Source organism: Orcinus orca, chromosome 16, assembly GCF_937001465.1.
Source record: "Orcinus orca chromosome 16, mOrcOrc1.1, whole genome shotgun sequence".
Classification (NCBI taxonomy): Eukaryota; Metazoa; Chordata; class Mammalia; order Artiodactyla; family Delphinidae; genus Orcinus; species Orcinus orca.
In genome coordinates this window covers 42,999,974-43,576,689 of record NC_064574.1, presented here as the reverse complement: position 1 = coordinate 43,576,689, position 576,716 = coordinate 42,999,974, and the positions used below count along the sequence as shown (strand labels likewise).

Genomic DNA, 576,716 nt, shown 5'->3' with positions numbered 1-576,716 from the left:
CATGGGCGCTCCGAGCCCCTTCCCACAAGCCCTTCCCACAAACCTCTTATCCTGAGTCATATCCTTTTGTAATAAACGGTGATCCAGTAAGTAAATGGGTTTCCCTGGGTTGTGCTCTAGCAAATTAATTGAACCTGAGGAGGTCGTGGGAGCCTCTGATCTAGAACAGGTGGGTCAGAAGCACAGGTGACAACCTGGATTTGAGATGGCTGTCCGAAGAGGGTGCAGTCTTGGGGGACTGAGCCCTTCCCCTGTGGGGTCTGACGCCGTGTCCAGGTAGACGGTGTCAGAACAGAGTTGAATTGTAGGACACCCAGCTGGGGTTGCAAAACGGCCTGGTGTGGGAAAAACCACATATATCTAGTGACCAGAAGTGCCAGTATATTCAGAGGATTGTGTGTATTGTAGAGGAAAACAAAAGAGTCTTCCCCTTACAACACCATTTTACAAATAAGGAAGCAAAAGAAGAAAAAACCCAAACGTCAGTTCCAGTCTACGCAGCTTGGCAGAGACAGACCTGCTGCGTCGTTTGGTGAGAACGTCATACTCCAGAGGTCACGGAATCACGGGAAGAGACGTAACAGAGACCAGGAAGGCCTCTTACCTGGCTCCAAAGACCCGCTGTCTTCATCTGAGGAGCCGACACCAGCCTGTGATGACAAGACGGCCACGAAACCGTCCTTAAATTCCTCAAAGTTAACCTGTGGATTTGAGAAGAGAGGTCAACGCTACTTTCTGCAGGTCACATACGTAACACCCTGGCCTTTTGGTTTTTCTCAGATGGAAGATCTTATGAGGACATTCATTTTTTCAAATATTTACTTAAGATTTAAAAGAATTGAAGATGTAATAAGGCAAGTAAAAGTGAACCATAACCCCATCACCAAAAAACACTATTAACAACTCCATAAATCAGACCACAAAATTAGAAAGCAGTGTAGAAAAGAGGTGTCTGATGACCACAAACATTAACACAAAAAGAAAAAGAAAAATCTGGGCTTCTCTGGTGGCGCAGTGGTTGAGAGTCCGCCTGCCGATGCAGGGGACGCGGGTTCGTGCCCCGGTCCGGGAAGATCCCACATGCCGCGGAGCGGCTGGGTCCGTGAGCCATGGCCGCTGAGCCTGCGCGTCCGGAGTGTGCTCCGCAACAGGAGAGGCCACAACGGTGAGAGGCCCACGTACCGAAAAAAAAAAAGAAAGAAAAATCCACGTTCTCACCACCCACCAAGAAAGAGAAAACGGCAGCACCTGGGCGAGCCCTCCACCATGGTTCCTTTCCTGATTAAATCCCCCGGCCCCTACTCTGACTCTAATAACATCCTTGCTTTTATACCTCATTTGCATGCACCCCTGAACAATACAGTTTACTTCTGCCTCTTTTGAAATTTGATCTAAATGGAATCATGTGTAGATACTATTTTGTGTCTTAGACTCAATATTACTTCTGTGATATTCATGTAACTTGCTGCGCATGACCCACCCATTTTCTCTGCTCTGCGGTGTAACTGAGCAACAATTTATTAATCTACCCTCCTGGGCTTCCCTGCTGGCGCAGTGGTTGAGAGTCTGCCTGCCGATGCAGGGGATGCGGGTTCGTGCCCCCGTCCGGGAAGATCCCACATGCTGCGGAGCGGCTGGGCCCGTGAGCCATGGCAGCTGAGCCTGCGCGTCCGGAGCCTGTGCTTCGCAATGGGAGAGGCCACAACAGTGAGAGGCCCGCGTACCGCAAAAACAAAAAACAAAACTACCCTCCTGCTGGTGGATATTCCCATTGTTTCCGGGGTTTAGTTATTTTTAAAAAACCAACAAAAAACCCCAGCTTTGAACAGTTACACTCTTTGGCGTATACGCCTAACAATGGGATTGCTGGGCCACAGAATATACATTTAAATCCTCTTGGTGAATTGAATCTTTTATTACCATAAAATGCTGACCCTCCTTAGTTCAGTAATGCTTTTACCACAAAGACTAGCTTTCTTATGGAGTATTTACGTGTTAACATCTTTTTACCAAACTTTGTTTTTTTAACCAAACTTTTAATAATGTCAATTTTTTATATCCTTATGTTTTAGACATATCTCTTATGAACAGTAAGTATATAGTTGGATTTTTTTCCCCAATCTGAAAATCTTTATCTTTTAACTGAAACATTTTACATTTAATGTCGTTACTGATATATTGGGTTGGCCAAAAAGTTCGCTTGGGTTTTTCCAGAATATTTAGATTTAAATCTACTATTTTATTTGTGCTTTCAATTTGACCTGCCTGCGTTTTCTCCTTTCTTTCCTCTCTTTCTTTTAGGACTTCATTTTTCCCCTTATTAATTCAGAAGTTATACAGTCTATTTCCATTCTCTTATTGTTTATCCTAAAAATGACAGTACACATCATTAGCTTGAAAGTTTACTATCAATCAATGCTTTTTGTTTCAGCAAAAACATAATTTATTAAAAGACTAGTGGAAATGATCCAGATGTCCAAAAAGAGAATGGGTAAATAAACTGTGATTCAGTCAGACAACAAAAGATGACAATAGGGGAAAAAAAAACAAACCACTGACGGAGACAATATATCTGCATTGTGTGAATATAGCTCACAGACATAATACAGAGTAAAAGAACCAGAGAGTATACACTGAGCATATGCTGTGTATTTTCCCTTGTATAAAGTTCAGAAATAGGCAAACAAATCTATGCTGTTGGCATCAGGACAGTGGTAACTGTTGGAGGCAGAGGGACCGCAAGGGCACCTGAGGAGGGATGCAGGATGCTGGCGGCCCAGGTGTGTTCAGGGTGGATGTTCATTGAGCTGCACTCTTCAGCTCTTTTCTCTACCTGTGCTTCTACTGAAGTCCCACAGAAAGAAATCAACACAAGAGCTTACTCTCACCAGTAGGTGCAGAAAAAGCAGGCCTGGGCTGTAGGTCCAAGCATGCTTCCCACACCTGGCACAGAACTTGAATGAGCACATTCTGTTGCTGCCGATGTGCACTAAACGCAGCTGTTGGCTTGGGGGCACCTCTGCCTCAGTCACACACTATCAGATCTGACACTGGATTACTTGTTTGTTTATTTTCTGTCTCCCCAACTAGCATGTGATATCACAGTGACACACTGTAAATACTCAACAAATACCTAATGGATGTGTTTGCCTCTATATCCTCTCAAAACTGAGCAGAATTCACCTTCTCACAGGTGCATTCTTTCACCTTTGTTCTTAAAGAGTATTCTTTTTTTTTTTTTGGCCACTCCTCGCAGCATGCGAAATCTTAGTTCCCTGACCAGGGATTGAACCCTCACCCCCTGCAGTGGAAGCTCAGAGTCATAACCACTGGACCGCCAGGGAAGTCCCCTTAAAGGGTATTCTTGCTGAGTATGGGATTCGGGTTGGCACCAGTCCTCTTTTAGTACATTGGAGACACCTTTCCATTGGCTTCTGGCTTCCACTGTCACATCTGAGAAGGCAATTGTCAATCTAACTATGGCTGACTTTCAGGATATGTCTTTTTTCCTCTGGCTGCTTTTAAAAAAATTATTAAATGTTTCATTTTGAGATAATTATAGATTCACATGCAGTTGTAGGGAAAAAATACAGAGAGATCATGTGTACCCATCTCTGGCTGCTTTTAAGATGTCTTTGTTTCCCTTCAGTTTCACAATAATATGGCCAGATGTGGATTTCTTTTTATTTATGCTACTCAGAATTCCATGGGTTTTTGGAATCTTAAATCTGTTTTGGAAACTTTTTAGCTATTATCTGTTCACGAAATCCCTCCTCATTCACTCCTTTCCTCCTGGGATTCCAACCAAAGGGATGTCCCCCGGTCTTCACCTTCTCTTTATAACATCATGCTGCATCCTGGATGAGTGCTCTTTTCAGCTGTGTCTAATCTGCTGTTAAACTCTTAAAAGTTGTATTTGGTTCTTTGTTCAGATTTGTTATGTCACTTTTTAGAGTTACCTCTTTCCTGTGGATATTTTCAAGCTTGTTTTTTTTTAAATTAAAATTTTTTATTTTTATTTTTGGCTGCATTGGGTCTTTGTTGCTGCACGCGGGCTTTCTCTAGTTGTGGTGAGCGGGGGCTAGTCTTCGTTGCGGTGCACGGGTTTCTCATGGCAGTGGCTTCTCTTGTTGCAGAGCATGGGCTCTAGGTCTGTGGGCTCAGTAGTTGCAGCACACGGACTCAGTAGTTGTGGCTTGTGGGCTCTAGGGAGCTTGGGCTTCAGTAGTTGTGGTGCACGGGCTTAGTTGCTCTGGGGCATGTGGGATCTACCCGGACCAGGGATCGAACCCATGACCCCTGCATTGGCAGGCGGATTCTTAACCACTGCACCATCAGGGAAGTCCCTCAAGCTTGTTTTTTTTTTTTTTTTTTTTTTTTTTTTTGCATTACGCGGGCCTCTCACCGTTGTGGCCTCTCCCGTTGCGAAGCACAGGCTCCGGACGCGCAGGCTCAGCGGCCATGGCTCACGGGCCCAGCCGCTCCGCGGCACGCGGGATCCTCCCAGACCGGGGCACGAACCCGCGTCCCCTGCATCGGCAGGCGGACTCTCAACCACTGCGCCACCAGGGAAGCCCAAGCTTGTTTTTTTTAAACCTCTCCTAACATGGTAACCATAATTGGCTTATACATTGTTTTGTTTTGTTTTGTTTTGTTTTGATTTTGCGGTACGCGGGCCTCTCACTGTTGTGGCCTCTCCCGTTGCGGAGCACAGGCTCCGGATGTGCAGGCTCAGCGGCCATGGCTCACGGGCCCAGCCGCTCCACGGCATGTGGGATCTTCCCGGACCGGGGCACGAACCCATGTCCCCAGCATCGGCAGGCGGACTCTCAGCCACTGCGCCACCAGAGAAGCCCGGCTTATACTTTTTGCCCAGTAATTCCAATACTTCACATCTTTGTGCTCTGCTTCTGTGGCCTGTTGTTTCTCTGGCTCTCACGCATCTTTATTTTGTGCCTAGTTATCCTTGACTGTATGCTGGTTATTGTATATGACTATTACTTAGGAAGAACTACAGACCCAGGATGAGGGAACTTTCTCAAGAGAGGACTTCTGTTTGCTTTTGCCACGTGCCTGAGGGCACCGCCTGTGCAGGACCACCTGATCTAAGTGCAAGGCCTGAGGTCACCTAGACCCCTGAGCGCACGCAAGCCCAGACAGCAAAGAGCACAACGGCTGATTCACTTACCCTATATCTTTACCCTACAGGTGCACCCTCAGGATCCTCCCTTAAACTGGGGGCTGGTTCATCAGTTTCTCCCTTGGGTGAGCCTGTGTTTAGACATGCATTTCCCTGGCCCTTTAAAACCCCCAAATGACATATCAATTTCACAGTTGCTATTTAAGACCAGAAAATATTCTCAGGGCAAATGGGGTTTTGTGTGCTGAGCTGAACTTCTCTCGATACGTGACCTAGCATAGATTTTTAGGTTGTAATTCCCCCTGACTTGTTTGTTCTTTACCATTCTCAAGATCTTTTGTTTTTTCTATTTTGTTCAGCCTTTTTAGTAGCACTAACTGGAAGGTAGGCCTGAGTTTGCTAACCTGCCACTAGGACAATGTCTGAAGTCTCTTCCCTCTTTTATAGGGATGAGGCATAAATTTCATCATTTGAATCTACAAGAATGTATTGAACTAATCTCATATTCAAAAGGCTGTTTCCAGTCTTTTGCCATGTGAATCAATACTAGAATGAATAACCTTGCATAGAGTTCATTTCACAAAGAGAGACGTTGTATTGCTTTCAGTTTTACATTCCTAGTTTCTAGATTTGCCTTGCACATAATAAGAGCTCAAAAGTACTTGTTGACTACATGGGAGCAGAATGAAATGGCCATTTTGCTTGATCCAATCTCAGATTTCTTTTGCATCTTTGATAATATTGATACTTATCAGCTGAATTTCTTCTGATCCATCAAACAGGAGGCAATCTGATTGCTGTTTTATCTGATACCATTTTGACTGTGCTTGTGTTTGCTTCTGTGCCCTCTCCCTTCACAGCTCATAAAAGAAGGAAGGGCCAGCCCATGGCATCAGGGGTTTGACCCAACAGGATACACCATCATCCCTGCTCGATCACGGACTCTCCTCACAAATGAAGAGGCGGGACCCTGTGATCAAGAATCACTCTCAACCTTAAAATTATTTTCAGTAACACTATGTTATCAATTATTTTTTGAGAGGAAAATTCTCTTTCTACCCAAATTTAAAATACTCAAGATAAGATCCTCACCACTGGTAAAGAAACATGAGAAATAACAAAACGCATATGGAAATTTCCCAAGTCACAGGACTCTTAGGCCACGTCAACTTTCTGGCTTGAAATTAGACCTGACAATGTTTCTTTAACGGGAAAAAGGAATTAAAAACAAGCATATTGGGACTTCCCTGGTGGTCCAGTGGTTAAGTCTGTGCTCCCAATGCAGGGGACCTGGGTTTGATCCCTAGTCAGGGAACTAGATCCCGCATACCGCAACTAAGACCCGATGCAGCCAAATTAATTAATTAATTAAAAAAAAACACTCATAGCATTAAAAATCACCTTCTTAATTCAGATATTATAATATTGTTTCTTCCTTGTTATAACTGGATTACTGTATCAATGACTAACATTTCTGTGGTGTCATATATGTCAGTTCCTGCAAGGAAACTGAATATGTGATATTTGAATTGAAAAGCCAATCCATTCTCCTGGACAAAGGATTTATCTTGTTTTTCTTCAAAACTTCCTGAAATCTCCACCATTTGGTTTCTGTCACAGAAAATGGTGACAATTACCTGGATACTTCTGGCTTGACACTGGTGTCCCTAAAACCTCTACAGAATGTTCCACCTAAATGCTGGCTGTGTGCGCTCCCCCGCCTGTGGATGAAGCAGGGGAACGGTAACAGCCCTTTTCCCTTTGCAGCTACTCCAACACTGACCTTCCTCCAAGTGTAACTCAGGGTTTCGAGGTCACGCTCCCCTTCTCACAGACAAAGCACAAAGTAGAGAAAGGCCGGGAATGATACATCCTACAATGAATCTGGGCCCCAAAGTGCTTCTTTTGGTTTTGAATTTTCCAAACTGTCAAAAATCATCAAAGGGGGCTTCCCTGGTGGTGCAGTGGTTGAGAGTCCGCCTGCCGATGCAGGGGACGCGGGTTCGTGCCCCGGTCCGGGAGGATCCCACGTGCCGCAGAGCGGCTGGGCCCGTGAGCCATGGCCACTGAGCCTGTGCGTCTGGAGCCTGTGCTCTGCAGTGGGAGAGGCCACAGCAGTGAGAGGCCTGCGTACCGCAAAAAAATCATCAAGGAAACCATCTATTCATGCTGTTTTTTGTTTTGTTTTGTTTTTGCCACACACGGCATGCAGAATCTTAGTTCCCTGACCAGGGATTGAACCTGTGTCCCCTGTGGTGGAAGCGCAGAGTCCTCACCACTAGACCGCCAGGAAAGTCCCTGTTTGTGCTGTTTTAACCAGAGTGTTGATTTTCACAAATGTGCCTTTTGCTTATCTAGCCTCCAAATACAATTCCAGGTGATATCAAGAGGGGCTAGGACATTTTCTATCAAAAACACACCTGATTCTTAAGTCCAGAAAGAAAAAGCAGGAACAGAGTAAAGAGACAGAAAAGGGTGCAGTGGGTTTGTGAGGCTGAGTCCTCCACGCAGGGGGTGCAGCACTGCTGACAGCTCTGGCCACACGGCCTCGGGGGAAGTAACAGGAGGTCAGATCCGCCTGGACCCTCCCCCAGGGCCAGCAGGGAGGGGTTTTTGCTTGTTCTTCTTCATTTGTTTTTGCCCAAAAGTCAACTCAGAATATTTGCAGCTAGATTTTTTTCTCATTCAAAATGAAAAGAGTTTAACTGAGTTCTGTGGGAAAAATGCCCTTCCTTCAAAGGTAAGATTATAGCCACTGGGTTTTTTTCTTTTTTGGGCTGCGCCATGTGGCCTGTGGGATCTTAGTTCCCTGACCAGGGATCGAACACAGGCCCCTGGCAGTGAAACCCCGGAGTCCTAATCCCTGGACTGCCAGGGAATTCCAGGCACTCTTTTTAAAACGAATGTGTTAACATCTGGACACATTTAAGAAGCAGGAACACTAAGAAGCTTCTTAATGTTTCAATCAGGAAAGCAAGTTGTGGTCCAGGCTCCAGATTACCATTCTAGATGACCTTGAATTTCCTAGAGAAAAGAACTCTCTGAGTGCCTACTTCCTATCTGGGATAGATACACTCATAGAGATACACTCTGAACACAGGGAGCCTTGGTTCCTGCAACAGCAGTGGGCAATGTTCTGTCCAGCTGCTGGATGAATTTCACGCTGGGTAATTTTACGAGACAATGTGCCTTCGAGGTACTTTGCAGCTGCCTCTGAATGACCCAGTGTGTGAGCTGCGCACAGATCACTGTGTTTTGTGAACCACATGCACCACCCATACCAACCTTCCACTCCCTAGACGAATCACCCAAGCATCTTTCTGGAAAAAACAGAACAAAAACAAATCTCTGGAAGTTACTATGCTTTAAAAAAGCAATCTTAAGGAACTTCTTTCTACAACATAGATGTTGCACAGAAGGAAAAACAGCACCCCATTTCCTCCTAACTTTCCTTTGATGAGTATCTCCAGTCAGTTGGTATTTCTCAGATGCCAGCAGCTATAACCACACACTCTCTGTGCTTTTCTTTGTGAGAATGAAGTCAATAAAGTTACCCACCCTGGCAAAGTGGTCGTTTCCGAGAAGTGTTTGCAGAAGGACAGGCAGCTGCTTTTCCAGATGAAGCTTCAGGCAGAGTTGGGTCAGCTCCTCCCGGTCCAAGAAGCCTGTCCCCGTGGTGTCACAGCTGCTGTAGACATCCCTGAGCTGCGAGACATAGTGGCTCTCTTCCTCTTCGTCCATCCCATCGCAGGCTGCATGCAGGGAGAAGACAACGGTGCCCTCTGACTGCCACTCCCACCTCCCTCCACGGTCCCAATGCACCAGGCAGTGTGGCCCAGGGCAGGGGAGGAGCTGGCGTGTGGGAAGGGGCACCAGGGTCGTCTCAGGACACGTGACGCTGGAGGAAATCAAGAGAGGCCAGAAACGTGTTCCCACTGGGCTCGTTCTCCCTCACTGGCTCAAAGAACCAGAATTACTTTGTTCTGTAAAAAAGTATCTATTACAGAATAATCAGAAAAAAAGAGATAAAGAGAAAGAAAATCATGCAAAATTTCACCACCTGAAAAAAAAATCATTTTACTACTTTGGCAAATATACATTCTACTTTTTCTCTAAACATATACACACAGGGCCGGCTGGACGCCTGGCACACTTGCCCGAACTTCTGCCCCAGGATTCCAGTCTTGGGCAGAACTCAGGCTGGAGGTCAGAGGGCACCGAGGGCCCTCCCAGGAGCAATGACAGGCCATCCCCCTCCTGAGAGAACTTGCTGGTCTGCCGCCTCCCCCCCGACCCCTGCATCCATGCAAGGGCTGATTCAGGGGCAAGGACCCTGCACACTCAGCCCACATCCCCTCGGTCATGCCAGCTTTGCCCAACACACAGGTCAGCTCCTGACCACTCAGAAACACTTCTTTTTCTCTCCTTTCCCTCATCCCCAGAAATCTGAGACACTGTCCCAAGACAGCAGGTGATTCGACTCTGGCCATCCAGGCACAGGCTAGTGGTGTGACTCAGGCCCAGCATTCTACAGGTCAGGCAAAAAGATCTTTCAGCCGCCATTTGCTATAACACTTCCTAACCCCCACCCAAGATAAGGTTCATGCTTTGCTTTCAAAGTCCTGGGAAAAACACTGGGAGAAAGGAGGCACTGCTTCTGGTCATGTGTGCCCTATGGAATTCGCCCTCCTCTCGCCCCAAGGATTGGCGGGGCGGGGGGGGGGGTCTTTCTGTAGCTGAGATACCACATGACAAACCTCAGTGCTGAGATGGGACAAGAAGGCTTGGAAAAAGTCCAAGGGCACCTTCATCTGGGAAATACAGTCCGGGCTCAGGTCTGTACCACGACCACCGCATTGAAGTCACACTGATGCACGCGGATTCCCCGGGACTCCAGAGTCCCAGAAAAGGGCTCAAGTGACAAGTCACTGGACACTCTAAACACCTTGGAACTATGGAAGGTCTCAGGGGTCATGTAGAAGTCTGAGTGGGGCTCAGAATCCTGCTGTTCACACACCCCCATTTGCTGGAAGCTGAAGGCATTGATTTGGAGGGGGATACATGTGGGAGGGGAGAGGGGAGTAACCCAAGATACGCACGCAAGCACACACACACGCAGAGAGAGAGAGAGAGAGAAACTAATATCCCCAGAGAGATGAAGGAAAAACATTAAAATCATGCAACAAGATAGACTACTGGACAATAGGGATGATTAGACACCAAGGGAGGTTTCCTGACATTGACGTATGATAATCACAATAAAAAATTCAATGGCAACACTGGAAGACAAGGACAAAATACATCTTCTATTAAGTGTACCCGAATAAAGAGACCAAAAATGAGACAGAGAAGAAAAGGAAATTAAAAATCAATAAAGTAACCAAAAAACATAAAGACAGACATAGACCAATGGAACACACTTGAGAGCCCAGAAATAAACCCTTGCATACGTGGTCAAATGATTTTCCAAATGGCCAAGACCACACAATGAGGAAAAGACAATCTCTTCAATAAACGGTGCTGGGAAAACTGGATATCCACATGCAAAAGAATGAAGTTCAACCCTTACTTTACACCATAATCAAAAATGAACTCACAATGGATTCAAGATCTACACATAAGATCTAAACTATAAAATTCTTAAAAAAAAAAACAGAGGAAAAGTTTCATGATGTTAGATTTGGCAATGATTTCTTAGATATGACACCAAAAGCACAGGCAACAAAAGTAAAAATAGACAAGTGGTACTATATCAAACTTAAGAATCTGCACATCAAAGAAAACAATCAACAGGGTAAAAAGGCAACCTACATACAGAATGGGAGAAAATAATTTGCAAATCATACATCTGCTAAGAGGTTAATGATCAGAACAAGTAAAGAACTCCTATAACTCAACAACAGAAACCAGTAACCCAATTAAAAAAATGGGCAAAGGACTTGAGTAGACAATTCTCCAAAGAAGATACACAAACGGCCACCACATGGCCAAGCACATGAAAAGTGCACAACATCTCTAATTAGGTCCACACAAAACAAAACCACAGTGAGATATTATCTCGCACCCACTAGGATGGCCACTATAAAAAAAAAAAAACAAGCAAACAAAAAACAGAAAATAACAAGTGTTGGTGACGATGTTGAGAAATTGGAGCCCTTGGGCACTCTTGGTAGGAATGTAAAATGGTGTAGCTGCTGTGGAAAACACTATGGAGGTTCCTCAAAAACCTAAAAATAGAATTACCATATGATCCAGCAAATTCCACTTCCAGGTATACACCCCAGAGAACTGAAAGCAGGATCTCAGAGTTATCTGCACTCCTATGTTCCCTGCAACATTATTCACAACAGCCAAGAGGTGGAAGCAACCCAAACGTCCATTGACAAAAGAATGGATAGAGAAAATATCAATAAGATGGAATATTATTCAGCCTTAAAAGGAAGGAAATCCTGTCACCTCCCACAACATGGATGAACCTTATGTTGAGTGGAATATGCCAGTCACAAAATGACAAATACTGTATGACTTCACTTCCGTAAGATAACTAGTCAAAATCAAGGAGACGAAGTAGAGTGGTGGGTGCCAGGGGCTTGGGTAGGGGGATAGGAAGGGTTGCTCAGCAGGTACAGAGTTTCAGTTTTGCAAGATGAAAAAGTCCTAGAGATCTGTTACACAGTAATGTGGATACCAGTTAACACTACCGAACTGTATATTTAAAAATGATTAACAGAGGGGCTTCCCTGGTGGCGCAGTGGTTGAGAGTCCGCCTGCTGATGCAGGGGACACGGGTTCGTGCCCCGGTCTGGGAAGATCCCACATGCCACGGAGCGGCTGGGCCCGTGAGCCATGGCCACTGAGCCTGCGCGTCTGGAGCCTGTGCTCGGCAACGGAAGAGGCCACAACAGTGAGAGGCCCGCGTACCGCAAAAAAAAAAAAAAAAAAAAAAAAAAAAATGATTAAGAGGGTAAATTTGTTTAAATTTTATTTTATTATTTATTTATTTATTTTATTTTATTTTTGGCTGTGTTGGGTCTTAGCTGCGGCATGCAGGATCTTCATTGAGGCATGCAGGGTATTAGTTCCCTGACCAGGGATCAAACCCACGTCCCCCGCATTGGAAGGCGGATTCTTTCCCACTGGATCACTAGGGAAGTCCCAAGAGGGTAAATTTTATATCATCATGTTTTTTACAATTAAAAATTTAAAAATAAGAAAAAAACTTTTTTTAAGGAAAAAAAGTTCAATATTTGGTGCTTTCTGAAATTGCCTGGTTCTGTTCTGTGGCACTTTTACCTGGATTTTCTTTCCTTAAAAAAAAAATTCAATCTCAACACCCAAAGTCCAGGCATCCTCTAAAAGCCCAGGAAAGGCAACCAGCTGATGGGAAGGGGGGGTTCTGGAAAAATACAAGACTTTTCCAAGCAGAGAGACCGCAAAGTCCCACCGTGAGGGCCAACAAATCAAAACATCCAGACTGAGTAAATCCTCAAGAAACTTCAGAGCAAACAAACAAGTCCTAAAAATGTCTAGAGAGAAAAGCCATTCTGCACTCAGCGCCAGGTGCGACTCCTGCAGCAAAAATGGGATTGGAGGCTGAAAGACATCCTGAGGAAAGCGCACTTTCCACCAGTCTGGAAGCTAGCGGACGGGTACTTCAGCCAAGGAGGAGGAAGACGCAGGTTGTAGATCTGGGTCCCCTGCAAGCAGTGGACACCGTTCTAGGAGGGTGGCCTGGGGCAGGGCCACAGTGCAATCCACACAAACTGGCCACTAGGGACCCTACGGTCCCGTATCGTGGGACCATGTGGAAAACAACATGGGTGGTTTCTTCTTCTTTTTTAAAAAATATTTATTTATTTACTTATATGGCTCCGCCAGGTCTTCACTGTGGCATGTGAGATCTTCGTTGCCACGTGAGGGATCTTTAGTTGCGGCACACAGGCTCTTTTAGTTGTAGCGGGATCTAGTTCCCTGACCAGGGATCAAACCTGGGCCCTCTGCATTGGGAGCGCAGAGTCTTAACCACTGGACCACCAGGGAAGTCGCCAACATGGGTGGTTTCTGACAGAATTGATGGACCATTTGGAAAAGAATAAGGATGTTAAAAAGTAATTACGGAAAAACCAAGAAAGCCTCCGTAAAGCCAAGCTGGGCACAAGAATGGAACTGTAACTGTGCCCCAGACGGCGTCCCTGTGGTGGGTGGACAGCGCGTCTTCCGTGGGGGGTGGGAGAGACAGGGAAGCCTCGAGGTGAGGGCGATCCGAGGTAGCAGCCTGCCAGCTCATGGCCCAGGGGATGTTTCTCAGGCCTCCATAAAGCAGCTCCAGACAGGAGTCCAACGGCATTTAGCACCTCCACAGCTGCTGTGCGCCCTCCTCACCTGGGGAACTGGCTCCACCTCCCGCCGGCCCCCCACAGTGAGACCCTGAAGCCAGCACAGAGCCCGAGTTGAGAGACTCGCCCTGGTCAGCGGTCGGGGTTGCTGACTTGAGCTCTGGCCCATCCAAACCCTCTCTACTGGGAGCACCGCGTCATCAACCAAAATGGGAGTGAAGGGCAGGGAGGGGACGGTGCCGCCTCCCAGATGGTCTGCTCAGCGGGATGATCTCGCTAAGCAAGGCACCACTGTGTCCTCACTTGGGCTCTTCCTCGAAAGAAGACACTAACCCTTGTGCAGCCCCCCCACCCCACCCCACCCTGCGTCTGCTCTTGCCTTGGGTTCTGAAGGCCTCCCTCCAGCAGGCCTCCCTCCTCGGCCCGTCCACCTGCTGCTGGTCCACTGGGTGGGCATGGGGCGGGCAGGGATGGGGGCTCAGCAGGCACCGCATCCCAGACACAGCAGGAGGTGACGGAGGATGCTCTCAGGACACGCAGCTGCACAACCCTCCACACTGGTTTGCAAAGTTGGCTCTTGGTGTCCGGTGGGTACTTAAGACAAGTTCTCAAACCGACACTGAAATGGACTGGATTGAGGTCAACCCCCTTCAGGTCCCAGGATCTGACCCCCCGAGCCTCCAGGCACCAGATCCCCCCTTAAACCCTGCTGTCTGCACGTTAGTGGCATCACTGCAGCGTGGGGAGCCCAGAGGCCACCTTCCTGCTGCCGAAGTCAAAGGAGACCGGCCAAGGGCTCCCTGAGAACATTTTAAAGCATAAGAATCTTCCTGAACCGTGCAAAGGCCACCCTAAAAGACCCCAGACATGGGCAACACTGCCTTCACAGCTGAGGTGATCCATCCCCTATCCCCATGCCTCTCTGCAAGGCTGCAGGGCCCTGGCCAGGCTCAGCTCTGGGCCAGTCAGAGCTTCTGTCAAATTGGGTCTAAAACACCACCTTTGCTGGGCTGCTGAGGGGAGGGGCAGGTTCCAGGCCCTGGTACTCATCATACCACGAAGGACAGCAGAATCACCATCCCGCACACCGGTCCCCAGGCTCCTAGCCTTCCTGCTGCTCAAATCCTATTTCCAGAAATGTGTCACTGGGAAACCCCGCTCCTCCTGACTGGGAAAAGCAATCAACCTAAACCACAGAACACAACAGTGAGAAGGACAAGGACCTTAACCATGCCCCTCCCAGCAGGGAAACTGTAGCTCTGTTCAGACGCCCTGAGGCCTGTGTGTGAGGGCAGAGAACGCCGTCCCCTAGACAACCCCTAGGTTCGTCTGTTTCTTGCACAGAACCCCGGGAAGGAGAAGAGAAACAGGGGACCTCTCAGGCGGGGCCCCGCCTCCTGCGCCACCCATCCTCGGCGCCCAGGCCTACTCACACGCGAAGTGCAGGCCGCACAGCCAAGTGGTCGTTATAAATAATAAACACCCAAGGGCCTCTTCAGTTTCTTCTTCACCCAAACTGAATTATTTAATCCTCTCTGGATTCCACAAATGCATAAATGTCCACACATCGAAACTATCAGAAAACCCAGCTGCGTTCAGTGCTGACTGCAGACGGGGGACAATGTTCCAGGTAAAGAGGAGCCCTTGGCTTATTACGGTTTGATTCTTGTGAAACTGGAATCAGTAGACTCTCAACAAGTCTAACGCTATAAAGCTTAATTAAATATATGAGCATAAACTTTGCTACCAGGTGAAGCAAAACACTGTTTTCATCCTGGGGAGAAAAACCTGCCCTCAAACATACTGGATACGGGCCAAGAAACAGCTGCTGACCAGCACCCTGCAGGACCACGCAGCCCTCTGGAGGGAAGGTGTAGGTTTGCATTTAACTGATGCACAGCGATGAGGGAATTTAATCTGTGGCCCTGGAAACCCGCTGGGTATCAAGGACAGGGAACCACAGAGAACTGTGGTCTCTCACAAGCAGCTGGGTGTGCCGATGTCTGTGGACCCAGAGCATCGCACCCAGAAACAACTCCAAACAAGGCCCTCCATAAGAACCTGTAAAAGCCTGCTGACCCAGAATGAACAGCACCAAGGTAGCATTCTAGATGGGACGTTCTGTATCTGGAAGGATGTTACGACCCAGATAAAACACTGAAGCCCAGCCTTGGGTTCCAGAAGAGCAGGTCTTGGCACCATGTCAAATAGCCTTGGGGTTTGTAATCAACCTCCATACTTCAGCAGTTCTGAGCCTGTAGGATTAATTTCTGCATTAACTGTTTTCATGTCTTCTTTCTTGTTTTTCAAAGCTTATACTATTTATTGGGCTTCCCTGGTGGCTCAGTAGTTGAGAGTCTGCCTGCTGATACAGGGGACACGGGTTCGTGCCTGGGTCCAGGAAGATCCCACATGCCGCGGAGCAGCTGGGCCCATGAGCCATGGCCGCTGAGCCTGCACGTCCGGAGCCTGTGCTCCACAACAGGAGAGGCCACAACAGTGAGACGCCCACGTACAGCAAAAAACAAAAAAACAAAAAAAACAAAAAAACTTATACTATTTATTTACTTTGCCAACATCGGCCCTAACTATCTCAGCAATAAGGCTTGAGAAGCTATCATTTTTATTAAAGGGATTTTCCAATCCCAACAATATAAAAATAAGCTGATGCGTCATTTAATTGGCAATTAATATAGTATTTGCTCTTCCTACAAAGTAGATATTTAGACTAAAAACTATAAGGATATCAAACTCTAAAATTGTCCTAGAAAACCTGCTTTCTAGGGTCTCCTCAAGAAAACATTGTGGGACCCACTCACCTAACATAAAAACTTTGTACCCTTTGGCCAATATCTTCTTGGTTCCTAAAGATTTTTATAACCACATGTACTTCTATTTGTGCTAGGACTATAGCTATAGACCCAATGGTTATAAAACATCTACATACTTGTAGTTATACATATTATACATACATAATTAGTTATACATATACAAGGTTATCCACATAAGGTTCTACATACAAAAAAATGAGCTTTCTCTATATGTATCGTTACATATATGTAAATGTAGAAAACCTACTCTCAGTATTAATATCAACTTCTAACTTAAATTCAAATAGAAAATTCTACCATAAAGAAACCAATAGTTTCTCTTCTTTACTAAAAATAGCCAGTAACAGTGTAGAAGAAATGACAGAACTGGAAAATTACAATTTTGAATCCCCGTTGTAATAGGTGATAGGGTAAGGATCATTAATGTATGATTAAAAACAGTGGGGAGGGAAAAAAAAAACAGTGGGGAGGGAATTCCCTGTGGTTAGGACTCCGTGCTTTCACTGCCGAGGGCCTGGGTTCAATTCCCTAGTCAGGGAACTAAGATTCCCACAAGCCACACGGTGAAGCCTAAAAAATAAATAGATAAAAATAAAAATAAAAACAAAAACACTGGGGAGAGGTGACGTCATGCAAAGTGGCAGGGGACGACACTCCACCAAAGCAAAACTGAGCCATAAAGAGTGACTGGAAGGAACTATATTGAAACTCTGGAACCAGATCAGACACTTAGAGCAAGGTGATGAAAACAGGGGGCTGATGTTTGTAAGAGAGCAGCGATCAGAACCCCAAAGAGCGCCATTCAATCACCCATTTCACAGATGAGGACCTGATATCCTATAAGTAAGCACAGAGGTGGATTTCCTCAGTCAGCTGAAGAATGTGGACGGAGCATACACGGGCACAGGCAGGGTGCAAAGGGAACGTTTCCCTGCCATTCCAAGTGTGTGGTGCTTCCCTTAAGCTCCAGGTGAGACCTTCTATCCATGTAAATGCCTGCTGATGCTTATAACTGTACACACTGTTACACAGCTCAGTGACCAAAGAGCATCCCCCATGGGTTCCGTGCTGGTCTCTTCTCCTGTCTTAGACTTTGATGGCTTTCAAGAGGTACCAAATGGGTAAAACCAAGAGGCTGGAGCTGCTCACACTCACTGTTCACAGCTCCATCCAATTCTGTCTCAATGGCATCACGTTGGTAGCTTAAAATCTTCTCTGGTGGGACTATTTACACACAGTCGTTGGAAGATGCTACAGTTCAGGGCTTTGGGGGGCAGTTGTGTAAAGCTTTATCAATATACTACACTACGGCTAGAATATAAAAGACTGATCATATCAAGTATTGGTAGAGACATGGAGCAACTGGAACTCTCAGATCTTGTTAGTGGGGGTATCAATGGCACAAGAGCTCTAAAAACCTGCTCAGTTTTATCCACCAAAGTTAAATACATATCCACTCTACAACATGGCAATCCAACTCCTAGGTACCTACTCAACAGAAACCATGGATTTGTGTACCAAAAGACACACTTTCGTAGGCAGCAATATTCATAGCACCCCAAACTAGAAGCAATCCAAATATCCATCAGTAGTAAAAATAAGTAATTGGTGGCATATTCTGGGAAACTGTAAAGCTATGGAGAGGAATGAACTACGTGACAACCTCAATTTTACAAACATGATGGAAGAAGCAGATATTGCATGATTCCACTTGCATTAAGTTCAGAAGCAGGAAGAATCAATCCATAGTGTTCGAAGTTAAGATAGTGGATGGCAGGGAGGGAATAATAAATAGGAGAACATATGAGGGGCTGTTCTGGGGTTCCTGAGATACTCTGCTTCTGACTAGGATAGCGGTTGCATGGATGTATTCACTGTGACAGTTCATCATTATCTGTGCACTTTTCTGTGTGTGTGTGTGTGTGTGTGTGTGTGTGTGTGTATACAACTATATATATACATAACTATATATATACACACACACACATATATACACATATATATACATATACATATATATATATATATTTACTTATTTATGCATGCATGCCGCGCCTCCTGGTATGTAGGATCTTACTTCCCTGACCAGGGATCTAACCTGCGTCCCCTGCAGCGGAGTCCTAACCACTGGACTGCCAGGGAAGCCCCTCTGTGCATTTTTCTTCCATACGTTACACTCCAACTTCGAACAGTGAAGAGGGAGAGTATTAGAAACGCTGATGGCACGTCCCTGGTGGTTCAGCAGGTAAGATTCCTCGCTCCCAATTGCAGGAGGCCCGGGTTCGATTTCTGGTCAGGGAACTAGATCTCACCTGCCACAACTAAGACCCGCCACAGCCAAATAAATAAATAAATATTTGAAAAAAACAAAACGCTGACCTTCCACACCCACCTCCTGGAACAGTGGCAGGTACGTGTTTTACGACGGACTCCTGTTGTTTTGTCACGGCTAGAAGACGGATGTTTTAGGAAAATAAAGCAAAACAAAGCAAACCTGCCAACTGTTTCCCCAAAGCCACTCCTGTTGCCCCTCCCTCAAGGTGATTTCTAAAACTGTATGAGTATTTTCTGTAAGACTCTTCATAAGACCTGGCAGCTCTGGCTCCTTCACTCCACTGGTGTGACGGAACCAAAAACATGCAAAGCCATGGAGTCCATGCTGGGTAAACAGTCGCACATCATGTGGCCTAAACTGCTTCTCACAGATGCTACAAAGTCAGACACTGTCCAAGACAGGAAAAATAGGACACACTTGACAAATTGTCTAAAAGTGAATCATACTTTAGCTGTACTCTTCATGGAGCAATAAAAAGAATAAATAAAAAGAAATGAAAAGTGACTCTGACATACCTTAATTAAAGTCAACAAAATGCTATGGGCTTGTCCTTAAGAATCTTGGGGATATTAAAATAGCCTACATGTAAGGAACAGTGTATGGGGGACCATATCTCTCTTAGTCTGTTATGGCTACTATAACAAAATACCATAGATGGTAGTTTATAAACAATAGAAACTTATGGCTCACAGTTCTGTGGGCTGGAAGTCCAAGATCAAGGCACCAGCCTGGTCACGTTCTGGTGGGGCCCACTTTCTGAGTCTTACACTGGCACCTTCTTGCTGTGTCCTCACCTGGTGGAAGGGATGAGGGAACTCTGTGGGGCCTCCATATAAGGGCACTAATCTCATTCGTGGGGCTCCACCCTATTGACCTACGTCAGCACCTCCCAAAGACCCCACCTCCTGACACCACCACGTTTGGGGGTTAAGATTCCACATATGAACCTAGGGAACACACACAGACCACAGGAGTATCTTCCAATCTCAATTCTAGAACTTCCTAAACATTCCAAAGCTAACTTCTTCAGCCATCACCATATGTGAATTACACCATGCACTTTTATTTAAGGGAAAAGAAAGCTTACAAGGTAAAGTGGCTAAGATATTATTATGAACCAAATGTTTGTGTCCCCTTAAATTCATATGTTGAAGGCCTAACCCCTCAGTGTGGCTGTATTTGGAGATGGGGCCTCTAAGGAAGTAATTAAGGTAAAATAAAGTCACAAGGGTGGGGCCCTGATCCAGTAAGATTCATGTCCTTATAAGGAGAGACACCAGAGAGCTCTCTCCCCACAGGTGAGCTAAGATGTGTGCAGACAACAAGAAGGCAGTCGTCTGCAAACAAGGGGAGAGTCCTCACCAGAACCAACCCTGCTGACACCTGCATCTCCGACTTGCAGGGTCCACAGCAATGAGAAATGAACCTGTATTGTTTCAGCCATCCAGTCCGTGGTACTTGTTATGGCAGCCCAAACAGAATCATACAGATTTAATAGCTTTTGAGAATATGTATTTCATCTTTCACATATGGAAGGAAATAAAGTAAAAGACTTCTTATTTTTTTTAATATTTATTTATTTATTTGGCTGTGCTGGGTCTTAGCGGTGGCACTCGGGATCTAGTTCCCTGACCAGGGATCGAACCCAGGTCCCCGGCATTGGGAGCACAGAGTCTTAACCACTGGACCACCAGGGAAGTCCAAATGACTGATTAAGAAAGATTCACGAACAAACATTTCCTAAGCCCCTTCTATATGCTAGGCTCCAGATGCTGCTCTCATGAACTAATGTTAGTAGCAAGGATTTTGCTGCCATGATTCCAAGGCAGAAATCGATGGAAATGAAGAGACCACTGGAAAGGCCTCTAACTTGACAGAGGACTTGGCTAGAGATACCGCCACCAGCAGAGGGAGGTTCAACCATGTCTGGGTAGGAACTGGTCATGCAGAGATGTCCAGTTTGTGCAGCACGTGAAATGGGCTGGTTGGGTATGAAAACACAGCCAACCAAGAGGAAAACTGGCTCGTGAACACACGGATGCTTTATTAGTCCAGGTGAATCATTAATTTTAGAAATCCATGAAGATACAAAGATAGAAACTATCAGATGAGCAGAAACTCATGGAGGCTGCAGGGTCTACGCCATGCAGGCTGGGTGGCAACCTGTCAGCAGAGGGAGGGGAGGCCCTGCTCGGCACTGCCTGTGATGGGACCTCCTGTGGGATTGGGAGACATCGAGTCTACACCGGGGCAGGAGGAACAACACAGACCCCTGCCTGCCCCACAGATTTTGCCTTAAATTTCTGAAAGTCTCCAAAATCAGACAAGGACCTGCACTGCTAGATTCCCCAGAGCTTTGCAATTCATTGCTACATTTGTCACAAACATTTTTTTAGAGATTCAAATTTATTAGTAAATGCTTTATTATCTGAATGAAAACTATTCACTAATCTGACTAGTTACAAAGTTAATAACAAAAAAATTAGTAACCTTCACTCCTATAGTCAAATAACAAGCAGTTAGTAGATATAATGAAGAAAAAGGCCTATTTACATTAAAATAAATACACAGGATGGGCTTCCCTGGTGGCACAGTGGTTAAGAATCCACCTGCCAATGCAGGGGACACTGGTTTGAGCTCTGGTCTGGGAAGATCCCATGCCACAGAGCAACTAAGCCCGTGCGCCACAACTACTGAGCCTGCACTCTAGAACCCACAAGCCACAACTACTGAGCCCGCGTGCCACAACTACTGAAGCCCACAGACCTAGAGCCCATGCTCCACAACAAGAGAAGCCACCGGAATGAGAAGCCTGCACACCGCAACGAAGGGTAAGCTCCGCTCCCTGTAACTAGAGAAAGCCCGCATGCAGCAACAAAGCCCCAACAAAAATAAATAAATAAATAAAATAAATACACAGGAATAAGCTTAAGGAATGTGCAAGATCTGTATGAAGAAATGTTTTAATGTTCCTGAAAGGCACAGAGAAAAGACTTTAACAAATGCAAAGAGATACCACGTTCTTGCAGAAAGAGGCACAAGTCTCCTTCATCTATACATTTAACGTGTCTGCAGTAAAAATATAATGGGGGGGGGCCTCCCTGGTGGCGCAGTGGTTGAGAGTCTGCCTGCCAATGCAGGGGACACGGGTTCGTGCACCGGTCCGGGAAGATCCCACATGCCGCAGAGCGGCTGGGCCCGTGAGCCATGGCTGCTGAGCCTGCGCATCCGGAGCCTGTGCTCCTCAACGGGAGAGGCCACAACAGTGAGAGGCCCGCATACTGCAAAACAACAACAACAACAACAACAACAACAACTATATATATAAAATGGGGTATTTTGGGGATATAGACAAATTGTTTCCAAGGTTTGAATAAATAAGCAGAAAAGTCAGGGTTTTCTGAAAAGGAAGAAGAATAAGAGAGGACCAACCCTATGAAGTGTTAAAACAATTACAAAGCTGCAATAATTTAAACAAGGTAGTATTTATTAGTGTAAGTCGAGAGAAAAAGAGCCACTGAACAGAAACAGAAAACGTCTAAAAAAAATAGATGAAGACGTACACAGGAATCTAGCATATGATCCAGGTGACACTGCATAGCAAAGTAGAAAATAATTCATCAAGGAAACGCTACCCAAAAAACTGATTAGCCATATGTCAAAAAAAAATTTTTTTTGGATACCTATCTCATTCTTTTCAGCAAAGTAAATTCCAGAAGAATCAGAAATTTAAACAAACAAAAAATCTATAAAAGAACTAGAATGAAATGCAGCTTTTGCATCATCCTTAAAAGAGTGGGAAGTGGGCTTCCCTGGTGGCGCAGTGGTTGGGAGTCCGCCTGCTGATGCAGGGGACACGGGTTTGTGCCCCGGTCCGGGAAGATCCCACATGCCGCGGAGCGGCTGGGCCCGTGAACCATGGCCGCTGGACCTGCCCGTCCGGAGCCTGTGCTCCGCAGCGGGAGAGGCCACAGCAGTGAGAGGCCCGCGTACTGAAAAAAAAAAAAAGAGTGGGAAGTTTGACTTAAAAGTCAAAATTTCTATGAACAAAAGAATAACATCAGAAGATAAATGGCAAAGAAAAAGACTTCTAATATAAATCACAACAAAAGGCTAATTTACTTAATAAAGAGCCCCTAAAATCAATAATGAAAAAGATTTACATCTTAAGTGATCTAGCAAAGGAACTAGATTGCATACAAGGAAACACAAACGGCTCTTAAACATGTGAAGAGATGCTTACCTGTACTTACTCATCAGAAGAGAAATACAAATGAAGCACAATGACATATGACTTCCTACTTATCAGATTGTGGATTGGTTTGCCGGGGCTCCATAACAAGGTACTATACACTGGGTGACTTAAAACAACAGAAATGTATTTTCTCACAGTTCTGGAGGCTAGAAATCCAAGACCAAGGTGCTGGCAGAGTTGGTTTCTTCTGGAGTATCTCTCCTTCCTGCTGTGTCCTCACATGGTCGTCCCTCTGCGTCTGCCTGGATCCTAATCTCTTTTTCTTGTAAGGACACCAGTCACACTGGACTATGGCCACCTGTTGGGCTGCCCCCCTGAAGGGCCTGCAAGCCTTGTAGTTGCCCTGCTGCGAGACCGAAGAAAGACCCCAGATACAGCGACAGAGACGTCCATGGTTTATTGAACAGAGAATCTTACAAGTCTGAAGTAGAAGGTCCTCAAGAATTTCGCTGCAGCTCCTGGGATGGCCCGGCTGGTAGGTATGGTCAGGAAGCAGCTGTGTGCCTCCGTCAAGGTGCTTCAGCTCACAGGGCCTGGGCTTCCTGAGACACCAAATGAGGCCAACCCTCATGGCCCAAGGCACCTTCCATGCTCTGACATCCTAGTTCTCTCCGGTCCAGCATGATGATGTCTTTGGGCTCCACTCACTACTGAGCTCCGCAGGTGTCTGGGGTGAGGCCGCAGAGACACCAGGCCTTTGGGTCCACGCCTCCCACACCCGGAACCCCCAGAACCAAGTTTTTCCCAGACACTGTCTCCTGTCTCCCTCTGGCCTTTGCATGGACTCTGGATCAACGTCTGCTGAGTCTCACTTTCTCTCTCCCTCTCCTGCTCTGGGCTGGGGAAAAGGTGACATGAATTTTTCTTTGACATCCATGCAAAGACTGGCAGAAACTCATTATGCATCATTAGCAGAACACTAATTACGTAACCAGAGGTACTGGAGCACAGTGCATGGTGGTTAAACAGACCCCGTCTTAAACATCAACAGGGAAACGCCCTGATACTTTGGAGCTCCAGAATCGACATTCTGGAATGACACTCAGACACTCAGAACGACAATTACATTTGTCATTCTTTCCAACAAACTTCACAATGTCCTGAACACACTGAAATGTTTTTAAAATGTGTCTACATGGAAAAACTTGATCAGGTCAGTCTCAGAACACGAAAGACAGTATTTACTAAGCTCTAGCCCAACTCGCTGTACACATGGCCATCCACAAATATGCAGCCAAAGATGAAAATGGATCAGAAATGGACTCAAAGCTGACAGGACAGTGAAAAAGAACATATAAATAAAACATCCAATATAACATAACGGAGGGCACTTGTCTCTCTTTTCCAGACACTTTGGATCACATCACATTTACTCAAAGGAAAAGGGACTGCCCAACAGACATAGAAAAGTGAATGTATTACAAAGCTATTTCCCTTAAGCCTTCTCTCATTTTCTCCCTCCTCCACTCAAGTAAAAGATCTATTAAAAGAACTGTAATACGTAATCCTCTGGGCTTGTGAGGCCAACTGCACCTTTACCCTATTAATCAAACACTGAAGTGGATTCCAGAGGTTTTGTTCCAAGCCAGGCTGACACAACGCAGACAGACACCACCTCCCAACGATCTTCTGTGGGAATCAGGGTGGGCTCCACGCCTGGCCAAGGCCTTCGGGTGGAGTCAACTCAGCCAGGTCTAGAAACGCCCCCTCGGGAGGCTGGAAAGATCCAGGTGCCAGGCTAAGCCCAGGAGAGAGCAACAGAGGGACGGAGCAGGTCCTGGGAAAAGGAAGGAGACACAAGCTCTCTGGTCAGTTCTCACAGCTTCGATGACAGGTTCTGGATGGGCCCCCCTGGTGTGCCATTAGCTCGGGGATCCAATAAATGAGCAACTTCACCTCTGACGAGAGCCCCCCTGAACCAGAGCAGCTGCACACTGACTTACCTCCCCACAGCTGCACGTGAGGACACAGGCCTCAGGGACCTGCAGTCTCTCCACCCCCCTGCTGCCAGAAGTTCTCTCTCATCCTTGCTTTATGCTAGAATCTTAACTGAAGCACTTTGGGAAAAGAAGAGTGTGATCTAAGGCAAAGGCTGGAGAAATGGCACTTTAAATGGAGCCGTGCGCTGATGGGTCCTGGGTGTCCCGACTCCTCTGAGCAACTGCATCCCTAACCGGTGGCCTGTGGGCAACATCAGGAAAGGCTTTTTCTCATTTCCTTTATGGTTAGAGACAACTTTGAGAAAAAGAATCATCATTCCACAGCGAAGATACGTTCCTCTGGTTCAAAGGCGGTGCAAACTGGCCTGAAGAAATTCCAGCTGGGTTAGTGGGGAAACACGGGTCACGAGGAAAGCCTGAACAATACCTCATTCCCTTAATGAAAAATACACACCATGCACCCCGGATTGTGTGTGCCTGGGTCGAGAAGGACTGTCCTTCCCACGCCTTTCCCCACGGGGAAGACAGTGGAGAAGGAAAGAGCATCCCAGTGACATACCTGCAATAGGTGAATGTGGGCTCGTAAAAGAAACCATGGTGCATCATAGACAGAACGACACTCCCTACACACCTGAATTTAAGGTTTGTAATTTATATGCAGTACCAAACTTGTGATCAACTCTGCAGCAGCATGGAAGGGAGACCAGTGGGGGAAGGGACAGCTGGGGGAGCAGCTGGCAGGATGGGGGTGTGGACGCCGATAATCCATTAGGTGGCATGGGCAGGAGGTCCTTCCTTGTTTTACAGCTTGTGGACGGAGGTCATGTGATATTAACATTTCAGGTCACATTACTGTTACACTGTTTGAAACTCTTTAAATACTAAAACAACCCTATTCCATTTTGCAGGTGAGAAACGACAGGTTTCACTATATTTGCAGGTGTATATTCCTTTGAGGCTCATAGGATTTGATCATGATTTGAGATCTTTTGCCAGTTTTGGAAAATCCTCAGCCATTATATCTTCAAATATTGCTTCTGCCCCATTCCCTCTCCTCTCCTTCCAGGACTCCAAGGACAGGGGTGCCAGACCCTTTCACGCCATCCTCTGTGTCCCTAACACTCCTCTCTCGTCCACATTTTTGCTCCTTTTGTCTACATGCTTCCTTCTGGATGTTTTCTGTAAGATCCTAACGTTTTCTTCATTGGTGCATATTCTAAACATATCCACTAAGTTAACGTTAGTTAGTTATTACAATTTTTAATTTCTCTAATTAATTCTTTTATAAACTATTATGCCCTTTGGAATAGTTCAGCACTCTGATAACATCCTAAGTCAAGATCACAGGTTGAGGGCTTCCCTGGTGGCACAGTGGTTGAGAATCTGCCTGCTAATGCAGGGGACATGGGTTCGAGCCCTGGTCTGGGAAGATCCCACATGCCGCGGAGCAACTAGGCCCGTGAGCCACAACTACTGAGCCCGCGCGTCTGGAGCCTGTGCTCTACAACAAAAGAGACCGCGATAGTGAGAGGCCCGCGCACCGCGATGAAGAGTGGCCCCCGCTTGCCACAACTAGAGAAAGCCCTCGCACAGAAACGAAGACCCAAGACAGCCAAAAAAATAAATATATAAACAAATGTGGGGTTTAAAAAAAAAGAAAAGAATTTTAAAAAAAAATCACAGGTTGAGATGAATAAAAATGAGGTTTGGTTTCTGAGAAGGCCAATCTGTTCCAGTTCACTCCTGCTCCTGGGAATGATCTTCCAGGTCCTAACCTAAATGCAAGCAGTTTGCCAGGTGCTCTACCTTGGTGAGGTCTGGACACCAGTTTCTGTCCACCTGACCCTGTGAGGCTGTCAAAAGTGCTGCTTAGCCTTCTCGCATCCTTCAGAGTGTATGACGGTCCCACAACAATGCAGCCCCAAAGGCCAGACTCCCCTTCCTGGGTTTTCACCCCCTCCAGGGCTTGACCTGTTCATGTTTTACTGCCTCCTAGTTCTCCAGGGTCTTCGAATGATGGTTAAAAACAGTCTGCCCAAATGTTTCCACTTGACTACAGCAGGAAATCTAAATGACCCAGCCCGACATGATTACATTCTAAGGTAGTTCCCAACCCTACTTATAGTCAAGGCTCACTGCTTTACCCACATACTCACTAGGTTTTTTTTGTTTTCCCATTCTTCTTGCATTTTTTTTCATTTTCTTCCCTTTATTTTAATTAATTAATTTATTTATTTTTGGCTGCGTTGGGTCTTCATTGCCGCGAGCAGGCTTTCTCTAGTTGCAGTGAGTGGGGGCTCCTCTTCATTGGGGTGCACGGGCTTCTCACTGAGGTGGCTTCTCTTGCTGCGGAGCACGGGCTCTAGGTGGGAGAGCTTCAGTAGTTGTGGCATGCGGGCTCAGTAGTTGTGGCTCACGGACTCTAGAGCGTAGGCTCAGTAGTTGTGGCGCATGGGCTGAGTTGCTCCGCGGCATGTGGGTTCTTCCCAGACCAGGGCTTGAACCCATGTCCCCTTCATTGGCAGGCGGATTCTTAACCACTGCGCCACCATGGAAGTCCCTCTTCTTGCATTTCTGACTTTCCATCTAGAACTATCTTTCTTTTGCCTAGAGTACAGCACTTAGAACTTCATTTTGGGTCTGTGGGTGGCAAACTGTTTTTGTCTGTTTAAACTTTCTTCCTTTCATCTTCATTCTTTTTTCCCTAATTAATTAATTTATGGCTGAGTTGGGTTTTTGTTGCTGCGTGTGGGCTTTCTCTAGTTGTAGTGAGCGGGGGCTACTCTATGTTGCAGTGTGTGGGCTTCTCATTGTGGTGGCTTCTCTTGTTGTGGAGCACAGGCTCTAGGTGCATGGGCTTCAGTAGTTCTGGCGCACAGGCTCAGTAGTTGTGGCACACAGGCTTAGTTGCTCCATGGCATGTGGAATCTTCCCAGACGAGGGCTCAAACCCATGTTCCCTGCATTGACAGGTGGATTCTTAACCACTGTGCCACCAGGGAAGTCCCTCACCTTCATTCTTTTTTTTTTTTTGTGGTACACGGGCCTCTCACTGTTGTGACCTCTTCCGTTGCGGAGCACAGGCTCCGGATGCGCAGGCTCAGTGGCCATGGCTCACGGGCCCAGCCGCTCCATGGCATGTGGGATCTTCCTGGACTGGGGCACAAACCCGTGTCCCCTGCATCGGCAGGTGGACTCTCAACCACTGCACCACCAGGGAAGCCCCCTCACCTTCATTCTTGAAGGATGTTTCCACTGGGCATAGATTTCCTTTATCATGTTGAAAATCATCCATCTTCTGTTCATTGTTACTGTTGAAAAGGCAGTTGTGGGCTATTTGGTGCCCCTAAAGTAATCTGTCTTTCTTCTCTGGCTGCTTTTAATAATCTCTATTTTAGTTTGTTTTCTCTCATTTCTATTAATACATTTACACTATGATGTACTTTTTAATTTATCCTGCCTGGGATTCACTAATTTCTTGACTCTGTGGGCTGATGTACCATTAGTTCTGGAAAATTCTCATATATTATTTCTTCAATTATTGCCTCTGCACTGTTGTCCCTTTCCTGCTAAGACTCAAATCACAATGTGTTAGAACTTTTCCAACAAGCCACTCTGTCACTTATTCCCATCACTTCTTTAGTTCTACATGCTGCATTCTGTATAATTTTTACTTACCCACCTTCCAGTTTACTAATTCTTTCTCCAGCTCCATCTAATCTACTGTGAAGCATGTCCATATCGATGGCTTAATTTTAGTCACCGTATCTTTAAGTTGTAGGATTTCAATTGTGTTCTTTTCTAATTTGCTGTGTAACTTTTTATTATTTTTTACTGAATAATTCCATGCTGAAATTTCCAAGCTTGGCTTTTATTTCTTTTGTTATGATTAGGATATTTGTTTTAAAGTCTCTGTCTGATCATTCTAATATCTCATGTCTTTGTGGCTCTGTTTCTGTTGTCTTTTATTCCTGCTGGTCCTGGTTCATAGTATCTTGTTTCTTTGTGTGTCTGGTTATAATTGACTATCTGTGAACATTGTACATGAAAAATTACTTGGGGTATTATTTTTTGATGCATGGGATAATTAAATCTTCCTCTGGAGAAAATGTTCAATTTGCTTCTGCCAATAGTTTTCTGTGGGCAATAACAATCTGAGACAAATCCTTTTTTAATAAATTTATTTATTTATTTACTTTTGGCTGTGTTGGGTCTTCTGAGACAAATCTTAAACTACATTCAAGATTTCAAATTCTTTGAACCACAGAAGTTGTATTATACTACAAGCCACTGCAGGTAAATGGAATACTTCTACTACTTTCCCCAGTCAAAAGGAGGGATGGTTTGGTTAGTTAAATAACCTAGAAACAGAAGTTTTACCTGAAATTCTCTTTACTGAATAACCTATCTTGGATATTATTCCGTATGTGTATGCACAAATACATTAAGATGTAAATGTAAATATCACTCAGTTATAGAAAGAGCTTCCTCATTCTTTGCTACACCTACATGTACCACATTTGCTTAACCAATTTCCTATCAATGAGCATACATTGATCATATATATATATATATATAAAAAATACATATATTTCTTTTTCATGTTCTTTTCTATTATGGTTTATTACAGGATATTGAATATAGTTCCCTGTGCTATACAGTAGGTCCTTGTTGTTCATCTATTTCATATATAGTAATTTGTATCTGCTAATCCCAAACTCCTAATTTATCCCTCCCCCCATCTTTCCCCTTTGGTAAACATAAGGTTGTTTTCTATGTCTGAGAGTCTTTCTGTTTTGTAAATAAGTTCATTTGTATCATGTTTTAGATTCCACATATAAGTAATATCATATAATATTTGTCTTTCTCTGACTTAACTTCACTTAGTATGATGATCTCTAGGTCCATCCATTTTGCTGCAAATGGCATTATTTCATTTTTTATGGCTGAACAGTATTCCATTGTATATATATATACCATGTCTTCTTTATTCATTCATCTGTCGATGGACATTTAGGTTGCTTCCATGTTTTGGCAGTTGTAAATAGTGCTGCTAGCGTTGCTATGAACATTGGGGTGTATGTATCTTTTCAAAATAGAGTTTTCTCCAGATATATGCCCAGGAGTGGGATTTCTGAATCATATGGCAACTCTAGTTTTAGTTTTTTAAGGAACCTCCATACTGTTTTCCATAGTGGCTGCACCAATTTACATCCTGACCAATAGTGTAGGAGGGTTCCCTTTTCTCCACACCCTCTCCAGCATTTGTTATATGTAGACTTTTTAATGATGGCCATTCTGACCAGTGTGAGGTGATACCTCATTGTAGTTTTGATTTGCATTTGTCTGATAATTAGCAATGTTGAGCATCCTTTCATGTGCCTATTGGTCATCTGTATGTCTTCTTTGGAGAAATGTCTATTTAGGTTTTCTGCCCATTTCTTTTTTTGCTTGTTTTTTTATTATTGAGTTGTATGAGCTATTTGTATATTTTGGAAATTAAGTCCTTGTCAGTCGCAGTATTTGCAAATATTTTCTCCCAGTCCATAGGTTGTCTTTTTGCTTTGTTTATGGTTTCCTTTGCTGTGCAAAAGCTTATAACTTTGATTAGGTCCCATTAGTTAATTTTTACTTTTACTTCTATTGCCTTGGGAGACTGACCTAAGAAAATATTGGTACAATTTATGTCAGAGAATATTTTACCCATGTTCTCTTCCAGGAGTTTTATGGTGTCATGTCTTATATTTAAGTCTAAGTCATTTTGAGATTATTTTTGTGTATGGTATGAAGGAGTGTTCTAACTTCATTAATTTACATGCAGCTGTCAAACTTTCCCAACACCACTTGCTGAAGAGACTGTCTTTTCTCCATTGTATATTATTGCCTCCTTTGTCAAAGGTTAATTGACTGTAGCTGTGTGAGTTTATTTCTCAGTTCTCTATTCTGTTCTATTGATCTATATGTCTGTTTTTGTGCCAATACCAAGTTGTTTTGATTACTGTAGCTTTGTAGTATTGTCTGAAGTCTGGAATGGTTATGCCTCCAGCTTTGTTGTTTTTCCTCAGAATTGCTTCGGCAATTCTAAGTCTTTTGTGATTCCATATAAATTTTAGGATTACTTGTTCTACTTCTGTGAAAAATGTCATGGGTAGTTTGATAGGGACTACATTAAATCTGTAGATTGCTTTGGGTAGTATGGTCACTTTAACATTATTAATTCTTCCAATCCAAGAGCAAAGCATAGATTATTTCTAATATTTTGCTGTTATAAACAATACTACAGTAAATAATCTTATATATAGGTCATTGAGCACATGCATTAGCACATCTGAAAGATGTATTACTACAAATGATGGAAATACTGGGACAAAGGATCTGCACACTTACGATTTTGATAGATATGGCCAAATGCTCTGCATCAAATTTAAATGGAACACACCAGTAGTTTGTATCCTCATACCCTCATCAACACAGTGTCACAAATATTTTTATTTATACTTTTGGGTTTTTTTTTTTTTTTTAGTATTTTTAAAATTACAAGACAGGGCAATATAATATATATTACTGCAACGTTTTTTTTTCAATTAACAATATATCATGAATAATTTTCCAGGTAGATAAACAGAACACTAACACACTTTTTCTAAGTAAAATTTATACTGAAGTATAAATATTCAGGACTTCCCTGGTGGTCCAGTGGTTAAGACTCCACGCTTCGACTGCAGGGGGCACAGGTTTGATCCCTGGTTGGGAAAGATCCCACCTGCCATGTAGTGTGGCCAAAAAAAAAAAAAAAAAAGAATAAATATCCAAAGATAAAAGTACACAAATCATAAAAGTATGGCTCAAGGAATACTTACAAAGAGAACACACTCATGTAACTACCATCCAGAATAAGAAGAAGATACTGACAGAAGGACCCATTAGTCATTATCCACAAAAGTAATAAAATGATTCTAACACCCAGTTCCAACCTGTGTGTGTGTGTGTGTGTGTGTGTGTGTGTGTGTGTGTGTTTTCCCACACCACCAAGCAATTCTCTGATACCAGCTGGGTGTCCTATAATTCTACTCAAATTTTTAAAAATTAATTAATTAATTTTATTTTTGGCTGCATTGGGTCTTCGTTGCTGCGTGCTGGCTTTCTCTAGTTGTGGCGAGCGGGGGCTACTCTGTTGTGGTGCATGGGCTTCTCATTGCGGTGGCTTCTCTTGTTGCGGAGCACAGGATCTAGGCGTGCAGGCTTCAGTAGTTGTGGCATGAAGGCTTCAGTAGTTGTGGCATGCAGGCTTAGTAGTTGTGGCTCCTGGGCTCTAGAGCGCAGGCTCAGTTGTTGTGGTGCACGGGCTTAGTTGCTCTGCGGCATGTGGGATCTTCCTGGACCAGGGCTCAAACCCATGTCCCCTGCAATGGCAGGTGGATTCTTAACCACTGCGCCACCAACGAAGTCCCTCTACTCAATTTTGACAGTATCCACCCAGAGACAGCATCAGACCCCACAGGTTAAGGGCTCAGTCCTACAAGACTGCCCCCCACCCCGACCTTCTTCAAGCACCAAATGCAAGTCCAGGTCATCATCTGTGCTTCAGACTGAGAGGTTATAGAATGGAGGTTTTAATGACACTTTCCTTGGGTTTATTTAATTTGCTAGAGCAACAAAGAGCAGGGAGATTCAGGAAAGGAGTGATAGACACTGCGTCCATTTCCCATTTTCACAGCTCCTAGGCTGAGGGAAGCTCCAGCCCACGCCATGTGAAGTAGCTAAAACTTTGATAGAAAAACACAGTTTTGATAGCTTACAGAGTTTGAGGCAACCACAGCAACTGAAAAATGAGCGAGGAATCCTGAAAAGGAGAACACCAAAGAGAGAAAGCTCTGAATTCTGCAAATGTTACCTAACTCTCCAGAAAACCCATGGACTATGCATGTGTGGAGCAGCCTCCAAGCCGCTCAGACACGAATAAAAGAACTGAAATGAAATTTGAGCTGCTTCAAGAGGCAGAGTTTTCAGTCTGAGTCCAATCTCACTGCCTACTAAAACAAACACAAATGAACACTCTTCAGAGAAATATAACAGAACCTTCATTCTCCACAACACAACTTCACAATGTCCAGGATACAAACCAAAAGTATTCACAAAAATGAAGAACCAGGAAAGAGTAAGCCATTCTCAAGAGAAACCACAACCAGAGATTAACCTCAAGATGAATGAGATGTTGGAATTAGCTGCTTTAAAATCCTCTGCCAGCAAAATTATACTCAAGGATGTGAAAGAAGAGATTCTCTTAATGAATGCACATATCGAAAACCTCACCAGAGAAACAGAAGCTATAAGACAGAGCTAAATGGAAATCTGAGAACTAAAAAACACAACACCTGAAATCTGAAAATTCCAATGAAGGGCTTAACAGCAGGATGGATATGACAGAGGAAAAAGTCAGCAAACTTAAAGATAGATGAATAGAAATCATCTAATCTTAAGAAAAGAGAAAAGGGAATTTTTAAAAGATTAGCCTCAGGGATTAAAGAGACAATTGTCAAAGGTCTAGCATACATCCTAGAAGGAGGAGAGAGAGAATTAGGCAGAAAAACAGACTGAAGGACAAATGGCATAGATTATCCTAAATTAGGTGAAAAACAAAAATTTACAGATTCAGGAAACTCAGTAAACTCCATTTAGGATGAATGTTAATAAAGTTATACCCAGGCACATCAGAGTCAAACTGATAAAAACCAGTATAAGGAGAAAATCCTTGAAAACAGCCAAAGAAAAACAACACATCACATATAAGGACACAACAATTCAAAATGACTGCTGACTCCTCATCAGAAACAATGGGCTCCAGAAGACAGTGCAACTTCATCTTTAACATGCTTAAAAACAAAACAAAAGGAAAACTCTGTCCAACGATAATTTCATACACAAAAAAATATCCATCAAGAGTGAAGATAAAATAATTTTTGATTTAAAAAAAGCAACTAAGAGAAATGCCAGCAGGCCTGTTCTAAAATAAATGGTAAAGGAAGCTCTTTAGCTGAAGAGAAATTATACCAGATGGAAACATATTTTTGGAAAGGAATAAACAGCATCCAGAAAAGTAAATATTGGAGTAAAATAAGAGAAAAAAGTCTTAAACTTGGAAAAAATACAAACAACTAAAGTAAAATAATCATAACGTTGTCTTGTCAAATTTATAACATATGCAGATGTAATATCTAAAATCTAAACTATCATGAAATGGGTGAGATGGATGTATACATTTGCAGGATGTCTATATTACATGTGAAAGTGGTAGAATATTAACTCCAAATAAATTATGAAAAGTTAAGTCCACAAAAAAACCTGCACACAAATGTTTACAGCAGCTTTATTCATAATTGCCAATACTTGTTAATAACCAAAATGTCCTTCAATAGGTAAACAGATAAACTGTGGTACATCCATACAATGGAATATCATTCGCCACTTTTAATTAATTAATTAATTAATTTTTGGCTGTGTTGAGTCTTTAACTGGGGAAGTCCCTATTCACCACTTTTAAAAAATGAACTATCAAACCACGAAAATGCATGGAGGAACCTTAGATGCACACTACTAAGTGAAAGAAGACAATCTAAAATGGCCGCATGCTGGGGCTTCCCTGGTGGCTCAGTGGTTAAGAATCCGCCTGCCAATGCAGGGCACACGGGTTCAAGCCTTGGTCCAGGAAGATCTCACATGCCATGGAGCAACTAAGCCCATGCGCCACAACTACTGAGCCTGCGCTCTAGAGCCTGCGAGCCACAACTACTAAGCCCACGTGCTACAACTACTGAAGCCCACACGCCTAGAGCCCGTGCTCTGCAACAAGAGAAGCCACTGCAATAAGAAGCCCGTGCACCACAACAAAGAGTAGCCCCCACTCGCTGCAACTAGAGAAAGCCTGCATGCAGCAACGAAGACCCAATGCAGCCAAAAATAAATAAATAAAATAAATTTATTTTAAAAATAAATAAATAAGTAATAAAATAAAAAGGCCACGTGCTATATAATTCCAGGTATATGACATTCTGGAGAAAGTAAAACTGTGGAGACAGTAAAAAGATCAGTGGTTGCCAGGGGTGATGATGGAGCATGGCTGAACAGACAGAGCACAGGGAATTTAGGGCAATGAAACTTCTCAGTATGACACTGTAAAGGTGGAAACGTTATTATGCGCTTAAAAAACCCACAGGATGTAAAACACAGAGAGTGAACCATAATGTAAACTATGGACTCTGGGTGATAATGATGTCAAGCAATGTAGGTTCGGTGAGGGATGTTGATGGTGGAGGAGGCTATGGGGTGGGAGAAGTATATGGGAACTCTCTGTACTGTCTATTCAATTTTGCCGTGAACCTAAGAATGCTCTAAAAAAATAATGTCTATTAAAATTTTTTTAAGAAAACAGAAAAACTGGTTGGATAAAATACTGATTATGCTACAACATTTATGACCCTTGAGAACATTATGCCTAATGAAAGAAGCCAGTCATAAAAGACCACATATAGTATGACTTCATGCATATGAAATGTTCAGAATAGGCAAATCTATAGAGATAGAAAATAAATTAGTGGTTGCCCTGGGCTAGTGGGGGCGGGGTGTCAGAAAGAAATGGGGAGTGACTGCTAATGTGGAATTCTTTAGAAATGATGAAACTGTTCTAAAATTTGTTGTGGTCATGGTTGCACAACCCTGTGAATATACTAAAAACCACTGAATTATACATATTAAATGGGTGAATTGATGGTATGTGAATTATATCTCATTAAAGCCTGTCATTTTTTTTAGCGTAAAGCTGCAATTTTTAAAAAGTAACTGGTTAGAACCCATACCACGCATACTTTAAACATTAGAATGCTGAAGAGGCCATATTAATAGACTTCTAGAGACAGGGTTTTATCAAAGATAGACTTTTCATAGTGATAATTCAGCAGGAAGGCACGTCATAAATATTCACATGCTTAACAATAGAGTCTCAAAATAAACAAAGCAAAAACTGAAAGAACCAAAGATAGAAATAGACAATTCCACAATTATAGTTGGAAATTTTAACACCAGTTTCTCAGCAGGTGATAGAACTAGATTTCCCACCCCCCCTGAAAAAAAAATCAGTAACCATACAGATGATCTACACAACACCATCGACTACCTTGCCTAAAAATAAATATGCTGGGACCTCCCTGGTGGTGCAGTGGTTAAGAATCTGCCTGCCAATGCAGGGGACACGGGTTCGAGCCCTGGTCTGGGAAGATCCCACATGCCGCGGAGCACCTAAGCCTGTGTGCCACAACTACTGAGCCTGCACTCTAGAGCCCATGAGCCACAACTACTGGGTCCATGTCCCACAACTACTGAAGCCCTCGCGCCTAGAGCCTGTGCTCTGCAACAAGAGAAGCCACCACAATGAGAGGCCCACACACCGCAACAAAGACCCAATGTAGCCAAAAATACATACATACATACATACATAAAATAAATATGCTGAGTACAGTGAGCAGTGGTTAAGCATTCATTTCATAATAATTTTTTGTCTCCTCAGAAAGTATAAGGATCTTTCAGCGGTCTGAAATCTTTCTTTAAGTCATCGTAAAGAAGCTGACCAAGGTAATTTGCACTGATGCCTTCTTCCTTCTTAACATCCTTTTCCAAACACGAAGATTCATTCAAAACCATTCCATTTCCCCCAAGGCACAGTCCCCTTATTCTTTCCTCTTAGACTTTTTTTTTTTTTTCTTTTGCGGTACGCAGGCCTCTCCCGTTGCGGAGCACAGGCTCCAGACGCACAGGCTCAGCGGCCATGGCTCACGGGTCTAGCCGCTCAGCAGCATGTGGGATCTTCCCGGACCGGGGCACGAACCCGTGTCCCCTGCATTGGCAGGCGGACTCTCAACCACTGCGCCACCAGGGAAGGCCTCCTCTTAGGCTTTTAAATTCTCTACTCCCCGGAACCCAGGTGGTTTTGATAAGAAGCCCTGCTTCCCTTCAGGAATGTGTTGAGGGCCAATCACAGTGGTCAGTCAGAGGTAGGGTGTATCCAGGCGGGTGGTTTTTGAGTGCTGCAAACACCACGCAGCAAAAAATGGACCTGGCCTGTATCCCCATTTCATCACACGGCAGCGGACCCCTGGAAGGCATTTGTTCATTTCCTAACAGCAAGCAGCAGAGTCAAGGCACAAGCTGGAGTCTCCTGCTTTTCCCAGGAGGTTGTTTCACCGCCAACGCCTTGTGATGTTCTCCAGAGTCTTAGGTTCCATAACACTGTTACTTTTCAGCGGCTACCCGCCAGGTTCTGCCTCAAGAGACCCGTACAACCGCCTTCAACATAAGTGACTATCATGTAACGACCTGCATATGGCCTGAAAAGACAGCCCCGTGTCCAGAGCATCTGCACACCAGAGAGCCTCCATCACACGGACGAGGCCACACTGGGGGCTCACGTGCCTCCATCCTAAGGATCAAGGGCCCCAGGGCACGTCCTCTCCCTCAAACCACTCGCAGGTAATACAAGTTGCTCTGCATCTGTGGGACCAGGCTAGGACAGCAGGGAGGACATTAAAGAGGAGGCACCCGTTGGGGCTATGTACACCATGGGAGGATGCCAGGGACAGCTTCTTTTTAAAAAGGAAGAAAGAAAAGCAAGTTGCAAAACTGTATTCTTTCATTCAAGAAATATTTACTGAGGGAATTCCCTGGCAGTCCAAGGGTTAGGACTCCGTGCTTTCACTGCTCAGGGCCCGGGTTCAACGCCTGATCAGGGAATCAGGGTCCCACAAGCTGCACGGCGAAGCCAGAAAAGAAAAAGAAAAAGAAGAAATATTTACTGAGCGTGGGCCATTCTAGGCACTTGGGACACTGCAACTAACGAAACAGACAAACGCTCTCAACCCGGCAAATAAGCAAATCCTATCTTAGATGGTGCTAAGTGGTACAAGAGAAACAAAGCAGGAGCGGGTGGGGAAGTTGGCTCACAGTTTTAAATGGGTAGACTGGGAAGGCCTCCCTGTAAGGTGGCCTTTCTGCACACCTGAAGGTTCCCTCCCTTGTTCTGCATACATATGCTTCACAACCAGCCAGGCTGGCCTCAAATGATTTCAGGAGGTCCCTGAACCCCTGAGTACTCCCCTGCCTTCTTCTGAAACCTGAAATTCCTTTAATGAGGGTATAAAAAAACCTGTTTAATTACATACTCTCAAAGAGGAATATCTGATGGTTTTGGAAAAGCTGGCAGGCAGTGCTCCCATGTCACCAGGTGACCATGGAAGCATATGGCTGATGGCTCGGCTTTGCTCTGTCTTGGGAGAAGGCAGGCACCAATTCCAAGAAGACAGGGGATCACTGAGTCAGGAGGAGCAAAGGGGGATATCAGACGGCACTCATCCAGGCTCAGCTACCTCTGCCTGGTTGGTGCAGGACAGAGCAGCTGTCTGCTGCGTGGTGCTTAGGTTGTGCGGCTGACACCAGGCAATTCCAGTACACTAACCATGATGTTTACACAAGACAATTTAGCAGTCGCTGAGCACCCTGGAGACTCACCGATCACCAGCACTAAGCTGAATCCTTACCTTCTGCACCATCCACACTAAGGGGAGAGGAGAGCTCTCTAGCAGACCTGCTCTGAAAGAAACGTTAAAGAAAATTCTTCAAATGGGAAGGAAATAATACCAGAGGGAAAACTGAAATTTCAGGAATAATGGAGGAGCAATAGAAGTGGCAAATAACTATGTAAATATGAGACTTTTTTGTATGTACATGTGATGGATGGATGTATGACAGCAAAAAGCAAAACTTCTAACACGGAAGCAGTTTCTGATGCACGAAGATGTAACACAAAGTGGTGGTGTGGTTTCTATGTTCCCCTTGAAGTGGCACAATCTTATTTTCAAGTAGACAGAGAAAAGCTAAATATGAGTACTGTAATCTCTAGAGCAACCACTATACAAAGATACATGGTTAAAAAATTCAAGAGTAAAACAAAAAACTTCAAGAGTGATTAAAATGGGACACTAAGAATATAGTCAATAATAATGTAGGGGAATATAGTCAATAATAACGTAATATCTTTTATGGTGGCAGATGGTAACTAGACTTATGGTGATCATTTTGAAATGTACAGAAATATCAAATCACTATGTTGTACACCAGGAACTAACATAGTGCTGTAGGTCGATTATACTTCAAAAACAAACAAACAAGCTCATAGAAAAAGATATCAGATTTGTGGTTATTGGAGGGGTATGGGGAGGGGGAATTGGATGAAGGTGGCCAAAAGGTACAAACTTCCAGTTATAAGATAAATAAATACTAGGGATGTAACGTACAACATGATAAACACAATTAACAAACACTGCTGTATGTTTTTTTTTAAATAATTTTTTATTTTACTTATTTTTGGCTGCGTTGGCTCGTTTGCTGCGCACGGGCTTTCTCTAGTTGTGGCAAGCGGGGGCTACTCTGATGCGGTGCAGGAGCTTCTCTTGCGGAGTACAGGTTCTAAGCGCACGGGCTTCAGTAGTTGCAGCATGTGGGCTTCAGTAGTTGCAGCATGTGGGCTTCAGTAGTCGTGGCTCGCAGGCTCTAGAGAGCAGGCTCAGTAGTTGTGGCTCACGGGCTTAGTTGCTCTGCAGCATGTGGGGTCTTCCCGAACCAGGGCTCAAACCTGTGTCCCCTGCATTGGCAGGCGGATTCTTAACCACTGCACCACCAGGGAAGCCCCACTGCTGTATGTTATATATGAAAATTGTTAAGAGAGTAAATCCTAACAGTTCTTATCACAAGGAAAAAATATTATTTTTTCATTTTCTTTTATTTTGTATCTATATGAAATGATAGGTGTTCACTAAACTTATTGTGGTAACTATTTCATGATGTATGTAAGTCAAATCATTCTGTACATCTTAAACTTACACAGTTTTGTATGTCAATTATATCTCAATAAAACTGGAAGAAAAAAATGAAATAATAAAAAAAGAAGGAATACTAAGAAACATTCAAGTAATCCAGGAAAGGAAAAGAGAGAAATAAAAATATAGAGGACAGTTATATGTCAACTGTACCTCAAAAAGCATACATACACACACACCGGGGACAAACAGAAAACAAATAATAAAATGATAGACCTATATCCAAACATATTAATGGTTACATTAAATGTAAATGGTCTAAACACAGCGACTAAAAGAGAGGGACTATGAGACCCAAATACATGCTCCCTACAAGAAATCTACTTCATTTTTTTAGTAGAAGGATGGGTAAAATAAGCCATACAAACAATTTCTTTATGTGAAGTGGCTATATTAACACCAGAAGTAGACTTTGGAGCAAGGAAATTACCAGAGATATAGAGGGGCATTAAATGACTTCAAAATGTCCACTCACCAAGAAGACATAATAATCCTAAATGTAGATACACCCAAAAATAGACCAACAAAATATATGAAGCAAAAATGGACAGAACAAACTTCTTTTTCAGTTCCACAGCTTTCCTGGGGCAAAATTCTCTGGAGCCAGCAACACATAAACACATAAACAGTATGTGACAACTGGAGGCTGGAGATGGAGAGATGGAGTTTAAAACTCCTGGGCTGGGGGAAGGGAGAAGAGATGACACACATTCATATGTTTTACTTCCAGGATCCCCACCAGGTCTTCATGGCAAAGACTGGAGAAAAAAAAAATCTCTCATGATTTGGACAGGGAGGAGAGGAAAACTTACAGTTTTGAAATGCACCCAGAAAAAAGTAACCATTTTGAAAAACCACCCATAGCAAATGCCTTGCCTCAAAAGAAAACTATTTTATCAGAGTCTTATCAGACCTGTGGGGAAGGGCAACTTGACAACTGGAGCGTCTTCTAGCCTTCCTGTCTTACAACAGGGAGGAAAAACAACAACAAAAAAAAAAAAGAAAAAAAAGGAAAAACTAAGAAACTTCTGAAGGGCACAGTCCAGGACCTCAGGCCCACAAAAACAGTCTGACTCACAGGATTACAGAATGCTTTCCTTGCCTAGCAACTCACCACCACATGCACAGGGCTCCAGTAGAAAAGCAGTTCATTACACCAAGAGAGCTGCAAGACACAGATTCCATTTCAGATAGAGTTTCTGGGGAAACCTATAGACAGTAGGGAGACAACAAAGGTCACTTGAAGAATCTGAAGCCTCTACCACTTCAGCAAACGTCAAACACAGTAGGAGTTAGGATTCCTAGCCAGAAAAACATAAAACCTCACACTATACATCTACTTATTTCAGTTCCTATTATCCGATATGTCAAGTCCAGTTTTCAACAAATAGTTACAAGGTGAGCTAAAGGCAAGAAAAAGCAGAATTTGAGGAGATAAAGCAGACATGAGAACCTGACTCAGATATGGCAAAGATTTTGCAATTATCAGACTGGGAGTTTAACTATGATTACTACGCTAGGAGCTGTAATGGAAAAAAAGTGGACAACCTACAAAAACAGATGGATAATATAAGCAGAGAGATGGAAATTCTAAGAAAGAATCAAAAGGAAATGCTAGAAATCAAAAAGACAGTAACAGAAATGAAGAATGCCTTTGATAGGCTCATCAGTAGACTGGACATGGCTGAGGAAAAATCACTGAGCTTTAATTTACGTCACTAGAAACTTCTCAAACTGAAAAACAAAGAGAAAAAATAATGGAGGGGGGAAAAAAGGAACAGAATATGCAAGAACTGTGAGACAATTACAAAAGGTGTAACATAATTAAAATATGAGAAGGGACTTCCCTGGTGGTCCAGTGGTTAAGACTCTACACTTCCACTGCAGGGGGCATGGGTTCAATCCCTGGTCGGGGAAGTAAGATCCCACATGCTGTGCAGCACAGCCAAGAAATAAAAAATAAGAATAAAAATAGGGGCTTCCCTGGAGGCGCAATGGTTAAGAATATGCCTGCCAAAGCAGGGGACACGCGTTCAAGCCCTGGTCTGGGAAGAACCCACATGCCGCGGAGCAACTAAGCCCGTGCGCCACAACTACTGAGCCTGCGCTCTAGAGCCCGTGAGCCACAACTACTGAGCCCGCATGCCACAACTACTGAAGCCCGCATGCCTAGAGCCCGTGCTCCGCAACAAGAGAAGCCACTGCAATGAGAAGCCTGCACACCACAATGAAAGAGTAGCCCCCGCTCACCGCAACTAGAGAAAGCCCACGTGCAGCAACGAAGACCCAATGCAGCCAAAAATAAATAAATAAATTTATAAAAAAATAAAAATAATTTTTTTTAAACAATGAGAAGGAGAAGAAACACAGAAATGAGCAGAAGAAACATTTGAAGTAATAATGGCTGAGAATTTTCCAAAATTAATGATAGATCCCAAAGTACACATCCAGGAAGTTTGGAGAACACCAACAAGGATAAATATCCAAAAAACTACACCTAGGCATATCATATTCAAACTGCAGAAAACCAAAGACAAATCCTCAAAGAAGCCAGAGGGAAAAAAAAATCCCACCTGTAGAGGAGTAAAGAATTACATCCGACTTCTCAGAAGCCATGAGCAAGAGAATGGAGTAATACATCTGAAGCATTGAACGAATAAATCACCAACCTATAGTTGTATATCCAGAGAAATTATCCTTCAAAAGTGAAGAAGAAATAAAGACTTTCTCAGACAAACAAAAACTGAAGGAATGCATTGCCAGGAGACCTGCCTTGCAAAAACCGTTAAAAGTTCTTCCGAGAAAAGGAAAATATATATAGGTCAGAAACTCAGATCAACATTTAAAAAGGGAAAGCATAAGAGAAAGAATAAATGAAGGTGAAATAAAGTGTTTCACTTTTCTTTTTCTTTTTTTTTTTTTGGCCACACTGCATGGCTTGCGGGATCTTAGCTCCCCAACCAGGGATTGAACCTGCACCCTCGGCAGTGAAAGCACGGAGTCCTAACCACCAGGCTGCCAGGGAATTCGCTCATTTTTCTTATTGACTTAATAGATAACTGTTCAAAATAAAAATAGCAACAATGTGCTGGGTAATCATAGCTTATGGATACGTGGAATGAATGACTGCAATGTTATGAGGAACGGGAAGGAGGACTCGGGAATACTCTGTTATGAGGTACCTGCACTATCTGTAAAGTGGTACAGAGTTATTTGAAAGGGTACATAGGGACTTTCCTGGTAGTCCAGTGGCTAAGACTATGTGCTCCCAATGCAGGGGGCCCGGATTCGATCTCTGGTCAGGGAACTAGATCCCACATGCTGCAACTAAGAATTCAAATGTCATAACTAAAGATCCCACAGGCTGCAACTAAAGATCCTGCATGCCGCAACCACGTGCCACAAAGAAGAGCCCGCATGCGGCAATGACGATCCTGCGTGCCCCAACTAAGACCCAACGCAGCCAAATAAATAAGTAAATAATTATTAAAAAAAAATTGGACATAGATTAGTTGCAAATGTACATTACAAACTCCAGGGCAACCATTAAAATTCTTTTTCAAAAGAAGAATTGATATGCTAAGAGAAGAGGGAAAATGAAATCATATAAAATGCTCAATTAAAGCCAGAGAAGACAGGAAAAAAGGGGAATATATTTTAAAAAGGAAACAAAGAATGGTGCAATGAATGGAAAACAGTTACAAATATAGTAGATATTAATCCAACTATATCAATAATCACTTTCAGTGTGAATGGTCTGAATACACCAATCAAAAGACAGAGCCTGGGGGCTTCCCTGGTGGCGCAGTGGTTAAGAATCTGCCTGCCAATGCAGGAGACACGGGCTGGAGCCTTGGTCTGGGAAGATCCCACATGCTGTGGAGCAAGTAAGCCTGTGTGCCACAACTACTGAGCCTGCGCTCTAGAGCCCGCGAGTCACAACTACTGAGGCTGCACGTCACAACTACTGAAGCCTGTGTTCCTGGAGCCCATGCTCCGCAACAAGAGAAGCCACCACAATGAGAACCCCGCACACTGCAACAAAGAGTAGCCCCTGTTCGCCACAACTAGAAAAAGCCTGCATGCAGCAATGAAGACCCAACGCAGCCAAAAATAAATAAATAAATTTTAAAAAGAAGACAGAGCCTGTTAAGAGTGGATAAAAAAACAAGACCCAACCATATGCAGTCTACAAGAAACCCATTTTAAATATAAAGACACACATAGATTGAAAGTAAAGGGATAGGGACTTCCCTGGTAGCGAAGTGGTTAAGAATCCACCTGCCAATGCAGGGGACATGGGTTCGATCCCTGGTCCAGAAAGATCCCACATGCTGTGGTGCAACTAAGCCCATGCACCACAACTACTGAGTCCGTGTGCCACAACTACTGAAACCCAAGCACCTAGAGCCCATGCTCCACAACAAGAGAAGCCACCACAATGAGAAGACCGTGCACCGTCACAGAGTGGCCCCCGCTCTCCGCAACTATAGAAAGCCCGTGAGCAGCAACAAAGACCCAGCACAGCCAAAATTAAATTTATTAAAAAAAAAAGTAAAGGGATAGAGAAAGATTTACCATGCTAACACTAATCAAAAGAAAGCTGGAGTAGCTATGTGGATCTCAGACAAAGCAGACTCAGAACAAGGAAAATTATCAGGGATAAAGAGGGACATTACAGGGGCTTCCCTGGTGGCGCAGTGGTTGTGAGTCCGCCTGCCGATGCAGGGAACGTGGGTTCGTGCCCCGGTCCGGGAAGATCCCACATGCCGCGGAGCGGCTGGGCCCATGAGCCATGGCCGCTGAGCCTGCGCATCCGGAGCCTGTGCTCCGCAACGGGAGAGGCCACAACAGTGAGAGGCCTGCGTACCGCAAAAAAAAAAACAAAAAACACCTAAAAACAAATATATATATATATATATTTGATAGAGTAAGAATAGTGTTTGCAGCAAACTCTGTTGGAACAATGGAATATCCATATGCAGGAAAAAGAAACAACGAAAACCTCACACCTTATACAAAAATTAACTCAAAGTTTATAATTAATCTATACATAAAACATAATAGTACAACACTTTCAGAAGAAAACTTGGGAGGAAATCTTTATCACTTGGAGTTAGATGAGTTCTTAAAAAGGACACAAAAAGTAAAATCCATTTAAGACATTGATAAATTGGATTTCAGCAAAATTAAAACTTTTTGATGTTAAAGGTACTGCTCAGATAATGAAAAGGCAAGCCACAGACTGGGAGAAAATCTCTGCAAATTACATATTCAACAAAGGACTAGCATAAATAATATAAAAAGAACTATTAAGGGGAATTCCCAGGCAGTCCAGTGGTTAGAACTTGGCGCTTTCACTGCCAAGTTCGATCCCTGGTGAGGAACTAAGATCCTGCAAGCCGCACGGCAAGGTCAGAAAAAAAAAAACAAAAAAAACCCTAGTAAAACTGAACATTTAGAATACAACCCTTAAGAAAAACTTGCAAGGCACTGGAATGGGCACACTTCCAAAGGAGATACATGGATGGCAGATAAGCACATGAAAAGATGCTCAAGGGACTTCCCTGGCAGTCCAATGGTTAAGACTCCTTGCTTCCACTACAGGGGGCATGGGTTCGATCCCTGGTCGGGGAACTAAGATCCCACATGCGGGGGATCTGCACCACAAGGTGCAGCGAAAAAAATTTTTCAAAAAACAGAAAAGAAAAGATGCTCAACATCTTTCCCCAATAGGGAAATTCAAATTAAACTACCATGAGATACCACCACACACACCTATTAGAATGGCTAAAATTAAAATGTTTAAGAAATTCCAATACCCAGAGCTGGCAAGGACAGCAAATGAAACTCACACATTGGTGCTGAAAATGCAAAATGTGTAGCCACTCTGGGAAAGCAGTTTCTTATGAAATTAAACAAAGATTTACCATGGGACCCAGCAACCCCATACCTCAGTATTTACCCTAGGAAAATGAAATGTTTACAAATGCAAATGTTTACAATAGTTGCATTCGTAACTGTCAAAAAGTGGAGACTATCCTAACGTCCTCCATCAGGTGAATGGATGGACCGGGTGTGGTAACCCTCACCTGAACGCTGCTCTTAGTGAAAGGACAAGCAGCCACACCGACGCTGAGAGAAACAGCCAGCTTAGAAAGGCCACGTGCTGTAAGATTTCATTTATGTGACATTTTGGAAAAGGCAAGACTATGGGGTCAGCAAACACGGGCAGGGTTAGGACTACCCAAGGGCAGCACGTGTTTTTGGTGATGCAACTGTTGTGTTCTCATAGTGGTGACAGTTACACAAATCTGCATGTGTTAAAACTCTTGGAACTATACACACGCATGCACATATAAGTCAATTTTTGTGTAAGCAATTATTTTTTTAAAGGGAGAGAGAGGTCATTTTCCAGAAACTTCTGCCTTCAGCCCTGTAACATAAGAGCCCTGGAGGCAAGGGAACACCAAGGTCTGGTACCATCTTGGAATGGGAAAAACAGATAAAACACATATTGTGGGGTTTTTGTTTGTTTGTTTTGGCCACACGGCATGCAGGATCTTAGTTCCCCGACCACCAGGGATCGAACCCACACCCCCTGCAGCAGAAGTGCGGAGTCTTAACCACTGGACAGCCAGGGAAGTCCCTAAAACACATATTGAATTTCAATAAATTATCCTGCTGCAGGCTTACAAACGCTAAGCACGTATAGCTAGCTTGACCAAACAAAATCACTTCCGTTTTCCTCTGAGGGTCTGTTATTAACTTCCCAGCGGGTTTCAACCTCACTCCCGTTTGAGCAGCAAAGGTGTGGAATGTGAAGCTGCAATTCCCTCTCATCCCTCACCCAGTCTCAAACCCTGGGAACAGGACCAGCCCCAGTAAATGGAGGTGGTCAGGTCACCTTCTCCCTGGAGGCCACTGTGGAGGAGAGATGTGGGTACAGATGCATTCCGAGAGACAAACGAGTAACCTACATTTCTCTGAAGTGAGAGGCGAGGGCGCGCTGGAGCCAGCAGGAAGGCGGGCAGAGCAGAGACTCCCAAATGGGATGGACAACTCACACCCAAGGCTGTGAGCCCCATGACCCTTATCATTAGAGAAATGTTATTAGTGGTCACAGAACCACCTAGAGCTTTATCAGCAAGCCAGCTGGAGCATTTGATTCTCTATCGCAGCTAGAAATTCCAGAAGAGAATTAACATAAACACTAACTTTTTTTTCTTTTCCAAAATATTTGAGATCCAAACTTTGAGGTGAGTGGATGTTACTGTGAAGGCTCCTTGTTCACGCATTAGTCAGAGAACAGACCAGAAGGTCAGCGCAAGGGGCACCTGCTGGCTTCAGGGTCCCACACCTGCGAGAACAATGCTGTCAAGATACCCAAGAACACAGGCTGAGTCCTGCATGATCTTGCTTTTCTTTATCAAAAATAAGCAAACCTTTAATAGGCACAATCTTGCTAATCACTAAAGAAACCAAATTAAAACAACACAAGCAAGAGGTTTCCACCACAGGGTGCATGTGAGCTGACTCCACCTGCCCGGCCCTGTGGGGTCAAGGGCTGACTCTCCCACACCCCTCGCAGGGAGGAGCTATTGAGGATGTTCTGGTCAGAGACCCCACTGCACACTCATCCCACCCGCCACATAAAGGAGCAGTGGCGGGGCTGGAGGAAAGAGGCGAGGGGTGTGCTTTCATGTCCAAAGAGAGAGAAAATAGGAAGCCTGAAATTTTTCATTGAATGCTATCTGAAAGTCCCTAACTGCTCAGAAAAAACAAGAAGCCTAACCAGAGGGAATAGCTCAGCATACCAGGTGAATGTTTTCAACAGCAGTGAAAATGGACAGACTTGCAAACTGCATGAACACACAAAGCTCATCTTTTACAAAACTACAGGGACTTCCCTGGAGGCCCAGTGGGTAACACTCCACGCTCCCAACGCAGGTGGCCTGGGTTAGATCCCTGGTCAGGGAACTAGATCCTGCATGCATACCGCAACTGAGTCCACATGCTGAAACTAAAGATCCCACATGCTGCAACTAAAGATCCCACAGGCCGCAACGAAGATCCTGTGTGCCGCGCAACTAAGACTGGGGCAGCCAAAATAGATTAAAAATAAAACACTACAGAAATTAGCAGAAAAAAACAGAAGTCTAGCACACATTTCAACTCCACACAATACATTCATCCACACTGGAGGAAATGAGGACAGAACCTGCCGGGTAATGATAACGTCTTGGTGAATATATTCTTTTCCTTTAAGTTACCCGTGTTTATCAATTTTTGAAATGTTTGTATATTTTGTTCGCCATTCTGAGTAGTTTCTTTTTGTGGGATAATTGTTGCAATTTATTTTTATTTCAGTCAAGTGACCTTAAAGGTTGAGAGAGAAAAATTAAAAGGGCTCTAGGAGTTTTTCTCAATGCCCCACTCCCAGCTGTGCAAGCCCTGGAGTCTACTTTCTGTGGACAGTCAGAACCACTGGATATATGTCTCGACCTTTGACACCTCCATAGGATGCTTGCTTTTGCTAAATAATCTTGTGACAATATAAAACTAGTATTTCTTAAGCACTCATCCTGTAATGGGCACATTCCTAAACACTGAGGAATTTAGCTTTGTGAGGGAGGCACTATTATCAACTTTCTATTAAAAGCAAGGAAAATGAGGTGCAGAGAGGTTAGGTAATTTGCCCAAAGTCACAGAGCTAGTAAGTGAACACACACTGAGGTCTAACCACACAGTTAGAGCTACCAACCTTAACATACTACCTCATGCCTACTAATAACATGCAAACCCACAAAGCAGTTTTGAATAGTAAAAAAAAAAAAAAAGAAAAGAAAAAGTTTTTCCATGAATAAGTGCAGGAATCTGAAACCCAGGATAGGAAAATGTCTCTTCTAGCTCTAAACCAAACTAGAAAGTCCTAATGTTATGCAAGAATTTTGTCTTAGGAAAGCTAACTATAAGGAGAGAACATTAACTTGGATAGTCTCCCAAATTAAAAAGCAGTACTTCAACCAAACATTCCATGCCCCAGTCCATTTCTATTCATCTGTTAGGAAACTTTCTCTGTGCCAGAACCTTTCTTGTGTTGTGTTGATAATAAAGAAAACAAGAGAATAAAGTAACACGTCCCGCGAAATCAATTCAGAAAACCCTGCACACAAATTACCCCCTGCTCACCGTTATCCTACCTTTCTTATCTTAAATTCCAGCCATGAAGTTAGGAGCCTAAAGGCACATCACACAAAACTGTTGATCTTGTTTGTTCTCTACACATATTTAAAAGTCCACAGAATCCAGCAGTGGCCTGAATACCCTGGGTTTCTCCTTCTAAAGAATGAGCCTGCTGTGAAGGTCACTGTCAACACCAACAACTCAGTGGTCCCCAAAGCAGATTCAGAATCACCAAGAAGTAATCACCCAAAATGCAAATGAAACGTGGTAGCGGAGAAGCTAGGCCACGGGGAAATCACAGTATTTTGCTACTGCAGTTGCTATGCCAAACAAAATAAAGGAAAATGTTACCATCCTGGGCTGATTCAAAGTTTCCCAAGTCAAATGGCGCTACAAAGACTCAGATAGAGCCATTCCCACATCTGACACACAGGGGTTCAAGAACTAGTGAGACAATGTGGTGCTACAGTAGTTCCAACCACACTCACAGTGGCCCTGGCGTGGAGATGAGCCCAGAAGCACCAGGTACGGCCAGTTTATAAAACGCACCTGCTCCTGATGGAGCCTGCCAGCATCCGGTGTACAACCAGCCCCACCCGACTCACCCATGAACTGAACACGGTACCGGAAAGAAACCTGGGAGGAATTGCTAGGAGTCAGTGAGCAGCAGGGTCGGCCATACCCTTGCAGGAGCTCGGAGCAGGGTCTACCTAGGGGGAACTTGCCACTTGACTGATTCTAATTTAAAGTCTTCCTAAAATGCTCTCATATTTCAAGTCACAGAATTTCAGAGTTTTACGGTAACTTAACTTGCCTTGTACATTATCTTGACAGACTTGGGGAAAATATCCTCATTTGACAAATGGGGAAAATGAGGCACAGACGTTTGGAGCCCAAAGACACTTCAAGAAATAGGCAGTCTAGGACTTCCCTGGTGGCGCAGTGGTGAAGAATCCACCTGTCAATTCAGGGGACACGGGTTCAATCCCTGGTCCAGAAATATCCCACATGCCATGGAGCAACTAAGCCCGTGCGCCACAACTACTGGGCCTGTGCTCTAGAGCCCACGTGCCACAACTACTGAAGCCCGCGCGCCTAGAGCCCGTGCTCTGCAACGAGAGAAGCCACAGCAATGAGAAGCCCGGGCACCACAACAAAGAGTAGCCCCTGCTCAACGCAGCTAGAGAAAGCCCACACACAGGAAGACCCAACACAGCCAAAAAAGAAAAAAAAAAAAAAAAAAAAAGCAGCCTCTGTTCCAGGTGAGACTGGAACACACACACCCCATCTCCATAAGCACTGACAGGTCCCTGTGCTCCTCCCATGGGGCCGTTCTGGAGCCAACTCTGGTTAAAAATCAGGTTTACACTCCCTGAGATAGGGAACCCAGAGGAAGAGCAGTTTGGGGTGGTGGAGGTGAAGACAGAAATCCAGCCTGGAATGTGTTGAGTTTGAAATATCTAGCAGGCACAGAGGTGGAAATGAGCAAATGTAGCCAGATATCTGGCCTGGAACAAAGACGCGAGCTGAGAGACTGAAAAAACTTTACACATGAAGCTACTCGAAGCACTGTCTTCTTTTTCCCACTTCTCAGACAAAGCCAGAGAGAATACCATATTTCATCAAATCCACGATGCCACTGATTCTAAGACAAATCACTAAGAAAGAAAAACTGATGTCAAAACCTGACACAATGAATTCTAAGAAAGCATTGATAATAAGATGCACCCCAAATTCAGAGATGTTATAAGATGAAAAAAAATGCATCTTAGAAAAGATGAAATATGGGACTTCCCTGGTGGTACAGTGGTTAAAACTTCGCCTTCCAACGAAGTGGTTGAAACTTCGCCTTCCAACGGGGTGTGGGTTCATTCCCTGGTCGGGGAGCTAAGATCTCACGTGCATCCCGGCCAGGAGACCAAAACATAAAAACAGAGGCAATACTGTAACAGATTCAATAAAGACTTAAAAAAAAAACAAAAGAAAAGATGAAATACCACAAACTTTTATTGGTGGAAGGTATTTAGATTGCAGTGAATCCAGGGTGGACACTTGTCTTTGTAACTTTTTATTCTGATATCATTTCAAATGTATAGAGAAGTTGCAAAAACAGTACAAAGAATTCTTGAATACTCTTTACCCAGCTAGCTTCACCAATTAATTGTTTTCACTTTGCCCCATTTATCATGTCCATGTGATCATTTTCTTTCCCACCCTCTCTCTCCTTCCCCCATTGAGTTTCAGACTTTGTGCCCTCTTATCCCTAAAGACTTCCATATGTATTTACAGACTCAAGGACATGGTCAGAGCATGAGGATCAAACTCGGGAAATGTGACATTGCTAACATACTATTGGCCAATCTACCTTTACACTCACATTTTGTCCACTGTCCCAATAATGTCCTTTATAGTCACTCCCCCCCTGCAAATCCAGTCTATGGTGAAACACTGTATACAGGACTTCCTTGGCAGCCCAGTGGTTAAGATTAAGACTCTGTGCTTCCAATTCAGGGGGTGTGGGTTCAATCCCTGATGGGGGAAAAAAGATCCCACATGCCGCACGGTGCAGCCAAAAAAAAAAAAAGAAAAAAAAGCACTGTATACGGTTGTCAGATCCCTTTAGCACTTTTTCAATTGGAATAGTTCTTCAGTCTTTCTTTGTGTTTCTTGACCCTGAAACCATGAAAGTTTTGAAGAGTACAGAGGCCACTTACTTTATAGAATGTGGCTCAAATGTAGTTTGTCTCAGGTCTCCGCACAGTGAGATTCAGGTTACGGCGGGAATACCCCAGGCAAGGTGGTGTCCTTCTCTGTACCTCTTTTTTTTTTTTTTTTTTTTTTTGCGGTACGCTGGCCTCTCCCTGTTGTGGCCTCTCCCGTTGCGGAGCACAGGCTCCGGACACACAGGCTCAGTGGCCATGGCTCATGGGCCCAGCCGCTCCGCGGCATGTGGGATCTTCCCGGACCGGGGCACGAACCTGTATGCCCTGCATCGGCAGGCGGACTCTCAACCACTGCGCCACCAGGGAAGCCCTCTCTGTACCTCTTATCAGGAGGTTAACTGGGACCTTAACGTTGATTGCTTAGTTAAGGGGCGTCCACAGCAGGGCAGTCAAAGTCTTATTTTATTTGTACAATTTGGAATAATGAAAATTCAAAAAGAATTTAAAATGTATCAAGAACTGCTTAATTTTAAAGCCACATTGCTGCATGAACTATGAGCTATTTTTTTAACTCCTTTGCTACAGAGCAGGGCCGGCTAAGTCTGAATTACACAGGACCCTGCAAACATCCTATTTGAAGAGGTTTTCTGAGGAGTGCTACCAGCAGCGAGAACAGGCCATTAATGGAGATTATGAGGTTTAGAAATTGGGCATTCATGTTTCTGGCCCAGTCAGGGGGCAAACTCGCCCTGTCACTTTCTTCATCTAGATCCTTGGAGAGCGGTGACTTCACTGGAGCCAGACCACAGAATCGGTCACCTGGGCCCAGGGAGCTAACCGGTGGGGCTGCAGTCAGCACAGAGGAATCAGCCCCCTGGGACAGAAGGCACCGCCCTCCCTGTTATCACGGGGTCACACATTCCCCAGTGTGAGGGGAAGAGTCTCGTCTGTCCAAAGCTCGGTCGTCCCTCCCCAGCTGCACAACTGATGATTCTGCCTACTTTCGCCTGGTTTTGTCCACTTCCATGAAGGCAGTCGGAAGCCAGGAGGCCATGTGGACGGACAGTGCCAGCACCTCCCTCCTCGAACCACCCGAGTGCAGGGCAGGTGGACATACTCTAGATCCGGTGAGCTCTCCCTGGGGTGTGACAGCCTGCTTGTCAAACTCTCCACTGAGCAGACTGCCTTGTTGGTTTTGAAAGAATTTACAACCATTTACAAAATTCCTGTGCCCTGAAACTAAACTCCAAGTCTGTGAATGTTTCATTACATTACTTGATGTTGGCTCTTATGTTCATGCCGTCTTGTAACCCTGAGAGCGACCCCACGGCCCCGTGTGAACCGCACTCCGACGGATCTGCCCTGGCAGGACCAGTCCACTGCCCTCCGCCGAGGGGCTGTCAGAGGCTCAGCCCGACCCCAGCATCAGACTCTTTTGTTGTTGTTAGTTGTCATTGTTACTTCCGAGGGCACACACAGCCACGAGGCCCACAGGAGGCAAAGCCCAACTTATTAAGCCACCCACACTCTTGCCCACAGGCAGAATTTGGGTGGACGGTTCCTCTCTTGCCCTGCACTTCACGTGTCTAGATAGATCATGCAAGTCACGGGTTTGTATCAACACTGAAAACTCCTCATTTTCTTTCTAATGTAAAGAAATGATGCTGTCACTGAGGCAGTGAGGTACAGTCTTCGAGATGGGAATGACAGCGCGCCCCAGCTCAGCCGACTGCTTGCTGTGAGCACCTCCCAAAGGAATTTACCCAAAGCACTGAGAACACAGCCTGGCACACAGTGCGCTCAGCCAAAATTTAAACACAGATCGAGAGACGGGGGCTCCACTTCCGACAGTAGCTTGGCCAGTGCACGAGCTCAGGTACTGGGGACATGCCACCTGTGTGGCGAGCCACACAAGCCCTCCGGTGACCAGGCACCCAAAGCCTGTCCCCCGCAGTCCCCACACACCCCGCTCCCAGGGAGTAGCGGCAGGGAAGTGGGGGGACCTGACGCAGATTGGGGAGGGGGTCCTCTCCCAGCCAGTGACCGGTTCAAATGGCCCGGAGGCCAACAGGCGTTTTACTCCTCATTCTTTTTATTTTATTTTATTTTATTTTTATTTATTTACGCTGCGCCGGGTTTTAGTTGTGGCATACGGGATCTTCATTGCGGCATGTGGACTCTTAGTTGCAGCATACATGCAGGATCTAGTTCCCCGACCAGGGATCGAACCCGGGCCCCCTGCATTGGAAGCGCAGAGTCTTACCCATTGGACCACCAGGGAAGTCCCCACTCCTCATTCTTAAAGCGAGCCATGAAAGCCAAACTCCCTCTCCCTCCTGATGTGAGGGAGACAGCCACCACCAACATGACACTGTGATGAAGAGGGGCAACCTGGCCCCAGAGGCTGCTTCAGCCACTGGAACAACCCATCCTGAAGCCTGTACTTTCCTCTTGGGACCTCTAGTTGTTTAAGCCAAGACTGAGTCAGGCTGTCTATCACAGGCAGCTAAAAACATAACTGATGTATACCTACAAATGTAAAATTCTTCACTGGAAACTTAAAAACCTAGAGATTGTGAAGACTGATTTCCCTTCAGATCTTTAACAATCACAGTAAATTATGACCATTTTGAGAAACTCCAACATACCAAAATCTTAACTTATTAAGCAAAGCAGATCCCCAAACAAGGTAACTGGGTTATAAGAGCATGTGTCACATCACAAGAATTTGCCAGTTTCCTCTCATGAAATACAAAATAACTGTCAACACACAAAAGCTGGTATGTGCCAGCACCTTCAGGGCTTTGGTTCATTTGAGACTATGCACCAGTCTTGAGAAAAGAAAAGGCATCATCCCTTGAAGTCTAAGGAAGGACAATCCAGGGTCGAGAGAGACAGAAAAGTGCACGCACCAGCAGCAGATGCAAACTCCAACTTCCATCAAGAGGTTAAAAACACAGAATGCTCCAAAGGACTCCTTTGTCCCACGGTTCACAAACCAAAAGATGGTGACAGTCAGGATCCTTTTGGTAGAGAGATTTCACCAGGGGCTCAAGGTTACCTCAAGGATGGGGGAAGGAAAGCCTTCTGCTGTCACCTCCCTCCAAGTAGCTCCAGGTAGGGTCTGACCCAAAGTTTTGGCCTCCTGCTTGTGATTAACCAAACTGCTGGCCTTGAGCCTGAATTCCTAATTCATACTTGAAGCCAAGGACTAAGCTAAGCCCAAATCTAAAGTCCAGTTACAGCCACTGCTACTCAACTTTTTAGGGAATGACCACGGAATTGGAGAGCAAAGCGGCCACAGCACTGGAAACACCCTTCCAGGCCGGAAGGCACTACTCCTTCCAGTCAGGAGACACACCACAGCCCTGACTCCCCCTCTGAAACATCCACTTCAAGGCCACGCCAGACACTGTTTCTTCTAGATCTGTCTTGAGTCAGGGAAGGAGAGAGATGTTTAGCAACCGCCTGTTTGTGGCAAGATCCAAAGCTAAGCGTCCAAGGTGAAAAGAATGTGGTCAGAGGGCTCTCTCACATGCCCCAAGTCCCAAACGCCATGTGTGTCATCTTCCAAAAAAACACGAAACGAACTATCCAGTAACCAGCACCTAAAGCTACTCATAATAAAGGGGCAGGATCTGAACACCCTGAATACTTACAGTTAGAACTTTGCAACTCTTTTGTTACTCTATTTCCCACCACCAGATGTTCACAAGGGCTAAGGACACAGAACCCAAGACGCACTAATGTTAAGGGATTCACAGCATGGCATCAGCAACGGCACAGCTCGCCCACCTCCGAGCAGCCCTGCAAACCGCAATGTCTGGGGTAAACATGAGCTAGAGAAAAACAGCTTTCCATCAAAGTTTATATAAACTCCTCAGTTGAAGGGAACTCCCTGGCGGTCCAGTGGTTAGGACTCTGCGCTTCCATTGCAGGGGGCACATGTTCGATCCCTGGTCAGGGAACTAAGATCCCGACAAGCCCCGCGGCATGGCCAAAATAAAAAATAAAAACATAAACTCCTCAATTGAAAAAATGTTAAAACCCTAACTTTTCCATAAAATGTTCTCTTTCTAATTTGATGATGTAACGTTATCTGAAGTTCAGGTTCTTTGGAGATGGCTTGTTATTTTACCATTTGTTATTTTACCATTCTGCAAAAACGATTATCCTCTATTTTTTATTGAACCTGAGCTGTATATTTGTTATTTGCCATATAGACCAGTTCAATCTGTAATAGCTTAAACCACTATGGATGATGTGTAAATCAAACAGAAAAGGGACAGCGCGGTGGTAGCCGCTTCCCTAACCGCCTTAGCTTTTTTTAATATACACTTACTCCTGCACTCGGTTCATAAAACTGAGAGGCTGCTGACTTAGCCTTCTGTTTAACCGACCAGTTTTAACTATCTTTTTTTTTTTTTAATTTTCTGGTTTTAAAAGTATCCTAAGTCCGATGTGGAAAACCTGGAAATCACAGCAGCTGCCTCTAAGGAGCAGATCACCGTCACTCAAGAGTCGCTCCGTCCTATCGACGGTGTTGGCGGTGGGAGCGCGAGCGTCACTCGACCCTCCCGGCGCTCCAGCTCCACAGTTCTTGCCCCGACCCCTCCCTGTTCCACAGCGTGGCCTAAGTCTCCAGTTGCAGAAGGGAACCCCGCGACCTTCTTCACTTCCATCCTGTGCAAATACACGGAGCTCCCTACGCGGAGCTCCCAGTAATCAGCACGATTTATGGGTTCTGCGACTAAGCGCACTGGCGGGAGGAAAGCCGCGCTTCTGCAAACAACTCACGACAGACAAAACTCGCAGCAGACTTTTCCGCCCCAGAGCGTGAGTCCCTATTTCTAACAATTTTTCCATGTGCAAACTCCTGATACACCAAAACAAGCAGGTAGGTCCTACAGCTTCGGCATAGTGGGGGGATGTTATTCAGAGCTCACCCCGTGCAGCAACTGGACGCCAGCAGCCGCCCAGAGGACGGGCCCGGCAGCCCCGCGACCCCAGCCGATCGCCCGCCGGCCACCTGAGCCAAGGTCCCGGAGAGCCAAACTAGACGCGGCCCGCCGGAGGGCCTGGCTCTACCGGACCCGCCCCACGCTCCAGGGTCTCAGGAGAAGCGGGGCCCCCAGGCCCGGAGGCGGAGCGAGGCGCGGGCCCCTGGCACTTGGTCCCTACCAACCCACCCTTGTGCGCCCCCTGATGCACTATCACGCCCCGCGGCCGGCTCACCTGGGCGTGGGGGCGTCTCCGGTTCCGCCTGCGCGCGTACAGGCCAAGGGGGCGGGCGGGCGCTCTTCTTCCACCAGCGTCCTGCAGCCGCTCTTTGTGTCTGGAGGGCCCCGCGCCGCGCTCCTCCCGGCCTTCAGGCGCCGAGGCTGCTGCAGGCGCGGGACGCGGAGCGCCGAGCCCGGGGCGGGGCCGAGGGGCGGGGCCAGAGGAGGCGGGGCCTGAACCAGGCGCGGGGCGGGGCCGAAGAGGAGAGGCGGTAGAGTGGGCGGGGCAAAGACGACGTGGGTACCCTCCGTTGCAGGGACAAAACCGGGGGCTAGGCAGGAGGGGCTGGGGCCAACAGAGGAGGGGCCATCTTAAGGGCGTCGGAGGGGCGTGGTCTGTGCTGAGTGGGTGGGGCCTGGTGGGCGGGTCCGGAGTGGTGGGGCCTCTTCGGAAGTGTGATGGGTAGGGATGCGAACGCTGGCTGGGGCTGCCCCGCCGCCCCCGGGGCATCTCGGAAAAGTTTAGAGCCTCTGGGAATGAACCTAGGGGCGTTAGTGATCTCTGTGAGCGATGCACCATTGTTCACAGGTCTCGGTCTAGCATCCTCTTTTGGAAACAAGCCGAGGAGGCCAGCCAGGCAACACCCCAAATCGCAGTTGAGGAAACCAGAAGACATAAAACTTTCGGTTATTGTTTTTCCATCATGTATTCCATCAATTAATGTTTATTGAGCACCTACTAGTGCCAGGCAGTGTCCTAGGGGCTGAGAATACAGCAGTGACGATGGGGGGAGGACGTTGGCAAAAACAATCCCTGCTCCTCGTGGAGTTTACACGCTAGAAGACAATTGAAAAACTTAAGGGAAATATACAAAAACGTTAGATAGTTGTAAATGCTAAGAAGCAAAGTAGGAGAGGAGCTTAAGGAGTGCAGGAGGTTGGCCAGCAAAGGTCAGCGGGAAGGTCAAAAGGCCAGAAGAAGTGAGGGAAGGAGACAACTCTGGGGGACCAGCCGATTACACCTTCCTGGGTCTTTATAGTCTGTTACTCTGGTTTTCTCTTTTAAAGCCCCAAACATCCAACTGCCAACTGGATATTCTACTTCCGTGCCCCATACACAGTTTAAACGCAACCAGTCAACAGGTCTCAAACTGAAATATTTATCTTTGCCTTAAACATGCTTCTTCTTATGGGTTCCCCATGTTGATGAAGGTCACAGTCATTCCATCACCTCCTCACATTTACTCAGCTGCCGGGTCCTATAGATTTCTGTGTCCTCTCTCTCAAATCCCAGCCACACCACCCCCTGTGTCAGGCCCTTGGGTCCCCTCCCAGGACCACCGCAGGAGGATTGCTAAAGCTTTTAAGACCACTGTCTGCACTTTGTGCGTGCCACCTCCGTGCAGTGGCCAGATGTACTTTCTAAAACTTACACCTGTGTTGTCTCTCTCCTGCCTAAAGCCCTGCAAGTTCTCCTGCTGAAATTATTCTTCTAGACCTGGCCCTGTCACCTTTCCAGCATAACCGCCCAGCTCACACAGCCTTCAGGCAGCGGGGCCTTCCTGGTTCTCTGTGAATGAGGCAGACCCTGGGCGTTGCAGACGCCCTGGTAACCTCTTGGCCAGTTTTCAGCATTCAACCCAGAAATTCCCCCACCTGTGTTTGCCCCTTTCCTCTGTCCTCCCAGGACACCCATGCTCACTTCCAGACTTGTATCATCTTCACTTTGATAATCTCTACATCAGTTTGCTCTTTTGGCAGTTTCTGAGCTCTTGCGGGCAAGAATCATCTTTTTTCTCTGCCTGCGCCGCTGCCTAGAATCCAGCAAGCGTTGTTTGCTTTGCTAAGTGATAGCGTGGGCTATGCTGACACCTTCCCTCTTTGACCTTGTTAGTGATGCTCCTCCGACTCTTTGCTCTTTCCTCCCCCTGCTGATGTGGAAGGGGAAGACTTAGTAGCATAATAATACATCAGTATGATGAAATAAGCTGTAATCTAGCATGGGGAAGGTGTATATACTTTGTAGGGACTCCACTTTAAAAGACGTGAAGATATAGGGCAAAATGGTTTGGGAAGGAGGTAGAAAGAAAGCTAGACTCTGGGGGAAAAGGGTAGGAAACTGTGGGCAAGGGACTGAGGGGAAGTAGCAAACTTCACACAGAGTGAATGGCAACCAGAGGGGGTTAGTGAAGATGTGCTCACACCATGTTCTGCTGCTCTGAGTGAGGCTGGAGCCCTTCTGCTGTGCCTGCGAACTTTCTCAGCCAGGGAGGGGCACAGCAGCAGGCCACACCACGCAGATGTGGTCAGGCTGCCAAGACCCCGATTGATTCCAGTTGATGGTATTAAATTCCCAGGGGTGCATGCTGCCAGAGGGAAGAATGTCTTTTCACTAATGTCCCTTACTCTCTGCTTGGATTTTCACTCACCAGATGGAGAATGAATTTGGGATCAGATGATGCAAATCATAGTGCCATTTTACTGGCTGTTTGACTGTGGACCACCCAGTCATTTAACCTCTAGTATCTTCAGTTTCCTCATCTGTAAAATGGAAATCTATCGATAAAAAATAACCACTGCACGGGGACTTCCCTGGTGGTCCAGTGGTTAAGACTCCGTGCTTCCACTGCAGGGGGCATAGGTTCGATCCCTGCTCGGGGAACTAAGATCCCACAAGCCGAGCAGTGCGGCCAAAAACAAACAAACAAACAAACCACTGCACAAGCGTGTACTAAGTTTAAAGGAGCTAATCAAAAATATAAATGCCAGTGGGTAGGTCCTACCCGCCAGAAATTCTGATTTCATTTGCTCAGGAAAGAAAATTTTAGTCACTCTTGACTAACTCTCTTCTACCCTACATTCAATACATCATCACATCCATGTGGCTCTCCTACTTTAAAACTTTTTTTAAAGTTTTGAATTAGCATTAAATTTATAGAAAACTTGCAGAAGTAGTATACAGAGTTTCCATATACTTCTCACCCAGGTTCCCCTACTGTTAACATCTTACATAATCATGGTATAGTTATCAGAACCAGGAATTTAACATCAGTACATTACTATTAACTGAAGACCTTATTCAAAAAATCAGAAATGGACTTCCCTCGTGGTGCAGTGGTTAAGAATCCGCCTGCCAATGCAGGGGACATGGGTTCGAGCCCTGGTCCAGGAAGATTCCACATGCCGCGGAGCAACTAAGCCTGTGTGCCACAACTATTGAGCCTGCGCTCTAGAGCCTGCGAGCCACAACTACTGAGCCTGTGTGCCACAACTACTGAAGCCCGCGCACCTAGAACCAGTGCTATGCAGCGAGAACCTACCTCAATGAGAGGCCTGTTTACTGCAATAAAGATTAGCCCCTGCTTGCTGCAACTAGAAGAAGCCCGCGTGCAGCAACGAAGACCCAGTGCAGCCAAATAAATAAATAAATACATTAAAAAAATCAGAAATGTCTCCAAGGTATCTTGCTTAGGTGGAAGATGAAGTTGCAGTGTTGCCCAACACTTTAGGGAGAAATTAGGTGCTCTGTTCTCACCATGACTTGCTAGTGGAACATTGACTGTAATTGTTTTATAAACTGAGTATTGTTTAAATTTAACCAGAGAGGAGGCTCAGGGGTAGAATCCAGTGCCTTCATTTAGAAGCATATTATCTTGCCCATGGCCTGCATTTAGAAGGAAAACTGATGGCAGTAGGTCAGTAAATTAAGTTGGGAAAATTCTGTTGGGTAGTTTGTAAATCTTGTCCTATGAGAAATACTTTTAGTCTGTCTCTAGAGCATACTTGATGTCTGGAGAGACTAACGATGCAAGGGCAAGAACATTCAAGACATGGGGTGTGGGTGTCACCCCCCACTTGAGATGTGAAAGAGAGAAGCCAGGCTCTAGAGTTCTGAAGACCACTCACAACATAAGATATGCCTGGGGACTTCCCTGGTGGTCCAGTAGTTAAGAATCCACCTTCCAACGCAGGGGCCGCGGGTTTGATCCCCGGTCGGAGAACTGGGATCCCACACGCCGCAGGGCAAATAAGCCCACGCGCTGCAAAGAAGAGCCCGCGTGCCGCAACTAACACCCGATGCAGCCAAAAATAAATAAATAAATATGTGTTTTAAATATTAAAAAAAAACAAAAGATATGCCTTACCAGGTTACACCCAAAGCCCCCACCTCCCAAATGTTTCTCCTCCCATCTCTCGATGTGCTATGACAAAATGATTTTCGTCTTCCCCCAAACATCCCGTAACCATGTATTCCTTTCCTCAAGGCCTTTGGTGACTCCACATTTACTAGATAGGGAATCCAGGTTCATGTCCCTTGTCCAGGATAATACAGACATCCCAGCCCACCTTTCCAACTTCCATCTCTTGCCTCATGAACCCCTGACTCCAGCAAAGCCATGTACTGACTGCCTACTGAGAGTGCCCTTGGCACTGCTGCCTTCATGTTTGTGACATGCAAGTCTCCCTTCTATCTGCTTGAGTCTATTCATTGGTCAAGGTTGTGCTCCAGCCTGGCCACTTCAGAGAAAACCCCCCAGCCATTGAGTAATAGTCCTATTCTGCTTTGTGCCAATTGTTCTGGTGTCCTATCTATGTCACTATCTGAAGTTCCACTGGTAGGGCTTTCTTATTTGAGTCCCACCATATATATATATATATATATATATATATATATATATATATATATATATATATATGGTTTTTATTTTAGTTTTGGCCACACTATGCGGCTTGCAGGATCTTAGTCCCAGACCAGGATCAAACCCGTGCCCCTTGCAGTGGAAGCACAGAGTCCTAACCACTGGACCACCAGGGAATTCCGAATCCCAGCTAGATTATAAACTCCTACAGTCAGACACGATGATTTTTATGTCTTTACATCTCCCACAACACATTACTAGAAAGCCTGGTAAGTGGTAGGGTTTATTACTTTATTGGATTCTCAGGTTGATTTTATGTTTCTGGCAATTGTCTCAATTAATGTTGAGTGGAAAAGCATAGTTTTTCTCTGTGATATAGATGTCCTAATTTTTCTTAGATAACCTATCATGAAATTGCTATCTATGAATTCCAGTGTCATGCAGGAAGTTGAGAATGGCCAGCAAACCCTCGAATGGCTATGCTTTGCCAAACAGCCACAAGACACTGCCTTTGTTTTTATAGCATTAACTCACATAGATTTTTCATAGTCAGTTCAACTTAAAACAACAACAATCAGATGACTTAACAGAGAACTTTATGCTTTAATCCTTTTAAAGGATTTATCCTTGTAAAGGAAAGATTTGCCGTATTCAGGTTCTTAGAACATTCCCTGGGCGTCATGGCTAAGCTCTGACCTCAGCACGTTTGGAAAATATATTCATTTATGGATATTGTTGCTTCATTACCCTTTGATGAGCCTTGATAACTCACATACGCCCAGATTAACTCAATCTGATTATATCTAACCCTTGCAGTAAATTACACTTTCTTTTTCTTTTAATAAGAACTTATTATTTTGGAATAATTTTAGATTTATAGGGTAATTGCAGAGACGGTACAGAGAGTTCCCATATACCTCTCACGCAGTTTCCCTTAATATTAAGATCTTACATAACCATGGTACAATGATGAGAATTAGGAAATTAACTACTAATGACATGACTGTTAGCTAAACTCCAGACTTCATTGGGATTTCAGCAGCGTTTCCACTAATGTACGTTTTCTCTTCCAAGCTCCCATTCAGGATCTCAGATGGCATTTAGTCATCATGTGTCCTTAGTTTCTTCAGTTTCTCACATTTTCCTTGTTTTTCATGACAGTTGTGAGAAGCTCTGGTCAGGCATTTCATAGAATGTCCCTCAATTTAGTTGTGTCTGCTGTTTTCTCATGATTATACTGGTGATATAGGCTTTTGGGAGAACACACAGAGGTGAAGTACCCTTCTCACAGCATCATATCAGGGGTACCTGACATCCTCCAAACATTATTGGTATTGTTAATCTTGATCATTTTGTTCAATCGGTGTCTGCCAGATCTTTCCACTGCAAACTTTCAATTTTTCCTTTCCATACTCCGTTCTTTGGAAGCAAGTTACTAAGTCAATCCTACACTCAAGAAGGGGAGGATCAAACTCTACCTCCTGGAGAGGGAAGTATTTACGTATCTTATTTAGAATTCTTTATAAGGAAGATCTGTTATTTATTTATTTATTTGATCATTTCTTTATATCAGTATGGGTTCATGTGTTATTTATTTTATACTCTTGGTTATAATCCAATGCTATGTTATTTATTTCATTGCTCAAAGTTTTCCAGCTTTGGCCATTGGGAGCTCTTTCAGATTAACTTCTGTGTCCCTTTGACAGGCCCCCATCCTTTTGCTTTTGGAGCACTTCCTTAGGTTTTGGCACCTTAAGATGTTCCAGACTCAGTTTATACTTTGCCTGCCCCAGTCCTAGTATCAGCCATGTCCCCGAGGAGCCCTGGTTCTTTGCACTGAAAAATGGTATTTAGAAACCAAAATCTGGATGAGGGTATGCTCACTGCTATTGGAGCTGTCACTGCTTCTAGGCACTCTCAGGACACAGCTTTAGGTAATATATGTATGTATAATGACCCATGCATACTAACATAATTACAAATTATCTATCTCTATCTATCTATCTATCATCTATCTATCTATCATCTATCAATCTCAATTTACCTATTAAACTGAATATGAGTTCATACTGATGTCTCCTACTTAAAGGAAATTAAGGGACTTCCCTGGTGATCCAGTGAGTAAGACTCTGCAATTCCAGTGCAGGCAGCCAGGGTTTGATCCCTGTTCAGGGAACTAGATTCCAAATGCCACAACTAAGAAGTCCCCATGCTGCAACTAAGAAGTCTAAATGCTGCAACTAAGAAGTCCACATGCCACAACTAAAGATCCCGCATGACACACTGAAGATCCCACATGCTGCAACTAAGACCCAGTGCAACCAAAATAAATAAATAACTTTTAAAAAGTAAATTAAATTTAAATTAAATAAAAGTAAATAAACTGAGGTGGTTCTAATGCCTTAGCAGCCTATGTAAACAAACTAAAACCTAAGCCTGAAATGCCTCAAGGTTAAGAAATAAACACCTAAGGACAACCAATCACGAAGAGCCAACCAGGCTTTCCCAAATAAGGCAACCACTTAGCACTATAGCCAATCAAATAATTTTCTTGCTTTGCTTCCACATCTTCTCTATAAAAGCATTTCCCCAGCTCTTGTCAGTGGAGCGCTCCTACCACTTCCAGTTTGGTGATGCCTGATTTGAATCAATTTTTGCTCAAATCAACTTAAATTTTTAAATATACCTCAGTTTATCATTTAACAACAGTAAGTCAAAATATAGATACACTTATCATCTTGAATCAAAATGCTGTTGACAGAAGAACATGTTTTAGAAATTACTCCAGTTTGAAGGTGTTAAAGTAACCAGATTAGGCCCAAGATGGAGTCACTCATGCTAAGCCCCACATCAGCAAACCAAAACTTAACTAAGGCTCAGCTCTCCCAGAAAAGGAAGGCCTGGGTCCACCAATCACACTTCCCTGCCCGGCACAAGTTACCTGAGCTGCTCCAAGACTGCCCTTCGCTCCACAGAAGGAAGGAACCCTACTTAGCAAATCAGCAAATGCCCAGGATAACTTCCTTGTTCCCACTCACTTTGGTCTATAAAAATCTCCCACCTTGTACAACCCTTGGGAGCCCCTTTCTATCTGCTGGATTGGACGCTGCCCGATTTATGAATCACTTTAAAGCCAATAAAATCATTAAATTTACTCAACTGAATTTTAAAGATCTCTAATTTCTAGAGAAAAAGGTAAAGGAAGAAATTGAGAAATGAGGGAATCTAAGATGTTCTTGCTATGGGATTTTTTTCTTTTATTCCTGGAATTTTCTCATTTAGAATAAAGTTTCCCTTTAAAGGCATGTATGATTGCCTACAGTCAAGGCTCTTGAGGGCCCAGAACCCCGGGTTAGTTCTGGCTCCTGAAGAGTTTAGATTGCACCCCAGTGGAGTACAGCCCCAAGCCCCAAGGGTCCACTGGACAGAACACCCAGAAGTGGTCCAGGGCCTCTGGCTCCTTTGTTTCCCTGCTGTGGACTCAGTGCCCAGGGCACCCCACTGCACGCACACACACACCTGGTATGTGTGTATGGGTGTGCACTGCTCAAATGTTCGCTGGCTGAATGATACAATAACCAAGTCTTGCAAGTCTAACAGCTATTACAGCTATTATTAATCTGTCCAGGCTGCCGTTAACAAAATATCACAGACTGGGTGACTTAAATAACAGGAATTTATTGTCTCACAATTATGGGACGCTGCAAGTACAAGATCAAGGTGTTGGCAAGGTTGGTGTCTCCTGAGGCCTCTCTCCTTGGCTTGTAGATGGCTGTCCTCTCCCTGTGTCCTCATGTGGCCTTTCCTCTGAGGGCATGCATGTCCCTGCCTCTTCTTATAAAGATACCAGTCCTATCGGATTAAGGGTGCACTCTTATGACCTCATTTAACCTGAATCACCTCTGTTTTATTTTTAATATTTATTTATTTGGCTGTGCTGGGTCTTAGTTGCAGCATGTGGGATCTTTGTTGCTGTGGGCAACAGGATCTTTAGTTGCAGCATGTGGGAGCCAGTTCCCTGACCAGGGACCGAACCCGGGCCCCTGCATCGGGAGCGCAGAGTCTTAGCCTCTGCAGCACCAGGGAAGTCCCCTGAATCACCTCTTTAAAGACCCTGTCTCCACATAGTCACATTAGGGGTTAGGGCTTCAACATATGAAATTTGGGGAAACACAATGCAGTGCAGACACCTCTCCTCACCTGCAGGTCCCTCACCCTCCTTCTCCTTACATACGTAATTCCTTCTCTTCTCTCTCCATGGACCCACCTTCTCTTTTTCTGTGGTTTTGCTTCATTCGCTCTTTTAAGCATTCACTCAAGAGAGTGGAATGTGCTGAGTTCACAATCCTGGGGCCCGTGGTTTCGCCTCAGACCTGTTTTGCTTGGCTTGACGATCAGGGCCCTCCTGCGGGTCACCCCCTCTGGGTTTGCTACAGTCCACACCACCTCTGTGCCCTCGCCCTGAGCCCCCTGGCTCCTGCTCAGGCTGGTCTGGCCCCCATGGTCATTCATGAGTGGAACCCCCAAACTAGACCCTCTCAGTCCCAAATTGTAAGAAGAATCTGACCTGCACAGTTGGGCTCACTTGGTGGCTGCCGACCCCCACCCCTCCCCAGCCAGAGAAGTTCAGAGAAGAGGCCAAGGACAGGAGTCCCTGTAAGAAGGAGCTTTGGTGGTTCAGAGGCAAAGACTGGCAAAGAAATAATTGGCATCCCTGGGCCACATCTTAAAGGAGATTCCCAGCCTTTCTCTCTCTGCGTCTGTCTCTCTCACCCAGGCATGTTTTAACCCGGTAAAGGAACCATTTCTCACGTTGTTCTTATTCGGCCATCACACACACACTGTTAACAATACAGCACGACACACACACGCACCCCACTAGTGATACCCCACACCACCTACACACCCCACTACACACAAGCCCACTACACAGATACCCCACTAGGCAAACGCATACTCACTACTCACACCCCCACCTGCAACCTCTCCTCACACAACCCCAAAACATATACACCCCACCACTCACATGATTCCACCAAGAACCTCCCACTACACGTACCTCACTACTCAACCGACTGATAAGCACTCCACTGCACATACGACTCACACACATATACTGCAGTACTCCGCACACACAGTGCTCACACACACTCCTACCCGTTACCAATGCTTACACACAGCCTACTACATACACACACAAAACCCCCTGCACACACACCCCGCTACTCACATATACACATGAACACAGCCCACTGCACCCATATGCCTCAAACACACACCCATGCACACTCACCCACACACTATATTCACTCCCCACCACTCACACACACCCCACTACACACAGACCTCACTATGCACACAATCTACACCCCTTCTACATATATGTACATACACTGCATATATGCAACCCACTTCACATATATGCACCTCTACACACAGACACATACACTTTCACTCCACTAGTCATACCCCCATATCCACACACACTCATCTGTCCCATTACACACATGCACACAGACCCATAAACTCATACACACAAGTTTTACCCCTCCTTTTCTAAAATGTTGCTGACAGTGCTCTCCCCACCCCTGAGCCTCATATCCAGGACTGTCCTTCCTACCTGTCCAAATTTCATTTGTAACCGTTCCCTACTGAGATCCCTTTCTTCAGCCAGGCTGATCACCTTCCTTCTTTGGAGACTGTGAACTCCTCCTGATTGTCTGGCACTCAGAAGGGGTCCAATAACTTTGTGTTGAACTGAATTCTCTCTGTAAATGTTCTCTCCTTTCTTTGCCCCAATCAAATATTTACATCCTTCAAGGGGACTTCCCTGGCGGTCCAGTGGATAAGACTCCATGCTTCCAATGCAGGGGGTGCGGGTTCGATCCTTGGTCAGGGAACTAAGATCCCACATGTTACACAGCACAGCCAAATATTTTACATCCTTCAATACCCAGCTCACATCCTCAATGAAGCCACCGCACAGTAGCTCCCTTATTTGATATTCTGTTAGGAAGTGCTCATCTGGGAATTCCCTGGTGGTTAGGATGCTCCGCTTTCACTGCTGAGGGCCCGGGTTCAATCCCTGGTCGGGGAACTAAGATCCCGCAAGCTGCTCGGCCAAAAATATAAAAAACAAAGGAAGTGTTCATCTATTTTGCACTATACTCCTTCTTCCTTATGTACCAGGATATTAAAATTGAAACTGTGATCTAAGTCAGTAGATATTAGACACCAAAGCGAGTGTAAGACTTCCTGAAGAGTTTTCAAGGTAATTAGTCAAGAACTTGTTTCCTGACTTTTGAGCTCCCTCACCCATTTCACAAACATAAGAGTTGAGAAAGTAGAGATGGAGGTGGAAGGGAATTTATGGGGTTTCTTTGGAGAGAGCTACTGCAGCCCGTCCCATCACCTTGGGGAGTGGCAGAGGAAATATCTCCTTGACCTCAAACTTAAAGAGCGGGATCCAACGATAAAACTCACGAGACAGGTTGACATGCACTTGCTGCAGAAAGCATGCAAGTTCAAGGGTCCTAGCAGGGTAGTCAGCACAGTGGAGGGATGTGGGTGGGAGTATAACTCCACTCTCATTAATGGTGGGGCAAGGACATGGGAAAGAGGCTGATCTGGACCCACGTAGAGCCCTTCTCATCCCAGGAGGGCTGCCTGGGAGAGGAAGGGGATCCCACTGGTGAGAGTCAGTGGTGAAAAGGCCTGCCAGATAACCAGGGCCAGGGGGGCAGCCCGCTGGCGAAGGGGCCCAGGAGCAGCAGTTGGAGGAGCCCAGCGGGGGCCTCCAGAGGCCCTGGCAGTGCCCACAAGGTAGTCACTTGAGAAAATCTGTTGGGCCTGCAGGCCTCAGAGCCAACTCAGGACGGTAGCAGGCTCCAGCTAAGCGACAACCACCCTTTCCGCACACCATCCTCCTCCACCACCCTGCAGCCCCCAGCCTGCTCTTGACCAAACATGACAGTGTGGATTAATCTGTTAGGCTGCACATTCTTCATGTCTGTGTTTCCATCTGGTCTTTTGCCCACTGGCAGGGAGAAAGCTTCACCCCTGAGTCGAGGCTAAAGGAACAATAGGTGACAGGGAAGTTTCATTATGATTACATCCCAGTGTCCTCCTTGCTCAGCATGCTGGTTACATGCATGTTTCCTACTAAGTTCTTTAGTTTTTATGTCTGACCACCTGGTGTTTCAAACGTGGCGCCTGCATCTTCTTTCACCTGCCACACTATCTGACGCTTGACTGGGGAGTTAACACTGGGCAAGCAGGGAATATGGCAGAGCTGGGGGAGGGGGGCTGGATGTGGCCCCCCTCTCCTGCTATGGTAGACGGGCTGTCTCTCCAGCTGCGGTGTGTACCCAGTGAACCGACTGTTCTTACTTTGGTTCCATGTTGTTTATCATTCTTTAAGGGAGGAGCCAACCCACTGAATTTCCACAAACTTTGCTCATTCCAAGGAGTTAAATGTAACAACAGCGCTGTTTTCAGAGGAGCACTGTGAATATCTTATTTCAATGACATCTGCTGGACACTCAGTGAAGCACCATATGTGTGATTTTCAAAGTGTATTTTGCCAACTATTATTTTATTTACTTTATTATGTTTTCAAGCACAGATTTCAAACTTGGGAGATGTACAAAAAGATTAAACACACATCTCTAATTATTAGGAACTCAGCAAGTATAATATGGGTGATATAAACCAACAAATAAACCGTCATAAAATTTAACTTTTAAATCATTTAAAATTGTACAATTTAGGGGCGTTAGTACATTCACAATGCTGTGAAACCATCACCACTATCTAGTTCTAGAAAATTTTCATCACCCCAGAAACTCTGTAACCATAATGCAGTCGCTCTTCATTCCCGTTTCAGTAAATTAAGTCATTTATCATCTGTCACTTTAAAAAAGCCTGGGTTGAGGATCTTTTCCATAGGTCAGGCTGATACCCAGAAAAAAAAAATCATAACATCTTCCAAGAAATCCATGGAAATAACTGTATTGTCAATGTCACATATGTGAAGACTGCTTAAAAAAGTATGCTTTGACCCATCAAGGTCATGTGACTTTTCTGTACTTTTTTTTTTGGCCACATTGTGAGGCTTGCAGGATCTTTGTTCCCTGACCAGGGATTGAACCCAGGCCCCAGCGGTGAAAGCACCAAGCCCTAACCACTGGACCGCCAGGGAATCCCCTATACTGTTAAACTTCATTGTAAAAGTATAAATTGAATGTACTGCACTCAAAAGGATTTTATTATAAAGAAATCTGAGTTTATGTCTTAGAAGTGATCATAGGAACAGAGTTGCCAAACAAAATAAATATCTATGTACAAGTAATGTTGAAAATTCAGAAACACAGAACATAAGGAGACCCACCATGATGATGAAAGTCAGAGAAGGAATGCTGTATACAAGAATACAGAGAATAAGGAAGTTGGGGAAAAGATCTTAAGAAATAAGCTGCATATATAATTTAAACAAAAAAGCTGTGGGCATGCTGTAAATCTCCACTTCAAATGAGCAGCCTTTCTCAAGCTGTGGGTAGTGACTATGAGGCACAGGCACTTGACCTACATTGAACACAGACTAGAAGAGAACAGCTTCCACAATAAAGGCAAAAGAAGGAAGTACCCAGCTAATACTGCTTCTACCCCAAACCCAATGGAAACTATCATAAAGGAATTTAAACACACACACCAGGAAAACAGGCACTGACAACAAAACTGTGGAAGCCAGAAAGCATATGGACGAGTGGCAAAGGAGTTAGTAGATTCAAGAAAGCTGAGTCTAGACCAGCTTTTCTAAACGCTGAGAAATCATGAGGTGCACAGTGACTCCTCCAAAGATTCAGGCACTGATACCACCAGATGCCTCAGTCATGAAGAAGGAGTTAAGGAGGATGGGGTAAAAGGTGTTCCAAATACAAACGGAGGGAATTCCCTGGCGGTCCAGCAGTTAGGACTCGGTGCTCTCACTGCCGGGGCCTCAGGTTCGATCCCTGGTTGGGGAACTAAGATCCCGAAAGCCGCATGGCGTGGCCAAAAGAAAAAAGAAAAAGAAAGAAAACATGCAAATACAAATAGATCCCTAGACCCCTGCCCCCTCCAACCTGAAGTCCTCATTCAGCAGAAGTCACAATGTTTCTATGGAAAGAGTAAAACAGAGGGTCTCTAGACCGGGAGAGAGCACACACAACTGAGCTCAGGTACAAGAGGAACAGGGATTAAGTGACCACATGCCTCTCCCCCCACCACACACCTCCTTCCCACTCAGCCCCCAGGTGCTGACATCAGACCTCTACCCTCAGTCAGGAGTCAGAGATTCTTCGCTAGGGAGCTAGACCAAGAGGAAAGACCTTCAGACACTGACCCCAGGGGTTCTTCATATAACTGCCTACCCAGATACCCTATAGAAAAGGAACCTCTGAGTTTACAAGACCCAGCCACTCTTGCAGAGCTTCCAATCAGCATTTCCATCCTTTCTCGTGTGGTTCACTGGGCATTTAAGGAAAGCCTCTAAGGTGAACAAATAGACCCAAATAAACAGATCAGAGCAACATGGAAGATACAGTGGATTCCGTGGATTCTTCAAAAACTTGAAAAAAATTTGAGAGGTAATATTCCACTCAAAACAAAAATGAATGTTAATCAGGGTCCGCATGCCACAGCTACTGAGCCCACGTGCTGCAACTACTGAAGCCCTCACGCCTACAGCCCGTGCTCCGCAACAAGAAGCTGCCGCAATGAGAAGCCTGCGCACTGCAACAAAGAGTATCCCCCTCTCGCCACAACTAGAGAAAGCCCGCATGCAACGAAGACCCAACACAGCCAAAAAAAAACCATTAAGAAGGAACATTTATGTAAATCAACTATACTCCAATAAAATTCTTTAGGGCATCCCTGGTGGCGCAGTGGTTGAGAGTCCGCCTGCCGACGCAGCGGACACGGTTCGTGTTCCGGTCTGGGAAGATCCCACATGCCGCGGAGCGGCTGGGCCCGTGAGCCATGGCCGCTGAGCCTGCGCGTCCGGAGCCTGTGCTCCGCAACGGGAGAGGCCACAACAGTGAGAGGCCCGTGTACCGAAAAAAAATTTTTTTTTAAAAAGGGAAGGAACACTTAGAAAATCGAAGAAACTTGGATATTGAAATACATGATGCCAGGCAGGAAAGAAAATTCAATAGGATTGAAAGGTAAAGTTGAAGAAACCTTCCAAAAAGCATTATAGAACAAAATAAGAGATGGAAAAATAGGAGAGAAAAGAAAAGAAAGTGGAAGGTCAGTAGAGGAGGTCCAACATCCAAATAGTAGGAGTTCCAGAAAAAGGAAGCCGGAAACACAGTGGTGAAGCAATTATCAATTAAGTAATTACATTTTTCCAGGACATAAGGTTTTGTTTGGAAAGGTTCAAGAGTGCCAAGAGTAGAGGATGAAAGCATAACAAGATACATCATTATGGACCACAGGGGAAAAACCAAAGTTCTAAGAGCTTCAAGAGAAAAAGAAAATTGTCACTTAAAATGGCTGCTAGACCACAGAGCAATGCCTTTGAAATTCTGAATGACATCCAACTACATGCTGTTAAACTATCAATGATGGGAGAAGAGAATAAAGGCATTTTCAGACACTTAAGATCTGAATATTTTTATCTCTCACATTTATAGGGAAACTACTCAGGATGCATGCCACCAAAGGGGGAACAAATCAAAAAAGGGAATACACAGGGCACAGGACATCCAACCTAAGAGGCAAAGGGAAACTCCAGGATGGTGATATGTACCAGAAGAGGGCAATTAGACTGGGGCAGAAGCAAGGGCTTCACAGCTGTACTGACCTCAAAGTGAACAACTGGCCCAGTGAAAGCCAATGGAACCATCACCTTTATCAACAACAGTGGATGGCTGAGATCAAAGATGTATGCTCCTAACATGAACGACTCACAGAAGCTTCATAACTTTTTAAATCAGTTTCTTAGCAAGATCATTGCCTCCTAAAACTGAAAAGCAGGAATAAAAACCTGCCTGAATCAAAGGAATTCTATATACTCATACCTACCTATATATGCAGATACACAGGAACTGCTGACAGCAGAGGCCTTTAGGGCAGGCGGGTTGCTGGAAAAGAGATGAGACGGACTTTTTGCTATTCACGTTTTCATTCTTTGACTTGTGTACCACAAATACTTGTACAAGTACCACAAGTACTTGTTCAAAAATGAAAAAAATATATTCCCCAATTTAAAAAATGATGGAATGAAAACAACCTGAGCATCATGCATAGCAAGGAAGTAGTTTTGTTTGTTAAATATATATTTAATATACACACGCTGATATTAACTAAATGTTCACTATAAATGTGTTTAATGGGTTGTGACAGAAAATGTTTCCTATTGTGGGTTGCAAAGAAATCTGAAAGTGCTAAACCGAGTACCTCTGTAACTAAGAAAACTGTCTTTCCTACAATATTCACACTTGCTGGGTCCTGGGCACCACCATATCTAAGATGTTCATGAACCAGTGGGTGGACATGTGTATGGAACCAGAAAACATCCATCATTGTGTCAGTGTTCCAGGGGCAGCATCCACTCGTGTCTACTCTAGGCCTTCCTCTGTAATGAGTGTTTGGGAGAGCCTCTGGACAATTGAGAATTTATGGCTTTCTAGGAGTATGGGAAACTATGAAAAACAAAATATTATTCTAAAACAAAAATATTATTAATAAAATAGGTCTATTCCAAGATTTCTTAATATCTTCTGTAACATTCCACTCAGAAGGCAGAAAACCACAAAGTTCTTCCCTAAGGAAAAGTGCAAATGGAATGTAATATTACATTACAAAAAACTCAATTATTTCATTCCCCACCACATCACTTTTGCTGACGAACTGCTCATATAACATCCTAGGAGGTCTGCTGCCGTGATCTGGGAGCAATGAGCCTTCTCAGTGAGCACAGTGAACGTGCCATGTCTAGACCCATCCTGTGGGTGAGCTGAAAGGACAAGCTCTCAGCACCACACTCAGCCCACTGGAGAAATCATGCACACAACTATTTTCCTGTCAACATCCTCCAACTTAACAATTTTCAAATAGCTACAATTATAATTGAGGTCACATGGACACCGTACCTGGAAGAGCTATACACAAACATTCCCTGTCCACAAACGTTCAGCTTCAGAGCGAACAGTCAAGGGCACAATCACATTTTTAAAAATTAAGAGTGAGAAGCGCAACAGACACATGCACAATGGCAGAGGATCCTGTTCTTCACAGAATACTTGAAGGAGCCCTAGCTAAATATACCCCAACTACCGAACATCTTACACTAGTAGTTTCCTATACAAAAGTTAAAAAAAAAACACCCTACCAAAAAACAACCCTAATCATTATTTCTTTTTTCCTTAATTAACCATTTTACTCTAAGTTTGGCTGGTGAAATCATGAGACTTTCTAGCCTAATGGTCTTGAGACATTTTTCTAGTTGCAAGATGCCTCCCTATGGAGTTTTAATTACTAAGCTCAAAGCAAACTCTGAAATGGATACAGAAATCTGTGAAACAATGACATAGTTCCCAAAATTTGAAAAACAGGAGACTTAAGGCAGACGGTGACACCAAAAAGAGCCAGTCAAGTATTAAAATGGCACTCTGGAAATGGTTCATAGCAAAACCTAATTTTCTACTAGTTTTCATTATATGGGTGAAACTATCCAGTCAGCAGACAACAGATGCGGGCAGCATGATTAGGCCACACCAAGGCAACTTCCAGGAAAGTGACTTCTGGGGCCATGTGGCTTGCACTCATCCACAGCAAGACAGACTGGTCCCTCAACCTCACTGCGTACCTGGGAAAAGATAGTAAAAGTACTTCCATAAGAGGTAAAGACTAACAGGAACCTATAAGCTCACCCTGGAAAGATGTGAAAATGTAACGGAAAAGGAGCACCATGTGCTGATTTTAACAGCTTTTTTACTGGAGGAATTTATTGGTCATGTACACACCATAGGAAAATTATCCCCCCCCACCCCAAAGGTAATGCAGAAAAATTAGATTCATAAGAGAAGTATACGTACAAAGTAGGCAAAAATATGGTGCATGTTTTTGAAACAGAAAATATGAAAATAATTTAACTGTGAAATGCCTTGACTTGCAAGTTGGTACTTATATTAACCAGATCCAACTGCTCTAATAAATCTCTAGTATATATGTTTTAGAATAACTATTTTAAAAAAAATACCTATTTTTAAGCCAAAACATAAAATCTGTATTTGTGCACCCATGTATAAGTTATCCTCCTTGGTATCTTCATAGATCCAAGATGCTAAGAGATTAACAAAGTAATTTTTTAAAAAAATCTCAAGCCACAGATTAACAAATATACTTCCTCAAGTTTTCTGGGTTACCCTACTAAAAATAACTTATAATAAGGTACTCTGGATTTTCAGATATAAATACCAGTCAATGGTTGGTTGGCCATTACATGACAAGTATAATTATCCTTAGAACTAGGTAATAGTATATAGAATGGCTTAACTTTTCTTAGTTCAAACCCTGTAATTTGACCCTAAAATTCGTAAGCATACCCTTTTCTGTGCTTTAAGCAGACACACTGACTTTGCAGTCTATACTTTGTAAGAGAGCAGGTAATTCTAGCACAGAAGAAACTATATAATGCGGCCTGGGGGATGACTTCAACGGCACCATTCCATTTTTATTTATCCAGACTGTTGCCTTCAGCCCTGCATTGAGGCCTCCTTGTATATCAGTTTCTAGTGTGTCACCAACCATCACACAGTCCCCAGGCTGTACTCCAAGGAGATCACAGGAGTAATAAAATATGGAAGGTGCCGGTTTCTCCTCTTTCTGCTCTCCACCTACAACAATAGCGTCAAAATAGGACTGACAGGCACAAGCCTTGATCTTCTCCCTCTGGGTCTGTTGTTCTCCATTTGTTAATAAAAGTAGGCGGACCTCCTTTCGAAGTTCAGTGAGCATGGCTTTGACATCTTCTGCTAGTGTCATATGCTGTAAACGTGTAGATTTCCACAGGAAATAACATTCTTCAGCTAATTTCCTATTGGCCACACCACCTTTTGTTTCCTGGATTGCTTCTTCCCAGTGTGAAGTCCTGAGGTCAGTAATGCAGCTTTTAGAAGGATGAAAACATTCCTTGCTGAGCTTAACTTGAACTTTGTTACAGATGATTTCAGCCTCTTCTTTGTAATGGTATTTTGATTGTAAGAGCTTTATCACCTAAATAAAGGAAAATAACTCCATCAACATACTTCATGTCTTTAATACTTATCCTGTGAGCCTATAAACCCAGAGCACAGACAGATTCTAACTCCACTCCTCTGTCTTAAGGAAGCTCTATTACCACACCATTTCTGTTGGGAATTGGTCTTATTTTTGAAGAACACAAGAGTGAAGATTTCCCAACCTTTCTAGACAACTCATTCATATTTTTTTACCAATTTTTTCTAAGAAGATTCTTTATATATATATATATAATAAAAATCCCTCATTTGTCAGTTTAAGTCTACCACCTTTCATTCTGGTCATGAAGACATGAAAATAAAACTGTGCTTATATTTAGTAAAACATAAAATTTCTAACAACTGATATTTAGACTCTTCCCAGAAATAACGCTAGTTCACCTAACCTTTCCTCATCTTATCCATTTTACGTTCTGAAGGCCTAAATTAGGTCCTAAAGGGGACCTAATTCTGTACTTTTAAAAACAGGTATATGTAGCTCTAATGGAATCAGGCATGTTCTGTGACCTCAGCAGTTTAATGATGGTGCTTCTTCCAAACTTAGGATTCCAGATAAAAAACTTCAAGTAGTTCTGAGTCTCCCTCTTTGTCACACTGGTTCTGAATTCCTTATCATAATCTTTCTTATGTTCCCACAGCTCTTTATCTTGACTTTTTATGAGATTAGGTTCTTATCCCTTTGGCCTATCTTCTTACCAAGATGCTAACGTGGCAAAGCATTATGCCCAGTACTCACATATATTATTTCTAATCTTTCCTGCAACTCTGCAAGGGAATTTCCTTTCTGAGATGAGGGAATGGAAGTTTAGACCTGATAAATAACTTGCCCCAGCTGAGATTTAAGCCCATACTTGCCTAACTCCACAGGCCACATGCTTGCGTTTATACTATGTATTCGGCACTGGAGACTGGACCCTTTGTCCTCATGAACTTAACTGGTGGGGAAAATAACCACCACAAATGCTGGGTTGAGTGCCTTGACAGTCACACAAAAACCTGGAAATAGGGTTTCCCTGGTGGCGCAGTAGTTGAGAGTCTGCCTGCCGATGCAGGGGACATGGGTTCGTGCCCCGGTCTGGGAAGATCCCACGTGCCGCGGAGCGGCTGGGCCCGTGAGCCATGGCCACTGAGCCTGCGCGTCCAGAGCCTGTGCTCCGCAATGGGAGAGGCCACAGCAGTGAGAGGCCCACGTACCGCAAAAAAAAAAAAAAAAAAAAAAAAAAAACAACCTGGAAATAAAATGTAAGGAGCAACCCCAGGGTTGTTGGGTAAGGAGGGCAGAGGAAGAAACATTTAAACCAAGGCGTTACCAAGCCCAAAGGTGGGGATAGGAGGAGGATAAAATCATTCTAGACAGAAGGAACAGCACAAAGACACAGTACTTGGAATTCTGTGAACTGGGAAAGGCAAGAAGCTGAGTTCAGCCACAGTGGAAGGCAAGTGAGGGCGAGTGCTAGAGATGAGGCTGGGTAGGCTGTAGCTACCGAAATTCCCTTGGCACACCTTATGCCCATACACGCCAAAGGCTTCATACTGCAAGTGCTTGGGCTTCTCTGCCTGGGAGCTTTATCTCGTCATAGGGGCACCCATGCACATAGGCTGGAGCCAGAGTATAGCCCAAGAAGCAGGTCTCAACCAATAAGAAGCAGATATTGGTGGGTTGCCCCTTGGAAGGGACAAGTAAAGTATGTCTACATGTGTCTCCCAGAGTCCCCAACCGTTCACACAGTTCCCTGCTCATGAACACAGCCTGTATTAGATTCCTTCCCTTCCCTGTCTGACTCCACCACCCCCTACAGTGCTTCCTAGGGTCAACTTCCAAGTGAACTGCTTGCAGTTGAAGCCGCCTGTCCCAGGGACATCTGGGACAGTCGATCATGCCAAGGCAATTTTGGATCTTTGAGGATGAGGGCAATGCACACAGCTGGGGCTAAAGATTTTCTGTTGTTGAAGTGAAGCAGTCAAAGTCAAGTTAAATTGTTACCCTAAACTCTATAGGGAATAAATGATCTGCTACTCACACCAGACACTCAATTCACCTACTGAAAAGGGGAAAGAGCTGAAGAGACACATTCTTCCTCAAGCTATTTGCGTTAATCACAAAACATAATAGTTAAGAAAAGTCTTACTAGTCAGAGAAAAATAAACCAGCCCTAAGAATTTTAGGTGAAGGGAAAACTTTGAAATTTCTTGCTTTATAAAGTTAAAATTCAATGAACAAATCAAGCCTTTTCAATCTCCATAGTTATGTCACCATCTTTTCTAGCAATGTCAACTAAATTACTCCTGAGCTATGATTGAAGGTCACTATACAGTTTTAGCAACGCTACTGCTACACAATAAAAGGACACAGGCCTCTAGGACTCCACAGTACTCGCGATTCAACAGGAACTGGCTCACAGTTCATAAACGAAAGCTCCCAATAAAGATCCAGTTTCCTATAAACTGCAATTGGCAGTTTGTTAAGCACATTCTTGGGATCTGAAAAAGCAGATTAGCTCACCTTAAAGGGGAGATTCTTGTAGAGGTATATTGCTCCCAAGTTTCAAAACTGCCTCCCATTACATTCCCTGAATTAACTTTGCCATTTCGTCACACAGAAACTAATTACATATTGATTTGGAACAACAAGTGGCATTTTAATAATATTAACAGCTTTGGGGAAGATGTTTATCAGTCATTCACATATTAGTATTAGTTCAAACAAATAATACCTAAGGTGAATTAGTCCACATTACTGGTGCAAACTCTCCTAACACCTGCACTGAGAGAATGGGAGTCTAAATTTAATTGGGGATGGAGGGAAAAGATCTCTAATTTAGAGGTGTGATGACATTCTGCATAAGGGTAAGTCAGGCCTGAAAAGGATTCTGAGTAGAATGAGCCCATTAGGCACGTACAGGCCTGAAGAAGGGAGAGCTAAGATAGTGAGAGAGGGGAGATCAATTTCTAGACACAATATAAACTCAAATTCCATCTACTTCAAAACTCTATTTAAGGCTCTATCGCAACACATACAAAAAGGAAACTCTGTCCTACTTCCTACTTTCTGGACCCAGACTTAAATACCATTAGTACTAGTGTTTAGCTGTGATTTAAAAAGACTTTTTGAGGGCCAGTGTGGGAACCATATAACACATATGATAAAGATATGAAGTGGCTGAATTCTAAATAAAACTATTTTTAAAAATACATGCTCACAAAACATGATGGCTGCATACAGACTAACAATTCAAGCAGCCCTCCTGTTATTTATTTTTTTTTGCGGTACGCGGGCCTCTCACTGCTGTGGTCTCTCCCATTGCGGAGCACAGGCTCCGGACGCGCAGGCTCAGCAGCCATGGCTCACGGGCCCAGCCGCTCCGTGGCATGTGGGATCTTCCTGGACCAGGGCACGAACCCGTGTCCCCTGCATCGGCAGGCGGACTCTCAACCACTGCGCCACCAGGGAAGCCCCCTCCTGTTATTTTTAGTTCAAGTCTTTGTTCAAACATCATCTACTCTATGTGGCCTAATCTGACCAACCTATTTTAAAAATGCAATTCTTTCTCCCCTCCACTTTTTCTGACACACTTATAAATAAAAGCACATTTATTATGTTCACTGTCATACCCATTAGAAAGCAAACTCAAAAATGCAGAAATCTTTTTTGCTTTGTTCTCTGAGAAACCCCAATTTTCTGGAGAAGCCTTCTTCTTGAGTAGTAACACTGAAAGAGGGTGGAAATAGCTTTCCCAGATGATTTAAAAATAAATTAAAGCTGATAGCCAATATTTTGTAATAACTATAAATGGAAAGTAACCTTTAAAAATTGTATATATATAAAAAAAGAGGCTGAAAAAAGAAAAAAAATTAAAGTGATATATAGTCAGTATGACTCCTTTTCCTCAAGCCCAAGGCAATGGCTGGACCTTTCCCCCTCCCTCCTTTCATAAATCATTCAGTGATTCAGAAAGCTGGCATGTTACTTTTGAATAGGCTAACATTTGTGGGTGTTGTATTCTTATGTGATAAAGCGATCCTAGATCCTCGTATAGTTAATTCTGCACATTTCATAGGATATTTATAAAGCAAATGGTAAGAGAACCAAGTCTGGAGAATTGGACTTTTATCCATCCATTCAACATTCACCCTGTGTCAACAACAGGGTGATGAATAAGACAGTTTGTTCCCTCTTAAGAAGCTCACTATTTAGCTGTGGGCATGTGAGTTGGAATGTGGAGGATGAACTGGACATGGTAAGCCTGGCATCAAGACCATAGTAACAGTCTTGGTGAGAGACAATCCAGCTTTAACTAAGACAAGGGCAGAGGGGATGTGCAGGAGAGGACACACTTGGTGACAGAGTGGACGGTGGTATAATTCTGGAACACTGGACTGTATGTACTTCCCATGCATTACATTAAACCTAGCTGATAGGGTTTTTGAGAACTAATTTCACTATTCAAATATCACTATTTAAAGATTTGAGGCTTAGAGCAGTTAACTAACTTGTTCGGGTGCTTTCATCTAGGTATTGGGAGAGCTGTGATTCAATCTCAACTGTCTAATTTTAAAGGCTAAACTCTTGGCCTATAGCAAGGATTGGAATAAAACAAGAACTTAATGACAACACACTGGACTTGGCCTGCCAAAAACACACAGGTAAATATGTACAGTTTGCAGCTAGAGATACTGGAGACAATATAGCAGGGGATGGTGCCCCTGAGGTCAAGATCAAAGGCATGAAGGGACAGTCAACAGTGTATAATACTTCGGTAAAGTCATTAAGACAGACTTAAAATGTCCAGGATTCTGGCAATTTGGGAGGTGCCTATAGATGGTGAGTTTATTTCATTCTAGTGGCAAAAACAAAAAAAACACACTACAGTGGTTTTGGGAATACACAGGAAGTAGAAACATGCAGATAATGGTATAGATTTCTCTTGAAAAACATGGCTGTCAAGAGAGGTAATATCTTGTGGAGAAATAAGGGTCCAAGGGAAGCGTTCTTTTTAAAGTACTGGGCATTTTAAAAGATTCTGCATGAATTATTCACATTTGCTTATTTTTTTTTAAGCTCAAAAATTGACATAGGTTTGTTGGCCTTTTTTTATTTTTTGAAATAATTGTATAAAATAATCGTTAACATTTTTCCAATGCATATTTTGGAGAATCATTCTGCTAAATTGTTATACACAGTATCTCAATTAATTCCCCAAAACAGTCTTTTAAAGTTGGCCCTAGTGTCGTATTGTAATACAGATGAGAAACTGAGGCACTGAGTTGAATTATTTGCCCGAGATCTCAGAGAAAATTGTGGAGCCAAGATTCAAACCCAAGAAATGTGCAAGCTGACTATTTATGATTAAACACTGATTATATTGCTTATGGAGTATCATAAGAGAGTGTAAAGACATCTTTATCAAACAAATAAAAACAGAGTATTAGACGGGCTTCCCTGGTGGCGCAGTGGTTGAGAGTCCGCCTGCCGATGCAGGGGACACGGGTTCATGCCCCGGTCCAGGAAGATCCCACATGCCGCGGAGCGGCTGGGCCCGCGAGCCATGGCCGCTGAGCCTGCGCGTCCGAAGCCTGTGCTCCACAACGAGAGAGGCCACGACAGTGAGAGGCCCGCGTACCGCAAAAAAAAAAAAAAAAAAAAATAGAGTATTGGACAGATCCGAAAACGCAGCAGGTGTGGAATGCACCGAGAAAAAGGACGAAGAGGCTTAAGATCCAGGGAGACACAACCTAACTAATGAAGCATGAAGAGGACGGGACACTCAGGGCTGAAAGGATTTAGCTTCTGAAAGTGGGTTTTTCAGATATGGTAATCCTTAGTTTTCTCTTTAAAGCTGAATGCAGACGAAAGAAAGCAGGGGTGGCTTCGGGTCTTGAACAGCACGGGAAAGGTCTGAAAGAGCATCAGTAGGTACAGAAAGGGGAGGATGCGGCGGAGCAAGGCCTCGTGAAGGTAAACCTACTGAGGATCACACCCACGGCAGGAACACCTGCGGAGAAAACTCCCTCGAGTCGATAAAGTCCAGGCTCAAAGGTCCAACGAAGAGCACGCGGTGGGAGACCAGCCTCCCGCGGTCAGTCCCGGAGAGCCGGGTGCCCGCTCGTCCCGGCGGGTCCAAACCTGTCCCGGCAGAAAGCCAGGCGCCTGGCGCGCGCCCGCCTTTCTGTGCGGAGGCGACTCTGCCCTTGTGGCAGTTTGGCGACATCCTTCCGGAAGCCCGAGCGCTGGGAGCGCCCTCAGGTCGCAGACTCCCCGCTCTCTGAGCGAGGCCGCCGCCGCGGGCCGGCACGAAGGGCCTCCGGGACCAGGGGCGCCGCCGCGGAGGGAGCCGACAGGGCAGTGGGCCGGCGGCCCAAGGGGGCGAGAGAGCGCGCGGGGCGGGGCGCCGGGCTCGCCGGAGGGAAGCAGTAGCCGGAACGTTACCTCCAACATGCCCTTCCGACTCGCCCCGGCCGTGTCGATGAGCGTGTTGTCCAAGTCGAAGAAGACAGCCCGCACCCGGCTCAGCCCCATGCCGCCGCCGCCTGCGCGACGCGCCAACTCGTAGCCGCCGCGCGCGCCTGCGCGAAACGGGCCGGCGGACGGGAAATACCGGGGCGCAGCCGCGAGGCCGCCCGACCCTTGCCCACCGGCGGGGAACTCCCGCGAGATGTCCCCATACCTGAGTGGCGCAGAGCAGCGACGTCCCGCGAGACTCCGGAATCGTGGTCCTAGGGAGGGCCGGGGACTCGCCGCCGTCATGATGCTAGCGGTTGTCTGAGTCGCTGACGTGTAGGGGGTGGTCGGAAGCGCGGCTTCCTTCTTGGTGCCTCTCTGTGCTTATCTCTTTTCTCATTTTGCACTCCTTGCGTGAGGAGGACGTCGTGACTGCCCGCGGGAGGTTTTCTGCGCCTTGTGGCGACCGGGAGGAGACAGAACAAGGGGCTTTTCCGATCGGACCGGGTGTCCTGGCCCACGCAGCTCAGGCGGCTTCCGAGCGTGGCCGGGTCGGGGGTGTGTGTGTGTGGTTACGAGTCTGCGGCCCCGCTGGATGGCAGGAGCCGGCTCAGAGCTGGGGGACGTGTTGGAAAGGTGTATCCTGGATTTTGGAGCCGTTGTTTGACGGCTCTGCCTGAAGACCGAGGGCTCCGTAGTGTCTGCCCGATGTTTTGTCCACCGATTTGATGGCTTTTCCTGAAGCCTTGCATTTTCCGGTCGCTGGGTGTCTTTTTTACTTGGATGATTTTCAGGTATAGCCAGAGGCTGAGGTACCTAGAGAGTCTGTTAAACCTGCAGAAGGTCAGTAACAGTTGTTTGCTTTCTGCTGTTAGCAGAATAAGGATCGTGGAACTAATCTCTAATCTTCTGTCCAAATTGTCTCTGTTGGGTAACCTTACCGAAATTTGGACATGTGGTCATCATCAGTGACCAGAAATTGTCTATCAGGTAGAACAGGGCCACCGGCCAAATCTGGCCTGCCACCAGATTTTGTCGGATCTGTGAGCAGGGTGGTCGTTAACATTTTTTAAAATAATTGAGAAAAGAATCAAAAGAAGTGTATTCATGACACGTGAAAATTATATGAAATTCAAATTTTAGTGTACATAAATAGTATTTATGTATTGTCTTTTGCTGCTTTTACCATACAATAGCAGAGTTGCATAGTTACAAGTGAGACCATATGGCCTGCAAAGCCTAAAATATTTACTATCTGGCACTTTGTAGAAAAAAATCTGCCCACCCCTGAGATACATGATTAACAGTTGGGCTGCTGGTGTTCAGTACCATCAGATCAGTTGTCTTTTTGTTAATAGGTTTTTATTCTGCGGTGGCAAACTACAGTTTCCATGTTTTGGAGCAGAATCGCAGGTGACCTCTCTTTGCTACTGTGGAAAATAAATGAATACCCATGCCTCAAAAACATGACTGTTGATGTGCAGGGCTAGTCTATCAATTTTGGTCATTTAGATTAGCAATCGGCCGAAATTATGAGTGCATTAATTAGAGTTACTTTTTTTAATTGCCTGAATTGTAAGAATAAATTTAGCATAAAACTGCATATGGGCACATGAAGTCTATAGGATTGCAGCCATTTTTTGTTTGTTTTGTTTTTTTGGTTTTTTTTTGACCACACTGTGAGGCATGTGGGATCTTACTTCCCCGACCAGGGATTGAACCTGTGCCCCCTGCATTGGGAGCGTGGAGCCTTAACCACTGGACCGCCAGGGAAGTCCGTATCCTTTTTCTGATGTGCATATAGTTTATTGAGTTAGGCACAAATCCAAAGTCAGAGAAGGTGCAGCAGTCTGCATGTATAATCAGTCCTCTTGACTTAATGGGTTGGGTGTTTGACAGGTTTCTTTTTGTGACAAGTACTCTAATGGCATTCCATGACCTGTCCAACTTGGCTGCTTGAAGGGAGGTGATGGCCAGGTACAGTACACTGACAACTTTAGTTCCTTCTGATTAAATGTCTCCAGGCTTTAGGTTGTTGCAGTTGATGTTTGTGAACCAGTGAATTTTCCTGTATGCTTTTAAGGTGGTGAAATGTACAGGCTCCTCATTATAAATGAGCCTCAGGTTATTAGTACGTTACTTAACTGGTCAGCTTGACAGATTTAACACTACTACCTAGATGTTTTTGTATTTCCAGGAAGCAAGGTCTAAATAAAAGATTGGTAATTGTGAGACTTGGTCAAGGAACACAAAGTGAAAACTAAACTGCAACACTTGTCTCTCCTGCGTCCTGCAGCATGGCACCATTGCTGTGCAACTGCTGCTACCCAACATTGATCCTGTCTTGTCCTACCCTAGGGAAAGTCTTTCCCAGACCCTTCCCACCCTCCTCTCCTGTACAAGTTCATTACAACTCCATGACTTCAAAAGAGAGGCTTGCCCTGTGGTTTAAACTTTAAAGGTTTTCTCAGAATGGGGCATTGCTCAGTTGAGGGGCAAGATGGAAACAACCAGAAGAGAATTTCACAGGCTCCCACTACATCTACCCAGCTATCATCAGCTATAACCACCTACGCTGCCTGATAACCTTAAATGAGCCACCTCTGCTGCCTTCTGTGGCTAGCCCTTTCAGCTGTTACTAGATTCCTGCCCCTACTTGAGGACATCTTTTCAGCAATTCTTTCCTCCTCTCTTTTACATCAAAATTTTCCCATCTGTTGGATACACCCCTCTCACTCCCAATACTTTATTGAAAGTACTCTTGCCAAGTCACCAGTGACCTTCAGCTTGCTAAATCCAATAGCATTTCTGGCCCCATCTTCCTTCTCTTAATCAGCAACATTTCACGTAGCTCATCCTTTTCCCCGCCTTGGCTTTCAAATTTTCTTTTCTGCTCCTGACTACTCTTCACAGTCTCCTTTGCTGGTTCCCCCTCATCTCACTGACTTTCTGTGGTTCAGTGGCTCCAGGGCTGCCTAACTACACTCACTGCCTTGGAGAATCTCATTCATTCACTTGCATGACTTTGAATACCATCTATATATTATATGCTGATGACTCATAAAATGCTATCTCCTCTGATCCCTTGAGAATTAGCTTGGCCAAAGAATAGAAAAATAAAGCCAATAAACATTTGAGAGGTGGTTAATCACACTTGTATTTTAAGAAATGCAAATCCAAACTACAGTATGATGTCATTGTTAACATATAGGATAAGCAAAAGTTAAATGTCTAGGGCCTCCCTGGTGGTGCAGTGGTTAAGAATCTGCCTGCCAATGCAGGGGACACGGGTTCCAGCCCTGGTCCAGGAAGATCCCACATGCTGTGGAACAACTAAGCCCGTGCGCCACAACTACTGAGCCTGCGCACCTAGAGCCTGTGCTCCACAACAAGAGAAAACACCACAGTGAGAAACCTGTGCAAGGAAGAGTAGCCCCCGCTCTCCACAACTAGAGAAAGCCTGCACACAGCAATGAAGACCCAACGCAGACAAAAATAAAATAAATAAATAAATTTATTTTAAAAAGTTAAATGTCTAAGTTATACCTCAATATTATTAAAACAAAACAAAAACTAAAAACAGCTTGCTGTACAACCTGGTCCATCTGATCCCATATATGTTACATAAAGTAAAAATTATTCTAGGAATTCCCTGGTGGCACAATGATTAAGAATCCGCCTGCCAATGCTGGGGACACGGGTTCGATCCCTGGTCTGGGAAGATCCCACATACTGCGGAGCAACTAAGCCCGTGTGCCACAACTACTGAGCCCGTGTGCCACAGTACTGAAGCCCACACGCCTAAAGCCCTGTGCCCTGCAACAAGAGAAGCCAATGCAATGAGAAGCCCGCACACCGCAATGAAGAGTAGCCCCAGCTCACCGCAACTAGAGAAAGCCTGCGCACAGCAACGAAGACCCAATGCAGCCAAAAATAAATAAATTTATTTAAAAAATTATTCTAACTCATTAACACATGATTTTTTTCCTCTGCAAAATGGAGATTCCAATGCTAACTTGCAGGCTGGTTGAGAGGGTAAAATATGGCAATGATTACCTGGGACAGGACAGTTGCTCTGTAAATGCTAACAATCATTTCCCACAAGACCCTGTCGATACCAGGAGTGCATCAGCCTGAATAAAGTGCTGAGAGAAGGAGTGCTGGGACGATGTTGCAAGTGTCCTGAATGAGGGCATAAGATCTGGGGAATATTCCTTGTGAAGAGGCCTAGTTGACCGAGAACCAGCTGAGGCTCTGAGCCCCAGATGGGACAGTGCAGGTCACGAGATGTCAGACATGAGCAAAGGACACCCACCATTGTATTGAGCAGAGAAGGCACTACAGGAAGGCAACAGGTTAGGAGTACCCACCAGAGGCTGGGCTGTCCTCCCTTTCCCTAGCAGAGAGTCCTCTCTTGGGTGGGCAAGGCATTGGAGGAAGTAGAGCTAGAGGCTAAAAAAGGGTGTGATCCTGAGAATGTCCCTGGAAATTCCCAAGCCTGGGGAATGGCCTCCTCTTGTTTTTTAAAAAAAAAAGTATTAGTCCTGTCAGAGAAGAAAAGAACTATGGGCAGCTTCCTAAGAATAGGCCCAGGGTGTAGGTATCAGAACACAGCCTATCCTGACATGATACTGACTCTGAGCAGAAAGTTTGTCCTCTTTGTGCCTCTGGAATAATGAGGTTTTACTATTAGTAATATTTAACACTTATTGAGCATTTAATGTACACCATAGATGGTTCCCAGTGTCGTACAAGATTTCCTCATTCAATCCTCACAACGATCCTATTAAGTGGTTATTTTTTTACCCATCTTTTTCAGATGAGGAAACTGAGAGTTTAAATACGTTTCTCAAAGTGATGGAGCCTAGGTCTGAAGTCTCACTGTAAAGGCCATGCTCTTAAACCAGTTGGCCCAGAGTTTCTGCCCAGCCCAATCTTTGAACTTTTGCAACTTGCCTCCCAGCCTGGGGGCTTGAGAGCAGTTCCCCCTTCCACCTGTTGGGAAGGTGTTTCCAGCTTGGCACCTGTCGACTTAAAAAATATTCACAACAGGTCTTCCCTGGTGGCGCAGTGATTGAGAGTCGGCCTGCCGATGCAAGGGACACGGGTTCATGCCCCGATCCGGGAAGATCCCACATGCCGCGGAGCAGCTGGGCCCGTGAGCCATGGCCGCTGAGCCTGCGTGTCCGGAGCCTGTACTCCGCAACGGGAGAGGCCACAACAGTGAGAGGCCCGCGTACCGCAAAAAAAAAAAAAAAAAATTCACAACATAAAAGTTGAGAGTTATGTTTTATTCGGCAGGAAATTTTAGGACTTCAAGCCCGGGAGGCAGCATCTCAAGTAACCCTGAGAGAACTGCTCTGAGGAGGTGAGGTGGGGGGGAGCCAGGTTATACAGAAATTTGCAACAAAGGGCAGATAGTCCAAACGTCAAAAGATTATTGTTGGGACTTCCCTGGTGGCGCAGGGATTAAGACTCTGTGCTCCCACATGCATGCTGCAACTAAGAGTTTGCATGCCACAAGGAGCCGGTGAGCCACAACTAAGGAGCCTGCCTGCCGCAACTAAGACCTGGCACAACCAAATAAATAAATAAAATAAAATAAAAAATAAAATTTCTAAAAATAAAAAAGATTATTGTTAATTAAAGAACACCAGATATCCCAAGTTAAGGAGTTTAGTGCTTTTCTATGTATGGGAAGATGCAACAATCTGGGCTCACTGAAATCATTCCTTTGATGTGCACCTCAGCTATCTGGGTATCCTGTGTTTTCACATCCTGAGTTTCCTCAGGGCTCACCATAGGGAGTGATGAGTCTGATGGCTGCTAGATGGCAGGTATTCTTTCCTTCCTGAGTTTCCTTAGGGCTCACTGGCTAACGTTGGAGGGCTGCGATCTCTGATGTCTGTGGCTGATATGGCAGGAAATATTCCATTTCTCAGATCCTCCTCTTGGTCAGGAATTCAACCAATATTTGGGAAACATTTCATGACCAAATTTTGTCCTGTGGCGCTGGGAGGCTCATCCTAGATCAGGCGAAAATTCCTGTTGATGTGCTACTCCAGGAGCTAATTTACGGATTAGGCCCTGTTGATAATTAAAGATTCTCTGGATCCTCTGTCTTACTAGTCTGTTATGATCCAGGAAATGTTTTCCCTTATGGCTTCTTCCCATATGTAGAATCACACTATTACAATTATTCTATAAGAGTCATAAATGTGATCTATTTTCTCAAGATGTTTAGCCATCATCACTTTTGTTGGAGGCCACATTGAGTACTGTAAAAGACAACAATTGTATAAAATAGACAGGATATAAGTAATGTAGGTAGTAACATTACAAAGTCATAGTGCAGCAGGAAGACAAATCATAAACAATTTGGAAACAAAGAACAAATTAAAACAATCATTAGTGTAATTAGTTGTAATTAGTTGTAATCCAGCTGCACCAAACCACCAAATCCACAGGAGAGCCAGCTGGAGAAACCAAACTCTGGAAGGATCAGGTGGAGAGAAAAAGATAAATGTTTCCTCTCTGTTTACAAAGGTATACTTTATCAACTTGTTGTAGGTCATAGCATAAGAGAAAAGGTTTTTCTGGAAAACAAAGCTTTAGCTAGTGTATTTTCAAAAAGTCATAAAGTTATAAATCATACTCATCAGTTCATTCAGTCTCATGTAATTAATTCCTGTTGATCTGGATGAAGTAATCAGGTTTTCCATTAGAGTTTTGTCATTTGTTACCCAGTTCATTGGTATTATCTAGATCTATCAGAAACTTGTATTTGTTTCAAAAGTTCTCTTTATGAGTCTTCTTGAAAATCTTCATTTTGTAAAAGCATCAATGCAAAATAATGATGGTCTATAAAAGTTAAAACTTGAAATAGCATGGAAAAGATTTGAGTACAGTGCAATTAGCAGGAAACCTGGATATTTCTGTGACATAACATTTTTGGATAATAACTAGAATTATGACTGATAACATTATATCAGGACATATCAGATGTTAGGGATTCCTTATAAATTTTGGAATATCTGTATTAATAACATTTATCCATAAACTATAACCTGAGGTTCATCTCCAATCACTTGACAATGTTTCTGAAGTAATTAAACATATCAAATAAACTTAGTTTAACATTCCTCTCTGAGATGTCTCAGAGATGTTCCTTTGAAGCATCCCAGAGTCAGCTGGAGGCTAAAAGAGCTTTAGTTCGATTTAATATTTGGGAAGTTTGTTTAAAAATATCAGAAAGGTTTTTAAAACACAACAGATCATAGGTCTCTATAAAACAATACTTATTCATTTAACCAAACTCACAAATAGATTACTTAAGGGCACAGAAACTCACACAATCTGTTATCAAAAAGGAGCACTCTAAGAAACTTTGTTCAAATTCCAGTCATGTACTACCTTACTTAACAAAATCCATTTACTTAATTAACTTCAATCTAAATTTAGTTAATCCTGACCATGTATAAAATTTTTCCTTAATAAAATGTAATTCCATTCATCATACCTTCTTTACTGAAAACACACATTCTACTTTCGTACTGTATACTGAAATGCTTCCTATTAGCTTTAATTATATGTTTAAATTAGAATCCTCAACTCTTCAAAACCTTAATTTTTAGTGAAAAATAAGAAGTAAGCAATTATGAACTTTCTTTTACATTAGCATTCTGTAGATTGGTGAACATAAATACCAGTGGTAATTTCTAAATACATTCATTTTCTTATAGAGGACATCTCAAGGTGGCACCAAACATTTTCATTAATAGTCCTAAATACCTTTAGTTTCTCTATTTAGTAATTGATGTGTCAGTATCTTATTTTTTTTGAAATTATATAGCTATTCAATAAACCTCCATCACTTAAATTAGCACAACACTAGAACTTTAAGTTACCAAATATCTGTAAAGATCATCTTAAGTAGACATTTCTAAAATATAGTTTTAAAGAGTTTACCCAAAATCTCTTGTCTCATTTACGTATAAAGTTCTCATCAAGTTATTTTCCTTGCAACAAGATATAAGGTCTTATTTAACATCTGTTAAACCTAGGTACAATAAAGTATTATACTTAATGACTCTAAAGACATGTCTATAATAAATAGATCAACAAACTTTAATACCAGGTATCAAATTAATATTGAATATTTCCCAGTTCACGTGAACCTGAAAGTCATTTTGGCTGGTTTCTTTATATTTAATTTGTAAGCGCTTTCTTTTAAATTAAATAGAGCTCTTTATAAATTCAACTTTGATAATACCTTCCAGAGGTAGAGATATCTCATATGTATAATGTGCACACAGACATATAAACAGACAAAACTAGAGATCTCATGGCTTCACTTAAAAAAAAAAACTTAATTATGAATCAGGTATTACAATATAAACTTACTAGTTTACAAAGAACAGTTGGAATACATTAAAGTTGCTTGCTCAGGTGACCAAGGCTTTGCTATTTGTAAAGTTCGGCTGAGGTAGCATTCCCAGCGGTTTGAATTTTAAAAGTACCACTTTGTCATTATTTTTTCTCTTGGTTTCAGGTCTTGCCTGACTGAGCTAATGAGGCTCAGTCCCAGGTCCTCGGGCCTGTAGTTACATTTCTGGTTTGTAGAGATTGGCAAGAGAAAGACAGTTGCTTTTAGTTCCCCAAAGAACAGGTCTGTCACCAAAAGGACACAAAAAGATTGATTTGTCCAACTATGTATTATATCAGTGAGAAAATTTCTAACTAACTGAAGTTTACTATGTCAACTACAGATTGGCACTTGCCACCTACTTCTACAAGGATTAAATCATGTGCTGCTGCAGCTGATGACTTTCAACACCCCCTGAAAGGAGTTCAGGGTGGAGAGCAGAAATGAGGTACTCTGTGCTCTGGGAAAAACTGGCAGAACAGGTCTTCAGATAGTTAGATACTTTAAGGAGCTGATTTTATGAGCCCAATTCTTATGTCTCCTCATATGTAGAAAAGCACTAAAATCTTTCATGGTGATGTCTGCTCCTCGTGACTAGCAGTAACCCTCAACAGACTAGCAGAAACCTTCGGCAAAAAATATGTGCTTGATTGCATGTACTCCCCCTTCACCAAAATCACATCTATACTGACCTTTCCCCGACCTGTTTGGAGCAGTTTCTCAGAGCTATCTGAGATACTGTCTCCCAGGCTATAGTCCTCATTTTGCCCCAAATAAAACTTAACTCACAACTCTCACGTTGTGCATTTTTTTAAGACCACAACGAGGGCTTCCCTGGTGGCGCAGTGGTTGAGAGTCCGCCTGCTGATGCAGGGGACGTGGGTTCGTGCCCCGGTCCAGGAGGATCCCACATGCCGCGGAGCGGCTAGGCCCATGAGCCATGGCCGCTGAGCCTGTGCGTCCGGAGCCTGTGCTCCGCAACGGGAGAGGCCACAACACTGAGAGGCCCACGTACCTCAAAAAAAAAAAAAAAAAAAAAAAAAAGACCACAACGAGTTCTATGTTCTAGAACTTCAGAGTATAATTTATCCTGCCTTCAAAGGCTTATATGAGGCATTCAGGAAAGACCTTCTTTCTGAGTTTACAAATTAAACCCAGAGCAAAATCACTATTTTTTTTTTTTTTTTATTAGCCCTTGAATGTTAGTTCCCAGTTTTTACTTATTTGTGTGGCTCAGGTAACCCTATTCGTTAGGGGAAACATTGACTGAAACCACCCACCCTGGCCAGGCCCAATAGTAACCACTTGCATGAGTTATCTTAAGCAGGAGGTCCTGGTAAGGAATGCAGAACTAACAAGATACCATCAACCGGAAGAATTCGGGAATTCGGGAAAGGTCAAAAGGAGAGGAGACGCCAGTCCATATGTCCTCCCAACCTCCCAGAATCCTTCTGGCTGGAATCCATCTTGGCTGAGCCATGCATGAGCCACCAGGAAGGACCCTGAGTCAGAATGATTGGCCAGAGACAACCTGGAAACCAATCCCATCACCATAAAACCCAAGACTGCGAGCCATGTGGCAGAGCAGTCGTTCTGGGTTCCCTTACCCTCCTGCTCTCCGTCTGGGCACCGCTTCCCAATAAAGTCTCTTGCTTTGTCAGCACATGTGTCTCCTCGGACAATTCATTTCCGAGTGTTAGACAAGAGCCCACTCTCGGGCCCTGGAAGGGGTCCCCCTTCCTGCAACAGTTGGAAGAGAAAGTCTCTCCATCACTGTCTGGCTGCTTCCTCCTTGTCCTCTCATCACCCGACATCTCTCTCCAGTTCCTTTTTCCTGCTCAGATCGGCCCAGGGAAGAGCAGCAGATTTGAAGCACGTCCAAACAAATAATGGGGGAAAAAAATCAATGAGGCAACAGAGTGGGGGAACGTAACAGCATTCTCCATGTAGGCTGAGAACCCCCTGCTCTAGCTATTTTTCCTCCACCAATTCTTGTAGACCCATGCTGTCCAATAGAACTTTACACGATGCTGGAAATAATTCTACGTCTGTGCTGTCCAATGCAAGAGCACTAACTCCATGTGGCTATCGAGTACACACAATATAGTTAGTGCAACCGAGGAGCTGAAATTTTAAAATTGTATTTAATTTTAGTTAATTTACATTTAAGTAGCTGCATGGGGCTGGTAGCTACCAGATTGATAGCACAGTCGCCTGGTAGGGGTGGGGTGACCACTATCACATCAAGCTGGTTTAGCCACCTCTTATGTTCCTTTGAGGCGTGTCTGGTGGCTCTTGTTAAATGGTCTTCAGACTTAGGGTTTGCATTTGTTTTATTTCATTTTTTATTTTGGCGGCCCCGAGCAGCTTAAGGGGTCTTAGTTCCCTGACCAGGGATCAAACCGAGGCCCTCGGCAGCAAAATTGTGGAGTCCCAACCACTAGACAGCCAAGGAATTTCCTGTTTTATTTCAGAGACAAGGAAAAAAACCCTTCCAGTTACCATTCTGATATTTAACAGATGAACTGTCTATTCTTCAATCTCAGGCAATTCTCAACTTGCATACTGGTCTCCTTCCCCCTTGCAATGAATAAATACTCTTGAACTTCCCTCTTCCAATTATGCCCTCTTTTGTTCCTTCTTTGCTGAGTTACCTTTAGCATGCCAATGCTGCGTTATATTTCATCCTTTAAAACATCTTCTGGACTTCCCTGGTGGCCCAGGGGTTAACACTCCGTGCTTCCAATGCAGGGGGTGCGGGTTCGATCCCTGGTGGGGAACTAAGATCCCACGTGATGCTTGGTGTGGCCAAAAAAAAAAAACCCAAAAAAAAAACCAAAAACAAAAAAACCCAATAACGACAACAAAAAAGCTCAAACAAACTTCTTCTCTTGACCTCACTTTTCCCTATTTCTCTGCTCCCTTTTATAGTAAAACTACTCCCAAAGAGTGGCCTAATTCTCTCCACTTCCTCAGCTTCTGTTTGTCCTTGAACCCACTCTAATTGGACTTTGACCCCCAGAATCCTACTAAAACCTCCAAGTTACCAAAGCCAGTGGTCAATTCTCAAGTCTCATCATGCTCACAGCAGCATTTGCCACAGTTGATCACACTATTCTTCTTGAAATATGTTTTTCCTTTGTTTCTAGTTCACCATCCATTCATTGAACAACTATTTATTGAATATTACTTGAGAAAATTGGGAAAGACTTTGAAATGGGGGGTGGGGGTTTCTAGAGTGTCCTTCCAGAGATTGCCTCTGAATTTTCTCTGCCTTTCACTGACTTTGAACTAGTTCATAATGCTGTAATTTATAGAAAACTGATAACAAAGCAAATTATTCTTGGCCATACACATGCTAATGAATTATGTTCTGTAGAATGCAATTAGTTATTGCCCAATAGGTAGATCAATTTTGCATTCATTTGGAAATTCGCTTTAACTATTCCTTACTGCCTATATATATATGATTCTTGGAATTCTCTTTTGAACCAATTGTAGCCTCTTACTCGTTTTCTTATTAACTAATGAGTTAAAATCTTAGACTCATTTTCGTTTTATATTTCTTTGTGAGTCATGATTTTATCTTCATTAAATTTGTCCTTGAACAGCTTGGACACCATTTTTTTGTTTTTGTTTTTTTAATTGAAATATAGTTATGTTAGTTTCAGGAGTACTACATAGTGACTACATTTGCATACATTATGAAATGATCACCATGATAAGTCTAATAGTCTTCTGTCACCATATAAAGTTAGTATGATATTATTGATCATATTCCTTATGCTGTATATTACATCCCTAGGGCTTATTTATTTTATAACTGGAGGTTTGTACCCCTTAATCCTCTTCACCTATTTCACCCCAACTCCCACCCCCTTAGATTCTTTTTTTCTCCCACCATAATTTTCTTTGGGCCTAGAAGAGTGCCTGGCACACACAGTAGGTGCTCAGTCAGTATTGTTGAAAAAACCTTGGAGCCACTAACTTAATAAAGGGCATCAATTAAAAACTTGCGGCTAACGTCATGCTTAACGGTGAACAAAACTGAATGCTTTCCCCCTAAGATCAGAAAAAAGACAAAAATATCTACTCACCACTTCTATTTAACATTGTACTAGAAGTTCTAGTCAGGGCAATTAGGCAAGAAAAACAAATAAAAGGCGTATCCAGATAAGAAAGAAAAAAGTAAAACTATCTCTTTTTGCAGAAGACATAATCTTATATAGAAAACAGCTTTAAAAAATTGTTTTAAAGATTTTTTTGATGTGGATCATTTTTAAAGTCTTTATTGAATTTGTTACAATGTTGCTTCTGCTTTATGTTTTATTTTTTTGGCCGCGAATCATGTGGGATCTTAGCTCCCCGACCAGGGATCAAACCCGCACACCCTGCATTCGAAGGCGAAGTCTTAACCACTGGACTGCCAGGGAAGTCCCAAATCACCTTTTTCTGAAAAAAATTAATTAATTTTTATTGGAGTATAGTTACTTTACAATGCTGTGTTAATTTCTACTGTACAGCAAAGTGAATCAGCTATACCTATACATATATCCCCTCTTTTTTGGATTTCCTTCCCATAGAAAACACCTTTTAAAAATTCATGAAAAAACTATTTGAGCTAATAAATGAGTTTGGCAAGGTTGCAGGATACAAGATCAATATACAAAATCAACTGTATTTTTATTTACTTGCAATGAGCAAACCAAAATAAAATTATGAGAATAATTCCATTTATAGTAACATCAAAAAGAACAAGATACTTAGGAATAAATTTAACCAAGGAATTGCAAGACCTTTACACTGAAATTACAAAATATTGTCTGAAGAAATTAAAGAAAAACTACATAAATGGGAAAAACTCATGGTCACGAATTGGAAAATTTAATATTCTTAAGATGGCAATTCTCCCAAAACTGATCTATAGGTTCAATTTAATTCCTATCAAAATTCCAACTGCCTTTTTTTGCAAAAATAGACAAGCTAATCCTAAATTTTATGTGAAATTGTAAGGCAACCCAAATAGCTAAAATAATCTTGAAAAAAGAAGAACAAAATTGGAGGATTCACACTTCCTGATTTAAAAATTCACTGTAAAGACACTAATCAAAACTGTGTTACTGGCATAAAAGTAGACATACAGGTCAATGGAATAAAATAGAGAGTTCAGAAATAAAACTCATACATCTATGGTCAATTGATTTTCAACAAAGGTGCCAAGATTATTCAATGGGGAAGGAATATTATTTTCAACAAATGTTCCCGGGGCAACTGAATACCCACATGCAAAAGAATGAATTTGGTCTCCTACCTCACACTAAAACTTGTGGAAGGAAATTGTGTTGGGGAGCCCATAGCTGGTGTATTAAATTCAGAATACACAGATCGGGACTCCCCTGGCAGTCCAGGGGTTAAGACTTGCCTTCCAGGGCAGGGGGTGAGGGTTCGATCCCTGGTCGGGGTGCTAAGATTCCACATGCTTCCCGGTGGAAAAAACCAAAACAAAACAGAAGCGATATTGTAACAAATTCAATAAAGACTTAAAAAAGAAAAAGAAAAGAGGGCTTCCCTGGTGGCACAGTGGTTGGGAGTCCGCCTGCCGATGCAGGGCACACGGGTTCGTGCCCCGGTCCGGGAGGATCCCGCATGTCACGGAGCGGCTGGGCCCATGAGCCATGGCCGCTGAGCCTGCGCGTCCCGAGCTTGTGCTCCGCGGCGGGAGAGGCCACGGCAGTTAGAGGCCCGCGTACCACAAAAAAAAAAAAAAAAAAAAAAGGAAAGAATACACAGATCATGACCTGCTGCATGAGGAGGCACAAGCCACCCATGGGGGTTGGCAAGTAGCTCCCTCAGCATCCAGGCTCCCACTTTGGGGAAATGAAACCCCAGGGTCATTTTCATTGAAGGCACAGTTTCAATACACTCACATAAAGGAAGTTACAAGATTTATTACTTACAAATCCCAGAAATGGGGGAGGGGGGGACACAATGAGCTGGGGGAAGGGCAGTCCTCCACTTCAGGTTACAAGTGAGCCGGAGATAGAGAGCAGGGTAAGCATCTGTTGGTTGGGGCAGACTTTTCTCGGGTTCAACTCTAAGTGGTCATTTTTAGTAATTTTCCTGGGAAAAACAAAGTGGGAAATTGGGGGGGGTATCCTAAACTCAGATTTTTATCTAAATGTCCAGACTCTGGGTGTGAGCAGGATTGTCATACTGTAAAACGCCTCAAAAAGTCTGTTTTCTCATCACAGAAAACTGGGTATAGGGCTTCCCTGGTGGCGCAGTGGTTGAGAATCCGTCTGCCAATGCAGGGGACACGGGTTCGAGCCCTGGTCCGGGAAGATCCCACATGCCGCGGAGCAACTATGCCCGTGCGCCACAGCTACTGAGCCTGCGCTCTAGAGCCTGCGAGTCACAACTACTGAAGCCCGCGCTCCTAGAGCCCGTGCTCTGCAACAAGAGAAGCCACCACAATGAGAAGCCTGCACACCGCAACGAAGAGTAGCCCCCTCTTGCCACAGCTAGAAAAAGCTGCGCACAGCAACGAAGACCCAACGCAACCAAAAATAAATAATAAATTTTTTAAAAATGGGTATAAATCTTCATGACCTTGGTTATGACCATGGTTTCTCAAGTACGACACCAAAGCACAAGCAGTAACAAAGAAAAGAGATAAATTTGACTCATCAAAATTGAAAACTTTTGTGCATCAAAAGGCACTCCTACATTTTAAAGACAACCCGCGTAATGGGAGAAAATATTTGCAAATCATATATCTGATAAGAGTCCAGAAACCAGAGAATATAGAAAGAACCCCCCCAAAAAGATAAACAATTCAATGAGAAACCAAATACAGCACTTGAACAGTCATTTCTCAAAAAAAGATATACAAACGGCCGGGCTTCGCTGGTGGCGCAGTGGTTGAGAGTCCGCCTGCCGATGCAGGGGACACGGGTTCGTGCCCCGGTCCTGGAAGATCCCACGTGCCGCGGAGCAGCTGGGCCCGTGAGCCATGGCCACTGAGCCTGCGCGTCTGGAGCCTGTGCTCCGCAACGGGAGAGGCCACAACAATGAGAGGCCCGCGTACCGCAAAAAAAAAAAAAAGGAATACAAACGGCCAATAAGCACATAAAAAGATGCTAAATACTGTTAGTTATAAGGGAAATGCATATAAAAACTACAGTGAAATATCACTTCATATACAAATACAAAAGTAAAGCCACCAACAGGGAAACTGAACCCAGGACCCCTAAAAGGCTGGGGCCAGCATTTCTGCCAATCATCCCCATAAGGAAAGATCTTGGGCTAGGTTGAGGCTTTGTTAAGACCCAGAACTTTGCCTTCATGCATCCACTTGGATCAGCTCATGCAGTTGGTAGACCCTGTCTCTTCGGGTACATTTTCTGTCATGAATGAGAGCTGAGCGACTCTTGGAAGCATTACACTCAGAGGCAGGGAAGGAGGGCTCGTTTTTGCTGTATAACAAACCACTCTTAAACTTAATGGTTCAAAACAACATTTTATTGCCCATAAGCCTGCAGTTTGGGAAGTTCTTGGCGGGGACAGCACATCTCTTCTCCACATTGCTCCCCTGGAGCAGCTCAAAGTTTGGGGGTTGGAATCTTTGAAGCCTCACTCATCAACATGGTGGTTGCTGCTGCTGCTAATATTGATGATTGGTGGTCAAGGCTGACTGTCAGCTGGGCTTGTGGCCAGAACATCTACAGTGGCCTTTCCATGTGGCTGGTGACAGGATTCCCAGGTCAAGGATCCCAAAAGGGCCAGCAAAAGCAATGCAGTCCTTTATGACCTTGGAAGTCACATAGCATCACTACCACCACCTGGATGCAAAGTGAAGGAGGAACAGAGACCCTCCTCTTGATGGAGGAGAGTCTATGCCCATTGAAAGAAGAGTATGGGGGAGGGTGGGACATGATGATGGGACCATCTTTAGAAAATACCGTCCTTCACTGAGGGCATGAGATTTAGATTCCTACCAACTACCCATATCGTGGTGTGTGTGTGTGTGTGTGTGTGTGTGTGTGTGTGTGTGTTATGTTTCTCCTTTAACCTACTCATATCCATGGGCTCCCTTCTGCCTGGAGCCTGACCTTGGAAAAAGCCCCTTATCTCTCCATATCCCAGGCTGTGTGACACCTTGGAAGGTGTCAGGCTTTATTTAGTACTTGTTAATGAAATCTGCAGAACTCTTAGGGTTATAAATCATGTGCCGATAGTTCTGGCTTTGTGCTTAATGGCAAAGCTAAGACGAAATGCCTTCCTCTTGGGTTCCCAGCACATCATTAATTTGCATTAGAAATATTACCACTCAGCAGTTTCCAAAGTTTTCTCTTTAATAACCCTTTCATCCCATTAGTACACTTTATGGATCTCTTCTCTCTCTCTCTCTTTTTTTTTTTTCCAGAATGAAGAAATCCAAATTATCTTCCTCTGATTACCCTGAAGTACTTACTTATTCCAAGATTCTGCTTTTGATGGTTCTCTCCTCCAATCAGGCAGCCTGCTGAGTCTCCTTCCTTTAGCCCACATGCCAAAGATGTCACAAAGATCAAATGAGCTTGGATCACACACATGGCAGGGTCCTAGCAATAACAAGCTTATCAGTTAGGAACTCATTGGGCTGCAAGTAACCAAACTCTCAGTAGCTTATCGAATAGTGATTCATCTGTTTCACATAAAAAGTCCACAGACGGCTCTTGCTTCTAGTAGTGATAGACTAGCTTATTGCCCACCAACACTCACCAAGAACAACCCAAAAAGCTGGAGAAAACATATGAAACATGTTTGAGTCATCAGAGAGCTACCGAGGCAATGAGGACTTGCAGAGCCAGATCCAGAGAGAAGGGAAGTGCAGAGAGGGGAGTCCCACTAAATTAGTACAACTGAGGCTGTGTGGACACTAGCCTATCAGAATGGAGCAGAGACCTGAGGACAGATGCGGTTCTGGGCATGAAACTTGGAACTGTTAGAGGTCTTGGTGATCCCAGGGGAGGAGTTGTGAGGCGGGAGTGGCAGTGAAAGGACATTTGAAGAGCTTAAGGACAGTGACTATTTACCAACCAATAAAGCATTGTTTCAAAAATTTAACTAGTACCAGTGAATCTAGGAAAAGTTAATTACCTACCATAAATCTCTGAGAGGCACAACCATTTGTTAAATCCAGGTATATCAGAATGTCATTTTTATACCAGGTAACAAGTCCAACAAATTTCTGAGTGGCTTTGATTAAATCAGGTGAAGATGAGAAAAGGTACTGGAACTTCTTATGGGAGAGTGTGGCCCAAGGCTTAGGAAAGCACCAAAGAGCATCCCCGCCTCTTCATTCATTTGGTCATGGGACAAATGTGCATTGCCTAGAGTCTGCTCCAAGCATTGGTGACCTATTACACTTGAGACTAGGAAAACTGAGGAGCTTCCCTAACCTGGGTGTCCTCCCCAGCAACCTGCCAGCCTCTGCCATTCCTTCCTCTGGCAGAAAAGCACCTGTGCTAGTTGTACCTGTGAAACGTCAAGTTTCTGGACCGTAACAGGTTCAAGAATGGCTGCTCTAGTCCCCAGTCCACCTGTCCCCTGGGGAAATGGGATCCAGGTCTGGCAATCTGGAACACGGGAGCAGGTGCCGTGAAGAAGCAGGGCACTTAGTTGGGTCGTGCTAGGAAAGGGGTTGGTTGGGAGCTTTTCTCCTGTTTAAATTTGAGGTGGCGCTGAGGACCAACTTAACTGCACAGGGAGCAATTACACATTTGTCTTTGAGAATAATTGTATTTCTAAAACTGATGCATGAAGTTTTGAAACTTTAAAAGAAGAAATAAATCTCCACCTAGAACAAGCTTCCCCCCTATTTTTCTTAAAAATAATCCTATTTCAAACTGTTTTTATCTTTCCCATTATATTTTGATTTGACCTTTAAGTAAAGACCTTTCTTAACCTAGCAGCCATTTTATTCAGCTTCCTGACTGGAGAAAATATTCCCTGCCTGTTGAGTACTAAGGTGTTAAGCCAATGTTTGCCTAAACTTTGCTTCAAGCATAATCTTACCTTTTATTTTATTATTATTGTTATTATTTTTTTGCGGTACGCGGGCCTCTCACTGCTGTGTCCTCTCCCATTGCGGAGCACAGGCTCCGGACGCGCAGGCTCAGGGGCCATGGTTCACGGGCCCAGCCGCTCTGCAGCATGTGGGATCTTCCCGGACCGGGGCACGAACCTGTGTCCCCTGCATCGGCAGGGGGGGACTGCCTGGGGACTCTCAACCACTGTGCCACCAGGGAAGCCCGTAATCTTACCTTTTAATAAGACACACGCAAAAGGCTGCAGTAGAAGTTTTTCATAGCTCGGAATCCTGTTCATACCAGGAAGGGGAGGAATTGAAGAACCATCTTGTTTGAATAGTAAGTCCCACTGCAATGAATCTGAAAGCGATAGGTGTCTGGAAGTCAAATATTATTCCATCCTCCTGCAGGGATAGGAGCTTGCAGGGGATTCTGACCATAGACAGCTTGGAATATTTGCCACTCTGAAGTGGGAGTAGCCTGGGACAAACCTGAGCTGTTGGGAGGGGAATTTTTTTGTTTGGGCTTTTTTCTATTTTGGGGGGTGGGCTGGGATGGGGGCCTGAGGGGAAAATCCCAACATTTCTACCATTCTGCCTTCCACCTCTCTTCCTTGAGTGGAGAAGGAATTGCAAATCTTATTGGTCAGAAGCTGAGATGCTCACTAAGCCAAGTTCTACTAGTGCGTGGGGACCACTGGGCTTGGAAGACATACAGCTCTGCCCGACCTTCTTTTTCGCCTCTTGCATCTTTGCATACCAGGCCTTCTTCCTACGTTCAGTTTTGCTTCCAGCTTCTCTGGAGAGGGCCTATCTGTTAAAGATGGAACCAGTCATTCTTTTTGTCTTGGTTTAGGTTTCCCAAGAAACAGACCCTGAAACAAGGATAGGAGTGGAAGTAATTTCTTTGGGATGGTGATTCCAGGGTTCAAGATAGGGAAGTGGGAAAGTGAGGCAGGGAGGAGAATAGGGTCACAAAGGGTGTGTTATCAAGGAAGTCATCCCTGTGGGCACTTGGACCTCAGTTTCACTTGGGACATCTAGCGTAGACTATACATCTAGGAGTTATCCCCTCCAAGGGTGGAGTGCTGATAAATGACACACCAACCCCCATCCATCACTTGTTAAGGTATCCTTTTATGGGGTGTCAATCCTCTGGTACTTCCAGACAGCCCTGAAAGTGTAGAGCCAGAAAGGCCATCAGGCAAAGAGATGCAGTTGTCATGGGCCAGGTGTCAGGAGCATCTGCTCTGCTTCCTCTCTCTATTGCGTGACTTCTCCATTTGTAGTTGAGTGGGATCCACCACTTGTCCACACGGTCAGTGGAATCCTGTGCCACAGACCCAGGTGACCGAGACGCAAGGAAGCAGGAATGCAGAAACCTCACTTCCCATCAGAGCCACGCTCTCCAGTCCAGCCTGTGCCTCAGAAGCCCTGCACTAGAGATGGGGGCACCTTTGGGTGCTTGTCCAGTGGTTAATTAAGCTGATATTTTGCAACTCACCTGGTTCTTTCACTTGTGGCTGCCCCTCCCTTGTCAGGAGTCTCAGGAGGGGAGAAGGCGTGGAGTGTAGGATTTGCAGGACCCAAATCCGAATTCCAGCCTGTGGTGTGTATGTTAGCCATCTTTTGCTTTCCTGTTTTTCAGATTGTCCATTTTGAAAATTATAGTATTCTGTTACGTGAAGGCAGGAGATTTTACAGAGAAGAGCAGGAAAGTTTTCCTTCTTTTAAACTTAAATTCAATAGCAGCTTCAAAAAAAAAAAAATCACAGCAGCCCCGTTCAAGCTCGTGAGCCATGACAAGCAGAGGTTAAGTTTGGATTTCATTCAAAAGTCTACATTCATTTATGCTTCCTCTGTGAGATAAAGTAACCAATTTCAAATTCGGCTGTAGGTCTCCAATTACGTATCTTTTTTAAACAAACCCACAATTCTAACAGATGAGAGCTGTGTGATATCTTTCTCCCCTTCTCAGAATTGAAGTGCACACTGAAAAGTCCATCACACGTTTAGCTACCAATGTTTAAGTAAATTCTTCCTCTATGGAATGAGAAATGTCAACCTTAGGCTAAATGTGCTGTGTTTAAATTTTAATTGTAGCCACAAATGTACAAAGACTCTATAAATATACCTGTGTGCCTAGGAAGCTCTCCCAAGAAAGGTCAAACAGGATGACAATAGCAAAGGAGAAGTAAAGGGGAAGAGAGATTCCCGTTAGGTAAAGGGAGCTGGTGCTATTGAAATTGACAATGCATGCATTACTGAAGGGTAAGAGAGTGCTATTTTTGCTTGAGAAATAATAGGGCATTATAATCATCTTCTGGAAGAAGCTGTAAAGCTAGGAGGACATGATAGCTGTTTGAAAAGCAATTAAGCCATCTCCAAGTCCTCTAGGACTGAAAATAAATGCTGGAAGAAATGCAAATAGCTTGCAGCCCCCATCATGTGTCAGCCCTTCACCAGCCCTGAGCCCTGCCAGAGCTGATGAAGGGCATTTGGTGAAATGTTACATGGGAAGCAGGGGCATGCAGAGCTAGAGCATGAAGCAAAAAGACTGTGTTTAAGATCATGGAGAAAGGGATTTGTCAATGGTCATTTGTAACAGGCTGATTGCAAAACAGATGTTCTCTGTGCTGTGTCATAAGGTGTTGGGTATGCGTGTCAGGATAAGTTCACACAGACCCATTTTTCAGGTGTCCAGCTCTACCTAATGGTTCCTTACAAAACAAATACAACCTAGAGTGGACTCGGAAAACAAGCACAACCAAAGGTAATTGCTTAGGCCTTCCTAGGATTTGTTATTCTTTCAAACTTCATTTATCGATGAGTATCACCCCTTACAGCAGACTTTCTTAACCTGGATGCTATTGCCACTTGGTTCTGGATAATTCTTGGTTGGGGGCTTTCTTGTACTTTATAGGATGTTTAGAAGCATCACTGGCTTCTGCCGACTAGAGGCCAGTAGTGCCCTGCTCCAGTTGTGACAATCAAAAATGTCTCCAGATACAAATGAACTTATTTACAAAACAGAAACAGACTCACATAGAAAACAAACATGGTTACCAAAGGGAGAAGGGGGTGGGGGAAGGATAAATTAGGAGTTTGGGATTAGCAGATACAAACTAATATATAGAAAATAGATAAAAAAAACAAGGTCTAGGGCTTCCCTGGTGGCGCAGTGGTTGAGAGTCCGCCTGCTGATGCAGGGGACACAGGTTCGTGCCCCGGTTCGGGGAGATCCCACATGCTGCGGAGCGGCTGGGCCTGTGAGCCATGGCCGCTGAGCCTGTGCGTCCGGAGCCTGGGCTCCGCAACGGGAGAGGCCACAGCAGTGAGAGGCCCGTGTACCGCAAAAAAACAAAACAAAAACAAAAACAAAAACAAAACAAGGTCTTACTGTATAGCACAGGGAACGCTATTCAATATCTTGTAATGACCTATAATGGAAAAGAATCTGAAAAAGAATATATATGTAACTGAATCACTTTGCTGTACACCTGAAACTAACACAGCATTGTAAATCAACTATACTTCAATAAAAAGAAAAATGTCTCCAGACATTGCCAAATGTCTCCAAGATTGGGGGATGGGGTCAAAGTACCCTCAGTAGAGAGCCACCCTAACAGATCAAGTAGGAATCCAGACTTTCTTTCCTTTAAACGTATTCCAGTGTGGTGCCGAGGACGGCCTGTGATCTTGAAGCTAGGTTGTCTGGCTATAGCTCCCTGTCCCTACATTTTACAAAAAAGTGATCTGGGATGCTGAGTCTTATGCCTTCAGCCCCTGGAGGGGGCTGTGGGTTGTATTAACTGTTTTCTAGAGAAGCTTCTACTCTGAGCTCAAGGTGCTATTGCTGCTTTCCTATATAAATGAATTAAATCAACTAAAACAATCTATAAACTCTGCAGGGCTCCATATGCAAGGAAAACATGAAAAATGAGTCTGAAAGTGAAAAGTCAGTGATGCCCTAATGTGTGAATTTTAAAATCAGTTGAATTTATTACAAGGTCAGCAGTAATGGTGTATTAATACCCCGATCTATGCCATGGGACAAGCAGATTTTTAGAGTGTGTGTGATGGAGGGGAGGGGTGGAGTGTGTAGTAGAGTCCGTCTCAGGAGGCGCCCCATACTGTTGATTCTGAATGCTGTGAAGGACGCTCACGCCCTGACTTGCAGGCTCAAGTTTAGAAACTTCTCTCTGTAGGCCAGATCCCAAGTTCACCAGTAGATGTCACCCTGGTCCCACCAAAGTTTCTCACTGACGCACACCAGAAAGTTTCAGGGTCCATGGAAGCAGGTTGAGGAGGAAATCAGAGACGAGATTAGCCTCCTCTTGGTCACAAAGGATAAAGTAGGGATAGGATGCTGTGAGGATGAAGTGAAATGGAGGACCTTGTGCAGAGCTGGGGCTACAGAAGATAAAGTTGGTGCACCCCCGAAACACCCCTGAACGCCACTGTAGTGTTGTTCATGCATCTCAGCACCTATGGCCTCCTCCAGTCTGCTTTGCCCTAAGGTAGAGAGAACCAGAACTGCCTGGAGATGATGTCCCACCACTGCAACCCTTAAACAATGACCAATGGGCCAGAAGAACGCTCAGCCACCTTGACTCGGTCTGGATGGCCCCCGAAATGTCACTTCCTGCACCTGAGCCCTGGGTGGGTGGAGGCTGGAGCAATGGCTTCAAGGCCTTGCCTGGTTTGCTCCTTGTTGAACTGCACCCCGCCAAACCGTCCCCCCTGTCTCCCCCTGCCGCCTTCCTGCTGCCCCTGTCTCCCTCACCTGCTTCCCCTTGGAAGTCATTCTTCCATAAATCACTGTACATGAAACCTCATCTCAGGGTCTGCTTCTGGGGAACCTCATCTAAGACACTGGTTTACAGTTGATGCGCAAAAAAAGTTGGTTCCTTTCCCCCGTGATCATCTATCTGTCTGCTTCAGGTAACAGTGGGATTTACCCAGAGTGGCCCCAGCGCGCCCCTGCCTTTTCCTGAAGGAGGACCAGCATCGCGAGTCTATCCAGCTGACCTGTTCTCTGTCTGCTGTCCCTCTGAGCCCGGCTGAGGCTGGTTCTGGGAACCAATGTGTCTCTTGTGGTCCTTGGGAGTCAAGATTCAAGGTTTTGTCTGCTGATCCATTTATGCTGGCACTGATACTAGTAACCTAAGGCTCAGGGAAAGATCCAGGAGCAGATTAAACGACCCTTCAGTCATTTTGGAGTCAGGAGGGGCAGAAGAGAGGAGAAACAGCAGGAGAGCATTGACAAGGGCTGAGTGACAGTGGGTCCAGGGACCCTGACTCAGGCTTTCTGTCTTGGGTTTGTAGAAATTGAAAAGCTGGCATGCAATTTTTTTTTTTCTTCCCAGCTTGACATAGGATGGCTCAAACAAAGTAACATTCCCATCTCGACTGACTCATTTGGCCAGAATAAATTCACACGCTGCAGCAAATAGGAAAAAGGGAGAGAGAGGGTAAAAAGAGATGGGGGCGGGGCGGGGGGAGGAGGGGGAGATGTTAACAACACAAGCTCATTTTTTACCTCCAAAATACACTGGCTTTAGCGTAGCATACTCTTGAGAAAAATGATTAAAACAATTGCTCACATGTGACAGAATAGTCATTTCCATTTAGAAAAATGTTTAAATCATGGGTTGGGGAGCCTTCCCTGTCTTTATTCATAATGGGTTAGAGTGTAGGTTATATAAAGCGTGTGGATCAATAGATCATTTTCCTGATTAAATTACCGCTACACCACTGTATTTGTAGGTGATACAGCTGAGAAGACGTAGTAGCATGGAAAGGCCTTTAAGTCACGAAAATTGTATTTCAAGGGTAGAACATGGAATAGTATTAGTTTGTGTGATTTTCCTTTCTTTTTCTTTTTCAGCATTTCAGATAGATAAGTCTGCTTGTTGAAGAAATGAGACTTTTTTCTTCCTAGTGCTGGCTCCTACGTCTTCTTTCCATTCAGAGCTGAAATACCCACTCCCTCCAGAGATTTGTTTAAATACTACATGAACTAGCTTCCTATTTCCCTGTATTGAACTGGATCCATGAGGGCACAGCCAATAAACACGAGAAGCAATAAATGCCCACACTTATCAAGGGTCAGGAGCGCGTGACACCCAAGGCACTGACACCTTCAATTTGCCTTTTTCTAAGCCTATGAAATAGTCTAGGCTTTTCGAAAACTTGACTGCACAAAACCAGCTGCTGAATGTAACCACACTGTGAACGACGAACTAAGTCAACTGTGACTCAAGTATTTTTCACACAAACTGTGTCTTCACAAAAGCCACTGGGGCAGGGAAGGGGGTGGGGACGCTAAAATATGGATGCTTGCGGTAGAAGTTGACTGGAGGCCTGACCATCCTGGCAATCCCCTCAGTGACTCCGTTTCACTTTGCCATTTCACACAGCAAGTTGGAAGAAACCCTTGTTAGGCCTGGTTAGGAAAGGGTCTTATGAATTCACTGCCAGGAATGGAAAAGATGGATCTCTAATCTTAATATCTGATGGGGATTCTGATTTACCTCTTGCAGGTTTGCAGAGAGCAAAAGCAGCTTGCCTGGGACTCTCCTGGCAGTCCAGTGGTAAAGAATCCGCCTTCCAACGCAGGGGACGCGGGTTCGATCGCTAGTTGGAGAACTAAGATCCCACATGCCGGGGTGGGGGGCAACTAAGCCCATGTACCACAACTACTGAGCTCGCGCGCCTCAACTAGAGAGCCCATGTACCACAAACTATAGAGCCCATGCGCCCTGGAGCCCGCGCCACAGCTAGAGAGAAACCTGAGCAGGCCACGCGCCCTAACGAAAAAGATCCCGCACGCCACAAAAAGATCCTGTGTGCTGCAACTAAGACCCAACGCAGCCAAAAAAAAAAAAAAAAAAAAAAAGAAATAAGGAAAATAAATAAATAAAATTAATATTTTTTAAAAAAGAGAGAGAGAGAGATTTACTTAAAAAAAAAAAAAAGCAGCTCACCCAGCCACCAGCCCCTTGAACAAGAGGTATGACTTTTAACAAAAAGGAACGCTATGACATGAGTAATATGCTGCCCAGGGGTGGGGAGAGATGAGCTCACGGTGCTTTCAGCAGGTAATCAAAGCCTTGCCTTAAATTGCCTTTTCTTGCCTTTTGCTGAATGTTTGTTCCAGGGAAATAGCCAAGAGAGGGAATTCTGAAGCCTGTACTCTGAAAAGAGGTGCCTTGCAGAACAATGGACTCGTTAATTGGGTCAACCTTAATAGTTTCTGCAGGACTGCAAGAGATTTACCCCAAAAGACCTCTAGCCACTAATTTATTAGTCATCCCAAGGATATGTCACAATTGCAGGCACTCGGAAGGAGCGGCTGAAATCAAGTGAAGTCGCTCTTAGCTGGGCATCAGATAGCAGGAGAGTCTGATGGCCTCCTGCCATTTGCAACATCCTTTGAGGACGCAGGAGGGTGAGAGAGGGAAGAATTTGAAGAAAGAGAGCACGGAGGCTTATAAGGGGACAATATCTCCCTGGTGCCCAGGTATTTTTAAATGTTTCTTTGACAGAGCACCAGAGACATTTCCCTGGTAATGAAGGCAGGGAAGAGGTACCATCTCAGACATTGAATATAACGTTTGTCAAGCTTGTGTGTGTGTGTGTGTGTGTGTGTGTGTGTGTGTGTGCGCGCGCGCGCGCGTGCCTGTGTGTCTGCATCTTTGTGCTAAGTATTTGCAGAATGTCTTGCAAACAACTTCTAAGAACCTAGGGAGAAAAACAGAAGTGTTCTGGAAAGAAAAGGTGCTCAAGATATACTTTTGGTTCACTTAAAGAAAAATCTGTAGCTCTCCCAAGGTTTCAAAAATGTTTTAAAAGCCTCTTAAATTAAAAAAGTTAATTTTACTAGCATTTATTACACGCCTACTGTGTACTGTGCACTGTGCTGTGTGATTTTACAAACACTATCTCATTTAATTTAATCCTCATAATTACCCTCCAAGTTAGTTATTATTATCCTCAAAGGCATTATTCCCACGTGTAGATGTGCAAATTGGGAAGGAAGAGGTTAAATGACACAAACATGGTGACACAAACAACAGAAGTCTGAGCCTTCCTCCCACAGGATATGGAAGAGTCACAAGGGGTCTGAAATCTACAATGATTCCCACTGCAGGAATTCCACTGGCTTTGACATAACATGAGGCATGAACCAAGTGCAGCCTGTTTGGATTACTTGTATTTATTATATTTGACATAGCAAAAGTGTATCCAATATAACATCATGTACTCTAGTAATCTATACAGAAAAACCTCCTCGTTAGGATACATTCTGCTCACGCATACCTTTTTCAAGAAGGAGTGGAAACCACAGTACCTCAGTCTCCACCTGGGTCTCTGCTGTGATCCGAGGAGGCGTTCTCTCTTCCCAGTGGCTGCCTGCACTGCCATGTGCTTTGGGTCTTGTACAAGGCTCTCAACAGAGCGAGGGTCAAAATGTCTGGCCAGAGACCTGAACTTCCAGCATCCAGAGAGCAGAGAGACAGCATCCGGCTCTGCAGATACAGCGAGTGCCATCAAGGTACGGACCCCAAGTCCTCACGCTCTGGTGGGGCACCCCCTTTCTGAGCTGGATTTCCCAAGAGGCATTGTAATTTACACCCCTGCTAGGATGGCGATACACAAATGAGACAACCCTACTTGGCCGAGCCTAAATACGATTAGTTTACGGCTGAAGCCCATCTGGCTCTAGGTTTCATGGGTGAGCAAATTATATATGTTGATCTTTAGAAGGTGTGGTGACCCTCACATGCTGGTGTTGATGAAGGGCTGTGGCCAGAACTGGGATCTCAAATCTAAATTATACACGTGTAGTGTACACCATATCCCTGAATGGCTGGTGGAATGACTTGGGACTATGAGAATTTCAGGTGATTTTTTTTTTTAAAAAAATGAAACTAGGAAAAAGTACACAATCTGGAAAATGTTACAAATATCTTTGATGTAGACGTTCCAGATGGTCCGATGGGGAACTGCAGTTTCTGATCAGTGAAGCATCTGGAGGGTTAGAGCACAACTCCAGGAGTGACGGCCATTCTCATGCAGCCCTCTTGGGTCAGATAATAGTGGCTGCCACGTAGGGGTCCTACCATGTGCAGACCCTGTGCACGCATTCTATTTAAAATTTGCAACAACTCAGCCACGAAGTTGTCATTAACCCCTTTTATTTTTTGGCCGTGCTGCACGGCATGCGGGATCTTAGTTCCCCAACCAGGGATAGAACTTGAGCCCCCTGCAGTGGAAGCGCGGAGTCTTAACTACTGGACCGCCAGGGAAGTCCCTAAGGCCTTTTATAGTCAAGAAAACAGAGGTCCCGAGAGGTTAGAACCATATTCAGGCATGCACAGATAGGAAACGGCGGCACTGACATGTACATCCCACATTCTTCCATGGTGCCCTGGGCTCTGTTCTCATCACCCAATTTTTCTGAGCCACCAATTCCACACATCCCATAAGCAAGATTTCAGGTTTTTGCCTGCCAGCGTCCACCATGCCCTGACTCTTTTCGCCTTCGATGGCTTTCTGTACTGGCCTTGTCCTGCGCTGGTACCCACTCTGAGTAGCCCTGCTCTAGGCAGTCTCCCACTTGCCCTAAGTGGGCTCATGGAATCGACTTGTCTACGCTAGTCATGTCCACTCCCCGTATTGTTTCCTTATTCTTCCATAAGCAGAAGTCTTACGGAATTAAATGTGTATGCTTTTCCCTTATTCATCTGTCCTACACCAGTTTTAACTCTTATGTCCAGCCAAAGAGCCTAGAAGAGTAGAAGGAAGTTTTTCCCTTCCTACATGTGTCCATGAATCCCTGAGGGTCTTGTTAAAATGCAGATTTTGATTCAGGAGGTCTGCAGTGGGCCCTGAGACTCTGCTTTCTAATCAGCTTCCAGGTGAGGCCATCCTGCTACTGGTCCAGGGATGGCATTTTGCTTTCCCAGAGCCTAAAGATGGTGTTTAAAGTTCCTGCAAGTGCTTTCATTCTTTTACTGCGGATAAGCCCCCAGGAGATTTAAATCAATCAATGACCTCCAACTCCTACATGAGACCAGTCCTGGGGGTGGGAGCAGATTTGGGCCAGGAGGGAGCCTATAGCTGGAAGCCGTGTGCCTGGGGCACTCCAGGCTGGATGCCTGAAGCCAGACAGATAGGGGCTTTGGACAGAGTGAGGGCACAATGGGGGCGCTGGGTGTCTCGAGGGGTGATGGGGTGTCTGGAATGGAGGGCCAGCAAGTAAGAGGCAGAAACAGAGGTTGGATAAATGCCTCTTAGCTTAAAATTGTGTTGAGAGCTCTAGATGTTGCATGAAATTTTTTACGGAATAAAGTGAGATAGAAAAAAAAATAGTAGGTGGGTTTGGGTTTAGGGGGCTTTTTCTCGGGAGTGGGGTACCATTTTATTTGACTGACCTCCCTAAGAGTTTGGCAAAAACATATTCACCTAAAGTCACAATGGGCACAGCTGGAAAATGACTCTGGGGTCCAAGCCTCCAACTTGTCCTAAATGCCCTTCTCTTCATGATTGTGGGATGCTCAGACCCCAGAAAACTGAGGAACAAACCCCATTCCCAAACCCCACCTCCCAGACTTTCTATTCCTCAAGGTGAAAGTGTTTTTAAAAAAATTGTTTAAACTCAGAAATTGTGAAAAAATTTTTGAGTGTAGGACAGGCATTTTAACATGTTACATTACACGTAAACAAACAAAAGCTCATGACTACATCAAAAGGATTACATTAGTAATACACAATCAAAGCCGATTTCCAGTTAAATGTAGAAAAACTTGTGGGTCCATCAGGACCACCAAACCTGTATCCCCTCACCAGATTTCTTAACACATCACCCTTGATGGGGGGATTTGCACAGGAAGAGGAAATTCGAAGTTGAAATAGAAGTGGAGAAAATAACCCATAGACTTTTTTTTTCTGTATATTTCGACTTGAAGATTGAATAATATCCAGTAACAGCACATAATAAGGGGAAACTATTCCACTGTAAATATTTCATAAAGCACCCCACCACCACTTACTAAAATTTAAATTTTTTAATTTATTAAAATTAAAATTTAACATTATTTAAAATTGGGGGAGAGGTAAGTTGATCATTTAGAAGGTCAAATGATTCAACTGAAATAATGTGAGACATTTTTTTAAAGAGAAATTTAGAGGCATAGTCCAAACATCTATGAGTCCAAACAGCTCTTTTTCTTCCCCAACAGCTTCACATCCCAAAGGCATCAAATATTAAAAGTAACAACAATCCTATAATACTCCTTGATGACATAGCCCCTTTGTGTACATTATAATACTCCAACTGGCCAGAGAGACAAATAAGTAGAAAACGTCATGTCCAAAGAAAAGACCTATGACCTAAGTTTATATGGGGCTCCAAAGAGCTTAGAAGAATTACTATTTAGAAATAACTATAAATGAGCTACCTTCTATATGATCCCTGTGTAAGAGAAGATTCTCTAGGCTGAAAAAAATTGTCTACCTTCAATTCATCCACTTAGCCAAAGGTCACCCTGTCCCAGTGGGTGGGAAGACCAGGCTCAGAGAACACCCCCTCCCCCCTGCCCTTTCCCCCTCCTTCCTCTCTCCTCCCGCCCTCCCCTCCCCTTTATCTGCTATCTCCAGCCCCAAGCGAAACCCTTGAAACAAAAGTCAGAAATTAGGGACGTGTATTTTTTGGTTATTTTCGCTTTTTTCTTTGTTTTTGGTGTTTCCTTTCTATCTGCAAATTTGTCTAACTTCTTACTCGCAGAAGAAGTCAATATCCTGGAAGAAAACAAAAGCAAAAAAAGATTGAGCTGAGCGTGCAGGGTCAGAAAACAGATGTAGATTCTTTATTTCAAATCATATGTCATCAAAGGGAAATTTGGATTTAAAATAAGCAAAGTCTGAACCCCAAAGACTATGACACAAGTATTACTTTAAGTCAAAAACTACTTAAAGTGAAGATTCTCAAATACACTTTTAATTTATGGTTATTTGACACTCTCAAGCTCAATGCTAAGACATGATGACAAGCGAGTCGCATTTGTGTAGGTTGGGCAACGTTTTGAAGTTATTTTGCACAGCCGTTAGCTCCAGGAGAATCGTTTCAAAACAACCACCTTGCAAAGTAGCTCAAAGGGGATCTTTTATTTCTGTTCTGGGTATACAAGACCCCAGGGCATTAGGAAGAGTACAATTTTTTTTCATGCATAAGTAGAGTCTATCTATCACAAAAGTAGGCATTCAAACATTTTCCAGAATGTTTTGATTTTGTCAAATACAGGTGCTGATTTTTTTCTCAGCCCAAGTCTTTAGTCAACAAGTGTACCCATCAGTTAAGAGTCAGCTAATATTATGTTGGTTTCTTTCTTTGTGACATGGAGCCCCTTCCAGGATAACTTGCATCTAAAACAAAGGGGGTTGGTAGAGAAATTTCACTAACCTTTCAACATTGATAGTAGGTATAAAAACTCCCCCAAATCTCGTTGTCTAGAGATGTCACCACTGAAAGTGTCGGGGGGCTTTGCACGATGCACCTTGTAAGTTGCATGATGCATTATTCACACCTGCCTACATCTACATTATTACCTTGAGATCTGAGTCCTTCCCTGGCACCTCCAGGACGCTTACCGTGGTGGGAACTTCCTTGGTGGCTTCTTGGTACACGTGTTGCTCCTGGACCAAGTTGCTGGGGAAATAACCCACAGTTCCCATCTCGTCCTCAGGTGGATCGCCATAAACCTGAGTGCCCAGAAGTGTCACAGTGAGGGGAAAGCTGATGTGAGTTGTCTTTTAGAAACCCTCAGGCATCCTCTTTGCTATCCATGAGAATTACATAACTGCCAGTGCTTTGCTTCTCAGTCTGGATTCTGGGGGGCTCAGACCCAGATTTGAAGTCAACCCACAGAAACTGTGTGTGTGTGCTTTTGTGGCCTAATCTTCCTGGTCTCCCTACTTTAGCATTTCTCTATGCAATCTTGTGAGCTGCCTGAAATCTTTTTTGGAACCCATAAATAAAGTCTGCACCTTTTTAAAAAAGGTAAACAGACACTGTTATTTTAAAGGACTTTTAAAGGACTCTCTCTATTTTTAAAAATTCAGATGAACAGGTCTCAAGTGAATCTAAGATTTAATTCTTTATTACTTGAGAATTTATCTCTGGTGCTGGAGCTGCAGCTGCAGTGGAGGACAGTAAATCAATCCCACTTCATCCCTCCCTAGGGCCCACCCCTGCACGTTTTAACTGAAGAAAGCAGATTCTTTGGAATTAAAGACGGTGCTAAAGTTTCCTTAAAAATATTGAAACGTAGCCTGACTGCCAGTACACATGCCTTTTACTTGGCAAATCCACTCAAATATTTTTGAATAAGTTTCAAACTCTTTGGGATGTTCAAGCCCCCATGTGTTTGACTAGATTTCTTGCCAAACCATCAAATAAACCTACATTTGGTTTTGTTATGAAATTTTCTTTGTTTCTTCAAAATGCAATAAAAGCAAATAGATATGAATTTTTGCACTGGTATCCACAGCATCTATATTGTTCTTAACAGCTAGTTTTAAATATTAAAAGGCATTGCAGATAGGTAACAGAGGAAAAATTAAGAGAAACATATGTCAAGATGTGTATATATATTAAATAATCTCGTCTTACACTGCCAGCCCAAAATTCTCCAGCTTCTTTTTCTTTTACCAGCTTTGAGTAAACATAGATCCACTGCCCTTTTTTAACGTTAATGAATCTACAGTCTGGGGCACTGTAATCTTCTTGAGCTCGGGCCAGAGAAATAGTATCTGGAAGAAAAAAACACTGAAATGTTTATCTAGAAGAAAAAAACATTGGCTCCTGGATTTTATCACAGCAAAAAGGCAGAGCATATAAGAAAACTAGGAAATCAGAGTGACTAATACCTCCTAATTTATAGCTCATGTTCAGTTCCAGAAGATAACTAAGGTATTAAAGCAGCACCCAGCAGAATCTTAGCCAAGTGAATTCTTCATGGTAAGACACAAAAGGCACACACCAGGAGAAACAATGCTAATCCCATGCACATTAGAGAAAATTCACTTACAAGTACAATTAGATTTTATGCTATTGTTGCATATTTCTTTTTTGATTATATAATAGAAAGGTAAGGAAAGGCATAAAAAAGTCCTTACAGACACACTCGTCATCTGCACACAGCTTCCTGGAAGCAAGTCTGTCCATAAATATTCCATGCACGGCACATATGGCCACAAGACCTGGGAGGAAAAGTAACAATAGTCTTGCCATCTTCCTTTTTTGCTGTTTTTGCTTTTGCCCTTTGAGTGGAAGTGGAGACTGACTTCAGTGCTTCCTGTCTTTTATGTGAAAGCCAGACATCTGGGTAAGTCCCCCGGCCAATGGGGAGGTGGCTACCGTTTCTCTGCTTTCATAACAGCTACTGGGCTCTAGGGGCTAGTTAGCATCTGATTTCCCAAAGAGACTCAAACTCTGTGTCTTTTTTACACACAAATTGTATCCAAAATGGTCCACCATTGTTAAAGTCACTTTCACTGTGGTTTATTGTATCAGGAAGACATTGTTGAAAGAACTATGAGAATTTTAAGTCATTTAAAAAATGTTTTTAGTTCAAACCTCATAGTCTTTCAATGTACGAGCAAAGATGTACTAACTGCAGGAAACTGTTGCAGATGTGAGATCTATACCCTTAATACAAATAATTTTGATTTAAACATTTAATAAACATCTGGATTTATATAATAGATAAGTTAAGGATGCTTACATTTACAAATCATTCATGATAGGATTCTTAGGAGTCATGTCTGTTGGGGCAAGCATGGACTGTAACACAACAAGACCCTACTAACGGGGGGTGGTGGGGGGAGAAGGGGTAGGTGGGCTGGGAGAAATGGAATAGGCTTTTTTTCTACCTCCTCTCTCGGAGATTTTTGAAATTCAGTCTCAAAACGCTCATGGCTCATAGAGGAGGGAGTAAAGCTGGAGGTTTGTTTCTCCTCGAACCCCCATGCCTGCCTGGCCTGCTTCCGGGCATCTTTCCCATGGGAAGAGGGGCACAGTTACAAGTCATCAAAGTTGAAGCGCTGGGACTTCCCTGGTGGTCCAGTGGTTAAGACTCCATGCTTCCAGTGCAGGGGGTGAGGGTTCAATCCCTGGTTGGGGAATTAAGATCCTGCATGCCACGTGATGCAGCCAAAAAAAAAAGGGACAAAGTTGAAGCGCTAATACCTGTCCCCATCTAGTCAACAAATATTTCCTGAGCATCTGCTATGTGCCAGGCACTGTTGTAGGCACTAGAGACAGCCATGAATTAAAAAAGGTCTGCACCCAAGGGAGTGGGAGAAGGAGACAATAGGTTTCTGCATGTTGTAGGGTGTTTGGGATTTTTTTTCTCTCATAAGGTGGCCCCCTGCCCCCTCATTATTTCTAGACTAGAGGCCCTGTCAGGCTGCCCTGTCGAACTTGGTTGCTGATAAAGTTTTAGAGCAGAACCCCCTTTTCTCTCCCCCGAAACACTGTCACCTGACAAAATGAGGGACGAGCATTCAACTTACAAAATAGGTACAAAACAATTTTCCAAGGGATAAACTGGTAAAGCAAAATATAGTACAATGAAAAAGTTTGATTGTTTTAGGGATGTGTGTGTATGTAACAAAGTTTTACTGTTTGGGTGTGTGTGGTGTAGGGGTGGGAGTGGCGTGTTCTTTTCAAGGGAGGATCTCTTATACGGCTGGCCCTGATGTGGAAGCTCGTGAAATCCAATATCTTCATTATAGACGAGGAAGCTGAGGCTCAGCACAGGCCAGAGCTGCCTTTCTTAACCACTCCAAGGGTCAGCCAGCAGGATTGTGGTCCAGTGCTGTTTCCATGCATCCACTGTCAACTTAGAATTGGGGTTTTAAGTTCTTTATTTCCTGTTTCACTTCAAGGAAGGGATGAATTAGAAATCATTTTTGAAAGCAGAATGCCAGTGCATTTTTTCTTCCTATAATCTAGGGGCCTAAGAGGATCTCTCGGAAAATGAAAGCATCGATCAAAATCCTCTTTATCCTGATCAGGCAGCTGTTTTACAGACTGCGACAGTCTCCAGCCAGCTGTCAACACAGGAGAGTCAAAAGACAATTGCCGTTTGAGAGGCACTTTCAGAAATGAAGACTGCGCAAACTCAGATGGCCACACCCTAGGCAGGTCCCCAAAGCGGAGTGAAACGTTGAATACAGCCACGTCTGAGCTGTCACAACAACGTAGCCAACTAAGCTGATGCTGACACAAAGCCATCATGGGCCATTTGAAGGTGGAGAACTAAGAAAAGAGATGCCAAGCCTTCTGAGTGCATCCTGGGCAGGCCTGGTACGTTCCAGCATTCTGCAGTAGGCAGAGACCGGGTGAAGACTAGAGGCCTCTTTGTAAAATTTTGCTCACAAATAGGAATTTAAACTTAGAATAACTCAGCAAGCTGTCGTGGCCGGTAGCACACTCGAGTCACCACAGCACATTAGGAGGGTCCAGAGAAGGGCTCTGTCCTGAGCTTACTTCCCTCCTGCTTCTGGATTTTCAGATAGATTCTTTGAGGCTTTAATCCCCCAAAGACATTTTTTTTTCCTTTAGTTCCTAAATTAGCTTCTCAGTCTGGGGTTCTTAAAGTGGAGGCTGTGGTTCCTTTAGGGTCTAAAAATGGGCTTTTACAGGGACTTCCCTGGTGGCGCAGTGGTTGAGAGTCCCCCTGCCGATGTAGGGGACACGGGTTCGTGCCCGGGTCCGGGAAGATCCCACATGCCGTGGAGCGGCTGGGCCCGTGAGCCATGGCCGCTGAGCCTACGCATCCGGAGCCTGTGCTCCGCAACGGGAGAGGCCGCAGCAGCGAGAGGCCCGCGTACCGTTAAAAAAAAAAAAAAAAAAAAAAAAAAGGCTTGGACAAGTGGACGGGGTGGAAGCAGCCTCCTCGCCTTGACGTACAAGACCCTGCATGATCTGGCCCCTCCACCCCTCTGAGGTCACCTTCTGTCACTCCCCCTCACTGGCTCTGTTCCTGGCACACCAGCCACTTGAAAATGCGAAGCTCATTTCTACTTTAGGCCCTCTAAGCTTATTGCCTGGGATACTTTTCCTCCAGATACTGGTCTTCTGCTCTCTGATAGTCAAGATGTCTCCACCGACAGACCAGTTTAACAGAGCCAGTCCCGCACTCCCGCAACCCAATCCATCCATCACTTGACCAGTGGTCACTGTTCTGATGCACATTTCACTACCTGGCATGCCTTGTTTACTTACTTGGTGATTTGTCCCCCTGACACCACAATGAAAACTCCACGAGGTGGGGACGTCCACTGCTCTATCTTTAGCACCCAGAAAAATACTCGGTACTCGTAAATAGGTATTCATTGAATGAATGCATGATCCCCGAAATTAAATGCTTAGGTGTATACATGCATGTGTACTCTTTTTTTCTGGGCAAAGTCCCTAGGTTTTATCAGGCCTAAAGAGATGTTCATTACACCCCTCAAATTAAGACTCACTGACTAAATGATTAGGGCAGAGATGCTGGGGTCCTGCCATCAAAGCATGGTCTCCAGACCAGCAACTTTAGCATCACTTCATAAAGTCTCTCAGACCCCAGCCCAGTCCTGCTAAATCGGAATCGACTTTTTAACAAGATACAAGTGATTCGTATGAACATTAAAGTTTGAGAAGTGCTGCTCGAGGGCAAATCAAATACAGCACAAATTTTCAGCCAGGATTTCACATTCGTCATCAGGTCTTTGCTGGATACAACATTTTCAAGGGACAAAATGCCTGTTAAGTACCCAAACAAAATACTTTAGGCCTTTAAGTTTAAAATGGAGATGTGAGACTCTCCGAATAGTTTCCATTTTGATGCTATCTTCTATAGACTACCTTTGAAAAATATAATTTGAACTAATAATCTAATCATATAAGCCACTTCATAAAGGTAGAAATCTGCTTTGTTAGTTCTTAACTTTGACTCACGTTGGACTCAATCGGGGAGCTTAAGAAATATTGACGACTGGATTTCACCCCTAGAGATTGGGATTTAATTTATCTGGGGTGTAGGTTAGGGATGGGTATTTGAAAATATCTCCCAGATGATTCTAATATGCAGCCAAAGTTGAAAGTTAAATTCAAGTTGAAAACTGCTATATTTAATGGATAACAACATCTGCTCCCTCTAGACCCTCTGTGCAACTCCCACAGATCAGTAAGTTAAGGATGGTTAGAAGATCCTAGTTTGATCGAATCTTTTTCAAAATATAGTTACTAAATACATGGAGATTAATGGGCCTCGAGAAGAATAAGTTACAAGTAAGGAGAGGGGAAAGGCTAGAATAAACTCAGTGCTATTGGGTTGCAATCAGAGGTACTGTTGCAAATTCATTATTTTTAGTATAAAAGGTTAGGACAGGCTGAGGAACTGACAGGAGACTAAAGAGACATGACAACTACACTCAACACATGATCCTGGATTGGATTCTCGGATCATGATTGGGACATCAATCAATAGGATGGGGACTTCCCTGGTGGCACAGTGGTTACGAATCCACCTGCCAATGCAGGGGACACGGGTTCGATCCCTGGTCTGGGAAGATCCCACATGCCATGGAGCAACTAAGCCCGTGTGCCACAACTACTGAAGCCTGCACACCCTAGCGCCTGCATGCCGCAACTACTGAGCCCACGTGCCGCAATTACTGAGCCCACGTGCTGCAACTACTGATGCCCACACGCCTAGAGCCCATGCTCTGCAACAAGAGAAGCCACCGCAATGAGAAGCCTGCACACCGCAACGAAGAGTAGCCCCCACTCGCCACAACTAGAGAAAGCCCGCGCAGCAACGAAGACCCAACACAGCCAAAAATAAAATATAATAAAATACAAAAAAATAAGTCGGATGAATGTTATTCCTTGATGTTGCTGGTCATCTAGAAGTTATGTGGAAGAGTGGTCTTGTACTTAGGAAATTCACACTGAAGTTTTTAAGGGGGTAACAAGCGATCAGGTCAACACACTGTCAAATGGTTCTGCTAGGGCTCAGGGTGGGCCTCCCCGAAATAAGGTATATTATTTTGAATTAGTTACTTAAGGAACCGCCAATGCAAAAGTGACACCCTGACCCTCCTTTCTGTCAACCAGAAAGCAGGAAATAAACCTCTCATGTGAAAGATGCACCCCCTGCATCTAGAGGTAGGACACCCGTTCACCAGACATAGGGAACTCAGGTCAAGAAGCTTGTATAAACAAACCTTGTTACTCCTTTACTAGCTCAGGGTCGAACTGTTCAGATTCTTCACTAATTGAGCACCCCAAACCTAAGTTTCTTTGCCGTGTCACTTCATCTCTAGTTTATTCTTTCTTTCTCTAGAAGGTATAAAAGCTGCCTGCTTTGGCCACTACTTAGGTCTCATTTCTATGAGACCTCTGTCTGCATGAATTAAAATTTTTTTTTCCCCGTTAATCTGTTTTGTATCAATTTCATTATTAGTCCAGCCACAAGAACTCAGGAGGGGTAGAGGGGGAAATTTCTCCTCGACAGTTCAAAAATATGTATGGGAGCTCTGCGTACTATTTCGGCTTTTATATAAATCAGAAAAATTTTCAAAATAAAAAGCTTTCAAAAGTAATCAAATGTCACTCCTCTGCTTGAAATCTTCTTCTAACAGAACGTATGTCCAACACAGACTTGTACGTGAATGTTCACAGCCACTTTATTCCTAATGGCCCCAAACTGGAAAGAACCCAAATGCCCATCCGCTGGCGGAACAAACTGATCCACGCAACAGAGATGAATCTCAAAAGCATCCTAGACAGGGCACAGTCGCAGTGACAGAAAGCAGATGGGTGGCTGCCTGGGGTTGGGATGGGGGGATAGACTGCAAAGGGGCACAAGGCAGCTCTTGTCTTTGAGGGGTGACAGAACGCTCTATATCTTGATTATGACTCTCACAACAACTTATACAACTGCCAAAACTCATCAACTATTGATAGAGTACTAAGAGTAGCGGGGGCTACGAGCTCTGTAGCTGTGGCTCGCGGGCTCTAGAGCGCAGGCTCAGTAGTTGTGGCACACAGGCTGAGTGGCTCCGCGGCATGTGGAATCTTCCCGGACCAGGGATCAAACTCGTGTCCCCTGCACTGGCAGGCGGGTTCTTAACCACTGCAAAACCAGGGAAGTCCTGTGAAACATCTTCTGAGACAAGCTAAGGACAGTCACTGAGAGCAAGCAGTTAGAAAATGTACTAGCAAATGGCATTGCTGTCAACATCCAAGAGCATGGTCTTTTTTCTAGTAACTCACTGTTAATACATTTTACGGACATACATGAACTTGACAACTAGGTTAAAAAGTTATTCATAAGAATCAGACTCTGCAGGTGGAAAGTTAAGGGATAAAAATTATTCTGCTTTTTCCTCCTCATGTATGCACAAGAGTGATGTGATAAAAATCTACATAACTCTGAAAGTGGTCTTCCTATAAATATGTATCCCATATATATTCAATACATAAAAAAACTAAGTGATAAGGAAAAGTCTTGTTCCAGGAAATATTAAAACAGGAACACAAAAAGTGATTAATAGTCACTTTACCATGCACTATACATAAAAAATCGTCCACTTCTATAGACACCTGTGGTTTTGCTAGCAGGGGACTTGAATCAATAGCCTTAGGTAGAAATCAAACACTACAGAAAATGAGCTTTGGAAATATCTGAGCATCAGTGTTCAAGAAGCACAAAGAGGCAGCAAGATTAGGATTGGCAACCTTTGCAAGTCAGCCTACTAGTCTTCAAAAAGATTACAGACTAAAAATCTTTCCTTTGGAGGTTGTTCAATAATGAGGTTAATAACTGAGCAGGTATTCCTTAGGAACGACCCTGCCTCAAGAGGGTAAGAGCATAAAATGTGAAGTCTAAAGACAATATTCCCTTTCCATCTGTTTTCCCAGAAAACAGTAAGTACAGTTACTCCTAAATGGCCTTTATTCAATTAAAAACTGGATGAAAAGATTTGTGAAATGTCTACTACCAGCAAATACTATGCTCATTTATTTGAATATGAAGATGAATTTAGATCCTGCCCAGGTCCCACCTTCTTCTCATATCCAGGATATCATTTTTATCATTAGTAAAAGAATCATTAAAAAAACTAAACAGGGAATTCCCTGGCGGTCTAGTGGTTAGGACTCGGCACTTCCACTGCAGGGGGTCTGGGTTCGATCCCTGGTCGGAGAACTAAGATCTCCGTGTGGTGCACCCAAAACAAAGAAAAATCCCACAAACAAAAACAAACGAAAAAATGAATTCCAGGATGGCAGTTCATACACATAAAACATTACAGAAAATATAATCAAGTGCTTGATCTAATTCTCCTTTACTTTTATTAAAGTGGTTCAATGTTTCTCTACCATTAGCTACTCCAAAATAACACTAGAAAAGCATCTACCATTAGCTACTCCAAAATAACACAAGAGGGGACTTCCCTGGTGGCGCAGCGGTTGAGAATCTGCCTGCTAATGCAGGGGACACGGGTTCAAGCCCTGGTCTGGGAGGATCCCACAAGCCGCGGAACAACTAAGCCCGTGAGCCACAACTACTGAGCCTGCACGTCTGGAGCCTATGCTCCGCAACAAGAGAGGCCGCGACAGTGAGAGGCCTGTGTACCGCGATGAAGAGTGGCCCCCGCTTGCCGCAACTAGAGAAAGCCCTCGCACAGAAATGAAGACCCAACACAGCCCAAAATAAATAAGTAAATTAATTAATTAATTAAAAAAAAATCAGAGAGAACATTTCCTGGCTGTGGTCAGAGGAAGTCCTGGCTACTGAATGAATTAAAAAAAAAAAAAAAACACACAAGAAAAGCATCCTATTACAGTTTTATATACCTTAAGATGTGTTCTAGACTAGCATAAGCATTTGATGATAGGACAGTGGGCCAATAAATGAAATATTATGTACAGAATACAAATAAAAGTTTATTGTACAAAATTAAGGCCTTCACAGTTCATAGTTCACTAAGGCTAAACAAAGACTAGGTAATGTTTTAAATCCTTTACAAAAATTTCACATACACTTTCCCCTACCCCCAACTATTAAAGTGGCCTGACCAAATGTTATCAAAACGAAAACTATACATAACACCAAGTCCTTTAAAGGCAGCTATCCCAAATCTTATTTCTTGGCATAGGTGATCTTCATGGCATGGGATGGTGTGATCTTAAATCCCTGTAAAGCATCCCTGGCAGCTCCAGCCTGTCCATCATTTTCAAATTCAACAAAAGCAATGTCATGCCTCCCAGGTACCAAACGTACTTCCTTGAAACCAGGGAACCTATAAAGAATTAAAACAATTTTTATATATGTAAACAATTTATTTACATGTAAATACAGAGATGATATCAAATACGCAAATGTCTCTGTTTAAATTTGGTAAGCAACTTCCTGATATGAGTCCAGGAAAAGTATTACATCCCAGCAAGAATCCTGAGTGGGATGAAAGAGCCTAAATTATAATTAATACCATGAAAAGAACTGCAGGAATCATGTAAGCTAATTCTGTTTTTGTCATTTCATCAAAGCTTTGTTTCCTGTTTTACTCATCAACTAGAATTAATAATTCAAACATTACAGGTAATCTAGCTTTTTATTTGCTAAATCTGCAGACTGGCTTCAATTCATGATTAATCCTGGAGCAACTCAATGAAGCTGTAAGGAATTACTGTGTGATATACAAACGGATTCAACCCAGGGAAGTGCTATCTGTCCTGTCAGGAGACTCTCAGAACATAGACTTGTTTATGAAAACACTTACTGATTAAACAGCATGGATAACATCATCTCATTAGTCTCTTCTGGTAAATTATTAAGGAATAAAATATAGTTTGGAGGGTAATCAGGGACCTATTAAAAAGAAAAGGCAAAGTTAGTTTGTAAATATAAAAAGTACAGTAAACCATTTGGCTCTTACATTAAAATCTAAACTTCAGAAAACTACATTCCACCGTTTAAGGCTTGTGAAATCTTACATCAAACACTAAAGCTGAGAAACAGTGACACCAGAGAAATAAGCAAAAACCTAACAGTAACCAAACAAGGTAGACATTCAAGTCACTTAATAAATATCTGGAAGATTATAAATCTTATTAACAGTTTTTAAGTATTTAACTAACGGTATTTAAAACAATATTTAAGTTTTAAGCATCTGGAGGTCAGCTGGAACGGGAGGATTCTGTCGTCTGGATTATATAACCGATCCTAACAAACCAGAGAAGGCATCGGTGTCACCCATCCTCAGCTGCTTAACCCTCAGATATTCAATACTCTGCGCTATCGCTTACTACTTACTACTCCCAGTGTGTGAGAAAATCTGGAAATAGAAAGATTTCTACTTAGAACCACTGCTTGGCAATTTTTAATGTTTTTTTCTTCTGAGAAAATGAGATATACATGGCATCTAGTTACATACAAGTAAGTGCATACAGACACTGTTAATGGGAACTATAGGGAAAGGTCTTTATATGTAAGAGCCTCTGTCTTCAGGCTAATTTCGTGGAAGAAAAAAGATGAAATGTAAAGAACAACTTAGGGCTTAGAGAATTAAGTGCTGGCATTTGTGAACTGGACTATAATTGTTGAAAGACTTCAAAAGAGTAGACAATGCAAGAAAATGCAAATAACTTAAAATCAGAGGAGGAAGACCTCAGTGGTGCAAGGAATTCCCTGGATATAAGGACCCTGTCAGACCCTAGCACCTAAGGGATTAATCGGGAAACCATTAGTACATAACTCAGGCTTTCTTTTTGAGGCCTTTATTGGGAAGCTTAGGTAAAGAGTTTCTAAAACTCTTTGGTAAAGAGTTTCCCGATAAGTCTATATCAGGAGACTTAAATATGTATGTGCTGAGGAAATAAGAGCAAAGGCAACTAACTGTAAAACAACTTTGCTCTATGAGAAAAGATGGGTTAGTGCTTCAGCTAATGGGAATGGATACCAAGCCACAAGCCTGGAAAGCTCTGGGCCATGTACTGTGCGGTAAACAACCATTTTGCTCCTTGACCTCATAGAGCTTAGAATCTATCGTTTTGATTCTGTCATTGACTCACCATGGGAAGCAAGGAATAAAGTCAGGTTTTGTTTTCTCCCTCTTAAAGAAAATTAAAACGTTTTGATGAATGAGTTTCCACATTATTGTGGCTTATACATGGAATCATTTTGTTTTTGGAGACATGCACGTTGTTGTAATTATTGTTATTGTCTTGTAATTTTATTTTAAAGTAAGTATCACATGGAAAAAAATATTACCTGAGGATTTGGTGCTGCATTTCCTTGGGTATTAGCTGAATTTGGTGTTCCCTAACCCAAAGAAATAGAGAAAGAGTTAACATTTCCAACCCCTCTAAAAAAGCAGCAGGTATTTACTTTTAAATTACTTCATAAAAATAAGATTAACAAACAGATTTTTAAATCTATTTACTTTCACTGAGATTTTACATCTTAAAACTGACTCCAACATTTATGTATTTAACTTGTCAAATGTTTTTGAAAGGTCTATATCATAAAGTTCAACCTCTAAGCTTTAAAGTTATGGAGAAATATAAATATAAGGACCAGTCTTTCCCTTTTTTTAAAAACAACTAGAAAAAAGTCAAGCATTATACTTAGTACAACTGATTTCTAATCACTTTCAATCCCAAAGTAACTACTTTTTGGATGATAATTTCATCTTTATCTGGTACTTTAAATTAGATTTTGAATTCCTGAACTGTTCAAAGAAAGCAGCTTTCAGTGGCATACTCATGATTAAAGATAACATCTACAGTATTATTTATACACAGAACTTGAAAAATAAGCCAATAGAAATTAACAAATTTTAGAGAATGATGGAACTAAATGTCATGCAAATTAAAAAAAAACTGTTCAATATAAATCTGCATATGTAAAGGTTTATATTTTAATCTGTTGCTTAAACACAAATATTGGAATTTTAGAATTCAACCATTCCAGCTTCTTAAAAATCTACCTTTAAACACACACATGTGTACATGCGTGCCTCAAAGATCACCCCTCAAATGGAAGACAGACATCTCTATCAAATTTTTAACACCAAAAAACAAAAATGAACTTTTGCCCATCTTACCTGACCAGGTTTTTTGTTCATGGTTGTTGCAGTCTGTTCCACAGTTTTGGCTTTTTTCTTTTCTTTTTTCTTTTCTTTGTCAGCAAAAGTGCCACGCATTTTAGATATTATATCAGAATCCGTTTTTGCATACTGGATTCGCTGTTTTAATTATTTGAAAACAAGTTACTTTTCATCATGCTGACGGCTATTTCTACACTTGTCATTAATATTTCAAATTTCATTATGCAAATACGAGCTAATTTTAAACACATACTTAAGGAAATCTATCAAATATACTGAGCACCAAATGAAAATAAACTGTGACCCATGATTCACAACTGGGACAAAGTTAGATTCAACTGTGTTTATTATAAGAAAAAACCATAGATTTTCATATGAGAAAAACAGGACTGAAATATCTGCACTACTGCCCCTCTCCATTTAAAAGAACAGAGAAAACTGCATTGGAAAGCTGTCTATCCCTTACAGGAACACATAGAGGGTCCATATATGCATAGAATTTGTTACTTCCAAAGTTAAAGTACCAAAGATTGAGAATGACTTTCCCTTGAATCTGGTCTATTATTTTTTAAATGAAATGACTAACAGTGGCATCCACTTAAATTTAAAAAGCTTTGAAAGGAAACAAAAACATGGCATCACAGCTAGTGCAACCAGGTCACTTGCATGAGTAATACGCCACAGCCAGCAGGCACAGCACACACGACTGAAGCGTTGAGAAACACTGGTCTAGGACAGCATTTCATGAACTTTAATGTGCATCCGATTACCTGGAGAGCTTGTAAGAGTGCAGATCCTGATGCAGGGGGTCTGGTGAGGCCTGAGATTCTGCACTTCTAACAAGCACAAAGGGGATGGTGGGGCCCACACTTTGAGCAGTATGGCCCTGGCCTAAAGCATTACTGCATAGTTGAATGTTCGGGGGAACCGAGCGGGGCGGCAGACCTCCCACGATACCTCAGTCCCTGAGGCTTCCTCTGGCTGCTGGACCATGGCAGCTCCAAGTGGACTCACCCTGAGAGCAACTCTGCTAGTCTTGCATGTCATCATCTAACCAAAAGAAATAGTTTGGGACCCACTCTGACTTGCTCCCAGGGATTCCCGCCCAACTCCCTTCTTCCTGACCTGAACAGATCTTGGGTGATCCTGTATTTGTCCCTATGACCTGTGAAAATTTCTGACCTCAGCCCTCGCTCTTAGCTGGCTGGTCTAGAGCAGCATTTCTCAACCAGAGGCGAATCTGCCCACGAGGAGACAGCTGGCACTGCTGACTGGAGACACTGTGTGTCGTCATGCTAAGAGGGCAGAGGCCAGAGATGCTGCTAAACACTCTTCCATGAACAATACAGCCCCAACAATAAAAAAGTATTCAGTTCAAAATGGCAAAAGTGCCAGTGCTGAAAACCCTGGTCTAGACTAAATACTGGTCAGGGATAAAAGTCCACCCACAGCTTAGAGAAGGTGCAAGATTTACATTTATACCAAAGGTTTCATGACAGAAGTCCTTAGGAAGATGGTTCTACTTTACTGAGGTATTTTTGGAATTAAATAACCAAATGCCCTTGAATCACAGAGAATAATTTTGTTCTGAGTTCCAAGTTATAGAAAATTTTGTTCATTTCTGATCTGGTGTGTTGGCAACTGAAACCACCTAAGTAAGTATAATCAAGACAGCTCAAGGAACATTCTTTTCTTCCTTCCAGGATGCGGGAGATTTGGCAGTATCTACTACTTTCCTGAAGGCAGAGAACAGACGTCCTAAAATACCTTCAATATGAGATCAATTTAACGGGCTTTCTCCATTGATTTTAAATAATTAGCTGGCAAGGTGAAGCCGGTGCCAAACGCAGCAAACGATTTCCAGCCTTCCTGCATCTCAGTCACAGGCACATGCAAACTTGTCATCCCAACTTAGCAAACAGCCTTAACACCCTCTACGAGAAGAAACTGTTCCTTCATACTAATTTAACTGTACATTTAAACTAAAACCCAGTCTTATGCTATTGCCAACTGAGATCTCACTTATGCTAGTTCTTTACACTACTGAGAAAGATAAACTGGTCTCAGGAAATGCCAATTTACTGAAAATTGGAGTATGCAGGTACTATCCCCCAGTTTTCTGCAACAGGACTTTCTACATATATGGTGCCCAGTCAGGTGGGAAATGATGGGAAAAGGAGAGCTGGACGGAGGACGGGAAGAAAATGTGCTCCAGTAACAGACAAACAGCGCTCAGTCCTGAATTAAACAGCGTGGTACCAAAGTCCTCAGACTACTGACCACAGCCAACACTGCCTGGTGTTGTACGTTAGGTCTTCTTGAGACACGGCACACTCATCGATCTGCACACCTTCTGTGGCTGCTTCTCTGGACCTAAAGGCAAAGTTAAGTAGCTGCAAAAGAGATTATCTGGCTCATAAAGTCTAAAATATTTACTATCTGGCCCTTTTACAGATAGGGTGCTGAATCCTAGTTTAGGGGGAAAAAAATCACAATATTGTGTGTCCAGGAGATTAGCTTTCAAGTCCTGATGACGCCACTGGTTACAGTAACAGAAGCTGTCTGTGCCTGATTCTTCATTTGTAAAAAAAAAAAAGATCAGATGAGAGGTCTGCACTACAGATTATGGCCAAATCCAGCCCATGGCCTGATTCTGTATGGCTTATTAGTTAAGTACTTTTTTCTTTCCTTTTCTTTTTTTTTTAACACAATTTTTAAAGGATTGTTTAAAAAAACCACACCCCCACCCACACACACAAGAATACGCAATAGAAACCGTATGTGGCCCACAAAGCCTAAAATATTTATTATCTGGTCCTTTACAGAGTTTTTGCTCGCTTCTGAATTAAACCAAAGAATATCCAGTTTGCTTATTATTATTGTTTTTTTTTTAACAGGTGAAAGTGAACATGAGCACAGAGCCAGTTAATGGCAGAACCAGAATGAGAACATGGGTCCTTGAAACTCTGGGCCTCGGCTCTTTCCCCAACATCCCTTCCCATCACATTCCAGTTCAGGAAGAAAAGCACTGAAATCCACACCCAAGGTACTATGTACCTATTCACACACCTAGAGCCCCTTGCTATATACACTGTCTCCACCCTGATCCAATCCTCTACCATCTCTGACTTAATACCAATGCCTCCTGAGTTCCCTACTTCCATTCTGCCCTTCCCACAATCCAATCTTCATCCAGCAGCTAAATGTGAAATCTCATGTCACTCCTGAGTTTAAAACTTTCCACGTGTGACTATTTAATTTCCATTCATTGTTATTCATTAATAAAACCTATGACTTTACATCTATGAACTGTCCTCAGATCAGTGCTTTGACTGCATAGCTTCTGACACGCAGTATTTCACTATGGTACTTTCTGAAACTTCAGACTGGATTCCCTCTTTGACCCACGATTTTTGTTTTGTGTTGGTTTACAAGTTTACAGAGGTTTCTTTTTAATCTTCTGAGTAATTATTAATTTCTAGTTCTTTTGAGATGAGAATATTGCCTATACTGCCTTTGTTTTTGAAATATTCTACATCTCAATGTATTTTGTTTTTGCCTATTTGAACTATCATAAATCAAGAAGTGAATTATAAGCTCTACTACTGTGTTTCTATAAAAATAAATACATAAATAAAATAAACCGAAACCCACTCTTCACTGAAGGCAAAAAGCAACAGCCATATTTTCAAGGGTATATTTATACATCTATCATACCATTAACAGCGATTAATGCCAAAATAAGAATGATTTACCATCGGTTTGCCATAAAATGGAAATCCTTGTAACTGTCTCAAGGCATTTGTGGATGAGCCCAGTTCCTTAAATATAACAAATGCTTGCCCCCTCATCTTCATGGTCTTTAGAGCCACAATATCTACGACGTGGCCAAACTGAGAAAACAGGGCATACAGGGATCTCTTCAATTCTGCACAAAATTAGAGGGGAAACCAGTTATTTGTGAATGAAACTACGACAAAATTCTTCATAAAATGACACGGCACTGAGTGCCCCCCCCATTTATTTATACAAAGTTACATATTTTAATAAAAACATCATACTATTCCCATTAGCGGTCTAATTTTAAGTTTTTGAAACCATTTAACTATGAGTGAAAACAGATTCAACACATTTTCAGCCCCTACCTATTTTTATCTTTAAAAAGCCTTAAACTCCTTACACAATAAGGGATAAAACATTATTTCAGGCACTGAGAAAGATGACTAGATGAGAATTTTTGAAGCTGTATAATTTTTAAGATGGTTGTAAGCAAACACACTTCAGTTTTTTTAAAAAAAGCACCTACCTTCTTTTTTAATTTTGTCATTCATATTGTTGATATAAATTGTGTGATTTGGTCTGATATCCATGTTGTGGGTTAAACTGTTCAAACAGTCTAAAGAGACAGTAAATATTCCGTTATTAAACAGGGAGGATTCATTCATATGATAGTATGGCATTAAGGACACAGCACAAGGGTACTAACTTTTCAATTCTTTCAACCCCCAATGTCAGAAAATATCAGTTTGGCAGTAGTCTTTAAAATCTCTCGAGGACTTCCTAGCCCTCTTTTTTTTTTTTTTTTTTTTTTTTTTTTTGGTACGCGGGCCTCTCACTGTTGTGGCCTCTCCCGTTGTGGAGCACAGGCTCCGGACGCGCAGGCTCAGCGGCCATGGCTCACGGGCCCAGCCGCTCCGCGGCATGTGGGATCCTCCCGGACCGGGGCACGAACCCGTGTCCCCTGCATCGGCAGGCGGACTCTCAACCACTGCGCCACCAGGGAAGCCCCCTAGCCCTCTTTTTTAAACAAAAGGAGAACAGTTCTCAGGCTGAAAACTTGGTGGGGCACTATTATCTAGTCAGATTTTAATAACATTCTTTTATTCCATACATTTATTTATTTTTATACTTATCTTTCACTTATGACAAGTGATACTGTTCTCCCATCTACCTAATAACTTTTTTTTAACAAAATTTAAAAACTGAGATTTGAAGAAAAATGAAAAAAGAAACTAGCAAATGTATATCCAGTAAAAATCATAAAGATAGAACATTAATGGACTTCCCTGGTGGCGCAGTGGTTAAGAATCCGCCTGCCAATGAAGGGGACACGGGTTTGAGCCCTGGTCCGGGAAGATCCCACATGTCGCGGAGCAATTAAACCCTTGTGCCACAACTACTGAGCCTGCGCTCTAGAGACCGCTAGCCACAACTACTGAGCCCACGTGCCACAGCTACTGAAGCCCGCGTGCCAAGAGCCAGGGCTCCGCAACAAGAGAAGCCACCACAATGAAAAGCCCACTCACCAAAACAAAGAGCAGTCCCCGCTCGCCACAACTAGAGAAAGCCTGCGTGCAGCAAATAAGATGCAACGCAGTCAAAAATAAATAAATAAGTACATTTATTTAAAAAAAAAAAGAACATTAATGAAGTTTGCCAAGAACTCTTTCATGGGTTCTCTTACAAAGCCCTTTCATACTATTACTTAATTTATCACCAACAGCCCTCACTCCAAAGTCACCTCTAATGGACTTGAGAGACTGGAGCGGTACCGCCTGATGGTTAAGAGCTCAGATTCTAGAGCCAGCCGGATGTGAATTCAAATCTGTCTATGCTTCTTACTAGATGCTTGACTGAGGGCAAGTTCTAACCTCCCAGGTCCAAATCTGTAACACGGGGATGGTAACAGAATCTACCCAGTAGAGCTAGAAAGCCTAAATGAAATAAAGTTCTAGCAGCTCTGGAATCAGAAGTAAGCACTTCGAGCAGCTGTTACTAATGTCTTTTACAGGTTAATGCAAGTCCTTGCCCAGTTACATAGCTGATAAGCAGGAGGCCTAAGAATTCAGCCCGTGTTTTCTGTCTCTTGCACTTTTCTTTCACACCCACCACACTATTTCATTTTTCCCCACTGTTTTAGTTGCAAACTGTGGCCTTGCTTTATTTCCTTGGTGCCCCGCATATTTCTTCGTTCCATGAACATTTACACCCATAGTATGTGCACAGCATAGGATGACTGACAAGGAAAGAGCCCACAGACAAGGACTGTACTTGTGCGGGTAACAGGGGAAAGGTAACGCTTCTCAGAGGCTTGCGACGCCCTAAACTGAAACCTGGGAGACTGGGGTCGCGAACGACGACGAGAAGAAAGTGACAAGTATCAAACTTAAGGCAGAAAGATCAGAGGGGAAGTTCTCGCTTTATCTCACGCGAGGTTTGATGGTGGCCTGGGCTGCTGGGGTACCGGGAGTCGCCTCCCGGATCCAAAAGGGAGCCTCTGGCAAGCACTTGAAGGCTCAGAGCGAGCTGTAAACGACTCGCACCAGCGAAAGAACATCAGTTATCCATAACTTCATATGCGCGAGGGTCCCCGCCTCTCCAGACCCAGGCACATTCGCCCACGGCCCCGGCCCGAAGCCCCAGGAAGCGGCCACACGATGCCCGGCTCCGACCCGTCCCGCCAGAGACAAGGTTCCTAAGTCCAGGGGCCTAGCCAGACCCAAGCGTCAGTTTCCATGCCTCCCTCGCTTCCTCGCCGACCCTCCGCGAATACGTTCCGGCCCTGGCGCCGCGCCCTGCCCACCCCCAGCTCCCGCAGGAGAGCGTATGACCGAACGGCAACCCGCAGCCGGGAAAGCGGAGGAAGTTAAGAATAAAGCGCTCCAAGCTGGGCTCGTGAGCCATGGCCGCTGAGCCTGCCCGTCCGGAGCCTGTGCTCCGCAACGGGAGAGGCCACAACAGTGAGGGGCCCGCGTACCGAAAACAAAACAAAACAAAACAAAACAAAAGAAGAGAATAAAGCGCTCCAACTCACCGGAGGCGTCCGCGGCGTCCCGTACGAATCACAAGCCGGAAGCCGGAAGCCGGAGGCCGAGACACCGGAAGTGACGATACAAGGCGCCTCAATCGAGGGCCGACAAGTGAAGAAGCCGAGCCCGGAGTGGATCGATGCCCCGCGGTCTCCAAAGCAGCAGTTAAGAATCGCTCCGCGCATGTGCACACATGGCGGGTGGAGAGAACAGGTGCGAAGGGTAGCCGAGAAAAGGGAAGGAGGCTTGTGGGAATCCTGTGGGGTTAAACTGGAATTCTGGGGCCGCGGAGTAAGAGCATAGGGAAAGGCGGTGGTCATTTCCCTCACCATTAGTTTGCGCTGTTCTGTCGCATGCAACAGGTGCCTTCCATCTTTCCAAATCTTATATAGATCTTCCTAAACTTATGATGGATTTACGTCCTGATAAACCCATCTGTAAGTTGAAAACTATAAGAAGCAAATGCATGTAATACACCTAACCTACCCAGCATCACATCTTAGCCGGGCCTATCGTAAAAGTGCTCAGAACACTCTCATTGGCCTATAGTTGGGCAAAATCATCTATACAAAGCCAATTTTACAGTAAAGTGTTGAACATCTCATGTCATTTGTTGAATACTGCACTGAAAGTGAAAAACACAGTGGTAGTCTGGGTACAGAATGTAGTTAACCCTCATGATCACGTGGCTGCCCTGTGTTGCAGGAAAATGGGGCCAGAGAGGATGGTCATGTCCCAGATCTTGGGCGAGTCCCTGGGATGGGCACCAAGTGACGGTCCTTGGCTTCGCTCAGGAAAGAATTCAAGAGCAGTGGCAGTAAAGTGAAAGCAGGTTTATTGAGAGGGATACACATTTCATAGGCAGAATGCAGTCCATCTCAGAAGGCAAGAGTGCCCCAGGGTGTGGGTGTGGTTAGTTTTTATGGACTGGGTAATTTCATAGGCTACCCAGTAGGAGGATTATTTCGACTATTTTGGGGAACGGGTGGGGGTTTCCAGGACTTGGGGTACAACCCACTTTGGGGCCTTTTTTACTTGGCCTCAGAACTATCATGTCGTTTAGCATATGCTAATGTATTACAATGAGCGTATAATGAGGCCCAAGGTCTACTCGAAGTCAAATCTTCCACCATCTTGGGTCTAGTAGGTTCTAACCAGGTTTGTTGTATCTTTGATGGCTGTGTCGTTCTTTTAATGGTTGTGCCCTGCTCCTTACTTCCTGTCTCAGCTGGGAGCTGTGGCTTGCTGCCCAGCATTAGGACACAGTGAATATCTACTGCATATCGCTAGCCCAGGAAAAGCTCAAAATTCAAAATTTGAAGTCTGGTTTTTATTGAATGCATATCACTTTAACACCTTCATAAAGTCAAAAAAATCATACATCGAACCATCATAAGTTGGGGCTCCTCTGAAAAGTTTTACAGGCGCAGCCCCTAATGCTGACTGTAGGGGCAGATGCCCTGGTTTCATCCTTCTCTGAGCTCAGGCTGCCGCCAGTTTACCATCACCTTCAGGGTGGCCAGTATCCACCCCTCAAGTCTTCTCTAATTCTTGGGACTCTGAGGGAACTCTTCTCCAACACTTTACTGAAGAGCTTGAATCCCAGAGGCAGCTAATTTGAGGCCCCAAAGTGGAGGGAATTGTTGTCTCTGTCCAGCTTCTCACCTGATAAGGCAACCACCTCCAGTAATAACCAAACACCAATAAAATCATCTGCCTAAACTCACTGAAAAAAAAAATCAATTCCCTACCACCCTTCCCACCTTCTTCTCTCCCCACAGAATGGGTTGACTGTTCTAACGTCATCAAGTTGTTGGTGTTTAATGGCAAGCAGAATGGGAATTCCAAAACGTACATACATTCATTCATCCACTTATGAAATGTGTGTAAAGCATCATTTAGAATGTGAAATGGTTGTTGAGAGCTAAGAAAAATCAAATTTTATATCTTCCCCTTAACTAATCTCTCTGCGCCTCACTGTGGTCATTTGTAAACTAGGGATTACAGTACCTCCTTCTGGAGTTATTGTGAGTATTAAGAGAGCAAAATGTGAAGTAATCAGCACATTGCCAGGCACCAAATAACGGGTTCATAAGTGTTATTTCCAAATACTAGCTATAACTTGGACATATGGATAAAGAGGCCAAATAGGTTTGTTTTTTAAGCTGGGGATTTTTATTTTAAAAGATCACCTAAAAGTGCAGCAACTTAAACATAATGTAAGCTTCTTGAGGGTAGGGATATTTCTTTGCTTTGTTCACTGAAGTACCTTCAGTAACTAGAAAAGTGGCTGATAATAAATATGTATTGAATAAGCGAATGAAGCTTCATGGATAATTAGGCAACACTGAACAAATGTGATGTGTTAGGAAGATGCACATAAGTGTAAGAAATAATATTAAGCAATCACAGAAAAGCAGTATTTTATTATGTAGATATAAAAATTTGAAGGAATGTAAATAGTCCTGCCTCAGTTAGGGAGTTAGAGAGAATATCCTTAATGCATTAAAAGAGAATATAAACTAAATAAAAACATTTCTGAATAGCAAAAGACAAGCTGCCCTGCACATTAGTTTGGTCATCTGAGCAATTAGTTAATTCTGTTTGATGATAATGAGGTTGGCAATTCTGTATTATATAAGTGGATCTGGCTAAGAGCTCTTTATAACTATTGAGAAAGGGTAAGATAAGACTTTGCAAAGACACCACCTGGGCAGAAAATACCACAGGAAATGCAGAGACCTAAAGACAGAGGGCTTGTAGTGTTCTGTTAATCACTGAACAATGGCTACTATACATTACACCGTGAGAAGGAAATCTTCTAATGCCAGCTCAGTGGCAATGATCTGTAGGCTCTTTCCCAGGTTCTAAAAGAGCCAGTGCATTTTCCTGTCCTTGGGCAGTTGCTCTGGGCTTTCCAATAGCCTGTTAATGGTCCTCAATGGTTTCCTGAGTGATTTGGAGAAAACAGTCATTGAAAGTAGCACTGGGAAAGAAAAGAAGGGAAGGAAGGAGCTTTTCTGGTTTTGTGAGTAGCATTGCACAACCTGGTTACGTAGCTATATTAAGAGCATTGTAACACCCAAACTTTGGTTAGATGCACTGTGAAACAACCATCATTCCTTTATAACCAAATTCACCTCTTGAGGGTCATATCAGAAGTCAGATGTCAAAAACTCACTTTTTAAAATTGAAGTATAGCTGATTTACAATGTTGTGTTAGTTTCAGGTGTATAGCAAACTGAATCAGATATATATATATATATATATATATATATATATTCTTTTTCAGATTCTTTTCCATTATAGGTTATTACAAGATATTGAATATAGTTCCCTGTGCTATACAGTAGGTCCTTGTTGTTTATCTTTTTACATATAGTACTGTGTATCTATTAATCCCGAACTCCTAATTTATCCCTCCCCCTGCCTTTGATAACCATAAGTTAGTTTTCTATGTCTGTGAGTCTATTTCTGAAAAACTCACATATTTTAAAAAATACTAGAAGAGGGCTTCCCTGGTGGCGCAGTGGTTGGGGGTCTGCCTGCTGATGCAGGGGATGCGGGTTCGTGCCCCGGTCCCGGAAGATCCCACATGCCTCGGAGCGTCTGGGCCTGTGAGCCATGGCCGCTGAGCCTGCGCGTCCGGAGCCTCCGCTCTGCAACGGGAGAGGCCACAACAGTGAAAGGCCCGCGTAATGAAAAAAAAACCAAAAAAACAAACTAGAAGAGCAAACTGGTTTGCTCTGAGTTCTGCTGAGTTCAGTATCTTAAATTTCAGTTAGGCAACATGATTTACTTTCCTGTGAAACAGGATTTTTATTGAACTGAACCCAGAGGCAGCACTATAACAGCTAGCCAAGCTTAATGTAGCTACTGATGAGGAAACTTGCTTATTTTAGGGGTAGCAGAAAAATTACTACCAACAGTTGGGAATAAAATGGTGTCAAGACATCTAGATTATCAGGCTAACTGAGGCATCTCTTAGTGACTCTGAATACAGAAATCGTTTTGTAGCTTATCTGCACATGTTTTATGTCTCTCATTAATGTTTTCAGTATCTTGCTGCAGTCGTTTTGAGGCAGAGCCATGTTTAAAGGAAAATACATCATAAAACTGGTGGATAAATTCTGGCTTATTTATGTTAGATAGAACCGCAAAATATATGACAACTTGTTTGTATCTTCTTTCTCTCCCCAGGTGGTGATTACATTAAGAAATTTATGTAGAGTGACATTATTTTCACAGCAAGCGTTAAACAAATTGAAGCGTTATTGTTGAGCCTCACATCAGGTTTACCTTTCCTGGATGGTTGGGATTACGTTGGCTGAGACTTCATAAAAAGCACCCCCAGCCCCACAATTCAGGGAGGAAATCATTTCATGCAGTTATTTCCTTTCATTTCACTTCAGTCCTTCTGTTTTATTCTTTTTGGAAATACTCCTATTTAGGGAAGAAAAAAACAGAAGTGATGACTATTACCTCTGATATGTACTACATTGTTAATGTTAATAATAGGAAGTCTTTCACATACATGAGAATAATACCGTCTCCCCAAAATAGGTGGCATCTGAGATAGGCTATAATAATATCTGCTTTCCATAAAGCTTGGGAGCAGTATTTTGCCTTTGAAGACTTGAGGACTAATTCAAAGAATTTTGGGGGAAAACCTGAACTTCTTACTATTCAGCATTATGTGTAAACTGTGCTCTGCACGGTACAATCTGACCTCTCCTTGAAGTCCACTAAAGTAACATCACACGACTGCCATTCCCTTCAAGACTGGAAAAATAAGATGCCAGTCCTATGAGGCCCACCCAACAAGCAAAATATTAGGCAGATAAAATTCTTAAGTACAGCAGGTTTTGCTTCCATGATTCAACGCTGTAAATTTTTTTGCATCTTGAGCCCATGACAATTTAAAAATCCAAATTTTAAAAAGGAGACCTTTTTAAAATTGGGACCTCAATTATGTAATTTCAAGCATGTTATGTCATTGATTTCATGGGCATACCCCAGATATCCTAATCAATCCAGTGTTCCTCAAATATTAACGTGTACATGGATCACCTAACCATTTTGTTAAAATCAATTTTTGATTTGGTAGAGCTGGGACAGGGCCTGAGAATCTGCATTTAGAGCAAGCGCCCACCAGATGCTGATGCTGCCATTCCCACATTTTGGGTTGCAAGACCCTAAGCGTTTCCTTTTTAAGAGTGTTTGGTTTGCTATCCAGTATCCCACAGTAGTTAGCTCTGGGGCCACTACCAGATACAGAATACTATGGTATGCAAACACAAATCGACTTTCTTTCAAAGGAGGTGGTATTTATCTGAAACATTCCTTTATTTTAACTGCCTTCACCTGGGCACTTGGAAATAAATCTTAAGTGAGAGTGAGAAAGTCTGGACTTTTTGTTCCCTCGTGACAAGAGATTGCCTGGTTGTTTGTGAGGTCCTGGGTCACCTTCTAGTTTTTAGTAGTCATTGCAACTGTGCACAGACATGCCGGTTCTTGTCTCCTTCCAGGCTCATGGAGGGCTTATGCTTCTTCACACCCGTTGCAAATTGGCATGGTTGTGTAACTTGCTTCGGCTGACGAAGCATGAGGACATGAGATATGCATCACTTTCAGGCAGAAGCATCAAAAACCAGTGCACAATTTACCAAGTGTCCTTTTTCCTGTCTTTGTGCTCTTGGAAACATATCCAAGATGGAATCTCTGTCAAGCTTAGATCCCCGAGTGACTACAGCATCAGAGAACAGATCCCCTACACACACATACATCAGTTCAAATTGGTCATGTAACATAAGCAAGAAATAATTAACTAAGATTTAGGGGATATTTGTTAATGTGGCATAACCTAACCCATCCTGACTTGTACACTAATTTAAACCACTTCTGAGAAGTAATTCTTAGAAAGTTCAAAAGAGTTTTATAAAACAGTTTCACAATTACAGACTGTTTTTAAGTGCATGAGAGGTTATGTATGTGAGGTGAATCATTCCTTTTGAAGGGAAAATCAAAGTAATCAATTTATAACTGTATGATCTATCTTCTGAGTGACCTTCATTGAGTAATTTAATCCCAGGTTTATTGAGCACCTATGTAAAAGGACTGTATAAGAAAATATCTTGAAACCTAGCTGAGAGAAGAATTAGTGGCTGGTAGCATTTTCAGATACCTTCAGAGAAGGGTTCTGAAGAAATAAAAGAGATGTCATGTTCACATTCTAATTTTAGGGTGTCAGAATCATCTTGCAACAAGGGACCAGGATATGTTTAAAACATTTCAGGCAAGATTTAACATTATGAGACAGTTTGGATTCTTATCACAAGGAATTTGAAAGAAAAAAAATGAAGCCTCCAGTTTAAATTGCAGATTATGTTCAGACAAGACAACCCTGAAAATTATTTCTATCTGGGGAATCCAGATAGAAAGGTGAATGTGTAAATTTCTTCAATATCCCCTGGCAGAAACATCATCACACGGGTTAATGAGTTTATTAAAATAGATGGTGAAAAAAAATAAGAAATAGTGTTTATCTCTTATTGATATTGGATAGTCTCCCTTTAATCACAGCCTTTTTTTTCAGCTTTAGTATGAAGCTACTTTCGAACATATAAAATTACCAAATTACTTCAGCTACTGAAATATATTAATATAGCTTATAATACATTTTATCATTTCAGTAGAAGGTTCTAAATAAGACTGGTCAGCTTAGAAGCCAGAAAGAAATTAGTTCTAAGTTATTTCCTCACGACTGAAATTGCAAATGTCAGATTCCATTACAAGTGGCTAAGACAAGAGCTCCTCTCTTGCTTCACTCAGTGCAGGGTAGCCCAGAAGTCTGTGCACTAAGACTTTGGGACCCTCTTACCTTTATTGAACCCCTATAACATTGCGCATCCTGTGTTAACTGCTGAAGACCCGGCAGTGAGCAGCACAGATGTGCCACCTGCTCTCACAGAGCCTCCGATCTCTCGGAGGTGTCAGCCCAATAAGTCAATGTTTGTGAGTTGTGAGTAGCTACTGTGGATAACAAACTACCCCCAGACTTAACGGTTTAAAACAACAACTGTTTGATTATCTCTCATGGACTCTGTGGGTCAGGAATTCAGAGTCAAGGTGTGGCTGGGTGATTCTTCTACTCTAGAGCCACTGAAACACTCTGTGGGACTCGGCTGGTGGGTGGGCTGGTCTAGAGGCTCCCAACAGCTGAACTCACGTGTCTGGGGGCAGGAGTGGCTAAAAGACTGAGCTCACAAGGGACCGTCAACTGGAGTGACGAGGCACGGTGTTTCCAGCCTGGTGGTCTCAGGGCAGTTGGATTTCCTACATGGGGGCCAGGTTCCCCCAGACCAAGCATCCCAAGAAAATTAGGTGGAAACTTCATGGCCTTTTTGGACCTAGACTGGAGAATCACACAACAAAACTTTTTAACGATTTCTTGTTGGTTACAAGTGAATCATAAGGCCAGCCTAGATTCAAGTGAAAGGAAACTGAATTCTATTTCTTGCTGTAGGAATGATAAATTCACACTGTAGAAAGCTTGTGGAAAGGAGGCTACTATTATGGCCATCTTCTTTTTTTTTATGGTGAAAAAAATTTATATTTAGAGTTAGCTGGACTCAGTTTAGATGAACCCAATTTTGTTGGCAACATCCAAAGCATCATAGAAGGGAGCCAGTCGAACATATGTCTTCTTCTCTCCATCAGGTCTGATCTGGTGTTGACCTTGGCCACATCAAGGTCATAGAGCATCTTCACAGCCTGTTTGATCTGGCGTTCTTTGGCTTTGACATCCACAATGAACACAAGTGAGTTGTTGTCTTTCATCTCCTTTATGGCTGACTCAGTGATCAGGGGGAACTTGATGATGCCATCATGGTTAAGCTTATTTCTCCTGGGGGCACTCTTCTGAGGATATTTGGGCTGCCTCCAGAGCTCCAGTGTCTTGGGCCATCGGAAGGTGGGGGATATGTGAATCTTCTATGTGACCATCTTTGAAAATGCAATCTACCAGAGGAAGAAAGAAAGAAAAAAGCAGAGGTGGAGGGAAAGATTTTATAGACCTAAAGGTAAGAAGGAACAGGCAGTTAGAAAGATAGTAAGTAGGAGGAAGGCAATGGAGAGTTCCCCAGGCAGAGCAAATACTTCTTGCAGAGGTCCTGAGATGAAAAGGAATTTGCCAAATTTGAAGAACTAAAAAAATTAAAAGTAAAACAATAAAAAATCCAGTGTATCTGGGGCTTCCCTGGTGGCGCAGTGGTTGAGAGTCTGCCTGCCGATGCAGGGGACACGGGTTCGTGCCCTGGTCCGGGAAGATCCCACATGCCGCGGAGCGGCTGGGGCCGTGAGCCATGGCTGCTGAGCCTGCGCGTCCGGAGCCTGTGCTCCACAACGGGAGAGGCCACAACAGTGAGAGGCCCACGTACCGCAAAAAAAAAAATAAAAAGATAAAATTAAAAAAATAAAAAAGCCAGTGTATCTGGAGCATGGAGGGAGAGGGTGAGGCTTCACATATCAAGAGATCAGGTAGCATCTTGCAAGCCATGTTAAGATATTTGGAGGCTATGTTAAGAGCAGGGGAAATCAGATGTTTGAGCAGAGGAGGAACGTGATCTGAGGTTCTGTGTGGATCTTTCTGAATGAATTGGAGGGGTCAAGTCTGGGCCAGTTAGGAAATTGTTGCAGTGTCCACGCTGATGATGAAGATGGTCTGAATTAATGTGGCAGCAGAGAGACAGATTGGAGTTCTATTTAGAAACGTAATTGACAGGTCTTGCTGGTGGAAAAAACGTGGAGAGGCTAGGGATTGTGAGATGTGTTAGTTTCCTAGGGTTGCTGTAAAAAGCTATCACAAATTGGGCAGCTTAAAAATAACAGAAATTTATTCTCTCACAGTTTTGCAGGCTAGATGTCCGAAATCAAGGTATTGGCAGGGACATGCACTCTCTGAAGCTCTAGGGGACAGTCTATTCCGTGCCTTTCTCTTGGCTTCTGCTGTTGCTGGCAAGCCTTGGTGCCCCTTAGCTTTGCAGACACATCACTCCAATCTCTGTATCAGTCATCTCATGGTGTCTCTCTCGTGTTTCTCTGTGTCTCTTCTCCTCTTTTTATAAGGACACCAGCCGTATTGGATTAAGGATCCACCATACTCCAGTATGTTGACCTGAAACAAACAGACTGCCAGATATTTCTCCAACAAAGATGGGTTTATTTGGGATCAGCAGAGAATTGCAGTTTGGGGGTCTGCAACCACGTGGAGCCATACGTAAGGGAAGGAAGGCGCTTTTATAGAGAAGGAAAGGAACTTGGCAGGGCCGTAGTAAACAGGGTCCATGGGTTTTCATTGGCTGAGTCCGCCCCAGGCAAGAGGAGAGTCTTTCTTCCTCCTGTTGGGCTCTGCTACCATCACAGGGCGTGAGAGCTCCCTTTTCTGGTCTCGGGACTCCATTTGATTGAGGTTTCTGTTCATTAAGTGTTTCACAAGTGTGATCTCATCTTAACTTACATCTTAATTACATGTACAAAGATTCTATTTCTAATAAGGTCACACTCACAGGACTTCTCAACATATCTTTTGGGGGGCACAATTCCACTATATGAGGAAAAGGAAGGAATAATCAAGGATGCCTCCCTGTTTTCCAGTGTGAATGCTTGGGGAATAGTGGTGCATGGTATTGAGGTGACAGCAGCCTGGAGGAAGCAGCTAGGCAATCAGGTGTTTTACTTGGAACAGGTTAAACTTCAGATGACTCTGAGACGTCCAGGTGGAGACGCCAAGCTCGGACAGACAAGTCTGGAGGTTTCGGAGGGAAATCTGGACGGCAAGCCCTATGTTGGAGGAACTGTAGCCTGTTGAGGGACAAGCAAGGGAGTGCAGGACAACTGGCTGGCGGGAACAGAGAGAAAAGCCTAGAGCCCAGGGGACCTCCATTCCATTTCTCAAGACAGGAGGGAACACCAAGGCCAATGGTGTGCTGGCAAACGTGTGACAACTAGCTCCCCAGGGGGGAGGAGAGGAGAGGAAAGCCCTGATTTGGAGAGTGTGCCAATTCCCAGGTTGCAAATATTCCCACCATGGCCACAGGCCTGCAAAATTCCTGAAAATTTCAAAATCGATCCTTGCAGGCTGGTCCAAGCTGGCTCCGGGACAGCCCTGAAATCAAGGCCCTGTTTCATGCCACTGGTTGTGCGAACTGATCAATTAACTTACCCTCCCTGGGCGTGGTGTCTTCATCTATAAAATGAATGGCTGCTCCTAACGGTCCCTGCCTTCTCTCACAGAACATGAATCCCAACAGCAACATTTTGGTTCTGTCCTGATAATAATGAGGCCCTCTGAGCAGAGTATGTGGTATTTTTACAGCTAAACAGTTGAACAGATAAAGTATAGGTAGTGACACTCCTGCTCAGTGACTGTCAGTTCCTGGAACTAGAAATGCACGTGGTGGGGAGGGGTAGGTATTGAGGAAGGGGACATAGACTCCACCTGTGATGAGAGACGTGGACAATTTTTTTTTTTTTTTTTTTTTTTTTTGCGGTATGTGGGCCTCTCACTGTTGTGGCCTCTCCCGTTGCGGAGCACAGGTTCTGGAAGCGCAGGCTCAGCAGCCATGGCTCACGGACCCAGACGCTCCGCGGCACGTGGGATCTTCCCGGACCGGGGCATGAACCCGTGTCCCCTGCATCGGCAGGCAGACTCTCAACCACTGCGCCACCAGGGAAGCCAGTGGACAATTTTTTGAAGCTCATGTGGGACCAGAGATATTCTTGTGTTCACTTTTGGAAAATACAAACTGCCACATGAGCTTTCTAGAGGAACGGTTTTCTCATATCTTTGGGTAGGATGTCAAGGCAACATAATCATGCCTCCCGCAAGGTACCTCAAGTCTTTTGGACCATGGATGTCTCTGATACAAAGGTCATAACAGAGGTCTGAAGGGAGGAGAGGTATTTCTTCTCCTCCTTATGGGAGGAGAGGTATTTCTTCTTTTTCCCATAGTCTTGAGATCAACCCAGAAGCAAGGGAAGGGGAATAAACAGGACTGACCTAATAGTGACATTCATGAATAGTGCAGGAAGCCAAACATGGGGCTGGGTGCGTATCCCTCTCCACTGGGATGCCTGTGGGGAGGGAAACACCATCAGGATCCATTGAATGGCCATAGTCTGCATGTTGGGAAAGTATGGATTATACATTTCTATCCATCTGCATCAGTGGGAAACGTCATGTTCAACAGAGATTGATTTGTAACAGCAGAGATTCATTTGCAGTGGCTTAAACTCACAAAGGTTTATTATATAAGAGACAACTGAAAATCAGCAGGTTAGGACAGTTCCACAGTCTTCATGGGTTAGTTTTCCCTCTATTTTTCTGCTCTGTTTTCTTGCTCTATTTTTCCATATCCATTCAAAAGATCACCTCATGGTCCAAGGTGGCTGCTGGAGTTCCAGCCATTGTAGCCACATTCCAGGCAGCAGAAAGGAAGATGGAGGAAGGCTTACCCCACTGTCTTTTAGGCAGGCTTCTCAGAAGTCTCAGACTATACTTCTGTTTATATCACTTTGGACAGAACTTAGTTATATGGGCTCACCTATTTACAAACAAGGCTGGGAAATGTACTCCTAAGCAGAAGATGTTGCCTGTGGTTTTGTTTTCTAAAGACAAAAAGTGAAAAATTAGTATTTGGAGGCAAGGCCATCTATGTTACATTTCCTACTTAAGAGGTAAAAAAAGATACCCACCAAGTTAAATGCATCATAGTGACCTTTCTAGTGATATGTAATTGTGATAACATTTATTCCTTTTAAGTACCTACAAGAAATGAGAGATTTACTTCATTATTTCAAAATGTGAGGTGGAAAAAAAATCGGTAGAATCCATTTCCCTACTCTAAACAGTTGACGACAACATACAAACCATGTTTTAAACCTCCCCCTAATTTCAGAGCGCCTTTTGCTCCAAATGACTGAAGTCGCAGCTAATGCAGGATACAAGAAGACAATCTGGAACTTAAAGGATGGCACTTTCATTGAAATGTTCCGTGAGCTGATGCCTGCGCCTCGTGTTTCTAACATAATCGTGCCTCTCCTCGAGGTGCTGACAATTTAGGCAATTGTCAACATTAAAATATTTGCTCAGTGTTACATAGACACAGATGTGCACGCCCATCTGCACAGAAAATGTCATGAAATGTTGCTCTAGTTTTCTCTGCCTGCAAATATCCTATACTCACAGGCCCACCCGAAGTCCCATTTCATTCCTGAAGCTTTCCTTGGCCCCAGTGCTCTGTCGTCTCTCCCCTCTCTGCACTCGGGGACCAATTCTACTGTTTGCATTTAACAATTAGTACCCAATACTTAACACACACTGAGAGAACATTTAACATTAGTCCCAAACACTTTAGTAGTTACTTGTGGCCTGTTAGTGTCATATGTAGAATTCTTAACTTTCCAAATTGAGTATGACTTCTTTGCCTCATACCTTCTCTGAATCATTCCACCTAAGGCATTAAACGTTTCCAGGTTGGCGGAGTCCTGTAGATTGCTCCGGCAGTAGGCATCAGAAACCAGAGGAGAGTATACTAACCAGCTCACTGAATGTTTCCATCAAGGGAAAAAAAACCTCACTCCATACCTGTGAGTCTCAAATGCAAATTGTAACCCACATTCTAGAATAGCTAAAATGGAAAGGGCAGACAATACTTATACATTGTTGGGGGAGTGTATATTAGTACAACCACTTTTGAAAACTGTTTGACCGGGCTTCCCTGGTGGCGCAGTGTTTGAGAGTCCGCCTGCCAATGCGGGAGACGCGGGTTTGTGCTCCGGTCTGGGAAGATCCCACATGCTGCGGAGTGGCTAGGCCCGTGAGCCATGGCCGCTGAGCCTGCACGTCCAGAGCCTGTGCTCCGCAACGGGAGAGGCCACAACAGTGAGAGGCCCACGTACCGCAAAAAAACAAAAAACTGTTTGACCGTATCCATTAAAACTGAATGTAGGAATATTTTATGACCCAGCACTCCACTCCAAGTTTAATGCTCAATAGATATGCATAAAGATATGCAAAATCAGCAACAACAAACATGCACTAGAAGGTTCAGAGCACTACTGATAGTATTCCCAAACTGGAAAGTACCCACGTGTCTTTCAATAGTATAATGGATAAAGACATTGAGTAAGTATATATTCACACAATGGAATATTATATGACAACAAAAATGGACCAACTCTTGCTACATGCAACAACATGGATAAATCTCACAAATATAATGTTGGGTGGAGAAAACCAAACATAAAAGGGGTCTTACTGTTTGGTTTCATTTATATACATTTCAAAAACTGCTAAGTGGATTAGAAATTAGAAATCAGGATGGAGGTCGCCTGAGGTGGAAGGGGTTGCCCTGGGAAAGAGGCACAATGAGGGCTCCTGGCGTGCCGGGGACATTGTATTTCTCACTCTGGATGCTGGTTCCGTGGGTAGATGGATTACCTTTGTGAAACACAAACTGAGCCATGCACTTATGATTTGTGCAATTTTATCTGAGGATGTTATACTTCAATAAAAAGCACGCTAGAAAACAAACACAGAAATGGCAAGCTGTGGTTGGCAAACAGTGGGTAATCACCCATTCCAACTTCCCTGTGTGCTACTGGGCAGTGTGAAATGAAGGGTTTATAAGAAAATCTCCAAACTTGCTTGTAGCTCTAATATCCTATGCTTCTATGATTCCATTGGAAAGACTAGAAGAAAATTCTTTGACTTTAGTTCACGGTAGGAAATTCGATTGCCAGGGAGGGGACCCTGCGACCAGCCAGCCCTCTGTGCCTGAGCTGACTATCCATGTGTCCCACGTCCTGGGGGGCAAGCAGTGTGTGGTGGGGCAGAGCATCCTTTCCTGAAGAGGTGAGAGGCGGGAGGCTGTGCTGCAGCCGTACTTCCTAGATTTCTCCTTCACCTTCTCGTCCATCATCCTCTTTCTGTCTTCCCTTGTCAACAGCTCTCCCGGCTAGCACCCTTTGCTTTCAGGGCTGACAGTTGGCTGGGACAAGTTCCCCCTTTTCTCTTCCCTCGTTGGCACCTGCCTCGGTTCACCTTATTATGGCTGCTGCTGTGAGCTCATGCAACCTTTGTGTGCCGTGTTCCCCACCCACCTAACAGCCGAACCTGCACTGTTAGCTTTTCCTGGAGGCACACGGCATCAAAATCTAAAACTTGAAACACTCTCCCTCTCTGCCTTACCTCTCAGTGGCATACTTGTCAATTTCAATGTGCTGCACTACACCGACTGCTCAGAAAAGAATAATCAAGGGAGAAAATAAACAATCGTGGTGCTACAGATGGGCGGAGGGATCAAAGGTAGACATGGATGGGTGACTGGCCCCTCTCATCCCATCACTTAGTTAGTAAGCACTCTCTGCTCACATATGGGTTACAGAAAATGCAAACCCTGCCGGGTGAGCTCTCCACAAGCTCCTGACCTAACAGGGATGCCGGATGCGGGCAAACGTATAGGTAATCAGCAGTGAGAAACCTCAAATCAATAATAATGCAGTGACGAAATGAAGTTGACACAGGGACACAAAAGGGGCATGGGGCCCTCCAAGACAGCATCACATAAACAAAGCTTCATGGAAGGCAGACAAGTTAAAATTGGAAACACTTTGATCGCAGCCCAAGTCTGAGGCTGGTTTGAGAGATTAATGGAGCATGAAGAAGGCTGACTCCATAATCATGAAACACAGGGATCCCAAGAGTTGGCTCTCTTAGCTTAACCAGGGGGCTTGTGCTGTAGGAGGGAGGGGGATAACTAATGTGATCGTGTGAAGCTAAGGAAAGTTTTGAGCAAGGATAAGTAAAATCTAGTCCATAGTGGAAGCGTTAAGACAAAAACCGTGAATGTTCTAACACTCATTATACTACAAGCATTGTTGTAGGAAATTGGCCTTTCTCTCATCCCACCCTCTTCCACCCAACGCACAGTCCAGACCCAAGTTCTGCCTGCTTTGGGTCCAGTGCATTTGCGGGGACTCAAGAGGTAGAAGAGTGGGGAAAGTAAAGAATATGGGTTCATTCCTTCCCTCCATTCCCACTCCTGATATACAGTCATAAAACAACCTAATCCAACCATTAAAGAATGAGACAGATGTGATGGGACCCGTTGCATCCATTTCTAATTTCTGTGATGTTTCTGGTCCACAAACCAACTGAGCATAATAGAGAAAAACAGCCCGAGTTCTATTGGAACTGCGTGAAGTAAAATGCTCCCAGTGCTCAAGAATGCATCTCACTGCCTACGTTAAGGCTCATTGTCTATAAAGCCACCGAAAGACGAAAACTATTCAAAGCTTAATAGTAAAGGTCATAAGAGCAAAACTTTTATGGGTTTCCCATGTGCCGGCCACAATGTGCTAAGCCCTTGATCGGTATGTCCAGCCATAGTACTGGGATGGAGTTACTGGAACTGTGCCTCTTTTAGAGAAATAAGGAAAGTGAAGGAGAGGCATGTCCATTTCTTTCATTCATTCATTCAACAAACGTTTCTCCTATTGCTTGCCTGGATATAGGGGCTCTGCTCCTCTGCAGGTGAGTGCAGGATCAAGAGCTGGTGCCTTAGTCTGCTTGGGCTGCTTAACAAAGTACCACAGACCGGGTGGCTTAAACAGCAGAATTTTATTTTCTCACGATTCTGGACGCTGGAAGTCCTTGAAGATGTGGTTTCTCCCAAGGCCTCTCTCCTTGGCTTGCAGATGGCCAGCTTCTCTCCATGTCCTCACGTGGCCTTTGCTCTGTGCTGTGTATCCCTGATGTCTCTGTGTCCTAATCTCCTCTTCTTATAAGGGCACCAGTCAAACTGGATTAGGGCCGACTCTCTTGGCATAATTTTAACTTCATCACCTCTTTAAAACCCTATCTCCAAATATAGTCACTTTCTGAACATATGAAAGAGGGAAGGGCATGGACACAAGTCATCCCATGACAGCTGGGAAGACGATTTGATTCCTTGACCAAGATAGTGGGACATTAACTTCATCCCTGTAAGCTGGGGCTGGAAGGTTCCTTTTCCCCAGCAACGTCAAGATTCACAAGAAGGTCTGAACTCGGAGTGGCCGAGTAGTGCGGCGGGTGAACTACACCGAAGCATCCCCCATGTTGTTTGTTATCCAGCCGTCCACCACCTGCAGAACAATGGTGGCCTGTGTGGGCCAAAGGAAGCAGCTGTGTCCAATTGCTCAGAGCGTTTGCTAAAAACATTGAAAAGGAAACATCTGCTTATACTATATTTTTCTTTCTTTCTTTTTTTTCCTTTGAATGGTTCAAAAGTGAATAATGTGGATTTCAGTAACCCTGCCACACAGAGCTGGATTCCTGCCTTCAGTAATTCTTTTGTGCTTGTCACATACATACTCGCTCTGAGGCACTTCAAACACTGTTGATTTATCCTTCCATGAATTTGAATAAAGGTAGCGCTAGGAGCCAAGTTGGTCCTGCCCTTTGAATGGGATTTCACGATCTATCTGCAAACTTATTAAGAGCACCTACTCCTTCCAGTTTTCCAGATTTATTCCGATTACAATTTCTCTTAGTCTCCTTAATCTGAACTAAAGAGCTTTGGGACCCAATAGTGTATTATATCCACCAAAACACTTACTTTATTTACTTCCATCCCTCGAGACATTGCGGAAGAACCACTTAGAAATGTCTGTAAATGTGGCTGGGAAATCACAATGCGTTACCTTCACAGTGCTCTGAAAATCTGCTCCCAACTTTACATTTCTAGCTCCCTTTAGAAGGCAGCCAGTCATAAGAAAATAATGATCAGTGTAGGTTTACATACGAGCATTTTTCTCTCTCCTTTTCAAACCCTTTGCAAATAGTCAACACTGGGAAATCCAGGTACTATGGTACATGGCATCATAGCTGCTTGTCCTGAAAGGCTGCAGAAAATGTGGTGCAGAATCTAACTTCCTCTTGCTTTAAGTCAAAAAGGCTGCCTTTGGTGGAGAACGAAGGGCAACCATCTGCTTACTCAGAGGCGCTCCTCTTTGCACAGGACAGGAAGCTGGGAGGACGTGTGTGCTGCACTGGTTCTAACATGGATCCTTCTGTGACTTAAGAGATCATTTTACATCCCATTGCCTCGCGTTCCTTCTCATTAAGATGGCAGGACTTCACCAGCGTTCCCTCTCACAGGAGTATGGTGTGGAACAATTAAGGGTTAATTAATTAATTGGAGAACAACCATGCAAGAGAGAGAATGAGGACTCCTACTGCATTTCCCTGGCTTTGAGTAAGCCCACTCCTAAATCAGTTTTAATCACAAGCTTAAGCCCTCAATTTTTCATTACTAGTTACATTTTGAGGTTTAAAATGAACATGAATCTCTTGAATATAATTTTTCCCAAATCAGATATTTTGTTTCCCCTGCAAGACTCGTTTCTAGTACCTACTTCACTGGGTTAATCAATAAGTTATCTTGCATTAAATTTAGTAGCTCTATCGTGAGTCAATGAAAATGACCGGGATTTTTTTTCCTTTGCTATTGAATTTTATTGTTGTTTTTCTTGCTTATTTAAGTTAAATGGAAGAAATCCCATTGTTCAATACGAGTTTGCTTATTTCCACCTTTTACTTTCAGAGATAATCTTGGCCAAAACCCAGGACAGAATAATGACAGACCTTGGATGGAAAGCCAATGACTTTCAAAAAAATATCGCTGGTCACCTGCTGATTATCCAAATGCTGGCTTTGTTGGGAGAACATGATGAGACTGTTTTCCTCCCTGTCTCCCTCCTGGTGCTCGTGCCGTTGATGGGAGATGGGCTGGAGTATATATGTGTAGACCAACAGGGCTGCATGAACGGACTTGCCTCCCTGCTGCTGAGAGGGCTGGCGCCAGTCCTAGGCTCAGCCTTAGAGAACTGAGGTTCAAATGCCTTTAGCGCTCCAGATCGGTGATGCCCAGGTGGTGGCTGAACTTTGAGTTCCTTACCACCTTCTTCTATTCCAAACAGAATGGGATCTCTGATTCGTGTTCTGGAGAATGCAAGGCTTGCTCCTCCATCTTACAGAGCAAAGTGCATTCCCACTCCCATGGCCATAGCAAATCAAATTGCTTTATGTTGGAGGTAGAAAGCCTCTAACTGAGCCTGGAGGTGTAGCTGCCACTGTTTTCTAGTTTCCCCAAAAATATGCTGTTCTGGTCCTCAAGGAAACATATGCAGAATCTACTCAGTGTGGAAAATCAGCTCAATTTTATTCCATTCATTCAACCAATGTTTATTGATGATTGACATGTGACACTAACTTCTAGGAACAAGAAGAAGGTGGAGGACACAGTCTGTCTCAACGAGATCAAAGGTAACCTAAGGTGGAAGAGCACAGCAAGGCAGGAAGGTCAGGCCCAAGTCCATTGGTTTGATCTTGTCATAGGAAATCTGGTCAAAGATGGAGTGGGCAGGTTGGAGAAAGAGAGATGAAAGTTTTTCTTTTGGGGATTAAGTATCCAAAGTCCAAATCTGGGAATACTTATTGTATTAAGTATGTCTAAATAGAATACTTCTATTCTTGGAATAGAAATTCCTATACTTTTGCTGGGTGCAGAAGAATTTTTGTTCATATAAATTCTTCCAGATAAAGAATTTGTTTGCTTTTATACACCTTATGTCAAATTTCTTCTTATTAATAATGGAGTGAGAAGAGAGGCCTCAGAGATAATCCAGTCCAAACTCTTCATTTTATTTTTTATTTATTTTTAAAATTAAATTTATTTATTTATGGCTGCATTGGGTCTTCGTTGCTGCACGGACTTTCTCTAGTTCCAGCTAGTGGGGGCTATGTTTTGCTGCAGTACGTGGGCTTCTCATTGCGGTGGCTTCTCTTGTTGCAGAGCACGGGCTCTAGGTGTGTGGGCTTCAGTAGTTGTGGCACGTGGGCTTCGGTAGTTGTGGCATGTGGGCTCTAGAGCGCAGGCTCAGTAGTTGTGGCGCACGGGCTTAGCTGCTCTGTGGCATGTGGGATCTTCCCAGACCACAGCTAGAACCCGTGTCCCCTGCATGGGCAGGCAGATTCTTAACCACTGTGCCACCAGGGAAGCCCCAACCCCTTCATTTTAAATGTTAAAAAATCTAATTCTGAAACTACATGATTTGCCCAAAATCACATTGATTAAAAAAAATGGTGGACTGGGTCTGGAACTCAGTCTTCCTACCCAATCTCGTGTTATTTCAGAATAAGAAATTACTATGTAATTGCTGTAATTTCCCCATGATATTTTTTTCTTCGTCGCTTGAATTTTGTGGAGAAATCTTAAATGTGTCTGGGTAAACTGAATTCATAGAATTAGCTATAATGTGACTTGATAGATTGCAAAATGGCCACAAATTCTTTCCCTCTTTCACTCCTTGAATATATTCTTTACCTTGTGACTGACTGGCTTTAACCAATGGGACATTAACAGGTGTGAGGCAAGCTCAGGCCTCAGGCGGGCTCATGCTTTCGGTTTTACCCTCTTTCTGCTGTTGGGTCCCAGCTTCCCCGTGAAGGAGTGGAAGCTAGGCTGCAAGCTGATGAGAGATGAGTGGACCAGTCAGACCAATATCCCCATCACCTCTGCCAGTAGCCCAGCAGCCCTCGGCCAAATCACCCACTGACCACAGATGCGTGAGTGAGGCCGCCTGGGCTCAGCTAAGCCCCAACCAGACAGAAGAGCACCCGGTCAATGCCTGAGCTGAATAAATGACTGTTGTTTTAAGCCCCATAATAGTTAGGGTGGTTTATTGCAAAGCAAAAATTAGCCACTACAGTGAATGTAAGAATGAATGATAAGCATAGAAGTGAGTTCAAGAGGGGAGAACATACTATTGCCAGTCAGAGTAAATGGTCAGAGGTTTCTTGTGAAACCTAGACTTTATATACAAGAGAGCAGAACCTTAATGCTGCATTTGCTATTTTATGGAGGAAAAGGCAGAAGTTATATTTCGTTTTCTCCGTAAGAGAATCTTCCTCATGGGATGGATACAATTTCTCATTACACTTATTTCCTAACTTAATATCAAGTCTTGGCCAATAACTGGCCACTAATTAACATGAAATTGCAAATAGAACTTTCTATTAAGAGCACAAACACGTATGCATGCACGTGCACACACACACGCAACACTGTCGGATGCAGAATTGTGCCTTCTCTTACAGGGTCATTTATCTGGAAAACTGCTTATTGTTGTCTTTTTGAGCCAGAGCTCTGTTTACTGTGGATTTCTGCCAAGATAACCCTTGGCATTCTTCAAAGCTTTCTCTTTTAACAAGAGCATCTCTATAATGAATATGCTTTCAAGGAGTTGAAATATAACCCTGACAGAATATAAAGATAACTCCTTGTAATAAATAAATACAACACTATTTCCTGTGCTCTTTGAGAATAAAACTTAAAAGAAAACAGTTTTTAAAGTCGCTTCAGAAAGAGATAGGCTCCCGACAATATTCTGTAACTTATTCCCATTGCACCATCTTAGAAATTATAGGAGAAATATATATTTAAAAATAAATATATAATCAGGATGGAAAACAAGAAGAGGTTTTTATTGGTAGATCAGAAGGAAAGTAAAATTGTACCATACAAAGTGAAAACCCATGTAGGAGAGGACTTCTGTACAATGTGGGGCGCTTCCAGCCTAGAGGTGGCAAAGATAGGGGTGGGAGGGGACCTGGGGTGTGGTGGCTTCTGGATCGCTGGTTGGGATACCACCAACAGACAAACTGAACAGTTGACTCTTCTTCCCCTTCCAACTCTGCGGGGCTAGAAAGTGCTCAACAGGACCATCTTAGTCTGAGCAGAAGAATCTGGCATTCAGATGGGACAGGAGGGACAACACTGAGGACGATGGTGACCAAACGTATTAGATATTGCTCCTGTCCAGAAGGTGGCGTGCCCTGCTGAACAACACATCCTGTGCCCACCTGCTACTCCCCAACCTGGAGAGAGGCTGCGGTCCACGCCACCTAGAAGCAGATCCCCCTTACCCAACATAATGAATGAATCATTGAATGGGTTGTCATGGCGAAGACAAAATAGTCACAGAGTCGGGGCAATAGGAAATCGGCAAGAATATGCAAACATTTGAGTGGATCAACAAGTGGAAAAGCAGCACCAAACTCAACAAATTAAGAAACAGAGTTGGGCTTCCCTGGTGGCGCAGTGGTTGAGAGTCCGCCTGCCGATGTAGGGGAGACGGGTTCGTGCCCCGGTCCGGGAAGATCCCACATGCTGCGGAGCGGCTGGGCCCGTGAGCCATGGCCGCTGAGCCTGCGGGTCCGGAGCCTGTGCTCCGCAACGGGAGAGGCCACAACAGTGAGAGGCCCGCGTAGCAAAAAAAAAAAAAAAAAAAAAAAAAAAAAAAGCTTTCTCTTTTAACAAGAGCATCTCTATAATGAATATGCTTTCAAGGAGTTGAAATATAACCCTGACAGAATATAAAGATAACTCCTTGTAATAAATAAATACAACACTATTTCCTGTGCTCTTTGAGAATAAAACTTAAAAGAAAACAGTTTTTAAAGTCGCTTCAGAAAGAGATAGGCTCCCGACAATATTCTGTAACTTATTCCCATTGCACCATCTTAGAAATTATAGGAGAAATATATATTTAAAAATAAATATATAATCAGGATGGAAAACAAGAAGAGGTTTTTATTGGTAGATCAGAAGGAAAGTAAAATTGTACCATACAAAGTGAAAACCCATGTAGGAGAGGACTTCTGTACAATGTGGGGCGCTTCCAGCCTAGAGGTGGCAAAGATAGGGGTGGGAGGGGACCTGGGGTGTGGTGGCTTCTGGATCGCTGGTTGGGATACCACCAACAGACAAACTGAACAGTTGACTCTTCTTCCCCTTCCAACTCTGCGGGGCTAGAAAGTGCTCAACAGGACCATCTTAGTCTGAGCAGAAGAATCTGGCATTCAGATGGGACAGGAGGGACAACACTGAGGACGATGGTGACCAAACGTATTAGATATTGCTCCTGTCCAGAAGGTGGCGTGCCCTGCTGAACAACACATCCTGTGCCCACCTGCTACTCCCCAACCTGGAGAGAGGCTGCGGTCCACGCCACCTAGAAGCAGATCCCCCTTACCCAACATAATGAATGAATCATTGAATGGGTTGTCATGGCGAAGACAAAATAGTCACAGAGTCGGGGCAATAGGAAATCGGCAAGAATATGCAAACATTTGAGTGGATCAACAAGTGGAAAAGCAGCACCAAACTCAACAAATTAAGAAACAGAGTTGGGCTTCCCTGGTGGCGCAGTGGTTGAGAGTCCGCCTGCCGATGCAGGGGACACGGGTTCGTGCCCCGGTCCGGGAGGATCCCACATGCCACGGAGCGGCTGGGCCCGTGAGCCATGGCCGCTGAGCCTGCGCGTCCGGAGCCTGTGCTCCGCAACGGGAGAGGCCACAACAGTGAGAGGTCCGCGTACCGCAAAAAGAAAAAAAAAAAAAAAAAAAAGAAACAGAGTTGATTATAATCCCTATTCTACGACAAATCTAAGAAGACACTGTAGCCATAAAAAATGCTCAGTTAAAGATCTAGGAAATATTTTTTAAATGTACTGTTGAAATTAACAGCTAAGTAATGGGCCGAACAGCAAAACAGACATTGGTGTAACATAAACCAGTGGCCGGGAAGACTAAGGGGAGGAATTCTACCAGAATGCAGGATTTAAAAAGCAAAAAAATTATGGGGTATAGAAGAAAAATTAAGGGGTTTGGAGGAACAAGTCAGAAGTGCCGACATCTAATGAGAATTTTAGGAGAGAACAGAGTGAATGGAGTGAGAGCTCTGAAAGCAATACTAGAAAAAGAAATCACAGAACTAAAGAAAACCATCACGCAAGTTGAAGAGGCCCAACTCCTGTGTTATCAACAAGAGATGTATCAGTAGTATAAGCATGTCAAAAGGTTGAAAATAAATACATATAAAAGCTATAGGAGGTACATGCTACCAAAATAGAACTGAAAAACAACACTTCTAGGCAAAGTTAGAACTGGAAAGCATTAAAGGGACAAGAGATATTTCTTTTTTCTTTTTTTCTTGTTTTTGGCCACACTGCACAGCATGTAGGATCTTAGTTCCCCAGTCAGGGATTGAACCCACACCCCCTGCATTGGAAGCACGGAGACTTAAGCACTGGATCGCCAGGGAAGTCCCGAAGAGATATTTCATAGAGATAAAGGGAACAACTAACCAACGTAACAGTCACAAACTCTCGGCCCTTTATTTCCCAGCTTTAGAATATTTAAACAAAAATAAATAGAAGGACAAAATCTTTCAAAAAATTCATCCCAACTGATAACAGTGATTACATCTGGGGAGTGGAGTGAGACTTGGGTAACAATAAAGAAGACTTTTCCTTACTCTGTATTACTTGAGATGTATCCATGTATTAGTTTTATATTTAATACATTTTAAAAATAAATAAGATTTTACATATATATTTTTAAGTTGTTCCATACTTAGTAGTACTTTGAATATTTAAGCCAGGAATAATTCCAATCTGGCCAAAACTGTCTTTTTCACCTACTAGAATCTTGTTTGTCTCTGCCACACAGACTTTATCACTAAATTTCTTGCCTTTCTGCACTGTTGTCGGGTTGTTAAATGAATTTCAATCATGTAAGTTCAATCAGAGTATCCTGGATGAAAGGGATTTTTCTGACATTCTAATAGAATATCATTAATAGTATTTAGAAATACTATTTTTAATGAATGCTCATTATATGGTACTCTATGCATTATCTCATTTAATCTTCTCAATAACCTTTGAGAATAAGTACCATTACAGATCCCATTTTACAGATGAGACGATTGAGGTTTTAGGCAGAGTAAATAACTTGTCCAAATTCTGAGAGCAACTAAGAACAGGAAGAACCAATATTTGAAAGTAGGTCTGCTTGATACAGGATTCTGAACTGTAACCACTGTGAGCAGGCCTGGGCTCATAGAACCTGCTCACCATGTCTCAGTGATCAATCGATGATTTCACATCTCACGGACAGTCCTCAGGTTGCAACACCCTATGATGTCATGAAGAGGGAGTTGAATCAGAGAGTTTGAAGGGTCATAATGAATAATTTAAACCCGAGAGGGCCTCAGCATTCATTTTACAGGTAAGGAAAATGAAGCCCAGAGAGGTTAAGGGAGAAGTCCAAGGTCACAGAGCTGGACCCTGAAACAGCTAAGATGGAAACTCAGCTCTTCTGGATCCCCCTGCAGCTCTGTAGAAAGTAACATCAGAGCACATGGCTCCTGCAGCTTCTCAGCAGTGCTCCTTCCACATTCCTCCCTGCAAGTCTTCGGGCCGCACTGTCCCTCTGGAGTGCCTTGAGGGGCACCCTTCCATGTCCTGTAGCCCCAGCACATAAATCACTGCTTGGAGTGTCTTTAAGTGTGCCACAGGGACTCACTACGGGTGGCTTTTTTCTAAGGTGCTAAAATCAGAGATGATTCCCAGAGCAGAATGCAGGACGTCAGACATTCAAAGAGATGCGGAGGGGAGAAAACCAGAGAACAATCATAGACAGAGAACAGAGAGATCCTGAAAATATCCAGGAGAAGAACTGGGGCTGTACATGGGACAGAATAGGTTCAGATATGAACACGCAGAAGGTCTGGATGAGAGCCATCCCAGAACCTTCTGCTGTGATTCCTGAGCAGTTTCTCCTTGTGCTGTTGTGGTTTCCTTCTGTGTGAGCAGTCACAGTTAGAAATACCTAATTTTGGTGTTTGCCCAACATAGAAACTACAGTCTGTGAGGTGACCTGTTAAGGAAAATGGCTCTTTCTTTTTTTAACTTTTTAAACGTTCTATTTAAACTACGTATTTCAAACTTACAGAAGAGTTTCAAAAATGAAACAGTGAACACCTGTTTACCCTTTGTCTAGATGTACCAAACGTATTGTGCCACACATCTCTATGTATTTTTTCCTGCTTTTTTTTCTTGCTGAACCACTTCAGAACTTCAGACATCATAACCCTTTACCTCTCATAGCCTAAGAACTTTAGCCCTCATATCCTAAGAACAAGGACATTCCCTTCTGTAATTACAATACCATTATCAAATCCTGGTTATTTTACAATATTGGTAAAATATGATGATCAAATATACAGCCTGTATTCAAATTGCAACAATTCTCTCAATAACGTTCTTTCATCTCCGATCAAACATTGCATACAGCTGACATTTCCCTTTAATATGGAACAGTTCTCAGCCTTTCTTTGTTCTTTATGACCTTGACATTTTGAAGAGGACAGGCTGGTTGTCCCTCAATTTAGTTTTGTCTGATGTTTTCTCATGATGAGAGTCATTCGGTATTTATGGCAGGCATACCACAAAAGTGAGGCTGTGTCCAAGGGAAATAGCTTTAATCACAATATTTTTATATGATAATTCATCCTGTCAGATATTCTGTTTCTTGAGTTCAAGGAGTACGATGTTAAATGACACCAGATTAGCCATAAAGCAAGCCCAGAAAGAGAGTACACACTCAAAAGGCAGGTCCCGCTATTGACCATATTTTCAACTGCATTCATTATACAATAGAAAGCAACTCACTCTCTACCCAGGTCATATCATACCGACCTCTTTATCTGTTTCTACCATAATGACATCCCTGAGCAGCATTAATTTCTCTAAAGAAGGAAGGGAAAATTCTACTTGGAAAATTACTCCCCATTTCAATCGGTCCATAAATGAAAACTTTGACACTTTCATCACCAAACATAATCATTTCCCTTTGGAATCATCATAGTCTTCAAAGGATTTGAAGAGCTGGAATAATTCAATCAACTTCCCATTTCTTACCACTTAAATTTAAAAAAAGATGGGGTGAAATGTCACCTTTAAAGATATCCATGTCATTATGTACTTATAGCGTATTTATGTTAAGGGCACGTTTCATCTAAGGAGCTCATAATACTGAGTTCTGAAGACTGAAAGTGCCTTCTCTGTTTACTGGTTTCTATTTCCCAAGCTCACCCTCTTCTCTCCATGACCTGCCACCCCCAGTTCCAAGCCTCCACCATCCTCCTCAAGACTGCCCTGTTTCCTAACTGCACCCAGCACTCTTGCTCCCCATAATCCAGTTTTCACCCAGCGGACAACATGATTCCCTTAACATGTACGTTACATCATGCTACTTTTCTGCCTGATACTGTTCAGTGACTTCCTCTTTTTTTTTTTTTTTTTTTTTTTTTGCGGTACGCGGGCCTCTCGCTGCTGCGGCCTCTCCCGTTGCGGAGCACAGGCTCCGGACGCGCAGGCTCAGCGGCCATGGCTCACGGGCCCAGCCACTCCGTGGCATGTGGGATCTTCCCGGACCGGAGCATGAACCCGTGTCCCCTGCCTCGGCAGGCGGACTCTCAACCACTGCACCACCAGGGAAGCCCAGTGACTTCCTCTTTATTGCACTTAACTTAAAATCCAGAGCCCTTACCACAGGCAACAGGACCCTGCCCACCTCTCCACTGCCTCTCCTGCTTGCTCCTTGATCAGCCTGGTGCAGCCACACTAACTCTTCTGTTCCTTGAGGAGCTTGTCTCCTCACCTCAGGGCCTTTGCACTTGCCGATCTTTCTGCTTGGAATCCTTTTTCTTTGGCTTGATCCTTGAGCATTCCTTCTTGTCATTTGGGGCTCAGCTCAAATGCCACCTCATCAGAGAGGCTTTCTAGGACTCTGTCACCTGAAGTATCCTCCACCCCAAACCAGACTACGTATGCTTTTTCTCCCAGAGTATGTATTCACTTCCCTAGCTTTACCCATCACTTCTGTACTGGTGAATCCCAAATTTCTCTCTCTAGTACCTTCAGATCATTGCCATGTGGAATTGTTTTGGCAATTTGAAGCTTTCTTAGGACTCCTCAGCAAGTCTGAACTGGTTTGTCCAGATGGCAAAAGGCCCAGGGTGCCTCGTTATTCAAGAGTCTATTAATTTCTGAAGGGTAAGGATGAAATCTCACTTTGTTTCTGTATCACAGTCTGGACATCCACTCAGTAAATGTTTGAAATCTTTTAAACTTAAAAGAAAATAAAGACTTTACTGTGTTAGTGCATATACACATGTCACATGGCTTTTTCTGTGTAATAAACCACTCCAAAGTTAGTGGCTTAAGACAATAACCATTTAGGAATACTTGGCTTATGACTCTGTGGGTTAGCCCTGGGGGTAGGGCTCTGCTGGTTGGTTCTTCTGGTCTTGGCTGGGCTTACCCGTGCATCTCAGTCAGCTGCTGAGTTGGCTGATCTAGAGGTACTTCAGGTGCTCATCTCTGCTTCCCATGATCTCTCATTCTCCAGGAGGCTAGCCTGGGCTTGTTATCATGGTGATGATGGAAAGGATCCCAAGAGAGCAAAAAAATGTGTGCAAGGCCCCTTGACACTGAGGCTTGGAACTAGCACACTGCAAGTTCTGCCACCTCGTAATGGCCAAACAAGTCCCAAGACCAGCCCAGACTCAAGGCCTTTATCTCTTGATGAAAGATGCTGCAAAGTCGCATTGCATGGGGGGTATGGGTGCAGCAAGAGAAATTATAGTGGCTATTTTTGCAAACAGTTTACTGCAATAACTAATGGTTGGCTCAGGGAATGCATCACTGAAGTGTGGCTGCTTAAAGTTAGAAGATAACCAGAAAATGTTAGTTAGGCAACTAAGTCTAACGTCTTTTTCTGTTTTTGCACAAAATCCCATAAAGCATGACCTCATCCTTGCAAGTGCACTTCAGTCTATTGCTTCCAGGGAAAGAAGTTAGAATTGCAACTGCTCCAGGACCAGGTGGCCCTAATGGGTCAGGTCATGACAAGCTCAACAAGTAGTGCCTCAGAGAGCAGTCTCCATGCATCTGCCCTAGAAAAGCTCAGTTAATCAATAACTTGTCTGAATGCGTGAAACAAAGGCTCAGCTTACTGCAGGATGGCAGAGGGGAGTTAAGGCTTCTAGGTGTATTTGGTCATTCCTTTCCCACCTGTCTTGTTGCTATGACAACTGAAGCCTGACTCTTAGGTTCATCAAATATACAGGGGTATATCTGAAGTGCAAGAGGACCGCTTTGATGGGGATTTTTTTCTAACTTCAAATAGGCAAGTGTTACTTCCTGAATTTTTTTATTGGATGTCCTGAATGGAAATGTACATGCTTATCAAATAATCAAGGCTTTCTCAGGTGGATGAGGAAGGTACTAATGCTTTTCTTTTACTTTTGGCCTCACCGCACGGCATGTGGGATCTTCAGGCATGCGGGATCTTAGTTCCCCGACCAGGGATGGAACCAGCGTCCCCTTCATTGGAAGCTCAGAGTCTTAACCACTGGACCGCCAGGGAAGTCCCGCTAATGCATTATTAGAATCCCTTGGAATGCTTTTCAAACACATTGGAACCCCACAAGCAAGAAATTTAAAATTTAATTGGTTTAGGGTGGCCCCCTTTCATGATTTCGTTTTTAAAGCTGCCCAGGTAGTGCTAATACGCATCTAGGGTCTTGAATGTCTGTGCTAATGTAATGAACCCAAAGTTATAAAAAATGGCCAGTGTAGTTAAAAAGGCACTTGTGGGAATCAATATATTTGTATCTTAATTCTGGCTCCACCACGTTCTAGCTTTTTGGCCTTGAGAAACCTCAGTGTTCTCATCTGCATAATGGGGGCAGTAATAATACCTATTGTACAGGGTTTGCCAGGGCAAGAAATAGCATTTTTAAAGTGTATATTAAAAGAGAGCTAAAAGAAATATCAAATTGTAAGGAATGGTCAAGACCCGATGAAAGTGCTTGGAAATGCACAATGGGATGATAAAACTATTAATAAAGTGTTTACTATATAAAAGTCAGGATACATATTTGTACACCCATGTTTTGGCAACATTATTCACAACAGGCAAAAGGTGGAAGCAACCCAAGTGTCCAGTGACAAATGAATGGATAAACAAAATGTGGTACATACATACAGTGGAATATCATTCAGCCTTAAAAAGGAAAGAAATTCTGACATGCTGCAACGTCTAAGAACCTTAAAGACACTACGCTAAGTGAAATAAGACAGTCACAAAAGGACAAATACTGTATGAGTCTGCTTATATGAAGGATCTAGAGTAGTCAAATTCATAGAGACAGAAAGTAGAATGGTGGTTGCCAGGGCTGGTGGAGGGGAAATGGGGTGTTGTTTAATGGGGACCGAGTTTCAACTGGGGAAGATGAAAAAGGTCTGGGGATGGAGAGTGCTGATAGGTGCACAACAATGTGAATGTGTTTAATGCCACTGAATTGTACGCTAAAAATGGCATAAAATAAATTTCATGCTATGTATTTTACCACAATTTTAAAAAGTTAAAATAATTGTTTTGTTTTGTGGGGAAAGGAAACAAGAGGTTCTGATTGGGATGGGACACATGGGAGGATCCAGGGTCACCAGTGAGGTTCTGTTTATTGAGCTGAGTGGTGTTCCTAAGGGTATTTCCTTTATAATAGTTCATTATTTGTTTTATTTGATTTTCTGTCTCTGTTTTACTTTATAGTAGAAAGGTTTTTTAAAAAAATAAAGAAATACTATATAAAACACTTAGAAGCGTGCTCAGCAGATAGATAGCTCTCCAGGCACGCGAGTTATTATTGCTATTACTCCGTGAATCATCTCTGTCCCGCCTCTCTCCACCCACCTCCACCACCACCACCCGGCATGGTGACCTGCTAAGGACCCAGAGAGGCTGCCAGACTGAACCTGAGGGCCCCTAGTCTGATGGAAGAGGCAAAACCACTAGCCCTCACCTAAGTACTGGGAGCAAAGGGGAATCATAGGTGTGGTCATGGGGCGGCATCAGTTGGGGTGCCTTCCCGGGGGGAAGGAGGGAACCCAAGCCTATTCTAGACAGAGAGAAGCTGAGTTCATCTCCAGGGTACATTTAGTCCTGTTTTATTTTATTTTTAAAAAAATATGTATTTATTTGGCTGTGCCAGGTCTTAGTTGCGGCACGTGAGATCTTCATTGCGGCATGCAGGATCTTTAGTTGCGTGCCGCAACTAAAAAGTGGGATCTAGTTCCTTGACCAGGGGTTGAACCTGGGCCCCCTGCAATGGGAGCGCGGAGACTTGGCCACTGGACCACCAGGGAAATCCCCATTTAGTTCTGTTTTAGAGCTCCATGCTCAGGGGTACTAGGTGCATTAAAATTGGTGACCAATGTAAGATTATGAGCTAATAATTATTTCAGGTTATAAGTGCTGGAGGCATTCAGAGCAAAAGGAAGTGGCCTTGAAAGATGAATGAGGTTTGGAAAGGCAGAGGGAAGATGGCAAGGGAATGGTTTTCCAGGAGCCAAGAAACAGAGGAACTGGCTGGCATCTTGTGACTTGGTGAAAAGACCAGCTGGCACCAGAGGGACACATGGGGGAAATCAGGTTAGACAGGTCACCTGGAGCCAGACTTGGGATGGTCTTGGATTCAGGTGGAGAAATTCACATCTGAAATGATGGGAAATAGGGGTCCATGGAAATTTCTTGAGCAGAGGTAGTGAAAGGATTTATTTCAGCTGCAACCCTCAAGGAAGACAGAAGGGGCTGGTGGGGGAGAAGTTTGTGAGACACAAGAGAGATTTATCTGAAAAGAAAATCAACAGGACTTGGTACCTAACTAGATACGGGGAATGAGAGAAAAAAATACCAGTTCTAGCCTGAATTAAGGAAGGTGGGCAGTGTCCTTCACGAGATCAGATTCTAGCATTTTTTTTTTTCTGGGCTCTAGACAATCTCAACTTTGGCTGCACAGTTGAATCATCTAGAGCTTGTATCAAGATACAGATTGATTCAATGTGCCCCGGGGCAAAATTTCTAACAGGCTCCCTGGTGAGGCTGACACTGCTGGTCCATAGATCAACCACACTTTGAGATGCAAAGTTTTAGAACAGTCGTTTCCAACTTGACCGTGCATGAGAGTCTTCCAGGGAGCTTTAAAACATCCAAACACCCAGATCAGACCCCTTCAGTCAGCATCTCTGGGTGGTAGGATGTAGGCATCAGGATTTCTAAAGCTCTGCAGGTGGTTCACACCCACAGGCTAGGTAAACTGGGCTTTAGATCCTCTCAACTGCAGAGTTTAAAAGAGCACACTTAAAGCCTTCAAAGGTTTCCTGGATATATTCTCCAGGGAAAATGACTTCCCCAAGATTCTTTTTGGAGTGGTTCAATAATTAGCCTTTTTAAACATGTGTGCGCCCAATAATCAATAATAACAAAAATCAAATTGTCCCTTAAGATGAGGGTACCTGAGCAAAATAACTGGCAGTGGATCGTTAATGCTACTGCTGCGAGCACATGTCTTTTAACTGCATGGGGGAGATGTCTTACAACACCTGCAAAGCTGCATGATTTACGAGCATGAATGCACGGTGCAGAGCCGCTGAATTGCCTCAGCTCATCAAAGAAGCTTCTCTGAGAGTTATTTTGAAGACTTCCTGCTGGGTCTTCAGTCCACATTTCTGTATACCCATCTCTGAATGGTCAGGGCTGCTGCTCCTAAGGCCACAGGTGCCTGGACTCAGCCCTCTGCTCCCTGTTAGTCTTACTGTGCTGCAAAAACACACAGGCAAGTCCTATACCATGTAGCAATTAAAGTCCTTTACAACAGACTGCAAATCATGGTTGTAAAAAAGAGCTCCACCCGCGGCTTTCTCCCAGTGCCTTGGGATTTATAGCAAGTGGTCTTCATTCTCCTGGGTATTAGAATTACACAATGCCCATGCTGGGCAGAGAAATTTAGGAGGCGGGGTCTGGACCCTCACCCAGTGCACTAGCGCATTGTAATCCGATTTCTGCTGGGCAGCCTGGCTGAGATACAGAGCTAGAGCAGTTCCTCCTGGGTGCATAGAGAGGCAGTGTGGTATCATGCAAAGAGCCTTAGTGCAGGCGCCAGGAGTCCTGGTTCTTGCTTGAGTCTTGTGTTTTTGTAGCTGGAGTTTCCTCATTTGTAAATCTGGAATTAGATGGCCTTCTTTGTGAGGTTATTATGATCAGGGACATGCAGGTAAATGTTTAACAACTAGCTAATCTGGGGTGGCAAAAACCTGATTTTATGGTTTGCTCATTTCCATGGTGTAAATACCCCCACCCTGGCCTATTTCAAACTACCAACCTATGGTAGCAAGCCATTATGCAGTGTTTCCATCATTCAGATACAACAGACATAACTACAAGGACATAGATACCAGTAAAATGTAGTAAAATAGTTAGGAAGTGATGGGTTTTGTATATTCATCACCCTTTGTAAAAATACAATCATTTCATTTTAAGTTTGTATATAACTTAATTTTTAATAATGGATGACTTAAAAACCAGCTCACAAAATTCTTAAAATTGTTTAAGTTGGCTCTCACCAGCCAGCAGAAGATGGTTCCAGCAATCTCTTGGACGTGATGATTTAATGAAATAATGTGTAAAAACATCTAGCATAGTCATTGGGTGTTTGTTTGCTAGTGCTGTCATAACAAAGTACCACAGAATGGGAGACTAAACAACAGAAATAGGGATTTCCCTGGTGGTGCAGTGGTTAAGAATCCACCTGCCAATGCAGGGGACATGGGTTCGATCCCTGGTCCAGGAAGATCCTACATGCTGTGGAGCAACTAAGCCCGTGTGCCACAACTACTGAGCCTGCACTCTAGAGCCCGCGAGCCACAACTACTGAGCCCACGTGCCACAACTACTGAAGTCCACGCACCTAGAGCCTGTGCTCCGCAACAAGAGAAGCCACCGCAATGGGAAGCCTGTGCACCGTAATGAAGAGTAGCCCCCGCTTGCTGCAACTAGAGAAAGCGTGCAGCAACGAAGACCCAACGCAGCCAAAAATAAATTAAATAAATAAATAAATAAATAAACAGAAATATATTTCCTCACAGTTCTGGCACCTGGAAGCCCAAGTTTAAGGTGTTGGAAGGGTTGGTTTATTCTGAGGCCTCTCTCCTCGGCTTACAGACAGCAACATCCTTGCTATGTCCTCACGTGGCCTTTTCTCCTGTTTGCACATCCCTGGTGTCTCTTCCTCTTCTTATAAGGACCCCAATCCTATTGGTTTAGGACCTCACCTTTATGACTTCATTTAACCGTAATTATCTCTTTAAAGGCCCTATCTCCCAATATATTCGTATTGGGAGATAGGGCTTCAAGATAGAAATTGGAGGGGGGTGGACACAATTCAGTCAATAACAGCATTTAATAAATATTAGTTGAATATAAATAGTAGAGCTTCGACGATGAGCTGAGAATGACCCATCTCCTTCTCTTACAGGAATTATGTCTCTTTTTAGATCCTATAGGTAAAGAAAAGACTTAGGTTAGGCCCAAATAAACCTTGCCTGGGGGGGTCTGCCCTCACTGTGCTGGGGCTCATATGCAGATGCTCCAGTAAAGTATAAAGGGCTGAACAAGTGGAAGATTGTTGTGTGGTTACTTATGTCCTTTTCTACCATGACTGGTTGTCGTGGTTGTTATTTTAGTACCAGCTAAAACTTCTAACTCGTGCATGCCCTTAGGGATGTTGTGTGTGCAACAGTCCATCAGAGATGTGTAAGTCCATCGTGGGTGTGTAATTACTTAGGTTTTTTGCTTTCTAATTCTTTATGCCTAGAGGCTATGGAGCATGGAGATTAAGAGTTCAATCTCTAAAACCAGAATGCCTGGATTTGAATCTCAGCTCCACAGTTATATCGTCTTTTTTATTTTTTTAACTTGGATAAAATTTTATTTATATACCAAAGGGATATAAAGGGATATTAAAGCCGCCTAATCCATATTTCCAGTGAAGGTGTCTAATTTAACATACACAGGTATTTTCATATCACATTACAGTTGCTGCAGAAGCTAAAGCCCACCATCCAAAGACCACTAGGAATACAGCCATCCTCCAAATGTTTAGGTTTATTTAGTTCCCTGCAGCAAAGGAGAGCACACCCCAGAGAAACCATGGACCTCTGAGTAAGAAGGAATTAGGATGGGACTGTAGTGGGATTGGTCTTGTTGTGAGTGTTTCTAGGAAGTTTGAAGGAGGTTGGGGGTGACACTTTTGGATGGGACCTGCCAATACTAGGGAGTCATTCAGTGATTGGGTATCAGGATCATTTTTATCTGGAGGACAAGAGTATTTTTTTTAATTAATTAATTTTTGGCTGTGTTGGGTCTTTGCTGCTGCGCGCAGGCTTTCTCTAGTTGTGGCACCACTCTTCATTGCGGTGCGCGGGCTTCTCATTGCGGTGGCTTCTCTTGTTGTGGAGCACGGGCCCTAGGAGTGTGGACTTCAGTAGTTGTGGCATGCAGGCTCAGTAGTTGCGGCTCACGGGTTCTAGAGCGCAGGCTCTGTAGTTGTGGCGCACGGGCTTAGATGCTCCACGGCATGTGGGATCTTCCCCGACCAGGGCTCGAACCGGTGTCCCCTGCATTGGCCGGCAGATTCTTAACCACTGTGTCACGAGGGAAGTCCCTGGAGGACAAGAGTATTAAAGCAAGGCTAAAGTTGCAAGTGGTAAAGAAGCTGTAGTCACTTGTGTTCATCCTAAGAGGGGAGTGTTCAGTCATCTTTGTGTTTCTAGAGTGTCCTTGTCTTTGTCCATTTAAAGTACTGTCACACAGTGAACTTGTCTGATGATCATGTATATTCTTTGAGCATTGTTTATTTCAACTGGTTTCATTATAGCCTAGTTGCTTTCAGGGCTGTTTCTCAAAGGTATCTCAAAATAGCATTCTTATCACTACTTAGCTATAATACTTATTAAACAGGCAGCTATTTAAGACATGAGTATATTGTGATAATGATCGCATGGTATATGTAGGTCAAATCATTATGCTGCCCACCTTAAACTTATGCAGTGCTGCATGTCAATTATATATCAATAAAACCAGAAGAGGGCTTCCCTTGTGGCACAGTGGTTAAGAATCGCCTGTCAATGCAGGGGACATGGGTTCAATCCCTGGTCCAGGAAGATCCCACAAATAAGCCCGTGTGCCACAACTACTGAGCCTGTGGTCTAGAGCCCACAAGCCACAACTACTGAGCCCTCATGCCACAACTACTGAAGCTGGCGCGCCTAGAGCCCATGTTCCGCAACAAAAGAAGCCACCACAATGAGAAGCCCGCACACTGCAACGAAAGAGTAACCCCTGCTTGACACAATTAGAGAAAGCCTGAACCCAGCAATGAAGACCCAATACAGCCAAAAATAAATAAATAAAATAAATAAATTTATATATTTAAAAAAATGGAAGAAAAAAGATATGAGTAAAGATGCATACATATTACCTTATCGCACCTATTTTGTGAGATATATACACATGTATATTATTGTGACGAGTGTGTTTCAATATAATTGTAAGTATTTAATAATTTTATGTGCATTTTATTTTATGCATTTAAAAACATTATTCTGAGAAAGAATCCATAGGCTTCACCCAACTGTCAAAGAAATCCACAGAATCCGGAAGTTTAAGAGCATCTGATAGCCCAACTCTGATTCTACAGGTCAGAAAACAGGCTTGAAGAAGACAAGTGGCTTTCCTGAGATTATACCAGACGTCAGCGGCAAAGCAAGGATCAAGATCCAATTCTTCTCCCTCCTAAAGGCAGTGAAGAAAAGAGAAAAGAGTGAAAAGGACATGGACTTTGGAGACAGACAGATCAGCATTTCTTGGGATAATAATACTGTCTTAGCTTGGGTCTCCTTCAAAATAAGACATGTGGCAAAACTTCCTCTTAGCATTTTACTGAGGGGTCCAACCCCAGGGTGACAAGAGTGAGGAGAAAAGGAAAGCAGATACAGGAGGCTGATTATTGAGTTCACTGCAAGAAAAAGCAGACAGCTATTTAATCACGAGGATGCCCAACAGCCACAAAGAATCAACGTCACAGGAAGAGTGAAGACACCGAGGGGACACCGAGCCCCACGTCGGCAGCCGGGAACACACTGTCTTCACAGCCCCGGGTTAGGGGAACATAGAGAAGTTTGGCAAGAACACATTCGTGGATTAACAGGAGATAAGTTGATGGTGGCAGCAAGATTCTCCATCGAGGGATACTTGGAACTGAGGAAATTTGGAAAGGTGCATAATTTGGACCTGATGTGAATCTCTCTCATACCACTGTTGTGGGCATTAGAAATAGAGCACTGAGCTAAGAAGCAAATTCCAAAATTGGAATATACAACGTAACTGGCAGCACACACCTCCTTTGTGTTCTTTCCACTGGACCATAGGAGCTTCCCTTAATGACTTTTTCTCAAGGAACTCAGAACGTGACAGTCTCTTCCTCAAAAGTGGTCCTCAGACTTGGCTGCACATTGGAATTAGCTGGAGAATTTTTTTTTTTTTTTTTGGTACGCGGGCCTCTCACTGTTGTGGCCTCTCCCATTGCGGAGCACAGGCTCCGGACACGCAGGCTCAGTGGCCATGGCTCACGGGCCCAGCCCTTCCGCGGCATGTGGGATCTTCCCGGACCAGGGCACGAACCCGTGTCCCCTGCATCGGCAGGTGAACTCTCAACCACTGTGCCACCAGGGAAGCCCTTAGCTGGAGAATTTTTAAAAAATAATGATGACTGGGTCCTACCCTGGTGATTCTGGCTCAGTTGGTGTGGGGTTCAGCCTGGACATCAGCTGATCTCAAAGGAAGGTTTGGGTCAGATTGCAAATGCTTAATTGTCAAACTGAAGACCTGAAGTTCTTCAGTTGGTCTTAATTTCATTCTTTAGTTCAACCTTCTACATTTCTTGGATTCATTTTGCTTGAAAATTCCACTCTGGTTGCACCTTCTCTGTGGCCTAGGCCACGAGTACCCTGACATTCTTCCCGTTCCCTTCTCATCTCCATATCTATGTCCGCAGGCACAAGGGATGGTTCAAGAGGACCTCTTAAAGCAGCTTCTGCTTCTACCCACTTCATAGCAGGCAATACAGGCAATACTGTTTTTTTCTCCATCACTACTGTCTGTCTGTAAATATGAATGTCACACCTGCTAATTGAGATATCCAGTTTTAGGCATTTCAGTTTGAATAAGTCTAAACTAGAGCTAAAGTATTAGGGGCCACTGCTAATTGAAGATCACTCAGGAATGAAAGTGACAGATCACTAAGGTTACTTATCAGTAAAATAGAGAGTTCAGGACACCTAAACTCACAAGATCTCAGACTTTGGGGAAGGGGTGGTGAGTCACTTGAACAATCCACGTTGGATAAGCTCTCTTTCATAACGTCCTTGCAGATACCAAATGCCAAAGCATTTGATTTATGTAAATAAATTTAAGCCCCAACTTTTCAAAAACACAGCTATTGGATAAAATGCGGGCCAGCGGAGGTCCTGTTGAAGTTCACCATGTCGTAGTGCTGCAGAATAGAACAAAGCTGCCTGTTGCAATGAGAGACACTCAAGACATTGCTAGTCTGCACACAAATGCAGGAGATTGTAATTCAGGAGGTGTGCAAAGAGTTGCCTTATTGCTATTCAAAAGGCACTTTCTCATTTGAAAAGTCAAGGAAATCGATATGCTGTAGTGACTGAGGCATTCAGAGGCTCAAGGCACAATAGAGAATGACCCCCTCCCCAAATCCACAGATCAAAGTCAAAGCTCTAGTCCTGCTTGGAAGAGCAGAGCCTTGGAAACTCCACAAGGCAAGAGCTTGGCCTTGTTCCCTAGAGAGAGAGAAGGTTTTGGTTATTTCAGAGAATGAGAGAAAGCATCAAAGGTTGAAAATAAACATTCCAACTTTAGAATAGTTATCTAAAGTCAGTGGAAGCTCTTGAGAATGGCCATCATTCGATTGTGTGTGCTAGTGACAATGCCTGCTACATCCAAGATCAGTAAGACGTACTTTCTCTTTACTCTCGACTTTGAAATAACATTCAAACCAGATGCAGAAATAGAAAAGGAGAGGTCGACTGGCATCACACAGTTCCCTCAAAATCCATTTCCTTAGTTTGCTATTTGGACATAAGGAAGCGTATGCAAAATTTATCATCCTTTATTTTTTTCATAAAACTTAAACAATGCATTTATGGAGTACCTACAATGTTCAGGTGACTATGTGATTGTGACTGAAACACATCTTTACTCTTTTAATATTCGAGTCAGTTCAACCTGTGAACTCAGCCTTGTGCTGAACCCCTGGGTGCCCAGTTGTCTCCGTGCCTGGGACCATCCTGGTTTTGGCACTGAGAGTCCTGCATCCTGAGAAACCTCTCACTCTCAGGCAAACTGGGACAATTGGTCACTCTACCGGGCACTGAGGAAATCACCAAAGGAAGAAAAGTTTCTAAACCTAAGGAGTTTACAACTTAATTCGATTTTTTAAAAAAGAAAGAAATCCACACATTACACTGACAGATACCAATTCAAGAAAGAGTATGATTAATACAAGCTTACTCTATGATTAACATGGAGTAATATTGGAAAAGTGTGCTAGGGAAGTGCTTATGAAAATGGCTTCAAAGGAAGGAGAGGTAGGTTAGCTTTAATGTTCTTAGAGTTTTCAAGTGTTGGCTCAAGTATTTACTGAGGGATAAGCATAGTGTTAACGTCATACAAGGCACATCTCTGCCTAGAGACGTGCTTTCTAGTCTCTGTACCACTAATCCTCCCATTATTGTGAGCAAATCACTTAAACTCTCTGAATCTGAGTTTTCATATCTATAAAATGGGTATTATAATATGCCCTTCCTTATCTATCTCCTAGGGATATTGGGAGAATCATATGAGATGAGTGGTATATATAGAAGCATCTTGAAAACTACAGAATGCAATACAAATTTAAGGGAGTAGGTAATGTTATTGTTATAATTGCTGATGGACAATAAATCCACAATGTGACTTCAGTGGTCTAGAACTATGTTGGCCAATACAGTAGCCACTAGTGGTTATTTGAATTTAAATTTAAGTTAATTAAAGTTAAATTCAAATTTAAAAATTAGTTCCTCTGTCACCCTAGTCACATTTCAAGTGCTCGATAACTGTGCCTGGCTAGAGGCTGCTGTATTGGTCAGTGCAGAGAATATTTCCATTACTGCAAAAAGTTCTACCGGACAGAGCTGGTCTAGAAATAAATGATTGAAATTTTATATCTTTTTGTTTCATAAATTTAATTTTATTACATGATTTGATAGTTTTTTAATTAAAGCTTAGTGAACATACTCAATATGGAATAACAAAGAACAAATTTAGTCTCTTTCATGAAACAACCAGAAACTGGAAAATAAAACAGTGGTTTTTTTCAAGACACTGGGCATTTGTAAATGAAGGACAGTGGTTCCTGAGAGACAACAACATAAATAAAGTGATGTCCTATGTTTGTCCAGCTTATTGCCTTGAGAGCATTTTCAGGTGAGGAAGGGAAATCCCACTGGAGCCCGATGGGCTCCTGGAGTAGAGCAGTGTTGAGAGTCCAGGGAGATCAAGAAGGCTTGAGTTCCTAAGACAGAGCACCAGGGAGGTGAGAACTGCATAAAATGAGAACATCATAGATCTGAAGGGGGTGTCCATCAAGAATTGAGCAGTTTAGTGATCAGGATATGCCTGTGAGGAACCTATCCAAAGGGGTAGAAATACATTTAAATTGGATCAGAGGTAACAGTGCCTATTGACAGATGTGTTTAGAGCAGTTTCCTTTTCCCCCAACCAGACTGGAAAACATCATGATGCACAGAACATTGGCTCGATAATGGGGAATAATTAGCTCTAGACTAAATGGAGTTCTATTAACCTCTAACAAATTTAAAAGTGCTAGAGAAATAATCAAGTGGCCTTGAAGTAACTTAAATGAATCCCAACACAAAGTGCAAGAGAAACTGTAGGAATACAAAACCAACCAGCACCCCGAAAGATAAAAGGGTAATCCCTCAAATTCAATAAAAAAAAATTACCAGGCATGGCAGTAAGCAGAAAGATTTGTCCCAAGATAAGGAGAAAATTCAATCAATCAAAATAAAGCCAGCCAATATTGAAGCAGATGTTAGAAGAAAAAGACATTAAACCAATCATTTTTACTGCATTGTACATTGCATCAAATATTGTACATTCAAAAAATTGAAACTAGAAAATGAAAACTACAAAACGTTGAGTGAAGACATGGAAGATATAGAGAAGATGAAAATTAAAATTCTAAAAGTGAAGACTACAAAATGTGAGGTGTAAAATTCACCAAATGCATTTAATTATCCATTAGACTTTGCAAAAAAATCATAGTGAAATTGAAAATACAATGATAGAAAATATTCAAAACTTAGAAACTACTCAAAAAGAGAAAATGTAGAGTAAAGATATGAAAAGAGCATATACACAAGCTATGAGACAACCTCAAACAAGATGTACATGTAGTTGCCAAAGAAGAGGAGCATAGATAGGAAAAAAATATATTTGTAAGAAATAATGAGGGAGAGTTTCTTAATTCAATGAGGTCTACTTGGAAAGAAAATGCACATAGACATTACTTGAAATTTTATACCTTGAATATGGTGATACTATGTCTTTGAGGTGGGGCATTTCTGTATAATAGCAGGAAGGTAGTAATGACCCCAAACTATCTGGCCATAACTCAAGTTGAGGTGGCCACTACTGCTGTTTACCATATAGTTGAGTTCTCTGTCTGTTCTGGGTACATGTTAGCATTGGACTTCCTGGAGCCCTGGGTGGTTGGTTGGCAGCCATGATCAATTCTGGGCAATAAGCTGTGAGGACAAGTGATGTATGTCACTGCCAGGTTGAGCATTTAATTACTGATGGAAAACCATCCAGGGCTCTCTCTCTCTCTCTGCTCTTCTATAGTTACTAGACACTTCCCAGATAATGCCTGTCGCTCATCCTGGGTCCTGGAGGGAGATCAAATGCGCAGAGGCAGAGTTCAGTTCCCAGCTGACCCTTGATGGACACACAGAAGGAGCAATAAATCAACCTTTGCTTGTGTAAGCCACCGGAATTCAGGGACCGTTTGTTATCTTGGCACAGTCTAGCCTACCCTGACTGAAACATTAATCTTGAAGTAAGAACAAAAAGAGACATGATGGGTTAGGTCTCTGATTCTAGTTATTCTCTAGCCCAGACCATTCACCAACACACACACACACACACACACACACAAACACACACACACACACACTCTCAGACCCAAATGCACATGTAGTAAAAACAGAAAACAAGAAAGACAGCATAGCCCAACCTACCCACAAACGCATGCAAGCTGCACTGTCTCACTTCCTTTTGCTAAAAGAAGATTCAAAACCACGTGTAACCCACTTACCATAGCCCAATTTTAGAAACAGAGTATAATGTTCCCATTTTCTTTTATGAGGCCTCATGTCACGAGGACTAGAGTTGATGTAACCAGGACCTGAGTTTTCCAGGGTGGGGTTCATACCCTGTTTACCAGGAGGTACCTCTCATCTTGGTCTCTGCAACTGTCAAACAGAGGAAGCAAGAACGATAGCCATCTCAAATGAGATGATTTCCCCTCCCCAAAGGAAGTGTGGAATGTGTTGAGTTAGTGGCAGAGAGTACTTAATTTTTGAAGAATGGAAGGGAATATACTGGTTCAAATTATTCATGTTCTGCTGCCGGATCCCAGGGCAGAGGGTCCACTTTAAGATGCCAGGCAGCAATTTAGCTTTTTGCATATTATACTAAAGAGGTGCCCTTGGGAAAACTTTGAGAGATGCAGAAATCTTATCTTTCTATGGAAATATGTTGAAGCAGTCCCACGGACAAGGATACAATATTCCACCTGATGCTTTTCTCCCTATTCGTCAGCATTGCTCAGCCCAGCATCTACCCGCCGCTCCCACCCCACCTCCTCCTTCCACCCAGTTCTGTACAGCACGGAGCCTGTTGGCAGGATTCTTTGCTGTCATAGCTATGATGCAGTGTCTGCAAGAGAAAGGAAGTTGCCGACTTTGAGCGCTCTATGCCAAGCGCTTCCCTCACATGAGCTTTTCACCCTTCACAAGAACACTGAGGAGTAGCTAATATGATCTCTATTCTTCAGACGAGAAAACCACGGCTTAGAGATGTTGCCTAACATGTCTGTAGCAGACTCACCACTCACAGACACCTGTTGACCCATCAGAGGCACCTGTCACCTTTTGCCTGGTTTTCTCTGGCTGCAGAAGCAAAGTCAGACCGCAGAGCAGAACAGAAAGGTTGGTGAGTTAACACCCTTAGGAGCAATCCCTGAGCCCCATGGATAGATGTCAGTGGATAAATACCCCAGCTTCCCCTCCTCCTGTATGGGATGGCGCTGAAGCCCACTCTGCACAGCCCCTCAGAGTCCCCTGGTGGGAAGGAGACGCAGTTGCCCACAAAATTAAATTTCTTATTATCATAGCTTGTGGAAGTATCCTTCCCTTCCCTTCCTCACTTCCCCATTCCCATACCTGTGCTTCCTAGAATCACCTCCCAAGTTGCCTACTTGCCCTCAAAACTTTTTCTCAGAGTCTGCTTTCAGAAAGAACCCAATATCAGACAATGTTCAAGTCCATATAGTTAACAAGTGCTAGAGCCAAGATTCAGATTCGTTTGACTCAATACTTTCTGCATCAAGGAGGAGAGAGAATTTCTCAAATGGTCTCTTGTCTCCACTCCAGACCATTGTGGTGGTCACTCCACAAGGGTCCTCACCAAGGACCCCTGTGCTCCCCAGGACCCTGACTTGACCCTTCCAGAGACAGCAGCTCCACAGGAAATCCACCTCAGAAAGACCTCTTGGCCCTTGAACATCTCAGAAAGTGGGTAACACGACAGACAGATACCCTTCCTGAGAATCCAAGAAGGGTTTGGAGGGAACGTTTCTGGAAACTCGAAACATGACTCATTTATAAACAGTTAGTGTAGTTAGGGAGGAGAAGCTCCATTCTGCCTTTACCTCTTTCATCATAGTTACATCATGGCCACAGTTTCATCATAGTTACATCAATGCCATCAACAGTGGCCTCTCCATTTGCCCACTCTGGTCATGGGCCATGGACCCAATTACCTATGCTTGGAAAGTCGCTGCAAGGATGAAGTTCCTTTATAGATAGATCACAGAAAACCACTTGAGGAAGGAAGCATTACCCAAACTATTGAAGAATGATTAGTTTTCACTGTAGCTTTTCCTTTTGATGCCTCACCCAATTTAATCTGACAAGTCAACTCCAGTCGAGAAAGTCACCACTGTGACTACCTTCAGAAACAAGGGGACACATCAGGAAATCAGAGTCAAGAGTCCAGCCACTGGAGAAGGGGGCATTGCCCGGCACAGCCTGGACCATAGTGGGCACTTAATAAATACACACACAGGAAACTGAGTCACAGTTTTCCTTTAAGTCTGATAAGATGTGTGAACTAAGGTCATGTGATCTAGTTTTTGGAAAAAAGGGATAAAAGGAAGAGGTGATGAGAAATAGCCAGAAGAATGTCAGTTCACAGATGTCTGCTGCCTTGATATCCTTGAGATTCTAGCTTTCTACAGCTACCCTTTTTCTTCATATTAAAAAGCAAGGCTTAAAAATGGCTTCATACTAAAAATGCCTTGTGACGTTTTAAAAATCATTTAAGTAGATCTTAAAATTTTTCATCACTAGAAAAAATTTGTAACAATGTATGGGGACAGATGTTAACTAGACTTATGCTGTGACCATTCTGCAATGCATACAAATACCGAGTCGTTACATTGTAAACCTGAAAATAATATAATGTTACATGTAAATTATATCTAAATTTTTAAGAATGGCTTGTGCAATTTTAAGAGGTTCACTTGGACCAGAGATGGGACAATCTGAGCACTAATAAAGATAATAACTACAAATATAATAACGTGACAAATATGTTTAAATACATGAGTTCATAATCATTTAAAAATTTAATTGGAAACCGTTGAAGGATGGAAGTGAACCAACAAACCGTTTTGAAAACTGGTAAATAAAGGGAATGAGTCAATAAAAAAGTATGAAAAAGTCCTGTGCCCTGTAGAAAATAAACAAACAGAAACCTCAATTAAATAGAGTCGGGCGACCAAAATGGGGAACGCTCACACCCTGCGATGGTAGCAGAGCCCAACAGGAAGAAGAAAGACTTCTTTCCTGGCAAGAACTCAGCCAACGAAAAATCATAGATTCTTGTTTACTACAGCCCTTCCAACTTCCTTGTCCTCTCTATAAAAGCGCTCTCCTTGCTTTGTTGTCTGGGGACTTTGCACATGGCTCATCGTGGTTGCAGACCCTGAGTTGCAATTCTCTGCTGATCCTGAATAAACCCATCTTTGCTGGAGGAATATCTGGCAGTCTATTTGTTTCAGGTCAACAGCCCCCCGCCATGTACTCACAGAGGTCCAGATCCTGGCCAGTCACCTCTGAGGGGTGTCGGGGAGGCGTTCTTTCTCCTGAAGTTATCCTCCCTGCCATATGCTTTTCCTTCCCCACTGTTGCCTTCGACACCCGGCTCCTCCTGTGGGAAGGCTCCCACAGCTGCAACCTTCCTTCCGTGTTCTCAGCCCATGCTGGACACAGCTGGCTTCCTTCTTTCCCCAAACACATCATTGTCACAAGCCAGTTCCATTTGGAACACTTTAATTGAATTCTTGGGGAAATGGTGGCAGAAGGAAGCACAAAAAACAAAACAAAACAAAACAAACAAACAAAAAAACAAATTAAAGTTGAATGGTAGAATCTCCATTTTTAACTACTTTGACCACATTGACTCCTTGGGAAATTTCTTCCATCTTTGGTGGGTTTTCATTATCTACAGATGGATGAATACATGCCATCCATATATCTTGGGTTTCCTTCCCTTTTTCTTCCCCCCTCCTTTCAAATATCTTTCAAAACCCTTCTCCCAGTTACCAGAAGCCCCTACCAGCTTCTTCAAACTTTCTTAAGCGTTTTATTTTCTAAGGCAAACATGTTCACGCTTCCTTGATTAAATCCCTCCTCATCCAGATTATGCCCTGGAGAGCTTGACGTATATATGATCAAATATGCCCATTAAAATTGCTTTTCTTAAACAAAAGAGAAATTTCCCACTAATTAGAATTCTAGCTTTTGTGGGTCTCTCTGACTCAAACTCCAGTCAGATTTCTTTTTTTTAATTTTCTCATTATAATGAAAAGTCTCTAAAAATTTTAAAGGCTTAATTTCAAGTACTTGTTGGTGCTATTAATCAAAGACGCAGTATGTATACATTTCAAACAAACTCTATTCATCAGCCTGCCAATTATTTTTTATTTTGTGTGGTCTGTTTTCCCCACAGGCACCAGCCATCACTTACCTTTCATCCAAAGTGTGTGTCTTTCAGCCTTGTTCATTGTAGTGTTAGTCTATGACCTTCAAAAACAGACTGTTGCTTTGTTTGGGAAAAAAATCTAATTACAGTCGTTAAATGAACTGGAATTAATTAAGTTGGGGATACTTGACATTTATAGTTAATTAGTCATATCTATCATAAAAAGAAAAATTGGGCTTTTTAGCTCTCTGTTTTATCAACCGTGCTGAAAATCTATAGCGTTTCCAGAAGTGTGGGCGCGGGTGGAGTGGGGTGGAGAACCAAGGCTCACAGCCTGTTTGACCCAGAAGAAAACACAGGACACTATTGAATTATGGCTTGAAATTTCTTAGCTGGAGAGAATCCTCTGGAAAAGAATCATGGGCTTCTGCATTGCCAGACAGAGACTTTGGAGGTAGCCTAGTTTGGGGGCCTCTGCACAGAAAACTTGCTATATCGAGGAAAGGGGCGCTGTCCTCAGTGCTTGTTGAGTCTCCTTCCCTCAACATTCCCATGCTTTCATTCCATCCCCTTGTGTCCAAGATGAACAACATTGGCCACCACCAACCCGGAGATGAGTTTCTAAGAGCTCATTTGAGGTTTGCTGGAGGTACCTGAGGTCATGACCCTTCAGCCTTCCTGTTCCACTCCCCAGGGGTAGAAGGGATAATCTACAAAGGAGGAAGTTTTTAGTGTCATCATGTGTGTATTCATTCACAGAAGTGGAAAGAAACATGAAAGGACGAGGGACTTCTGTTTTATTTCTGTGACCCTATAAATGAGCTGTGAGCTGCCTTCCAAGAAGGCTGGGGCACTTCCTAGTTCCATCAGCAATGTATGATGCTTCTCCCCAGAGTTATACTGATGTTATAACTCTTTTTTTTTTTTTTTTTTTTTTTACAATTTTTCAATCTGATGGATGTAATGCTTTGTTGTTAGGTTAAGTTGCATTTCCCTGATGACTAGTGAATTTAGCATCTTTTCATACGTGTGTTAACCATTTGGCAGTATCCAACAGAGTCTAAATTGTATGTTCTTTTTTTTTTTTTTTTTGGCGGTACGCGGGCCTCTCACTGCACAGGCTCCGGACGCGCAGGCTCAGCGGCCATGGCTCACGGGCCCAGCCGCTCCGCGGCATGTGGGATCTTCCCGGACCAGGGCACGAACCCATGTCCCCTGCATCGGCAGGCGGACTCTCAACCACTGCGCCACCAGGGGAACCCTTTTCAAAGTTTTTTTAAAAAAACTGTACCTCAAAGCAGAAACGAAACAGATCAAAGCTGGGCTCAGCTACATGAATTAGAGCAGAGGATTTCTATCTCTACACACTGACTCCCCCACCCCTGCCCCCGAACCCTGTGGAAGCTTCTAGGGTAATGGGAAAATGGGTGTCACCACTAAATCCCTTGACTCCTTTGAGCTGAGTCTAAATACCACTGATCAAGTTCCTTCTTCTTATTTTAGACAGGGAAGTGCAGTTCTTAACAGGTTAACTCTTGGAAGTAACTAAAGATTTATTATTGTTCAGAGTATATGAAATATTAGGATTTAAATATAATAATAGTGATAGTGGCCAGCACTTTATGAGTACTATAGGTGAGGCCCTGTGCTAAGTATCTCACCTCTGTTACCTTGTGGAACCCTCTTAACAAGTTTAGGAGACAGATACTAATTATTATCCCCATTTTCAGATGAGGAAACTGAGGCTTCAGTTCAGATCTATGGACCCTGACGCCAGAATCTTCACCTCCACTCTCTCTAGTAGGGTTTCTCAATTGTGGCACCACTGACATTTGGAACCAGATAATTCTTTGGTTCGGAGAGCTGTCCTGGGTGTTGCAGGATGTTGAACAGCAACCCTGGCTTCTCTCTACCTACTAGATGCCAGTAGCACCCTCTCAGTCATGGTGATCAAAAATGTCTCCAGATATCACCAAATGTTCCATGGAAGGCAAAATTGCCCCCAACTGGGAAACACTGGTCAACAGATAGACTAAGTACTCATAAAATTATTTTATGGAGTGCGATCTTCGCATGGCTGCCCAAATGGACCTGTAGTAGGGACCAGCTAAATGGCTGATTATGTGAGTATTAGCCACACAATACTCACTTTGGGGAATCATCGTTGAAGGAAGTTTGTCCTGTGCACTCAAAGTGGCAGGTGTGTGTACTGAATATTTCCCCTTATAGGTTATTGCTGTATTGTTCCATAGGTGTTGGCCCAAGTGTCTCACCTATAATAATTTCTTCTGGCAAAATTATATCCAATAGGGGGCAGTTGCAGATTTGGGGAGCCCAGAGAGGATTCAGTGTGGGGTCCAGGGATGCCACTTGTGGTCCAGTGGGTGATACTCTGCGCTCCCAATGCAGGGGGCCTGTGTTCGATCTCTGGTCGGGGAAATAGATCCCACATGCATGATGCATCTAAGAAGTCCGCATGCCACAACTAAAGATCCCGCATGTGGCAACAAAGATCCTTCGTGCCACAACTAAGACCCGGTGAAGCCAAAAAAAAAAAGTGGGGTTCCATTTTAGAAGAAAGGTATACAGACTTCAACAAACAATGTATTAGGTACAGAGCCATGGAAGTGCTCATGTAAGTGGGGGGCCCCTAAGTTTAAGCTTCATTTGCTTTACAGTGGAATTGCCTCTGTGCACACAAAGTCTTAGAATTCTGCCTGTTTTATTCACACGTAGGAAGACTCGACTCTGCTGAGTATAGCCATTTAGCATTCTTCCCCATTCAGGCAGCATAACCGTTTTCTTTTTTATGATGGCCTTGCTATATCAGGGTGATGGAAGCTTCCTTGTCGCACCACGATTTATGTGATCTTGTCCTAAAATATGCTATCCAAATTATGGAAGGAATTTGTCTTGCTTAGTAGCAATTTAATACAGCTGGTGGAAAGTAAAGTGGAGTAAATACTTGAAAAAGTGAGTTCCTTTTCACTGTTGAAAATCATGCTGCAGGTTTGAAGTAGCCAGCTTTCTGACTATTAAAAAGAATTATGTTTTGCTACTCTTCTCATAAGTGTCCTGGAGAAGTTTCTAATCAATAACTTTGCTTTATTAAGCACGGAAAGTGATTGGGTGGAAAAATCAACTCGATAAACCTCAGCAATTATTTAATTTGCCTTCCTTAAAATTTCTCATCCAGCGGCAAGAGTAAAAGATGTGGTAAAAACATTAGGGGAGAGTAGACCATGGTGACGAGGGAAGGCAGCCCGTCTCATAATGCCCTGCTTGTGTCATTAATACGGTTCATACTTCATCTGGTGATGGAAAGAGAGGTGGCAGGTTGCTGTGGAGGTCCCTCCTTACCCAGCAGGTCCCACCACACTTCCCAGTTAACAAAAACAAGGCACACCTTCCTTCCCTTCCTCTGCTTCACATCAGGCTCCATCTTCCTTCCATTTCTGCTCTGGGAAAAAGATGAAAGCATTGAGCTATAAGACCATAGCAATCAGGTGATCCATCTCCATCCTCCCCTTGTCCCTCTGTGTCCTCTGAGAGTGACCCAGATAGAAGGTAAATAAATGCTGGTTTCCTAAAGCTTGCAGGGCATCCTCGAAGACATCCCTTGGTGCCACTCCATAACCTTAAAGGGTGGATCCCTTTACCAACCAGGGCTGGGTGTGGTTGCCGATAACACTGTGTCCAGCTTCTCTAGAGAACTGCCATTGGTCAAAGGTGCGTTCGTTTGCTAGGGCTGACATAACAAAGTACTGCAGAGAAGGTGGCTTAAACAACAGAAATTTATCTCCTCATGGTTCTGAAGGTCAGAAGTCCAAGGTCAGGTGTCTCAGCATTGGTTTCATTCTCAGGTCTTTCTCCTTGGCTTGGAGGTGGCCGTCCTCTTCTGGTGTCTTCGGTGGTCTTCCGTGTGTGTGTGTGTGTGTGTGTGTGTGTGTGTGTGTGTGTGTGTCTGTGTTTCTGTGTTCAAATTTCCTCTTCTTACAAAGACACCAGTAACAGTGGATTAGGGCCAACCTTAATGACATCATTTTAACTTAATTATCTCTTTAAAGACCTTATCTCCGAGTACGGTCACTTTCTGAGGGACTAGGGGTCAGGACTTCAACACATGAATTTGGGAGAGACAAAATTAAGCCCATAACAAAAGGGCACCATGGTGACCCAATCCCCAGCTGCCCACAGCCAATGGCTGACACGGAGTTCAAAAGGTCGGCCCTCTTGCCTCAAGGTCAGACTGACTCAGTGGTGAATGTGTGCTCCTGAGCTCCCAGTGGGGTCAGGGTGAAGCTTGTCTGCACCTGAAACCACATCCTTGCTTAGCTTCTATTCCCTGTCCTGCCCAGCTCCTCTCACTTCCTTTCTCCTGAAAGGTCTTCCTCAACAAATCACTTTCACAAGAATATCCGACCCAGGCTCTGCTTCTAGGGAAACTTAGAAGCATGTAGTTTTAGGACTGATCAGAATCTTAGAATCCCGGAGACACAGTGTCTAGCCATGGTCCAGCTTGCTATTTACCTTTGGGCATCATTTTCCTCACCTCTAAAATGATGGTGGCCGTCAGATGCCCTCTAAAACTCTAGCCTGTTCCTATGGCCACATGTGTCTGACTAGCCAGGCCAGTACCCCCATATTTCTTTTGTAACTAAGGCATCCACTGCAAAGCTTACTTCCATAGAATTGGAGTCCTTAGCAGACACCAAGGGCCTTTTCTGGTATTTTCTTCTCCTATTTTAAGTGGTTAAGCAAGAGAAATGATATGAGCAGCTACGTAAAAGCTGCCACCAAGGTTGCCACCAGAGAGTCCCCCAGAACCTGCCCCATTTGACCAGACTTTAGGTAAGATCATCGTATATACTCAAATCTGTAACTGGCAAAAGAATCCCTTAAAAACTGTTAAATTGCCAAGTAAGAATAGCACAGGGTCATTTGTCAACCCATTAAAACCAGTTTCTTTTCCCATCTGACACTGGAACAAATCACTGAGGCTAATTAGGCCATTTGATGAAGTTTCAAATTTTATCAAAACTAAAAAGTTATCAATAACATATTATTTTACGTACCACTCAAGAAAAATACCCACCAATTCCAACTCAGACATGATGCATTTTTATGTTAGAATTTTTTATCCTGATGAAAGAGAATTTTTTGTATCCCTATTGAATTTTTTAGCCCTATTAAATGAATTAGATTCATTTAAGCATTTTTTATATCATGTATTACTCTCACACAGTAGAAAAGTGAAGTATACAGGAAAAATTGTTTATAGTACTCTTAAAAATTCTTCACATTTGGAGTTTAATTCTGAATCACTTTCAGCTCCATTTCTCCAGTGACTGTATCAATATTATCTTTTGTGCCAAAAGAATGGTTATGAGGCACTTCTTAAAATATGTGCACCACAATTGTCTACTGGGTTTTCTTCCAAGCCATTGACACCATATTATAAGGTTTAAATTTTTTTTTTATTTTTCATTATGGAGAATTTTGAACAAATACAAAAGCAGCAGAATAGAATAATGAACCACAGTTCTGTGTATCCATCACCCAACAGCCATCAACCACCACTCACTCACTTTTACAGCTTCATCTGCCTTCTCCTCTCCTGTATAATTTTGAAACAAATGTCTGACATATCATTTCATATGACACATCAATCTGACATGTCTGAAATATTATTCATCCATAAATCCTTTAGTATGTATCTTTAAAAGATAGATTACCATTAACATAACCACAATACCTTTTCAAACCTAAAGAAAATAATTATTTAACATCATTAAATATCCAGGCAAGATTCAAATTTCCAACTACCTCCTAAATGTCATGACCTTTCTTTAACCTTTCAGATCGTTTCAGATCATCATATATTCCAGCCTAGTACCCCTTCATCATGGTGATGTTTTCATTCAGTTCTAAGCCCGGGGCCAGGAGGTAGCCTCTCCCTTCACTGTGACCTTTGAGTTGGCAACCGCTGAGTTCCCAGACCCCTCGCCAGTGCCTATGCTTCTTGCCTGGGGGGCCAATGTGAGCCCTCAGGCAGGTACTGTTAAGCCACTGTGGACACTTTGCAGATGTTTCTGTTTTCCTCTTCCTGAGCACTTTAACTTCTAGCTGCTCCAAGTGTGGTTCTGGGACCAGCAGCATCACCATCCCCTGGAAACTTGATGGAATTGCAGACCTGGGGTCTTGCCTCAGAATGACTGAGTCAGAATCAGCATTTTTTTTTTTTTTAAAGATCCTCTGGCGATTGAGATGCACATTACAGTTTGAGAAGCGCAGCTCTAACGTTCTCTTTGTAGATAGGTTAGTTATAAAGTTCTCAATTCTGGTCGTATATTGGAACCACCTAAGGAGCTTTAAGCCATCCAGATGCCTGGGTTCCAACCTCATAGTTTCTAATTTAATTGTTCTAGGTGCAGGTGAGTTAGAATCACCTGGCTGCATGTTAGGATCACTTGATCTGAATTAAATCAGAATCTCTGAGAATGAGTTTTTGTTTAGCAAATCTCCTTCAGCTGCAGACACAGACATGTGGCCATAAACCTCCTGTGTATTGTAGTGAGGGATGAAAGGAGCTTTTGTGATGCGGCTGCTTTCCAGTTGTGTATTGCTGTGTTACAAAACCCCAAAGCTCAGTAGCTTAAAGCAACAACTCATGTTTAGCTCATGAATCCACAATTTTGGCAGGGCTCAGCAAGGACAGCTCATCTCTGGTCTACTAAACATCATCTGGGACCGCTCACCCAGGGACCATAGGATTCACTTCCAAGATGGTGCACTCACATGGCTAGCAAGGGGGTTCTCTCTGTTGGTTGGGAACTCAGCCAGGCTTTTGGACTAGAAGGCTTGGTTACTCTCCATGTGGTCCTCTCCACAGGCTGCTTGAGCTTCCTTGCAGCATGGTGGCAGTGTTCTTAGAGTGACCGCTCCATCAAAGAACCAGGCAGAAGCACTCTCGTCTTTTGTGACCTAGCCTCAGATGTCATATTGCATCACTTCTGCCACAATCACAAGATTCAAGGGGAGGAAATAAGTGGGAAGAGCATAAATTCACATGATTCAGAAAAGCTTGTGAAATGGAAGATACTGTTGCAGCCTTCTTCGAAAAATAAAACCTGCCACAAGCCACCTAGAACATGTTTGTATGATGATTAAAATCATCCATGGCAAAGCTGTTCTATCGGTGTGATCACTAAGATAATAACCTTTCAATATTCAGAAGAAATATTGTCTAGAGGCTTGCTTAAAATATAATTTATTAATAAAAGTTTTGAGATATAGAAACAATGGATCAGGAGACAGTTGTCACTGAGAAGATAGTTTGCTACTCACGGTTCCCAGGAGGAGGTAGCATGCCACGTCGTGGGGAGCTGCACAAGAAAACGAGGTTGGTCACATACAGAGAAAGAAGGCAGCTGTGGCCAAGAGCCTTTACGGCAGTTTCCACGGGAAGGAGTGGGCAAGGCAGGTAAGCAAGTGTAGGACTGGCTAATTTGAATAATTTCAGTGGGTTCTGGGACATGGAGGCTGTCCCTGGTTGTCTGGTACCTGGTCCTGGCGTGATGAGGGCAGATGGGTAGTGGCCCAGAGTGTGAGAGCCTGATGAAAGACGGGGTGGGTATGGGCTCTGGATTGGTTAGTTTGCATTTGAAAAGCATGTTCTGCTCTTGGGTGAGTTGTTTACTAGCTCTAGGAATTGGCTAACACTTCAAGGGTCAGCAAAACCCCAGATGTCAAAGCATCAGAATACAGAAAAAAAAAAAAAAAAAAGACAGGGTTAATACAATACTCCAGTAGTATCCATGTCCTTCCTGGTTGGATTTTTTTTTTTGGGGGGGCGGTGAATCTCATGGTAACAGCACTCATTGGGTTGCCATTTCAAAGCCTAAGAGCTCAACACTCTCCTTTGTCTTAGACAATCAGGGACATCAATTGGCAAAACTACATTCTGTAATATCTAGGCAGAAGACTTGGGTCTCAGCAATACAGAGGATTAAACGCTATCACAAGGCTCCAGAGGTACACCAAAAAATATACATATACCTATACAATTGTTAACACTGCTGTATGATATAGTATAGGAAAGTTAAGAGTAGATCCTAAGATTTCTCACCATAAGAATAATTTTTTCTTTTTATTTTACCTGTATGAGATGATGTATGTTAACTAAACCTATTGTGGTAATCATTTCACAATGTATATAAATCAAACCTCGTGCTGTATACCTTAAACTTATACAGTGATGTATGCCAATTATTCCTCAATAAAACTGGGGGGGGGAATTATGCATAATTCCTTTATAAAGGATTAAATAAGAAGATAAGGAAATTCTCTGCTTATAGAAAAACTATTAGATATCTCCTTTAAGGGACCCCTCTGAGCCTGGCCAAGGAGGTAAGGTTTGGCAGGATTACTAAAGCCTATCTATTCTGGAATTTTCCCTCCCAGTCCACTAAAGAAGATTCCGATTCCAACCACTCACTATCTTTCCCAGAATCGAAACTCAGTTGGGCTGTCAGCAGGAAGGCCTGCTCACGGCCTCTGCATGTGGCTTGGGCTCCCTCACAGCATGGCACCTGGGTTCAGAGAATGAATATTCCGAGAGCAAATATTCTAAGAAGCAGGAAGCAGAAGCAGCTGGTCCTCTTACAGATGAGGCCTGAAACAGGCCCCGCATCACTGTCACATTCTATCGCTGAAGCGGCCATGGGGCCGGCCCAGATTCCAGGGGAGGAGAAAAAGAATCCACCTCTCGAAAGCAAGTGACAAAGAATCTGCATTCATCTTTTTTTTTTTTTTTTTCCCGGTACGCAGGCCTCTCACTGCTGCGGTCTCTCCCGTTGGGGAGCACAGGCTCCGGATGCACAGGCTCCGGATGCGCAGGCTCAGCGGCCATGGCTCACAGGTCCAGCCGCTCCGCGGCATGTGGGATCCTCCCAGACTGGGGCACGAACCCGTGTCCCCCGCATCAGCAGGCGGGCTCCCAACCACCGCGCCACCAGGGAAGCCCCTGCATTCATCTTTAATCTCCCACACAAAGTGGAGCAAGTGGAAGAGAAAGCAGACTCTCTTTTAGGTCCTGAAACTTCCAGAAACAGAGGCAATGTGGGATTGGCCCATATCAGGCAACAGCATGATGTTAATGCTATCCTTTCCCTCTGCTTGGAAAAGGAACATTTTACTGTTTCTCCTTCATTCATAATTTTACCAGGATGTGCAGAAGTGTGTGTATTTTTTCATTAATCACATTTGGAATTCTGTGAGCACTTGTATCCGCAAACCAAGTCTTTTGTCAAATGAGCAAAATTTTCAATTATGTGAGTGATTAACTCCCTTCCATGTGTCCCATCTACTCCATCTGGAACGCCTATTAGTCTCGTTTAGGTCTCTTAGATCTGACCTCCAAATCTTTCGGGTTTTTTTCCTTATGATTTCTATTTCTGTATTATTCTTTCTTTTTTGAGAGCAATTTTTTCACTTTGTGCTTCACCTTCCCAGCCACTAATTCAGTTGTCAGCAGTGACCACTGTCTTCTATTGTCTATTCAGTGGGGCGGGGTTTGGGAGGGGGGGATAGGCACCACATCAAACATTTTCTTTAATCTCCAAATTAAGATATGAAAAAAAACATACTATTCAAATTCAGGGAGGCCCTTTGCCTGTAATGCATTAGTGTGCGTGTGTGTGTGTGTATTTAGCATGTGTACACAGGGATTTCCATTTACATGTGACATTTATGAAAGATTAGGCAAGTGAGCATCCCCTCCCCTTTTTTTGGTTTTCTTTTTTTTTTTTTCTGGCTTTATTGAGACATAATTGACATGGGACACTGTAAGTTTAAGGTGTACAAGGTGATGGTTTTTATATATTGCAAAATGTATATATTGCAAAATGATCACCATTAGCTACCATACCTCCTACCTGTCACATAATTACCGTTTCTTTTTTGTGGTGAGAATACTGAAGATCTACTCTCTTAGCGATGTCCAGGTATATAGTACAGAGTTATTAGCTATAATCACCACTAGGGCATCTTCCCCTTTTGCCAGTTTTAGGACATACCCTTCAAAACTAATTACAGCCTCTGAAAAATGCCTTTTACTATAGTTAACATGGATAATTAATGCCTTAATATAAAATATAAGCTCTTAAAAATGTATACATCTGGTTAGAACAAAACAAGTATCTTCTCACATGAGTGATACTATATGTACTCCTCAAAAAAGGGAAAATTGTAACATTTTAATAGAAATGCAAGGATACAAAGCAGGTATGATGACCAAAATTATTATATACATGTTCCTTGGAGATTAATCCTGTGTAGGTTTCCTCACACCTGAGTCTCTGCCTGTAATTATTTGCCTGAAAAAATGATCTGTTTACTTGTGGAGTTACTGAGAATGGAAAGAGAAGGTGTATGTGGGTGAGTGACTAAAATAGTAATAATTTCTTACTGAGGGCCTGTTCTCAAAATGTGAACCTGGCCAGAGGCCGCAGCAACACCTGGGAACTTTTTAGAAATGCAAAATCTTCAGCCTCCCCTCCCGCTCCCCAGACCTACCGAAATCAAAATCTCTGGAGGTGGGGTCCAGCAACTGGTGTCTTAACAAGTCTCCCAGGAGACTGCAAGGCACACACAACTTGGAGAACCATTGCTCTAATCTTTAGTGTAATCAAATAAAGGTAGGATTGCCGATTGCAGACCAGGAAGCTGAGCTACAATGGTTAGGCTTCTTATACCCACTTCCTTCTCTATCCTTAATGCCCCAAAGCTCCTCCATGCTCATCAGACCGCTCCCACTTCATCCTTCCACACCGCTGGATAACCACTTAACCCGTTCTTGACACTGTTTAAAATTCACTTTTTAAAAATCACCCAGATAGACATGTTTTCTACCTCTCTAGTCTCAATTTTGGTCATCTGTTTTCATAAACATGTATGCATTTATTGTAGATAACCAAATGTATTATTCATCACTAATAATTTTATTTCCTCTGTGGTATATCCTTTATTTCAGGGGTCCCCAACTCCCAGGCTGTGGACTGGTACTGGTCTGTGGCCTGTTAGGAACCGGGCCACACAGCAGGAGGTGAGCGGTGGGGAAGAGATTGAAGCTTCATCTGCCGCCCCTCATTGCTCTCCATTACCACCTGAACCACCCAGCCATCAGGGGAAAATTGTCTTCCACGAAACCGATCCCTGGTACCAAAAAGGTTGGGGACCGCTGTTTTATTTGAAACAGTAATTTCTTTGCTTACGTTTTTTTCTACCGTTTCATTATGAAGACCTTCAAACATTAAAAAAAAAAATTGGAAAAAGTTGTACAATGAGCTCCAGACACCCGCCATCTAGATTCTACAATTTTTGACCCTTTATTTGCTTTATCACTAACCTATCTGTCTAACGTTCCATCTTATCTTTTGATGCATTTATTAGTAGGTTGCAGATATCAGTACAGGTCACCCTTAAACACTTCAGTGTGAGTATTATTAGCTAGACATCAATGTTTGTTTATATTTTGAAGGTAAAATTTCTAGGCAGTGAAATGCTTATACCTCAACTGTTCAGTTTGATGACTTTGGCAATCAGTCACCTTGTAGGTATGGGTGCTCCCACCTCCCTGGTATCTGCCACGACCATCACTGTGGATTGGATGTTATTTCCAAAGTTTTTTTTTAAAGAATCTCCCTCAGGGGAAAAAAAAATGTTAGTCAAGAATAGTATGTGAATAGAAATAGGTATATTTATATTTTTCTATAAGAGAATAATAAGCAAAATGTAAAAAGTGTCCCTAGCTCCAGCTAGCCAAGCAAATGGATTCTTGTGAAAATCTCCTTCCCCGTCCCCACTCCCCTGCCTCCCTGCTTCTAGGTGCTAACTTCTCAGCCACGCCTGCCCACGCTGCCTTCTCCCTTCCCAGCTCTGCCTCTCCATGCCCTGCTCTCCTTTTATCTTTGGCCACGTTGCACAGATTGTAGGATCTCGGTTCCCCGACCAGGGATTGAACCTAGGCCATGGCAGTGAAAGCCCGGAATCCTAACCACTAGACCACCAGGGAACTCCCTACTTGAACTATTTCACCGTGGCCACTTTTCTCTTTTACAAGAGCATCAAGTCCATAGTCCTTCTATTTTCTCCTATCAGACTTCTCTTTGTTTCAATTGCCTTTTTATCCACTTTAGATCTCATGACCCATCATGGCAACAGTGCTCTTGGCTGTGCTGGAAATTCCCCAGCCCCTCCGTCTTTTTCCATCTGGAAATTCCAGTGCATTTATGATCAGGACCAGTCCTGAACAAAAGGCCCTCCAAGGTATGACCCCATCCCCTCTCCCCAGGTGCACCAACCAGTGATGTTTCTTTCAACTCCTTGAATAGCTGTGCTCATCCCTCCCCAGGGCAGGCTGTTCCTTCTGCTTGGGACTCCCCCCCCCCCATGTTCCTTGTAAACGCCTCTTCCTGCAGATCTCAGCTCGATTTCCAGTTTTACAGGCAAGCACGCTCAGACCTCCCTGAGCAGGTCAAATCCCTCTGTTCTAGGCCCTCTTAATGCCACATAGCTCCCTTCCAGCTGGAGTTTTAGCTGAATTTCCCATCCGTGAGCTCTGAGAGGGCAGAAGCCCACCTTGTCTCACTGCTGTGTCACCGTGTGCTCCGCCTTCGGGCTCCGGGCTACCTCTGGCTACACTTGGCTAACTCAACCAGACCACCCACCTGCTGCTGGTGGGACATGGCAGCTGACAGCCTTTGGTCAGAATGGCTCAGAAATTGGGTGTGCTGCACCTAAAGATTCAGGACAGCAGCTTCCAACTGACTGATGGCGCCAACAGAAGAAGGTAAGGCCGGGCCTCAGGCATTATCTCTGGTAGAGGGGAGATGCTCTGATTTAGGGGAGATGCTCCAATTTAGGAGAGCACGGATGCTCAGGGCTTGGCTGGGTCTGGATCCCAGCTGTGGCTGGCAGTACATCTCCAGTGGGCTCTGTCCAAAACATCTGAGTTATTAGAGTGGTCCGGAATAGGGCTGGAAAGTCAAGGCCCATCATTAATAGCAGCTGACAGTGGCCAGGATGCTGGAGGTGACCCTGAAGCAGTAATCGTTTATAACATCATCAGCCATTGGCATCCTGGCGTGCAAATGTGTGTTAGATCATCATTGGGATTAGAGGGGATGGGGCAGATGGAGAAAGGCTGAAGGTGTGTAGGTGAAGGGGAAGGGACGATGATTTGGGACAGAAAAGCCTTTGAAAGCAAAACTATAAGAAAGTGCATCATAGGTAAGAGCACATGGACTAGCTGTTGGCAGCTGGGGAAAGAGGATGTGATGTGTCCCTCTGTTCACTCGCCAGGCAGAGAGAGGCGTGTGAGAAAAGGACGAGAACAATTTGGCTGGCTTTAACCTTGCGTCTTATTCATTTTCTGGCCTCATTTTCTTCTGGCTCAGCTGGTCCAGAAAGAATTGTGTTTATCTTACATTGAGAGGCTGGATCCCTTGGGTTTCTACTTGCTTTGCGCAGCAGGAGAACCAAAAAAGAATGAATTCTGAACACTCTGAGAAAACAGATTTGTGGAAATACACTGGAGATGGTGTTCAAGAAGAGTTTATTCAAGTGAAACTGGAGCCTTTATAACCCTGCCAAGGCCAGTGGATCCCATGACGCTTCCCCACAGATGGGCATCCGCTCTCCCAGCCAAGAGGGGCCCATCCTCCCCTTCCAGTCTCCTCAGAAAACCCCTGGCTCAATCAAGTCCTGCTACTCAAAAGCTCATTATTCAGCATCCTGGCTCCGGCCTCCACTCCACCACTTTCTGACCATTTCACTGCTCGCTAACATTGCTGCCAGAAGGTAGGCAGCAGGGGAAATAGAAGGAGCTGAACCACGAACCCACCATTGTTGCCACTGCTGAACAAACCTGGTGAATGATTGGGATGAAAGGGACGTGGAAACTTATGCCCCACATGAAAGTTCAGGATATTCTGAGAATTTGGGGGGCTCTTCTTATCACTGTCATATGAAAACTTGACAGTTGACTATACATAGGTCAGAAGTAAGACAAGACTCAGACCAGACAGGCAAAAAGAAAATTTATTGTACACGATTGCTTTGAGAATTTGACTTTGGAGACTAAAGAAGAAGGGATGGTAGAGGAGTTTCAGGTCTGAATCCTGGGAAGACCACCCTCTTCTAGAAGAAACTGCCCAGAGTCCCGTGATGCTAATATGGCCAAATGATTTCTATCATGTGACCCTGACTCACCAGCACCCCAGCTGATGCATGGAGGAGAAGCCACCGCATTCAACGTCCGTCTGTTCGTGGGTTTGTCGTCAACCTACAAAAAGCTCATCTTAGGGATTCTTGGGAATTTGAATTAATCACCCTGGAGAAACACATATTTTAGATCATAGAACTAAGGCCAAAGAAGCCTTACTGGGTCATGTTCCAGCAGAGATGACAAGGGAGTAGACAATCTGAAGAAAATGATGAGATGGAAAGTAGACCCATCAGTGTGTAACTGAACTGCATTCATGGCAGCATAAAGATCTAGGAATCCCTGAGCTGGTGTCTCTGGAAGTGTCTTATGAATCTGCATTTCTGTTTGTGCATATTCCCAAACAACGGTTATCTCTCAAACAACAGGACATCTAAATGTCATTCCTAGGTCATCCCTAGGATGACCTGTTCGGAATGATATAGTGGGGCTGTCTGCTCCCAGGTGAGCTAGAAGGAGCTGACCACTGCCCCTTCACACTCTGAAAGCCAAGGACTATTCAACTACCTACACTGTCCCTCCTTCACATGTTCTGTTGAAAACAATGACAGAGTGGGGTGGAGTTTGCCACTTGGCAAAGTTAGGACATAGGTGAATTTTGTCTTCTCCCTTCCATAATTTTCTTTTTTTACATTACATTTCATATTTTATTGAAGAATAATATACATACAGAGTAAATCCTAAGTATACCACTCCACACATTTTCACAAACTGAACTTACCAGCTTATCAAAGTAACCAAACCCATGTCAAGAAATAGAACACCACTCCCCCCATCGGCTGCCCCCTGATGCCCACTTTCGGTCACTATCCTGTCCCCAGGCAAAGTCACCACTCTTCTGACATTTAGCAGTGTAATTAGTTTCACTGGAGCTTCTGTGCTTTATAGCAACGAGATCATAAAGTAAGTACTTGTCGATGCCTGGATTCTCTCACTCAACGTTATGCTTTTGAGAGTCACCCATGTTGTTGCCTGTAATCGTAGATCTCTTTTGATATTGCTACTATTTTTAGAGGTATTATTTTGATAATACTACTAGTATTGGATAATACTATCAGCTAGTAGTATTCTACTGTGTGAATATACCACAATTATCCATTCTACTGTTGATGAAACTTTGGGTTGTTTCAGTCTGGGGCTGTCACAGATAATGATGCCTTGATCATTTCTGTATTTAACTTTTGCTGAATACGTGTAAATTCTCTGTTGGGCATATACAATATAGTGGAATCGCTGGATAATAGGGTGTTCAAATGCTTAGTTTTCCTGGATACCACCAGAGTCTTCCAACGTGGTTGACCATTAACTTTCTCTTTCATGCTCCCTTATTCCTACTTCACTCCTACATACTTGTCTAATCCTCACCCGCTTCCACCACCACATCCCACACCCCTGAGCTCCAAGCTTGCCTACTGCCTCTGACTGCCCAGCGTTTGGCTACATAGATATACACACTCCCTGACCTTGCACAATATCAAATATTCTGCACATTTTCCTTTGAAAAACAAATATTTTCTGAAAACCTACCTCTATTTCTCCATTTCCCAAGATGGTTGGCTAATTGCCTCTAGAAGCAAGTCTGTCTTCAAACAAGGGCACTTAAAAACTCAATGGCACGTTATCTCTGTTCCTGCTGTGACTCCATGCCTAGAGTTCTGATCATTCTCTTTTGTGTCTGACCCAATCCAGTGTTGACTGAGGTCCATCAAATCTAGTGTGTCCCGTGTCCCAGGGCCACTGCCGCTGCCCTATAAGAGCTAAGTTGCATTGTCCCGTCCAAACTGATTGCATTAACATGTAATTCTTCAGTGTCCCATCTGTTGTTCCTCCTTCCCCAGCACCCATCTCCTGAAGGTTCAGTGCCCACCAAGCAGTGTCAGTAGGGCTGAGTGGCTTCTTTGGGTGAGGCAGTGTCTTGAGATCTAGACAATGACAAGTGGGCCTTGACTAGTGGGCCTTCTAGTCCTTTGACTAGTGGGCCTTCTGGTTCTCATCAAGGGCTCTGTCAATGCTGTACATGTCCTTGACATAGTCGGCGGCCTACACAAAAAGGAGAGCTCACCAGAGGAAATGTTTTGGGAAGGCAGATCTTTTATCATCCCTCAACTCCCATCTCTAAGCTGCTTCATCTGTGCTTCAACAACATTTAGCAAGACTCTGAGTTCCCATATTTTATTTTATTTTATTATTTTTTTTGCGGTACGCGGGTCTCTCACTGTTGTGGCCTCTCCCGTTGCAGAGCACAGGCTCCAGACGCGCAGGCTCAGCGGCCATGGCTCACGGGCCCAGCTGCTCCACGGCATGTGGGATCTTCCCAGACCAGGGCACGAACCCCTGTCCCCTGCATCGGCAGGCAGACTCTCAACCACTGCGCCCCTAGGAAAGCCCCCCATATTTTATTAATTCACTAAAGATCTAACAAGGCTGAGGTTCCAGAGTATTTTTGAGACATGATTGCAATGCTTTTTTTGTTTTTGGGGTTTTTTTTTTTGTTGTTGAGTAACCTAAGAGTGCCTAGTTTAGTTTATAGTAGTAGACACTAAACAGAAGTATGATTTTTATTAATAGTTATATTACTGATACATCCGTTATGCTTACATGTACAACGCAATTCAACAAATATTTATTGACCATGTATTATGTGTGAAGTGTTGCAAATAAGTTGCAGTTCCAGCCCTCAAGGGAGTTACAGAATTTAGTCTTTAGGAAAATGATTATCCTTGAGGAATAGGAACCATCAAGGATTGTACTAATAGTTAGTGTTCTATGTTCAGCTTGCCCAGAAATTAACCCTGAGACAAAGATGTGAGGGCAAGCTGTCTGGGAGGTGTTGTAGATGTTGTTGGTATCTGCCTATACCTTTTTACCTTACATTCATCTGGGTAAACAGCCAACAGCTGAATAGTGGGGGGTGGGGTGGGGATGGGGAGGTGGCAAAAGTCAGTCCCTTGTAACTCAAGGTACGATAACCCTGTGGTGTCAGTCCTGCTCTCTGGAGCACCCCATGGAATCTGGCTGAAGACAGACTCCTCCTAAAACCACACCCTTGCTCAGCCCCTTCCCCTCCCCTATCCTGCTTCACTATATACTTTCAGGTTTCTCCTAGGAGCACTCCCTCAATAAAACACTTGTGTAAACACCCCTTTCTCACACTCTCCTTCTAGGGAAACTGAAGGTGGGAGGGAGTCCCAGGAAGCATCTGTAGGAGAAAGGTGAAATGATACAGGGAAGGAGGCCAAAACCTTCTGCAGTATCAACAGGTGACCATGTGGGCAACTGGGGTTCAATTTCTCCGGGTGGAGTTGCCAAATTTTGTAAATAAAAATACTTCTTTAAATTTGAATGTCTGACAAAAAACAAATAATTTTTTTTTGGTTCAAGAATGTTGCATGCAATATCTAGGATAGACTTAACTGAAAAATTATTCCTTGCTTAACTGAAATTCAGATTTAACTGGACATCCTGTATTTTTTTCCAGTGACCCTTGTCTGCAGGCCCCCAGATGAGAAAACAGTCTGGAGCACACCTTGTCCCGTTCAAGGGATGAGGGAGCTGGGGCATTTATCCTCCAGCTCCCATCCGTCACTGACAAAGTGATGCTCTTGATGGCATTAACTCTTTGGCATTTCTGGCTTGGTCCAGACACAGGCTGAGAGAAAGCCATCAAGTAGAGAGTAGCAATCTTGCAGAAGAATGCTCTCAACAAGTATTGGGATGGTGAGTGCAATAGGAGATGGGCAGGAGACCAACAGTGTCTGCTGCATACAGCAGCTGAAATTAGAGGTTTTCTGAACTCCTGAGAGCAAAGTTGAAAGAAAAGGCAGTTTGTCTTTCCCCATTTCTCTGGATGAGTTCAGATTATAACCATAGGATGTGAAGGAGAGAATTAGGTTGAAAGGAATTAACCATTACATTGAATTATGGCAGACTGAAGCAGGTGTATTTGTGTATGTATGTGACAGGGAGAGAGGAAAGGCAGTGTTCACCAGTCCAGAAATGGCATAAGAAAATGAAGATTTCCTGACCTGTCATTTTCACCAAAAGTAATGGTGCAATTATAGGAAGTGTCTGGGTAGTGCTAAAATTCTGTTTGAAACTGGGGAACAAGTTCTTTTTCCATCTTATTTAGAATAATAAAGCTAAATGATTGTCTGTCCATCATCAAGGCCAATTAGATTTTCAAAATTCTTTTTACACCAATAAGTGTCAATTCTATGGGTATGTATTTTTATCAACAGTTCACTGAGTTTCCTTATGCCATCTACTCCAACACATGGGGAATGTATATTTTCTCTTGTTTTTACCATTCTTTGGGAATTGTTTAATCTCTAATCAAAGCCAGAGAAAATGAACTAGACATGATATCAGTGTTATTTCTTCATTTGTTGGGTAATTGTGTGTACTCTTTTGGTCTGAAGGGCCATGGCTTTACTCAGGAACAGTACGACTCATTTAGACAGTGGTAAAAAAGCATTCCTTCCTTTCTGGGTTCTCCTGGCTCAAATTCCAGTTTTAAATTATTGGGAATAAATGTAATTTGGTCTTGTGATATGTGATATATTCAATTGTTCTAAGGAAAAGGCATAAAATATTAATGAAATGAAATGTCTTTTAGTGGTCTTTTAGGATAGAAGTTGAGTTCCATTGTTTATAAATAACCTTAAGGACTTTTAGATTCTTTTTTTTTCTTTCTTGTCCTTAAAAGGACAAGGTGAGTATTCTATGTGAATAATTTTTAAAGGTGGGGTAATGGACCGTAGCCCAACAATGGAGCATAGCCTACTCAAACTGGTCTGTGAGCCAGCTAGATTGCTGCCCCACTTGTTGTACCATTTCAGTCTTGAGAGGCAATGTGAACAGATAGTAACCAGGGCCATCATGTACAGTTGCACCAGTTGTCTACAAAGACACCCAATCAAGTAGTTGAATTGAAATCCAGCGATACTCCACTCACCAAGCCATGTGCTCCAGGGCAGGGCTATTTCTGTCCCAGAGGAAGGGACACTTTTTCTTAATAAACACAGAGGTGGACGGATGGATTAATGAAAATCTTAGCCATAGCCTTCAAAAAGCATGAATTCTTCTGGTTTTGAAAACAAGTTGTTTAGGCTTTCCTGGTGGGTTTTTCACTATTACCAATTCCACTACTGTGCTTCTCCAAGATATGGCAGTTTATATATAATACCTAGGACCTCTGTGCATGGTTGCAGGGTCCTTCCCCTCAATGCCTCCAGAAAAATGCAAAGCAGCCCAGCTGTCCCACAGTGCAGGGAAAATGGCTGCCTGATCGCTGAGGTCGGTAGGTCTTAATTCTCACAGACAAATTGGAGTGAGGAATTTTCCAGGCCATGTAAGAACTGTCCATCACCACAGATTTCTTGACCCTCAGAGTTAGCAAAGCAGCCTCTGCAGCACAGTCCTTTGGGGGATAATTCTGTGGAGACAGGCTAGGATTGACTGGGGGAAACAATTCTGATCACCTTTTTGGCAAGTAACATAAATACAGGGTGTTCAGAAGGCTAGTGCCAATTTAAGCTTTAATTACGTGGGAAGTGTAAACGCTATAAACCTACAACAAATAGCATCTGAAAGATTAATTATTAAAATTTTACAATAGTCATATGTTCCTATTAAATTCAACTTCCCCACCATCCTGTGCTATGTGTCGCTCTAGTCAATTTTCAAACGTTGTAAACTTCCATCAGCGGCTGTTCAGTCATCATCCGGTAATTGAGGCTTCATTTCATACATGATAGTTTTTTTTTGTTTTTTTTTGCGGTACACGGGCCTCTCACTGTTGTGGTCTCTCCCGTTGCGGAGCACAGGCTCCAGACACGCAGGCCCAGCGGCCATGGCTCACGGGCCCAGCCGCTCAGCGGCATGTGGGATCTTCCCTGACCAGGACACGAACCTCTATGCCCTGCATCAGCAGGCGGACTCTCAACCACTGCGCCACCAGGGAAGCCCATACATGATAGTTTTGACGTGACTCCCGCAAGAAACAGTCTAATGGGACTACATCAGGTGATGACACAGCCACCAGCCTGAGAAAACGTCACCCAGAAAACGTGGCATAAAAATATTAAATTTAAAATGTATTGTTTAAAATTTGTGAAAGTAAATGTGTCAAATAAATGTAAACAATCAAACTTCCAAAGGATGATTTTTGTAGGTTGTAACATTGATACTTCCGAGGTTGTTAAAGCTTAAAACTGCGTGAAGGGCCACCCTGTGAGGTCCTGCAGGAATGACATAGAACTCTTACATATGATCTTATTTAATCTGCACAGCACATCATGAGGGCAGCTTACTGTCCCCACTTTACAATCCAGTAAACTGAGTCTTTAGGTCCGTGATGTCAACATGGTAGCCACCCGCCCTATGTGGCTACTGAACACGGGGGATGTAGTGAGTTGGAATTGAGATCTGCTATAAATCCAAAACACACCCACGATTTTGAAGACTTGGTAAGAAAAATAATGTAAAGGAAGTATCTCATTAATAATTTTTAAAATACTGACCACATATTGAAATAAAAAGAGTTTGGAATTGGGTTAGATAAAAAATTTTTGAATTACTTCCATCGGTTTCTTTATACTTTTCAATGTAGATACTAGAAAATTAAAAATTACATCTGTGGTTCACATTATTTCTCTTGGACAGTGCTGCTCTAGACCAATACATCAACACTGACCACCAACGAATATAAATCTACTCTATGTCCTGCTCCACAGTAAGGAATTAACTGGTTTGATGTGTTGTCCTTTTGGGGAGATTTGAAATTTCTAGGAAGCTTTTAGAGACTACAAAGTTTAACCAAAGAAATGTGTTTCTGATGATGGAAATTGGGGGCCATTTGGGGTATGCAGTAACTTATTCCACTGAAAGACAAAGTCAGCCCAGAATCAGGGTTGAGAGGCCATCAGAAAGATCACCTTGCATCTAAGCTCTTAGGACCAGTGGCCACCAGAATCTTCCATTCCTCTGTTGGCCTGGAAAGTGACACCAGTGCATCTGCAAAGTCATCAACGGTGATCAGCGATGTCAGATGAGAAACTGTTGCCAGCCTCCTTTGCTAAGGCGGGAGAGTACAGCTGGGTTAGTTTGTAAGCTCATTTCTTCAGCTCAATCATGCTTCCTTAACTGTATTTTAGAACAGCTATCAAATACCAAGAGATCCCACATAGGATCCTACCTGAGTGAAAAGATTTTGTTTCATCTAAGAACAGCATTTAAATATGCCCTGTGCTTATATCCAGAAAAGATGAAAACTCTAATTAGAAAAGATACATCCACCCCATGTTCATAGCAGCACTATTTACAATAGCCAAGGCATGGAAGCAACTTAAGTGTCCAGTGACAGATGAATTGATAAAGAAGATGTGGGGTGTATATATATATATATATATATATATATATATATATATATATATATACACAATGGAATGTTACTCAGCCATAAAAAAGAATGAAATAATGCCAACTGCAGCAACATGGATGGACTTGGAGATTTCCGACTAAGTGAAGTAAGTCAGACAGAGAAAGACAAATATCCTATGATATCACTTATATGTGAAATCTAAAAAAATGATACAAATGAACTTATTTACAAAACAGAAACAGACTCACAGACATAGAAACAAACTTATTGTTACCAAAGGGGAAGGGGGGCAGTAAATTAGGAGTTTGGGATTAACAGATGTACACTACTATATATAAAATAGATAAACAAAAAGGACCTACTGTATAGTGCAGGGAACTATATTCAGTACTTGTAACAACTTATAATGGAAAAGAATCTGAAAAAGAATATATATATATATATATATATATATATATATATATATATATATAACTGAATCACTTTGCTGTATACCTGAAACTAACACAGCATTGTGAAACAGCTATACTTCAATAAGTAAATAAGTAATAAATAAGTAAATCTGCCCTGTACCTTGCACTTCTTCCTCAGCAACTACCTGAAGGATCTGGACAACCAAGGAGACACGTACCTGAGCCTTGAGCCTCCACTTCATCATCAGTAAAGTGGAAAATAACATCATCCACCTCACAGGATTATTGTGTGATTTAAATAAGACAGCAGTTATGAAAGCAGCTGCCTTTAGGTATATCAGTTAGCCTTTGCTGCATAACAAATGACTCCAAAGCTTAGTAACTTAAGTAAAAAAATTTTTTCTCAAAATTCCATGGTTAGCCTCACAGTTTTCCTGCCCTGAAGCTGGTCTCTCTTGGGCAGCTGGATTCAACTTCAGGGTTCGCAGAGTCTCTCTCTCCATGTGGCCCCTCCTCCTCCAGTGGGTTAGACTAGGCTTCCTCATATGGTGGGGGCAGCTTTCCCAGAGGGAAAGCCCCAGTGCACAAGCACTTACCAAGCCTCTCCTTCAGTCACATTTGCTGATGTCCCATTGGTGAAGGCAAGTCACACAGCCAACTCTAGACTCTCATGAGTGAGGAGTGTGGAGGAGGCATGTGTCATTGGAGGCCACTGATTACACAATTGAACAATTCCAGGCTGCCATTTATTGAGTCCTTACTATGTGCCAGACACTGGGCTAAGCATTTCACATATCTGATGTCATTTAACTTATTGACAAATGGGGGAGTTGGGTGCCTTTGGCTACATTTTACAGATATGAAACTGAGGAGAAGTGAGATTGAGCAACAAGCCCTGGAATCCACAAATAGGAAATCGCTGAGCCATACATTGTCCTGGATCCCTCTAAAGTTTGTGTTCTGAAACCACTCATCATACCTCTCACTGAATATTAGGGCAAGGAAGGGAAAAGGAAAGGAAAGGGAAATATTCTACTCTCTGCGGTGCCTTGAATTACTCTCAAGAACAACCTCTGGCCAATATTTTAGAGGTCTAAAGAAACAAAGCAAAGAGCTAAAGGAACTAGGCAGCCCAGCTTGGAGAAATTCCTTGCTGTCAAAGGTAGGCCCCTTAGCACGAGAAGCCAAAGGACAGCAGGCAGACAAGCCTGGAGTGACCACTATTACACACATCACTCCAGCCCTGAAGTTGTTGGAAGCTGATAAAAACTAAGAAACCCATTGAGGACTTCCCTGGTGGCGCAGTGGTTAAGAATCTGCCTGCCAATGCAAGGGACATGGGTTCGAGCCCTGGTCCGGGAAGATCCCACGTGCCATGGAGCAACTAAGCCCGTGAGCCACGACTACTGAGCCCGCGTGCCACAACCACTGAGGCCCACGTGCCTAGAGCCCATGCTCCGCAACAAGAGAAGCCACCACAATGGGAAGCCTGCACACCGTAATGAAGAGTAGCCCCCACTCACCGCAACTAGAGAAAGCATGCAGCAAAGAAGACCCAACACAGCCATACATAAATAAATAAATTTTATAAAAAGAAACCCATTGAGATTTTAGTACTATTTGATTTCCCCTTTTGTCCAATTCCACGTTTATTTTTAAACCCTGCACACGAGGAAGCAAAGATATTAGACAAATTACATATTCCAACCAGCAGATAAAGTCAATGAAAGCCATCACAGACAAGCTTCAGCAGAATGGGACTGCCATTATCTTTCTTAGAAAATGGGATCTGGCTTGGAAAGTGAGCGTCTCCATAGAGAAGTAAAAACCCTCTCCTTAGATAAAAATCTCATTAATAATTCTTTTCTCAAACGAGAGGAGAAGAAGAAAAGATTTGTTGAGATGGAGATCTCAGAAGCAGATAGCAGTGGTTCCCCAGTGCAGCCTGGAGGAGCTGGAGGAAGGCGCTAAATGTTATGTGAATGAGGATCATTAATATTCACGGCAGCATCTGGTGCTATGTTGCCAAGAGACAGTAATGAGAACAGAGCATCTTCCAGGTCTAATGGCACTGTGGCTGCCGCATCAATCCCGATGTCCCCAGAAATGAGATCTCTATCATTTGCAAACAGGGAAGCGTTGGTGGCTTGGCTGTCATTCTGGAAGGTCACTAAAAGATATGCAAGATGAACTACCCCTATGTCTTGGGCTGACACCCACCAGGTTCCCCCCACAGCTTCTCCTTTTCAGAGACGCTGTCTGACGTGGCAACTCTACAGACACAGAGGGAACTGGGAATCTGCCCTTGAGCCTCAGCACACTTTGTGAAATTCTGACTTCTTGGTTTTCCCTCCAAATATCTGCTATACACACTTTTTTGTAGGCATTTAACCTTATCAACCTTGCATTCTCAAAACGTGTGTGAAGGTCTTAGCTTCCCCAACTGTTAAGTTCCTGAACATCAGCGACCCAAACACATAGTCATAACCCCTTAGCCCTGTGCCTCATTTGGTTTCTCCCAGGAGCAGACCCTGGGACAGAGATTTGACTTAAAATGTTTGTTTCTTTCCATGGTTAATGGGATTCTAATTTTTATATGTGCATGAGAGCCTTCACAAGAGAAGGAAGACCTGAAGAACTGAACAGAACAGGCAGCTTTTAAGTCTTTTAGACAAAGAAACAATACATTTGTGAAGAATTGATAAGTTACAGGGGTTTGGGCTGGGGTTAGTAAATGGTGAAGAAGTAACTAGATAAGTTTAACAACATTTGTTTGCAGATTCCGCTGTTGCCATCTCTGGGCTGATAAGAGTCTATCTCCAGTAAAAGGAGAATTGATTTCCTGCTTTTAGGCAGAATGGAGGAGATTTTTCTTCATTTACTGTTTCTTAATTGCTTTCAGGTGAAAATAATTTTTATACCAAAGAGGCATATTTGGGGGTGACATATTTTGATTTCCTTCAAACTTGGTCCAGCAATGGGAACAGGATCCAAAGTGAGCCATTCACTTAATTCTGGGACTCCTCTTGGACCACTTGGAAAAGAGAAACCATCTTCCTTATGGTATTGCTAGCTGTAAAAAGGATATAAGCTTGGGACTTCCTGGTGGTGCAGTGGTTAAGAATCGCCTGCCAATGCAGGGGACACAGGTTTGAGCCCTGGTCCGGGAAGATCTCACATGCCGCGGAGGTACTAAGCCCATGCACCACAGCTACTGAACCTGTGTGCCACAACTACTGAAGCCCACGTGCCCAGAGCCCATGCTCCGCAACAAGAGAAGCCACCACAATGAGAAGCCCGTGCACTGCAACGAAGAGTAGCCCCCGCTTGCCACAACTAGAGAAAGCCTGCTCACAGCAACGAAGACCCAACGCAGACAAAAAACTAATTAATTAATTAAAAAAAAAGAAAAAGAAAGGATGTAAGCTTGAAGATGAGGTGGCCAAGCTGAGAATTATGTCATAGAGGAGGGGGGAAACGGGCCATGAGGAAAGAGAGAGATGAGCCATGATGATGTTATTTGAGTTCCTGAATCCAACCATGCCTGCCATCTGACTTTTCTGTCACTTGAGTCAACAAATTCTTTTTCATAGAAGCTTCTTGGAGTAGGAGGGCTATCATTTATAAATTCAAGAATTCTAATGCAGGGCTTCCCTGGTGGTGCAGTGGTTAAGAATCCGCCTGCCAATGCAGGGGACACGGGTTCAAGCCCTGGTCCGGGCAGAGCAACTAAGCCCGTGCGCCACAACTACTGAGTCTGTGCTCTAGAGCCTGTGAGCCACAACTACTGAGCCCGTGAGCCACAACTACTGAAGCCCACACGCCTAGAGCCCGTGCTCCGCAACAAGAGAAGCCATCACAATGAAAAGCCCGTGCACCACCATGAAGAGTAGTCCCCACTCGCCACAACTAGAGAAAGCCCGCGTGCAGCAACGAAGACCCAACATAGCCAAAAATAAATGAATAAAATAAATAAATTAAAAAAAAGAATTCTAATACAGTCAACCAGTTATGTCAGCTTTAATCTCAGATTTTAACCCCGTCACATTGTTATTCATCCTTTCTGCCTCTCCCATCCAAATCCCAGCCCCTGTCTCCACCCTTCCTTCCTACCACCTTCCTACCTCATAATGGTGCTCAGTCTAGACCAGTGGCTCTCAAATGTCCCTGTGTAGCAGGACCTAGAGAGCTTTTAAAAACAGATTTCTGGAATCTGTCCCCAGAGTTTCTGATCCAGTCGTTCTGAGGTAGAGGCCAAGAATTTGTAATTCTAAAAATTTCCCAGGTGATGAGAACCATTGTTCTAGAAATGCTGGTTTTCTTGATATGTCTCAACATATAAAGGACTCTCCCAGTCCAGGGCCTTCTTATGGATGTTCTTTCTGCCAGGAAGATGCTTTCCCTGGATATTACATGCAATTGAGTGCTGATAAATACTTAATGACTGACTATCTGAAAAAAAAATGTCCTGATTCATAGCATTTGCTGATTTCTGGTATGCAAATCCTCCCACAGTGGCTGATTTTAAGCTACCAATGTGAGGTCACTGAAGAGATGTGCCCCATCTGTTCTCAGGAGCCAGTGTGAGCTGGGTCAGTGTACCAGTGTTCAGGTGACATCATCATGTCTCTGCCCTACATCACCTCCTCCAAGAGGGCTTCCCTGATAACAGGATAAAATAGCACAACCATCCCCCAGTCATTCTCTCTTCTCTTTAGTTCATTTCATTAATTTCCACCCATGATGCAAAGATAATTTACCTGGAGGGGGATGAAGATGAAAGATCAAATTAACCAAAGTCCATATGGTAATGTAGGTAGGCCATTTTAGTATTTGTTGGCAAGTCAAGACTCCCAGTGGTGAATAAGTGTCTAAGAAGCTGCTTTAACCACTGTCTCAGAATTCTTTCTGGTTCCCTACAGTCTGTCTTGGAGATCTCTCTTTGGATGGGTGTATGTCAAGTCCCATAAAGAGAATTTTTAGAAACCAGAGTTGAGAAATTAAGATTACTTGCATTTTCTTTACTTCCCAAACTGTTAAGAGTGGACACCACAATAACTTAAAATTTGAAAAGTCTTGAAATCTGGAAATCTTAACCCTTCCTTCCTCCACAAAGCCCTGAAAGTAAAATTCTGGTTCATTCTCCCGACCCTCCATCTGTTATCCTGACATTCGATTACCACTAAAGGGAAATGGGGGAGCCAAATTGATGTCCTGCAGGAGGCCAGAGCTCTGCAGATCTTCCCTCAGCCCAGTGAAGTCATCAGTCTTTGAGTCTGCACAGCCCACGGTGAAGACGGGGCAACTGAGAGCCTGAAGCTGGGGCAGCCGGACTACAAAGGGGATGTGGCTGGGAGTGGGGGCGGATTAGGAAACCTCCCCACCAGGAGCTAACTTGGTTTTTTGTTTTTTTTGTTTAAAGGGCTTCAAATGCTTGGCCTTTTTATTTATTTATTTATTTTTGGCTGTGTTGGGTCTTCATTTCTGTGTGAGGGCTTTCTCTAGTTGTGGCAAGCGGGGGCCACTCTTCATTGCGGTGCGCAGGCCTCTCACTATCGCAACCTCTCTTGTCGTGGAGCACAGGCTCCAGACGCGCAGGCTCAGTAGTTGTGGCTCACGGGCCTAGTTGCTCCGCGGCATGTGGGATCTTCCCAGACCAGGGCTCGAACCCGTGTCCCCTGCATTGGCAGGCGGAATCTCAACCACTGGGCCACCAGGGAAGCCCAGCTAACTCAGTTTTGATACATGTCAGCTTGCAAAGCCCTGTCCCAAGGTGCAGTGATGACCAAGCAACAGAGGAAGAGAGGGGAGCAAGCTAGGTTCCTGGGTTGGCAGGCTGGTTGCCCTAGCAGGACCTCCCAAGCTGTCTGCCCTTGACATGTGTAAGGTCGGTTCTTAACAAACAGCACCGGGAAACAGAGGAAAGCTTCAAGTGAGCTTTATTAGGGAGCGCTCCCCGGCGAGGTTCACTGGTCCGAGAGAAAGGGGCCAGAGAAGTCGCACCTGGGCGAGGGTTGGGCAAGATTTTATAGGGGAAGAAGGGAAAGGGGTGTGGTGAATCTGGGAGGGCGCAGGGTATTCCTTATTTGGTGGTCTTTTCGGGTATCCTGGGGGACCGTTAGTCCCGCCCCTCGAAAGGTGGGTAGGCTGGGCTAGGTTCAAAGTCCCCAGGTCAATTCCTGGAACTGGGTGGTCCGGAATGTCTCCAGGGCAGTTTCTGGAACTGGGTGGTCCGGAGAATTTCGGTCTGATGCAACCTGTGAATCTGATTGTGTTCCCCTGCCTCGGGCCAGTTGGCCTTACAACATGGACAACATGCGCTTGTGGTCCAGTCCGCATCTGTGGACATCCAGGATTGACTGGTTTATTTTTCACTCTGATCACAAACCCAACCCATCAAAGATTAGAATGTATGCCAGAATGATGCAGTTTATTAATTTGCTGTAGAGAAGATACCTTTTCAGTATTCAGAGCATACACGTTCGCCATCCAAGATGTCTTTTTCCCAGGATGAAGGTAGTTGGAAAGCTAACGCAATCATTAGAAGGCTGCCTGCAGGGTTTATGAGAAGGCAGAGTGTCAGAGCAAAGGGATATGGGAGGTCTTGTGTGATCATTTATCCTGCACATGGCAGAATCTAGCAGATTTACTCTGCCACAAAAGGACAAAACTGGGACTAGATAAGGCAGGCACCCTGTCCTTCATATGGGTGGAAACTGGAAGCATTTCAGCTCTCTCATTTTCCATTGTATGATTATCAGCCACTAACAGCCCCTGGGCATGGACTTGTTACAGTCTCCAAGAATGTAGTTTATCTCAAATTAATTAAGTGTTAAGTGATTTTTTTTTTTTTTTTTTTTTTTTGCGGTACACGGGCCTCTCACTGCTATGGCCTCTCCCGTTGCGGAGCACAGGCTCCGGACGCGACGCGCAGGCTCAGCGGCCATGGCTCACGGGCCCAGCCGCTCCGCGGCATGTGGGATCTTCCCGAACCGGGGCACGAACCCGTGTCCCCTGCATCGGCAGGCGGACTCAACCACTGCGCCACCAGGGAAGCCCAGGTAATATATTCTTGATGAGATTCTAGGTGACAGCCTTGAGCCCTTTTAGTAATTTGAGAAACATTTCAGCTTCATCATCCAAAAACATTGTTCTGAATGTCCAGTGACCTTTACTGGACGTGTCCCCAAATTCTAGAGTAAACTTTGTTTGGGTCATGAAGTTTCCTGGGTGCTGGGTTCCAGACCCAGGTGTTGGTTCTTTATCTAATTCCTTCTTTTCCCTCTCTTTCTTCCTTGAAGCAAGATTCCTGAATCTATTCCTGTATTTACCCTCCTCTGATGACATTGTCTCTGGCCCCAGGGAGTCTGGAAGGAGGGCAATCTCCTTGACAGTGATTTAAGTAGTCCCGGCTAATAAAATGTGTGATTTAAGTAATCCTGGCTAATAAAATGTGAGGTCTAAGAGAAGTCATCTGGGAAGGATTCCTAATGACAAAAGGAAATAGCCTCAGAGTAAATAGCCTCATTTCTTTCCATTGAACAGTTAAGTGCAAATAAGGCGTGGCACTAGGGAGCCATTTGGGAACCGAAAAGGAAAACCTGAAGATCTGAAATAGGGTGGAATCTGATCCTTGATGACCTCGTGGAACCACTGAATTAGTCAACCTTGGTGCCGCTCTCTGGCAACACTCCTTGTGAGAGGTAATGATCCCCTCACTGCTCAAGCCATTTTTTTTTTTGCGGTACACGGGCCTCTCACTGTCGTGGCCTCTCCCGTTGCGGAGCACAGGCTCCGGACACGCAGGCTCAGTGGCCATGGCTCACGGGCCCAGCCACTCCGCGGCATGTGGGATCTTCCCCGACCAGGGCATGAACCCGTGTCCCCTGCATCAGCAGAAGGACTCTCAACCACTGCGCCACCAGGGAAGCCCTCAAGCCATTTTGAATTGAGATTTTGTGTTTCTTACAGCTAGAAGCTCCCTCACTGGTACATGTGGTTATGGGTTCTAACATTACAATCAGTTGTTCTATGTGTCTAGGTCACTGTGAACAGATCACTTAATGGCTCTAGACTCCCATTGCTTCATCTTCAGAGTTGGCAAGTTGAAGGAAAGTCTTTCTTCCTTTCCTTTTAACCTTGACTTTTGGAGTTTCTGATTTCTCTTCTGTGGAATACAGTGAAGAAATCCCTAATTCATCTCTGCTTTTCATTTCCTGGACTCTCAAGGTGGATGAGCTTCCCCTCTGCTCCTTCATTCCAAGGTTTGAGCCAGATGTTCTATGTGTCAGGATTACCTGCTACATAATTCATTTCTCTTGGATCGTCTTAGAACCTGAAGGGGATCAGAATACGCCACCCCCAAATATGCCACTTTGGCATAAGGGTTATTTTGAGCTGAAGGCAACTGATGTGGTTAAAGTTCTCCACCCACTCCTTATCTGCCAAAAAGCAGGGCATTAATTTTTCTTTGAGGAAGGTGTCCCCCTGTACCAGGACAAAGAGACTGACTCTTATCTCTGGAGATGGGGTGGGGGAGTGGTCACACTGAGATGAATCTGCATAAACAGACTTTACTAAAATAAGGCTTCTCTTCCAATAGATTTCCTTATATATTTCCTAGTCATATTCCCACAATTTATTACCCCTAAGAGCCCAAACCCCCTTTCCTTTTCCTAGTTGCTTCTCCACAGTTTATTACCCTTTGTTTAAATGGTACATAAGCAGCCCCACCCCCAGTTTAACTTCTTCTGTGAGTTTTTACTTCTTTTCTGTGAATCTTCCATGCACGTAAAAAATATTAACGTCATTTTTAAAAAAATAAATTTATTTCTTTATTTATTTTTGGATGCGTTGGGTCTTCGTTACTGTGCCCGGGCTTTCTCTAGTTGTGGCGAGCAGGGGCTACTCTTTGTTGCTGTGCATGGGCTTCTCATTGCGGTGGCTTCTCTTGTTGCAGAGCACAGGCTCTAGGCGTGAGGGCTTCAGTAGTTGTGGCACGTGGGCTCAGTAGTTGTGGCATGTGGTCCCAGTAGTTGTGGCTCGTGGGCCCTAGAGTGCAGGCTCAGTAGTTGTGGCTCACAGACTTAGTTGCTCCTTGGCATGTGGGATCTTCCCGGACCAGGGCTCAAACACATGTCCCCTGCATTGGCAGGCAGGTTCTTAACCACTGTGCCACCAGGGAACCCCCTCAACTTTAAAATTGTATGTTTTCTTTGTTAACCTGTCTTCCGTCGGTTTAATTTGCAGGCTTCCGGTACTAACCCTAAGAGGGTAGAGGAAAGTTTTCCTTCCTCCCAAACTCCAACAGCTCCTAAGTTTTCTCACAAGATAAAAACAGGACTTAATGACTCTACAACACCTTCCAATCTAACTTTCCACAGATTAAAAAAAAATCATGGTAGGATTACTTTTCAGTGATAACCTCTGTTAAAATGTTCTTATGGAGCAATATATTTATTTATATTTACGAACATTCCAACACTTATTCTGCAACTTCTCCCAGCCCAGCTAGACCTGTGGCTTTGGAGGATAAAAGGTCCCCTCAGCCTTTAGCCTTTCACCCAGTTGTTCTAGCCACAGAAAGACACTTTCTTTAGGAAGTTGAAACCAGCGTGGAATATTACGGTTAGGTCATGACAGAGGAAATGGGGACTGGAAGAAAGGATGTTAAAGGTGGTAAGTATGTCCACCCAGCAATGAATGAAAGAATAAATTGACGAGGGAGTGTTTCAGGAATGTACTGTAATTCTCTAGCCCATAGCCATTTTGACAAACATTGGAGCAAGACCAATGCCCCCAAACACACACACAGACACACACACAGACACACACACACACTACCAACAAATACTAATGGAGTATTTCTGGTTCTTAAGCACACCAGCCACTTTGCCAAGAAGCTGGTTGGTTGAATTATCCCGCCAACCCACAGAGAAAAAGCCAGCCATCTTAAGACTTGTATTCCCCACACAGCCACAAAGGTAAATATCTGGTTCTCACATAAGAAAAAAAAAAAAAGCTCTATTGACTTCTCTGAATTAGGACGATAACTGCTTGAGAATTAACAATACCTCCAAAAATTACAGATTTGACATCAGATAATATTTTGATATCTAATTCATTTTGTCATGAATTCCAGCTCCTTTTTTATTTAGAAAGTTATATATCATGCAAGATTTATGTTCCTGCTGGCTATCTTTCAGTTTATTCAGAACACTTGGGTTTTTGTGTACCAAACAGGTGTAGTATTGAGAGAAAGAAAGCTTAAAAATAAGTCAACAGGAAATAACATAATGCAGTTAGACTAGTAGCTTTTGTAGCCAGTTTATATAGCATCTGCAATTAAGCTAGCGTTCTATGAACCATTAAAAGGGGAAAAATAATCACGAGTTTCTTGAAAGAATATGTTCACAGTCTGCTTATCTATGGGTCTGTTCTGTATGGAATATTTTCTGCTTCTCTGCTCCATGCTGATGAGTTTCATGCAGGGCAAATACTGACAATGGATTCTTGTTATTCAATCTACATAAAGTAACACAGAGAAGAGGAATTTGCAAGCTACTGATACTGATTTTAGATACTCAGTTCAGTGAGAAGATGGCAGTAGGGCTACAATTGATTTAACAGGTTTGTGAGAACCCCTGACACTGAAACACCACAATACTACAACTCAGACTGCTGTCATTATATTTACCTCATCAAGGCCATCAAAATGTGGGTTTTCCCAAGGAAGTCTGGGATGGGCATCTGAAGTGTAGGAGATTGAATTATTGGTCAGCCTGGGCTTGCCTGGTAAACACAATATAAGAAGAACACTGATGCAGTGTGATACAGGTTGGGGCCCCAACAGAAGCCAACCCCCAGGTGTCAGTATTCGCTTGGAAGGTGATCCCAGGAAGCCTCGATAGGGGAGGGGAGGAGCGAGACAAGGAAAGGAAGGAAGCTGCGTTAGTTTGGGTTCTCCAAGAAAGACAGGATTAGACATACAAGAGATATATTGGGAAACCACCTGTGAGGTTAAAAATGCAGATGGAGGTCTTCCCTGGTGACGCAGTGGTTGAGAGTCAGCCTGCCGATGCAGGGGACACGGGTTCGTGCCCCGCTCCGGGAAGATCCCACATGCCACGGAGCGGCTGGGCCCGTGAGCCATGGCCGCTGAGCCTGCGCGTCCGGAGCCTGTGCTCTACAGTGGGAGAGGCCACAACAGTGAGAGGCTCGCGTACCGCAAAAAAAAAAAAAAAAAAAAGGCAGATGGAGCAACACTGTTTACAATAGCCAAGATGGGGAAGCAGCCTAGGTGTCCATCGACAGATGAATGGATAAAGAACATGTGGCATATACATACAATGAAATATTACTCAGCCATAAAAAAGAATGAAATATTGCCATTTGCAGCAACATGGATGGACCTAGAGATTATCATACTGAAGTGAGTCATTACTTACTTACATATTGAATGAAGTAAGACAGAGAAAGACAAATATCCTATGATATCACTTATATGTAGAATCTAAAAAACTGATACAAATGAACTTGCAAAACAGAAACAGAGTCACAGACATAGAAACAAATTTATGGTTACCAAAGGGATGGGGGAGGGATAAACTAGGAGTCTGGGATTAACAGATACACACTATTATACATAAAATAGATAAACAATAAGGTCCTACTGTATAGCACAAGGACCTATATTCAACATCTTGTAATAACATATAATGGAAAAGAATCTGAAAAAGAATATAGAGATATAGAGATAGAGAGAGAGAGAGAGTAACTGAATCACTTCGCCATTCACCAGAAACTGACACAACATTGTAAATCAACTTTACTTCAGTTAAGAAAAAGATGCAGATGGAGCTGCAGGTATCACCCCTGTAGAGCAGAAGGAAGGAAGAAGTGTTGGATGGGAAAGTCTGACACTGCGGTGAGTTCTAAGGACGTTTTGGCAAAGCTAGTGGCAAGTCCCTGAGCCACAGTCAGCTGTCAGAGGAGCCCCGTGTCTCCCAAGACTGGGCCTGCCTCAGTTTCCTTGCTGTGCTGAGACCCTGGCAGCACACAGCCCATGGGAAGCATAGACGTGGAGCCAACACAGTGATGATTTCAGAGCACATTAGTGGGACGTGGGTCTTCCACACTGTCTGTGGTCAGAGATCTAAGAGGTGCATTTTCATGGATAACACAGAAGTCAGTTCAGAGTGGAAGGGTGTCACATCTAAGGGGTGAGAAAGCTGGGGTATGTAGTGGCTCTGGGTGATTCCCTAGGCATTAACTCCCCAGCGCTTCCCACCCTGCCCTGCACATAGGCCCAGCCTACTCCTGAAGGGCTCACAGAAAGCCCTCAGGAAGAGTCCAAGATGCTCATCGTCGGAATTAGGAAGCTGTCCACTCATACAAAGCGAAGGGATGCAGGTGGTTACTGGAAGTATCCTGTGTATCCCTAGTAAGAAAAGAAGAACAGAAAGTACAAGCATTACATGATCTGCCCCGGGCATATCATATGACTGGACGTCCTGTGCTGTCTTCATCCTGGCAGGGTCAGCCCAGGACTCTGGGCGGTGCATACTGGTCACTCTCCTAGGTAAATGAGCCAACAGAGTTCAGAGCCACGACTCCAGTCACAGGGAGGCAACTGTCACCATCCAGTCATTCATACTGTGGGCAGCTGGTCCCATAAAATAAAGTATGGGGAGAAGAGCTTCCAAATAAATGTGCTTCACAGGGTCTGTCCAGGAGGGCAGACATACACTGGAACATCACTAATCGATTCCAGATTGCATTCAGGCCAAGCCTTAAACACAACTTAATAGGTCCAAACACCCACTACCGAACAACTGGAGGTGACACGTGAGAGGATATCTTTTAGGTATATATGTACATAGTTGGAGAGGAAAAGTTTTTCCTTTACCCTTCTAGGTTCTTTGGCTGATCTAATAATCAAATTGACATAAGACAGATTAACAGGAGAAAAAAAATTTTAATTACATACATACACGGACCGCACAAGGATTATGAGACCCAAGGACGAGTCAGAGAGCGAAGTATATGTCATCGTGAGCTGATGAATGGGCTAGGGGCTCGGGGCTTTGAAAGGGAGGAGGGTGATTCAAAGGATGATAAGAAGAGCAGAGCTTTGGTAATTAGATGTTTGCCCTGCCGTAGAGATGGGTCATTCAGATAAAAAGTTATCTCTTGGTAATAGCTCTCTTTCTGGGCCAGGTCCCTATCTAAATTCTTTTAGGTAGTTTAGGGTGAAAGATTGTTTCTGGTTTATTTCTTTGAATCGGCTGGGTCTTGAATGCCTTCACCTCAAAACAGCCTGCGTGCCAAAGTGGCGCATTTTGGGGAGGCTCGTCCTGAAAACCTTCAGTTTCTTTAGGTGTATGTCTCATATATATGTGTATGTATATATATTTTTACATATATACAAGTATATACATATACATATTTTACATATATGTATATATTTTAAGTATGTATATCTCTTTTAGGTATATATGTAAGATATACATATATCTATTTCATATATATATTTTAGGTATATGTATATATTTTAAGTGTATATATCTAAGATATTAGATATATATATCTAAGATATTCGTGTCTTTATATATTATATAATGTATTTTTATATACATATATTATATATTAAAATATTATATATATTAGTTTGAGGACTGTACCAAATGTGGCCTGGGAGTCATAGTTTTCCTCTCTAAATTATCAAAGTTATTTTTAAATACTCTGGCCAATAGACACTAAACTAAAGGGAGTGGGTTTCTGGCGTAGGACCGAGGCAGCGGTGTGGAATGTTTCGTACCTGCCATGACTGAGGGTGCTGACGGTCTTCATGGAGTAGGGCCTGGAAGAGTCTGCACTTAAACTCTTTTTTTTTTTTTAATTTTATTTTGCCATATAACATACAGTAAGATATGTGTTTTTTTAATGCTTTTCTTTTTTTTTAATTTATTTAATTTATTTATATACTTTTGGCCGCGTTGGCTCTTTGTTGCTGCACGCGGGCTTTCCCTGGTTGCGGTGAGCGTGGGCTACTCTTCCTTGTGGTGGGTGAGCTTCTCATTGCGGTGGCTTCTCTTGTTGCGGAGCACAGGCTCTAGGCCTGTGGGCTTCAGTAGTTGTGTCACGCAGGCTCAGTAGTTGTGGAGCACGGGCTTAGTTGCTCCGCGGCATGCGGGGGTCTTCCTGTACCAGGGCTCAAACCCCTGTCCCCTGCATTAGTAGGCGGATTCTTAACCACTGCACCACCAGGGAAGCCCTGCACTTAACCTCTTAAACCCATATAGGAAGAGGGAGGTGGTGGGTTAGTATCAGCCTCAGGGGATCAATGTGCTTCTATTTTAATTAGCATGACAATGGAAAAGTTAAAAGCCAGAGTCCCTAGACGGAGGTGCCAAAGACTTCACAGGCTCTGAACTGACCTGGGGTCAGGAAGCCATCACCACACCCTTACTGCCAAGAACATGTCACTTCGGCCGTGACCCATCCTGATAAATGGGTCCCTCGTGGCCTCCCTTCTGAGAGCCTGGGACCTCTACTGCCGCAGTGGCTGGCCAGCTACGACTGCCAAGACCACATCTCCCTGCAGAAACATAAGAGGGAAAGATGGAGCTGGACAGTCTCTGTTTCACTTCTGCCTTCCAAGTACCGCAGGTGTCTCCTGGAAGTGCAAGGGAGTCTTTCAAATGTGGGATTTATCTTTCCAACCTCTAGCAATAAGGCTATCGAGGTGGAACGGAGTGGAGTGGACAGGGCCAAACTGGAACATCTGCTCCACTCTGCTTTCTTGCCCAGTGTCTTCATTTAGAGACTTCTTTCCCACAAAAGTAGAAATGACTGATGGCAGACCAGGTGCTACTCTTTCCAGGTAGGTCTATATGAACTGACAATTTAAAAATAGTAGGAATTTTAATTGTGTGATGAAATAAAATTTATATTTTAAGACAGGACAAGAAAAAAATTAAACATCAAATTCTCTCTCTGTGTTTGTTTGGGCCTCCTCTTCCCTCCCTAATGTGCAGTGTGCATCTGCATTACACATTAACCAGAGCTCCTCAAAGATGGGAATGCCTGCTCAACGGTAAAGGTCAATTTTTTTTTCTTTTTTTGTAAAGATCAATTTTTTTTTCTTTCTTCTGATGTTAGCAGTGTAACTTCTTAAAAGAATAGTGTTTGGGATGGCACAGTGGTTAAAAATCCACCTGCCAATGCAGGGGACACGGGTTCCAGCCCTGGTCCAGGAAGATCCCACATGCCGCGGAGCAACTAAGCCTGTGCACCACAACTACTGAGCCTGTACTCTAGAGCCCACGAGCCACAACTGCTGAAGCCCGTGTGCCTAGAGCTCGTGCTCCGCAACAAGAGAAGCCACTGCAATGAGAAGCCCGCACACCGCAATGAAATGTAGCCCCTGCTCAGCACAACTAGAGAAAGCCCGCGTGCAGCAACGAAGACCCAACGCAGCCAAAAATAAATAAATTAATAAATTAAAAAAAAAAAAAGAGGATAACATTCATTCCCAGCTCTGTAGGAGGTCATGGTGACTTGCTGCTGGCTTTGCATGTGCTTACCAGGACTATGTGTCCTTGGTGAACTTTATATAAAAGGTCAGTATGTCATTTTGATGTACGATCCTTTGTCTCAAAAATGTATATGGGGCTTCCCTGGTGGCTCAGTGGTTAAGAAGCCGCCTGCCAATTCAGGGAACACGGGTTCCAGCCCTGGTCCGGGAAGATCCCACATGCTGCGGAGTAACTAAGCCCGTGTGCCACAACTACTGAGCTTGTGCTCTAGAGCCCGCAAGCCACAACTACTGAAGCCCGCGTGCCAAAGCCCACGCTCTACAATAAGAGAAGCCACTGCAATGAGAAGCCCACGCACCACAACGAAGAGTAGCCCCCGCTCGCTGCAACCAGAGAAAGCGTGTGCACCACAACGAAGACCCAACGCAGCCAAAAATAAAAATAAATAAAATAAATAAATCTATTAAAAAAAATGTATACGACTGTGCCTTCGACTTCTAACAGGCGGAACAGTTCTCAGAGCTTTCTTAGAATCTCCGTCCCGGGTTATAAATCTCAGTTTGGCTCGAATAAAATTCTCTTTTTCTCTTCTTAACTTGATAGTTAATTGAATTTTCATTGAAAAGTGGAAAGATAGCAAGGTACAGGATATTTATAAAATTATACCATATTGGGAGAATGATGTGTGTGTCCATGCACGTGTGTTTGTGCATATAAATGTGTGTTTGTGCATGTGTGTGCACACATATATACCTGTACAAAACATATATACTTATATAAGACTATGCATGTATCCACATACATAAATAAGAATATAACATAGAAAAAGTCTAGAAGGATATACACCATACACAGTAACAATGATTAATATGCTGGAGGTAGGAATAAGGGATAATGTGAGAGAGAAATGATTAATTTTCATAGCTTTGTTACATTTTAAAGTCTTATAAAGAATTTATATGACTTTTTGTAATATTTAATATTAAAATATTATATGGGAAGGGTCATGGCAGGGTCTTCTAGGGTGCTGATCTGGGTGGTATCCATATATGTAAAAATTCACTATCTATCTATCTAGATCTAGATATAGATAGATATAAAGTTTGCATAGTTTACTATATGTAATATATTCTTTAATAAAACAAAGTTTAAAACTAACAAACGGGGTCTTCCCTGGTGGCGCAGTGGTTGAGAGTCCGTCTGCCAATGCAGGGGACATGGGTTCGTGCCCAGGTCCGGGAAGATCCCACATGCTGCGGAGCAGCTGGGCCCGTGAGCCATGGCCGCTGAGCCTGCGCGTCCAGAGCCTGTGCTCCGCAACGGGAGAGGCCACAACAGTGAGAGGTCCTCGTACAGCAAAAAAAAAAAAAAAAAACAAAAAACTAACAAACGAATGATTTAAGTGAAATAGTAAAAGAATAATCTCAGACACTCGCCAGGCATAAAAGAACATGTGGCCGCCACATCTAAACAATAGCAAGTCATGTGACCCTAAGTAAGTCACGTGGCTTCTCAGAGAGTCAGTTTTACTCCTCTGCAAACCACATATTATAATAGTAGCTATCCCAGTGCTACCATGAGAATTAAATGAGTTAATCTATATAAACTGCTTACGAGTGCCTAGACACACAATAGTAACTATGGAAAGGGTCCCTGTTCTTATTCATCAGAGTAATCGTGTTAGTTTCCTAGGGTGACCATAACAAATTACCACAAATTGGGCGGCTCAAACCAACAGAAGTGGATTCTCTCATAGTTTAAGAGTCCAGAATCCAAAATGAAGGTGTTGTCAGCTGGATTGGTTCCTGTGAATATTCTGATGGAGAACCTCTCATGCCTCTCCCTTAGTTTCTGGTGTCTGCTGGCAACCCTTGGCGTTCCTCGGCTTGTAGACACATCCCTCCAGTCTCTGCCTCTGTCTTCACACGAGCTTCTTCCCTGTGTGTCTGTCTCCCTATGTGTCCTCTCCTCTTCTTTTTTTTTTTTTTTTGGCTCCGGACTCGCAGGCTCAGCGGCCATGGCTCACGGGCCCAGCCCTTCCGCGGCATGTGGGATCTTCCCAGACCGGGGCACGAACCCATGTCCCCTGCATCGGCAGGCGGACTCTCAACCACTGCGCCACCAGGGAAGCCCTCCTCTTCTTATAAGGATACTAGTTAGTGGATTTAAGGCCCGCCCTAAAATCTAGAGTGACCTCATCCTGACTAACACCCGAAAAGACCCTATGTCCAAATAAGGTCACATTCTGTGATTCCAGGTGGACCTGAATTTGGGGGTGACACTATCCAACCGACTGCAGTAAAGCATCACTATTCAGAGATGATAAACATTTAAAGGGCAGGGGGAGTATCTCATTCTCCCAAGAGGCTGCCTGCAATCAGAATCCCTGACTACCAATATTTGTAGACTTCTATTTTATTGTTTTTAATACAAAATAAAGTGCCAAGTGAGGATAAATCACAAAACTCCTATGGCTATAATCCAGCCTGTTGCGTTGACAGCAATATCATCTGGCATAAATAAAATGCAAACTTTTCCCCACAGTCAATTATAAACAAATATTATGAATCTCCCAAGTCTTGGGTAAACTCTCTATTGGCTTCCCTTGATTTTAATACGTAAGACTGGCCTCTGTGATACTTGAGGTTGCTTTTTAAATGTGCCACTAGAGGGAGAAAAGGTTGTATGTTTGTTTTTGAAGCACATATTGCAGGATAATGAGGTTTTCTTTGTGCAATTACTGTGAGTATGAGCTCCATGTGTGTGATTGCAGAGTAATTTCATCTTAATTTCGATGATGCATACTGCACTGCAGATCAAAGTGAAACAGGATGAATCACAAGCTGTGTTCCTATTAAAAGTATATTGTTTGGATGGAGATGGGAATCTATAACAGTTCAAATGCTTTCTTTAATCACAGAAGTTCAAATTCTGTCTTTAAAATTGGACTTTTGCAAAGTGAGGATGGGCATTGCATTACACACAAAATGGCTTCTAAAAAGAACTGTGGTATAGAAACTTGAGAAGATGGAAGATGCGATCAAAAAGCTTCAAGATTTCCCATTTGGAGCCCAAGGTATGACTTCTCAGCTTTGCTTTTGTGCAAATGTGGGCACCAGGTAGCTAAGCAGTGGTCCAGCCCTGAGTCAAATAATAGCAATAATAACGATCACTTAGGTGGTACTTATTCTGTACCAGTGCTTTACATATATTAACTCATTTAACCTTCACAACAACCTTTTAAAGTATATATTCTATTATTATCCTCATCTTACAGATAAGGAAACTGAGACCCGTGTTTACAAAGGTAGTGAGCACTAAAGCTGACTGCAGGGTCTGGACTCTTAGCCACGATGCTCTGCAGCCTTTCAAGGTAAATGTACATGGTCCGAAGTCCCACCCATATGCTTTCATAATGTACTACATCACAACAAACCTATTGGAATTCCTGAAATTAAAAAACAAAAACTGACAATGCCAAGTGCTGACAAGGATTTGGAGCAACTGGAACTCTCATACACTGTTGGTGATAATGCTCAATGATTCGGCCCCTTAGGAAACAATTTGGCTATTTCTCTTGCAAAGTTAAATGTACAATTACCACATGATACAGAAATCCCACTTCTAAGTACTTACCCGAGAAAAATAAAAAATTATGTCCACACAACAACCCATAAGTGAATATCTATAGCTGCTTTATTTGTATTCATCCACAGCTAGAAACAATCCAAATGCCACTCAACTGGTGAATGAAAAAAACTATTATGCATCCACATAAAAGAATACTACTCAGCAACAAAAAGGAATGAACTTGTGCAGAAACAAAATCTCCTATAAATGATGCTAAATGAAACAAACCAGACTCAAAAACCTACATTCTATTTGAGTTTATTTATATGACATTCTGGAAAAGACAAAATTATAAGAATAGAAAATGTACACTGATTGCCAAGAGCTAGAGGTGGGGGAAGAATTGACTGTAATGGGACAGTGTGAGGGAATTTTGGGGAGGGATGGAACTATTCTGTTTCTTGATTGCAGAGGGGATAACACAACTATATTTGTTTGTCCAAACTCATAGATCCATACACTAGAAAGGATGAATTTTGCTGTATGTAAATTTAAAAGTAAAAAACAGGGACTTCCCTGGTGGTCCAGTGCTGAAGAATCCGCCTTACAATGCAGGTGATGCGGGTTCGATCCCCGTTCGGGGGAACTAGGATCCCACATGCCGCGGAGCAACTAAGCCCATGCACCACAACTCCTGAGCTCATGCACCTCGAGTAGAGAGCCTGCGTGCCACAAACTACAGAGCCCACACACTCTGGAACCTGTGCACCGCAACTAGAGAGAAGCCCAAGCGCCACAGTGAAAGATCCCACATGCCTCAACGAAGATCCCGTGTGCTGTAACTAAGACCTCATGCAGCCAAAAATAAATTAAATAAATAAATAGATCTTTAACAAATAATAATAAAAATCAATATAAACAATAAGAGCTGGATTCAAATTCAGATTATCTGACCACAGCATACTGCCTTTTCCAACATGTCCTGGATGCGAATACTTGGGAATGCTACAACTCCTTGCATCACCACTTTCTTCATCTGCAAAATGGAGACAGTAATACCCACATCACAGGGTTGCTAAAAGATCATGTCAGTGTCTAGGAAACAAAAGCCATATAAGGGATTTTAAAAGAGAGAATGTAATTACACAGATACTGGAGGAAAGCAAAAGGAAATACTAAGGTAGTAACTGCAGGAAGCCGCTACCTCCTTGGGGCCAGAGGGACAAAGGGAAGAAATCAGAGTTCTGACAGTTTCCAGGAGGAGGAGCCCCGAGGATCTACACCCAGATCTTTAAAGAGGGTGGGCGTACCACAGCTGTGGCAGGTCCTTCTAAGGGGATATGAGGCAGGCTCTGGGAGCGCAGGATGAGGCTGAAAACTAGAGCTAACGAGTGCCCCTGGGGAAAGTGCTATGGTGGGACCATGCTGACAAGAATGGCAGCAAGACAGGAATAATGAAGCCTCCCTCCCCTTGCCCTGCTGAGCCCCACCTCCAGCCTTCCACTCTCCCTTAGAGCCTTTTCTTAGCAGAACCTGCCCAGAAGCCAGCTGACAAGGAGCCATGGAGTTCACCGGGCCGGGCATCCAAAAGTAGAGCATAGACTGGTGGGTCTGGAGCAGAGAGCCTAGCAACAGTCAGAGGCATGTACTCAGCACCCATTTACTCACTCACTCATTCATTCATTCCTCAAAAATGTGTTGAGGATCAAGTACTCAGCTAGACAAGGCTCCCGTCCTTAAGGAGCTAAAACTAAATAAGAAAAAAGTCTAGGGAGGGTGGGAGGGAGGGAGACGCAAGAGGGAAGAGATATGGGAACATATGTATATGTATAACTGATTCACTTTGTTATAAAGCAGAAACTAACACAGCATTGTAAAGCAATTATACCCCAATAAAGATGTTAAAAAAATATTTAAGGGGTGTGAGCAAAAGTTATAAATGAAGCAAAGTTAGGTGGTGAGTTGATGATTGTTGAGGATGAATGATGAATAAATGAGGGTTCAATAGAAAAAAAAAAGTCAAGCAAGCGAAGCAGTGGTCTCTGTGGGTACGTTAGACTGGGTATCGCAATCTGACATAGTACTGTTTCCACAGGGAAGTCACCTCCTCCTGGTATCCATTGTACAGAGCAGTAGAGCTGGAACAACATTGCTCTGTATGGCATTGAGACGGGCTGTCTGCCTGGGGAAAGAATATTCTGTGTGCTTTCCTGACGTCCCTGGGTCACCATGAGATGGGCAGGACCCGATAACTTGAGTTGCCTAGAAGGAGTCCTACGTGGGGTTGTTAGTGCAACAAATCCTGTTGGCCAAATTTCTCTGGGATCCCAAGGGGTCAGGTCTCTCCTGAATCCTCCCTGCTTCCTTAAACAAATTAATCTAAATGGCCCAGATCCCATTTTAAAACAAAGGTGAAGTTCAGTTGCTTCTTGCCTATTACATACACAGATATTCACGTAGCAATCTTTATGAAGGTATTGATTTGACTCAATTATCCAGCTTCAGGATTAATTAAAAAAATTGTTTTTTGGAGTATAGTTGACTTACAATGTTGTGTTAGTTTCAGGTGTACAGCAAAGTGAATCAGTTATACATATACATATATCCACTCTTTTTTTTTCTTTTTCTTTTGCGGTACGCGTGCCTCTCACTGTTGTGGCCTCTCCCTTTGTGGAGCACAGGCTCCGGACGCGCAGGCTCAGCGGTCATGGCTCACGGGCCCAGCCACTCTGCAGCATGTGGGATCTTCCCGGACCAGGGCACGAACCCGTGTTCCCTGCATCGGCAGGCGGACTCTCAACCACTGCGCCACCAGGGAAGCCCTATTTTGTTCTTTTTTATGGCTGAGTAGTATTCCATTGTATATATGTACCATATCTTCTTTATCCAGGATTATTTTGATTGGTCTAGCTGACTTATGACTCCTGTAGGCAACATGTCTTCTGGCTTAGCAGCACCTCGTACAGTCAGAAGACCCTGTTCCTCATCCCTGTGAATTACCTTCCAACTGAAAGCTGTCTCAGGCGCTGCTTTTAAGGAACCTGACCTAAGACATCAGTTATTTCTACAAGGTGTCAAAGTGAAAACTTAGAGGTGCCCCCAGAGGAGTTAGGTGCGTCATCACCTGCTGTTGAGGGGTCCACTTCCATAAATGTCTCCACACTAAGTATGGCAGCACCAGACGTGCTCAGAGTTTACAATCCTCTGGAAGCTGGGCTCTGTGCAGGAAGCTGGGGAGCAGAGCACGATGCACAGGCCATCCTGGAACGGCTAAATGGGCCTCCATCCTGTACGAGGTGCTTCCATCCTTGTTGGCCTGGGAATTGCTATCCACCTAACACATCAGGCCAAAACACACTGGCTATGCTCCTGTGTGTGTCAAAGCCGAAGACTCAAATGTCAAGGGTGGATGCTTGAGCCCATGTGCTCAACCTGACTCCAAGTTCAGTTTTCGCCAAACAGAGTCGTTCTTCTTAGTGATTCGCAGAGTGTAACACTCTGTACAGGAAATAACGTAAAAATAGGACAATAACACCCACATCACAGGCTCCATGTGAAAATTACAGTTAACCTGTATGAAACAGCCAACACGAGGCCTGGTCCTTTTTTTTGATTTATTTGTTTTTGGCTGCGTTGGGTCTCTGTTGCTGCATGCGGGCTTTCTCTAGTTGTGGCGAGCTGGGGCTACACTTCGCTGTGGTGCGCGGGCTTCTCACTGCGGTGGCTTCTCTTGTTGCGGAGCACGGGCTCTAGGCGCGTGGACTTCATTTGTTGTGATGTGCGGTCTCCATAGTTGTGGCTCACGGGCTCTAGAGCGCAGGCTCAGTAGTTGTGGCTCACGGGCTTAGTTGCTCTGCAGCATGTGGGATCTTCCCGGATCAGGGATCGAACCCGTGTCCCCTGCAATGGCAGGTGGATTCTTAACCACTGCGCCACCAGGGAAGCCCCAAGGCCTGGTCCTCTTTAAGTGACAACAACACAGGTTCTTATTAAGGGGTAGCAACAATTGTCTTCACTCCTTTATCAGCTCTACCTGTTTTATTATCATGTAATTGAATGAAAATGTTGACGATACAACTGGCCTACAGTGCAGAGACACTTTGCTACACCGTCTGCCACTTGGGACTTCCTCCATCTTATGTTGCTTCTTCTTTGTCTCCTCACCTTTCTTTGCCCCTTTTTCATCCCTCTTCTGTCTCCTTCTCTCGTGTTCCCTTTTTATACCTTTCCCTGAGCTCTATTGTAACGTTAATAGAAAGATACTCTAATCCAACTTATGGGATCACATGAAAGCATCACAGATCTGCCCCTCATGCATTCAACCTGTGAAACATGCTGTCCCCGCCCTGCCTGTATTGCTTTGGCACTCATCTTTCCATGCATGCTCTTCAAACACCTGGAGCACACTACAGGCTCCACTTTGGCATGCTCAGTCCACCCACAGAACTGTCTGGAACTGCTGAGGGCATACTCAGGAGCAGCTGTCAGCCAAAAAGAAATGAGAGTTAGAGGATAAATGTCCCAGTTTCCTTGCCTCTTGGGTACATCAATTCTGAGGTGTGTTTTCCGCAGTCTCCCAGATGATCCCAGCAGGACTGAGCCCCAGCCACTCACTGGAGAAGCAACCTGATCAAATAACACCCCTTGGATTGCTTTCCTCCCTTCCCATCTTACTTGCCAACTCCCCTGCTGCTGCATTCAAAGCCTTATCTCAGGTTCTGCTTGGAGGGACTGGGGGCAACTCAACAGAAGACACCACCCTAACCTACCCAATGTCTTCACTCTCAGGGTGGTCCGTGCGCCCTCACTGTCATGATCTAAGAGTCAGGAACCAGGCAACTGGTACAAAAAAAGAGAAGAGATATAGAGATTTGCTGCAGGACACTTGCTACCAGTTTTCTTTGTTTCAAATAGAAAACACGATTATAGCCATAACTCACTGGATATTATTAAACCTTTCTGGCTCTTGCTTCCACAGGCATTTGTCACCCAGCATTATCTCTTTATTACTTAACCATAACAGTTTTTCAATTTCTCAGAAGACAGAGCAACAGTTCTGTGAACAATGGAGACAAAATTGGCTGATAGGGGAAACATACTGGGAGTACCAAGAGCTGACCAACAAAGAGTCATTAAAACATCTCCCTGGTACAGTTAAGAAAGAAAACCAACAAACTGTTCCATTTTGGCTGATGTGAGACAGATTGGTTGGGGGAAGAAAGAAGGGATTCCTTAGAAACATTCTCATTTTTCTACTCCTTAGCTCTGCAGCAATTAGATATCAGCCAGGAACACCTATTCTTCATTTATTCTCTTATGTATTTATCTCCGGCCAACATTCTTGCCTGAAATTGGAAAGCTGGGAAAGGTAAATTTTTTTTTGTCTTCAGAGAAACTTAACTCTAATGGTCAAATTTAAGTGACAGACATGCCTCATGATAAAAATAAGGCCCAAAGCTCCAGTACTGGGTGTACCTTGTTTTCAATTCATCAAAACCCTTGGTATTAGCAGAGTGTAAGGATATAGTGATCAAGGACCTCTACTAGATGTGTTTGTTATGAATTTTTAAGGTTTCTATTTTTTAAATATAGAAAACCCACAGAGTAAAATCATGCATAATCTCTCATAATTATTTTATTTATTTGTAAAATAAATAAAACTAACTTCTCCTTCCCACCCCTCCAACCCCCTCCCCACTCCATGGGGGGCATAACTCCCCTGTGATAGACACACCTCCAGACCCTTTCTATGCCCACCAAGCATATTTACATTCACATATTTACATTCACCTACACACTGTTGAGAAATTTTTGTTTCTATCTACTGTATCATGGGCATCCTTCTAAGAAATCATGCACAAACCTATTGCATCCTTTTTAGTGGTTGTATGGTATTCCACTGTTTAGATCTTCATTTCCCGAAGTGGTACAGGAAAAGGAGGAGTGAGAGAACGGTCATGTTCCAGGTCTTGGGTGAGCTCCTGGGATTGGCCGCCAAGTGAGGGTCCTTGGCTTTGCGCAGGAAAGAATTCTAGAGTGAGCCATAGTAAAGTGAAAGCAGGTTTATTTAGAGAGATACACATTCCATAGGCAGAATGCGGTCCACCTCAGAAGGTGGAGTGGCCCCGGGCGTGTGGGTGGTTAGTTTTTATGGGCTGGGTAATTTCATACACTAAGGAATGGGAGGATTCTTCTCATTGTCTATACTTTGGGGAAGAGGCGGGGATTTCCAGGAATTGGGCCACACCTACTTTTTAGCCCTTTACAGTTGGCCTTGGAACTGTCCTGGCACCAATGGGTGTGTCATTTAGATGGTAATATATTACAATGAGCGTATAATGAGGCTCGAGGTCTCCTGGAGGTCAAATCTTCCGCCATCTTGGGCCTCGTTGGTTCTAACCAGTTTTTGCCGTATCCTGTTTTTTTCTTTTCTTTCTTTTTTTTTCAGTGGAAATAGTGGGGTTTTACTGAGTAGCAGGACCTCGGCTAGCACCCAGTGTGCCTGCGTCTAACCAGGGCGTTACTTGGAGAACTGCACCTGCGAGAACCCACTCCTTCGCTGTCCTGCTCCGTGATCACGATGGCGTGCTAGCCCTTCTCGGGTGCCACCTTTCCTGTCGCCACTGTCCAAGACAGCCACCTAGCTGCCCAAGAAGACATCGCCGAAGGTCTAGAAGGACCCTGTGGGCAGAGGCATGTCCAGAGCCTGGAAACCAGACAAGCAGAGACGGATGCCACCCCGAGCAATCTGGATGACGTAGTCCTGGGCCGTGAGGTTAAACCAGACACCCCTGCCCCAACCAAGGAGGAAGGAGACTGGGCAGAGTGTTGGGATTTTGAAGCACTGGATGAGGTACTGAGGGAAAAGAGGAACAAGTGGAGATGAGGGATTTCTGCTCTGCTCAAATTCCTTCGTGGCTCCCCAGTGCGATAGGGTCATGTCCATTTTGGGCAGCTAGGTAGGTATTCAGGGCCTTGTGTGGTCAGGCTCTGCTGTCTTCTCTAGCCTCTCCTCCTCATTCTTTTAATGGTTGTGGCTGCCCCCTTCCTTCTGGTCTCAAAAGGGTGTTCAGTGAGAACTGGTTCTCTGAGATGTGTTCACTATTTCTCATTTGTGTGTGTGTGTGTGTGTGTGTGTGTGTGTGTGAATTATTCAAATTATAGGTTAATCCTACGCAGATTTACAATGCAAACTAATCTTTTAAAGATTTTAACGTATCCTGCAAGTTAATTTTTTAAAACTTCTGTCCAACACAGTGATCATAAAGTTATTTGATCATAGAATCTTCTATTATGCGAATGTCCATTACTCGACTAGAAAGCATACCCTTGAAATATACATTGGGAAACATTCATTTAAAACCTCCTAGAGTTCATCTAAAGTTAGAGAAGTTCCCTTTGAGCCATAGGAATCAGAGAAAGAAAACATTGAGAAAGATGGGGTTGAACGATTCCAGGGCCGAATACCAAAGAGAAAATGAGGCTAAAAATCCAGAAAGAGCGATTCACACACAAATGAGCTGTTGGCTGCCTCTGTGGTGTTCTGAGTTGTTTGAGAAGTGCCTGGTGGCCACACCTAGAGTCAGGGCAGAGTGCTGAGCATGGAGAATGGGCTGCTGGCTCTTTTTTCTGGTAGCTTTTTAAAAGTTGGGAACTGAAGATAGAGTATGCCATCCCCAAATATGTCTCTTTGGAGACATAAGGACTATTCTGAACAGCTTATTTTGAGAAACTGCAGACACAGGAGAAGCTTTAAAAACAGTATAAATTACCCTTTTATAAGGGAAATTTACATTACCAGGAAGAGAGCTACTATAACCAGAGATAACTTTTTGCTTGAGAGACTTAGAGGCATGGCCGGGCAACCTTTGTTCACTAAACATTTCCTCTTCTCACCTCCCCCGCTTTGAAGCCCCAGACCTCAACCCATCCCTTAGCTCAGGATGGTATATAAGCCTCAACCATCTCATATCTTTGTGGGGCTCCTGGACCTACATAATAAAAATTGTTTTTCTTTTTCTCCTGTTAATCTATCCTTTATTAGGGGGGCATCTCAGCCGAGAACCTAGGATAGAAGGAAAGTGATTTTTCCTTCCCTAGAGAATAATCATGAAAGCAAAACCAAAACAAAATCAGAAGAAAGACAGACAAGGAGGAAGGAAGGATGGGAGACAGGGAGGGAGGGAGGGAAGGAAGGAGCTAGCTGCCCAAAGCCAGCACATCCCTCTGCAGAGAGCGGCTGCATGAGACGATGAGAGACAGAATGAGCACCACATGAGGGCGTCATCTCTTTAAGAACGAAGTGCAGCCCTAATCTTCAGAGAATGACAAGGAACTCCTCTGCGAGAAGGGGACCACATTCCCTCCAAAGGATTCTGTGGAAAGGAAGAAGACATGGTTGCCTTAAAAGTCCACACAGAGCTGATAGTTTCCTCTCCAGGTTTAAAAGGCTGATACTGGCTCAGGGCACAGCCTGTTGACAGTGATGCTTGGGGTGTAAAAAAATCAACGAGTTCCTCAGCCTTCAGAGAAAGTTTTAATAGCATAGGCCAAGGTGGACCCAAGGCCATGCTTCTGTCTCATTTTTAGTAATAATAATAATCATAACTAAATTTAGTCAGTACTTACTGTGGCCAGGATCTGGGGAAATAACTCTCACGTGAATTAGCTTATGTAATCCTTAGCACATTAAACTCTTAACTCATTTAACGTGCCCTCTAAGTGGGTGCTAGATTAATAGATAAGGAAACAAACAAAAAGGGTTTTACTGACTTGCCTGGGGTCACATGAATGAGGCCACTGGAGCCAAGGCAGTCTGGTTCTGGATCTCTGGCCCAGCTCCCCGGCAGCTCAGAGTGGGGCTGGGTCTTGCTCAGCCCTCAATGCTCTGTGGGTCTAACCCATGCCAGCCTTCTCTACCTTTGTTCATGCCTAGATTTCCTTGTTTTGCTATTGGTCACTGTTATTTTCCTTGGCTTTCCTATAAATGCAACATTTGAAAAATCCTAATGTTGTTGTTTGACCCAGGAATTAAAAGGGATTTTTCCTGTGCTTTAGTCAGAGATGGAAAGGGAGGCTAACCTGAGCTTAAAGGTCCAACATGGTGAGAAGTGGAGTGAACCAGCTCTCATTCATGGCAAAAGGCCGAGGATGGAGTGAGAAAGTACAGAAACGTGGGAGGTCACCGAAGGATCATGTAGGGAGAAAGGTCTCTCTCTTACCTCCTGGGCTGGTCCTTCCCAAGTCAAGGAGAGGATGGTACAGAGCCTGCGTTAGTTATGTTTCTACCGCAGCCTGATTCTACCCCTAGGTTTCCTTTTTTTTTCTTTTTTTTGAGGGATAGTTTATTTACCATATTATACAAGTTTTAGGTGACTATATTGTCTTTTTAAGAACCTTGGAACATTCACAAAAGTTAACCATCTATTAGTCCTCAAAAAAAGGAAATCAATAAATCCCAAGATGTAGAAATAGTACAGATAAAATTCTCTGATCAAAAGGGGAAGAACACCCTAGAAATATTTTTACAACTTCCTTAACAACTCTTGGAACAAAAAGGAAATCAAAACCAAAATTACACAATTTCTTTCTTAAAAATAACAAAAGAGCACATATCAGTTCATATAGGATAACCACAGAGCTCAGAGAAAAATACGTAACCTTAAATATTCATGTTAATTTATAAGTTATTCAAAGAAGAATAAAAGTTTAAGTTCCCAATTCAAGAAATTAGAGGGCACCAACAAACCATTTAGCTAATAAGTTGTCTAAACAAGACCAACGGTGGAAAACATAAATATAAAAGTTAGACTGCCCTGGTCTGGGAGGATCCCGCAAAAAAAAAAAAAAAAGTTAGACTGTACCCCTAGGTTTTCTAGTTGATGGCGTTGGGGAGGGAAGAAGGGAGGGAGCTGGGCGAGAGGAAAACAGAGGGCACTGTTCAAAGCTGGCGATTGGAATCTTTCAGGGACTGAGCAGAACAGATCAGTGTGTTCCTGCCTCAGTTCTCTTTAGCCCGCCCACACGGATGTGCTCACCTAAGCTGTCTTTAACGCGAGGTGCTTATAGGGAAAGAAAAAAAGAATACCAGTCAAGTGGACACAAGTAAATAAAGAAGGGACGCCCTCCAGGCCCCCCCTTCCCCCATGGCCCGGGGGTAGAAGCGACTCTTGGCTCCGCTCCATCTGCCTTGGGAGGGAGGAGACCTGAGAACCTGGCTGGCGTCTCCGGATGGCTGTAACTCCAGCTCAGCAGTCCCAGGACACAGCTGGCTGCCTACACTCAGCTCAAGGGCCAGGTCCTTGATGAATATTTTCTGGCTGCCTCAAGAAGCCCTTTGTCTCTCTTATAAATGTCCATCCTAGTGCCTGTAATAGTTTGTAGCTCTCACTCGTTTCACAAGGTTACCCATGCCTATTAAATGGAAATTCCTCAAGAGTGAGAGCCCTTACCTACCTTGGCAAACCTGATGGGTGGTACAAGGTCCAGCACAAAATAGGGACTAATACATATTTTGATGAGTAAGTGTAGGTGAGCGTGTGAGTTAGTGAATAAGCAAATTCACGCCAATGGGTGGTGGAAAATAGAGTGGGAACAGTAGCTTGTGTCCACATTGTGTAGTACGTTTTTCAGCCTTCTTTGCACTTAGCTGTAGTTACGTGACTAGTTCTAACCAATAGGATATAAGTAAAACTACTGTGTGCAACGTCCAGGAGACATCCTCAAGAGGCAGGGGCATGCCCTTGTTTGCCCCTTCTCCTTCCTGCTGGGTAGAATGTGGGAGGACATGATGGCTGCAGCTCCTGCTGTTACGACCAGTGCTGTCCAGTGGAAATACAGTGCAAGCCACACATGAGAGCCATACACACAATTGTAAATTTTCTAGTAGCCGCATTTTTAAAAGTAGAAAGAAACAGGCAAATTAAATTTTAATAAAATAGTTTTTTCATCATATTAAGTCTTTGAAATATCAGTTAGGACCAGCCACCCTTCCACAGAGCACCCGTGATGCGGCTACTGCGTTGTGTGGCACAGTTTCAGATCAGAAGGAAAAAGCCTTGCTTTAAAAATAGCGGAGCACACAGTAGGAACAGCCTGGGTCCCTGAACATGATGGAGATGCCCCGCCAGCACTGAGGACCTCATCGCTAGACTCTAGACTCTATTTACATTAGAGAGGAAAAAACTCCTATTTTCTTTTTTTATATATAAATTTATTTATTTATTTATTTTTGGCTGTGTTGGGTCTTCGTTGCTGCACGCGGGCTTTCTCTAGTTGCGGCGAGGGGGGGCCGCTCTTCGTTGCGGTGTGCGGGGCTTCTCATTGCGGTGGCTTCTCTTGTTGCGGAGCACAGGCTCTAGGCACGCGGGCTCAGTAGTTGTGGCTCGCGGGCTCTAGAGTGCAGGCTCGGTAGTTGTGGCACACGGGCTTAGTTGCTCTGCGGTACAAGGGATTTTCTCAGACCAGGGCTCGAACCCACGTCCTCTGCATTGGCAGGCGGATTCTTAATCACTGTGCCACCAGGGCAGTCCCCAAACTTCTGTTTTCTTTAAACCGTTGTTATTTTTGGTTGTCTGCCACGTGTAGCAGCACTGAGTTCTAATGGCTTCACTAAAACTGTGTTTGACCCTGTGTCCCCATTCAGCTCCTAGCCGTGATGTGAAGCAAGCCAAATCAGGACTGGGACTCTGATGTGCTGAGCAGGAAGGAGTCCACGGAAATGGTACACCGGAGACCCACACAGGGTTTTATTTGCCTTCCTAGTGTTTGCTCAACATTTAAAAATCCAGACTTTCGAGTGCTGTCATCAGATAACTGGCAATGCCAAGCCAGCCATGATTGGCCGAAGCCGAGGTCCAGGTGGCTCCTTCAGACAGAGCGTGTAGTCTCTGTTTGCCACAGTACTTACCTCTCCCTTTTCTTAAAACTGGGGGTATACCTCACTCAAAGATGTGTAGTGGATGCTGGCTGTGACCCAGTCCAGAGTCCCGTCCTCCACCTCCTGTGAAGACTACAGTTCGCAGCTCTTCCCGTCTCCAAATCATTCTGCAGTGGCCTGAGAGAGTTACTATTGTAAGCAAGAACATGGTTCTTTGTCCCATACACCATGGGCTTACTTATCTCCTAAGTATTGCCTGCCCTCTCTTGGGGGTCCTTCCTCTGTCATCAGCTGGGCAAAGAGCTCATCCACAGTCAACACTGTGAAACCAATATGATCCCTGACTGCTGCCAGCATGGGGTTGGGAGGTGCCTTCCTCAACATGTGCCCCAGCAGAAGAGCTTCATTTCTGGGCACAGGATGGCTAGCCCATTATTTTACACTAATTAGGTCATGTTCCGTGTTCATACTCTGCTGGAAATAACTGAATCCCTGAGAGCATGCCTAAGGCATCCAGGGTGTTTTTAAGAGAACCTCCTGAGAGGAATGTCATTGGCTGAGAGCCTCCAGCTGCTGCAACTTCAGATCCACTCAGCATTCACGCTGAGACCATGCAGCTGCCAGCAAATGCTGAAACGTGGTGAGGGTACTTGAGTCAGGTCGTTTCTGCCAGGGGTCTCCCAATGAGCAACCCTTGCTCTGAGGCTCCCCAGTGGTCTGGCTGTGACTTTCTCAGAGATGCAATGCAGTCTGAGGCTCACCCTACCCCAACCCCCTCCGCTTCCCTCCCTCCTTTCACAGGACTCAGGCCTGTATCTGCTCTGAAGCCTCTCTTCGCCTACTCCTGTCCCCTCTCCTTTTTTATTCCTTGCAGGCATTTCCCCCAGGAAACTTCTCAGCCTTTTCATTCCATCCTGGCGTCTGCTCCTCACAGGACGCAAGCTGACGTATTGGATTTAAGCCCTGAGGGGTGATCTGTGGAACTGTGGGTGGAACGTGAAGATCAAGCGTAAACAAGACATTACAATGGAATCCAAGGTAGCAACCCTTAAAATTATGGCAAGGACTTGTTAATTAGCATGGAAAGATGTTTACGATAAAGTAGATGGAGAAATTACAAAACAGTATGCAGTGCATACTCCAAATTTGTTTTATGAAATTTATATACAGAAAAAGTTTAGAAGACTCTACCTCAAAATGTTGATTGTTTTGCAGAAGTCTTTGCTTTTGTCTTTTTTGCACATTTCCATTTTCAAATTTTCCCCCAGGAGAAATAGTTTCAGCCCGGAGGAGGAGTACCTCAGAGCCCAGAGCACTTTGGGAAAATCATCCTGGTCTAAGATTCCATCGAGCCCCAGGGCTGCCCCATGAAGGGCACCACGTGAGCACCCAGGGCCTAGGGAAGAACTTGGAGACCTGAGAGCATAAAACTGGAGGGAAGTCCCTGGAGAGAGCGGGAGAGGTCTTCCTCCCGGTCAAAGCAGGGCTAATTTAATCCCTACCCCCACCAGCACCACCTGTCCGATTCTGATGCCTTTCTTCTAGGTCTATGATCTGGCTGTGTGTATTTATTACAGCTCATGCATTCATTCAACCACGATTTACTGAGCTCTACTCTTGGCTGGTTCTGCTAAGTTCTGAGGATTCTAGGACACGGCAGACACCAACAGCGGCCTCTTGCTGTCCATTCTCCTGTTAAGAAAATGATGATTTTGTTCAGGGCAGCAGCATGTCTGGTTACAAACCACGTGTCCCAGCCTTCCTTGCAGCTAGGAGGGGGCTGGCTCCTAGCTTTGCTCCTTTGTTCTTCATCTTCCCCCATCTCTGCAGGCTCCTTTGTTCTTCATCTTCCCCCATCTCTGGAAAGTAGATGGGATGCTCGAGAGGAACAGCCACCTTAGGACTGTGAAATGAACATGAGGGGCAAAGACTATATTAAAGACAGAACAAAAATCTTGAAAGAATCAGCCACTGGCAGCAGCATCAAATCACCAAAATGGACCTCCTGGGTTCTTGGTGTATGAGAAAAACAAACCTCCTAGTCTGTTTCAAGCACTGTTTGGGTAGTTTCTGTAACTTGCAGCTTAACAGAATCCTAAGGGGTGCAAGCAGAATGAGTTACAAGCCCTGCCCTGCGTATGGAGAGAGAACAGACAACGAAAAGGCAATTAGGAAACAGTGCTATCAGCAGGGTAGAACAGAGATACCCGGTTCTGTGGGCACGTATATCAAGGACAATACACAAGAACCAGGGGATCAGAGAGGATTTTCTAGAGGACACAACACCTGGGTTGAGTCATGAAAAGGAAGTGGGGATTTAGGGAGACAAAGGGAGGAAGAGAGTGTGAATGGATCTGGGAAGAGGCCATTTAGAATGGCTGGAGCATAGAAAAAGGGCAGGGATGCAGGAGATGAGGCCTGGGCTTCAGATCTTAGAACTCTAGCCAAGGTAAGGAGCTAGACTTTTATTCTTGGGATAGTGGAGCAATCCGTTTGCATTTTAGCATGAGTATTTGTGCTACTCTGGTGGAGAATGGATGGGTAGGGTAGGGTTGGGTGAAGATTACTGATACTGTCGTCCAGGAGAAAGAAGGTAGATGGAATAGAAGGTGGGAGGAAAGCCTCAGAGGATGGAAAGGGATCCCAGGAAGATGAAGGGGTCTGAGAGGCAGCAGGAGGCCACATCCACATACAAGCAGCCCCGAAGTGTAAGAGTCACACAAGAGGGAGAAGCAATAATGCGGGAGCATTCGGGGGATGGCCAACCTGGGGCAGAGCCGGGAGGGCTTGGTAAGGCCAGAGGTGGAGAGGACATTCGGGGGTGATGCTCCGTTTACCCGGGTGGTGCTCCTGAGGTTTCATGAAAGGGTCAGCTAGGACAGGGGCAATGGGCAGGTCGTTGGAGGAGATGCCAGAACAGTGTGGGCAGAGGGAAGTGAAAGTGGACAGCTGTGTTTGACGCATACGGCAGGGATGTTAAACATGAGGGATTTAGCTGGTTTCCAAGAGAATTCATCCCTGCAATCCCAGCCTGGAATCCATCGCTCCACTAACAGGCATGGGGCACCTACCATGTGCCCAGAAAGCTGGGTTTTAACGAGTCCTCTTGGGGCTTCTAACACCTACTAAAGTTTGAGACTCACTAGGCTGGACCCATGTTTCTCAAACTTAAGGAGAAACATCCCTGAGATTCCTGCAAAGTGCAGATTTCGATTCAGTAGATCTGGGATGAGGGTGGAGAGTCTGTGTTTCTAATACGCTTTCAGAGGACACTGCTGTTGCTGGTCGCGGACCACACTTTGAGTAGCAAGGGTCTAGACAGTAGCACTTGTTGAGGCAGTGGAGAAACAGCTTCTATAGAGACATCAGGGAACCGGCTGCTTTAGCCTGCACGAGGCTGAGATGATTTAGTGGCCTTCTTCAAAAGATGTTGTTTCAATTTTTTTTTTTTTTTATTGAGGTCGAGGCAATAGAGAAATGGGCCAGCTTTGAAGAATAGGCCGCTTTCCCCTCGGCCTCGGTAATAAAGACTTAAGAGGGCACTTGTCCCAAGGCTTCTGCCAGCTTGGGACTTCCTGAGAGGTTTTCCTCTCTTCACCACCCCGCTAACGTCTACAGTCTCTGCTGTATTAAGTCTGAAGGTGACACACTTCAGGGAAGGCAGGACAAGGACACTGCCAGAGTGCGTTTATTGAAAATGTTGGAGAAGAAATGGAATTTTAGGTACAGTCGTCCCTTGCTATCCATCGGGCATTGGTTCCAGGACCCCTGCAGATACCAAAATCCATGATGCCCAGGTCCCTTATAGAAAATGGTATAGTTTTTATATATAACCTATACACATCCTCTCCTATATTTTAAATCATCTTTCGATTACTTATAATACCTACTACAATGTAAATACAATGTAAACACTATGTAAATAGTCGTCAGCACATGGGCAAATTCAAGTTTTGCTGTTTGGAACTTTCTGGAATTTTCCCCCCAAATATTTTCAATCCGCGGTTGTTTGAATCCATGGATGTGAAATCCACGGATCTGGAGTGACAGCGGTAACTGCTGCCGCGGTGGCAGCCGAACTACAGTCAATGGCTAAGTCTTCTACCAGTTCCTTGGGGAACCATGCTGGGGCAGGGGAGGGGCTGGAGCGCAGGTCACAAAGATCACTCCTTCCACTCGACTGTCAGCTGAACTTGGTAACGGCAAAGCAGGAGCTGAATGTCTCCAGATCCATTTAGCTTGTGTTGTGTGGACCAGCAGAACAAGTAATGGTCTCCAGGAAATCACCTCAGAGCCTCAGGCCAGGGAAAGTCCTTCCAGACCCATCCTCACCCCGGGTCTCTGTGTGCCACTGGGCAAAGGTTTCCCAACTCACAACTGTCTCAAAGAGGAAATCCAATGAGGAAAATGCCTATAATAATTCTTTCACAGTTCAGAGAAAGACAATATGAGGAGTAGTCACGGATGCCAGGCTCTGGAATCAGAGCTCCTGGGTTTGAATACAAACTCCAGCTTTTACTAGCTGTGTGTCCTTGGGCACATTTCTCTACCTCTCTGTGCTTCAATTTCTTCATCAACCAGCTCTATTTGTTCTCTCCCTTTTACCAGGCTATGGGCTAAGGACAGTGACTGCATTTTGCTCATTTTTGCCTTCTGGTGGCATCTAATTGAGCTTAAGGTGCCTAAGTGACCATTTTAAGTTGGAATCTCCAGGCAGTAGGTGCCACTGGCATTCAGGAGAGGGAGAAAGGGGTGCCTGTGTGCTTTTGTCAGTTGTGTTGGGAAGGTTTGGAGAAGAAAGGCCATTCAGGCTAAAATAGCACAATCGTACATTTCAGAGGAGGTGACAACTGCAGGGGCTCAAATGGTGTCATCAGGGCTCGGCCCCCTTCTTTTCACGTCTAAGCCCAGCTTGCCCCAGCGTGGGCTCCATCTCCGTGGAAGCTCTCCTCTTCAGACCAGATGGAGCCTCCAGGCAACTCCAGCTGAAAGAGTTTCCTTTCTTTAATAATTCTAACAGAAGTCCTGGAATTGGGCCCTTCGTGGGCTCTGATTGGTTCACGTGCCATGCCCTCAGGCCAGGGTCTGCCCTTATTGGCCACTCCAGGGTCACATGCTCAGCCAGTATGCTGAATGGTGGTGGAGCCCGCTCCACCTACTACACGTGGGCTGAGGTTGGGGGAAGGGTGGTGCCCCAACAGAAGGGGGGTGTCAGTATCACAAGCAGGCAGAAGCACCCTCTGGCCCTCAGAGCATCCAGCCCTGTGCCCTTGACTTTCTGACTCTACTCACAACGCCATTCTCCTTACCACAGGAGCTGCCCATGAGCGGGTGCCTGGGCCACACTCCATGTCCCTCGTATCTCTCCACTACCTGCATCTGATTCCGGAGCTCAGCAAGAGTCAGGGACAATCAAAAGAGTCGATGACTCCACACACACACGGAGCAGCCCAGCCTAACTTGGACTCTTATGGCCAACTTTTGTTACATCGTTTCAATGAGAAAATACATTATGAGTTCCACACAACTGCTCTACAGATGGGATTTGGAAAATAAATATTCAGAGGCTAGGGTGCTCCTTTTCCATCAGGACCAATACCCATTGGTCAATCTTCCCACCTCTGGTGAAATAAAAGCAGCTGGTCAGGGCGTCCTCAAGCAAAACCCATGATACTCACTCAACCTGGGCTCCAGACGGTAGTTTAAACGTTTTCCTGCTCTGACCACTTTATTCACTTTTGTGACTCTCCCGCCCTCGCCTCACTCCATCTTTTCCCTACTTCCAACCCCGACACGAGTCTTCCCTTCCTACTCACTCCCGCCAAATCAGGCAGCACCCCTGCCTGGAAGAAGTAGTAAAGACTGTCTTTATCTTTAAGGGATCGGAGCCTCTGCTTTTCAAACAACTCCCCCATTCAAATCACAGCCAGGTAGGTAGTAGAAGCAGGGCCAGCAAGAAGAGTTGAGAAGCAGGTGTTGACAGGAAAAGGCAGCCAACAGGTAAATCACCTGAGATGAGGTAGGACCTCTGGGAAAGCAGCAGTTGGAGCAGGAATAGGAACAGAAAACAAGCCCCTGCATTGTTATAGCTGTAAATGTTCTTTAAGCACAAGCAAGAGACACCATCTTCAGTGCCGTGAAGGGAGCAGTGCAACTTATTAGAGGGATACGGATGCCCACAAAATAGGAAGAAGATCTGACCCGCCATGTCTCAGAGAGGACAGGAACCGGAATGGTGTCGAGATTCTGGACAGAAGGAACTATTTTCTGTCCTTGTAAGATTCATTCGAGTTTCATATTTCCAGAAGTCTGTTCCCCAAAGGAAAGCTGAGGGGCTGTTATCAAGAGGCAGGTTAAAATAGCAGTTCTCCATTGCAGAGGTCATAATGCTGTATTTGAGGTTTTCCCGTTTATTTAGATCTGGGTATGCCCTTCTGTACTGTTTCTCTCTTCCTCTGTGTGAACTAGAGAGATAAAGTTGTGAGTAAATCATTCAAGAAGAACATCCACAAGGCATTCTACTAGCTAAGTGCCTGTGTCAGACCCTCTGCTGGTCACTGCAACACAAAGGCACAAATACATCATCACGGCCACCAAGGTTTAGAAGGGAAGGTAGACGTGGAACTCGGCGACAGCAGCCTGTATTGTTCGTGCTGTGGGAGAGATATGCAGGGGGAATGCGGGGCGGAGGAAGCATGGCCAGGTCTGCCAAGGCAGTGGAGGCTTGAGAAGAGCATCTTCCGGGAGGTGACCCTGAGTCGAACCTGGAAAGATGGGGTTGGTAGAGGTTCAGCAGGGAGACACTCGGGTCGAGTGGCTTACAGGGTGGTGTTCTAACCAGACGTAGAGTACTCAGAGCAAAACCGAAGGGGCAGAGGCACCAATCATTCTGGGTTGTTAAAAGAAGCAGTAAGTTCTCAGATGCTGAGGAGGAAGTGGAGAGTGGTGCCAGGTAAGGCTAGAGAGGAAATCACAGGCCAGGCCAGATCTCGGAAGGCCTTTGCAGTCCACGCTAAGGACTTTGGTATAAGTCTGGAGGTAGAGGGGCTCTACAGGGATTTGAAGCAGAGAAGCGATGTGATCTGATTTCCATTTGAGGAAGATCCTGCTGGTGCAGAATGAAGGCTAGAAATGGAGATAATTACAAGTTTATTGCAAAATTCTGGGCAAGGACCAGAATGAAAGCCATAATAATGAGGGTAAAGAAGAGGTGACAGGTAGGTGAGATGTTAGGACTCAGAGCTGATTTGTTAGGAAAGGTGAGGGGCAGGGAACATCACCCCCAGGTTTACGGCTTGGGTAGAGGTGGCTGGTGACGCCATTCTCCCAAAACAGGGTCTTCACAGAAGAAGAGGAATAGGTTTAGGAGAGAAAAAGATAAGTTCAGTGTCAGGTATTGGATCTTGGGTGTCTGGGGCACCCAGGAAGAGCTCTCCAGTAGAAGGTGGGACCTCAGCATCCCAGAGCTGAGAGACAGGGACATGTGGAGCTGGGTGTGTGAGTGTAGGGGTGGGAGATGGCCTTAGGCCTGTATGCTTGGGAGTGAAGATTGAGGGGCCAGGAGAGGAGCCTGAGAAGGGACTGTCAGAGAGGTAGGAGGAGACCCGAGAGAGCGTTGCCAGAGAGGCTGGCAGAGAATGATGTTTTCAGAAGAAGAGGACATGTTCAACAACCCTGGATGCCTCAGAGAGATTCCCCACAATGAAGCTCGAAAAAAGTCCATTGGATTTGACGTTTAGAAGGTTGTTGACCGAAGCTAGAGATCTTTCAGTGCGGGGGTGGGGCGAGAGGCCAGATTGGGGTGAGCCCAACGGTGTGGGTGGTGCGTCAAGGAGAGGGAGCCATGATCATAGGAAGCTGACTTCTAACCCCCCATCCCCACCCCATGCCCGTGGCCCCGTGCTGGCAGCAAGACCAAGACGAGCCGGGCTCTAAGGGACTCTGAAGACTTTCATTCATTTGTTCATCCATGTGTTTATCAAACATTATCTATAGAGTGTCTACTATATGCCAAGTCCTGTGCTGGGCACCCAGACCCAAAGGATGAGTAAGACCCAGTTGCTGCCCTGGAGATACTCAGGATTTAATTGGAAACACACCCAAAGATCAGACATGCAGCCATGTGATGGAGTCCCTGTTATAACCGAGTGATGAAGGGTGACGGAAATCAAGGAAAGCTTCATGGAGAAGTGTCAATGGAGTGAGCTGGGTACTTAGAATCTGTCATATCCACCATGGCCAGCCAGGAAATTCCTTGAAGCAGGGGAGGGACAGGATCAGCTTTTTGTTGTGGTTTCATGCAGACAAGTGATGAATTTTCACAAATGTGCTACCCTCACTTAAGCAGCACACGAACAAGAAACAGGACGTGACCAGCCTCCAGAAGCCCTCCTGTCTGTTTTCAGCCACTGGCCCCCACCCAACCCCCGCCTTTTTTTTTTTTTTTTACATTAAGAAAGAGTATTCGGTTCTCATTTGTGTTTTCTGTCTTTTGCTCAAGATTCCATCTATGAGATTCTTCTGTATCACTGTGTGTAGTACTAGCTGGTCACTCTCCGACTGTCTGTTAGGAAGATGTGGCAAAGATGTGAATGAGTAGACTGTGAAACTCAGTCCCTTCCTTTGCTCTGCAGTCCTGGTGCATCTAATTGACCAGCTACCTTGGCTCCTTACCCCTCCCCCAATTTATATGGGCGGGGCCAGCTCTCCCCATGCCCCACCTCTCTCCGTAAGAGTCATTATTCACGTCTCGGATTGCTTACAATGTTCATTTAGGTGCAAGGTCTTTTGACCGTCCACCTGTGCACATGTATGTACATGTACGTGTGCATTTGTGTGTGTGCGTGTGTGTCGGCAGGGAAGGAGAGGGATGGCACTCTGTAGGGTTTGCTCCAGCCTGGGCCCCATTTGGGGGGTGGCCCGTGAGGCCGAAAGGCTGTCCTGGAGAGAGGCCAGCTTGCAGGGGGAGTTGTGATGGACAAAATGGGAAGCGGAGCAGTGGGTGGCGTGGCGGGGTGTGAATGACGGAACCAGAGCCCTGCCTGTCCCAGTAATGAAGGGACCACCCTCAGAGGAGACCTAAGTCATTACTGTCATTCTAACTGCCACCCTCTCGAACACTCAGGAAGCTTTCAAATCCCAGAGCAATCCATTCCCCAGTTCTGCTGAAAGAAAAATGAGAAATCATATGCTGGGAGGAATAAATAATTCCTGCCTGTCTTTTTAAAAATACATCAAGGGGGGCTTCCCTGGTGGCACAGTGGTTGAGAGTCCGCCTGCCGATGCAGGGGACGCGGGTTCACGCCCCAGCCCGGGAGGATCCCACATGCCGCGGAGCGGCTGGCCCTGTGAGCCGTGGCCGCTGAGCCTGTGGGTCCGGAGCCTGTGCTCCACAACGGGAGAGGACACAGCAGTGAGAGGTCCGCGTAACACACAAAAAAACCATAAAAAATAAAAATACATCAAGTCCCTGCAGAGAATATGCTTTCAAACCGAGACCTTCAGATCCTGATCAGCAGGGCGGTTTCTGCTGCCGAGGCCCCTGCTGCCGACAGCTCCTCATCAGATTCCCGAAGGAAGAGGTTATATCACTAACAAGACCTACCCTTGGAGTCTCTCTTGCCTGAGTTTTGTCCCAGGTGTCCTTTATTCTTTCCTTCACCTATTCAGAGGTTAATAAGCTCGTATTTTCAGGAGCAGCTCTGGTGTGAAGGATAGCTGGCTCTGTTCCCTCTCGACTGAGAATGAAGATTTGTTCTTTCAGAAGTCGGCAGTGGAAATGTTTAGAGACCTGACCTGCCAGGTGAAAGGGCTCTAGTGTAAATCCTGTTGGGCTGAGGGCTTTGTGGGGAGTGGGAGGCTGGGGGCTCTGGGAAGGGGAGGACTCCTTGCCTCTAAAGTACACATCGGCTTTCTCTTTCCCGGCATCCAATCTAGTGCTCTGCTTGCTCTGTATTTCTGAGTTTCCCTGTCTGCAAGAGTCTGATTATCTCACGAATTGGCAGGATGGCCTCTGGCTCCAGTAACCTTAGAATATGGGTTGGGAGCCCAGACCTGAGAAGTAGAAGGGTACATCCTAGAACATCTAGCTACTTAGGGGCAGAATCGGGACTAGGTAATTTCAGAAGCTATTGTCTCCTTCCTCCTAACGTGAAGTTTCTCTTCTCTGTTTACCTCTCAGCAGCCTTCTGGTGAGAGTTCTCTGATAATCCTTTGTCATGTTTCTGTGATCTAAGTCACTGTCTTATTTTAGTCTCCACGAATATTTTCCTGTTCATGTCAGGACATATTCTCAAGAAAAATATGCTATAATAACCACATGAGGTTATTAATGGCTGCTGTCAGGCAACGTGGAGTCCGCGTCCCAAGAGTATTTGCATTTCAGTAGCGGTAGAGGCACACGCACACCTCAAACGATTATTTGTAAGATTTACGGTGTTCCGACTTCCCGCTTTCTCAGCACGTGGAAAGTTGAACTTCTCCCTCCTTGTTGAATCGGGTGTGGCCACGTGACCCTCTTGGGCCAATGAAATGTAAGTGGAGGTGGCATGCGTTGCTGCTGGTGAAAACTTTAAGAATCAGTGTGTGATTTGCCACATGCTTTGTCTTGCCTCACCAGTTGAAAGCCTATGTCAAGGTGGGTCTACTCACCCATGACAGAACCTGTAGGGGAGTGAGAAATAAACTTTATTGGATTAAATGTCTGAGATTTGGGGGGTGTTTATTACTGCAGGATAACCTAGCATATCCGTGCTGATAAATAGGCTGGGGAATTTCAGGCATTTAAGATGGCATGCCCGATAGCACTGGACAGTTAGGGGACATGGACGATGTCATCGTGTCCTAGCCTACTTCTATAATCACCGTGCACCAAGCCACAGCCTTGGGCGTGTGGAGTACACCCAGCATCTAAGCTGTATTAACTGGGGGCACTCATTGACTTGAAGGTGGAAGGAGTGTCAGAAAGTGAGCCCAGGCCACGTAACACCTGCCTCATTCCTCTTCAGGGCCAGACACCTCCAAGTGTGTGTGTGGCCAGGTAGAGACTTGATCAGGCTCAGAAGATGTCTGGGCTGTGAGCCCACGCTGTGTACATTATTGGATTGTAATTTATATCCCTTTGCCCTGATTTGATTTTTCCCTGTATTGCTTTTCTCTAAAAATAAAACATAAATCTTTGTGGTCAATGTTATAGAAGGCAGTCAGATTGTTCCCCGTGTCTTCTCAAACAGAACCTCAAAGTTAGCCATTGCAAATTCAATCCCACAGAGTTTTATTAAGAACCTACTATGTGCCCTTAGAGATGGTCCCTCCCTTAGCTTTCACAGTCTAGCAGTGAAGATGAAACATTAAAAAACAACTAGAACAAAATGTAAGCACTGTATATAGCTCATTCATTCAATAAACATTTAGTGAGGATGATTGTGTCCTAGGTAACAGAAGCTATAGAAAGTATAGATGTATGACTAGACAGTGCTAGAAACATTTAGGAGCAATTATCTCCTTCCGGAAGAAGGGAGGTGTTCTAGATAGTTTTGCTTCATAACAAACCACCCCAAACCCCAGTGACTTAAAATAGCCATAGTATTAAATTCACAGGTTCTATGCGTTGGGAATCCAGGCAGGGAACAGTGGAAATAGATTATCTCAGCTACTAACATCTTGAAGGACGGTAAGGGGGTAGGTGACCTCATGGTCTGGGACTGGAGTCATCGAGAGACTGTCTCCCGGACTGAGGTGATTCAAAGAGGAGGCTTTGCTGAAACTGACAACCTGCAGGTCACCTTTCAATGTGGCTTGCGTTTCTCACAGTATGGAGGCTGGGTCCCAAGAGGGAGCTTACAGGAGTGCCATGAGAGTGAGTGTTCCACAAGAAGTAGGAGCACATGGTAAGGCCTTTTGTGACCTAGGCTTGGAAATCTTACAGTGCCACTTCCTCTGCATTCTGTTGGTTTATAAGTCAGTCACTAAGGCCAACCCAGGTTCAAGGCATGAGACATAGATGCCACCTCTCAATGAGAGGAACATACAAGAATTTGTAGACATGTTTTATTTATTTTATTTTATTTATTTATTTTTTATACAGCAGGTTCTTATTAGTTATCTATTTTATACATATTAGTGTATATATGTCAATCCCAATCTCCCAATTCATCCCAACACTACTACCACCCTCCCCCACCCCAGGCTTTCCTCATTTTTGTGTCCATACATTTGTTCTCTATGTCTGTGTCTCTATTTCTGCCTTGCAAACTGGTTCATCTATATCATTTTTCTAGATTCCACATATATGCATTAATATACGATATTTTGTTTCTCTTTCTGACTTACTTCATTCTGTATGACAGTCTCTAGATCCATCCACGTCTCAACAAATGACCCAATTTCGATCCTTTTCACGGCTGAGTAATATTCCATTGTATATATGTACCACATCTTCTTTATCCATTCATCTGTCGATGGACATCTAGGTTGCTTCCATGACCTGGCTACTGTAAATAGTGCTGCAATGAACACTGGGGTGCATGTGTCTTTTTGAATTATGGTTTTCCCTGGATATATGCCCAGTAGTGAGATTGCTGGGTCAATGGTAATTCTATTTTTAGTTTTTTAAGGAACCTCCATACTGTTCTCCATAGTGGTTGTATCAATTTACATTCCAACCAACAGTGCAAGAGGGTCCCCTTGGCTCCACACCCTCTCCAGCATTTGTTGTTTGTAGATTTTCAGATGATGGCTATTCTAATTGGTGTGAGGTGATACCCCACTGTAGTTTTGATTTGCATTTCTCTAATAATTAGTGATGTTGAGCAGCTTTTCCTGTGCCTCTTGGCCAGCAGTATGTCTTCTTTGGAGAAATGTCTGTTGAGATCTTCTGCCCATTTTTGGATTGGGTTTTTTTTTTTTTAAATATTGAGCTGCATGAGCTGTTTATATATTTTGGAGATTAATCCTTTGTCCATTGAATCATTCGCAAATAGTTTCTCCCATTCTGAGGGTTGTCTTTTTGTCTTGTTTATAGTATCCTTTGCTGTGCAAAAGATTTGAAGTTTCATTAAGTCCCGTTTGTTTATTTTTGTTTTTATTTCCATTACTCTAGAAGGTGGGTCAAAAAAGATCTTGCTGTGATTTATATCAAAGAGTATTCTTCCTATGTTTCCCCCTAAGAGTTATATTGTGTTCCGTCTTACATTTAGATCTTTAATCCATTTTGAGTTTATTTTTGTGTATAGTGCTAGGGAGTGTTCGAATTTCATTCTTTTACATGTAGCTGTCCAGTTTTCCCAGCACCACTTATTGAAGAGACTGTCTTTTCTCCATTGTATATCCTTGCCTCCTTTGTCATAGATTAGTTGACCATAGGTTCATGGGTTTATCTCTGTGCTTTCTATTCTGTTATTGATCTATGTTTCTGTTTTTGTGCCAGTACCATATTGTCTTCATTACTGTAGCTTTGTAGTATAGTCTGAAGTAAGGGAGTCTGATTCCTCCTGCTCTGTTTTTTTCCCTCAAGACTGCTTTGGATATTCAGGGTCTTTTGTGTCTCCATACAAATTTTAAGATTTTTTGTTTTAGTTCTGTAAAAAATGCCATTGGTAATTTGATAAGGATTGCATTGAATCTGTAGATTGCTTTGAGTAGTATACTCATTTTCACAATATTGATTCTTCCAATCCAAGAACATGGTATACCTCTCCATCTGTTTGTGTCATCTTTAATTTCTTTCATCAGTGTCTTATCATTTTCTGAGTAGAGGTCTTTTACCTCCTCAGGTAGGTTTTTTCCTAGGTATTTTATTCTTTTTATTACAATGGTGGATGGGATTGTTTCCTTAGTTTCTCTTTCTGACTTTTCACTGTTAGTGTATAGGAATGCAAGAGATTTCTCTGCATTAATTTTGTATCCTGCAACTTTACCAAATTCATTGATTAGCTCTAGTAGTTTTCTGGTGGCATCTTTAGGATTCTCTAAATATAGTATCATGTCATCTGCAAACAGTGACCATTTTACATCTTTTCTAATTTGGATTCCTTTTATTTCTTTTTCTTCTCTGATTGCTGTGACTGGGACTTCCAAAACTATGTTGAATAATAGCGGTGAGAGTGGACATCCTCGTCTTTTTCCTGATCTTAGAGGAACTGGTTTCATTTTTTCACCACTGAGAATGATGTTTGCTGTGGGTTTGTCGCATATGTCCTTTATTATGTTGAGGTAGTTTCCCTCTGTGCTCACGTTCTGGAGAGTTTTTATCATAAATGGGTGTTGAATTTTATCAAAAGCTTTTTCTGCATCTATTGAGATGATCATATGGTTTTTATTCTTCAATTTGTTAAAACGGTGTAACGCATTGATTGATTTGTGTATATTGAAGAATCCTTGCATTCCTGGGATAAATCCCACTTGATCACGGTGTATGATCCTTTTAATGTGTTGTTGGATTCTGTTTGCTAGTATTTTGTTGCAGATTTTTGCATCTATATTCATCAGTGATATTGGTCTGTAATTTTCTTTTTTTGTACTATCTTTGTCTGGTTTTGGTATCAGGGTGATGGTGGCCTCATAGAATGAGTTTGGGAGTGTTCCCTCCTCCACAGTTCCTTGGAAGAGTTTGAGAAGGATGGGTGTTAGCTCTTCTCTAAATGTTTGATAGAATGCACCTGTGAAGCCATCTGGTCCTGGACTTTTGTTTTTTGGAAGATTTTTAATCACAGTTTCAATTTCATTACTTGTGATTGATCGGCTCATATCTTCTATTTCTTCCTGGTTCAGTCTTGGAAGGTTATACCTTCCTAAGAATTTGTCCATTTCTTCCAGTCTCTCCATTTTATTGGCATAGAGTAGTTTGTAGTAGTCTCTTATGAAGCTTTCTATTTCTGCTGTGTCCATTGTAACTTCTCCTTTTTCATTTCTAATTTTATTGATTTGAGTCCTCTCCCTCTTTTTCTTGATGAGTCTGGCTAATGGGTTATCAATTTTGTTTATCTTCTCAATGAACCAGCTTTTAGTTTTATTAATCTTTGCTATTGTTTTCTTTGTTTCTAGTTCATTTATCTCTGCTTTGATCTTTATGATTTCTTTCCTTCTGCTAACTTTGGGTTTTATTTGTTCATCTTTCTCCGGTTCCTTTAGGTGTAAGGTTAGATTGTTTATTTGAGATTTTTCTTGTTTCTTGAGGTAGACTTGTATAGCTATATACTTCCCTCTTAGAACTGCTTTTGCTGCATCCCATAGGTTTTGGATTGTCATGTTTTCCTTGTCATTTGTCTCTAGGTATTATTTGATTTCCTCTTTGATTTCTTCAGTGATCTCTTGGTTATTTAGTATTGTTTAGACTCCATGTGTTTGTGTTTTTTACATTTTTTTCCCTCTAATTTATTTCTAATCTCATAGCGTTGTGGTCAGAAAAGATGCGTGATGTGATTTCAATTTTCTTAAGTTTACTGAGGCTTGGTTTGTGACCCAAGATGTGATCTATCCTGGAGAATGTTCAGTGTGCACTTGAGAAGAAAGTGTAATCTGCTGTTTGGGGTTGGAATATCCTATAAATATCGATTAAATCTATCTGGTCTATTGTGTCATTTAAACTTTGTGTTTCCTTATTAATTTTCTGTCTGGATGATCTGTCCATTGGTGTAATGAGATGTTAAAGTCCCCCACTATTATTGTGTCACTGTCGATTTCCTCTTTTATAGCTGTTAGCATTTGCCTTATGTATTGAGGTGCACCTATGTTGGGTGCATATATATTTATAATTGTTATATCTTCTTCTTAGATTGATCCCTTGATCATTATGTAGTGTTCTTCCTTGTCTCTTGTAACATTCTTTATTTTAAAGTCTATTTTAGCTGTTATGAGTATTACTACTCCAGCTTTCCTTTAAGTTCCATTTGCATGGAAGATCTTTTTCCATCCCCTCACTTTCAGTCTGTATGTGTCCCCAGGTCTGAAGTGGGTCTCTTGTAGACAGCATATATATGAGTTTGTTTTTGTATCCATTCGGCCAGCCTGTGTCTTTTGGTTGGAACATTTAATCCATTCACATTTAAGGTAATTATAGATATGTATGTTCCTATGACCATTTTCTTAATTGTTTTGGGTTTGTTTTTGTAAGTCCTTTTCTCCTCTTGTGTTTCCCACTTAGAGAAGTTCCTTTAGCATTTGTTGTAGAGCTGGTTTGGTGGTGCTGAATTCTCTTAGCTTTTGCTCATCTGTAAAAATTTTGATTTCTGCATTGAATCTGAATGAGATCCTTGCTGGGTAGAGTAATCTTGGTTATAGGTTCTTTCCTTTCATCACTTTAAATATATTGTGCCACTCCCTTCTGGCTTGTAGAGTTTCTGCTGAGAAATCAGCTGTTAACCTTATGGGAATTCCCTTGTATATGATTTGTCATTTTTCTCTTGTTGCTTTTAATAATTTTTCTTTATCTTTAATTTTTGTCAGTTTGATTACTATGTGTCTCAGCATGTTTCTCCTTGGGTTTATCCTGCCTGGGACTCTCTTTGCTTCCCAGACTTGGATGGCTATTTCCTTTCTCATGTTAGGGAAGTTTTCGACTATAATCTCTCCAAATATTGTCTTAGGTCCTTTCTCTCTCTGTTCTCCTTCTGTGACCCCTACTTTGTGAATGTTGGTATGTTTAATGTTGTCCCAGAGGTCTCTCAGGTTATTTTCATTTCTTTTTATTTTTTTTCTTTATTCTGTTCCACAGCAGTGAATTCCACCATTCTGTCTTCCAGGTCACTTCTCCGTTCTTCTGCCTCAGTTATTCTGCTATTGATTCCTTGTAGTGTAGTTTTCATTTCAGTTATTGTATTGTTCATCTCTGTTTGTTTGTTCTTTAATTCTTCTAGGTCTTTGTTAAACATTTCTTGCATCTTCTCCATCTTTGCCTCCATTCTTTTTCCTAAGTCCTGGGTCAACTTCACTATCATTTTTCTGAATTCTTTTTCTGGAAGGTTGCCTATCTCCACTTCAGTTAGTTGTTTTTCTGGGGTTTTATCTTGTTCCTTCATCTGGTACATAGTCCTCTGCCTTTTCATTTTGTCTATCTCTCTGTGAATGTCTGTAGACATGTTTTAAAGTCATCACTGTAAACGAGGATTCAGATCTTGCTATTTGTCTAATTCGATTTTATTTTTACCTTCTTAGTAACAGAACCCCTCTATTTTTAGACAGTTAACTCAGAGTTGTTGGTTTTTTTTTTTAAAGTATGTTTCCCAATGTCCCTTGAAGATGGAGGTGTCCAATGAGTTTTAGAATGACACAATGGGATGTGGTCACCCCATGTGTCAGAGAATAAAACCCATATACATTTAAAGGGATCAATTTACATCTGATAATCATTGATATAATCAGAAACAATGAAAAATAATGTTTTAGACTAATGTTGCTTTCTGCATTCCAATTTTCTGAAAGAACACAGTAAGTTGTTTTGCTTTTTAAAAACAAACAGGAGATTATTTTAATATCTTGGCTACACTGCCCAAAAGAAAACTTAAAAAAGAGAAACCAAACTATGTATACCTAATTTCTAAAGAAAATACATCCCACTGTCACCTTTAGCTGCTCTGCTGAGAGAAAATAAATTGTGGTTGTAAATAGCATGGGCTCCCAAGGGATGGCTCCCTAAATAGCTGTGTGATCTTGAGCTGGTAACTTAGTCTCTCTGTGCCTCAACTTCTTCAATATAAAATGGTAACAATTTATGCTTGCTTCAAAGAGTCATCATGAAGTTAGAAAGAGATCATTCTTGAAAAGTGTTTAGAACAGTGTTTGAAAGGTAGGAAGAATTCAAAAACTCTTAGAAATTGTAAATGCTAATTTTCAAAATATATAGCTTTATAACATTCTAGCTCCTTTGGGGTCATACTTTGTGTCTTTTTTGTGCAGTGCTAGTGTAATATCATATACATAATTGGTGCTCAGTAAATTCTTGCTTGTTAAGTTGGTTGAGTTTGTAACACCCCCTTCAAGGAGTTGGTGCACACATTAATTGGAAAGGAGCAAGGCTGGGGAGAAATATGGTTTTTCAGTTGTTACAGCACATATTCATGATCCAGAAATCCACTTTGATTAATTCATGACTCATTTTGTTTTTCAAGCCTTAAAAAACAAAACTCAATTTAAAAAGTCAATTAGGGAATTAGATAAGTAAACCAGTCCACTTTTCTCAGGTTATTCGATGCTAGAATAGTATTTGCCTAGGGAAGGCTTCTACTGTAGCTAATGTTGGGGGTGCTGCTCTCTGCTCATTACTAACCTCTCTATCCACCATCGATTCAGCCATGAAATCGTCATTGAGCTCTTATTGTGTGCCATTGTCAGTGCCAGGCAATGGGTCCATGCTGCTGTATAAGTCCATGCCCTCGTGATGTTTACAATCTAGTGGAAAGTCACACACAGAAATGCAAAAATGTAACTGCAACAAGAAAAACAGGTACAGTAATGTGTCCTGAAGGAGGCATATGTATATACGGATACAGAGTCATGTGCATGTGTGTGTTCAGACACTTGTATGCTTACATACACATATCAATACACACAAATGTCTAACACATGTTTTAAGTTTAGGGGTATCATGAATTTTATTGTTAACAACGTAAACTGAACTGCTACTTTGATATGATATTGTGCATAGTCTGTCTCCTACTCCTGTCGAACTATTAATAAGAGCTGACATTTGTTGAGCACTAACAGATACTGTGTTAAAAGCTTGAATATTCCCAACGACACCCTGAGACAGGAACTCCCATTATCCCCATTTCCAGATGAGGGATGGAGGCCAGGTGAGTTCAGTACCTTGTCCTAAGTCAACCATGGAGCTTCTGTCTCTGCCTGTCTGCTTTTGTCTTCTTTCAACAAACACAATAGAGAAATAGATCCTTTGCAAGGCAGAGGTGTGCAGGTCTGTATGGAGAGGCAGGGAGCAAGAAGGTGGTGACAGTTCAAAGTACCACACGAGGTGGTCTCGCAAGAGCGGTGGGGTCGGGATCTTATTGGCACCACCTGGCCCCTGGCTCTCCCTGAGTGAGCACGACTGCTTCCACGACTTCAACAGCCTCTGCTGTTCGGACAGTCTCTCATCTCAGTCCCTTGTTGAGGCTGAAGCTGTGAAATGCCAGGTGTCTTCTGAGCGCCTCTACCCAATGGTGTCCAGCCCTTCAAGTTCAGTAGGACTAAACTCATCATCCCCCGCCCCCATCTCCTGTTTCTCTCTTGTTCTCTTATCACCATTCATGGCATGGATCTCAGATTCATCTTCAACTAGCCCAGCCCCAACATGAAGTAAGTGACTGCATCTCAGAAATATTTTGTTTAATGCCAAGATGCTTCAATCTTGTGGTTCTTGTCTGACGACAGTGTGACACCCAGAATCACCTTGGAGAAGTGTCTTTCCCCACTGACATTTCTTGTCCCCTCATTCCTCAAAATCTGGGTCCCTGCATGAACACCCACCCATTCGCCCATGCCTTTCAACTCAGGGGTTGAGAATCTTTTCCGTGCTTCACATGTGAATGGCTCTGGCCACACTGAAGATCCCAAGGGATTTCCATGGCAGGCAAGTAGGTCAAGTGTTTCCTTTGGGAGTACATAACGGTGTCAGCAGAGGCACCGCTCTTTGAAAATTGAACTTGGCGATTCCTCAAAAGCACTTGGATCCTCTCCAGTGCCTTGCTAGCAGGCCCTTTAAAGAAGCCGGCTTCAGATTGCCTGGAAATATTCTGTGAGGGAAGCCAGCTGCTTGGAGAATCAAAGGCCAGTTTTCCAGAGGCCTGTGCTAGGCTACACTTCTGTGTACTGTATGTTTCAGGCTGTGTGTGGCGGAGGGCTGTGTGTATGTGCCTGGCTGGGTGGGCAGGTAGCTTATACAATTCCTATGGCAGTGGAATAGGGAAAGGATGTCTAGCCAAAGAGATGGACGAGACCACTAAAACTGCAAGTGATTGGGGCACTTTGAGAAGGACCAAATTTAAAAGAAAACTGATTTCAATGTCTGCACCAAATATTAATGACCAGTAACAATTGTGAAGAAGCTAATGGAATTAAAAGTATTTCACATATGGTATCACTTAATCCTTTTGAGAATTCCAGAGTAAGCTTCTGTTATTCTGCCATGTGCTTCACCTTCAGTGTATTTGTCATAATGACAGCTATGCATTTCTTTTGAGATTTAAAAAAATGGCTGTCTTGATTCACAGAAAGACAGACAAGATGAAAAGGCAGAGGGCTATGTACCAGATGAAGGAACAAGATAAAACCCCAGAAAAACAACTAACTGAAGTGGAGATAGGCAACCTTCCAGAAAAAGAATTCAGGATAATGATAGTGAAAATGATCCAGGACATAGGAAAAAGAATGCAGGCAAAGATGGAGAAGATGCAAGAAATGTTTAACAAAGACCTAGAGGAATTAAAGAACAAACAAACAGAGATGAACAATACAATAACTGAAATGAAAACTACACTACAAGGAATCAATAGCAGAATAACGGAGGCAGAAGAACGGAGAAGTGACCTGGAAGACAGAGTGGTGGAATTCACTGCTGTGGAACAGAATAAAGTAAAAGGAATGGAAAGAAATGGAGACAGCCTAAGAGACCTCTGGGACAACATTAAACATACCAACATTGGCATAATAGGGGTCCCAGAAGAAGAAGAAGAGAGAGAAAGGACCAGACAAAATATTTGAAGAGATTATAGTCAAAAATTTCCCTAATATGGGAAAGGAAATAGCCATCCAAGTCCAGGAAGTGCAGAGAGCCCCATACGGGATAAACCCAAGGAGAAACATGCCGAGACACATAGTAATCAAACTGGCAAAAATTAAAGACAAAGAAAAATTATTAAAAGCAGCAAGGGAAAAATGACAAATCACATACTCCCAAAAGGTTAACAGCTGATTTCTCAGCAGAAACTCTACAAGCCAGAAGGGAGTGGCATGATATACTTAAAGCGATGAAAGGGAAGAACCTATACCCAAGATTACTCTACCCAGAAAGGATCTCATTCAGATTCGATGGAGAAATCAAAATTTTTACAGACAAGCAAAAGCTAAGAGAATTCAGCACCACCAAACCAGCTCTACAACAAATGTTAAAGGAACTTCTCTAAGTGGGACACACAAGAGGAGAAAAGGACTTACAAAAACAAACCCAAAACAATTAAGAAAATGGTCATAGGAACATACATATTGATAATTACCTTAAACGTGAATGGATTAAATGCTCCAACCAAAAGACACAGGCTTGCTGAATGGATACAAAAACAAGATCCATATATATGCTGTCTACAAGAGACCCACTTCAGACCTAGGGACACATACAGACTGAAAGTGAGGGGATGGAAAAAGATATTCCATGCAAATGGAAATCAAAAGAAAGCTGGAATAGCAATACTCATATCAGATAAAATAGACCTTAAAATAAAGAATGTTACAAGAGACAAGGAAGAACACTACATAATGGTCAAGGGATCAATCCAAGAAGACGATATAGCAATTATAAATATATATGCACCCAACATAGGAACACCTCAATATATAAGGCAACTGCTAACAGCTATAAAAGAGGAAATTGACAGTAACACAATAATAGTGGGGAACTTTAACACCTCACTTACACCAATGGACAGATCATCCAAAAATAAAAATAAATAAGGAAACACAAGGTTTAAATGACACAACAGACCAGATAGATTTAATTGATATTTATAGAATATTCCATCCAAAACCAGAAGATTACACTTTCTTCTCAAGTGCACATGGAACATTCTCCAGGATAGATCACATCTTGGGTCACAAACCAAGCCTCAGTAAATTTAAGAAGATTGAAATCATATCAAGCATCTTTTCTGACCACAACGCTATGAGATTAGAAATGAATTACAGGGGAAAAAAATGTAAAAAACACAAACCCATGGAGTCTAAACAATACGTTACTAAATAACCAGGAGATCGCTGAAGAAATCAAAGAGGAAATAAAAAACTACCTGAGACAAATGACAAGGAAAACACGATGATCCAAAACCTATGGGATGCAGCAAAAGCAGTTCTAAGAGGGAAGTATATAGCTATACAAGTCTACCTCAAGAAACAAGAAAAATCTCAAATAAACAATCTAACCTTACACCTAAAGGAACTAGAGAAAGAAGAACAAACAAAACCCAAAGTTAGCAGAAGGAAAGAAATCATAAAGATCAGAGCAGAGATAAATGAACTAGAAACAAAGAAAACAATAGCAAAGACCAATAAAACCAAAAGCTGGTTCATTGAGAAGATAAACAAAATTGATAAACAATTAGCCAGACTCATCAAGGAAAAGAGGGAGAGGACTCACATCAATAAGATTAGAAATGAAAAAGGAGAAGTTACAACAGACAACGCAGAAACAGAAAGCATCCTAAGACACTACTACAAGCAACTCTATGCCAATAAAATGGACAACCTGGAAGAAATGGACAAATTCTTAGGAAGGTATAACCTTCCAAAACTGAACCAGGAAGAGATAGAAAATATGAACAGACCAATCACAAGTAACGAAATTGAAACTGTGATTAAAAATCTTGCAACAGGTCTTCCCTGGTGGCACAGTGGTCGAGAGTCTGCTTGCCGATGTGGGAGACACGTGTTCATGCCCCGGTCCTGGAGGAGCCCACATGCCACAGAGCAGTTGGGCCCGTGAGCCATGGCTGCTGAGCCTGCACATCCGGAGCTTGTGCTCCGCAGTGGGAGAGGCCACAACAGTGAGAGGCCCGTGTACCGTAAAAAAAAAAAAAAATCTTACAACAAACAAAAGTCCAGGACTAGATGGCTTCACAGGTGAGTTCTATCAAACATTTAGAAAAGAGCTAACACCCATCCTTCTCAAACTCTTCCAAACGACTGTGGAGGAAGGAACACTCCCAAACTCATTCTATGAGGCCATCATAACCCTGATACCAAAACCAGACAAAGACACTACAAAAAAAGAAAATTACAGACCAATATCACTGATGAATATAGATGCAAAAATCCGCAACAAAATACTAGCAAACAGTATCCAACAACACATTAAAAGGATCATACACCATGATCAAGTGAAATTTATCCCAGGGATGCAAAGATTCTTTAATATACGAAAATCAATCCATGTGATACACCATATTAACAAATTGAAGAACAAAAACCATATGATCATCTCAATAGATTCAGAAAAAGCATTTGATATAATTCAACACCCATTTATGATAAAAACGCTCCAGAAAGTGGGCACAGAGGGAACCTACCTCAATATAATAAAGGCCATATATGACAAACCCACAGCAAACATCATTTTCAATGGTGAAAACCTGAAAGCATTTCCTCTAAGATCAGGAACAAGACAAGGATGTCCACTCTCACCACTATTATTCCACATAGTTTTGGAAGTCCTAGCCATGGCAATTAGAGAAGAAAAAGAAATAAAAGGAATCCAAATTGGAAAAGAAGAAGTAAGACTGTCACTGTTTGCAGTTGACATGATTCTATACATAGAGAATCCTAAAGATGCCACCAGAAAACTACTAGAGCTAATCAATGAATTCGGTAAAGTTGCAGGATACAAAATTAATGCACAGAAACCTCTTGCATTCCTATACACTAATGATGAAAAATCTGAAAGAGAAATTAAGGAAACAATCTCATTTACCATTGCAACAAAGAGAATAAAATACCTAGGAGAAAACCTACATAGGGAAACAAAAGACCTGTATGCAGAAAACTATAAGACACTGATGAAAGAAATTAAAGGTGATACCAACAGATGGAGAGATATATCATGTTCTTGGATTGGAAGAATCAATATTGTGAAAATGAGTATACTACCCAAAGCAATCTACAGATTTAATGCAATCCCTATCAAATTACCAATGGCATTTTTTACGGAACTAGAACAAAAATCTTAAAATTTGTATGGAGACACAAAAGACCCCGAATAGCCAAAGCAGTCTTGAGGGAAAACAACGGAGCAGGAGGAATCAGACTCCTTGACTTCAGACTATACTACAAAGCTACAGTAATGAAGACAATATGGTACTGGCACAAAAACAGAGATATAGATCAATGGAACAGAATAGAAAGCCCAGAGGTAAACTCATGCACCTATGGTCAACTAATCTATGACAAAGGAGGCAAGGATATACAATGGAGAAAAGAGAATAAGTGGTGCTGGGAAAACTGGACAGCTACATGTAAAAGAATGAAATTAGAACACTCCCTAACACCACACACAAAAATAAACTCAAAATGGATTAGAGATCTGAATGTAAGACCAGACACTGTAAAACTCTTAGAGGAAAACATAGGAAGAACGCTCTTTGACATAAATCACAGCAAGATCTTTTTTGATCCACCTCCTAGAGTAATGAAAATGAAAACAAAAATAAACAAATGGGACCTAATGAAACTTCAAAGCTTTTGCGTAGCAAAGGAAACCATAAACAAGACGAAAAGACAACCCTCCGAATGGGAGAAAATATTTGCAAACGAATCAATGGACAAAGGATTAATCTCCAAAATATATAAACAGCTCATGCAGCTCAATATTGAAAAAACAAACAACCCAATCCAAAAATGGGCAGAAGACCTAAACAGACATTTCTCCAAAGAAGACATGCAGATGGCGAAGAGGCACAACATTACTAATTATTAGAGAAATGCAAATCAAATCTACAATGAGGTATCACCTTACACCAGTTAGAATGGGCTTCATCAGAAAATCTACAAACAAAAAATGGTGGAGAGGGTGTGGAGAAAAGGGAACCCTCTTGCACCGTTGGTGGGAATGTAAATTGATACAGCCACTATGGAGAACAGTATGGACGTTCCTTAAAAAACTAAAAATAGGGCTTCCTTGGTGGCACAGTGGTTAAGAGTCCGCCTGCCGATGCAGGGGACACGGGTTTGTGCCCGGTCTGGGAAGATCCCACATGCCGCGGAGCAGCTGGGCCTGTGAGCCATGGCCGCTGGGCCTGTGCATCCGGAGCCTGTGCTCCGCAACAGGAGAGGCCACAACAGTGAGAGGCCCGCGTACTGCAAAAAAAAAAACAAAACTAAAAATAGAATTACTGTATGATCCAGCAATCCCACTACTGGGCATATACCCAGAGAAAACTATAATTCAAAAAGACACATGCACCCCAATGTTCACTGCAGCACTATTTACAATAGCCAGGTCATGGAAGCAACCTTAATGCCCATCGACAGACGAATGGATGAAGAAGATGTGGTACATATATACAATGGAATATTACTCAGCCATAAAAAGGAACGAAATTGGGTCATTTGTTGAGACGTGGATGGATCTAGAGACTATCATACAGAGTGAAGTGAGTCAGAAAGAGTAAAACAAATATTGTATATTAACACATATATGTGGAACCTAGAAAAATGGTACAGATGAACCGGTTTGCAGGGCAGAAATTGAGACACAGATGTAGAGAACAAACGTATGGACACCAAGGGGGGAATGCGTCAGGGGGTGGTGGTGTGATGAATTGGGCGATTGGGATTGACATGTATACACTGATGTGGATAAAATTGATGACTAATAAGAACCTGTTGTATAAAAAAAAAAGAATGGCTGCCTTCCCTTTTAAACTCTAAGAATTATGAGGACAAAAGTTATTTTCACTCTGAATTCTATGCCCAGCACCTACAGCAATGCCCTGGCATACAACAGGTGCTCAACTTCAGAGAGTGAAGGAATTTAGTAAGTAAATGGACGACTGTATGATGAGGAAGTGATGTTATATGACAGTTGTATAAAAAACATTACTTATGGTAAAATACATCTCTGACAAATATGAATCCAGGACCTATATTTTAATTGCAGAGATATTCTATTCTTCTTCTTCTTGTTTTCTTTATGCCTAATGCAACAACAGACTTTTAAAAACATTTTTATTTTCAAATAATTATAGATTCAGAGGAATTTGCAAAGAAATGTAAGGGGAATTCCCATGTACCATTCACCCCTCTTCCCCTCTCCAATGTTGAAATCTTGCATAATTACAGTATAATTCTAAAAGACTTTAAAAGAAGTTGTGTTTTAAAAAAGAACCTGAAGAAAACAAAAACACTATCTCCAAAAGATATCTGCACCCTACCGACCACATTCATTGCAGCGTTATTTACAAAGGCCAAGACATGGAAACAACCTGAATGTCCATCAACAGATGAATGGATAAAGATGTGAGATATATATAATTCAGTCATGAAAAAGAAGGAAATCCTGCCATTTGTGCAACATGGAATGGACCTTGATGGTGTTATACTAAGTGAAATAAATCAGACAGAGAAAGGCAAATACTGCATGATCTCACTTATATGTGGAATCTAAACAAAACAAACAAAACCACACAAAAAACAGGCTCATAGATACAGAGAACAGATTGGTGGTTACTAGAGGTTAAGGGGTGGGAGAGGGGAGGTGAAGTGGATGAAGATGGTCAAAAGGTATGTTTCCAGTTACAAGATTAATAAATCCTGGGGATGTAATGTACAGCATGGTGACTATAGTTAACAGTAGTGTGTCCTGTATCATATAATCAAAAGTTCCTAAGAGAGTAGATCTTACAAGAAAAATAATGTAACTATATATAGTGGTGGATATTAACTAAACTTATTGTGGTGATCATTTCACAATAGGTATATCAATCATTATGTTGTACGACTAAAATGAATACAATGTTATATGTCAATTATGTCTTGAGAAAAAAAAGTGTGGAACATGACAAAGCAGACCACGTCTCTCTCTGTGAGGCTGAGGTGCTCATCCTCTAAAGCTCTCCCGTGATCTGAATGTTCCCCTCTCCACTTAACTCAAGTGAATATAGAGGGTGATTGACAGGTGCACATGGACCTGGCCCCAGAAGCATACTTAGCTGCTCCCACCTCTGTGCTCCCTGGAGCCTCTGAGGGCCCCCTTGCCCTCCCCCAGGGCTTGAGAGCCAGGTTTCAGTGTTGGTTTTACCACTTTCCTGCAGTTACTGAGTCTGAGACCCTCACTCTCAGCCCTTGTTAGCAGTAGGACTTAGGGAATAAACCTGAACTTTTTTCACCTGTGTGAATAGTATTTGCTGAAATGGAAAATTGAATCTCTGAAGGGTGGTATATGATACGTTGAATCTCCCCCACCCACTCTCTCGAAATGTATATTCTTGCCACCAAAAAACAAAACACTCTGGCAAACATTTGACAAATCAGAAGTCTAGCATGTGTTTTTCGTTTCCAGTGCACCTCAGGCGCTCTCAGCAAGATGGACTGACCATCCATCCCATCTGCCACTCCTTAGCCTGATAGGAATTAAATGCTTTTCTTTCCTCCAGACAAAGCAAGTTTCCCTGCGGCAGGTGGGCGTGAAGCTCACAGATGGGTTGGAAGCATCTGATTTCTATATCTTGTTACCTTAGCACTTATCCCAAAGCATGGAAATTGTTTACTTGTCTCCCCCCCGGCAAACAAGCTAGAAAATGAGTTCAGAGATCATGACTCAAACAATTCTCTCAATGCTTGTGGATTCAGTGAAGAATGAATTAAATCAGTATTGAATGGTAATTCTTGACTTGTTTAGAGTAAAATTGGAAGTGATGAATTGCCCGTCTTCACCAGCCAGTTATCCTGGCTGAATTAAACCTTCCCCCTGTGTCGTTATGTCTTTGGTGCCATCTTGGCATTGCTTTGGGACCAGAAAAGGCATGATTTTGTTTTTCCTCCTACATCTCTCCACTCTGCCCATGGGTCAGTGAACAAGGAAGAAACATTCGTGTCACTGCAGTGTTGAGCACATGGGCCTTTCTGGGTAACCAAAATCTCTAGGAAATTATATAGTCATAGTCATATTGAGAATTGACTATGCCATACATCCAGGGTCCATCCAAGCTCGGTTGCTTCCCAGAAAAGACATTTTTAAATTTTCTGTTTTGCTTTGACTTAAATCATCTGACTTGGTTGTCCCTATAATGATCGAACTAATCAGACAATTATCTATGAATTTTCATATTGGTTATAGGCACAGTGGGCCAACCTTGGATTGTAAAAGGACATGGGGGCTTTTTCTCTGATTAGCTGACAGTTTTTAAATGATTTTTTAAATGTAGGCATTTTTCATTTAGTTTATTTTACTTGTGTCTACTGGATACTCTGGGATACTTCCAAATCTTTTTTTCCAGGCAGCTTGCTAGGGTCACAAAAGCTCAAAGGTAGGTAGGCTGAATAATTCAGCTCTGTCCAAATGTGTGATTAACCCAGAGGCTTCTCAGACAGATAACAAGATGCCAAACATTAGAATTAGAAATTCCTCAGGCTGAGGAAAATAAATTTGACAATTGATTTTGTAACAATTCTGAGTCATATCATTTGGGACTTTTTGTATTTCTTTTTTTTGGCTGTACCCCGTGGCATGTGGGATCTTAGTTCCCTGACCAGGGATTGAACCCACACCCCCCGCAGTGGAAGTGCAGAGTCTTAACTACTGGATTGCCAGGGAAGTCCCTCCTTTGGGACTTTTTTATTCCACAAATAATGTCGCCTACCTACCATGTTGAACTTCTATAAACAAATACTTGTCATGTGAACAAAGGTCCCTGGAGCTGCCAGGGGGTGAGCATCCAAGAAGCATGGTTGGTGTGTCTCTTAGATATCGTCCATCATTTCATTTGTCTGGTTTTGGTAGTCTATTGCTCCACTCCATTCTGTACCATTTCTTTCCAACTTATTAAGTACACATAGATTAATGGACCTCTTTCTAGGTCCCATGGGGTTAGGAGAAACGTGAAAAAAAATACACAGTTCTGCCTCCTGAAGTGCTTATTTATTTAATTTAGATCAGGTTGAACAAACACATCACCACTGGAAAGGAAGTTCTTTTATAAAGGCCAGTGCGTTGATTATAGAATGTGTTGTATCGTTACTCTCAATGTTAGCCTGATAAATATGGCATTCCACTGAGATAACAGTAGGACATTTACTGGTGGAAATGGCTCATATAAATGAACGATACTGATAAAGATTTGGACTTGAGCCAGTTCATGTGAAATGTGAGGCACAACAAGGAAATGGAAGTGAGACTTCTTTTATCTTGGTGAAGAGGACCAAGGTCTGCCATGGATAACGGATCTACTCTTTCTAGGTGTACTTGCAGCTTTGATTGTGCAATAGTCTCATGATGGGTTTCTGCTCTGTATATCCCCAACCAGGGGACAAATCCTTCTCAAAGTCACATATAGAACAGCCCCTTTACTTATTTTCTTTCTGGTATACTATGTCCTCACTTTCTTCAAGGTGAATAGTATTACTATCAAATCTAGAAAGGTAATTTGAAGGGCCTTTCAATATGTGTCCCGTCACAGTACTCTGAAATTTTTCCTGGTACTATTAAATATAACTGTATATTTTAGCCAAACATTATTGGAATTTTTTGTTTCCATAGCAATGTGTTCATGTTATGGAATGGAAGGAGAAAAATGCTTATTTACATATTTATTTTGTGTGTCACTTTGCCCCCAAGTGATTGATCATTTAAAGCAAGGTGTTAGGCATTCTTCCCTATAAAAGCTCTAAATTTGTTCTCTTTTCCTCTCCAGTGCTGACTTTCAGTATAGAGATGCATACAGTGATGTTAAAGACAAAATCAAAACAAATAAAGCTTGGATTTTTAAATTAATTAATTAATTAATTTTTGGCTGCATTGGGTCTTTGTTGCTACGTGTGGGCTTTCTCTAGTTGCGGCGAGCGGGGGCTACTCTTCGTTGTGGTGTGTGGGCTTCTCATTGCAGTGGCTTCTCTTGTTGCGGAGCACGGGCTCTAGGCGCGCGGGCTTCAGTAGTTGTGGCTCGTGGGCTCAGTAGTTGTGGTGCACGGGCTTAGTTGCTCCACAGCATGTGGGATCTTCCTGGACCAGGGCTCGAACCCGTGTCCCCTGCCTTGGCAGGTGGATTCTTAACCACTGTGCCACCAGGGGAGTCCGGATTTTGTTTTTTTAAAGTAAATTTATTGACATAAAATTCATATTTTATGAATTCAATGGTTCTTAATATATTCACAGAACTGTGCAAAATTCACTATTAATTTTAGAATGTTTTCATCACGCCTAAAAGAAATATACCCATGAGAAGTCACTCCCACATTCTCCCTTTCCCCAAGCCCCCAACTTTCTGTCCCTATAGATTTGTCTATTTAACACACTTCTTAAAAATGGATTCCTACCTGATCTTTTTTGACTGTCTTCTTTTCCTTAGTGTAGTAGTTTCATCTATGCTGTAGCATGTATTCATATCTTATTTCTTTTTATTGCTGAGTAGTATTCCGTTGTATGGATAGGTTACATTTTGTTTACCTTTTCATCAGTTATGAATATTTGGGTTGCTTCCACATATTGGCTATTTTGAATAACATTGCTATGGATATTTGTGTATAAGTGTTTTTATGGACATTTGTTTTCAGATCTCTTGAATTTATACCTAGGAATGGAATTGCTGAGTCATATGGTAACACCATGTGTGACATTTTGAGGAACTGCTAAACGGTTTTCCAAAGCTGCTAGACAAATTCAGATTCTCACTTGCAAAGAGTTTCAATTTTTTCACGTCTTTTTTCATGCCAACACTTGTTATTGTGAGTCCTTTTACTTTTCTTTGGCTGCGTTGGAAATTTTTTGCTGCATTGGAAATTCGTTGCTGTCTGTGGGCTTTTCTCTAGTTGTGGTGAGCAGGGGCTATTCTTTGTTGCAGTGTGCGGGATTCTCACTGCGGTGGCTTCTCTTGTGAAGCACGGGCTCTAGGAACGTGGGCTTCAGTAGTTGCATCATGCAGCCTCAGTAGTTGAGGCTTGCGGACCCTAGAGTACACACGCTTCAGTAGTTGCAGTGTGTGGGCTCAGTAGTTGTGGCGCACGGGCTCTAGGGAGCACAGGCTTCAGTAGTTGTGGCTCGTGGGCTCTAGAACGCAGGCTCACTATTTGTGGCACATGGGCTTAGTTGCTCTGTGGCATGTGGGATCTTCCTGGCCCAGGGATCGAACCCGGGTCCCCTGCATTGGCAGGCGGATTCCCAACTACTGTGCCACGAGGGAAGTCCCAGTGAGTCTTTTTGATTGTAACTATCCTAGTGGATGTGAAGTGGGATCTCATTGTGGTTTTGATTTGTATTCCCCTAATGATTAATAATGCTGAGTATGTTTCATGTACTTCTTGGACTATTGTATATCTTCTTTAAAGAAATTACTATTCAGAACCTTGCCCATTTTTAGATTGGGTTCTTTTCACTGACAAATTTGTTGTCTGATTCCCTTAACAGACATGTGATTTGCAAATATTTCAAAATATTTTTTATACTTCTGTGGGTTGTCTTTTCACTTTCTTAATGGTTTCCTTTGAAGCACAAATGTTTTTAATGTTAATAAGATTCAATTTATCTATTTTGCCCTTTGGCACTTGTGCTTTTGGTATCACCTCTAAAAAAACTATTTCCTAACTCAAGGTCACAAGGTTTATTCCTATGTTTTCTTCTAAGAATTATATAATTTTTAGCTCCACATTTAGGTCTAAGATCTATTTTGAGTTAATGGTAAAAGAAAGGAGTCCAACTTCATGCTTTTGCACGTGGAAATCCTGTAGTCCCAGCATCACTGTTGAAGAGACTATTCTTTCCCCAACTAAATTGTTTTGGCACCTTATCAAAAATCAATTAACCCTTTATTTCTGGACTCTCAGTTCTATTCCACTGATCTATATGTCTATCCTTAACTGGTACTACCCTGACTTAATTATTGCAATTTTGTAGTAAGTTTTTTTAAATGGGAAGTGTGAGTCTTCTATCTTTTGTTTTTCTTTTTCAAGTTTGTCTTGTCTATTCTGGATCCTTTGAATTTTCATATTAATTCTAACATCAGCGTGGCCATTTCTGCAAGAAAACCAGGTGGGATTTTGATAGGGAATCTGTGGATCCATTTGGGGAGTATTACCATCTTTACCACAATATGTCTTTTTATCCATGAATGAGATAACTTTTCATTTATTTACATCTTTTTAATTTCTTTTCAACAATGTTTTGAAAGTTTCAGGGTATACATCTTATATGTGTAGGGCAAGACTGAAGCCTGTGCTTGGAAAAAGCCCCTGGGATGGAAAGACTTTTTGCAGCAAAGAGCCTGATAGCTGAAAACTGTGTAGTGGGTCTGGTGACAGGCTGCTGTTGAGTAAAGCAAGGTCAAGGGCCAGGGTGTTAAGGATGTGTCTTCCTAGGTCAGCAGGGGGTAACCTAGGCTAGCAAGTCTAAGAGTGAGGATACTGAGAGTTCTCCTGACGTCCTCACTGTGGCCTGGCCACCTGAGTCTACTGACCTGGGCATGCCTTAGCGATGGATAAGAAATACACCAGGGAACCCTAAGTTCTTCAACATCAAGTATATCCTTAACCTCTTTAAGCAAACACTTGTCCCCACCGCGTCCATGTGTCTGAGTGTCTCATTTCTGCTGACCCACAAGCTAATGGGGGTCCTGGTCTCTCATAAGTGGCCACCTGCAAATTCCCTAGGGCCCCTGGGTGTGTGCTCTCTGCAGAGATGGATGACTACAGCACCAACTTTTTCAGAAGACAACACACCCAGGGATAAGGGAGACCCAGGAAAGTCATTTCCCCTAGAAAGAGTTCAAGGAGGTTGGAGACTGCCTGTGGTGATGAACTGATCTATAATTGTGACAGGCTAATACTGTTCCTGAGCGCTGCAACAGGCTTCAAGCACGAGTGAGCTCAGGAAACAATCTCTTCAAAAAAGACGAAGCACAGATACTGGTTTTATTTTGTCTGAACCAAATAGGAAACCCCATCCCAAACCCTTTCAATCACGCTGCGATGCCATCACCCCGCTCCATCGATGCCGTTCATCACCTCTGACTGTGACAAGAAGACCTCCAGGACGGCATTTATTTCATGGAAATGGATGTATCAGTTATTTGTGTGACCTCGGAGGGGAAACATTTGCAAGCTGAGAAGCATCCGCAGAAGCTATCCCTCTGGGTGGCTGTGTGTGGGAGTTGCTGGAATTAGATTTCTTTTTGACAATAGATGTTTGGGAGAAAATGCCAGTCTCCTCCCGCCTCGCCCTGCCCTCTCCTCACCAACCCCCTCTCCGCTCAAGTTCTGCCTGGGCCTATGATAGGTGTCGCTCTCTAGAATCAGCAAAGAAAGCACAGGACTGGGTGCGCATCTTTGGAACTTTATTGGTATCTGACCTTTGTTAGGTAGCCTCCCATGTCCTGACACCAGGCTACCCTGCTCTCATCATGTCTCTGCCTTGGACCACCTGGTATTGAAAACCCCCGGGAAGGCTCTGTTTGTACATCCCCCTGTGAGCAGATGACCTATCAGGCAAACTCCACTTCTGGTTTTCTCTTTACACTTCTATTTTCTATTTATTTTTAAAATGCAAAATCAGGCACACCCCACACCCAATATGAGGAATATAACGTTGTAAAACTTTGCAACTCCACAGTCCTCTGCAGAAAAGAGGCAGCATCTCTAAGGGGTTTTCCAAATCTAGAGTTTGAGGATTAGTACTTTCAAAAAGACAAGATACCCTTCTTGTTCTCAAAGAAGAGGTAGGGAAGCAAAATGAAAACAGATGAAATGATAGAAAATACAGATGACCCCTGAACAGCGTGGGTTTTTGTGGGTCCAATTAAAATGTGGATTTTTTAAATAGTAAATACTACAGTACTACATGATCTGAGAGTGGTTGAAACCAGGGATGTGGAACTGCGGATACAAGGGACTGCATATACAGAGGGCAGACTATAAATTATACATGGATTTTCCACTGGGTGGAGTGTGGGTGCCCCTAATTCCCATGTTGTTCAAGGGTCAACTGTACTTGATGAGATCCTAGGAACTGTAGACACTCAAATAAATTGTGGCTGTTATTACATAGGCACCATGAATATATTAGTGTGTATATATGTATGTATGTGTAATTTGTTCATGTAGACACTTGCACATATATACATACACAGAGAGAGAGAGGGATCTCTTAAGATTGAAACATCCTGTGAGGTAGGTAATATTATTCCTACTTTACAGACGAAGCACTTAAAGTTTTGTGAGTTCAAATTACTTGCCCAAGGACACCCAAGACTGCGATTCCAAATCAGATGGCCTGGGCGCAATGCACACGTTTTCACCTGCTCAGTATCTGTCTCCTTTCTTCTGGTGATGACACTGCAATTGTCCTTTTTTTGGAAACAGCCTTCCCCCATGTTGTGCAGACTGCCGGTGACTGTCGGTCAAGGGGCCACGCCCTCCTCTGCCCAACTGGCAAGTAGGTGATCAAAGTCGTTAAGTAGACTCTGTCTCCTATGAATCTGAATCCTGAAAGGAATGGCACAGTGATGGTTGGGGCCGATTCATCCCAGTGGTTGCTGCCGGGAGAAACTATTCCATTTGTTCCTGCATTGCAAACTCTCCAGGCCACTCTGGGCCAGTCCTTCCTGAGGGCTACTCCTTCAGGCTGCCCCTCCGAGCTGAGAAGTTCCCTTCTGCAGAGGTAGGAGGATGCAGGAGTGCACCGTCAGATCCCTTCCCCTGGGCCACAGCAGCGCTGGCCCTGATGGCTCACAGCTGAGGCCCTCCCAGCACTTGCCCTCGGCCACAAAGAGCCCCCTCACCTGGTTGAGGACCTTGTCCAGGGGGCAGCCTGCAGGAGTACAAAGACCCAGCCCCCTTGCCTCAATCTGGACAACCCTCAAGGCCATCTCAGGTCCAGAGCTCCCCGTCGGATCAACTGAGGCTTCTGCTGCAATTACGGTTCAACTTCTTCTCCCTGCTGCCGTCACTCCCTCACAGGTGTGACCACTGTGACCACTCTCAATCCACCTGCAGATCCCTATCGCAGAGCCCAGGGAACACGACCTAAGACCGTAGCTCTGATAAACTTCTATGACTTGCTGCCGAAGACTCCTAATTGATTCAGCCAGCTCTGTGTACCTCTGTGTGAGTTCCCTAGGTCTGCCATTACAAAGTACCACAGACTGGGTGACTTAAACAACAGACATTTATTTTCTCACAGTGTCGACAGTGTTGGTTTTTTCTGATGCCTTGCTCTTTGGCTTGTAGACGCCCGTCTCTGCCCAGTGTCATCATGTGGTCTTCCCTCTGGGTTTGTCTGTGTCCCGATTTCCTTTTCTTATAAGGACACCCGTCATGTAGGATCAGGGCTCACCCGTGTGACCTCATTTAACTTAATTACCTCTTTCAAGGCCCTCTCTCCAAATACAGTTACATTCTGAGGTACTGGGCATTAGGGCTTCAACAAATGAATTTGGGGTGGACACAAGTCAGCCTATAAAAACCTCTAAAGCCTGAATTCCTTCCCCATCAACAGTCTACCGCTTCGCATTGTATGGTTCGGAATCTAGGCTGTGAGCAGATGAGTCTGAGTGCTTGACTCTTCTCATTGCAGACTGGATACAACTGCAAAGTGTAACTCTGAAATGTAGTGAATGATATCAATGACAGTACAGGATATATAAAACAGAAAGTGGAATTAAGATGTATCCATTTTAAGTGAAGAAGAACGGCTATCTTCCTTTGAGATGTAGACAAGCTATCAAATCAGTGGGGGAAGATGGATGGGTCGGGGGTCAGGATAACCAGAGTCATGTTAAAATAAATCAAGTTGGAGTCTCTTCGTAATTATTATTAGTATGAAAAAGAAAACCATAGATGAGTTTATTTTATGATTTTGGTATGGAAAGTGCCGTCCTAAGAATGTCCCAAAACTCAAGAGCATTTTTAAAAACGGATCAGTTTGACAATGTTAAAAAAGAATCGCCATTGAAATGATGTGCAGCTAATTATGATGTGCAGCTAATTAAGATTGGAAACAAAGGGAGAAGCCGTGAAACCACACTGACGAACATGCTGAACATCAGCTCTTCTCTCTTAGGCTCATGATCCAGCATCTACAGCCCCCAGGTCCTTGACAGCACAGAGGAAACTGTGTTCTTGCTTCCTGGAGGGTGTCCGCAGTGTCGCCAGCACATGTCAGCAGACTGATTGCCCACCCGTTGCATCGGTAACACATTCTGTCATCAGCAGGTCCAAGCAGTCCTGGCTTGGTCTGTGGAAGCTGATTATACCTTACCACTTGCTGCGAAAGTCAAGGCCTTTGGATTGATGCATCTCTATTTGTGGCTGCTGCGCCAGCCCCAGCCAAGTGTGTAGCAAAGGAAGAGTCAGATTGGAAGGAGGATATGGAATTTGATCCCTCTGACTAATCACCAGAAAGCAACCAACTCAGCTAAGCTTTACTTGTGAAACAAGGAAATAAAGGCTTACTTCTGGTTAAAAAAAAGTCATGAAAATAAAAACAATAAAATCAAAACTATGAAACAATATTTATCATGTATACTACTGAAAATGTAATTTCCCCAACTTATGAAGAATGTCTATGGAGTAACAAGGAAATGATCCAATAAATAAGTGGGCGAACAATGGAAACAGTTGAGTTAAGGGAAGTACGAATGATGGCTGGACATTCGAAAAAGTACTCAGCTTCACTAAAAATAAGAGAAAGTGCTATTAAGTCCAATTAAGACCATTTGGAGTACTGTATTTTAGATATCATCCTGGTAAAGATCAAAAAATAAAAAAAATGTGAGCAGACTTGGAATTGTTGAGGATGTGGGGGAACAGGCCCTATCGCAAAATGTCGGTACGGGTGTGCATTGTTCCTTTGCCAATGGAGGGCAATTGGTAATATCCATGAAAATAAAAATGCACACACCATGCGACCTAGAAATTCTACAGATCCTCCAGCATAGTGTGAAATAGAATGTTCACAAAGATACATACTTCGGCAGCAAATGTATGAGTGAGAAGAGTGGCAACAATTCTGGGACAGAAACTGATTGTTGTAACTCGATATCCATTCTCCTCTCCTTCTTTCTTAATAGAACCCCAAATTTTCCACCGACTCCCTGGGTTGTGATGACATTTCCCATCCTCCCTTCCAGCTAGATGTAGCTTTGTGACAGGTTTTGGAAACTGAGATATAAGTGAAAGGACTTTGTGAGCTGGGAAGTGTCCTTCTTGACAGGGAGCATGTTGGTCTTCAGGCTGGAATGCAGTCGTGAAGGCTGGAGCTCAAGCAGCCACCTTCAAACACAAGTAGAAAACCATGAGCTAGGAAGAGAGGAACAACAAGATAGAAGGACCTTCAGTCTCTGAGATTGTGGTTACCAACGCCAGCCCTGAGCCACCTAACTCTGCTCATCTTTTTTCATGCTACACACTTCTATCTTGTTTAAGCCACTAAGTCATTATTTTAGATATTTAAAAAAAGACTTTGGTAAAATAAATTATGGAACATACACAACATTGAACATTAAATGACTCTTTTAAAGAATGAGGCAAATCCACTGAGGTACACACAGAAGTATATGCAGGTATGCTGAGGTGAAATGTTTTACAAGATACACATTTTATGTGAAAAAAGCAAAGTGCAAAAAGTGTTATGAATTGTTACCATTTCTGCAAAGAATAAAAATCGCGAGACTGTATGTTGTCAATGTGTAGATTAGCTCTTTCTGGAAGGGCACAAGACACTGGTAACAGTAGTTGCCTTTGAGCAAGGAAACCGGGGAACCAGGGAGCAAGAGACTTGTAGCTCTATGCCCCTTGTGTACATTTTGAATTTATCCTTTGTGTATGTATTATCTATTTACAATAAGTAATATAATTTAGAAAAAATGAGAAGATGCAGCTGAGGATGTCTGTTTGTTCCTGTTTGGGGATGGGGCAGAGAGTTGGAAATCGCTGGGGCAGAGGGAGGGGAGGGACATACGTAATGTGTAGGAGGTAACACATGCATCACAGGCTAATTGCTGACAGCACAGCATTAGAACCAGCAGATGGGGTGGACGGATGCAAATGAATAAGGTATTAGCAGTGAGATCCAGAGAGAAGCAACAGGCCAGGGAGGAATTTGTGTGACAGATCTGAGAGGACCATGTTCTGACTACGTGTGATTTCTGCCCAGGTCAGAAAAATCATCCTCGGTTACTCCTAGAAAATAGCAACGTACGGTCTGTGCATATTGAAGGCAGAGCAGGAAAGTGATTGAATTCTCTAGCAATCTCCTGAGTGTAACTGTTTGCTGCAATGAAGCTTTTTTTTTTTTCCTTCCTTTGTCTTAGAGTGTTTTTGATAGATATATTCTTGAAAGTAGAAGCTGGACTGATGTTTCATTTTCTGGGTACAGAAAACACATATAAACAAGGCAATTAGAGCCAGGTTGTAAAGTGTTTTAAAGATGCCAAAGGAAGTGAGGAGCCCTAACATTGAGGCATCACCTGCAGGGCAGCGGCAAGTAAGATACAGGACTCTTGCCCTTAGAAGTGTGCTAAGGGAATTGCCATGGATGCCGCTTGAGGTATAAACAAACTAATCAAAACTGGACTGATTGAGTACAGGTAATTCCAGTCAGGATTATTAATATGAACTGCCTGATTAGCATGCAGCCAAGTAGCTCCTATATATATATATAGTTAGATGTTTTAGATTGATTTTAAGTCTTCTCTGAAGACAGCAATAAAGTCTGTGAACATGTTTGCTCAACTTCAAAACTCTGTGCCGCATACCTAGTAAAGTGACTTAAAAAAAATTGGTGATGCCAAGTGCTGATGGGAAAATGGAGCAATTAAAAGTCTCCTATATTGCTGGTGGGAATGCAAAATGGTACCAGCTCTCTGGAAAACTGTTCGGCTTAAAAAAGTAATAAGGGGCTTCTCTGGTGGCGTAGTGGCTGAGAGCCCGCCTGACGATGCAGGGGACACGGGTTCGTGCCCCGGTCCGGGAGGATCCCACGTGCCGCAGAGCGGCTGGGCCCGTGAGCCATGGCCTCTGAGCCTGCGCAACGGGAGAGGCCACAACAGTGAGAGGCCCGCGTAAAATAAAAAAAAAAAAAGTAATAAAGTTCAACATGTACTTAGCATAGACCAAGACATACACTTCCTGGGTGTTTACCCGAAAGAAATGAAAACTTAGATTCACACAAAACCCTGTATGTGAACGTTTATTCATAATTGACAAAAAACTGGAAACAACCCAAGTGTCCTTTAACTGATGAATGGCTATACGGAACGTGATATAATTAAGTACTACTCAGGAATAAAAAGGGAGCAACTACTGATACACTCAACTATATGGATGAATCTCAAATGTATTATGCTCAGTGAAAGAAGTCAGACTCAGGCTGTAGGATCCATTTATAAGACATTCTAGAAAAGATAAACTATAGGGGCAGAATACAGATTAGTGGTTGCCAGGGGTTGGAGAAGGAGGGAGGAATTTGCTACAAAGGTGCTGAGGGGAAGGTTTTTTTTTTGTGGGGGCAGAGAGTGATGGTACAGTTCTATGTCTTGATTTTATTGGTAGCCACACAACAATATGCATTTTCAAGACTCATAGAACTGCCTGCAAAAAGGGGAAAATACTACTGTATGAGAATGATACCTCACTAAACCTGACTTTCAAATAAAAAGCCTGTAGCTTGACGGGGGTTTCTGGGATGCCGCCAAGTGTTCCGAATCTCGTCTGCATGGGGGTTACATGGGTGTACATGCATGAAACAATCCATTGAGCTATACACTTAAGATTTGTATACTTTACGTACCCCACTGAATGTATTTTATATCTTATTTTAAAAAATGAATGAAGAAGAAAAAAGTGTCATAGTTGTTAAAAAACAAAATTAACCAAGTAAATTATAAAGATCTTATAGGCTTTATTCAACAATTCATGAACGGGCAGCATCCCTTCTAGCGGAAAGGAAGGAGCTCCAGAGAGCCGTACAAAATGGAAGGCTTTATAGGCAAAAGGGGTCATGACGAGGAAGTTATACTAGCAAAGAGCTGATTGTTTGTGGCAAGGTCACCTTATTTTAGGGGACCTCAGGGGTCTATCAAGCAGATTACCTCACCAGTGCTGACCAGTAATTCCAGATGGATTGGTTTAAGATTCCATTCCTGGGGGAGGCTGAAACTGTGATTAAGTTAGGTTTTATTTTTTTTAAAATATTTATCTATTTATTTTGGCTGCAAAGGGTCTTAGTTATGGCACGCTGGATCTTCGTTGCAGCACGCGGGATCTTTAGTTGGGGCATGCGGGCTTCTTAGTTGCGGCATGCGGGCTTCTTAGTTGTGGCATGTGGGATCTAGTTCCCTGACTAGGGATCGAACCTGAGCCCCCTGCATTGGGAGCATGGAGTCTTACCCACTGGACCACCAGGGAAGTCCCTTAAGTTAGGTTTTAAATCTCGGTTTGGTGACACGGAACTTAGCACAAGTGACTCCATTTTGGGTCCGTTGTCTCTCTCTCTTTTTTTAACATGGTTAGGAGAGAAAGAGAGAGGGAGGGGGGGATTAAATGACTCTGTACAACCCTGTTGGCATGGATATAAGACCCCAAATATGATGTCTGATAATAGCGAGCAGGAAGGTCGTGGACACCAGGACAAACGTCACCAATGTCACTGTCTTGCTTAAGGCTGACCCTTTGTATCAACGTGTGTTTGTGGCTTTTCTCTCTATTGAATTCTGCTTCTGACAGCTGCTTTTCCATTTCTAGCACTTTCTCCAACACATCCTCTGCTGGGGAGGAGGGGTAAAAAAAGAGAAAGCCCAGCTCTGAGGACACACACATTTGGGTTCAGACTCCAGTTTCCATATTTAGAAGCTATATGAACTTCAGCAAATCCTCCATGTTTTTTAACCAGGCAGGTTTATTTCTCGATGAGCCACACATGTATACAGAAGTCATGGTGTCTCAGGGATATTCATGAACATTACAACTCTTTCAGTAACGACTTTGAAACACCTTATTTTGAACTAACACCCCTTTTAGGGTTTGAATGATTTCCACAGCAGTAACAGAGCTATAAGAACTCCATGGCCCCCTTATGAAGTCATCTGCACAGGGCCCATTGATTTGGATGGTTTCAGTTCTGATAATCCTTCCCTGGAGGGCAGTGGGGCAGAGTCCCAGTTACTTATTTTGTACAGAAAAAAAACTGCTGCAGCTCCTAAACAGCCTAACTTTATTCCTACAAATATGCAAAAGTTCAACTCTGCCCAGCACCGCTGGCTGTTGACCAGAGTCACAGGTAAGCGTGGTGGCTTCCTCTTAACCTGGATGCCAAGAATACATCCCTGACCTCTGAGATCAGAGAGAAAGGAAACTTAAACACAGTCTCGGATATATGAGAATACAGGGTTGTTTGTTTGTTTGTTTTGTTTGTATTTTATATTCTGGATAGGCAGATAGTTTATTTTCAAGTAATTAGTCACTCGGAGCTTTTCGGATGCAATGTCGCTGGACGCTTATTGTCGTGAAACTTCAACCTGCTTCTATCAAGCCCTGGACTTATCCAGGGCTTATGTGATCTTGGCCTCAAATTGTCTGTCATGAACCTTGGGGCTGCTTTGCTGTGACTGGTCACTCTGCCATCCTTCTGTTGGCTTTGAAACGCTTCCCTCTTTTGGTCCAGTGATGCAATGAAGTAAGTTACTTGGATCTGTGCGTTCAGCAGTTCTACCCAAGGTTTCAACCATCATAGGTGGGTTCACAGGGTGAAGGTTTAATCAGGTGAATCCAATGGACAAACTGTTTTGTTTCTAGGCTAGATTTGCGTGGTAGCATATTTGTCTCCTTATGTGAAGAGAGTGCATATTACCATCCCATCATCTTCTATACTATATTGAATTACCAATATAACTGTCATCAGCACTTCTGGAAAGTGCTGATGGCCTATTTTGTACTTGTTTGTGTTAATCAATGTTAATTACAAAGCAAGCACAGGGGTTAATGAATTATAATGGGCTTAATTAAGCTTGACAGTAACAGACGGCATAACCTTTATGTTATGACCTGGTTAGAGAAACAGAAAAGGACAAAAATGGGCCAAAGAATCATCACATAGAAATTCATATTTATATACTGGCCATCTACAGAAACAGAACAGTGTAATGAGTTTATTGCTTTTGCTAAGTGTCAATGTTAACATATGACAATCTGGCACTACTGGAATTACAGACAACTATAAGATCTGCTCTTTACCCTTCAAGGATTTATAATTGGATTGGAAGAGCGACACAGAAAACCAAGGTTGAAAGTTCTCCAGTGAGTAACAAGTGAGTGGTGCTGACCGTGTTACAAAGCATTCGGAAGAGGGAGCAATTGCCCTGAGATGGTGCAGTGGGGGAAGACTGGGGACGGTAAAATTCAAAGGGAGAATTGGACCCAGGAGAGGAGGAGAGGAGATGGCATTTCTGCTCGCGCACAGTACGGCGGTGGGAATGCTGACAGTGTGTTCAGAGAGCATCCATTCTTCCATGAATCTGCTTCATTGACTTAAGTTCCCTGAGGGAGTGGGCAATGGGGAACGTGGTGTCCGCAGTCATGTTGCCTGTCTGAGCCTTGATCTCCTCATGTGTAATGTAAGAAATGAACCTAAAGACTTTCAGCTTCAAACAACAACTCCAAAGGCCCTTGATTAGGGCCCCAGCTCAGAGGTATTTTTTATGTCACTCATATTTCTACATGATTAACAAGGCTCCTGAATGGTCCTATCCAACCAAAACCTTTCTCATTAGATAAGATAGGGTGTATTTGGATGCAAGCGATTACACACAAATACCCTAAACCAAATGGCTTAACCAACAACCATTGGTTTAGTGCTAATGAATCTTTTTTTTTTTTTTTGCGGTGCGTGGGCCTCTCACTGTTGTGGCCTCTCCCGTTGCGGAGCACAGGCTCCGGACACGCAGGCTCAGCGGCCATGGCTCACGGGCCCAGCCGCTCCGCGGCATGTGGGATCTTCCCGGACCGGGGCACGAACCGGTGTCCCCTGCATCAGCAGGCGGGCTCTCAACCACTGCGCCACCAGGGAAGCCCAGTGCTAATGAATCTTGTCAGCAAGGAAAAAGACCCTTTTCCTCTACCCTCTTAAGCTGATAACCTGGGGTGTGCAAATTAAACTGACAAAATAAAAATTAACAAAAGAAAGGGTTTATATTGTACGCACACGGAGGGCATCACAGAAAAGGAATGAAAACTCCCGAAAGCAGTTAGGGCTGGGAGCTTATTATTTTAACAAAGTGCGATACATCGTGGAGAGGTCACTACACAAAAGAAAAGGGTTCTGGTCTTCTAGTGGTTATAAATTGTGGGAAGATAAATATATGGGGGAAAGGAATGGAAGATAAAGATTTGTTTAGTGAGGGTTTGCTGACTTTCTGTCTCTAGTAATAAGGGTTATTCTTCTCTTGGTATGGGTGAGAGGAGAGCACATTCACAAAGGGAAATTTATGGCGAAGGGCAAAGAGCTCTTTCTGTGTTGGTTTCTTTTTAATTGCCTTCAGAGTACAATAATTCTCATGCCACAGTGGCATATTTTGGGGTGGCATATTCTGATCCCCTTCTGCCTACAGGTCAGCTTGGTGGTTCTTCTGGTCTGGACAGGCTCTGTCGTTCTGGGCTGCTCTCATAAGGCTGTGATCAGCTCTTGAATTGGCAGGGGCTGGCTGGTGCAAGGTGGCCCCACTCCCATGTCTGGTGGTTGGTTGGCTATTGGCTGTGGCACTGGGTTTGACTGGTCATGCCATCATTCAGCAGGCTAGCCTGAGCTTGCTTCCATATGACAGCAGCAAGATCCCTGGAGTGAGAGTGAAAGCACGTAAGGCCTTTTGAAGCCTAGGTTGGAAGTAACAAAGTTAATTCTGCTGCATTCGATGGGACAAAGCAAGTAACAAGGCTGGCCATATTAAACAGGCGGAGAAACAGCCTCCATCCCTGATGGAAGGTCACTGCAAAGTGCCAAGTACAAGAACAGGTGGGGAGAATGTATCACTATCTTTAAACCTCCAACACTGCTTTAGGTAAAGAGGCTTCCTCACTATTCCTGTGGCAGGACCCTTGCTTTCCCATCTCGGAATACTTGTTCAAGGCATTTCTTTGCCTCAAAAGTCAGCTCCTCATCCATCTTGAGGTTCAAATGCCATCCCTCCTGCAAGGCTTGTCTCCACAACTAATTCATCTGTGAAACTTTTCCCCATCCCTCCAACTAAATGTGGTTTCTCATTCTGAAGAAGTTGAAATGCTTCCACAGACTCGATAAAGTCCATCTACTCTGAACTCTTTGTGACCATAGGTCTAGTTAAAAGCAATTGAAAACAATCCTTCTTCTGTCTTCTGGTATATAAAGTGACTGTGATTTAGGGTGATAGCTTCTATTAAATTGAATCTGCTGTGATTTCTTCATTCACTTCTGCTGTAAAAGAAAGCTGCCACTCATAGTTACCTGCCTATAGCTTTGTGGCAAATTACTATGTATGACTTTCACGATTATCTTTATTGTTACTTTGGAGTTCAGGTTTCTCTCTCGGGCTCCAAAGTACACTTTTTCAAGTTACCTTTGTTTTTAATATTTAGTATTTTAGGAGATCCTAAATTTACTTTAAAATTTTATGACTTAGAACGTGAAAATTGTTTTGTGCTTGGATCGGCTGTCTATGATTTCTGTCTCTGATGTGATTATGCATTTGTTTGAAAACCAGAATACTTAGTTGATTGGCTCACTGCATACCTCTGAAATTCAACTTAAGTCCTATGACATAAGGTACTCCCACATGAAGATAATAAGTGCACTGTGTGATATAATGCTTGAGGTCAGTAATTGCACGTAGGAAAACAGATGGGTTTTTGAGATGTCAGTATATTCTTTGTTCCAATTTAAGTGTGCCAGTCTGCTGTTTATCAAGGTTTTTAAAAAGTCGTACTTGTGAGAGTGTAAATCAACTTTATTCCTTAGCGGCTGGAGGAAAAATATATAACTGTACAGATAGCTGATAGGAATACGGTATTTTTTTCCCTGATAATGGTATTTCAAGATGATTCAAATATTTTGAGGTGGAGTGAACATTCTATTTCAGTGCTTTCTCACTTTGAAATGAAGGAGTTAAGTCTCAGGGAGTTTAAATCACTCACAACTGTTTGGGAGTAATGAGATTGCTAAACATCAGGAAAAAAAATTCAACAATAAATGAGCCCCAGATAAGACTCAAATAAGCTACATCAAAACAAGCAAATTTAAACCAACACACACACACACATACACACACACACACACACACACACACAGGCCTTAATGGTGATGGGATTAATACTCCATTCTCATTTAATACTATTTGGGTTTTAACCTAGATCTCAGAATCTTTTCTTCCTTCCATCACCATTCAATCTTTTCTTGGAAAATAGAAATGCCCTTCATTCACCCAAATGAATGTCCAAATTGTAGGTTCTTAAATGCTCTTGTGCCCTGGACCCTTTTGGTTGTCAGGTGAAAGCAACATTTTCAGAATAACATTATTAAATGCATAAAATAAGATACATGGGTTGGGAAGGAAAATCAATTATAATGAAATACAGTGAGCAAGATATAAGAAAAATAAATTTGTGATAGAGTAACACATGGTTATATTAAATTACAAGATTTAGTGTCAGTCTAATGTCTACCATGATTTCAAAGTAACAATGATTTTTAACAATTTTAGAAAGCTGCAACAATGATAATTTAACAGGAAAATATCTTTAATTTCTAGAGGTGTCAAAATCTCTGGTATTACTAAAGTTAATATATTTTATGTTACAGATGTAATTTTTTTTTTCCCTCTCATCCAAGTTCATGGACCTTCTGTCAGATTTGTAACTTTAGTGGCTCCCATAATACCTGCTCCTTCCTGGTGGGTGCCGCCTGCCACACCCATGTGGGGCCTGCTGCCTTTGACCAATGGGAAATCAGCAAACTGAGCTTCAACAGAGCCACTGGGTGTGCCCTCCTGGAAGGCTTCTTTACCCAACTAAGAAACCCGGTCTAACCTTTTTGAGGATGAGAAAGAGGACGAAGCACAGGCTTCCCAGTAATCCCAATTGAGTCCAACCTCCAGCCCCTAGCCCCGTTAGCCCAGGTTAACTGAACCTCACAGAACCTCACAGAACCGTGAGAAATAATAAGTGGTCTTTCTTTTAAGCCGCTAAATTTGGGGCTGTTAGGCCAGGATACACAACTGATGTGGACCCCTGAATTTTTCCACTGACCCCTTGGATCCCAGATGGAGACACGTGAGTGTTTTCCACTATCAGTATTTCAAAGCTTCCACACTCTTTTGAGATCACTAACCCCTCGCTCCCCTACGTGTGGGTCGCAGCCGGCTGCAACCACAATCCCGGGAGTTTGTTGGAAATGCAGCATCTCAGGTTTCACCCCAGAACTGCCCAATCAGAATCTGCAAGTTCACAAGATTCCCCAGGTGATTTGTATAAGCGTTAACGTTTGCAAAGTACTTGGAAGCATGCACATTAACGTTTGAGAAGACTAGCCAACTCTCTACCTTGTAATTAATCTGCCCTTTCAGAGACTTCTTTCACTCTCGGTTAAAAATATTCTCTGGCCAAGTCCCTGTTCCGTCCTGCCCGGCATGAGTTGCAGACTTACTGCCTCATATTCAAAAGCTCCAGGAGTGGTAGGTGGGACTAAAGTGTCTGCAGGACTGCGATGGTCTGTTTTGTCAAATGGCAAAGTCACGAAGGGACAGAGGGCTCATAGGCAAGTATAGGATGTTGGAAAAATGAATGAATGAATGAATGCTGAAACATTCCAAACTACCAACCAATAAAGCCCCAGACACAGAAAATCGCTTTAATGAGTAAAACTAGAACTCTTCCTACAAAGTGTGTGTAATTTGCTGTCTTTAAGAATTGGGCTGGCTTTGCCGGCTCTGGGGCCCTCTCACGTTCTGTGTGCTGAGGCCGCCGACCCGGATAGGGTGGTCGTGAACAGGGGTGACGGTGGCTCACCGAGATGTCGGGCCACGCCCTCCGGGAAGGGCGCCCGCGGAGTTTGTCCCGGCGCAGCTCCCATATAAGGCGGGGCCCGCCCCTGCCCAGGCAGCCGGGGCGTCGCGCAAGCTCCTTAACGGCGTCTTTAACCCTCCCGCCGCTACCGCGCATGCCCGGGCCGCTCCGGAATCCGGCGCTCCTGATTTCCCCGTAGCCCGGTGGTCAAATCCGCACCCAGCTCCGCGCCCCCCAAGGGGGAGAAGCCAGGGTTCTCCCGGCTCTAGAAACACGTGGTTGCTGATTTCCGGCCAGCCTCGGGGTTCTAGGGAAGCTGATGCAACGATTCCTTGTCTGAGTGGGTTACATGTTTGCAGACATCATTTCACTTAAAGCATGAACCAACTCCAAGCAGTTGTTCCTGTTTTGTAGATAAAGAAAAAGCCTCAGAGATGCCCAGTAATGCAGACTGGACGCCTCCCAAAGCTAGTGTTGGAGCTGAGGCTCAAACCCAGGAGCCCAGCCTCTACTTCTTGCGGCCTCCATTATAGCTTGGCTTGCTGGGGGAGTAGCCCCTCCGACCCAATCGGGCCGCCTTCCTTAGAACTAGGGACGCTGCCAGCAGCTCCTGGTTGCCCTTGGGGGCGTGAAATACCGGCGCGGAGAGGGTGAGGGCAGAGCATCCCTTTGTGGCCCCGTTAGGAACATGGGGGCGCAGTGGATCTTGAGTATGGGCACTGCCTTCAGTGGGCCTTCCTGCCCCCACCCGAGGTGGGGGGCAGCTGTGGGAACCGAGGCAGGAAGCGTGGGGTACTGGGGTTGGGGTGGGTGGGCTAAGCGGCCCAGAATGGGGCAGCAGGAGGAAGGCAGAGCTGATGCCTTGGTTAATGTGGCCCGCAGTTAACAGGTGGGCCACTGGGTGTGTGTGAAAGAATGCCCGAATGCATTCATGCTTGACGGACTGAATGAATGAATATGCATTTCCCGGGAGAGGGCGGCGGGGACGGGGCCTCCCGACAAGAAACGGGGTCGGACCTCGCTTCTCCCAGAAACCCTAGGCCCAGAGGAGAGGGTCGTCCCCACCCCAAACTCCTTTAAGTTTAAAACTACTAAACTGTAACATAAGTGCGAAAAAAGTCCAATTAAGATCTGATTTCAGTCAATATAGCCATTCTCGCCCACATTTAAAACCTCCAGTACCCTTTTTATTTTCATTTCTCTGTATCCCTGAATTTAGGCGTCCAGAGCACACGCGCTCGGACAGCCTTAGAGTAGCAGAGAGGACCTGAGGAGCTGCCCACTATCAAGCTGTGATAATCTCTGTGCTTCAGTTTCTTGCTCCGTAAATTGCATGGGCTAACACCTGTACAGTGGGGTAAAGCCAGGTCCTTGTTAAGGGCCGAAAAACTGTTTTTGGTAATCTGACCCCAGGATTGGGGTCCTTGCGCTGGCCCTAAATTACTGTGAACTCCTCGTTTTCCTCCTCCTCCCCAGTTTTTAAAGGAATGAGGTTGGGTTTTAAGCTTCCCTGAAATGACTCTATCCCCGTTCCCAAGCCACTTGATCTGCCTAGATTTGTCGACCTCAGGCGGCGGCGCCCGGGCATCCTGTCCCCGCCCCTCCGTGCTCCAGGCCCCGCCCAGGCAACCCGGCCCCGCCCCTCCGCGCCTCCCGGGCGCCGCCAAAGCCCGGGGCGCGGATCACGCGGGCAGGAGACGCTCTGGGCATGCTCAGTGGCAGGGCAGGTGGGGCCGCCGCGGGCCGCCTGGTCCGGCCGGGAGCGGAGGGGCGGGGGCAGAGGGGGAAGTGGGCGGGAGCCGCGGGCCAAGTGTCGGGAGCCGCCGGCAGCCGCGGGACGCTGGGCAGGTGGGAACCCGCGTGGTCCGGGCCGCGATGAGCAATGGCATCGGTCAAGGTGGCCGTGAGGGTCCGGCCCATGAATCGCAGGTGAGTAGGAGGGCGGGGCGCAGGCGGGCCCCTGAGGCGTCCCCACCCGGAGGAAGTTGGTCTCCAGCTCCCCTCTAAGGCCAGCCTGGACTTAAGTGTCAAGAGCCGGTCTCCGGCCCACTGGGCCCTGGCTGTGGCCTCTGGGGGCCTGGACCACTTGAAGCTTTGCTGTTCCTTTCACACTGCCCTGGAGGGGCCCTGGGGGGTAGAGAGTTCACGAGGCCACGGAGGAGATTCCTGTTAACTCTTCCAGGTCCCATTAATTTGAAGAAGTTTGCTTCTTCTCTCTTTAAAAAGCATCAAGGGAACAGTTTCACGAGGGTGTAAATCCATGAGCGTGGTCATGAGGGCACCAGAGCTGTTAGGCGAAGTCCCCCCAGTTATGCCAACTCAGAAGTTCTCTAATTGTTATCAGTGTTACTTTTTTCAACTCTTAAGAAGTGATTTCAGTTCCCTGAACTTGAACCCTAACTTCTAATCAGTAGTTTAGCAGTTCTTAACTTAAGGTTAAAGAGTGGATGGCAAAACTTTAAAAACTTTTGTTTCCTGGAAAAAAAAAAAATCAAGGACACTTAAGTACACGTGTTTGAAATATGCTGGGGGGAACATAAACAGTTAACAGCTGGGGGGAATTATAAACACATTTAGAATTTAATCTTGTATGTTTCTACGAAGTAATGACTTTGCGTTCACTGAGGAATAGTTTGCTTTTCGGTGACTACTTTATAATCAGTTTTTACAAGAGTTAGCTTTTTAAATTGGTTTAAAGAACTTTAAAGAATGAAGTAGATCTAAATGGGATGTGTCCTTCCCAATTGATAGGAGCAGTTCACACAAGGCCATTTGTTTTTACTGGCTTCTCAATCAAGGTGGACATTTGACTTACCATATGGCCTTTGCTACTTTCTTTGTATCAACTTTGGAGGTCATCAGAAGATCATAAAATCAAGAGATTGCCGGAGCCTTCTTTGGCTCATCTGAATCTGTTTTTCTGTTGGCAGATAGGGAATCATTATTCTGGTTTATAACTATTGGAGACCAGTGCTTTTGTGATTTTTAAGTTATCTCTAAAGCTTTTTAGGGAAGGAGTTTGACTTTTTTGTAAGTCCTAAGAAAATACGTAGGTTTCTATGTATATTCAGTCCTACAAGACAAATGGACCCCAGAGTCATTTAGATGTTTTTGAAAGATTGTTCTTTATTTTGGATTTACATGTATATCGAAGTTCCTTTCCTTCTTTGAAATAAAGAAGTTTTGGAGCGCATGTTACGAGATTGTATTGAGTAGCTTTAGAAAGCAATTATTAAGTGCTGCCTACCAAATGCACGGGCATTGTGCTGGGTGCTGTCTGTGGGACAAGGTAAATGAGGTCTGCTGAGTGTCTTTCTGGTGAGGGAGGGACTACAGACTAGTGGGACTCTCATAAAACCCTGGGTGGGTTGGGAGGGATGCTACTGGTGCGTGCCTTGACAGTGGAGGCCTGAAGCCCAGGTATGTGGAGAGAAGACAGGAAACATGTCCAAAAGCCACGTGCTTTGGGCAGATAGATGGATGTGATGATGTCTGTGCTCTCAGCAAAGAACTCTTGTGGTGGCATCAGGATTTGGGCAAGCGGTAAGGAGGCAGTAGTCTGGCCATAGGTGGAGATGGGAAGCCTGGAAAGATCCACGGAGACAGTCTGCTGGCAGAATTGACGGGATTTGGCAGTTCATTGGGTGAGAAGGAGGGGAAAGGGGAGGAACACAGAGTCATTAACTGAGGTCTGATGCTCAAGGAGGTAGAAGAGGTTTGGGGAAGGTGGACGGTCAGCGGGGTGCGTTCTCTCTTGGGTTTGAAAGTTATAGGAGATGCAGTAAGTGTCAAGTGCAAGGACAGCATCTAGCACAGGATGAGTGCTGTCCCAGGTGTTGACCCTGTTCACTGTCCGAAGTGTGGGAAGGACATCCGTCTCTTTGCTGGTGTTCAGTAGACTGTAAGAAACATGGGTCTCAGGTGATCTGAGGATTGACATTTGGAAATCTTTTGCACGTGGATGACAGTTTAAGAATGTTACAGTGAGGAGGGAATTTCTCAGCAGGAGAAAATCTTACTTTTATGTATAAAGCACAGATATTCAGCAGATTTTAAAAAAAGAAAATGTTTACAGTGAGAAGAAAAGGGATTCAGGGATTGGGCACTGGGATATGCTTCTCTTTAGGATTCCAGGGAGAAGATTGGCTTGCAGCTCATGGAGGAGAACCAGCACAGCAAATGGTCATGGCGGGAAAGGAGAAAGGTCTCCCGAAGGAGGTGGTGGTGGTTATTGTCAGATGTTGCCAAGATGGTGCTCTGAGGATGCCAGTAAGATGAGGTCCTCGGTCTTGGAGACAAGAGCATTGGTAGATTTCCAAAGAGCAGTTTCACGGGGAGACAGTGATCTGGAAGTTGGGAGTGAAATAGAAAGACATATACAATTGGCCAACCAAAAGTACTTGGCCTAACTTATAAGGAAAGGCTTCCAAGTTATAATGGCCATAAGAAACCATTTTTCACTAGTGAGATTGGTGAATATTAACTGAACATTGAGTGTTGGTGATGGAGTCATAAAGGATCAAGACCTCTGAGACTTCCATGCTGGGAAATTTGACAGTAGCTGTCCAGATTAGAGGTTTATAAAACTCTTTGGTTGAGGAATTTCATTTCTAAGATTTTATTTTATGGATTATATTCCTACCTACGAAGAAGTATGTGTAAGGATGTTTCTGCATCATCATTGGAACAACAACAAAAAAATCATAAATGATCTAAATGTACAGTGATGGAGGATTTGTTAAATTATTGCCTATTCATTTGGTAGAATGCTTTGTAGTACTTAAAAAAGAATGTGTTGATCTTAAGAGTTCCAAGATAGGGGATTAAGTGAGAAAAGCAAGATATCCACATACACACTCACTACAGTAGAGTTGTATGAATGTGTGTGTTCAAAAATATGTACATAGAGGCACACACACGGCCATACCTGTATGGAGTGATTCATAAGAAGCCTGGCAGTGGTAACTCTGGCGAGGAGAGCTGATGAAGAGTCTGTCCGGTGAAGATAGATGGCTTCTTTTTTGGTTTTTTCCTTTTACTGTTTGAGTTTTTACTTTGCTCATTGGTGGTGTTATAATTAATAATTGAAAACTTGTGTATGTAATTTTAAAAAGTTATCTAAAAAGTCACTGGCACTGGAGAAAGAATTTTCAGCTGGTTGTCTGGGAGGATTGAAGGAAGTTGTTAAAAATATTTTCCCCCAGTTTGATTGAGATGTAATTGACGCATCGCTCCGTGTGTCAGGTGTAGAGCAGAAGGACTTGACTTGTATATGTTGTGAAATGATTACCACGATAAGGTTAGTTAACATCCATCATCTCATGTAGTTTTCCAAAAAAAAGGAAAAGAAAAAAATGTTTTTTTCCCCTGTGATGAGAACTCTTGGGATTTACTTTCTTAACAGCTTTTGAATATACTATCCAACGGTGTTAACTATAGTCATCATGTTGTACATGATGACTTATTTATTTTATAGCTGGAAGTTTGTACCTTTTGGCCCCCTTCATCCAATTCCCCCATTCCCTACCCCCTGTCTTGGATAACCAGAAATCTGTTTTCTTTTTCTAAGTTATTTTTTTGTTTATTTTGTTTTTTGTTGCTTCTTTTTTTTAAGATCCAACATATAAAGGCGATCTATACAGTATTTCTCTTTCTCTGAGTTCTTTCACTTAGCATAATACCCTTAAGATTCATCCTTGCTGTTGCAAATGGCAGGATTTCCTTTTTCATTGCTGAACAATATTCATGTATTCATATATATATATATATACACACACACATGTATATATATCACGTCTTCTTTATCCATTCATATGTCGATGGACAGTTAAGTTGTTTCCATGTCTTGGCTATTGTAAATGAGAGTACAGGCGCTGAAGGCAAAGAGGAAGCAACCAGCCCGAAGGAAAGGCCTGGAGTGATAGGGAGGTGAGGTTGGCTGTTGCAGCCAGGCTGTTGAAGGATGGGGCAGTGTGGTGAAATACTGACTCTGAGGAGGAGCCTGTTGCGGTCACCAGTCCTCCTTGCAAGAAACACCCAGTGCTTGATTAAGGACAAGATGTGATGAATTTGTTTTTACTACTGTCCGAGAGGAGGAAATTTCTCCCTCTACCGCTCTCTTGAGTTCTTGTGGCTAGACTAATAATAAAATTGACCCAAGATTTAACAGGAGAAAAAGAAACAAATTTGTAAGGAATTGACAGGACAAAGAAACTTAGGTTTTGTGTGCCCAATTATTGAAGAGCCTAAACAGAGTTTGGGCTTGGAGTAGTAAATTAAAGAAATAACAAGGCTCCGGATTCCCTATTTTTGACTGTAAGGGTGTCCTTCTACCTCCAGATGCAGGGAGTGTGCCCTTCACATGGGAGATTGATTCTCCTGCTCTCAGGGAAACAGAAAGGAGGGTGAGAGCGACCCTGGTGGATTGGCCGTTTCTTAAGAAACTTTAATTTAAAACAATTAATATGCCGTGGAGGTGCATTTTGGGGTGGCCCATCCTGAACCTCAACACTGCCTTATGGCTTTTTTCTTTTTTTTTTCTTTTTTTTTTTTTTGCGGTACGCGGGCCTCTCACTGTTGTGGCCTCTCCCGTTGCGGAGCACAGGCTCTGGACGTGCAGGCCCAGCGGCCATGGCTCACAGGCCTAGCCGCTTTGCGGCATGTGGGATCTTCCTGGACCAGGGATCGGACCCGTGTCCCCTGCATTGGCAGGCGGATTCTTAACCACTGCGCCACCAGGGAAGCCCCAAGATTGGCTGTTATTATTACTGTTACTTTTAGAATTTAATGATGGTATCTTTATTCCATAACACATATTTAAAAAATGTTTTACCAAAAAGAAAAAATTTGGTGAGTGCTGGCAACAGGCCAGATGTTAGTGTTATAATGTACTTTCTCGTCTTATAAGGCAGGTCCGCCCAGGCCTTCTATCTGTGAGGGTTCTCAGCTTCTCTTCCCGATCAGCCTCTCAGGTAGAATTTGCTGTCATGTCAATCAAGTTAAAAACAAAAGAAAAAAACGCCAGTGGTAGTTTGACTGGGGTTGATGTCTTTAGACTCTACTGAAGTTTTCCCATTTTAAGAGCAGGAGTGTGGGGGAAAATCGCTCAGTGGTAGCCTCTTGGGTCTGTGATGACGCCAGTCTCTCGTGTTAAGGGTGGGTGGTGTCTGTCGAGATGGTACCATGCACCAGGCACCGTCATTTCTTCACCTTGGCAACTTCCTTTCCCCCTCACACCAGCTCACTGATGGAGGTCTTTTCACCCCATTTTACAGACGGGAAACTGAGACCCCTGAGATAATAAAGTGCGGCTGAGCCAGCTCCACTTCCCTCCAGAGCCCTTTGCTTGGTGACTTCTTGTCCCCGGGCTCGCTGATGACAGAAGCCCTCGGCCTCAGGGGACGGCTGGGCTGGTGACAGAGGAGAGACACAGGCACACCACACACGCAAATAACACAGAATCTGTGAGGGGATTCTGGAAGCTGGAGGAAGAGGTCTCCGGGGCTTCCCAGGGTCCCTTGGATGAGAGGGTGGGGTTTGAGTTGAGCCCCGAAGCAGGGGTGTAACCAGCCACCATTTAGGGAGCGTCTGTGAAGTGCTTGCCTGGTGATCTTTGGAAGTTAGCACAGTGGCCGCATTCTGCAGATGAGGGGCTCAGAGACCTGAGGTCACACAGCTAGGTCGCGGTGGAGTCCGGGTTGGAGCTGAAGTCTCTCTTACTCTCATTTCTAAAGCCCCTCCATTGTACAGAAGACTCAGATAAGAGGAGGGTGGGGATGGCTGGCAGGTGGCACCGAGTACAGTTACCCGGGATCTTGGACTCACTGGAGCTTTGTGTAAGGATTAGTTGAGAGGTCGGTGGGCAGGGTGTTGTGAGGACATTTCTTTGTTAAGCTTGGGAGTTTGGGCTTTTATACTGCAGTCCTGTGCTGGCCCTTGGCGGCATGCAGCTCCTTAAATTAACTGTTCAATAAAATGTAAAATGTAGTTACTTAGTTGCACAAGTCACATTTCAAATGCTCCGTAGCTACATATTGAACAAGGCAGATAGATCATGTCCATCCTCGTGGAAAGTTCTACTGGACAGTAAGCCCGACCTGGGTTTGAATCCCGGCTCTGCACCTTCCTAGCTCTGGGTCTTGGCACTTTACTCAGTTTCTTCACCTGTAAGACGGAGATCTTCACAGGACCCCCCTTGTGGGGCTGAGATGATGACTGAATGAAGTAACCCTTGCTAACAGTATTGGGCCCCAGAGTAAGGGCTCTATAAATATTGGCTACTATTATTAGGCACTGGGAGCTGCTGATGGCTTTTAGCAGTGTAGGGAAATAATACCAGCATTCCAGCAACAGTGAACATTTATTGACTGTTTCCCAAGTGCTGTGCTAAGTGCCTTTTACGCACTATTATCCCACTGACTTTCCTGCCATATTCTGGGGTGCAAGACCCTGAGACCTCAGATGTCCTTTAGATTGGGCAGAGACCAGTGCCGGCAGACCATTCAGAGAACTGGAGTATGACCGGTAGGGATGGGATTCTGGACCAGGCTGGCCATGTAAGTAACAGTAAAGGAGGAGTCAAAGGATGAAACTTACGAACAAAACCCTGAAAAAACCTTCAGGGTGTTTTCTGATTGTGAAAATAATGTATGCTTGTAAAAAACATCTGCTGAAAAGTGTACCAAAGAAATCAAATCGAAAATCGCTCATAATTCCACGGATCCAGAGATGACCCCTCCTAAAGTTTTGGTGCATTTAAATCCAGTCTTTTTTTCCTGTTTGTGTAGCAGCATAACGTATAACTATCTTATATCCTGTGTTTTACGTTTGCAAGAGACATTCTGAAGACCAATCAGTAGGACATAGAGAGGCAAAGAGTCAGATGACTGAGAGGCTTGGGGCCCTATTAAGTGGATGAATGACCTTTGCCAAGGTCAGGATGTGGGATGAGCCTGTCGGGGTGGAGGGCCATGGTGGTCAGTTGAGTTGGTTCAGGATGCTGGTGGGGCTGCAGGCAGTAGGACCTCAGGTGAGTTATCAGCTCTGCAGGTGCATATTTGGAGGTGGGTCGCTTGAAGGTGGTAGCGGCTGTGGTGGCAGTGAATGTTGTCTCTGAGGAGGACCATGGTAAAGAAAAGAAGGGGTGGGAAAGCAGAACTGCATGACCTGGGTTAAGACCGAGCTGTCAGTAGCTGGCCGAGTGACCTGGGCAGGTTGGTTTTACTCCTGGGCTCAGTTTCTTCTTTTGTAAACAAGGACTCACTGAGCCTGTTTTAGGGGGTTTACAAAGTCAGAACTGTTTTCACACCCATAGTAAGATATTTGCTGTTTTTACTCTCATCTCTCACGAGGGTACTGTGGAGTTTTCGAGAAGCTACATGATGTGTGATGATGTCGTGAGTCTGTGTGCAGTGCATTGAGTCAAACATTTCTCAGTTTTCATTTCTAATATGGTAACTATAAATGGGTATATCAACATTAATAAAAGCTCTTTAGGCTCTTCAGTTATGTTTAAGAGTTGTAAAGGCTACGGAAGCCACAGCATGTGAGAGCCGCAGCTGTAAAATGATAGTGCATAAGTTGTTGAGGGGATTAGATGGAAGGGTGTATATGGAAAGAGTGTTCAGCATACTTCCAGGCATGTAATATCCTTTCAACAAATCAGAGCTGCTATTATTTTTTATAATCACCTGTTACTGACAACTACACTTAAGGGCCAGGCAATGGAGACAGGAAGGGAGAAAAGCAGGAGAGTGAACGTCCTGGTCATCAAGGGAGAGGAGAGGGGGTCACCAGCATCGGAGGTGCTGCAGGTCGAGGTCCGAGCCCAGCTGGCTGGGGAGGTGATTGGCTCCTGTCTCTGGAGGGAACTGTTTTAGTTGAGGGGTGGGAGGGGATGCTAGTGGGGTTGGGGGCGGGAGGCTGGCGGTGGGGGCCAGGAGGTGGCACCTGTCGCTGCCCTTCCAGTTAACGGAGGGATTAAAGGAAGGAGAGAGCTCACCCCTGTTCACCTGTGCAGTTTGGCTCCTGTAATAAAATCTAATCTCCTTTACTGATTGTGTGAGGCGCTCAGACCCCAGCCCTCACCTGGGCATCGCAAACCTGGGCCTGGCAGAGAAGTTTGTGTGTGTGTGTGTGTGTGTGTGTGTGTGTCAGGTTATTTAGAAATGTCCAGTTGTGCAGTACGTAGATAGCACTCTGGTCTGAGCTGATTTAGCCTACGCATTCTCATTTCATGATCAACTTCCTAAATTATTTCAATAGCTTTTTCTATTTTTGTGGGTCCTGGAATTGGGATGCAGTCTTGCTGAGGCCTGTTTTATGAAACGAAATACATTACAGCTAGACTTACACGGCCTGGGGGAGATGTGACAGTGCCCCACCACGCCCACGCCCTTCCCCAGGTTGAAGCCTCTGGCTGATTTCCGTGATGGAGAAGTCCTTTCTGGGAAGGTTGTCATTGTTCCCTTGGATTCGACCCAGTGACTCACATCAGGCAGGACTGCAGGCGGGGCCTGGAGCTTTCCTTCACTCTCGCGGACTCTGGGCTGAGCATGTGTGTTTCCTGCTCTGTCCATTTCCAAGTATATTCATTATTCATTGTTGCTGCCCAGTGGAGGGGAAATAACTGTTTCTGTGATCAGCAATCTACTCATAGACACTTGGAGCAATTTCAATGGGATGTGTAGAATTTAAAGTCAACTGAGAAAGTGCTTTCACCGTAATGGTGTTGACAAGTAATTTTTTTTTTTTTTTTTTTTTTGCGGTACACGGGCCTCTGACTGCTGTGGCCTCTCCCGTTGCAGAGCACAGGCTCTGGACGCGCAGGCTCAGCGGCCGTGGCTCACGGGCCCAGCCGCCCCGCGGCATGTGGGATCTTCCCGGACCGGGGCACGAACCCGCGTCGCCTGCATCGGCAGGTGGACTCTCAGCCACTGCGCCACCAGGGAAGCCCCGACGAGTAATTTTTGTCCACAGTGACTATTTCTAGCCACTCACTAGGAATTCTGTTAAGTCTTATGCCATCATTATCTAATTCAATTCTTGACAACAATCCCACAGGGGTGAATATTTTTAGCTTCATTTTATAGATGAAGAAACTGGGGATCAGAGAAAGATCAGGTCCCCGCTCAAATGTCACTTCTTCTGAGAAGCCTTTATCACATTGCATTGGTCTCCTGGCTTCACAGCATTTACCATTATTGAGTTTGTGTGCGCGTGTGCACACGTGCATGGGCATGTGTATGCATGTGAAAGGATTTTTGTTTTCTTGTTTCTTGTCTCTCTGCTTCTTGCCCATAAACTCCGTGAGAGCTGGTAACCTTGTTGGGTTTGTCTGTTTCCCTAGGGCCTAGAACTGTGCCTGGCAGAGACAGGTACTCAGAAGATATTTGTTGCATTAATAACTGTCATCTCCTCCCCAGTCTTTCAGTATGTGGATGCTTACAAGGAATCCGGGATCCGAAGCCCAGCGTCCGTGGGATGCCTCACATTGCTCCCGTGAGCAGAAGGGAATTTTGATGATCCTCCTGTTGGGTATTAGGCTGGGGAGGTAGAAGAGAGCTGAGGAAGAGCCTGGGGAAAGGACAGCTTCAGGCTTTCCCTGTGTATTAAGTTAATTATACACAAATTACACATCAAATACGTGTTATGTTTATCTCTTAAGGTTAGAGAATTGGAGGTTAAACACTATGTTTCAATGATATATAGTTTATGGGACAGGACACACTTGTTCCTTTAGAAAAGGATTTTTTTTTTAACTTGAAATAATTATACAGTAAAGTTCCCATATATGCTTCACTCAGCTTCCCCTAACATCAGCGTCTTACGTAACCACGGTGCAGTTGTCAGGACCAAGGCATCAGCGTGGTGCAGCCCTGGTAACTGGACATGGTTTTCCTGAGAACGTCCTTCTTCTGTCCCAGGAGCCGGTGCAGGATCCCACATTGGATATAGTTGCCATGTCTTCTTAATCTCTTCTGGTCAGTGACAGTTTCTAAGTCTCAGAAGCGTGCCAGTCAGTTATTTTGTAGAATGTCCCTCAGTTTGGGTTTCTCCCACGGTTTGTCATGATTAAACTGAAGTTATGCAGTTTTGGCAAGAAAGCCACATAAGTGCCCTTCATTTCCTATCATGGGGGGGTCATGATGCCAGTATGTCTCGTTACTGGTGATGTCCACGTCAGTCCCTTGGTCAAGGTGGTGTCTGCTGGGTTTCTCCGCTGTGTTGTTATATTTTTTCCTCTTTGTAATTAATACATATCTGAGGGAAATACTTTGCAGGAAAAGTTTTTGACTTCAGTTTGCAACAGTATTTATTTTTTGCCCGTGGGAACACATTTCAGATTTTCTAATAAAAGTTATTGTGAATATAAGATTCATTTAAAACATTTTTTTTTCCCCTCTGACTTAGTGAAAAAGGATTAATCACATTTAAAATGAAGGACATTTGTACTTTGGAAGGTTGGTGATGATTGTACAGGACTATGCATTTAAAACATCTGCAGTAAGACCTTTATCAGCCCAATGCATGCTGATGTTTCTACTCTCTACTATTTCATTTAAAAAAAAAAAAAGATGGTCTTTATCCACTAATTTATGATCGGCGGTTTGAAAACACTAGTGTAGTGGATCTATTATTCAGAGCAGAACTTGGTAAAATGTGATTTTTCTACATGAGGGAACATTGAAATTAGGATGCTGTTAGAAAGTCAGTCCTCTTTCCTCTTGGAAGCTGGGGGTGAAGGGTGGGGCTTATGATCCCAAGAGGATAAATAAAGCTTAGAATGAGAATTTTCAACTTCAAAGAGTCTAGGATTCTGAGTCCACCATGGGATACCCAGTATCAGGAGCTTGCTCTCTTAAACTCTCGTGGCTTCATGGTGTCGTGGTCTCTTGCCTGAGTGAGTGCACCTACTGATTCTTATTTTCAGGATTTATTAAACAGAGTCTAAGCCATCACAGTGACTCAGCTTGGGGCACAGGTAAACCACTTCGTGAGTTCCCTCTAAGTGGGACTTCAAGTTCCCCAGGGAGCTTTCCAGAAAAACTGATTCAAGGTGATGGAGGCTAGCTCGGAAGTGAAACAAGTTGCAGAGATAAAGCTTTTAAAAATATTGGGTTTTGGTCTGTTGGCTTTCTTTTCATAAAGTTAGTGTTTTTATAGGAGCTATCTCTGCTTGATCAGATAGAAGAGCAACTAACTGTGAGAAAAATGTCAGGAGTCCTGGGCTGGTGCTCATATATGATGATCCAATTGAGATGTTTTTCTTCTTTTTAAAAGAATTTTCCTTTTGAAATAAGTACAGAAAGTTGCAGAAATAGTGCAGAGTTCTCGTGTAGCTTTCACCTTATACAGCTGTAGTATAATTAAACACCAGGCAAGTAACATTGATACAGTATTATCCACTGATCTGATTCATCCAGATTTCCCAAGTTGCCCAATAGTGTCTTTTTCTCTGGTCCAAGATTCAGTCCAAGATGACACAAGGCATTTAGTTGTCCTGTAAAATATCTCCTTTTTAATTTAGCTTTTCTTGTTCTTAGGGTCAACTTTGACTATACTGATATATTAAGGATGAGAATAGGTAACTGCCCCGCCCACCACCCCAGTACCTCTGTCCACTCAAAGGACTGAGGAATTTTGCCTCCTGGTATCCTTGGTTGTTTGAGCTGTTAACACCTTGGTTGGATTAATTGTTCCCCATGTCAATGCAAAGGACAGGTGGGGACCTTTAATCCCTGATGGGGCTTTTCCCCGAGAGAACCTTATTTCCTATAACCTAAGTGTTAACTTAGCCTGTACATTCTACTAACAAACAGCTTTCAGGTTTTCTGTTCTTTCTGATGAGTAATAAATGAATTAAAGGACCAGTGAAAGGAATTTATTCTTTCTTTCCTGGAACATAAGTGCTCTGAAACTGATTTGATTGTCTCTAATTTGATCTTGGCTGGAATTCCTCTCTCTTTTGATTTTAAAAAGTCAGAGGATCTTGTGGTTGTTTCTGCTTTTACCATCTTTTCCCCTCCTCCTTTTATTCTACTCTGACTTTTGAGAGACAGCTGTTGATAATCAGTCCTGGATAAATCCCATTTATTTTCTCTACCATCTTTCTTTAGCCTTTGGACCGTGCTTTTAGTTATTGATTTGCCATTTCTTATTCATTCATACCCTCATTCAGCAGACAGTAAGTGCTGTCTGTGTAAGAGAAACTGATTTTTTTTGTGTGTGAGCTTTTCCTTGGAGGGCATACCTTTGAACTGTGGCTGGATTAAATTAGCAAGACAGAGCTTTCACTGCCCCATGATCCCAAACTTTCACACAGTGCTCAGTGAAGGTGCGAGAGAGGCATGGGTGTTGAAGGGTAGGTAAATCAGGTGGTCCCAGGGTTGCATCCTGGCATTGCCACGAACTACCTACATGGTTTTCTAAAGGATACTTTAGTCTTCTGGTCTCTTCTTTCCTCATCTGTATAATGGGGACAATATTACCTTATTTGTAAGGTTATTTTAATGGCTTAAGGAATTAATGGCTGTGAAGTGCTTGCACAGAGTAGGCACAATCAGCAGTAACTTATAATTTTGTGATGTACCTCTTCGGATTTCCCATGAATATTGTGACGATGGAGCAGAATCTTACATAACTCAGCAATGAGTGGACTTTGTCCACTCGTCACCAAGTATTAGGTTCTCTTTGTAGATAATAAAGTACAATATGTGTTTGGAGAAAGGAAAATCAACGTGAGCTCAAGTCTACAGGTAGACATTATGGCAGAAATGGAGCTTTGAGGTCTGCCTAGGCTTCACATGGTGAAGAGCAGGTGTTTTCCTGGTGACCTTGGCATCTGTCTGGCCATTGAGCTTTTATTGGGCTTTTTACTTTGGTCAGAGAGGAGCAAGGGCATGATCCCTGCTTTCCAGTAGCTCATGATCTCGTGGGAGCAGTAGCCACAAAGAGAATGTCCCCTGTTGTGTGGGTGACGATGGGTGTTCAGGGCACAGTGGTGTGTGGCTGTAGAGGTGTTGAGTGTAGCTCCTTCTCAGGGCTGGGAGGAGTATCCTGGAGGATTCTGTGTCTGAGGGCAGGACTCTGTACAGTGAGTTGGCCAGGCAGACAAGGCGGGCAATGGCATTTTAAGCAGAAAGTGTCCAGAGGCCCTAAACTGTGGAGTGAGATTGGGGAGCTGCAGTGTTGAGACACTGCTGACATTTCAGCTGGCTGGTGAGCACAGGGGCGGAGAGGTGAGAGGTCCAGATTCTGGAGGTTGTGCTGTCTGGACGTTATTATTGTTTCTTCCTTTCCACTGCTCTAAAATGATTTAACTTAAAGCTGATTCTGTAGATAAAGGGAACCATTTTACAAATGGGTGTAACATGATGAAATTTGTGTGTTAGAAAGCCAGGGAGTGAGACTGACAGGCTGATCTGGGGGGCCATCAGGTGTGACTGAACGTGGAGGGGTGGGAGCTAGTGCATTGCAGTTGGAGTGGACCCACTTTCCCGCCCACCTGCTCTGCCACCAGCCATCCACCCATCCATCCATCCACCTGTCCACCCACCCACCCACCCACCCATCCATCCATCCATCCATCCATCCATCCATCCATCCATCCATCCATCCACCCATCCATCCATCCATCCACCTATCCACATACCCACCCATCCATCCACCTATCCATCCTTCCACCCATACATCCCCCCTGCCCCCGCCATCTACCCACTCACTCATCTCCTTACCTAGCCATCTACCTACTACCCAGCCAAACAGCTGGGGAATCTGTTTCTTTCCCTTCTTAACCAGGAAAGAGTGAACTGACCCCTGGGCACCTCTTTTTTCCATCCTTTGTCCATACCAGACTACAAAGTAGACATCAGTGTATTGATAGAGGTTTCATCTGCCTATCATTGATTGATTGATTAATTCATAAAGTATTTAAACTCTGCTGGGTGTATGCCAGGCCTTGTGGTAGACCAGCAGTTCTCAAAGTTTTGGGGATTCCTTAAAAATTGTTGACCCCAAAGAGCTTTTGTTTTTGTGGGTTATATTGATATCTTTACCACATTAGAAATTAAAACAGACTCTTTTTAGAACAGAAGAATACACAAGCACACAGTCCCTCAACCATCAGAATGACCTGTCGTCACACACCTTGTAGCCTCTGGAAAACTTCACTGGGCCGTCTTGAGTGAGAGTGAAAAGGCAAATGATAATGTCCTGGTGCCATTATGAAAATAGTTTTGATCTTGCAGAGCCCCCCAAACCATGAAAAGCCACTGGGCTGCATATTGGGGATACGGTGGACCACCAGCCTGGCACAGACCTTGCCTCTGTGGGACCAGGTCCTGTGGTGCATGTGGAAGCCCATGTTGGGGTCTCACTGAGACTTGGGGTGTTGGGGGAAGGCCCTTGGAGGGAGAGATGGCTCAGTTGGGCCTGCAATGGGCATCGGCCGCGGAGGACAGGTGTAGCGGGTGGAGGGAACAGCACGTGGAGGGAACAGCACGTGGAGGCCCGGAGGCCTCCCACGAGGGCCGAGAGCAGTTCCTTGTGGCTGTATGTTAATGTTGCATTTGCTAGAACGGGACCAGCAGTTTGCTTTCTCTGTGTGGCTTCAGCGTGATGTGATTTTATCCACTCATTTAACCTCAGAGGCAGACACAGCTGTTCTCAAGTCCCTTCCCTGTGTGACTCGTGGCAAGCCCGGGGCCAGGTCTCTGCACTCCTGTTGGAGAGCCTCCTATTTCAGATGCTGAAGTGGGTTTGTCAAGCTTTGAAAATGCCAACAGCAGAGCCACGGAACGTGAGGGGCTCAGAGGCAGCATCGAAGTGTGCAGCAGAGTGGAGGCCAAGTGAAAAAGCTCGATTAATCATCAAAGAACAGGAAGGCGACACTTGAGAGCTGAGGCCTCGAGTGAAACAGAAGCAGAACTGCTCTCTGATGTCATCCCGTTATCAGTGAGACTCCTTACAGAGGGGCTGGCTTTCGCCCCCTCCTCCCCTCTGCCTTTGAAATGACGTCCAAACTAGAGGTGTAGGTCTTGGCCAGGTGCAACCTGAGACCTCCTTCTCCCTGTGTGGCTGTCGTAGGAGGGGCCTGCTTTATTGTGCGTGGACTCCCTGCTCAGCCAGCCGCAGAGATGAGGCCAGACCTGTTTTGCTCTCTCTCTGTTTTATTGCAAAAAGCCTGGGGGTATCAGAGGGCTTTCTTACCTCAGGCCCTTCTGGCTTGATGATGAGGTGATTGCTCTTATTTCTGCCTGTAAATTGTGGTAGAGTATTCAATTTCAAGGCACCTGGGATGAATTCTCGAACTAAGAACGTTAGAATGCTACACGGGCATTACAGCTCCGGGGAAGGGCAGCTTCATTCTTCCAAAGGTGTCTTGAGTTCACGCAGGGTTGAAGATACTGTCAGGGAGTTGTGAGAATTAAGGAGGGTGCAGCCCACACTGGAAAGACAGAAGGACCTGAGAGAGAAAGCCCCTCGCTGGTGGTTTCTTTAATAAATCCTCAATACCTGAACACATCAAACCTATTTGCTCCTGGTTGAGTGAGATCATATGTTGTTAAAAGTCAGCGTGATTAGTTTCGGAGCCTCTGCCAGCATTTCCATGGCTCTGTCCCCTGTCCAGGCACCACGGGTTGGGGGAGGTAATGACATCCAGCAGAAAGTGCATGAAGTTTGAGAAACCACGATCAGAGCCTTTAAATTTGCCACCGGTTCGTAATTTACGAAAAGGATCTTGCTGTTAGAGGCACGGTCCCTTCTGTGAAGTCTCTGGGTTTCCTGGGGTGGGGGGGAGGTGGGGGGCTGAGGGTGTCTCGGCTCCCAGGTTTGGGGAGCCAGGCGAGGAGCGGGGAGCAGGCCCTGCTCTCCTGTGGATGCTTCCAGAGAAGTCGGAAACCCAGATTTGTATGTAAAACCTTCTGATTTTAAAAATACAATGAATTAAAGATGTTTTATTTATTTTTATAATTTTTTATGAGGTAGAGTTGATTTACAATGTTGTGTTAGTTTCAGGTGTACAGCAAAGTGATTCATTTCTATATATAGATATATATTCTTTTTCAGATTCTTTCCATTATAGGTTATTACATGATACCAAATATAGTTCCCTGTGCTGTACAGTAAGTCCTTGTTGTTTACCTATTTTATGTATGGTAGTGTGTGTCTGTTAATCCAGACTCCTAATTTATCCCTACCCATGTAGGTGTTTTAGAACATGGCCTGTACCAGCTCTCACCCTGGGATGCCATTGTAAAACTTCTGGTTTATAATGGAGGTTTAAAAATCTTCCTCCTTTCCTTGTTCGTTTAAGACTGTTGTTCACTTTACACATTTCCCCTTCCCACCTCCCTACAGTGTCAGTGTTGTCCGTTTTTGTTTTGGGGAGGGGTCATCTTTGAGTGTCCTTTGCTCATCCCACTGTTGCGCCACAAGCCTCTGTGAATTTCACTGAGTGCTTAGAGATGCTGGTCCTCTCCTGGTTGCCACGTAGATCAGAAAAGAGGGGACGTGGGGGCGGGTGCCCCTGGGAGATGCGGCTCGGCAGGGAGCCTCTGTGGGCTCTGTGGGGGGCACTGAGTAAGGACAGCGTCTGTGCCTGCGAGGCTTAGTTGACTGCCACGGACGTGGGGTCTGCCCTCTGAACCTGGCACCCCCTCGGAGGCACGTTTGGGGATGGGTGGACAGGCCTAGTGGTCCTCAAAGGGTTGGTCGGTTACAGATCCAGAACCTCAGCCCGGCTCTTCGGACCCGAACCTCAGCTGCAGCTCTGAGCACGCTGCCTGCCCACGCGGGGGGCGTTTTCTCCTTTGCCTGGGGTTTTGGTGGCCTGCTTGGTCTGTTTCCCTCTCTCTCACCTGGTGTCTCACAGGTCCAGGTTATGGTTTGTTTTCCTTTTCAGGCTTTGGTGGTGACATCTGAGTATGGGTGAGTCCCAGCTTGTCCCTCTGAAACATTCAGCAGAAGGTTGGGACACGGGCCTTCGTTTCGAGCTGAGGCTTACCACCCCGGAGAGTCGGGTTTAATGAATATGGGGTGCAGCTGGGCATCAGCGGCTCTAAAGCCCCTGGAGAGCCCTGGGGCGGGAGGCCTTGCCGGGAGGTGATTGACTACATGTGCTCCAGGGACCGGACGCCCCCGGTAAGGTCAGCCTGCTCTTCTGTTGATGGCCTGATGTTTTGCAGGTGAAACTTTCTGGGGCCCTGCCTCCTCTCTCCCAGTATAAAAACGTGGGTGTTGTTGAGGTAACGATTGGGCCTCTTTTCTGGGCCGACTTTGTTTCACTTACGATGCCAACTGAAGCCCCGTCTCCTTGGTCCGGCCTCCCTGCCACTCACCCCACCCCCAAGCTGGCTTTGCTTTTATAGCCTGTTTGCTCTCACCCACTGCGGGTGATCGTGGGCTGTTGAAGGGTGAGAACTGTGATCATATATCTCTGCATCCCCAGAGAGCCTCGTAAAGGGGGGATGTTTGTGTTTGTCCATTGACCTAGTCCTGCCTCTGGCCTCTGTTGCTCCCATTAATTTAATATATGAAGGAGCATTGCATGCTTGCCAAGGGGGACAGGGAGGGAGCTGCTGGCCACGGTGCGGGAAGGACAGCGTGTGTCACGTCTTCAGGTCAGACAGTGTGGATTAAGTCAGAATAACTAGACGTAATTCACAGGCTTTAAAAATAAGTGAAAGAATTTTGGTGTTTCCGATACTCTTGTCTTTTTTATGAACCGTGGCCTCTGCATTGTGTTGATGAAGATAAGCATTTTATAAACAAAATTTACGAAGATCAGCTATATGGTGGCTCCTCATTTTTCTGAGATCTGGCTAGAAAATTTGGCAAAATATATTTTCTGGATTTCCTCCATTTCCATCTCTTTTGGGAAAGGAATGCAAAGGTTTTCTTAAAATGAATCGTCCCACCAGAATGTAAGTTCCCAGAGGGCAGGAGAGGCACAGTGCACGTTTGTTGAATAAATGGATGGATCTTGGATTTGTGCCAGAAGTGACAGAGCATATCGGTGGTCTGCTGGTGCCCGGCCTTGTGGGGCCTGCTTTCCTCTGTCACATCTTCCAGCAAAAAAGTATATGTGAGGGAAGCTCAGTACTTTTACAGGTGAGGAGGAAACAAAGGCTCAGCGAAGTTAAATGAAGTGCGGAAGTCACAGAGCTAAGAACCAGGATTTGCACCCAGCTCCCCGAAGCCTAATGCTCCCCCCACAACGATTAACCCACTCTGCTGGGCAACACCAGATGCAGGGCTTGGTGGAAATGCTACTCGAGACCAAGACTGCATCTTATTCCACTCTGACTCCAAGTGAAGTCTTCTAGAGAAAAAGTCCTGCAATTTTGTTTATGAATATGTTGCTTGTGTGTTGGGAGAAGCACATTGAAGAAGTTTGGCCACATGCACGTCCTTGTTTTTCCTCTTTCCTGTGACTCAGAAGAGACAGAAGGTCCCTGTGCCTTGGTCTTGGAGTCAGAGTCACAGCTGTGGGTCTACGGGGAGAGTGAGCTTTGGAGTTAACATCTGCCAAGGGAACCGGTATTTATGGGGCAAAACTCATCTGCATTTAAAAATTGAAAACGTATAGTAAACTTGGAAGCATTTCCTTCACTTTAGTGCTTGAGTTTAAGAAAACTGTCTTGTTTTCAGTTCATGTGTTTCATTCTTTCATTTGCTTACTCATTCATTCGTTCATTCATCCATCCAAGCGCTTGCTGTACATAAAGACAGTCCACATACTGTGGGATGTATCAAAAGCAGGGCATTATCTCTGCCTTCAGGAAGCATCCAGACTGGTGGGGAAGACAAAATGTACTGGCCCAGCAGTAAATGGGTAGAAAGTGGAAACTGCTGTGGTGAGTGAGGGGCTATTGCACCTCAGGTGTGGTGTGTTGTGGGCTGTCACGCAGCAGATGTGGTGAGTGATGGGCCATCACACAGAAGCTATTGGCTGGGGCTTGTTCTGGGAAGGCCTCCTGGAGGAGGAGACATCTATAAGTGTTTTGAAGGATAAGTGAGATGGAGGAGAAAAGTACCTTCCAGGCAGAGGGACCAGCGGGGGGATCTTTGTGTGTCCTGGCAGAAGGGCTAGTTTGGAACGTGGCAGGGCGCTTGGGTGACACGTGTGTGTGGACCTGAGGCTGGATGGGCTTCTTGCGCTCCCCCATCCGGCACCTGGTGCAGTTGGTGACTTGCACCTGTTTAGACTAATCTTCCCGTGAACCCCTTAAACGTGCTGACCTAGCCCACTGGGATCCCTTGCTCCTACCTTCAGGAGGACGTAGCTGAAATCAGGTTAGGGGTGCTAGTGTGCCCTTGGCGGTTCTCTGTGGCTTAATTCCTCCAGCCTTTCCCAGCGCTGACTATAGGAGCAACTTTGAGCCGGTCACTTAACCTCCAGGGCCTGGGTTTCCCTCTGGCTGAGATCAGGTGGTGGGGTCTCCTGAGCCCACTTCTTGTCACCGCCATTTACCTGACCCCCTCTCGCCTTCAGCATCTGGGCCCCAGGTGCTCCCCCTGCAGTGTGTCCAAAATTCCCTGTGAAAGTGTCATTGTCATCTTCAGTCTCAAGCAAAATTTAGTCCTTCCTGGTTTGGGGCTTGAGTTTTGTAATGTATGAAATTCTTGAGCTATCTTCCAGCTTTTCCTAATTGGGACCAGGGTTCCATGACAGAATTAAGTGCAGTGCCCAGAGTAAGGCATTCATTATATGCCATGAATTAACTTTGCTCCTGTGCTTCTAGAATGCTACTAGTTATGTGCCTTCTTTAGGGGAATTGGGAAAATAGTTACTTGGTGTATGCACATATTATTTTCCCTTCCCTTCTTTCTTCTTCTTTTTTTTTTTTCGGTACGCGGGCCTTTCACTGTTATGGCCTCTCCCGTTGCGGAGCACAGGCTCCGGACGCGCAGGCTCAGCAGCCATGGCTCACGGGCCCAGCCGCTCCGCGGCATGTGGGATCTTCCCGGACCGGGGCACGAACCCGCGTCCCCTGCATCGGCAGGTGGACTCTCAACCACTGCGCCAGCAGGGAAGCCCCCTTCTTTCTTTTTCACTGCAAATTGAATCAGAAGTTTTCATGCTCTTTTGCTACCTGCTCTCTCTCTCTCTTGATGTTGTAGACTTCAGAAGAGAGCCCCCAGCTGGACCCAGCAGAAGGCACAGCCCTGCGCTGGATTTTTATTCTGGAACTGGGGATTCAGAGGAAGGGACGAGACCACTGAGCAAAGCGCGTCTCAGAAGGAGCTGAAAGGCAGTTAGGCTTCCACGCTCTTTAGGATTCCAGCTTCTCAGAGTTGAGGAGGGCATCACTGGGCAGCGAGGGTAGCAGCTCCCACGCCGGCGTGGTCATCGGCGTCTCCTAGGAGGTTAAATACAGATGCCTGGTCCCCGTCCTGGAGATTCTCTTCTGGGAGGTCTGGGTTGGGCTCTTCACATTACTCTGTTGCTCGGCAGGGCTTGGGGACCCAGATCTGGCTGAGCTGTCTTTTGGATGCGTCTCTGCTCTCATCCCCGCTCCAGCATCTCCCACGTGGCCTGTATTAGCCTCCTGACTGGTCTCCTTGCCCTACTCTCCCCGCTCCAGAGTCTGAGCAGCAGCTGGAGGGATCATTTAAAAATACAGAAGCATTTTGCCACCCCCATGCACACGACCTCCCGGGTCTGTGGCTTCCTGTCGCCTCTCAGTTCCTGCGAGGCCTGGCATCATTTGGCCCTTGCCCCCTTTCTGATCTCGTCTTGCTTCCCCGCTCGTTCTCCTGCAGGCCCGCTGGCCTTCTTGCTCTACCCCCAGGCCTCTGGCTGGCTCCCACCCCGGGGCCTCTGCACCTGCTGTGCCCTTCCCAGGTCTTTGCCTCGCTCCAGTCGGCCCTTGGCTCACACACCACCCCCTTGGAGAGGTCTTCTGCGACGACTTGCCTCCCCCTGCCTCTGACCCCAGTCCTAGCCCATGACACCCTTTCATTTCTTCCCAGCACTTAACCGGTATCTAAAATGGTATTGTATTTGTTTTTTTCTAACCCCTCCACTAAAATGAAGACTCCAGACAGTACTCTGTCTGTGTTCTTTACTGCTTTATCCCTGTGCAGAGAGAGTGCTGTTTGGCGTTTGACGGTCTCACTAATATTCGTGGACTGAAGGAATACGTAAATCTCCCCCTCCGGCGTCCTGGGTAGGGATCAGTCGGCCTCGGGCTAAACGTCCTCGGTGATGATTCTGTGCCTCTCAGGGCAGCTCAGTTTGTATTGAGACACTTCTGATTGTTGGGCTGTCCTTCCTTCAGCGGAAAACTGAAAGCAGGTGTCTGCCTTCTTTCTGGCCTGGGAGCCCCAGCTCCTCGCTCCCTGCTGGGGAGTTGGGGATGGTGGAAGCTGCTGCCCGTCAGCACCCTCTGCAGCATCGATTTAAGGGGACTTGGGGTGGTGGACCCCGTGCTTGATGCCCAGAGCATCCTTTGCTGAAGGGCTTCTTGCCCGGCCTCTGGAGTGCTGTCTGCACGGCCTTCAGTGTCAGGCCCTCAGGGGCCCTAGCCCCTTTCCCAGGCAGCCTGTGGTCCTGGTCCCTGGCTGCACAATGCGGGGGTGTGAAGGGGCCACCGTAGCTCCAGAGCAGTCTGTGGGGTCAACCAGGGCTGCCCCTGGATCTGGTCACAGCCCGTTGCTCCCTCTGCCCTGTCCTGCTGCCCTCTCCTCCTTTCCCAGGGCCTGACCCTAAGGGCACACCCTAATGAACACCCTGCATGCCAGGCTGCCCCCCGATCGTCTGTTCCTCCGGGATCCCAGCCCGGAACAGTTGCCTGTTTGCCTGATTTTTTAGGTTTATTACACCCTCTGGAGGCCAGGGAAGATCATAAAAGGCACAGCCTGATGGCCCCGTCCCGCAGTGGCAGGGGTCAGCGGAGGCTTTCACTTGGCCCGAGATGCTCCCGGCATGGCATCTGAGGCTGTGACGGCACTGCTGCCCTTGGCTCGGCCACGGAGCAGCCCCCGGGGAGCGGAGGAGGGCTGCGCAGACTCCTGGCTGGGATGTAGGTCACGGTGCTGCTGACCTCCATCTGAGCACTCTGTGGCGAGGTGTGTTCCGAGATGCAGTCAGGTTGATGGCCTGAAAAAGCCACTCCTGGATTTCTTTCAGGAGAACAACCCTTGGGCTTTTCTCAGGAGTCGAGCTGATGCTTTTGTGATTTTTATGGACAGCAGCTAGGTCAGCAAGATCTTTGAGTGTGTAGGACCGGCCAGAAAGGCTGAGGAGTAGCCTGGGGAGAGAGGGTTGCAGGAGAGTGGCCCGCCCTGAGTTGGATTTCACACTTTGACACGGGCGAGGCTGCACCTCTTCACGGAGCATCCACTACTGCGCTGGGGGCTGAGGCTGCTCACTCCCTGGGCTTGGGGGAGGGAGGCGAGTGTCCACGTGCATCGAAGTGGGAGAGCCCGCTGGGTGCCCCCGGGGCACAGTGGTGGCAAGTCAGCAGCCGAAGTGAAGTCTGAGTAGGTCTCAGGCAATATTTGGGATGCAGTTATACTAAAACATTACTCGTTTATCTGAGATTCACATTTAATTGGGTTCCCTGTCGTTTGTCTGGAGCCCTAATAAGGGAAAAGGAGACGTGCCATTGGATGGGGTGGAGAGACTGAGCAGCTCACCGAGCATTTAGAGAGCAGGACCGCTACCCGAAGAGGGGGCATCTGGTCTGGGGTTGAATGTTGACACCACGGAGCCTGGTGGACATGCAGAGGGTGGGGAGGGGCAGAGGCAAATCTAGGTGGTGGATGGCGACGGTGGGGGAGCTGTGGCCAAGGTGAGCTGTCCTCTGGGTGGCCGGACAGTCAGGAGGGGAGGGGCGGTGAGCCAGGCCTGTAAGGACCCGGACGCACCCCGGGGCGCCAAGGAGCCACCCCAACGCTTAAAGTCAGGGGCTTTTTGCCTTCTAATTAACTAACTTATTTTAATCAAAGTAATATCGAATCACGCTGAAACAGTTTCCACAGGGAAGTGTTTTAAGTTCATTTTCTCATCCCCTGAGGTCCTGCTCCTACGTACTCTCCAGGGGTGACCAGCTTTCACTGCGAACAGCTTCCCACTTATCATTTCGGAAATGTCCAGCGATGTTCTGTGCATCTAGCAGCATAGATGTGCATTTCTCTCCATGTTCTCTATCTGCTTATTGGGCTGCAGACTGGGCGTCGTCTGCATGCTTGATTCTTTTCCCCACTTAACGGTGTTCCTTGGATTTCTTTCCGTAGTAGTACTCATGGAGGGCATGCATTCTTTTAATTATATTAATTAATTTGTACTTCTATTTTATTTTTAAATTGAAGTGTAGTTGATGTACAATAATATATAAGTTACAGGTGTACAATATAGTGACTCACAATTAGAAATTGTTTTTGGAGTACAGTTGATTTACAATGTTGTGTTAGTTTCAGGTGTACAGCAAAGCGAATCGGCTATATGTATACATATAGCCCCTCTTTTTTAGATCCTTTTCCCATATAGCTTATTGCAGAGTATTTAGAAGAGTTCCCCGTGCTATACAGTAGGTCCTTATTAGTTATCTATTTTTTTATATAGTAGTGTGTATATGTGAATCCCAGTCTCCCAGTTTATCCCCACCTTTCCCCCTTGGTAACCATAAGTTTGTTTCCTACATCTGTGACTCTATTTCTGTTTCGTAAATAAGTTAATTTGTACCATTTTTTTAAAATTCCACATATAAGTGATATCATAATACAGTGATTCACAATTTTTGAAGGTTATGTTCATGCATTCTTTTTAAAAATAGAGTTTAAAGTTTTTGCTCTTGGGTGTTCTGCCACCAAAATGAAGGCAGTTAAATATTGGTTCATAGTATGTAACTTTTCTGGTGACTTTGGGGATGCTGGTTCACTTTGGAACTCAGGGTGAATAAGCCACTCTTATTATAATCTTCTAGGCTAGTGGCCCAGTTTGGGGATCTCAGTGTCACCCAGTCCAGCTGTTTTATTATGGGCTGACCAAACACCATCAGCTGCATGAGTGGAATCAATCTAAAATGCTGATTAATTTAACAACATATTCAAAGTGTTTGAATTAACATAGGGTTATTTTTTTTCTAATAAGCTTTCTCCTCTTCTCATATCTGCGAGCTGACATGATTCATCTCTTTCTCTGACTGGATATTCTGCATCTTTTCCTTTCTCCTTCCTTCCTCCTCCCCCCTCAGTATTGATCTATAACCCAGCATACTTACTCCAGCGGGTTCATTTGTAGCATCTTATGATCTAGTTTCCAGACCTTTTAAATAAATTACTTATTTATATGAGTGAACCATAATTGACTTTTCGCTTGAGAAACCCAATTCACCAAAGTGGCCAGGCAGAGGCATAGTTCATTTTGCTCTATTATCAAGTCAGTGTTCAAATAATATTTTAGGATGATTTATTTTCCTCAGCATGAGAAAAATGTCAAGATTTATTTCCCATGTTTTGTAAATGTCAGAGGAAATTGACCTGGGACTGGGAGACCTCTCAGTGCCTGGTGTTGCAGAGTTTTCAGCTGAAAGACTGGAAGACAAAGCACCCAGCAAGTGCTGGTTGCGGGCGTTGCCTTTGTGCCCGGAGAGCTCAGGTTGTGGGGTGAAGAGGAAGTGGGATCCTCTAGACCAGTTGGGGAGATGACACCAGCAGGGGCGGAGCCCATGGGGGTGGGATGAGCCGGGTAGGCGTTCCTGAAGGTTTACAGGGTGGGTGAGTCAGACCGGACCTGGGACAAGCCTCGACCGACCGAGGGCCTGGGTGGGAAAGCCAGAAGCAAGGGTGGTGAGGGGGTCATCGGGGCAAGTGGCCCTAAGGAGGGGATGCGCCTGGCGAAGGGCAGCTGGCGGGGAGAGCATTCATTCAGTGCTTTCATCAGTTGGTCCATCACATTCAACAGCCGTTTTGTGAGCACCTTCAAGGCGAGGCACCGTGCCTGGGCCTGAGGGTGTAAACCGAGTAGGCCTAGTCCTTACTCCTGAGAAGTTCTCGGTCTGGGGGGTGAGCTAGGAGCTGGTCAGCTGATAGGGGGTGGGGCAGAGGCTCAACGAAGGCTCAGGAAGGCCAGGGTGAGCATTGGCCGGAGGAGGGTGGCATGGATAGTGTGGAATGGTCAGGTTGGGTCAGTCAGAAGGCATTTGGGGTACCGCTGGGAGTTGGGCTTCACCCTGTGGCCTGTGGAAGTCGCTGTGAAGCCGGGAAGCCACACGGTCCCATGTGTATTTGGAAAGAATCCTTCTGACAGCAGAGTGGAGGGTGGATGAGAGGGGACAAGGTTGGAGGCAAAGAGACTCCAGAGGGGTGGTGGTGGCCGACCTGGGACAGTGGGAGAGGTGGCCAAGGTCGGTAGCCTGGCGGTAGATTGGATGGGACTGGGTAACTGACCATTGGGTGGGGAGTTGGGGACAGGAGGTAAGGCTGCCAGAGGGAGTGTCACGTGGACCGTCAAGTCACCTATGATAGTTAGAGGCCCTGGAGGTGCAGAGAAGGCCACGAGCAGAAGCCGGTCTCCAGTGGACGTGGGGCCCGAGCGGGACAGGTCGGCAGAGTGTGGAAGGAAAGGGAGCCTGGGGCCTCCTTTGTCCTTTCTTCCATCTCTGAAATACTTGGAAGCTTGACGGCCTCCTGGAATCTACCAGGGATGAATGCACCAAGGGGTTCGTTTCAATGTGTAATAACTCCAGCCATCATAACCGCTTTATGGAGATTACATTGGCTTTTCCATGAGTATTTTCAGTAACTAGAGTGAGATTTGCTGTCTATGGCTAAATCTCTAGCTAGCTTCCTTGTATTTATAACACTATACTTAGAGATTATTTTCAGAGTAAATATCCATCTTTTTCTTACAGTTTTCGTGTTTATGCTTAAGAAGGAAGGAGTCCAGGAAATTGTTATTCGTGAACTTCCCTTTCCGGAACAGATGGCTTCCGTCTGAATCTTGATGGGCTGTGATTGTCACTTAGCATGATTTTAAGCTGTTGGCAGCAGCGCCACACCGATGTTGGAAAACCATCCGGGTACAGGAAGGGCGGGAAGCTTGGCCGGGTGCTCAGGATGAGGGAGCCTGGGTGTCACGACACTCAGATGACTCCCTAGGTCTGATGATGTTAGGCACTTACTGCTCTTGGTCAGAAGCCACCATGCGACTCGGAGCAAAGAGTCGAGACAGTGTCAGCTGACTGGGGTTCTATCCAGTTCTGTCATGTGATTTTACAAATAAGACTTAAAGGTCAAAGTACAAAATGCATTTTCCCAGCATACGAACTAGATCACGTGTGGTGGAGTTCGTTTCGTGAGAGTAACTGTAAGACCGGTTATGACTCCGTCATGTTCAGATAGTGTCCGGGCCGTGCTTCCCAGCATCAGGGGTTGTCGGGGTCCTTCTGGGTTCCTGTCATAAGTGGGTTTCATTCGGTGGGTCCGCAGGGGGCCTGTGATCCCTTGAGCTCTGGGCTCTGCTGGTGCCTGGGCTGCACTTTGAATAACAGGTCTGAGCTGGGGTGCCCGTCTTTTGGGGCACAGAGCTCTTTGAGAAGCTGAGGGAACTGTGGTCCCTCGGAAAAGTGAGGCTGCCCCTCCCCCTCCCCACCACACCCCAGCCTCTGCCATTTCAAGGTTGTGGACCCATTGAAACCCACCGAGCATTTCCAGTTGTTTTTTTTTGTTTTTTAATTTTACTGGAGTATCTTCAGTTTTGATTTCGGAAGTGGCTGTTAAAAAAGACGCTGATGCTACATAATGGCCTTTCCGTCAGTATCTTCCCTGGTATTTTCATAGAGCGGATGTTAATTTAAAACTAGGCAGGTACTATCTTGGTTGCCTACAGGTTGGGATAAATGATCCTGGGGAGGGCCCTTTAAACTTTGCTGCTCCCAAGATGTAAGGCTCCGTCCGAGCCTGGAATTCCTTACCCTCTGGCTTCCCACGAGAGGGGTGGGCGCGGGGTGGGCATGGTATGACCTGCATTCCTTTGTGTTTTGTAAGTAAGAACCGGCAGGCGGTGTGAGCACCCATCGTGGTCACGTCTGGTCCTCTGAGATCCCCAGATGGTTTTGTGCTCCCAGCAGGTATCTGTTGATAATACTGGTGGTTCTAGAGTGAAAGATCTAGACACTGTAGGTTGATGAGTGACTGAGAAATGACCCCGGTGGCAACGGGAGGGACCGGGATGTGGCACGTGTGGCATTAACAAAATGAATCTGCGTGGCTCTCGCTGGGCGGAGCGCACTTTGGAAGTTGAGTGCGGTGGAGCGGGGTGATTGAGTCAACTGTTGTTTTCCAGCGTCGTGAACACGGGGTGTCCCTGAGGCAGTTCTCACTTTTGGGTCCACAGTGGAGCTGCCCAAGACCTGGAGGGCGGACTGGGGGCTCCACACACGCACGCAGGAGGGATTTCATTGATTTGTCTCTAAGCCAGTGTTCTGTTCGCCCCGCCCTGTACTTCCTCAGACTGGCTTGGAAAAGTTAACCCAGGCCATGGGGATCCACTGTAGCACTTGAATGGTGTTTCCTGCAACATACTCTTTGGGCTTCATTGTTCTGGCTGGTGTTTGTTCTGTCTCTGTTCATCCTGAGGTGGCCAGGGTGCTACCCTCTCCTGCCTCCACTCCCCCAGCCTCCCACCCAGATTATTTTCAGATAAATCCCAGGCATCATTTCTTTTGTAAATATTTCAGTATGTCTCTAAAAGGTTAAGGCCTTTTAAAACTGATCATGATACTATTATCACACCTAAAATAATAATCCCTTAGTATCATCACATATCTAGTCAGTGTTAACATTTCCCTACATGTCTTATTATTTCTAAAAATGTTCTTCTATGTGAACTGAGATCCAGTCGGTTGATATATCGCTAGACTTTTTTTAATCTATACGTTCTGCTTCCACCTTTATATTCCCTGTAGTTTATTGTTGTTATTGAACAAGCCGGGTAGGGAAATGATGTGTCTGGGCCTGTTTTCTTCCCTGAGACACAATAATATCGAAAGTCAGCCACTTACTAATCCTACAGTGGCCTTTAAGTCTTCAAGTGAAAGGAAGAGTCGCACGTCTCTCACTTTAAATCAAAAGCTAGACATGATTAAGCTTAGTGGGGAGGGCATGTCAAAAGCCGAGATAGGCTGAAAGCGAGGCCTCTTGTGCCAAGCAGTTAGCCAAGTTGTGAAGGCAAAGGACAAGTTCTTGAAGGAAATGGAAAGGGCTGCAGCAGTGAACACACGAGTAAGAAAGCGAAAGAGCTTTATTGCTCACATGGAGAAAGTTTGAGTGGTTTGGGTAGAAGATCAAACCAGCCACAACATTCCCTTACGCCACAGCCTGATCCAGGGCAAGGCCCTAACTCTCTTCAATTCTGTGAAGGCTGAGAGAGGTGAGGAAGCTGCAGAAGAAAAGTGTGAAGCCAGCAGAGGTTGTTGGATCGTGAGGTTTAAGGAAAGAAGCCGTCTCTGTGACGTCAAAGTGCAAAGTGAAGCAAAGTGCTGATGTAGAAGCTGCAGCACGTTATCCAGATCTAGTTAAGACCTAGTTAAGATCATCTACGAAGGTGGCTACAGTAAACAACGGATAATCAATGTTGTGCATGCAACAGCCTTCTGTTGGAAGAAGATGCCACCTAGGACTGCCATTAGGAACTAATGCAGTTGGTGACTTTAATTTAAAGCCAATACTCATTTACCATTCCAAAATTCTTAGGACCCTTAAGGATTATGCTCAGTCTACCCTGCCTGTGCTCTATGAATGGAACAACAAAACCTGGATGACAGCACATCTCTTTACAACATAGTTTACTAAATATTTTAAGCCCACTGTTGAGACGGTCTCAAAAAAAAGATTCCTTTCAGAATGTTACTGCTCATTGACAATGCACCTGGTCACCCAAGAGCTCTGATGGAGATGGACAGCAAGATTAATGTTGTTTTCATGCCTGCTAACACGGTATCCATTCTGCATCCCATGGATCAAGGAGTACTTTTGACTTTCAAGTCTTATTCTGTAAGAAATATATTTCATAAGGCTATGGTTGCTATAGCTAGTGATTCCTCTGATGGATCTGGGCAACGTAACTTGAAAACCTGCTGGAAAGGATTCAACATTCTAGATGCCATTAAGAACATTCATGATTCATGGGAAGAAGTCAAAATACCAATGTTAGCAAGTGTTTGGAAGAAGTTGATTCCAACCCTCATGGATGACTTTGAGGGGTTCAAGACTTCAGTGAAGGAAGTAACTGCAGATGTGGTGGAAATAGCAAGGGAGCTAGAAGTGGAGCCTGAAGATGTGACTGAATTGCTGCAATCTCATGAAAAAAATTTAATGGATGAGGAGTTGCTTCTTATGGATGAGCAAAGAAAGTGGTTCCTTGAGATGGAATCTGCTCCTGGTGAGGATGCTGTGAAGATAGTTGAAATGACAACAAAGGACTTAGAATATTACACAAACTTGGTTCATAAAGCAGGGTTTGAGAGGATTGACTCCAATTTGAGTCTGTGGTTTAGACGCTATCAAATAGCATTGCATGCTACAGAGAAATTGTTCAGGAAAGGAAGGGTCAGTTGGCAAGGTAAACTTTGCTGTTGTCTTATATTAAGAAATTGCCGTAGCCACTGCAGTCAGCAGCCGTCAACATTGAGGCAAGACCCTCCACCAGCAGAAAGATTACCGCTTGCTGAAGGCTCAGATGATGGTTAGCAGTTTTTAGCAATAAAGTATTTTAAAATTAAGGTACGTACCTTGTTTTTTTAGACATAATGCTATTGAACATTTTAAACATAACTTTGATACACTCTGAGAAACAACAGAATTCGTGTGACTCATTGTGTTGTGATATTCGCTTTATTGCTGTGGTCTGGACCCAACCTGCGGCGTGTCCAAGGTCCGCCTGTATATTTGGGTTGAGGCTCTCTCCATGAGCCCTGGCTTACCTTAGTGGAAAATGGTATTTAGATACTGTAATTTGGCCATAAGATTCTAGGCCTTTTCAGAGGACAAAGCTAGGGAGTACTTTTTTTTTTTCAATTTCAGATAAAGTTCATGTTAGCATTTCCCACTTAGATTCAGGACTACAGAGGTTTTACCTAGCCTCAGCAATCTGTGAAAGAAAAATTCAGCTGAGTGAATTTGAAGATCTAATTGGCTTTATTCAGTGATTCATGAATCTGAAAGCATCCCACCTAGAAAGCTGAAAGGCCCTGCCAGGAGCTGTGCAAAATAGAAGGCTTTTACGGGCAGAAGGAGGGTGTGATAAGGAAGTTAAAAAAGTGGATTATTTCGGCAAAGTCAGCTTCCCTTGGAGACAGCAGGGGGGTCTTACCAGGCAAGTTACCATATTAGTGTAGACCAGGAAATTCCATACTGATTGGTTCAAGATTTACTCCTGGGAGAGGCTGAAACTACATTAAGTAAGGTGTTAAATCTTGGTGGGGCTTAGCATAAGTGACTGCATTTTGGCCCTATAGTTTCTTTTCTTTTTTTTTTTTTTTTTTTTTTTTTTGCGGTACGCGGGCCTCTCCCTGTTGTGGCCTCTCCCGTTGCGGAGAACGGGCTCTGGACGCGCAGGCTCAGCGGCCATGGCTCGCGGGCCCAGCCGCTCCGCGGCACGTGGGATCCCCCCGGACCAGGGCACGAACCCGCGTCCTCTGCATCGGCGGACTCTTAACCACTGCGCCACCAGGGAAGGCCCCCTATAGTTTCTTTTTAACAAATCTAATGTTTGTATCTCCTTTCAACCAAAATCCTTGGTCCCTCAGCGGCAGCAACATAATTACTCATGTATTATCCCACAATACACAAACAGAAATCCCAGGATAACTACACTTATCACCAAAAATATGATTCCTGAACCCACAATATCTTTGCTCTGTAGTTCTTTTTCTCCTTAGGCTAGATTCCCCCGCCTAAGGAATTAGCACATGAGGTCTTTTCTCACCATGCGGCACACAGGTTCATTTACTTCAACTTACTTTTGTGTTTTAGGTTATTTAATAAAAATAATTTTGTTTTATTTTTGTGTAACTTATTTTCATCATTCTAAAGATGATCTATATAGATCAAGGTGTTTTTCTAGAACTCTAGCTTCTCTCCCTGTCTCTTCCACTTCATCTTCTTTCTCCATAGGCAACCTTTCGAAAAATGAATACACGATCCTTTTTATCTTTAAATACAAGTAGCATCCCGTGTATACTTTTCTCCACCTCACATTTCCCACTTAACGAACCCTGGCCTCCGTCCACAGCAGTACATAGAGACCTTCCTCATTCCTTTGCCAGGGACATCCCACTCCATTGTGTGGGTGTAGTCTCATTTCTTTCAGAGAACTGTACTTTTTAGGATTTCTCTTAACTTCCTGTTCTGGTGTCTTCTAGGAATTACATTTTCTGGATGGGTATAGAAAGGAGGTGGGGGGAGGGGACAGTGCCCTGGCTGCTTCTAGAAGCAGCACCTGGTTGTGAGCACGACTCCTGTTTCTTCTTAGTTCTCATCCTGGATGGAGGGATATGGTGACTTTCTTCTGTACCGGGTGGGTGGGGCTTCTCTTTTATCCGAGTCACGCAATGTCCCTGGTTTCTGTCATTTCACATAGACTCCTTTTGACTCACAGGTAGACGTTCTTCCAGGGTTCGCCAACACAGTATTTTCAGTCTTAAGTTTTTGATGGTGGCATCTGTTTTGTGCGTCCTCAAGTTTACGTTCGTAAGGTTTCAGGACGGGGGTGTATCAGAGATTGTGCTTCACGTGCCATTTAAAAACAAACTGCCATATGTAAAAAGTAAATACAACAAATATTGTAAAAACAGTCTTTTCTCTCCTAACCAACGCTGAATTGTTTGTGTTGCAGGGAAAAGGACTTGGAAGCCAAATTCATTATTCAAATGGAGAAAAGCAAAACAACAATCACAAACTTAAAGGCAAGTAGCGGCCTGGGCTGGCTCCAGTTCTGTGAGTTGTGTGTTTGTTTCCGCGTCCAACGGCTTGTGGGTAAATACAACACATCTGCTGTTTCCACAGCCCTCCTTTCTCTGTTCAGTCCACCACGTCAGCTTGCACTTGGCTTGGGCTTGGTCACAAAGCAAAAGGGTTGATGCTTTGTCTCCTGTCCCGTCCCTGGTTTCGCTGACCTGAGAGCCGGGCCTGAGCCACAGCTCTGGGAGGTGACCTCATGGGTTTAGCCCCGACCCAGGCGTTTCTATCCTGTATCCTGTGGTGGATCCTTAGCCTGGCAGTTGGCTCATTGTGAATTATTAAAGAAGCTTTGGCCCTAGATTTGTTTTCATTTTTAATGAAAATAATTTTGTAAACTTTGCAAGAGAAGCTGGTATTATTATTCAAAACTCAGAGGATGAAAAATTTAAAAAACTGAAATTTTTTTCTGGAAAAAAGAAAATTGAAAAAAAAATCCCAGAATTTTCTGAGATGGTGAGTTCTTTTTGTACTTAAAGTATCCTGTTTTTCTTTCTTTGGTTAGTGAATTTGTTAAGGACCTTGAATACTTTTCACTTAGGGGAAAAATAAGTGTGTAAAATCAATAATAAAGAAATCATGTGCCTTATGAACCCAACCCCATCCTCCTCCGATAGTTGTCATTAGCTCACAGGTTTGGGTTTCAGAGGCCTGGTGCCCCACGGCCAAGTGCAGATCAGTCTCTGGTTGGATTTCTGTTAATTCGTGGCTCAAGGGACTGGACGCTTTGAAATCCAGTTTCAAAGTCGTGCAACTTGATCCCCAGTGATAGATGCTGGGGAATGTGCCCATCTTCGCATGGGCCGTGCTCTGGGCATTTCGAGAGGCCTCCTCTGAGGCTCTGGTGCCCCTTGGCCTGAGGCATTCTCCAGTGGAATGTCTTTCTTTCTCCGCTGCCCGCAGTTCTACCTTCTGGCTCTGCTTGGCCCGCACCTGGCTTTCCCTCCTTTGACCTCCCACATCTTCTCACGGTCACTTGTTCTTTCTCTGCTGTTGGTTACCTCTGCTTTGCTCTTCTTCGTATACCTTTGTGTGCTCACAGTGCTGCGGTCAGAGTCATTCAAACATCATATTTACCGGAACGGAGTGGAGAGACCCATGGCCTTGTATGAATCTCCTTCCTTTGTGTGTTATGGAATCTGTTTTCCTTGATTACTCTGTTGCTTTTTGAGTTTTACAAAACATTGCCTTGTCTGATATAACCAGAATAGATGCCTGGATTTTTAAACATTTTAATAATAAGAACCTTAAACAATTTTCTTTTTTTATAGTATGTATACTATAGTATCTGAATTATGTTGGAAAATAGGATGCCCATTACATTTACTCCGCATATGTCCAGGGAGCTGTGTGAGGCCTTGGTGGCATATGAAGATTTTTAAACATGGTTTTTGCTTCAATTTTGGTACATAGCAAGGTAGACAAGATGTACGCAACCATATGCAATAGACTCATAATACAATGTGTCCTGGGAGAGTCGTCTCTCAGAGGTGGGAGAATTACTTCTGGATGCAGTGCCCAAGGGGAGCTTTGTGGAAGAGGAGGCCTCTGACCTGCACTTTTCAGTGGGGCCACAGGATCACACAACTGCTTTCACATTGTCATCTCTGTGAACAGCACCCTGTGGAGTTGTGCAGACTCCAGCAATAAAAAGCATTGAAGTCAGAAAAACATAGCGTCTGGCTGGAGTGTCAGGTTCATATAAGGTAATCATGATAAAATGTCCAGAAAAGTAGCCTTGGGTCATATCGTAGGAGCCTGAATTGCTGGGAGGAGTTGAGGTTTGCTTGCTTGTTCATTCATTCCTTCATTCATTCAGGAGGTGAGAAATTAAATGGATTTGAGCCAGGGTATAAATAATGGAAAATGGTGATCATTTGTGTGCTTTTTATGAAGTTTTTTTCTTGAATTGGACAGATTACTTGTTTGCTGACAGTGCTCTTCACATTATTATTATTTTCCTCTTACATTGTTGTTATTATTGTCATAATCATCTCTTTCTAGATACCAGAAGGAGGGACTGGGGACTCAGGAAGAGAACGGACCAAGACCTTCACCTATGACTTTTCTTTTTATTCTGCTGATACACAAAGTCCAGATTATGTTTCACAAGAAATGGTATGGTATTTTCAAAATCTCTGTTTTGGTTTATTTTCATATTGAGAAAAACATGCCTACCCTAAAATTCTTTAAAACATCTTGCTAATTTTTTTCTGAATATGATTTATGTAAAATTAGCCTTTGCTAACTTAGCTTTTTGCTTATTATATAGCACCATTTATCTTAAGCCTGAGATGAATTCCATCCCCAAAAGGTTGATTTTTTTTTTTTTTTAAAACTTCTGAGCGTGATGATCATAATTTTTGTTTCAAAACTTGGCAGTGATTACTGTTTTAAGGGAGCTTTGCAAGTAAAGCATTTTTCGGGGGGACATTTACAGGCATACTTCATTTTACTGTGCTCGATGTTAACGCTTTTTTGCAAATTGAAGGTCGAGGCAATCCCGTGTCGAGTCTGTTGGTGCCATTTTTCCAACAGCATTTGTTTACTTCGTGTTTCTGTGTCACATTTTGGTAATTCTCGCAATATTTCAAACTCTTTCATTAGTAGTATATTCGATCAATGATCTATCATGTTACTGTTGCAAAAAGATTACGACTTGTTGAAGGCTCAGATGATGGTTAGCATTTTTTAGCAAGTATTTTTTAATTAAGGTATGTATGTTATTTTTTAGACAAAATGCTGCTACACACTTAATAGACTACAGTATCGTATAAACATAACTTTTATTTGCACAGGGAACCAAAACATTTGTGTGCCTCGCTTTATTGCTGTGGTCTGAACTGAATCCGCAGGAGCTCTGATGTCTGCCTGTGTGTACTGCTAAGCCTGACACATAACTCAGTTGGCCTTGAGTCCTGCTGCGATGCAGAGCTTTAGGAGGTACACTTCACACCCAAGTCACATTCCCCCTGCTTGGATGGATCATTGTAGGTTCTAGAAAGAAAGATTCTAGAAAGCAAGATCGTTTTGTTCAGAATCTTTCTAGAACCTAGAATGAAGCTGGAATTTGTCCAGGAAACCTGTGCTGTAGGATTTTGTGATGTGAAATGTAGACATGACATGGGCAGATAAGAACAGACCTGAAGATCCTCCCAGGGGACCGTCGCTTGATGGTGTGTCATGTGACCAGAAGGACTAGTGTATTTCCCTGGGTGGGGCAAGCAGGGTGTTGGAGCAGAGCGGGGTTCTGGTGAAACACGGTGTGGGGTAGGGGGGAGAGCATGCCCGCATGGCGGGGCTTCTCCCTGGCTTGTTAACAGCTCCTTAAGAGGCATGGCTTCAGGTCTCCAGGTCTTAAAGCGAACGTAAATTCCTGTCCTGCCCGCCCAGGCTTGTGACCCACGCGATGGCATCTTGAAGTGGTATCCTGGTGTAGGTTCTTGTAACTTGGTGTGTCCACGTATTAGAATCTCAGCGTTGCCTGGGAAAGTGTTAGAAATGCAGAATTTCAGGAACTACTCCAGACCTACTGAATCAAACTGCATTTTTCAGCAAGATCCCCAGGTGAGTTGCACGATCCTTAGCATTTGAGAAATGTAGTTGGTTTAGGAATGGTTTGTGGAGGAGGCTGGCTTCCTGAGGCGATGTAAGTGTTGGGAGTTCAGATTGGCTGTGAACGTGGAGAAGTTGTTCCAAGGAGAGGGCTGGAGTGATAGTATCTACAAGTTGTTGATTCAGTATTGGGGAAACATAGGAAGGACAACAGCAGTAGGAATGGGGGCCATGAGGAGAGATGGGGTGCTGGGCATGAGAGAGGGGCCGGGAGAGGAAAGGTGAACTAATGCTGCTGGAGTTTGCAGGGGAATCAGAAACGCTGCTTGGTGCTCAGGGGTGCTGCCTCGTTTAATCCTCACAAGAACCAAATGAGGTCGACTTTAGCTCCATTTTTCTTTGTCAAGGAGACTCAGCTTAAATAACCTTCTCAAGTCTGTAGGTCTAATCGACTGAATAGTAGCAGAGTTGAGATCCTGGGGCTGATGTATACGGCGGTGTAGATACCCCTGGAAGGTCTTAAGGGTTTAAGGATTGGTGTGTTCTCAGTGACAGGTGGACAGGGCAGCCCTGTTGAATGAATAAATGGATGAGCGAGTGAGCGAAGATGACTTTGGTCCTGAGGCACGTGTATCAGTCAGTGTTGGTAGCTAGGAGTCTGGTGAGGAACAGAATGTTGCAGCTAGTGGAATCCAGATTTTGGCTTTCAGGTAGGAATGCAAATGAAGTGGCTGGTACGAGGGAGTTTAAGGGAAAAGCTGGTTCATTACATGGTCCTCAGAACATCTTCATTAGAGGATGAATGAGGGCCATGAAGGTTTCCCTCCTAAGTTACCCAGCGAGCGGCTGCATTTCCCCCCTGTTTAACCTGGATTTGAGGCCTTTTGGGGACAGGGGCTGTGCCGAGGGAAAGCCCAGGGACGGGAGTGGTGGCGTGGACAGCAGGGCCTGGCTCCCTGGAGATGCTCAGCAGGCGTTTGCTGACTGAGAGGCCTCGTCTACGGGTGGGTAGTTCATTTATGGAACAGGTCACATATCCTGGGTTCAGTGAGAGTCAAGGTCAGGGAAGCAGTAACACGTTTAGCTCTTTTTTTTTTTTTTTTTTTTGTGGTACGCGGACCTCTCACCGCTGTGGCCTCTCCCGCTGCAGAGCACAGGCTCCGGACGCGCAGGCTCAGTGGCCATGGCTCACGGGCCCAGCCGCTCCGCGGCACATGGGATCCTCCCAGACCGGGGCACGAACCCGTGTCCCCTGCATCGGCAGGCGGACTCTCAACCACTGCGCCACCAGGGAAGCCCACGTTTAGCTCTTTTGGGAGTTAAAAATAGCTGCCCAGAGTTTAAAAATAGTTTGAGAAGGAAAAGAGTTTTCAGCTGCGAAGGAGACTGTCCACTGCAGGTGTCTGCACTTCAGAGGCTTGGGCTCCTTTACTCTGGAACCCAAAGTCAAGGAACAGTCTCGGGTTATTGATATCGTACATTCAGTTCAAAACTGAAAAAGCCTTTGAGATATGTTAGTAAACACTGCTTTCTAGCAGAACCACGTGTTAATAAAACCAGCAGAGATCCAGGAACACTCCTAGTGGTTTTTTTTTCCTCTTTTCCAGTTTTATTGAGAAATAATTGAAATACACCTCTGTATAAGTCTAAGGTGTACAGCATGAGGGTTCGCTTTACGTATCTCGTGAAACAATGATCGCAATAGGTTTAATTAATAACCATCCTCTCATATAGATACAATAAAAAGAAAAGGAAAAAAAATTCCTCCTTGTGACGAGAACTCTTAGGATCTACTCTCATAACAACTTTACTGTGTATCATGCAGCAGTGTGAACTGTAGTCATCATTGTTGTATATTATATTCCTAGCGCTTATTTCTCCTGTAACTGTAAGTTTGTACCTCTTGACCGCCTTCTTCCAAGTCTCCCTCCCCCAGCCTCCCGCCTCTGGTAACCACAAATCCGATCTCTTTTTCTGTGAGTTTGGCATTTTTGGGAAGACACCTATTTTTTAGACACTCTGTTAAAGAGAAGGTAATCTTCCTCATCTCTAATTTGAATAGCTGGTGTTATATCGACTGAAGTTTTCATGCTGCTGCATCCTGCACAGGAACTGAACCGACAGTTCTCACCCCTGCTGTAAACGGGCAGTTGCAGGCTTAGTGTGATGTCGGCCCTTGTCTTTTTCTTCTTTTTAAAAATCATTTAAATGAAGAGGCATCTTGAGACAATATATCATGTCCATTACTATAGTACAAGTCAAGTTTCCCATAATGTTAAACAAATTCCAAATAAGATGACCGTTACTATTTCTTCCTTCCAAATTAATGTTAGATTTAGAAAAAAAATCAGTGAGCCATTTAAGTCCATACTCGTGTCAATTAAAGACCATTAAGTAAGGTCTAATTTTCTTAATTGTTCTCCAGACTACAAAGGGAGGCTTTGATCTCGCACTGCCTGTTCCTTGATTCGACTCCGGAGAAACTTGAAACCTAAAATTTCCCAGTTGACAGCTGGATGGAGAGTCTTGTTTTCACAGCGCCCTCTTGTGGGCACTTCCCCTCAAGCGAGGCCCTGCGATGCCTCCCTTTGCTCTGTAAGTCAGCGCTGTAGCCTCTCGGACAAGCAGCGAAGTGGCTCTCGGGGACCCTGGCCAGGAGGGCAGGACGTCAGCCAGTCGAGCAGCCCCTTCCTTCCCCACCTCGGTTTGGTAGACGATGGTAAATCAGTCCTTGGTGGGAGCTGCAGTGGGGTAGCCGGTTTTCCCTGCTGGGAACCCCGTAGGTGTGGGCACCGTCCTGCTGCGTCTCTGGGTCCCCAACCGACTTGAAGCTGGGACCAAGCCAGGCCTGGGTCTCAGCGCCTCCGGACCTGCATTTTCTAGGCCTCTCGTGCGGTCACGTCCACCAGTGCCAGGCCCCCCGCCCCCTCCGGGGCCCCCTGAGGCTGGAGGAACTCCAGCTGAGTTAGCTTTCTAGAGACTAAATGAGGAGTAAAGTAGCAGGTGTGGATTTTAACCCTGGGGAAGAGTTCCATTTTGAAAACTTTGGGGTTTGGTTTAAATATGATATTTTCCATGACTGTTTTAGCCTCAGACAAAAGTATGAGAGAAGAGCCTTCCTTTATTCTTCCAGAAGCTTTTGGAAGGCTCTTCTTTCTCTCCAGTGGCACTCTGTGAAGTGGTTAAAAGTGACATCTGCCTTTTGGTCTAATCAGAAAGCATTAAAGAAATATTTAGTTTTCCTCCTATTCCATATATAGTGGTGAACATGAACCTCAGATGGTTAGTCTGGAGCCCAGAGTCCGTGTGTGTGTGTGTGTGTGTGTGTGTGTGTGTGTGTGTGTGTGTGTGTGTGTGTGTGTGTGTGTGTGTGTGTGTGTGTGTGTGTGTGTGTGTGTGTGTGTGTGTGTGTGTGTGTGTGGTCTGTCGGGGGAGGCCCTTCCACGTAGGGTTGGGGCTTCCAGATTGATGTCGAGAGTGTGGGAAGAGGACTCGGCGTCTACTCCTGTAGCAGCGCAGGCTTTGGCTTCAGGGAGGCCGGGTGCAGATCCCACTCTGCCGCCCTCTGTGTGCCCAGTGACCTAACCTCTCCCCCTGGACAGTGGATCTGGGACACTACTCGCCCCGAGGACTGATCACAGACACGGTGTGAGCTGCTCTAGTTGAAGGTTGAGTTAGTCATCTGAATGTGGGAAAAGGATCAGAAAATATCAGCTCGTAAAGCTGAAACTGATGAAACTTAACTCAGAATGAAGGAGAGTAATGAGAGGGTCCTCTGTGGAAGTGGCTGGGTTGGAAGGATAGTCTGTACGTCTTTGACGCCACCGAGGAGACGAAGTCTAAACAAGATGGCAGGAAGACGGTGCCTGGGGCGTCCTTGACTGACAAGCTGTGTTGGTAGCAAGGATGTCTGTGTGGGGAGGGGAGAGCACGATGGCCAGTGGTTGTCAGCCCCGTCCCGGGGTGGCATCTGGCTGGAGGGCCCAGATGCCTATGGGGAGACGATGGTGTGTCTTGAGCTGGGCTCACCCGGCATCACTCACGGAGACTGAACCCTCCCGAGGGGCTGGTGAGGCTCCCGCCCTGGCCTTTGCGGGGGACCCCACACCTTTTCCTGGCTCTGACTGAGAACCTGATCGTATTCCCTCTCCGGTGTCTCTTCAGCTGCTGATGTGCCTTGTTTTTGAAGCAGGGAGGTGTTCTGTGTGCCCTTTGTGTCCTGGTCTCCCCTGCAGGGAGGGGGCAGGGTCCAGTGTGAAGGCAGGAGTGGGTTAGAAAGCTTTGGCTGGTCCCCACCCCAGCTGGGTGTAAGGAGGATGACCAGGCGTCTTGATTTGCTTCTTTTACTTCGATTGTGTGGGTCAAGTATTTGTCCTTCACCCCCCTTCCATTCCCCAAAGCATCCTAGTGCAGTTGTGTGGTGCGGTGGACGTGAACTCAGGCCACCGTAAGTGCCAACCCAGGCCCTACACAGCTCGTCTTCCTGCCCTCTCCATCCTGGGCAAATGTCCAGATAGGAAAATGCACTGGATTCTGACTCGGGAGAGCCTGGCATCCCAGCCTCATCTGCACCCACTCATCACTCAGCTCTGTGAGAGCCTCCGGAGACTTTGATGAATGGCCGTATCCTTAAAATGATGACATTGATTTGACATGGTTTTTGGGCCGTAACTTTCTGGCTGCTGTGACATTGAATATTTAGTTTCTGGAAGGTCTGGTAGCATGAATCACTTTATAAGTTTATTTAATTCTGAAATGGTAAATCATCACGCTTTAAAATCGTCTTTGTTTCTAGATGTGACGTCACTTTGCCTTGTTTACCTTTTTCTATTTCAGGAATTTTTTGTTAACTTAAGTGGGAAAAAGGATGGGGTTGCTTTCTGCTTCATTAAATCAAATGAAGGAAATCAGAAAAGTTTCCTTTTGATTAAAAACTGGGGTATACACTTGTTCTGTCATTAACAGCTCTGTAGTGCTTTATTTGCATGGTGTAATCCTTACGAAAGTAGGATTCAAGAATACTGTCAACACTGAAGGAGTTTTTATTAAAATCCATGGTAATTGTATCTTTTGTGGTTTTTTTTTTTTTTTTTTCTTCCTTCAGGTTTTCAAAACCCTTGGCACAGATGTCGTGAAGTCTGCATTTGAAGGTTATAACGCATGTGTCTTTGCATACGGGCAGACCGGATCAGGAAAGTCATACACTATGATGGGAGACTCTGTACGTTGTTTATACCGTGTGGGAAGAAAATTTCTCATTATCTCTCTCTGGACTGATAAAAGTATCTCTCATCTACGTGGTCTGTACTAACTTGCTTTTCATGTTCTGATCATTCTTTAGCAATAAGGTAAAACTCAGTAATAAGTTGGACGAAATTTCCTTTGAGAGATTTTAAATTAGAAATAGTTTTAAGTTTATAAGCATGAATAATGGATGGGAGTCTCAGTTCATTTTCTGTTTCTAAAGGCTTTATAATCTTATCAAAAACGTATGCTGGGCCTACCAGTAATTTATTCTTCTTTTCTGCCAACCCAACAGTTGGAATAAAATTATTGAACTCTGTTCTATTTAAAATTATTCAAAACATTTTTCCCCAAGAAAAATGTAAAAAAAAGAGTCTCTTTGGTGGAAAGGTACCACATAAATCCAGTGAATACATAAAAAATGTTAGAATTATACAGGTTATGTAGAGTCCACATAGTTATAAATATAGTATGTGGAGTCTAGTAGTTATGCCGTATAAATTAAGAACCTTAAAGTTATACTTGCCCCAAAATATGGCAGAGGAAGAACTAGACGTGATTGTAGGAACTTATCCCATTCTGTGTTTTCTCCAGACCTGGATAGTGCTTGTGTGTTTTACTTTTCTCATGTCGTGGTTTTGAAAACTGTTCACTGAGTCTGAGAGGCGCCAGCCTGTTCTAGATGTGGGGGGACTAGCAGAGGATGGCTGGGTTTCCTGCTGACAGGCTCGGTGGTGCCTTGAATGCTACAGGCTCGATGGTTAGTGGAAGAAGTAATGCATTAAAGGAGGACAGGTCTTTCCAGATGTAAGCCTTTGAGTGCATGTGTCCTGGCTTCTTAAATCCAGGCATTTTCTTTCCAGGAGAAGAAAATAAACGCTGGGCAGTGAATCTTCAATGCTGAGAAGTAGGGAAGAATAAGAGAAGAACAGACAATTTCAAGAGTTTCACATTTCCTTTTACCATTACTTCTCTCTTCCTACTTTCCTACTGTGGCTTTGGAGAAAAAAGCCTTCTCTAAAAATGAAATTTACATGTTGATTCCCTCTTAGCTAGTTTATATAAGTTCAACAAAGCACTCATAAGTTACAGCTGTTTTTCTCTGACCTTACAGTTGAGTACCATTTGGGTATTCTTTTTTATTTTATTTTTTAAAGTAAGAAGAAAAAATGTGGTGAAAGGCCCAATTTTTCGTTATAAGAATTGATACTGATTTAATGGTATCAAGGAAAAAAATTCTCCTAAACCTGTGATGATATATATATATTTATTTTGGGGATGGGAGATTGGGTGAAAGTAGTGAGGGATTTCAGAAGAAAACACTGAAGCCCTAAAGTCTGGCTTTCTAACGAGAACATTTTTACCTCGTCTTTGGTACTGTTCTGAAGCTCGTCAGCGTGTCAGTGCCGACCGAAACGTGACTATTTGAAAGCTAGAGAATAAGTCGTCTTATGTTTGCAAGCCATGATTTAGCTGATGAACAGCTGATAACTGTATATTATCATGGTCCCAGCAGGTAGAAATTCGAAAACTCAATCCTCTCATTTCAGAGAGTAGGAAGCAGCCCTGCAGGGGATGAGTGCTGCGCCCTGGGCCCTGGGCTGGGCCTGCAGGCCCCTGGAGTCTGAGTCCACCCCAGCCAATTGCAGATGCAATCGTCGGTTGCTTTTATTTCAAGTGACAGCTGAGGCGTCCCTCCTTCCCACTGCAGGGCGATTCTGGCTTAATACCCCGGATCTGCGAAGGGCTCTTCAGTCGGATAAATGAAACCACCAGATGGGATGAGGCATCTTTTCGAACTGAAGTCAGGTAGGGCCCATGGCCTGAGTAACTGAGTGTGAGCTTGATTTAAGGCACAAGGAGTGGATAAAGCCTTTGGATTCCTTAGGGGAGAGTCTGCCTCTCCCCCTCCTGTGCTGTGCCGGTTGGAAGGCAAGCTTAAAGCACATACATGTTCAGTGACTTCCTTGGGTACCATTTGGATTGGGGTTTGGGAGGCTGGTAGAGGCAACCCGCCTTGGTCGGAAACTAACGAAGGATGCTCATCTCAAATGGAGTGAGCTTTCGACTTTTCAGTGTATACCCACTTGCCTTATTCTTTTATTTGAATAGGATTTGTGTTATTCTTTATGTTGGTAGGATCACTATAAATCTATTATTTAAATAGATCTGGGTGGTTGAGGTGTTTTTTCCTCCTTGAACTTAAACCTGTGTGGGGAGGCAGTTTCGTCAGTGGTTTGGGGGCAGACGTGGCAGTCAAGGGTTCTCCTGGCTGCCTGACCCCGCAGAGGCTGTGAGGCCTTGGATAGGTTGTTTAAATCACCCTGAGCCTCTATTGCCTAAAATGGAGATAATAGTAGTACCTACCTCTGGGCTATTGTAGGGATTAAATGAAATAATCCACGTAAAGTGCTGTACCTGATACATGGTTACCACCCATAAATGTACGTTGCTGCTGTTATTGTTGTTGTTATTAATGTCTGAAATCATCTTACTGAATTCAACTCTATTTGAAATTTTTAGCTACTTAGAAATTTATAATGAACGTGTGAGAGATCTACTTAGACGGAAGTCATCCAAAACCTTCAATTTAAGAGTCCGTGAGCATCCAAAAGAAGGACCTTATGTTGAGGGTAAGAGTGAATGTTTTCACAGCCCTATTCTTGGGAATTTTTGTAAAAATAATAGTTTCAGAGAAAAAAAATGTAGGATAATGGCGAGATTTTAAAAATTTATTTTTGGAATCATTATAGTAAAAATTGCACGTGCTGTCACTGCACGATGTTCATTTAATGCGTTTATACTTCACTGGGCATTTGGTGATTTTGTGGGACTTGCCAATAGATTTCCTCTGGCTTTAAGAACTCCAGGAACTTGTTTTTTCCAAGTTCCCAGGCAAGATAAGCAACCCTACAGCCTGTCTCTTTAAATGGCCTTGCATTTTAGCAGTGTGTTTTTACTGACCTTAATGGTAACATGATTATAGGGCGACTCTGAGACCTCTCGCCTTTGGGAAGCTTGTTTGCAGGTTCCTGTGCTGTGTTCTCGGCCTTTGTATTGTGCTACACTAGTTGTGTCACGGTCCTTTGTGAGGAATGTCTCAGGGAATGACGGGTGAAGGGCTGGCCCTTGCGAATTATTTAAAAAATAGGCTGGCTTGAAGGCTGTCTTTGGAATAGAACAGTCAGCTCTACACACTTCCTCTGTATACGGCTGCTGAGTTAAGGCTGGCCTATAAGAATCGCACACAGATCGGCTTTCCTGTGGCTATTGTCGTTCCTGTGTGTCTCGCTGGAGGCAAGGCTGAGAACTGATCATGGATTTAAAGATGTTCCTGTTTCCGTTGTCTTTTTTACCTGGTTATACCAGGTGCACCAACAGGTCCTCATCTGCATTTTAGTAAATTTTCAATTGAACTTTTGCTTTTTAATGCCCAAAGTGAAATGTGTAACTGTGTATTTGTTCTGTGGAGCGTGGGATAACTATTATTGTTAATAGTTTTTAGCCTAACTGTGCCTTCATGTTTTCCCTTTAACTGTCTTATCAGATGTTAAAACATATTACAAAGCTGGGTTTGCGAGGAGACAGAATAATCAAGCAGGGTGAAACCTCCAGAATCTGGTGTAGATACTTAATGGGGATTTAGTTTCTAATAAATCTGCTATTCAAACGTTGGGGGAATATGGGTTATTAAGCTGTCTAGGAAGAAAAAAAAGTAACTTGGTACTGGAGCTCAGTTTTTATACTAGGGTAAGTGGCAAATGGATCAAATATTTAAAAGTAAAAAGTGACATAATGACTGCAAGAAACCCTGGATTACTTTTTTTCCTAGAAATTTGGAGAAGGGAAGCCTTTAAAAATGTTTTACTTAAAATCCAGAAGCCATGAAATAAAAGTGTTAAATTTGAAATGGTGAAACAAAACAAAACAGAAAACCAACTTTACACTTGGCAGAAACACCAGAAGCAAAGTAAAAAGACAGTTTACAATGTGGAGGGAATATTTTCAATTCAAGTGTCAGACAAAGGACTTGTTAAGTCTAATATATAAAGAGCTCCTATAACTTAATAAAGGCAGCTCCAAAACCAAGGAGAAAAATGAACAAAGGATGTGACAAGATTGTCCACAGAAATGGAAATACTGATGATTTTTAAATGGAGGAAAGAAGGCTCAGCCTCATAATCAGAGAAAAGCAAAATAAAAATTCTTCAAGCTAGCATCTGTTAACTGTCCCGGCAGATGTAAGGAACCTGGTAAGACAGTGTTGAGAGACAGTCTTATACCTTGTTACTGTTGGGTGTAAAGTGCCTTCTATGGAGGACAGTTTTGTGATATCCATCAAAATTTCAAATGTGCTTTCATCTAGCAATTCCACCTCTTAAGAATTTATTTTGCAGAAATATTCACACATATTCGTAAAAACCGAAATACAAGATTATTTGTAGCAGCGTTACTTGTGTTGGAAGCAAACTCAACAACCTCTATAGTCTCAATAGGAGACTGTTGGATACGGTACATGCATAGAATCGAATGCTATGCAGCCATAAAAATGAATGAATGGGGCTTCCCTGGTGGTGCAGTGGTTGAGAGTCCGCCTGCCGATGCAGGGGACACGGGTTCGTGCCCCGGTCCGGGAAGATCCCACATGCCGCAGAGCGGCTGGGCCCGTGAGCCATGGCCGCTGAGCCTGTGCTCTGCAACGGGAGAGGCCACAACAGTGAGAGGCCCGTGTACTGCAAAAAAAAAAAAAAAAAAAAGAATGAATGAAGGATCACTTTAACTGATACAGAATATTCTTCAATGTATTATTACACAGAAAAAAGCAGGATGCGAAACAATGTGTGTGGTATGCTACTATGTATAAAAGGGGAAAAAAAGATGGCTTAATAGATATGTAATTGCCTGTATACATATAGGTTATTTCTGGAAGGGTCTGGAGAAGCTAATAATGTTGGGTTGCCTGACAGAAGGGGAAGTTGGGGGTGGGTTATTGGATGGGGGAGGGGGAAGACCTTTTACACAGTCTACTTTTTGTAGCCTTTGATTTTAGAACCATATGAATGTTTCCCAACAAATGAATGGAAAGTTTCTTTAAAAGGGATTTAAAAGAATGTGTGTTTTGCATGGAGATAGTGTTTATATTTCCCTGGCTCTGATTAGTGCTCATGAGGTTGATGAAGATATCTCACAGGTATCCTAAATACCATATGCGATAGGTATGCGTTATCAGGATTGGTGACCGATGCTCAGTGAGGTTAAGTGACTTGTTCACAACCGTGAAAGTCCACTAGTCAGCCGCAGAGCCTGGACTTGACCCCAGACAGCCCAGCTCCTGAGTCTGCGTTATAAACCACCACAGATTTGTACAGTCGTGTACTATTTAATAGAGGTACATTTCTTCTTCCATTTACTAGATACTGGGGAGATTTCTTCACCCCCCCGCCTTTTTTTTTTTTTATTTCAGATTTATCCAAACATTTAGTACAGAATTACGGTGATGTCGAAGAGCTTATGGATGCAGGAAACATCAATAGGACCACCGCTGCCACAGGGATGAATGATGTCAGCAGCAGGTCTCACGCCATCTTCACCATCAACTTCACGCAGGTGAGGGCAGCTGTGGGGGGGGGGGGGGCTGGCTCTGTCCCTGAGGGCTTTCCCTGCTGATTGGCACCAGCTGGACCGACCTGTGGTGAGCCAGGAGAAGCAGAGGTGGCCGACTGCCGTTTTCTTGTTCATTAGACTTGAACGTGTGCTGTGTGCTGATTTCTCCGCGGTTACATTTGAAATGCAACCTGATGTATACCCGTAAGAAACATTTAGCAGGCTTCTGCCGTGTTCTAGACATTAAAAAACTTGCTTTGTGCTTAATTAAGTCAAAGTTTTCATCGTTGCCAGCTCTGTGGGAGATAACAGGGTTGCCAGTCAGAGCAGCTGGAGGCCAAGGTAACTCATCGCGGTCCATTATGGCTCTGTGGAACTCACCCGCAGCGCTGCTTGTGATTATTAGAGTGATATTAAAGGACAAGGGACGTCTTTAAGTGTTAATGTAGGAATTCATTATGATCTGGAGGTGGAGCGCATTTTGAACGTGTGTAAATGACTCAGGGCAAATACGTTAACACCGAGACCGGTGGAACGGATGAACGTAAAGGTGTGGGGTCCTCTCAGTGCTTCGCACATGTTAGGAGTTTGGAGAGGACCTGGCCTGTATTAACCATTGAACACATCAGATAGAAAAACTTAACCTTTCATTAATGAGGAGGCTCAGAGAGCAAAGAAGATGAAAAAATTCTCTAGGGTCAGTCGGAACAGCTCCTGATAAATTCTCTACAAATTTACCTTTCTTTAGACCTTTTCTTTTGATTTACTGTAGTTTACTGGGTTTTTTTCTCCTGTTTTCTGGTTAATGTGGATTAGATGTGGCCGTCCCTAGTTTCTCAGAGGCTTGCTTTTCGATCACAATATGATAATTTCTTTTTGGTGTTTTGGTTCAGACTGTAAAACGTAGGTTAAAAGTCTTTGGGAAAGTAAAATTTCGGTAGAATTCAGAATCAAGGAATACAGAATTTAAGATTTTCACTATTTTATAATTGTGAAACAAATCGAATTTTAACATCGAATAATGGTTGAGTGATCTTTCAGATAATTGTATTTATCATATTTTGGAAAGCCATTGTGCTTGTAATGTTGCAGATTTTGGATGAGAACAAAACTAATTATTTGTTTACTTATATTTTTCTTTGTGGAATGCCCCTCAGGGCCTAGTTTCCTCATCTGCCGTGGTCAGACTCAGCCCTTTTGAGAATGACAGTGATTTGGGTAATGGAATCCGTAGTTCTTCAGAAAGTTTAGGAATCACATATGGTAGGCTTCTATTGTATTCAGTTTAATTTTTGTCATCAGGAAGAAGGCCAATGAAACAACAAAATTAAAAAAAAAAAATCTACCCTGAGAGATCACAGTGAGGAGCGGAAAATAATTAGAATTTGTGTTATAAACACATAAAACATATAAAAAATGTTATATAAACATATAAACATTGGGGCTCTTTATACCTCTTCCACTTTGCTTTTATATTTCACCACAGGCAAAATTTGATTCTGAAATGCCATGTGAAACCGTGAGTAAGATCCACCTAGTCGATCTTGCCGGAAGTGAGCGGGCAGATGCCACTGGTGCCACCGGGGTCCGGCTGAAGGAAGGGGGAAACATCAACAAATCCCTCGTGACTCTGGGAAATGTCATTTCTGCCTTAGGTGGGTTCATACTTGTCTGCTGCCTCTTCTCGTTCTTGGTGGTGTCATAGTAGCGCAGAGCACTTGGGTTTAATGTTTGTGTCACAAACCGGAGTAATAGCCTCAAGGTTTTTTGAAGCCGAATTAGAGGAAAAAATCTTTAATGATTGCCTTTAACTTCCCCCCCACCCTTTTCTTTTTCTCCTACAGCTGATTTATCTCAGGATGCAGCAAACCCTCTTGTAAAGAAGAAGCAAGTTTTTGTGCCTTACAGGGATTCTGTTTTGACTTGGTTGTTGAAAGATAGCCTTGGAGGAAACTCTAAAACTATCATGATTGCCAGTAAGAATTTTAAATTCTTTTTCTTCAGCGTACAGTGTTTCGTGTGAATTAACTGTAACTACTGAAGTTTAAAGTGTCTCATTAGGAAATAGCACCTTTGTATTAAAAAAAAAAAAAAGTTTTTCTGTTCTAAAGAAAAGCACCTTCTGTGATCCAGTCTGCAGTATTGTATTATTGACTCTTTTTCCCACTTTCTAGTTACATTAACTTGCCGTGTTCTTGGTTATGCAAGCTGATGTCCATGGGGAATGATTCTTAGCTTTGCTGAAAGAACAGGACAGAAACTTCTAACGCTGCTAACTCGTGGGAGAAAATCATTGTAGGGACATAGAGTAAAAATAACCCCACTTTTTTTTTTTCTATTTCAAAGCAGAAAATATGGAATTTAAAATTAAGAATCGAGAGGAAAAAGCCCAGTAAATCTAGCAAATAATAACAGTGATATATGTCTATCTTTTCACTAATTAACAGGAAGAAGCAGAAAAGATGAAAAAAATGTGCAAAGGGGAGGTAACTGTTGAGGAGAACTCAGAAATGCTTTTCCTCCTAACCACGCCCCCATGTCCTTTCCATGTTCCCGTGTCTCCCTACACCCATGTCATGGAGTCCCTGTGGAGGCAAGGGCTCTACCTGGGGGTATGCACCCCAGACGTGGTTGTGTAGTCACTTAAGCCCTGAAGTTTGTTGGCATTGGGGTGTGAGTGATGAACCAGAGCTTTAGGCAGAAAAGAATTAGCTGATCTACTGACTCTTTTCAAAAATCACAATGCTCTGGAGTTTTACAGGTGGTAGGTTTTGCCAGAACTTTTAAAAGGATTTAAATTTCTACTTTACATTGGAAGCGTACATAGTTTTGAAATCCTCTTCTTATATTTTCAACGGAGAAAACTCCCTAAGCTGCAGAGGAGATTTGGTTAGATGGCCGATTCTAAACTTAAAAAGAGCGAAATGGCATTTAATTTGATATAGTGAGCACTTTTCCTATGAGTCCTAGATAATTTTTAATATTCATGACTGTGGCAATGAATATTTAGTCTATCCAATGACCTGGGGTTAATCTGACTTTTAAATTACAAACCAACTTTGTGTTAAATGAAACGGAGCGCCGGATAAATTACTTTTTGAATTCATTCTTCACAGCCATTTCACCTGCTGATGTCAATTACGGAGAAACCCTAAGTACTCTTCGCTATGCAAATAGAGCCAAAAACATCATCAACAAGCCTACAATTAATGAGGACACCAACGTCAAGCTTATCCGTGAGCTGCGAGCTGAAATAGCCAGGCTGAAAATGCTGCTTGCTCAAGGGAATCAGGTTGGCTTTTTCTGAGACTTATGGGTAATTTTCTTTGAGTAATGGCACCAATTTCTAGATCTTAACGAGGCACTTATCTCCGTGGTTGTATTGATTTGAGTAAATAAGTGCTAAGTAAAGCTTTGAATGAGTTTGCCGGCCTTTCCTTTACAGCACGCTCCCGTTGGCCTTTGCATTCATTATGTGCTCCGTGTGTAAGATTTTATCCACTAAACCCAAAATGATTAACTATCTAATAGTTATCAATTACGGATGGAAATTTAGCATGCAATAGGATTAGCAGCATAATCTCCATTAGTGGAAGGAAATCGAGGGGCTTGAGTAATGTTTAAGATTCTACCCAAGCATTTTATGACTTGAAAATGTATTTTAACAGAATGAAAGACTCGTTTGAGCACCTTCCTGAATCTCTGTTTTGTATCGCCCGTTATAGAAGTGGTTATGGTGATGCAGGGACACATGTGACATCCCTGTGGCCTGGCTCAGGCGATTTCCCTGGGTCTTTGTTTGATTGTTGAAACTGCCTCACTTCAGGATCTCTTGGGGTTTTCGTGAAGGAGCCTTGTCCTTTTGTGTTTTTTACAGAAAACTTCCTTATAATCTGCATGGTGCACTTACCGAGCTGCATTCTGTGCTCATAGTGTGGTCCGTGCTGTTAGGTTTGGATACTGTAGTGAGAGAGAATCAAGGAGCACTTTTCATTTATTTATTTTTTAATTCTATTTATTTATTTATTTTTTCCCTGTTCAAACTTTATTCTTTTTCTTTTTCTTTTTTTTGGCGGTGCGCGGGCCTCTCACTGTTGTGGCCTCTCCCGTTGCGGAGCACAGGCTCTGGACACGCAGGCCCAGCGGCCATGGCTCACGGGCCTAGCCGCTCCGCGGCATGTGGGATCTTCCCGGACCGGGGCACGAACCCGTGTCCCCCGCATCGGCAGGCGGACTCTCAACCACTGCGCCACCAGGGAAGCCCTATTCTTTTTTTTTTTAATTTTAATTAAAAAAACAAATTTATTCATTTTCAGCTGCGTTGGGTCTTCGTTGCTGCGCATGGGCTTTCTCTAGTTGCGGCGAGCGGGAGCTACTGTTCGTTGCGGTGCGTGGGCTTCTCATCGCGGTGGCTTGTCTTGTGGAGCATGGGCTCTAGGCACACGGGCTTCAGTGGTTGCGGCACGTGGGCTCAGTAGTTGTGGCTCGCAGGCTCTAGAGTGCAGGCTCAGTAGTTGTGGCACATGGGCTTAGTTGCTCCGCAGCATGTGGGATCTTCCCGGACCAGGGCTTGAACCCTGTCCCCTGCATCGGCAGGCGGATTCTTAACCACTGCACCACCAAGAAAGTCCCTTAATTTTAATTTTTATTAGAGTATAGTTGCTTTACAGTGTTGTGTTAGTGTCTGCTGTGCAGCAAAGTGAATCAGTTATATGTATACATGTATCCCCTCTTGTTTAGATTTCCTTCCCATTTAGGTCACCACAGAGCATTGAGAGTTCCCTGTGCTGTACAGCAGGTTCTCGTTAGTTATCTGTTTTATACATAGTAGTGTATATGTGTCAGTCCCAATCTCCCAATTCATCCCATCCTCCCCCATTTGGTATCCACACATTTGTTCTCTACATCTCTGTCTCTGTTTCTGTTTTGCAAATAAGTTCATTTGTACCGTTTTTCTAGATTCCAAGGAGCACTTTTTAAAACGTTTGAGTTAGGGAGTTCCCTGGCGGTCCAGTGGTCAGGATTCGGTGCTTTCACTATTGTGGCCCTGGTTCAGTCCTGGTTGCGGAATTAAGATCCCATAAGTTGCATGGTGTGGCAAAAAAAAAAAAAAAAAGAAAAAAGAAAATCTAGGTTAAATTGGAGTTAGAAATAAAGATACAGTTCTTCCCATTTTCCTAACCTGTGAATGGATGTCTGAAGTGTATCATTAAAAAAACCCAAAACTTTTCTTTAAATGCACACTGCTCTCTCCAGAGCAGCTTTCCCTTCAGGAAAATATGGCCCTCGAAGTCCTTGACATCCCGTGAGTGGTTTGACCTGTGAGGATATCGACAGGCCGAGAACCTTGCGGAGTTTCCTGAGTCCTGGAACACACCCAACAGTGCTGTCCCATAAGCTGGTGGACTGCAGTGGGCCAGGACTTGCTCTGCACCTAAAAATATCTCCACATACATTGTTCTTTTTGATGTGGAGCTTTCCCGTGTGTGAAAAGAAACCGTCAGCACAGAGTCCCGCTGCATGTGATGTTGTCAGGCTTGAATCACTTATGACACGAGCCACAATAGTCATTTTTATTTATACCCCTTATTATTGGGATCTTTTTTCAATGTTTTAACAACATTTATCTGCAGTAAATATGTAAGGATCGTCTAAACTACTACATGTGAAGGGAAGTACTTGGAAAATTCTTGGTTTAATTTCTTGTACTTAATATGTTAATAAGTTATGAGCAAAGAAAGATCAGCCTTTTAAAATTAAACTGAGGAAATCCTCGAAAGGAGCTTTATCACATGGACAGAAAAACTTTATTAAAACTTTTACACATTCTGTCTGAGGAACGTCTTCAGAGGTGTTGTATATGCCATTTGCCTTATACTTTGTGATCTTTTGTTGCCTTGTTTCTTTCATAGCCAAAGACCACCACAGTCATTAAAGGATTATTTTTGTTACTGTAGTTTTGGGGGTGAGGATGGAAAAGATAGTTGTCTGTTTTAGGATAAACTGAAGATAAAATTCTTTGATAAATTTAATACATTATAATAAAAACAAGAGTCCAATTTAAAATAATTTATCACACTCTGAAGCTAAAAATTGTTGTGAGACAATACAGGCTTATCCAAAATTAATTAAATTTGTGATGCTCAATAAAATAAGCAAGTGTTCCTTTTTTTTTAATAAAGGTAACATTCACAAGTTTCTTATTTATTTATTTATTTATTTATTGGCTGCATTAGGTCTTTGTTGCTGCGCATGGGCTTTCTCTAGTTGTGGTGAGTGGGGGCTACTCTTTGTTACGGTGCGTGGGCTTCTTATTGCGGTGGCTTCTCTTATTGCAGAGCACGGGCTTCTAGGCGTGTGGGCTCTAGAACGCAGGCTCAGTAGTTGTGGAGCATGGGCTTAGTTGCGCCGCGGCATGTGGGATCTTCCCTGACCAGTGCTCGAACTCGTGTTCCCTGCATTGGCAGGTGGATTCTTAACCACTGTGCCACCAGGAAAGTCCAGCAGGTGTCCTTAAGTGTAAATTTTTCTAGTGACATTGCTCTATTCCCACAATATCCTATTGCAGATGCTGCCATGATTCACTGAAAATGTTACTCATATCAGAGTTCTGTTTCGTGGTTATTTGTTTAAGTACAGGCAAATAAAAGCTCCTACTTTTAATAATTTTATTTGCCTATGCAGAATGCCATGTGCATCAGAGTTTCAAAGCACAATTTGAGTACGGCAAAAGATTCTGACACGTATTTGCTTCTCCTACTACATAGATTACAGACATACAGATATATATGTAGTGGTTTATATTCACATATACATGGATATATACATACATGTGAACTCTTCATTGAAGAATTATACATATTATAAGTATATGTATCAGTGAATTTTCACAAGCTGCATTTATCCATCTAACCTGCATGCCATCAAGAAACAGAACGTTACCAGCGCCCTAGAAACTCCTCTTCATGTTCCTTTCCCAGTGCTGCCTGCCCTTCCCCTCAAGGGTAACCTCTATCCTGACTTCTTAAGGCAGAGGTTGTTTTTCAGTTTTGCCTATTTTTGTTCTTTATATAAATGTAATCATGTCATATATACTCTTGCTCTCACTTTTACATAAGTTCATATTTATGGAATTTAAAAACATAGGCAGGGAGATTGGTTCAAGATGGCAGAGTAGAGGACGTTCTCTCACTCCCTCTTGCCAGAGCACCGGAATCACAACTAACTGCTGAACAATCATCGACAGGAAGACACTGGAACTCACCAAGAAAGATACTCCACAGCAAAGACAAAGGAGAAGCCACAGTGAAATGGTACGAGAGGCACAATCACAATAAAATCAAGTCCCATAGCTGCTGGGTGGGTGACTCACAGACTGGAGAACACTTATACCAGAAGTCCACCCACTGGAGTGAAGGTTCTGAGCCCCACGTCAGGCTTCCCAACCTGGGGGTCCGGCAACGGGAGGAGGAATTTCTAGAGAATCAGACTTTGAAGGTAACTGGGATTTGATTGCAGGACTTCAATAGGACTGGGGGAAACAGAGACTCCACTCTTGGAGGGCACACAAAAAGTAGTATGTGCATTGGGACCCAGGGGAAGGAGCAGTGACCCCATAGGAGACTAAACCAGACTTACCTGCTAGTGTTGGAGGATCTCCTGCAGAGGTGGGGTGTGGCTGTGTCTCATGGTGAGGACAAGGACACGGGCAGCAGAAATTCTGGGAAGTACTCCTCGGCGTGAGCCCTCCTGGAGAAGACTCAAATCAATAAAATTAGAAATGAAAAAGGAGAAGTTACAACAGACACCGCAGAAATACAAAGCATCCCAAGAGACTACTACAAGCAACTCTATACCAATAAAATGGACAACCTGGAAGAAATGGACAAATTCTTAGAAAGGTATAACCTTCCAAGACTGAACCAGCAAGAAATAGAAAATATGAACAGACCAATCACAAGTAATGAAATTGCAACTGTGATTAAGAATCTTCCAACAAACAAAAGTCCAGGACCAGATGGCTTCACAGGTGAATTCTATCAAACATTTAGAGAAGAGTTAACACCATCCTTCTCAAACTCTTCCAAAAAATTGTGAGGAAGGAACACTCCCAAACTCATTCTATGAGGCCACCATCACCCTGATACCAAAACCAGACAAAGACACTACAGAAAAAGAAAATTACAGACCAATATCACTGATGAATATAGATGCAAAAATCCTCAACAAAATACTAGCAGATTCCAACAACACATTAAAAGGATCATACACCGTGATCAAGTGGGATTTATCCCAGGGATGCAAGGATTCTTCAATATACGCAAATCAGTCAGTGTGATACACCATATTAACAAATTGAAGAATGAAAACCATATGATGCAGAAAAAGCTCTGACAAAATTTAACACCCATTTATGATAAAAACTCTCCAGAAAATGGGCATAGAGGGAACCTATCTCAACATAATAAAGGCCATATATGACAAACCCAGAGCAAACATCATTCTCGATGGTGAAAAACTGAAAGCATTTCCTCTAAGATCAGGAAGAAGACAAGGATGTCCACTCTCACCACTATTATTCCACATAGTTTTGGAAGTCCTAGCCATGGCAATCAGAGAAGAAAAAGAAATAAAAGGAATACAAATTGGAAAAGAAGAGGTAAAACTGTCACTGTTTGCAGATGACGTGATACTATACATAGAGAATCCTAAAGATGCTACCAGAAAACTACCAGAGCTAATCAATGAATTCGGTAAAGTTGCAGGATACAAAATTAATGCACAGAAATCTGTTGCATTCCTATACACTAATGATGAAAAATCTGAAAGAGAAATTAGGAAACACTCCCATTTACCACTGCAACAAAAAGAATAAAATACCTCGGAGTAAACCTACCTAGGGAGACAAATGACCTGTATGCAGAAAACTATAAGACACTGACGAAAGAAATTAAAGGTGATACCAACAGATGGAGACATATACTATGTTCTTGGATTGGAAGAATCAATATTGTGAAAATGACAATATTACCCAAAGCAATCTATAGATTCAATGCAGTCCCTACCAAATTACCAATGGCATTTTTTACACAACTAGAACAAAGAATCTTAAAATTTGTATGGAGACACAAAAGACCCTGAATAGCCAAAGCAGTCTTGAGGGAAAAAAACGGAGGTGGAGGAATCAGACTCCCTAACTTCAGACTATACTACAAAGCTACAGTAATGAAGACAATATGGTACTGGCACAAAAACAGATATAAATCAGTGGAACAGTATAGAAAGCCCAGAGATAAACCCACACACCTGTGGTCAACTAATCTATGACAAAGGAGGCAAGGATATACCATGGAGAAAAGACAGTCTCTTGAGTAAGTGGCGCTGGGAAAACTGGATAGCTACATGTAAAAGAATGAAATTAGAACATTCCCTAACACCATACACGAAAATAAACTCAAAATGGATTAAAGACCTAAATGTAAGACCAGACAGTATAAAAGTCTTAGAGGTAAACATAGGAAGAACACTCTGACATAAATCACAGCAAGATCTTTTTCTTTTTCTTTTAATTTTTTTTTTTTTTTTTTTTGCGGTACGCGGGCCTCTCACTGTTGTGGCCTTTCCCGTTGTGGAGCTCCACACGCGCAGGCTTAGCGACCATGGCTCACAGACCCAGCCACTCCACGGCATGTGGGATCTTCCCGGACCGGGGCACAAACCCGTGTCCCCTGCATCGGCAGGCGGACTCTCAACCACTGCGCCACCAGGGAAGCCCAGCAAGATCTTTTTGTTCCACCTTCTAGAGAAATGGAAATAAAAACAAAAATAAACAAATGGGACCTAATGAAACTTAAAAGCTTTTGCAAAGCAAAGGAAACTACAAACAGGATGAAAAGACAACCCTCAGAATGGGAGAAAATATTTGCAAAGGAATCAACGGACAAAGGATTAATCTCCAAAATATATAAACAGCTCATGCAGCTCAAATTAAACAAACAACCCAATTCATAAATGGGCAGAAGACCTAAACAGACATTTTCCCAAAGAAGACACACAGATGGCCAAGAAGCACATGAAAAGCTGTTCAACATCACCGGTTATTAGAGAAATGCAAATCAAAACTACAGTGAGGTATCACCTCACACCAGTTAGAATGGGCAGCATCAGAAAATCTACAAACAACAAATGCTGGAGAGGGTGTGGAGAAAAGGGAACCCTCTTGCACTGTTGGTGGGAATGTAAATTGATACAGCCACTATGGAGAGCAGTATGGAGGTTCCTTAAAAAACTAAAAATAGAATTACCATATGACCCAGCAATCTCACTACTGGGCATATATCCAGGGAAAACCATAATTCCAAAAGACACATGCACCCCAGTGTTCATTGCAGCACTATTTACAATAGCCAGTTCATGGAAGTAACCTAAATGCCCATCAACAGATGAATGGATAAAGATGTGGTACATATATACAATGGAATTACTCAGCCATAAAATGGAACGAAATTGCTTCATTTGTAGAGACGTGGATGGATCTAGAGACTGTCACACAGAGTGAAGTAAGTCAGAAAGAGAAAAACAAATATCGTATATTAACACATACATGTGGAACCTAGAAAAATGGTGCAGATGAACCAGTTTGCAGGGCAGAAATTGAGGCACAGATGTAGAGAACCAACGTATGGACAACAAGTGGGGAAAGTGGCACGGGGTGGTGGTGGTGCTGTGATGAATTGGGAGAGTGGAATTGACATACATACACTAATATGTATAAAATGGATAACTAGTAAGAACCTGCTGTATAAAAAAATAAATAAAATTCAAAAAAAGAAAGCAATGCAAAAAAAGAGAAAAGATGTTCATCCCTGCTAGTCATTAAGGAAATGCAAATTAAAACCACAATGAAACGCCATTACACACCTATGAGAATGGCTAAAATTAAAAAAGCACTCCCACTTGGCAAAGTGCTGATGGGGCTGGAGAGCAAATACACATTGCTGCCGGGAGTGCGAAATGGCGCAGCCACTCTGGAGAACAGTTTGGTAGTTTCTTACCAAGTAAATATCCACTCACCATATGACCCATCAGTCCCTCTCTTGGGTGTTTACAGTAGAAAAGTGAAATTTTCAGCTCACACACTGGAAACGATCCACGTGGCCCTCCAGCGGTGAATGTGGTGTATCCATACCATGGAATAAGTCAGCGATAAAAATGAAAGAACTGCTCTTGATACACCAGTAACTTGGATGAATCTCAAAGGCATTATGCTGAGAAAAAGAAGCCGGTGTCAAAAGATCCATCTATGTGATGTTCTCATAAAGCTTAGGGATAGTGGACGGATCTGGAGTTTTCAGAAGTTAGGGGTGAGAAGAGGTTGTGACAGCAAAAAGAGCACGGAGGGAGGTTTCTGGACTGGGAGAATTGTTTTGTGTTCTGATTGTAGTGGTGGCTGCGTGAATCTAGACCTGTGTTAAAATTCATTGCATCGTATACCAAAAAGTCAATTTTACTGTATGATAATTTTTTTTATAGTAAAAGAAAGCCAATTTTAATGAGTTGGAATTTAGTTGAATATGAAGCCTCATAGAATTTGCCATCTCTGTTTCTGTTGAATATAAAAAAATTTGAGCTGCTGAGTATAAAAAATTTTGAATAAAAATATTTTTGGTGTATTTAAAAAAGCCCAAAAAACCAAAAAAACCCACATAGGCATAGGAAACCCAAGGGTTGCAGATGTACTAGGGTGCTGGCCCATGATGAGGGCTGGGGAGGTGACAGGGTACAGGCAGCAGGGTTGCAGGACAGAGGGGGAAAAAAAGGGAAAGTGAGGACAATGACAAATTGAAGGGCCTTGCATGGGCCGGTGGGAGTGTGCCGTGCAGAGAATAATAGTGAACAAGTTACATCTGAGACCGTTTGTGTGATTCATCCACGTTGGTACGTGGAGTTGTAGATCCATTTATGATCGTTGCTGTATTGTATTCCATCATACAAGTATGTCCCAACTCATCTGTTCTATTTTTGATGGGCTTTTTGGGGCTATTAGTGCTGCTTTGGACTTTCTTCTGCCTGTCTTTTCAAGAATGTCCAGATGCATTTCTGTTAGGCTTATACCTCAGAGTGGAGTTGGTATGTCAGAAGGGGTACATTATGTTCGGTTTTAGTAGCTACTGCCAAATCATGTTTAAAAGTTGTTATACCAACTTATATTAGTATATGAAGATGCCGGTTCTCGTTGCTGCAGGTCCTTGCCAGTACTTGGTATTGTCTATTTTTCATCGTAGCCACTCTGTTGGAGCTTCATGGTATCACAGAACGACTAGTTTGCACTCTTCAGATGATTCATGAAGTTGAGCATTTGGATATCTTGTCTTTTCACATGTCCTCTTTTGTTGTATTTCAAAGCAGACTGCTGCTTTGAATTTGGCAGAGAGAAAATGTTAACTCTTCCCTCTTGAATGTACCTGAAGATAACAAGAAAATTAAACAATATAGAACTGAAATAAGCAAGAACAGTCCAGGAAACAAAGACCACAGTGAGTAAGAGGAGGTGGAAGATGATGGATTTCTCATTGTGTAGCCGGAGTCGCAGATAAACTATAAATAATAGCAGGATACTAGAAGTGTCGTTACGTGTAAACTTTGAAGATAGATACATCTCAGAGAGGGTCACGGTAAAACCAGGTGATATGGTGTGTGTGAGAATGGGCAAAGGCCTACCAGGTAATTCAAGGGGAAAGGGAGCAGTGCAGAAACAGCATGATGTGAGCCTTAGAAAAAGCACTTTATCATGACAGAGAGTGCAGTTCATAATTAAAATCAAATAGGAAGTCAGCTTTCATAAAAGAAAAAAAACCCAACACGATTGTAGGAAATGGCAGGAGACAGAGACCACACACTTGCCACGGGGAACGTTAACTTCTCTGTCTCATTCCGTGAGTGCTCACCGGGACAAAAATAAGTGAGGACATAGCACATTTACATGACATCATGGAAATTTGCTCTAATCAGTACAAACCAGGAGAAAAGATTGCCGACTCATGCAACAAAAGACTACTTTCCTTATTATGAAAAGAGCTTCTATTTAAAAAAAAAAGAAAGATCACAACCTGACAGAAAAATGAACAAAGAATATGAGCATAGTTCATAGAAAAGAGAGTTCGAAATGGCTTCTAAACATGTGAACATGTGCTTACTGTCATTTGCAATACGGTCAGTGCAGATCTGAAGCAATGAGTATATACATGCATGTAGATACAGAGAACGTCATCAAGCTCAGTCTTTTACTGTGTGGACATTATAACCTCAAGGAGATGTCCTTTCCACCCATCAGCTGGGAAGAGATAAAACACTTGATCGCCCAGTGTGTGGGCACAGGTGGGAGACATGAGGTGGCTGCCTGTTGGTGGCGTTGATGTTGCTGAAGTTCTGATGTAGTTTTCCTCTTGGTTTAACACAGGAACTTAATCTGAGTATTATTTAATCCTGAACATTTGTCTTCTAAACAGACACCTTGCAAGGAATAATTTAATTGCAAATGGTTTAGTGTTACTAAAGATGTCTTTTAAAAGGACTTAGGTAGGTCTTTCTTTGCATGTGCCCCAAAATAGTAGTCTGTATGCGTACATTTAGTCAGTGATTGTCTCCCGAGTTGATGATAATGGTCAGAATGTTTCGGCTCTGATTATAGGCGAAAAACCCTAACAGCGGTGTCTGTACAATTAGCCATGTTATAAAGGGGTTACTAATTGTTTTGAAAATTGTCAACCATCTAATAAGCGATGCAGTCATAATAACACCTGCCACCGGTACTTCTTCAGTGGAAAACATTTATTGAGTACCATCTGTGTACAAGATGACCCTCGAGGGGCAGAGGGGCAGGGATGCGTTGTGGTGATGAGTTAACGCAGCTCTTTTCCTTCACTCAGGATGACTTTCCTTTACTAAGGGTTATTAACTAGCTGGCCTCCTTCTCTGTAAACCAGGTAAAAGTGGGATGCCAGCTCCATCACCAGACAGCATCCCTAATGATAACAGTGACTCCTAACAGGTGAATTGCAGCTGCATGAGGATGAACTGTATGTAAACCCCTGTGAGAAACCGCAGCTTGGGGTTTCCCCGTGGGTGATGACTCTTGTTACTGGGTTTGTCCCTGGTGGGTCCTGGAGGTTGTGCCTCTGGTGTTGTTACTAGAGACGCTACCTCCTGTGGGGCCTGGGCTTCTCAGCCAAGGTGGGTACCATGTGCCCGTTTGAATCTGGACCCATCAGGAGGGTCAAAGGCAGTAGCTCCTGGGCTCGGCTGGGACCCTGCCCTTCCTGCCGCAGCTCTGCTTTCTGCCCAGCAGACAGATGCCAAGCATGGCCTACCGTGTCTTGTGAGTCTGAATGTTTAACTGAGCCTAAGATGACCACCTCATGGGTTATATTTGTTTGAATAGAAATTGAAAAGTAAATAATAATAAAAAAAATGTGACAGCCTCTGCGAAGGATACCTTGGCAATTAAAAAAAAATCCTACATATAGATGACTCACACATGCCCTTCTAGGATTTTGCTCTCCTGATACACAGCCACACATACTGTAGGCAACAGGTGTAAGATGGTCACTGTAGCTTCGCTGGTAAAGCAGAAGATGAGAAAAAACTGCACGTCCATTAAAAGGAAAGTACGGACATAAATTGTAACATAGCCACACAATGGAGTATTCTACAGTGGAATTGGAATTGTTAGAAGGAATGCAGTGGACTTACTCGTACTGAATTTTCCCCAAGATAGTCTGTGAAGTGAAAAAGGCAATGTTCAGAATAGTGTTCATGCTGTTGATGTTTAGAAAAACAACACAAACATGCTTGCATATGCCCAGAATAACTGCACATTTACATAGCAAATTGGCCAAGAGAAGTTGCCTGTGGGGTGGGGCGGGAGGGAGACCCCCTTCCTTTTTTTCTTGTGACATTGTCGGGAGCCCCGTGTCCCTGCCTCTCAGGTTATGAGTTACAAATGCAGTTGGAGCCCCCGTGCGCCCCACCTGGTTGTGTTTGCCTCTCCCGTCTCTGCCTGCGTTGTCCCCCCAGGGCAAACCTGAATTTGATGTTTATCATTCTCATGTCAGTCTTTATACCTTCACAGCACGGATAGGGAAATGGACACACAGGTTGTGGTATAGTCATACTGTACGCAGGATGTGATCCAGCGGTGATGATAAAGTTTTCATTTGCACGTGTCAGTGTGGATGGATCTCAGAAGCCTGTGGTTGAGCAAGACTTATGCTTTCTTTTTGAATGTGTACTTTGTATACATTCAAAACAGACGAATCCTTCAGGATCTAGGGATTTAGACTGTGTTTGATTTTGATAAAATGTCAGTATGTTACATGTTTTTCTTTTTCCTTCTCTTTGCTGATTTGTGTTGCAAATGTAGTTTTACCAGGGTGCCGTGGTTTTGAATATTATGAGAAATGAAACCCATGGGTTAAAGATTTAGTGATGATTGACACTTTTTGGGGGGCTGTGGGACAATACTTCTTACCTCTGTTTGATAGTTTATTTGGCAATTCTGATAATTTACAATATCACGGCTGGGTCCTTCCTCTAGATTACTGGTGTTCACTAATTGCTGCTGTCTTTTTTGGTTTACGTTGTAGATTGCCCTCTTGGACTCTCCCACAGCCTTAAGCATGGAGGAGAAACTTCAGCAGAATGAAGCCAGAGTAAGTGATACCTTGACTGGTTACGTTTTTGAGAAAAATCATAGCTTTCAGTATTTTAAGTGCATACTTTTTAGTACTTGCTGTTTGAGGCTCATTTTGTTTCTATATGACACTTAACACTCCGCCCGCCCTCACCCCATTTTTAAAGAAGCACAGCAGTTGACTACCTGTGCATTTCATGTTCTCTGTGACTTAATAAATGGGATTTTTCTGGCACACGATGGTTAACAGCAACTGAGATTCACATGTGGGCTGTCCCACACGGCAGTGAGGCAGCCCCGGCCTTCGGGAGAGGGAGGCTGTGTTCACAGTGGTGGTCCCCATAGCCTTACCACGACAGGCGTGGAGCTTTTTGTCATCCTTTTACTTTCCAGAGGGAAGTGCAGCACTTGGGGAATCACTGAATACTCCGAGTAGATGCTTAGTTGATCTTAAGCGAGGTGGGATTTGAGGCGGGGGGTGGGGGGTGGGTGTTCTGGACCGAAGCCACTGTTTGTGTGCTGGTGCTTTCTGAAAACTAGTTTCATGGCTGATCTACTTCTATACTATTTTTTGTTTAAAAAAAAAATAACCCTCTGTAAAAGGAGAAACAGCATTAATAACATTTTTGGAGTGGATTTTGTTTACTGTGCTGAATGGTTAAAACAGATTGAGAAAGAAAATTGGATTCTGTTGGTAAAGCTCTTTCAAGAATACACAATATTGAAGATATAAATTGCGTTGTAGTTAGGAACTTGTTGACACTTCCCTGGATAATTATGCTGATTAATTTGCTGATAATAGCATTAGTGAAAACATTAGTTTCTTAATCCCTATTTTTCTCTTGACATTTTGTATTTTAGTACTTCAGATTCTCATTTTGAGGGCTTTGAAATGTCTGTATAGTCTTAAATTGTTTCTTACTAATGGTTTTCAGAAATACCTAGCAAGTTAATAGAAACCAATAAACATTTTAATTTGAATGCATTATACCTGCTGGGACAGAAATGACTGCCCCTCTTGTTCATAACATTTTCTAAATTTTCATCTAGTCTTTGCCGACCTTTTAAAATTGTTTGCCATCTGCTTGGCTATAAATCTTATCAACTGGTCACGTTGTTAGAGGTGGTATCAGACTTTGCAGTTTTAAATTAATTTTATAAATGAAGATTATTTGGTTTAAGTTCAGTAGTGAAAGAAACCCAAGGCATACTTAACGATTTGTTGAAAGCTAGATTATTTGATTGAATTGGAAAAGGATTAATTGGCTTGCGTTTCTTCAGGGAGAATTTATCTGTTGAAATGCCGAAGCGTTTATTGTTAAATGCTTTGTGTTTCTCAGATAAAGTGCCAAAGAGTATCTGTCAACTGATTATTATAAATTAGTAAATTCATCACCCCAGTATGTTCCCCTTCTGTAGGGAGAGAAGGCGTAAGAATATTCCCTCTCTGAAAGCTTTTCCAAAACAAAAAGCCCGGTGACTTTTCTTGCTTAGAGGCTGTGGGGCTGGCATCACTCAAGTGATAAAAGGAAGGCCTCCTTGCCTAACCAGTACAAACGAGCAAAAATCAGAGTTAGAGAGGCTCAGTTCTGTTTCTTTTGTTTGTTCCAAGAACATGATAGGTTTGACATTAGTAACCAGTTAAGATATTTTATTGAAAACAGTGGTAACGTAGAACTCCTGTAGTTGTTTGAGGTAAATTGAGGGGTAAAATGAATGCCCATTGAATGAATTCAGGTGGGTGAGAGGTGTTCTGGTTTTGCTCTGGGTAAACCATCACTCCAGTTCCTCTATTTCTTGTCAGTAACGAACGTGGTCTTTCGTGGAGGTTGCTGACCCACGCCCTTTCCATTTATATTACTTAATGGCCTGTGGGGAGTATCTTCCTCTTAGCAGTGAGAGTATAATCCAGTGTATTCTGTGCCTTCACTTTGACCTGGTTAAATCGGGTAACTTACTGGTGGGAAGACCAGTCAGTTGAACTGGGATGGTATATGCTGTTGGATGGGTAGGAGGCAGGAATGATGAAGGACAGGAGGGAAAAGGCCTTGGGAGGGTGTGTCCCCCTCTATGCCCCTCAGAGGTCACTTTCTTTTAGCCCTAAGTGTATTCATTTTACAGAATTTTCCATTTTTTTCCTACCTCTCAATCAGGTATCACTTTACTTCTTAATGAATCACTCACTAGGTCATTTAAAAAGTTGTATGGAACTAGCAGAATATTTTCATTAACTTTGAGAAGCAATTTCCAACTGTGCTGTGTTCAACAATGGGGCATATTTTCTCCCCTAAGTTACCACAGACTGGAAAGAAGCTGATTTTTATCAAAAAGTTTTTGCTTTTACTAAGAGTCAATTAAAGAGCCGCCTTTTTTTTTTTTTAAAGATAGACTGAGATTTATAAACCCTATTAATTAGCTACAAAAGCAGATTATCTCCTAAAAGAAAACTGCAGTTTCCAAGGTGATTTAATCATCACATCTAATTGGAAAGTAAAGTAAATCACTATTTCTTAGGACCTAAAGTATAATCAGGAAAAATTAACCCATGTAATGGGGCGTTGTCATCTTTGAACTTGTAATTTTGGTTAACATCCAAGGAAGCAGCTTTTATTGAAGTACACCTGGAAAAAGACTGCTGTAAAACTCTAGGCAACTTGACACATTTTTTTCTATTCTTTCCTTTGCCATGATGTAGGTTGTAGGGTAAGATCAGCTTGTTTGATTTATATTTGGTGATGGTTCTTTGAGGCATTGCTACCAAATTATAAAAAAGTATTGTACATTCTTCCATAATCTATAAGAGTTTGGAAACTTTCTAGAAGAAAATCCAAGTAATTTTTTTTGTGGAGCAATCGCATATGTATGTTTTTTCTTTTAGGTTCAAGAATTGACCAAGGAATGGACAAATAAGTGGAATGAAACCCAAAATATTTTGAAAGTAAGGACTATGAAAAAGTGTCATGATCTTACTGTGCTGGCTTAAGTAGGTAAAACTTCTTTTCTTTCTCCCTCAAAAATGGCGACTGTGTGCTTTGCTTTAAGGTAAGATCAGTGGAATTGATTAGTGACTTTCGGGAGGTTGGGACTCTGGTTTGATTTTGAAGAGATGGGAAAGCGAGCTATTAGTCATTAAAAGCTGTGTGTTTAGGGGTAATGCTGATACTTAAGGTATTTGCTCTCACTTGTGGAGTTTTTCCGTTTTTGAGTCAGCACATATTAAATTCCATTTAATATTCAAGGGCACCCACTTTGCCTTTCTGCTTTTGTTAAACCCAATATAAAAGCAATATGTTAAATAAGAAAAATACTTCTCATGGCAGTATTGTGGAATATGTGTGCATAGCATGGCTAGACTTCAGAAATTTCTCAACTAGTAATTTCCTATTGGAATTTTTTTCTGTATGTCTCAAAGGCTAGTCAGTGATGGTCTGCATTCTTGGCAAGATTCATGGTGAAAAGATGTCAGTAATGGCCTCCGAGTTTCATACTCTGTGCTTCAAAATACACGTTTCTTTGTGGTCCCACTTTTTGCTGAGGTGGTAGGAAACTCGTGTCATCCGTGGAGGGTCAGCCACGTTAGGTTTGAGGTTCAGACTGGAATTTTATGCTTTGATAGCGTCTGTCTGTCCTTACACATGAGAGAAGACGATTCAGAGGTGATTGGTGAATCCTGGGTTTGCTTTTGAGGTCTGTTGAGGTAAAACTTTCCCAGAGGATGGAATCTCCCTTGAATATGGGTGAGGCTGGATAGATGAGGTTTAGCTATGTGTCTTGGCAGAAGCCTGACTTGGACGCCGTTCACGTGAAGAGGGGGCACCTGGTGACCGTTTCACGGGGGAAACTTTTGAAGACCTGGAGTAGCCATTGAGTTACTCTCTCTCAGAGTGGGGTCAGCATTATATTATGTAAAGTTTCCTTGTACCATTTAGGCAAGCTGGCCTGCTCTGGGGGCTGAAAAGCTTACTTCTCATGAGTGGGGTTGAGCTGCAGTCCTCGGTGGCCATGGGTCATGATTGGTCCTGGAGATATTCTTTCCAGTTGCAGAAAGCCCTGCAGTAAGTGAGGCTTCTGCGTCCAGACTTTTCTTTCCTCCTGATGATGATGATAATGTTGTGTTATTTTGAGGTACTTTCTCAGCGTTTGTTTTTTTGAGAGGTTTTCGTGCAGGAAACTGAGCAAAGACTTCAGTTGCATTTCTGAAGAGTCAGGTGGGGAATAAGCACCAGCAAAGATGTGACTGTTTTCATCGTTTCTGTTGCATCAACTTGGAGAAGTAGTGCTGCAGCCCCAGACTTACGTAGCCCAGCCGTTGGACCGTTCAAGGCACCACGTATACTTTCCTCAGCAAATTTGCCAGAAAGGGAGGACTGAAATCTGCTGCACGTAAGGAAAGGAGAAATCTAGTAGCTAGCTGTTTGAAAAGCCATTAGTATACATAGTGCCTTTTAGCACAGAAGGCAATGCCGCAGTGAATGCAGATTGCAGCCCATCTGCCTGGTCTCGCCTCGTCACCGTGGTAGGGGTTTTACAACAGCCTTGCAGAGCTATCCACACTGAGTCACCATGGTGAACCCCTGAACTTTTGCTCATAATGTTATTCCGGGCCTGGAAACGAAATCCTCCTTCAATTCCAATTCTGTTTTTCATAAATCTTACTATTTTTATTTTTTATAACGTCTGAGATGAGAATAGAGAGGTGTTATGTGCTAGGTGTTAAAGGTTATGGGAAAGGCTAATGATATTTCAGATTTTTCCCTTCGTTTGAGCTGGCAAGCCCTTTGTAGATTTCTCTGCTGGGGTCTGTGTTTTAAATCTGGACTTGTTTTCTGCTCACATTTGGTATTTTAAGAGCTGTCTTCATCTCCTATTGGAAGACAGTGCCTGAGGCCTGAGGGGAAGAAGAGAGCTACTCAAATGTTTTTGAAAACATTCTTTGGAAATCGATGGGGAAAGGGATTGTTTTTCGATGAGTTTGTATCTGTGTGGTTTGTGTGATTCCCGTATTTTTGCTGTCTGACTTCTCCTTCATCAGCTCTTGTTCCAGTAATGCTGCATAGAACCCACTCCAACCTGGTGGCTTCAGACAACATTTATTTTCCCTCGCTCACATGCACGTTGGCTGGGGGTCGGCTGGGCTGGTCTGGCTGGGCTTGGATCCCGGCTATGGGCAGCTTCCAGGTCTGTCTCTCCTTCTGTTGGACTGGGTGGTTGTCCAGAACATGACTTATGGTCACGGCCCAGGTAGAAGCAGGTGGGCCTGGTCTTGCAAGCACATTTCAAGCTTCTGCTTGTATCATGGCCAAAGCAAGTCACTTGGCTGAATAGAAAGTCATAGGGGAAGAAGTGTATTTCCCCCGTGAAAGGGCCGCGGCAAGGGTGTAAGCGTATAATCCTGCTTTGAGATCAGTGGTTTAATCGACACAGGCCCCTGTTAAAATACAGATCTTTAAATTCTGGGAACTTGCTCCTCTACTGCGTTTGCCCATGTTGTAGAGACAGGCTCAGTGAAGCAGTAAATTCCCAGGATTATCTTCATCATCAGGGCTTGGTCGTTTACTCTGCAACTATATCATCCCTTCCAAGCCCCAAATCCTGAACATCCAAGGAGAGACCTCTGGGGGGAAGACTGAGAGTGAGACCGTCCAGGGGACAGAAGGGAGATACAGGGATACTTCAGTGCCTGTTGGCGCAGTGAGAGCCTGCCTTGTTGCTTTTTCTTGCCCGAGCTGTTAGAGGCTCAGAAACGAAGGAGTGACTTTGTTCCCTTGTTTGTGATCTGGTCTGTGGCTTTCCTTGCTGGGGATGAGTGAAGGCCTAGGCGTGTTGAGTGGGATGGAGAAGGGGTGAAAGGCGCTCGGACAAGAGGTGCCGTCTGGGGGCTTCCCTGGTGGCGCAGTGGTTGGGAGTCCGCCTGCCGATGCAGGGGACACAGGTTCGTGCCCTGGTCCGGGAAGATCCCACATACCGCGGAGCGGCTGGGCCCGTGAGCCATGGCCGCTGAGCCTGCACGTCCGGAGCCTGTGCTCCACAACAGGAGAGGCCACAACAGTGAGAGGCCCGCGTACCACAAAAAAAAAAAAAAAGAGGTGCCGGCTGTTTGCAGCTGGGCTGGTGGCGCCGTGGTGATAACGCGCGTGCCTCGGGCTTTGATCTGCCAGCTCTGTCTCAGGCTTCAGGTCTCTTTCTGAGTCACTGGTGGGTTGTGACACTTACCCACAGTGTCACACATCCTTGTCCCCAGCTTGGAAGTCGGGCGGATGGCAACCTGTTTGTTATACCCAGGTCACAAGAGGTGATAAATTGCTCGGGGTTACGATATAAGTAGCTAATGATAGTGGAAAGTGTGTTCATCTTGAGGAGACCTCTCTTAGGCAGGTAGGTAATGTGGGCTCTATTATCGTCTACAGCCTGCGCTGTGTATGCACTCTCTTGCCCCTTAATCTACCTTCCTCATTTTCATTAATCTCCATTTCTATAAATTAAAGTTCAGACTCCCTTGCCTGGCCCCTAGGGGCACTGAGCTTCTTGGCTCTGCATGTCCCATCACAGCTCTGTCCACCCCACGCTCCCAGGCCCCCGCCCCTCCCGGCCAGGTGTCTCACTGGTCCCTGTGCACACTGGGTGTTGGATTTCTGGGGGTCTCTTGGCCTTTGCCTATGTTGCTCCATCATTTGAGATGCTCCCCTCTCTACGATTCCACCATGAAGCTCTCTCTGGTCACTCTTCTCTCCCACTTACCGGATAGAATGATTTTGTTTTCCTCTGGCTTTTGTAAAGGCATTTCGTTCTGCCTTTGTCACAGCATTCATCATAATCGGAATTTGGTGGTCTTAGTTTCTGCCTCTAAACAGGAGCAGAATCTGGGCAGGGACTGTCTCTTGATCATTCTGTGAACCAGCTCCTAGAACTCCACTTCTCACAGAGCAGGCATATGGTGAAAACTTACTGGATTAAAGTAGTAACAAGAAAAAAACCCAAAACCTTTATATTAGTTTGCTAGTGCTGTCAAAACAAAACATCACAGACTGGGTGGCTTAAACAGCAGACATTTATTTGCTCACAGTCCTGGAGGCTAGAAGTCAAAGATCAAGGTGTCGGTAGGGTTGCTTTGTCCTGAAGCCTCCCTCTCTCCTTGGCTAGTGGATGCTGCCTGCTCTCTGGGCCCTCATGTGGCCTTTTCTCTGTGTGCCTGTAGCCCTGGTCGCCCTCTGTGTCCTAATCTCCTCTTCTTATAAGGACATTGGTCAGATTGGATTAGGGCTCAGCCTAATGGCTTCTTTTTAACATAATTACGTCTTTAAAGGCTGTATCTCCAAATGTAGTCACATCCTGAGATACTGGGGCTTAGGGCTTCAACATATGAACTTTAGGGGGACACGTTTCAGCCCATAACAACCTTGAACCGCGCAAACCTGATGAGACGGTGGGAAAAGTAACACGGGGTGTTGTGCAGGCAGTGGTCTTGCCCTGGTGGTGCTCCTGCCTGTACATTCCGTCCTGTTTGTCTCACTCCTGTTTGAAAGGCTCGTATATGACTGTGTATTTTTCATTCTTGGAAGGAATGTGGCTGCATTCCTTTTGATTATAGTCCAGTCTTTCATTTGGGCCAGTTAGACCTTTGCTGCTCAGTGTGTGGTTCCGGCACCAGCAGCGTCAGCATCACCTGTGAGCTGGTTAGAATTGCAAGTTCTCAGGCCCCACTGCAGACTTCCTAAGTCAGAATCTGTATTTTAATAAGATGCCCAGGTGATGGGTCTGCACCTTATGGTTTGAGTGCTGGACCTGAAAAGCTGAGGAAGGAAAGGTGGGGCCGTCTTGGGCTCCTTTGCCCTCATTTCCGTTTTTCCCCTTCTTCTCTGCCCTGTCTGGTGGAGGGAGAGCTGACGGGGTGGACTGCCCTTTCCTGAGTGGGACTCACTGTGTGAGGGTTGGAGGGAGAAACCAGACCTTGTCTGCACCGTTTTCCTGCAGAATCCACACGGCCCATCCCTGGCGTGGTGCTGCCTGGTGATGCAGCCCTGGCTTCCAGAAACACCTTCTCCCCTGTCCCTCCTACCCAGGGGTGATGCTGGTTTCCTTATCAGTTTGTGGGTGGCCTCACCATCCCTGCTGGCTTCCCAGCTCTTCCTTTAGCCGAGTAACCAGTTCCCTGTCTTAAAGCCCCCGGGATGTAAATGCCTGGTATTTCTGTCTGATACCGGAGTCTGCACCCCATCTCCTGCCTGGCACTGCCAGCTGCTCAGAACCTGTGTTAACGGTACTCTTCTTTTTGGTCTGTCTTTCTAGTGTCTTAGACTGCTACCCCAATGTGTTTTTCATCTTGCTGAATTTGTCTTAAGCTGTGATAACTTTGGGGTCTTGGAACTTAATGTTGTGATAAATCGGCTTCTACTAGGCCTGGGGTCCGTGCATTCCCGAAGCCTTTGTGTCGGCTCTCCTTTCCCACGGCTTCAATGTGGCGCTGACTGCTTAGTGTTTGAAGTGGTTTATAAAGTGGCTACTTAATACCCCTTAATGTCCCTTTTGGCCTGACTTTTTATAGGTCCCGTATGTCTTATTGCTGATGAATTGTTTCAAGTCATGAGGAGTCCCCCGATTCTTTGTCCTCTCACTCTCACTTTCTCTCACCCCACCCCACCCTGTATGCACCTTTTTCGTTTGTCCACTCTGGACATGTTTTGGTTTCTCTGTTCTAGCGTTTTCTAAATGATTAAAATGAAACCCTCAGAGATCTGTTACCTGACTTCCAAATAACTCCTTGAACTCTGCACTGCAGGATAAATCACAGTGCGTGTGGACCTCAGGGGGCAGCTCTCTGGCGTCTGACAGGTGGTGCAGCAGAAGGGACCGCCGCTCTGTACAGGGTCTGTCTAGAGCCTGGCTGCCGTGTGGTGCTCGGAGCCCCGAGACCGCGCTCTGCTGAATCCCCCAGCATTGGTTATTCTGCTCAGTTTTTAATGAATAGGGTCTCTTCCTTACTGAAAACACATCCTTTGATTACTCTAGTGCTTGACTTGCTTTTGTGTTTTCATGGCTCTGCACGGGGTATCCGACTGTGGTTTGGCATGGGGCGGGGGGCTGGGGTGAGGAAGCAGGCTGCCCGCAGGCAGAGGCTGTCACTGGAGAGGCTGGTCCTGGAAAAGTGAGCGATTTCTGCAAGTAGAATTAAAGTGTTGTTGTTTTTTTTTCCCGGACATTAATTATATGGGTTGTTTTTCTTACGGTAAACAATACTGAGTTGAACGTGGAGGATGGCGCGTATTTGAATCTACGTGATGATGGGATCCTAATGCAAGTGATTTCCTCTTAAATTGTGCTAGTGTTTTACCGTCCCTTCTCTGGGGAGCAGAAGAGGCAGGATACTACAGGCCCCTGGCAGGAGTGGGTCACACATTGATGGAAGAAATTTTTTTTACTTTTTCAGAATGTTTTGACTAATAAGAAATAGAGTAAAATGAAATTGGAATCCTTTACTGGCGTCAGGTTTTCTGAGCTCGAATTTCATGGAGAGGCAAACTTGAAACCAACTTATTTCTGTTTTATGGTAGAATCAATCAGCTGAACTTTTGTCTCTGGAAGATTATGGCATCCTATAAAACAAGTTTTTCCTGCTGTCTGCAGTTTTCCATTTTGTGGAGGAGACGTGTGTTGGGGAGTGTGTGATGGATTTGGAAGCAGCACTGATACCTGGGGCGGCTGCTCAGCCGGTCAGGTCTGTGGGCCTCTGGGCTCCTGCTGCCCAGGGCACTGGGTACTCTGGTTTCTCGGTAACTTACAGACAAAGTGATGGAGAGGTGACACTTTTTGTGGCCTGTGTCTCCTTTAGAATCAGTTAATCTTAACCTCTTCTTGGTACAAGAAGTGAACCTGCGGGTAGCTCGAGGATAGAATTCTATTTATGGACATTGATTTGCTCAGATTTTGGATGAAGGAGGAGACGTCTCCTCCTTAGTGACCCAGCCATGGGGCACCTTCCTTATTAGCAACCATTTGGGCATTTGATGGTTCAAAATTCTGACCTAATAAGACAGTCACGCATACTGTTTCTAGCTTTATGAGAAATTTTTTGTCTCCCTGCTTTCTTTAATGCTCGGACTAATGTGAATGACTCCGTGTCTGTTTGAACAGAAGTCACCGTCAGTACCCCCATGTGCAAAGCCCTTTGTCTGTCTGTCGTGCATTCACACATACTGTCTCGTTGGCTGGTTCTTGATCTGAAGCACGAGGAAGAAGATGTTATCGCACTTGATATAGTACGCGGTTGTTAATTTGTTGACCTCTCATTAAAGTTAGACTGTGGCTGTTGATTTCCATCAGACTGTGTGTTCTCCTCTTTGTCAAGTTCTGCTCTTGCAGCTGTTTTTTAAGATGAAAGGAGAAATAATAACGTTCATTGTTCTCTGAAACTGGGGTTTGATAATTAATAGGGGAGATGACTGTCGGCACTACGGCACTGGAGGTCGATGGAGAACGTGGCCGGGTCAGAGGCTAAGCGAGCTGTTCCCAGAACCAGCTCTGATGCTGTGAATAGCGCCAAGCCTACCTTATTTTCCATGGCAGTTTTCGTCTTGAACGAGCTGCTCATAAATAAAGGTATTGCAAGTATAGGTTGGTTCTTACTTTTGAATAGCGTTTCTGGAGCAGTAAGGCTCAGAAATAAGTCAAATGTGCCCCGTTAAATGTTGGAACCGTGATAAATTATTTTGAATTCATATGGGATATTCCTTCTGATCTTTTGCAGTGAGGTGTATATGCTGACAGGCTCTTACTGCATATTTATTGCCACGGCCGGGGAGGAGAAGATTGCCTGGTCATATGGAAGTGTGCTTTCTGTGCACCTGAACTCACTGCGGGTGCTAGACTGTAGGAACTTGGTTTCGTTGTCAAGAAAGCTTAAAAAGCGACCATTTCATGGTACAATCAGTTTATTGTTCATGTCCCCCAGGAACATACTTAACTCACCTTGGAGCAGTCCTGAGAGTCGTGAGTTCGGAGAGGAGTGGGTGGAGGTAGAGAGAGCTGGGAGCGAGGCGCTCGTCCTTTGCCCGCCTGGTCTGATGACTTGTGTCTGTGTGTATTCTGACAGACACAACATGCACAGTATGTCTGCATATTCGGTCCCTTTCTGTGTCTCAGAACCTCACTGTAAGATGCAGATGGTAATGGTACCTGTCCTATAAGGTGAGAACAGTGTCCGTAGTCAGTGTTGTAAGCATTATAGTAATGTTAGCCCGTTTTTCCTTTTTCTTTCTTATTGAGATATTAGTGACACCTAACATTATATTAGTTTCAGGTGTACAGCATAACGGTTCACTATTTGTATATTTTGTGACGTGATCACCACAATAAGTCTGGTTAACATTCTTTAGCATAATTACATTTTTTTTCTTGTGATGAGAACTTTTAAGATCTACTGTCGTAGCAACGTTCAAATAATGCAGTAAGTATTATTAACTATAGTCACCATACTGTACAGTGCATCCTCAGGACTTCATTTTGTAACTGGAAGTCTGTACCTTTTGACCACATTCACCCATTTCATTTCATACACTGTCCCCTCTGGCAACCACCAAACCACCAATCTGTTCTCTGTATCTGTGAGCTCAGGTGTTTTTAGATTTAACATACAATTGACCATTTTTCTTACTTGTTTCATTTTCTCCAAATCTATCCTCTTACATGTGAAACTGGCTTGACAGTAATATATGTCTTCTCAATTGGTCAGAAAAGCCAGAACTTGTGTATATGCAAACTTTTAAAAGTATAGTTTTATGCAGCTACAACAGGGCATTACTCATAAGACATTTTATCATGTGGTATTTTATGTTTGTTAATTTTGAATAACAGAAAACCCAATTCCAAACTGGCTTAAATGGTAGAAGAGGAGTGGGCAGGCGGTAGGGTAGAAATTAGGCACGGTTTGACCAGGGCACTGGCTCTGGTTCTCTGGGACTGTTCTTCGTTTTGCCTTTTTGGTGTAATGACTTCATCTTCAGGCTCTCAGAATGGCCAAGTGAGAGCAGCAATTATAGCTTTATATTTACCCATCACACCATCTAAATTCAGAGTCTGGGTTTCAGAGTCTCCAGCAAAGTTCTGAGCTTTGCACTGATTGGTTGATGCATTTGTGAACCAATCCCTGGGGCCTGGTGCTGACTGGCTTAGGCCTGGGTTATCTCCAGTAATCTCTTTGATAAGAGAATCGATTATGCTGATTGCTTGAGACAACCACCTTTGAGCTGGACTGAGGTCAGGCCCATTCACTGCAGCTGCTGTGCACCGTGGGGTGGGCTGGGGGCAGGCGAATCTTGGTGACACCATCCGCGTTTTCTGCTGGACGTAGAACCTGGTCACTTACTGTAATGTGGAATATATTAAAGGCAAACAGAAGATGCAACTTAGTTGAAGTGTTCTTTTATTTCTTACGAGAAAATATTTTCAAACACTTCCTTTATGACTCCGAAGTCCTGTATTCAGGTGGAAGACTATGTGAAAGGGCCCCTGAGTATCTGTACCATGGTGGGAACATTCCATACAGGAGAAATCGCTCTTCTCTGGTGTTAGAATTGAAGGATGGCCCACAATGAATTCCATGTATTTAAACACATCTCTCTTCCCTTTTCCAGGTTGATTATGTGATTTAAAATGAGCTCTGAACGAGCGTCTGTTCTCTTCTTCAGCTTTTCGTATGTGGTTTTGAATTTGGCTTAATTTCCCGTTGACCCCTTTAGCTTGATGCTTCCCAGCCCAGTCTGCCTAGCAACAGTTGCTATGAGTGGCGAGTTGGCACTGCCCTCCATTTGTAGCACAACAGCAGGTTTTAGGAGATTACTGTTCCTTAGCATCCGGGTTGATTTTGCCTTTGCGTCATTGAAGGATGACCATCGTTTCTCTTAACTCCAGGCAGTAGAACTCCAAGTCTCTTAGCAAAAGTGGTGGTTTTAAGAAGTATGTATCTGTAAGACAGGACCATTAGCAATGGGCAGCAACTGAAAAGCAAATATGGAGCTAGGTTGCATGTGAATATTTATTATCAGGATATTCTGATACTTGCAAGGGGGGGGATGGTTATAGATTTCTACTGTCTTACGTAATACTTTGTAGCGCCAGCTTTACCAGATAAAAACAGCCTTCCTGAGCAAGTCATCTGTGTGTAAGAGGAGTGGTTTCCAAACAGCTGTGATTTCTCCTTGAAAGAATCTAACAACATAGATATCACCAAAGATGCTCATTTTCTTCTAGATCCAGTCTACTCTATATTAATGAATTATATTTAAGCCTTTCTTGTCCTTGCTATTAAAGTAAAAATTACACTGGCATTTCCAGCAGATTGGGGGACTGAAATGAAGCAACAGAACTTGCTATGATCTTTCAGTTGCTAAGTCCAGTTTCTCATCCAAAGCAACCTAAATACCAGTTATTCTGCACGTCATGCAAGTTGATTTTCCATACGGAAGTGGTTTCCACTCAGAATACCTTGCGGGCCTTTTTAAAAGACCATCTTCTGGGCTCTGCAGTGTCGTGGAAGGAGAGATGTTGGGGATGGTACCCCCAAATCTCTATTTTTAAACAAGTGCCCTGAGCCTCACAGGAGTTGCGACCCACAGGCCTAGGCGTGTGGAAGATTATCCCCTGAAGCACATCTCGACATGTGTATCGCATGGGTGAGGGCTCCCAGGAAAAAATGGCACGTGTAAGTTCTTGCAAGGTTTTGTAGTCCCCGAATTGCACACTCATGCAGGCATATGGAGACGTTGGGGGATGCTATTTGAACAGAAATTTCAGCTGAATAGATTATTTGTTGTTAAATAGGGTGGTTTGTTCACAGGACCTTTTAAAAAGCTATTTGCGTTTATTTTTTTAAATTGAGGCTCAGCATACACAAAGTGTGCACATTTGAAGTGTGCAACTTGGTGAACTTGTAAAAGAGCACATGTCTGAAGTGTCCAGCTCATGAGTTGTCATCTGTGTGTGCACCCCTGTAACCCACACCCAGGTTGAGATACGGAATATTTCCTACTCCCCAGAGGTTCCCTCTTGTCCCTCCCTAGTCAGTTACTTCCTGTCCTCCTCTCCCAGAGATGTTCTGACAACGGTTATGTAGATGAGTTTTGCCTTCCTGAGTTCCTGCAGTATGTCCTGTGTTCGTTTTTGGCTTCTTCTGTGCAGCCTGTTGTCTTTAAGATTCATCCTTGCCGTGTTTAGTAGTAGTTTCTTCTTTATTATGTGACTGTACCACGTTCTTTTTATCCATTCTCCTGCTGGTTAGCTCCATTTGGGTTCGTATCTCCAATCTTTTGGTTATTATGAATAGCGCTTCTAGGAACATACTGGAACGTGTTTTGTTGGGTGTGTGCATTCACTGGGCCCCCTGCCCCAGTGGATCAGGTCTGGACTCAGCAGGAGCACCTTTCTCCCCGCCCACCCCCCTCCTGCCCCCAGTCCACAAACAGCAGATGTTTGCCTTTAGTCTGTGTGGGTACCTCATGTAATGTTTGTTTTCTCTGTTGTCATCTGGATCTAGTCTAACTGGGTAGGTAACACAAATTCTGATTTCTGTAGATTTTTAGAATGACAATTTTGAAGGTCTTCAGTGAGCTGAATACATTCTTTGTGGGTTTTTTTCCCTGCAAGTCCTCTTTTCTCACAGCTAGGTATTTAATGATTTGTTTTCTGTAAATCTATTGTAGTATGTCTGGTTTTCCTTTGCCAGACTCTGAGGTAGAGACATGTTTAAATTGTTTTTGGACCCCCTCAAACTGCCTTGCATTTAATAATTAATATTGATAATATTGATAGGGATAATAGTGGATAATATTTACTGCCCTCTTCCTGTGTGCCAGGCATTGTTCTAAGCCAGCACTATTTAATAGAAATGTAGTGCAAGCCACATACGGGAATTCAGATTTTCTAATAGCCGCATTTAAAAAGAAACAGTTGAAATTAATTTTAACAGTACGTTTTATTTAACCCATTATATGAAAAATTTACGATTTTGACAGATAATCAATATAAAAATTATTAGTGAGGAACGTAATTTTTTAAAATCTTTGACGTGGCGTGAAGTTTACATTTACAGTGCCTCTCAATTCAGTGCTAAATTTGCATTGGATACAATTGATCTGTATTTTGATTTTATTAAATTTACAGTTGAAAAGTAGGTTCTCATTGCAATCTGTGTTCCAAACATGTGTAAAAGTTTTCCAGTCACTTAACTGAGTGCAGTTTAAAATGTAAACGAATGAGTTGTTAGCCAGATCGCAAGTGTTTGATAGCCACACACACGCATTCTGCTCAGCAGCCTTATGCAGGGGGAATATATATTTTTTCACTTTATAGACAAGGAAGCTGAGGCCCAGAGGGCACTCAGTTAAGGAAGGAATAGGTGAGGTCAGAATTTGAACCCTGTCTCAAAGTTTGCTTGTGACCCCACTATGCTGTCTAGTTCTTAATTGTTCCAAACTGACCTCACTTTTTTTTTTTCATGTTCTAATTCATTGGCTTTTTTTTTTTTTTTGTCTTTCTCTGACCGTTGTCTTTTTGGCTTTTTCATGTTTTAAAGATTGATGGAAAAAAGTTGTCTGAAAAAGTGAGCCTGAATTTGCCGTGAATTTGGTTGTTCATCGGTGTTTTAAAAACCAGCATGGCTGGTGGCCAGTGTTTAAGCACCATCTGCTCTTGTATCTCTATAAATGTCAAGACACGATTTGCTTTCCCTAAAGTAAAAGCTCAGGTTTCCTTCTGCATCTTGTAACGCTCTTTCTTTAATCACAACTCTGATGTGTTTTATTTCCACCAAGGTTGTGCGTAGTCATTTCTTCTGCCTTGGCTCGTTTCTAGCCTTTTTCTTAAGCCCAGAGTCGTGGTTATTTCCCTGGGTATAATTTTTTTTTCCTGATGTGTTATTAGCTTTGTTCTTATATTAATGATTTCTCTGAGCATATTTCAGGTTCTTGTTTTTTTTTTGAACCGTATCCAACCAGCTGTGTGTTCCTGTCTACCTTTGTAGGTAATATTTTACTTCATATGAGACTGGCTTTTATACAGTTGTTCTATTGCCCTCTACTACAATGATGGTTGTTTATAAAACAGAGATCTGAAATGTGCTCTTTGGCGAGGAAAAGTGGTCCAGATGTGCAAAGTGTTATTTTTTTGAGTGCTACATACGAGGAAAGGAGGTGCAGTTCTGGTTTTGCTGTATTTCATCCACAGTCAGTGTGCCATGTTCCCAGTTTCTCCAAGATTGCCTTCTTCTCCCCTTTTTTTGAGGTTCCCCTTCTCCTGTGTGTGGATGTCCTGTGCACCTGTCACCTTTCACTGCTTATCTCGTTTGAATGAAATGGATAAAAGCTGTGTCCTTTCTTGAGTCCTTACCCATTCTGAGTGGTTGCACAATTCATTCTTTTGAAATATCTTGACTATTTTATAATTAGTTAAGTTGTCTTAACTGAGGTGACGCGGCTTTTACACTTGGATTTATCCCTAACTAGTTGTGTGACTTTGACCGAATTATTCTCTCTCTCTCTCTCTCTGTGTCTCATTTTTTTCAGTCATGACCAGGTGGGCTGGTGAGGTGAGCTCTCAGATTTCCTTCTGTTTGAGAAGGTTGTGGGTTCTTTCTCAGGAGGCTGCATGGAATTATCCCTGTGGGTCCCCTATCTTGGGCTTGGGTCCCAGACGGCTTCCTTTTGGTCCCTTGCTGCGGGACTTCTTTTGTTTCGGACCACTCTTCCTTTGTGAACGTGCCCTGAGAGCTGTTCTCAGTTCGGGCATTTATGTATCACGTACGTATGGCGCGTTACACAAACCGTTTGTCCTGCTTGATGGGTTTTCATAAACTGAATGCACCCATATGCCCCATGTCTGGGGGAAGAAACAGAACGTGATCAGCCCCTGGGTGTCCCTGCTGTGCCCCCTTCTAGTCATTCCTCCCTCCAAGGAAGATGTCTGGCTTGACTCTAAAAGCATAGCTTGGTTTATCCTGCTTTCAAACTTTATACATATGGAACCATACAGAACGTAGTTTTTAGGTGACTGTCTTCATTTGTTCTGCATTGTGTTTGTGAGATCCGTCTATGTTTTTTGCAAAGTTGTGTTTATTTTCATTGTTGCATAGTATTATATAATGTGGCTGTATCACAGTTTATTCATTCTACTCTTTGAATTTGGGTTGTTTCCTGGTTTGGGCTGTTAGAAACAGTGCTTCTGTGAACCTTCCTGTATGTACTGTGAGCGAACGTACATGTTTCTGATGGGTGTATGCCTAGAAGAATTACTGGGTCAATAGAGCAGGTGTCCGCTCTTCTTTAGTAGGTACTGAAAATAGTTTTCCAAAGTGGTTGTACCATTCGCACTCCCACCTGCCACGTGTGAGGGTTCCATCTCCTCCCCAACATTTGCTGTTTTCTGTCCTTTTTTTTTTTTTTGCCATTTTTGTTGGGTGTGCAGTGGTGTCACATGGTGGTTCTGTTTTGAATTTCCTGATGGTATAAAAAACAAACCTTATTACCATTATTTTTAATTAGCCTCTTTCCCAAATGACTTCTCCTCGGACCTTGTCACCAAGTGAGTTGTCCCATGTTTCCTCTCCTCTGTCACCGGGTGCTGCTCCAGCCTTCTCCAGCTCCCCTCACGTTGTCTGTGCGTAGACTTCCTCCCCACAACCCTATCCTGGAGAGCGGTCACTCACTCCTCCTGGAGAGCCGTCACTCTCTCTTCCTGGACAGCCGTCACTCACTCGTCCTGGAGAGCCGTCACTCACTCGTCCTGGAGAGCCGTTGCACTCATTCTGGAGAGCTGTCACTCACTCAGACACCAGCTCATCACAAATGCTCTAGGGCGGGGGGGGGTCCCTCCTGAGATACTTGGGGGATACCAGTGCAGTGATCAGAAATAGACCCAAACCTGGTGGGTCTTTAGGGTTCAACTCCCCTCATTTCCTGTCTTTGTGGAGTTTGACTACTGGAGGGACTCGTGAGAGCTGGAGCCCAAAAATCTGGGGGTGGATAAGACACGGCGTCCCCTCCGATTTCTGTAAGCACCCCTTGCTCCATCCTGCGCCCAAGTACCTCAGCTAGCCCCTCCGCGCACTCTTTACCCTCCAGACTCAGCGGGGATGGACCTCGGCCGCTGCCGCTCCCCACCCTGCAGGAGAAGCTCAGAGTTCCTGTCCCCCTTTCCTCTGAGGGACTCTCTTTGGTGACCACGGAAGGATTTGATCACTGAGGACAAAGCTAGCAGAGGAGCTCTGGACGATGGCTGGAGGTCAACAGCCCCTACAGGTGGTGCCCAGGGTGATGTACTGACAATGAGCGGGTGTTTTCCGATGCCTGTCTAGGGACAGCGGGATGGCTGCACAGGGCACGCCGCACGCTTCCTCCTGACCTTCGACTTTGACGAGACTATCATGGACGAAAACAGCGACGACTCCATCGTGCGCACTGAGCCCGGCCAGCGGCTGCCTGAGAGCCTGCGTGCCGCCTACCGCGAGGGCTTCTACAACTAGTACATGCAGCGCGTCTTCCAGTACCTTGGCGAGCAGGGCGTGCGGCCGCAGGACCTGCGTGCCATCTACGAGGCCATCCCCTTGTCGCCCGGCATGGGCGAGCTGCTGTAGTTTGTGGCCAGGCAGGGTGCCTGCTTTGAGGTTATTCTCATCTCAGACGCCAGCGCTTTTGGCGTGGAGAGGGCGCTGCGTGCCGCCGGCCACCACGGCCTGTTCTGTCGCATCTTCAGCAGCCCGTCGGGACCCGATGCTCGGGGGCTGCTCCACGCGCACAGCTGCGCTCACTGCCTCGCCAACATGTGCAAGCACAGGGTGCTCAGCGACTACCTGTGTGAGCTGGCCCACGACGGCATGCACTTCGAGTGCCTTTTCTACGTGGACGACGGTGCCAATGACTTCTGCCCCATGGGGCTGTTGGCAGGAGGCCACGTGGCCTTCCCGCGCCACGGCTACCCCATGCCCCACCTTATCCAGGAGGCGCAGAAGGCCGAGGCCAGCTCCTTCCGCGCCAGGATGGTGCTCTGGGAAACCACCACCGAAGTGCGCCTCCGTGTGCAACAGGTGCTGAAGACGTGCCGAGGACGTGGCCTGCAGGGGGCACCCCGGCGGGGAGGGGTAAAGGGGGGTGGGGGTCGGGAAAGACAAACCTAGCTTTATTACCCCCTTTCTCTTTGGTATGACCCTCCGGGGATTTCTGGAATCCTAGGTTCGTCCACTTGGGGGGACAGGAGGAGGGAGTTCGGAGCTGTCCCCATCTATGCAGTTAACCCAGCTCGGCGGCTGCCTTCCCCTGTTCCACTGCAAGCTGGTTCCGGAGTCTGGCCACACCCGGGTGGTGCGCATACCTGAGCAGGTGGCAGTGTTTCCAAAAACCTTGTCCTCGCAGCTGGGAGGAAGGGGTTCCCCGGCAGGGTAGAGAAGGAACATCTCCCGCTGCGTTGGGTTAACTGTTGCCTAGGGCTGCATGGCCTCCCTCCCCCAGTCTTCTGTCAAGGGGACCCGGGTCCCGAAATCTCCACCCCCCCTTCCCCCACACCAGACTCCCTGCGGAGGGAAGCGGCGCTCTCTGCCCACGGTCCCAGGCCTAGATCTTGCTTTACCTGCTGTGACCCTACACTGTGCTCCTTGCCTCCCTTCCCCCACCCCGCCCCACCCTGTCAGCATCTCCACAGGAAAAAAAGCCAGAGGGAACAGACACCTCCTGGGGGTGGAATGAGGTAGCGCACTGTCCGGGGCTCGCGTCTGGCCAGCCAGGGACCTCACAGAGCCCGAAGATGTCTCCTCGCACCCCAGCCTCGTCTATGCAGCAAGAACCAGGGACTTAACCAAAGTTTCCCCACCGACTGGGCCCTCCGAGTCCCCCTCCTCCCGTATGCAACAGAAAGCCATGATGTTTTAAAGCAGAGCCAGTGGAAATCCAAGGCCCTCCTGCCTCTTGGTGTTTCAGAGCTATAAAGGAGGTGAAGGGGCAGAAAATTAAAAAAAAAAAACAACCAAAAAACCTAAACTTATTCTGGTAGCAAAACTTCACTTGATCAGAATGTTTGTGAATATCCGGGTTCAGTGACAAAAGCCCACTTAAATTGCGTGATTTCTGAAAAATCTTAATTAAAAGGCTTCAGGCAATCCTTATGGTTTAGAAAGTACAAGGTCCTAGTGAATGTGGTTTAATGTCTTTGATCAAGTTCAGGGGTCATCATCTAAACATCCTAAAGAGATCTTTGTATACTCCACACTGATTTCAACGACAAATCTCCTTTGTTGAGTCTTAGTACTGAGTTCCTCAAAGTGCTGTGTCATTGTGTGTGGTTTAATTTTAAAAAAACACTCAAAGAGATCTTAAAGGTCATCTTGTTCACAGAACACAGAATGTTAGAACAAGGGGCTCAGGAAGGAATTTAGGTGAAACTCTTCCCTCATCCTACAGAAGAAAAACTTTTTTTCTTAAATGAAATTGAAGCCAAGAGAAATTGAGTTGGTCTTTAAGTTCTAGAGGTAGAACCAGGGCTAGATCCTGTTTTTTCCTCCTAATCCAGTGCTCTTTAATTATATCTTACTTATCTTATAAAATGGTTTCCAAATGCCTAGATCTTAATTCCAGAATGGTGCTTTACTTTGATAAAGAGAATGTGGCTGGCCCGCATCTTTTAGAATATAATTTTAATATGTAAAATCTGGAGACAAGATTTAGCCCATGGCATATTTAAATCAGCAAGCCATCCTATAATGGGTTTCATCTGTATTTAAATTATTTTCCTTCAGAGATTTTTGAAGTTGGTTTTGAATAAATGGCTTGTATTTATTGTTATATTAAGCCAGAGTTCTTTTTGGTTAAATTTAAAAGGAGTCTTTTAGTGTCTGCAGAATCTCCTGACATACTAGTCTAATATTGGTGAATAAAGCTACATTTGCATTTAAAACAAAAAATTGGAGAACAGAGTGATTTCTTCCCCTCAAACAATTGTCATCTTCTCAATGGGTTAACCTTATGAGATGTTTTAAATTTGGAGTTACAAGACAATTGACAACTGGCAATTCCAGTTGTGGAAAAAACCATATGTTTTTGAGTTATGCATATTCTGATTTTATAGTATGCGGTTAATGTGATAATTGGAAGGAATATTGTGCTCCAGGGTGCATTTCAGTTTCTCAGCACTAGATGTCACTGGAGATGGAAGAACCAGCCCTCCTCCCGTCTTTTAGTTCCAGGGTCCTTGGTAGTGAATTCGTCTGAAAGGACTTGGCAGGTATTGCTAAGTGTACTGGGGCCTGGGTACTGATTTCTGGATGCTGAATCTGTGAGAGGTAAATGGTGAAGAATTCAGTAGAAGAAACGTCTTCTTGCAGCCACCTTGAGAATTGATGCTGAAAGATGTAAATATGTCCCCTCACGTTTTTGGAGGTTCTTTTCTCATTAAAAATAAAAATTAATTAATTGATTTTATTTTTGGTTGCATTAGGTCTTCGTTGTTGTGCAGGGGCTTTCTAGTTGCAGCGAGCTGGGGCTACTCTTCGTTGCGGTGCGTGGGCTTCTCATTATGGTGGCTTCTCTTGCTGCAAAGCATGGGCTCTAGGCGTGCGGGCTTTAGTAGTTGTGGCACGTGGGCTCAGTAGTTGTGGCTTGTGGGCTCTAGAGCGCAGGCTCAGTAGTTGTGGCTCACGGGCTTAGTTGCTCCGCGGCATGTGGGATCTTCCCGGATCAGGGCTTGAACCCGTGTCCCCTGCATTGGCAGGCGGATTCCTAACTACGGAGCACCAGGGAAGTCCTCTTTTCTCAGTTTTTAAAATACTTTTTTCCAAAGTTGCCTCAAATACCTGGGTAATATCTTACAGGTAAAAGATTTTTCTTAATCTGGGTGTTAGGTGGTCATTTTGATTAGCTTGCATTAGAAAGTGTTGTCACTTATTTGTATTCATTTATTTGTTTGCTTATATTTGCCCCTTAAAAGACTTTTTCTTCTTTTACCTCGAGTTTTCCTGATTTTCAGCTCTAGAAATTCTTAAGAAAATGAAAATCTGCAACTCCTTGCTTCTCTTTTTATCATCAGTTGTACATTTGATCATATTTACCCTAGGAAAGTAACCTTGACCCTTGGTATAGTGGACACAGCTTTCTCTTCCTTGGTTTCTGCTGGTTTGTGGACCCAAGAACCTTGATAGATAATCAGAATGAATTTTCTCCCAGCTCATTCCTTATTTTTGTAGAAACAGGGAGAAGGAGGCATTGCCATCCTTAGTGGCTGAGAGACAGCAGAGAATAACAGTCAAGGACTTGAACTCTGGAACCCAACCGCGTGGAATCCAGTGCCAGCCCGGCCAGTTGCTGGCTGTGTGACCTTGGGCAACTTCCTCAGCCTCACAGTGCTTCAACTTCCTCGTCTGTGAAAGGGAGATAACAGTACCTGTGTCATCGGGTTGTTATGAGGATTAAATGAGGTTTTTGTGAAAGCATCGAAAGCAGTGCTTGGCAGATAATGTTCTTAGGGCTTGTTAAATAAAGAACTTTAGTTTCAGGTACTCTGTGGGCACTTTTATAAATGCTAAATAATCTAAATTATATCCAGTTTAGCTAGGGAGGGAAGAAGAAAAATCTTTTTTTCTCTTAGAAAAGAACTAGGGACAGACTGTGATGGCCTTGTTGTCACTTTGTCCATTCATTGGACATTTGTGAGCACCTGCTTGGTGAGAGAGATTGTGTGAACATGAATAAGACACTTTCCATCTGGTGGGGAAACCAAACTTGAAACAAATAATGAAATCAATTGTTGTAGATTCTCGGTTAATAAGAGTTAACTGTATCAGGGATGCATTTGGCTGCAGGTAACAGCACCCGGAGTGCAGAGAAAAGGTGCCTTAAGCCAGTTAAGGGTTGTCCTTTCTCCCCTCATTGGATGAGAACTACACAGCTGGGCTGCTGGTGGCAAGGGTTCAGTGGTTCGCCCAGAGCTGAGGTCTGTGTAATTCCCTTGGTCTTTCTCTCAATGGTTTCAAGACAGTTTCTGCAACCACGTAATCGCATGTGAGATTTAGTCAAGAGGCCTGGGAAGGGCAATGGGGCATATGTTAGCAGAGTTTATCCCTGTTTCCATCCCTGCTCAACAGCTTTGGCTTATATCTCATCGAGGAGCTGCGCTGCACGGCCCCTTCTGGCTGCAAGGAAGGCTGGGAATGGTTTCCTCAGCTGGTACCCCTGCTGTCCTTAACGAAAGTGGGATTTTGTTCGGGAGGAAGAAAGGGAAAACAGAAGGTGGTTTTGACTGAAGGCGCTTGCTATGTGCCAGCCACTGTTCGAAGCACTGTGTTCTGAGGATGGCTGTTTGGCTCTAAGTCAAATGTCCTTTTTCAGTTTTGTGTCCAGAATTTGTGAAAACCTGTAGCCTAAATGGATTCCTTAGAACAAAAGCGCTTTTTTATTCTTTTTAGGTTGCTTTTTGGTCTTTTGCTATTAAAATGGTGAAAAGTTTCCTGCTAAAACCCTGTTGTCTTAGAAGATAGTTGCATTCTGAAAAATGAGTGATGTGTAGTTTCTCAGAACCTGGATTCATCTCTGTCCATTGAGTATTGATATTGGGTTGTGGTTAGGTTCTAAGGCTGGCCCTCCAAAGTCTGTTTAGCTCAGGGAACGAGGTAGCAATTCATTGGAATCTTGTAACAATTCTGCCATGTGAATGCTTGTTGTCCTATGACAGCAAATGGGGACTGGAGTCGATAAGGAGCTCATCACACAGCTAATAAGTGACCAGGCCGGCCAGAAATCAGTCTTAGGATTGGTGGAGACACGAAGGAGGGCTTGGTCAACAGGTCAAGCCTTCTGGAAGATGGTAGTGAGGATGCCAGAAAGGGTTCAGAGAGGAGTTGACCTTGTAGCCAGCGTAGAACTGAGTTGCCGTTGGGAGTCCTGGGTTGGGGTGATAAAGGCTTTCTGGTGGCCAGAGCTCAGAGGAAGCCATTACCCTGGGGAATCGGGGCTTTCGGGGAAACTGAGTAGACTTGGAGCAAGGGGATTGGGGGTATGGGGGTGCCAAGGCTGGAGAAAGAGCACGTGTCAGATCAGGGTGGACTGAATTTCCCCCTTTAAAGCTCTCACAGCTTCTTTATTGCTTCAGGAAAAATACTCAGAGCTCATTTCAATTCTGAACATATATTCTGAAGACATTTTTCCAGTTTAGTTTCATTATCTGAACCATCACTGTGTCTTCTGAAGTGTCTAAGTAGTATATTGTAATCTCTTATTCATTTCTCTCATTTCACATTGAATTAATGGCATAGAATATTCAAAACGGATGGGGCCTTAGAGCCAGTCTTCTCCAACCTTTCTGTACCGTGGTTGGGAGCGTCTGGCACCTGAACACAGGGAGTCAGTGTCCGAGTTTAGGTCAGAAGAAAATAATCTGTTTATCCAGTGCGCCTTCCACCCGAGCAGTACTTCCTGATGCGTTTTCCCTGGTCCCCGTGTATGTCCCTTACAGGACACTGATGTTGGGTTAATTATTTGCAGTTATGTATTTAACAAGTGTCCTCCCTGGCTTCTGGTTCTAGTCCTTAGTTGAGTTCTTGACACAAAGCAGACGCTCAGGAGCTGTTTGTTGATAGACTGCTCCAGTGTTGATGCGGTTCCTTGAGAGAGAGAAAAACCCTCGTTCAAATAAGTGTGGGCAATACTGGATTAAACAAAATTCCACAGGCTTGTTTATAGCAGTTTGGGAGAGCCTTGTGTCTGTGGCTCTAAGGGGGGGCTGCTCACTTCAGACTCACTGTGTTCTGAGGATGGCTGTTTGGCTCTAAGCCAGGTGTCCTTTTTCAGTTTTGTGTCCAGAATTTACAAAAACCTGTAACCTTAATGGATTCCTTAGAACAAAAGCGCTTTTTTATTCTTTTTAGGTTGCCTTTTGCTCTTAAAATGGTGAAAAGTTTTCTGCTAAAACCCTGTTGTCTTAGAAGATAGTTGCCTTCTGAAAAATGAGTGATGTGTAGTTTCTCAGAACCTGGACCCGTCTCTGTCCATCGAGTATTGATATTCGGTTGCGGTTAGGTTCTAAGGTTGGAGCTCCAAAGTCTGTTTAGCTCAGGGAACGAGGTGCCAAGATGCTGACTTAGCCAGTCCTTAGAGAGGGGATCAGGGCAGTGATGGCACATAGAATAGGTCAGCAGCGGCCGAGTCAGTGGACTGGTGGCCAGTCAGCTGGGGGATTCTGGCTTCATCCAGAGTGTCAAGAGCAAATGGTGTGACGTTATCATGGGAATGTTGGTGATACTGCGGTACCCATCATATGATGGGATTCAGGAAATGTTTCCCTAGAGTGTGTGGGAGTCCCTCTGTTCCAGAGATTGGCTTTGCCCTTTACCTTTGTACCAGTGCTTATGTAACATTAGGGTTACGTTATCCTCCCAGCTCCCAGTCAGTAGAGCTTGGTGGTTTAGAGCATCTGCTCTGAGCCAGTGAGTTTGGGGTTGAACCCTGGCTTGGCCACTTGGGACTTTGGCCAATTCCTTAATCTTGATAAGCCTCAGCTTCCTCCTTAAAGTGGGGATAATAATCATTTTGACCTCACTGGAGTAAAACATGTAGAGAGGTAATCTGCACAACTGCTTTGCACAGTGTCTACGAGAGAGGTTGGCGAATTTCCTGTAAAGAACCAGATAGTGAATATTTTAGGAACCGTATGCATATTACTAAGCGAAAGAAGCCACTCTGAAGACTACATACTACAAGATTCCAACTATATGGCCTCTGGAAAAGGTAAAACTATGGAGACAGTGAAAAGATCAGTGGTTGTCAGAGGTTAAGTTGGGGGGAAGGAAGGATGAACATGCAGGAACACAGAAGGTTTTTAGGACAGTGAAGCTATTCTACGATGGGACACACGTCAAAGGCCATAGAACGTACGACACCAAGAGTGCAGATAGTTTTTCGCAGTAATGGCTGATCCTCTAATTCTCTTGACATTGTCTTTCCTAGAACAGAAGTTTTTCATTTTAATGAAGCCCAGCTTGGCGATGATTTCTTTCATTGATTTTGCCTTTGGTGTTGTATCTAGAAAGTTATCACCATGCCAGAAGTCATCTAGGGTTTATCCCATTTTGTCTTCTAGGAGTTATATAGTTCTGTGTTTTACTTTTAGATCTGTCGTCCATTTTGGGTTAATTCTTGTGAAACATTCCTGCACGCTGTCTACTTTCTCTGTTGAAGCCCTTAGCTTATTTTTTTAAAATTTATTTTATTGAAGTATAGTTGATTTACAATGTTAATTTCTGCTCTACAGCAAAGTGATTCAGTTATAGATATATACTTTCTTTTTCATATTCTTTTCCATTATGGTTTATTATAGGATGTTGAATATGGTTCCTTGTGCTATATAGTAGGACCTTGTTCTTTATCCATCCTATGTATACTAGTTTGCATCTGCTAATCCCAACCTCCCAATCCATCCCTCCCCAACAGCCCTCCCTCCCCTTTGGCAACCACAAGTCTGTTCTCTATGTCTGTGAGTCTGTTTCTGTCTCATAGATAAGTTCATTTGTGTCATATTTTAGATTCCACATGTAAGTGATATCATATGGTATTTGTCTCTTTCTGACTTACTTCACCTGGTATGATAATCTCTAGGTCCATCCATGTTGCTTCAAATAAAGTCCTTAGCTTATTAATCATAGTTTTTAAAGAGTCTTAGTTTGGTAATTCCAGCTTCCCTGCCATGTGTGACTCTGGTTCTGAAGCTTTTTCAGCTTTTCAGACTGCTTTTGTTTTTTTGCATGCCTTGTAATTTTTAGTTGGAAGATGGGCATGAGGGGTTGTGAGGGGAACTTTAATAAATCGGCCTGTGTAATGTAGTGGTGAGGTTTGGGGAGGGGGAGCATTCTGTAGTTCTGTGATTAGGTCTTCCGGGGGGCCTGTGTCCCTGGACTGTGAACTTCACAGTGCTCCTCAGTCGTCCCCGTGTCCCCTTAGGTGGGACAGGGTGGCTGGAGGGGCCTGGAGTTGGGTCTTTCTCTTCCCCCAGGTGGGTGAGGCTCTGGTAAAATGGTTTCTCCTGAGGGCAGGGCTTGTTAAGATAAAGATACAGACGTAGAGAATGGACTTGAGGACTCGGGGAGGGGGCAGGGTAAGCTGGGACGAAGTGAGAGAGTAGCATGGACATATATACACTACCAAATGTAAAATAGATAGCTAGTGGGAAGCAGCCGCATAGCACAGGGAGATCAGCCCGGTGCTTTGTGACCACCTAGAGTGGTGGGATAGGGAGGGTGGGAGGGAGATGCAAGAGGGAGGAGATATGGGAACATTGTAAAGCAATTATACTCCAATAAAGATGTTAAAAAAAATAAAGTTAATTATCAAAAAAGAAGAAGAACAAAGGGCTCTGGCATATGTAAAAATGGCTACGTTCCCCACCTTCTTCTGGAAGCACCAGGGAATTTTTCTCTGATATTCTCTGTGAGGATCTGGGGGAGCTCCTGGAGAAGGTCTCACAGAGGTTTGGGGATTCCCCCCTCCCCCCTCCCCCCCAGGGCTGGGGCTCCCTGGAGTTTTTAAGCATCAGACCTGCCCACTCTGAGCTCCACCAATTTGTCAGGTTGCCGTTTAGGTTTTCCTACCCTGGCACCTTCTCTTGGGTTTCTGTTCCGGTAAGTTGTGATCACCTGTATCTGACTATCTCTCCAATTTGGGGGCAGCAGTTTGCCCTGTGACCTCACTTCTCTGACATCTAAGAAGAGTTGTTGGTTTTCAGGGTTTTTTTCCCGCAGCCTTTTACTTATTGTTAGGACAGTGTGACTTTTAAACTACCTACATAGTGGACTAGAAACCAGAAGTTAGCTCTTTTTTTCTTTGAAATTAATACCAGAATGGGATTCTCATTCAAGCCCTCATCTGTGTTTAGTCATGTTTTGCCTATTGTAATAATTTATATTTTTGTTACAAAGCTATAGTAATCAAAATAGTATGGTACTGGCATATAAACAGACATATAGGCCAGTGGAACAGAATTAAGAGCTCAGAAATAAGTCCATGCATATTCGATCAACTAATATTTGATAAGGGATCCAAGAATATTGAATGGGGAAAGAGTAGTCTCTTCAAGAAAAATGGTGCTGAGAAAACTGGACATAAAAGAATGAAATTAGATGCCATCTTTTACCACTTACAAAAATTAGCTTGAAATTAAAAGACTTAAATGTAAGACCCAACACTGTAATATTATTATAGGAAAACATAGGGAAAAAGCTTCTTGACCTTGGTCTTGGCAATGATCTTTTGGAAATGACACTGATATCAAAAGTGCAAGCAATAAAAGCAAAAATAAACAAGTGGAACTATATTAAACTAGAAAGCTTCTACATGGCAAAGGAAACAACAGAATGAAAAGGCGGCCTACAGAATGGGAGAAAATAATTGCAAACCAGCTATCTGATAATAGGTTAATACTGTTAAAAACAAACAATCTGATTAAAAAATGGACAGAGGACCTGAATAGACATTTTTCCAAAAAAGACTTACAGATGGCCAACAGATACAGGAAAAGATACACAGCATCACTAATCATCAGGGAAATGCAAATCAAAACCACAATGAGCTATCATCTCACACCTGTCAGAATGACTCTTACGAAAAAGATGAGGTAACAAGCGTTGGCAAGGATGTGGAGAAAAGGGAACCCTTTTGCACTGTTGATGGGAATGTAAATTGGCGCATCCACTATGGAACACAGTACGGAGGTTATTCAAAAAATTAAAAATAGAACTACCATATTATCCAGCAATTCCATTTCTGGGTGATATATCTGAAGGAAATAAAATCACTATCTGGAAGAGATATCTGCATCCCCATGTTCACTGCAGCATTATTTACAATAGCCAAGACACGGAAATAACCTAAGTGTCCATTTATGGATGAATGGATAAAGAAGCTGTGAGATAGATATCTATATAATAGAATATTATTCAGCCATTAAAAGGAAGGAAATCCTGTCTTTTGCACAAGGCGATGGACCTTGAGGACATTATGCTAAGTGAAGTAAGTGAGACTGAGAAAGACAAATACTGTATTGTCTCACATGTGGAATCTGAAAAAGCTGAACTCATAGAAATTGAGAGTAGAAGGATGGTTGCCAGGGGCTGGGGGGTGAGGGAAATAGGGAGTTGCTGGTCAAAGGGTGCAAACTTCCAGTTATAAGACGAATCAGTTCTGGGATCTAATGTACAGCATGGTGACTATAGTTAGTACTGTGTCATATACTTGCAGGTTGTTAAGAGAGTAATAGGTCTTGAATGTCGTCACCATACACGTCCAAGAAGGTGACTCTGAGGGGATAGAGGTGTTAACTAACCTTATTGCGGTAATCGTTTTGTAATATGTATGGGTATCAGATCGTCACGTTGTACACCTTAAACTTACATATGTTAGATGTCAGTAGTATCTCAGTAAAGTTGGAAAGCATAATTTATATATCAGTATAAATAAGCCAAACAAACTTCACTTAAAACTGCTGTATTACCTACCAGCCCTGCATGCCTGAGATGTGTGGTTGTGAGACCTCCTGCTTTGTATTTGCGTCACTGTTTTATCGTGTGTTTAACGAGCACTCATGCTGCCTGTAGTGTGCTCTGGGCAGGGTGCTGGACCCTGGGGGTGTGGAGCAAGACAGATCCGGTCTCCACTGCCACAGAGCTTCCATCATTCTGATTTTCTTACACATTTCTTAAGTTCAAGAGAAAAAGAGAGAAGTGCGGGAGGAGTGATTTCACTGTCTGGTCACTAAGAATCCAATTTAGAATTTTTTTAAGTGAGAGAAAAGAGAGATCCATTTTGCTCAGCCTTGGCTCTGTAGACCTTAATATGTGATGGGGTTAAATAAATGTTCTGCACAGAAAAAATGTGTGTGTTGGATTCTTATTGGAAGACTTAGTCGTGATTTTTTCCTTTCATCTTTTTTTGTTGAATTAGTTAAAATAATTCACATAGAGACTGTATACGCATGCGTGCTTCTGTATAGGAATGTGTATGTATGGATACGAGGCCACGTTTGTTTTAAATTAACACATATGAAAATGACTTAAAATAAATAATGCAGGGGCCCACTGACACAGCCGCCCACAGCACTTCAGAGGTGTGTGGAAGGCTTCACAGGTGGAGGGCAGGGGCTGTGTGATGGGCTGGGATTGTCTGACCACCTCCCACGGTGGGAGAGGCTGTGCAGCTCAAAGAATCCTTTCTGTTAAACAACCTCTTGACTTCCCATTCATTACGGTTAAATACCAGTGCAGTTCCCAACTCTGCATGGAATCAGTTTGTTCTGGTTTTATCTCGAGGCAGAGAATACACTAGAGTGAATAATTACTTAAAACCCTTTCTTGTCCCAGTGTTCAGCATTTCTTTCTTCTAGGAGCTGGAAATGCTTCTCCAGGTATGTATTCATTTTCTTGAGGACACTTTTGCAGCAGGGCAAGAGTCCTGGTTTCCTCCACATTTATTTTTAAATGGATGGAAACCTGCATGATGTTTTCTCAAAGGTCACTCCTAGAATTCATGGTGGTTAGGAACTCACCTCCTGGCCTCTCTTCATATGGTCCAAAGTTCAACCCATCTGCTCCCTTGTGTCTGTTAAATGTTCGGCTGGATCAGGTTCTCAGAGAGCAAGGAATTGCTCTCAAACCTTTGGCAAATGTCATTTTATTTCATTTTGAAAATCAACACTTTTTGCATGACTATTGTTTGCCATTGCGGTAGGCAGCTGGGAAACCAGTATGAAAGAGTAAACAAAGGAATTCAGAGTCCAGTTTATTTGAAGAACTTACCAGCAGGGACCAGGGTGCCAGAGGGGAGTGACTTGAGCCTGGAGTGCACGCCTGTCCCAAGCTGCAGCCATGCTGGGAACCAGAGGGCAGGGGCCCTCTCACTCTGCACTTGCACACCTGCTCAAGGAATTCCGCACAACTCTGCATTCCTTGAACATTTGTAACTTGGTATCTACGTTTTGTTATATATTTAACATCTGCACAAGATAGAATTTTTGGTGGAGATCAAATATTGACATTTTAAAATAAAATCACTCTTTCAAATGAATCCAGTGAAATGTAAAACCAGAGGGATTCAATATCCACCGTCATCAATGTAAAAATAAATTAAATGTCTCTCTTTTTCACTGTTGGGAATTTTACATCATTTCTTTTTTCCTTGAGCTTGTATATCCAGTTTACCCTACAGAAGTTTTTCCTAGTTTAGTATATTTTTGTGCTTGGAAGTGTTTTCTTTGATCGTCTTATCATAATCCCTTATAATAAAACCATGCAAATAAATTTAAATGTAATTAAAAATATTTCCTATAACCATGAGGCTGTTATTATTAAGGAAATTTCTTCCAGAGTGAGTACCATCATTAATTATTTGTGGTACATACTTTTTCAAAACAGCAGAAGCGTACATTTTGATAGCTGATTATTAAACATTAAAAGTGCTATTAGAGATGTGTCATTTAACAAAATATATGGGACTTTCCCCTCAGGCTGTTCACAGGGACATTGACGGGGCGGGGCACAGATTTACCCTTGATTTCCACCTAGATGAGTTGAAGGGAGTGGAAGGAGAGCTACTTCAGCCGGGTCCTTTATTTCTTCAGAATGGTTTTAGGAGATGAGCTGATCTCTTAACCAATGATCATTAACACTCTGTGTGCTGACGAGCTGAGACTTGCTCCTCCTTCCATTTTGTTGAAAGTTAAGAATTGGAGCCCACCTGACTTCCACAAAGGTTTTGTCACCCAGTCATTGGAAGCATCCACTTTCTCAGTTTCTGGAAAGTTTACCAAAATGGCTTTACCCCAGCTTACCAGACAGCTGTCAATCATGCCTGTTGCTTTTTCACTTTAAAAGGCACCTTTTAAAATTCCACATACTGTGGAAAGGCTGAGAATGCATTTTTATATTATAGGCTTTAAATGTATTTTTGTCTCTATGTAGTGTGTGTGTGTGTGTGTGTGTGTGTGTGTGTGTGGTGAAAACCATGGAGCTGTAGAATTATTGTCATTTCAGTTAGAAAATACAGGCTTTTAGTTTAAAAACATCTAACTTCATTCCTCAGTTCATGTTAATATCTTTTTCTCTGGCATCTCCATCATTTTCATTTCCCAATTCTAAGATGATAGTTAAGAGGGGGGAACTGGGGACAGTGCCTTTGCCAACTGGAAATAGGGAGACTGTCTTCAACACGTCCTATCCGTCTGTTTGCCTTGTTTTCAAGACACTCTGATATATCTGAATACAGAGCATCCCAACACGGGCCTCAGTACCCAGACTCTGTCACCACGTTTGCCCTTAACAGAAATCTGTGCCAGAAGAGAAAGGCAAGAAGGCCTATGATATGGCTTGATGGCGGAGGCTTGGGTTTAAACCAAATATTGGAAATTTCTCTTTGGCACCTTGAGTGCACTGTAGAGAAGTCCGGATGGGTAACAGGTATGTCTTGCTGGTGTAAAATGAAAGAAGAGCAGTTGTGATAAGGAGGTGGGAGAGAAGAGGGGACCTGGGGTGCCTTGCAGGTGCCTTCTCAGGCAGATCCATGTTGGAAAAACGCACATGTGGATATCAGAGACCTGGAGATGGATCCCCTTAGATCTATCCATGCTTAATATCTTCTGGAAGTTTCCATTCTTAGAAAACTTCCAGTTTGAGACTTATGCTTTTGGACAGTACTTCTCAGATACCCCCTTTGTGCTAGTAGGCCAGAAACTTACTAAAAATCCATGTCTTGTCTGTAATTCTTCTGAGCACATGGTACACAATTCTGTGGGGTTTTGTTTTCATACTTAAAAGTTACTAGTGAGTAACTTATTAGGTCATTAAAACTTGGTCTTTATAAGGGTAAATTGGGAATTACTGGTCAGTATTCCACTGAGATCTGTAATTTTCAGGAAGAGCGCTGTCGTCAGTCATCGTTCAATTGGGTGATTGAGTTGGGTGGTGGTTTTCAATCATTGATATCCTTGGGATTTTATTTATGTATAAAAAAGACTGGATTTTTTGTGATCAATATACTTTGTTATGTGTGTTTAATCTTTTCAGGTATAGTGATGGATAAAATGGAGCTGTTTATTTTAAGCAGAGGTGACATGATTTTGTTTCTTTCCGACTTTTTGATTTCTTTTTCCACGGAAAGAGGAACCAATGGGTTTCCTAAGTTTTGGGTTCTTTATTCTAAGTGAGTTAAAGAAGAAAAAAGGTTGGAAAACTACTCAAGGGATGCTGATTCTGTATCTTTCTCATTGTTAATTTTGTATATTTATATTTTTCCTCTTGTTAGATGTATTAAAGGCTTGTCTTTTATTCTTCTGTGTGTACCTTCAAGTCTTGTGTTTATCTTTTGTTTTCAAAGTATTAATTTCTGCTTATGTCTTATTTCCTTATTCTTTCTTTGATATTTAAACATTTTTGTTTATTTTACACCCTTGTAGAAAAATGAAATCATATAAGGCTGTACATTTTCCTTTGAGTATAACTTTGGCAGCATCCTCTGCGTTTTGATACGTAATTTTTTTTTTTTTTTGCGGTACGCGGGCCTCTCACTGCTGTGGCCTCTCCCGTTGCGGAGCACAGGCTCCGGACGTGCAGGCTCAGCGACCATGGCTCACGGGCCCAGCCGCTCCGTGGCATGTGGGATCTTCCCAGACCGGGGCACGAACCCGTGTCCCCTGCATTGGCAGGCAGACTCTCAACCACTGCGCCACCAGGGAAGCCCTGATACGTAATTTTATATTTTTGTATAGTTTTTTTTAAATTACAGTTTTATTTTCTTCATTGTCGCAATAGATATTTAGGAGAATGTTTGTTTTTAAAATTTCCATGAGTTGGGATTTTAATTTCAGTTTATTGATTTATCATTACGCTATCTTTTCAAGGTCTACTTCTTTCTATCTTTCTCTCTGTATCTAGGCTATATTTAGATTAAACGTATTGCTTTTTCTGATCTTTATTGCTCCCCGTCAGTGCATTTGACCACTGGTTACCTCTTTCCTCTCCCTTTTGATTTATCTCTTGGATGAATAGAGGTACCATCCCTGGCATGTTCATGGCTTTTGCATGTAAAGGATAGCTGGATTGTCTGTAGGACTCATGATGTTTTTATTAAAGCTTAAAGGTGTGCTCTGTTTTCTTCCAAATCCTGGAGTTGAGAAATCTTAGACCATTTTTGCTACTTGAAGCCAACCTGCATTTAATTTTTATTTGTACTTCTTTGTGGCATTTTCTAGTTATCTTAATAGCATATGACCATGAAGTATGCAAGTATTGGCCACTTCTGTCTCAGTCTATCTAGATTGATAGCAAAAACCACTTGAAATGTCCATTGTATAGATACTGCCTCCCCCCCCCCCCCCACCCCGGTCCAGCGCTACTCCTTATTTTCTCCATTTTTATACTTACTATTATTTTAAACTAGGTGTTTGTGAGTGGAGAGGTGAGAGATGAATCTGACAGCTACCCAGGAGGTAGCTGAGCACTGAAACAGAGTGGGGCCTTTGAGCACAGGTCAAAAATGAAAGAAAGGCAGGAAAGGGTTTGAAATGTATTAGAAACTTACATTCAAATGAGAGACCCTTCAGTGCAGACATTAAGAAGGATTATTGTGTTTCCCAGCCCACAGGAGATTAGCCAAAAAGCAAATTAGAAGTGGGATAGGAGCTGTGCGGAGCCAGGCCCAGATAGCAGGGATAAATGACAACCCGCTGATTTTAAAAGAGACAGAATAATTTCAACAAATCTAAGCACTCTGATGGCTCGTTGGTTTAGGATGAAAGCAGCCTCCGCACTGTCTTCAGATGCTCCAACTGAAGGCACAGACTCAGTTCTGTTACAGTTGAGTCACCTGAGGTTATAATGATGACTCAGAGAGTCCCAGTGTACTGGATGCCAGTACAAGAGCCAGCAAAATGTGCTGTTCCTTTTAGGAAACTTCCCTTGAATGTAGTTCCATTTTAGAAAATGGTTTAGAACTTTTTGACGGAAGGCATGGACTGTCAGGAAAATTCTTCAGAGAACACCTGACGCCCACCCCCAGCCACAGAGTTGGTTAAATATGATGTTAGTGGATAGTTTTTATATTTTAGTTCTTGACCTAAGACAAATAGGCTGCCAGTTATTACTCCAGCAAAGATGAGTTTATTTGGGGTCAACAAAGAATTGCAGTTTGGGGTTGTCATCACAGCAAGCTTCCTGCAAGTTCCTGCACGGCAAGGAGGGAACTCTTTTAAAGAGGGGTTAGTATAGTGGCTTTTGGTTGGCTGGGTTGTGACAGTCATTGGCTGACTCTTGAAGAGGAAGTCTTTTTTCTTTCTGTTGGCCTCTGCTTTCCTTGTAGGGCATGAGAGCTCCCCCTTCTGGACTCCAGATTCTTATTTTAACTGAGGTTTCTGTTCATTAATTTTTACAATGTCTGTGTCATCTCCCTACAATTGCAAGCTTCTTGCCGTCAGGCACTACATTCCATGCTTCTCTGTATTACTCAGGATAGGTAGTCAATAAATGTATGTGCACAATAGTCTTGGTGATGAGGGCGTACTTTTCAAAAGTCAGCAATACCTCTATGCCTGTAATTAAATTTATAGTAATTTAGTTTGGCAACAAATCATGACTCCAGGCACTTGTTAAAGAAATGCTAATCATATAAACATTAGAGTTGGTGAATGGGGAATTGGTGTTTCCTTAATAGGAGTTCTAAAAAGACTTCCGATTTAATTTATTTTCATTGTTAAAAGAAAGCCGACTGGATATTAGTTATGTTTCATCCGGAAGTGAACGAAAATGCCTTTTAGAGTAGTAAGAAAACGAATACCTTCCATTTATATTGTGCCTTTCTTCCAAAGAATTCAAACACTTTCCAGCATCTAATTAATCTTTCCTGAAGAGCAGTTATTGGGGTGTGGAGCGTGTGTGTGTGTGTGTGTGTGTGTGTGTGTGTGTGTACACATTTGTACGTGGATTTCCTCCCTTCCTCCTTTTCCTCTTTTCTCCCTTCCTCCCTCTAAACCTGCCTTCCTTCCTTTGCTTTTCATTCCACCTAATGTAAGCTGTTTTCTGAATCTAATCATGGCTAGAACTCAGCATTTTGTTAAGCCTGATGTTTCAAACAGTTGCGTATCATTTTTAGAATATTAAGCTGGATTTATTCATAAAGACAGAGTTTTCTGGAAAAAAATACAGCATATATTTGTTACCCATACACATCAGACTGTTAATCAAAAATTGATATCAGAAATGCTGTTAGAACATGAATTACAGCAGTGGCTTCCTGTTTTGACTCTTCTAATAGAATTTGATTTCTTAATAATTGCTTTTATTTTCATGTCCACCTTTGGGCGAGCAATTACCTAGGTGGCAAAAGCACATAATTGATAGGAAAAGTGAGAACTGTGAGAAGGTGAGGTATTCCTAATTTAACGTTTTCTCTTATATCGAGCAACCATATTTTCTGTCAACTTTGTTTCTTTGACAGACTTGCTCATTTGGGCCATTGTTTATGCTGCTTCTGTCATTTTCTTTAATTGATATTCATCTTCAGAAGCCATCAATGCCTCTGTGGATGGTCCTCACAGAAGCTGCATTTGGGCAGGAAAGTGGCTCACAGCAAAATTACATGGTTTTGATCTGGGTTGTGGCAGAATCTTTAATGGATTTCTTGACGGATTAAAGTAGAAGGCCTATAAGAAGAAATGAAACTGAGTTATCTGTAGTGAGGTGGATGGACCTAGAGTCTGTCATACAGAGAGAAGTAAGTCAAAAAGAGAAAAACAAATACTGTATGCTAACACATATGTATGTAATCTAAAAAACAAACAAAAAAATGGTCATGAAGAACCTAGGGGCAAGACGGGACTAAAGACGCACACCTACTACAGAATGGACCTGAGGATATGGGGAGGGGGAAGGGTAAGCTGGGACAAAGTGAGAGAGTGGCATGGACATATATACATAACCAAACGTAAAATAGATAGCTAGTGGGAAGCAACCGCATAGCACAGGGAGATCAGCTCAGTGCTTTGTGACCACCTAGAGGGGTGGGACAGGGAGGGTGGGAGGGAGGGAGACGCAAGAGGGAAGAGATATGGGGATATATGTATATGTATAGCTCATTCACTTTGTTATACAGCAGAAACTAACACACCATTGTAAAGCAATTATACTCCAATAAAGATGTTAAAAAAAAAAAGGGCAGAGAAAAGAAAAAACACATGACATTCAAAGGAGCAACACTGACTTTTCAACAGGAACAATAGAAGCCAGAAGACAATGAAATAGGGAGGAAACTGCTTAAACTGCAGGAAAGGAGTATCTATTAAAAACCTGCAGAAGAGAAAACTTTCACAAGCCTCTTAGATAGCCTCATCCAACAGAGGGCAGACAGCAGAAGCAAGAAGAACTACAGTCCTGCAGGCTGTGGAACAAAAACCACATTCACAGAAAGATAAACAAGATGAAAAGGCAGAGGGCTATGTACCAGATGAAGGAACAAGGTAAAACCCCAGAAAAACAACCAAATGAAGTGGAGCTAGGCAACCTTCCAGAAAAAGAATTCAGAAAAATGATACTGAAGATCCAGGACTTTGGAAAAAGAATGGAGGCAAATATCGAGAAGATGCAAGAAATGTATAACAAAGACCTAGAAGAATTAAAGAACAAACGAACAGAGATGAACAATACAATAACTGAAATGAAAACTACACTAGAAGGAATCAATAGCAGAATAACTGAGGCAGAAGAATGGATAAGTGACCTGGAAGACAGAATGCTGGGGTTCACTGCTGCGGAACAGAATAAAGAAAAATGAAAAGAAATGAAGACAGCCTAAGAGACCTCTGGGACAACATGAAACGCAACAACATTTGCAGTATAGGGGTCCCAGGAGGAGAGGAGAGAGAGAAAGGACCAGAGAAAATATTTGAAGAGATTATAGTCGAAAACTTCCCTAACATGGGAAAGGAAATAGCCAACCAAGTCTAGGAAGCGCAGAGAGTCCCATACAGGATAAACCCAAGGAGAAACATGCCGAGACACATAGTAATCAAACTGGCAAAAATTAAAGACAAAGAAAAATTATTGAAAGCAGCAAGGCGAAAACGACAGATAACATACAAGGGAACTCCCATAAGGTTAACAGCTGATTTCTCAGCAGAAACTCTACAAGCCAGAAGGAAGTGGCATGATATACTTAAAGTGATGAAAGGAAAGAACCTACAACCAAGATTACTCTACCCAGCAAGGATCTCATTCAGATTCGATGGAGAAATCAAAAGCTTTACAGATAAGCCAAAGCTAAGAGAATTCAGCACCACCAAACCAGCTCTACAACAAATGCTAAAGGAACTTCTCTAAGTGGGAAACACAAGAGAAGAAAAGGACCTACAAAAACAAACCCAAAATAATTAAGAAAGTGGTCATAGGAACATACGTATTGATAATTACCTTAAATGAGAATAGATTAAATGCTCCAACCAAAAGACACAGGCTTGCTGAATGGATACAAAAACAAGACCCATATATACACTGTCTACAAGAGACCCACTTCAGACCTGGGGACACATACAGACTGAAAGTGAGGGTATGGAAAAAGATATTCCATGCCAATGGAAATCAAAAGAAAGTTGGAGTAGCAATACTCGTATCAGACAAAATATACTTTAAAATAAAGAACGTTACAAGAGACAAGGACACTACATAATGATCAAGGGATCATTCCAAGAAGATATAACAATTATAAATATATATGCATTCAACAAAGGAGCACCTCAATATATAAGGCAAATGCTAACAGCTATAAAAGAGGAAATTGACAGTAACACACTAATAGTGGGGGACTTTAACACCTCACACCAATGGACAGATCATCCAGCCAGAAAATTAATAAGGAAACACAAGCTTTAAGTGACACAATAGACTAGATAGATTTAATTGATATTTATAGGATATTCCATCCAAAAACAGCAGATTACACTTTCTTCTCAAGTGCACGCGGAACATTCTCCAGGATAGATCACATCTTGGGTAAATTTAAGAAAATTGAAATCATATCAAGCATCTTTTCCGACCACAACACTATGAGATTAGAAATGAATTACAGGGAAAAAAAATCATAAAAACCACAAACACATGGAGACTAAACAATACGTTACTAAATAACCAAGAGATCACTGAAGAAATCAAAGAGGAAATCAAAAAATACATACAGACAAATGACAATGAAAACAGGACGATCCAAAACCTATGGGATGCAGCAAAAGCAGTTCTAAGAAGGAAGTTTATAGCTATACAAGCCCATCTCAAGAAACAAGAAAAATCTCAAATAAACAATCTAATCTTACACCTAAAGGAACTGGAGAAAGAAGAACAAACAAAACCCAAAGTTAGCAGAAGGAAAGAAATCATAAAGATCAGAGCAGAAATAAATGAAATAGAAACAAAGAAAATGATAGCAAAGATCAATAAAACTAAAAGCTGGTTCTTTGAGAAGATAAACAAAATTGATTACCCATTAGCCAGACTCATCAAGAAAAAGAGGGAGAGGACTCAAAGCAATAAAATTAGAAATGAAAACGGAGAAGTTAAAACAGACACCACAGGAGTACAAAGCATCCCAAGAGACTACTCCAAGCAACTCTATGCCAATAAAATGGACAACCTGGAAGAAATGGACAAATTCTTAGAAAGGTATTGAGGTGCTCCTTCCAAGACTGAACCAGGAAGAAACAGAAAATATGAACAGACCAATCACAAGTAATGAAATTGAAACTGTGATTAAAAATCTTCCAACAAACAAAAGTCCAGGACCAGATGGCTTCACTTAGAGAAGAGCTAACACCCGTCCTTCTCAAACTCTTCCAAAAAATTGCAGAGGAAGGAACACTCCCAAACTCATTCTATGAGGCCACCATCACCCTGATACCAAAACCAGACAAAGATACTAAAAAAAAGGAAAATTACAAACCAGTCTCACTGATGAATATAGATGCAAAAATCCTCAACAAAATACTAGCAAACAGAATACAACACCACATTAAAAGGATCATGCACCACTAACAAGTGGGATTTATCCCAGGGATGCAAGGATTCTTCAATATACGCAAATCAATCAATGTGATACACCATATTAACAAATTGAAGAATAAAAACCATATGATCATCTCAATAGAAGCAGAAAAAGCTTTTGACAAAATTCAATACCCATTTATGATACAGACTCTCCAGAAAGTGGGCACAGAGGGAACCTACCTCAACATAATAAAGGCCATATATGAGAAACCCAGAGCAAGCATCATTCTCAATGGTGAAAAACTGAAAGCATTTCGTCTGGGATCAGGAGCAAGACAAGGATGTCCACTCTCACCACTATTATTCCACATAGTTCTGGAAGTCCTAACCACGGCAAGCAGAGAAGAAAAAGAAATAAAAGGAATACAAATTGGAAAAGAAGAGGTAAAACTGTCACTGTTTGCAGATGACTTGATACTATACATAGAGAATCCAAAAGATGCCACCAGAAAACTACTAGAGCTAATCAATGAATTTGGTAAAGTTGCAGGATACAAAATTAATGCACAGAAATCTCTAGCATTTCTATACACTAATGATGAAAAAGCTGAAAGAGAAATTAAGGAAACACTCCCATTTACCATTGCAAAATAAAGAATAAAATACCTAGGAATAAACCTACCTAGGGAGACAAAAGACCTGTATGCCGAAAACTGTAAGAGAATGATGAAAGAAATTAAAGATGATACCAACAGATGGAGAGATATACCATGTTCTTGGATTGGAAGAATCAATATTGTGAAAATGACTTTACTACCCAAAGCAATCTACAGATTCAATGCAATCCCTATCAAATGACCAATGGCAATTTTTACGGAACTAGAACAAAAAATCTTAAAATTTGTATGGAGACACAAAAGACCCCGAATAGCCAAAGCACTCTTGAGGGAAAAAAACGGAGCTGGGGGAATCATACTCCCTAACTTCAGACTATACTACAAAGCTACAGTAATCAAGACAATATGGTACTTGCACAAAAACAGAAACATAGATGAATGGAAGAAGAAAGAAAGCCTAGAGATAAACCCACTCACCTATAGTCAACTAATCTATGACAAAGGAGGCAAGGATATACAATGGAGAAAAGACAGTCTCTTCAATAAGTGGTGCTGGGAAAACTGGACAGCTACATGTAGAAGAATGAAATTAGAACATTCCCTAACACCATACACAAAAATAAACTCAAAATGGATTAGACACCTAAATGTAAGACCGGACACCATAAAACTCTTAGAGGAAAATATAGGAAGAACACTCTTTGACATAAATCTCAGCAAGATCTTTTTTGATCCACCTCCTAGAGTAATGGAAATAAAAAAAACAAATGGGACCTAATGAAACTTCAAAGCTTTTGCACATCAAAGGAAACCATAAACAAGACGAAAAGACAGCCCTCAGAATGGGAGAAAATATTTGCAAATGAATTAACGGACAAAGGATTAATCTCCAAAATAGATAAACAGCTCATGCAGCTCAATATGAAAAAAACAAACAACCCAATCCAAAAATGGGCAGAGGACCTAAATAGACATTTCTCCAAAGAAGACATACAGATGGCCAAGAAGCACATGAAAAGCTGCTCAAGAACACTAATTATTAGAGAAATGCAAATCAAAACTACAAGAGGTATCACCTCACACTGGTTAAAATGGGCATCATCAGAAAATCTACAAACAAGAAATGCTGGAGAGGGTGTGGAGAAAAGGGAACCCTCTTGCACTGTTGGTGGCAATGTAAATTGATACAGCCACTATGGAGAACAGTATGGAGGTTCCTTAGAAAACTAAAAATAGAACTACCATATGACCCAGCAATCTCACTACTGGGCATATACCCAGGGAAAACCATAATTCCAAAAGACACACGCACCCGTGTTCATTGCAGCACTATTTACAACAGCCAGGACATGGAAGCAACCTAAATGCCCATCAACAGACGAATGGATAAAGAAGATGTGGTACATATATACAATGGAATATTACTCAGCCATAAAAAGGGACGAAATTGGGCATTTGTTGAGATGTGGGTGGATCTAGAGACTGTCATACAGAGTGAAGGAAGTCAGAAAGAGAAAAACAAATTTTGTATGTTAACGCATATATGTGGAACCTAGAAAAATGATACAAATGAACCGGTTTGCAGGGCAGAAGTTGAGGCACAGATGTAGAGAACAAACATATGGACACCAAGGGGGGAAAGTGGCTGGGGGTCAGGGTGGTGGTGTGCTGAACTGGGCGATTGGGATTGACATGTATACACTGATGTGTATATGACTGATAAGAACCTGCTGTATAAAAAAATAAAATAAAATTCTATAAGTATAAAAAAAAACAACCTGCAGCAAACATGATATTTAATGCTGAAATCAAGCTTTCCTCTTGAGACCAGAAATGAGGAAAGGATGTCTGTTCTAACGACTTCCAAATTGCATTGGAGGTCTAGTCAGCACCGTAAGGCAATAAGCAAATAAAATAAAAGATACAGTGATCGTGAAGCATGAAGTAAAATTGTGATTTGCAGACAAACCCAGTAGAAGGGCCTCATGAAGCCCCCAAAAAACTATTACCACACCCCCATTCCCACCCCACCAAGCACTGGTTCTGGACCTTCCTCTGGGTGGTGCTTTACTTGGGTAGTGCGGGTTAGTGTTTTTCTTTTCAAAAGAATAAAAGGATTTCACATCCCTCCTTTTTACTGTGATCCTGGACCAGTGATGCAGGCATGGCTGAGCAGCGAAGCTTCCTTTGATTATCGTGATGCCCTGTTTCAGGTCCTTGTCCGGGTCAGGGGTCAGTCCCTATCTGGGTGAGGCTTTACTCTTTATAAACACCTTGAGCTGGAAGCTTCAAGATTGTACGAGGCAAAGACCTTTCAAGGTGTCGTTCATAGTCCCTGGTGTTTTCTAGCTTAGGCAGCATTCACACACGGCCTGCTCAGCTGTTTAATATTGGATTACAAAGCACAGCCAGGCTTTTCATGGATGAAGCAGGTGAAGGTTTCGGAAGGCAGGGGGCATTCAGTACTCACCCCCACTTCCCCCTTTTTTGACGTCTCATGGAGCAGAAATGAAGGACATGAAGTCATAAGTCTGTAACTTCATTTGAACAAAGGCAGCCATTGAGTTTTCGTTACTGGTTAAACAGCAGTGATTGTGAATTCTGGGCTGAGATATTGCCCACAGAAATTTTTCAGCATTTTGTGTTTTCTGTCCTTTCAGAATATGTGTAATTGTCATTTGGCAACAGTGCACACAGATTTAGAAATAATTAGGTTACTGGCACAGTTTGCTAGTGTGTGCATGTATGAGTGTGTGTGTGTGTGTGTGTGTGTGTATACACACACACACACACTCACCAGAAAGGAAACACTTCTTGCAGGCCTAGCTCTAACGTGTAATTTGACCAAAGGTCATCCAGAACCTGTACCAAAGTAAAGGGCTGTTTATCAGTGTTGTCGGCAAGAGTCAGAAGTTTCTGGGATTCTGACTCGGGACCCCTTTTATTTGTCGTGCTTGGACTGGCTTGAAAATGAGAGCCGTTGAGGAATCGGGTGAGGAGGAGGATTATCCTCATTTATGTGTCTCTGTCTTATTTGATATGTGATTAGAACCTTCAGGGGTCATAGATGTGTTCTTCCCCTGAGGCTTTTTGTCCCCCTGAAGCCAAGAGCTGTGTGGTGAGGCAGGTGCTCCCTCGGCTGGCTGAGCCTTGGCTTCTCCACAGCAGTCATAGCTCACTACTTGGTAAGTGAGTTAGGTCTCATCTGTATATTCTTCCCCAAGCCAGCTGTGGGACAGCATCCACGGTTCTGGAGGAGGGTGGGCTGTTGAAAGTAGTACAGCGTAGAGTTGAATGTCATGGTCTCTGAAGTCAGGTTACTTAAGGTCCAATCCTAGGTGCTCTAGTTACCAGTTGTGTAGTTTGGGCAGGTTACTTACATTTTAGCTATTAGGATATTAACGATCTCTTTTAGCGCCTATCTTTTTCTTTTTTGGGGATTACCATCTGGGGCTCAGGGGGCCCCACCTTCCATCAAGACCATATTGTTTAAAGAGCGCACAAGGTATGTATGTTTTGGAATAAAGGATTTGTGTGTGCGCGTGTGTGCACGTGTGCACGCTTTTAACTGGAATAAGAAAAAAAGCCAGACTGTTTTTAGCAGGATCAGGGAAGGCCTTTTCTGTTTGCATTTGTGTTTTGAAGAGAGAAAAGCAATCTACTGCACAGACGTTAATGTTGGTTTGAATTTGAGGATTTAGGCATCGGAGAGCTGTGTATTTCAAATTGGGCCTCCCATAGGAAATACGAACCTGCCGTGTGTTTATCTGAGTGAAACATGGTCAGTTGGATTCTAGATCCTTAGAAATCTTTCCCTAGATCAGGTCAGACCTTCAGAATTATATGTCTGGACTGGATCATATTAGCTCCCAGTAGAACTGCTTCAACTGAACTGATTTTTGGCCACACCCCATTAACCTGTATTGAAGGACATTGTAAGAAATGCCCTAGAAAGCAGGTTGCTACGTTTAATATGAGAATTTGTTAAGGACTTGTCCTTGCGTCTCTGTGAGACCCCATGGGCACAGTTCTCTTGGGATCAGGGAAGGTGGGGACTGTGCTGGGGAAGGGTTTTGTTTGAACTCACGGACACTGGATCACCTCGCCAGGCATGTCCCCTGTGTGTATTAGCAGATGTATTTAAGGTCAGAATTTGTCCTGCCCTAGAAGAGAGAATATACAGGACTTCCTCGCCGGCAGTTTGTAGCCTGCCCTCACTCCTTAATTTAGTCTGCTGCCCCTTTGTCTTGGTTTTCCCATAGGTAATTATTTTTGTTAGTTATTTGTTTACCTTTCAAGTTTTCCTTTTGGAAAATAAGAATATATGAATATGCTTTACGCTTTTGGAAAGCAAATATGAATATATATTTTTATTCTCCACACTTGCTACAAAAAAATAAGAAAATATATACATTGTTCTATATCTTGTGTTTTATTCATTTAGCGATATATCCTAGTTCTCCTTCAGAGATTTTCCTCATTTGTTTTATTATAACCGCACGGTCCATCATTGTGCGGATGGATATACTGTATCGCTGTGGATTGGTCCCAAGAGTTCCTTTTTTTTTTTTTAAATGAGTTTATTTTTTAAATTTATTTTTGGCTGCGTTGGATCTTTGTTGCTGCACGCGGGCTTTCTCTAGTTGCGGTGAGCGGGGGCTACTCTTTGTTGCGGTGCCCGGGCTTCTCATTGCGGTGGCTTCTCTTGTTGTGGAGCAGGGGCTCTAGGTGCGCAGGCTTCAGTAGTTGTGGCATGTGGGCTCAGTAGTTGTGGCTCGTGGGCTCTAGACCGCAGCTCAGTAGTTGCGGTGCATGGACTTAGTTGCTCCGTGGCATGTGGGATCTTCCCAGACCAGGGCTCGAACCCGTGTCCCCTGTATTGGCAGGTGGATTCTTAACCACTGTGCCACCAGGGAAGTCCCGCAAGAGTTCTTTATTGCTGAGCATTTTTTTCTTCAGTCGTTTGGAGTATAAACAATATTGTAAGGAATAACTGAGTCATTGTGTGTGTGGATGCTGTGTGAGAAAATCATCTCTCTTTGAATTCATAGGACAGAATTGTAGAAGTGAGATTCTTGAGTCAAGGGTAAATTAATCTGTAATTGGGGAAGGTATTGCTAAATTCTTTTCCTTCAGGGTTGTACCATTTTGCTTTCCCTACAGCCTCTCAATGGAGTGTGTTGTCAAACTAAAATCTTGCCAGTCTGATAGATTGGAAATAGATCATGGTAGTGTTGATTTGCATTTCTCTCATGAGTGACATTAAGAGAATGTTTTATTTAAGGGCCAAATAATTGTCTTAATTTCTTAATTATATTTTCTTTTCCATCCTTCCTGAGTTCCATACATTTTCTTCTCCCTTCCTACGATTGTCTAGTCATTTCTTTGAATTCTTGGAATGTTTTCTGGTGACTTTCTAGCCTTGCAGCTGGATTTTTCTGGTGAATTTTCTTCTGCTGAGAAATAATTTTTTTACTAGAGTGGATATGGTAGTTTTACTTGCTTTTCTGTTCCTATTGGAATTATCTGTGTTTTCCTGAATTATTTACTAGCATCAGGGTCCTGTGAGGCTGGGGGCTTAGAGCAGCCTTCCGGTTTTACAGCAAAACATATCTTCTGCTGCTGCTACTAGAAGGGCGGTTTCTTTGCCACGAGGCACCGACTCTTGGCTCTTTTGTCACTTTCCACGCCTTTTTCTCTCTGCCTCCACTGGTGCTGCCTGCTCTGCCCTGCTGTTTCTCAGATCTGCCCAGAGCAGTTCCAGGTAATGGGGAGCCCCTCTCTTGTGGTAAGCATTGTTTTTTTTTTTTTTTAATTTATTTATTTCATTTATTTATTTTTGGCTGCATTGGGTCTTCATTGCTGCGCATGGGTTTCCTCTAGCTGCGGTGAGCGGGGGCTACTCTTCGTTGTGGTGCGTGGGTTTCTCATTGCGGTGGCTTCTCTTGTTGCGGAGCAAGGGCTCTAGGCACCCAGGCTTCAGTAGTTTTGGCACGTGGGCTCAGTAGTTGTGGCTCGCGGGCTCTAGAGCGCAGGCTCGGTAGTTGTGGCACACAGCCTTAGCTGCTCCGTGGCATGTGGGATCTTCCCAGGCCAGGGCTCAAACCCATGTCCCCTGCATTGGTGGGCGGATTCTCAACCACTGCACCACTAGGGAAGCCCAGGAAACACTGTTTTGTTGTTTTTCTGGGTCTGCTTCTTACCATGTCCCTCACCCCGCTCTCCCCCGTCCTTCCCTGTTGCATCCTGTCCCCTGCACACAGATGTTACTTCGGTGCCTCAGTTCTGCTGGCACCCCGACATCCTCGCATTATTTGAAGTAGGCATCGTAAGAGGCTTTGTTTGTTCTTCTACTCGCTATTCATGGTTTTTAGGGGAAGCGGGAGGATTCATTTGTGGGCAGTTCCCATACTCCTCCCAGAACCCAGATAAATCCCACGTATTTCTTTTTTTTTTTTTTTTGCGGTACGTGGGCCTCTCACTGCTGTGGCCTCTCCTGTCGCGGAGCACAGGCTCCGGACGCACAGGCTCAGTGGCCATGGCCCGCGGGACCCTCCCGGACCGGGGCACGAACCCGCGTCCCCCCCATCGGCAGGCGGACCCCCAACCACTGAACCACCAGGGAAGTCCCTACACGTATTCCTTTTAAAATAGGTAAACATGAGCTTATTTTTAAGCTACTGAACTTTAAAGCAAAATGAAGCCAAGGTCTGAATAAAAACATGTTGGTTCTTAGCCTTTTCTACAGGTATCTATGGTGATGTTTCGTGTGCAGTGGGTGTGTAGTCTTCACCAGAACTGGAGCGTTGGATAGTGTGAACATGAGACAAAGTTTGTTTAATGATTACTCCCTATTTTTACTTCTGTTTGCCAAGTTCACAAGGTAGGGATTTAAATGAACTTGACTAAAATATTTTGAGAATTCATGATTTTTTTTTTTTTGACATGGTGGTAATTATTTCAGTTTAATGCCAGTGGCATACTGAGCGAAGAAAGAAGTCTTCAAGTTACTTTGGAGAGAGAGTCGGGGTCATTTATGATTTATCAAGAATCACCATCAGTGAAAATTTAAACACCAAGAGAAGTGCAGTTGTATATGCTTCATAAACTTTCCAAGTGGTGAGAGGAGCTGCGTTGTTCTTCCTGTTCCTCATTATTCCAGGAAATGTATTTTTATGTCTCTCAAGTCTAGCAGCATCTTGCATTTGCTGCTATAAATGTCTCCCATCAGAAGGCCAAATAAGGAAGTTATAATTATAGAAATGTTTTCCCTAAAGACGTGAGCTGCATGATATGCTAATTGACTTGCTCTATTTCAGTCTTTCTCATTTGTATTTTTCTTTCTGTGTGAGCTTGGAAGGCAGCTTGCAGAATATTTGCTGACAGGTTTATTTTCTGTGTAATGTGGAAGAAACATGGATATCGAGATTCTTTTTGACTGACCCAAAGCTGCCTGAGAAGATGCAGGGATGCAGAAGATGGCGCAGTCACCGTCCAGACTGCCCTGCACACTGTTCACATCCTCACATTACTGAAAACAAACTGCGTTGTTCTTTGGTGGAAAACAGAAAGCTGCAACCTGCTCACGCCATTTTCCTGTTTCTCTCTCTCTGGAGAGTGGCACGTTCAAGTCTCTTCAGAATTGAACTCCCATCAATCGAAAAATGGACCTGAAATGCTGTCTGTTTCCAAATGTCATGTGTCTCTTCTCACTTAAATCTCAGCTCAGCCCCACATCATCCGTTGAGGATGTACCATATATCAAGCAGTGTTCAGTGCTGGGGTTACAAACCCCAATGAGATCCTGCCCTTGTTCTTAAAGACCTTATAGCCCAAGGAGAGAGATACACATCATTTTGAGACAGTCAGATGGGAGTGATAGTGCTAATCATGAAGCATGTGTCACATGGGGCACTTGAGCAGAGGGAAGGGCCTGTCTTGCAGGTGTGTTTGTACATGTGGTCACAGTCCCCAAATCCTCTTTGATTCTCTTGTCCTTTGCCTCATGCTGGGAAAGCTTCTGCAGTAGAACTTTGCCAGCTTGAAGCCAGTCACCTAGTGTTGAGTTATTTTAGCTGGAGGACACCTGATGTATCTTTGAGCTCTGTGTGCAAATGTTCAGTGGTAGAGCTGGGGCTTATTTGTAATGTCATTTCCGTTGTGGTGCTGGCCCCACGTTGTATAAGCACCAACACTAAGGTGTGTGTGTGTAGGTATTAGTGTCTCTCCTGGCTCCATAGTTATTGATATTTTCTTTGTGGTTTAAATCAGCAAAGATTTGTAAAATAGGAAGAGGTTAAAATTCAAACACAAGTGAACTTTACCATCGATTAATATGGAAGTAGGCTGGATTGCATTTAGAATTTTAAAAAAGTTCTGTCTGCCCTTCCTGTACCGTGGCCCAGCCTTCCACAGTATATCCATTATAAAACTTGCTTTTCTGAAAGGTAGAAATTTTCCTGCTTTTCTTTTGCCCTTAATTATTTAAACTTTCTTCTAGTATTTCTACAGTTCAGCCTCATAGTTACCCTCACTGAAGACTATGTTTCTGGTTCACCTTCGTGCGCTGTAGGGCCTTGCGCACAGAGGTGCTGCTCATTGAATGTTTGTTGACCCAAATTGTGTGAACTCAGGTCAGTTCTAGCATCTACTTTTCTGGTAATTATCTTGCCCATGTGCCATCCATCTTACTGCTGTTGATGGAATGAGAGATGTTATGTTCCATTATTAATAATTGTATTTAATTTACCTCTCGATTGTGACATTCGCATCCAGTTTTATAACCTTACTTCCAACAATCGATAAGAACAGTCTTGATTTTGAAACGGTTTCCGTGCTTGTTGCTGCTCGTTCTAGCCCATAATCGCCCTTGCCCACGTCCAGTCTTAAGTTTTTTGTTTAGATCATCTCTGACTTATCATCTCGGAGTGAGTTTGCAGACTGTCTTTCGGTGCTTTTGCTACTTCTGCAAATGGAAAAACCATGTGGGTGTAGAATTCTTTTGCTCTTGATCTTTTCCCCTTGAGAAGCTGTGAATGCCACTTTCTTACGTTCTGGAGTTCATTATTGCCACGGGGAATTCCTGTTATCAGCTTAATGCTTGTTTCCTTTGTAAATATTCTCCCCTTTTATTTTGATACCTGTAGGACTAGAAAGTTTCTTTCATTAAATTTTTTAAAAATTTATTTTATTTTTGGCTGCATTGGGTCTTTGTTGCTGCGCATGGGCTTTCTCTAGTTGCAGCGAGTGGGGGCTATCCTTGCGGTGCGTGGGCTTCTCACAGCGGTTGCTTCTCTTGTTGTGGAGCACGGGGTCTAGGCGCGCAGTTCAGTAGCTGCAGTCGTTGTGGCTCGCGAGCTCTAGAGCACAGGCTCAGTAGTTGTGGCGCACGGGCTTAGTTGCTCCGCAACATGCGGGATCTTCCCGGACCAGGGCTCAAACCCGTGTTCCCTGCATTGGCAGGCGGACTCTTAACCACTGCGCCACCAGGGAAGCCCTTTCATTAAAAATTTTAACACAATTCTCCTTCCTTTGCCTTCTTACTCAGAGGGACTTTTTTGCTCGTAGATGCTGGCCTCCTTTCAGCTTGTTTCCATTGACTCTGTAGCTCCTGTCTCATCTGTTCTCTTCTCTTCCTTTGGAATACCCATTTTAATGCAAATTTTCCATTTTCTCCCTCTGTCTTTGTCATCTCTCCCTACACTGTTTTCATCTCTTCATTCTTTACATTTTGCAGGGAGGGTCCCTGTGTTGGCTCTCGTTGTGACTCCTGTTGCTTGTTTGTTGTCTGTGATGCTGGTCTGTGTTGGTTTACGTTGTGATGTTGTTGCTGCTTATGTTTGCGGTTACTTGAGTTTGTTGTTTGTTGTTGCTTTTACCTGGTTGGGGATTTCCTTTGGCTCCCAACACTGCCTGCCTTCTTCCTTGTTAGAATTCTTTGCCAGACACGAGCTGAAGGACTGGTCTGAGTGGACTGCCCTTTGCTAAATTCTTTGATCTTTCAGTTGTTTGTCCTAGCTGAGCTTGCCTTTCTGAAGAGGGATGGCATATTCCCATTGTGTTTTATGGGATGGCTTAAAGGAAGATTTATTCAGAATAAATGGAAACATCTGCGTGTTTCATCTCGGCAGAAACGCAGCATGACACTGCATGGGAAGCTCTGGCTCCCTCTGTCTCTCCTGTCACCTTCATCATGTGCCAAGACACAGTGTGCGGTGGCTCTTCCTTCCATCCTGGCTGTGGGTACAACTGATGCAGAAGGAGAGCTAGCGACGGGGATGGTTGGCTTGGGATGGTGAAATAGTCTAGGCTACTTCAGAAAGGAGGTTCCTCCTGCCAGGGACTGGCCGTGGGGGAATGGAGAGGCAGTCTTTCTGTCTGACCTTGCTGTTTTTTCGCAGACAATTTACCTGTGCGTAATTTACCGATAGAAGTTTATATCTCAGGATGTGACCCATTACCGCCAATATTTCTGAATTCCAAAGTGTTTGTTAGTTTGCATTTCTTTCTGTGTTTTCATTTGCATTTTACAATGGACGTAAGTGAGAGTGGAAGCCCCTGGCTTTAGCAGTTGCATCAGAAGCCAGATCTCTTTGTTAGAGCTTTGAACTTGGGGTGGACATTTTTAATGGACTTTTCCATTGTAGGTTTCAGCACACCTTTTCTTTCTCTAGTGAAATTGCAGGTTGCCCTCTAGGATCCCTACACCCCTCTTGCCATGATTAGTGAGTTGGGGGCAGGTCTCTGATCTTAATTCAAGAAGGTGATCAAAAACATTGGAATATATTCACATCAGAACGATTCTCTGTGATTTATTACTTATCTGCAACTTTCTTCTACTGTCTAATTGAAGAGTAGAATTTTTAGGTCATAGTAAATCTTTTAGAACAAGAGGAAGAAAAAATGAAAAGATGTTCCAGGTGGCCCACATCTAATGTAAATCAGGTAAGCCCCTAAAGAGATGCATTAAACGCTTTTTTCTTTTCCCATTTTCAAGTGCAGTCCATGATTTGAAGGATTTAAAGTGCTGCTTAGTTTCCAAGGGAGGATTTGTTTTGCGTTTGAGTGTCTGCCCCGTGCTGGAGTGCTGCAACTCTGAAAACCAAGTTTAAAAAGTCCAGGTTCTTGTTCTTAATAGGTAATGTGAGAACAGAGTTGGTGAATGTGGGTGGATTTAATCCGGTGTAGGGGTGATTTTTTTTTTTTTTTTTTTGGACTCCTAATATTTTCTCAAGTTCGCCTGCAAGTTTTATTTGGGAGCAGTTGCTGCCCTGCCTGTGAAGTCTTCAGGAATCCACCATTCCACCTAGCGTGCCTACTGATGTCTTAAGCCTAAACTGGTACAATACCTAGGATTTAAGGAGTATGATCTCTGGGAATTAGGTCAACATTTTCCTTGTACAGCATTTAGAATCCATGGACTTTTTAGCTAACCAGAGGCTGGTAGACATATTCTGTCTCTCTCTCCCTCTCTCTGTCTCTCTGTGTTTTTTGAATTAAATTAAGGGTACAGTGTGTTTTGAGAGATTGTTATAATTGTTGTAGATTTCCGTTGCTTTACCCTTCTGTATTTTACTTGGGTTAATAAAGCATGAATTGATGGCGTCATTATGGCATATGAGGCTGCAGATGTAGAATGTTCCCATGGGCCAGCGTTAATGGAATCAAGATGGTACAGGAGAGCTGCCACCCGGCACCGTCACAGTCCTGAGGGCTGCCATGACATTTAAAAAATGTCTGCTGATGCCAGACAACTGGTTCCTTAGATTAATTAAAGTAAAATCTAACACCGATCCGGGGTTTTGATAAGACCACAGGGCTGTTGAGGTTGGAATCGGCTAGCGTTCAACACTGTTCTCATTAAAACAACATTGGAATTACCTTTATGGTTTCTCCTAAACTTTTCTTTTTAAATAACATCTTTATTGGAGTATAATTGCTTTACAATGTTGGTTAGTTTCTGCTGTATAACAAAGTGAATCAGCTATACCTACACATATATCCCCATATCCCCTCCCTGTTGTGTCTCCCTCCCACCCTCCGTATCCCACCCCGCTAGGTGGTCACAAAGGACCGAGCTGATCTCCCTGTGCTATGCAGCTGCTTCCCACTAGCTATCTGTTTTACATTTGGTAGTGTATATATGTCCATGCCACTCTCTCACTTCGTCCCAGCTTACCCTTCGCCCTCCCCTTGTCCTCAAGTCCATTCTCTACGTCTGCATCCTTATTCCTGTCCTGCCCCTAGGTTCTTCAGAACCTTTTTTTTTTTTTTTTAGATTCCATATATATGTGTTAGCATGTGGTATTTGTTTTTCTCTTTCTGACTTACTTCACTCTGTATGACAGACTCTAGGTCCATCCACCTCACTACAAATAAATCAATTTTGTTTCTTTTCATTGCCTTTATTATGTTAAGGTAAGTCCCCTCTATTCCATTGTATATATGTGCCACAGCTTCTTTACCCGTTCATCTGTCAATGGACACTTAGGTTGCTTCCATGCCCTGGCTATTGTAAGTAGTGCTGCAGTGTACATTGTGGTACATGACACTTTTTGAATTATGGTTTTCTCAGGGTATATGCCCAGTAGTGGGGTTGCTGGGTCATATGGTAGTTCTCTTTTTAGTTTTTTAAGGAACCTCCATACTGTTCTCCATAGTGGCTGTATCAATTTACATTCCCACCAGCAGTGCAAGAGGGCTGCCTTTTCTCCCCACCCTCTCCAGCATTTATTGTTTGTAGATTTTTTGATGATGGCCATTCTGACTGGTGTGAGGTGGTGCCTCATTGTAGTTTTGATTTGCATTTCTCCAGTGATTAGTGATGTTGAGCATCCTTTCATGTGTTTGTGGACAATCTGTTTATCTTCTTTGGAGAAATGTCTATTTAGGTCTTCTGCCCATTTTTGGATTGGGTTGTTTGGTTTTTTTTGATATTGAGCTGAATAAGCTGCTTGTATGTTTTGGAGATTAATCCTTTGTCAGTTGCTTCGTTTGCAAATATTTTCTCCCATTCTGAGGGTTGTCTTTTCCTCTTGTTTATGGTTTCCTTTGCTGTGCAAAAGCTTTGAAGTTTCATTAGGTCCCATTTGTTTATGTTTATTTCCATTTCTCTAGGAGGTGGGTCAAAAAGGATCTTGCTGTGATTTATATCATAGAGTGTTCTGCCTATGTTTTCCTCTAAGAGTTTGATAGTATCTGGCCTTACATTTAGGTCTTTAATCCATTTTGAGTTTATTTTTGTGTATGGTGTTAGGGAGTGTTCTAATTTCATTCTTTTACACGTAGCTGTCCAATTTTCCCAGCACCACTTACTGAAGAGGCTGTCTTTTCTCCACTGTATATTCTTGCCTCCTTTATCAAAGATAAGGTGACCATGTATGCGTGGGTTTATCTCTGGGCTTTCTATCCTGTTCCATTGATCTATATTTCTGTTTTTGTGCCAGTACCATACTGTCTTGATTACTGTAGCTTTGTAGTATAGTCTGAGGTCAGGGAGCCTGATTCCTCCAACTCCGTTTTTCTTTCTCAAGATTGCTTTGTCTATTTGGGGTCTTTTGTGTTTCCATACAAATTGTGAAATTTTTTGTTCTAGTTCTGTGAAAAATGTCACTGGTAGTTTGATAGGGATTGCATTGAATCTGTAGATTGCTTTGGATAGTATAGTCATTTTCACCATGTTGATTCTTCCAGTCCAAGAACATGGTATATCTCTGCATCTGTTTTTATCATCTTTAATTTCTTTCATCAGTGTCTTACAGTTTTCTGCATACAGGTCTTTTATCTCCTTAGGTAGGTTTATTCCTAGGTATTTTATTCTTTTTGCTGCGGTGATAAATGGGAGTGTTTCCTTAATTTCTCTTTCAGATTTTTCATCGTTATTGTATAGGAGTGCAAGAGATTTCTGTGCATTAATTTTATATCCTGCTACTCTACCAAATTCATTGATTAGCTCTACTAGTTTTCTGGTAGCATCTTTATGATTCTCTATGTATAGTATGTATGATTCTCTATGTATAGTATCTGCAAACAGTGACAGTTTTACTTCTTCTTTTCCGATTTGGATTCCTTTTATTTCTTTTTCTTCTCTGATTGCTGTGGCTAAAACTTCCAAAACTATGTTGAATAATAGTGGTGAGAGTGGGCAACCTTGTCTCTTTCCTGATCTTAGTGAAAATGGTTTCAGTTTTTCACCGTTGAGAACGATGTTGGGTCTGGGTTTGTCATATATGGCCTTTATTATGTTAAGGTAAGTCCCCTCTATGCCTACTTTCTGGAGGCTGAAAGTTCCTTTGGCTTCTGGACACCTGCAGATTTTCCTTCTTTTTGTTTGTTTGGTTTTTGTTTGCTTGTTTTCCCCCCAGTTTTATTGAGATACAGTTGATTCAGAAACACTGTATTAGTTTTAGGTGTACAGTTAATGATTTTGATATATGTATTATTGCAAAGTGCGCAGCACAGTAAGTTTAGCTATCATCCGTCGCCTCACTTGGGTACACATTCTTCTTGTGATGAGAGCTTTTAGGGTTTACTCTGTTAGCAGCTTCCCATTACGTGACACAGTATTGTTAACTTTAGTCACCAGGCTGCACATTACATTCCTGCAACATATTTATTTTATAACTGCACACTCGCACCCTTTGACCACCATCACGCATTTCACCTCACCCCCACCCCCACCTCTGGCAACCACCAGTCTGATCTCTGCATCTGTTACTTGGGTTTGTTTAGATTTCACTTATAAGTGACACCATGTAGTATTTGTCTTTCTCTTTCTGACTTATTTCACTTAGCATACTGCCCTCAAGGTCCATATGTGTTGTCGCTGATGGCAAAATTTCCTTCTTTTTATGGCCAATAGTAGTCCATTGTGTGTGTGTGTGTGTGTGTGTGTGTGTGTGTGTGCGCGCGCGCATCTATCTGTCTGTCTTTTATGTGTCTATCTGTCTATAACGTTTTCTTTATCCCTTCATCTGCTGATGGTCATTTAGGTTGTTTCCATATCTTGGCTATTATAAATAATACTGCAGTGAATATGGGCTTCAGATGTTTTTTAAGACCCTGTTTTCATTTCCTTCAGATAAATACCCAAGAGTGGAATTGTTGGATCATATGGTAGTTCTATTTTTAATTTTTTGAGGAACCTCTGTACTGTTTTCCATAGTGGCTGCACCGATTTACATTCCCATGAACAGTGCACAAGGGTTCCCTTTTCTTCACATCTTCACCAGCACTTGTTTTATTTTATTTTTTCTTGTTTATTTTTGATAATAGCCATTCTGACAAGTTTGAGGTGATCTGATTGAGGTTTTGATTTGCATTTCCCTGATGATTAATGATGCTGAACACCTTTTCATGTAGAGTAGTCCTGCCTTATCTGCGATTTCGCTTTCTACAGGTTCAGTACCTGCGGTCAACCTCAGTCTGAAAATATTAAAGTGAAAATTCCAGATATAAAGAGTTCATAAATTTTAAGTTACATGCTGTTCTGAGTAACGTGGTGAAATCTTGAGCTTTTGCTTTTGTTGCCTTTGCTTTTGGTTGTCATATCCAAAAAATCATGCCAGGACTGATGTTAAGGAGTTTATCCTCTGTGCTTTCTTCTAGAAGTTTTATGGTTTGAGGTCTTTAGAGCTTATTTTTGTGTATGATGTAAAGTACAGGTCTAGTTTTATTTTTCTGCATGTGACTGTCCAGTTTTCCCAACACCATTTATTGAAGAGACTGTCTTTTCCCCATTTCATATTCTTGGTGCCTTTGTCATAAATTATTTAACCATATGTGTGTGGGTTTATTTCAGGGCTCTCTATTCTGTTCCATTGATCTAAGTGTGTGTTTTTATGCCAATACTATACTGTTTTGATTGCTATAGCTTTGTGATATAGTTTGATATCAGGAAACATAATGCCTTTTTTAGCTTTGTTCTTCTTTCTCAAGATTGCTTTGGCTATTTGGTCTTCTGTGGTTCCATACAAATTTTAGGATTATTTTTTCTATTCCTATGAAAAATGCCATTGGAATTTTGATAGGAATTGCATTGCCTCTGAAGATTGCTTTGGTTGGAATGGACCTTTTAATTTTAATAATACTCTTCCATTCCACAAGCATGGGATATCTTTTTGTTTATTTATATCTTCAGTTCTTTCATCAATAGTTTTCAGTGTACAGGTCTTTCACCTCCTTGGTTAAATTTATTCTTAGTTAATTTGTCCTTTTTGATGCAAGGTAAATTGCATGGTTTTCTTACTTTCTCTTTCTGATAGTTTGTTTTTAGGGTATAGAAATGCAACTTATTTTTATATATTGATTTTGTGTCCTGAAACTTTACTGAGTTTATTTACTAGCTATAACCCGTTTTCAGTGGAGTTTTTAGGGTTTTCTATATAATGTCATTTGCAGATAGAGACAGTTTTACTTCTTTCTTTCCAATTTGGATGCCTTTTATTTCTTTTTCCTTGTCTTGTTCCTGATCTTAGAGGAAAAGCTATTAGCTTTTCACTATTGAATATGCTGTTAGCTGTGGGCAGATTTTCCATATTGAGGGCTTTTGGAGAAATGGTTTCTGGGCTTTCAGTTTTGGCTGATGCATTTTTGTTTCATCGTTTTAGAATTCCATCTTCAGAATGTTATATAACATACACTAAAACTCAGCCTTGGAGATTACTTGAGATTGTGTAAAATATATGTTAAATAAAATAAATTGGAATAAATTAAGTGAAATAAGTTTTAAAAGTTTCATATGGAAGTATGTTCCTTTATTTTATTTTAAAAATCTCTATTACCTGTATTATTTTACTTACAAGTGTGTTTGTTATAGAATATTTGGGAAGTGAAAAAATATAAAGAAAAAAACTACCCAGAGTTAATAATCTGTTTCTAATTTGCGATGTCTCTGTTAGGCTCAGTATCTCTCTGTTTATCTTTTCTCTCTTTCTCATATATAATTATTGCATTTATGATATATTCTGCATTTATAAGTGCATGATGTATATATTAGACACACACACACCCTGCTGTGGACTGCACTGTTTCCCTCCAAAATTCATATGTTGAAACCCTGATCCTCAGTGTGACTGTATTTAGAGATAGAGCATTTAGGAGGAAATTACGGTAAGGTTAAGTGAAGTTATAAGGATAGGATCCTAATCCAAAAGGCCTGTAGCCTTATCATTCTCTCTCCCCCATTGTGTGCACACACCCAGGAAAGGCCACGTAAGCACACAGTGAGATGGTGGCCTCCTACAGGCCAAGAGAAGAGACCTCAGAATAAATCTTACCTTGCCGACATCTTGATCTTGGACTTCCCAGCCCCTAGAACTGTGGAAAATTAATTTCTGTCGTCTGTCCCATATAGTCTCTAGTATTTTGTTGTGGCAGCCCAAGCTAACACACACAAACACACACACACACACACACACACACACACACACACACACACACACTCGAATCAAATGTCTGTATACCCTTCATGAACATTTTAAACAGAAACTGAAGTCATTTTCTATGTAATCTAGCAGACAGTTTTAAGTTTACCTGGCAAGTAGTAGCAGATGCTCGTAAGTGTGAGCTGAATGAGTTGCAGAAGAAGCTGGCTGGAGGATAAACTGTAGCACTTACCCTTTGGGCATCCTCAGAGTGCACCCAGCAGAGCAGAGGTGTCAGTCCTTTGGGGGATACTGAAAATTATGGATGTGAAATACCTGGGAGTGTAAAATAATACCCACACCCGGGTCCATCTTTAAATGGGATGCTTATTTAAAGGACCAGTGCAGGGCTCAGGCATGGTGTTTTAGAAACTCCTTGAGTGACCTACTGGTTTAGCAGTTGAAACAAGCAGTGTATGGATATAAAGGCAGTAGTCATTTTTGACTGAGATGCAGGTGATCGGGCCAGGTAACTGTGGTCATCGAGAGGAAGGGTCCCCCGTGGCTCTACGTGTTTCCCCAGGGAGGGGAAGGATGGGTAAGATTCAGGAGGGGAAAGAACTAGAAAGCTGTCCCAAGAAGCCATTATCCCTTGAGCAAAGGCTGGAGGCGGAGACAAGTGTGACGTATTTCTGTGGGTAAGAAACGAGCAAGCCAGCTTTACAAGACCGAAGTTTAAGGCCAATGTCAGATTGAAGCTTTCTGGATTACAGCACACCACTTAAAGTGATCCTTTCACTCTGCTTTCTTACCTTGGGTTCAAGTTTGTACTGTATAAAAATGCCCTTGTAGAACCTTCTGGTGAACCCTCCTGAGTATTTTGGGCTTCCGTTTAGGTCAAATATACCAAGGTACTTGTGTTCACAAGACCCTGCTCCACTTAAAAAGTCTAGTTAAATATTAATGTGAGGAAATTTGCTCTTGCATATTTTCACACGTAATTTCTTTAATTGGTATTATGCATTTTGCCTAATTTAAATACCGACATCTGGGTGATTTGCTCAGCCAGCGGAGGACTGTTTAATCAGAAAGATGTACATAGCATCTCTCTGAACTGCCTGCCAGCAGTTAGCTGTTTAGCGTTAAATAGAGAATGATGTTCTGCAGTGGGAGGTGTAGTGGAAATTGAACTGCCCCAAGAGCTTCTGTTCATTAAAGGGACAATATTAATTCTATTTACTGTTTAGGGGCTGACTCCCAACAATGCCAGGAAATGTCGGCTTGCTGGTACCGGGGAGGTGAGGAGGTAGTCAGGTTCTTCCCTCCTGTTTCTGCCCCGGTGAGTCCGGGACTGTTCTCCGTCTGTTCTAAGTGTGTCTCTTTTGACTGCAGGTACTGTAATGTGGATTGTTTGAAAGTCTTGTAAAAAGCAAGGCTTTTGCATTCCTACTTCAGTTTTTATGATGTAATAGGTGCCAATCTGATATCAACTTCCTGATGCTAGCTAGGTACAGATGTTGTGGACACTTGTTAAATTATTTATGATGATTATCTTTTGGAATCCATTCATATGTAAACAACATTCCCTTATCAGCTTCTGACTTTTTCTGGCCATTTTAAGCATTCTTTTGAGGTTCAGGAGCTGCTTTTGCCTGGCAGGGAACGTATAAATAGGACTGGTGAGAGACAGTCTCGGCCCTGGAGTCAGAGCAGTAGTTTGCCTTCCACTGACCCCAGCCTGCTCTCTCATTCCCTGGGCTTGATGTGTTGTCCTGGACCCACTATTTGCTTTCTGGAGGAGCAGACAGACAATACACTAATACATAATTTTGATAGACTGGAGTGCTCTGAAAACAGCAAGCCAGGTGGAGTGATGGAATGTCCCTGGGAGGGGGGGGCGGGAGGAGGGGTGTGCTTCCTCTCTAGGAGGTGAGCTTTACGTGAGCAAGGACCTTGTCCACCTTACTGGTGTCTTTGATCTTTAGAGAGCAGGCACCATGTGTGGTAAGAGCTGACTGACAAGAAGGGCCCAGCCACAAGATTTAGGGGAGACTTTCCCAGGCAAGCGGGGACAGCGTGTGCAAAGGCCCTGCAGTGGGAATGAGGAAGCTGCTGTGGCTGGAGCGTTGGGAGTCGTGTGGAGAGTAGAGGGGGTGAGGTTGGAGAGGTGGGTAGGGGCCAGACGAAGTGAGCTGCTGGTGCCACTTTATTCCAAATGCATGAGAATATTGTAGAGTTTTCTGTGTGACCTCTTGACATTCTGGAAAGAAGGCTCTGGCTGTTGCATGGAGAACAGACTGTAGGCTGGCAAGAGAGGAAGCAGAAGGACAGTTGGATGTCAGAGACCAGGCAGGAGGTGGTGGTGGCAGTGGCGGTGGAGACGGAAGGTCCTGGATGATTTTGCTGCCATGCGGGTAGACCTGCTGATGGTTGGCTGTGGGGTTAGAGGCAAGGAGAAGAACAGGGTGACTTCTAGGTTGACCCACTTGATCCTTCCTTTCTTTTTTCAACCTGTGGATTGCTAATTCTGCCTTCTCACCAGAACCATCTCCTTCCTTAATCCTCATTCTGATGAAGGTTGATTCCTGGTGCTCCCTGGCCTCTCTGGGTCTGTGGTACCTGCCAGGCCTTTTCAGTGTAGGTAGATTTCCAGTCCTGAACTCTCACAGGCTGTTCTTTCCCTTCCCTGTGTTTGTAGTTTAAGAAAATCTTTTACCATTCCAAGAGCATTAATAGAGCTCTCACACGAAGGCTTCTGTGTTGCCAGTCAGCCCTTGCAGGGACATGGAACATGCTTCTAGCCAGCAAATGTTGTTTTTCTTCACTTCACCATGCTCTCTGGGAGCATAGCAAGAATAAAAAGTTGTTTCCTGGAGGAAAGTGAAGGGGAGATCCTTATTCCTTTTCATCGCTGCTGGTTCAGGTTACATGAACAAAGGGTGGAGGAAGGTGGGATGGTGATTGAAGCACAGCTTCATCGACTCTCTGGTAATCTTGGTGGCTGTTTCCTTCCTCTGTTAGACGGACAGGATTCTGTCTTTGTGCACGAGAATGTACGAGAAACTGAATGCCAATGTGTGTACTTTCAGGATTCCAGAGCTAATTGGTTTGTGTTGACAATGACTATTTACCATTTGTATATTATGAAAGAAACATGCAAATTACTTGACAACACTTTCTAGTCAAATTGGTGAGCGATTTTTTTTTTTTTGCGGTACGCGGGCCTCTCATGGCTGTGGCCTCTCCCGTCGCGGAGCACAGGCTCCGGACGCGCAGGCCCAGCGGCCGTGGCTTACGGGCCCAGCTGCTCCGCGGCATGTGGGATCCTCCTGGACCGGGGCACGAACCCGTGTCCCCTGCATCGACAGGCGGACTCTCAACCACTGCGCCACCAGGGAAACCCGGTGGGCGATTTTTAATGTCAACAATATCCGCTTGGTGAGCTGTCTAGAAAGTGTTACTGGGAACCGTCAGGATTTCGTTTTCCTAGCAATAAAAATCTTGCAAACTCCCCCCATTTCCTTATTTCTCATTACGAGGAATATGTAAAACAGTTGAGAAGGGTGTCTTTACTTAAGGTTCATCAGTCTAAACTATTTGTTGCATGGCGTCCACCAAGCTATTCCTTCCATCCCAGTTCCGCCTCCCTTTTCCCTCTATTCCTAGTCATCCCAAGCATCCTTGCCAGGTTCATCTTCTGAGTATCAGCCAGTTCTGTTTTCAAAATTCTCAGTGCCTTCCCGGTTTCTGAATCAAATAATGACCATCGGCCTGGCTTTTCCAGACCAAGTTTATCGGTTAAATGAATGTCCAGTGGTCCCTTGTGTATGTGCCCGTGTTTTCTGCCACCGGACCTTTGCTCAAGAGACCCCTCCCCCCACACCTGGAGCACCCTTGTCTTCTTCCTTTTTGTAGCCAGCTGAATACCTGTTCTTGACTGTGGAGAATAGGCGTTGGAGATGACATCACACATTTCAAAGAAATGAAGAGATAACAGCAGAAACACCTCCACGAACTCACTAACAGGAAGCCGATGAAGAGGGCCGTGAGCTGGCCGCTGAGGAGGGGAGGCCGGGGTGGGGTTCCTAGGCCTTCATCTCAGGAGCTGAGTCAGCGAGGACTCTAGAAGCCCTCCCCACACCCTCAGATCTGGGGAGGAACACGGTGATTTTCCTCTTCTTATGGAGGAATCATAGAAATGGCGGCAACTGGGATGAAGTGGAAAGCAGAGCTGAGTCTCTGAGACCAGGGAGCCTGAGAGCCAGTGTTCCCACTGCAGTGGGCTCTCCTTGCAGGCAGGAGGAAGGCGCCCGGTGGAGGATATTTAATGACCTTTGTTAAGAGAGGCCAGAGCCCAGGAATTCGAACAAAGCCTTTACCGTGCCTCAGTTGAGACCTCCTGGCCCTGTCACTCAATCTGGCTAGAGAACGGTGGGTAGAACACAGACCCACTCAGTCTTCAAACTAGAAAGATCACAGATGGGGCAACAGTAGGAAAAGAGTCAAGGAGTTGCCTATCTTGTGTTGGAGCAGCAGAATTTCCGGAGAGATACACCTGAGCACACACAGATGAAGAAAAAAAGTAAGGCGGTTATATAAACATAGGTGCGATGGATGGATGGATAGACGGACGGATGGATAGGCAAAGAGAAAGAAAAAAAGGGGATATAGCATGTAAAAGAGAAAACATCCGGAGCTAGATGAAAACATACCTCAAGGCATAGAAGGGAAGTCCTTACAGTTGTTTCATTCTGTGGAACAAGTTAATGAAAAGTGTGAATTCAGTAAACACAGCAAGATGATTAAAGGGGAATGAGATGAAAAAAGAGAGATTGCAGATCTACAGAAAGACTGAGGTCCCCAACAACAACCACTGCAGGACCAATAAATAAAATTAGAAATACCAAAGGAAAGAATAGATGCCACTGAAATCAAATTACTAAAAATTAAAGGCTTGATAGTCTCAGTGAACACAAGTGAAGTGATCATGACATTAAAGCAATCAGAAGTTAAAAGATGAAAAGACAATGTACTGTAAGGATAATTGGCATCCCTGAAGTAGACAGTCAGCATATGAAACCGAAAATGGAATATAAAACAAGGTAACTTTCAGGAAATGAAAAAGAAACAAACAAAAGAACTGCGTCTGCAGATTAGAAGAATGTATCATGTTACTGGAAAATTCAGAGAACAGAATGTTTAACACCAATACCTATCCTAATTAAGCTATTGAATTTCAAAGGTAAAGGAAAAAATCTTCAGACATCCAGGCAGAAAACCAAATTATCTGCCATAGACCAAAAGTCAGACTGGCTTCATATTTCCTTAGTGCAGCATTTAATTTCTGAAGAGAGTGGAGCCAACTACCTCCTCCACATTCTGAGTGAGAGAGGAGGTATGAACACGACCCAGAGTGACACAGCTTCGGTGTCGTTCAGGTGCAAGGGCAGAACGTGGATATTCTCAGACATCTATAAGCTTGGGGAATGGTACTTAAAACCAAAACACATAGGAAAAAACGCAGACACAGTGCTGTCAACCTCTAAATGTGTTTTGTAACGTCTTAACTTAGAAGCATATTTTAGGAAGTGTCTGTTGTAGTGAAGAAACATTTGGTTGAAATTCAACAAATACTTCAGTTGCTTTTCTCCTTCTGTTAAATTCAAATGAAGTCACATACAATTTTTTTTTTAATTAAAAAGCATGTATGCTAGAGGAAGGATAATTTCATTTTTTATGAAAGTCCTCCTGTCTGCCTGACCCCCTCCCTCCTCCTCATACCCGCACTGGGCAGGTGCTCTAAGCCCTGGCTGTGGTGACCCCTCCTCTTCTGATCAGTGCTGTTGGCCTCGGGTTTGCAGAAGTTAAGTGCTCCTTCTGCTGTGAGGCAACTCCATACAACGCTCCTAGTTAGGGAAGCACATGATTCTTCAAAGACTGAGTTTCCACCAGAAAAATTCTGACAACTTAGAATCACTTACGACTTCCAGTGCCGAATAATCAGCACTTCTTGAGTGACTGCTCTGTGCCTGGTGGAACCATATTCCCCACACATACTCCGTGTGAGGAAGCACAGTTTCTGCCCTTTGAGAACCCTTAGTTCAGGTAGGCCAGACACATCGCCAAAATTTTCCCAGTATTTCCCAAGCAAGATCTGGCTCTCAGGAAGGCTTCTTGAAAGGGAAACATAGGCTTCTTATTGACAAGTTTTTGTCTTGATTTTCACCTCTTTATTCAGGAAGGTTGTTGCATTTTGACAGACACAGTGCTGGATATTTGTTCGTTTTTTAAATTAATTAATTATTTTGGGCTGCGTTGGGTCTTCACTGCTGCACGCAGGCTTCTCTGTAGTTGCCGCGAGCGGGGGCTACTCTTTGTTGCGGTGCCCGGGCTTCTCATTGCGGTGGCTTCTCATGTTGCAGAGCATGGGCTCTAGTCACGTGGGCTTCAGTAGTTGTGGTGTGCGGGCTCAGTAGTTGTGGCTTCCAGACTCTAGAGCACAGGCTCAGTAGTTGTGGTGCACGGGCTTAGTTGCTCCATGGCATGTGGGATCTTCCCGGACCAGGGCTCGAACCCGTGTCCCCTGCACTGGCAGGCGGATTCTTAACCACTGCACCACCAGGGAAGTCCCCAATGCTGGATTTTAAGGATGTGATATTGTGAGGAAAAGAGGGAGGATTCCTGCTGAGTCTAATGAAGGGGTATGGGGGTTATATGGGACACGCCCAATGAGCCAGGCCCTTGTGGCTTCTCCCTTTGATCTGGGCAGTCCTGCCGGCCACTCACCTGAACCGCCGGCAAGTACCAGAGGATTTGCTGCCACCATCTCAGCCCTTGACACAGGTTTTAGATTTAGGGGTTGAAAAAAACTTATTGAACGTATTTTTGGAAATGTGATGAACGTAATGTTTGAGTGGATACTGTCTTTTTATACTTTTTGTCAGGCGGTAGTTTCCTTTTTATACAAATATTGGTTGCCAGAAGCTTTGTTTGAATACAAAATATGTGCAGCTGTACATATTTGACCACTTTCTTTTTTTGGGACCCCGTGTGCCTGGAGTTGGGAAAGGGATCCCCAGCTCTGTTCTGTTAAGTATTCCATCTTATCAAAGAGGTATTTCATCATTTATGTATGACAGTAGGTGCCACTCAATAAATATTTTATAAGTGATAGATATTTTTGTCTGAAATTACTTTTTCACTCGAACAATGATTTAAACTCCCGTTTTTAGTTTTATGAGGTGACACTTTTATAATATCATATAGTGAATGCAGCTTGAATGTCATAGAGCTTTAGGGCAGCATTAATCATAAATTCATATGCCCCCATTCCCAATCCTGAGAGACTTTTTCTTAATTCAGATTTTACCCATTTTGTGTACGGAAGTGTGTGTGTGTGTGTGTGTGTGTGTGAGTTTGTGTGTGTGTGTTGGGGATGGGTGGGGACAAGTAATGCTTTTGACCTAATGGCTCTGAAGTTATGAATTTCAAATGATTTTCTAAGTCTATGAGATTTATTTTAAGGAAGGAAGAAAAAGTGCTTTTCAATGGGTTAAAAAAAAAAAAAGAATATCAAACTAAACGGGGATGTAGTGCAAAACAGTTTCTGTAGTTTGAGTGGGAGCTATTAGAGTTTAAAATACTGCCCCCCCGCCCCCTTTTGGTTTATTGTCCACTTTTATGCAGAAAGAAAATACATATGTCTCTGGACTTAGGAGAAACAGTCCCTCTCCTTTTCACATGGATCTGGAAGCCTGGAGCAGTCCATGGCCAGGAGCCACCTACCGTGCGCGCAGCGCGGTCACAGTTCAGAGCTAGCAGGCCTTGTTTCATGAGATGGGGCTGTATGAGTAAATTCTCCAGTGTAATATATATCTTTAAAAAGAAAAATCACAGACTTTCCACTTCTGTTTGAGCTCTGTGGGCAAGAGGAAAAGCACGAATTCTACCGATGTCGGAGAGGCAGGAGTCGGGGTTCGTTTATTTAGAGCGCTCATTGTAGCCAGGATTTGCAAGGGCCTCGGTGCGGCCTATCAGGATGAACGAAGTCTCCGGCCTCCAAGCCTGAGGTTCTGGGCCCCGGAGAGGAAGCCCGTCTGATAAGAGAAGTAATTGAAGAACAGTGCTACGCTTCATTTCCTTTTCTTGAAGTTAAGTTATGCATTGGTCATTTTCTCTGCATATCTATTTAATGGTTGTTAAATTAAATTGCTTTCCCTCAAGTGGTGATTTTTATTTATTTATTTTTTAAACCATCTTTTTTCCTTGCTCCGCTCCATTGCCCTCTGGCCCGACTCCAACTCCGCGTGTGTGCGGTGGAGGCCCCAGTGTCTGCAGAGGTGAAGGCTGGGGACTTCTCTCTCTCCCCCAGCCCTTTCCCAGAACCTCGCAGGGTCCCCTTGTCTGCAGGGTTGTGAGGTTCTGAATTCTTCAGCTAGAGAATGTAGACTGTTTTAACATTTAGATGATACAGAATCCATTTATTTGATCCAGGAATATGAAGAGTTCCACTTTTGTTTCGGGCAGCTCTGGGCTTTGGAGTCCAGAGCTGTGCTGTGCTCAGTGTGTCCCGTCACAGGAGTGGGTGAGGAAGAGGCTCGCTCGGAGCATCTCTGACCCGGGGCCCCCGTTGGCAGCACGGGGCTGTCTCCTCTGCTGCTTCCGTCAGCCTGTGGTCACAGAGCACAGTGTCCTGCTCTTGGATGGGCCCCAGTCTCCACTCAGCACAGCCCAACCTCAAGGCTGGAGTTTTCACCTTCACTCTTCTGGGGTTTGCCTGTTTTCCACCTGGGAATTGCCTCAAAGCCTGGTTTTTGAGGGGTTTTTTTGCCTTAGGGCAGATGGGCCTGATGGTGAAGGGCCTCTCAGTCTCTTCCTTGTGAGATTGCTCTTGACCTTCCTTCCTGCATCTCTCTGAACTCGGAGTATCTACCCACTCATTCATTCACTTGACAGATATTAATTGAGGAGCTCCTCTGTGCCAGGCACGAAATAAGGCACCGGGTTACATTCTAGTCAGGAGACAAGTGATAAACTTGTATACAACGTGTCATAGAGTGATAATTGCTAAGAGAGAAACAAATCAGGACAAGAGAGGTTGGTGGCTGCTCTCTTGTGTGGGGTGATGGGGAGGGTGGCTTCTGCGCAGAGGAAATGAGGGCCGAGTTATGTATGAATTGAAGGCAGTTCTTCTCAACTGGGGCACACTTTGTTCCCCAGGGGACACTTGTCGGTGTCTGGAGGCATCTTTGGTTGTCACAACCTCGGAGGAGGGATGTGTGTTACTGGCATCTGGTGGGTAGAGGCCAGGGATGCTCTAAATGTCCTCCAGTGCCCAGGGCAGCCCCCCCACAGTGGAGAATCATCTGCTCCAAAATGTTAGTGGTGCCAAGGTTGGGAAGCCCCGCTCTAGGGGAAGAGAAGGAGTAGACAGGAACAGAGGAAACAGCAATGACCAAAGCCCTGAGGTGAGGGCCGGCTGGCAAGTTTGAGGAACAGCAAGGAGCTGGGGTTCCGGGAGAGGAGTGGGTGGGGGGCAAGCGGCAGGAGGTCAGCAAGGGGTGAGGTCACTTGGAGCTTTGTAGACCCTTGCAGAGACTTTGGGTTTTACTCAGAGAAGAGGAGGCCGTGTAATTGACCCGAGAAAAGGAGTGGCCTGCCCTGCCGTCCGTCTGGCTGCCGGGGAGAGCGTGGGCTCTGGCTGAGGCACGAGTGGGTGTGGCCAGGGTTACTGAGGCCATCCCAGTGAGGGTGATGGTACTTGGGGCCAGGCAGCAATGTGGTGCCGTGGTTTGTCGTCAGATTGGGGGCCTATTTTGAAGGTGGAGTCAACACCGAGTGCCTTAGGGTTTAGAGAATGGAGCAAAGGACAGCCTGATGTTTGGTCCAGGCAACTGTAAGGAAGATTGGTGTTTACCGAGAAGGGCTAGTGTGCAGGTTTGGGAGGCAAGGGGGCATCAGGGCTGGTCTTTCAGGGTGTTAAGTGTGAGCCGCCTGCTTGGTAGCCCCACAGGTATACCGAGGCAGGCAGGTTTATATACACGAGGATGGAGTTTTAAGGGAGAGGTCTGCCTGGAGATTTGAGAGTTGTCAGCATACAGTCAAGCCCTCCGTATCTGCGGGTTCCACATCCACAGATCCAACCGACCACCGGTCACAAATATTCAGAGAAAAAAAAATTTCAGATAGTTCTCAAAAGCAAAACTTGAATTTGCCATGCTCCAGCAAATATTTACATAGCATTTTCACTATGTCTGCAACTATTTACGTAGCATTTATGTTGTATTAGGTATTATAAGTAATCTAGAGATGATTGAAAATATAGGGGAGGATGTGCGTAGGATATATGCAAATGATGTCCTTTTATATAAGGGACTTGAGCATCCTTGGATTTTGGTATCTTCAGGGGTCCTGGAACCAATCCCCCATGGATACCCAGGGACAACTGTGTAGATTGCAGGTAAAGTCAGGAGTCAGGATGAGATCATCAAGGGAGTGACTGTAGACACTAGAGTCCCTGGGATGAAAGACTCCATGGAAGTGGGTTCAAGAGAGAGCCGGAGAGGGGGAAACTAGAGGACCGCAAGTAGGAAACTCTTTGGAGGTGGTTTCCTCTAAAGGGGCACAGAGAAATTGGTGGCAGCTGGAGGGAGATGCAGGACCAAGGGAGGTGGTGGTGGTGGTGGTTGATGGGAGCTCTGTAGCAGATTTGTGTGTAGGTGGGAATGATCAGTGGATAGAAGGTGATGCAGGGCACAGCGGGTCAGTTATGTCTGGTGCACAGTAGTGAATGCACAGGAAAGGGTTGCTTTCAGGTCCATGTGCAGTTTGACCCTAGTAACTGGAAAGAAGAACCAACAAGTCAGGAGACTTCTAGGTATTAAGTGAAATAAAGGTTCTGAAGAGGGAGAAAGATTGCTTTCTGGTCTAGCGGTCCTAGAACCCTTCCTAAAGAAGGCAGGATTTGAGCTTAGCTTCATATATATGTGTGTGTGCGTGTGTGTATTCATATATACACACATATATATGTATATATATGAATCTGTATCAGGCAATAAATTTATTTCATTTTATGAGCTTTTTGTATGTTCCAAGCTCACTTTGCCTACCATATGCCACGATTTCAACACGAAGCTTACAATCCATTTTTCTTGCAGTTTTCTTGGTAAGAAATAAAACATTGTTCATTTTCGCACTCTAAAGAGAACCTAATACGAAGTTTTCTTTCCTCAAAGTAACCTTTTCCTTTTCTTTCCCTCGTAATTTCAGGAACAAACCCTGGCCCTGAGGAAAGAAGGAATTGGGGTCGTTCTGGATTCCGAGCTGCCCCATTTAATTGGCATTGATGACGACCTTCTGAGCACTGGCATCATCTTATATCATTTGAAGGTAGAAACTGCTTTCCTGGAACATTCTCATCTTGGTTGCAGCTTTCCCTGTGGACACTCGCAAGGTTTAGTGCGATACTCCGTGTCCACGAACGCAGCTACGACTCTGAAGAATATACAACAAATCCTTGAGTCCTTTGGGGATTCTGAGAAGTTCATTGGGATTCGGTGGTATTAGAAATTTCTGTTTTATGTAGTCCTAAAGCTAAATGAAGATCCGTTCACTTTGCCCTCTAATTTGTAGACTCAGCAAGAGGGAGGTAGGGAACAAAAAGGCAGACAGACTGAGGAAGAAAAGTTACCAGCACCCGAACTGGGATTTGTTGTATATACAGTTTCCTGGTCCCTTGTGTTAATTATAAAGTTGTGTCTCTTGCCTACATCGTTGGGCCTGGTCCCGAGCAGCGTATCCCTGTCAAGAGAGCAGAATTTCCACATCAATATCAGTGGTGGCCTCTGTAACCTTGACCTTAGTATCTTCTGTCTGATCCATGACTTCAAATGAGAATGGTGTTACGCTTGTGCTTTGAGGGCTCCCCTAAACCATATTTATTTATTTATTTATTTATTTTTCCTTTTGTATCTGGTTTATTTCACTTAGCATAATGTTTAGCCATGCTGTAACATGTATCAGTACTTCATTCCTTTTTATGGTTGGATAATATTCCAGTGTATGTACCACACTTTATTTGTCCGTGGATGAATATTTGGGTTGTTTCCACTTTTTGGGTATTATGAATAATGCTGCTATACACATCAGCACACAAGTATCTGTTTGAATGCTTGTTTTGAATTCCTTTAGATATATCCTAAGCCATATCTTTAGGTACAAAGAAACCCCTGGCCACTAGAGGAGAGACTTGTCAGAAGGGATTGGGAACATCAGTGAGATTGCTGTCACAGGCAGGTTATTGATGGCAAAACAGGAGCCCAACCCTTGTCGAGCCCTGAGCCTCAGGAGTCCTGGCCTTTTTCGGACACCACGGGCTGTTGTTACAGAGCCTCAGTGAACTCCAGTCGCACTGAGGCTGTGGCCTGCCCGGGACAGAGCTCGCCCAGCCGTCACCAGTTTGCTTGGGCTTCAATGGAAGAGGAAGAAACAGATCATTCCTCATGTTCTTATTAATAAATTTTGCTTGACTTTTCTCCCTAGGAAGGTCAGACATATGTTGGTAGAGAAGATGCTTCAACAGAACAAGATATTGGTGAGGATCATTGTCCATTTCCTCTTCGCAATGATTTTTTTTTTTTTTTTGGCTGTGTTGGGCCTTCGTTGCTGTGTGCGGGCTTCCTCTAGTTGCGGCGAGCGGGGGCTACTTTTTGTTGTGGTGCGCGGGCTCAGTAGTTGTGGCTTGCGGGCTCTAGAGTGCAGCCTCAGTAATTGTGGCGCACGGGCTTAGTTGCTCTGCGACATGTGGGGTCTTCCAGGCCCAGGGCTCTTACCCGTGTCCCCTGCATTGGCAGGCGGAGTCTTAACAACTGCACCACCAGGGAAGTCCTCCAATGACTTTTTAAAAATCATTTAATAAATTTCTTTGGAATGACTGACATTGAAGTAATTATAAAAAAGAAAACGTTTCAAATACAATGTTGATCAGTATGTGTATTTCTGTAATTTTGAACTCAGGTCAAATGACTAACACAGAACAGTTAGTTAGTGAATAAAATGGGACTGTGAATCCTTTCCCCCATCCTGCATGCCTTCTATCCTCAGTCACGCCTTTCAAGGGTGCTGTTAGTTAAATCACTTTACTCTTGTCACAGTGGAAATATGCTAACAGGTACAGATAAAAGATATAAGACCCTTTGATGGGAAATCCTTCCCAGTCGACACTTACTTGTGCAAGGATGAGGACAGAAAGTAGGACACACACGTACACAGCATCCACACACACAGACTTCTGGCTTTCCCCAAAGTCTTTGTGAGGTGCCCAGGTGAGGTCTTGCCAGGCTTTATACTGTAGCATAACTTAGGGAATGCATGTGGCGGTGGTAGAGTGCGTGTGCATGTGTGCATGTGTGTGTGGCAAGGTGGGGATTGGCAGGGGAAGAATTATATCTTCTCAGCTGGTTTTAGAATTGCTGGCGATGAGCTTGCTTTCATGCCAAGTGTAAGCTATTAATCAAGCCAAAGCTCCCATTTCCTATGTGTATTTACTATTTATAGTGAATCTGGGAGAGCCGGAAACCAGTTCCTGGAAGTCCTTGGATTCAGCTGATTTTGGGTGAAACTAGGTGTCAGGCCTCTTCCTCTCACCATTAAACTATCAATACATGTGACCTTTGGGTTTGTTATAAATGCGGTAAGGGCTAAGAACACATGTTTCCTGTGAACAGAAAAGTCCAGTAGTGCAGTTCTGAGGAGAGTAGTGGGAGCCGTTGGCTTGTGCTTCCGAGAAGCTGGCCAAGAACTGGGCCTGAAATCACGTAGGTTTGTGTGACAGGCATTCATGTCCATGCCTGGCCACTCATCACACACGAGCAGCTCAGGGTGGTCGGATGGAAGTCGGTAGCCCTGAGCAGCCACGTGCTCTGAGAGATCTGTGGAGGTCAGGTTCTCTCAGAATCGGCACAGGCTGTGGCTGGGTCATCTCAGGACTTCTGCAGACTTCCTCGGGCCTCCTAAGATCCATGCCCTGTCGTGTTCACCTTTTACCTTTGGTACGTGCTCCTGGAATGCAGTGTCGGTAAGTGTGGAGGTCACAGGAAATCCTTGAACCATGGGGCCCTTTTTGTCTCTTCCATTTTACTGTGACCTTTGGGTAACTGGAGGAGGAAGGTTATTTAGACTGAAGCAGGAGTGACTCAGTGGTATTCAGTTAAGACAAGTTACTCAACTGTTTTCTCCCCGAAGATGAAATAAAGGAACGTGCCAGAACTTACTCCCTTATACAGGGGATGTCCAGACCCACCGAGTAGCACTCAGGGGATGGGTCTGTCAGTTGATGCCAGGAACTGCTGAAGTTCAGTTTTCTCACTACACATAAATGTTCACCTCACAGTTTTGTATGGAAAAGAAAGAATATGAGAAAATAAATGAAGGTTGGGAATCATTGCACTAGATACCAAAGGAAATCTTTTCTTCCTCTGTTTTCCCATCTTAGTTCTTCACGGCCTCGACTTGGAGAGTGAGCATTGCATCTTTGAAAACGTCGGGGGGACGGTGACACTGATTCCCCTGAGCGGGTCCCAGTGCTCTGTGAACGGTGTTCAGATCATGGAGGCCACGCATCTCAATCAAGGTATTGGCTTTTGGTTCTGAGTTCTTTGTATGTGTTGTTTCTAGAAAACAGGTTGGTTAGGTAATGGGGGAACACGTGCATCTTAGAATTAATTACACTTTAGGTGTAAGAAGGATGAAGACTGTTTGCTTCATTAGGCTGTTTTCTCTTTTGCTGGAGAACTTCTTTTTCTTTTTTTAATTAATTAATTAATTTTTTATTTTTGGCTGCATTGGGTCTCTGTTGCTGTGCGCGGGCTTCTCTCTAGTTGCGGCGAGCGGGGGCTACTCTTCGTTGCAATGCGCGGGCTTCTTATTGCGGTGGCTTCTCTTGTTAACGGAGCACGGGCTCTAGGTGCACGGGCTTCAGTGGTTGTGGCTGGCGGGCTCTAGAGCGCAGGCTCAGTAGTTGTGGTGCACGAGCTTAGTTGCTCTGTGGCATGTGGGATCTTCCTGGACCAGGGCTCAAACTGTTGACCCCTGCATTGGCAGGCGGCTTCTTCTTTTTTTTTTTTTTTTTTTTTTCGGTACGCGGGCCTCTCACTGTTGTGGCCTCTCGCGTTGCGGAGCATGGGCTCCGGACGCACAGGCTCAGCGGCCATGGCTCACGGGCCTAGGCGCTCCGCGGCATGCGGGATCTTCCTGGACCGGGGCACAAACCCGTGTCCCCTGCATCGGCAGGTGGACTCTCAACCACTGCGCCACGAGGGAAGCCCCGGCAGGTGGATTCTTAACTACTGCACCACCAGGGAAGCCCTGGAGAACTTCTTTATAAAATGCCTGTTGTCTTGTTGAATTAAACATCTATATATTGACTTAAAAGTTGCTGCTGTTACGGAAATAAGACTTTAAAGGAATTTGTGAAGTTCAAAATGTGCTCTTCAAACGCAAAACCTTAACACAGTAGCTTCTTTTAATAATTTTATTACTTTGTTTACATTCTTTTTATGAATAGTTATAGTTATACATACAGGATCTGGTATCATGTCTTTTTTTCTTTTGAAATAATTTCAGTATTATGGAATATTTGCAAGAACTTAAAACAATTTATTTATTTATTTATGGCTGTATTGGGTCTTTGTTGATGCCGGCGTGGGCTTTCTCTACTCTTCGTCGTGGTGTGTGGGCTTCTCATTGCGGTGGCTTCTCTTGTTGTGGACCACGGGCCTTAGAGTGCATGGGCTCCAGTAGTTGTGGCACGCAGGCCCAGTAGTTGTGGCTTGTGGGTTCTAGAGCATGGGTTCAGTAGTTGTGGCGCATGGGCTTAGTTGCTCCATGGCATGTGGGATCTACCTGGACCAGGGCTCGAACCCGTGTCCCTTGCATTGGCAGGCAGATTCTTAACCACTGAGCCATGGGAAGCCCAAGAACTTCTTTTTTTCTTTTTTCTTTTTTTTATACAGCAGGTTCTTACTAGTCATCTATTTTATACATATTAGTATATATATTGTCAATCCCAATCTCCCAGTTCATCCCACCACCACCACCCTCCCCCCTACTTTCCCCCCTTGGTGTCCATACGTTTGTTCTCTACACCTGTGTCTCTATTTCTCCCTTGCAAACCAGTTCATCTGTACCATTTTTCTAGATTCCACATATATGCGTTAGTATATTGTATTTGTTTTTCTCTTTCTGACTTACTTCACTCTGTATGACAGTCTCTAGGTGTATCCACGTGTCTACAAATGACCCAATTTTGTTCCTTTTTATGGCTGAGTAATATTCCATAGTATATAGGTACCACATCTTCTTTATCCATTCATCTGTTGATGGACATTTAGGTTGCTTCCATGACCTGGCTATTGTAAATAGTGCTGCAATGAACATTGGGGGCATGTGTTTTTTTTTTTTTTTAATATCTTTATTGGAGTATAATTGCTTTACATTGTTGTGTTAGTTTCTGCTGTACAAAAAACAAAGTGAATCAGCTATATGCATACATATATCCTCATATACCCTGCCTCTTGCGTCTCCCTCCTACCCTCCCTGTCCCACCCCTCTAGGTCGTCACAAAGCATTGAGCTGATCTCCCTGTGCTATGTGGCTGCTTCCCACTAGCTATCTGTTTTACCTTTGGTAGTGTATATATGTCTATGCCACTTTGTCACTTTATCCCAGCTTACCTTTCCCCCTCCCCATATCCTCAAGTCCATTCTCTAGTAGGTCTATGTCTTTATTGCTGTCTTGCCTCTAGTTTCTTCATAACCATTTTTTTTTTTGTAGACTCCATATATATGTGTTAGCATATGGTATTTGTTTTTCTCTTTCTGACTTACTTTACTCTGTATGACAGACTCTAAGTCCATCCACCTCACTACAAATTACTCAGTTTCATTTCATTTTATGGCTGAGTAATATTCCATTGTATATATGTGCCACATCTTCTTTATCCATTCATCTGTCGATGGACACTTAGGTTGCTTCCATGTCCTGGCTATTGTAAATAGAGCTGCAATACGCATTGTGGTTCATGTCTCTTTTTGTATTGTGGTCTTCTCAGAGTATATGCCCAGTAGTGGGATTGCTGGGTCATATGGTAGTTCTCTTTTTAGTTTTCTAAGGAACCTCCATAGTGTTCTCCATAGTGGTTGTATCAATTTACATTCCCAGCAACAGTGCAAGAGGGTTCCCTTTTCTCCACACCCTCTCCAGCATTTGTTGTTTGTAGATTTTTTGATGATGGCCATTCTGACTGGTATGAGGTGATACCTCATTGTAGTTTTGATTTGCATTTGTCTAACGATTAGTGATGTTGAGCAGCTTTTCATGTGCCTCTTGGCCATCTGTATGTCTTCTTTCGAGAAATGTCTATTTAGGTCTTCTGCCCATTTTTTGATTGGGTTGTTTGTTTTTTTAATATTGAGCTTTGTGAGCTGTTTATATATTTTGGAGATGAATCCTTTGTCCATTGATTCGTTTGCAAATATTTTCTCCTATTCTGAGGGTTGCCTTTTCATCTTGTTTATGGTTTCCTTTGCTGTGCAAAAGCTTTTAAGTTTCATTAGGTCCTATTTGTTTATTTTTGTTTTCATTCCTCTAGGAGGTGCGTCAGAAAACATCTTGCTGCGATTTATGTCAAAGAATGTGCTTCCTATGTTTTCCTGTAAGAGTTTTATGGTGTCTGGTCTTACATTTAGGTCTTTAATCCATTTTGAGTTTATTTTTGTGTGTGGTGTTAGAGAGTGTTCTAATTTCATTCTTTTTTTTTTTTTGTGGTACGCGGGCCTCTCACTGTTGTTACCTCTCCCGTTGCGGAGCACAGGCTCCGGACGCTCAGGCTCAGCGGCCGTGGCTCAAGGGCCCAGCCGCTCCGCAGCATGTGGGATCCTCCCGGACCGGGGCACGAACCTGCATCCCCTGCATCAGCAGGCAGACTCTCAACCACTGAGCCACCAGGGAAGCCCAATTTCATTCTTTTACATGTAGCTGTCCAGTTTTCCCAGTGCCACTTATTGAAGAGGCTGTCTTTTCTCCATTGTATATCCTTGCCTCCTTTGTCATAGATTAGTTCACCATATGTGTGTGGGCTTATCTTCGGGCTTTCCCTCCTGTTCCATTGATCTATATTTCTGTTTTTGTGTCAGTACCATATTGTCTTGATTACTGTAGCTTTGTAGTATAGTCTCAAGTCAGGGAGTCTGATCCTCCAGCTCTGTTTTTTTCCCTCAAAATTGCTTTGGCTATTCGGGGTCTTTTGTGTCTCTGTACAAATTTTAAGACTTTTTGTTGTGGTTCCATAAAAAATGCCATTGGTAATTTGATAGAGATTGCATTGAATCTGTAGATTGCTTTGGGTAGTATAGTCATTTTCACAGTATTGATTCTTCCAATCCAAGAGCATGGTATATCTCTCCATCTGTTTGTGTCATCTTTGATTTCTTTCATCAGTGTCTTATAGTTTTCTGAGTACAGGTCTTTTACCTCCTTAGGTAGGTTTATTCCTAGGTATTTTATTCTTTTTGTTGCAGTGGTGAATGGGATTTTTCCCTAATTTCTCTTTCTTATCTTTCGTTGTTAGTGTATAGGAATACAAGAGATTTCTGTGCATTTTGTATCCTGCAACTTTACCAAATTTATTGATTAGCTCTAGTAGTTTTCTGGTGATATCTTTAGGATACTCTATGTATAGTATCACGTCATCTGCAAACAGTGACAGTCTTACTTCTTCCTTTCTAATATGTTTTCCTTTTATTTCTTTTACTTCTCTGATTGCCGTGGCTAGGACTTCCAAAACTGTGTTGAATAAGAGTGGCGAGAGTTGAACATCCCTGTGTTGTTCCTGATCTTAGAGGAAATGCTTTCAGTTTTTCACCACTGAGAATGATGTTTGCTGTGGGTTTGTCATATATGGCCTTTATTATGTTGAGGTAGGTTCCCTCTGTGCCCACTTTTTGGAGAGTTTTTATCATAAATGGGTGTCAAATTTTGTCAAAAGCTTTCCTGCATCTATTGAGATGATCATATGTCTCTTATTCTTCAGTTAGTTAATATGGTGTATCTCACTGATTGATTTGCATATATTGAAGAATCCTTGCATTGCTGGGAAAAATACCACTTGATCATGGTGTATGATCCTTTTAATGTATTGCTGTATTCTGTTTGCTAGTATTTTGTTGAGGATTTTTGCATCTGTATTCATCACTGATATTGGTCTGTTATTTTGTTTTTTTGTAGTATCTTTGTCTGGTTTTGGTATCGGGGTGATGTTGGCCTGCCTTGTAGAATACGTTTGGGAGTGCTCCTTCCTCTGCAGTTTTTTGGAAGAGTTTGAGAAGGATGGGTGTTAGCTCTTCTCTAATTGTTTGATAGAATGGACCTGTGAAGCCATCTGGTCCTGGACTTTTGTTTGTTGGAAGATTTTTAATCACAGTTTCAGTTTCATTATTTGTGATTGGTCTGTTCATATTTTCTATTTCTTCCTGGTTCCATCTTGGAAGGTTGTACCTTCCTAAGAATTTGTCCATTTCTTCCAGGTTGTCCATTTTATTGGAATAGAGTTGCTTGTAGTAGCCTCTTATGATGCTTTGTATTTCTTCAGTGTCCGTTGTAACTTCTCCTTTCTTATTTCTACTTTTATTAATTTGAGTCCTCTCCCTCTTTTTCTTGAGTCTGGCTAATGGTTTATCAATTTTGTTTATCTTCTCAAAGAACCAGCTTTTAGTTTTATTGATCTTTGCTGTTGTTTTGTTTCTGTTTCATTTATTTCTGCCCTGATCTTTATGATTTGTTTCCTTCTACTAATTGTGGGTTTTGTTTGTTCTTCTCCAGTGCCTTTAGGTGTAAAGTTAGTTGTTTATTTGAGATTTTTCTTGTTTCTTGAGGTAGGATTGTATTACTATACAATTCCATCTTAAAACTGTTTCTCGGGCTTCCCTGGTGGCGCAGTGGTTGAGAGTCCACCTGCCGATGCAGGGGACACGGGTTCGTGCCCCGGTCTGGGAAGATCCCACATGCCGTGGAGCGGCTAGGCCCGTGTGCCATGGCCACTGAGCCTGCACGTCTGGAGCCTGTGCTCCACAATGGGAGAGGCCACAACAGTGAGAGGCCCGCGTACCGCAAAAAAAAAAAAAAAAAAAAATGCAAATTGCCAAGCCGCATCCTTGACCCGCCAAATCAGAAAATCTGGGGGTGGGCCCAGCAATCTAGTTTTGGGTTTTTTTTTAATAAAATAAATCCTGCAGGTGATTCTGATGCACCTGTATCAGAACATGTCAGTATGAGGACCAAGGCTAACCACTAATTCTTGCCCCAAACTTTGGCGCAGGAGACAACCATTTGTCAGTTTCTAAACCCCTTTCATCTCCTGTTTGAATCATTACATCTGGTTTTCATGATCTCTCACTCCTTTTTAAATTTCATTTTTAGCTCGACATCCCCATAGGGTGACTTTACAGTGTGTCTTGGTGTGGATATCTTGGAGTTTACCTGTTTGGTGTTAATGGGCTTCTTGAATCTGTACGTTTCTATCTTTCTCCAGATTTGAGAAGTTCTTAGCCATTATTTGTTTAAAAATTGTTTTTCTGCACTATACTCGTTCATCTCTCTTTCTGGGACTCTGGTTACATGAATGTTTAATATTATAGTATTGTCCCACAGATCCCTGAGGCTCTAATTACTTATTTTTACCTTTCTGTAAACTTTTTTCCTCTTCGCTTTTCAGATGAGATCATTTCAACTGATCTGTTGTTTTCTTTTCTCTGTCATCTCCATTCTGCTATTGAGCCCATCCAATGAGTTTTTAAATTTTTGATTACTGTGTTTTTCAGTTGTAATATTTGATTCTTTTTTGTATACTTTATTTCTGTGTTGAAACTTCTTATTTTTCAAGAGTGTTCACCCATGTTTGACCTCTTTTTTGTTTTTGTTTTTTTTTAGGGCCCATCATTTTTATTTCTAAGTCATCTGATATAGAAAACTAAAAGTTTTTTATTATGGAAAATTTCAAACACATACAAAATACAGAATATTATAATTAACCTCCATGTGCCCATCACCCAATTTCAATAATTATTAACATTTTTTGCTTATTTTTTTTCATCTAGGCATTCTCCCCTGATCCTACCCTACCCCCTCACACACATTTTTCAGGGCATCCTATAGGATAAATTGTTTGAACAATTTTATAATAGCTGATTCAAAGTCTTTATCAAATAAGTACAACATCTCTGTGATCTCAGCATTAACATCTGTTGTTTGTGTTTTGCTATGCAAGTTGAGATTTTTTTTCCAGTTCTTTATATGCTGAGTAATATTGAATTGCATTTTGGACATATCTATATTATATTGTAAGACTCAGGGTCTTGTTTCAGTTCCATGGGAAATGTTGATTTTTGCCTCTTTGTTTTAGCAGGCAGTTGACCTGGTCGGATTTAGACCATAAGTGAGAATCAGTCTGTGGGTCGTGATTCCAGTTCCAAGGCCCATTCAGTTTTCCAAGCCTTTGTGGTGCTATTCCAGTCTGTCCTATGTGTGTGCCATCCACCGGCCAGCCTGGGAGCTGAGACGTGTTCTGGCTCTTGGTTTAACTCTGAAAGTCTCCGTGTGCTGCTGGGGGTCAGCTCCATGTGTGCACCGTTGGGGGTGGCCCAGGAATTCATACACAATTCCATGAGGTTGCCTTCCTGAACTTCTCCCTCTACACCATCTCTCAAGTACTTTCTGTTTCCTTGGGTCTTTCCTTTTCTGCCCTCCAGCTAGACGTCTTTATACTTTATTTATAAAGTATATAAATATATATAGCTTTATTTATACCACTCTTTCATGTTCTTCCTGTGCTTGTGCCCATGTCCGGGCCGAGCAGTGAGAGGACAGAGGGGAGAACAATAAAACAACTGGTATCTGCCCTACCCTCCTGGGTCCACAGCTCCTGGGATTGGAGAGAGACTTTCCCCTGCCTCCCAGATTTAGGCATCTGTGGGCCCCCTGCTGCCGCCACTATTGCTGCTAGGGGACCCTCTCCCTCCTCCTGGAACCAAAACTAGAAGCTTCTCCTGGAGTTCTCTTTCACACTAATGTCAACTTTTGGGTTTCTTCCCAGATGAAGCCGGGGACACTGGAGGGAAACAATGGTAAATTCATCATTGGTCAGTGGTGCTTTAGGTCCTGGTCTCTTTCAATCCACCCGCTTCTGTTTGTTTTCAGACCCCTCAAGTAGCTGCTGCACATGTTCTGTCCAGGCTCTCAGGTGTAGCTGCATTCAGAGGGAGAGGCAGGTGGACGATGCTGTCCCATCTCGGGCAGAACCAAAACTTCTCCCAGAGCGTGGCTTCAGACTGATGAGAAAGGAGAGATTTACCCAAAGCCGAGTTCCAAAATGAATGAATGTATTTGTCATAATGGTCCATGGAAAAAAGTGACTTAGATACAGAATTATCTAAAGGCTGGAAAGTGGGTGAGGTGGGGGGCAGGAGCAGCAGGAGACCAAGTAGCATTGGCTGCTGAATCTTGGCAGGTTTGTCCGGCTCCCAGATCCCAGACTGGTGGCGTGGATGTTCTGTGGGATGTGCTCACCCTTCAGCAGATTAGTCATGTGGTTGCAGAGGTGAAGGACAGCACAGTGTTTTTATAGCCTGGGGAGGCTTGGGGGTGGTCGGTAAAGAGAAGGAGTTGATGAAGGTAGGAGACTCTTGGTGCTTAGGGAGAGGGGAGCAAGGGAGGCATTTTGGAGGGAAGGATGGGATGTGGACAGCCTGTGGGAGGCAAGGCTGAATAGTTGAGATTGTTACTAACGGAATGAGTAGTATTGTTAGTAACAAAGAATATGAGCTACTAGGTACCAACGGAAAGAGAGTTACAGTCAGCCCTCCATATGTGTGCCTCCACATCCCAGTGAATTCAACCAACTGCAGGTTGAAAATATTCAGGGAAAAATTTCCAGAGAGTTCCAGAAAGCAAAACTTGAATTTGCCGTGCTCTAGCATTTACATTGTATTTGCAGCTATTTACATAGCATTTACATTATATTAGGTATTATAAGTAAGGAGGATTGTGTAGGTTATGTGCAAATACTAGGCCATTTTATACAAGGGACTTGAGCATCCCTCGATTTTGGTCTTCCTGTGGGCGTCCTGGAACCATCCCCCATGAGGGATGACTGTGCTAATAGTTTGACCAGTTAGTGTAATGCCTTCTATTCAGTACCTTAAAATTTAACATTTCATTGTCTGCTGTCTGGAATCATCCTGTAATTATCTCTTGTACTCAATCCATTGTCTTTCGGAAGGATGAGAGCTGCTCCGTATACTCTTTTTGTATCTCCCCTGAGGCTTTAAGAAGAAAAAATTGAGCTCACCCTACACCCACACCCACCCCCCCCCACACACACCCCTAAAAATTTCTTTGGGGGGATGGGACTGGAGCATCTTGAAATTTTATAGAGCTCCACACTTAGCCCATGCACACAGTTGGGCAAATGATTCTTGTTGATTATTTGGCTGGAAATCTCAATAACAAAGATTGAAAATCAATTTTCTTTCTTCTCTGGCGTCCCAGAATCTAATTGGGCAATCTTTACTTTGCCAGAAGTAAACAAGGGTTTAAGTGGTTTATCTGAAGCAGGATATTGCAAGTCCACATTTGAATTACAAACATTGAAAAGGAGAGGACAGGGCCTAGGTGGCTTTTTGGTAAGGTGTCACGTGCACTTACATCCTTCACAAATATTAACAGGCCATCTGATGGCATGCTTTATACCTGCTACCTTTGATGCCGAGTGCCTGTCACTCACCTGAGCCTGCTGTCAGCCCCAAGCCACGTGACCTGTTTGAATCCGTTAGTATTCGTGTGAAATTTTCATACCCACCACAAGCGCGTGTCAGATCTTAAATCCCCATCTCGCTGCCCAAAGCCATTTTGAGATAGAGAAAAATTACTACAGTTCAAGTGTCTTAAAAGCCAATGTCACAAGGGTCCAAGGCCCTAGAACATATTACATAATCTGTTCTTAAGTATTGGCATATGTTAGTGGAAATTAGACTCTATCAGGGCCCCCAGATGGTGCCACTATCATAACTTATTTTAGTATAAATATCTTTAAGGCCTTTTATACGACTTGAAATGATCATACACAAAGCAAGTTTCTTTTTGCTTGAACTAGGAAGCGAAATAAGAGCTTCACCCATTCTGCCTCACCCAACTTCTCATGCGATACCATTCCAGAACATTTTTCTGGACAGAGCTTTGCTTCTCTGACTGTTGTATCTAAAATGAAAACCTCTCTTTCACTGAGCATGGTTTAGCAATGCGTTATATATCCTGTCTGTGTGTGTGTGTGTGTGTGTGGTGGGGCGTAGAGGAGGGCCTTTCTAACGTATGATTAAGTTCAGAATGTGGAGCCCTGAAGCAGAATTTCTAAAGGCCTCCTGGTTTTTGGCCTGTAAGCTCGTATTACATTGCACCATACCCTTTTGGGAATACAGTTGTTTTATATGTTCATATTAATGGTAACTCAGAATGAAATAATTCAAACATCATCACCTCAGAAATATTCATATGACAGTATTTAATTTAAAACAGTTGATTTTTGTTTTTGTTTATGTATATGTATATACATATGTATATGTATATATACATATGTTTATGTATATGTATATGCATATGTATGTATGTCTGTCTCTATATTTTGAGGTATATAGTTCATCTATAAACTTTTTTTTAATTACCATCAGGATTAATTAGCAATTCTTAATCCTCCAACGTTCTAGATTTCTTCATTTTGATCATTTAACAGAATATACTTGATAAGAACCAGGCGTTCTTTCAAAAGTATACTTGCCAACATCAGGAGAACATCTTAAACAAAATATGCTTTATCTCAGCACCATATCTTCTCATCACAGAGCACCAAATTATCAAAAACTATGCATATATATATATATATAATAGAGAGTAAAGTCGGTGGGAAAGTGGGTAGGTTGGTAGATGGACAGATGGATTGAGAGATCTCCTGGGCGTTTCTTCTGGAGCTTCAGCTCCATATTTCTATCTGCAAAAGGCATCTCAAATCCATTATGTGTAAAACCAAACTCAAGATTTCTCCCCCAACCTGATTTTGGTCCTTTTCCAGTGTTCTCAATCAGTGTGAACAGGTCCCCATCCAACTAGTTACAGCAAAGCCCAGGAGCATCTTCTTCACCTCCCCGGTCCCCCTATCTGGCCCATCATGAGTCCTGGTGAGCTTATCTCCCAAGTATCTTCTGGATCTGTTTGTTGACCTCTTACCCCTCCCTTCCAGTTCTGAGCCGCCATCATGTTTGACCTGGACCACTGCAGTAATCTCTTCCCTTGTTTATCTACATTTCCTCTCGCCCTCTGGTACATTCTTCAAACAGTAGAAAAAATGATCTTCCTGAAACTCACATCTGATTGTGTGATGCTGCTGTTGCGCAAAGCCCTTCAGGGTCTTGCTGTTGCCCCTACGTGAAATACAAGATGCTTTACTGTATCCCGAGCAACTCTACATGCTCCGTCCTCCCCTCTCTCTCCAGCTTCACCTTGTGCAGCGCTCCCCCTGGTTTCCTCTGCCGTGTCTCCCATCACTCATCATCATTATCACTTCTTCCTGTCACAGTCTGTTGGATTTGCCCCCCCCCCCCCGCCCCGCAAGAGCTTGTCTTAAGCACCACCTCCTTCACGGCATCGTTCCCTAACCTCCCCTGCAGCCAGCCCCCTTCTCGCGTGCTCGTGACCCGGGGGCAGGGTATCTCTCCTTCAGTTGCAGCTTTGCGTTTGTTTGTTTGGTTAGTGACCTCTTCCTCCTGCTTGTTCACAAGTTCCCTAAGGACAAGGTGTGTGTCCCACTCGTTCACCTCTGCATCCCCACCCCCAGTTCTTATCATAGCGCGGTAAGTGTTCATTCAGTATCTGTTGAGTGAATGGACACACAGCAGCAGCATGTGAAAAAGAAAAAATGAAGCACATCTTTTAAGCCAGTAGGTTTGTCCATAAAGGAATACGATAGAGGAAAGAGAAGGCACCAGCCTTAACAGAGCCCCGTTTATGTGCCAGGTGCTTTATACACATTATTTGGACGGAAAGAAGGAATGGTCATGGGTAGTTTTGTTTTCTTTCATAACTCCTCGAAAGGATTTTTATGTGTATTTCATGCCAATACATGGGTGGCAAGATTTTTTTCAGTGATTTAACATGATATGAAATATGTCTCTGAAGTACTATCCTATTTTTCCACTAACATATTTTAGCAATTTTCAACTTGTGTGCCTGGGCATTTTATTAACAGAAAAAAAAAAAAAGAATTGGATTAGGTATAATTAACACCTCAAATGAGATTGCCTTGTTAATCTCTAATGTCATTTTAAGAGCGTTAAATACACATATATCCTGGACATGGCTACTTAACTTCTGACTTTTGTGTGGCACACAGCTTTGAGTCCTAGTCGTAAAAGGCATGTGGGAAACACCTTTCTTCATTGTGGTAATGGTGCCTTTCCATAATTGGGAAATATACGAATGCAATTTTATATGAGGGGGATAAGCAGACTGTAGGTGGATAATATCCGCTGCTGCCCTTCTGAGTCTCCCAAAAACGTGTGCTGCTTCTCACGTTGACTCCATTTCTGCTAAAAAACGACAGCCACCAGAACCAACCCTTCGGTTGCTCGCTGTGGTTACGATCTAAACCCGTTAGGTTCTAACCGTATTGAATTTGAAGCTCCTTTGAGAATCCGTGACAGTATGTCACATAGGCAGGTGGATGTGCGGGTCTGAAGCTCCAGAGTGGCCATGTGGGGTATTGCTATTACCTGCAGGGTCCAGGTGGAGCTGGTACCCAACTAGAGGTCACGTGCCCTGTCCAGAGGAGGCAGCCAACAGTAGCCCAGTGACAGCACAGATCTACTGATACCACATCTTCTAATTTTTGAAAGGAAGCCAGAAACTCAGACTTTTATTTGAAAACTACAGATTTTTAACCGTTGACAGTGAAGGATTTTGTTTTTTACATCTGTGCGGGACACACAAAACACATCCATGAGCTGATTTTTTTCTCTGACCTTCGTTGCAGATTCTTTATCCTGGCTGCTAGTTCTTCACGGTCTCTCTCTCCCTCATCTGTCCAATACGGGTTCCTGCTGCTGTTTCTCGTCCCCTGCATCTTGGCTGGACCTGACTCTCTCCTTTCTCCAAGCCCGGGAGGTCCATCTCCTGTCTCAGGCTCAGCCCCTCCCCTCGTCACCCTCACAGGGAGCATCTCTCTCGTCCTGTGAGACCCAGCTTAGGTCCTTGGTGTCACCTCCTGCACCCTGCACTCATCACTTTGATCCATCGTGGTTGACTTCTAGATGAATGTCTTATCTTCACAAATAAGTTGCATTCTTTTTCAGGACAAAGATTGAACATGGGGTTTGGGGGTGGGGGGTGGTTTGTTTTGAGGCTTGGTTGACTCTCAGGTGCGAATGGGACCAGAAAAGATAGCAAATCTCCTAAATGCCTCCAGTGACAGGGAGCTCACTGCCTTCTGTGACATCCATGCCAATTTGGGACAGCTCCTATCTTAGAACGCATCTGTTTGCTTCATCAAGCTGAAATTTACCTCCCCACCTAATGATGTTGTTACCCTTGGGCATTTACACTGAATTCTTCTGCCCCTTGTACAATCATTTTCTGAACAAGCAGGACCCTAGTCAGTCCAAAGGAGCTGTTCTTGTGTGTCCAATGTAGCCGTCTAAACAGGGTTTTCTCAAGAAGCCGTGTTTTTACGTGACATAGTCACTGCATATGCGCATTTTCTTTCCTGTCGAATTCTGAGGGAGTTTTTAGTAACAGTGACCCTATTACTAAAAACCTACTGCTCTGACAGTTTCACCGTGTTTTCATTTGAATGCACTGTCCTTTGAGGTTTCTACTTCTATCGGCATTAATAAACATTTCCTAAATTGGTGACCATATGCTTTGCTTGATATTCTCACATCTCTTTGGTTACCTGATTTCTGTTTTTCTTTTCAACAATCAAAAGTCAAATTATCTGTATACTGAGTTTTAAATCTCTTACGATATTGTCATGCTTAGATCCCTCACTTCTGCCCTGGGTAACGTGAGAATTGTGACACTCGGCTCTAAAAATAGAAGCATTTGAAGATTTAGAATTGGCTTCTGTAAGCAGACTTTTGCGACGAAAGCCTCCCCTTACTCTGTTGTTGTGTAGGACACTGGAAATCACATCTCAGCTGCAGGATTCCATGTTAGAATGTCACCAGCTAACCAGGTTGCTCAGTGTAAGCTCATTGCTGTTTCTGTGTGTTCTTAGGTGCCGTGATACTCCTGGGAAGAACCAATATGTTCCGCTTTAACCATCCGAAGGAGGCCGCCAGGCTCAGGGAGAAGAGGAAGGTGAGCAGTGTGGAATCTCCTGTAGCTCACTCCGCTCTGGGAGGGGCTGGGGTCGGGGAAGAGGGGGTCTCCGCTCTGGTTCCAGCAGTTTAACTTTCTGGAGCACGAACCAGCCCATAGCCTGGATTGATTCTAGAGGGTTTGTTTCCCAGCGCATGGCTCCCTGGTGAAATAGGCTAGCAAGTGAGATCCAGAGCAGGAGGAGAGACACTGCGTCTCGACCCTCCTGTTGAGCGCTGCATCCCCTGAAAGGAGATGGGCGTCATTTCACATTAAGTGGAGAGTACCTTCCACTAAAGAGCATCTGTTTTAAGAGTTAACCCCATATCAGAATCACTTTCATCCAAAAGTTGGCTCACTTTTTATTTTCATTCACAGTAAATTGGATTTTTGATGAGGGTGTGAAGCAGAGAGGGGGCGAACTTAGGACGATGGGAAGAGGCTTCAGCTTGGATGGGGATGACTAGAGGGCCCTTGAAGTGCTGGATGAGGGAGGTGGGCAGAGGACCAGAAAGAGACAGGAAGAAATGGAAGGGAGAGAAACCTGTCTAGGACACCGTGTTGACCGTAGACTGAGGAAGGGAATTAAGTCACAGCTGAGTTTTCTGTGAGCCAGGCGCTGTGCAGAACCTCCACATGTACCAGTTTATGTGCACAGAGGCTGTTATTACACCCACATCACAGATGATCGAGATGAGAAACTGAGGCTGGCCCGTCCCGTGGCCAGCGAGCGGGGAGCCGGGGCTGCAGCCCCACATCTCAGCCTGCTTTTGCTGGGGCTGCCCAGAGTTGCCAGTGCCTTAAATGCGGAATGACGAGAAAGCCGCAAACCCCAGCCTTCTCCAGGGCTGCCGGTTCCAGCCTGTGAAGCCTATTGTCTGTTCCAGCCCAGAGTCGCCCTGGAGGGCCCTTTTCAGGACAGAGTTGCAGGGAAGAGAGGGAAGGAAACAGGTTTTAACTTAGTTATAATCACGACACAGGATGAGGGGAAGGAGGGCTGGCAGTGCGGGGCAGCTGACGTGGGGCCTTGGAGGCCCCTGGAAGGAGTTTGACTGTTTTCTAACCATTTGAGGTCTTTAAGCAGTAGAGGAATGTGAAGATAAATTTACTACAAATGTTAGGAAACTTTCCATGGAAGCCAAACAGGTTAGGCTGTTGCTCTTTTGGTCTCCCTCCACCTCTCCCTCTCCCTCTTTGTCACTCAGCAAGTGTGAGTACTGCTCCTGCCAGGGGACAGGGTTGACACCGATGCCGTGACCCCTTCCCTCCACTTGAACGCAGCAGCCAGGTCAAGGAGATCCACAGGGCTGTGCAGTTCCCGCCCGAGCGCACTGCGGCCCTGCTGGCCTTAGCGTGGGGCTTGGGCTCCAGACGGATCCCTGGCCTGACCCCTGACGTGCGTCCTCAGAGAGACCAGTTGTGTGCAGGCTGATGGGGGGCGTGAGCCCCTCGTTGCCTCTCCCCAGTGGAGCGTGGGGAGCACAGAGCGCGGCCTTCCCTTGCTGCCGAGGTAACCGCTCTGCCCTGTGTCTGCTCTTAGAGTGGCCTTCTGTCCTCCCTCAGCTTGTCCATGACCGACCTGTCCAAGTCCTGCGAGAACCTCTCTGCCGTCATGCTGTACAACCCAGGGTGAGTGGACTGCGGCGTTGCCTCCCCTGGGGTTTTCACTGTTGTGGTGTTTGTCGTGTCGACCCCATTAAAGTCATTAATTAAAAAAAAAAGTCAGTTAAAGAAAATAAAACTTCTGCAGTCAGGCCTCCTTATCACATCAGCCGTAGTCATTTTCCACGTTCCTTTACAGCCCTTGCTGTGTATGGACATCCTTTAATTTAGTTATAATCACGGCACAGGATGAGGGGAGGGAGGGCTGGTGGCGGGGGGCAGCTGACGTGGGGCCTTGGAGGCCCCTGGAAGGAGTTTTCTAACCATTTGAGGTCTTTAAGCAGTAGAGGAACGTGAAGATAAATTTACTACAAATATTAGGATGTGTGTCACCTGGAGAACATAGCATAGAAGTGTGAGACCATTTAGGAAGCTACTTCCTTATTCCCGGTGGGAGGTACCAGTGGCTTGGGTCTGGGTGGTCACCATAGTGATGGAGCATCGTGGAATGAAGGGCGGTTCCCAGGCTCCGGGTTTAAACAGTTGGGCAGGTGATGCACCTGCTCCTGAGGTGCGGGAGGCAGGGATGAGCAGCCTGGGCTGGCGGTGGGGTGAGGGTTCAGTCAGTGTATCTTTCCTATTAGGTTGGAAGTTTTTCGAGGTCAGAGGCTTATCTTACTAATTTCTGTATTCTAGAGTGTCATTCACATAAGCTGCTTGACGAATGTTTAGCAGACAGATTAAGAATGAAATTTTAGTAAGACACCTGTGCCCTTTGCGGGCAAAAGGATTTTCACTAGTTGCTCTGGGCATTGGTGTTCTAAATGGTGGGAAATGACACATTATGCAAAGGAATGTGTTTCTGTGCACGAGTCAGTTTCCAAATGGCACTGCAGTTGGTTGAATAACCTCGAATTCATGTTCGGGGTCCTCAGGCAAAAGGTGGGAAGAGGGCCTCGTGACAAAGTGAAGACTTAGGCCAAGGCTGTCAGGGAATTCAATGAGAAACACTCTGCGGTCGGCTGAAGAGAGGGTGCTGGATGGGTTGGATGCTGTGTCCTGTTCATCTGGCTTCGGTTAGCAGACACATTTCGTATCTGCCACCCTTGCACTACTCATTTGTACAAATTCAAATTCAAATGACTTAATACTTCATCATACCTTCATTCCCCCGACTCCAGGCCCCGCCCCCAACTTGCCACCTGCTCTAGAGAATGATTACCCATGAATTAAAACAGAATTGGAGAGAAGTTGCTGCCTCTGATTTATGGGAAGCAGACACCTTGTAAAGTTCTGTGCTCCAGCGACTCGGCCAAACAAAGCGGGATTAAAGCCAAGCTGGGCTGTTTTTACCTTTTTTGATGTTACAGGTGTAACTATGCTTGGCCTAAATTAAGCGCCACGCGATAAACGGGAAGAATGTTGAAAGAAGTATGTTCACTGCTTGGACACTAGCTGAATAGTTGTTACTTAAATCTAATAAGGCGCCTGCACACAGAGTGTGTTAGTTTCTCAAGATGGAAACTTAGGGCCGAGATGCTTCAATAGGACAACGCGCATTTATTGAGAGCGAGGGGAGACCATAAGTGTCAGGTGCCGTGTTCTCTCTGCCTAAGAAAATGGACACATGGGTGTGAACGCACTTAGCGTGAAGTCATGGAAGTTATATGATTCAGGATTAGTAGCCTGTGACCTGGGAGGGCCAATGGGAAGGGAATGGTGCAAATTGACGTGCTTGGAAGGGATTCTCTTCCGGTGGCCATGCCTTGTAATGTGTTGGGTGATGTAGAAAACCAGAGACTTTCAGAAAGAATCTTTCTTGATGTTGAGATCACCTCCAGCCAGCATCATGGGATCTGTGCCATAAGCCTAAATAACGGGAACCCACTTGTCCTCCACGCTTATGGAGACCAGGCATTGTCCCCTGTGTAACATCATCCCCAGTTCTCCCCCTCTTCTGTGGACTCTCATTGCCGTAGCGGTGCGCAGCCTGTGGTAAATAGCCGGGGCCCATGGCAAGGGGTGGGTGGTGTGGCGGGTATAGCAGGGCTGTGAGGAGCCTTAAGTAGTAACCCTCCTAAGTCCCTGGTCCAGCACTTTCTTCTCCATAGTTGAGGATATAAAGATGTTAGAAGGCTATAAAGATGCCTTATCTCAGAGAACAAAGTGGATAGAACACTAACCAGAGATTCAGCCCTGGATGCCCGCCAGGTAGGGACCCCAAATCACTCCCTTCTGTTCTACTTGAGAATTCTGTTCAAGATTCACAAAAAAAAACTGGATTCTGTGCTGGGCCCTGAGATGTTTGCAGGAAGAGGTTTTCCCCTGGAGAGATGTTCTGGGAAGGAACATTTTATGAGCAAACAAGGTGAGTGCTGGCCACAGCCATGCTGAGCTTAGGAAGTGATAAGAGGATTCCGCAGGTTGGGGCCTGACTGGGGGGCGCTCTGAAAGCCATGCCTGGGCGTGAGCAGGTTGCTTTGATAAACAGATGTCTGTTCTTTGAGGAACTGCACTTTGGGGTTTGGGAGGATGGAGCAGGAGAGATGGCAGCTCAGGTTCTGCTGGCACAGTCACAGCACCTGTGTACATGTAACGTTTTTGTAAGTTCTGGTTAGTGTGTTTAGAATTTATGATTATGAATAAAATGTATGGCCCAAAATACAACAGAGAATTATTTTCTCTATACTCATAAGCATTTGCTAACTCATTTCTTCACTTTTTTTTTTAAATTGTGCTAAGATACACTTAACATGAAATTTCCCATCTTAACCATTTTTAGGCGTACAGTAGTGTTAAGTGCGTTCACATCGTTGCAGCTAACCTCCAGAACTTTTTTCCTATAAAACTGAAACTCTGTACCCATTAAGCAGTAACATCCCAACCCCCCTCCCCCTCACCCCTGGCAACCGCCATCCTATTTTCTGTCTCTGAATTTGACTGCTCTGGGTACCTCATATAAGTGGATTCATACATTATTTATCTTTTTGTGACTGGCTTTTTTTTTTTTGTTTTTTTTTTTTGTGGTACGCGGGCCTCTCGCTGTTGTGGCCTCTCCCGTTGCGGAGCACAGGCTCCGGACGCGCAGGCTCAGCGGCCATGGCTCACGGGCCTAGCCGCTCCGCGGCATGTGGGATCTTCCCGGACCTGCACACGAACCCGTGTCCCCTGCATCGGCAGGCGGACTCTCAACCACTGCGCCACCAGGAAAGCCCGTGACTAGCTTTTGTCACTTAGCATAATGCCTTCAGAGTTCATCCATGTTGTAGCAAGTATCAGAGTTTCTTCCTTTTTAAAGTTGCATAACATCCCATTGCATGTATATATCACATCTTATGTATCCATTCATCCTTCGATGAACACATGGGCTGCTTCCACCTTCTGGCAGTTGTGAATAATGCTGCTCTGAACACGGGTGCACAAATATCTGTTTTGAGCCCCTGCTTTCAGTTCCTTTGGGTATATACCCAGAAGTGGGATTGTTGGATCATACGCTAATTACGTTTTTAATTTTTTTGAGAAACTGCCACACTGTTTTCTGTCTTAGGTGCAGCCCTGTTACATTCCTACTAACAGCGCCCAAGGGTTCCAGTTCCTCCACATCCTCACCAATATGTGTTATTTTCTGGTTTTTTTCTTGTTAGTTTTTTCTTTTGTTTTGTTTTGTTTTTGATAGTGGCCGCCCTAATGGGTGTGACGCGGTACCTCACTGTGGTTTTTCTTCACTCTTTGTTTTCTTTCCATTTTCTTAAGAATTTCCAATCTGGAAAGTAGCGTTTGGAAATACAGAAAGATGGAAGATCTGAAATTCAGCTCCCCCAGTAAGTTTAGTAAATAACTGGTGAGTGTCAGTCTGACAAGGATCCATTTCCTGGTGACCTCCCTCGAGCCCTGCCAAGTTCAGTTCACCCAGCCCGTTTGCCTGTATCTCAAAGCCCAGTCCATGGGGTAGGGCTTCAGGAGGTGTTTCTAGCCAAGGAAGATGTGATCATATTTGCCTCGAGAGGGAACAGTGAGGGCACGGAGGGAGCTGTGAGAGGGACCTGGAGGTGAGGCCTGAACTGAGGCAGCAGTGGGAGGAAGCTAGAGGCAGGGGTGGGCTGCACAGGCGCCCAGGGCAGGAAGGAAGTGATGAGGCCCGAATGGATGTGGGAGGGAAAGAAGGAAAAGCTGGTAACATCCATTTTCTGGCTTAAATAATTGGTTCGGTGTCGCATGCTCTCCAGCTGAAATACAGATACGGGAGGAGGGCCAGCTTGTCGAGAGGCAGGGAGAATACTGAGCACAGCCTTGAGAAACTGGACCCCGGGCTGCGAACTTCCTCCTGGGAGTGACTGCACAGGAGCACAGGGTCGGCCGCCGGGCGCCCCGTGGGGAGCGTGGGGGCCTCTGCAGCCTGTCGCAGGCGCAGCGTGAACGCGGGGCCCCCGTTGACAAGCCCTCCTGCTCGTTCTGCATCCACTCAGCTGCGGGGTGAGGGCCCTTGTTTGGCCAGCCTGTGCTGGGGCTCAGTTCCCTTGGAGCGTGCTCTAGTGTACAGGGAAGACTGGGGAAGCCTGGCGGAAAGCAGGGAGCCGGGAGCCTTGTCGTTGCTTGTGACGCTTGGACTCCTCTGGGTTGAATCTGAGTGAGGGCAGCTGTGCCGCTCCACCCAGGCCCCTGGCCGCGGCGCCCCGCTCCTCACCGTAGGGGGTCTGTGTCCACCTATTCGGTGATGGGTCTCACAGGCTTCAGCAGGTGGCCTGTCCCTGGTGACAGTGCAGAGTTTGGGGTCCCTTACCCCGTATTTACCTCTCTTAGGACCAGTTTGGGATCAGTGTTCTCCTGCTTTTAAACCTTTCTCCCTCTTAGGCGAACTGGCTTTTGGCCTTCTTAATGATTCCCTGACGCTAAGTATTGGCTTAATAAATGTTAGCTGCCCCCCAGCACCGCCCCCTCCCCTGCCCCAAGCCTTCTCTCTTCTTCTTTGTTTCTCTCTCTTTTTTTTTTTTTTGTGGTACGCGGGCCTCTCACTGCTGTGGCCCCTCCCGCTGCGGAGCACAGGCTCCGGACGCGCAGGCTCAGCGGCCATGGCTCACGGGCCCAGCCGCTCCGCGGCATGTGGGATCCTCCCGGACCGGGGCCCGAACCCACGTCCCCTGCATCGGCAGGCGGACTCTCAACCACTGCGCCACCAGGGAAGCCCAAATCTGCAGCTTTTTTTTTTTTTTTTGCGGTACGCGGGCATCTCGCTGTTGTGGCCTCTCCCGCTGCGGACGCGCCGGCTCAGCGGCCATGGCTCACGGGCCCAGCCGCTCCGCGGCATGTGGGATCCTCCCGGACCGGGGCACGAACCCGCGTCCCCTGCATCGGCAGGCGGACTCTCAGCCACCGCGCCCCCGGGGAAGCCCTGGGCCTTTGTGAGGCTCTCACGCGCACAGAGGTGCTTCATGCACGTTTCGTGGCTTTCTTGACTGTTGTGCGTTCACATCTCTTGGCTTCCTTGGTATCCTATAGACCTGAGTATGCTTTTTTGCAGCGGATTTAAAGTTTATGCTACTTAGTACTCAGTTCCTTTTAGAACAAAGCTCTCTGAAAGAATTACATCAGGTTTGCAAATGACTGTATCCAGTAAGATCCAACTTATCTTCAGAGCAGTCATTTTCAACAGGCAACCTAGTAATTGTCCCAAAAAACCCATGCTCTGAATCATAGTAAGATTTGGACTTTTTAAAAGTGAAGTCTTTGCTACCCAGGAACATTTTATGAGCCCAACTGGGCATGTCATGTTGGATGTATCGTTTCTAAGGTAGTTTAGGAACTCACTGCCGGCCCACATCGTAGGCTTTCTGGAAACCAGGATTTGTAGGCACACATGCGTGGTACTTAGTGCCAGAGAATTTTTGGAGGAGGCGAAGCAGCCTGGTGACTTCCTTTGAGAGTCAGCTCCGCTTTGAGAAGCGCCCAGCCAAGATCTTTGCCAGGAAACTGTTTCACTGCAGGGGAAACGTCCAAGCCCACTCCTCAGGCATCCTCTGTCTTGCTCTGAGGCTGCAAACAGGCAGCTAACTCGGCAGAAAGCGGGAGCTTTCACAGCTTTTTGAAAGTGCTCTGAGCAAAATTATATACATTCCAAGTTCATTTCAGTCTTAAAAATAAAGGGAGAAAATGTCATTTGTGCATTGTCCTCCTTTAAGCACTGACCAGCGGCGAGCCTGTTGAAATGGATATACTGCATTCGAAGAAATTCCGAAGAGGAGAGATGCCTGGGTTTCAAATGCGGTTGGGCCAAAAATATCTAAAGTCAAAAATCAAACCTCTCTTTGGCAAGCCGTCCAAGGAGCTTTACGGAACGTAGCGCTGATGGGGTTGATGGGCGTCAGGGCCGACTCAGGGCTCAGTGCAAGGCCCCTGACTCTGAAGACTGTCTGAAATCATCGACAATCAGGGGATAAGGACAGATGAGTGACGGTTATTTTTAACCTAACGTTTAATTTTCGTGTGTTAATCATTACGGAAAATTTAGAAATCACAAACAAGCAAAAAAGAAGAAACTACGGCAGTGAACATGTTGCTGTATATTCTAGTCTATACCTCTGTCCCACCATGTAGCCATCTCTGTCTTTCTCTCCGTGTGTGCGCATGTATATGTACATTCATTTACATATATACATTTATACTTATATACATTTATATGTGTTCTTTTACCAGGATGGGTTCACACTGGGCTTGTTTTATGCACTTATATATCTTTCCCCTTCGTATGTATTAACCTACATCATTTTAACATCCATGTGAGATTCCATTGTATGGATATGCCATACCTTACTTATCTTCTGTTGGCAGGTGTTTTGTTGTCTAGCTTTGAACTGTGGCAAGCAGTTGGGGTGAACACATGTGTAGCTAAATCTTTGTGCTTCTCCGTGAGTATCACTTCCTCAGGTGAGAAAAAGTAGAATGGGATTACCAGGCCAGAGGGTGTATATATTGATAGTTTTAAGGCTCTTGATAGATGTTCACAAACTGTTCTATAGGATGGTTGTACGTATCACCACTATTTATCTCCCACCAATACCACATGAGAGTTTCCCTTTCCTTGCAAACTGGAAAAGGATCCTCTTGACTCATAGACTGTGTTGATATGAACACACCCTCCTGGATGCAGCTCTAAGCTATATTCACAGCAGCTGGAGGCTAGGCAATCCTGCTAACAGTGGCTCTCTCTGGAAGCCTGTCCTGGGCATCCTGACCATCACCCGGGATTCATCAGGCACCTCACTTGTCCTGTGCAGAGCTCCGTGCTGTGTGCAGTTCGCTCCAGCCTTCCTGCTCCTTCAGGTTTAGAGTAGGGTTGGGGTTTCGGAATGTGAAGCCGGAAGGAACTATATTCCGCAGGAAGAGTTCCGGGATTGCGATGCAGAAAGCCGAAAGCACCAAGATACGTTACTGGTGAGGACTTCTTACCAGCTGACAGCAGTTGTAGGAAAAGAAAGTAGTTTCATTTTCCTTCCTCTCTCCTACCCCTTCCCTATTTCTTCCCTCCTTCCCTCCCTCTCTCCCTTCCTTCAACTGGAAGGATAAATACATCACACTGGGGAGAGAGTAAGAAAACGTCAGTAACCAGGTGCGTCCTTTGCTGTACTGAGCTTAGCTTCCCTCTAGATTTCTGTCAGCTTCCAGGAAACAGGCACAGGATCTAATCTGTTCACTCAGTTCCCAGCATAGCACCTGGAACTTAATAGCCATTGTAATACATGTGAACCAGGTGAATTCAGTTCTTCCCCTTAATTCATACCAATGTAAAAGAGGCTTCAGAAACAGAGCCTGGTCATAGCTGGAGATACTCTTGGTAAGACCCGCACCGTCAGGTGAGGTCATGTCCTCGCTACGGGTCCTGGGAGGAAAGATTGCGTTGCCCGTGGATACAGTGCCCCGCTAGCCCCACTTTTTTCTCTTCTCTCTCACTTTCTGGGGCGTTATACATTGTTTTATCCTTTTTTTTTCTTGCTGACCTGGAGTGTGAAAGTTTTATACGTGTAGTGGTTGGCAATATTTATGTTGCTGGTGATTTGGCTGTGTTTTAGCTGATGGTTATTTACTGTGTTTGTCTCTGCTGGTTTGTCTTATTGGGCCTTAACATCTTTCAAAAGTTTGCTTTGCTGCAAGACTGACTTCCTCTCCAGTCTTTGGTCTCAGTGGTGTCGCTTTTTCATGGGCCATTTACTCACTTGGCAGTTGCTGTAGAGCCTTAAATAGCTTGTGAAGATGCACAGTCTTGGGGAACTTGCGGTGAACGCAGCTGAAAGACGTGAGCTGCTTCCTCCATTAACAGCGAACAGCGTCAGTTTCAGCCAGGCCCCGGGGATGTGGCGAGCCGATTCCAGACCACCGTGGTAGAGCAGATGCACAGTAGAGAGAGCCGTGCGCAGTGTTTGGTTTCCCAGTGCATTTAAAAACTATGTTTATACTGTAGTATTACATTATACTGTATGTTAAGCATGCGGTAGGATTATGTCTAAAAAAATGTACATACCTTAATTTAAAAACACTTTAAAAATGCTAACCATCATCTGAGCCTTCAGAGAGTCACAATGTTTTTGCAATAGTAACATCAAAGATAACTGATCACAGATCACTGTAGCAAATATGGTAAGAATGAAAAGTTTTTAGGATAGTGAGAATTACTGAAATTGACACAGACAGAATGGCCATCATCAAAAAATCTACAAACAATAAATGCTTGAGGGGGTGTGGAGAAAAGGGAACCCTCTTGCACTGTTGGTGGGAATGTAAATTGATACAGCCACTATGGAGAACAGTATGGAGGTTTCTCAAAAAACTAAAAATAAAACTACCATATGACCCAGCAATCCCACTACTGGGCATATACCCTGAGAAAACCATAATTCAAAAAGAGTCATGTACCAAAATGTTCATTGCAACACTATTTACAATAGCCAGGACACGGAAGCAACCTAAGTGTCCATCGACAGATGAATGGATAAAGAAGATGTGGCACATATATGCAATGGAATATTACTCAGCCATAAAAAGGAACAAAACTGAGTTATTTGTGGTGAGGTGGATGGACCTAGAGTCTGTCATACAGAGTGAAGTAAGTCAGAAAGAGAAAAACAAATACTGTATGTTAACACCTATATGTGGAATCTAAAAAAAAAAGAAAAATGGTTCTGATAACCTAAGGGCAGGACAAGAATAAAGATGCAGAAGTAGAGAACGGACTTGAGGACACGGGAAGGGGGAAGGGTAAGCTGGGATGAAGTGAGAGAGTAGCATGGACATATATACACTACCAAATGTAAAATAGATAGCTCGTGGGAAGCAGCTGCATAGCACAGGGAGATCAGCTCGGTGCTTTGTGTCCACCTGGAGGCGTGGGATAGGGAGGGTGGGAGGGAGACGCAAGAGGGAGAGGATATGGGGATATATGTATACATATAGCTGATTCACTTTGTTATAAAGCAGAAACTAGCACAACATTGTAAAGCAATTATACTCCAATAAAGATGTTAAAAAATAAAATAAATAAAATGTGACACAGAGACATGAAGTGAGCAAATGCTGCTGGGAAAATGGCGCTGGTTGACTTGCTCGATGTAGGGTTGCCACAAACCTTCAATTTGTTAAAAAAAAAAAAAGCAATATCTGCGAAGTGCAGTAAAGTGAAGTCGGTCTGTACTGACTTAGCTTTTTCTTTCTTGTTCTTGAATATAACTCCACTGTGAGCCACTTTAAATGATGAGCTCCTTTGTTTCCTGTTTTCAGAGTAGCAGAATGGGGGCTTCCCTGGTGGCACAGTGGTTAAAAATCCACCTGCCAATGCAGGGGACAGAGGTTTGAGCTCTGCTCCAGGAAGATCCCACATGCCACGGAGCAACTGAGCCCATGAGCCACAACTACTGAGCCTGCTCTCTAGAGCCCGTGAGCCACAACTACTGAGACTGTGTGTCACAACTACTGAAGCCCATGCGACTAGACCCCGTGCTCCGCAACAAGAGAAGCCACTGCAGTGAGAAGTCCACGCACCACAAGGAAGAGTAGCCCCCGCTCGCCACAACTAGAGAAAGTCCACGCACGGCAATGAAGACCCAATGCACCCAAAAATAAATTAAAAAAAAAAAAAAAAAAAGCAGAACGATGAGCTATAGGATTCCAAGTGTGATCTGTCTTCATTCTCTTCCTTTAGATTTGCGTTGTCTGCTCAGGGTCGGCATTTCTGCTTCCCTCATTGTAGAACTGCATGATCCAAAGCTGAATTGTGTGGGTCAGCTGAGGAAGTGAGCCTTTGCCCAGTGCAATGATGGATAGCAGTTATGGGCAACGGTGGTAGGTAGCAGATTCCTCTTCGTTCTACATGTCAGCATGATTTTCTTCTGAAGTAACATCTTGTATTAACTTGATTACCTGCCGTGAGCTCTCTGTAATTTGTTGACTCATTTGATCAGAGCTTGTTGCTGATTCAGTCAAGGGTTCCTGACGTACATACATACCTGTTCCTGCTTCCAGGCCTTTGCTGGAAACGTGCTGTTTCCTCCTCCTGGACTGCTCGTCCGCGTGTCCACCTGCTCATCACGTGGCTAAATCCCACATCCCCTCTAAGATGTCAGTTTCAGCGTCATTTCCTCAGGGAGGCCCTACCAACCCCAGCCCAGATTTCATCTCCTTGGATCTTTATACATAGCATCCTGTCTCTGTGGTAGCACTTTAAATGGTTGCTTAAATTGTGGGTTTTGGTGCAACTATTTGCCTACTCTTGGTCTGGGTATTTAATGGAATATTTTTAGTATATTTAGTGAAAAGTTTTGATATTCTTAATAATGTACCCCTGCTTCTAAGTAGGTGTTTGGGAAGCAATTGTTGATTGAATGTGTGTGTGTGTGTGTGTCTGTGTGTGTGTGTGAATTGTTGTGCCATAATGAGGACCCTCCACCCCCTTCTTTTATCCCAGACCGTAATCCTAACCTTGAACAGCCGTGTCCCACATCAGTGACCTCAGATATTTAGTCACCATAAGCAACCCCAAATTTTATGATCTACTGAGGTTAATCATCGTCATCGCTGGAGACGAATGGAAATCAACTAGAGATTTGTAGAAGCAAAAAGGAAGTAAAACGATTGCTATAATCACAGTAGATTGAGAAAAATGTTTGAAACAGGTAGTTTGTCTCATAAATTGAGATGCTTATTGCAAAAAAGTAAAACATTCAGAAATGAATAAAGTAATCACAAGCATTCACAATCCTTCCACCAAGAAATAATGATTGGTTTATATTTGTAATATTTACTTATATTTTATACTATATATGTTTAATTGTACATCAGGTACGATAATCATGCATTCTAAAAAGTATTTTAGAAAAACAACATCGAGCTCTCACTCGATACACAGCTCTGTGTTCTGCTTTTTCTTTTACTACTTTCCTGGGAACTTGTCCCCAGGCCATCCAACACTCTTCTTCATCCCATGTTTATATCATCATGTAACTCTTTTTTTTGTTGTTGTTGTTGTACGCGGGCCTCTCACTGTTGTGGCCTCTCCCGTTGCGGAGCACAGGCTCTGGACGCGCGGGCTCAGCGGCCATGGCTCACGGGCCCAGCCGCTCCGCGGCATGTGGGATCTTCCCAGACCGGGGCACGAACCCGTGTCCCCTGCATCGGCAGGCGGGCTCTCAACCACTGCGCCACCAGGGAAGCCCCATCATGTATCTCTCGCTTCATCATTGAGGACTCTTGGAACTATTTCTCCTTTTTGCCCACATAAATTGATTACATTGCAATTAATCAGCTTATATAAATCTTTCCCACTTTATTATTTGTCAGCTAAATCCACACGCCCCAGAATTCTTTATTTGACGATATCTGCTGCTTACATTAAAACAACAAGGGGAGGAACAGAGAGAGAGACGTCAGAGAGAAATCAGGAAGGGAGGCTTGAGACCTAGAAGAGGCGATGGCAGGGGAGGGCTGGGGGAGGGCGGCCAGCCCCAGGGAGGTACACAGGGGCTGCCGAGACCTCCCTTAGCCCCGTGGATGTGAGGCTCATGGTTCAAGCCCTGCCTGGTTGAGCGTGTGAGCATCGTGTCCCTAAGCATGCGGTATCAAAGGAGTACAGGTGTGCAAAGTAGACCCGGAGAGCTCTTCACTTCAGGAATGTCTTGCCAGGGCAGAGGAGCTGTGGTGCATTTCAAGTCTGTTTCACGTCTTCAACCCCCCCTTCTCTGCCCACAAATATGCACAGCTTCTCTTTTCCTAAACGAACCTCCTCTTGGGCTACCCCGTGTAGATCCCACCAAACCGTTTCATCAGGATCATCTACCATGTACATTTCCAGCCATGTGAGATTGCTCCCATAAAGCATGGTGCATCTGTATTCTGAAATGGCATGATATTAAACCGTGTTGTGGAATGATAGTTAATGTTTTCGGGATTTGTCCAAGGTGTGTATTAGGAGGAAAAGGCTACACAATAAACTCTGTTGTCAGCTTTCATCCGTGTGCGTGTGTGTTTGGCTGGGAGGCCGAAGGCTGTTTACCAAGATACCGTGATCGTGGTGAGGGACTTGACTGTATTTTACTCCCCTGTATTTTCTACCTTTGCTGCAGTTAATTACTTTCACCTTGAGAAGGCTGGAAGCACCGCCGGTTGTTATTTCTTAGGGCACAGAGAACTCCGCCCTGGCTGATGTCATTGCCTCCTCGCCCAGGTGTTCTGTGACTCTGTGTAATTGGGGTCTGGTGCTCAGCCTATGCCACTGACTTCAAAGCTCTACCCGGAGTGCTCATTAGTTGAACACCTACTATGTGCCTTGCAGAAGGCCCTCAGGATACACAGCTCAGCTGGGTCTCTGTCCTCCAGGAGCCCTGGTGGACAGGGCTCTGCCTATCCTCTGTGACCTGTAGGGTCCCGGGTGGTCTGGGCCCCTTCTTGGGCCACAATTGCTCTCATCCCATCACTGTCCCCTGGTTGCACCTGCTCTCGCCATTCCAGTCTTGCTGTGCTCCCCGCGTGCCACACGTTGTCCCTCGTCATTGGCCTGGCTTCCCTCGCGTGCCGGCACCAGCTGCATCCTTGTGGTCACGCCCTCGCTCAGCCCTCTCTCCACCCTCCCTCCTGGCTTCAGGCTATTCCACAGCACGTATCACAAAAACATTTTCACTGTTGGTTAGCTGTCCTTCTCCCCCCACTCCCACTAGAATGGAAGGTTTATGACGGCAGGGGCTTGGCTCCTTTTGCTGAGTCTCAGGGCCTGGGACAGTGCCGGGCACGTGAATGGCTTGTTGATCAAATGAATTGATGGCGCATGAGGCACTAGCTCCTGTTCCTCATGCTCAGTGCCTTGCTTGTTTCTTTCGTTTTCCTTCTCCTATGTTTGTTCCACTCGATTTTCCCACTCCCCACACTGTGGCCATTGTTCTGTCCATCTGTCAAGCCAGGCCCAGCTCAGACAGACAGCGAGGCCCCCTCCCATGCATGCAGCTATAAATGCTCTCCCTCCACCCCGGCACGGGAAAAATGGAACTTTCTCCTTGGGCTCCTCACGTACCGTGTGATCCATACACACTTACAGTTCACGCTTAAGACCTGAAGACAGTTTGTCCATTCTGTGTGTCTAACACACTGCCTTGCACATAGTAGGTGCTCGTTAAAGGTTTGTTGGACATGGGGCAGGCATGGCTGAATGAAGTGGCAGGAACATTCCCTGTGGCACAGTGTTCTGGTCTGTCCACAGAGGAGAGGTCCATCTGGGAGTGGTGAGTCGTATTCAACTCTGGGAGGCTGTTTCTGGGGTACACGTTGCCGTGGTTTGGTTAAGGAGGTGAGATGGAATTCCAGAGTTGAAGTAGGAATGGAGGAGGAGTAAGAAGAGGTGAACTTTGCCCTTGACTTCTCTAAAGAGGAGGTCACCTTGGGCCTCTCCCTGATCCGCCCCCCCAACCCCCAGGCCTCAGTCTCCTGGCCTGTACAGTAGTGGGAGGACAGGAGCAGGGGTGTCTGGTGAGCGACGGGGGTGTGTGCCGAGTTGATTGCATGATCTCTTGTACTTTTTATTTTTTTGCGGTACGCGGGCCTCTCACTGTTGCGGCCTCTCCCGTTGTGGAGCACAGGCTCCGGATGCGCAGGCTCAGCAGCCATGGCTCACGGGCCCAGCCGCTCCGCGGCATGTGGGATCTTCCCGGACCGGGGCATGAACCCGTGTCCCCTGCATCGGCAGGCAGACTCTCAACCACTGCGCCACCAGAGAAGCCCTCTTTTTCTTTTTAAACTCTTAATTTTGAGGAAATGGGAATCATTATTTATCAAGGGGATCCTCCCTCTCTGTCTTTAACTGCTCATCTCCAGCCTCATTTAAGGGCCCATCCTTCTCTGCCAGTCACTGCAGTGTGTGTGGTCTTCCAAACTCTGCACTAAGCTCCTTTATTCACATTCCATACCTATGTGCTGGGTAATTCCTATCTAGATGCTGGTGAATTCCAAGTCTGTATGTCCGTCCTTGATGACGGCCCAAGCGCTAGATCTTCGTTTGTATCCCCCGCCTGCCGGACGTCTCAATTTGGTTGACCCTGGAATCATTAGATTCAACATGTGTAAAATCGAGCTTACTTTCTTGAAGGCAGCACAGGGATAAACTGTGGGCTCTGGAGTCGATTGATTCTGCCATTTACTGGAGTCGTGGCCACTGCTCGTGTGTAAAAGGGGGGAAGGGTGGCACCTACCTCACAGGACCATTGTGAGAGTCAAATGCGAGTCCTCAGACCCAGGTGTAGAATGACTCTTTCGTGGATGTTGATACGGATACTTTGTATGTACGGTCTTGTTTGATGAGATGAATGTTTGTCTTCTTTGAGGGAGGGCTTGTTATTTTCTTCAAAGTCTGTAAAAATTAAGCATCCAAGATCAAATAACTCGTGCTTAGCCTCACAACCACTAGCATTTGTATTCGGACCAGTTGACCTTTTAGCACAGCCTCTTGGCCGTGAAGCTCGGCTTCCCCACCCACTGTGTGACCCGGCCAGAAACCTGAGGGTCATCTTTGACTCTTTCTTTCCCATCACAACCTCCAACAAAATCCAGCCCATTAGCAGGTTTTCTCAACTGAACCCCTGCGTATCAGAAGATACTGGCATTTCCTTATCCCAGTGATCCTGGGTCCCGCCTCCATCATCTCTTGTTTCCGTGACGACACAGGCCTCCTGATCTGTTTCGTGGCTTCTCCTCTCATGTGTTCTCTGTGGGCTCTCTAACAACCCTGTTCCAAGACACTTTTCTGCCACCGTCTTTGGGGTCAGGTGCAGAGTCCTCAATATAACTTCCAAGGCCCTGCACCGTGTGGCTTCTCGTGTCCCGTTGAGCTTCACGTCTTGCCCCTCCCCTCACAGGAAGCCAAGACCTGGCTTTATTGAGCTGCTGCACCATGCCCGAGGAAGAGTGGCACAGCCCGGGTGGAAGTTCCCTTGGGAGGCTTGCCTTGATTCTAGGTCCTACCAAATTCTGAGACCAGCACCCGCTCGGTGTGTTATAACCCTGTGTCCTTCCTCATCCTGGCTGTGACACACTGGGTGCGCCCCTCATGTTTATTCCACTGTCACTTACAGACTGGGAGCCCCACGGAGGCAGGGACATATCTCACTTCCGGACTTCTGTATCCCCTGTGCCTTGCACAGCGCCTGGCACTGTGCTCAGTAAAATACGTAGGTGCCCAGAGTGTCACACTGGAGATGAAGCTATTAAAACTCACATTTCATGACTTGCTGAGACCACACAACTCATTAGAAACAGTTGCAGTGGTTAGCAGCACAGATTTTAATACCAAACTGATTCAAGCCCTCCCTCTGCTACTTACCTCATCTAAGCCTCAGTTTCCTGTTTTATAAAATGGGGATGAGACCTGCTAGGGTTAGGAGAACAAAGTGAGGGTATTGCACGCTCAGTGCTAGGACAAGCACCTGCACATTGTAAACTGTCTGGTGATAGGTTTTCATTCGAACCTCTCAGAGCAGCATTTGCCTTGTGACACTGTCAGAGCAGAGCGACATTGTCTGCTGATGGTCACATTGAGCGGATGTTCACAGAAAGTGTAAATCAGGAATAAAGACAGTTCTATTAGGAAAATCCTCAGGTTTTGAAAGTGTTTTATCCGGTGATTTTATTTTATTTTTTTTTGACTGTAATTATCTCTAGAAAGACTAAACTGTACCGAAGTCTAAAAATAGGTACTAGGAAGCATTCCCAAGGTTCTGTTTATCGTTATATAAAAGAGAGTGATCATATATGAACTTAAATGAAACCCTGTACCGGCTTAGCGTGATGGCATGTGGATTGGGCTCCAGAAGTGGCAAATCCCTTTCATACACTATATTTACGTGATTGATTTCTCATGGATGGCGGTGCCTGTAATCCACAGATCATTTTCATTTGATAGAAAGATAAATATAACCCTAAATGATAAGTTTCAATGAAGGATTTAATATTCTTATTATATATCACAAACTGGAGCATTGCTCATAAAATGAACGAATTGAGGATGTTTTGGAAGCAGGCTATCGTGGGTTCAAGCCCTGGTTCCACCACATCTTACCATCATGACCGTGGACAAGTTCTTTCAGACCTCTGAGCTCTGGGTTTCTCATCTGTTAAATAGATCGGGTACTCTGTGCTATCTTCAGGATTTGCTGGGAAGGCAGAGTAATAAGCAAACGTGTAAATCACTCAGCACTGCCTTCAGTTCTGCTTGCAAAACCCCCCAGACATCTTACTCTCAATTTTAGCCCAAATTAAATTGGTAACAGATCTATTTGAAAATTCGTTAGCTCATTGTAAAGGTAACTGTTGCCAACCTGGATGATCTTATCCAAGGAGAACAGTTGACTGATGAATTTTTCCATAGTTCAGCTTCTTAGCTGTACTTGCTATCCACCACAACAGGAAAACGTTTAAGAATTACAGTTCATGCTGTTTAAAAGGTATAGTGAAACCTTGAAGTAATTCAGTCTAGTATTTGAGAAAAAGTCAACTTGTTATCAATATTTTAGCGAGTTGTTTTAAAATTCCCAGTGACCTAGCCCCCTTTAGTTTGCTACCACTATGGTCAATCTGTTCATAATCTCTGTAGCCCCCATAGCTCCATTGTCATTTAACCACTAACTACAGGAGGATCTCGAGAAACCTCCATACAGTATAACCATTTATAAAGTAGTAAAAACATGAATTTGACTTCCGTGGGCAATTATGGTTGGTACTTAGTTATTATTAGTGCTCTAGTTATCATGGGAAGTGTGTAAAACATAATAGCTAACTCTTTGGAGAATTTGCTTCAAGAAATGATTGGAAAATGTGATCTGTATAAGAAGACGTTTCAATTTGTGCATGGCTACTGGCTTTTAAGTACCTTACTGTTTTTCTCCTGATGTTCCCACAGTTAATTCTTTTCTTAATTGATGTCTGTGCTCTCTCTCTCTCATCTCCCTGGCAGTCTTTTCCCTATAAAAGGACCCATCTGTCTAAGGTAGAGATTTTCCACTTTTCTGTACTAATCAGTGGCTAGGCTGCATGGGGTAGGCATGCTCCTTGTTTAGAAGTCTCCTTTAACTCTGCTTGTCCCGTACAGTGGTGTTTTGTTTGCTTTCCTTCAAGTAAAATATGTTCTTTTCAGCCTGAATTCAAGCACTCCCAAAGTATGTCTAATTTATAATCATAGTCATAGAGCAAAGAATACATTTTAAACTTGCTAACCCATAATGATTAAAAAGCGTACCTGACAAACCAGTGTTCTTTGTAATATATAACTACATATAGAGAATAAGAGAGTGAAAAAAGCTCTTTCAGAAAAGTGACTCATTTTCATTTGATTTATTAGACTTGAATTTGAGCGGCAACAGCGTGAAGAACTTGAGAAATTAGAAAGTAAAAGGTAAGCCACGTGGTAGGAGTCATAACACCACAGAGTGGGTGGGTGCCTGTGTTGATGTCCTAGGCTGAGATCACCTGTGTCTGTGTCCTCTCCCTCTGGCTCCGTGTCCATCATTTACACGTCTGATGACTGTAGCTCCTTTCTCTTTAGCTGGTTAGTTTTACTTCACGTTTGAATTTTTTAAATAGCTCATCTTCAAATACTTGTGAGACGGGGGAGTAGAGTCAGTAGGCAAATTTAATACACTCTTTAAGTGTAATACATCAAATGTAGACTTGTTTAAATTTAACTAAAAAGTATTTCTTCCTTAATAATATCCTGAGTTTTAAAAAAGCCGAAAGAATGACCCTTCCCCTTCTTATGCCTCCTCACTTTTTAAACCTCTTTCCTTATGTTGACCAGCCATTTGTATTTCCTTTTCTAATCTGCCTCTGCGTGTTCTCAGCTCCCTTTCCTTTTGGGGTGTGTGTGTGTGTGTGTGTGTGTGTGTGTGTGTTTCATTGATTTGGAGAGCATTTCTTATATGTTCTGAATGTAATTCTTTGATAAAACTAAGTAGTTTTCTTTTTTTTCCTGTCCTATTTAACAAGCCAAGAAATGGACCAAGGATAGATATTAGAATAGAAAGTAAGGCCGCAGAAAATCTACACCTTGGCTATTTATTTTCTAGAGCGTGGGGTCTGGATGTTACAGATGAATTAGTTCAGCTCACAGCATCATGGACGATAGGTCTTGGGTGGCTCAGGAGATGGAGGCCGTGCGTCCGTACTCTGACGCGCCCTGTGTTCTTGCTTTGGAGGCAACCCTGACCTCGAAACACTGACTTAGCACCCAGTGGGGACCCTTTGCTCTCTAAGACACAGCATGACACGTAACCGCCAGAATCATGCATTGAAGTATTCTAATGGCGACTGACGTTATTTTCAATGTTATGCATTAATAAACTAATATTTTGGATCCTTTGGTGATTACCATTTGTCCTAAACTAGTGATTAAATAGCGTGTAGTCATTTGAGCTGGAACAATGAAGTGTCGATTATCTTGACTTTGATATTTGACCCTGATGAGTTGAGGACAGCATAAGCATTTTTATTTAATGTCATTTTGTAACCGAATTTCCATTGAGTTTTAGCCTTTGGGCTGAATAAAATTATTCACATTTAATTTAAATTGGGCATGCCTCTTTCTCTTTGAGCTCAGGGGGCTTTAAAAATTATATCATGCATAACACATTATGCTTATAGGTTCTGCAAAGAAATGATAGCAGAAGCTACTTCAGGAGATTAGGCAAATGATATGTTGGACAGTTACAGAGTAAAAAAATTAAACAGCATGCTGCTGGATATTAAAAGGAAAGTGCTGTTCTCTTTTTTTTTTTTTAATTTAGTGAAGGGTGTGTGGTGTATGTCCATTTCTAGGAGGTATCTGTTTAGGGAGAAGTTAGAGCAGCTTTTGAACCTAGCGCTCAAATAACGATCAGTCAACGATTTGCATTTCAGAAAACTCATAGAAGAGATGGAGGAAAAGCAAAAGTCCGACAAGGCTGCACTGGAGCGGATGCAGCAGGAGGTGGAGACCCAGCGCAAGGAGACTGAGATCGTGCAGCTACAGATCCGCAAGCAGGAGGAGAGCCTCAAGCGCCGCAGCTTCCACCTGGAGAGCAAGCTCAAGGACCTGCTGGCCGAAAAGGAGCGGTTCGAGGAGGAGAGGCTGAGGGAGCAGCAGGAGACGGAGCTGCAGAAGAAGAAACAGGAAGAGGAGCGCTTTCTCCGCGTCCGGGAAGAGCTCCAGCGGCTGCAAGAACTCAACAGCCACGAGAAGGCCGAGAAGGTTCAGATATTTCAGGAGCTGGAGCAACTCAAAAGGGAAAAAGAGGAGCAGTGTGTCAGGCTGGAGCAGGAGAGGAGGCGGCTGGAGGGGCAGGAGGAGGAGCAGGTCCTGCGCGTGGCGCGCCTGGAGGAGCAGCTCCGGGAGAAGCGGGAGCTGGTCCGGCTGCCGCGGCTCGGGGAGGCGCAGCGCGCGGAGGAGGAGCGGCAGGACCTCGAGGGCATCCGCGCATGTCTCCTGCGGGCCAAGGAGGCCTGTGCCGAGGGGGACAGCGACGGCCGGGAGCTCGAACGGGCGCAGCTGCGTTTCTTAGCGTTCAAGCGAAGGCAGCTGGCCGCGCTGACCACCCTGGAGAAGGAGCTGGTTCAGCAGAAGGAGCTCCTGAAAAAGGAAGTGGAGGAAGAACGTGAAATCCTGGAGCGCTTAAAATCTGGCAGCAAGGAAGAATCGAGGTTGTTGTTCAAGAAGGATGGTGGTGCCGCAGATGTCCCCCACGCGGCTGGAGATGCGGAGCAGATCAAGCCGGCGGAGGGGAGGCTGCAGTGTAAGGAGAGCCAGCTCCAGTATCTCCTGCAGCATCATTTGCCGAGGCTGTTGGAAGAGAAACAGAGAGCCTGCGAGATCCTCGACCGAGGTCCTCTCGGCCTGGACAACACTCTTTACCAAGTGGAGAAAGAGATGGAAGAAAAAGAAGAGCAGCTCGCGCAGTACCAGGCCAGCGCCAGCCAGCTGCAGAAGCTCCAGGCCACCTTCGAGTTCACGGCCAACGTGGCCCGTCAGGAGGAGAAGGTGAGGCGGAAGGAAAAGGAGATCCTGGAATCCCGGGAGCAGCAGCAGAGGGAGGCGCTGGAGCGGGCGGTGGCCCGGCTGGAGCGGAGGCACTCTGCGCTGCAGCGGCGCTACGCCCGGGGCCTGGGGGCCGAGGAGCGGAGGCCGAAGCCGGCCACCTTGACCGCCGGCGGCAGCGAGCGGTCCGGGCTCCGGGCCGGCCTGGGGGCCGAGCAGGAAGCCCTGGAGAAGGACCGGGAGAGGTGAGCCGAGCCCGAGGGGACGCCTGCCACACCCTCCGTGCCCCACGGCATTAACCCTCGGGCTGTGATGGCGCGGCTTCTAGCCCTGGTGCTGTGTCTCTCACTGTTGTTTGAAAAAGTAATTCTGTAGCCTTTATGTTTTCTGATTCACTGGCAAATGCTTAGCCTTCTTTTCTTTTTCCTTAGGATCCTTGGTTTAGAGTCACTGGCCTAAAGTTGGAAAAAACACACAAACTAAGCCCATGTCTGTTACCTCACTGACCTCTGACTGTGTGTTTAATATTTGATAAACAGGGAAGACTGAGAAAGCTTCCAGCCGGATTCCCCCTCCCTCCTTCGGTGCTCTCCCCAAACCCCATTCCCTTTCGTTGACTCCTTTTCCCTCTGCTGCCCTTTCCCTCCCCTTCCTCCCTCTCCCCCCCCCCCCACCATGTCTTCTCTGGGACCTTGACCAGCACTTGTTCACAGGTTCCATAAACACTGATTTCCACACCTGGCAGCGAACTGAAAAATATCCCTCCCCCCACCCCTGCTGATTCTCAGTGTTTGAGAATCCAGAGGGACACCTCAGGATTCTGTATTAAAAAATAAACAAGCAAAGCTCTCTAGATGTTCCAAACATGGTGGTCTATCCAGGCATGTTAGGTCATGATTCTCTGATATTATTTTCGATGTTGTGAACTAGGGAGTAGCGCTGTTTTCATGATAAAGGAAGAATATTTCTCTTCCTCTACCTGTTGCCTGTCACCTTGCTTCTCAGAGGTAGGATCTCAAGACAAATAAATACGTGAACTGGGGGATGCTTTTTCTGCTAACCCTGCAGACGCGATGCCAAGACTCAGAGAGACTGGCGGCCGCCTGTTGTGCAGACGTCATCGGATTTGGTGTCCCGCAAGGGGGCTTTGTGCCCTTCCCAACCCCTTCCTGCCCTGCTGGCCTTGGGCAGGCTCTTCCACCTTGGGGCCGCAGTGTCCTTACCCTCATGAGGAGGGCATGGGCCTGTGTATTTTCTTTAGTTCCAGACCCTTTGGTCTGTTGAGATCTTAACTGAAGCCCAGGTTACGGGGGCCTGGAATGCTGCCCCCTCCCCAGGAGCCCTCCCCTCACAGCACCTCCCGAGGGGCTGCAGCAGAAGCCCGGAGTGCTGGCCTCTAGGAGCCCAGCTTGACATTGGCAGAGGCCTGGGATCCATGCTGATGACGAGGCAAGACCTACTGGGAGGTGTTGCCTGAGCCCCTGTCCACCATCTTGCCTGAAAAGGTCAGGACAGCCTCCTTTCAAACCATCTGCTTAAACTGGATTCTGTTTACCAAGCTCTCCAGTAATCCCCCCAGGCAAAACAGTGACAGGTGACAATCAAAAACCATAATGCTGTGACTTCAGAGAAATAGGTCTGTGGTTTAAGAAAATGATTGTAGGTACCTTATGTAAATGAAATTGCTGGACAAAGGTCTAGCCCCAGGAAATTTACAGCAGTGGAGGGCACGCTCTCTATTTGTATCCTGCGCTGTGCAGTGAGAATGCAGCAGGGGCTTGGAGCCTGGTGTCCTGGCTTTTGTCAACCGGCTTCGCTCCCTGGCCATTTAGTATTAATACTCGATTATAGTGGATACACTGTAACGATTTCCCGATGTCAGCTTTTCTCCAGAAGCCACGCAAAGGAGGCTTTTAGCTTCCTGTGTTTTGATGGAGTAGACTTTGCAAAGCCCTAATTCAGGCCAGCGAATTTTGAGCGCTTTGCTCTGGCTTTGATGGTCCTGCAGGCTTCTGGGGGTACTGGTGTTGTGTCTTATTATCTCTGGGTTCTCATGGCTGAGCCAGGGCCCGCTGTGCACCCTGAGCTGACCTCTTGTGAATTTCCAAAGTGCCAAATATCAAATTCACGTGGAGCCAGATTGGACCAACGGTGCACTTGGCTTTCCCTGTCAGCTTGCTTTATGAGCGAGATTTAATCATTTTCTTTCTTCTTTCTCCTTGATGGTTGATGGGACAAGTGTCAGGCAGTTAGAAAGTGGTAGAGTTGCATCTCGAATCCAGCTTGTGCCCACTTTGTCCTCCTGTCTGCTGACGACAGAGCCACTGCTGGGCAGACCAGTTCTTCTCGTGTGCTGCGACCCTTTCCATGCAAGGCCCTGCTGTCGCTCGCCATGTTTAGAAATCCTGCTCAGCCTTCAGGGTCCCACTGGTGCCTCTTTGCTGTGTGGAGTCCTTCCCATTGCCCAGCCCTGAAGGATGTCTTTGAACAACTCTGTAGGCATCATCTTAATTACAAACATTGGCCACCACCTACGTGCATTGGCTCATTTTCCTTACCATCTTTGAGATTCTGTGTTAACCTTGTTCCCTGGTTCTTTGCCCACCACCTGGCCCCTGACATCACTTCTCTGTGCTCAGTCCTTCCTCCTTCAAGAATACTGCATGCTCTGCAGTCTGGTGCTCAGTAATCGGTAGACAGATGAAAGGCTGAGTTCAGCTGGGCATTGTCTCCCGCGGACCCAGGAGCTCCTACCCTGGTGATCCCATAATCACATTTCCGAGAGCCAAGACCTTGGCTTTCACGTTCAGGATAGAGCAGTCAAATCACTGCTGGCGACACCAGAGAGCTGGCAGTGTTGTGGCGTGTCAGCATCTGAAACCAGACTCTCTGAATTTTGGACCTGAAGGAATTTGGAGAGACTAGTTGACTCCCTCATTTGATACATGAAGAAATTGAGACCCAGCTGTCATTAACAGTGAGTGGGCTGCAGCCCCTAGATGGTTCTGTGGGCCAAATTTACTGGCAAGTTTGGCCCTCTAGCCTGATGGCCCTGGATTCAGTCGTGCCTGGGCCAGTGGGAGACCAGCCATACACACAGTCGACCTTACATTAGACGTATCATCTGTCGTTGGAAATAAATGTTTGGTTCCACAGCTCATGGTTTATATTAATTTCTCTAGATACTCAGCCTGCTTTCCTAGGTCTCTCTCGCCTGTTTCTGTTTTCCACACCCACTGCCTTAGCCAAAGCGGATTCCTGGTTTTTGTGGCTTAGTCCCTTTGTTTCTGCACCTGGAACACCACCCACTGTCATTTCCAAATGCCAAATTCCCACTGGCCCGTGAAGACTCAACTTAGAACTGCCTTGACCATGAAGGTTCTCCTAGATTGGCAGTTTTAAAGAATTCTTTAAAGCGGAGATCTCTTTTGTCAAATAGAAATACTTATTGGGATCTGATATGTAGGCTACAACCAACTGTTTTGTTGAAGCTGGGTTTGAGACTCAGAATCCTGCACATCTAGCTCTGAGGATTTGCTGAGCACAGTGGGAATATCTTTGCCCTTGATGGTAGAACTCTCTCCAACTTTTGGGTGCCTGTAGCACTTGTCCTGCACCGCTCTTGTGGCCTATTATCACCTTATACCTTGTCTTATAGGTATGTGGTACCTTTTCTACTGGAAGGTAAAGCTCTTTGCACAGTTTTGGTCTGGATCTCGCATGGTTTCTAGGGAAGATTCTCAGGAGATACTGTTAATGAGTGAATTCACAGAACTTCCATCTCTGTAGGTTAGAACATGAAATCCAGCAGTTGAAGCAGAAGATCTGTGAGGTCGATGGTGTTCAAAAAGGGCATCGTGGGACCTTGGAGGGAGAACCTGCTTCTTCCAGCTTGCCATCCAGTGCTGAAAAGTCTTACCTGGTCCCCCTGATGGATGCCAGGTACTGGACATTAAACTGATGGCATGCCTATTTCTGATGTGATTTAATGACTCACAGTACCTTATATTGGCCAGTTTGCATATGGAGGACTCTATCAAAGGTGATAAGCAGTACTTGTCCCCACGACATGCTTTGTCCTGATCAGCTGCTACCTGGCCCGTGGTGGGGTGAGATGTCATTTTAAAGGGCCCAAGACCTGAGACCTGACCGGCCAAATCTAAGGAATACTGGTGCAAGGAGTTTGTGTGAGAAGGTTGAATTAAAAGGTTCAGGGAAACCAGTTCATCCAGAAAGAAGTGATACAAGGCTAGGTTGAGAGGAACAAAGTAGAGTTAACTGAATTGTACCAAGAAGGACCTTGTGCTGACAAATAATTTATAGAAGCCATAGATTACAAATAGATAAAGTCTGTCACAAAGACTGTACCAGTATATTCAGAATGATCACGAATAGCATAAATACAAATCTGATGTTACTATAGGAAAATGATTTTCAACTTGGGTGGCATCATGAATTGCCCTGTGGCTTACAGCCCTCAGCTAAATCAACCTAATCATTCTTTGCCTATAAGAAAATTGACTATTTTTCTCAACCCCATCTACGTCATGGGGACATTTCAAATTGGGCAGTCCTGAGCCCTGGCTGGTAGGAGTTAGGTATTCAGATATCAGAATGTACTCAGAATGGCATGAGCCTCTATGGTCCTTTAAATCTAGGTCTGCATCTTCTGTGGTGCTCATTTAAAATTTAAGGTCCAGGGAGATTTGTTTCTAAGGGGCCTTGGTTCAGATTCAGTTGCATATGATTTTCTTTACTGAAATACTGAAAGGCGAATGCTGCATTTTATTACCCTAGCTCCATTCTGTGGGGCTGTTTTACCTGTAATATTAATCTCTTTACCCAGCATATCAGAAAGTCATTTAGCCATGGTCAGTAGTACAGAAATGTGTGTAGGATTTTGCATGGGCTTAGAAAGATGCAACCAGATTTTTTATTTTTTAGTGTGCTAAGATGTAAACATGCAAAACGCTTCATTTAAAATAATCCGTCTAATTCATTGTCTGTAGAACTGGGGCAGGGAGCCTAGAACTGAGAAAGCCTTGCCTTTGGGCGGCCTGAGCCACTAGAAAGATGTTGATGGAACCCAAATTCTCTCTTTCCCTGGTTCCTCTGGGTGGATGGCTGTACTTCACACAGTATCCCCTGTATCGTATTGGGTACCAGCTGTTTTCCCTGTGTCGTATGGGGTACCAGATATTCGGTTGACAGCTGTTTCTGGCTTCAGCCATCTTGACCCTTCACCAGGCATTTTGGAAGGTCTAGAGACCTTTAAAATGTGGTGTCTCGTGGCCGGGTGCAGAGACAAGACAGAGCAGGAATGATGTGAGACATTGTTCCATCCACTAGTGAAGGTCTGTGGAGAGTGCATCTACTTTTTGTTTTTCCTTTTAATCCTCTGAAATGATTTTGTGTTTTGTGAGAAATAAGAATCATCGTTTTCTGTGCGAGGAAACGGAGGCTCGGTGAATGAAGTGTTGGGTAGTGATGCCTTCTGAGACCGCAGAGTCATCTGGAACCCAAGTCTGCAACTCTCCCCTGTCCTGCAGCAGAGGTTCTGCTCAGGACATAGGGAGGGATTTGGATGGGATCACTGAGTCTCCCTTCTGTTCCCAAGATTCGTTATTCGTCCAGGCCTCTCTTGTTTGGGGAAAACCCATATAGTAAACACATGGCATTAGATTTCCTAGAAAGTTGACAAATGTTCCAGAGCCTGAGTTGTGATTACATTTGGCATTTAGAACGAGAAGGTTCCCAGCCGCAAAGGGCATGGTAACGAAAAGATCTCAGAATGCCCTGTGTGGTTACAAGCGGTCACGGACCCCCATCTCTTTTGCTTCCAGGATCAGTGCTTACATTGAAGAAGAAGTCCAGAGGCGCCTTCAGGGTCTGCACCGTGTGGTTGGCGATGGCAGCAGTGCACCTGCCGAGACCATGAAGGTGAGTGAAGGAGCAGGTGATCTGGTTATTCGTTTTCAAGATGACCTTTCAGTAAGGAGCGGGGGTGGGGGGGTGGGGGGGGGTCTTTTATGTACTGTTTCTCAGAAAATTTAGATGCAAAATGCTGTAGAAATATTAAATATTGCTCGGGTGGAGCTTAACAGTTTATAAATAGTATTAATTCAAGAGTAACTTTATTTTAAAATTTTGAACTTCTGGGGGAAATTCTTGAGTGAATATGAAGTTTCCTGAAGTGCTTTATTTACTTTGTTTGATTTATAAAAATTCTACATGTAACACCTTTCTGTTTTCTCCAAAAATATAATCAATTTCCATAAGTATTTAAATTCACTCGATAAATTATCCCAAGTAGAAATATAATTTTGCCTTTGAGAAGATACATACTTGTGACAAGCTGATTTTTATCAAAATAAAGTCATTTCATTTCTACCCTGCAAATTAAGAAGTGTCCTAAGGAAATTTGCCTTTAAAATCGTTCTTCGAATTTTAAGATTAGGAATAAATGGTTCAGTTGCCTTACAGGCAGATGTATCGATAGAGTCCCGTTTACCTTGGGAATATAAATTCTCAAGAAGGGTTGTCATTGTGGAATGACAAGTATGTTTCCTTAGAATTTTGTTCTCATAAATATTGTAATCAAATCATTTTTTCCCTCTTTATGAACATGCTATAGTTTAATATAGAGGGCTTTTATTTTCTCTTCAGGATAATGAGAAACTTCACAATGGCACCGTTCAACGTAAGCTAAAATATGAGGTAGGTAATGAGTTTTCAGGTTGATAGGGTTGCCTTAAATTACAGCATGCTTGTGTGATTAAATTTTCTTAATGTTTAGTTGCATGATTAGAATTTCAAGGTCCCAGTGAGATTAATGGCTAATAAGCAAGGCAGGCTATTATATGACTTAAAATTAAATGGAATCCTGCTGGTTGCAAACTGCTTTATTTATTTATTGTTAGGTTTTTTTGTGTTGTTTTTTTCTTTTTGCAAACTACTTTGACTTTGTTTGAATGGCGTGTAGCTGTGGTAGAGGCCCTTTGCCCAGTTTCTCTTTCGTAGCAGTATCCTTTCCCTTGGTCTGCATTTAAAAGGCTGAATTATATAATCAGAATCAGATAGGGGGTTTGGAAATGAAACTGGGTACTTCTCGAGGTTTTAGAAACCCTGCGTGTTTTATCGACTGCGTTGGCAACGGTGCAGAGGAAATACTCTTGGTTGGGTAGCTTATTTCTCTGGTGGGTTGTCAAACCAAGGTTTGTTTGGGCATACGATTTGTAAGCCTTTATCTGTATTTTCCTCCGCTGAGGGACTTTTCCTTACATACACTCCTAAATTAAAAAGCAAAGAAGCAAAACTATGAGGTGGTGGAAATCTTACATCACTGAACAGAGCGAGCGGCGGAGGGGTGGGTGTCCCATGGGAGACTGGCCACCACCTGGCCCTCCATCCCCACCATCCAGGAATGACACTGTCTTCCTGTGGACATCCGTTTCCTCAGCAGGTAACCTTGTGAAGAGAAGGACGTTGCCTTTCATTTCTTTGTGTCCACGTGCCTGGTCTGTAGCAGGCTGGCAGTGAACCTTTCATGGTGCTGGTTTGTAGATATCATTATGACGATCTCAGCGGGGCATTTACAATAAAGGATTCCAGTGAAACAAACCAAGAGGCCAGAGAAACATGCATGAAGTTGGAATACTTATCAGTTTCTGATTTGCATTGTCTGCCCCGATTACTCTTACTTGCCCATTGGAAAATTGCATCAAAGGTCTTAAGGTTTATTTTAGAGTAAATAAAATACTAGACCAAGAAGTGGGTACTGTGGATCAATCCCCTACAACGTATTTTGATCAAAATAGCTGGCGATGTATAAGATGTGAAATACGGAAATCGATGCTTTGCGTGTGAATCAGGTCCTCTCTTCTGAAATCATGAATCAGTCAACGCGCATGGCTTAGGCTTTCGATTGAGCCTCTGCATTAATCCACACGATGAAAACCAATGCCCGCAAGAATCTTCATGTGGAAAAGAATCGCAAAAGGTGCCACAGCCCCATCTCACCTGTTTTTGACAGAAGAGCTCTCTTGCCCCGTTGCTGTCCAAAGAAGTCACTGACGCCCCCAGCCGAGAGGAGAGGAGGAAGGTGGACCAGAACCACCACTGGATCCGGCCCGCGACCCGGAGCATCTCAGGTCCCTCTGCCCCCTCCTCAGCGCCAGGCGGAGGGGCCCGCCAGCGGGGGTCTCAGCCCTCGGAGCCCGAGCCGTCGCACAGCAGCGATTGTAACGGGGCGGCTCTCAACCAGAACACGTCGATCTAACTAAAATCTCTTTTCTTAGCGAAAGCAGCACCAACGGTGAGGGACATTTTCAGGGTGAGTCAGAAAATTTCAGTGAACTGACGACCCCTGAAGGTGAACACAGCCCGGGGGTCACGTCCAGCTGGACTTGGCTGCAATGCGCATCCCAGGAAGTGTCCGTGCACAGCGGGAGCGAACAGACCAGGCAGAGCCAGCTCCTCTGCCTCGTTCTCTCTGAAAGTGTCTCAAGCCACAGCGTCCCCCCCGAGGGCTCTGGCCTCCGAGCTCTGCCGGGAGCAGGAAGCCAGGGAGGAGGTGGTGGCCAAGGCAGTGAGCTCTCTGGGGTCACCCGTGAGTGTCAGGCCAGAGGGAAGCAGCGGGTTGGGATCTTTTTACCAGCGGGTCTCAGACCTTTACAGAGACACCAGTAGCCACCTGCTGTGGGCAGGCACGCGGGGAGCCTGTGGGACCCTGGGGGCTCGCCTCCCGTGCAGCAGCACTCATCGCGAGGCCGCCGTTTCTGAAACTCTTACCCCTGGACACGCTCTTGGAGGCACCCGGGGTGTCACCAGAAGCTCATTCTTTTCCCGAAGAAGCTCAGGTTGGCAGCAGCAGGGAAGGGTCAGGGGCCGTCGGGCGGGCAGGGGGCCTGGTGCCCTACAGAGCCACAGCTGCCGACTTCCCAGGCTCCTCGCCGGGCTCCGCCTTCTGCCTAGAGGTGGAAGGTACCAGAATGGGCTCTGTGCTTAAGCAGACGCTCGTGCGATTCCCAGACCAAATGCTGAAGCTTCCAGAGTGCCCTTTGAAAGGCTTCCTTGAGCTGGTGGCCGGTTCCCTACCAGGACTTCGGGCGACACGAGTGAGGCCCAGCGTGTGTACTGGCTCGCTGTCGCCAGCTGCGCGGAGCCCGCCCCCTGGCCCGCGTGTGAGCTGCTGCTCCCTCAGCCCTGTGCGCGCTGGTTCTGAATCCCCCAGCCTCCGTGGGTCTGCTCCGCGCTCTGCCCCTCTCTGGGCTACAGGAGGTTCAGATCGGCTTTGGTGGGCAGAGCGTTTCACTCCTGGGCTCTGCAGAGAGTCTCCTGCTCACCGCGCTCACCTACAGCAGACACCTCTGTCGGTAGATGTGCTGGGACCTCCTGTGTGTCCTGACGTCCGAGGCCGATGCCGCCGCCTGCGCCAGCCATCCTTTGTTGCAGCAAGATCTGGTCCAGCTTTCCCTTGATTGGAAGGCGGAAATCCCTGATTTAGTTTTGGTGAACGGAGTTTAGTTGTCCTCCAGGTTCCAGAATACCCTGGTCGACCTGATTTATTTCCTTCACGGAAACCTGGACGTGGACGCCCCATCTCTGGTGGAGGTTCAGCTCTTGCTGTACACGACGGTCAGAGTCGAGGGTGGCTCTGGCCCAGGCCACTGCCAGCCGCTGGTCCTTCTCAACACCCACGTCGCCCTGGTGAGGGAAGACGGCGTGTTCTACCCTCAGAGCAGCTCTCCGAGCTCGCCGCCTCCAGGGACACGGTTTGATGTGGTCAGGTGCCGAGCTTTAAGTGAATTCAGGTGTCTTGTTGTCCTAGAGATGAAAACAGCGTCCACCATCGAACTTGTCTTCTTCCCGAAACTCACACCCATCAGATTCAGGAAGCAGTGCCGCCCAGCACCCTCAGGAAGCCCAGAACGTTCAGCTGTGCACCAGCACCTTGTGTCCGGAGGGCGGCCGCAATGGGGCCCCTGAGGTCTGGAAGCTGACCCTCACCTCTCAGGACGAGGCTCTGTGCCTAATCGCACACTTGACGAGGCTCTAGGGAGGAGACCTGTGAAAATACTCCACGTTATTTTTTGAGATCTTTCATAAAATAAACATGATGAAAGTCATCCAGGGCTATGTCTATCTCAGTGTAGCTAACTGATTTGAAACTGGAAAAATGCAGGCCTCTATAAATTGAAAATGTAAATATTTTAAATATCGCCACTGAACTAAAAATAGGTGATAGTAGAGCACTGATGAAATATCTTTATCACCACCTTGCTTCACTTTCTTGAACGTCAGCCTTGTAAATCGGGTCCTCATTATTTGTGAGGTGCTGGAAGCATTTCACATTGTGCTCGTGTCGACCTGTGCTTATGTGCCTTGGAGTCTATTTCTGCTGGACACTGGCAGGCGGATTTGTGCTGCCTGAAAAGGTGTCTGTCTGGTCTGGCAGTGACCCTCTCGACGTCCTCCGTTGGCCAAGGTTGGGACAGCTCTGCCGCAGAGCACGTTAGTGACACATCAGGCTTCCCTGGAGGACCTGGGGGTTTACAGCGCTCTCCCCTCCCTGTAACACGTAGGATGTAGGCAGCACCCCTGCCCTGTGGGGTCAGGGCATTGCCTTTTCCCTCCTCCCTTCAGACTCTGGACTGTTCCTTTCCAGCCTGTGACTTCAGCTCCTCCCTCGTTGGCTTAGCTTTGACTGCCCTTCCCCTGGGCCACATGCCCCCAGTGTGCCAGGCCTTCCTCTGAGCTTTGGTGGTCCTCTCCTAGAGAGACTCTTAGCCCCGGTGTAACTTCCCAGGCTGCCGTGCGCTATCTTATCAGATAGAGACCACGTCGATGGCATCCGGCGCTTCCCTGGCGGCCCTCCCGCCTGCCTCTCAGCTGGCTCACCCTCCTTCACCTCCGACCACGGGGGCCTGCTGGCCTCGCTTCTGAGAGCAACTCATGGCCGTGTCTGCCTCAGGTCGGACTCCTCTCCCCACCGGTACCACCCAGGAGCCGGCTGCCCTCCTCCCGGAAAGAGGCGTGAAGCTGGGCTCTTCAGAAATCTCTCCCTTCTCTGGTTGACCCCTTCCTTTGCCCACGCTGCTGTTCACATTCCTGTGTGGAGTCGGGTTACACGTTTTGTACTGGTGTTTTACTGCATCTGACCCTGGGTTGCTCCGCGCGCCTTCTCCTGTTTCTCAGTTATGAATGTCCTACTAGCTTCCAGAGTCTCAGGAGGAAGGGGGCCACCTCCCCCTGTCCTTCACTTCAGCCAGGGTCACGGCAGCTGCGCTGCAGTGCGTCCGCGCTTAGCGACTCGGCCATTCCGCTAAGGCCTTCGTTTTAGCCTGGCCTGCAGGGGCCACTTTGTGTTCTGGTCAGATATTTACATAACGTGCAATATAATGTTGTAGCCCCCCTTCACTTCTGTTCCTCGTCCGTGATAGGGCCAGTGCCAGGGCTGACCCTTCCAGGGACTGTCCGTCTCCCTTTGGTCAGGAAATGCAGGTCTTCCCTCTCTTCCCCATCAGCGCCGACAACAAGCTACTGAACTTGCTCCAAGTTTCCAGCATTGGTTTTCCTCTCCCCAGGTTCTGGGGGAGTGAGCGGGGAGAGGCAGGACCCGGGAGAGTGCATCAGGGTCCACGCTGCTGGCCGCAGCCTGGTTTGCGGTGGCCAAGCGGAGCTTTTTGTCTTTTTGAGGCGGTGGAATTCAAATGTTTTTACCTTTTCATGTGAAGCCCTTTTTACCTCTTCAGCAACACCCTCTACCCCCAATACATACAGACACAGACACACACACACACACACGCACCCTATTGCCTTACACGTGGAGGCTTTTGAGTCTGCGGTAAGGACATGATTACAGGTAGTTCGCTTGTCACATGCTTGGCTGGTGGATCTCCTACCACAGAAAAAATTTCCAAAATGAACCACAATAGTCTTCTAATATCTTATCAATAATATTTTCCCTAATTTAAATTGAGTATTTTCTCGTGTGTTCTTGATAAGAACGGAATGAATGATCATGAAGAGTGGAGAGAGTGGAGTTTAAGATGTCAGCAGAGGGATGCCTTGGTTGGAAAGGAAACAGTACATAAGCAGTCCAAAATTTTAACAGAGTGATACGTATTAAACAGACAGACCTGCTCGTCCTCATAGGTAAAGAAGCAGAATCCTACTGTGTTATCAATGATGTTCTTTAATATTGTCCGTAGATGGAGCACGCAGCAAAAGTGGGCATCGCATACAGATCATATTATCGGTTATGACTTGTTCAGTCTGCTTTACGGTCCAAGTGGCCCGAGATGAGGGCTGCATTCTGCTCTCACTACAAAACAGAAGCAGCCGCCTCTGGGCAGTTCAGATTTCACGTGTCACTTCTTTTCACCTAAGCATACTTTTTACCTTGAGATCAAATACGGTCCTGATATGAGAATTTGATTTGCCATCATGAAGTGAGTATTAAGGTGGTCATTGATGCCTGGAGAAGCCAGTGGAGTGGTGTGCGTGCCCTTGTCCTCCGTGGCTTCAGTCCTAGGGCCTCTCTGGCTCACGGGCTCATTTTCGGGTTCTGAGCCGGGACACTGCTGCGGCAGAGCAGGCGTGGCAGCCTCAGCGTCCAGTCTGAAGTACCGTGTTCTCAGTTGTAATGAGTTCCTGTATCAGAAAGAAATAGGTTCATACACACTTTATTATGTGGCATCTTGCACTGTCGTAATATAGGCGTAAGCGTGGTGGAGCTTGTTAATGCGTTCTAGACAATACCTCTTTGAGGCCTTTTGAAACAGTGATTTCATCTGAATTTGATTAAAATCCATTTTGCTCACAGCTGCCTGTTGTGCAGACTTGTGGTTGGCAGGGTGAATTTATTTCGTCTTTGTTGAAAAACATTTCAAAACAGTTTGTCTCCCTGTTCCCATTACTTAAAAAAATGTGTGTGCATCCTTTGGAGAGAATGCTTACGCCTTCCAGTAGTCGTAATTACAGTAATTTTTATTTACATTCTTTAGATGAGTGATGAATTACAGCTTTGAATAATAAATAGATTAGAGCACTTTTATTAGTGCTTCTCAGATGGTCTTGTTGGACAGACCAGTTTCTCATGAGGTCGTCTTGTTAATTTAGTTACACAGCTTCCACTGTTCACTTTAGTTGATACTGCTTCCTTCCTTAACGTACCTTTTGTGATGTCGTATCAGTCAGCTGTTGCCAAATAGCAGGCAACCCTCGAAATTGTAGTGACGCACCAAGAAAAAGCTTTTATTCCTCACTGATGGTTTGCAAGTAAATCGAGGCAGCTCTGCTTTAGGCTAAGGTCATCTGCAGGTCAGCTAGTTCGGTCTGCACCACCTGCCTCATTTTGGATCTACGTGGAAGAGGCAGTGGCCGTATCATGTCGATGACAGAAGCACGAAAAGGCAACCGTGCGTCATGTCTGCTAACATCCCCTTGGCCAACGCAAGTGACACATGCAAGTCCAAAGTCAAGGGGCAAAAGGCAGCGCACACTCCATTCACCACGAAGCCATGGCAAGAATATCTGCTCCTCCTCCTACGGCTACAAGGGAGAGAGAATTGGGACCACACCCGGATGCATTGGGTCAGGGTTCCCAAGGTTCTAGTGAAGATAAATTCAGGTAAAACCTGTAGGACCTCTCCCTTATGGAAGTACTGAGTCCTAGTTACTAGTTGAACTTATTTTCCAGTTCAGTCTTTGCTTGACGCCTCCACAGGCTGATCATCACCTGCCTCTGAAGCAGTTTATCCATTGGGATCTGCTCTCATTAGACCGTCGTTTCCATAATCTTCCTTAATGTGGCCTCCATCTGCAGTCCGTCCGTCTGTGGCGCCCTCAGTCACAGAGTAGAACAAGTCTGTTTCACAACTGTTATATCACAGCCCTTCTAAGAACACAGTGCGCTCTCTCTCACCTCCTCGGGGTTTTCTTCTTTTTTTTTTTTTTTTGTGGTACGCGGGCCTCTCACTGCTGTGGCCTCTTCCGTTGCGGAGCACAGGCTCCAGACACGCAGGCTCAGCGGCCATGGCTCACGGGCCCAGCCGCCCCGCGGCATGTGGGATCCTCCCGGACCGGGGCACGAACCTGCGTCCCCTGCATCGGCAGGTGGACTCTCAACCACTGCGCCACCAGGGAAGCCCCAACAGGGTTTTCTTCTTTACCTCCAACACTCTTCGGTCCCCCTGCTGGTTCTTACACAACACAGATTCCAAACCACACCGTCCAGTCTCTTTTTAAGGATGCACCCTTGTAATTATTAAAAAACCTCCTTTATAAGGAACGGAATGGAATACAGTTGGGTGAGAAGGAAAGAGATTCTATTATAAATCACTACTCACGTTTTCTTCTTCTGCCATCTTGTTAAAACCTTCTGTTGCTGCAGATGCAGTGGACTGCAGCGGTAACAGCCCTGACCACCCTTTATATTGTGGTTTACAGTGTGCAGAGTTCTTTCCTGTGTATTGTTTCTTTGGAGCCCCACAGTGATCCTCCCAGGATGGGCGAATTGTTATCGATTTCCATTTTGTATCTGAAAGGATCACTGATTGGGAATTGGAACTCAAACCCAGACCTTACTCCAGAATGTATGTTCTTTCCACAATGCCAGAGTCACCTTCTGGTCATGGTTATTCTTGACATTGCCTGAATACATTTTTTTGTTGTTGATTTGTTTTTTTCGTAGGAATGAATAATTGATTGGAAGAACTATTGATTTTTTTTCTGACTTGTAACTTTTTTCTTGGAATTTCTAGACATTAAATATTTTTTCTCTTTTTATGAGTTTTGTTTTTCAAGAATTGCCTTACAGGTTTCTTTGCAATTCCATCGTGTCTTCGTACGCCTTATGTCTCCTTTTTGCTCTCTACATTTTAGCTCTTACAGAAGAAAAGCCTGGGTATAATCATTGTGGCAGTACAGTACAGATAACCTTGTGTGCTCGAAGTTGCTCCTTTAGTTGGAAGATTAAACAGTATGCTCTACAGAAACCTGATAAAGAGAATCTCCACCAACCCCCTACCCCCACTTCAGTTTTGCCTGGACCTGAGAATTCAGTACAGTTTGAACCAAAACTAGGGCTCAGCAGAAATCAGTGAGTGATGATGAGTGGTATTTTTCTTGGGTCATTAAAGACATTGTAGAACCAGGAGGGAGATCAGCTGGTTTTCCCTCCTCAGGTCCTCAACTGCCTAGACTCATGTTTGGTAACGAGAGCCACACGACAGCTACTGCCACATTCGTACTAGACCTGTTATTTAGTCTTTTTTTAAATCATCCATCTAACGATGGGTTATCCAGAGACAATGACCATTGAAGTTCTTTTTGGTCTAGAGAAAGATGGGGACATTTTTAATAGCTTCAGGCTGAAACATTCATCAGATCATTCAGTATTTCCAAACCTTGAAACAATGTTGATCAATCAACTCAGATCTACATGGATGAAATAATCTACTTTTAGTGAGAATCACAGATTCGAATTTACTGGAAGGCCAGTAAACTCAGGATATTCCACAAGCATTTATATCCAACACAGTTTGTCATTTTCTGGGTAATTTATCCTTGATAACATATAGATATAGATACATATCAAAAGGAAAGAAATACTCCTTTATTTGAAAACCCATATTTCTGTTTCCTGACGTGCGTCTTTTAAAGTCACTTTAAAATGAGATGCAGCTCATGGTGGTTCTACATGTCGGGCTGTTGTTAAGTGTTGAGCCTGACCTGGAGCAGGTAGGTGTGCCACGTGTCTTAGCAAATCCAGGTCAGTTGTTGGTACTAAGCCTTCAAAGGTGGTGTGGGACTAGCCCCGGTCCCTTCACAGCACAGGCTGGCTTCGCCTTCTGGAGAGGAATGCAAGCATGTCTTGGCTTTTTGCCACATTTGTAACGTACATCTGCTCACACAGGTTACCTTTATGCCCCATTTCCTGTGACGTGGCTCGTATTTGAGAAGGTGATGGGTCCTCACCATCTCTGCCCCAGACCCCCGTTTTCAAACTGCTGGGTCATAGTAGGTGCTTGATGCAAATAGCTCTAATTAGAACTATTACTGTGGCATGTGTGGTTGACAAAAGAGGGATTAGAAATATGTGCTATGCTGGGAACAGAGAAAGGGGAATTACTCGTTTTTGCTAAATCTGATAAAAACCCAGGTTTGCCTGTATTTTAGAAGCAAAGCTTGGATATTTGGCTAAGAGATCAGACGGCCGTCCTGAGCCCTGACCTTGTCATGGTTAAAGCATATACTGAATTCAGCCATCTGGTATGTAATTAGAGCATTTAGGGGAGAATGTTGATGACTCCCTTCGGAATCGGTTCACTCTGTGCCCTCTGCAGTGCCGACAGTGATCCTAGTGGATGTTAATGCTGCTTCCTATTAATTTTCTTAATTTGCTCCTTTTGAAGGAGACAGCCTGAGTAGGAAGAGAAGATTCTAATCTGAATATTCAAAACGTAGCCTGTGTTCTGTCTGCTTCTTTAGGCTGAGGACTGGACTATAATATTTCCACACCACTGGAAAAATAGTGAATTTGTTGACACAGGACATTGTTCTGTTAAAAGCTATCAGAAAAATATTTCTCTGTATCTTATTTTAAAAGATTTTTTTTTTTTTAAAGAGGACCATTTTTAAAGTCTTTATTGACTCTGTTACAGTATTGCTTCTGTTTTATGTTTCTGTTTTTCTGGCTGCGAGGTATGTGGGATCTTAGCTCTGCAACCAGGGATCGAACCCACACACCCTGCACTGGAAGGCGAAGTCTTAACCACTGGACCTCCAGGGAAGTCCCTAAAAGATATTTCTTATGTACAGGAATGTAATCCAAGTTACTAATTATGTACTTTTCCTTGACTTTTTATTTCTAAATAGAGCCAGTCTGTGGTGCATTTGAAATTCCTTGACCTGTCCTACATATTTATCCAGATCTCCTGCGAGACGTGCTTCCAGACATACAGCCTTTCATGTTTCTTTACCTCCTAGCATGATGTGTCACCAGCTTCCCCTTCCAAGTTTAAGAAACTGTGACTGACTCCAAAATAAATAATTCCATAGAAATTTAAAAACTCTCACAAATAATGGGATATATGATACAGCACACATTTGCTTGTCCACTGTAAATCTCAAGATATTCAAAATATAGCTCCTTTCAAATAAAAAATAAATTTAGGAGACATTTATGTTAGTTTTCCTTCCTGCCCAACATAAACATAGTTTAGGAGAACGTCAGGAACCTTTAACAGTATATCCTGAGAATTCGACATTTCTCATCAAATGTCAATTCAGAACATAGTGTCTAAAAATTACGTTGCAGCAGTGATTTGGTGGAAGCACATACTCTTAATTTTTCTCTATACTTTTGCTCAAATGTCTTCAGATCCCTGGCTTATTCTTCAGTTATTCATTTCTGCAGGTGTTCATTTCTCTACACCTGTTAATATTCAGCTAACTGTGAAATCAGTGAGAGTGAAGTAAACTGTGGTCCCAGATGTGGGAACTCTGACAATATTTCTAATCCCCAATGTGCAGAATAATGAAGAGAAATATCCTCTTCTCAGCAATGGGTTCAGTTATTCTTCCCTGTCCGGTCCTGAATGGAGCAGTGGGTCTTGTGTACCACCTAGAACCGTTTCTTGAGGTACACGTGCTGGGATGTAAAGGGCCGTCCTGGATTTAGGCGAGCTACATAATAAGATCCAGTGTCTCCTAGGTAACTGGTCTCTACGTAATTCATATACCCAGTTAAATTATCAAAGGCAGTGATTTTTTTCTGTAAGGGATTTATAAGCCTATGCATCAAACAACTTTCTTTTCATTGGCAATTGATTTCACAATTACGCATTCTTAGAGAACTTTCTAGTCTTAAAATGCCTGTGTAATAACCAGACCATCAGTTACAGTCTTAACCCCCTTTGAAAGTTGACATATGAAAAAAGAAGGTGAAGGTAGCGTTTGCTAACGTTAGCGTATAATCCTTCTAGAGTAGAAAAACCTTGTCTTTGTTTAAAACTTAATGCAGTTGAGAAAAACTAAAGGTCTTAGAAGTTACAGATACTTTGTCAAAGTTACTTTGTATTCCCAGGACCTGGCCCTGTGTATGGTCCATAGCTGGCACTCTGTAAAAGTCGTCGATGTTTGATTGTATATCCTAAGGGCGCCTATAGGGAAAGGTGTTTGGAAAGTTAAGTCTCCACTGCTTGGTTAACCGTGTACCTGGGCGGTTTTGACTGCAGTTCTTCCTCAGGGAAGTTCACAGTATTTGGATAGCAATATCTGTGTATATGTTTTTCACTCAGTGACCCCCGTCATAACTTTCTCATCTTGCTGTAATTATCAGTTTACTTGTCCCACAGGGCGGGTCACGGCCTTGGTCACAGTTGGGTTCCTGCCACATAGAGGAGATTTGGGAAACATCGTGCCCATTTCCACTGATGACAAAATGGAGGTTCAGAGAGGGTGGGTGACTGTCCGTCAGAGACCAGCTCCGAAAGCTCGGATTGAATTCTGAGTCTCCTCCAGGTGACGGCCATGTGGAATCCAAGTCCCTCTCCTGCAATTGCTTCAGGGAAGCAGACAGTGGTGGAGGATCCACCAAGTGTGTTAAACGTGTTGGTATTGTCCTCTGCACCTTGTTGAGAACCGATAAACACATGTGGTAACACACTGTTCCTAATCGATTGGAGGGGAACAGTTTTTCCCCTCTCTCTCTCCCCATCCCCCCCTCCTCTCTGCACCTACTCTGTGCCAAACATCGGCCCAGGTATTTCTTTACGTTCCTCAGTGAACTAAAGGTTTATAGCGAGGGCACCCTTTCTTCTGCCAGAACGAGCCTTCTCTTCCTCCTGGAAAACTCCTATTCATCCTTGTGTACCTGGCTGCAGAGCCCCTTCTCCATGAGGCTTTCCCGTCCCCTAGCTGGGGTTGCTGCCTCTCCATTTAGGAGCACCAGACCCCTAGGGCTTTGTTCTAGCCCAGCGGCACTAACAGCACTGCTCTGGTTTATCACGCTGTGTATCGACCGAGCCTGAAGGGGAACAATTTAATTGCTCTTCTTCCTTCCTCCTTTTCCCCCTTCTTGCCCCTTAGCGGGGAGCCCGCAGCTGTGCAGAGAGAGCTCCTCACCCAGTCAGCTGCCGCAGGGCCTGTTATTCTAACCGGTAGGGAGGATCCGGGAGTGGGTCTTCTAAACTAGTGTTACCGGTTCTTGCTTAAAAGCCTGACAGCGGCAGCCCTTCTGCTGAGGTTGTTCTAAGCTCCTTTGCGCTTCCGGACACCACAGCTCTCCACTCCCAACTCCACACACACACGCACGCGCGCGTGCACGCGCTCGCACTGTAGCAGTGGAGTTCCCAGGTGATTGTGTCACATGTGGAAGAGAGGTTATGTTCCTACTTGAAAAATACAGTTACAAGCATGACATAGAAGGTTTCAGAGCTAAGACAGCAGAGCAAGGACTGCATGGCCAAACCATGGGCTTTGAGGTCAGAGACATTTCTTAACATTAAATATGTTTGTTGAAAATAAATAAAAGCACTAGATTATTTCTCTGCCTTTTCACCTTCAAATAGATAAACATATCCCATGTTTCGAGAGATGTCTACATTCATAGTAATTTGGAAATAATACTGTTAGTGGATTGCAAGGTCTTTGGCAATACGTATCGAGAAACTCTCTTTTTAGGGATTTCCGCTATGGTTTTTTGACACCAAGGGCAGCTAAACAGGTGCACCACTGCAATAAAAGGAATGGTTCTTGTTTGGGGTAACCAGCCACGCAGTGAAAAAGTAAGATGCTCTAAAAGGCTTTGGTAACTTCATATCGTGCCAGTGTGTTTACACTGTCAGCTCGATGAGAGCAGCCACCTGAGGCAGGTCACGTGCCTCCATGTCGTCCAGAGCCCTGAGCTTTCCCATGCGCAGCAAACCTGGACCATCCATGCTACCCCTGGCCGAGGATCCCAGGGTCCAGGACCCCTTTCTGCCTGAGGGAAAGGGAACTTGTTGCCCCTGTTGTCTTTTTGGTCAAATCAGTGAGTTTAGTTGTATAACCATGGGTTTTCCATCTTCTTAAATTCTGTATATGTTGAGGTGTTTGTTAGCTCAGTTTATCTCAGGTGGATGGACTTACTTTAAAATTTCATGAAAGGTACTGGGTGAGGTAAGTCAGGCAGAGAAAGACAAATATGCTATCACTTATATGTGGAATCTAAAAAATAATACAGATGAATCTATATACAAGACAGAAACAGACTCATAGCCAGAGAAAGCAAACTTACGGTTACCAAAGGGGAAAATGGGCGGGGGGATAAATTGGGAGTTTGGGATTATCAGATATATACCACTATGTATAAAATAGATAAACAATAAGGATTTACTGCATACACAGGGAACTATATTCAATATCTTGTAATAACCTACAGTGGAAAAGAGTATGAAAAAATATTTATAACTGAATCACTTTGCGCTACACCTGAAACTGACACAACATTGTAAATCAATTATACCCCCATAAAAAATTTTAAAAAATAAATTGATAAATAAATGTCATGCTAGCAGTATAGTGGTGATGCATGTGGGCTCTCTCGGTTAGCCTGAGTTCGAATCCTGACTCTACCACTTACCTCTAAGTTACCTAAACTCTTAAAATTTACCTAGGCTCTGAGTCCTGGGACTCTTCATCTGATAAATTGGGTTCATAATGGTTCCTGCCTCCTGGGGAGGGTCATGAGGATTAAACAAAACGATGCACATAAACTGTTCAGCACAGTTCTGAGTAATAGTATGTATTCAATAAACGCTAACTGTAATTATGATGCTAACTATAAATATGATTTTAATTATTTTATTACTGTTACTGCTTCAAAAACACATCTTCTTATGTTTCGTAAAGCCCTCCGTTAGTGTTAATGATAAGGATTGTTCAGAGATTTCCTTCCATTTACACTCAGGAGAATTCCCTTCTAATTTTTTTTAATGCCTGTTCCTCAAGCCCCTCCGTCTTCCCACCATCCAGACCGTAGACATTTGTCAGAGCCCAGCTGATTATTAGTCAGATGGAGCCTAAAGGAAACACTGGGGATTCGTTTTAATTGTGGTTGAAAGAGCTTTCCACACTACACTGCCTTATAAAAATGCCTAGAAGTTAAAAATGAAGTGCATTTGAATAAAATCTCCAGCTTTAGAGCTTTACGTACAGCAGTCTGGTAGTCTGTGAAGAAAAAAGAAGTTGTTCAGTGATCAAGACTTTTCAGAAAAGAATCTGGTTTATACCAGACTTTTTTTTTAGAGTCAGGATGTGTAATCTGTCCTTTTTTTCACTTGTTCTTATAAATTGGAAGGAACATCAAAGCCAAACAACATTTGGAAGCGCTTTCGCCCTACCTTTTTAGAACAGTATCCCTAAAGAAATGGTCTTTTGTCGTGAGAGAGACTTAGCGTTTCTCTTTCAAAGGAAACCATCATTTTTCTAAGTAAACTCTACTGGTCTGATGCTCTTTGCTTTGCTTGAAATGCGTTTCCTCCGCCTGGCCGGGCGGGGTATTTGCAGTGCAGTGATCTTGGTCTCTCTCTTTGTTCTCCCATCTGATGTGCCTTTGATAGCGGATGGTGTCTCGCTCTTTGGGAGCAAATCCAGACAACCTGAAGGACCCCATCAAAATTAGTATTCCACGCTATGTCCTCTGCGGCCAAGGGAAGGACGAGCACTTCGAGTTTGAGGTCAAGGTAAGTGTCCCTTCTTTACTCTTCTGGGGGATGGAGGCTCGAGGCTCTGCAGTGCTGTCTTTTCTCTAAATGGAGCTAAAGCTACATATGAACGTGTTGTTTTGTACGATACTGGTCATGCCCTTCTTTAAACCAGTATGTGAAAGTCTAGGCTGGAGCACATGGAGGGAAGTTATCCCATAGAAGGTAGTGGTGTCTGGGGAGTCCGGCTGACATGGAAGTTGCTGTCACCTACCAGCCCCACAGGTAAGGTCACCAGCCACCCCAGATTGCCCAGGATTTTCCTGCTTTCAGCACTGACAGTTCCACACCTCGGGAACCCGTTTGGTGCCAGGCAAACCAGGACAGTTGGTCACCCTACCATGGGCGTAGGCTCAGTTTTTTAATCTATAAAAGTGGGAACAGTAATATTTATGTCACAGGGATATTAAGTGCATATAAAGTGCTGACTCCAGTGTTTGGTAGATAATAAAGGATACATTATAGCTGTTGCTGTTACTTCTGCTATTTTCATTGTTTTTGTTTCTGTTCTTAATTAGGAAGCTTTCCTAATCTGTTTACACATTATTTGATTTATACAGCTTTTCAGGAAGAGATGTGCCTGTTTCCTTACCTCATACTTCCCCAAATACTTCCCCTTCATCTTATTTCTAATTGACTTCCATTGACTCATAACACTTCATTAAATACTGCTGGCCGCCATCCCCTCCTCGAGGAATTGATGGTTAATCACACGTCTTCATTTTCGAGGGTAGGCGAGGGTGTTGTATGGCGTTCACTACGGTCCCCAGTATCTGTCTGCCGGGGGGCATTCCTAGAGGTGCTTTTGGTCAGATAAACGCCAGAATCTGGATGTTGAGTTCTTCAGACTCGGATTCTACCTTGCTGAGTGACCCAAAGTCTTTACCTTCTCTGAGCTTCAGTCCCCTCATTGGTAAGGTGAGGAAATTGGGCCTCACCAGTGGTTTCCAGATTTCTTTTTCGCTGAACAATTTGGTCAGGGAGTCTCGTAGGAGGAAGAACACTGTAGAAGCAGATAAGCGTGAGCTGCTTGCTGTGGGGGGAGGGAGGGCGGAGGGATCCTAAAGCCAGCCCCCCCCGCCCCCCGCCGCGCCCCCGCTGTTTACCCACTTCCTGGCTGCACCTCAGAGGAGCCCCTGGGCTCGGAGGGATCCCTCCCCTTAGGCACCGGCGCTCCTTTTCAGTCTTCCTGGAGAAACAATGCAAATAACTTTCCTGATTAATCAAGGTTTTAGATTCTTATTTCTGCCTACTGAGCCCCCCCCCCCGTTTTTTTTAACAAAACGTGCACATTAATTTATATCTTTGAGGTTTCTGTTGAGAAGACATGATTCCTGTGTGCTACTGTTGGTGGTTGAATTTGGCCAGATTCTGCGATTTCTTATTAAAATGTTGCACCGTGTCTGTGATCCAGTGCTTCTGCTCCTCCTGACCTAGTGCCTGATTCCTGCCCAGTTTCTTTCGTCAGCCATTTGAAACTGTGTGTGTGGAGAGTTCCATTTATACATATTGAGAGACAGTTTCCTGAGGCGTGTTTGTATTATTTCCATATTTTTAAATTAGAGGATAAAGACTGGCTTTCACCAGTTCAGAATTTGAATTCTTCAAAACATAGAAGTCACAGCAGTGGAGGACATGCAATGATTTTAGTTGGTACATAGAATTTCCATAGATAAATGTATTAATAAAGTATGACTATTAAATCGATTTCATGCATAGAACTTAAGTCATGAATAAAGAAGATACGTAATTTTTTTTAACTGAGTTGATTTAAATAAAATTTGCAAGCAAATTATAGACCTGCCGTATGCAGATCTGGCTAAAATTGTGAAGATGCAACCGTAAAGGCAAGTTAGAGAAACCACATATGGGAACTGTCTGGCACCTTTCAGAATCTAGGCTGGCCCTCTCTGAACTGATCGAAGCCCTGTCTGAGAGCATGTCATTGTTCCGCTTCCTTCCGTTCTCATCCCAGGTATTGCCATCATTAGCACCAGGAATCGACTGTCAGCATTTGCCTGGAGAATTCCCACTTCTCCGAGTAGGAAGGGCCGCCCTGTGCATTTACAGGGAGGAGGGCTGATGGTCTCACATTCCCGTGGCGGGTGGAGCACCCCGTCAACAGAGCATCAGGGCCCAGTACTAGAAACAGAACCCCTGGGAATATACTGTCCCGCCCTTAACAAAATAGACAAAAGTAGCCAGGCTCCAGCAGAAGCGTAGCTGTCTGAAAAGTGCTGGGGGAGTGTTACTCCTCCAGGTGACCTCACTGTGCCTCATCTGTGAAATGGGGCTGAGGAAAGCCGCAGGCTGGGTTGGTTTGAGGACTGTAGGAGCTTTTGTACGTGAAGTGCCTGGAACAGTGCCGGCCACATCCTAAGCGCCGCATAGGGTGTCGGGGATGAGGGAGATTTTACCCTTGGAATCCCCTTCATGACGTTCAATGTGCTACTGTGTCTTTATGAGGATTTGGGGTTTTGTTTTGTCGTCTTCTTCGCTTTTTGGTTGTTTATTTCCTCTTAGTGTTCTGAGTTTAAAATGAACTATGCCAGCCTTTTCCTTCCATCACTTTATTTCATGCACACGCAGTGTTTTCTAGAACAAGTAGTCACACTTAGGGTCATACTTTGGCTGCTACTGAATTCTCTTGGTGAGCCAATGGCTTTAAGGAGAGGAAGGTAAAAAGTATTATTTTTAGAAATGTCTGTTCTGTTAGTCTCAGATCTTCTTTGAAGGAAAATATGATGATAAGATATATAGATATTTTATATCTGGTTCATTTAAGGGGCTGAGCTGACTCGGCCACACGCAGGTCCTGTTGGGTGCAAGTCCCCAGTGACTGAGGTAACAGGTCCCCAGGAGGACGCTGGCCTGTGGAGGGGTGGCAGCCCCAGAGCGCTGTCTCTCAGCTTTTCCCTCACCCCTCGTGTTCCCTCTGCCTCCTGCCCTTCCCTACCCACCCTGCTTTAGATAGAATTGATTAGTTATTTAGATCATTCCTTCTTCCTGTCCAATTTCATTTTAATCCCCAACCTGGTAGCTCCAGTCCTCCAGTCCGGTCTGTTCATTGCCAGATTAAGCAGTCATGATCCTTGTTAAAGGGATGCTCGAGGTAGGCTGCAGGGAGGGGGTCTGGGGGGAGAGAGGGAGAGAAGAGTGGTTCCCAAAGGCTTGTCTTCTGATCCCTGATGAGTCCTGAGGAGGTTTCCATCACTGGGCTTTAAAATGAGAAAAATAGAGTTTTTAATTCAAAAAGACTATCTTTTACATCTTCTCTATTTGGGGGATTAAAAACAACTTTCTTTTGTGAACTAACTGTGAGAATGGGTAAGTGTAAGCTTTTTGGGTTTGGGTCATATTTAATTTTTTAAATCGACTTCATTGAGACATAGTTTACATCCAGTGACATACACACATTTTAAGTACAGTCTGATGAGTTTTGACATATGTGTACACCCCTGTAACCAGCACCCCAATCAAGATTTATGAACTTTTCAGTCATCCCGGAAAGTTTCTCCAGCACTGATCTGCTCTCTGTAACTACAGATTACGTGGATCTGTTCTGGCGTGCGGTGGGGATGGGACCAGGTGGCATTTACCCTCCTGGGTCTGGCTGTTTCCACTCCACATGCCTTTTGGAGATTCATCCATGTAGTTAAGTGTAACAGTAATTTGTTTCTTTTTATTGCTAAACAGCCTCCACTGTGTGGACACATCACAGTTTGTGGGTTGGTGTCTGTTTCGATGTTTGCTTCTGACAATACGGAAAGCTATCATCTCAGTGTCACCTCCCCCTTTATTGACCCTGAAGGACTCATGTGAGAACCCCTGGGTCAGGGTATCTGTTCCTGTTGTTACCCTTGCAGTTATACCTGCCAGTGTCTCCCAGTAGCACAGCCTTCTGGAACTGTGTACGCATTTATGTTGAGAGAGGTGCATCCCACCAGCTGATGTCAGAGACAGACAGAAGAGCTGAAGGTGTGCAGGCTGGCTCCTCTTGGAAAAGAGCACATTCTGTGCTGAATGTGGTTGAATGTGGCCTGCTGGTCAGCAGAACATACCTGCACAGTCCGTGCTTGCGCGGAGCTATAGGCGTCAAAAGTAATAACTCCACCTGGACCACAACAGTCATCTTCAAACTCCTGCTTCCACTGCTTTTCAGTGAATGATACGTGAAATCAATTACCCTGCGTTATACTTGCCATCCTCAGTTAGCTAGGACCAGACTGGGTAGAGTTTAATTTTTAAATTGCATTTCAGCATGACACAAAATCTGTGCTTATGGCTAACAGAGGCCGTCATACTCTGATGTCATAGAAATAAGCTGATGTCTCCAGCATAGCTTTAAATCTCCTACCTTTTAACTTACATGTTAAAATGATAATATAAAGAAATAATCTAATGCTGGTAATTTTTTTTTAATGTTTTGTTTCCTGAGAGTTTTCATCCCTCTAAAACCGGAAGTAATCTTCACAGGAGATTGTCTTCCTGTCTCCTTTGGCGAGTGTTGACATGTATGCCAGTGCCACGCGCCCCCCGCCCCCCAGCCACCCCGTTACCCGGTTTACTCCCGTCACAGCCACAGTCCCATTTTCTTCTCTTGGTCGTTGTCGTGTTTATCGCCGGTCTTTCCCGTAGGTGTCAGCTCCATGGGCCCTCGTCAGCCTGTGCAGCCGTGAGGCCCCAGCCCTTACACGGGCCGGGCTGGGAATGGGCCCCGTACAGATGACTGTGATGTGACCCACACAAGGCTGGCCACAGGTTTTGTCATGAGGCAGAGCCTGTTTGGGGCTTCAGGGGTTATGTGGCTGGGTGTCCTTTGTAATCAGCCCCTCGGGGGCCCCTCGTGCTCCATCTGTGTCGGCAGGTTCATCACTGATTCGCCCTCCCTTCCTCATCTGGGCCCCCGGGCACTCTTCAGCCGCTGCTCCTGGAAGCCCATGTGGTAGTGTCGTCTCCTGTAAGGAGGCTGCTGGCACCTCGTATTGTTCAGGAGAGGACAGGTCCCCACCTTCTGTCACGTGGCTGCAGGAGCTCAGCCTTGTGTCCACTCGCAGACCAAAGGGATGCGAGACTCCACGCTCTACCTGGAACACACGACGCCCAAAAAGCAAGCAGCCCATGCTAGCGTGCTCATCAGGCCCTTGCTGAAGGCACCGCGGTGACAGGCTCCTCCTGTCCCCGCGCGCCTGCTCACGTTCTCTAAGTCCTGGTCAGTGGCCTGAGGAGGAGAAGGAGAGGCAGAGGAAACAGGAGAACGGATGACAGCGGAGAAGTCTAACCTCAGGGAACACGCCCAGCGCAGACCTGTAGACCCTGCGGGTAATCCCTGAGCACCCGGGCGGTGGTAGGCGTTTTCTTTTTGAGTTTTTAGCTCTGTGAGTCCTGCCTCCTAATTTCCGTCCGTTGCGTCCCAGAGCCCGGGAGAGGTTTAGCCCTGAGAGCTCTCCCATCTGCCGGGTCCTCCCTCGAAAGAAGAGACCCTGAAGGTGAGATGGGATAGTGGTAGAACCTCAGCGCGGCCGAGGTTCAAGTTGGAATCTTGCCTTTGCATCTGAAGGACCACGTGCAGGGACCCGGGGACCAGGGCCGAGAAACCGTGGAACAGCATTGACTCCCAGCGGCAGGAGCACACTGGCGGTGGGTCATGTGCTTTGTTTGGCCTGAACAGACTTTAAAACGTTTCGAGTGAGTTGTCAACACTTCAGACTTGGGAAATCTGACGTGGAAATCCAGATTCCCCAAGTTGCGTAAAACGTTTTACACTGACATCTATCAGGCACCTTCTTCGTCCCAGGCACTTTGCCAGACCCTTCCGCAAGCGTGGAAGATGTACCAAAATGGGGATACTATCTACAGTTAATGAACGAGGAAATTATGAGTGACTCGCCCAGGGCCACGCAGCTACTAAGTAGATCCAGGTACCAGATGTCCATGGAATCTAAGTCCTCTGAGCCATCCCGGTTCCCTTGCGTACTCATCTTACTGTACCTTCTAAATATCACTACTTTCTGCACCTTTTGGAAGTTGAGGCCCTAGTGTTGCCCTAGACAAAGTGGCCATTTCCAAATCCTCACTTGTTTTCAAGTGTTGCTGTTATTTTTGTGTGTGCTTTAACTTTGATCTTGAATTCTGGTCAAGTCACAGGCACTTCATATAAATTGGTGCTATTAACGTTTTGACAAACCTGGAGAATTTGATGGTGGATAGACCTGCCAGGAAGCATAAGGAGGAAATGCCCAGAAAATGTGCAGTTTGGGAGCTGAAGAAATCACATTTATAGTCAGGGAAATGTCTTTTTATTTGGCAGAACAGAAATAAGAGCCATTTCAGTCTATTAGATAAACTATGCACACACATACATCTTTTAGAAACATTCCCAACTTGATAGGATATAAATGTTCAGAAGGATTTGTGTGTTGGCGTCTGAATCTCTGCTTATTAGTAACTGATGGATGTTCTCCCGCGTGTGCATTAGCAGAGCTGAGACAAATGGAGGCTTGCGTGAGCTGTGGTCCATCTAGATTCAAATACTCAGTTTGTGGACCATTTTCAAACATAAATATCAAGTGGAAGAAATAACCTTAAAAGAATCATATTTTATCCTAAGGTTTTATTTTTTCTTTAAGCACTCTACCCATCTCTTTGAGAATGTTGTCTTTCGCTAAAAAAATAAGAAAAAACAACTTTCACTTCCCCTATTTTAACACAAAACAACTCATCTTTTATATTGCTGTTACTTGGGCAGTTGTTTATCTTCACAGAGGTGATGCTGCAGACATGAGAAATGGTGAAGAGGAAATGAGATTGAATCACAAGCATAGAAGAAAAGCAGTCATCACCTTGTGATCCTACCTTGGATTTCCATTTCAAGTTTGTTTTTCCACTATAAGAATATATTAATATTTCCTTTCCTTCATTTCAGAATTCTGGGAGTTTTACATCTCTTCCTAGAGTAAAATTTGTTTTAAAAGAAATCACAAAATGGTTTGAACTCCCCTTTTTGCAGTTGCTGCCCACAGGTACCCTGGCCTTTCAATATGTGTAATAAAAGGGCTTTTTAAGGAACGTGATCGCGGTGCAGGAGTTACCAGGTACTGAGTACCCCAGCACTCTGCTCGTTGCTTCACGTTTTTTAGTACAGCTGTAGGTTAGGTGTCATGAGCTCATTTTACAGATGAAGAAACTGAGGCTGGAGGAGTTGCATAATTTAGCCAAAGTCACACAGCTAAGTGGTGAGTGGGCTAAAGTCAGGACCCAGGGCTGTCTTAATCCAGAGCTTTACATGATTGCATTCTCCAACGATGACTGGTAGAGAGTTTGCATTCCGTGCTTTGCCTCTGGGTGTCTGAGTAATTTGCTGGGAAATTGCTTAGGCTGTCATTCTCCCAAGTTCTCACAATTTTAAGGTAGAATAATACCCCAGTTCCTCTCCTGTTTTACCAAGGTGTTAGGGGGAGGAAGAAGTATTCCTTAGTAATGATCTTAGATTTGAAAGGCATCCATCTTACCAGAATATTCGGGTCTTGGTACATTCTTTCAAGTTTACCTTCAAATTACCATATAAAACTAAGTATACTAAAATAAATGGTATTGTTCCTATTTTGAAGGTACTGAGATTGAAGCATAAAGAAGCCATTCTCTCTAGTTATTGCAGAAGGCTGAGATTTGGGCCAGCTAGAAAGCCCCGTTTGATTTTGCATCACTTCCTGTTATGCAGAGGGTGCCGTAACCAGCAGTCAGCCGCCAGGCTCCTGTCTGCGTGGTGCACTGGATTCAGACCGGGTTCAGGAGCCAGAGACTCCAGGGCACCTTGTTGGTGACGCATCTACACGGAGGATGTCTGGGGCATTTCCTAGATAATTAGGCTGAATAAGCTTATACCTGCTTGGCTTTGTGAACCCCATGACCACGCTTCCACATTACCAGCAGGCGGGGACGGATCTAGGGTTGGACCTTAGACTCCCCTCTCCCTGCATCTCCTCCTGCCAGGGTCCGTCTTCTTCCCACAGGTGCCGTGGAGACGGGATTTCTGTAGTTGGTGGAGCTCTAGTTCAAGTTCACAGAGCCCAGTACAGTGGAGGGGATGCAAGCATGGCTCAGGAGCTCGTGACATGGTTGGAGGACACAGTTCAAATGGCAGCTGTCCCCTCGCCTCCAGTACCCTGGATGGTTGCTGACACAGTGTCTTTTCCTTTGTGTCCACTTGGCCACAGAGCTCAGCACTCCTTTGGGTTCCCCAGAAAGAAAACTTTGCTGTAGTTTCCTAGGGAACCAGAGAAGGAAATACATTGCACATCTCAGAGCAAATAACTGAAAATACCCCCTTAGACAATTACGTTCTCCCCAAAGCACCAGTGTCCCCCACCCCGCTTCCTAGATGTCCCCTGGGAACTCCAGCTGCTGCCCCCCTGCTAAGGGTAGTGGTGGGGTGTCAGCTCCAGCCCCCTTCCTTGGCCTGTATCCCCACGCCTGCCTGCATACGCAGGGGACCATGACGTTCAGAAACAAAAAGTTCTTCAGTTAATAGGACCCACCCTGTAAAGGCAGTTCAGAGACCACCGCTTGTTTCTTGATGTGTTTTTTTCAGGAGTTTTTTCCACACACCTACCCGCACTCATTCTTACCCCCAAATTGTTTATCACTAAATCAAGACTCCTCTCTTCCAAAGGAATCTGGTAAATGACATTTTCTTTGTTTTACAATTCTTTACCCTCTCCCTGTCTCCTCCAACGCCTATTGTCCAAAAACTTTAAACATTTACAGGTAAATCAGAAAAGACCTGAAATGCAAATCATTCTGCTGCCCACGTTTCAGGCCAGAAAGGGAATGAGAAAATAGCAGGGGAGAGTTTACTGAAGAGGCCCTGGGCTCCGCTATCTTTATTATTCATTCACTTATTGCTTAACAAGTATTTATTTGGTACCTGTAACATTTTTTTAAAGACCATACTAGAAGTATCAAGGTATTGAGGAACAGAAGAGATGCATAAGCTGTTCACATACTCTGGGGTCGGTGAAGAGGGGGAGAGAAACACGCAGAAAATAGGACAGTGCGGAGCGAAGGGGGTCATGTTGGGCACCCGGGAAGACTTCAGGTTTTGGTGGGAGTGAGAGAGGGCATTCTAGGCAGCAGGACACTGGGACAGGCCCGCGGGTAGACGGGTACAGATGATGCTTTGGTAACAGGAAGTAGTACCACTTGAGGCCAGCCCTGGGGAGGAGCTCCTTTCTGGTAGAAGCAGAGGAGGACGATGAAGTGAAGCTGAAGCGGTCTTGAAGGGAGGGGGGAAGAATGCGGTAGCAGCGTCATTCTGAGATGGGCTGAGAGGCTGCTCCGGAGTTGGGTGTGCGCGACCTTAACATCTCAGTAAAACAGCATTGTCCGTGAGGATTGAAAACCTAGAGCGTTTGGAAATACTCATCACAGAAAATGTAATTTAGAAGGATTTCCATGTAGGAGTGACCCTACAGAGTTAAAATAGCGTACATTTAGTGTCAGTGCGTCCTGCCTTCCTGGGGAGGGGTAATGAGGGCAGTCTGCAGCAGTTCCGAGTAGCTCACAGGACAGAAGGGGGTTATTCCGACGGGGTCCCACCAGAAGGTCTAGGGAGCTAGGGAGTTTGAGGCAGGAAGAGTGAGCTGGAATCCAGCCTGAGCCCTTGGTGAGTGATCAGAAGAAAAGAGGGGCTGGGAGATGGAGAGAGTTTAGAGCATCGCGCTGGAGACAGACATCGGATGCAGCACACTTGGTGTGGGCATCCCCGTCAGAAATCTGAGAGCACTGGGCTGTCTGTCCTCAGAAAGACTGGGCCGTCCCAGAGGTGGACCAGAGCGAGGGGTACTGGGTGGCGAGCTGTGATTAATGGGCTGCTGGCCTCTCCTCCCACCTCCTGGGTAGCTCTATTTGCAACATTTGTCTGAAGAGATTTTAATGAAATCTAATGTATTAATGCTTGCTGTTTATACAGATTGAAATATTTGTTATATATTCATATTTCCTCAAGCATGTTCATAGTTATGTTACTGCACAAGACTGTATTTTGCAGAAATCTGGCAAAACTTGTTTTAGTATATATTAGGGTGGTATTAGACCATTTCCTTCAAGCTGTTGCTAAATACAGGGCATCTCATTTGTATATACTTGATGGAGCTCTTCCAAATGTTGTTTAAAAATAAATGTTGTTGAGGAGACCTCTACGAGTAACTGCTTACTTACCTGGGGCCAGTTAGAGTATTTTTCTTTGGGTGAGAAACTTGATTCTCTCCTTCTTACACAGATAGATATACACAAGCAAATACAAACTGATGACAGGTCTTAAAATCGACAGTCCTTAAACCGGCAAAATATGTATATAACATAAATTTGTGGAAAGCACTCAATTGAGAATTGTTCATAGTGAACGCAGTTCATCTTGTGGACACGTTTATGGTGTTTTAAGTTGCACTTGATCATTTTATGGTCCAGAAAAGATGGATTTGTATCAGCAGACTCGTTCAGTGAGTGAGAAGTAATGAATTTGGTCCTCAAAGCCGCAGAGCAATGATGCCCTGCGTTTTCAGCATGGAAGAGAACAGTTGAGCGTTTTGACCTGATGTGTTGGGTGTACTGACCTTCTGTGCCTCCTCTCTGCATCAGCACCTCATCCTATGCCCAGTTTTAATTTGGGGGCAAAATAGGACTTTAGTGTCTATTTCCACTTTCTGTGTAGTTTTCCCAAACTTCACGTGCGCTGTCTCCCCGGCTCTCAAAGTGCGGTTGTCTCTGTTACAGAGAAGGGACCCGACTGTTTTCCTGTGGGGAGGTGGCCACATGGTTGCCTTGGGCACCATTTCTGTGGTGCTGGTGCTGGTCTTCACTCATGTCGTTGTGCTCAGCTTGTTTACGTGTTGATAGGCAAGGGGAGACTTAAAGTGTTTTATATACAAAGCGGGAACCGGAGCCTTTGTGATCCTTGTATTTAACCTGGATTCAGGTGAAAACTTCATGGGTAAAGAATTTGGAAATCTCTCTGTGCCTCACTATAAACTTGGGTTACAAATATATCGAGAATGCACCCTGTTCTCAGTGCAGAGAAAACAAAAAAATGATACCATTATGCGACTAATGAAAATAATCTTTGATTCAGATGAACCTGAAAGATATCACCAGAACAGAGTTAGTGGAGCCAAGATAGTGGAGCCTTACCTTCTCTGAAAAGCAAACTAACCTTAAGTACATCTCTCGGAAAACTACCAGCACCTGATATGGTGCCGACACATACTAGTAGCTCAATAAACGTTTATTCCTTCAATGAGAGGCTTCCCACCACCACCCCAGCTACTGCCAAAGGCCCACTCCCTTAGAAGGCTTACAACCTTGTAGGTTAGAGAGACGTTTATATAATTAATATCGGTTATATAAATTAACTAGTACAAGTTTAATTCTATAATTAATGTCCCGTGATGTGTGCTTTGATCAGAGTGTGAGCTGCATGCCGGGAAGTCACGGAGGAGGGAATGATTCTTCCAGGGAGAAAGGAGTGGAAGCAGGGGTGCTGCCAAGGGAGGGACTGTGGTTGGACACGCGCCCTGGAGGCTGAGCAGGAGGCCACGGGACGGGTGGATACTGAGGAGGCCATTCGAAAGACCCTTCCAGAGACTGACAAACGTGCCCCATTTCTGTGTTGACCAGTTGTCTGAAGTGTGAGATTTTTTTTTTTTTAATGCACTGGGAGCTGGGGTTAGAAAAGGTAGTGTTGGGTCAGCTGGGAACAGGTCCTGAATGCCATGCTAAGGGCTTTGACCTTGAGAGGGGAGTGCATGGAGGGGAGTGGAAAGCAGGAAGCTTGTGAAAGGGTAAAGAATTTGGAGATTTCTCTCTGCCTTGCTCTAAGCTTGTGTTGCAGTTATACTGAGAATGCGTCCTGTTCTCCACAAGCCACCACATCTGATTTGGGGGCAGCAACACGCAGAGCTTTACAGCAAGGCTGCCCAAACTTTACCCTGCGTCGCAAGCCCCTGAAGATTTTGTTAAAACACAGATTTCTGGGCTCCACCCCAGAGTTCCAGATGAAGTGTGGGTGAGACCTCAGAATTTGCATTTCTAACAAGTTCCCAAGTGAAACTGTTGCTGCTGGTCAGGCGTCCCACTTTGAGAACCGCTGGTTTAGGTTATGGACTGAGATATTGAAGGCAGAAGCTGCTGAGATCTGTATTTGGGTTTATTAAAATATCAAGATGCGAGGCAACAAAATGAACCATTGCCCTAAATGTACCCATAATGATCTTCTTTGTTCAGTATTTTGGGGAAATTATATACAGTGTTAATGGTTCCAGAGAGTCCCCACCCTCTTCATTATCTGATCCCCTTACAGACCTCGTTGAGCCCAGTTCACAGGAACACACAGCTTTGGATAGCTCTCTCCCCGTCAGGCCATCTTCCTCTGTCTCCTTCCAGCTCCACCCCCGCTGTCCCTCTGCATCCTGCATCCCGTTGTGAGCACTGGGGGCTGATATCGAGAAGCAGAAGCAAGTGCATTGGACGCTTTTGGGGGCTCTCTCAGGGACTTTATCTTCCTCTTGCCGGCTTATCATTTTGTGCCCAAATGCCCTGATTCTGCTTCCCCGGGAAGTCACTCAGCCGCCCTGTCCTCCGGAGACTTGGTATGTGCGAGTTGTCAGGGAAGTTGCCGTGCCTTATAAAGGCATTATTCTGGGGCCACCGTGGGAAAGGGGAGTGAAACCCAAATTATGAAGTAAGCGTGAAGCAGCTGCTGAATTAATTAGAGATTTCAAAATGTGGTCTGACATTAATGAGCTGTGAAAGCAACAAAGAAGAAGAAGCAGGACTTCCCTGGTGGTCCAGTGGTTAAGACTCTGTGCTTCCAATACAGGGGGTGTGGGTTCGATGCCTGGTCAGGGAACTAAGATCCCATGTGCCATGTGGTGTGGCCAAAAAAAAAAAAAAAAAAGAAAGAAAGAAAAAAAAGAGGAAGACGCTGCCGGCCAAAGCCTCACGAGCTGGTGTCCAGTTATCTATATCCATATCCTGATTTTGCTGGAGGCCATCTCATCTACCAGAGAGATGAACAGTGGCCTTGCTGGTTCACTGTTGCCAAGCCTGAGTACACTTAAGACAAGCCCACTGGGGGCTCCATCCTCCAGCTCTTCATCAGGAAGCCCGTGGTGTGTCAGGTACTCTTCTAAGGTGTAGTGAAAACCAGCTAAAAATCCTAATTCTCCTGGAGCTTATTCTAGTAGGGAAGAGAGACAGAAATAGGACATACAAGTAAATATATACAGATGGTGTTGTTTTATTGCGCTTCTCAAATATTGCGTAGTTTTACAAATTGAAGGTTTGTAATGCAACCCTGCATTGTCAAGATGATGGTTAGCATTTTTTAGCGTTAAAGTGTTTTTTCACTTAAGATATGTACATTGTTTTCTTAGACATGCTATTGCACACTTAATAGACTACAGTAAAGTGCAAACATAACTTTTATATGTACTGGGAAACCAGAAAATTCGTGTGACTCACTTTATTGCAATCCGCTGTACTGGGGTGGTCTGGAACCCAACCCACGATATCTCAGAGGTGTGACTGTACCGTGTTAGGTAGTAAGAAGTGCTTAGTAGAAAGATAAGAAAAGAGAAATAAGTAGTGTGGAGATGGGGAGTAAGGGGGTGCAATTTGAGATGGTATATCCAGAGAAGGCATCACTGAGAAAGTGGCTTTTGAGCAAAGACTTGAAGGAAGTGAGGGAGCTAGTCACGTGGAAAGAGGATTCCAGAAAGAGGAAAGGTCACAGACAAAGTTCCTGAGGCCACACTTAGTGTGGAGTACGTTTGATGGGTTCTAGATAAGCAAGGAAGGCAGAGTGAGCAAGGGAAAACGTGGTGGGAGATGAGCCCAGGGAGGGGACAAATTGTAGAGATCCTTGTAGATCAGCACAAGAACTTGAACTTGTACCCTGAGCAAGATGGGACGCCTTGGGAGGATGTCCCATTCAGCAAAGAAATGGCCTCATCTGACAGTTTTTAACAAGATTACTGTGGCTGCTGTGTTGAGAAAGGAGTGAGGGGAATGTTGCGGGGAGGGAGACAGAAGCAGAAGCGAGGGGACCAGGTAGGAGGCTGTTAAACATAGTCCAGGCAAGAGGTGGCGGTGGCTTAGACCAAGATGCTAATGGTGGTGACGGTGCAAAGTGTCAGATTCTCATTATATTTGGAGTGTGGTGGAAAGGATTTGCTGACTGATTGGATGTGAGCCGTGAGAGAAGGAGGAACATCAAAGATGATGCCACAGTTTCTGGATTGAAGAAATTGAAGAATGGCATTGTCATTACTGAGATGGGGGAGCAAGTCTGGATGAGATTAATTTTGGTAAATTTAGCCATGTTAAGTTTGAGATGCAGTTAGACATCCAGGTAGGCAGACATAACAAGTAGGCAGTAGGATGTATGAGTCTGGGTTCAAGGGAGAGAGATGAGCATCCCGGGAATCAGTGGTATAAGTTTAAGCTATGAGATGGGATGAGATCACCAAGGGAGTGAGCTCAGGTGGAAGATAAAACACGTTCAAGGACTAAGCCCTGGGACACTTTGATGTTTAGAGGTTAGGGGGATGAAGAGAAATCCCAGCAAAGAAAACTAAGGTAAGAGAGGCAGCAGCCTGGAAGCCAGATGAAAAAGATGTTTCAAGGAGGAGCTGTTGGCTCCATCAAATCCTGCCATAGGTCAAGTCAGGTCAGGGCCAAGAATGAACCAGTGGTTTAGCATGAAGTAACCTGTGGCAGTCGTTGATGACCTTGGTAAGAGTAGATGAGAGTAGTTTGAGTGGAATGTGAGTAACTGAGGCTGGATTGAAGGGATCCTGGGAAGAAGGAAATTGATGACATGAAGAATAAACTCTTGCGGGGCTTCCCTGGTGGCGCAGTGGTTGGGAGTCCGCCTGCTGATGCAGGGGACGCGGGTTCATGCCCCGGTCCGGGAAGATCCCACATGCCGCGGAGCGGCTGGGCCCGTGAGCCATGGCCGCTGAGCCTGCGCGTCCGGAGCCTGTGCTCCGCAGCGGGAGAGGCCACAACAGTGAGAGGCCCGCGTACCGCAAAAAAAGAAAAGAAAAAAAAAAAAGAATAAACTCTTGCAAGGAGTTTGTTATAATAGGAAGGACAGAAATGGAGTGGCAGTTGGAAGGGAAAGGGAGGCCAAGGTGGAAGTTTAAGGTGAGAGAAATCCTAGCTAGTTTAGATGCTGCTGGAATAATCTAGTAGAGACTGGGGATGTGTTGGTGCAGGAGAGAGAAGAGAAAATTGCTGATTGCAGTTTCCTTCAGAAGGCAGGGGGGCGTGGAGTCTAGAATCCAGCATCTAGGAAGAGGGGTTGGCCTTAACCAGGAGCAGTGGTGTACATCCCACGCCCGGTAGCAGGAGGGAAGAGGAGATACAAGGCCGATGGTGGCCATGGTGGGCTGAGGGTGGTTGTGGGAGTGTTTATTGATTGCTTCCACTTTCTCAGTGAAATAGGAACTCAGGTTATCATCTGAGAATGAGGAGAAAGATGGAGTAAACTGTTTAGAAAACTCTTATCTAAGAGAACGGGAGAATGGATGGAAGGGGGAAATGTGGTATGACTGTTTGGAGGCATCCAGGCTGACCTCAAAGTGGTGACCGTGACTTTAAAAGAGGACCAGGCAGACATTTGGTGGCATGTTTTCCATCATCCCCATCCTGCAGGTACAGGGCGGGAGTAAGCAGACAGCTGGATTTAACCAAGATTGTGGTTTAGCTTAGTCAAGGGAATTTAAAGAGCAGAACAAAGAGATTTGAGGTTGAATGCAAGGGAAAGGTTGTAGTGATTGCCCATGGTTTCCAAGTTGGGTAAGGGAGGAACCAGGGCAAAGTCAAGGAACAGGAGGTCGGGGTGTTGGAGGGATCGTCTTTTGGTTGATGAAATTTCCAAGATTCATGGCAGGAGTTCCATAGCGTTGGAGCAGGTGACAGTGAGCAAAACCTAAGACGTTCAAGGAGTCGGGGATGTGACTGAGGCGAATTGCCTGCGAGAAGGATGGGTACAGGTAGGATCCGAAGGTGTGGGCTTCACGTAGGTGGGGTTTTAGGAAGGGCAGAGGAGCAGTGGTGTGAAAGTTGGATGGAAGTAACAAAGCGTCTACCAACCTCCCCGCAGAACAGGATGAAGAGTGTGGGGAGAACACAGTCCCTCCTTGAGATGGCTACAGGGGAAGGGGTCCCTCGGGGAGAGCCAGCTCTCAGTTAGAGTGAAGATGAACGGGAAATTCCCAGAAGAGGCTGAGGATGGGGGGGGTTTGCACTTGACTGACTGTGGGTTCAAGAGGAACAGTGGAAGCAGTCAGAGATCCAGGGAGCACTAGAGTCTGAGGGAGGAGGGAGACCTAGGCTTCTTCTGTGACTTTCTCTGGATTCCAAAGTCCCAGGACAGGATGGTTTCCCTGTGAGCATCCTGCATCTTCCTACTCCCGGGTCACGGGTATGGTTCTGTTAATTCCTGGGCTTTCTTGGCAAGCAGGCAGCATCACGCCCGCTCGTGTCCAGGTCTCTCCTTGACACCTGGTTTGCGTCCAGCCAAGGTGGCATGTTGCTGTGCTCTTGCCCTAGGGAAGCCCTCACCCCCTTGCTAATTGTGCTCAATGGGGTCCGTTGAGGAGGAGAGAGCTGGGGATAAAACCCCCAGCTGAGCTGCCAGGAGCAGTGTTTCCCAAGCTTTGGTGACATTGGTACTATTTTTACTAAATGGTTTTTTGTAAACATACGTACTTTTTTTTCCTTACAGAAATATCTTTTTAAAAGAAACTCACAAGAAGAAACCTGCCACAATTAAAACACTATTGTACATGATGAATATGGAGCCAGAACAATGAAAGTTTTAATATTATACCTCCTTGGATAACCCCGAATCATCTAATTTGCCACTCGGGGAAGTGAGTGACCCTGCGGTTGGCTGAGACTCAGGGCTCCCTCTTCCTCCCGAGGCTCCCTGCATGGGTGTCCTCCCCCTACCGATCTCTGTGGTTTCCTGATCCCTGACTTTCCTGCTCACCCCTGGGGTGTACATGCAGGAGAACCAAAAGCTGAATCACCAGCCTGAAAAGGGCGTTTCTCTAATGTGCGGGGTAAGGTTTCCAGTAGAGGGGCGCGGCCGCTGCAGAGGCCCAGCGTGGGAAGGAGTGTGCGCTTCCAGGGAGCGAGACACTTGCGGGAGGAGAGGCTGGAGGAGAGGCTGCTGCGCGCAGTCGGGTACAAATATAAAATCTGGGTCTTCTTCTAGGAGCAGCGTGAAGCTTCTAGGGGACTTAAGGGGGGAGGTAGAACGATCAGATTTAAGTTTTTAAAAAGCTCCCCTGTCAATTGTGCAGAGGAGGGATTGGAGGGGCAACTGGATGGAGACACTGGGAGAGGCCTGGCCGAGGCCGCGGGAGACCTGGTGGCCCAGAGTGAGATGGCAGTGGCAGTGAAGGATAGAAGGGTAGAGCGCTAAGGAAGGCCTGGGAGGTGAGGGGTGCAGGACCTGTGCTTGTCTGACTGTGGCATGTTGGGGGGACCTGGGGACCAGCGTCTGTCTGGCGTGGCTTGGTGGATGGTGGTGACATGCACTGAGATGAAGTAGAGCTGAGACTGGAGAGAACGGGTGGATTTGTTTCACACAGGCTGACCTTGAAGTTGGTGTGTGGCATCTAAAGAAAGACGTGCCCCAGCTAGGGACGCGGGTCTGGAGCTTGGAGGAGGGAGAGCGGGAATGAGATGGGGACGTGGTCAGGAGCCCGTGCCTCAGGCGTGGCCGTGGAGGCTGGTGGTGCCTCCCAGCCTCCCTGGTCACCGTGACCTTGGTATGTGACTGCTGGGCACCAGTGTCCACCTGCCATCCAATAGGAACAGTAAGTTCCACTACTGGTTAGAGGCCGGACTGAGAATTCTTCCTCCGAAATGAAGCCAAATACAGTGTGGGTTTTGATGCTAATGATCATTGAGATGCAGACAGATTTTTTTGGTTTTTCCTTTGTCCTCCTCCTTCTCCTTTGTCCTCCCTCTTCCTTCTCCTCATCCTTCTTTTTCTTCTCTGCTGCTGCCTCTCTCTTGTCCATTGCGGTGGCATCTGGAAACCAACACTGACATTTTATATACAAGCGTAAACATTTCGTGTAGGCACATCACTGTAACAGAAAGGTCACGCTGTGGGGTGTCCTTTCCGCACCCCACATGGAGAGTGGAGGGACACTTCTGATAAGCCATGAAACTCTGTGTCCTTCACTGTACAGAGTCACATGCTGCTCGTAATCATATTTGGGAAGCAGAGATGCATGCTTAAGCAGAGTACAGTTATTATTTGTAAGTCTCATTTGTGCTGCTAGATTAATATTTTCCCTTCTGGAGAAATTTACATGCTAATCACTTTTCGTTAATTTTTAAGTTATTTGAAACAAATTTAAACAAACAAATTTTTGAATTATTTTAAACAAATTAAACAATTTGTTTAATTTGAAGCAAATTATTTTTTTAAGATGCATTTTTAAATTGTTTTAATTAACAATTAAAAAATTTTTTTAAGAACAATTATATGATTGTTTTATTGGGGTTTTTTTGAATTTTTGAATTCTATTTTATTTTTTTATACAGCAGGTTCTTATTAGTCATCAGTTTTATACACATCAGTATACATTAAACAAATTATTTTAAACAAATAAGAGGAAACCAATTTTTCCTCCAACTAATGCTGATTTATTTTGCTTTTCCTGGTTAATAGATCACTGTCCTGGATGAGACGTGGACCGTATTCAGGCGTTACAGTCGTTTCCGAGAAATGCATAAAACATTGAAGTTGAAGTATGCAGAGGTGAGTTACGAAATAATTATCTCCGATTAAGAACATTTGTTTTATAAAGTAAATGAGTTGATTGCATTATCAGTCCCCCCCTTCTCTTTAGGTATTAGCTTGTAAGTGTCACCAAGTTTTATTTCAATTACTCGTCTTTCAAAGATAGGTTTTTAATTTTTGTCCTCTGTTCCATTTGTATTCTACACAATTCAGACATTTTTTGAACACAAAATTCTGAGTGATAGTAAAGCAACAGTAAATGAATTCTATCTTTTTCATAAATTTTACAGTGTATTTTAAGTAAATATTTTAATCAATTTATAACTTCTCAGCCATGAGTGAGCCCTATTAAAATAAAATAGTAATAAATTCTTCAGTATAGATTTGCCCTTTTTTCTCTTAAAAAAGATTGCATTAATGCTTAGACTTCCACATAATGAGGAGTAAAGTCATAAAAGTTAATTTGCCCTCACACATGGAGGGGAGGTAGACAGTAAATACAGAATTATCTAGAAGCAAGGAGGCATTTCATCTGATAAGATAACCAGAGTGTATTGATACATTTGTAATCTTTTTTTTTAATTTTTGGACAAAGACTGGTTTTTAAAATACTTTTAAGCAAAGAAAGGTATTCCTAAAATTAATGTGTATCTTCCAAGTGAATGTATTCTTATTATTTTTTTGTTTGTTTATTTTTGCTTCAACTAAAGGAAACCTTGTATAGGCACAGCTCTTTGGGCATTTTGATTTGAACTGACTGACTACAAATCAGTCAATAATCATTGTCTGTTTAGCCTGCTTTCCCTAAGTATGGCTTTTCAGTGCATTTTTATAGTGTCTTATGATATTCTAAAAAATAATTTAGTCAGACATGTGTCCCTGACTTGTTTCATGTTAATTACATAATGTTTCCTTAACATCTCCATGGCTTCTAAGCTCCCTTGTCTGATACACAATATAAAGAGAAATACCTTTGGGTAGATAAAGTGCTTCCTTGATGTGTAAAAGAATCTAGAGTCCAGGAAAAATTGAGCTATCTTTGAAATTCTGTTGTTAAGTTATCATAATAGTATTCGATTAAAAATTGAAGAAGGTTCAGGTATGAATTTTAGCTCAGTGTTCCCAAGAGGCTTCAGTTCCAGAAGCAACTACATCAAAGTCAATTTATTAAGTTTGTCTCTGCAATTTACTCTTCATGTCCCAAGTTAGTTTTGACAATAACAAGAAGTAATTGTATACATATTAAATGTATAGAGCAACTGGTTTTTAAAGTGAGCTTTGCAGCTCATTAACTGCTTGATTATAAGTTACTACATCAGTACTTTAATAATGTACAGATTTTCATATTAACTTGCTAAATTCCCACAGTGTAGTTGGAAAAAAACAATTTACTTGAAAAAAAGGATACAAACTTTACCAGGATTTATATATCTATATATGTATGTATATATAAATTCCTTCCGTGATTTATTTCATATCAGTTCTTTCAGTGCCATTAGTTCAATGCCATTCTACATAGGCACATCTTTCTAAACTCTAGTAATACAGTAGTGGACAAGAAGAACAAAAGTGTCTTCTCTTATATATCTTAAATTTATATCAGGACAGACTGACAATAAACCAGGAAAATATAATAATAACTAACAGTTAAAAAGTATGCTTGCTAAGTTGCAGTTACCATTTTAAGTGAGGTATATGCATTATAGGAAAAATATCAATAAAATGTGATGGGCAGAAGGTGTTGGACACTTTAGTATAAGGACGTTTCAGGGTTGGGCTCTCTGACAAAATGGCATTTTAGTTGAAATATGAGATGAGAGATATTTAAATAAATTTGCTAAGCAATAATAGACAGGTCTAATCAGTGTTTTTAAAGAAAACTTTGGAGCAGACAGAAGCAGTCTTTAAAGATATAATAGAAGAAAACTTAACCTGAGTTTAATAATGACGTGAACCTGTGAACTGAAGTGGTTGTCTGCTACCAGACAAAATTAATGAACAGAGATTATCACACATGTAAAATTATTTTTAAGGGGGAAAAGGGTGTGTTACATACATGCTGAAAAAATTAAGTGGCCTTCAAATGAAGAAAATCGAGCTGGTTTCCTCCTTCATTTGGTCATAAATCTGTATTGAGCAGCCCCACACTGCGTACAATTGTGAGCAAGACAACGACATCCCTCCTCTCATGGAGCAGAGAAAATGAGCAATAAACAGACAAACAAAGCCCAGTAAATAAGAGGATTTTAGGTAATGTTAGGTGCCATGGAGAAAATACAAGGCAATGTGATAGTGTGGCCTGAGAGCTGGGCAGTGGGCTGCTTTAGATGCGCAGGTAGAAAGGGTGATCTTGAGCTGAGATCTGAATGCTGAAAAGAAGAGAGGTGTGAAGATTTGGAGGTGAGCACAGCTGAAGGTGAGGGAGCAGCAAATGCAAAGGCCCTGGGATGGGACCAAGCTCAGCGTGTTTCCAGAATGAGAAGACCCAGGGAGAGTGGCCAGTGTGGTAAAGAGCAGGGCAGGGACCTGACCACGTGGCACCGTGAACCTGAGTCTGAGTGCCGTAGGAAACCACTGGATGATATTCAAGAAGGTCTGAACATTGAAACCCAGCTGGAATTTCCATTCTATTCATAGAGGACTTCTCCCAGAAACCCCTTTCCTGAAGACAGACTCGTGATCTAAATGATAATGAAGATGGGAAGTTGCTTTTCCACACTGAGTCCAGCTTTGTGACTTACAGTTTCTTTCTTATAAGGACAAAAAAACATTATGAAAGGGAAACTACAGACATGTGTGCATGTATTTGAAAGAGAAGAGAGAATGTGAACAGTGGTTACCATGTGGTGAGATCCTAAAACAAGCACCGCCTAGAGACAGGGAAGCTGAGCTAATTACAAACCCCGCAGGGCTGCCTGGGTGCCACAGAACTTTTCCTTGGCCACAGCTCTGACGAACTCCTCCCAATTCACTGAGCGCTTCCTGCCCGGCTGTGCTGCGCCTTTGACGTTCATGGTCTCTGTGGCGGGAATGAGAGACTCGCCTCTTGTGACACAACCCGTGAGCAGAAGCCCAGGCAGTTCATCTCTATTCCCTATTTCTAACCAAACAATATTATCGAAACAGAACTGGGGAGAAACATTATCCCTAAGCACACAGTAGCATGTCATTCTAGATGGTGATAAATCTTATTTCAGTGAGAGGGCAGCATCGTCCATTTAACATTTTCAAGATGAAGCTTAAATATCAAGATAAATATCAGGTTTATTTTTTTCGTTAAGTTGACGTTTCTTTTGTGCAGCCTCACTTCACATCGTCTTACTTGCCGAGTGTTTGTTGGGACTTGAGATCAATAATCTGTGTATAGGTATTCATCAGTTATGATTCATCTTATAATTGTTCATATAATTGTATATAATGTCAATCTTCTTGAAGTAATTAGCTACCTCCAAATGGGGTAGCTGTTTGGCCTGACAACATCCTGGAAATTATTGGACTTGTTAAAGACAGTATTTCTTCAGGGAAGAAAGCCAAAGGGTTCATATGGAAGAATGCTGAAAGTTTCCTCTCAGGGAATGGCTGTTTCATAGCCAAGTGGGAACAAGTTTTATTTACCTCATCCCTTCACCACATTGGACTCATTATTTCTATGGAATTAGAAAATAGAAAACTACTCTTGCTGTCTTAATTGCATAACAAAATGGTTGGTGATCATTTTTTAAATGATACGTATTAAGTTTATCTAGTCATACAAGGTTCCAAACTTTTAATCAAGCTGAAAAAATATTGAAAAAACACACTTGAATTCAGTATATCCAGAATTTGTGATATACTTACCAAGATAGAGAATGTTTATTCACCTCAAAACTGTAGATTTGGTTATAGCTTTTAATCTTTTGGAACTTTGTCTAAAGTTACATCCTACTCATTCCCATTTCATTGTGGAATCTTAGCCATGTTTTCCTGGGCATAGACCTCTAAAAGAGTTTGATGTGACAGTTCCTTTTATGGAGGTTTTTTTTTTCTTTCAGTAGTCTTTTTTTCTCCAGATAATAAGTTACATATTTATGGTTAAAGACTGAAATTATTCAAAGATATATACATACAATGTGAAAGTTTCTCTTAATCTGATCCTCAGAAGTAATCATTTGCAATGCCCTTAGGAGGTCTTCTTGGGTCCAACTAAACATTCAGACTCACAGAACTCCCATAGGCCACGCTTGGCACTGGGTGACCCAGGAACGGTGTAAGACAGAGATCACTGCTTCCCGGCAGGGCCGAGGCATGGAGGGGGTCTGGCAACAGCGTCGACTGCAGTCCACACAGCTGTCCAGATGCTGTTCTCTTTGCACCACCTCTCGCAGGTAATAGCTTAGGTGCTAGGAGAGGAGCCCCACGTGGGGAAGATTCGAGAACCACTCTGCCATAGAATCCTATGCAACAGGAGAGGCACTTTGTCTGGGCACAACTCCCTGGGCAGAACATCCAGAGTCCCCGTGAGGGACATGTTGAGTTACAGGAGTCACCTCACTCAGAGAAGCCTTACAGTATGGCTTCCTACCAAATAGCTCTCGTTTCCCTAGTCCACAAACAATTTATCGGTTTATCAAGCAATTTATCATTTTCCCATGAGCAGTGGTACCAAGTTGGCATAACACTTGATCAGGTTCCCAGAATCCTCTTGATAGACATACGAGTAGTTTCCAGAGTTTTGCTGCTGTGAGTACTTCGCTATGGACATTCTGGAAGATATCAACATGTCTGCAAGTGCAGACTTGCTCCATGAAGAAATTTCGTAATTGCTCAACTGTTGTTAAAGACTTAATTTACAAAAAACCAAGATTAGGAAAGAACACACAGAAACTGGGTGGGCTGAGAGCGCTGAGGGCCTTCACCCCCATTAGTGAGAGGGTTTTAAGAATTCCTTAACCATCATTCGTCTAAGTCTTTTCATCTCCCTGTTGACTCACATTCATTTGCTTATTTATTTACTATAATGTCTCCTTAAGGAGAATGATGTCAGCTGAAGGGCCTCCAAGGGCTACTTTATATTCACTCGGTGGTGAACCAATTAAAGCAGGCAGGGTTGTTGATTATTAGGTATAACATATGTCTGTGAAGAAAATAGAAGGAACCTAGGGGTTATTACAGGCAGAGTGAACTTACAAACTGAAAGGATGAGAAGTCAGTGGATTCTCTGAAACTCTGGGGTGTGGGGATTGAAGATAGGGAAAAAGCAGAAATCAAAGAAAAATTTAATGCATTATTTTGTATGGTGACAAATTTCAGAATAAAAAAAGAAAAATAAATTATCTGTCCTGAATAATACTGGAAGAAGAACAGATTGCCCGCGGTGACTGGGCTCATATGTAAGCGTTGTGCTCGTTCTATTTCCAGATTCACTGTGTGAGTGGGTTGAGCTCTCACTAGAGGTGCTGCATTATTCAAGGTTTTTAAAATTGTTTTATTTTTATTTATTTATGTTCTTTCAGCTTAGCATTTTTTTCTGGATTCTAAATAGCTTCGTCTCCTGTTTTGAATTAGTTTGTCCTCTTTATACGCTGACATGTGTTGTGCAAGATAATAGCTCCTCCTGGCTTTCCTTCTCTGTGCCCGTTCGCTGACCTTGTGTGGAATCTTCATCAGATTAAACCCTGTGTTTTCAGACTCCCCATCTGTAAAATGATCATGCCACAGCTAGTTTGCAAAAGATTGTGAGAGCCTCAGATGAAATATGTTATTGAAAGTAGCCACAAAGTATTGTGCCGCATCTGCCGGAGAGCATGCCTTTGAAATTTGGTCATGCAAACCATTGCCGCAGTGATCTTTATCTGTATGAAAACTATGCATTTTCCACTCTATTAAAATCAGTATAATCCTTTTAAATATCAATCAAGTTATGTGCCCAGAAACAGAGCCCCAGTAAGTGTCGTCTTCTCCTTTCTCTACGGATGAGGCAGAGTTACTATTGATGTCTAGTGTCCATGAAGTTTACCTGTGGATCCAGGTCATAGTCTGAGAGTCAGTCAGGACAAAAACATAGCACATCAAGAAGCTGAAGAGAAAGGACTATTTTAAAACCACATCCCCTTTCAACCAGTAGAATGAATGAATAGTGAAGACCTAGTGTCCTATCCCCTTCTCCCCTTTTGGATGAGTGGTCTGGTGGGCTCTGAATGTATTTCATGAAGTGGTAGGACATGGGGCTGGAAGATCAGAGGGTCACTGAGAGAGCTGCTCCTTCTAGGAGGTCCAGAGATGCTAACCCCTGTCTGATTTGTAGAGGACTTTTTTTTAGTACAGTTAACAAGGAGCCTTCCCTCCTGAGTGCTGGAGCCTAATGGGCTCCGGAGAATCATCTCACAGTGGAAGCAGTTATGCATTGGAGTCGATTGTTGAGGGCCCTTTTATAATCTTAGCTAATAGTGATTCTGAAGCAGGTTTGTGCTTCTGCCCAGAGGCAGGAGGATGAACCATGAAAATGGGATATTTTATGTATTAAAATGTACAATCTAAATAAATGCTAAGGGAACTTGACTGCCCATGTGTGGTGAGAGCCTAAGTTACTGGGACAGGTGTGTTGCCTGTCTGCATCATAACTGAGTTATCACAGTGAGTCTTCAGGGTCCCTAAGTGTCAGACAGGATCAGCCTCCATCAGCCATATCCCCCGGGGGGCTCCTTTCTCCCTGTTACGGAGCTAAGGGAGAAAAATATTTTCAGAGGCTTCGAGTAAAACATGAAAGATTGCTGTGTTAGAGCAACTGTTCAGTCTCACATCTGGCAGTGTCTGGGTGCCCAGTAAATACCATTGGGAGAGAAGAAAACGATTAGGGCAAGAGCTTATGTAGTTTGTATATGAACTTTCAGTTTGTCCTGATAGAACCATTTTTAACCTTCTTTATTTCCCAAGTAATTTTCCCAAAGCGGCACCAAAAAAGGGAAAGAAAAGAAACTGGCTATTGGCCTTGTATTTGTCTTAGACAGCCATTTACCATCCATCACTGAAATGCATTCTAAACAGTTTTATAACCAGCATTCCAAATTTAATATAAAAATTGCAAATCTACCCACCACCCAAATTATAATGCTACCAACCACAGCCACAGGGAGCATTCAGTAAACCTTAGATAAATTCAGCCGCACCAAGCGCTCAGCCTCCTTGAATTTTTAAATAGCACACAGCTATGTAGGCAAAAATAGAATGCTGCCAGCTTCCTGACCTGGTACATTATCAGAGGCCCACTTACCTCACTGTATGGCTTGTATCATATGATTCTCTCTACCTGATAGATAGTCAGTATTTAAATCACTTCTTTCAAAGGTGGGTTGGGGAGCAAAAGGCACCAATGAGCTGGGAAGCTTTTCTGGGACATGTGGATCCAGGACCCAAACTAAGAAATTCTAATTCAGGAAGTCTGACATGGGATCTGAGAGTGTGTGTAGTTAGGGAAAAAAATATTCCCCAAATGATGCTCTCTGGACCGTTGGTTAAGATGCTGCCTGTCATTTCTTTCGCATCCACTTTGGGAGCGTTATTGATTTTTCATTATTACAGTCATTGTTATAGATCACCAAATCTAAAAGGTGATTTCCAGTGACAAATAATCTTGTCAAAATTAATGACAGGCACATTTAAACCTAGACAATGAAAACATGTTGATTGCCTCTTTGATCACCAAAGACTATGAAACATAGACTTGTACCAGGCTTTCCTCTCCAACTAGCAGGGAAACTTCTGTAACAGTGGGCTGGAACCACTTGCACTAAATTATGAGACAATCAAGTACTCCAAGGGGCCTTAAAGATTGGGTAGTCCGGTTTTTCATTTTAGAAATGAGGAATCAGATCCCCAGGGAGAGTTTTGTTCAAAGTCACATCAAGACTTGTGGCCCAGGCAAGGTTCATGTCTCCTGACCCCTAGTCCTTCTTCTTTCTCCTGAGTCTCCATGACCGTGTTCACTCAAGAAGGGGGAGTTTTCAGGGTTCTCCAGATGAGCCCAGAAAGCAGAAAATCTCTTCCCTAGAAAAATCTGTTACATAGCGAGACCCCATGGATGAAAACTAGAAATGGGGTTCCTTCTATTGAATGTCATGGCAATGACAGGTTCCTGTCACGTCTCAGTCCCTGAAAGGGACAATTTAGCATCACAGTAACGGATGGAAGATACAAGCATTTGAGTTAATTCAACTGCATAATTATTCATAAAAATGCAATATGAAATTCTCACAGATCTGAAATGTTTCTCACTTTGAAAAATTGTTGGGACATCTATTAAAGTTCTCAAATCTGTCTTCATTGGCTCATACCTAAATAAAATTGATACTGGCTTTGGGAGGAGTGGGATTTTATTTTATTTTGTATTTTATACCAAATATAACAAAGTCAGGGCAGTCCTAAGTATTGATACATTTCCAAATTTGGTTTTGTACCTAGGATCTCGCCAAGTTTTAGCACTTCAGTGATGACAGGACAGCAGCTTCTGTTGGTGGAATGTCCTAATTATAATTTCTGGCTGTTCCATGTGGACCACCAGCAAAGGATTCTGCCTTGTTCATTGAGCAGATCCTTAATGAGAGTCTAGAATGTACCAGGCTCTGGGCGAGGCACATAGCACGTGCTCATAAATAGTGCATGGTACGTTCACATTACCATATCAAAGGTCTACAGGAGCTCATTGCTCCTTTGATAACCCATAGGTTGCCCTGAAGAGTTGCCGCTTCATGCCTCTAACAAATCAAACTGGGAGAATTACTTATTTGTTTGTGAGTATATTTCTCAGTGACAGCTGTTCTTATAAGGCCTTGGGAGCTACTATTAATTTTGAATAGTCAGAAATGCTTCCATCTAGTCAGCTGGGAGAGTTATGGCAGCCCTTTGATGAGTTTTCATTATTTGTATTCCTCAAAAGCTGGAGTGACTGAAATTTACAACCACAAACCTGTAGAGCGTGGGTGTTTCAGATGCTGGCTGTTGTCAGGTAGGTACGTCTACTGGAAAAAGACAGGTTAAAGCTGATTTGACCATATAGATTTGCCGTATAGAATTTTTCTCGCTAATCTTTAAAAACTGGATACTGGTTAGGTAGCCAAATATTAACAGGAGTAAAGAAAATGCCTAGTGAATGAGGAATGACAATAAAGTGCACTTTTATTAGGTGGTAACAAAAGTCAGATACTTTCCTTTCATTAGTAAAGATTCCATACTTTATTACTGTTGTTGTTCTCAGTTGTTCTCAGTTTCCCTTCAGTGATTTATAATCCAGTGTTAGCTGCTTAATTGTTGTAAAATCATAAAAGAGAGGCAAGACTTTTTATTGCTCACTTTAATTTCTTTTCTATATTAGGGCTGCCATTATTTATATACAAAGGAACAACGATGCCATATATCAAAACCTATGCTGTCTGTTGCCGTCAGGACCACCTGGCTAACCTAAAAAGTGAACTTGGCTAAGAGAAAAAGACTTTTAATAAAAGCAAACTTTTCCATTACATTTAATTTGTCTCTTTGATGGCAGCAGACTGGCCGACCTATCTTATTCTAACGTAATAAATATTGAAGTCAGGATTTGAGTGTGGTGACTCTTAGAAGAAATCAGGCTGTGTCAGTTCACTGAGAATCAGAAAGGGAGAAGCCAGCTTGTAGATGAAAATTTCACTCTGAGGTCATTAAGATCATTAAGAAATATTACAAAGCAACAGAGAATGCTGACTGTGTTTCTAATATCTATACATATACATATAGCTAGCCAACTTGATGAATAAATGGATACTCAATGCTTTTATTTTCCCAAAACTGAGATTCACAAATAATTCCATAAACTGGCTAGCTAGTTCTATAAGGAGCCACTGTCTTTTCTTACTCCATTGATAATTCTTCATATAGAGCTGTTGTTCAGCCTGAAAGTTATGGGCTTGTTTCTCGAACATGCAAAATAAAGTTGATCACTTGGATTTTTAGACTCCACAAGCAGCAAAGAAGGGCAAGACAAATTTCATTGGAAATCAGTGAGCCTCAAAATTACTGATTTCATTTTTTTAATGGCTTCTGTTTAAGTCCTTTTATCTTTAGAATATGTTTTCTTTATTGAATTGCAGAATAAGCTTGTCATTATTTCACTTAGGCCAAAGAAATGTGCTATTTTAATTCTCATTTGTTTCCTATGTTTTACTCAGCATAATCAAATTTCATAATTACACAAAGTAAGCCATAGGGCTGTTGTTCAGTTTTCTTCCAGTGTTGTCTAGGCCTATCATGTCTCTTACAAATATCCAATATATTTGACCTCAGTCATTTTTAACTTTAATGTACAGTTTTCCCATAAGAGCTCAATTGTCTTTGCATCATTTCCCACTCCTGCTGTAAGGATAATGGTTATAGCAGGAAGTGGTACAGTTTTATGGGTTTTCTCATGAATACTGCATTCCCGTTTGTTTCTGCCCTTTTTCTATTCTACAACCTTTGAAAAGTAACATTTCATTATTATATTGGGCTCTATTTTCCCTGTACACGTTTCCCTTACTTCAAATAAGAATGCTGTGAAGATTTTATGGGAAGAAAGGTACACTCCTCAAAAGCAATATAGCCAAGTTAATAGGTAAAATACCTCCATGGTATCTAAAGTGCTACTTGGAACTCAACATAGAGAGATTTTAATCATCAGTACCTGAGATACAAAATTTCAGAGCTGGAAATGGAAATATCTCAGTTCAACTTCTTCATTTTTAACAGACGATGAAACTAAGAACTAGAGATATTATACAACCACCTCCTTGCTGAGCTGAGACTTGAAATCTGATTGCCCCAAATCCCAGGTTATTAAAAGAAAAAGCCATATGGTGTTAATTTAACTGTTCCATTAAATATGTAAAAAAGATAATCACTTTTTATTGTTTCTATAAAAATGATGCATGCTCATTTATACAAGTTCCACATAATATAAGAAGCAACAGATTATTCAAAATCATTCTCTAAATATAATTAAATTACCATTTAATGAACATTACTTTAAGTACTTAAATAAATAGGCACAGATAACAGGATGGATATGTAGAGTGATACAAAGAAATTAAAATGAGACAAACAAGAACAGGAAGAAAGAATGAAATAACTTTATAACATTGGGTTCAAACGATATGCTATTTTTAATTACAGACATTAAATTTAATTTTACTTGAATTTAATGGAAGTGAAAGAAAATCAAGTAAAACTGAAGAAATTGATGAAATTCAAATTAAATTTTTCTCCACCACAGCCTCTAAAATATATGTGACATTAAGAAAGATTATAAAAACCATTAAAACAGTAGTTGCTACTTTTCATGTGGTGCGTTTCCATTTTATAAATTATCAGTGTTGTTTCGCTCTTCTAAATGATCAATTGAGATGGGCAGGTTCAAGATGGTGGAGTAGAAGGACGTGCACTCATTGCCTCTTGTGAGAGCACCGGAATCACAGCTAACTGCTAAAAAATCATCGACAGGAAGACATTGGAACTCACCAAAAAAGATACCCCACATCCAATGACAAAGGAGAAGCTGCAATGAGATGATAGGAGGGGTGCAATCACGATGAAATCAAATTCCATAACTGCATCTATATGCTGTCTACAAGAGACCCACTTCAGACCTAGGAAAACATTCAGACTGAGAGTGAGGGGATGGAAAAAGATATTCCATGCAAAAGGAAATAAAAAGTAAGCTGGAGTAGCAATACTCATATCAGATAAAATATAGTTTAAAATAATGTTACAAGAGACAAGGAGGGACACTACATAATGATCAAGGGATCAGTCCAAGAAGATATAACAATTATAAATATATATGCACCCAACATAGGAGCACCTCAGTACATAAGGCAAATGCTAACAACTATAAAAGAGGAAATGAACAGTGACACAGTAATAGTGGGGGACTTTAACACCTCACTTACACCAATGGACAGATCATCCAAAATGAAAATTAATAAGGAAACGCAAGCTTAAATGACGCAATAGACCAGATAGATTTAATTGCTATTTATAGGACATTCCATCCAAAAACAGCAGATTACACTTTCTTCTCAAGTGCGCAGGGGACATTTTCCAGGATAGATCCCATCTTGGGTCACAAATCAAGCCTCAGTAAATTTAAGAAATTTGAAATCATATCAAGCATCTTTTCTGACCGCAACGCTATGAGATTAGAAATGAATTACAGAGGAAAAAAAAGGAACAAACACATGGAGGCTAAACAATACGTTACTAAATAACCAAGAGATCACTGAAGAAATCAAAGAGGAAATCAAAAAATACCTAGAGACAAATGACAATGAAAACACGATGATCCAAAACCTATGGGATGCAGCAAAAGCAGTTCTAAGAGGGAAGTTTATAGCTATACAAGCCCACCTCAAGAAACAAGAAAAATCTCAAATAAACAATCTAACCTTACACCTAAAGGAACTGGAGAAAGAAGAACAAACAAAACCCAAAGTTAGCAGAAGGAAAGAAATCATAAAGATCAGAGCAGAAATAAATGAAATAGAAACAAAGAAAACAGTAGCAAAGATCAGTAAAACTAAAAGCTGGTTCTTTGAGAAGATAAACAAAATTCATAAATCATTAGCCAGACTTATCAAGAAAAAGAGGGAGAGGACTCAAATCAATAAAATTAGAAATGAAAAGGGAGAAGTTACAACAGACACTGCAGAAATAGAAAGCATCCTAAGAGACTACTACAAGCAACTCTGCCAATAAAATGGACAACCTGGAAGAAATGGACAAATTCTTAGAAAGGTATAACCTTCCAAGACTGAACCAGCAAGAAATAGAAAATATGAACAGACCAGTCACAAGTAATGAAATTGAAACTGTGCTTAAAAATCTTCCAACAAACAAAAGTCCAGGATCAGATGGCTTCACAGGTGCATTCTATCAAACAGAGAAGAGCTAACACCCGTCCTTCTCAAACTCTTCCAAAATATTGCAGAGGAAGGAACACTCCCAAACTCATTCTATGAGGCCACCATCACCCTGATAGCAAAACCAGACAAAGATACTACAAAAAAAGGAATTACAGACCAATGTCACTGATGAATATAGATGCAAAAATCCTCAACAAAATACTAGCAAACAATCCAACAGTACATTAAATGGATCATACACCATGATCAAGTCGGATTTATCCCAGAGATGCAAGGATTCTTCAATGTACTGAAATCAATCAGTGTGATACACCATATTAACAAATTGAAGAATAAAAACCATATGATCGGGCTTCCCTGGTGGCGCAGTGGTTGAAAGTCCGCCTCTGATGCCGGGGACACGGGTTCGTGGCCCGGTCTGGGAACATCCCACATGCCATGGAGCAGCTAGGCCCGTGAGCCATGGCCGCTGAGCCTGTGCGTCCAGATCCTGTGCTCCGCAATGGGAGAGGCAACACAGTGAGAGGCCCGCATACTTCAAAAAAAAAACAAAAACACCATATGATCATTTTAATAGACGCAGAAAAAGCTTTTGACAAAATTCAACATCCATTTATGATAAAAACTCTCTGGAAAGTGGGCATAGAGGGAACCTACCTCAACATAATAAAGGCCATATATGGCAAAGCTACAGCAAACATTTTCCATGGTGAAAGACTGAAAGCATTTCCTCTAAGATCAGGAACAAGACAAGGATGTCCACTCTTGCCACTCTTATTCAACATAGTTTTGGAAGTCCTAGCCATGGCAATTAGAGAAGAAAAAGAAATAAAAGGAATACAAAATGGAAAAGAAGAAGTAAAACTGTCACTATTTACAGTTGACATGATACTCTACATAGAGAATCCTAAAAATGCCACCAGAAAACTACTAGAACTAATCAATGAATTTGGTAAAGTTGCAGGATACAAAATTAATCCACAGAAATCTCTTGCATTCCTATACACTAACAATGAAAAGTCAGAGAAATTAAGGTAACAATCCCATTCACCACTGCAACAAAAAGAATAAAATACCTCGGAATAAACCTACCTAAGGAGGTAAAAGACCTGTACTCAGAAAACTGTAAGACACTGATGAAAGAAATCAAAGATGACACAAACAGATGGAGAGATACCATGTTCTTGGATTGAAAGAATCAATATTGTGAAAATAACTGTACTACTCCAAGTAATCTACAGATTCAGTGCAATCCCTATCAGATTACCAATGGTAGTTTTTACAGAACTAGAACAAAAACTTTTAAAATATGTATGGAGGCACAAAAGAAAGACCCTGAATAGCCAAAGCAGTCTTGAGGGAAAAAAGACAGAGCTGGAGGAATCAGCCTCCCTGACTTCAGGCTATACTGCAAAGCCACAGTAATCAAGACAGTGTGGTACTGGCGCAAAAACAGAAATATAGGTCAGTGGAACAGGAGAGAAAGCCTAGAGATAAACCCACGCACCTGTGGTCAACTAATCTATGACAAAGGAGGCAAGGATATACAATGGAGAAAAGACAGTCTTTTCAATAAATGGTGCTGGGAAAGCTGGAGTGCTACATGTAAAAGAATGAAATTAGAACACTCCCTAACACCATACACAAAAATAATCGCAAAATATATTAAAGACCTAAATGTAAGACCGGACACCATAAAACTCTTAGAGGAAAACATAGGAAGAACACACTTTGACATAAGTCACAGCAGGATCTTTTTTGACTCACTTCCTAGAGTATTGGAAATAAAAACAAAACAGAACAAACAAATGGGACTTAATGAAACTTAGAAGCTTTTTCGCAGCAAAGGAGACTATGAACAAGATGAAAAGACAATCCTCAGAATGGGAGAAAATATTTGCAAACAAATCAACGGATGAAGGATTAATCTCCAAAATATATAAACAGCTCATGAAGCTCAATATTAAAGAAACGAACACCGCAATCCAAAAATGGGTAGAAAACTTAAATAGACGTTTCTCTAAAGAAGACAAACCGATGGCCACGAGGCACATGAAAAGCTGCTCAGCATCACTAATCATTAGAGAAAAGCAAATCAAAACTACAATGAGGTATCACCTCACACCAGTTAGAGTGGGCATCATCAGAAAATCCACAAACAACAAATGCTGGAGAGGATGTGGAGAAAAGGGAACCCTCTTACACTGTTGGTGGGAATGTAAATTGATACAGCCACTATGGAGAACAGTATGGAGGTTCCTTAGAAAACTAAAAATAGAATTACCTTATGACCTACCAGTCCCAGTACTGGGCATATACCAGAGAAAGCCATAATTCAAAAAGACACATGCACCCCTGTGTTCATTGCAGCACTATTTACAATAGCCAGGTCATGGAAGCAACCTAAATGCCTGTCGACAGATGAATGATTAAAGAAGATGTGGTACATATATACAGTGGAATATTACTCAGCCGTAAAGAGGAACCAAACTGGGTCATTTGTAGAGACATGGATGGACCTAGAGACTGCCATACAGAGTGAAGTAAATCAGAAAGAGAAAAACAAATATCGTATATTAACACATATATGTGGAATCTAGAAAAATGGTGCAGATGAACCAGTTTGCAAGGCAGAAATAGAGACAAATATGTAGAGAACAGATTTATTAACCAAACAGTCAAAATCGGGGGTGGGGTGGTGGTGGGTTGAATCTGGAGATGGGGGTTGACACTAATATGTATGTATATTAATGTATGATATTTTATACACTATTATCTATAAGTTAGTGTATAATATTAGTGTATAATAAAATGTGTATAATATTTTATACACTAATATGTATAAAATAGATAACTAATAAGAACCTGTATAAAAAAATTAAATTAAAACAATAATTGACTCATAACAAAGCTAAGATTATCACATTTTATTTACTCCCACCTACCCAATTTTAAAAATTATATTTTATAAAGTCACGATATAGCACATTCTTTTATACATAAATTATGTGTAGTTTCCTTTTTTATACATAAATTATGCATAATTCTGTCCTAGTTGTGGGTTTAAGTAGAGGTGGTATTTACAGTGGTTTCTTCGTTCCTGAGATCCTTGTATCGTGCTGTCTCTTGGTTGGATATTTTTGGTCATCCTGTACGTTTTTGAAAGGTTCACCTTGATGTGTTTTACCTGAGTTCTTATGCGCTTGAGAACGTCTGCCTGTGGACTGCACACTTTAAAGACATTTCTCTGTTACTTATAAACCTCTTGGGTCACGTTTTATTTCCCTTAGCATTTTTCATTTTGCCTTGTTATTTTCTCTGCTCTATATGCCATAGGCTAACCTGTGTTTTTATTGTCTTCATGCTACTTTTGTTTCCTCTACTGGGACTTTCTACTACTGTTTTTCTTCTACTGTTTTTGTTTCTCTCGTCTCTTTCTTGAGTTCTTCTTGCTCATTTTTTTTGTTTTTTGAGCATGTAGACAGTGGGGGAGGAGGGGGCAGGGGTGCAGGGTGTGGAGGCACTGGATTTCCTTTTTTCAATCAGCTTTTTTCATTTTAGAATAGTCTCAGACTGTTTTTTGCCTTTTAGCATGCATTGTAATTTTTGTTGAAAGATGGTGTGTCATGTGAATGGAGCTGAAGTAGATAGGCTTTTAGCATGCAGTTTTATATTTATCTGGCTACCATATAGGCTACAATTGCCCTGGCTGTGGTGTCAGCGGAAAAAATGTCCTCAAGTGCCCTTGTTTGTGTTTCCGCTATTGTCTTTGGGTTTTCCCAGAAGCTTCTTAAATAGAGCCTGAGGCTCGGGCTTCCTTTAGCTGCAGTCCCATTGTCTTGCAGGAGCCCTGTTGGCGTGGTAGTGGGATGTGTGTGTTGGAGGGTCTGTAGGCCTGTGATTAGGTCTCAGTCTCTTAGTGAAACCTGCAGGGGGCATTCCACTCCCCTGCCCCCGAACAGTTGGGCTTTGGTAAAACCCAAAGTGGTTAGATTCTGGGAAAACAGTTTCCCTTGAGGGCAGAGCACTCTGGGTGTATTTCAGAAGGTTACCACCCCACCATCCCCGCCCCTAGCACCTTCTGCAGAACCAAAGGGATTCTTCTTCACAGTGAGAATCTGGTGGGACTTCTGGAGGTAAACGTCACAAAAGTTATGGAAAACGCAGCTCCTCTGGAGTTTTTTTAACTCTCATACTAGGCTACACTGAGCCTCCAGCAGTTCGTCGATTGCAGTTTAAAGTGTTCCTACAAAAACTGGCTGCAGTTGTGAGCTTCAGCACCAGCTAAGCCGTGCTTCTCTGTTTCTGCCTGTCCGTCTCTCCGGATGGGGGACAGTAGTTTGCCCTGTGGCCTTAATTCTCTGATGGATCCGAGAAGAGCTCTTGATTTTCAGTTTTCTCAGTTTTTTTTCTTGTGAGGACAGACGTCACAACTTCTAAGCTCCTTACGTATCAGATCAGAAACCAGAAATCCTATTTGAATAGTTTTAGTTTTACAGAAAAATAATGTGAAGGTAATACAGAGTTTTCATATATCCCATACCCACTTTCCCTGTTAACAGTTCATATGAGTATAGGGCATTTGTCACCACTAGTGAACCAACACTGATACATTATTATTATTATTAACTAAAGTCTGTACTTTTGAGATTTCCTTAATTTTTACCTAATGTCCTTTTTTTGTTCCAGTATCCCATCCAGGATACCACATTACATTCAGTCACTATGTTTCCTTAGGCTCCCTTTCGCTGTGGAAGTTTCTCAGACTTTCCTTATATTTAATGACCTTGATATTGTGAGGAATGATGGTCAGGTATTTTAGAGAATGTTCCCAATTGGGATATGCCTGTTTTTCTCATGATTAGACATTTGGGTTTGGGGGAGAAAAACCACGGAGGTAAAGTGTCATTATCATCACATCATATGAAGGACACACACACCATCAGTGTGACTTATCCCTGTTGAGATTGACCTTGATCTCCTGGCTGAGGTTTCTCCCCTGTGAGGTTCCTTGGTTCCCCCCTTTCTATACTGTTCTCTTGGGAAGGAAGGCACTGCACAGCACACATTCTGCAGAGCCCACGTTTTAGGGGTGGAGAGAGATGCCCCCACTTCCTGGAGGGTGGGGTATCTACATTAGTTACTTGGAATTCTTCTGAATGGGTGGCTTGTTTCTTCTTCCCCATTTATTTATTTACTTGTTTATTTCATCATATTTTGGGTTTTAAGGCAATACATTTTTAAAAATTTTGTTTTTCACGTTTTTCCAACTTAGGCCGTATGCAGCAGCTCTTTGCATCGGCACCTGTGTCCCTGTGACACACTCCCATCATTGTGCTTTTGGTTTTAAATACATCTTCCATCTCTTCTTTTTTTAATTTTTAAAAATTTTAAAATTTATTTTATTTATTTATTTTTGGCCACGTTGGGTCTTTGTTGCTGTGCACGGGCTTTCTCTAGTTGCCGTGAGCAGGGGGCTACTCTTTGTTGCAGTGAGTGGGCTTCTCATTGCGGTGGCTTCTCTTGTTGCAGAGCACAAGCTATAGGTGCACAGGCTTCAGTAGTTGTGGCGCACGGGCTTAGCTGCTCCGTGGCATGTGGGATCTTCCTGGACCAGGGCTCGAACCTGTGTCCCCTGCGTTGGCAGGCGGATTCTTAACCACTGCACTACCAGGGAATCCCCAACGTGCTTTTGGTTTTGAGCACTTCCTTGATCTCTGGCACTACAAGATGCTTTGGGCTCATCTTACGTGGTCCCCATCCCAGTCCTGGAATCAGCCATTTCTCCATGAGCTGGCTCAGTTTTCTGCCCTTTTCCCCCACTGTAGTCTCTTCTTTCAACCTGTGTATTGCTTCCTGCTTTTGGTTCTTTTTTATGGGTGTTTGTGGTTCCTTAAGACTGTGGATAATTTCTTCCCTCAGTTCTTCTTGTCTTTGGTCAGTCCTTCTTGTACCTCTTCTTTATCTGCCTTTTGCTTCTCTTTTATTCAGTATCTCCTCACCTACTCTTTTTATTCATAGTTCAGTTTCAGTTCCTTCTAATTATTTCTCATCTTTAAGTGAAATGGACTAATTTTAGGGGAAAACACCAGTGAATCATGGGGACAAGGAAGGGACAGACCCTGGGGAGGGGGAGGCAGCAAGCTACCACACACCTAAACCTTTGCCTGGAATATTTCTGAATTTTTTTCCACCAGTTTTTCCCTTCGCATCGAGGCACATATTTTCTGGTGTTCACGGGGGCAGTGGGTCACTGTCTGTGGCAGTAAAGCCAGGTGCCTGCCTCTGGCCTGTTTTCTCTGCCAACACCTTGAGCAGCTCTGGGTTCTCCCCGCACAGGCCCCTACTGCCCTCCTCTTTGCTATGGGTTCCCCCCACCTTCTCCTTGTCCCCAGCTTTAGTCTTTAACATCAGTGTCATGCAATACCTGGGGGCTTGGATGCCGACCCTGGTGGACAGCTTGTGGCCTGTGGCCTGGAGAGGAGGAAAGGGAGGCTGGGCTCCCAGCGGCTGCTGGCCTGCGTGTGGGCTGCAGTGGTTTCCTACTTTGGAGTCAGAGTCTTTACATTTTTTTTTTTTTTTTAATTTTTATTGGAGTGTAGTTGATTTACAATGTTGTGTTAGTTTCAGGGATTGAAGGGAACTCTGCTTTTCATCTCTTGTCGTTCTTGGTGCTTTTGAAGGTGTGAAGGGATGCAAATAAAGGCTTTACTCCACCGTCTTTAACCCGAGCTGCTCCATCAGGTGTTACGGTTTGTAGAAAGATTATTTCCGCGGCAATCATATTTTTTTAACATGAGACTTTATCCGTGAAAGTTATAAGGGGGAAATGATGGGTTTTGCTCTTTATGAAAATGAAATCTTTTTACTTTTTCATGGAATGGTGTACTTGACTTTATGATGTCACTGCTTGCCAAAATGACCTGTATATTCAGTACAATCCCGATAAAAAATCCCAACATACTTTTCGGGTAGAAACTAGCAAGCTGGTTCTGACAGAAAATGAAATCTTATAAAAAGAAAGAAAATGATTTTTTCCTCATTACTGAGTTCCAAGTATCTTGATCATTTTTATATAAATCAGAAATATTTATCTGAGTTCCTTTAGAATTGAGTAGGTGTGAGGAATATGGAACTTCAGGAACTTTAACTTTTAGAAATGTAGGACACTGTATTTCCTTTGTCAGAGGTTACAAAGGAAATCAAAGAGGAATCTCTCCTCCACCCACGGATGCCTTCTACTGTTCCTGACAGCATTTCTCATGGAAATCAGATCTCGACCATCTGCTAGATTCAAAAATGAAGCGATAAAAATGAAAAAAAATTTGAAAAGAACTTGAGAAGAAATGTAAATGTGCAAATTATATCATTGATTTTATTTTCAATTTGCTGTTAGGTTAAGAAACCAAACAAACAAACAATAGATGTCAGTGTATGTAGGACATGAGGGGAAAAGTCAGGGACAGTCACCCCCTCTCTGAGCCTCTCTTGTATTCTTAATTTGTTGGAAATATTACTTTTCAGACAGCAGCGCTTTCTGCAAAATAGAAGAGATCTTTTCCTTTTTTTGGCTCTCCAGGCACATTATTTGTCCTGACCAGTGGCTCTTTCTATCTTGGTAAATTGTACATTTTTAAAAACATATGGGCAGTTTAAATAATTCACAATCCGGAAATGAACCCTACAGAGGATTGCTTTTGCTGTTCTGTTTCAAAATAAATGAGGTGGTCACTTTGTACCTGGGCAGAGAAAAAGTTCAGGCCTCTCTTCTACCCCAGATTTCTAAACCCTTCTAAGGATTTATATAATAGTGAAGATATAAAGGATTATAAGGATTTTATAGTAAGAATGAAGCAGCAGTTCCTGCACTCTTTAATCCAAGTAAAGACTATGATGGTCTTATTTTTTTTTTTCTTTTCAAAAGACAGGCTGTTGTTGAGAGTAGCAACCTAATCCCTTCTGTGTCAACAACTATTGGCCCCTAAATGGCTTCCGTGCCACCTGTACTGTTACTGTTTCCCCAACTCCTTGGCTATTTTAGTGTTGCATTTTTAAAATATAAGATATTTCTAGTTCTGTTTTATTTTTGAGTGCTTGAACATTCTTTTGAAAGAATATTGCTTTAGATGTAGCCAATCAACAATCCCTCAACTGAGAATATTTACCCTTGGCGGGTAAAAGCAGCTGGGAATGTATCTTCGGCCTAGTGGTCATTTAAAAATGTCAGAAGTTTTGTGCTCACTTTGGCAGCACATATACTAAAATTAGAACAATACAGAGAAGATTAGCATGGCCCCTGTGCAAGGATGACACGCAAATTAGTGAAGCATTCCATATTTTTAAAATGGGCAGAAGACCTAAATAGACATTTCTCCAAAGAAGATATACAGATTGCCAACAAACACATGAAAGGATGCTCAATTAATCATTAGAGAAATGCAAATCAAAACTACAGTGAGGGGCTTCCCTGGTGGCACAGTGGTTAAGAGTCCGCCTGCCGATGCAGGGGACACGGGTTTGTGTCCCGGTCTGGTAAGATCCCACATGCCGCGGAGCAGCTGGGCCCATGAGCCATGGCCGCTGAGCCTGTGCGTCCGGAGCCTGTGCTCCGCAACGGGAGAGGCCCCAACAGTGAGAGGCCCGCGTACCGGAAAAAAAAAAAAAAACTACAGTGAGGTGTTACCTCACACCAATCAGAATGGCCATCATCAAAAAATCTAGAAACAATAAATGCTGGAGAGGGTGTGGAGAAAAGGGAACCCTCTTGCACTGTTGGTGGGAATGTACATTGATACAGCCACTATGGAGAACAGTATGGAGATTCCTTAAAAAACTACAAATAGAATTACCATATGACCCAGCAATCCTACTACTGGGCATATACCCTGAGAAAACCATAATTCAAAAAGAGTCATGTACCAAAATGTTCACTGCAGCTCTATTTACAGTAGTCAGGACATGGAAGCAACCTAAGTGTCCATCGACAGATGAATGGATAAAGAAGATGTGGCACATATATACAATGGAATATTACTCAGCCATAAAAAGAAACGAAATTGAGTTATTTGTAGTGAGATGGATGGACTTGGAGACTGTCATACAGAGTGAAGTAAGTCAGAAAGAGAAAAATAAATACCATGTGCTAAGACATATATATTGAATCTAAAAAAAAATGGTTCTGAAGAACCTAGGGGCAAGACAGGAATAAAGATGCAGACGTAGAGAATGGACTTGAGGATTTGGGAGGGGGAAGGGTAAGCTCGGACGAAGTTGAGAGAGTGGCATGGATATATATACACTACCAAGTGTAAAATGGATAGCTAGTGGGAAGCAGCTGCATAGCACAGGGAGATCAGCTCGGTGCTTTGTGACCACCTAGAGGGGTGGGATAGGGAGGGTGGGAGGGAGACGCAAGAGGGAGGGGATATGGGGATATATGTATATGTATAGCTGATTCACTTTGTTATACAGTAGAAACTAACACACCATTGTAAAGCAATTATACTCCAATAAAGATGTTTAAATTAAAATGTCAGAAGTTTTATAAGGGGTTTAACCTTATGGAATTGCTGATATTCAACCATTTTTAACTTCAAAACTGGCAATTTCATCTCATTCAACCTAAGAGCTTACAGATAGCGAAGCCTAAACAGCACTGTCAAGATTCTCTAAAAAGGAGAAATGGAGGTAGTTTCCATTCTGTCAGAGGGAAGAGGTTGGAAAGCTGTTTCTGATGTAAATATAATTATTTTAATGGAGGTAATACCTTGCCTCACGCCCTTACCTTTCTCCTTCAGTTTGTTCATGTCCCAGCCCCATCAAAAGGACATGGACCCCGTTGCGTGCATTTATCATGAATCACGTGGGAACTTCTGTTCCATTCCTTCTCTCCCTCCCTCCAGCACTTCACCTCCATCCTTCTTATGTTTTATTTTGTGAGGAGTCAGTTGACAGGAGCTAATAATCCCAGGACAGACTTCCCAGGACCCTGCCTCCAGACCATCCCGTTCCTGTTTTCCCCACCGTGGTCACTGACCCCTGTCACTTTCCTGTTCCCTTGTTGGTGCAGGTCCTCAGTGAGGTTTGTTGACAGCTCCTGGTGGGCCTGTTGACTACTGCCAGCAGCTGACCATCATTTTCCTGGTTAATACACACTGGGAGGGGTTACTGTCTTTTATTTGGGTCCTAGGTTCTCAAGGACTTCAGAAGGGTCTTCCATACTCTGCGGACACACTTTACAGCCTTGTTGTGAAAACCTAGAGTCAGTCCTGGTTCCTCGTCTTGACTCAGCCACCCCATGACTTGGAACCATTCTAAGTCACTGACTTCTGACCCTGTGTTTCTTTATCTCTGAAGTTAAATTGTTGAATATTATAGTCCTGTGATTATGTGCCTCAGTGCCATTTAAGGTTGCCCTTTTCTTCCTAAAATCTGTATTATAGATAATTTATACACAGTTATTTCACAGGGTGGGTCGTCGTAGCACAAGATACTAGCCTCCATCCCAGGGTGGAGTACATACTACCATTGACTACGAGGAAATTTAAATGCTTGCTTCCCACCTAGTTCAGCTGCCAGAGGGTCCTTTCAGTGCACCAGTTCCGAGCGAGCATGCAAGGATGACTGTAAATTTCCCCCGACAGAAACCACGTCACCTCATCAGCCACATAAGAAAATGACAAAACAACCAACTGTGAAAGCATGCTTGCCAAGCCTTCAGCATCACTGCATTTGGTGGGGGAACACATTTGTACAAGATGAAATCGAGGCTGGATGGAGCCCAAAAGACACGTTCTGGGTACCTGTCTTCTCTAACCTGCAACATATGGGAAGCGTGTTTGTGCCAGTGAAGTCAGGGTTCCAGAAGCCCCTTTGCTCCCTGAAGCCACATCACCATTCCAGGGATGGGGAGAGGGAACCAGGGATGTGGCATGCTGCGTTCTTAGTAATTATCAGATCTCTAGTAAACAGTAAGAGTAGCTAAGGCCCATTCGGCATTGCTTCACTAAATCTTCACAGATAACCGGTAACGTTTACTACCATTGCCTGTGTTTTTTTTTTTTCAGCAGAGAATACTCAGGCTCAGAGAAACAAAGTAGTTAGCTAGTTAGTGGTCAAGATTCAAACTAGGTCTGTCTTACTTCGGTGCCCATGGCCTTTCACTTTACCTTGAACAGATTTTAAAGTTGCCTGTAAGCAACCAGATTGGAACATTGGTGAGAGAAGGAGAAGGAGCTCCCACACCCCACCGGCTCCAAGGTTTGGGGTAGAAAGAGCACTTGAGTTTGAAAGGAGCAAACCTCTGACTTCCACTAACTTTGTAAAAGGGCTCTAAAGTCATCAAAGACACCTCGAAGAGAGGGAAAAGGAAGAATGACTCTTAATAAGAAAAAGGCATATCCCAATAAAAAATGGCCCAAAGAGTTGAACAGACACTTCCCCCAAATGAGTAACCAGATGGTCAATGAGCATGTGAAAAGATGCTCGACATCATGGCTCATTAGGAAAATGCAAATCTGAACCACAGTAGAAATCACGGCATACCCAGCAGCATTGCCAAGATGAAAAAGACCACGGCACCAGGCGCTGGTGAGGATCTGAAGCCACTGCGTCTCTCAGTCACTGCTGGTGGGAGTGTTGGTGGTAAAACTGCTTTGGGAAACCATTTGATAACTTCAGGTACAGCTGGACACTTGCATTCCATATGACCTAGCATTTTCACCCTTCAGACTATGACCAGCAGGAATCCCTACATATGTTCATAGGAAACATATGGAAAACCTATAGGAAAATGTTCATAACAGCACAATGCCTAAGGGCCAGAAAGTGGAAACTAGCCAAAAGCCCAATAGCCAGAGACTGAACAGACCAGTGGTGGAATGTTCACATGGTGGGATGCTGTAGCCACAGGAATGAGCAAACTGTTGCTACACATGGCAACATGGGTGGACCTCGCACACATGAGGTAGAGCGATGACGGTGGACACAAAAGGGTTCGTGCCATATGATGAAGCTGAAAAATGGGAAAAACTAAACCATGCTGTTAGAAGTCAGGCTAGCGCCAGCCTTTTACAAAGCGGGAGGGGAGTGCCAGGGGTTCCTGGGCGGCCGGGGGTGTTCTCTTTTGATCTGGGTGGTGGTTACAGTGTGTTGAGATGTTGAAAATTCACCAATTGTTCACTTAGGATATGTGCATTTTGCTGTATGTATATTCTCCTTTAGTACTAAGGTTTCTAAGTCCTGTACATACAGATGTTAGTTCTTAATTTTTGATTCCCACTGTGGCAATATAAATTTAAATCAGCCAAGCTTTGCGTATGTATAAAGTAGGAATTTTGTGGCACATTGTGACCTATATTGTGGGAGAAATATTCTTTTTTTTTTTTTCTTGATAACTCTTTGTTGACCTCTCAGTGTGTCTGAACCCGACAGGGCGAGGAAGGAAGGAAATAGTGAATTTCATCAACACCAGCGATTATTACCGCTCAGCGTTCATTCAACCAAATCCACGCAAGCTGGTCAGGTTTCTGGCAGATTATAGAGCTCTTTCTTGCCTTGGAGTCTATAAGAAAACTTACCTTTTCGTTATGATTTTTATACTTCCAAGAAAAGAAGCATAAGGAAAATACCTATGAAATTCCAAGACCTGGCTACAGCCAATTCTAAACCTTTATTCTCTAGGAGACAAGGAGAAAAGATTGAAAGAGAAGCCTTCTTTTCACATGGGCCATCTGCATTTGCAGTAGTATTTGAGAAAAGGCAATACGGAAAGTTTACAGAACTCTTTTACAAAATGTTCAGGTAGTATGCTTGTTGAGTTTTCAAATTCTTATGTCAACACAAATATAATTGAATTCTAGTATTAGAAGGAGACTAAAAGAAGAACAAACTTGTGTTTTAAAAAATAAAACATGTGAAACACCACCTGGCAAAGAGTCTACTACGTCGTCTGGGACAAAACACTGAGACTCAAGTCTGGCCTTCCTTTGAGGCCCCATCATCCTGCCTCTCGGGTGACCCTTGTGGAGCCTTGCCTGGTCTGTTCAAGGTCACACGGTTGGTGGCTAAGCAAGGCAGGCCCTACCATCTTTAAACTTCCAACCTCTTTCTCTTCCCCCCCCACCATGATAGAGATTCCAAATAATGGATTAATAATAGCCCAAAGTTCACAGGTGTGATATTAATGCCTCTCTTATAAAATATGTATTTCAGCTCGCGACTCTTGAATTCCCTCCAAAGAAACTATTTGGAAACAAGGATGAACGTGTGATTGCTGAGAGGCGAAGTCAGTTAGAGGTAACAGAATTAAGCTTTTCTTTCTCTGTGTGCAGAAAGTTTGCCATCTGATTGACCAGTGAGAATTCTTCCTCTTAAACACTTAACTCTTGTTCACGGATGGAGAGATGCTGCTTCATGAACACAGGAGGTGGCAGCAGCAGATTGTAAAGTAATGAGATCAGTTTATTGAAAATATAAGTCCTTCCCCCCACCCCCAACAGAGCATTTTCCTGGGTTTTGAGGAGATACATTTATACCAAGGGTTAGGAAGCAGGTTGTGGGTGAGAACTGAATGTTCACGTAGACAGATGGTACACAATGCAGGCTGGGGGTAAGAAGCTTGCTGCCAAAAACTTGAATTAATTAACTGAAGATTTGTAGTATTGCATCGTTGTTACTTTTTCAAGGTGGCTGGAAGCAAAAAGACACATACCCATTTTAGTCATGGTTAGGTTCTGTTGGACTTATTTTAACTTCGTCTTCTGAGCCAGCTCCGTGGAGAGCTTTGGTTCAACACAACTGTTGTTTTTCTGACTGCCTCCCTGCTGGCATGCACTGTTGACTGCTCCATAGAGCTTGTATTGCTTTGCAGGCTAGAGCTGCTTATTTGGTTGGCATCTGATGCTACCGAGGCAGAGTGTGCTGAGGCATGGTCGCAGGTAACCCTCGGGCATGGGCTACCCTCTTGCCGCTGTGAGCCACTGAGGCAGGCAGGATAAAATTACAAATAGCTCACTCCAGTCAGCAAGCTTCCTGGGGCCTCGCAAAGTCCCCTCTGCTACTCTTTTAAGAGGAAGAAAAAGAAGACGTATTGCAAGTGAAATCAAATAAGAGGAGGCCTGAGACAGCCCTTTCTGAATTGTGAAAGTCTCTGTAAAACGGCGGTATTTTTCTCATTCCTGGAGACAGCTAGTTTGAAATGGCTGCCCATGGAGTCCAGTGAATACCAGTGAACCAAGCCTTAGGGAAACCTCCAGAGGCTGGAGGTTGCAGTGAGAGCAAAAGTGGGGAGTGGGGACCGTGGAGAAATTGAAGACTAGGAGATTGTGGTCCACGAGGGGCATTTTAGAGACTTGAGATCTGCAGTATAGAAGTGATCTGAGGAAAGAAGAGTTTCAGGGTGTGGCCATGCTTACAGGCCTGTGAGTTAAACTATAGAATTACACCTTTGAAAGGGTGCTGGAACTATTACGACTGAAGTTTGGATGGGTCGTTGCAGGGCTCTAAAAATCAGCCTATGAGGTGGTATGACCCTGATACCCAACTGAATAGCTTACATTCAAGGGAAAGGTTATCGTGGTGAGCCTGCTTGACCAAGTTCTCTTAAAGGTTTAATTGTATCATACAAACAATTTAAAACTCACGGTAGAACTAGTGATGGTTTTCTTTCCGGAACCCTTACCTGCGTCAGTAATCCAGACTTGTCTTTAATGGAAACGTGCAGAACGACAGTGTATAAAAACAAGTTTGTAAACTAACAGGAAGTAGCTGTTGTCATCCCTACTTACTCAGGGCTCCAATTAAATGCACATGGTGCCAGCCGTGCCCCACAGATTGGGCGTTTGTGTGCTGTGCGTTTGTGAGCCCTGCTCTTGGGGACTCTTGTCTTTCCACTCCAGCTTCCAGAGTCAGAGCAAAGCTCAGGGCACCTTTTCATTCTTGGTACTTTCAGGTGGAACCCATGTTTGCTTTTTCAGGATCTCCTGCTTAATCACTTAGCCCTACTGAGCCATCAACTCTGTTGACAAACAAGCCATCAACTCTTAGCCCTACCGAGCCATCAACTCTGTTGACAAACAGAGTTTTATGTCAACATCTCTGCGGATACAAGCATCCCTCCCATTGCCCGTGACTGTGGTTTACCTGTGGCATTAACCCATAAGGAATGGATTCCCCACAGCTTGTGGAAATAGAGGGGCTTACATTTTAAATTAAGTGTATTTCGTCTCATGTTGACTGTGAAATCTTAGAATATTATGTTCTTGTCAAGGAGGGAGTGTAATTCAGCTTCACTTTACTGGAAAGTTAACCTGACATTCTTGAGTTGATTTCCTGCAACTATTATGATTTTTATTTTCAAGCTAACACCAAGAGTCACTGATTTAGTGCATTTTCATGTGAAAATTAACATTTATTGTCCCTGAACTTCCTATTTAATTCAATATACATTTATTTAATTCCTGATACATGCTGGGGACAGTGCTAGGTGTTATATAGAATATCAAGGTGAATGAGACACTTCTTGCCCTCAAAGAGCATATGTTTACATTGCTGTATGAAACTCTGCCTGGAGGTATAGTTGAATACGTAGGCACGTACAGAAAGGTGGATTTCAGTAGGAGACATTTGTACCGGCACACACCAATATACATAGTGTTTGCGCCAAAGGAATTATCCGCTGATTTTTAAAATCCAGAAACACAGCTTTACAAACCTCCTCACGCCGATCGAGCTGCCTAGAGCAGTGTTGTAAGCAAGCATCCAGTTGCGTTTCGATCTTCCTTGCTCTTAAAATAGCTGCAAGATTTGGACCTTGTGTTTGAGTTTATCAACAAAAAGTGTCAAATGTTTTCACATGAAAGACATAGATACCTACTTTCTAACTTATATAAGGTTAAATCCTATTTAGAACAATGTTAAAATAATTATTCTAAAAATGATGGGTAACAGCAGAAATTTCTGCCTGTCACGAGATGTTCTAGAGATTAGTTTTATCACCGCAGAGAGAGGAATATTAGTGGTGCGTGTGGTGGTAGCCCTGTGGGGTTGGGGTGTGTAGCACCAGGAGAAGGCAGCAGTGAGTCAGGACGTGGTGATGCTCAGTGGCGAAGTGTACATTTGGCCTCCAGAACTCACTCTTACTGATAAATGTGTATAGGCTCCACCCACAAAGAGTTACCAGGACCACTGTAGCTTATAACCCGGAGCCAGGTTTTCCAGAATCTGGCCTGTTACTGCTTCGCATCTCATGCCCAAATGCCGCCAAGCACTTTTGCTCCACAAGAGCCAGAGTCTCTGGAGGTTTCTAACGTGGGCGGAACCCCCTGTTGCTGCCATCCCGGCCCCGCTGGAACCGTTCAGTGTAAATGTGCACATCGTGGGCAGACCCTGCTATCGGGCAGCCAGAGGGTTCTGATAGCGGCTCTCCCCACGTGTGACACGGTGCTCAGCTCCTCCAAGCCCTTCTTGTAACGCGGACGGCAGCCCAGCAGAAAAGGCTGTGGAGGTAACAGGAAATGATCACATCAGTCTCTGTCTGATGAGTTACGTGGAGCAGAAGGGTGCTTGTTACTGTACTTGAAGCCAGATACCATTACCATCAGGTTGAACCTGTCATTGTCATAGGTCAAGAATGGTGGAATATTGGCAATTCCGTAGGCTTTCACATAGTACTACTGCTGTCTCACATTTACTGGGTGTCTACTGAGTGCCAGGCATGAGTGAAAGGCTTGGTATATCATGCCATTTACTCCTCTAGCCAGCTTTTGAGGTGACTTCTATTATTATCTCCATTTTACAGGTGAGAAAGTTAAGTCTTGGGGAGGATAAAGAAGGTCATGTAGCCAGTGAGTGGCAAAGCCTCAGTCTATACTAGAGTGTCCTTCAGGGCAGCCTCCTTCTCTTAATCCTCAGCACACTCTGAGCTTGAGATGCAGCTGGGTCTTCTGCACACTTTGTTCTGGAATGTCCATGAGATTTCACCTCCACTTCTTTTAAGATTCTTGGTACTTTCTTGCTTGTATCAAAAGGTATGTTTATGTCTCAGATCTCCCCTATTATACTGTTCAGTTACTTGAAGGCAACAGAATCAACGTCTAATTGAATTCTTCATCTCCCATGATATTTCACACGTGCTTCACATTCACTGTATTATTCACTGAATTCTCAGAAAATCTGCCGATATTAGCCCCAAATAGATGAGTTTTTTGTTTTGTTTTTGTTGATTGATGAGAGGTGCATTTTGGGTCACTAATTTCAGAGAACGTTATCATCTACTTGGAAACATTTCTGCTAATCATCTCAGTAGTCTGTCATTTCAAGGAGTAACTGTAATTAATGAAAACAAGTGAAATCCTCTAATAAAACAGTAAAGCTTTCAAGAATAAAACGACTGCCTTTAGGTGTAAGAACCTGAGAAGTTTCTCGGACGTTTTCTTGAACGTACTAGAGCAGGCAGCAGCCCAAGACCACTTCTTCCCCATTTTCAAGTCACTGGCTAGAGCATTATTAAGATGGATAAAGATAGTGTGGAAGCTTAGAGCATGGGCCTGGGGCGCTTCATCCTGGTCTCGCATCCTGGCTTTGTTCCTTTGGAGTTAATGTCACTGTCAGTGTCCTTTATCACTGACAAATGAAGACAAATAATACCACCATCTTCCAGGAGTTGACCTGAGGGTTAAATGAGATCATGGACATCACACGGCCTCTGGTACAGAGGGAAGCACTCCGAAATGTTAGGTGGTACCGTGGTGAATGAAAGTGGTGGTGGTGACGAGGACAGTTGGCCACAGTGATGGCGCCTTCCAGCACGTTTCAGATCTGCTTTAAGAGCCAGGGGAGGACAAAAGAATGCCCCCCACCTGCAGTCATGAAGTGTAGCAATGTGAGCACCTCAGTTTGTTACATCTATTTGCAAAATCAATTTCTGAGGACAAAGACACTAAGATTATGTGACTGTTCTTATGGTGATACTTGGAAGATACCAGGAATCTCATGATGTAACACCACCCTTTCTTTCACCCTGTAAAATTGTCATCTGAAATGTAGAAATGCTTTCTGATGATTGAATCACAGTTGAGCTACTGTCCGGTGTGAGAAAGATGAGAGGCCTAGGATCATTATGAAACGAGCACAGTTCCTCTGCGTTTACATAGCTGTTGTTCACAGCCGGTCGGCTCTCTTTGCATGTCTCCCGAGTCGCTGACAGTGAGGCTGCCCACTGTGGCGTCCCCAGCACGCCTGATGTACCCCAAGCCTCTGCCTGACAAATAGTGCGTTTCGGCCAGTGACCCCCAGACATACACCTACTTTTTTAACAGTATGTTAGATTTATTAATTCCCTGCCCTGAGAAAGAACAGATACCATGGGAAGCAGGGGGCATCTCAGCAAGGTGTTACCAAGACCTTATGATAGGACTTGGCCCTGGGTTAGGTGATTCGGGGCAGAGGGCAAGCAAGCGGGCTTTGCTCTGGATTGGATGTTGGGCCATTTCTCTGATTGGGTGTCTTAATAATTCTTATCTGGAAGGCAAGAAGAACAGAGTGAGGTTAAAACTATGATTGATAAGAAACACAGCAGTCATCCTGTTAGCCAGAGGAGGGGGGTATTTGATCATTTTCATGGTTTGTACAGTATTCATGTTTTTGTGTTCAGACATGATTGTGGAGTGTTTTTTGGGTTTTGTTTTTCTTTCTGTCTTGCTCGTGGTCACAGAGTAGCCTCGCCTGGTCTTGGTGTCCTTTGGAGCTGTCTGCCCTTGACAGGAGAATACCGAGCTTAGCTGTGAGCACCCGTCCGGCCCTCAGCTGCGTCTCATCACTTTTTCTTACAATAGAGAGATGCCCAGAGCTCACAGGTGTCGTCTTTTCTAACGTGAACTAAATGAGGAGTTGTTTTCAAAATAAAAGTCTTGGTGGTTCCCATGCCTTACCTGCCTTACAACGTGGGTGTTATGGCGGCTGCCGTAGTGCTACGTCCCCCTGCCCAGCACCAGGGGCCACTTCCCTGCACAGCCCAGCTTTTCTGACTAACAGCAGTGTCTGCTTCTGTTGACACTTCAGTTTTATGTTACTTTCAAACCTTTGATTTCCAACAGTAGAATCATTTTGGTTTAGACATTGTATAGGTTGAATCCTTTCAGTTTCACAATACATTTCAGGAGGTGAAAATCCTTGCATTTTCTCACTCGTTCGGCTACCTGAAAGCTATCTGGCAATTCTGTGCTTAATTGAACGTTCTTTCCATCTACTCTCTGCTGATCTTACAGAACGGATAATGGCGGAACCATTACCAAAGTAGGCAGAGAGTGAAAAATACCTCACGGGAAGAACCGTTTCCCTCCTCATTTATGTTTTTATGTATTTTACCTTTTCTGGTTGTATGGTCATTCGTATTAGCAGTGACTGTTTTCTGTGATTTGTTGATCACAGAGCATTTCTGAAGGGGGTTACGTGGCTGTCGCTGTGTGGGAGGAGACTGAGCTGGACTTTGGGGGCTGTTTCATCGCGGTGCTTCGTGAAGTCAGAGGGGCTAAAGTTGCTGTGATCTGGCGTGAAGATTTGGGAAGGAGATGGGAAACTCCATGTGGTATTGGAATAATGCAGAAGGTTCTAGAGTCAGACCTGCACTTGCAACCCAGCTCTGTGAGACTACTCCCGTGTCCTGTGACCTTAGTTCCCTCCCTAAACTTTAGTTCCTTACTTGTTAAGTGGCAGAAATCATATCTGCTCCATGGAGTTGTTAGAATTACATGATGAAGTATGTACACTGTGAGTAATGGAGTTATTAGAATTACATGATGAAGTGTGTACACTGTAAGTAAGCGGTGCCGTGAGGGGGAGGAAGTCTGGGAAAGAATGAACTCCAGAGGCAAAGTGCCCATCAAGAAACCATTTTACACAACTGAAGTCCTTCCATATCAGTGTAAGTTGGCACTTTATGGTCACATCAGAAGAGTGAGTCCCCATCTGGAGGGAAAATCCCACTTTGGTTTCCATGCAGAGTCTTTGGTTTAATTGAGAAGAAACCAAAATTGAAACACATGTTTACAAGGAGAGGATCAACTTCCAAACCCAGATGGAGGCTGGAGGGACAAGGGAAGCGCCCGCCATACTGTCAGTTTTACTCTGCCGTTTTTCCCCTTCCCCACGTGGCATCCTGTGTGGGCTGATGGCTAACAACTCAGGGACTCAAAACTCACTGCAAGTGGGAAAACTCTTCCCCATCACTGGGCTCCCAATCTAAAGCTCTAAGCAGGCAGTCAGGGTCTTCATGTTGTTACTGACTTGGGATTAAGTCAGCAGAAGCATCTCCGAGGCTGGAGCACCTCCGTCAGCTCAGACGTCCTCTCCTCGGAGAGCCCTGCCCCTTCACTCCCCACCAGATGCCTCTGTGGCTTCTTGGTCAAGCACTTTGCAGTGGTTGGGGGGATTTTTTTGTTTGTCAGTTTGTTTTGTTTTTAAATGCTTCATGTTTTACTAGAAGGTAAGTTCTGTGAGGACAGGGTTTCCAGCTGCCTATTCACTTCTGTCTCCTCAGTGCCTAGAACAGTTTCTGGCCCTTAACAGGCCCTCAGTAAGTGTTTGTTGAATGATCACTTAAAGCTGCACTGAATAGCAAATATCACATATTTGTTCTGACAAAAAACATTTTCAAAGCCAGAGCACATGCATGAATGGGTTTAAATGCCACTTTGCAGTAGGCCACTGGGCTGGTTACTTACCCATTCTGAGCTTCATCAGTCTTAATGGGAAACAGGGATAAGAAGAGCTAACTTTCAGAGTTGCTGAGCGGATCAAATGAGAGTGGTGTTTAAGAAACACCTGTACAAGACATAGGCCCTAGCCCATAATACATCCCAAATTGATACAGGATAATGGTTAAAAACATACATTATACAGTCCAGCAGACCTAGTTGTGGATCCTTGCTCTGCTACTTACTGACTGGGTAACCTTAAACAGGTTTCTTAACCTCTCTGTGGATCAGTTTTTCTCATCCTTAAAATGGGGATAATAATAGTACCCACTTCAGAGAGTTGTTGTGAAGGTTAAATGAGATAATACATGTAAAATACTTGGATAGGCGCTGGGTTCATAGCAAACACTAGAAATGATCATTCTTTTAAAAATTGCTACATTCCAATCGCTGTGTGGTGACTTACAGCATACTTTTAAAATTAAACAAAGTTCTAATTAATGCACTAAGATAAGAAAAGGCAATAAAAGGTTATTCTGGGCTTCCCTGGTGGCGCAGTGGTTGAGAGTCCGCCTGCCGGCGCAGGGGACACGGGTTTGTGCCCCGGTCCGGGAAGATCCCACATGCCGCGGAGCGGCTGGGACCGTGAGCCATGGCCTCTGAGCCTGCGCGTCCGGAGCCTGTGCTCTGCAACGGGAGAGGCCACAACAGTGAGAGGCCCGCATACCGAAAAAAAAAAAAAAAAGGTTATTCTAATTGAGAAGGAGGAAATAAAACTCTTATTCACAGGTGACATGATTGTCTCTGTAGAAAATCTAAAATAATTGACAGGAAGTCTCCTGGAACGGAAAAAATTATGGCAAGATTGCAGGATACAAGGTTAATATATCATAGTCAATCACTTTCCTATATACCAGCAATGAAAAAGGGGGATTGAAATTTAAAACACAATAGAATGTACATTAGCACTCCCCAAATTAGATACTTAGGTAAACATTTAATAAAATATGTTTAAGATCTATATGAAGAAAACTATAAAAACTCTGATGAAAGAAATCAAAAAACTAATGTAGACGTAGTTCATGTTTATCGATAGGAAGTTTCAATATTGTCAAGATATCAGGTCTTGCAACTTGGTCTATAGATTCAGTGCAGTCCCCCAGCAAGATATTTGTGGACATGGACAAACTGATTCTAAAGCCTGTATGGAGAGGCAAAAGACCCAGAATAGCCAGTGCCATACTGAAGGCGAAAAACAAAGTGGGTGGACTGACAGTACCCAGCTTCAAGATTTAACCATAGGATTAGGAACCAAGATGGCGGAGTAGAAGGACATGCTCTCACTCCCTCTTGTGAGAACACCAGAATCACAACTACCTCCTGGACAATCATCAACAGGAAGACACTGAAACTCACCAAAAAAGATACCCCACATCCAAAGAAAAAGGAGAAGCCACAATGAGACGGTAGGAGGGGCGCAATCACAGTAAAATCAAATCCCATAAGTGTTGGGTGGGTGACTCACAGACTGGAGAACACTTATACCCCAGAAGTCCACCCACTGCAGTGAAGGTTCTCGGCCCCATGTCAGGTTCCTAACCTGGGGGTCCGGCAACAGGAGGAGGAATTCCTAGAGAATCAGACTTTGAAGGCTAGCGGGATTTGATTGCAGGACTTCGACAGGACTGGGGGAAACAGAGACTCCACTCTTGGAGGGCACACACAAAGTAGTGTGTGCATCGGGACCCAGGGGAAGGAGCAGTGACCCCAGGGGAGACTGAACCAGACCTACAGCTAGTGTTGGAGGGTCTCCTGTAGAGGTGGGGGGTGGCTGTGGCTCACCATAGGGACAAGGACACTGGCAGAAGAAGTTGTGAAGTACTCCTTGGCGTGAGCCCTCCCAGAGTCTGCCATTAGCCCCACCAAAGAGCCCAGGTAGGCTCCAGTGTTGGGTTGTCTCAGGCCAAACATCCAACAGGGAGGGAACACAGCCCCACCCATCAGCAGTCAAGCGGATTAGAGTTCTACTGAGCTCTGCCCACCAGAGCAACAGTCAGCTCTACCCACCACCAGTCCCTCCCATCAGGAAACTTGCACAAGCCTCTGAGATAGCCTCATCCACCAGAGGGCAGACAGCAGAAGCAAGAAAACTACAATCCTGAAGCCTGTGGAACAAAGACCACATTCACAGAAAGATAGACAAGATGAAAAGGCAGAGGGCTATGTACCAGATGAAGGAACAAGGTAAAACACCAGAAAAAGAACTAAATGAATTGGAGATAGGCAACCTTCCAGAAAAAGAATTCAGATTAATGATAGTGAAGATGATCCAGAACCTCGGAAAAAGAATGGAGGCAAAGATGGAGAAGATGCAAGAAATGTTTAACATAGACCTAGAAGAATTAAAGAACAAACAAACAGAGATGAACAATACAATAACTGAACTGAAAACTACACTAGAAGGAAGCAATAGCAGAATAACTGAGGCAGAAGAACGGAGAAGTGACCTGAAAGACAGAATGGTGGAATTCACTGCTGCGGAAAAGAATATAGAAAAAAGAATGAAAAGAAATGAAGACAGCCTAGGAGACCTCTGGGACAACATTAAACGCAACAACATTTGCAGTATAGGGGTCCCAGGAGGAGAGGAGAGAGAGAAAGGACCAGAGAAAATATTTGAAGAGATTATAGTCGAAAACTTCCCTAACATGGGAAAGGAAATAGCCACCCAAGTCCAGGAAGCACAGAGCTTCCCAGGCAGGATAAACCCAAGGAGAAACATGCCGAGACACATAGTAATCAAACTGACAAAAATTAAAGACAAAGAAAAATTATTGAAAGCAGCTAGGGAAAAATGACAAATAACATACAGGGGAACTCCCATAAGGTTAACAGCTGAATTCTCAGCAGAAACTCTACAGGCCAGAAGGGAGTGGCATGATATACTTAAAGTGATGAAAGAGAAGAACCAACAACCAAGATTACCCGGCAAGGATCTCATTCAGATTCGATGGAGAAATCTAAAGCTTTACAGACAAGCAGAAGCTAAGAGAATTCAGCACCACCAAACTAGCTCTACAACAAATGCTAAAGGAACTTCTCTAAGTGGGAAACACGAGAGAAGAAAAGGACCTACAAAAACAAACCCAAAACAATTAAGAAAATGGTCATAGGAACATAGAAATCGATAATTACCTTAAACGTGAATGGATTAAATGCTCCAACCAAAAGACACAGGCTCGCTGAATGGATACAAAAACAAGACCCATCTATATGCTGTCTACAAGAGACCCACTTCAGACCTAGGAACACATACAGACTGAAAGTGAGGGGATGGAAAAAGATATTCCATGCCAATGGAAATCAAAAGGAAGCTGGGGTAACAATGCTCATATCAGATAAACTAGACTTTTAAATAAGGAATGTTACAAGAGACAAGGAAGGACACTACATAATGATCAAGGGATCAATCCAAGAAGAAGATATAACAATTATAAATATATGTGCACCCAACATAGGAGCACCTCAATACATAAGGCAAATGCTAACAGCTATAAAATAGGGAATCGACAGTGACACAATAATAGTGGGGGACTTTAACACCTCACTTACACCAATGGACAGATCATCCAAAATGAAAATAAATAAGGAAACAGAAGCTTTAAATGACACAATAGACCAGATAGATTTGTTATTCATAGGACATTCCATCCAGAGACAGCAGATTACACTTTGTTCTCAAGTCCACGTGGAACATTCTCCAGGATAGATCACATCTTGGGTCACAAATCAAGCCACAGTAAATTTAAGAAAATTGAAATCATATCAAGCATCTTTTCTGACCGCAACACTATAAGATTAGAAATGAATTACAGGGAAAAAAACGTAAAAAACACAAACACTTGGAGGCTAAACAATATGTTACTAAATAACCAAGAGATCACTGAAGAAATCAAAGAGGAAATCAAAAAATACCTAGAGACAAGTGACAAAACACGACGATCCAAAACCTATGGGATGCAGCATAAGCAGTTCTAAGAGGGAAGTTTATAGCTATACAAGCCCACCTCAAGAAACAAGAAAAATCTCAAATAAACAATCTAACCTTATACCTAAAGGAACTAGAGAAAGAAGAACAAACAAAACCCAAAGTTAGCAGAAGGAAAGAAATCATAAAGATCAGAGCAGAGATAAATGAAATAGAAACAAAGAAAACAGTAGCAAAGATCAGTAAAACTAAAAGCTGGTTCTTTGAGAAGATAAACAAAATTGATAAACCATTAGCTAGACTCATCAAGAAAAAGAGGGAGAGGACTCAAGTCAATAAAATTAGAAATGAAAAAGGAGAAGTTACAACAGACACCGCAAAAATACACAGCATCCTAAGAGACTACTACAAGCAACTCTATGCCAATAAAATGGACAACCTGGAAGAAATGGGCAAATTCTTAGAAGGGTATAACCTTCCAAGACTGAACCAGCAAGAAATAGAAAATATGAATAGACAAATCACAAGTAGTGAAATTGAAACTGTGATTAAAAATCTTCCAACAAACAAAAGTCCAGGACCAGATGGCTTCACAGGTGCATTCTATCAAACATTTAGAGAAGAGCTTACACCCATCCTTCTGAAACTCTTCCAAAAAATTGCGGAGGAAGGAACACTCCCAGACTCATTCTGTGAGGCCACCATCACCCTGATAGCAAAACCAGACAAAGATACTACAAAAAAAGGAATTACAGACCAATGTCACTGATGAATACAGATGCAAAAATCCTCAACGAAATACTAGCAAACAGATTCCAACAACACATTAAAAGGATCAAAACCATGCTCAAATGGGATTTATCCCAGGGATGCAAGGATTCTTCAATATACATAAATCAATCAGTGTGATACACCATTTTAAGAAATTGAAGAATAAAAACCATATGATCATCTCAATAGATGCAGAAAAAGCTTTTGACAAAATTCAACACCCATTTATGATACAAACTCTCCAGAAAGTGGGCACAGAGGGAACCTACCTCAACATAATAAAGGCCATATACAACAAAGCCACAGCAAACATCATTCTCAACAATGAAAAACTGAAAGCATTTCCTCTGAGATCAGGAACAGGACAAGGATGTCCACTCTTGCCACTGTTTTTCAACATAGTTTTGGAAGTTGTAGCCACGGCAATCAGAGAAGGAAAAGAAATAAAAGGAAAACAAATTGGAAAAGAAGAAGTAAAACTGTCACTGTTTGCAGATGACATGATACTATACATAGAGAATTCTAAGATGCCACCAGAAAACTATGAGCGCTAATCAATGAATTTGGTAAAGTTGCAGGGTACAAAATTAATGCAGAGAAATCTCTTGCATTCCTATACACTAATGATGAAAAATGTGAAAGAGAGATTAAGGAAACACTACCATGTACCACTGCAACGAAAAGAATAAAATACCTAGGAATAAACCTATGTAGGGAGACAAAAGACCTGTATGCAGAAAACGATAAGACACTGATGGAAGAAATTAAAGATGATACCAGCAGATGGAGAGATATACCATGTTCTTGATTGGAAGAATCAATATTGTGAAAATGACTGTACTACCCAAAGCAATCTATAGATTCAGTGCAATCCCTATCAAATTACCTATGGCATTTTTTACAGAACTAGAACAAAAAATCTTAAAATTTGTTTGGAGACACAAAACACCGTGAATAGCCAAAGCAGTCTTGAGAGAAAAAAACGGAGCTGGAGGAATCAGACTCCCTGACTTCTGACTATACTATAAAGCTACAGTAATCACAACAATATGGTATTGACACAAAAACAGAAACATAGATCAATGGAACAGGATAGAAAGCCCAGAGATAAACCCACACACCTATGGTCAACTAATCTATGACAAAGGAGGCAGGGATATGCAATGGAGAAAAGACAGTCTCTTCAGTAAGTGGTGCTGGGAAAACTGGACAGCTACATGTAAAAGAATGAAATTAGAACACTCCCTAAAACCATACACAAAAATAAAGTGAAAATGGATTAGAGACTTAAATGTAAGACTGGACACTATAAAACTCTTAGAGGAAAACATAGGAAGAACACTCCTTGACATAAATCACAACAAGATCTTTTTTGATCCATCTCCTAGAGTAATGGAAATAAAAATAAAAATAAACAAATGGGACGTAATGAAACTTCAAAGCTTTTGCACAGCAAAGGAAACCATAAACAGGATGAAAAGACAACCCTCAGAATGGGAGAAAATATTTGCAAGTGAATCAACGGACAAAGGATTAATCTCCAAAATATATAAACAGCTCATGCAGCTCAATATTAAGAAAGCAAACAACCCAATCCAAAAATGGGCAGAAGACCTAAATAGACATTTCTCCAAAGGAGACATACAGATGGCCAAGAAGTACATGAAAAGCTGCTCAACATCACTAATTATTAGAGAAATGCAAATCAAAACTACAGTGAGGTATCGCCTCACACCAGTTAGAATGGACATCATCAGAATATCTACAAACAACGAATGCTGGAGAGGGTGTGGAGAAAACAGAACCCTCTTGCACTGTTGGTGGGAATGTAAATTGATACAGCCGCTCTGGAGAACATTATGGAGGTTCCTTAGAAAACTAAAAATTGAATTACCATATGATCCAGCAATCCCAGTACTGGGCATATACCCAGAGAAAACCACAATTCAAAAAGACACATGCACCCCAATGTTCATTGCAGCACTATTTACAATAGCCAGGTCATGGAAGCAAGCTGCATGCCCATCAACAGACGAATGGATAAAGAAGATGTGGTACATATATACAATGGAATATTACTCAGCCCTAAAAAGGAATGAAATTGTGTCATTTGTTGAGATGTGGATGGATCTAGAGACTGTCATACAGAGTGAAGTAAGTCAAAGAGAAAAACAAATTTTGTATATTAACACATATATGTGGAACCTAGAAAAAATGGTACAGATGAACTGGTTTGCAAGGCAGAAATTGAGACACAGATGTAGAGAACAAACATATGGACACCAAGGGGGTGAAAGCCGCGTGGGGGTGGGGATGGTGGCGTGCTGAATTGGACGATTGGGATTGACATGTATACACTGATGTGTATAAAATTGATGACTAATAAGTACCTGCTGTATAAAAAAATAAATAAAAATTAAAAAATTAAAAAAAAAAACCAAAAGACTTAACCATAAAGCCACAGTAATCCAGACAGTATGTTATGGGCAACAGAATAGATCAATATATTAATGGAACAGAATAGGGAGTACAGAAATATACCCATGTAAGTATAGTCAACTGATCTTAGGCAGAGGAGCAAAGGCATACAGTGGCAAACAAATGATTCAGGAACAACTGGACATCCACATGCAAAACAAAAGATTCGTGACATAGACCTCATACCCTTCACAAAAAAGTAATTGAAAATGGATCATAGACCTAAATGTAAAATGCAGAACTCTAAAACTCCTAGAAGGTGACATAGGAGAAAACCCAGATGACCTTGGGTATGGTGATTACTTTTTAGATACAAGAAATCCATGATCCATGAAAGAAATAGTTGATAAGCTGGACTTTATTAAAATTGAAAATTTCTGCTCTACAAAAGACAATGCCAAGAGAATGAGAATACCAGCCTCATACTGGGAAAAAATATCTGCAAAAGACACATCTGATAAAGGACTCTTATCCAAAACGTACTTTGAACTTTTAAAACTCAACAGTAAGAAAATGAAAAACCCAGTGAAAAAAAATAGAAGACCTGAACAGACATTTCCCCAAAGAAAATATACCCATGGCAAATAACCATATAAGAGGATGTTAATCAACATCATACGTCAATTGGGAATTGCAGGTTAAAATAACAATGAGATATCTCTGTACACCTGTTAGAATGGCCCATATCCAGAACACCATGGACGTCAGGTGCCAGGGAGGATGTGGCGCAATGGGGACTCTCCTTCGCTGGTGTGGGAATGCATAATGATACAGCCACTTTTGAAGACAGTTTGGAAGTTTCTTATAAAACTGAACACACTCTTACCATACAATTTGGCAGTTGTACTCCTTGCTATTTACTCGAGTGAGTTGAAAACATATGTTCACACAAAAACCTACACATGAATGTTTATAGCAGCTTTATCCATAATTGCTAAAACTTGGGAGCAATCAAGATGTCCTTCAGTAGGTGACTAGATAAATAAACTGCGGTACATCCAGACAGTGAAATAGTACTCAACATTAAAAAGAAATGAGCTATCAAGACATGAAAAGAAATGGAGGAAACTTAAATACATAAAACTCAGTGAAGAAAGCCAATCTGAAAAGACTACATACTGTATGATTCCAACTGTGTGACATTCCGGAAAAGCCAAAACTATGGACACAGTCAAAGGATCAGGAGTTAGTGGTGGGGAGGAATGAGTAGGTGGAGCACAGAGGATTTTTAGGACAATGAAACTGCTCTGTATGATAGTGTCATGGTGGGCGCATGTCAGTACACATTTGTCAAAGCCCATAGGATGAACAAGAGTGAACCCTAATGTGAACTGCGGACTTTGGGTGATAATGATGGATGATAATCAGTAGGTTACTGATTATAACAAATGGAACCTTCTGGTGTGGGAATTTAATAGTGACTATGTGTATGTGAGGATAAGGGTGGATATGAGAAATCTCTACCTTCCTCTCCATTTTTCTGTCAGCCTGTAACTGCTCTTGAAAATAAAGTTTATTTAAGAATCTTATAAATTTTTTATAAATGCAGTCATCATGCATTTGTAATCTCCTTCATTTCCTCCTTTTCTATCTTCATTTTTCTTTCACTTCTGTCCTCCCTCCATCCTCTTATTTTTCTATTGTCCCTTAATTGCTTTGCTAAACAAAGGAGGGAAGATGGATGGATGAATGGATGGATGGATGGATGGGTGAGTTGATTTGGCACTAGTATACATTTTTCTTAAGAGTATGAGGTTTAATTATTATTAAAAGGAAGGGAATCATCATCAAAACAAGCTATATATTTCATACATATTTTCTCCACTGCTGAGCATATAATAATGTATATTTCATTAAGAGTGACTCACTCATTACTCTGAAATTTGAAAGTCACTATTTTATCTATCTTTAGCAAGCACCATTTTTATTCGCGTGTTCTTTCCAAACTCAAGGTAGATGTCTGTCTTTATGAATCAGTGATTTTCAGAGTATGCAAATTAATGAGGTGCCCACCCAGCAGACCACCTTTGTAAATTAAAAATTTGAACATGGAAACCAGGAAGGAAATCTCTTGTGATCACACATAACCATAAAATAGGTGAGAGGCCAGGTGGAATACTGATGTAATTGACAAACAGTTGTAAAGATCCTTTTCCCCTATAATTTTCATGTATTACTACAAAGACTTTTTCACACTGCTGCTTGGTTCAGAGGACCTTCATGTTCATGTGTCTTGTAGTATCACTTAGGATATTCTAAGTGACCTGTTGCTACGTTTAATTACACCGCCGGTATGATTTGTAAAGATTTTTTTCTTCAAGGGTCACTTAGGAAATCTCAATATGGGTTGCCTCTTCCTCCACCCCTTTCTCTCTGTACTTTCTACCACTTTCTACTGTACTAAAACCAAATTCCCCTTCATTCTGTCAGACAGAAAAGTTGAGATGATCTTCTGTCGAGTTAGTGTGAAGAAGCCAAAGGACTTGAGTATGTTATTTTAGCATCAAAATAAGGTTTCCATGGAAAAGAGTCTTCAGGACATGGCCCCAGTTCTCCTTTGTGCAGAGGGATCTTCTTTGGCAATCCTTTACAACCCATTCTGGCTCAAAAGAGAAATTGCCTTTACTTAAGAGTGTCAGGTTTGTTAACAGCAGGTGTTTCAAAGAATTCTTAGAATCAAAGAATGCAATCCTATTATATTAGCAAATTTCTGCTCTGCAAAGGGTTATACAACCATCTCCAGCTTTCAGTGGATTAAAGGAACTTTGAGATATCATGATATAGAAATGAATGACTTATACATTTTTTAAACTTTATTTTTTGTGACAGTGTATGTTACAAAACCAGAAAGAATAATGTAATAAACCCAGTGTACCCTCTCACATCACCCAGTTTCATCATTGTCGGCACGTGACCAGTTTTGTTTCATTTCTACCTCTAGTCACTAGACACACACACACACACACACACACACACACACACACATTCACAGGATTATTTTAAAACAAATGCCAGATATCATGTTTTATCCATAAATATTTTAGGATATATCTCTTCAAAAGCAAGACTCTTTTATTTTTTTAATTAATTTTTTTGGAGTATATTTGCTTTACAATGTTGTGTTAGTTACTGTTGTACAGCAAAATGAACCAGTTATACATATACATATATCCACTCTTTTTCAGATTTCCTTCCCATTTAGGTCACCACAGAGCATCGAGTAGAGTTCCCTGTGCTATACGTAGGTTCTCGTTAGTTGTCTGTTTTATATATAGTCGTGTATATGTCAATCTCAATCTCCCAATTCATCCTACCACCCTGCTTTCCCCCCTTGGAAACCGTAAGTTTGTTTTCTACATGTGTGACTCTATTTCTGCTTTGCAAGTTCATCTGTACCATTTTTGTAGATTCCGCATGTAAGCGATATCATATAATGTCTATCTTTCTCTTTCTGACCTTCTTCACTCTGTATGACAGTCTCTAGGTCCATCCATGTCACTACAAATGGCATTATTTCATTCCTTTTTATGGCTGAGTAATATTCCATTGTGTATATCTACCATACCTTCTTTATCCATTCCTCTGTTGACGGACATTTAGGTTGCTTCCATGTCCTGGCTATTGTAAATAGTGCTGCCTTGAACCTTGGGGTGCATGCATCCTTTCGAATAATGGTTTTCTCCAGGTATATGCCCAGGATTGGGGTTGCTAGGTCATATGGTAGCTCTACTTTTAGTTTTTTAAGGAACCTCCATACTGTTCTCCATAGTGGCTGTACCAGTTTACATTTCCACCAACATATGGTCACTATTGTTGGATTTTTTTTTTTAAACATAACCACAGTGCCATTGTCATCACATACACACACACACACACAAGTTAACTAATCTCTTATATAAACAAATACCTGGTCAGTGTTCAGGCCACACCAGTTTTCTCATTTCTTTTTAATAGATGTACTTGAATCAAGACCTACTTTATATCCACACATAGTATTGGTTGATGTGTCTCTAAAGTGTCTTATAATCTATAGGTTTCCCTTCCCTCTTTTTTTCTCATCATCTGTTTGTTGATGAAACCATGTCATTTATCCAGTGAATTCTCACATTTGAGGTTTTGCTAATTGCATCCCATAGTGCCGTTCACCGTGCGCCTCTAATCCTGCGTTTTCTGAAAACCAGTCGTTAGATTGAGTGGCTTGATTGAGTTCAGGTCTGATTTTCTGGGGCAGGAACACAGTAGAGGCAGTGCTGTTGTCCCCTCACATCTCAGGAAGCATGTGGCATCTGGTGGTCTCCCTCTGATGGTCTTTGCTGTCTGTATTAAAGGAATCCAGTGACTCTGGCAGTCACTGGCCACGCTCAGGACCACTTCCTGTGCCAGACTGAGCCTGTCCTGCCTGTGTCACTCAAATGCTTCCTGTCTTCAAGGAGCTCATGGTCCTGTTGGAGCAGAGACGACTCATCATGGAACTATGCAGATAGTCATGTACCACCTCTGGGCTTATAAGAGGACGTGACTCCCAAAACAGTGGTTCCCAAGCCTGTCTGGCCGATCTTTGAAATTATCTCGAGGGCCTTTTTGAAAAATACAAATCCTCAGACCTTGTTCTAGTATATTCTGATTCAACAAGACTAGGGTGGGATCCAGGAATCTGCTGGGGAAAGATGAGACTGGTGTGGGCGTAGACAGGGAAGGAAAAGCCAGACCCTAAAGCCGTCTTCGTGACTTTGGACCTGAACCACAGGACAGGGAGGGGCCCATGGAGTGCTTTAAGCAGAGGAGTGGAGGAATGAGATTTCACTACCGTGGAGAGAATGGCAGGAGCAGGGAGGCGGAGGCAGGAAGAGCAATGGCCAGGCTATTACTGTCTCCAGATAAGACGTGACGGTGGCCTGAAGGAGGATGCGATGGCAGTTGGGGTGGAGGAAAGTGGAAGGATTAGAGAGATACACCGGAGCTAGAGTCAGCATGACGGGCCACTCAGTTGAATGAGAGCTGAGGGCAGTGATGAAATGAGCATGTGTGCCCAAGACCCGCCACATTAATCTTAACAAGACGGTGAGATTTAGTATTAAATCCATCTGTGCATTCTGCATTTCTACACACAACTCGTGGTACTGAAATAGTGCTTTTTTTTTTTTTTTACCACTTCACTAACGTAGGGTTTGGAAGCTGTATTAGTATTCTCCAGAGGAGCAGAACCCGGGATGTGTACGTGGGAAGAGATTTGCTATAAGGAATTGGCTTCTGCAGTTGTGGAGGCTGAGAAGTCCCAAGGTGTGTAGTCGGCAGGCGGAAATCAGGGAGAGCAATGGTGTGGGTCCAGTCCGAGCCCAAAAGCCTGAGAACCAGGAGAGCCGGTGATGTGAGTTGCGTTCTGCAAGTTGACGTTTCCATTTAAGCCCAAAGACAGGAAGGACTGCTGCGCCAGCTCAGCGCAGTCAGGCAGGAGTTCCTTGTACCCGGAGAGCATCCGCCCTTTTGCTCCGCCGAGCGGATGAGGCCCACCGACGCGAGGGAAGGCAGTGTGCGCCACTCAGTCTGTTGACGCAAATGTTCATCTCCTCCAGAAACAGCCTTACAGACACACCGGAATGACGTTTGACCAAATATCTGGGCACCTCGTGGCCTGGCCCAGTCGACACATAAAACTAACCACGACAGAAGCCATTTCCGTTCACCCCAGATACAGCTGCAGTGGTCATTTTTCCATTTTTGAGGCTTTTGATATTCTAATATCAGTCCCACCTCATGTGCAGTCCCCATTAAATCAGTAACGTCTGTCATCTTCCTGGCGCCCGTGTTCGCCTACAAGGTGTTTGGGGGCTTGACAAATACAACAGAGATTCTCCAGCTCTTTCCTCCTTATGGAAATAGCGTCAGATGAAAGGAACGCGTCGCAGCTCAATACGGCAAGCTTAAGAGCTGGGCGTGCTCCGCTGTGGAGTTCAGTACAGAACATTTTTCATTTCCTGGGGTTACTTTTAAAAGCAAAATGAAACGAAGCTTGAATATTGCCGAGTTAAACCACAGCTGGAGGATTGTTCCTGCTCTCCTCCTAGATACAGTGAGCCTTCGCTATTTGTTTTCTTGTATTAAATGTCTCCCTGCCTCTTGAACAGAAGCAGGCATCACGAGTGGCGTGGATGCATGGGGCAGGCGGCCTGGGCTCCCTCCTCCGTCGCCCGTACCTGGAGGTAGCTTGGCCCGCCTTGCTTGGACACAGGTGTGAGCCCCAAGTTCCTGCTGGCCTCACTGTTTACCCTGCATCACAAGATGCTGTTTCATCTTTTCTTCTTCTGCCGCCGCCCCTGCCAACTCACATTCATGCTGCGGCACAGCAGGCATGGGGAGGAAGGGTCTTCTAAACCGAAGCACTTAATTAGCTCCTGGGCCCCAGGGGGAGTGTCAGATGGAAACACAGCTAAAAGTGGAGGGAAGGAACAGCCGTGATGGATGGTGATGGGAACACCTGCCTCCTTCCGGTGACGCCAAGTTACTAAAATTGTTTTGGAATTAGTGACTCTTTTGAGTCATGTGTACGATAGTGTCATGTTTATATCAGTAATTTCTAGCAGTGTTCGTGTTTGTTCATTTAGACTTTCTCGCTGCTGCCAGAAGCTGCTTTTTCTCTTCCCCCAGTGCACACATTGCCCTGGGTGTAGATAAAGGGGTGTCCCCGTGAGGTTCTAGTCCCTTCCTGGGACCCATTGTCCTTTAGGGCCCCTGATTGTGTTGTTGTAGGTGCATCACAATCGTGTTAGTCGTCACGTGAGGAGGAGACATGCAATGATAGGGTAAAGCATGATCTGATAAGATATAGATTTAACTATAGATTATATTACGTGGATATAATTATAGGCAGTTATAAGTATAGTTATATAGGTGAATATGAACATAGGTTATAACTGTATAAGTAATAAGTGTAGAGATGTCAGTTTTTGATATAATTCAATATTGTGTATAGATATAATTCTATAGATAGAGTTATGTAAGAGAATAAAATAAGAGTCCACTCTTGTAAAAACAGAAAGCACAGGAGCTCCTGGAAGTGACTGCAGAGCAGCCCAGGCCCGGGGCTCTGCCCTGGCAGCCGTCCCGGCTTCTCCTGCCGAGATGCCACAGTCCCGCTTGGTGGGTGTCAGCTGAGACCGTGGTGGGGTCGGGAGCTCACGGGCGCCTCTCTGTCTTCTGAGTGCTCCGCAGTCATTTGATGATAGATTCACTTAGGCCCAGTGCGTGAGCCACATTCACCTGAGTTATCACCTAAGGTTGCAATAAAACTTGAATTTAAAGTCCTTTAAAAATGCCTGTTGAGCCTTAGGAAAAGAATGAGTACACTTGCTGCGTAATCAGAAAGCCCTCGTCAGAAAGCCACACGCTAAAGACACGGTGAGAGCGCTTGGGAGGAGAAGCAGCTGAGCCGAGAGCAGAGACCGACTGCGCATCCCTGGCTCCCAGCGTGGGTAGCCTGGGCCGCTGAACTGGGCCCCCTCCTTACAGCCACGGCCAGGGTCCCCTCCATCACCGCCAGCCCGAGGCCCGTCCCACAGCTGATACATGCCGTGTGCTGTTCCCTGGCGCCTGACCCCCTGTGACACTGGCCGCGGCCTGGCAGTTCCAGCTTGTGCTGGTGGCATCCCCTGGGGTCTCTCAGCTCTTCCCTCTCGGCCTCCTCCAAAGCCAACGCCAGTCCGGGGCCGGAGGGAGGTGAGGCTCCGGAGGGAGCACAGGGAGGGTTGCAAGTCTGTGGCTGAACCTGCCGGCCTCCCCTCCTTTCCAGGGACGATGCGAAGCACAGTCTCCATGTTTCTGAGTCCCCAGCAGGACTGGCCCAGTCACGCACGGTGGTGACCTGCTCGGCAGCACCGGTGGCTTTTCTTGTTTTCTCTCTCTCTTACTTTCCCACCCCTTTGCTTCTGTGTCCAAGATCCCCCCCAAATAAGTGACCCCAGTCTCTGCTCTCAGAGGATCTCAAACTGCTCTTATGGGTTGGGTGTCTATCCTTCCTGACCATTTTGCTGTGTGTGTGTATGTGGGTAAGAGAGAGAGAGAGAGAGAACCTATTGCTCTTTTGTGTGTGTGTATATATAGTTTTTGAAACTTTGTTTTAAATCAGTTATGGATGTGCTGGAGTAAGCCTGGGTCATATCCACCCGGACCTCCCTTCTCCATCCTCCTTTGATGTCTCTCCAGGTGTTTCCCCTGCTTCCTGTGCTCCGTGTTTTCCTCTTGACTTACTCCCTCGTTTTGATGGAGCACATCCCTAGTAGTTTCCTAAATAAGAACGGACGTGTAGGAGGTACATTTCTAGAGACATGTCTGTTGAGGTCTTTCTTCACCTGCCCCCTGGCTGGATAGAATATATTAGTTGGAAACCATTTCGTTCTGTAGTTCAGAGGGGTTGCTTCTTTGTTTTCTGATTCCACGGCTGCTGTCAAGTGGTTCAAAGCCATTTCGATTCCTCATCCTTTGGATGCGACGTGATTCTGTCTCTCTCCCTCCCTCCCTCCCTCCCTCGCTCTGTCCCCAGCGTTCAGAGAGCTCACGGTTCTTCTGCTTGGTGATCGCCCTTCCTTCTGCAGGCTTCTATCTGCGTGGACTCTCTCTCTCACATCCTTCACCTCTGGGAGATTTTTGTGATCATTTCCTCTTTGAAGGTTTTTCCGTTTCTTTCTGGAATCCCATTTGCCTGTGTTGAGCCTCCTGGCCTGGTCCCCCTCTCATTTTCCTCTACTCTGCTTTCCATTTCGCCCTCCTTACCTAGTCCTTCCCTGCAGATGGTTTGAGAAGCATTGTGCTACATGTCCCACCTCACCCTGCCTTCCCTTGCTTTAACGTTCTGCTGGTTACTTTTGTATCTTCTAGTGTTGCTATAAAGCTGAAGGCCTAAATTCTTGCTTCCGGAAAGTCAGTTTTGTTTATTTCCATTGAGGTCAGCCTGGCTCCTCTTCATACATTTTCTTTGCTGCAGCAGCCCGAAAGGCACGATCAGAATTCTTCCTGCGCTTTTGTTTGAGAACTGCTGTCTCTGTCCTGTCTCCACCAAGTTTTCTGCTCACTGTTTATATCAACATTGGGGAATTATCTTTTCTCTTCTATGAAGCCCCTCCCAGTTGGCGTTAGGCTTTCCTGAAGATGCTTCAGTTCCCTTCACTCCATTCGTTCAGCTTTGTCTTCTAGGTAAGTCGTGCTTTTCTTAGATGAAAGGTGCTCATCGTGGCCTGTGCCAGCCAACCTCCACACCCTCCTTTGTTGCCTTCGTAAACTGCATCTTTATTTCTAAATTCCGCCAGCTATTTTTTTCCCTTGAAAAAAATTTTCCCTTTTCTCTTCTATACACTCCACATACATTTCATAGTGGTAATGAAGCAGCGTTGTTGCAGCCCTTAGAGACAATATTTGGGGGGAAAAAATGGAGAAGAACATCAGTTTGTTCCAATTCCATATGACATTTTATCTTTATTGTTTGCCCTTGTAAAACTCTCATCCATTTTTAGATAGCTTTATTTTTATTCCCAGCAGTTCACTGCAATGTGTTTACATTTACATATGTAATAGTCATTCCAGGCAAGCAGAAAAAACCCTAAACTTTCTCTAGTCTGTTTTCTAATTGAGATCACCTGTCTCATTTATAAGTAAAATGAAGAAACCGTTATTGAAATCAAGAAGAAAAAAAAATTGCTAATCAAAGATGAAAATGTCAGTAAATGAAGCCATCGCCTTTTTCTCAATGGATTTTTTTAACCAGCTGGCAGCAGAAGCTGGGGTGGGTCATAAGGCTCGTACTTGAGGCTCTGCAGTGAGTGCTGTGGGCAGCGAGGGGCCCTGTCTGCTCTCACCATCTCCATAGTCTGGGGTATTTATTCTTCTCGGTACATGTTGTTGCGATTTCCCTTTCCTTTCCCATTTATAGTGCATCTTCCAGTTCACAAAAATTGCATTTATTTGAAGTTTCTCATTTGCAAGAATCTGGCTATAGTAATTCAGGTAATAGCGCGGTCCCTATGAACTGACCTTCCTTACTTGGAAAGGCAGTTTTCTTGTGGCAGAGTCTGCAGATGTCACGTTAGCCCACCGATTCTTCGATTAAATGGCCCCATCGCTTTCGGCAGGATCCCCTCGCTGGTGAGATTTCTTTTTGATCTGTAAGATCTTTCCACCCACATTTTGTCAGTACTTTTTAACTTTTACTGCCCAGCCCTGCAGTTGAAAACAGTCATGGATGTTACAGGTTTGGACGACTGAAAGACTGATGCTTACAAACTCTTGGGGTTCATTTGGCGTTTCACACAGCCAGACACGAGTGTCCAGAAGAACACATGTCATCATCCTCCTGGTTGGCAGCATCCCTCACTTCTCTTCTGCAGCAGCTTCTCAGATTTTAAGAGCTGTCCAGGACAGTTTTAAACGTTTCCAAAGTTTGGCTTTGAATCATAAGTTGATGTGTTGAATGTCGTTCTCTATAGTAAATAAATAAATATCCCTTGTTTGAGAGGAAGAAGATACCGTAAACCCATGACATTTTGCTACAAGCTAAGGTCCTAAGGAAAGAAAACTCATGCCTTTGTCAAGATCTAATTACCTAATGGCCATCTTGGTGTCAGTCATCTAATGGAGACTGTCTTTCAGGAAGTGCATGGATTCAATGTCTATATTTTTTAACTTAGATGCTTAATTCTGTAGATAATATCTGTTTGGTAAAGGAATTTGTTTTCATTTCCCTATATAAAATACAGATCTATCCTTTTTGAAAGTCAGAGGTGTTCCATTTAGAGAAGTTTTGATCTGGCTTTTCTCCCATCCTCCGCCTTCCCTGACCGAGTGCAGCCTCAGCCATTGTCCCCTGTGAAGGGGATCATTGGTGCAGATAATCCAAACCCCCAGCTAATCCTCTCTGTGGGGCAGGGTCACAGTCCCACCACTCGGGGCCACGGTCCTCTTCACACCTAGGGCGCGACCGCAGCTCTCCCCGGGGCGTAGGGCCGGGTGGACCCTGAGGAGTAACTCCCGAGGCAGGAGGATAACCTGCCAGGCAGATAGTCCCACAGGGATCATCAGGAACCCCTGGTCCAGAGAACAAAAAAGGGGCAGTGGGTCTTCCCCCCCTAGAGTCTCCGGAGCTTACCCTCTTACCCTGAATTCAGGGTCTCAGTGTTACTCAGTGATGGCCCAGTTCAAGGCCAGCCAAGGCGCACTTGCCATCGATACACAGATGACCTTAGGTCAGACTCGAAAGGGAAGGATCGTTCTGCTCACCCACAGGCGTGGCCGGTGGAAAGGGACGAGGTCGTCATTCCGGGTTCCCCAAGCATCGCACTGCATCCAGCTCCTGGGTTCCACTAGAAGGGAGACTTTGGGATGCCAGTAATTCGTGTGCAACCGCTTCTTGATTCTCAAGTGTTTGGGGACCTGGTTCTTTAAGTGCATTGTAGCCAGGAGGTGCCACACACAGCAAGACTCTCATTTGAAGGCCTGTCAGTCATGTTGGTCACTGGGAGCTGTCCTTTTCCCTCCAAATGTCAGGAACCTCTTTGAAGGTTTATACAGTGCTGGGAGGAATCATGAACTTAGAAACAAAGAAAAGAATAGGGTTTTTGGTTTGTTTCTGTTTTTGTTTTCCCCCCCAGATGGCAGTTTACAGAATTTCAGTATCCAAAGTGTATCTTAAAATGATCTTTCATGTGACTGAATTGATGCAATCTCATAATAAAACTTAAAGGCTAAGGAGTTGCTTCTTGTGGATGAGCAGAGAAAGTGATTTTTTTTTTTTGACATAGAATCTACTCCTGGTGAAGGTCTTTTATACTTGGAATCTACAACAAGGGAAATGTATGGATTTTTATCTATGATTTGTAGCTTTTCGGTTTCACATATTTTCAGAGTATCTTCAATCTCTGAATCCTGATTTATGAATGGTGAGTCATGCTTTGTGTTTTTTTAAAGAAGACTAGTGGATTTGAAACTACACTAGAACTAAAATTTACCATTTATTTAATAACATTTTCAATGGAAATGGGAATAATTCTCTTAGAAATAGTTTCCTCTTATGTTCCTATATTTAAAGGATTAATTTTTGAAATTGGTGCTAAGGAACTTGTGTTGCAGATTTGCTTTGTGCTTTCAGTAAAAAGCAGTGAATAATATAATCAGACAGAAGTTTAGCCTTCGTCAAGGCTTAAGCTGAATTCTGTCTATAATCCGTAGACAAGAGGTTTCCAAGGGGCTATTTGAACACCTTTATTATTTTTAAAAAAGTAAATTCTTACACATAAATAAACATCATTGCTATTTCCAACCATTTATGGGATAAATAAGGTCATTTTTATGTTAAATTATAAAATTGAAATGTAAAATCCCCAGCAAAGCATTTACTTAAGAAAAGATCTTTCAGAGGATAGTTAACTTACCTGCTATAGTTAGATTTTTTATTTTTAATATGATTCTCCATTTTGAAAAACATGTTAAATCTTCCTTCCTTTAAAGTAACCCTTGAAATAAAGGGTCTGCCAGTATCTGCTATGAGGTGACTTTGGAAAAAACATTCCAGATTCTTGCTGTCCGCTACTTTCCTTTGAAGGGGAAAACATTAAAGTCAAATACCTCATGCTTTAAGCCCATGTGTTTCTAAACATCCAAAAGAGGAGAAAATTAACATATTTGCCCATGAACTCCCAGAGGACAAAGCTGTGTAGATAATAGTGTCAATGACTTAATAAATACTCACTGTGAATTGGGACCTGCTCGAAGCACTTGACAGACAGCAGCTCATTTAATATTCTGATCCTTAAAAGATAGTCCGGGGGCTTCCCTGGTGGCGCAGTGGTTGAGAGTCCGCCTGCTGATGCAGGGGACACAGGTTCGTGCCCCGGTCTGGGAAGATCCCGCATGCCGCGGAGAGGCTGGGCCCGTGAGCCATGGCCGCTGAGCCTGCGCGTCCGGAGCCTGTTGCTCTGCAGCGGGAGAGGCCACAACAGTGAGAGGCCCGCGTACCGCAAAAAAAAAAAAAAAAGATAGCCCGATGAGGAAGCAGAGGTGCAGAGGCATTCGGGGACTTTCTGTCCCTGTGCTGTAAGGTCCCCACGCCCAGCGTGGTGGCTGCAGAATGACTGAGTGCCCAAGGAGCTGGCTGGCAGGGCAGAGTTGGACTGCAGCAGCCATGTGGTCTCAACGGCCGAGGTGTGTCTCCAGGGCTCTCTTCCAACCTCCCCTCCGTGCTGAGGGTGTTGAGTTGCTCTGCATCTGTGTTTAGCCGGTTACCAATCTCTTACAAAGATCCAGTAAGCAAAAGTCAAAGAACCAGAGTGAGCCCTGGGGACTGGGTTCCTCCCAGCATTCTCCCATATTTTGCTTTAACCGAACAAAGTCGACAGCGGGGTCTGTGAGCCAGTCCGGAAGCTCTTCGCCTCCTACCCCCTCACAGCTGACAAGTGGTGTCGCTTCCAGCTCACAGGTACCCCATACACTGAACTCCTCTCTCCTCCTTTGTGAGACAAAAAGATGGGGCTGCTCGTGACTTGTGCTCTGGAGCAAAGCTTAACCAGCTTCTTAGTCCACGCAGACCTTGGCCTTTCTGATGTGGCCTGTTTTTTTTGTGGGGTTTCACCCTGACCTTGCTGGTTGGCCAGGCTGGGGTCATCAGGATCGTTGAAGCCGCTTAATACCCCAAGCAAGAACGTCAACCTGTAAAGATTGAATACTACATGGACTTGAAATGCACATCCCTTATAAAAATTTTAAAGCTTGCTGGATTTTATTAGAATATGTGAACCAGACTGAGTATATTAAATTTATGAGTCCAATTGATGCAGTACCATAATAATTCAATATAATATGCTTATGTCATTAAACTCATAAAGAAGAGTCTCTGAATAGCTGTAATGAATAGTTCAGATTCTGTAATCACAGACTAGCGTTTTCACCCTGATGAATTTCAAGTGAGAGCACTCAGAATTCTATACAATATCAGGAAATAAATGCCATATTTCAAATGATTACTTATTCCAAGTATTTACTGTAAAACCTAGGACAGAAAAGAAATGCCCGCACAGACAGAATTATTATTAGAAATACAGAAAAGGTCAGAAGAGGTTGGCATGAGGCATAAATCAGAAACCAAAGAAACTTTATTCTGCTTTGACTAATATCATTTATTCCCTCATCTCTTACCTTGTTCCCAAATACGTGTATCTCGGTAATCTATCACCGAGTAATAAACTACCCCGAAACTTAGTGCCTTAAAGAAACTACCACTTTATTGCTTATGATGCTGTGGTTCTGGAACGTGGGCAGGGTGGTGGAACCAGCCGCTGGGTGGTTCATCTTTTCCAAGGGTCTCTGTCAGGTCTGGCCACTTGTGTGGCTGCATTCAGATTACAGCTCCACTAAGGACTGGGCTCAGCTGGGGTACTGGAACCTGCAAGGTGACCTCTTCACTCTCGGCATTACCTCCAGTGCATTCTCTTGGTTAAAACAAGTCACAGGCTCCACCCAGAAGGCCTGGCAGGACTCCATGGATCAGAGAGAAGAGAGGCTGCCGGAGCACAGTGCTGGACCCCCGGTCTGAGACCTGGTTGAGAGCTGATCCGGGGGCAGAGCCTTCCAGAAGTGTGTCCCCCACGCTGAACAGGGCACAGTCCAGTGCTGCTGGACCACTGGCCGTGCCCCAAGCTCTGCTGCCCCACCACGAGGCTTTGTACACGCTCTGCCCTCTGCCGGGAACAGGCTTCCCTCAGCATCTTCCCCTGCTTGATTCTTTTGCACCCCTCAGGCCTTGGCATAAATGTCACCAATTCCCAGGACGAGGCTGGCTGCCTTTCCTAGCGCTCCAAAAGCATCTCCTTCCTGTTTTCCTGGAGCCACATTTTAATTCCTGCTTTTCCTGCCCACCTCCCTGAAAGGCCTTCGCGTTACTCAGGACGGAAATGAGGCTCGTCCGTTACTGAATCCACAGCAGTGCTACAGGAGGAAAGCTCTCAGTAAATATTTGTTGGATTCATGAATGGGGTCTGAAGAGAGGCGTCAACAGAGAATAATCCGTGATTCAGCCCTTAAAGGACAAGCAGGGTTTAGACGATGGAAGCACAGCACCAGTAAGAATGACTCTGAACCACTGCTGCCTGTGGTACGGGCAGCCCAGGCACCCTGGAAGGGCAGGCTCCGGGCCTGTCATATTCAGCGCTGGACATCCAGTACCCACACGCTGCTTCGTGGGGAGCAGCTGTGCAGTAACCGTGCAGAGGATGAGTGATCTGCCTGAATCAAACTGTCCCAATTTTATCAGAGTGTGAGGACATTTGGGGGCGTGTTGGGAAAGGAACCCAGCATCTCCACCAGCTGATCCAGTGGAGACAAATTTTAGGTTTCCTAAATATTCAGAGAGAAGTGTTCAGACTAGAACGTATGGGAGCTTAGAACTGGGAAGACTCAACGGGGTGAATAGTATCGACCTGCCTGGGTCAATTCATAACACTTGGCCAATGGTGACCAGACCTCTCTGGGGTCTAGAAATATCCCAGTGTGCCTCCCTCCAGGCCGGATCCATCTTCAGAGCCCACCAGTCGATGATGAAGCCTCCAAGTACTGCAAGGTAAATGAAACCTCTAAGGCTTATTGGAATGACAGTTGTCTTTAAGCTGCCACCATGGCTAATGACTTCTGGAAATGAGGAATGCCATTGAACTGTCTTCCCTGTTAATATGTCACAGTGGAAAGGTGGCTCAAGCCCTATTACATTTTTAAAGAACATTTCAATTTTAATAATTTCAATGGCTTTAAATTAAATTATGGATTGATGTTAAAATTCTGTAAAATGAAGAGAGCTCCACAACAATGAGATGTCCGGAAAATCATTAGGATGACATGGCTGGGGTGAAATATTGCTGGTGTTACAGTAGGTTACAGTTACAGCCGTGAGCCCTATTAAAACGGAAACTTTCTAGTAACATAAAATGGTCATGACTTTATCCCCCTGCTAATTAAAATAGAAGGAAGCCAAAAGATAAAAAGGTAAGGTCTTTCAGATGCTTCTGAGGCCCTATTCTCATTCCCATCTCTTACACACACACACACACACACACACACACGCACGCACGCACGGCCGCACGTGGTGGTTGATTGAAATTGAAGGTAGATTCTGAGAGCCTACATGATAGGGGTGTGAACAGCCCCAGAGAGAGGGGCTGCGTTTATATTTACATTCACACCTTACGTTGCAGGCTTAAAGGATTTTCCTCAAGAATTTCGAGGACTTTCTCCCAATTTGAAGAGCCAGTCGTTTTGTCAGCCTCTTTCTTACAGTCGTCGAACTTGGCTAAGTCCCTTGAGATCTCAGTCTTCTCATCTGTAAACAGAGGATCCACACACCTGTCTTCCTTTTCCCCAGTGTGTCTCAGGGGTCGTAGGAGCTCCTGAGCCAGGAAAAGCACTTTGTATCAGTACCAAGTACCAGCAGACCCACAGCCAGGTTCAAGGCCCGTCATAATCTCCTTTGAGCCCTACTTTTCCCCAGGCTGAGCCCTCCACACGCTGGCCTTTCTCCCTGTTCACATCCTTCGCTGAGCGTGGGTACCACACACCTTCCCTCCTTTCCCTGATCTCAAACGTTCCTTTCCTTCCAGATCCCAGACTTGAAAGGGAATGGCTGCAAGATGGGAGCGGCCACACTGTTTAACGCCCTGCTGAGCTCCCAGGTTTTTGCCTGGACGGGCTGCAGAGCACGTGGTCATCCCTATGAGCAGACTAGCATTTTATCCAGAAGTTCCCAAGTTGAAAGGAAAAACCCAGCAGAGGCTACCGGAAGGCCAGCTTTTACCCAGGTTATTTCAGAAACTGAAGTACTTTTCCTTTCTTTCATATAGGAGGTCACACGTGAATCATGTTAATATTATGACCTTTGTCAAGCATGTCTAAAGTGAAGTAGCACGTAGCAACACATTATATTTTTCATTTTTGCCCCTTAATGCAGTGTGTCGATTGAAGTTGCCAGGCTAAAGCTCTAAAATAATTGACTAAATTCTTGCTGAACTGCCCTGTGTTGCTGTAGGGAGTGTGTTTTGCCTTTCAGAACTCATTAACACAGCCAACAGACCATATTAGTCTGTGTTTTGGTTCAAAGATCAATAACGTTTGGTGGTTGTGTTTTGAAATGGTGTTGGAATTTTAAAAATTGGCCCCTGTGTGTATGTGGGTTTGGGGCAGGAGGCTTCCAGCTGACTGCTTGGGTGGGAATGGACCTCTGGGATGCACTGACCCATCTGAAAACCTCTTAGGATTGACCTCTTCCTAAGAGAAGTGCCCTGGGCAGATGCCTTGATCCCACAACAGACTGGCCCCCCAGGAGTTGGATGTGGTGTAGATGGAAGGCTTCCTCTGATTCCTGATGGGTACCTGCCAACACCCCAGGGGACTGTCAGTTAACTTTATGGCAAACAGTAGAAAATGACTTTGTAAGCCCACCTCCTTACAAAGACCACAGACAGAATGGGCAGATCAGAAGCTCTTCTGCATCTGCCCTGAATTTCTTAGGTAAACTCTAGTTGCTCTATAGCACCAGTTCTGCAGTCTGGAAGAGGCTTGCCCCAGAGGACCCTTTGGTCCCAGCAGGCCCCGAGTGGTATCTTGATTAGCAGTTTGGGTATGAGGTACCCATCCCAGACTGTGAGTGGGAAAAAAATCACCAGTCCTCTTCCGTAAGTCAGGCAGATAACCAATCCCTGAAGAAGGGGAGGGTATTTTTCAGAAGGGAATCTGAATGCTGTTTGGGAAGGGAAACGGAGGAAGGGCAGTCGAAAAATGGCCAGTGCGCAGCAAAGCACTGTAAGGAAGATATGGTAGCATGAGCAGAGCTGCGTAGGACTCCGTGTCGAAGAGTAGACGCCTCACAGGAGAGAGGTCTCTGCCCCAGGCTTGTGTGGAACATTCACTCTAGACAACCCCGTGTCCCTGTCCCCACGAGAGCGCCGTCAGGCCGGGAAAGGCAGCATCTGGCCCAAGCAGCTGAGATGCCCAGCGCTATCGGCCTGGCCCAGTGAGCGCAGTGCCAGGAGACGGGGGTCAACCAGAGAAGAAGGGGCTGGTGGATGCTGTGGATGGCAGTCTGGTGACTGAGACCAGCCTCTGGAGTTGGGAGATGTGGGTGTGAGTCCTGACTCTCCCACTTCCATGCTCTGTGACCTCACTTAAGCCTCCCAGACCTCAGTTTTTGCATCGAGAAGATGGAGATGAAAATAGTCTCTACCTCATAGAGTTGTTGTGGTAATTAAATGAGGTAGACCATTAAAAGCTCTCAGCGTGCCTAGAACATTGCAAGCCTTTGATGAGTGGCCTCTCCGTGAGAGGGGCGAGGAAGGAGCTGGTCAGCTTGGTGTGTGCATGTGGGGGACAGTCCCAAGGAGATACTCGGAGGGGTGTTACAGGTAAGAGTTAAAGGAAATAAACAACTACCTTGGAAAGAAGGCCTCAAGGAAATAAACAACTACCTTGGAAAGAAGGCGTCAGGAGCCTGGTGGGGGGTGTCTCTGGCAATCATTGCACCCCTCATCCTTCCGCTGGTCTCTCTTGGCCTCCCCTTTGAAAGCTCATGGTCCCCTGCAGGATTTAATTTTTGTTCTGAGGGCATTTTACAAAGCACGTGCCAGTTTCACATTGTGTGGAACAGACCCATGGGGGCCCATCTCTCCCAGTGACTTCTGCCTCCCCCCACCCCACTCACTGCCCCTGTGTAGATTGCCTTTAAAAAAACAATAAAACATGCCCACAGCCTGTAGAAGAAGGAGAGTTTATGAAGTCAAGGTATTCAGCATCAGTACTGAAGTATGCCTTAAAGATTAGCCACCTACACTTGATTTTCTGAAAGCATTGATAAGAAAAGACCTTATATTTTATTTTTATTTTTTTTTTGTGGTACGCGGGCCTCTCACTGTTGTGTCCTCTCCCGTTGCGGAGCACAGGCTCTGGACGCGCAGGCTCAGCAGCCATGGCTCACGGGCCCAGCCGCTCCACGGCATGTGGGATCTTCCCGGACCGGGGCACGAACCCGTGTCCCCTGCATCGGCAGGCGGATGCTCAACCACTGCGCCACCAGGGAAGCCCAAAGACCTTATATTTTATACTGCTGGTCCAAGAGTCTAAAAGTAAAAAGCCTAGATAGGTGTCTAATATATCAGTTATTCTTAAACCTTTTTTGCCAACTTGGAAAACAACTCACGGGCCTCCGCCTCCACCATAGTTGTGCTGTTTTCCTTCTCTCCCTTCATCTTCTCTCCCCCCGCCCCTCCCCCCCCATCCCCGGATCCCATCCCCGGATCCCATCCCCGATCCCATCCCATCCTCTCTTGCCCTCTAACAGCCGGCCCTTTGCATGTCTTTGTGCTCCATTTCCTGGTCCCTCCCTTTCCCTCAGTTGCTCACTCTGAGACATCTCCAGACCCCCTCTTGCTCTGCCACTTCCCAGTTTGCAATCTTCCTGAAAGAAGATTGGGTTTCCTCTGACTTTCGTCCTCCAAGTATCTGAGGCAGGGCTGGAATGTTGCCGAACCTTCTCAGCGGCCCTGACCCAGGGTATTTCTCAGAGCAGAGACTCAGGTGTGACCCCCCACCACCAGGGTGGGCAAGGGTTGCCTGCCTTGTGTGGTCCCTAATGGCTACAGAGATTTCAATTTGCCTGCTTTTCTTTCTGATTTTAATGGAGAAGATGCTGAGTGAAAGAAACAAATTGGATATTGGATTTCACAGATCCTTCTCCTGCTTTGCCCTTCTGACCCTGATAAGCCACTGAAATTCCCCATGTCCTTGAGTTTTTGTAATACTCCCCTATAAAGTGAACTGCCCTGGGGAGGCAGCTCGGCTTCTGGACTTGTTTTCACACACCAGGGAGGGCGGGGGTATCTATGGATCAACAGTAGAGGGAGAGCTTTGACAGGAAGCACTTTAATTTTCTCCCTTCAGCCGCAGGTGCTGTGGAAAACATTGGGGGCACAGGCAGCAAAAATTACTAATATAAATGTGTGTATTTAAGTATGTATTTTACATATATTTATAATGTATATTGACTGCATGCAATAGCAGCCTTCTAGTACAATGGCTGGTTTTGGACGGAGGCCTGAAGCCCTAAGGGGAAACTTCTTTATTGGAGGAATAGCAATAAACTAGACTCACCGGACACCATTATATGGAAGTAGATTTCATTACTGAAGAAGTGCAGACAAAAGAATCGAACTCATCACCCCTGCACACCCCTCTGTTCCAGTCAGTGGGTGGGCATGGGTACCTGGAATATTACGCTGCAGTTGAAACGAACAGACCACAGCTCACCCAGCCAGGTGCACGAATCTCTCAAACATCACGTTAAGCAGTGGAAACCAGATACAGAAGAGTGCACCCTGTGGGATCCCATCAATATGAAGTTCAAAACCTGGCAGAACTAATCGATGGTGCCAGAAGCCAAGATGGCAGTTACCCTGAAGGGAAAGGGTGTGCAGAGGGCTGCCTGGGCTCCAAAAATGTTGTGGTATTTTTATTCCAATGCTGAGCACGCCAGCGTGTTCACTTTTTGAAAGTCATTAGGCTGTACATTCATGATGGTTGCTGTTTTCTCTGTGTACACTTCAATTTTTAAAAAATTAACTCATCAAAATCAGTCATCAAGGTTGCTTGTAAGCACTTTTCCCCAGCTCGGCAGTGTGCCCGGGATGACGGGGAATTACAGAGAAGAGTGAGATGCTGTCTGTGACCTCAGGAACCTTCTGGAAATTTAGTTCCGTCTGGTGTCCCCGGCTCCACCCCTAGCCCTTTGGGTTTGTCATTCACCAGAAGGAATTTGCTCGGCCCACCTGTGTCCTGTGGCTCTGGACACAGACTCACCCCATACATTTTAGAGCATCCCGAGGTCACCGCAAAGATCACTTCCTAATCGCAGCATGTCTTTGACCAAGGGAGCAATCTAGGTAAAGGGAGCCAAGGCTGCCCTGTTCTGCTGAGTGGAGATTTGTCTTGCAAGGAAAAAGCTCTTCCGTAATGCTTAAAATCAGTTGGCTCAGATCCTTCTATCTGGTGGTTTCATCGAGGTGTACTGATGCGTTCATTTTGAGAAAAGCCATCACCTGCAGCTACTTCCCTGCTCTCTCTTTACGGTGCTGCCCGGGCAGGGAAGGGGGTCTCCAGTACGTTCTTTTTGCCTTTTTTTTCTAGTTTTTATTTTCACTTCTCTTTTCATTATCCCTTCAGGCTTTACTGGCCCTTCAAAGGGCCCCTGCTTCATGAACTAATGATGACAGATGTTGATACAACATCGGTTGCCGGATTTAAACACCTTCCATCTGGTTAGAATTCGTCTGGAAGGCAAGCTTGTCTTGCGCTTTAGTCTGCACTTGAGCGCGGCCGTGGGGACACGGGCTGCACGGGAACTGCTGAGATGACGATTGTGCTCCCGCTTCTCACCACGGAGGGGTGTAGCTCACACGCAGCGGTGAGCTCGCTCCCTGTCCTTGTGCCAGATCATCTCTTTCTCCGTCTTGCACAGTTAGCTGCACACATGCATTTCATCGTGAGCGTTGGCTGGTCGGGTTTGGTCGATATTTCCTAGTAACTGTGTTTGCTGGACCTCGGGTCCTTCCAGGTCAATGTTCTCAGCTTTCCTCCCTCACAGAAAAGTCAAGGCAGGTTCCCTTTTGCTTCTTTGATGCAAATAAGTACTGGAGCGAGGTCTTCATCTTCTAGCAATTGGTTTTGGCACCTTCTTACCTCTACCTGATCTCTCTTTCAAGAGCCCTTCTTGAGCAATTACCATGAGACCAGGAAGTTAGGAATATTGAACAAAGGAAAAAAAGTCTGAGTTAAAAACCCTTGTTTTCAAGTCTTCTCTCTTGGTTACTAGCCTTGCTCCCCGGATAATGAGTGTTACAGTAATAAAATAATAATAAAAATAATAAAAAATAATAAAAAGAGGTAATTCTAGGCAGAGTATGACGATAACTTATGAAAAATATGAAGGTATTTTATCTTATGAAGATAAGGTAAAATTAGGTGACTTAGGAAACTTCTGGGTGTGGTACAAATGTTTGTCACCTTGCTTTGGTGAAGGTTTCACAGGCATCTACGTGTGTCAGCACTCCTCAGTTGATGAGTACCTTTGAAGGATATGCAGTTATTGGGCATCAGTTATACATCCATAAAGCATAAAAAATTAGAAGCTTGAAGATTTTTAGAATCTGTAAATTGCTATGCAAATGTTAATCATTAGTAATCCTTGTTACTGTTTTTAAGAAAGTAGCTAACATTTTCCTTATGCAGAATGTCTTCTTTCACAGGTAAATTTGAGGTTGGCAGTTCGTTCAGGTAGCTGAATTCGACTTCCCCCAGGCCAAGGTTTCTCATCTGTGGCACTAGTGACATTTGGAACCAAATAATTCTCTGCACAGAGGCTGTACTGGGCATTGTAGGATGTTAGCTGCATCCCCGGCCTCCACCTGCTAGGTACACCGCCCCCGTTGTGGCAATCAGAAATGTCTATGGGGCAGATCACCCTGGCTTGGGGACCACTGTTCTAGGCCATGTTTCATAGACAAGTTTTTTTGTTACTCAGAGTCCCTAATTACTATGTTTAATTTGTGACAGGATTTATACTTTTTAAACCAACTGAGACAGTAATAAAGATTCAGGCCTAAAACCGCTCCCATCCTTATTTTCTGTTATAGAAAACGTTTGCCTGACTTGAAATATGTGAACTATTTCTGTGTCCTCTTTTCCTTTAACACATCCTGCTGGCACCCATGTCTGATTTCAGCCCCAGCATCTTGGGTCCTTTGCATGTTTGATGCCAGAAGAGGCGGCCGATGCTGTGACAGACGTGTGCAGGGGGGAGGGGCGAACACGGGGTTCAGAGCAATTAATCTTAGCAACAGCTTCCTGTTACTGGTGATCATAGGATTTGTAAAGGGGTCTGCAAATATCAGTGCTTGCTACGGACCCTCTCGTCCCCAGTATTGCTTTTCCTTTGGTTTACGAGAAGGATCCAAAGCAGAGAAAGCCTGTGCCCTTTAAAAATGCTCGTTTAGCATCGTGCAGACCGCTAGCCTTTTTGTTCTCCTCTTAGTTGCCTTTTAATGAGTGATTTGGGGGGGGGGGGGATGACTTTATTAACTAGCAACACTGTTGCTGGAACGCAGACCCCAAGCCCAGCCGCCACTGCCCAGCATCCCTCTGGGCGTTGTGTGCAGACAGGTCCAAGCCGTGTCCTAGGAGCCAGGAAGCGTCACCTGCACGCCGGGCACCATGGCTGCTCCCCAGGTGGGTCTGATGGGGCAAAGGCGGTGGCGGAGGGTCCCTGCGCTGTTTCTAATGACAGTGGCAGCTCCTCCACGCTCCATGGGATGTTCCTCCCCCCCGCCCCACAGTGTCTTGACCGTGTTTTTGCCTCTTGTCTCTTCCCCAGAGGTACCTCAGGGACTTTTTCAGCGTGATGCTCCAGTCAGCGACGTCCCCGCTGCACATCGACAAGGTGGGGCTGACACTGTCCAAACACACCGTCTGCGAGTTCTCGCCGTTCTTCAAGAAGGGCGTCTTCGACTACAGCAGCCACGGGACGGGGTAGGGCCGGTGATGGGGCCACGCCACGCAGTGCCTTCTCGTCCGAGCGGCCCCCCAGCCGGGGGCCTGGACCCCTCACCGCTTCCTCCTAGTGCCTGAGCGGAGCGTGGGGCTGGGGGGCCGGGCTGGCTGACGGTGACCTTGACGGCGGCTGTCCCTGCCCCTCGCGGGTGCATGTGGCCTTCTCCCTGTTGTGTGCAGAATCCGTCCCCATGGCTCCATCACCCTGGACCCCCGGGGCCGAGCCAGCCTGGGGCTTCCCGAGGTGGGTGGCTGACCACACCTCCCTAATGACTTTCATTTGGTTTCCTATTTCACCAAAATACACTCTTATTTTTTTATATTCCTTCCATGTGGCTGGCTCCCAAGAAAAGCATTTTAAGTTATTTCATTGTATTTTGCTTTTTCCCCATTTGAGTCTGAACTTTTTATATAATCCCTAAGCACTGATGTTTACACAGAATTTCATATTCTGCAAAAGGGATTTTCGGTCCAGTCATGACTGGAGTCTTCCATGCTTGACGCATTGGATGTAGGTGACATCAACTTCTATAAATCCATTCAAATAGGATATTTGTTAAATCTTGAATATTCAAGAAGTTTTTCCCAAATGGCGGCCGTGCACTCTCAAGCTTTCTCCGCTAAGCACAAAACGAGCGCCTCGCTGAATGCATATTTTTAAACACTTTGTTCACATTTTTGTTACTGAATCTACTGGATCTTTAGCTGAAAGACTAGAATTTACTGTAGTTTATTAACGATCCCTTAAATCACTCAGGACTTAATGTAGCATCACACATCTATGTACAGTAAAACTGCTTCGTTTTACTAAAGAGAAAAATGTGAGAAGAAAAAATATATATGTGGTATATATTGAAATGTATATAATTCTGCCTATAGATTTATATATGTACACACTCCTGTATGATAGTTATATCAAAATATGTAATCATTCACTCCAGATTTATTAAAGGTATTTGTTTTTTCAAGACTTAAATTGAGCTGCTATCAATATTAAATGAAGTTATGGAATCTACCCTGTAGCTCGGTTTGAGTTTGTGACATGATCGTTCTTACTGGTCTGTTTAAAAATTTATCTAACGTTCTTGGAAACATACATAATGTATAATTTAGCATTCCTGTAGTAGAAGATGCCCTTATAGCTATGAATGAAGTCACAAATGAATGGGTAAGAAGACATGCTTGCATTCAACCTTCGAGAATATGCCTTCACAACCGAGCTCTCCAGTCTGAAAAGTATATTTAAAGATGCAATTATCCCGATAAGGGGGAAAATTATTGTACTAATTAGATATCATAGTTTAGCATAAAAAAAATGAGGGTTTTTTTTGTTTTTTTTTTTAAATTGCTGCAGGAAGACTTGCTTTTGAGTGCAGTTGTGATTACAGGGAGAGGTTAGGGGTAATTACTACTAGAGAATTTAAACCTAGAGATTAAAGGATAAAAGCTGGGAGATAATTAACCATAGGTCATTTATCTAAAAGGAGTCAAAGCTCTGAAGATTGTCCCTTGTTTGCTGAGTAAACGAAATGGTTTTCTTCAACTGAGCAGATAATCTGTCTCCTGCCCTTTTGGACCCGTATCCGAGGCCAGGCTCCTGGCAGGTGTTTTCACTAGAATCACACAGGGCACAAGAACAACTTGGCAAGAATAAATATCTGTGTGTTTGTAGGAAGCGCAGGAATCGGAAGATTCTTTGATTCCAATCCTCATCTGAGGTACTTAGTATTGAGTTGGGGGTTCAAGTACTGGCCGGCTCTGGGTAAATCCGGCTGTAACACACGGGCATCATTTCACCTCTCTGAACCTCGGTCCCCATCTGAGAATCACACTGTTGCACAAGGGGACCTCTCGGTTCCGATCCAGCCCAGAGTGACAGGCAGAGGGACTGTCACCAGTGTGTGGATGCGAACTGAAAACTTCTGATCGGACTCAAACAGCACCTTAATCTGAGTAAAACTTGAGGGAGTGTTGGCAAGCCAATGAAAAATCTCCTCTAAACAAGGAATGGGATCCCTTTCTGGGATGAAGAATAGATGACAGAGGCAGGATGACAAAACTGAAGCTGCATTAATTTGGACGAATTCAAAGGAGTAAAAGAAAATTAGCAAGTATGTATCTTATAACTTTCAAGTGCATCAGATAACAAAGGAATGCCAAGCTGACCACTAAAGGCGGTTCAGAGTGAGGTACCACCAATTTATACATGCTTTTGTAGTCAGCTGGAGAAATCTAAGGAGCTTCAACAGAATTCTTTATTTAGGAAGCTTTAGCATGTCCTCCTGGGTCTTGCTTACACACTGAAATATGTGCACCAAACTTGTGTGGCTCACAAGTAGCAGTGTGCCCTTCAGCCTGGCTCCCACCCAGACCTTGCTGTTTCTGAACCAGAAAGATTCAAATTCAGCCCGATAATTAACCAAGGCATGTGAGTAGGGGGTAACCAAGTCACGCTGGCTCCTTAATGATGGACATCTAGAAGATTCCTGGCCCACAATGTAGAGATGCTCTGAAGATTCATGAACAGGGTATCCAGGCCCCAGGGTGCTTCTTTTTATATTTGTTTGCAGAAAGAGCTAGTTCTGCTCAACCTGGCCCCCAGCTACCCACTCAGAGCTCTGGGCAGACTCTTTCACGAGTCTGAGCAGAAGCAACCAGAAGCTTTCACGGCCTAGAGCATCCGTGAACTCAAAGTGTAGCTGCTGCGGGCATGCAGTCCCCAGCCTCAGAGCTGAGCCACATTGGTGTTCTGGGTTCAACTTTTACAGATGGGATTTCCCCCCCCGCCCCGAATACATCCCCCAGCACGTAGTCCCACGCCTGCCCCACTGTTTCCTCCAGCTTGTTCTTGGAGACGGAGAGCAGTGTGGCATCGTAATGTGGCTGGTTTTTACTCATTCTGCACCCACCACAGGCAAGCCGCATCCCCTCAGAGAAAACGCAGGTAACGATTCAAGCCTGATGCAAGAGAGAATATTCAGTGACCTCTTGCTTCCAAAGGGTTGTGTTGGAAAGAGGTTTTTACATTCACTGTCTTTTACAAATGCTTAGAATGGTGCCTGGAGGTTTCATGAGTCCGGAGTTGAACGTTTCTGCCCCAGGAGACCCTGTCCTCCCATATCCTACACACTGCAGCAGTGGTTCAGTTTGAACTTTGTTCCTGGAAAGGAGTAAGGAAACTTAGGTAAAATAACTCCATGGCAAAATCAAATGTTATTTACATCATCATGATAGGTCATTTATGTCTTGGAAAAACTAATTAAAGAAAGACCATCTAAGGTGAATCATTGTTGACAAATTGAGCCTGTATAGCCCTCCTTTTATGACAGGGCTCTTTCCACAGGCAAGAGGAGGACCTGACTGTTGACCTTTACCTTTGGTTTCGAGTGCTTTTTCTGATGCTAATATAGTAGGTAGAAAATGATTCTGTGATGCTCACATTTAAAATTTTGCACATACAGAGCTATTTCCAAGTTGAAACAGATCTACCAGTTCCTTACTGTAAATTTCTACAGCATCATATTTCAAATTGGTCCTATGATGGTGCCCGGGAGTTAGCAGGGTCATGTTGGAATTGGCCAGGCTCATACCTTCAGAAGCCTTCTTTATTTGGGAATCCAGTAGAACCAGTTACATGTAAAGTGGTGGGAGGGACAGAAAGGCAGTTGGCTGACCTGAAGGGGTTCAGGGTTGTGACTTCACCCTTGTTCCCTGCAAATAGCATTCGCACACGCTTTTCGCTGTGGAATTACAGACAACTAGAACTCTGGCACCTAAGCTACCCCGTGCCTTTCTAGGAGTGTCTCCCTTCTGTGTATCTCTTGCTGAATGACTAAATTCAAAACGTCCTTTCTTTAACTATACTCATTTGGTACCCCTGTATTTGAAAATCATGAGGCTTTTTTCCTAAGGGTTATCTCTCCCAAAACTGACTCTTCTGTGGGAATTTGAGATTCATCAGTTTGGTTTTGCTCCTTCTCCGTTGCTGGAAAGGTAGACTCTTCCCCCATTCAGAGAGAGACAAGTGGATGTGTTTGCAAAAGAGATGCACAAGGCATCTCTCTTTAAGCGTTGAAGATGGAGAGGTGCACTGGTACAAAATTTGAAACGCGTGGAGGAAGATGCGTCAGTAGAAAGCCCCACGTTGGGTTAGCATCACAAAAAAGTCAGGTCACCAGAAAGAGAAACCGTTCTCCAGAATTTAAATCTGGAAAAAAAAAAATGAAAAATATTGTTAAATAGCCTCACTGCTCGAAAGCAGAGTTACTTTCCTCCAAGTGTCAGGAATCCTTACGCACAGTTAATATTTGCGGAAGTTGCTGTATCTTTCCAGTAGCCCTTCAAGTTGTGCCTGAGAGCTGCTCACTAAAGAACAGCCCGAGGGTGGCTCCTTCTTCATTTCTTTGCCAGGCAGGAGGGAGGGAGGGAAGGAGGGACCTGCTTTTTCAAAGCATCACGGACCATCTTCAGAGAAAAGAATCACAGTGAATAAGAATACCAATTTGTGGTGATTAAGAACTTTTTGAATATTTGCACTTTGGTTAATGCCAAACTCTCTTAGCTTTTCTCCTCCAAATGAGAAGCCATGGACAAGGAGGGGGTGACTTGCTGTCATATATGATGTTTTTCTCCTGTGGTGTTTTGAGCCTTGATTTCAATGAATGTAATAAGAAAAGTCAGTTCACAGAGGGTGCAGGCCTTCTCTTGCGGAGTAATATTAGGGTACTGGTTATTTATCCTCTGTAAGTGGATGGAGAAGGTCAAGTTTACAGTCATAAGGGATTTCCCATGCCTTCAGCTACAGGGGCAGCTGCCACGCTCCCCTCACGGTCTGGAGCAGAGGGCTTCTCTGAAGAGGCAGTGGTCCCTGGGCTCGCTCTTGTGGGATGTGCTGCCGTGTGTGCCACTGATCAGAAAACCAGTTCCACAGGCCACTGTCTGTCCCCACCTCGTTAACACACAGGGTGAGCCATCCCTGGGTGCCAGCCCCTCTGCTGCTCTGTGCCCTTTGGGGGCCGGGAGGTGGGGGACAGGCAGGAGGGAGGTGAGCCTGGGACAGTCCATAAGGTATGGATAGCACTTGCCCTACTTGAAGCCACTGGTATAAACTCATGTCGTGGCCACCTCTCCATTCTCTTCCTGCAGTGGGAGGATGGAGGGAGGGTCAGCCCGAACTCTGGCGCTTCTCGTGACCCCACTGGCCACATGCTGTGTCGAGGACCTGGCTGAGAGAGAGGCACAGAGCGTGCTCAAAGCTGGCTGTGCCCCCCTCATTCCTGGTCCTCAGGGGCCTGGCCTGCCCATCAGTGCCCCACGCTCCACCGGCTAGTTGTTAGCACAAATTCTTCTGCTTCACCTCCTCTGTTCCCGCCAGGTGCCCCTGCACAGGGGCGAGCCGCGTGGCCAAGGGCCTGCCCTCAGGGGCTGTCATGCCACCCAGAGCCAGACCAATAGTTGCAGTTACGGGACCGCAAATTGAGATAAATGTTACAAAGGCAGACCAGGAGATGCCAGGGGAGGATGTACTAGAGAAACAGTCTTACCTGGGGGGCTCCAAGGTTTCCCTGAGCAGGTGATGTGTGAGCGGAGAGGTGGCCCCAGAGGGAGGAAGGAGCTGCAGCGTGAAGGGAATATGTCAGAGGGAGACAGCCGTCGGGTTTGGGGCACCTGAGGGCTGCGGGCCAGGATTCTGCAAATGGGATCATGCTTCCCATCAGCTTCCACTGTTTTCGGAAGGATATTCCTGGGGGAGGAAGATAAGAGCACGTGGCAACTAGGACAGCCTTCAAAGCCGCGTGTAAGAGGGAGAAACAAACTTCCTGATGAAGTGTTAACAACCAAGGGGCACGACCTGGGCCCAGGGGTCCTCTCCTGTCCTGCGACTGGAATTTTGACCTCTGGCGTGTTTGGGGCTCTGAGATTTCAGAGGCCCGAGGCCCTTGCCGTTGAGACGCGTGATCTCCCCAGACCGTCGGAAGTCCACCTGGGTGTCCAAACTCCCGTGGGCTTGGAGCCGGAGGTGAGTGCTCGCTAACTGGTACACTGAGTTCTTGCTCCAGTTGAAGCCTGGCCCTAACACTCATCGGCTACCAGTTGATTCTGGGAGAACAATCTAGAAACCTTCCCCCCCAAACTCCCACACAACCCATCCCTGGGTTGCTGTCTCTGCCACTTGCTGGGAGCTGATCTCCATGGCCTCTGCCCTCCAGGAGCTCACCTGCAAAGGTAAAATTTGTTCCAAACCTTTATTGGAGGTCAAGAGACTGGACACTCATCTCTCGAAGCAGCCACAGCCGTGTACCTGCTCAGCGCAATACTCGTCACGTGGGAAATGACACCACGAGTATCTCCTGCCTCATCCGGACTTAGCTACAGGCTAGTTTTCTTGAAATGGAAAGGAGTATTCAAAGACTGTTTTAAAAAGGCAAGGAGCCAAAACATTCTAGGACACCCATTCCTGGGCCAAAAAGAGTTGGTTTTTCTCTGTTCTTATGGGACCAAGAAAATTACTTTGGGAGTATTCCCTCTAATTCCATGATCCTGTAAGGCAGAGCTACAGTCTGGGTAGACCCTGCAAGTGTAGATGAGGATGTTTCTAGAGCATCTGGCAAGGAAGTTTATATGCTGTTGCGTAAACCCAGTGGTTTCTTGCGGTCTTTTTGGAGCTGGCAATAGTGCCCTTACTAATCTGTGTTGGAATCTCCTCTATTCCCCGTGGACTCTCCATTCAAGGTGGGCAGCTTCATCCCTTCTGCCCCAGTGATCTGAAATGCTACTCACCTGAGAAGTTACATCTCTGTGTTTATCCCCTTGAGAGGCGAGATCAACCATAACATTCCCAGTACCTGGCCATGACATTGACTTTCAGAGACCTGAGGTGCCTGTTTTCCTGGCCGTTCTGAACTTCAGGACTTGAGAATAGCTATTTCCTAAAGAGATTTAACATCCCATGAGCAAAGACGCGGGAGGTGGAGTCTTGGTTTTGTTTTTCCCAGTGTGTGATAGGCTAATGACTACTTTTCTAAGGCAGAGGCTGTATCTGCTAAGCCAGGGAAATTTAAGAGCTGTCTTCCCACTGGAGCTTTTCTGCTCACCTGTGCCAGGAGGTCCAAGAGGGAGATCAAAGGGAAGTGGGTGACGTTGGATAGCAGGGGAGTCATGTAGGAAAGGAGTTCTGAAAAAGCCCTGGCTCGGGACTCCAGGATCACAAGAAGTAACTTGTGATTGGCCCAAAAGCTTTCTGGCTCTGGGGCTCAAACTTATTTCAGTGCCATGATAAGATCCTCAAGCAATGAAATGAACATTTAATACTTGCTTGCATTCCTATCTCAGCCTTCCAGCCAGCCCACACTGGTGGGCTGGCGGTTGTCCTCCTCTCAAAATGAAGGCTGTCCAGGAAGCTCAAAGAATTTAATGTATTTTCGTTCAATTCCTCGGTATCAGTGACAGACAATCAGCTTATCAGTGTGGGGTTTGACAAGTGGTGGAGAACACATCTGGTCACACAAGGAAAGCGTCCTCTTGCGAAGGTGCCAGAAGTGTGAGTGGTAACAGTCTCTGCCATTTGAGAAATAGGCTGTCACAAGCTTATCAGTGGAGACAAGCCCAAACCATCCCTACAAATGCAAGGGAACTCAATTAAAAGGGAGGAAGTCTGAATAGATAAAGCATATTTTAAGCAATCTCTGTAACTAGCCATCATCCACTTTGCAAAGAGGAAACGGCCAAATACAGGTAATTCAGAAAATGTGTTCAGGCACTTAGGTTCGTCTTTCTCTTCCACCATCCCTTTATAACGGAAGACCCTAGTTCAGAATCTCCCAATTTACCTTGTGTCCTGTATCCTTTTCTGGGAGCAGGAAGTCCCCCAAGGACTAAAGGGCCTGATGCGCCATCTTTGCATCTGCTGTCCTAAGGGAAATTCAAAGGTGGGGACAGACTTACTTTGAAGATGCTTAGGCTTAAGCCTCTTCCATGTACAGGCTCCTTCCAAGGTGCCTGGGTTCTCCTGGGAGGAAGAAGCAGCCCAGCCTTTCATGGGATGGGGGTGGGGCGGGTGGTCTCTGTCCCCGCTTAGGCATCACCCCTCATACCTGGTGGTCCTACAGGCACTGTCACCCACAGCAGCTGTAGGGAGGTGGGAGCAGGGAGGAGAAGGACCCAGCTGAGCTGGACCAGCACCGCCAAGGCCAAGGCCCTGGGGGGCTGGTGTAGGGAGATCAAAGAGCTGGTGCTTTAGGCAAGAAGCACTGCCCGCCAGGGGTGGTGTTTCCAGTAACAAGTTGTGACACTAAGGAAAGCCCGTCTTTGTAGTCTCTCTAAAGATGATGTTATATCATTGTTTGATACAGAAGGGATCCAAGAAAATGCGGCAGAAAAAAAAGGGGAGGGGAGGAGCAAGTGTAGAACTGAGGCAAGCAGTTACGTTAATAATGAATGTTTAATATAATTACTATAAGATTCCATTTCTATGACATCTCAGAAAGGCAAAATTACAGAGAAGGCAAGCAGATGTGAGGTTGCCAGGGGCTCAGGTGAGATGGGGGCGAGGTCGGCCACAGAGGGGCAGCTGGGGGGATGTTTTGGGTTGAGGGGACGATTGTGGGCGTGGTCTCACAATTGTATGTGTTTGTCAAAACTCGTAAAGCTGTGCAAGGTAAAGAGTGAATTTTACCACATAGAAGTGATGCCTTATACATATTCAGTAATTCAGTCCGTGAAGTGTGCTGACTCTATTGCATACCATGTCTGTTTCTGCTTCCTTTGTATCAGAGACAGCTAACAAGGTCCTGTGGGAGAAAACCAAAAATGCAGCTGCAACCTCCAAGTCCAGTTGGTGAGTTTAGGGCCAGGGTCTGATGGGGATGGGGATGTGGTGTGGTTTGTCTGTAAGTCTGTCTCCCCCCACTAGCCCATTGGCATGCAGACGGCAGGGACCGTTCCATGGCGTGTCCAGCATACAGCAGGTGCTCAATAGAAGTGGAATCAGTGATGGGGATGCTGGCTCACCACCCACACCAGCTCCAGAGTGCCCTGCCTTCCCCACACCTCCCTCCTTCCTCTCCCTCCCCAGCCCCAGCCCCTACGAGTGTCTAAAATGTTTCCACCGTCTCGTGGCTAAAAGACCATCGGTCGAGATGAGGTCAGTGTGATTCTTAGAGGAAAAGGGGTCCAGATGGCTTTCTTCCCAGCCTCACAATTGTTCAGGAAGACTCCCCGAGGCCGATATCAGAGTTTACCTGGAAACAGGAGAAGGAATTCACCAGGAAAGTGACAGAGGGGCTCCCCAGGGGCATCACGGGGTGCAGGAGTGGCCAATGAGGATGACCCTGGTGTGTTAGGGGCCAGCAGGGGCCTGCCTGCCGTGGCTACGTGGGGAGGGGCTGAATGCTGAGGTCCTGGGGCCAAGTTAGACAAGCCCCCCATGAGGGGTCAGACTTCATGCCCAACTCCATGGGAAAACAGGACACTGAACAGCTGTCGGCAGCTTCATGTCTCTGACTCCCTCCTACGTGCTGAGTTCAGGGGGGACAATACTACGTTCTCAGTTCACTGCTGGTTCCCTCGGTCAGTGCCTGGCGTGTTCAGTGGGATTAAATTGAATCAGTGTGTGTTTGGGGGCTGGGGGCTGGGGCAGTGATGACGAACTTTCTAAACAGATCCCTCAGGCTACTTCTGGAAATGGACGGGGCTGGGGGGTGTGCGACATGGAAGAAGCGAGAAGAGTGGGGGCCGGTGGGGGACAGGAACCTTAGCTGGGCAGCCTCTGTGGGGATGGGGGGAGTGGGCATCCCCAGAGGGGGACCAACAAGGTTTGGTGGACGGGCATCAGATGTGATTCCCAGATAAAGCTGGTGGGAAAGACCGCTCCCTTCTAAACCTGTTCTGGCCTAAATCCCTGGGCCTCCTGTATTTGGGAGGAAAGGAAAAGCCAAGTTCGCAGTTGATCGGCCTTTGCTCCAGCATTAACAGACTGCAGGTGCTACCCCGAACCCCACGGGTGGAGAGCTGCTTCCAGGCTCCAAGAGATGCTGTTATTTTTTGTTCTAGTAAAAGGCCTGAGTGGAGAGCAAAGGGGAGGTTTATAACCAGAGGCCCTCAGACATCCCAGATGCGACAGATGCCCGCGTGTGTCTGTGGGACACGGAAGAAGGGAGACAGTTGGGTTTCCAGGAAGTCTGGAGATGGCAAACGGCAGCCAGGTGGCCCCAACCTGGGGGACCATCGTGGCACGCTGGAGCGTGAAATCAGGTTTCTGAGGGAGAGGAGGGCGTGGTTTGGCAGAGGGCTGGGGGAGGGAGTCTCAGCCAGAGGTTTGCGTGGGATCTCGGGCACGGTTGGCCTAGTTTTACAAAGAACGCGGCAGGTGTGGGGTGAGGGCGGATACGCACTGGGGGCCTTAGTGCAAAGTCTTCCCACGGCCCCAGTTCATCCCGCACGTGTGACCCACTATCAAACAGGACGTGGGTCCGTGGGTCCTTCCTCCTCTTTCCCTTCGGCCCTCAGCAGGCTCAGGTCTGGCCCAGCCCCTGAAGCCTGCTTCCTCACACTTCTTCTCCCCTTTCTCCTCTTTCCCTCCACTGCTCCATCCAGGAGCAGAATTTACAGCCCAGACCCACGGAGTCCCCGCTACAGGAGCAAGCTGAGGCTTCCTGGCCGTCGGGGTTGTTTCAGTGAACTCTGCTCATCTCACAGAGAAGTTGCTCATGCACTCGTGGGCTGTCTGAGCGGGTCTGAGGTCCACAGGGCAGCGTTAATGAAGGGAGGACCCCTACAGGCATGGCCAGAAGCTGCTGTCCAGAGATGGAATTTCCTCTCTCTCTTTCCTCACTCCGAAATCTGAGCTCTACTTCTAAGGCCTTCCTTCCAAAGGATTCAGTCAGGTCCACCCAGATTATCCAAGACAACCTCCCTTACTTAAACTCAACTGATTAGGGGTTTTCATTACATCCGCAAAATACCTTCAGAGCAACACCTGGGTGAGCATTTGATTGAATAATTGGGGCCTGTAGCCTCAGCATCACAACACCATCAAAGAGGCCTGACTCTCAGTTTAGAGCTTCCAGGCTCGTCCAGCCACAGTTCCATCTGCTCCAAACCTGGAAACGTGCTCAGAGGCCCGACTTCTCTGCAGGCCATCGCATGACGTTCTGAGGTGCCCGGGGCTGGGCTCTGATGCCGCGGCGGGGAAGCTGCTGGTTTGCAGGTACAACTTTATAAGTGTGGACGGAAACAGTAGTGGTGTCATTCCACGGATTCAGGAACAAGCTTAAATTGGTTCTCCACTGGATAATGAGAAACCTTGGTTCCCCACTGGATGACGAGAAACCTTGGTTTGCTGTGATAACATTTTTTTTTTTTTTTTTTTGCGGTACGCGGGCCTCTCACTGTTGGGGCCTCTCCCGTTGCGGAGCACAGGCTCCGGATGCGCAGGCTCAGCGGCCATGGCTCACGGGCCCAGCCGCTCCGCGGCATGTGGGATCTTCCCGGACCGGGGCACGAACCCGTGTCCTCTGCATCGGCAGGCGGACTCTCAACCACCGCGCCACCAGGGAAGCCCTGTGATAACATTTCTGAGATGCCCTAAGCTTGCTATTTCTTTTCCAAGATCCAGTCTGAACTATAAAAGTACCCAACAAGAGTGGTGGGAAATTTTGACTCCAGAAACGCAGCCCAGGGTGTGCCCCGTCACCTGGCATATTCCTCTGAACAGGCCTCCAAAACTAGCATCTTAGATACTCCACAGGATGGATGGTCAGCCAGGAACTTGCCCCGAGGATGTGCCTGAAGAGATGGGATGCCCAGGAGAATCTAGGCTAGCTGGGTCTGAACATGGCAGGGATGCTAGTATGAAAGGATGCAAATGGTGTTTGCATCAGAAACACCATAGAAGAAAAACTGGAAAAAAAAGTTTGCGACCTATGTGACAATGAATAATATAAGAGCTTATATTATTAATAATATAAATAAGAGTAAAGAACTCTTTCAAATTAATAAAAGGGGCACACAATCTATTTTTTAATGGCTTTTTAAAACTCTTTGATTTTACAACGGCAAAGGATATTAACACAATTTAAAACCAATAAACGAAGTTTGTGACCCATGAACATACCAACGGATGTTCAACTTTACTGGAAATTAAAAATTAAAATTATGTCATCACTGCAGTATCATGAGAGACACTTCAGACTGACGAAAGTTTCAAGAGGTTTCTGAAAACATGAAGGAACAGATACTTCAGCTGTATGAATGATCCCAGCCAATACCTCAAGAAGTAGGAGAGCCGCCCCTCTGAGCCCAGCCAGCCCACACAATGCTGAGACGGAGTAAATCGTTGCTGTTACAAGGTATTACGTTTTAGGATAGTGATAGACACCTGACATATGTGTTCAGAATTCTACAAAAATAATCAGACAAATGCACAAAAATGTACAAGAGCACTTACTGCAGTCTTGTAACAACAAAAATACTGGGACAAAACTAAAAAGATGCCTATAAACAGCTTAATAAATTAACATGCCTCTAGTACAGTAAAATGTGATGCATTTCCATTAAAAATTAGAATGCAGTCTATACTTATTGACATAGAAATATAAATGTGATCCATTAAGTGGAAAAAGCAGGTTACAGGAAAGTGTTAATAGTCCATGGATGGAACATGCAGGCTCCAGAGCCAGCCCGAGTTTGAATAGTAGTCCTCACCATCAACCTGCTGTGTGACCTTGGGAAAGGCACTGTACCTTTCTGAGCTCTCAGGTTTCTCATCCGGAAAATGGAGATTCATCATAGCACCTGCCTGAGATTTATAAGAATTAAGCGAAGGTAATTAAGTAAACAGCTTATGAATGGTGTGTGTACGTTTAACTCATAGTAGGAGCTATTAACGGTAGCTAATATTATGATCATAATCCATTATTAAAATATATAATTATTAGTATAATATTAACATTAGTTTGTTATATAATAGTCATCCTATCATATTAGTATTAATAAATAACAATACAAGAAACTATATTGTTACAAAAGTATATACATTTATATGTAAATAGACTATATATTATATACACACACACACACACACACAAACGGTAGAATTAGCAGAGAATTATTTTCTTCCTTACCCTTTTTTCTATTTTCAGAATTTTTATGGTAAGCTATATATTTCATTTTTTATAGCCATTTCTAAATTTAAAAAAGCAAAGCAAGAATGCATTCTGGTTTTTTCACTTCTTGATAATTTATTTTGGCTATGTTCATGAAGTTTCCCTAGACTGTGTGTGCGTGTGTGTGTGTGTGTGTGTGTGTTTTCCTCACATAAAATGCTGTTCCAAAGAAAGGGACCCCCTAACTGATAATAAGCTCCAGTATTGTTGATTTAAACACACTGCTCATAAAGCATTGAGTGGATCTGTCCTCTCCACTAGAATCCATTTTAGAATATTTCATCTCCCCTAAGTCTGGTGATAAGTTGCTCATGGAAATGGGACATACCATTTTTAAAAATCATTGCCATTTGTGATGCCTAAAATGTAAAAAACAAGTAGACCAAATCCATTTTTACCTTAATAAAGTAGTTCTACTTTATTACATATTAAGACATTTATAATATTAGCGCTAAAATATCCCTAAAATTTGAGATCTTTCTGGACAAGCATGAGGATTCGTTTTCAGCATTACAACAGGGATCCTTGAAGTCAGCTAATTTTCCCCAAGTTAATACATGAGATAACCCTGAAGTGCTAGAGATAAATTGATAAGGAAGGTCTAAGTGTGTAGAGGACTCATACCATGGACCATCTAAGAGAGGGGCACTGTCTAAAGCCTACCAGACAAGTGATTGTCTGTGAATAGATACACACCATAGGGCCCTTTTTTTTGGAAATTTACAAGGCATTTTCTTATTTCAAGGTTTCCTTTAGTTGCTTCAGTAAAGAAACATTTTTACCACCAATTTTCCCCAAATCATTTGATCATGAAATCTTTTTATTTGGCAATTTGCTTGGGAAAGGAAGGGAGGTGATTGTTGATAGAAATAAGACATATTGTTATTTTACAGAACACATTCTTCTGGATGGACCAAGGATGGAGGGAAGGAGGAGAGAGAGGGAGGAATAAAAGAAGGAAGGAAGGTAGGAAATGACACCAGAAAGAAAATGAATAAGTGTATAATTTCTAATTTATGATTCCAAACCCAAGAACTCCCTGAAATCAAAGACTTTGTTTCTTTTTCTTGTTTTTGTTTCTCCCAAGATTGATGCGTCTCATTAGGCAGCAAAACTTGACTAGAAGTGACATGAGGCTATGGTATTTATAATTTTCATTGATCCCTCTTAGTGAGAATATTCCTATGTTTTGCTGCAGAAGTATTCCTGTTAGTTAAGATGATGATGGAGTTTGACCTTAGACTGATGGGGTGTCATATAATCTAGTGTCACTGCATTATGTTACCTTTTCCAAATCCGAAACACTGAATTTAGCCAATTCTGAATTTGAAGGGATTTTGGGAAGGGATGGTGGGTCTGCTTTGCATCCATATTTTCTAGAGCCATCCATGCCAGGTACATTTGCTTCCCTGCTTATGAAGTGGGGAGAGGCCCTCCCAGGTTTGTTTCGGTGGTTAAATATGATAACACATGCTGGAAATCCAACACACTTCTGGACACAGTGTGTGTTTCGAAATGTCTGCGGGTCTCTTCCCACTTTCTGCTGGCCTCTCCCCACCAGGCCCACCTCGTCAGCATCCATGCTCAGGGGTTCCTGACCTTTACCTGCCTCAGAGAGCAGTGAGCAAAGCCAAGGTCATGTCTCTATTTGTTCCTTCTCATGTGGAAACCCTGACATAATTACCACATATGTCACTTCTGCCCTAACAAGCTATGCCTAGGCTTGTTTTTGTTTTGCTTCATACAGCTTTAATGGCTTCATCTGTGTAAAACATACTGTTTTAAATTAAAAAATTAAAAATTCAGAGGCAGATCTTCTGACAAGACAGTGGCACCCTCCGTTGGCGGCCGTAGCGTGGGAACACTTGACCGTGTCAGGGGCTGTGCCTACGACTACCGCATGCTTACAAATGTGGTGAATCTGAGTCTGCAGCTGTAGGTCCTGTTATATGATGTACACATGCGCACAGATATACAGAGAATACATCTTTTGGGAAGCTGCGCAAAAACTGGTAACATTATTTGCTGTGTGGCAGAAAATTACATGGATGTGACGGGGGAAGGGGGGAAACTTTTCACTGAATACTGTTTATATACTTCTAATTTTGAACCACAAAAATGAGACATCTACTCAAAAAGGAAATTATTTCCTGAACCTTTTCTCTTCCTGTCACAACAATTTACTCACTAGAGTCGCCATTTGGGCTGGGACATTGGTTCTTAAACATATAGGGAATTACAGTTTCTTTTAAAGATCTGCTGAAATCGATGGAACCTCTCCTCAGAAGGATGTACTCTCGTGGGGACACACACACACACACACACACACACACACACACACACACACACACACACACACACACTTTTATATTCAATTTCAGGGCATTCTTCAGTTCAGTTACAAACTCCAGGTTCCTAACTCCTGTAAAAACAAACAAAAAAAAAGGTAAACAGTAAAGGGCAAATGAGGGGACTTTATTTCTCACATCATTCCCTCTTAGAAATTTACATAATTGGCCACTTCCTACAATATATATCTCATTGTTCTTTGTTTTAGACCATCGCACCCTTCTTTGTAACTAATTTTCTTCTTTTTCTCCTTTAAAAAGAAGGCTTCAAAAAGTAGACTAATTATGTGATTACACTTTTTAAGACTTCCCTAAATTTCCTATCTCTTCTTAGGAATTGATTTCCCCTGACACGCTTTCAGAAACGTACTTTGCTCACCCCTGGGACTTACTTCTGAATAACTACTCTTTTTCTTGTCCTTGAACTGACTTAGTATAAGCCTTGTGTTCCTCTTTCTTTTGCTATTAGTATCGTTTCTGGAATCATTTGGAAAGAATTTTCTTAATATGAGGCTTCAAGAACCAGCATTTAAGTTTCTCACACCTTCTTTTTTTCAAACTGTAGAGTATTAATTTCAGAGACTCTTCATTCTCATCATCTGAGTAGAATCCCATGTGCAACAGAAGGAAACGAGCACAGAACCAGCACACAGCAGGTGCTCAGTAAACGGCAGTGTCTTTCCTTTCCCCGGGATTGACTGCAGCTCAGCCCCAGTTGTCTGCAGGTGCTGTCTTCCTCTTTTCCTGAGACCGGTGTGTTCAGGCCATGCTGGTGACTGTACCAGGGAGATAGAATCTGAAGCCCATAGCCTCACATTCAGGAGAGTTACTCTGACTGCTTCACTACACTGGTTCCAGCTTCAATCTGGCCCTCCAGCTGGACCTCCCCTTCAGCATCTCCCTAGATGCTGGGAACATTGCCCAGTGATGACTCTCAGCTGAGTCCCAAGCCCAGAATTGCACTTGGCTGAAGGGAACCCCCTCCGCCGAGACTAGGACACTTCCCCGTGGGCAGTGCCCATCCAATGACTGGTCAGTGCAGGAGGAGCAATACAGAGGACTGGCCCCTTCCATGGTTCAGGGTTCAGGGTAACTTGGAAGGGCTGTCTGAGCTCAGAGCTCTTTGTGGGATGGGCTGAGGCTGCTGTTGCAACTTCATGACATCCTGATGCCTCCCTCTGCCCACCCAGCTTCCCTCACTCCTTCTGTGATGCTGTCCCAAGAGCCCTCTGCAAAAATCTACCTGCACCTAATTCACTATCTCAGTCTCTTTCCTGGGGAAGCTAGGACTCAAAAACTCTCAGACATTGAGTCATTCTAGAAAACTGTGCTTTTATGATAGCTGATGGTGCAATGAACATCATTTAAAAATTTTTTTATTTAATTTATTTTTGGCTGCATTGGGTCTTCATTGCTGCGCACGGGCTTTCTCTAGTTGCAGCGAGTGGGGGCTACTCTTTGTTGCAGTGCGCATGCTTCTCATTGCAGTGGCTTCTCTTGTTGCGGAGCATGGGCCCTAGGCATGTGGGCTTCAGTAGTTGCAGCACGCAGGCTCAGTAGTTGTGGCTCACAGGCTCTAGAGCACAGGCTCAGTAGTTGTGGCACACAGGCTTAGTTGCTCCGCGGCATGTGGGATCTTCCCGGACCAGGGCTCGAACCCGTGCCCCGCGTTGGCAGGTGGATTCTCAACCACTGCGCCACCAGGGAAGCCCCATCATTTGTTTTTATCAGCACAGCGTCCTTACCTCCTTCTCTGCCGATCAACCTCCGGATTTCCTCTGGCTGTGGGGAGAGCCCTCCTCTGAGCGGGTGCTGCCTCCCCAGCCCAGAGTGTCGGTGTGTGACTGAGTCCTGGCCAATCAGAGCGCTGTGTTGCTGTGGCCACAGTGATTGGTTGAGGGATGGCCAGGACTCAAACTGGACCAGTAAGAACCGTCCCCAGGATTCATGCTTCAACCATTGAGACAAAGAAGCTCTCTTTGTCCTGGAATGCTAACTGATGGACGGAAGAAAATTTCAGAGGAAAGTGGGATGAAAAGATGGAGAACTTTTGATGACATCATTTGACCACTTGAATCCAGCTGGTTCCGTACCCAGGTCAACTATGAATTTCACTTGGGGAGTGAATGCATTCGCTCTTTAAGTTAGTTTGATGGGTTTCTCTTATTTGAGGCCAAAAGAGTCCTTCTTGATACAGAGGTTTGCCTTTTAGCTGCCCTCGATTAATAATAATAACAACCCTAATGAACGTTTTGAATTAGAAATTTTCTAAGATGTATCCTTTCTTGCTTCTTGATGGGGCCTCCAGAACATGACTTTTCCCTGAATGGCTCTGGGACATTCCTTATCATACAGGCAGGCATTTGACCCTGAGGCCCACAGGGCTACCCCGGGCTCCTGCTTCTGTGTCAGGTAGACTTAGTGTCTAGGGCTCATTGAGTTCTACATTGAATTAAAAATCTTTCCCATTGTTGCCAGGCTGTTACTCTTTGGTATTTCTCTCTGCTGTCAACTTTAATTGCTTCTAGCAATCCCTCTTCTTCTCTTTAATTGCCACTTTGATTTAGAAATCTGGTCTCTGAGTTCATCTGAATTGTGTGTAAGGTAAGTGAACATAGGTTTTGAGCAGTCTTGCAGTCTCCCCTATGCCTAAAGTGCATACGTTTTTGGTACATGGACACTGGATATTAAATATAGCCATTCAATTGCATTTCATGATTTTATACTTGTCATGATGCATGTTCTCAATCAGGAAATGTATGGGCTAGGAGAGCTCTGTCTCAGCAAGATGTGATATAGTCATCCATGCAACCAGCAAATTTGGATTTATACGGTAGTCTCCATCTGGCGTATTGTTCTATCTTGAAAATAATGTTCTCAGATGAATTCATTCTACATGAATCAGTGACTTTTTTGAGTCAAGAAAATTAGATTGAAGCCTAGGGTAGATGGGCCCATGCAGACACTCGTTAGTTTCTACGAACCCAAACTGGCGTTTATGCCAAGTGATTCCTCACTTCTGTTGGTGTATCTTGTGCTATCCTAGTTCCCAATCTTCCTGGATAATCTGTACATGAATATGTCTAGAGATCAAAGTGGAATTCCCAGCACTGGTTTGATTTCTCTGCTTGAGTCTAATTGTTTTTGTCTCATGAACTTGACTTAGAGCAGCCGGAATTCGATGCTTGACTTCTTCTGCTAGCACCAAGGACAGAGTCTGGGAACCTGTAAGTAGAAAGAGGCACGTAGACTGGGAAAGGAGAAATTTACTTCCGTGTTCCCCTTTGTTTGTAAAGCCAAGAGCAGATATAGAAGGGAGGAAACTATTCCCAAGAAGGGAGGAAATCTGACAGTCCCGGAGAGTCAAACATCATCAATTAGTATGAATACAATATGCATTATTTTTGAACAAAGAGAACTGCTTTTGCCAATCATTTCAGCTCCTCTTTATCACTTCCGAGTGTGTTTATTTTGACAGCTTTTTATTTACTCTCTTTTTTTTTTCCAGTGGTATATCAGAAATATGGCCCGATCTGGAGACAGTGAATAACTTTATGTTTTCCGTGGCCCTTCCAATCAGGAGTAACTACAGCTGCCGGGGGAGCACTGAAAAAATGTCAATTAGCTATAAAAGTTTCACAAACAAGCATTATGTCTTCCTCTTACGAGTCCCTGGGTGCAGCTCAAAATGGAGCAATAATGTCCATAGTTTAAAATGGCTGTTAGGGGCCCCAGCATCTTTTTTTCCCATTAACAATTGCTCGGCACTGGCGCTGGAGTCTCTCCCTGTGTATGGTGGAGCCCAGGCAACTGCAGAGTTATGTGTGTTAAAAATAATCACAGCTCCCATCACATTTATGGCACGGAGATGTGGCACCGGGTCCCTCTATGTGCAAACCACGTGGCCAAGTTCATTCCTCCAGGGAGCCGGGACTGGAGCCATCCCCCCTGGCTCTCCAAGCACCAGCTGCTTGTTTCCTACTCATGTCTGAAAATCACATCAGGGTCACTCCGGCTCCGAGGAGGAATTAGAGAGCAGTCTGCTTCCTGCTGTCACTCTTTGTGATTGTCCAGGACCCAACCCACGTGGCTTTTATTTACAGACAAGCGCTCTGTCCTCCAGGCTAGAAAGGCAAGGAGAGTCTCTTTTCCACAAGTAAAACCAGGCAGGTACGGCCAGTGGATGTGACCTGTCTTGACATGTAAATTGTAATAAAATCTTGTTTATAAAAACAGGCAGCCAGCCCAAGCACTGTAGTTTGCTAAGTATATTTTTTAAAAAATATTGCACTGAAATATTATTTCTCTTTGTTATTGAAGTTTTAGGTGCCCCCTTAAATCTCTTTTTGTTTTCAATTTATTTATTTTCTTTTTGGCTGCATTGGGTCTTCGTTGCTGCGCGTGGGCTTTCTTTAGTTGCGGCGAGAGGGGGCTACTCTTCGTTGCGGTGCGCGGGCTTCTCATTGCGGTGGCTTCTCTTGCTGTGGATCGTGGGCTCTAGGCATGCAGGCTTCAGTAGTTGTGGCTCGAGGGCTCTAGAGCGCAGGCTCAGTAGTTCTGGCACACGGGCTTAGTTGCTCTGAGGCATGTGGGATCTTCCCAGACCAGGGCTCGAACCCGTGTCCCCTGCATCGGCAGGCGGATTCTTAACCACTGCACCACCAGGGAAACCCAAGTCCCCTTAAATCTTGCACCTGGGGCCGGTGCCTCCCTCTCCTCACCCTACTCCCAGCGTGGCCTTCAGCCAGTGAGGAAGTGGATGGGGTCTTGCCCAAGGGCTCAGCTGTGTGTTCCAGGGAAATGACTGTCCCATTTAGCAGAGTCGGGGCAGAAGGATTCAGCAGTGCCTGCTGTGGAGGTGACGTCCGGAAAGAGCACGCATACAGACCTCGCTTCCAGCTCCTGCTCTGCAGCCACGTGACCTTCAGCAAGTCATCCAGTTTCTCGGAGCCCCAGGCTCCCCGTCTCCAAAGCTGGAATGATAATATCGACCTCAGCGTGTGGGCTGTAAAGATTAAATGAGATAAAGTATGTCAAGTGGCTGGCCTCGGTAAGTGGCGCTTTAACAAATGTTTGCAGAGTGAACAGAATGCACAGACTGTTGGTTGAAGGCCGGGAGGATTTGATATCATCAGATTGCCTTCCAATCAGCTGGACCTTTTTTGTCGTGTTTGCTTGCTGTGTCAGGTTTGCGTGATTTCTGCACGTGTTTATGTTCTGTGCTCGACCCGAGAGTAAGGTTAACGTATGAATTGCTTCTGTGTCCCCCATTATGCTTTGTACATAGGAAGCATCTGATAAGTATTTGTTGCGTGCGTGGAAAGAGGAGGTTATTGATAATTATATGGATGGATATAGAGCCAGGGAGTGTGGTTTTATCCCCCTGCTGCATGGATGACTTGAGCTTCCACACTGTCAGCCTCAGGACCTTGAGGAGGCTCAGACCCAAAGAAGGCGGGTCCGAGCACCTTGAAGTTTTCTGTGACCCCTGGGATTCCTAAGTGGAGGGTCATACGCAGATTGCTGCCTGGGTACTTTGCCATCCCTCTCCACTGGGGGCAGCAAGGAGACGATAGTTTAGTGCTTTCGCTATGTTTCCAGGATTGGCCCACAGAGTTTGAATGAATTCCTAAATGC

At 44.0% G+C, this 576,716-nt stretch overlaps 5 protein-coding genes, 1 long non-coding RNA gene, 2 other non-coding genes and 3 pseudogenes across 18 annotated transcripts in view; 5 read left to right on the top strand and 6 right to left on the bottom strand.

Moving 5' to 3' along the window:
- Positions 1-56,985, bottom strand: part of NINL (ninein like) — a 107,557-nt gene extending 50,572 nt beyond the window's left edge. For 4 of the 5 annotated variants that reach the window (XM_049700017.1, XM_033429434.2, XM_033429435.2 and 1 more), the window contains exons 1-2: positions 8,699-8,892; positions 605-701 (exon numbers count right to left, since the gene is read on the bottom strand). In XM_049700017.1, coding sequence (XP_049555974.1) covers positions 605-701; positions 8,699-8,881 — 280 coding nt within the window. In that variant the 5' untranslated portion in view covers positions 8,882-8,892. Of the gene's footprint in view, positions 1-604; positions 702-8,698; positions 8,893-56,841 lie in introns of those variants that run through there. The other variant, XM_049700016.1, reaches the window with a different exon arrangement.
- Positions 13,108-13,180, bottom strand: TRNAG-CCC (transfer RNA glycine (anticodon CCC)). Its single transcript has one exon. It is a non-coding gene; the product is annotated as a tRNA-Gly (tRNA).
- A 12,055-nt stretch (positions 56,986-69,040) lies between the features above and the next one.
- On the bottom strand, positions 69,041-82,391 carry NANP (N-acetylneuraminic acid phosphatase). Of its 4 annotated transcripts, none has more exons than XM_004270442.3 (3): positions 82,175-82,391; positions 75,055-75,724; positions 69,041-74,315 (listed from the first exon to the last, which is right to left on the bottom strand). In XM_004270442.3, the coding sequence occupies exons 1-2, from the start codon at positions 82,262-82,264 to the stop codon at positions 75,068-75,070; spliced, it is 747 nt and encodes a 248-aa protein (XP_004270490.1). In that variant the 5' UTR covers positions 82,265-82,391; the 3' UTR covers positions 69,041-74,315; positions 75,055-75,067. The 4 variants fall into 4 exon arrangements, with proteins under 4 accessions (XP_004270490.1, XP_033285328.1, XP_049555979.1 ...); XM_033429437.2 differs by having other exon boundaries at positions 69,041-72,588; XM_049700022.1 differs by having other exon boundaries at positions 69,041-75,724.
- An 18,824-nt stretch (positions 82,392-101,215) lies between these two features.
- On the top strand, positions 101,216-107,605 carry LOC125961408 (uncharacterized). The gene is made up of 2 exons (XR_007472117.1): positions 101,216-105,805; positions 106,574-107,605. It is a non-coding gene; the product is annotated as an uncharacterized LOC125961408 (long non-coding RNA).
- Positions 107,606-109,060: 1,455 nt separating this feature from the next.
- On the bottom strand, positions 109,061-122,515 carry OTOR (otoraplin). Its single transcript, XM_004270443.4, has 4 exons — positions 114,868-122,515; positions 114,362-114,501; positions 113,341-113,451; positions 109,061-112,491 (listed from the first exon to the last, which is right to left on the bottom strand). Exons 1-4 carry the CDS (start codon positions 114,980-114,982, stop codon positions 112,468-112,470), a joined length of 390 nt encoding a protein of 129 aa, XP_004270491.1. The 5' UTR covers positions 114,983-122,515; the 3' UTR covers positions 109,061-112,467.
- Positions 122,516-122,670: 155 nt separating this feature from the next.
- On the bottom strand, positions 122,671-132,737 carry SNRPB2 (small nuclear ribonucleoprotein polypeptide B2). Its single transcript, XM_012533196.3, has 7 exons — positions 132,674-132,737; positions 130,166-130,255; positions 129,615-129,787; positions 125,857-125,997; positions 125,022-125,072; positions 123,532-123,620; positions 122,671-123,051 (listed from the first exon to the last, which is right to left on the bottom strand). Exons 2-7 carry the CDS (start codon positions 130,227-130,229, stop codon positions 122,892-122,894), a joined length of 678 nt encoding a protein of 225 aa, XP_012388650.1. The 5' UTR covers positions 130,230-130,255; positions 132,674-132,737; the 3' UTR covers positions 122,671-122,891.
- Positions 132,738-140,304: 7,567 nt separating this feature from the next.
- On the bottom strand, positions 140,305-278,068 carry LOC101285598 (60S ribosomal protein L23a-like; annotated as a pseudogene).
- A 1,615-nt stretch (positions 278,069-279,683) lies between these two features.
- KIF16B (kinesin family member 16B) lies at positions 279,684-556,538 on the top strand. Of its 4 annotated transcripts, XM_012533190.3 has the most exons (27): positions 279,684-279,841; positions 311,760-311,829; positions 313,886-313,999; positions 320,541-320,657; positions 322,392-322,489; positions 323,204-323,313; positions 326,145-326,287; positions 327,771-327,939; positions 328,129-328,260; positions 329,401-329,576; positions 341,929-341,994; positions 344,854-344,913; positions 411,239-411,358; positions 412,511-412,562; positions 414,462-414,599; positions 428,340-428,422; positions 429,963-430,051; positions 447,495-447,527; positions 447,879-447,932; positions 449,432-450,790; positions 454,335-454,487; positions 456,389-456,485; positions 457,212-457,262; positions 472,154-472,276; positions 491,055-491,144; positions 517,241-517,324; positions 555,393-556,538. In XM_012533190.3, the coding sequence occupies exons 1-27, from the start codon at positions 279,795-279,797 to the stop codon at positions 555,549-555,551; spliced, it is 3,987 nt and encodes a 1,328-aa protein (XP_012388644.1). In that variant the 5' UTR covers positions 279,684-279,794; the 3' UTR covers positions 555,552-556,538. The 4 variants fall into 4 exon arrangements, with proteins under 4 accessions (XP_012388644.1, XP_033285331.1, XP_049555169.1 ...); XM_033429440.2 differs by lacking the exon at positions 447,495-447,527; XM_049699212.1 differs by lacking the exon at positions 517,241-517,324.
- On the top strand, positions 359,942-361,635 carry LOC117201533 (phosphoethanolamine/phosphocholine phosphatase-like; annotated as a pseudogene).
- LOC125961420 (uncharacterized) lies at positions 459,903-472,145 on the top strand (annotated as a pseudogene).
- LOC117201558 (U6 spliceosomal RNA) lies at positions 512,263-512,369 on the top strand. The gene has a single exon (XR_004483622.1). It is a non-coding gene; the product is annotated as a U6 spliceosomal RNA (small nuclear RNA).
- Positions 556,539-576,716: the final 20,178 nt, after the last annotated feature.

Excerpts from the sequence above, each read along its gene's own strand:
- NANP (XM_049700022.1), bottom strand. The coding sequence starts at position 82,264 with ATGGGGCTGAGCCGGGTGCGGGCTGTCTTCTTCGACTTGGACAACACG. Across the intron at positions 75,725-82,174 it reads GTCGGAAGGGCATGTTGGAG|GTGATAAAGCTCTTACAATC; the intron begins GTAACGTTCCGG and ends TCCTTTATTTAG.
- SNRPB2 (XM_012533196.3), bottom strand. The coding sequence starts at position 130,229 with ATGGATATCAGACCAAATCACACAATTTATATCAACAATATGAATGAC. Across the intron at positions 129,788-130,165 it reads TGACAAAATTAAAAAAGAAG|AATTGAAGAGATCCCTGTAT; the intron begins GTAGGTGCTTTT and ends AATTTTGTGCAG. Across the intron at positions 123,621-125,021 it reads ATGCAGCACCAAATCCTCAG|GTCCCTGATTACCCTCCAAA; the intron begins GTAATATTTTTT and ends TCTTTTTAATAG.
- KIF16B (XM_012533190.3), top strand. The coding sequence starts at position 279,795 with ATGGCATCGGTCAAGGTGGCCGTGAGGGTCCGGCCCATGAATCGCAG. Across the intron at positions 279,842-311,759 it reads GTCCGGCCCATGAATCGCAG|GGAAAAGGACTTGGAAGCCA; the intron begins GTGAGTAGGAGG and ends TTTGTGTTGCAG. Across the intron at positions 517,325-555,392 it reads AGAGGCGAAGTCAGTTAGAG|AGGTACCTCAGGGACTTTTT; the intron begins GTAACAGAATTA and ends TCTCTTCCCCAG.
- OTOR (XM_004270443.4), bottom strand. The coding sequence starts at position 114,982 with ATGGCAAGACTATTGTTACTTTTCCTCCCAGGTCTTGTGGCCATATGT. Across the intron at positions 114,502-114,867 it reads TGCAGATGACGAGTGTGTCT|ATACTATTTCTCTGGCCCGA; the intron begins GTAAGGACTTTT and ends TTTTTCTTCCAG. Across the intron at positions 113,452-114,361 it reads GAGAATTTTGGGCTGGCAGT|GTTTATGGCGATCCACCTGA; the intron begins GTAAGACGAGAT and ends CTGGGCACTCAG.